This window comes from Aphelocoma coerulescens, chromosome 15 (assembly GCF_041296385.1).
Source record: "Aphelocoma coerulescens isolate FSJ_1873_10779 chromosome 15, UR_Acoe_1.0, whole genome shotgun sequence".
Lineage (NCBI taxonomy): Eukaryota > Metazoa > Chordata > Aves > Passeriformes > Corvidae > Aphelocoma > Aphelocoma coerulescens.
Genome location: NC_091029.1, coordinates 7,885,001 through 8,412,500, shown reverse-complemented (window position 1 = coordinate 8,412,500; position 527,500 = coordinate 7,885,001). Strand labels below are relative to the sequence as shown.

General features: G+C 43.4%; 14 protein-coding genes and 2 long non-coding RNA genes across 27 annotated transcripts in view; 10 read left to right on the top strand and 6 right to left on the bottom strand.

Moving 5' to 3' along the window:
- Positions 1 to 9,637, top strand: part of TOP3B (DNA topoisomerase III beta) — an 11,423-nt gene extending 1,786 nt beyond the window's left edge. Inside the window, exons 4-17 of the mRNA XM_069031170.1 lie at positions 109 to 183; positions 1,093 to 1,289; positions 1,930 to 2,086; positions 3,176 to 3,289; positions 4,186 to 4,276; positions 4,550 to 4,704; positions 4,881 to 4,986; positions 5,319 to 5,465; positions 5,848 to 6,021; positions 6,801 to 6,929; positions 7,118 to 7,267; positions 7,692 to 7,792; positions 8,034 to 8,235; positions 9,120 to 9,637. Of these exons, the coding sequence (XP_068887271.1) occupies positions 109 to 183; positions 1,093 to 1,289; positions 1,930 to 2,086; positions 3,176 to 3,289; positions 4,186 to 4,276; positions 4,550 to 4,704; positions 4,881 to 4,986; positions 5,319 to 5,465; positions 5,848 to 6,021; positions 6,801 to 6,929; positions 7,118 to 7,267; positions 7,692 to 7,792; positions 8,034 to 8,235; positions 9,120 to 9,601 (2,280 nt within the window). The 3' untranslated portion in view covers positions 9,602 to 9,637. The remainder of the gene's footprint in view (positions 1 to 108; positions 184 to 1,092; positions 1,290 to 1,929; positions 2,087 to 3,175; positions 3,290 to 4,185; positions 4,277 to 4,549; positions 4,705 to 4,880; positions 4,987 to 5,318; positions 5,466 to 5,847; positions 6,022 to 6,800; positions 6,930 to 7,117; positions 7,268 to 7,691; positions 7,793 to 8,033; positions 8,236 to 9,119) is intronic.
- A 2,294-nt stretch (positions 9,638 to 11,931) lies between these two features.
- PPM1F (protein phosphatase, Mg2+/Mn2+ dependent 1F) lies at positions 11,932 to 38,039 on the top strand. 2 transcript variants are annotated; one of them, XM_069031172.1, is made up of 7 exons: positions 11,932 to 12,128; positions 21,522 to 21,652; positions 25,207 to 25,406; positions 26,516 to 26,704; positions 27,835 to 27,978; positions 28,903 to 28,996; positions 30,118 to 38,039. In XM_069031172.1, exons 1-7 carry the CDS (start codon positions 11,953 to 11,955, stop codon positions 30,489 to 30,491), a joined length of 1,308 nt encoding a protein of 435 aa, XP_068887273.1. In that variant the 5' UTR covers positions 11,932 to 11,952; the 3' UTR covers positions 30,492 to 38,039. The 2 variants fall into 2 exon arrangements, with proteins under 2 accessions (XP_068887273.1, XP_068887272.1); XM_069031171.1 differs by having other exon boundaries at positions 26,483 to 26,704.
- Positions 38,040 to 41,103: 3,064 nt separating this feature from the next.
- On the top strand, positions 41,104 to 45,482 carry LOC138119280 (uncharacterized). The gene is made up of 4 exons (XR_011155452.1): positions 41,104 to 41,164; positions 41,890 to 41,934; positions 44,962 to 45,014; positions 45,138 to 45,482. It is a non-coding gene; the product is annotated as an uncharacterized lncRNA (long non-coding RNA).
- An 11,556-nt stretch (positions 45,483 to 57,038) lies between these two features.
- MAPK1 (mitogen-activated protein kinase 1) lies at positions 57,039 to 92,898 on the top strand. The gene is made up of 9 exons (XM_069031322.1): positions 57,039 to 57,408; positions 74,030 to 74,212; positions 75,247 to 75,436; positions 80,804 to 80,920; positions 82,628 to 82,742; positions 83,281 to 83,412; positions 85,567 to 85,676; positions 86,398 to 86,525; positions 88,777 to 92,898. Exons 1-8 carry the CDS (start codon positions 57,266 to 57,268, stop codon positions 86,512 to 86,514), a joined length of 1,107 nt encoding a protein of 368 aa, XP_068887423.1. The 5' UTR covers positions 57,039 to 57,265; the 3' UTR covers positions 86,515 to 86,525; positions 88,777 to 92,898.
- Positions 92,899 to 111,506: 18,608 nt separating this feature from the next.
- Positions 111,507 to 133,937, top strand: YPEL1 (yippee like 1). 2 transcript variants are annotated; one of them, XM_069031294.1, is made up of 5 exons: positions 111,507 to 111,943; positions 115,586 to 115,868; positions 126,998 to 127,041; positions 128,470 to 128,578; positions 129,526 to 133,937. In XM_069031294.1, the coding sequence occupies exons 2-5, from the start codon at positions 115,752 to 115,754 to the stop codon at positions 129,613 to 129,615; spliced, it is 360 nt and encodes a 119-aa protein (XP_068887395.1). In that variant the 5' UTR covers positions 111,507 to 111,943; positions 115,586 to 115,751; the 3' UTR covers positions 129,616 to 133,937. The 2 variants fall into 2 exon arrangements, with proteins under 2 accessions (XP_068887395.1, XP_068887396.1); XM_069031295.1 differs by lacking the exon at positions 111,507 to 111,943 and adding an exon at positions 113,093 to 113,115.
- A 16,871-nt stretch (positions 133,938 to 150,808) lies between these two features.
- PPIL2 (peptidylprolyl isomerase like 2) lies at positions 150,809 to 219,093 on the bottom strand. Its single transcript, XM_069030708.1, has 20 exons — positions 218,984 to 219,093; positions 218,844 to 218,893; positions 218,383 to 218,428; positions 217,702 to 217,764; positions 217,494 to 217,545; positions 204,301 to 204,352; positions 201,949 to 202,040; positions 201,155 to 201,244; positions 192,546 to 192,621; positions 191,777 to 191,937; positions 190,151 to 190,226; positions 188,860 to 188,966; positions 177,047 to 177,136; positions 175,664 to 175,697; positions 167,486 to 167,603; positions 164,928 to 164,984; positions 155,267 to 155,339; positions 154,490 to 154,552; positions 153,861 to 154,000; positions 150,809 to 152,174 (listed from the first exon to the last, which is right to left on the bottom strand). The coding sequence occupies exons 1-20, from the start codon at positions 219,013 to 219,015 to the stop codon at positions 152,081 to 152,083; spliced, it is 1,566 nt and encodes a 521-aa protein (XP_068886809.1). The 5' UTR covers positions 219,016 to 219,093; the 3' UTR covers positions 150,809 to 152,080.
- A 1,978-nt stretch (positions 219,094 to 221,071) lies between these two features.
- HIRA (histone cell cycle regulator) lies at positions 221,072 to 254,396 on the bottom strand. Of its 2 annotated transcripts, none has more exons than XM_069030851.1 (25): positions 254,216 to 254,396; positions 247,204 to 247,266; positions 246,313 to 246,423; positions 245,420 to 245,510; positions 244,825 to 244,919; positions 243,895 to 243,990; positions 242,908 to 243,068; positions 241,865 to 242,032; positions 241,223 to 241,336; positions 239,616 to 239,686; positions 237,182 to 237,287; positions 236,410 to 236,631; positions 235,719 to 235,804; positions 235,060 to 235,254; positions 233,515 to 233,685; positions 231,326 to 231,545; positions 230,450 to 230,554; positions 229,499 to 229,647; positions 228,619 to 228,780; positions 227,793 to 227,851; positions 226,714 to 226,819; positions 225,448 to 225,570; positions 224,344 to 224,507; positions 222,548 to 222,636; positions 221,072 to 221,499 (listed from the first exon to the last, which is right to left on the bottom strand). In XM_069030851.1, the coding sequence occupies exons 1-25, from the start codon at positions 254,250 to 254,252 to the stop codon at positions 221,383 to 221,385; spliced, it is 3,081 nt and encodes a 1,026-aa protein (XP_068886952.1). In that variant the 5' UTR covers positions 254,253 to 254,396; the 3' UTR covers positions 221,072 to 221,382. The 2 variants fall into 2 exon arrangements, with proteins under 2 accessions (XP_068886952.1, XP_068886953.1); XM_069030852.1 differs by having other exon boundaries at positions 231,326 to 231,530; positions 254,216 to 254,395.
- Positions 254,397 to 254,687: 291 nt separating this feature from the next.
- On the top strand, positions 254,688 to 257,455 carry MRPL40 (mitochondrial ribosomal protein L40). The gene is made up of 4 exons (XM_069030701.1): positions 254,688 to 254,778; positions 255,386 to 255,469; positions 256,488 to 256,643; positions 257,006 to 257,455. Exons 1-4 carry the CDS (start codon positions 254,729 to 254,731, stop codon positions 257,313 to 257,315), a joined length of 600 nt encoding a protein of 199 aa, XP_068886802.1. The 5' UTR covers positions 254,688 to 254,728; the 3' UTR covers positions 257,316 to 257,455.
- Positions 257,456 to 257,616: 161 nt separating this feature from the next.
- Positions 257,617 to 259,848, bottom strand: C15H22orf39 (chromosome 15 C22orf39 homolog). Its single transcript, XM_069031341.1, has 5 exons — positions 259,843 to 259,848; positions 259,196 to 259,591; positions 258,932 to 259,099; positions 258,230 to 258,321; positions 257,617 to 257,966 (listed from the first exon to the last, which is right to left on the bottom strand). Exons 1-5 carry the CDS (start codon positions 259,846 to 259,848, stop codon positions 257,924 to 257,926), a joined length of 705 nt encoding a protein of 234 aa, XP_068887442.1. The 3' UTR covers positions 257,617 to 257,923.
- A 276-nt stretch (positions 259,849 to 260,124) lies between these two features.
- Positions 260,125 to 265,640, bottom strand: UFD1 (ubiquitin recognition factor in ER associated degradation 1). The gene is made up of 12 exons (XM_069030700.1): positions 265,559 to 265,640; positions 265,288 to 265,420; positions 264,565 to 264,597; positions 264,029 to 264,150; positions 263,576 to 263,706; positions 263,055 to 263,127; positions 262,494 to 262,562; positions 261,902 to 261,967; positions 261,564 to 261,611; positions 261,117 to 261,205; positions 260,653 to 260,734; positions 260,125 to 260,250 (listed from the first exon to the last, which is right to left on the bottom strand). Exons 1-12 carry the CDS (start codon positions 265,559 to 265,561, stop codon positions 260,176 to 260,178), a joined length of 924 nt encoding a protein of 307 aa, XP_068886801.1. The 5' UTR covers positions 265,562 to 265,640; the 3' UTR covers positions 260,125 to 260,175.
- A 484-nt stretch (positions 265,641 to 266,124) lies between these two features.
- Positions 266,125 to 288,335, top strand: CDC45 (cell division cycle 45). Of its 2 annotated transcripts, none has more exons than XM_069030772.1 (19): positions 266,125 to 266,213; positions 267,480 to 267,539; positions 267,838 to 267,930; positions 268,379 to 268,516; positions 269,098 to 269,241; positions 270,165 to 270,220; positions 270,816 to 270,864; positions 271,470 to 271,531; positions 271,888 to 271,938; positions 272,716 to 272,835; positions 273,231 to 273,362; positions 273,731 to 273,829; positions 274,078 to 274,239; positions 274,431 to 274,569; positions 274,951 to 275,034; positions 275,503 to 275,621; positions 276,022 to 276,098; positions 276,712 to 276,778; positions 288,260 to 288,335. In XM_069030772.1, exons 1-18 carry the CDS (start codon positions 266,163 to 266,165, stop codon positions 276,774 to 276,776), a joined length of 1,701 nt encoding a protein of 566 aa, XP_068886873.1. In that variant the 5' UTR covers positions 266,125 to 266,162; the 3' UTR covers positions 276,777 to 276,778; positions 288,260 to 288,335. The 2 variants fall into 2 exon arrangements, with proteins under 2 accessions (XP_068886873.1, XP_068886872.1); XM_069030771.1 differs by lacking the exon at positions 288,260 to 288,335 and adding an exon at positions 277,430 to 278,380.
- A 2,845-nt stretch (positions 288,336 to 291,180) lies between these two features.
- On the bottom strand, positions 291,181 to 294,912 carry CLDN5 (claudin 5). The gene has a single exon (XM_069030863.1). The coding sequence runs from the start codon at positions 294,836 to 294,838 to the stop codon at positions 294,188 to 294,190; it is 651 nt and encodes a 216-aa protein (XP_068886964.1). The 5' UTR covers positions 294,839 to 294,912; the 3' UTR covers positions 291,181 to 294,187.
- A 3,950-nt stretch (positions 294,913 to 298,862) lies between these two features.
- Positions 298,863 to 303,916, bottom strand: LOC138119034 (uncharacterized). Of its 2 annotated transcripts, XR_011155364.1 has the most exons (3): positions 303,605 to 303,916; positions 303,243 to 303,480; positions 298,863 to 300,754 (listed from the first exon to the last, which is right to left on the bottom strand). It is a non-coding gene; the product is annotated as an uncharacterized lncRNA (long non-coding RNA). The 2 variants fall into 2 exon arrangements; XR_011155363.1 differs by having other exon boundaries at positions 298,863 to 303,480.
- A 49-nt stretch (positions 303,917 to 303,965) lies between these two features.
- Positions 303,966 to 339,376, top strand: LOC138119033 (septin-2). Of its 4 annotated transcripts, none has more exons than XM_069030474.1 (13): positions 303,966 to 304,030; positions 308,923 to 308,974; positions 310,050 to 310,149; positions 311,610 to 311,696; positions 312,300 to 312,423; positions 316,902 to 317,036; positions 317,500 to 317,617; positions 322,202 to 322,303; positions 323,119 to 323,264; positions 324,292 to 324,375; positions 325,307 to 325,364; positions 331,918 to 332,011; positions 338,584 to 339,376. In XM_069030474.1, exons 2-12 carry the CDS (start codon positions 308,948 to 308,950, stop codon positions 331,984 to 331,986), a joined length of 1,050 nt encoding a protein of 349 aa, XP_068886575.1. In that variant the 5' UTR covers positions 303,966 to 304,030; positions 308,923 to 308,947; the 3' UTR covers positions 331,987 to 332,011; positions 338,584 to 339,376. The 4 variants fall into 4 exon arrangements, with proteins under 4 accessions (XP_068886575.1, XP_068886576.1, XP_068886577.1 ...); XM_069030475.1 differs by having other exon boundaries at positions 338,581 to 339,376; XM_069030476.1 differs by lacking the exon at positions 303,966 to 304,030 and adding an exon at positions 304,140 to 304,164.
- Positions 339,377 to 342,424: 3,048 nt separating this feature from the next.
- SEPTIN5 (septin 5) lies at positions 342,425 to 385,027 on the top strand. Of its 4 annotated transcripts, none has more exons than XM_069030607.1 (11): positions 342,425 to 342,484; positions 374,344 to 374,440; positions 374,955 to 375,041; positions 375,582 to 375,705; positions 375,810 to 375,944; positions 376,612 to 376,729; positions 377,046 to 377,147; positions 378,044 to 378,140; positions 379,398 to 379,533; positions 381,081 to 381,183; positions 381,505 to 385,027. In XM_069030607.1, exons 2-11 carry the CDS (start codon positions 374,431 to 374,433, stop codon positions 381,559 to 381,561), a joined length of 969 nt encoding a protein of 322 aa, XP_068886708.1. In that variant the 5' UTR covers positions 342,425 to 342,484; positions 374,344 to 374,430; the 3' UTR covers positions 381,562 to 385,027. The 4 variants fall into 4 exon arrangements, with proteins under 4 accessions (XP_068886708.1, XP_068886706.1, XP_068886707.1 ...); XM_069030605.1 differs by lacking the exon at positions 342,425 to 342,484 and adding an exon at positions 363,012 to 363,072; XM_069030606.1 differs by lacking the exon at positions 342,425 to 342,484 and adding an exon at positions 369,488 to 369,837.
- A 1,210-nt stretch (positions 385,028 to 386,237) lies between these two features.
- On the top strand, positions 386,238 to 389,097 carry GP1BB (glycoprotein Ib platelet subunit beta). The gene is made up of 2 exons (XM_069030608.1): positions 386,238 to 386,760; positions 387,439 to 389,097. The coding sequence occupies exon 2, from the start codon at positions 387,609 to 387,611 to the stop codon at positions 388,218 to 388,220; it is 612 nt and encodes a 203-aa protein (XP_068886709.1). The 5' UTR covers positions 386,238 to 386,760; positions 387,439 to 387,608; the 3' UTR covers positions 388,221 to 389,097.
- Positions 389,098 to 527,500: the final 138,403 nt, after the last annotated feature.

Genomic DNA, 527,500 nt, shown 5'->3' with positions numbered 1-527,500 from the left:
TACTGTTCACACTTCACATGCCCTGCTGAAACCAGAAAGAGAAATCTATAGGTGGGGGGGGGAGGTGTTTTTTGAGTTGCTGAAGAACTGTGCTAATTTTTCTCACAGGTGGAGGGAAGAGGCTGTGATTTTATTGTCTTGTGGTTGGACTGCGATAAGGAAGGAGAAAACATCTGTTTTGAAGTAAGGTTTCCATTTTTAAGACTCACAATCCCATAATATATTTGTCTGACAAGACTATCAATGCATTGTTTTATGAGTATACAGTAAAATTCAAACTAAAGTTGAATAGTTTTGAAGGCATGGAGGGCCTTGGTGGAAAAACTCACATGCTTTGAACTCTGTGAGAGTATAAATAAATTTCAGAGGTGTTGATCATCTTAGATGAGCAATCAGGTCTCTTAAATGTTAGAACATTCCAGTGCTTCGAGAATTGGTCTGTATTCCCCAGCTGGAGTAGTTATTTTTATGTCCTTGTAAAACTTCATCTCTATTATCTTTTGTTTATTAAGCAATTAGATGCTTTAGAGCACAGGAGCTGCTTGTAAGTGTAGGCTTACTGCAGAAATTTGGTCTCTGCACATAAAAGGCATAGAACTAAAACTTTGCTAAGATATTTTTTAACATCCTATTCTCAGAAGTCTACATGAAGAGTATTTGTTTGGGGGTTTCTGGTTTAGTTTAAAGAAACACGTTTTATCAAGTAACTGTTTTAAGTTCTTTATGTACCACTGTATCATTACTTGTGCCTTAGCAATAAGTAGAATAAACCCAGACAGAAACTGGTACATGTTCACCAAAAGGTGCTGCAGCTGTGCTGGTGAATGTCTTTGCCCTTAGCCAAGAATACTGATTTGCTCCCAGCAGTTGCTGTATAGTAAATAAATCCTTCAGTTTTGTTAGTTCTTCATATGCTTTTGAGTGGATGGACAAATACTGCTCTGGCTTATCAGTTAATGTATTGGCATGACATTTTGCTGAATTAAGAAAGCAGTGACATAGAAACAAATACTTTGTGGAGAGTAGTTTTATTTTAGAGAGGAAGCCTTTGTCTTTCAAATCCTCTTTCACTACGCTTCTGATTTTCCTTAGGTTCTTGATGCTGTTCTTCCTGTCATGAACAAAACCCGTGGCACGGAGAGGACGATTTACAGAGCTAAATTCAGTTCCATCACCGACACAGACATCTGCAATGCCATGAATCACTTGGGAGAGCCCAATCGCAATGAAGCTCTGTCCGTGGATGCCCGCCAGGAGCTGGATCTGAGGATTGGCTGTGCCTTTACAAGGTGACAGCACAGATTGCAGATGGTTTTGTGAAAGGTTCAGGAATGGCTCTGTGCCCTCATGATTTAACCCCAGCCAAGCCCCACACAGCCACTCGCTGCCTCCCCACCCATGGGGTGGGGGAGAGTGCTGGATGGGTAGAAGGGGGAAAACTCATGGCTTGAGATACAGACAGGTAATAGGTAAAAAAAAGCTGCACACCCAAGCAAAGCAAAATAAGGAATTAATTCACCACTTCACAGGGGAAAGCAGGTGTTCAGCCATTCCCAGGAAAGCTGGGCTCCATCACCCATTATGTTTATTTGGGAAAACAAACACCATCACTCTAAGTGTTCCCCCTTCCTCCTTATTCCCCCAGCTTTATATGCTGAGCATGATATCCCATGATCTGGAATATCCCTTTGGTCAGCTGGGATCAGCTGTCCTGGCTGGGTCTCCTCCCAGCTCCTTGTTAGGCAAAATGATTGTCTTAATTAGTAAGAGATGATATTTCTCAGAAAGCTCTTTTCCTAATGCCTGAATGATTTTATAGATTACTCATATTTTGTGCACGTATGATAACGAAAATGTCTGCTTTTCATGGGAATAAGGATATTAATGCATATGTTCCTTGTTTGTTTCCTCCCACCCCACCCCCCTTAGGTTCCAGACTAAATATTTTCAGGGAAAATATGGGAATTTAGACAGTTCTCTCATCTCCTTTGGGCCATGTCAGACCCCAACACTTGGATTCTGTGTTGAGAGGCATGACAAAATCCAGTCATTTAAGCCTGAGACTTACTGGGTGTTGCAAGCTAAAGTAAGTTTTACAGTACTTGTTTTTACAAAAGAAATGCATTTGTATTTTGTTCATTCATAAATTCGTAGCTGCTGACAAGAATTCACAATGCCTATAGTTTACTCATGTGTTCTCATTCTGTTCACATGTGTGTCACCACTCTCAAGAACAGATTCCAGGATGTCAGTTTTGTATTAAAGTGCTTATTGTCTGCTGCTTATAAAAATTCTTCAGTGCTAATCATCTAAGCTTAGATTCAGCCAAAAAGACTACTTTAAATGGTTCTCTTTTGTTCCCTGGGGTCCTTGGACTGACTGTTGTTAATTTGAATCCAGGAATTAATTAGCCTGCCAACAAACATTGGCATTGCTGAGTATTGGAATTTTAAAGCAAATAAAATGCTCGTTGTGTTAATTGGCAATTGAGTCCTCAGAGTACTTTGGCAGCTTAGAGTAGTTTTACAGCCTCGCTGCTGTCCAAGCTCTGAGAGCAAACCAACAGGGTTTTATGGCTTGTGATCACAAGGATTTTTTACACAAATAAGGAATGCATGGTAAAAAGTTGCCATTTTTGGATTTTAAAAGTAAAAAAAGGTGAAATCTGGCATCTGCTGTCATCTATTGTGATGAGTCTTGTGTATCATGCTAGGAAATACTTGGTGCTGTTTACAGAGGATTTTGTGCTCTCTTGTGTTAGTTGCTTCATACTGATTTTTGTACATGGGGCTTAAAACATGAGCTAGTTACAGTTTAATACAAGTGATTGATTTTTGCTAAATCAAAATGGTAAACTTTGAATTTCTGCCTATTTCAGTCTTTACTGTTCCCAGCACTAAACAAGGACAGTATTTCAGTTCAGTGCAGGAATAGTTCTGGTCATTCCCCAGGCCCCAGAACTCCCAAGTGGTCCATCCTTCTCAAAAGCCCCTGTGAAAAAGAGCACAACTGCATTTTGAGCACTGGTGCTCTGGTGCAGGTTTGTCCTAAATTTATTCTAACAAATCCTGTATGTCCTAGGATTTGCTTGCTGGACTCTTGTTGGGAATATACATTCTCACACTTTTAGGAGTAGAGTTGGGGAGAATGAATTAATTTTATTTTTATCCAATAGGTGAACCCTGAAAAAGAAAATTCTCTCACTTTAGATTGGGATAGAGTGAGGGTATTTGATCGTGAGGTTGCTCAAATGTTCCTGAATATAACAAAGATGGCAAAAGAAGCAAAGGTAAGAGTGTTTACCAGGTGTCAGTAGATCCATATTTCATATAAAGGAAATGCAATTTAATATTTCATTTGCTGCATGTTGGGGCTTTTGATTCTTTTTGTTAAAGAGTATAGAATATCTGTATTTTGGTTTTTATTTCATTCATCTTTGTGTAAATGAGAATAAAAGGTAAGAGGTTTTTTTTTATTGTAATCATATTATGCTGGTGTGGTCATGTCAGCAGAAGCCTCCTCTCAGTGTTGACTTTGGGAATGATCATCAATCATGATAGGAACTCTTCATTGCTAAAGCTGCTAGGAAATACTGTTCAGATCTCTCCAAGCAGACCTCTCATTTTCCATGAGACATTGAATAAATTGGAATTTAATTGTGTGTAGGGCAATATTCCTGCAGTTAAATTTTTAATCATGTGTATGGTGCAGTCTTTATAGCCAATTAACCTATAACTGCTCTGTTCAATACTTGTTTGACAGTATGTTTGGATTTAAGTGCTTATAGACATCAAGGTTCAAAGACTGCTTGAAGCTTTTAAAAATCTGCATTCTTGTAGTTAGGACTGTTGCTTGGAATGAGCACTAAATCCTTGTAGCACTGAAAGTATGTGCTGCTGAGGTAAGTGGGAAGTAAAGACAGCAGTAAGCTGCCTTGCTGTATTCCCAGTTAATTGTAGACCTGATCTAGTCCTGGCACAAAGGGACTTTAATTTTAGAACTTGATAAAATTATCTCCAGTCAGATTTTCTAAAGTAAAAATATGTTGGTGGTTACTGTTTTAAGAGAACGAAGCAGATATGATAAGAATAGACAGTGGTAGGTATGATACATGTTTATAGGCATGAGTGAAATTATGCATTTACCAAATGTCAGAACTTTTACTGTGAAAATGCTGTTTTCTAGGTAGAATCTGTGAGTAAAAAAGAGAAGGTGAAACAGAGACCACTGGCTCTGAACACAGTAGAAATGCTACGAGTGGCCAGTGCTGCTTTAGGTAGGTACAAAATTCAGATTTTCACACTGTTTTAAAGCAAAATATTTCAGCATCTCAAACAAAACAAATAATACATCATTTTGGGCAAAGGATCAAGTTTAGAAAGCTGCTTGTCAAAAGTGAAACGTTTGGTAAGATCAAGGTGACAAAAGTCTTATGGAAAGGACAAGCCATAATTTATTTAAATACTTGGGTAAGGTGTGCACCCAGATGCAGCAAACCATAATCACAGGGATGTGTAGATGATTTTTGTTTTCTCCTGTCTCCTCTTAGGAATGGGTCCCCAACATGCCATGCAAATAGCAGAGCGTCTTTACACTCAGGGTTATATTAGCTACCCTCGAACAGAAACTACCCATTATCCAGAAAACTTTGACCTGAAAGGATGTTTGAGACAGCAAGCCAATAATCCTTACTGGGCAGAAACTGTGAGTACATGAAGCAAAAGCTGTACTATCATTCTCTAGTCTATGTTTTAGACTAGATCTTGCTTGGTGTATTATGACCTCTAGGCCTTCAGAAACTTTAAATGGCTCTAGTTTCTTTTATTTATGTTGTATTGTTACAGATTTGATCTGAGTAAGCCATTTCTTTCTTCACCCAGGTAAAAGCACTGCTATCAGAAGGCATCAATCGTCCAAGGAAAGGCCATGATGCAGGAGACCATCCTCCCATCACCCCAATGAGAGCTGCAACAGAAGCAGAATTAGGTACAGGCAGATTCAGTAGTGTTGGGACACTGTGTGAGGAAATCAGTCGCTTGAGGTGTAAGGTGCCAGTTTCAAAATCACCGAGTTTCAACAGAAAATAAAATTATTTGAATGGCAGGAAGTGAAGAGAGAGCAAACTTGATCCTCACTGAAACTTCTGGTAACAGTGAAGTTCAGAGCTGCTTCAGCAATTGATCCTTGGGACTACAGTACTGCCAAGAAAAAGAAAACAGCTTAGTGCTACTTTTCTAGGAGAAATTTGTCCCAGAATAGTAGCTTCCAAGTACTGAAATTTTATTATATTTTGTGGCTGAGGTGTTGTTTCTCCCCAGGTGGAGATGGGTGGCGACTGTACGAATACATAACTCGGCACTTCATTGCCACTGTCAGTGCTGACTGCAAGTACCTACAAACCACCATTTCCTTCAGTATTGGCCCTGAAAGGTTTACCTGTGTTGGAAAGGTGGTAACTTCACCAGGTAAGACTAATCAGGAGTAAGTATTAGCTGCAGATTAATTTTTTTCCCCATTAATACACTGAATGGATATAAAAGTGAAGCTTTGGAAACAAGTGCAATTGTGAAGACTTTTTTGAGCTCTCAAAACCAGAGACCAAATCTTGTCCTAATTTTCACACTTCAGTTATGATAGAAAAAGTGTTATTTTTCTTGTAGTAGTCTCAAAGATTTAATGCCACATTTGCCAGTGTGAAGACCAGTCTTTTTACAGACAGCAAATGCTTTGTGGGGGATAAATTACACAAAGACAGAAGTTTTTTCTTGGGCCTCTCTAAAAAGAATGTAGCAGCACTACTGAGACTTTTATGGTAAACTGGCAAGTTGTTTGTTTCTTTACCTACAGGGTTCACAGAAATTATGCCATGGCACAGCATCCCATTAGAAGAGAGCCTTCCCCACTGTGAGAAAGGAGATCTTTTTCTGATTGGTGAAATCAAGTTGCTGGAAAAGCAAACCAGCCCTCCTGATTACCTGACAGAAGCAGAACTGATCACTCTGATGGAAAAGCATGGCATTGGTAGGAACTTGCTTAACTTACATTGTCCTGCAGTACATCCACCATGAGTGCAAAGAGTGTGAACCACTCCTCTGCACCGTCTGTCAGTAATGAGTTCTCAGTATCCATTTGGATATGTACAGTGATAATCTCTTCCCATTCAAACCACCATGCCCATAGCTCCCCTCAGGAGATGGTAGATTGTTTCTTCCCCCACATTCCTTTCCCTTTCTTATCCTTATTTTTAGTAGTTTCTGGCCAAAGCAGTATCCTTTCATAACATATCCCTGTCACTTCTCTGTCAGAAAGAGCTGATGTGTGGAAGGAAGCACCTCCCCATTCTTAGGAATGATTTCTTCTCTTTACAGCTTGCTTTAGCTTTGCTCTCTTCAGTAATCCTTCTGTATTTTATTATACTATTTACCACAATTCTACTTTCCTTTATCAGTCTGACTTGTTTATTTTCTCATGAATTTGCCCAGTCAGAGCAAACATAGTCTCTTACTCTTTTTCCAGAGAAAATAACTGTGAGAATAGGTGTCTTCCCAATAGTAATTCTTTGGAAGAGATGAAAGGATTAAGGTTTAAACATGTGTTTCAGGCTTCTCAGAATTGCAAAGGAACTACTAGAAAGAGAGAAGTTATTCACTGGAAGTAGGGTAATAGTAAGAAAGTATCTGAATTTAAGCAGTCTTAGGAGCCCTGTAGTTTGACATTAAACCAGAGAAGCCAGAAGTGGGTCATTTGATGAAAACTCTGTTTTGTTCAGGGTGGATCTGTTGTTTTCCTTTGTGTGACAGGAACTGATGCCAGTATTCCAGTCCACATTAACAACATTTGCCAGCGAAACTATGTCACAGTGGAGAGTGGTCGAAGACTAAAGCCTACAAACCTTGGCATTGTTCTGGTTCATGGTTACTACAAAATAGGTCAGTTAAATGCTCTTCCCTTTCCATCCTTTTACCTTCCTTTCCCTTTACTATATCAATGGCTGTTGTCACTGTGTATGTAGCATTTCTGTCTCAAATAATGCTGATTTTGATGTCAGTTTATGTATGAACAGTTTCCTACATCCATTTTTGACCTTTCATTGCTGCTGTCTCTGGTTTTCTGTCAGATGCAGAATTGGTTCTTCCTACGATCCGCAGTGCTGTAGAGAAGCAACTCAACTTAATAGCTCTGGGTAAAGCAAATTATCATCAGGTCCTGGAGCACACCCTTGATATTTTCAAAAGGAAATTTCACTATTTTGTGGATTCTATTGCAGGTAAAACTTTCCACATGTGAAGTTCCCTACAATTACTTAGTTGTTGCATAGAAAATACTTACATATTAGGCTCCACTCAGAGGTTAGGCTTTCTGAAAAGTTGTGCCAGGACTGGAAGTTTCCGGTCAAATTAATTTGATCTCCAAAGGGAGATGGACTGAATCATGTCTCCAAAACTCTATGTCAAGTTTATTTTGTGCCTGTGCAGTGGCGAGTTTTTGAAAACTTGAGATTAGCTGAACCTGTGTGTTTGTGCATGCTCAGTGCAAAATACTTTGTATTTTAAAAGTCTTTGTAGACAAGGAAGAGCATTGTGAGTAAAATATTTTAAATCTCACTTCTTCACAGATCTGTAGATGATTTCATGCAAGGTTTCCTCTTAAGAACTAGAATTCTAACATAAATGTGATTATTCCTTTTGCAGGTATGGATGAACTGATGGAAGTGTCTTTTTCACCCTTGGCTGCCACAGGCAAACCCCTTTCCCGCTGTGGTAAATGCCATCGTTTCATGAAGTATATTCAGGTCCGTTTACCTCATACTTGGAATTTAAATTTCACTTGCTGGGGGACATTGAGTATAAACTTCTTTTCTAGTATTAAACTTGGGTTCAGACGTGGTTGTCATGAGTGCATTTCTAAAACAAAAAGCCTGATAGGGTTTTGCCTTGGGGAACAAACCAGAGAGCAGCTCTAGCTGGGTTTGCCACAAGTTTTAAACTCTGTTGACCCTGCAGTTGCTCAGGAGATTTGTGTTCTGTTTGCAGGCCAAGCCGAGTCGCCTGCACTGCTCTCACTGTGATGACACCTACAGTCTCCCCCAGAACGGTACCATTAAACTCTACAAGGAGTTGCGCTGTCCCCTGGATGACTTTGAGCTGGTGCTATGGTCATCTGGATCCAGAGGAAAGAGCTATCCACTGTGTCCATACTGTTACAACCATCCTCCCTTCAGGGACATGAAAAAAGGTAGGAGTTCTGCAAACACGCAGGTATGACCCTCACTTGAAATAAATTAGGTACAATCTATACAATGTGCTTTATAGGAGTTTTAAAAGCAATGTTGCATAGTATAAAGTGCTGTTCAAATTAGACTCTAGATCCCTAAACTTCATGTTAAACTTACTGACCAAAATTTATTAGTTAACAAATTTTGAATTTTTATTTTCCATAAAACAAGTAAGAAAATAATTTACCTACCTGCACTGCAGGTGACCTTCACAACACTCAGCATGCAGTAAAAGACACCAAAATACTGATGCCTTGCAAATTTGAGTAGGCTTGGACAGGAGTATAAACAAAGAACAGGTCTTGGGAATGTTTTGATACTGAGATAAATGGTGTGTCAAAAGCTGTTGAAGGATACAAGAGTGTTCCGGTGAACCACGGCACAAGAGGAGGTAGAAGTTGCAGTTAGTTTAGTAGCTGTGGGACTGAAACTTATTTAAAGTAGTGCACTGAAGCTTTTCCGTATCTTTTTATTACCATCTTTTAATTAAAAATATCTTGGACTAACAGTGAGTAGTTCGTGTATAAAATAGCAGTTAGGCAGGAGCCATACATTTAATTGAAAACGTAATTACTTTTCATCACTAATCTGTCTAAACTGCCTGTACTGTACAGTGGCAGTATATGGCAAGTCTGAAAACCATTACAGAAAAATTTTTGAGCAGGGGGTTATTCTGAAACTGTGAAGAGGTAAGTTGCCATTTTGGGAGCAGTTCCATTCTTTAGTGATTTAGAAAATCTCTAGTATACTCAAGTGTCTCTGGCTTCTGTGTCTCACTTCCTTCAAACTGGGTAGTGTGAGTAGCGAGATGAAGGGCAGTCTGGTTTCACTCCTCTTCCCCCAGGAATGGGCTGTAATGAGTGCACCCACCCCACGTGCCAGCACTCCCTTAGCATGCTTGGAATTGGGCAGTGCGTGGAGTGTGAGAATGGGGTTCTGGTGCTGGACTCGACGTCGGGTCCCAAGTGGAAGATGGCCTGCAACAAATGCAACGTGATCGTGCACTTCTTTGAGAACGCCCACAAGGTCCGGGTGTCGCCCGAGACCTGCGACTTGTGTGAGGCGGCGCTCGTGGACGTGGATTTTAACAAAGCCAAATCTCCCTTACCTGGCGACGAGACCCAGCATTCGGGCTGTGTGTTCTGTGATCCCGTGTTTCAGGATCTGGTGGAGCTGAAACACGCGGCCATGAGGCACCCCATGCACCGTGGGGGACAAGGGAAGAGGCAAGGGCGGGGAAGGGGCAAAGGTCGGAGACCTGGAGGAAGACTCAACCCAAAGAAACCCAAGGACAAAATGGCAGCTCTGGCTGCTTACTTTGTATGATGGCCACACAACAGGCGAATAAACTTGTTATAAAAATGTGTTTCTCTTTGAGTTAATTTTTAAGTATTTTTGATGTTTCACTGCTTTCGTGTTCTTAGAACAGTTAAACACCTTCGGTTGCTCACAAAACAAACTATTCTGGATGATCTGTTAGTAACTGAGTACGCCTTAAAGCTTTTAATTGGGATTCATTGATACAATTAGAGCTCACAAACAGTAGGGAGACTCAGGAAGTCTACCTGGACTTATAACTGTGGCTAAAAGAAAGGAAGTGGAATTTGTCTCTTCTTGTCATTTCTGGGGCCTTTGTCAGCAATGCAAGTGCCAGGAATATTAGAACTGATTAAGATCAGTGCTATGCTGCCATCGTGTTTAAGTGTGGCATGAGACTTGCTTCATCTGACTTTGAATCTTCAAAAATAAGAAATGATTAGTAGCTGTCAGATTTTTAAATTACATCTGCAATAGCAAGAGCACTACTTCAAGACTGTCATTCTGCTGCATAAGTGAATAATGCCAACAGACATACAAAATGGAAATTATAAATGTGAAGGGGAATATCTGCCTTGAGCGGCGATTCCCAAACTATGGCCTGTGCAGACAAGTTAGTGTCTCATGGTCAATGGGGCCCAGTTGAATGAGACTTCCTGCTGCTGCTGGAAGACAGATTGAGTATCCATGCTGGTTTTTTCCTCTGTGGTCACACAGCAGATCATATCTGACAAAATACACTTTCTTGTCTGTTCCCTGCATTGTCATTTCAGTGTTGGTGAGTTTTGTTGTCAAAAGGAGGGTATCCTCATGCTTTCATGTGCAGCAGTATCTAACCACTGTGGCACTGGGTGCCACATTGCAAAATCTCATTGTACAGATATATAATACTCTCTCCTTTCCTTCCATGTGCTTATGGCTGAGCATGTCTGGTCATCTGGTCAAGTACAGTTTGTGTCACTTATAGCCCCAAAACAGTTTCAGCACTCATGGTCAGATGGGAGGTGCAAAGGCTGCTGCATTTCAACACAGAATGTGCAGAGTGACCTGATACGGGATGCACTGGCAACAGAGAGGAAAGACAAGTCCCTACAAAGGTAATTTACAACTCTGCTGTTTTAATTGGCACAGTGTGTGCATTTACTGAACCAGAGAGCACAGCCAAATACCACAGCACCAAGCCTGTTCCCCTGATCAAATGTTTGTTTATACAGTTACAGCTCAAACATGAACTATGTTTTAACAGTACTGCTTAGAAGATCCAGCCATAGGTAGAAGGTTTTTTTTTTCTGTAGTTCTTTTTAGCTCTTTCTGGTAAAAGCAGGCTGGAGCAAATAGCTTCTTGTCATGAAGAACCACGACAGGGTTTTAAAAATTAGCTTGATGTGGTGCCTCAGAGGCATAGGTCTTGGCATAGACTACAGTGGCTTTCAGGGTGCTTGTACTGATTCAGTTGTTCAAGTCCTCTCTTTTCTGTAGCCTGGTTTTGGTACACCAGGAACTGCTCTGAACATACTCGTGTGCCCAGCTGGCTGCTGCTGCTGGCTGGGATTTCTGTGATGCTGGGAGATGGTCCTGGATGTGTGGGAAACCTGTCACTGGTCATTCTCCACGGCTTCTGAGCTGAGTGGGAATGCTTTCCTCTTCCTCCAAGCATGGCTTTTACTTTGGCTATTTGCAGACAAACTTTTGGTTGTAAAATCTATTTGCACCCTTCCCATTTGCACGTATCTCCATGTGTGATTTGTCAGGGTGTGTAATTCTCCAGAATCTAATGTAGAGTATGTATTTTAGGATGGAAAAGGCACTCACCTCAGTCAGTACTCACCTTGAGTGTACTGTGTGCAGTTTTGGGCACCACAATGTAAAAAATACATTAAGCTATTAGAAAGCATCCAGAGGAGAGCCACGAGGATGGGGAAGGGCCCACGGGAAGCCGTAGGAGGAGTGGACAATGCTCTCAGGCACATGGCGGAATTTTTGGCGTGATCCTGACGTAGACTAACCTCAGTTGGAATAACGTTCTATGATTTCGTGAGTGCTGAGCGAGGGGAGAGCTCGGTGAAGAGACATCCCTGGGAAACACCTTTCTGCTGCTTCCAGCCCTTCCCTGGTGGCAGAGCGTGTGTGGAAGGGGAGGGCGCCAGCAGCTGCCCTGGGAGGGAAGCGGCGCGGCCTCCCCGCTGTGCCCCGTGCCTTTCCCCGCGGCACCGGCGGCTCCCTGCCCGCATTCCGGGCATTGTTTGCGGCCCCGCCCCGCCCCGCCTCTCCCGGCCCCGCCCCCGCGCGCCCCTTAAAGGGGCCGTCACCGCTCCCTCCGGCCCCGCCCCGCCCGCCCCTCCCGGCCGGGCAGCGCCGCCATGGCGCTGGAACTGGAGCCGTCAGCGGCTCCCTTGAGCTCCTTCCTGAGGGACTTCCCGGCCCCGCTGGCCCCGGGGGAGCCGCTGCCGTGGAGCTCCGCGGGGAGCGGCGCCCTGAGCAGGGCCGAGGTGCCGGGCGCGCTGGCCGAGCGGGCGAGGAGCCTCCTGGGCAGCAGGTGAGGGGGCGGCGGGGCGGGAGGGGGACTCCGGCCGGGCTGCCCCGGGGGCGCCGCTGGCGGCCGGTGTGAGGGAGCGGGGCCGCCCCGGCAGCGGGGCCGCAGCAGGTGCAGGCGCGGGAGGCGCTTCTTCCTGACGCGGGGCCCGCTGGGGGCGGGGGAGAGCCCTCAGCGTCTCCAGAGAAATTTAGTTTTGCAGATTGATTCATTTATTTGTCATTCCCCCTTCTAAATGACTTTTTGTGACTGTTAATGGCATGCTTCTGTTCAGGCCACAGGCCTTCGGCCCTGTGCCTTTATAGTATTGCTTGTGTGTGCTTTTCAAAAATATTCCTTTCCCACTCTCGGTGCGGATTCAGCGACAAGCCTGCAATTAGCGCGATAGGGCGATTCTTGTAGTGGAGTGCCGACAGCGTGAATTCAGCTCCCTCAGGGCACCTGTGTGGGTCAGCTTGGAAGTCTGGGAGGGAGCGGGTCTGTGAGGTGCCTTGCAGGGCTGCCAGGGGTGTTCAGCTCCCCAGCCCTTACGAGTGCGACGTGCTTGTGTGGGTTTCTCAAGCTGATGTTTTCTTAAGACTTCAGGAGCGTCCTCACACCACTGCTGGAGCACACAGCTGCTCATCAGTGGTGCTTCTGTCATCCCCTGACTGCATCCTTGTAACCTTCCTCCTGAACAGTTTAGACTTCCTCTTTAACACTGCTAAGAATTGGGATGTGACTTACTTCTTTTGGCAAGCTAGTGCTTCATCAAGAACAAGTTATTTCCCACCAATTTCTTGTCTCCTGATATTCCACTCTCTTCCTGCACTTCGGCAGTAGGGCCTGTGCATTCCAGGTGTTACAAAGTTCCTACCACAGTCTGCTTCACTGACCTGCTTGTAAGAGTCAAGAACAGCAATTGTGGATGGTCTAAAAGAACACGAGTGGTGATCAGACTGTGCTGTGGTACTGGGGGTGTGGAGGTGACTGGTTCTGGTTTGGTACATGCTGAATGTTACCTGGTTAGTAGAGGAATTTGATTGATAGAAAACGTGGTTTGAATTACTTGCCTTTTTAACTACTATCTGGTGAGTTTATGAACACCAGGTGGATTTTTTTTGTTGTTGTTGAAAGTCTATAGATGATTTTTAGATATTTAAATTGTCTGAGAAATTGCCTTAAAAATCAGGTTACTCCTACATATTACAGAGATGATTATGGACATAATATCATTCAGTTAAATGGTGTGCCTAAAGCTGAAGATGAGAAATGCATGCCAAAGAAATACAATTTCTTAGTCAGTAGTTTAAAAAGGCCCGGATAATCATTGCATTAGTTAGTTGTGCTTTGACTAAATTGCTCTTGAACAAAACACAGCTGTGCATTCCACAGCAAGATTGCAAATTCATCACGTGCACTGAATCGTTGAACTCTGTGGAGCAAAAGTGGTTCTGGGTGAGCACTTTAAAGAACAGGGTAATGCTAGTCTTGAATAAATACTTATCACATGGCACCCACTCTGCCACATGGACCGGCCTGATGCTCTCTACAATTGATTTAGAGAGGAGGGTATTAAGCTGTAGAGTTATGGGATACCTTACTCAAACTGCAGTGCTTGAAGAATCGGTATTTCTGAGCTGCATATCTGCTGACATTCTGTTGTTGTCTATTGGGCACGGTAACAAGTGGAAACAGAAGAGGAATGATGGTTTTGCAATACTTTCATCTCACCTGTCACTCCTGGTGTTTACACAGAGAGGAGCCTGCCAGTGTCAGAAGCTGCATTTTTCACATACCTGCCCTGCAGCCGGTTCTGGCTCCACAGTCTGTCATGTAGAGCTGCCCAAGTCCTGAGCTGGCAATTTAAAAAAAAAAAAAAAAAAAAAAGGAAGGGAAAGAGAGCTAAAGAAAGTAAAGCAGGATTGAAGTGCAGCACTCTACTTATTAATTCTTCTTTTCACAAAATGTTTGTAAAAAACAGAAATAGATGAGAAAAGTGTTTTTATGAATTCTTATGGCTGTCTGCAGGCAGCTCTGTGTTTGGGTGAGGCCATGAGTTTGGGCATAGAGTAGTGTACCTAAAGTGTCAAATGTAGGGATCCCTGCAGAATTATAGCTCAGTTTTGGAGTCCTATGACAAAGAGAAACCTCATCTTGTAGTTGCAAAAAGGCTGCATTTTCCTGTTGGGTAGGCTAAGTTCTTGCATGTGGAGAAAGACTGATACAGCCCAAGGCCAAGACAGGAATCTTGTGTTTTGAAATTGCAGGCCTTCTTCTCATAATCCCTGTAATTAGGAACTAAAACTGAAGTCTCTGATTGTGTGAGAAATTGCCAACATTACATTTTTTTTCCATGTTTGCTACTGTGGATCAATTCAAAATGCACCTTTGAAGGCTAAATAAACTTTTCTGCTGATGTGAATCCTCAATAAAATAGATGAGGGAATAGTAAGGAAATAAGAGAAAGAAGGATGTTAAAGGTTTTAAGAAATGGAAAAATAAGGGCGAGGGCTGACATTAGAAGACATTTAAATGTTTGTGTAAAAGTTGTTGAAGATGCAGAAGTGGTGCCAGATTAGTGACTGTGCAAGAGGTCACTGTAGTTGAGATCCACTGATCTGCAGGCTGTCATGGCAGCATCCCAAACATATGGATGGCAGCTCAGTGGAAAATACACGCCCTCAAATGTCAGTGTCACTCTACATAGGTTTAACACTAGGAAGGTGTTTGTGGATGTACCTTGCTGACTTCTAGCATTGATGCTTGATCTGTTTCCGGAGTGTGAGATTCCTCTAACCTCCCAGCATCACAGAATGTATTGTACATGGTGATTAGTGCTGCTGAAGGATTTCTCTGTAGATCAAAGTGTTATTGGGAATTGAGTTTGATGCTCAGTTCTGCTGTTCTGCTTCTCATTTCTGTGTTGTCAGGTACTTCATTCACATGTGCACAGATGTGTGGGTCATGGCCCGAAGGGCCCAAGCCAATAAAAGTCCATAGCCAATAATGGTCCAGCAATATCCTTGGCTCATGAGACAACATATGGTGATGTTTAGTTTGTTCTTCCAGTTGCTTGGAGGCACAAACCTTTGTGCCTTTGCAATGAGGAATGTTGTTCTTCCGCTACTGATCAGGATTTCTGTTGAGAAGAGAATGGACCAAGGAATAACATTGGTTGGGTCCAACAAGGAGTTTCTGAATGCTGTTGCTTCTCCAAGACTGCACACATCTCTTTACATGAAAGCACTTGGATACATCAGGCTAACCCATGAATGTCCTAATCTAAAATGAATTATTTTAACAAATTTCTGCAAATGCAGCTACCGTAGCAAAACATCAGCTAAACCAGCAAACCATTTTGCTCCCTGGCAGGACTTGCCCCTAAATCACTAATCTGGTGAAGCTTTGCATATACTTCTACTTTGAGTAGTCTATTTAAATCAATGGAACTGCCTGCTACTAACTGCAGCTAAATACATACATAACATTCTGAAGAATTGGAGCAGGCTTAAGTAATCTTGTTTTGCAGAATTTTAATTAACATACACTTTTGGATAGTAGCTGTGTTCTGATAGTCTATGAAGATAGCTGATTGTGAATGAAGAGGCCATTAGTTACTTCCCAAGCTTTAGAAATTAACCTGAAATATTCCTGACTTTTACTGCAACAGAACATGAGATGAAATCAGACCCCCAAATATAGAAATTTCGTCTTGCTCCCCTTGATAGGAGCTGAAACTTGTATGGCCATCCTGTGACATATGCAAAGAATAATGTGAAATTCCTGCAGCCTTCCTGTTTGAGGAGATTTACTACAATAACAGTTGAGAGACTTGGGCTTCCTGTTCTGCCCCCTCCCAATCAATCTGCTGTTGCCTCAGCATCCTGTTTTGTGTCTTTGTGCTTTACACTGTAGTGCTCACACCCAAGGTGAGGCCCTGGCATCTTTATTTCCAGCATTCCCTGCTTTTAGAGTAGTTAATTCAGCAATTCTGATATTTTGATGTTTTTGTGATTTAAGCATGAGGACCAGGAAAAGAAAATAATACCTTGCTTCTGATTTCCCACTCTCTTCTTAAAATGCTCTTTAACCTCTTCCTCTGTGAAAACTACTTTCTACTGTGACCTCTGCTTTCAATAAATCCCCTAAAACTTAGTTCCTTATTCCTAATTTGAACCATTTAGTGTAATGCACTGCTATTTCGCCTTGCTTGGGAATGTGTTTGCTATTTTGCTCTCATAACCTGTGTGAAACACCCTGTCTGTCATTGTTTCAAGATAAATATTCAATTTTGAAACAACATGTTTAGGGCTTAATTGAAGAGTGGTTTTTGTGGAATTAAGCCTCTCTTGTTCTGCTGTGTGTTTTTTCTTCCTGCAGAGAATTAAATGGAAGTAGCAGGTGACTCTTCCTTGCACATTTTGTATAAAAACTGTTCAGTAATGACTGAAGGGCCTGTACAGATGGATTCTGGATTCTAAAGCTGCTGCTTCTGGTAGTTTCATAAGAAAAACTGGAAAAAAAACCCTGCTTCATGTAACCATAAGAGATGAAAATTCTGTGTGTGGCATTGTTTATGTATTTGTTTTGATTCTCTTGTTCATCTCTTTTAGCAACCTGATGTCATTAACACAAGAAACAACTTCCTGTGCATTGTAGGATGTCAGATGTTCTCTCCTTAATGGATGTATATCTGTACTTTTCTGGCCACCATCACCCTGGGAGCTCTGGGTACTGCTCTAATAAATGCTAATGCTTAGAGCTGCTTGAGTGGAAACATTCTGTAGTTGATTATAAGAATAAAAAGAGAAAGTGAAATAAAAGTAGCAGACTGGGGAGAAAATACTGAATACAAGCAGCTTTTGTTTATGAGGAAACTTGTGACCTGCTATTATTTTGGCAGTGTGAGAGGATCTTTCACTTGCTGGAGAACTGCTGGCATTTGCAGATCTGCACTAAACTCACTGGTGATAGAGCTGTAACATGCTAGAAACATACCCTGAGCCCACAGTGGCAGAGCTGTGCTGGGTGTGATCTTCTGCTGTTACAGAGCTCATGGAACAAATAAGGGCACATCTTCCCTTGGACTTAAGGCAGCTGCAGCTGACTTATGCTAGAGCTTGTGCTAGCAGATATAACACTTCATTTTCCTCAACATGTGTATATGCACACTCTGAAAGGAAAAGAGGATTATACAGCAGTGCACTGGCCTGCAGTACCACTGCTGCCTTGTTGCTATGACTTTGGTAATAATGTCTATTTGGGGTGGGGGGAATATGAATTCTTTCACTTGCAAAATAAGTAAATAAAAATGCAGAAGGCTTTGTGTAAACATGGGGTGTTTGGCATATCCTAGAGAGACTTTGTACCACCCTCAGGAGTGACACAGAGCTCGTTCCTCTGCTTCCAGTGCTGAGGAGCAGCTGTTTGGGGTCTGCCATCTGCTGCACTACTCTGTGTCCTCAAAGCGGCTGTAAGCTGGGCATGGAGCACTGCAGGAAGTCTGTCAGCTGTTTTCAAGTCTTTGTAAAAAGTGCAGTTGTAGCTGAGCCTCTGGCCAAGGTGTGGTGGCCTGACCTTGGATGCTCTGGATGCTTGCCCCCTACCCACAAAGCTGTTTCCTAGAGACTTCTGAATATACCCTCTTAAACTGGAGAGGAAGGAGGGGTAGGAACATCTTTGAACCAGTGACTTGTTTGAAACATTCACTGCAAGTGTCCTGGGGATTTAATGACCCAAATAAAAAAAAGTAAGAAGTTGTCTTACTGGGTTTCTGCTTCCCAAAAGAATGTGTGTATTCTGTCTTTTTTTTCTTTTTGAAGACTGGTACTAAAATGGTCAGTAACAGTCTTATGATTGACCTGGCATATGTGATTACACTGTGGCTGTGGTGGTGTGACAGCTGGTCTTTTGAAATGAAATAAAATAGATGACTAAATTGTATTGCAGAAGAGAAACAAGGTGAACAAGAGAAGTAAGTTTTGTTCTGTAATTTATGCCAAATCTAAAGTATGCAAAATACCATAATTGCATTCTACTTCTGTAACTTTATTTTGGCCCCCAGGTATGTGTATTAGCCGGAGCTTTGCATGGCTCCTTTTAACAGTACTGTGTGTCCAGTAGTCCAGAATCTTTCAAGGAGGGAAGTGGCATATAAATTTAAGTGTCTTCTTTATTAGCATAAGTATTGCTTTACTCTTTAACTTACTTCTTTTATCTGTAGTCAGGTTTTTGAAACGAGGCTTGTCTTTTACTGTGGGTGGCTGGAGGATATGAGCTCCATGCTCCAGCCACTGTCAATTTGACTTCAGCTGCTGGTGAAGCTCCAATGCCTCATCTGCACTGTTACAACATGCTTTAATTCTTTTAAAATATTTTTTATTGTGGTCAAAACACACCCTTTATGTTAGCAAAGAAATAGCCTGCAGCAAAGAAATTCAAAGTCTGTTTACTACTAGCCTGTGTGTGCCGAGGCTGTGTGTTTAGTGTTGCGTGCCAGAGAAATGGGGCTGACGTGTTTCTCCTAAGATTCTCTTAAAGTAGCATCCTGTGCATGTAACACACCCCACCAGCTTTCCTCTTCTTCCCAATACAGTTGGTTTTCCCCTTAGGAAACAGCTACAGTGTTCCTTCTGATTCATGGAGATTAAATTATGCTTGATTCAGCTCGTCACCAGGGTGTCTCGGGCTTCTTTGAAAGGAAGATTTTAACAATAAGTGACATTCTTCTTTGCTTACAGGAAAGGTTTGAAGTCTGTAATGGTAATTGCAGTGGGTTACTTTTGCACTGGTTGCCATAGGTACTGCAGCAGTTTCCAGATACTCTCCAGCCAAGTGAGACCTTGTAGCTCTCAACTAAAGCAGCAGTTCTTGCTCTTTTTTGATGACACATTTTGTTAACTCCTAAAGTCTCTGATTCAGAAGATGAACTTAAAACTGATAAACATTGAACCTGAATGAAAGATGCCCTTCCTTGGAGCTCCATTTACTTGAGCTCGAGTGAAAACCAGTCTTGCCAAAATGGTAATGCTATAATAAAGAGTTGATAAAGTAATCACAAATATGTTCTGTTCAGAACTGAGATTGAACTAAATAGGTTGGGTAATTTTTTAGACTTTTATCTTTTTTCAGCGTGTCAGAATCAGTTGTTTGATGTTGTTGCTGACTGCATAACAAAATCCCAATAAACAACCACTCTCTTACAGATTTGCAGAGCTATGGAGGGGGAGGAAATACATAGGAAGCAAAGCTGAATGAAGCGTATCAGTACTGAGGAATCACTGAATTTCCTTTTCAGGGACTGGGTGGCAACTGGAAAAAATTTAAGGATGTAACATAATATGTAAATTTTTTCTTTGTTGCAGGCATCCTGTAAGCAGAGGTTTATACAGGACTCGTGCATTATAGCACTTAGTAGATTTCATTTTGTTTAAGCTGCTTTTTATGGACCCAGTTCAGCAATCCTGGATTCTGGAAAGCAGAAATATGATGTTTAAAATCAAAGTATTAAGCCCTCTTCTGATCCTGAGCTGTGAACCCAGGCTAGAGTTGATTTTTTCCTCCAGCACAGCAGAGAATTCTGAAGATGGCTGAAGCTGTGGCTCTCACTGTGCAGCTAAATGCATAGCTGGTTCTTAATGTTTCTTGTCTCTATTCTTGGAGCTGGAACGTGCTTTGACTAAAGCTTCTGACTTTCAGCAGCATCAGCAACACATCTGACATTGTGGGGCTTATATTTTCATATTCCTTTCTTTTTCTCTTACGCAAACAAAAATGGGAAGAAAGATTTTGGAGTGCAGGGGGTGCCATATCTGTTTTGGATGTATTTCTTGCCTGACCTTTTAAAAGGTTGTCTGTCAGTGTCAGAGTCATTATAAGTGGGCATTGTTACTTTAACTGAGCTAGGAAAGGAACTGACTCCCCTAAACATATTAGCCTTAAAAAAGAAACAAAAAGCCGCATTCTGTTTTCCCTGGATGTGACATGACTGCAGCTAGCACTGAAAGGACTGCAAACACATTGCCATCTATTTGAAGTACCGAAATAACTCATTAAATTGGGCTGTCACTGCCACAGAATGTGTAGCATAAAGCAGGCCTGTGTTGGAGCCTGTTGACTGAGACAATGCTTTCTGTTTGCTGCCATGGGAGGTACTCATACACGGCTGTGAGGATGTGACAAGGCCTCTCTTTCAGGAGCACAATGGCAAAATGCATTTCAGCTTGTTGTCACTGGGATCTGAAACCCCGTGGTCTTCCCCTCCCTGCCCTTCTGTATGCACAAACCAGTCATTGCTGAGCAACATCACAGACCAGTTGCTTCCACCATTTCATACTCCCCAGCAAACCAGTTTTATGCAGAACTTTGTAAATGTTTCCTGGCAAAACAAACTCCTGTCCTTGACTTGCTGTAGGTGCCTTAATGTGGTATTTGCTTTGGTTATGTAATTCGATATTTTGTGGGAATCAAACACTCCATGAACAATGGATAAAGTGGCTTTTTATGGATGTTGGTGCTTATTCTTCATTGTGCTCTTAGAAAATGGCTGGAACGTGTGTTGTGTACTGTAGTTTTTAGTGCTTGCCATGAGACTATAGGGAATATAGGAGTTATTTTATAGTAGCCTCATTTTGGAGTTGGATGGGACTTACTTGTTTAATGACTCAAAAACATACCAAGTCTGTGCTTCTTATAAAACATGTGGCTTGAATAAAGCATTGAGTGAACAGGAGATGGTGAGCAGATCATGTAGCATTATTGTCTTCTAGATGCCTGCCTAAAAGCTTCATCTAAATCACAAGTCTTGGAGTCTCTTCTTATCCTAGTGCCCAGTCTCAAATCTTTGCATCTTTTACCTGGGTGGTTTCTTTGGAAAACTTCCAGTCAGAATAAACCGAATGATAAGGGCTGTAGGTTAGCGCTAAGCATGACTTTTCTTGTAAAGGGAAGGAGAGTTCCAAGTAACCTTTTCAGAGATTTGCATCTACCACAACGTTGAGATTTTGATACTGTCTGTGGTGAGATTGTTGACTGTGAGCAAGAAATGCTGTGTCGTGAGTAGAAACAAAATGTGTGTGTTCAGAGGCTGGAATTGAAGGTAGCAGTTCCCATCTGAGAGCTCAAGAGAAGGAGGTACCATCTGCGACTGGAGTGTGAGGCAACAGTTTGAAAATATGATTCATACACTTCTTCCTCTTTACATTCTTGAGAAAGCAGTTGTCTAACTGAGGATCTTACTAAAGATTTGTGTGAATAAATATTGAACATATGGTTTCCTCTACTAGTTTACTAATGAAGTTGGTATTGTGTGCAATGCTTTCTAAGTATGAGGTCACCAGCCATACACTGCGAGGTTGTAGCTCAGTTTAAACTAATGCAGTCTCTTTTGCTTTGCCTTCCTTTTCTTACCAGCAGAGGTGTTTCACCACTTCTTGCAGCATCATTGATCCATGCTGCAGTTGATGAAGTTCTCCAAACAGACTTGACTGAATTTAAGCTGCAAAATGTGGAAACAGAGGGAGAAGGAGATGAGGAAAGGTTCACCTGTAAGTATACTTCTTTTTCCGTCTGTGGTTTTCCCAGAGGCTGTCTTTCAGAAGACTTAAGTGTTTTGAAATGTTTCCCAGATTTATTTGGTTAGGCTGCCTGGCAAGCAGCAGTGAATGGAACTTCATTTGCTTTTGCTGTGTATCTGTGGGATGAAAGGAAGCTGTGCTAGTTTTGTGAGCAACATGCAAACGCAGTGTCTGGAGCCCTGACTGATCCTGTGGATTGGCTTTCTGAAAGGGAAGAGTGGGCCCTTTTCCCTTCGGTAGAGTGACCTTAGCTAATTACTCCTGTGCTTTGACGTTGACATCACCACAGTTGTACAGCCACACCAACACCTTCAGTTGATCCATATAAACCATCTTGCTTTTGTCTTGGCAACCAGATTCTGGCTGCTCCACATCTTGAACATCCTGGAACTCCAGATCTTTCTCTTGGCAAGTTGCTCAATAGTCTGTCTTTATCAATGATTTCTTTTCTTCCCACTCTCCCCTATAAAGGTGGGATGCTGAGGGAAGAAGAGTCTGATGCATTTGTCTTCTACCTGACTTTTCTCCTGAGTGAACTGGAGAGAGAGCAGACCTTGGTGACTGAGTACTGGATTTGTGCCTTGTGTAACAGATGGTCCTAGTGCATTTACGTGCTGAAGTGTTTAACATCAGGCTTCACCAAACCTTCAGTCCCAGTGCCAAGAATTTAAATGGAGCAGGATGCAGGCAGCGTAGAAGATAAAAATGGAGATGTCCTAGGCAACCCAGTCTGCTCTGTAAGAGGAAATACTCACCATGCCGCTTCTTTGGGATGGCTTGAAAGGCAGTTAGTTCAGTGTGCCCCAAACAGAGTGCTGCGATGGCCAGGATATGACACTTCCCAGAAGCCTCTTCCAGCACTCATGTCCAAGTCGGAAACGGCAGGAGGGGGAACTCAGTTAATTAAGTCATGCTGCACCCTAATTATGTCATCCCTCGCCTTAATGCTTGTGGCCTTCACTCACTGCAGCAAACCTGGCCTGGGGCAGGACTCTGCCTTGAGGGGGAGCTGGCAAATGAGTTCAGTGTGACCAGATCGCTGCAGCCTCTACAGGAAAATCAGAAGCAGCATATTGTAACTCACCTAGGATAATAATTACGTAGGTTTTCACAAAGCAGTTGGAAACTGTTATCAGAGCATCCTGCAGTCACTCTGCTGTGGACTCTTTGTTGACTTCCGTGTAATTATCTTTGAGGTGAATACAGCAGTCATATAAGACATGAACTGCTATACATTTGTGAGCCTAAAATTATAACTTGTAGTTCTGGGTCTTATGTAAATCTTGGGCCCACAAACCAAAACAAACCCTATCTGAATGATAAAGAAATAACGTTTAGAAGCAAGGAGTAATGAAGAACTTGATAGGACACGGACATTTTCTTGGTCACAAGCATCTAATGTCTCTGGTTACTCTATATTGGGGACATTCGTAAGATATTCAGGCTGCTGTTTTACTCTGAAGGCCATAAAGATAGCACTGGAGTCTACTTTTAAGATAGTGCAGGCAAAATTGGAAAATCCTTGGATGAGTTTAATGTTGAACTAGCTCACATTCTCTCTCACTGTTCCTTGTTGACAAATGCCCCAGAACCCTCCCTGTTCTGGTGGTTGAAACCTTCTTTAATTTCGACTTTACATATTCCTGTCTATTTTGGTTGTTCGTTCTTATGTTACCATTGCCATTTAGATCAAATCTCTACTGACCATTCATTCCCCTATCAAACAGGATGGAAACTGCTCATTGTTCAGGTACTTGGTTGCCTGATCTCAGCAAGGAACAGCTACTTTAAAGGTGTTCATTCTTCTGCACCCATGGACTGTACTTGTTTTCCCCTATCTTGTAACTGCTATTACATCACTTTAACTGTACAACTAGAAGGAAAGATATTCCTCATGCTACAGCACAGTATGGATTCTCTTCCTGCACTGCAGTAATTATAATAATTCTGCCAAAAAAAAAAAGGCATTTTTGGAATGAAAGAGAAGTGATTATATAAAAGCAATGGGGGGGTGTGCACGTGTGAGTACCACTGTTTGTGGTACATTGCAGAAGCATGTCTCTTGTTAAGGTACTTTTTCAGATTTCACAAGCTTGATATTTAAACAGCAATATGTCTCTTCTGGTCAGTATTAGTCTAGACATTTACAAATATGTAAACTAACAGCTGTAGACAAGGCTGTCTAAGATGCTGTCCTATTTAGTTATTTTGTTTATGGGATGATTTAATATTTAAAGGTTTTTATAGCTTGCCCATTAACACCTACATATTAAGCAAATCAAAAGTAATTTTGGTTAGTATGTAGTGGCTGCTAATCAAAGATGTGTGTTTAAATTTAAGCTTTCAATTCTCCGGGCCCAGAGATGCATCTGAAGCTGGCCAGCCACTGTTGCTGAGAAAAAAAAAAAAAAAAAAAAAAAAAAGCTTGAGAACCAGGAGTTACAAAAAGAAATTCTGAGGAAGCTTTGATGTTATCAGCGTTATCAGGAGCTGGGATAAAACAGATACAGGAGAGATAGTCCATGCACTGCAGTTCTTTAGAATATACACTAGTGACCAGCAAATTATTTTTGCTCTATAAATGTTCTTTTCAGTGCACTTTGAAGTTAGTTGATTTAGCATTGAGGCAGGTTTCCTACTCTAATAACAGAACTTTAAATTGTTACCTGTTTGGAGGGATACTGTGTTGCAAAGCTAGACACGATGCCAAGCACCAAGCCATTCAGTCTGATGAACAATAAGTTTGGATTAATTGATCTTTGGGATCTATCCAGAAAAGGATTTGAGTGTCTGGCTGGAGCTTTTCAGGCTATGCCCAATGGGTGCTTGTGGTTCCGCTCTGTAATGACAAAGCTGGAGAGTAGCGGAAATGCTCTGTCCCTCCAGCTTCTGCAGCCATGAGTATTTAAAAAGATAAAGATAACAGCTTAAAATTCTAATCTGTTCAGCTCAACTCTGAGTTGAGCTATTGACCTCAGCAAACATTTTCAGACTTCCTTGTTATTTCAGTTGAAGTGGTTCAGTAGGACATAACCTGACCCAAAGCCAGGCCAGTGCTTTTTCAACCCTTGTGTCCAAGACAACAGCAATCTCTTCTTGAAGGTTTTTCTGCCCACTTGGTGATTCCCTTTTATTTTTCAGTAGGTAGGAATTCCTATCACTATGTAATTTTACTTACATAATATTAACATTCATGTCTAATATACTAGACTGATTTTTTTTTTTGGGGTCTTTGTTATGATTTTTGTAATGTAATCACCTGCTTGATAAACATCTATTTTGAAAAAGAACTAGCAAGTAAAGAAGCTGCTATTATCCCTAGTGTTACACTGTTTTCCGTTGCAACTTTCTCTCCACGTTATTCTCAGGACCTCATTTTAATTCTTGCAGAGCCTGTAAAAGCAGGGTGCTGGATGTGTGTATGTAGCTGTAGTGAAAGAAACTTGAAGGAAAGACAGGCCAAAAGATGGGGTAGTGTAGGAAAGTGGGACGCAGCACTTACTGTTTTGTGTCTGTGCTGTCAGTGCTGGATGAGGAGTCGCTGCAGCGCTGCTTTTTTAACAAGCTGAGGGATGTGTGCTGCGAGTGGCAGAAGCAGTCGCCGTCGCTGAGGCCGCTGACGCGCTTCCTGCTGGTGTCCATCCACGCCATCCGCAACGCCCGGCGGAAGATGGAGGATCGCCATGTCCTCCTCCCGGAGTTCAATCAGCTCTTCGGTCTCTCGGTAAGTCTGGACACAACAGGGGAGGCTGGCTGGGCAGCTTTGCAACATTGCTGTAAGCCCAGGGGCCTGGTGATGGGTGATCTGTGAATTTCTTGCCGTAAGTTATTTATCGTGTCTGCACTGGAGCAAGGACTTAGTGACTCAGATTGCTGGGGGCCAACTACTGCCCTGATAAAGAAGTGATGCAGGGAGGATCTTGTGCCTTTGGGATTCGTGTCATAAGTTATGGTACGGGGAGATGGGAAGTTCACCTAGTGCTATGTTGCTGGAGTTACAATGTTCTTGTGACTGACACAACTTATATATGGATTGAGAGCAGCCCCGAGGAGCAGAACTTGGGGGTGTTTGTTGATGAGAAGTTCAGTGTGACCTGGCGATGTGTGCCTGCAGCCTAGAAAGCCAAATGTGTCCCGGTCTGCATCAAAAGCAGTGAGGGCAGCAGGCCAAGGGAGAGGACCTGCCCCTCTTCTGTGCTCTGGTGAGACCCCACCTGCAAAGCTATGTCCAGCTTTGGGACCCACTACATAAAAATGAGATGGACCCACTGGAGCAAGTCCAGAGAAGGCCACAAAGATGATGAGAGGGCTGGAGCATCTCTGCTGTGAAGACAGGCTGAGAGCTGGTGTTGTTCAGCCTGGAGAAGAGGAGGCTCTGGGGATACCTTATAGCAACTTCCAGTGCTTAAAGGGGCTACAAGAGAGGGGCTTGGAGCAACCTGGTCTAGTGGAAGGTGTCCCTACCCATGGCAGAGGGGCTGGAATAGGTCCCTTCCAACCCAAACCATTCTGTGATACTAAGAACAGAAAGGGGGGGAACAGCAGTTGTACAAGTGCCAGTTCATGAAACTGCCAGAGGACTACATAACCAGCACACTGCTGCTTCAATTCCAGGTTATTTTTAAGGGCATTAAGTGACTAACAGTGAACAAAGAAAAGTAATTGGCCTGCGAAGTACCTATTTCATCCATTCTGTACATGTGTAAATGGACTTAAATTGCCATTTGTATGGAAGAAAGCCCAGAATAAAGAATCTTTGCTTGTTGGTACCAGTCTGTGAGCTATTTTGGTTTTGAACAGGAATGTCTTCCTCTCTCTCCCCCCCTGCAAAAGGATGACGTTGATCGCGCTTACTTTGCGGTGTTTGATGGCCATGGTGGAGTGGATGCTGCCAATTACTCAGCAACCCACTTACATGTAAACGTTGGGTTACATGAAGAGATTGTTAAGAATCCAGCTGAGGCCTTGAAATGCTCTTTCCAGAAGACAGATGAAATGTTTCTTTTCAAAGCCAAAAGAGAGGTGAGTGGGTAGAGATTAACTCCATTGTATTTAAATAACACTGAGAACTGTTGGACAATGTGGTATTATCCAGAAAATTCTGGCAGTTCAGTTTATTTGAATCACTGGCTTCTTTATGAAATTATGCTACATATAAAGGTTTTGTTTGATCAAATTACTTCTTATTTTGAGGAAAACCAGTGCTTGGGAGTTCAAGATGAGTAATTGAAAAGAAGTGCTAAAATTATTTAAATTATTCTGACATATCAGTTCTTTGGAAGAATGCTGGTGCCTCATTGTCTAAATTGGGCAGCCTCTAGATGTTCTGTTGTCCTACCTCTTATCTGGAAAAGAGATTTCTCTCTTCCTGATAATATGGTTGCTATCTTCCTCTTTCCTGTCCTGCCATTAGTGTCACTGATAGCTGTAAGTGAAAAATGTCTTCTATGATTTAAATCAGACTCCTCAGTTCATTAAACTTATTGATCAGCTTTGAATTGAATTGGTATGATGAACATTCTGTCTTCAGATCTACATTACACAGTTTGAGAATTCTTAGTATAGAAGTACAATGGAAGTACTCATTGTTAATATCCTCATCTCTGTCAATGAGGTACAAAAGAAGGACCAGAATTTTTATAAGGTCTGATTCTCACTAATCTTTACAGGGAATCTAGGAGAGTTAGATTTTTTCCTTTGTTGACATTCTGATTTATATACCCAAGGATAAGGGGATCTGTGTGGAGCAAGGTATTTGTAGTTGCTAATGTTAGAGTGGAGAATGTGAAAAGGATTGGAGAGATGTGTTTGTGAAATGTTCATTCTACTGAAATTCAGATCCTCTTGCTTTTCTGCATGTCTCTGTTTTAAACAACAGAGCTCTTAGTCTCCTAGATTGGTTTTAGAATTAATAGCAAGAGAAGGAAGAACATAAGACAGTATTAATCATCTGCATATTAGAAGATATGTTTATAAATAGTCTATTTCAAGTCTCTCTACTATCTTGTACTTATTTTTTTAAGTATCTGAATTAGGATTAGCAGGTCTAATCTACTGCATTTAGTGTGATTAAAGCTAAGTTTTCAATAATGCCATATATCCTAGTAGGGCTTGTTGCATACTCACCTGACACACCTGTTTTCCTTCTGTAGAAGCTGCGGAGTGGCACAACAGGTGTGTCTGCATTGATTGTAGGGAACAAACTACACATAGCATGGCTGGGGGACTCTCAGGTGATGCTTGTGCAGCAAGGGAAAGCTGTGACATTAATGGAACCTCACAAACCAGAAAGAGAAGTAAGTCTGGCTTGTTTTTTCCTCTTAAGTGTGTGATGTCAGATTCTCTCTTGAAACCTCTTGGAGTCAAGCCTTTTTAAGTGTTTGGTGCTTTACATAAGTACATCTACTGCATGGTAGGATGCATGGAATTAACAATTTCTTGTTTTGCATCCACTCCTGTGTGTTGACAAGGTGATTCCTACACCTTGCCTGCTTGAAGGTACTAATGAATGGTACTCATAGTCCTGACTTCAGTTCTTGCTCAGATTGTTGAAAATCTGCAGTAATTAAAGACTTTCACAGGATTTTGGTGTGTGAATTTAAATCTGCCTGTTACAAAATATCTTAGTAATTTGAGATTAATGGCAATTTAAAATGTTAGCATAATGCAAGTCTTTCATTATATGCAGTACTGTCATTGAAAAGCTAATGCTGATCTGCTGGTCTAGCTGGCTTAAAGTGTATTGCATTTCCTATCTATTTTAAATAGCTAGATATTTTATTCCATGAAATTGGATGGGGACCTTGCAAGTTTGCCTGGTATTGCATGAGCCTTTGCCTTCATTGCATTAATATTTGTAATAACTGAGTAGTTAAAGGAGTATCAGGGCAAAGACTATTGTTACTTAGCCTAGTTGTCATATATTTCATTCTGAATATTTATATATTCACCCAATTGCTGTATGGAATGGGAAGAAGTGGCAGGAGCATTTACTCATCCATATGGGAAAGGATATGATGATACAAAAACTTGAGAATTCTGCTTTTTTTTTCTGCTTTATGGATAAGCAGATAAGCCATAGCAAGGATGGAAAGTAGTGGCTTGTTTCCAGTAATCCTGTGTGCATGTTTCCATGCTAGATTCTGATGTGTGTTTGCTGTATTCATTGTAGAAATATAGAAGCTGGAGCAGCAAACAAAATGTATTCCACTGTTTTTCAGGATGAGAGAGCAAGGATTGAGACTCTGGGTGGCTGTGTAACCTACATGGACTGCTGGAGGGTTAATGGTACCTTGGCTGTTTCCAGAGCAATTGGTGAGATAAACCATCAGAATCAGTAAATTTCGGATTAAATTTGATTGAAACATCCCATCTTAGACTGTTTACTGTAAATGGTGTCTTGTTCAGCATCAAACAAATAGTAAACCACTTAACTGTCTTTCCCATAAGGCTTGCAGCTACATCATCTTTTTGGTTTTACTGTGAGCATAGAATGTTGTTTTATTATACATACTAGCCATGATAGTCCTATTTTTTTTCTAATACTAAGTTTTTTGCTTCTTATAAATGCCTGAACTACTGTAATGTTTTACAGTAGTTTAACAAATGTGCAGCATTTAATTTTTAAGAGTGGAGGTAGCAATAAATGTTTATCTAGCCTTTTTTATGTGCTTGAATGTCTGAATTGTGAGGGGGTTTTGTCCACTTTAATATGAATGTATCTTTCTCCTGACTGCAGATCTTTCTGCTTAAGTCAAATCACTGCATTGTCCTTCAATATCCAGCAATTTAGGGCATTTTAATTGTCGTATTCTTACAATCTTATTAAACAAGCTTACTTTGCTAATTGCCAATTAGGGCAAAAAGAGGAAAAACCCCTGGGCAATACAGTAGATAAATGTAATGTATGAGTGGGAGCAGATTAGTATGGAATTTGTATAAAGCTATTTGGATCAGTAGCAACTCATATTTGGTAAGTATGTCCATACAAAACTGATAAACTAAATACAATGAGTAGATTCTTAGGGCATTGTGCTGTATATCTGGATAGCTAAGAAAAATCTGATTTTCATGGCATTCTGAAGGCTGTACAAGAGGCACACCTGCAAAATGAACACCTGACTATCTCCTTGCACAAATACATTTCTGAGAGAAAATCTTTAGGAATAAATTCCTTATTTTCCCTGCAAGATTAGGGGAGCATAAATTAAAGTAACTCCTTAGAAACCCACAGGATTTAGGTGGGTTCCAAGCATCCTTAAAGAAACTAAAGTCTTCCATGCTTATTCTGTAGCTTTTGACTACTCTTGCCCTGCATCAGGTATCTCTGGAACATGATCTGGCTGTCCTTGAGGATGGTAAAAATGATTGGTGGGTAAAGAAGTAAGTGTTGGTGTGTGAAGTAATAAAGCCTTTGCTTTGGTTGCTTGTCTCAGGTGACATATGCCAGAAGCCCTACGTCTCTGGTGATGCAGATGCAGACTCCTTCGAGCTGACTGGCTCAGAAGATTACTTGCTCCTTGCCTGCGATGGATTCTTTGATGCTATCAAGCCCCAGGAGGTTGTAGACTTGGTCCTGGATCATTTGATGCAGACCAAAGGAGTGGGGCTCAAAGCAGCAGAAAGGCTGGTGGCTGCTGCCAAGGAAAATGGATCCAGTGACAACATCACTGTTCTGCTGGTGTTCTTGAGGGATCCTCAGGACATCCTGGCAGACTGTCTCAACGACTCCAAGAGCCCTAGGGCTGATGATGATGCTCAGAGCTCACCCTTTAACTTCCTCAGCTGCGAGGCAGCAGCCGCACAGTGACAGAATCTGTTTAGTCCAGAATGTTCAAGCAAGTTCATGTAAGGAACTGCTTTCCACTGAAGAAGCCTCTAATACAGTAGGCAAAATGTATCAGGAAAAAAGGACAAACTGACAAACATGGAACAGAAAGGCAAGACCCCTTTTACTGAGTTCCCATTTGTCTTTTCCTTCTCCCTTTTTTCTGCCCCCTCCCCTCAAAAAACACTGAACAGACGTGGAGATTTGTACAGCTATTTCATCTCTGGGAGCAAACACTGAAGTGTGTCCCAGGGCTGCTGGTCATATCCCTCTGTCCTGGAAGTGGTAAGAAACCATAACAGGTATAAGCTAATGAATGAGTATATGCCTTTCATGAATTCTGAGTGAAAATTTAAATTAGTGCTTAAAAAGAGCACTGTATGTTGTACTTAACTGTGATGTTACTTTGGAAGTTGGAGGGGGGAAGCTGTCCCCACCACAGAAAAGCTTCTTCCTGTGTGTGTTCTGTGGGAACAGGCTCAGTGTGTAGGGACTGGGTGATACCAGTGTGCTGTGTAAGGTGCTTTTGGTTTGTACCAAAGATACTACAAGAATGATGCGGCCTCTTTATTCAAACAGAAACGTTTAACATTTGTGTGTATGGAGAGGAGAAAATAAAACTGGGTGCTCCAGAAAAAGCAGGAAAATCAGCTAGAAATATCCTGGGGAAAATGGTAGAAAATCATCTGCTTTCTGGGATGCTCTGGTTTCTAGACTGGAATCTGATATTTAACTGCACTGGATTATTTCTCCCTAAGAAATATGCTTATTGGCTATTTGGCAACCTGAAAAGACCCCTCTTGTGGTATTTGAGAGAGATCTTTGCAGTTTGTGTGCTCAAGCAGGTGAATGTGCTCTTCCTACCACTATTTTGTGTACTATAACAAAGGAGAAGTTTATTTTTATTGTAAATGTTTATTTGTTAATTTTTTGAACTTTACACTTGGAGGAATGTTTTGCAGTTTTACTTTATTATGTTGTGGTTTTTATTTAAACTGGAATTTTAAAGTATCTCTGTCTTTATTATCTGGTGTAAAAAAACTGACTACCCTCAAGTGCCTTAAATATTTCACCCAAGGATTGCTGGCTGCCTATCATAGTCTGGTCAGCCAGTTCCTAGTTTCTAAAATGTGACTTTTTGTTTTCATTGATGCACTTAAATGTTTCAATTTTTGAATTATTTTAGTGGTAACTAGGTTTCAAAAAACCATCTCTTTGTTGCCAAATCTTGTGGTTTGTGGAAAAGCTTCACTGTGATTTACTCCCTGCTCTGTGCAGAAAGCTCTAGAGAGTTAATCATAAAGTAACAATATGAGTAATTATTTCATTTAAAAAGAAGTAACTTCTGGCCTTCACAAGTAAATTTAGTAATACAAACTAGAAACAGTTTAGTAACAATTTTTATTAATGGAAGTTAATTTGGCTGCACTTCATGACCCTTTTGGTCTGAATAACTTTCTAAGGAACTGTGAAGCTCAGAGGATGAAAGAATTGTAATGAATGTGTGAGGGTGTTGCACAACTGCTCTATTCATGACGTGCTAGAGCTTCTGGTTGTGTTTTGTCTTGCCTGGCTAGCAGAACTCCACAAGATCTGAAGGCTCAATGGTAAATTTGTTATTAATTTCGCTGTCTAAACAAAAAGTGCTTTGCATCTGGCAGCAAGATTGTATGCCACATTTAGAAGCACATGTCATTGCCATATGTCAGTCCTGTTGATTAAAATATGTTGAGCATTAATGTTGCTTAGGGAGGAAGTTTAGGTAGAAGAGCTGGAATGGCTCAAAGGAAGAACAGAGCAGCACTGCCCATGTCCACAGTCTCTGGATCCTTTGCTGATGTGGGATGACACAGTGACCCAAGGCTTTTGCTGGAATTGCTGTGGCAGATCCTACAGCTCTTAATGGAGGAGCTCCACAGTGACCTCCTCTCTCACTACATAGCAGCTCAGACAGCAACTGCCTTGTTTTGCCACAGGAGCTTTTCTTCTGAGAAGATTGTAAACAGTTTTCCATCCTACATTTTGGTGCTCTAAAATATGTGGGGAAGGATTTCCATTATGGCAGCCTGGTGGGCTGGGCATCAGTGTTTATAGTGAACCTTCTTCAGTTAATGAAGCCCTTAGACTTGTGCAGTAATCCCCTTGGATTTATCAGTTTGATTTCTAGCCCAGATACTCGATTCCATGCTAAATCCTGATGGCCACTAGTGCCTCTTGGTGTCTTGGAAATAGTTCTATTATTAATATAGTAAGAATCATGCAGAATTGTTTGATGCCATTGCTGTCTGAGGTTTATCAGCAGAGGGGGAAGCTATTGTATTTATGAAGGGAGGTGTGAAAAGTTGGTAAGTCCATGGTGTGGTTTAGTTTCTGAAATTTGCCAAATTTCCTCAAAGGTAGAGGGGACTGAACAAGCCAAACTCTTTGTAATGGTCCTTTTATTTTAACATTTTCTGGGCAGATTTGCATTACAGAGGAAAGAAAGTCTTAAGTCTTTTGATGGATGCTTGCAGCTATATGAGAATATCCTTTTTTTGTTTCAAATTTGATAATTTCTGTTTTATGGGAGCTAAGTGAAGTGGGCCTTTAGAAAACTGTAGCAATCATAAAATCTAGTTCTCAAGCAATGCTCTAGGGAAGAAATTCTGCATTCTTAGAAGCTGTTCCCTTACATTTGCATTCATTCTGACTGACATAGTGCTTCATTTCTTTGAGATGTAAATGGATAGGAACAATCTTTGAGAACTCATACAGATTGCAACATGGATTAAAAGTATTTCTCTCATTTTCAGAGACTTCTTACTAGCTTTAAAAAGTCTGGTCAGGTCAACAGAAATTGTGACAGGTCAAAAAAGGGAGTTTGTATCCCACCACTAGAATAAGTCATTCCTAATGTGTCATCTACAGGAAAATCCCAAATACTGTTTGGTAGGAGGCTGTAGAAATTAGTTGAAGGATTCAAGACAAATGTTCAATAATTTTCATGTCTTACTAGACTCCAAATGAATGTCTGCTGTGGCATTTTAGCACTCAGCAGAAGAAAAATTGCTCTTTAAAGGAGCCTGAATTTTTAAAACAGAGCACACTTAAATTCTTTTGTTGTGTGATTGGAAAATGGCTTCAGTTGTTCTGCTTAGTGGGTATCCAACATCTCTTTTGCTTATGGGTAATTCATGCTTCTACCTTCTCTTCCTTTCCCGATCCTCTCCTTCAAAGACACACACCTAAGACAGTGAATATGCTGGGTCTGGCAGAGACAAGATTAAAATTTTACAAATTACATTTGTTGGGAGTTCGTTTTGGCTTCTTCTTCTTTTTTTTTTTTTTTTTTTTTTCCTGAGAATACAGATGATAGAAATGCAGGAAAATTTTTAGAACAGAGGGAGATTAAGTAAAATCCACCCTCTGAGTGATGGAGGAGTGAAAGAGAGAGACAGGAATGCATTTAAGTATTATTAATGCCTATTTTAAAAAGGAAGTGGGCTGGAAAATAGAGCTACAAATGTCAGTTCTTTAGAGCGAAATACCAGTGCTTGAAAGAATGAGAAACACACCCATTAAGAAGGCAGAGCTCAGCTGTGGTAACTCTGTCTTCAAACAGCCAAAGAAGGAATAGCACTAGAAGTGTCCAAGGTGACTTGCTGTGACCCCTCAATGCTACCTTGGAAGCTAATGCTACTAAATGGATTTTTCCAAACATCCTTCCATGTGAAGTACTGCTAAGAGGGAACATCCAGCCTCTGCAGTTCCTGGTCACTGTGCAAGTGCTGCTGTGAGTAAATGTGGAGTGTGTTAATGAGTGGAGGGGATGGTGAGCCCTGCAAGATGAGTAATTGGGCACGGAGTGGTTACAGCAGTGTTGGCAGTTAAGCAGTGTTAATCACAGTGATGGCTTTAATACCATTTAATAGACACTTAATTCAAAGTCAGATGCAATGCTGCTCTTTTAGAAAGCATTTCCAGTGCCATTAACTTTCTGTCATGAGGAGCCACTAAAATTTCCAGTATTTTGTCAGATGTTGGGAAAAGTGCTTCTCTTGCTTTCTGACTGGAGATAAGTTGGCTGTGTGCACTGGAAAACCTATTTTCAGTTGATAGCTAAATCAGTTCTTTGGGGTTGTAGCTTCCCTCCCAGGCAAAAAAATCCAACAACAAAAAAGCCCCACCTAAAGACGTCAAAAACTAACCTAAAAAAGGTATTTCCAAAACAAGTGGCCAAGAACTTTGGTATTTTTAAATGGCATTGCACAAAAGGTAGCTAGCAAATACCCTCCATCTATAAAGGGCATAGGCAGTAAAGTCTAAATTAATATTCCAGCTCTACTCTTTGTACAAGTTTGACTCTGTTGGTTAAATTATTTGTATTCTTGTGGATGCAGGTACTGAACGTACAGCACCAGCCATTGTCTGTTTCTAGTCTTACAGTACTGAAGTATCTAGCAAATGCTTTAGGGAGAAGGTGGGGGGATGTTAGCCACAACAGAGCAGATTGCAGATGATTCATGTATAATTCAGCTCTGGTTAAGCCTGAATTAAATTTCCCTACTTAGTTCTATCACTGTCCCTTTTGCAATTGGGCCTGTGCCTTCAGACAGAATCCTACTAGAAATGGTCCATTTTCCCTTTTCGAGGAGCAAACCCTCCTGATGAACAAAATGCCACCCAGGAAGGATTGGAGAAGGAGAAAAATGAGCTTTCAAATGAATACAAAACTTCCCAATCTACATGAAGTTATGTACTCTCCCTAAACACAAGTTTATAGCAGGTCTGGTTGCATTTGAGTAGTGCTGGAAGGCAGGGGGGTTTCTGCCAAGCTCATCCTAACCTTTCAAATAGCGTCAAAACCAAGAGGCTGGTCCTCTCTGCATTACTGAATCAAGCCACTAAACCAGCCAGCCCTGTGGAGTATTTGTTTTGCAGCATTGACAGCTCTTAAGAGCTAAGCCAGACACTTTCTGAATGTGTTTTGGTTTGGCTTAATATATTTCTTGGTTTTTATTTAATTTAAAGCTATTCTTATTTATATAAGTCATGTCAGCTGAGAATTAAACAAATGGAGGCTTGAAGGAGTGACTGCACCTCTGAACGTGTGTCTGTCATAGACACTTCTTAAAATAATGCCTTAAAATGAGCTGGTAGGCTCTTGTGACAGATAACCTTATCTCTACATGGATCAGGAAACCAAAATCTTCCAGAGAATCACTTAAACCTTTATTTTGGTGTGACCCATCAGACCTGAACGCTCACAAGCTGTTCAGTGTCCCTGGTTTAATGCGTGTTCCAAGCTGCGCACGCTGCTGCTGGTGCACACAAAAATAAACAAGGGACAGCTGTGTTGGCCACATAGAAAATTTAGCAAGATGCAGCTTTTGTTAAACAGTAGAGGACAAAATCAAGAGGAAAAGAAATGTTTTCAAGCTTCTTGGAATGCAAACAATGGAATAAAAAGAAAGCAGCCTAGAAGAGTTGGCAGTGCACTGTCGGCTGAAAACCACTGTTTCAAGCAAATGAATTTAGCTGCTTTGTAATGTCTGTTTTATTTTGATAACAAACTCCTCTCAGTCAGTTTTATGTCTTATTATGTGCTTTTTAGTTGAAGAGACAAGATATATTCAGCTCCTTAGAAAGTTAAATATATCTGGGCTTTGTGACTAGCTAGATTCTGATTATTGAATTTTCTCTCAACTATTAAGCCTGATTACTAATTTCCCGGAGATATTAATATATCAAATACTGAAGTTATTACTGATTAAATGGTTCTGGATTTCCATGCACAGGAATATCATTGGTCCTTCCTGATCTAGTGGATCACTCCTTGAAGTTATTTATCCCTTTTGAGGCAATACATTAGGCAGGTAGAAGGTTTGTTGCTTTGGCAAATGGAGCCTGAATGTGTGACCATCATTCCCGCCAGGAACTATTTATCCTTTTATCTAAGCAATGATAGTTCTATTTGGATGTCCAAGGATAAAGAGATAATAGCTAGGAAACCAGGGTGATCCTATGGGGACCTTCTCAGGGCAGTAAAAATACTTCCTTTTTTTCATGGTGCCCTTCATAACTTTGTGAAAAGGCATTCAGCTGAATATTGCATGATTAATGCTTCTTTCTTTGTCTGTTTTTCCCACTATTTTTTTTTCCTTCACTGTGTTTAATAATAGCAAGATATTTGTTTTATTTGGGGTGAAAACTTTATACTGACAAAAAAAGGCCAGTATAAAGTTTTTAGCTCTAAGTTCCTCTAACTTAATTACTTTAATTACTTTTAACTTCCTCTTCTGTGTCCTCCCTATTTTCTTCCCAACTTTCTTTTTCTCTTTTATGTCCTTTTACATTTTCATCCCCTCCCTCCCCAAAATGCTGCTTTTTAGGCTGTAAAATCTGTTGGCAGTTAAGTCAGTTTAGTTGCCACTTTGTAATTTTCACTTCATCTGTGTCCATAGTGAATTTGGTCTGATCTTCGGAGGTCTGCAACACCAAGAGTCTAAAAAGAACCATGTCAGCTAGGAAGATAAGAGACTAGAATAACTGTTGCTTTGGCATGGACCAGTATTGGATATGTGAGAAGAAAATCCTGTTATTTGTGTCTTACTTCATAGGAATACTTAAGCTTAATGTCAGGTAACAATATCTCTCACCCTGATTACAGGACTTCAGAAATGTTCTTGTCTCTGTATTTCCTTGTTTCTGCAGATTGACTGTGCTTTCAAACATTTGCACTGTTGAGAGTGGGGGGAAAAGCTTTCTGCCTTCCTTCCCCTCCCCAGCTCTCTCTCTCCTGCCACAGTTGGCTGAGCAGTCAGGTTGGGAGCAGCAGCACATCCCGAGGCTCAGTGACCTCTGTCAGTGCCATTCTTCAGGGTCTGCTCCGTACTGTAACGCCAGTCCCGTGCTTGTGTAGTGGTGAGACCTCTGTAACTACTCCTGCTGACTTAAAACTGTATGTTCTTATCAGTATTAAAAGAGTACAAGAGCAGAGCACATTTCTTGCCACTGTGTTGGCTGATGAACCTTGAATGAAAGTAAGAGGGCCAGTGATTTTGAAATAGGAGCTGTTAGCCAAGTTTTGTAGAATCATAGTCCTTATTTATTTTGTATGCTAATCTGCACTTGTGACCCTGAGCAGAAAAGCTGCAGTACAGCAGGTTTTATAAGCTGTGGCTTAACCAGTTATCTAGTCTCTTAAAACTCTTATTTAAGCTGACTGGTTTTATGCACAGGTCAGAAACCTGTTGTCATTGATCATTAAATGCTATGCATATTGTACATTCAGTTACATGGATTGTTCTAATAGTGCTTGTGTGTATCATGCTACATAACCATATTTTTTTATATATGTATGTATTGCATGAGGTTTAATTGTTGGGATTTTTTTGTATTGTCACTTTTGTATTCACACAGTGCCTCATGTATCTATTTGCATATTGCAAGAAGTTGTTTCAAAGCAGTGATTGGAAACAGGCGGGGATAAGAACTGCCACTGTAGGATCTGATGTTTCTGAAGTATTAATAAAGTATAGTGATTTGAAACACTGTTTGTTTCTTTTCTTAAATCTATGTTTCATTCTAATATTTCAAGTAGCTCATGTTGCAACTTTTTCACGTAGGTCATGCTGCACATCTTTGAGTGGTTACTCTGTCTCACCATGTTACCTTCCTCCATGGGGCTTTTCTGGGAAAAGAGGTCAGTGGAAGCACTAGAAGGAAGCAACCCTTGGGATTACACAGTGTGCTTACTTGAAAAGATGAACGTCACTAAAACCATTTTAGGATTACATACCTCCAATTTATTGATTTGGTCTGTTCCTTCTTTTTCCCAGCTGACCACAGCGCAATGCAGGTTAAGTGGGGTGTACTGCCTGTGTCCTGCAGTAATGTGATAATGATCTGAAAGACCCTGTTGCAGCCAGAGATGGTGACAATTTATTTACTTGCATACTTGTTGAAGAAGTGGTCTTTGACTGCTGAAGTGGAAGGCTGGAGAATGAATTCTCAGAGTGTTAGGGTTAATACATAGGACATAGAGAAAGTTCTAAGAAGGATGGTAACCTGAAATACAAGTAAGGCTTGGAAGCTAAATTAACTTTTGTGATTGTTTCTGAAGTGCAGGTGTTCATATGCTCAGGAGAGGAAGACATAAGGGGAGCAGGACAGAGATGGAAGACTTGACAAAAGGCAAACTTTAACAAGGGGATCTGAGATATGCAATCTTTCAGGCAGTTTGTCTAAATGCTTTTGTATTTATCCTAGAGAAGGAGAGAATAGAAGTCTACAAGAACGCAGAATGCTGCACCACAGGGAAACAGATAAAGTATTTTTTGAAATACAAAACCAAGTATAACCATAAGGAATCATCAGGTATATTCTGGTCAAGATGTTGTGGGCATACTTGAGCCCACTTCAGACCAAATCTCAAGGCTCTTGAAAAAATCTTCCATTTCATGGTCTTAAGAGTCTTTTTTGGTTTGTTTTTATTTTACTTTTTTAACAGTAAAAATTGAGGGGTGAAAATTCACTTGTAATAATCTCTAAAAAACCAGTAAATTCCCAGAAAAATGTAGACTGGGGATTTGCTTGACTAGGTTTAGCAGCAGTTTTCCAGCCTGTGATTCACTGGGCTCACCAGGGAGCACAAGCAGCAGCTGACTGCCACTGTTCTTCTGTGGTCTTGTAAAGCAGCTGTGGGAGTCCATCAGCCAGGTAACTCCACAGTCCAAAGGCAACTACAGCTGATCCTTGCCAACAACAACACAGAGCTGAACAAAGTCTCATAGGAATCCCTGGCACTTCCTAACAAAGGGTGCTGCCTTCCTCTAGGTCTGAGCCTCTTCCAGCTGCAGTTGAGAACAGGACTGGACATCACTGTTGTTTCTCCTTGCTGGTGTCCAACGTTGGCTTTGCTGTCTCCTTTTGAATAGTAGGAGATGAAATCCAGGCATTGCTGATTCTTGGCTGTGCTGTCGTACTCGTGACTGTTTTCCTTCTCATCCAACAGATCCCCACCCACCCATGTGTTCAACATGGGGCTCAGAGCCAACCTTCTGCTCCAGGACTCCAGTCATTGCAGGCTCTGTTGCAGGAGGGTTTGAGCAAGAAACAGTCAATAAGCCTATGGAAGTGAATGTAAAGGAACAGCCCTTTGGCCAGTTTGGGTCAGCTGTTCTGGCCATGCTCCTTCCCAGCTTCTTGTGCACTTCCTCACTGGCAGAGCCTGGGAGACTGAGATGTTCTTGATTTAGAGTAAGCACTGCTTAGCAACAACTACAACATCAGTGTGTTATCAACATTATTCTCACACTGAATCTAAACTACAGCACTGTAGCAGCTACTAGGAAGAAAATTAACTCTATCCCAGCCAAAACCAGGGCTCTGCCAACAGCCTGGAACTGCCTATCCTCTCCACCTGGGAAATGGAGTGACCAGAAGTGCTTCTTCAAAGACTGGGAGAACTTTAAGAAATATGGGTTCTCCTAGTAATGCAGACTTCACATCTCTGCCATTTGGTGAGGGATAGGTAAAACATTTTCTGCATCTAGATCAAGTTTGCTATTCAAGTAACACTAATGTAGATTACAGGCTTTCATCTTACTGTCTCTAATTTTTTTTTAAAAAATCAAGCATAACCTTGAATATGTCATGTAGAAAGTTGTTTGTAAATTACATGTAGAGACTGTAATGGGTATTCACCTGTTTCACCAAACTGATACTGCAGTTTTGCAAATGTAACTGTGCAGGTCTTTTATGGTCAATATCCCTTATATTAAAAAAAAAACCCAACAAATAACCTTGGTGGGTTTTTTCAAAGTGTTAAGCTGTTCTTGCACTCTTCTGGTTTGGATCTCTAAGGAAATCTGTTATTGGTTGCACTACAGCAAATTCTTAATATCTTGTTAGATGCTTTTTGATAGTTGTGTTTTGTTTTGTGTGTTGTTTGTTTTGTTGGGGTTTTTTTTGTTTTTTTTTTTTACTGGAGTCAAAATGTTTTGAAGTTTGGATTTGCCACATTCTCATGTTGTTATGTTGAGCTGTTTGGAAAGGATCTTAAGTTCTCATTAGAATGAGAAAATATTTAAATGTTTAAATGCTGCAGCTGTTACCTAGCCTTCAAATAGAAGTAGCTCTTGGAAAGAACTATTTTGAACAAGCCTTGACAAAGATAAACCTGCTCATTTTATACAAGAGTTCACAGTATGCTTGAGGCACATAGTAAGGCAGAACCAAGTACTTTTTGCATAGCCTAGAAGAAAAAATTCTACCTGTGTTGTGGTGAGCCAGGCTAGCTACAGAACTGCAGTCTGCATTTTGGTGTTCTGTTTTCCCTGAAAGGATTGCATTGAAGAAGAGACTTCCCACCTCATATTCCAGGCTATAGAGTAAGCACTTCCAGGAAAAAGCCTGTGACTTCCTTGTACCCAGCCTGATTTTCTGTGTACACCTTCAGCTTGTGAGCCCCTGCACGTGCCAGGACAGTGCTCCTGTGTCAAGGTGAGGGAGGAGGGGCTCGGCTGGCGAAGGCGAGTGGCTCAGGAGGTGCCCCGTGTCCTTTCAGGGCTCCGCGTGCCGCCCCTAGAGGGCTCCCGCCTTCCTCCGGCCGGAGCGCACCGCAGAGCCGCGGAAAGGCTGCGGGGCTCGGCCCGGCCGCAGCCTGCGCTGGGGTGAGTGAGCCCTCTGCGCCTTCCCGGAGCGTTCTCATCGTGCGGGTGGGCACTGGGAAGCCGAGTGGGAAACGTTTCTTTGCATGATAGCACCTTCCCCTGTGTTTTTTAAGAACGCCATTTTTCTGGCGTTAATTCTGTGGTTTGCTTTTTACTGGTTAAGATTCAAGCAGTTGGTTCAGGCTGGGGCCCAGCTGCTCAATACCAGATCTCTGATAACAGCAGTAATTTGGGGAGGGTGCAAAAAGCCTTTTAAATGGGAGGCAAGAAATAAATCATTCCTGTAACGAGTGGGACTAAACAAGTGTAGGTTAGAATGATACTCCTTCTTGCTTCTCTTGGTCAAGATTAAAAAATTCTGAACCTTTTTTCCTCTTTACATAGGACATAAAAGGTGTTTCTCTGTGTGTTTTTCTACAAGAGATGCCTCTTTTTTAATCTTTTAGTTGACAGCCCAGTTCCTTTATGAAACCATGTTCTGGTGTCAATGTGGGGAAAGGAAAAAATAATTTTAACAATGGACGAGAAGACACTTCAGGCTTTCTGTATAATTAATTATAGTCATTTAAAATCTTGAGCAAAGTCTATTCTTGGGGAAGTTCTAAGTTATAATTAAGGCAAGCTTCTAATGATGGATCTAATTGTTGGGTTACAGATAAGCACAGGTAACATGAGTTGGGCCACTGATAACAGATATTTTACCCAATTGTTTTCTGTTGATGCAGCTAATTCCATACAACTGTTCCAGCAGCTGGAATGACCAGCATGAGGTGAGTGTGGACACACGTCAAGAGTTTTCTCTGACAGACTTAACTGGCCGAAGGTCATTGGTCTTTCCAGGTACCATGTCCTTAGTGCTGGCTGTCAGAAGACTCCCTGGAGCACAGCTGCTTTAGCCCTGCTCCTGTTGAACCCCTACCATGAGGGACTTGGAGATGGGAGAATGAATCAGCCGCTGAGATGGCTCTGCCAATTCCCTCTTTCTACCCCACATCTTTCTGAAGAATGGAAAAGTTGCCATTGAGACAAAGGTCAAATTCAACAGTGCAGGCAGGCACTGATGAGTGTGCATTTAAAACCAGACAGTAATCCTCTCCCTCTCTCTGTCCCCCCTCCAAAGGATTTCCATCTCTTCAAAATGGTAGAAATATCAAATCCTACATGGACAGACCTTCCTCTTAGTACAGATCTAATGCTGGTTGCCTGTACAATTTTTTGTGTCCTGATGGATGCAGACACTAAAGTGAGTATCAAACTCCAGACATTCAGTATTAAGGTTACATTTAAAGTCTAAATACATGTGTTTGAAAGTTACCAGCTAAACCACTGAGACAATGTTCCTGGTGCACAGTGCAGTGATAACAGAAAACTGTAAGGAAAGCATTTCAAGTGCTGGATTTTGTACTGACACTAAAACCTTTGGAAAACAGTTTAATCTTCCTCTCTGGCCCCCCTCACCAATTATGTACTTCCTCATGGAAAAGTTTATAAGGCTGGGTTTTGCCTGAATTGTAGCATTCCAGTTTGTGTCTTGGTTTTGTTTGCTATCTAAGGTAAAGAGATTATAGAACTGTGTTCCCAGTCTTAAGCCTTTGTAATTGGTGGTTTGTACTTTTTTATTTCATTGGTAATGCTAGCAAGAGATTGGAAAGGGCTGTTTTCTGCAGGGTAAATTATTTAGTGGTTTTTACTTTTAGGTAGTTTAAGGAAGAGCTAATGAATAAGCCCTAATACAAATACTAATGAAAACTGTTTGTTTCTTCCCCCTACTAATAATCACCTATTGTAATGGAAGACGTTGCAGAGGCTGCCCCTGCCATTAGAAAGTTGTCTTCTAATATTTTCTTGTTAATGACCTTTTAAGTCAGTGAGCAGTTGGCCAGGCCAGGATGTGCATTAGCAGGCTAATGGAAGTCATCCTGCCTTGCTGAGGGCAGTGTCTCACAGCAATCCTCTGGAGCTGGCTGCATCTCTTGGAGCACTTAATACTGGCTTTAGCTCTGCTAAAGCACTTCTTGTGCTCCTATCACCTCCTTTGGGAGACTACTCCATTGACTAATAGATCTCACTGTCAGGAAGTCTTTCCTGTTCTTTAGTCTTACTGATATCAGCTCCAAAATATATAACTGTAACTTCTTTGACTACTCTTCAGTGAAAAGTTTAAAAAAAAGGAAGGAAAAAAGTCATCACACTGGTATAAAAAAAATTGAAAATATTGAAATTAACCTGGTTTTCAATCTTTACTGTAAAACTTGTAGAACTTGGGGTTTTAGTTAAATGCTGCCTGCATAAATTTTTGGCTGATGGCAGCAGGATCTGGAAGCTGGCTAACATTAAATCTGCTCATAAATAAAACTACTGCGACTTTGGGTCTGTCAGGGACTGATGTGTGTGCCTGTGACATGTACAAAAGCTGGCAGCTAATGAAAGCCACGCTGAGCTGCTCAGGGAAGTTTGTGAGGTTACACAATGCACTAGTTGAGATGTCACAGGAAAGCCAAGGGCTGGGGGTGTGGAGGGAGGACCACCAGGGCTGCATTTTGCAAGAAAAATGGTGTCAGCACAAGAGCAGCCTGCAAAGCTCTTGGGCTGGGCAGTGGGAGCTGCCTGCAGCCCTCGCCAGCCCGGGAGAGAGGCTGGTGTGCAGGAAGTAGCTAGAGAGAGGTTTTCACAAGGACCTGTTGTTTGGTTGCTCAGATTATATCAGTGTTCTGGCTATTGAGAGGGATTTGGCCTTTGGGTTTTGCTTTCAGCTTTATTTATTTTTGCCTGTTCTCAATTCTCTTTGTGAATACCAATATTCTGAGTCACCCAGAACGATTTCTGCCTTCGTTAAAGATTCCTTCCAGCTCCCCTTCAACTGCTTGTAGGCTGGTGCCTGCCCCTGCCTCCCCCTTTGCACTTTGCTGCACATATTTATCTCTCAGTATTCCATCACTTCTCGACTCCTGCAGCTCTGGCACTTGAGTACCTTAAACTGCACTGCATCTTTGGTTCTTTGCACAACTTATGTTCTTCACCTGATCTCTTCTGCACTGTCCCAGCACTGCCCCACATGTTTCCCAGCATTTGAGATATGGTATGAGGCCACAGTTTATCCCAATGCTACAGCAACTCTGCTTAGGGCTGATTGAGTGAAATGCTTCAACCAGGAAACTGTGCATCCAGAGCCTTTTAACTATTTCTGTTACACAGCTCCTTCTGTGTCACCCTGGATAAATCCATTTACTTATTTGCCTTTGTTTCTTTGGTGTACATCGGTGTTGAAATTGTCTATGGTATCTACATGAAACAGGCAGGGCCATGTTTCTCTAAAACCAAAATTAAAAGATGAACTATATAAAAGATGTAATTGTATAGTGCTTTAAGGGGTGCTCCTACGTGAATTGCTGAGCTCTGTCACACTCTAAAGCTCATGTGGAAGAAATTCTACAAATCAATAAAGAAAATAACCCGGGAAGGAGGATGGGTCTCTTATTATAGCACTGTGTCAATACTGTAGATGCCTTAGTGCTCGTTAATGACTGTCCCTAATGGTATTCAAACAATCTACATTTGCTTTAGCTTTTTTCAAAGTCCAGATGAGCTGCTCAGAGCTCTCTTAATGATGCGAATTATTTAATGCTCATTTGTATGCAGTATGTTCCTGCTTTGAAAGTACTTCACAAAACTGGAGCCAAATTCAGCCTTGCAGCTCTATTGAAGTCAGTGCTTGTCTGTGCATCTGTTGGTTGCTTCTCTTTTTGGTTTTGCTTGAAGAGTTAACTTCTTGTTATGCTGATAATATTTTTTTAAAGGTAGTATCGGCAAAGGGTTTTTATCACTCTTCTCTCCTCCCAAAAAAGGAGCTGTAAGTACAGAAGCAGTTTTGCTGATTCTCATATCTCCCTCTTAACCACTGTAAAAGGAGGACAGGCCAAGCAGAATACAATTTTTGGTGTTCTTTTCTTTCCTTTACTTTGCACCTCCTAAGCACAGTTTCAGTGATATCTGGCACTTCTCCTGAAAATCATCCTGCAAAGAATCTCTGCCATCTGATGTATGCAAGATATTCTCTGTGGCCCATTTCTGGTTTAACACAACATGAACTGATGGAGGCCAAAGTCTTGTACAATTCTGCAAGTTGGTTGTGCTCAGTGTAACAGCATCAGGATGTACTTTCTTGTGGGTGAGAGCAATAGGTGTGGGAGCCTACCTGAAATTTTGAATTAAAGTAAATGCTGAAAGCTGGAACAGACAGTCTTGAGTTCAAACCCATACTCATTTTTTAGTTAGACTTGATAACTGCAGTATTCTTGTGATGTAGTTTTTCACTCATCCCAACTATGTTTTTAACACACACATTGAAGAAAATAAAGAATCATCTGCAATAATACTGTTCACTCTCTCTGGGTAATGAGTAGAGCATGATTTTCAGCTTGCAGCACAGACCCACAGCCATCTATTGCCTGCATGGAGAAACTGGGAGTAATGGAAAAGCATCCTTTCTAGATGTGCATGTCACTAGAATGGGCAGAGACGTTTCTTTTCAGGTGTTGGAGGTTTGCTGGCAGCACAGGGATGAGTGCTGAGACGTGGGAATAATGGGCTCACTTCCAAGCTCCACAGCAGATCAGTTTGATGCCCTGTTGCCCTATTTTATAGAATAGATTGTATGACTGCTTCCCCTCTCCCTTTCCTGCAGTACTGTCCTCCAGCTCCTGCCTGTGTCCATTTGGATGTACTCTATTGCTCACCCCTTCCCTGCTCCCCTCAACTCCTCCCTCCCCACTGCTTGCCCATCCCTTTTGGCCTGCATCTCTCCCGTCTCTCCTGCTGGGATGGATGTAATCCCCAGAGGAATGTGGCCTACAGGCCTCTGCAGGACTTGGGCATGTAACTATGGAGAGCCACTGATGCTGAATGCAAAGCAGGAGGAAGCAATATCCCATCACCTGGCAGCACAGGAAGGGAAGAGCTGGGTATTTGTGGGCTGTTCAGTGTGCCTGGATGTCCAGACAGCTTATCAGAGGAAAAATAGAGGCCAGACTTTTTGGCTTCATATGCCATTTCCCTATTAATTGTGTCTGGGTGATGTATTCTCTGCCTGTGGTTTGAATAAATATCTTTCATAGCTACTTTCTGCTTCAGTCCCCCTTGGGACAGCTCTTTCCAACTCAGCTGCATCAGTGTGCTGAAGATGTGAAGTCCAAGTGTGTGGAACAGAGGAAAGAGGAGAGAGAACTTCATGCAGAGCATCTAAGAAAGCTTCAGCTTTAATCATACCTCTGTGAAAGCTGTTGTACATAACACAAGCCTCATCTGCAGTGTAAGTTGCACACAACTCTCTCAGTCATGACTGTTCTTTCCCTTTCCTCTTTGGATTTATATGTCCACAGAGCATTCAAGAGTGTTTGCAAGGAGAATCCCAAGCTACTGGTAGGGCCCAAACTTGTGGTTGTTTTTTACAAGGCTTCGCATTTGGGATGTTGCTGTGTTTTAGAGAGTATCCTGGAAGAGTAACAGGGATGTAATGGAAAAAAAAATCACAATTCTGTGTGGGGAAACTGAGTTTTGTTTTATGAAGTAAGCACCCATCTCAACCCTACTAGAGTAGAACAAACCCCCTTCTCTAGCAGAAACCTGAGTTGTTGTTAATTAACGTCTTGCTGAAAACTAAGTCTTTGCCATCTGTTCTGCCACCTCACTACGAATGCTGCTCTCATGTTGATTATGTAAGTAAAAATGAAAATATATTTTGGTAGAGTGCTGCATGGCACTGTGCTGATTCTTCTCCTGTTTCTATTTACCATTCCCTGCCCCCATCCCACAATGAAAGGAAAAGGCGACAATTATTTGACTCCTCGGCAGCTTTATCCTGGAGCTGCTGTGCTGGCTGCCAAGCCCTGCGTGTTCTGGGAGCAGCCACCTCACCCCTGCTGCGTTTGAGCCATGAGCCCTTTGCAAACCCTGCTTATTACTGGATTCATGAAAAATCCACGGCGGGAAGATGCCCCTTAAGCTGAAGCTGCTCTAAATTCTTCTGAGGGGTTAACTTGAAATCCAGAAGAAGAAAAGTGAAAAGGAAGGCCCGGTTACTCCATAAGTGATAGCCTGACCTCTGGGAGCAGCCTGCTGCTCCTGTTACAAGCGTGGCCTCTGTCTGTCCAAGGGTGGAGAAGGAGAGAAAGAGGAGGGGTAACTTTCCTGTAAATGGGTTAGAGCAATTACTGAGGTCTCTTACAGCAAGTGAAGTTGTCAGTGTGAGTCACATTCCCTTTTTTCTCTCACTGCCAAATTTTAGGCAGTAACCAGACAGAGGGAGAAAAAAAAAATAGGAAAAGCAACAATGGGGAAAAGTTCAAGTGAAACAACCCTTCATTCGGGGTATTGTTTGACGTTTTAGCTCTGATTGTACACAGAGATAAAGGATCTATAAATATCCTGTCTGCTGAAATTCCTTATCACAACATCGCCCGTCAGCTGAACAAATAGGTTAGGTTCTCAAATAATACATAATTACATATGTAAATACAAAATTACTGATTGCCACATGCAATGGAGCCTCATCACTGAAGAGGACATTAACCTCTTGTGGTGCACTAGATTTGCCTCGGCCTCAGGACAGCAAGTGGCACATGCAGCTCTTACTGCTGAAGCAGCAGGAGCTCGGAGTCTGGGCTGGAATAAGCAAGAAGATATTTATCTGCATGACTAGACTAGATGAAAGCATCTTCTGACACTTTTTGAAAGTATCTGAGCATTTAGTTCTGTTTAGCAAATGTCTGGAAGCTTTTCTACTCTGCTTTAGAGCTTTTAATGAAGCATTGTGATTCCCATTGTGGTCAATTGTTTGACACTTTTATTATTACTGGTATGCAGAGTGTTTTTTAATGTTTGACAGCTGGAGGAAGAAGTATTTTGTGCATTGAAACTTTTAGCACAAAGCTGCTGTTTTCCATTCTGCCTTTGTCTTTTATTCCTGCTGATGCAAATCAATGAAAGACAGAACTGATTCAATTACATTTGTTTACTTCTTCCTTGATGATAATAAGACACAGCCTGCCTTTTATAAAAGGCAGAAATAGAGGATGTGACTGTTTCTACAGTATTTCTAGAATGACTTTTTTTCCCCTTACAATATAAAGGCATTTATTTGTTTCTAATGTCTTGATTTACTAGATAATGCACACTTCCTAATGTGTGTGGAGCAAGAATAGATCTATGAAGGACAGTTAGCAATGGATTCCATTTGGAAAGCTTCTATCTTGTTATTTTTATTAATCCAACAGTATAAATTATCAGAACACATCACAAAACAAACACAGCGAGATACTTCTGTCCTTCACAGTAGGGCTGCTGATCATTGCACAAAGCAGTGCCTTCCATTGCAGGTGCTGGGTTCATACAGCCACAGTCCTGCTACTGGGTCCTGCCTCCAGGGCACTTGGGACCACTGGAGAGAGACACAAATGAGATCCCCTGGACTGTTTTAGTGAGTAATGTGCATGTCTTGGGGATTGTGTAATACTTTTTTTTTAACACTTGTCCTGAGAAAGGAGGCCTGTGTCTGTCTGTCTTGCTTGTGCAGTTTGCAAGGGCAAAGATCCTGGATCAGGAGGGCATTTCTAGTGGACAACAGCTGCTCGTGAGAGGGTAGGACGAAGTCACCAAGAGCACAGAGAATTACAGCAGGGAGACTTTGGGAAGTGTAAATGGCTTCCCAAAGGAAAGGCAGAGGACGAGCAGAAAGGAGGAGGTGGTAAGGAAGTCATTACAAAGCTGCCCTCATGCTTGCTTTTTCCTGCATTTTTCAAGAACAGAGAAAAGTGCAGCAAAGGATGGCAAGAGAAGTGTCTGAAGGTTTCTCAGCAGTGCAGTCAAACCTCCCGATTTTACAGCTGAAACTAGTCTTAGGGAGTGATATCAGCTAGCAACTGAGCCAAATCTAAAGGACTGCTGGTATCAAAATGATGCTTCTGCTTCCAGCCCTGCTTCTTTCTTTGTACGGGTCTAGTGCTTGTCTGACTCTTTAATGAGCTCATGCAGCTCAGTAAACTGCAAGAAAATGAATTCAGTAAAAAATATACCAACCCAAGAAAGGAGAAGAATTGGACAGTGGGAGAATGGAGATGGCAATGAGTGGGAGAAGAACAAACATCAGAATTTTGCTGCACATTTGGGGTGTTTTGGGGGATGTCTTGCTCCTATTTGATGCTTAACCTCCCCCTTCACCTCCTAGGTGGGGCTTCCCTCAAAAGGGCACAGGATGAACACGCCTGAGCAGGGAGGCTGACTGGAGAGGTGGAGGAAGGTCACTCAGCAGTCCCAGCCCCCGGGGCAGAGACAGGACTGAATGGGACTGCAGCAGCCCAGCAAGATCTTGGCATGGGGAGGAGTGTAGTGCAAGAGGAACCAGAAAGGAAAGGGGACACGGGCAGAGTAACCACAGAGGGTTACTGCAACAAGCACTGGAAAAATGCTTGAACACAGGGCAATAGTCCCATCTCCCTAATCTAGTTCTAAAAGGATTTATTCTCATCTATCCATGTCGCTGCCCCTGAAGGTGCTTATGTCCCTTATTTAGCCATACAGTTCTCTAAACTGGGTTTTGATAAAAGGACAGCTGCAGCATTTTTATTATCTGCGATAAGCAGCAGTAAAATCTGTTTCGAGTTCATGATGGAAATGTATCCATATATTGGCATTTTTCCAGCTGCACTTCACAAAGGTAAATGGGACATGAGAGTGGTGCACTGCCCCCTTTTAATCCATTTTCTCTAGACGGGGGCACTTTGCCTCTCTGCAGGAAAGGCCAGCACAGCTACTGTGCTAATAAACACTCATTCCTCACTGCAGCATCTGCGCTTCCCAGACTCATAAATCTAAGCAACTTGTAGTTGAATAGCAATTAAATATCCACGTGCATTTCCATACCACGGGCTGGTACACAAGGCATAGGCTAAGTGGCTGCACATCTGCTGTCTGCTCCCCCATACGTGCTGTTTGGCAGAGCCTGATCACTTAACCTTATCCTGCCTCCATTAATGGTACACGGAAAATTGGATGCAGAGCATCATCCTACAGATATTTTGCCATACCTTTCTTAAAAAATTGTGTTCTTTCTTGGGTGTTTCTTTTGTTGTTGTTTTTTTTTTTTTTAAAGAAGCCTTTATTGTCTTTCTCTCAGGATTTCCAGGCCAGGGATTCAGTTGGGCTGTTAAAATCAGTTCAGAATGAGACATCATATTGAAAAGTTAGCTGAGATGCAGGACACTGATATATCCTCACAACAACTTTGTGTCACTTGTACAAAATCCAGAGACTCAGTCATGCAGTAAGATAAATGTAGTGCCTGATTACAGTGGATGCATTGCACTTATAAAAGGCATCTCTTACCATGAGGCTCTGCGTATCTGCAATAATAACCACCGTATGTCAGGTAAGACAAAGATAATGGGAGCCAGATCATTTTCCCATCGTCAAAACTTTCAAATCCAAAAAGCTACAAATGTCTTAATTATTAATTCAATTTTGCTACATCTAGTGCTGGTAGCTGGAGGGAACATCTTTCTGAGCTTCAGTCTTTCCTCTTGTCTAACTAATAACAGTCTGTGTGGCAGTTTTAAACGTTATGGCCATTTAAAGAAGTAAGAACTGTACACACTCGTTGCCCATCTTGCATTTCCGTGCAGCAGGATTTTACCACATGAAACTGCAGTTCAGATGTTCCCATCTTGAGCAAACAGATAAGCCTCGTAGTTTGCTTTGAACTTAACAAGCCTCCTTCAGTGGTGGAGCTGTATGAGGCACCAGCCTGTCTTGTGTCTGACTGTACAGTGGTGTTGTTGTACAGTTACCTATCAAAATGCTTATTCCCTATGGAACTGGCAGAAACCTTGAATTCCCTCCCCAACCCCCACCCCGTGTGTCTGTCAGCTGCGGACCAAGTTCCACCCAGATCACAAGAACATCCTGAATCAGTCTCAATAATTTGCATTTCCTTGCCAAAGATTTTATCTGTTGGGGGTGCAAATTGTGCCATCATGGTTGCTGGTGTTGAAAAATCTGCACCCTTCTGCTCCCCAGCTCTTCCTTTCCCAGCATTATTAGGAAGAGCTAATAATTTCTAATCTATCCAGAAGAATTAATTGAGGCAACAAGGCTGTCAAGTGAGAAAGGCCACACAGCGAGACAGCACCACTCTGAACACATGCACAATTTGTGTATTTGATTAGGTACCTCAGCACTGGCAGATTATTGTTGTTAAAAGCAAATCTTACTTTTGCTGTTTTCATACAAGACTCTCTGCTGCAATTCTGCAGATGTTTGTTCTCTGTATCCCCACATTGTTTAAAAAAAAAAGACAAATGATGATAGTAAAAATTACACTTGCTCATTCAAACATCTTGCTGTTTACATAGAAGAAAAATCACGCACTGGGATGCAATGACCTAATGAGAGATGCAACGTGGCCTTCAGCAGGAGCTGGATGGGGCCCTCAAAATCTGCTGCTTTCACACAAATTGTCCTCCCATATATGCAACGAAAACCTTCTTTTGTTTATAATGACAGATGCCACAGGGGTTGTATATTTGGATATTATTTTTTCTCTAGGAGTGTTTATTAACAAATGTTTGCAAGTTTTATGATGTGGTGAAAACTGTATCTCTCATGATAAACAGGAAGTACTCAGAGGTATTGCATTACCCCATAATGCAACACAGATTCCAACAGCTTGGCTCTTTTTCTCAAAATATGGTGACATCACTTCCTTCAGGAAATCTCTCTTCTCTTCACAACTTTTATCTGCTATAGATACGCCAAATTACAAAATAAATGTTTGTTTTAAAAAATGAATGATGATTCATCAGTTTCTCACTGTAGAAATTGATGTCTGTAATTTATATAAAATCTATTAAAAATAAGCAGTAGAGACTCTTTGGGCTGTCAGATCAGTGGATTGAACAAAGTGCAAGGAAAGGAGACTGATACCTCCCCTCCCTCCTGCAGCATAGGTGTAGACAGCAAAGATCCAGATTTCCCTGCAGCCCTAAACCTGGAGGTGCCTCTTCTGCAGTTCCATGTCAGCAAAGTCAGGACCTGCCTGGCAGAGAAGAGGGAATCCTGTTTCCTTGTCAGGTGCACAGGAAAGCTCTGTGTAACAATTTGCATGTGGAACCTTACATTCAGAATTGCTGTGCTATGGCCTCCAGCTTGCTCCTAAAGCCTGCCATGCACTTGTCATGGGATGTACAGCCATCAATGCTGGCTGCATTTTCAACCCTGGTGAAAATCTCAGAATGCCATTAGTGTACTGTCCCCTATCACTTGTTTCTGTTCAGCCACTGCCCATGGTTTAGATTAAATCTAATACCAGCAGACACGTAGGACGTGTACTTGTGCCACCAGAGTCATCAGCCACATGCATTTGTGATGAACGTCACCCCAGCAGACGCCGACGTCAGGGAAAGCAAGTCCTGGTGAGCTCTTTTTAGAAGGCCTGGCATCATTCCCCAAACTGGTTCTCCATGAATAGACTTGTGTGTCTGCCAAGGGCTTTGCTTGCCCACAGCCAGATGCAGTGGGGTCTGGATATCACCCCTCCAACTAGGACCCTTCTATTCCCACAGCTCAGCCTCACTACCTGTTCATTTTACTTTTAATTTACATTCCTCCCCCCCATATTCTCTTTTATTCATTCTTGCATCACCCTTTGTCCTCACGTCAGCCAACCTCTTCATTACAAAAGTTCCCTACATTTTTAGCTAAAAGCAAAAACCATTAAAAATGAAATATTTGGACAACATAAAATCCTAATAATCCTGTTTCTACATGCTTTGACTTCTGCCTCTGCTGGAGGCATCACTTGTCCTGCCTACAGCTGAACCAAGAATAAGTGTGGGGGAAACACACTGTATGTTCTAGTATTTGTAAATTATTAGACTTCTGAAGTTATGTAATAATTTTCTCCTTTTTTTTTTTTTTAAATTTTCTTAGCAATGAATGATACCAGAAATGCAGAGATCAAGAGACTGATATTATGTACTAACCAAATCTTTTTGTAAGAACTTTATAGCCTTCCAGTGTACAAAGCTTCAGCACAAGAAAACGGGTCATGTAGCAGGACTTCAGTGAAGACTCACAAGTCGCTGTAATATGCTGTGTAAATACTGACTATATGTATGTTTTGTTTTGTTAGTCCTGTAAAATAATTTTTTATCTGGTGATTCAATTCTCTTATCATCCCCAGCTTGTTTACTGAATTTTAAGTCTTGGGCAAGATGAAGCAAGCTCATGAGGAGTAGCTGGTTTTCAAAAGATACAAGTTCCAGATAACCGAGGACAAGTAAGGCACACAACAATATTGAAATCACTCGGAGTTTTATTGCAGCTGACTGAGACAGAGTGTGCTTTGAGGCTGGGAAATTTCCATTGCTGAACTGCAGGACAGTGCCTGGATACTGCTACTACTGCAGCTGAAAAATAAAAGCAACTTAGTTTTATATAGACAGCAACAAAATTTCAGTGTATTAATTAAAATAGCTAGACTTATATAATAAGCTTTTAAGACTGCTGTGAAATTGGTCCCTTTAAAAATATTTAGCATATGATTGTAAACTACTTGTTTAAAACTAAGGAACATAAAAATGACTTAAAATTGCAACTGTGTTTTCAAACCATATTTGTGAACAGCAAATCTAACTAGAACATGATAGATAATACAAGACATCTCCTACAACAGTGACAGGTTCTGACAGTGACAGAATGATACCCAGTGCAGGATCAAGGCTGTTACTGACAGAATCATTCTGCAATTAATAATCTTTTGTGCTCCCCTTGGCATGCACAGAACAGCCACAGCAATCTGTTTACTCATCTTAATTCCGTGGTGTCTAAGCCACAGTAAGCTCCCTACAAAGTCCATCAGAGTGTTGAATGTGGAAAAAAGGAAATACTGGCGGGAAAAGTAAATTTGTTCTGGCACCAAGTGCACAGCAATTTGGATGAGAGACTGTTTTTAACCTCCAAACAGTGCAAGATTACAGGGAGAGCCTCATTTTCATTGAGGTCACTTTATGCTGCCAAAGCAGTGGTCGATGTTCACATGAAGATCAGTCTCAAGGGGTTTCTGCTGTGTGTCACCCATTCAGCCAAGCCCAGGTAGGTACTGACTAGAAGTTATTACCAGCTGATGCTCTTTCTGAATCTTAGGATAGTTCCCTGTGGATCAGAGCTCATATCTAAGCAATTTCAGGAACCATCACCATGGTTCCTGAGTGCCTTAGAAGTTAAAATATATCTTTATAAAACATTTTAACATGTCTTATTTCTCTCTCTCATCACCCCCGCACAAAGGCTTGAGGTCTTTTTAAATAATTCTGGTAAAATTGTATATACTTAATGCCTGTGTTTTGCTGGGATGATGGGGAGGTTCAGGTTCATGCTGACATACTCATACAGCAGCTACCAAGAAAGCCATGGCTGCAATGTCCCACGCAAATCACGCAACCAGTATAATTATAATGGTTTTGGGAGATGTGGGTTCAGTTTTAAATTAGCACAAAAATCTGAAATGCTTCCCACCCCCACTACAGCGGGGCGCTGCAGGGCAGCTCCGTGGTGTTTGTCCTCAGCCTGACCCGGCACTGCTGATCCCAGGGCTCGGGGGGCCTTGTGGTACCATGTTCCCTTTTCAAGAGACCCATTTACAGAACACAAATTAACAGTTAAAGCAGATATGAGTAACAGTGCAGGGAATTTCTAGATCCTGGTTGTAGGATGAATTCATTCATATGACTCCTGAACTTGACTGAAGATGGAGACAGTCCAAACCATGGTGTATTTACACTGACTTAGCTTATGGCTTAGTTTTTTCTTAATATTCCTGTTTCTGCTTACACAAACTCTTCTCAGCAGTGCCTTGATTTCTGTTTGAAGTAAAATGGGGTTTTCCTCCTGCTTCTCATTATCTGCTATCATTTTTTAGTAAGTATCATCTCCTCTCCCCCAACACAGCCCTTTTATTTTGATCATGGAACTCATAGTTTTCTTAAAACACGTTTATATGCTTTCCAGAATTGAGGCTTTAATGTCACCTTGCTAAGGCGAAAGACCCAACATTAAGTGCAGGTAATGGCAGTGTATTTAAGTAGGCTGAAAACCGATTGATACCACTCCAATCTGCTCTGCCTATCTCAACAACTGCAGAGCTTTACTGAAATACTGCACCGAGTTCTGTCATGGGAGGAGTTGTTTGGAAAGCATGCCATAGCCTCTGACCACTTATTTGGGTTTAATTGGATTAGACATATATTTGAACACGGCACTCAAAGGAGCTGACAGTCCTTCCACAATTTCCTGGCCTGCCTGGTCGGTTTCCTTTTTGATCAGACACATCCCAGTGAAGGTAGAAAATAATTTAGATACACACCAGTTTTTAATTAAATTTGCTATGACAGGCTGTGTTTAAGTTACATTCTCCATAATAATTTGTTTTGCATTTGCTGATGACAGATTTATTTATGTATGTAATCAGAACTGTAAGCAAATTTCATTTTTAGAGTTAAGAGAACCTTTAAAATAATATTTTACTTGGTTTCAGAAAATTTAAACACTTGCATTTACTGCTAAAATTTCTGAGAAAAATAACATCGTGATTCTAAAGAGCAGAAGAACACATCATGGAACTGAAAGCATTACACACACGTAAAAAATAATACATCAGAAGCATTATCCCACTCAAATACACAAAAACACAAGCTGTAGAGTTGAATGCCTGTTAAATACAAAGAGGAGTTTATTCGATTTTGTTGCTGTTCCCTGACAGCTTTTCCTCTTTCAGCCTAGGCTGGGTGGCACCTGGAGCCAGCCCCGCAGGGCCACCCTTGCCCCAGGGGAGAGGCCTTGGGGACAGCCGGGAGCGCAGCCAAGCCCAGCGACCTCCCTCCTCAGCCCGGGGCAGAAGCGGCCCGGAGCCCCGGCGAGGCGGGCGAGGGGTAAGGAGGGCATCGCAGAGCTGGGAGCAGCTGCGGAAAACTGCGGGGGTGGGCCGAGGGCAAAGGAAGCGGGTCTGGAGCAGGAAGGGCCAGAAGAAGGTGGGAGGCCAGAAATGAGCTCGGGGAGTTGGGAGAAGCAGGACATTGTCAGGGACATGGGTGGGACAGCTTCAAGGCAGGGACAGCTGAGAAGCAGCAGAGATGTTGGGAGTGAAAATGTCAGTAGTGAGCAGCGGAGAACTGCAGAAAAAAAGTCACAACTGGAGTTAGGATCCTTGGGCATAAACCCCTGCAAACAGGGAGAAGCTTTTTTAGGAAAACTCTGCCTTGCAGGAAAACAGAAAAGGTACGACACTGTTGCAAGCAGTGTTTAAAGCATGAGATAAACCTTCAACTGCGATTTCACCTCCCCTACAAAGTTTATTTACATTTATACGGGAAGCAGCGAACAGGAAAACGTAATTACATGTAAAAACAACACGCTGAAAAGAGGTTGCAAAACTGTGCGCTGAAGTAGGGGAGTGTCACAAATGACCTCGCCCTTACGGCAGCCCCCGGGCTCCGGCGCTCGCGGCGCGGGGCGGGCGGGGGCGAGCGGCCGCTGAGGGAGGGCGAGGCGGGCACGGCGCGGAGCGCGGGCCGCGCGCGGCTCCATTTCCCGCCCGCCACCTGACGCCTCTAATGGCGCCGCACGGCCGCGCGCCCACGTGACCCGCCGCGCGCCCCACGTGACCTATGGCCGCCGCCCCCCCTCCCCAGCGGCTGCGGTTACCGCAGTCCCCGGCCCCGCCCCGGCCCCGCCCCCTGCCGCGCGCGCGGCCCCGCCCCGCGCCGCTCCCTGCGCGCGCGCCCTCGCCCCCCTCCCCCCCCCCCCGCTTCCACCTCCCGGCCCGGGCGATGCGCGCGCGCGCGGCCGGCGGCGCCTCCTCAGAGCGGCCGCGGCGGGTTCGGCGCTGACGGGGCCGACGGGCCGGGAGCGGCGGAGCGGCCGGAGCGGGCGGCGCCTCTTCCTTCCTCCTGCTCGTCCTCCTCTCTCCTCCTTCCCGCATCCTCCTCCTCGCCCCCCTCCTCGCCCGCCTCCGCCCCCCCGCACGCAGGCACCGCGGTTCCCGGCACGGACAACATGGCGGCGGTGTCGGGGGCAGGGGCTGCGGGCGGCTCCGCCAGCGCCGGCGGCCCGGAGATGGTGCGGGGACAAGTGTTCGACGTGGGGCCGCGCTACACCAACCTCTCCTACATCGGCGAGGGGGCCTACGGCATGGTGTGGTGAGTGCGGCCGCCGGGGCAGCGCCCTTGCCCCGGACAACTCCCTCCTCCCTTCCCTCCCTCCCTCCCGCCGCCCTGCCCGGCCGCGGGCCCAGCCCGCCCTTGCCCTCGGGGAGGGGGAGCAGCTCTGCTTCGCTCTCCTCAGCTCTGCTTCTCCCTCCGTGTTCCCGAGGTTGTCCCTCCGGCATCACCCTTCTTTGCCCTCCCTCCCTACACCCCTCCCCCCCATCCCTCCGTCGGTGGATGCAGCTGAGCGTCTCGTTTTGTTTCGCTCCTGCGTTTATTTTCTTTAATATCTTCTTCCTCTGGAGTTGGTCACTCTCGTTATTTCCGCCGTCTCCGTAGTGCGATTGCAGACGTTCAGGAAGGGGGGGAAGGTGGTAAATCCTGCTGGCAGCCCCGCGTCCCTCCCAGCGAGGGCTCACCTGGCTGCAGCAGCCCGAGGTCGCGGGGATAAAAAAGGTGAATCTGAGCATAGGAGTTGCTGCCGCTGCCTGACTTTGCTCAGGACGTGCTGTCTGTGCTGCAGAGCCGGCCGGATTAGTGCCTGCGTTAACGTGTGCAGGTGAAAGTTCTCTTCAGTTGTCCTAGCTCTAGATTATATTGCATTATAAAGACTTAGACTAAGTCTCACTAAAAAGCGATCGTGTGTGTTTGCTCTGCGTAACATCGGTCTTAGAGAGCGAGGTTAACGAGCTACAAAAAACGTGAACTAACTGGATAAAGAGTGTGAGATGGATTTTTTTTAGCAATTCAGTGAGCTGGGGTGATGCTGTGTGATCTGTGTATCTGTTGACTGGGTTATAAACCTGGCATGCTCAGTGACGTTACTTAAGATTTCATATTTTGTCTTCCATTAGTAAAACCCCTTCCATTGGTTAAAAAAACCCCTTACTCCTGAAATAACCTAAGGGATACAGGTGAAAAACTCTTTTTTGTTGTTGTTTTATCAACTTTCTTCCAACACTGTCTCTGTTTCTTCAGTAGGATTTTTGACCAGAGATACTAAATGAGACTTACTTACAGGCTCTGACTTCATGAAAGCTTTATCAGCATTAATTTCTCTCTCTGATGAGGAATCTTTTGTAAAGCAGTGCATTTCTCAGCAAGGACACCTCACAGCCTTCAGCTGTGTGTTACAGTTTTTTATAGCTGTAGGTTTTTGCACATAGTCACTGAATTGTGCTGGCCTGTCAGGATGAAGTCATTGTGTGTTTCAGGGAGGGGAGCTTTCATCTAGGCCTGAGTTTAGCTGGGAGATGAGCCTCTCTTGTGTTGTGGCCTTCACTTTTTTTTTTTTTTTGCTATGGGAAGAACCTTCAAAATGTAAATCAGAAATCCCATTTACAGTGTAAAAATATCCTTGTTATTGTTTCAGTGTTAGAAATTGCAGCAACATATCCAGTCCAAAACTTGTTGATGTAGCTTCTGGTACAGGCTGTATTTTATTATGGTTATTTTATCATCTGAGCCAGGGCAAGGAAACGGGTGCAGATAATCTCAGTAGTGGCTGCACTGGTTTGCACTCACAGTCACGTTTCTGAAGCTCCTGAGGAATAGCACTGCCAAGGTGTGTGCTGGGGACAGTCCAGTTCACATCAACGAGGTGTTAAAAACTGTGTTTCACAAACAAAGTGAAAAGCTAAAATATTTCACCACAGATCAGGGACTTCGAGAAGCAGCACAATGGCAGTTGATGCCCTTTTTTGGCATCCCTGTGCCAGTGAGCAGATACAGGGGAAACGGGGCCACTTCTGCCCTTCCAAATAGTGTGTGGTAAACTTCTGCACTGAAGCTGTTTCCCCTCCAAATCCAAAAGGTTTTTTATTTGAAAGCTTCTTCTCACACTTTGTGTCTGCTGTGAATGCTGCACAAAATTACTAACAAAAATTCCGAATCTCCAGTTCAGTTGAAATATGCACTTGGATCCTGTGTTTTCTACTCTAAATTTATTAATGTAAAATGTCACATTATGTATTTTGTGCTCTTGATTATTGCTCTTGTGCCTTGGGTGTGAAATGACAGGGAACAAAGTCTCAGTTTATACTGTGTACTTGGTCAGGAAAGTGTTGGATGCACTTGTAGTTAATGCCATGGCAGCTGCGCTGTTTTGTAGTGACTGCGATGAAATGCAATTACCTATCAATCACAGCCATGCAGGTTGTGCAGTTTAATGCTCTGTGTTTCGTGTTTTGCTTTGGTTGCTAATGCAGTGAGGATCTGCAGAAGCTTCTCCCTTGGGGGGTGGTGTAGAGGGCAAGCTGTGAGTGTGCAGATGGAGATGTTTCCTGCAACTACAAAATCCATTTAAATTTGTACACTTTAATAAAGGAAAGCAAAGCAGGCTCTGATGGTTTTGTTTTAAACCCACAGCTAATGTGGACCTCTTCGGAGATGATGGTTATTTACAAGTGCACTGTGCCATAAGGCTTGTTATATGGCAGACGAATGTCTTTTGACTCTTGAAATCCTTCACTCGCTTTCTTGTTTTTATCCTGATTCTTATGTTTCTAGATTATTGGATTAGGGATTTGAAAACAATAAAATGCTTTTGATTATATGAGTAAAAGGGCAAATGAAGTATTCTTCGGATAGTGCTGTTACGATCAGTCTTCCATTTTGATTTTTGCAGCAGAGAGAATAATGTTTGAGAAATATTGATCACAACATAAAATACCAGTACAGGAAATAGAGGAAGATGTTGGCTGAAGAGACTGTATGTGAATGTTCTCTCATCTGGATTTGAAAACCCTTAAAGGCATTTAACTGTTTTCCCTAGTGCAGTCATTTTTTTACATAATCAGGTTTTGAGTAAAAATAAACTCAGCAGAGCAGTATATTTACTGCTGTGTTGTGGTTGCGCTTTCTCAGCTTCGTAAGCAGAAAAGGCACGTTATCAGGCCAAGCCCCATCCTAATGTCCTCCAGTTCAACTCTGCCAAAAACGTTCAGCATGTGATACAGGCTTGTGCCTTACTCTTGTTGCAGAGGGTGAAGTGGTAGGAGGTGGATCCTTGTCAGAGCCCCTTTCTAACCGTTTTTGTTTTGGTCATTCTGCATGTGAAACTAGGGGGTGAGCACAGAGCAAAGTTTGAGCCAAGATCCTCAGCACTTCCTAGGACTGCAGGACATTCTTTGAGCAATTACTTAGTCATACAGTCATGTTTGTTACTCTCAGTTAATTTATCCAAATATATGTAAATATTGTGTTGTCTTCTCCCCCTCTGCTTTCACTTAAGAATTAGTTGTTTTGAGGGGGGTTGGTGTAAAGTTCTTTAGGTGACTTTCTCTTTCATTCATTGATAGGGAGTTATTGACATCAGAGTCAGATGGAGCCCACTTTTAGACCAGGTCTGAAAGTTTCAGAAATACCTTTCAGACACAACAAACTGGGAAAAGTTTTTGGGGTTGTTTCTTTCTCCCCGAATGTGGGCTTGGTTTTATTATTAGCAGTAGTATTTTTTTAAAGCAGCCTGTTAACAAGCCATACTTCAAATACACTGGAACAGCAATAAAAACATGATAGAGCTGAGCTTTAAATTTCCGGTGTGACTTGTTCTTCATCCAGTTGGTCAGTAGTAATTTGGCAAGGAATATAATTTGACAGTAAAAAAAGAATTGTTTTGGAAAGAAATGGTGAATTGAATGTGATAGGGATGTTCTCATTTTATCCTAGTTTTTGGAAGCTTTTTTTGTCATCAAGCTTATATGAATGTGAAGTAATATCAGTGCTTCAAATAACTGCTTATAAATAAACAGTTGAATGCAGATGAGTGCAGTTGGAAGAAAATAATTTTCAAGCTCAAGTCGTTGATTTCTTGCTTTGAATTTACGTTGTTACAAAGAGAGCTTTGTGTTACTGATGTGCTGTGAAAGAGCGATATTAGAAGTTTAGGTAGTCAACAGATAAATGTTAAAGTGATGCTGAAAAGAATATTTCAAATATTTGGCAGTAGATTCTTTAAAGTTACACTTCTCTCTACTGTCTCATGGAACAGCCCTACTTTTAGAGCCTCGATAATTTAAAATTAAGAGAAGCATATTAATAAAGAAACTAAAATCAGAAAGAAATCAGGAATAGAATGGTCTGCAAGGCATAGATATTTATATTAAAACATGAAAACTTGAATGGGATTGATGGTTGCCTAATAGTTTCTTTCGAGTTACATAAAAAGGTAGCTTTTTCATCCTCTATGGGGGTCAGACTGATTTTTGGGGTGGCCTGCTCAGTGGCAGTGATCAGAAACAGCCTGTCGTGTTTGTTCTGTTATCTCTTGCCTTGATCCAGAGAGAGAGCCCTTTAATGATGGAGCCAGCGCAGGGATCCGTGTCCCTGTTTGCGTGTGCTTTTAGGGAGCACAGGTTGAGTATGGGTAATTACCATGTTCTGTCTGCGTGATAAGGAGAACAGGGAGCTGATACAAGTTAGCCAACCCTCCCGTGCAAGGATCAGAGGAGGGAATTAGGGAGTGTAATTGGTGGCTAGTTATCAGCTTCTTCCCTCTGGGGAGAAGGCAGATGTAAGCACTTCCCTTCAGTCACTCAGGCTTCTAGCACTTGCCTAACCTGGCGTGGGAACCCAGAGAAGCAATTAGAGCTGCTTTTCCTGCTCTTCCCGGTGATGGACAGGTGGGCCCTCACAAGCTGTGCAGCAGGGATGGGCAGCAGCCTCTTGCTCTGTGTCAGAGCTGTCTTCCAAGTTTGTGGAAGATGAGAGGTAGCAACTTTTGCTGCCAGCCCAAAGCAGTGGGATACTGGCTTAGCTGGAGAGTGCAGCTCATGGACACTTGCATTTTATAAATAAATACACGTTTTTGTAGCAAAGCATGATCCATCCCATGGAAACAGACAGGGTTTTCTTTGAAGCATGCTTTATTAAGGAAAAAAGGCTTATATGTTCACAGCATCTGTATGTGGCTGCATCAGTCCATCTCCCATCCCCCTACATATGATTCTAGTACCTGTTGCCTACCTTCCATCAAATCTTGCAGATGGTGGAAGTCTTCAAGATGGAAAGATATTCTGCAAGTTTTGCAAAAATAGGTATTTTGCTAGAGTGAAGAGATCCTATATGCTGCTCCACTGGGGAAGAGATTGTATCAGGTCACATGTGAGAAATCAGACTCCCCAAGGAGACATGACATGCCCCAGTTTCACAGATGGATTTATTGGTAGTCCTGAGACTAGAAATGTGTATTTGTAGGACACCAGGCTCTGTTAGTTCAGTGGCTCCTTGTTCAGGGGTGGGGATCTACAGCCCACAGAAGAGTTGGTGCTTTACCAACTGAGTAGGTGTAGAGCTCAGCTTGTGTTGAAAACTAGTACTTCGCCAACATAGTAATTTTTTTAATGCTTTTTCTGTTGATGCCTTGTCATAGGTTTCAGCTGTGATCTAGAAATGAAAATAACTGATTGATTTGGTATTTAATGAAGATATTTTATGACTTCTTGCTATGGAATATTTCACAGCATAATGTAGGTTGAAAGGGACTTTCTGAGGTCATGTAGTCCAACCTCCTACTCAAAGCAGGACTGATGTCAAAATTAGACCAAGTTGCTCAACGTGTCCACTCAATATTTCCAAAATCTCTAGGGATGGAGATTCTACATCTGTGGGCAGCTTCTGGTTTTAGTGTTGAACCACTTGTCCAGTGAAACTTTTCCCCTTAAAAACATGAGAGTTTGCCTTGCTGCAACTCGGGACCATCCCCTCTTGTCCTTTGTGCTCTTTGTCTCTGAGAGGAGTCTGGATCACTTTTCTCAGTGATTCCCCTTTATGTAACTTAAAAGAGCAGTTGGATGTTTACCATCACCACCCCCTTTTCCCCTCCTAGCCTATACAAAGCCAGTTTCTTCAATTTTTTTTCTCTAATGTCATATCCTTCCGTTCCCTGTGCATCCTAATGGTTTTCTGCTGGATTTAGTCCAGTACTGGGAGTGAGGAAAACTGGATGCAGAATTCCAGATGTGCCCTCACAGCAGGAATCAGTTTCCTTGACCTGCTGGCTGTGCATGTAACACAGCCCAGTCCTTGGTCAGCCTTTGTCGCTGGGAGCTGGCACTGCTCGTGGATGAAGTTGGATGTTGTTCTGATAATTGGGAGAATGCTCTCACTTAAAGTGAAGTATTTTAGGAAGTTTTAAAATAATATCTGGAAAAAAATCCCCAACCCAGAAACATTTTATTAAGTGATTTCTGTTGTATTTGATTTTGATTTCCAGATCACTTAAATGAAGTGTATGGAGCTATAAACATATTCAAAAATATAACTTTTATTTTATTGTATTGTAAGGTAAATAAAAATAATAGTGTAATAATGTGAATTCAGCAGTGTAGTTTGTTTCAGGTGATTTGTCTGTGTAAAATCTACATTCTACTAGTTGGCAGGACAGTTATTAAAGATGGTGGTTTGCTTGGGGATGAATCTCCTTTTCAGAAGGGAGCTTGTTTTCCTTTGGTTTAATACAACTTTTGTGTATATGAAGAAGCTATTCTCAAACTCATCTTTTTGCAAGATGCACAAAAATCCAAATACACTTCATTGTCAGCTTTGAGCAAATAGATTAATAAGATCCAGTTTGTAATAAATGTCACTGATTCAGATGGGGTTATTTGATGAGCTATTGGTAGATACTTTGGCAGGGTTTCCCGTGCTCCATCGAGGTGCAGGAGTTGGTTTCTGTTTCACAAGCATTCCTGTCTCCACCCGTTTCCGCTGAGGAGAGCCAGCACAGGGACAGCCTCGGGTCCCCTCAGCCCCTTCTGCACCCGGGAGCCTCCTGGTGCCCTGGCTGCCTCCACGCTGCCTGGGCTTGTGCTGTGCCCCTCCAGCCCAGTGACCTCTTAGTGGTGGATTAAATACTGGTTTGTGTATATATGTCTTGTAGAAAGTCTGTAATAGAAATATTTTTCTGTTAGATTGGGGCAGGATCTTCACAACAGTCCTGTTTTAGCAGAGTTGTGGTGCACATGTTTTTACTGTCCATCTGGTTTGCAGTACCCAAAATCCCAACTGCCTAAGTTCTCTTAAGAGGAAATCTCTTCTCTTGGAAGTTCTTCTTTTGTATTTTAAGAGAATTTTCATAAAATACTGAAATGCTCTGTGGTGATTAGGATGCAAATGAGAGTTTTTGTTACATGGTGGAAAGTAATTAATCTGTGTTGTGGGTATGTTTTAAGTACCAGCAACTCGCAATTAGGCTTACAGATTATAATGTGCAGTTGCTTCATTTTGCAGATTCTCTTAAAATTAGCAGATGCCACTGTGGCACCTTATTTCTTGCCTGTTTGGAAGGAAGGCAGATTGCTCCACCAAATATTGCTGATGTGTCCTGAGTAAAATTTAAGATAATTTGAGCACTCCAAATCAATACTCCCCAAAATGCTTCAGTCCAGAATTTGCCCAATTTTATTGGGATTTGGATGTTGCAAAATATCCCAAATTACATCCCGGTTGACTTTTATATTGTATTTTTTTTAAGTGTTTCATAATTGTGAAATAGCTTCCTTTCAGCTACAGTAGCCAGAATGTTTTAAATGCTGATGCCTCCTCTGAACAAAACACCAAGCTGTGAATATGCTGAGGGTTTACTGTTGGCATGTCTTGTTAGAAAGGTGGAACAAACATGCAGAAAATGCCTTGTAATCAGATATGAAGGGAAATAACTTCTGATAGTGGTGAGATGCACACTCAGTGCTAGTGGTTTGGTTGTTTTGTTGTGTTTTGGTTTGCAAGTGAAATACTGAACTAACCATGGCAGAGTGGACAGTAGCAATGACCTTGTTTTCATCAGTGCTTTGGGATAGTTTTCATTTTGCACTGACATTTCTACATCAGGTTTAGGAAAATCTCTGCTTTTTAGTGTACATGGATGATTTTGTTCTATTTTCTGTTGGAATGAAATACTGTGAACTATCTCTTCTGAAGATTTATGTGGCTTGGAATCAATTAATTAAGCTGATTTTAGGAGGAGTATCTGGGATATAAGTCAAATTAGAACCTTAGCAGACAAAAGACTAAACCACACTGAAGGATTTGTTAATCCCATCACCACTCACAGCTCTCTGGCAGTGCTCTCCCTTCTCTCCAGGAAAGGAGAAATGTTTCCTGCATGCATTTATGGTTCCTGCTTTGCTGCTTGGGGATGTGGTGGTTGTTTTCCAGGCTCTGGAGTAACAGTGGTGATGTTACTGACCTCTCCTTTTTTTTTGTGGTGGCTTTTTGTTGCTCCTTGGGGAGCCTTAAGCGCAGGGGGACGAGGTGGGCACCTCATGGGCTGTGTGGAGGCTGAGTTCTCCTGGCAGGCCCAGACACCTGAGCTGAGCTTTCCAGAGCTGAGCTTTGCAGGGCTGACCTGTGCTGATCTCGGGCTGTGTTGCTGCTGTAGGGACAGCTTTTCCCTCCATGCCTCCCCTCTGTCATTTCTTCCTCCACTCCTGTGCTGGAGCCTGCACAGCTGGAACATTTGCTGTGTTGGAAAGCTGGTTTAGCTGAAGAGTGACTTAATAAAAAAATAAAATTGAAAGGTGGTAAGTTGAAATGATGGACACAAAGCCCTGTGAGTGCTGGTGCTGACACAGGAAGGGAATAGGACTATGCAGGTAAAGGCTTCTTTACTGTTCCTGCTTCAGCTTTGAGCTGCTTCAGTTCTCTGAACTGACACAAAAAAGGGCACTGCTCGAATCAAAAAAGTGAGAAAGGGATGTGAGGCACAAAAGGGAGAGTGAACCACAACCACTCCTTTGAATGCAGTGAGACTTAGGTTGTCTCATGTTGTGGAGCTCTTACAATTTTAGCCCAAAATTCATTCCCACAGGAATTTATATATTGAGAAGAAAAATAGTGATATTTAATATCGTAATATTTTATCAAAAGCAATGGGTGCCTTTGGTATCAAACGTCTATTTCACAGGTAGCCAAAGGCCTTTTAAATATAGCAGTGAAGTTTGTTAAATTTGGCATCAATGCTATCAAAGGAAATACTGGCAGTGGAGAACCAGTAAACCTCTAAAATAGGGAAGGGAAGTGGGAAGGGAAGAAGTAGATAAAGTGAGATGTAAGAGTTTTCTATTTTCTGAAGACTAACTTGAAGTGGTGTAAAACAGAGTAGGCATACATGGTGGTTTGAAGTCACAGTGTTCTACAGCTAAAGGCATGGAAAGAAAAATACATATTAGAAGAGATTGAGAGAATTGATTTTTTTTCCAAACAACTAAGATTAATCAAAACACCATAAAATTAAATAACATCTTTAGCCAAACAGTACAGAACCTTGGGTGAAATAGCCAATATTTTTTTAATGCTAGTATTGAGGTGTAGTTCTAGAACTGCTGCTCTTCACAGTTCTGTTTAGTAGGTGCTAACAAAACACAAATCATCTGGTCTGCCACGCCCAGGTTTATGAATTGATTGAGCTTCTGGCAAAAGTAATTAATTTAACAGACTCCATTTTGCATGACTAGCTATTTGTTTTCAAAATACTAGGAGTGATCTAAGAAAATACACTATTAAGTAATTATCTGCATAGTAAATAGCTTAAAATTGAATTTTTGCAAGGATCCTTCAAATTCTGAAAAATAAAATTGTGTCTTTTTAACCTATTAGAGCCTAGAATTGTTTGAATTGGAAGAGACCTTAAGCATCAAGTAGGACCGACCCCCTGCAGGGCCACCTTCCACTAAACCAGGTTGCTCCTGCAACTCCAGCCTGGTCTGGCACAGACCTCTCTCTCCAGCCTGGTCTGGCACACTTCCAGGGGTGGGGCATCCACAGCTTCTCTGGGAAGCCTGTGCCAGTGTCTTACCAGTATCAGTTAGAATTATTTGAGCAGATGCAATGAAATGAAATGAAAGCAAATCTCCTTAGGAGGTTATGAAGGTGCCTTAAGAATTTGTGGTGTGAAGGGCAATAACCTGTAGTAGATCAGATCTGAGTAAAGTCGCTTCAGAGTAATTATTCACCTTTGTCATGGGAGGAAGGAGTTGGCGTAATTGTAGCAGGAAGCTTTATTATCAGGATTGATTTGGATTGTTAAGAGGAAGATGACTGAAGCAGTAGATGGTAAAGGCAATGCTGTTCCAGTTTGACCCAGTAAGCCTCAGAGGCTGACTAAAAGCGTGGTGGAGTTTGCAGGAGTCACATGGGCACCTTGCTATGGTTGTGGTAAAATAAAGGGCACTCATTTAGAAATTATATTTCTTTTCTGCCTTGTTGGAAAAGAAAACAATCAACTTTGAAAGAAATATCAAACAAAAATAATTTGTTTCGGTATCTTCTATACAAAAAATGAACCAAAGCCTTAGTAATGATCATTTGGTGATAAGCAACAGATGACAAGAGTAAGGAATATGCAGATATATATATATAATATATAAAGAACATGAGGACTTTGTAAGTATGACAACTACTTTGCAGAGGGGTCATGATAAAAGGTTTAGAAACCCCAAAGCGATAACCTATCCATTGTTACAAGAATCTTGACAGATTAAAAACTACTTAAAAAGCCTCAAACCAGGCCCAAGATTTTCAAATAACATTTAGTTAGGAGTTTTCAGGTAAGGCCAGATTCATACTGCTGCAAATTGGATCACATCTCCTGTATAGTTATTTTAAGGTTCCCTTGTTGCTCAGTTGTCTCCTGCTGCCATTTTTGTAACAAGAAAGTGAGGACCAGTTGTCAGTGGTTTTCAGTGGGGAGCTGTGTGTCACAGCAGATCTTGTACCTAGGCTTGCTCTGAGCTATCTCAGGGTTGAATTCAAGTTTTTTGGCCTCTTTTTTCATTATAAGCTGTCAGTGCTTATGGATATTTCCCAAAGACTAAGAAGGTAATAATCAATGGGGAGTGTTTGTAGCAAACCAGTAGATGATTCAAGAGTCCTGAATTACAGCTTATTTGACTTTTGCCCTCAGAGTAGGATGAAGGAGTACATGGTGCTCCTGTTAAAGTTGTTATAGTATTTTAGGTTCTTGTAAAGCAACTAGAGCCTCATGGCTGAAGGGTTTTTTATTTGTCTGTTGTTTCTCAAAGAATCTAATAGGGAGGTAACTCTCCGTTTTCATGGGTTGCTGACTTTCCGACATGGTAGGAGTTAGTCTGTAAAACTAAATCTTTAATGGAGAAAAGTAGAAGTGTATTAAGATGCCCCTGTTTCTGTGGTTTATTTCCTGAATTCACAGCTTCCAAACCTAAGAAACGCTTTGTTATTGAAAACCTCTTCTAGAGAAAGCTGAGAAATCAGAACGAAAACTGAGTGCAACATGGGTTGTCTGTTCATAAACTGAGGTTTCTTGAAACACGGCAAATGTATCCCAATATGAGTAGGCACTTGTGCCTTCTAAAACCAGGTGCTGATTTTGTAAATTAGTGCTAATAAAAAAGCCTCCTGAACAATACACTTATTTCTCTTCAAAATGTTACGAATAAATAAAGGAAAGTAACAAATATTTCTAGTAAACGTAGGTGTTTACAGTTGGCTACAAAAAATACATTAAACAGTGTAAAAATGACACATTACTCAGTGTCCTCAAATAGTCTTTGACTATTTTTATCCTTTTTCCAGTCTTTTCTCTTTATTAAAAAAATAATACACTATGATGGTGGCTTAATCATGTAGACGAAGAAACTAATTATTCTGAAGAATCTGGAAGGGTTAACATCTGATTATTAAAAAAACCCCAAAACCCTCTGCAAATCTGCACTTCTGCAACCACCTTCCCCCACCCCCAAAAATTGTAGCGAACATTCTGTTAGGGTGGTTGTTACTGTGTCATAGTATTGCATTATTTTATTTACAGCAGTCTTAAAAATAAGTTTAAGCTATTTGCATTGTAACTTGATAAATGTCAGTGTGTTGTGGAAATGTCCATGATTGAGCTAAATGTAGACTGAATGAAAAGATTAAAGATCTCCATAGATCAGCTTGCTTGCTGGGAATTATTTTTTCCTTTCCTATTCTGCATGTAAGCAGAATTATCCAATATCTCAGAAAGATTCTTATCGCTGGATGTGCCCTTGGAATCCTGTTTCCACAGCAACACAAAGCTACTGATAAAAAAATCCCTTTTAAACTTCAAATCAGTCTTTTATTTAGAGTTGTAATTAGGATGTTTGCCGGTACCATTGTGTATTTTGTGTGCGTGCGCGTATGCTGAGAGCAGCATGTGAAGCAGCCATGAGGTGAATAATCCTCAAAGTGTTGGAAGAGCATCCCATGCTGGGGAAAGCGTGCAGGCAGCGTGGCAGAGGAGCAGGCAGTTGTTTTTCAGTGTGAAGGACCAGCCCTCTGTGGGATGCAGGGACTGCCAGGAGCTGGCTCCTTTCCTGCCGGCAGCTGCAGCGTGCTCTCACTTGTTCCCGTTCTGCCCCAAATGAAACATGCGAGGAATAGGAATGGGTGGAAGAATATGCAGCAGGCATTGTGGGCAGAAGGGGCTGAGCTTTGGCACTCGGCCACATGTGCCTGGTGAAAAGCTTCCCTCCCCTGAGCCAGCAGTGCTGTGGGCTCAGAGCTGCGGTGCCTTTCTGGTCACTGCTCTTGGAAGCAGCCCCTCCCTGGGCTTCTGTTTAAAAGGAAGTTGGTACCAGAGAGTAGAAGGATAAAAATTGGCTTTAAAAGTTATGTGCAACTTCTTGGGTTATAATGCTCATTTGTTTATTTTGTACAGTTGTGCCTGATGTTTTACTTAGTCAAAACTTTGTCATATATTTACAAGATATGTAAAATCAGGAACGATAAACTCTGCTGTTGGGGCTTGTACTGATTTTCACATGATGTTGCAAAAGTATCTAAATAACAGTGCTATTGCAGGTTGTCATAGGTTGCTAACCACAGCTAGAAACAGGAATAATGTTGTGGCTACAACAGTTGGGCAGTGGCAAAATCTGTATTTAAATTTATCACATTACAGATAAATAGCACTCACAGCTGAATGGTTGCTTCAGCTTGTGAGGCTGCACATGATTGGGGTGGAAATAAATCCTTCTATCTGAATATTTAAAGTGTTGATGAGTAGATTCATCATAATGGTACAGCTCTGTGGGTAATGATCAGTACATGTGCTTAACGATTAGAAAGCTATAAACTGGCTCTCTAAAAGTTGTTAATATGGGAACTGTTGTTCGCACTTTACAGATTTTTATCTTCTCTGGAAAAAAGTTAAGGTAATAGAAAGTTCCTGACTTCAGAAGATGTCCCAATTAACTGCTTTATTGCAAATATAACCAGTTGTTGTGAGGTTTAGTAGAAGCTGACAGCCCAGACAAATACATTACACTGTGCACACTGGGACAGCACTGCCAGAATGCAAATAATCTAAATTTAGGATGCGCTGGGAGGCGGATGGGATGTGCTGTGGAGCTGATCCTGGTCGGACTGCAGGGGGAGTACGGGTGATCAGGAGTCACACAACGAGATCTGTAATTCCGGCTGTGACGGGAACCCATGAGATGAACCCGTGGAGCTGAGCTGGTGCATGGGCTGCAGGGGGGATGCACCAGGGCCTGCATTTGCACCTTCAGAGTGGTTTTGTTTGTAAACACTGAAATGCACACTAGGAGCAGCGCGTTTCTTCAGCAGAGCTCTGGAGAGTGTAAATCTGGTGCTGGTGGCAGGCAACAAACAGTTGGATGGAGCGAAAGCTTGGGAAATGATTCAGTCTGCCTTACAAAGGACCCAGTTTTGTGAGTTTATGGTGTTTCCTGCATAGTCAATCAGTTATTTCAATATGGCTGCATAGGCCAAATACGGGTCTGGTTGTAGCCTGACTCTTCAGTTCCACTAAAGTTCAGTCTAATGTAGCTTTTACAGTTTTCTATAGCATGTGTCAAATTGAGAAGGCATTTTTAAAGGGTCACAGAGTTTACTTAAAGCAATATGTCCTTTAAGAGCTGTGACTGAGAATGTGAAATGGTGTTAACTAGATAATACAGTTTCTCAGTGTACCTGTGTTATACATGACATTTAAAATACTATGCACAAGCAAGTGTACCTGACTGCTTGTATGATTAGCTTCTTGCTCATAGAAATTGAGATAATCCCTTGGATGTTTAATCATGTTCCAGAAAGGCTCATCTTTCAAAAAGTGTGACATCAGAAATAAATCCAGTGTCCCTTTTAATGTTTCAACCAGACAGTGTTTCAGTTTTGCTCTCATCAGCTGAGGCAATGAAAGCTTAGCTGTGTTAGTGTGGGGAGATCTGATACAAAGAGAGAATGACTGTATGGGGAAGGTACCCTGGAGAGGAAATTGGTTGCATCTTTACTCCAGATACAGCCCTTTTCCTCACTGAATCATGTGTATTATAGTTGAACCATCAGAACGCAAAATTATCTATCCTTTTCTAAATAACAGCAAAAACCTTTTGCTAAGAAAATGCTTTAAGGACTGTAGGTGAAACAGCTACAAGAGAGGGAATCTTGGTATATTTAATTGAAGAATTCATGTTCATTAATCTGTACAAGGAAAGATACATATTTTCCATCAATAAACAACCTTTGCTTGAGAAGCAGTAACTGATTTATCAAATGTTGTAAGAGACTAGGAGCTTTTATTTAAGCAGCATCAACTGGTAAATATTGGCATTTTGCCTTTTTGTACTCTGCATAGATGCTGCTGTCCAGTCCTTTGAAAGGAAGTAAGATTCTGCATTGTGGCAGAAAAAATGCTCGAGTCAATACAAAGGAGGAGACAGGAGGTTTGTTTATAATGATGAAATGGCCTGTAGGATTCTTCCATTTCTTTCCCAACTCCAGGGTGTTCATGCTTCAGAGTTATTTCTAGTTTTGTTTTCTGCTTGTGACCAACCTCACTGGTCTATTGTAAGCACCACAGGTGATGAGCTAAGAAAATTACTGGAGCCCAAGTTCTCTTGGAGGCGATGCCAAGTTCCACTTAAGGCACTTGGTTATTATCTATTTTGGGACTGAGGAACTGCTAATGTGTTATCTATACATATGCAGTAGCAACAGTTGTAATGAATACTTGCTCAGCATGCGGCATTTCAAAGCTCCCCGTGGAGCATTCGAGTTCAGTGTTTCTAGAGGAAAATAAATGGTGCCGTCTGTGGGTACAGACCAGGGTTAGGGATGCAGGCACGTCAAAGGGATTATGTGGGGAAAACCGTGCAAAAAGGGTGTCATTACATATGCATGTGCTGTATGAAGATCTTACTGATGACCCTAATTGACTGAATTATATGTCAATTTTAATAATGAAAGTGAGAAATTTTAAACACTTTTGCATCCAGTGGTGACAGTACCATCTCAAAAACACCTTGTTGCACCATATCTCCGCTTAGTGGTAGAAGAGCCTTGATGTGGCCAGGCATTTGAATTCCTCTGAGTCATCCTTTTCTAGCTGGATTTTTGTACTTTATTCTGCTTTACCTGGTCACCAGGTACCTGGACGTCTCAGCAGAGTAAGGCCAATTAAAAGAGTTTCAAAGGAAGTTCTGGGACTCAATTATAGAAAATTGGTGGGATGTGAAGCCTCTTTGGCTAGTATGCTTATATTTTTATATGAAATAGTTGGGGCTAATAGAAATGTATGGGAATGTAGGCTTGATTATTTTTTAATTTCCTAATAAGGCAGTAGTGAGCTTGAGTTGGAACAAGAATCATATATATATATATATGTCTAAATTCTAATTATTAAATTACCATATACTTCTAATACAAGTGGAAGCTATGATACTGAGATGCTTTGTCATTCATATAAACAAGACTGTAGAAAACATACTAAAACTTGTAAGGATTCATAGTCCAGATCTTAGAAGATCAGGTATGTTTTACCGAGACTTTTAATTAGACTCGCACTGTGGTATTCTTCATGAATGCTTAGGTATGTTGAACAGAAATACAGTTTATTGAACCTATTTATTGGTGTAGCTGGGAATGGAGTTCTAAGCTCCTGGAAAGACAGCCTTGTAAATGTAGGAGGCAGTGAGTTCCTTACTGCAGGTCACAGTCACTGTGATCCTCATTGTGCTGCTGCCTACTTCCCCTCCTTGTGTGTCCCTGGATACAGCTTGCTTTCTTCAAACTCTTGTTATCTTTGGAATTGAACTTGGAAAGATGTTGTCTCCATCCCTTTTGTTCTTCCGTGTCTGTTACGGGGGGTGTCAACAGTGTAAATTGATGGAAGTGTGAAAAATGGTGACAATTGGTATTACCTGTGGGAGTTGGACACAGGATGTGGAATTCTGCTGCTTGAAAGATGATTGCTGAAGGTTTTTCTGCACCCCAGCACGAATGGGTTAACGTAAGATGAACTTTCTCAAACTTCTGATGATTACAGCGTATAGAAAAAGCCTCAGGCTTGGTTGTTGCACAGGCTGATAAAGAAGACAAATACCTTTTCCTTTGTGCAGTACCCACGAATCAGCAGACTCCAAGTCAGCTGGGAAAGCCAATGGTTGTAGAGACCCAAATGGGCTGGTGAAAGAACAAGTGTTTGTCAGTTTGCCAAACTAAAAGACGTGTGTCACTGGCACCTCTCCTCATTTAATAAAAGTAAATGTAAACAAAATGCACCAGCCCTATATTCAATTGAATTCACATTCTTTCGTTCTGAATTGAATATATTTAATGCTCCTTATAACCGATGCTATTGATTCTCTTCTAGTTCTGCTTATGATAATGTCAACAAAGTTCGAGTTGCTATAAAGAAAATCAGTCCTTTTGAGCATCAGACGTACTGCCAGAGAACTCTGAGAGAGATCAAGATCCTACTGCGCTTCAGGCATGAGAATATTATTGGAATAAATGACATTATCAGAGCTCCAACTATTGAACAGATGAAAGATGTGTATCCTTTCAAAGTGTTATTTGGCATCATTAGTAATGGTTGTCTCCTCTCTTTTGAGATAGTTTCTTCCCCTTCATCCTCTTCCTTCCTAAATTTTAATAAAAGTTGGCTTCTATTATTGTAAATAAAAAGGGAAGTTAATAGTATTTGATCAGTTTATAGATAAATTTATAAATTTGATGAACACTAGTTTTATTCTTTATTTTCCAGGAAAAGAGAAAAATGTTAATTCCTATCTTCCAAGGCAAAGAACTCAACATTGTAGAGAAGATTTAGTTTAGTCACATAATTCTAAAACTATATATGCTCTTAATAGAGCTGCTGCTGGAACTGGTTGCTTTGAGGAGCAAGTAAAATGGCCAGACACCGCTATAATTGTTTCAAATTTTCTTGAATTAAGGGGGAAGAAAATTTTACTTAACTGATTCCTGTCAAAGCAGAAAAAAAAAATCCCTTCTTTTAATTTTCATTGCAATCGTATAAAAAAAAATCAGCTGACTGAGTATATTGGGATTTAATTTTGGTAAGAGAAGGACTGTTGTGTTCAATGTAGCATAATAAATATATAGTAGAGAAGAACAGCTGAATTTTTTAAGTGGGGAGATGATAAACTGGTCAGAAGTTATGAGATCTTCTACCTTCATGCTTTTATGCAACTGCAAGCAAGTATCTTGGAAGCTTATTACTCATTAACCAAAAAACCACCTTTGTTTCTTGGCAAGCAGGATAGGAATCAGATGAAATTAAGATTCCTATAAAAGTCAAGCTCTACTATGAAGAAATAGAGGTTTATGATGATTAATTTGAGAGGATCACATGCTGGTGCCTCTTATTTCTATAAAGGGCTGCATCATGTAACAGGATTGATTGGATTCCAAACTTCTAAAGCAAGAATCAAGTACGCAGTTTCATAATTATCATCAAACAGACAAATAAGAGAGAAAGAAAGTTCTAGAAGTTTCCTTGGGTACTGTATGTTGATACCTGACATGACACCCAAGTTTTTTTGCTGCCTTACATCTGATGCCTCACAGATACATTGTGCAAGATCTTATGGAGACAGATCTTTACAAGCTCTTAAAGACTCAACACCTCAGCAACGACCACATTTGTTATTTCCTTTACCAGATTCTGAGAGGGTTAAAATATATCCATTCAGCCAATGTGCTTCACCGTGACCTCAAACCTTCAAATCTGCTGCTTAACACCACATGTGATCTCAAGGTGAGTTGAAATTTCTTACAGATTTTCCTGCCATGGTCTTTGTAAATGAACTGCTATAACCATGAATGTGGGGTTTTTACTGGGGATTAATGTGATTTTTGTCCTGGAACAATTGCCAAAAGATTATTTGGTTTGATAAAATAATTATCAAGATTTGAGTGACTAAGAATCTGTTAGGTTGATGAGTGCATCACTGTTTCCATCTGGAGGCTGACTTGGAAACAGCGTCTTTGAAAGCTGGATGAAAATACTGATCTGAAGCAGCATCATGTTTACCTCAAAAGTAAACTCAGAACTGTGTATGTTTCAAGATTTGGTTTCTCTGTTTACACTGTTAATGTTTTGTTGTTGGAAAAGGACTTTGTATTAGTGGGCAGCTAAAGTGGCGTGTGAAATTCAGTGCTGATTAAATGCACGGCAATTACTTAAGGAGAGAATGTTCCTAATTTGCATTTCCAGAGATGGGCTCTGTACTCGTTAATACTACAGAAGGATGAGCTTAGAGCTGTTATGATTCTTGGAAAATGTCAGCTCAATGCTTAGTGGCATTCAGTAAAGCAAACCAAGTGTGAAGAATTAAAACAGAAATAGAGAATAAAACAAAAAACATGTCATTCTGTACCTTTCAGTAGGTTTTGAGTCTTTAGTGTGATCATAGTTATCACACTTCTTCCTGTGATATGAGGAAACCAGGAATTCAAAGTACTCCTCTCCATATTACAAAGAGCTACTTAACCTGGATCTCCTCTGCTGGAAGATAGTGCATGAGGAACAGAGGAATCCAGTAAAATTTGATAATGTTGTCAGTGGCATAGGGAGAGTGAATAGAGAGCAGTTGTGTTCACTGTCCTTACCTATGGAAAAGGCTGGGGGGGAGGAAAGGAGCGGGTGAAGTTTACTTGCAGCATTGTTAAGCTGTGGAATGTGGTATCACAGAGCACGGTAGATGTTGCAGTTTTTAAAAAAACACCAGGCAAGTTAGCAGAAAAAAAACCTATTGAGTGCTCCGTGTGGTTTAGAGTCCCACAGTGGCAAATCCAAGGAAGATGAGAGAGGCATTGGAATATGTTGCCTTTTACACTGTACATCATGTATTTGCTGCTGGCCACTGATGGAGTGAGATTGCAGGGTTTACAGTTCTTGATCTGAGATGGTACAACTGTGTTTGTTGAATACTGTGTTGCTCCTAATTACCCTTTATTTTTTAGTGTAGCTCTAACTTCCTCAATAAACGAACCACAAAACAAAAATAACCTTCTTCAAAGTGTGAACCAGTTGTGGGCTGTACAGGTTTGTCACAATTCCAAGTGTCACACAATTCCTTGCTGCTCATATGTTCATCCATTCAAAGTACTGGCTGCATGATCAATTTGCTTTATATTCCCACTGCATCTTGTCAGCTCTTCCTGATGCACTGCTGGGCTGGTCACCTCTGACTCTTGCTGTGGGATTTCAGCAGTTGTAATTACATCAGACCCCTTCAAAGGCATTAACCCCTTCATGAAGGAAATGGTACATAAACTCAAACACGGCATACAGTGGAAACAAACTACTTAAAATCATACTAAAAATCGTATTTTTGGAAGAAGGTCGGTAGAAAGTTTGTCCATCTTGAGTGGTGATTTTGTCAGCTTCTTTCTTTAATGGCATTGTGAGGGAGAGCTGTTGCTCTCTTCTGAAGCTCACAGTTCTACAGGTTATAACAAAGCTCTTTTTTTCTTTCTACTCCCTTAAACATGATCTTGACCTCTGTATTAATGCTTTCATTTCCAGGAAAAAAAGTAAGAGTCTCTGTTGACATAATGTGTTTGTTAGCCCTGTGTCTTGTGGTGAGCAGCTGAAAGTCTTCAGGCAGGAGTTCAGAACCTAAAGGTGTTTCTGTTTCCTTAGGCAAAGCTAAAGACCTAAATATTTGAGATCTTAAATGTGACTTACCACACAGTGAATGAAAGTTGGTGAAAGTACATCATGTCACTTAAGTACTGTCTCTTGTTAAGTATTTGCAGTGGAAGATTAGACTCAAGATTCCACGAAAACCACTATCTTGGGATCTCTCTAGTGAGAATCCCGTGTAATAAAGATACTGGTGTTCTCCTTTGCATCTTTCCCATGAATGAGATTAATGTACACTGACATGCCACTGACAGACTGGAATATACTCTAAATAGTATCTAACTCTTTTAGAATGGTTTTTACTTTATTTCATGATTCTCTTCATCCAGCAATTTGACCTGTTTGTAGTTCTGTAAATGAAGTAAGTTGCATAAAAACTCTCATAGCCATAGAATTTTCCTAGGCCAATGGCATTAATATATTTCAGAAAATGAAGCCCAGGTTATTTTAAACAAGGTTCTCAACTGGTGTGTTGGAGTGCCTTCAGTGTTCAAGGTTACTCCAGCTGCGAATCTCCTTCTTTGCCCTAGGTAAAACATGCACACACTACAGTGATGCTGTAAGTTGTGCTTTTCTGTCTACACAATGAAAACTCACTAAAACAACTGAGAATTGTTACCTACTGCAACAGGCATGGAAAGAAGGTGATGGGGGAGGTTTGTTTGTTTTTTTTTTTAAGGAAAATGGCAAGTTAGTGTCTGTTTCAGGATTTTATCAATTACTCTAGAGATGCAACTGTTTCAACCACTATCTTATCAGTAACAATTAAACTTAATGGTAGCCCCTCTGTTTCCTTTTATGCAAATACATACATAGAGGCACAGGCTGCTCAACAATACAACTGCAGATATTTCACTGTATTAATAGTACCGTTGGGTGTCATTTCATTTGCTTAGTAAATGGTCATATGTACATGATCCTCCTAAATCTTCCCATCTGCTTGATAGCTTCATCCAATTTTAAGCCATCTCTGTTTAAAAAAAACCCAACCATCCCTGATACTGATTGCAAGAACATTGTTTTCAAAAAGTGGAAGCTAAATATATAAATAGGATGATGGCATTTCTTATTTATTTATTTATTTAGCTGGGAAGTAATTTCTTCTGTCTTAGCAGCATCTGTACTGTCTCTCCAAGGCATGAAGCACTAACTGATATACCTGGGTCTTTCATTATGCAGTTTTTTGTTCTCTGCTGTGACTTAGCCAAAATGCCAAGAAAATCTGCCTGTTACTATATTGCTCACAGATGATTTCTTTTTCTTTTTTTCATTCACATGGAGAAGCCTAAAAACCAACTCCTGGTGCTTTGCCTGCTACGCATCATCATTTGTACGGGCCCAGTGGCCCCACATTCCCCCCAGCAGGGCAGCTTCTTTCAGTGTGTCCTGGTGCCCCAGGATGGGAAGTGTCTGCCCTCCTCAGGTACAGCCACAGCTGTGCCCATCCCTCACCCTGGGCTGCAGGCAGAGCCCTGGATCTCCAGCGTCCCTTACCCTCCGTGCTACCACTCCTGTCAGTTCTGCAGCCAAAACCTCTTTCTTACAGCTTCAACCTTGAAGTCTTTCTCACTAATGGTGTTCCTGCTTTTCTGCTTAACCTGTTTCTGCTCCAGTCAGCAGGGGCTTTTTGTCATTTTAATGAGCACTCTTTGTCCTTGTTCTTCCTTTCCATCCCATGTGCATTTTTCTACTTGAGTTGAGAGATTCAGAGACACCTTCTGTAATTCAGTTCTTGCTTTTCACTGCGGACCAGAGAGTGTCTTTCTTCTTTTGTTTTAATAGTAACAAACCACTGCACTTTGCTTTTGTGTAACACTAAGATTCTGCACGTCTCCTTGCCTTGAATCTTATCTAGCTTTTTTCCGAGGTTAGGAGGAAGAGATTACAACCATTTTTGCCTGCTGCATAATTATTTTTTGGAGTCTCTAAGCTGTCCTCTACAGTTTGTTCGTTTCTGTCTTTAGAGGAGGCTCTTCTGATTATTTGTACTGAGTCTCTTTATGTAAGCTGCTAATTGCACACAAGGCAGCTGCTCTGTTCCTGTAGCCTGGGAGAACATTGCCATGCTTTAAAAGGTTCTTTTTGGGGTTGTTTTCTAAGGATTCGGGGGGTTGGGTTTACTTTTTTAATTTGTAGCTAAAGTAATGGCATGCAGCTTGGCTTATGACATTCATCACTGCCTTTTCTTCAGACCCTCTGTGTAAAAGTCAGCTGCTGAATCTTGTCTTTCAGATGTAGCTTTTAGTCAGCTGAAGTATTTCTTCCCCAACTGATCTATCAGTTATTTCGCTGACAGGCTGTCCCTACAGGAAAATTAAGAAATACCTGCCACAGCACAGTGAGGTTTCTGTGGTTTTGGTAGGATTTTGCATTACTGACTTTATTGACTACAGCCTATTTTCACTTCACATTTTCAGTATAATCACTGTACACAATTAACTGTCTCAGAGTAAATACTGTAAAACAATCGCAGCAGAGGAACCTCCCACTGTTTGCCACTCCTACATTTGATGCTTGTTTTTCCTGAGAGTATGTATTCTTTCATGGACGTACAGTGTGTGTGGCAGTCATAACCTGGTACTTTTTGGGGGGCAGCAGAAGCTTGTGAATGTGTCTAATGTACCACTCAACAATCTTGCCATTGACCTTTGGGATGGTAAGAAAGGAACAGCTGCTCTGCTCTACAACAGTCTGTCTTCACATTTTCAATTTTCTTAATTTCTCTCTAGACACTGAATAGCTCTGAAAGCCATGGAGCCTCACTACCAGAGCATAACTAAAACCACCTTTTTCTTTTTGCTGAACTCACTAGTCTAAATCAGTGTTTGTTTTTCTTTTCATGGTTAGATAAAACTATTTTCCTGAGAAAGGGTTGAGAAATATTTTCTTGCTTGTGTTTAGTTTTTGGGATATTTTTTTTTCTTTTAGACTCATGTTTCTTTCAACAGCCTATAATCTCTCCAGTATACCATTATCTCATGATTGGATAGGTTGTTTTTCATGCAAAGATGCAGTTATGATGATAGCTTTGTAAAATGGGGTGTTGAACTTGGTTACAAATATGTTGGTTGCTAATTAGGTTTTCTGGAAGCCTTACTTGCTTTTCTTTATGTCTTCTGGCGAATTTCTGAGAGGTTGGAGCAGTGTATCTTACTACCTGTTTGGCAAAGATGCTGTTAAGCAAGCCCATAGTGGAACATAAATTGTGCACCAGGAACATCTTTTTTTCTCTTGTTCTCTTTCTTGTTTATTCTTCCTGGCCCCTGAATGGCAATTGGATATTCTTTGTAATTGATCAAAAACATTTTTCTTCACCTTTGTGCAATAATTTGTTCCTAAAAACACAGGTTGTCGTCACTGCGTTTGTAGGTGTTACACCATTGATTGGGGAGTGGTGAATTAGTAATGTAACAATATTGGAAATGTGTGTCTGTCTAATGGGCCTTTTTTTTCTATTTACTTCTCTGAAACCAGATTTGTGACTTTGGATTGGCTCGCGTTGCAGATCCCGATCATGATCACACAGGATTCCTGACAGAGTATGTGGCCACACGTTGGTACAGGGCTCCTGAAATCATGCTGAATTCTAAGGTAAGGGCCACAGGGAGCTGCTGTGGTGCTGCTGTTGCTGGTTATTCCCTTGTGGGTACCAACTGTGCTTCTCCTTTCTGTGTTTTTAGGATCAGAATGCACGCATAGTCTTGGGGAGAAGTGGGCATGGGTTTCCAGTAGAGCTTGCAACAAAGCTGTAACTGGCTTGCAATAAAGTGTGATTCCAGAATCAGTTATTGGGTACTAGAACTGAGTAATCACGTGCTCCACTTCCCACACCTCCAGTTCCTTGCCAGTCATGAGACTGCTTCCATCAGTTGCTGTGCCACTGAGCAGGACAGGAGTGCTAGGAATGAGCATTCCATTGCTGCCTCCATCAAGGCTGCAAATGTTGCCTTAATATTATCTTGACATCTTAATTTAGGTTTAGAGTGTATAATGAGGGTGAATCTGATTCTGAATGAAGGCATGTGATCCTTCTTATGTGTCAGTCTTAATTGCATTCCCATAGTCTTCATGAAATCAGTCATTTGGTTTCTATATATTTGGAATTACTGTTGTGTTCTGTGGCCATTTTAAGGTGCATCCAGTCCCTGTTGTGGTTGGTGGGTGTCCTTCAGAACCTCTGTGTTCACTCCCACAGCCAGACACTTGTTAGCAAAACACCTGGGTGACACCTGGGGCTGTACTTTATATTCTGGGATGACTGTTGTTCCTGTAGGATTTACAGCTTTTCCAATTGGTGGGTATATTTTGTTGTGGCAATAGCGTGTCCAAGGCACTTTTAGAAAATAGGCATCTGACCAATTGAGGGGTTTTTCCCCCAGCTTCTCTTATTTTAAATTCACATCTTGTATTTTACATCCTCACTGAGGCCACAGCATAGGGCAGCTTGACTGTATTTGTGGCTATCCACATCCACTTATCAGAAGCTTTTACAAAGAAGATATGTTGTGTTTGTAAGGGGTGGTCAGCTTAAAAGTTCGTGGCTTAATGAGTGATTAATTTTATAATTATGGCACCTTGAACACAAATGTGAAGGGATGACACCCTGAGGAGCTGATGCCCAGTGGCTGTGGGGTCAGTGAGGATAGAGCCTTCCCAAGGGAGGAGCAGTGGCAGCAGGCCAGGCACAGTGGGTCTCTGTCACTGCTGGATGTCACTGCTGTGCCTTTTCCTGTGGATGGCACAGGTTATCCATACATGTGGATATTCCTCTGTTTGTGGCCTCCTCCCAGCATCTTCACCTCTTCCTGCCTGTTGTGTTGTACAGAGCAGCCAACCAACAACAATTGGTTTGGCTGTTTCCCCCCTTTGCCAAAGGCCTCTTCCTGGAGTGCTGCTTAGATCCCCTCAGGAAGGACGGCTGCTTTCACCATGTTCAGCATGCTGGCAGGGGCTGTGCAATTAAGAATACCTGGTTTCCAAAATTTTTTAGTTTAAACTTGCTATAAAATTAGGGGATCTCAACAATTTGCAGTTGGTAACAGATTTAGCTAAACTTAAAGAATCCTTCTGGAAAAGCATCTCTTGGAGACTTCAGTTCTTGCTACCCCTTCAAAGTAGTGTTTTGATATATGGTTCTTAATTATTTCATTTGTACAGAAAAACCAAACAGCATGAGCAAGCATGACTAATCTAAAGAGGAAAAAGATGATTTGTGTGCACTTTCAGAATTTACTAAAGTAACTTGTTTCTGCTCTTATGCAAAAATTTGACAAAAATGTGTTTCTGCTTCACTTGCAGGGTTACACCAAGTCTATTGACATCTGGTCAGTGGGCTGCATTCTGGCAGAGATGCTCTCCAACAGACCTATCTTCCCAGGAAAACACTACCTTGACCAACTTAACCATATTCTTGGTAAGCTTTATGGAAAAGCAGCATTTCCACATCCATCTGTCTCTCTCCATCATTTCTGCCAGCTGGGCTGGTCTTTCTCCAGTGGGTCAGTGTGTAAGGTGTGGCTCTGCCCGTGTGTCATCTGTTCCCTCTAGGTATTTTTGCAGCAATTGCTACAGGTAATCATTGTTTTGGGGACAATTAGAGAATACTTACCAATTTATTTATGTCAGCAGATACATTTTAAAACAATTTAAAAAGCTTATATATTATTAGGTCCAGGTCAAATTTTTAAAAATTTCTATAGGTACACCACTTACTGGGATCTTTTTTTAAGAGATTACAGATCGTTAGAAAACTCAGATGCAATTATTTATTTATTTTAAAAATTGGTTTTTAGTAAAAGTTTCTGGAAACTCCTCAGGTATTTCATATCCTTAAAACATTTGGTCTGGAATCTCCTTCCCAGCCATTTTAATACTGAGTTTTAGTAGATATGATACAACTGTATTAATGTGCTTTTCATAGAATGCACTATTGTTTTTATTCATTTTTTTAGGTATACTTGGATCCCCTTCCCAAGAAGATTTGAATTGTATAATAAATTTAAAGGCCAGAAACTACTTGCTTTCCTTACCACACAAAAATAAGGTACCATGGAACAGGCTGTTTCCAAACGCTGACCCCAAAGGTATTTTATGCTCTATTACATTGTGTCAAAGTAATGGCAGGATGGGAGTTTTTATAACCTAAGAATTTATCCTTCTCTGTATTGGAAATAGAACAAGAAGGTGCCTTAAAATAGCACTATAAATCTAATATACAGTTATAAACCAGCACAAAGTCCTCAGACTAGTTAATCTTTTAAATTCAATGTTTAGTAACTCTGAGATTGCCTGTTGTGGAGTTTGGTCTTTAGCTTACATGTAAAATTCAAACTCTTGTCAGTGTCTTTGGAAGCACAGGACATTATTCAAGTGCTGAACATCGGCACTGGATTTCGACACTGGCATCAAACAAGTCTTGAACATTGTCTTTAACATCAGATAGGAGGCAGCTGCTTGCTGCTGCCCTGGGTAGAGTTTGTGCAGACTGTGCATCAGTTGTAGGTCAAACAGGGTCTTGTCAGTGAGTGGGGTCCTTAGGCACCATGAGAGCTTAAAATTTAAAGGGTTAAAAAATTCAGTTATGATAAGTGGAGCAAAAGTTCTAAAAGCAAGGAATGTAATAATTGTTGCCTTTCTTACAAGGCTTTAGTAGAGGGTAAATATGATTTTGTTTTGCTAGATAGCTATTATTACCTTTTAAACTCAACTTCATACAGTTTAAGGGTGGTTGTGTTCAAAGTACAGTGCTCTTTTACCTGCTCTAGCACAATTCGTAAGTAGCTTTTTTACCTGATATGATAATTTACTCTTAGTGGATGTAATCAGGTACTGAATTACCATGTAAAAGCTGATTTCTGCAGATAGAACTGTATGGAGCTGATTATCCCTGTCATTGAGGGAAACAGCAGTGATTTATTCTGCTTTTATAACAGTGCTCATCAATGTGAGAATCCTCCCCGTGGGCTTTGACAGCTCAGATGGCAGCAGTGCTGGTACCTCAGCTGAGGGGGGCTGTGCCGTTTGGTGCAGCACCTTGGCAATGGCACCCTGAGAGCAGCTGTGCCAGGGCAGCTTTTCAGGAGCTGGCTCACTCAGGGCAGTGACAGGGCTGTGCCCAACACACTCCTGCTCAGGGTGAGCACGGGAGCTGCCGGCGCTGGGGGAGCTGCAGCGAAACACCGAGAGAGGATTACAGGGCAAGGCTGAGGCTTTTGGAGCTGCCTTCAAATGGAGCTGGGTCTCTTGTGCAGTGCTGGCTACTGCAGAGACCCAGAGGAGCTCGCTTCAGTGGTGGGGTGATGGTGATGGTGCATCCCCCCTCCCCAGGCTGCAGAAGGACCTGAGGTCACAGTTGTGTTCCTCATCCTGGGGCAAAGCTGCAACTGCTGTGCTGCAGCAAGAAGCCTCTGTTAAAGTTCTGGTTCATAAATGATGTGGTGAGGAGAAGAAATGTGATGGAATTTGGGATACTGCAGATATCTTAGGGCTTCTTTCTCCTGGTTTTCTCTTCTTGAAAAAGGGAAATGTGTTACAGGCAAAGTCACTGACCAACTGCAGTAGCTCTGACTTGTGATGTCCAGACCTCACTCTCTGTCTTACTGGATCTTCAGGTTCTTTATAGATTATTTACGAGTTGTCTTCAACAGATTTTGCCTGAATCTTATGAATATAAATGCATATTCTCTGGAGAGTATCTTCTGTGCTGCCAGTTGGGCAAGAATATTTCCCTGTGATGATCTGGAACTCCTGATGACTTCTGGATATTTTCCAGAACAGCCAAGTTTTCTTTTCAGAATAAGAGCATAGTCATAATTACTTATTTCAGATAAGCTCCATCTTAGATTAGATTTTGGCACAAAAATCCAAACATTTTTCTGAGAGAAGAAAAAGTCTAATCTATTTAATTTCAGTTGTAGTTAAAACCAGATTGTACCATAGGATTCCTTGCATTTCTTGCCTTGACATCCATTCTGGGGCTGAAGGGCCTTGGGCAGGGTAACACCTCCACTGGAGCAGGTCGTGCCCAAGGCTGTTGTAGCCCAGGAATGCCGATAGAGGGGCAGGCACAGCTCGTGTGCCCGAGTTACAGGTCCCAGTGCTGCTACAGCAGGGGAGCTCCAGTGGTGCATTGTCATTAGCACAGACCTTGGGGTGTGGGTATTGTCTGTGTAGGGTCAGGGCTTGTAACACTTTTGCAGAGTGTGTATTAAATTCTTGCTCACTTTTTTTCCTCTTAGCACTTGATTTGTTGGATAAAATGTTGACCTTTAATCCTCATAAGCGGATTGAAGTGGAGCAAGCTTTAGCCCATCCATATCTGGAGCAGTATTATGATCCAAGTGATGAGGTAAAGACATTGTTAAAATGTAAACATTGATAAAATAATATAGCTGATTATTTTCTGCTTTAGTTTAAGGGTAGTATTTCTACTGCACTGATGGAGTTGAAAAATGAATTGCATCGATTTACCAAAATTTGTATTTCTCACTTTAGTACAACACTTAGGAGATGCCACAGAATAAATAGATGCTAAGGTGTCCTCTCTAGAAAATGGAGATTCTCAGCTCATGTGTCCTGGTTTCATAATGTCTGAGGTAAAGGAGGAGAATGACTGAGTTTGCCATCAGATTATGCTTTGAAAACCCTGAATCGGAACTGGCTGTAGTTTACATACAATTCTGAGGAGATTTCTGGCTTCTTTTTGTGATGAATTGGAGGAGGAGGAAAGAAGCTAGTTTTCCTTAAGGGCCAGATATGTTTATTCCAAGAAGTAAAAATGCTTGAGATAGTATTTTCTTCAAGTAGGTACTGAGTTAGGAGCCTTGAACAAATATTTCAACTTGTAGTTTGGATTTGAGTAGCTACTTACTGTGGTTATTGTAAAATTTGGTAAACTAGTATGTAAAGCACGCATTGGACTAATAGGAGGAGTTCTGCCTTGAAGACTGCTCAGTGTTAGATATTTTTGTGAAGGACATTTTCAGATTTTTCCCCCATTCATAAAAGGACTGCATGAAATTCAACAGAACAGTGACATTAAAGTAATCATATTTCTTTGTATTATTAAGCCTGTAGCTGAAGCACCCTTCAAGTTTGATATGGAGTTGGATGACTTGCCGAAGGAAAAGCTGAAAGAATTGATTTTTGAGGAAACTGCAAGATTCCAGCCAGGATACCGATCTTAAATTGTGCATAGGTAAAGTCACAGCAATATGGGACACTTGGGCAAGGGGAAAATTTGGGACTTTGGTGCTGCTGGTGAAATGTAGAACTTGCCTTTCCCAGTGCTCAGTAACTCCCTGTCCAAGGACCTGGACCTCAGTCCTGTCCTGTTCTTGAGGAAGGTTTCTGTTTGCTCACACCATTGAAGTGTCCACATGGAATTGAGGCAATTGTCTGAGGTGTTTACCTTGTTTGTAGGTTACATTTAGGGAATAAGAATTGCATTTCAATAGTGCTGCTTAGAATAAAAGCAATAGTAACACTTTGAAATGCAAATTTTATTTAAAAAAAAATTTAAGGGGCAATGTTCTTCATATATTATTTTGTCATATGGCTTCAAATGCTTTAAAAAAACCTCTCCTCCTAAATGCAATGTGCAGAGGAGAAAACTCTTAAATTATTTTAAAGGAAAAAACCCACACATGAAACTTTAGTATGAATTATTTTTAGTTTTAAGTAACTCTCAAGTAGTGTGAGTAAATAAGGATAGGTATTTAAATATTAAAAAATTAATTATGATTAACTTTCCTAGTATTTTGAAGGTCTTAAAGTTTAATTTCAAATGAAATGTACTGATATTCACTGACTCTGACTCTTTTTTTTACATCAATGAACTCAACTGGTCTTCCTGTACCACAAGGCTTGCAAGTCTCAGGAGTTCCATACAAAATTGGTCAAATACTGACTTGATTGGAGTACCTGTGAAACTTCTGTGATACTAATAGGTTAAAGTATCAAAGTTTTATGACTGGAAAGGAAAAACAAGCCAAAGGCAACAGGCTGACCTGGGTTGCCTGGTCTGTGCTCTCCTCCCTCAGAGCAGCATTCTGCAATCACTGGTTTGTGTGGGCAGTTCCACCAGGAAGGTGAAGTTTTGAGCCAGGGAACTTCCTTGCTGCCAAAATCCACAGCTCTGCTGGCAGTGTGCAGCAGCTTTGTGGCTTTGCTATAAGCAATTATTTTTCTAAAAATAGGAAATTAGTGTCTGCATTGCATATACCCCCAGGTTTTTATTTAATGATGAATTCATAGGAAAGAAAAATAAAAAATAGTGGGGGAAACTTCTAAAAATACAGTTTTTACTTTAATAGGGTAACTGCTGTTGTCACTGGCTTGAATATTCAGATGTCTAGAAGCTCACAAATGAATTTCAAATTTTACAAATACTGCATTTTGTTTATTTATGCTTGCTGGGTGACGTTGGAACTGTTGTAATAATTAAAAGATGGTGTGTGAACCTCCGATTTCCCTGGTTCTATTAGTTGGCATTGTCAATAGAACAGACCTGGGACTTGGTAGCATGACTGGTGTTAATGTCCCACCCATGTTTTCTAAAACTGATTCTGTATTAGAGCACAGCTGTGCATGTATGCATTGTGGAAGAAAATTACATAAATTTTTAAGAACAAGATGAAGCCTGCTCCTAATAGGCTGTGGTCTCAAGGAAGGACAGCAAGTAGTTACTGCTGTGGTAAATCATAGTTCATGATCTCTTGCTTGCCTCTTTGCCCAGACCATACTTACCTAGGTTGTATTTAGGGATTAAGGGATAAAAGGATTAGGGATAAAGATATCAGTGATCCATTGCTAGCAGAAATTTCTGGTTGTTTAAAATGTTACCTTTGAATTGCTACTATGCAGAGTTGATTTGGCCAGCACAATACTGAAATTGAAATATTGTACTTAGCTTGATAAGGATATGCTGGTAATTTGTCTGAGTCGTTTGTGGTTAGGATTGCCAGCTATGCCACAGCACAACAGTTTAAACATAGCTGGTTGACATCCTAGTGAGGGCCAGTCCCCCGGAGTTGGCTTTAAATGCACAGTAACAGTGTCCTGCTGTGCATTTCTGTTCCCCTGCACTCCCCCTGGGCTTTATCAGCCAGCTCTTCTCACTGGGCTGTTTCTCAAGATTCAGTGTCCCCTGGGCTGTGGGTTTTGGAATTGAGATGTAATATGAAAATAAAAGATTTTTGGTTCAGACAAAGAATGTGCTTCATTGATTAGCTATGTTTAATCTTCCTAATCTTTTGAAGATTCAATAGTTTAAAATGGAATGCCCTGATATCCACTGTCTCTGAATTCTTTTTTAACATCTGTAGATCCTGCTGGCTCTGACTCATGGTAAACACAGTGTGCACAGAACACAGAAATAGGAAAGGGCTTGTTTTAAAAGGTGATGTTAAACTTCCTTCACTGAAATATGTCTCTGCTCTCTTTTGTAGGACAAGGACTTAAAGGACTGGGCATGCTCAAACGTTGCTGTTCCTCTTCCCAGTTCTTTGTTGTTGGTCATGTCTTGTGGCCTCTCTCAGCTTATCCACTAACTCCTTTGAGCCATTCAGGAGGGCGGTTCCTGGTAGTTTTGGCTTTTCATGCTTTCAATGAATCTTTTAAGCCTGAAGAATTGTAATTGACACTCCTATGCGTAATGCCCATTGTTGACCTGTTGCAGTACTGTACTGTACGTGCACCTACTGCTGCCTGTGTTTTAACTGCTTGCTTTCTGGTTTGAAAGATGCAGTGGTTCCTTTCACTCCTGGATCAATATCCAAGAAGATAATTCATTAACCTGTAAGACATTTACACCATGAACTATGTTTTTCTGACTTTACTGAAGTCGCTGGCATTTTTTTTTAGAAAAGCTACTATTCAGGGCACTTTAAGTCAGTGACATCCCAGATTTTTTTTGCACGTCCTTTTTAAATAGAAATGGTTGGTTAGCATCCAGCAGAGTGTGTACCATTATGCTATGGATTGCAGCATAAGTCGTGTTCATGTCAATCTTGCTTATGCACTTGTTTGGGTGTCCTGTGCTGTACATACAGGTGTTCTATCCAGTGTAAGAGCCACATAGGAGCCCAACTTAACTGAATTCATCTAAGAAACATATTCCATGTATTGACAAAACATGTACCTTTTTCTCCCTGCTTTTTCTAAAAGAGAGCATTTAAAGTTTACCCATGTTGGAGGCATAGTACTTCCAAAGTTCCTACCATGCAGTAGTGTTTGTACAGCCTGTGCAAAGGCAAGGTGGCAGCTGCAGCTGCTCTTTGCTCCCCGTATGCTGGAAGGTTTAACACAGACCACGATGGCACCATGACCCCATGGCCAGTGCTTTTCCTGGGCAAGGCAGCCGTATCTGGTGGCAAGCAAGAAACCAAAATATGATGTTAATTAACTCAGTCTACATCCTGCATACCAATGAAATGCTTCAAATGAGGATTGATAGTTTTGACATTTGAATCTAATCACTGACATTCAGAATTCTTGCAGAGAGGAACACTGCATCTTCAAATGAGAAAGTTTGATTTTACTTTTGCTCCTACAGCATGTCAGCATCTCAAGTTCATTTCTTGCAACCTACACTATGGTGATTTGTAATCAAGCCTCCATGAGCTCGTGACATGAAGTACTGTTCTGTTGTCAAGTACTATCAAACTTTTCTGATAATGCTGAGTTAGGACAACCAAACAAAGCTAGCACTAAATAACGTTTAAAATTGTATACCTTTTAATGATCTTTTCAAGTATTTGTTACTGAAATTGTATAATGTGGAGTTTACTAGGTGTTATGTTCCAGTGCAGTGCCTCCTTTTCTTTCCCCACTGCTCTCTGTGGTGAGAAATTTGCCTTGTTTAAAATAATTACTGTGCCCTCGCATGACTGTTAAAGCTTTCTGTGCAAAGATGATTGTCTAAGTGCCACATGCCTATGATTGAGAAAAAAAAATAATCTATTGTTACCTCTGAGTTGTGTTCAACTGAAATGCTATTCAACAAATAACTTAGGAAAAATAGTTCTATTTTTAGCTTTTCATATCTCTGCTGTCTTTTTCTCATTTTATTTTGGCAGCAGTGAAGAATGGATTGTATAAAGACTGCTTGCTAATATGAACAAAATGCACTTGTAATTCCTGGAAATAAATTTAAATCTTATATCTTCACATTAACATTAAGAATTAGTTTTTGGTTTCCTCTTGGGTAATGTCTTTGAATGGAAATCAGGTTCAATTGCTACTGTAGTATATAAGGATGCTGGCTAGTTAATAACTCCAGGCTTCCTCATACCATTTAGTCTGCTCTTCAGAGAAAACTAGAAAGCCATTCACTTAGACTCCAGTAGATAAGGGTGCTTACAAGATTCCATTTCAAAATATTCTTTTTCCTATAGTTTAAATGTTAGTCTGCCAAAACTAATTTTTAATAAGCAAGGGTTCATCATTAAAGGGCATTTTCTATTAGGAAGTTCCTGTGGTACATAAATCTCTGTTGTGGGGAACAAATTCGGAGCATTGTCAGGACACTGCACAAGTGATCATGGAATTGTGGTATGGAACCTATGCTAAAAACATTTCTATAGAAGAAATATGCACTTGACTGTTGATACCAGTGTAGAAATTTCTCTTGACCTTTCTACACATCTTTACCAAAATGCTTTTCTCACTCAGTTTTGAAAAGTTGAAATATCTCTAGAATCTCTGCTACTTGCATGATCATCATTACAACAGGAATCATTTTTGGCACGGTTGGAAAGATGACTGTTACTGAAATTAGTTTGTAACACCTCAGTTTTAATTTATTAAGGAAGAACTTTGGCAGCTTACTTCACCCTTCTCTTTCCCAATTCTATTTTTTTAATACTTTCTTTCATTTGGGATGTTTGGGGAGGTGCAGACTTACCCTTGCATCCTGTCTCTCCAAATGAGAAGCCGAGGGTTTGCTTTACCTAATGTCTGGTGCTTTCGGGCTTTCTTCCTTAGCTACTCTTGCTGAATCCAATTGACATCCATCAGGATCCATAACCATATTCATCAATCTTTTACTGAATTCAGTAAACATTGTTGGGTTGAATTTGTTGATGCGTCAAATGCTGAAGCATGATTTTTTTTTTTTTTTGGTCAGATTTTGAAAATAGTTTAAAAGAAGGTGCCTCTAACAACACTGTGTTAGGTCAGTTATTTCATCATTTTACATTGGGTTATTTTCTTTATGCAGTTTCTATATTTTAGAGCGGAGAACAGCAACTCTTAATTGAAGTAGCATGCATATTTCATGGTAAAGATGCTTTGGGAATAAGGAATGTAAACAGTTCACTGTCAAAAACATTCCAACCTTACAGCTGAAGAAAAATATGCAAACACAAAATTCTCATGGATGCTTTGGCAAACAAGCGTCTGACTCTGCTGTCCTGCCTGTGGCCAGACTCTTCCTCACCCCTGTGACACCAGAGCTGGGCCGTGTACGCCGGGAGCTTCCAGGAGTGGCAGTGGGGACAGAACTCGGCAGTGGCCAAATAAAACCTGAGGAGCTGAGCAAGGCTTTCCTTGCACAATGAGAGAAAGAAAAACCTGTTGTTGCTGCCCACTGTAATATGCTACGATATATTTATACCATGTCGAAGTTGTTTGCTGAGCAACTGTACTATAGATTTAAACTTTATTAATATATATTTGCTTATGTTAGTGTAGTTTATATAGCCCTTGGTTATTGATAAATTTATTGTGTTGTTACAGCACAGTGATATGGTATAAATATAGATCTATACATACACACCATATACTTATGAATTTGGTCCCTTGCATAGTACTTTTATATTTGTACAGCAATGTCTTCAAGCAATCCCAGATTTTAGGGGAAATATTTTTGTAAATGCAGTGGTTTAAACAAAAAAGTCCAAACAATCCTTTTACTAAGTTTTAAATACATTTGTGGTTCAAAATGGTTTAGTTAACAATTGAAATCAAGACACTAAATTAGTGAAAAGTGCACATTAGTAAAGTGAAGCTTACAGTGGTTTTTGTAGCATGTGCTGTGATCAAACCAAGTGACACATTGGCGGAAATGTAAAAGTTGGACTACATGTGTAATCTAGAACAAATTTCTAAAGGTTGCAGCTGGTTTACTTACTATTGTTGCCTTTTCTCGTGTTGTATCAGTGTAGAGCACTCTTAAAATACTCAAACTGCTTTGTCTTTGCTTTGTACTGTTGGTGCCTTCTTAGTCATGTACCCCACAAGTCCTGCATAGCTAATTTAGTTAATGGTAAGTTTAAAATAAAAAAGCAAAGGAAGATTTTATAAAAAATAAATCATTTTCTGTATGTTCTTATTCATTGTAACAATTAAACATTTATATTGTGACAGATTTGTGATTTGGTTAATCTGTATAGATCAATTGTAAGTAGCAAAGGTTTATATTTCGTCTTATTCTTTTGATGTTGTAAACGTTTGTGATTTTCTTTTTTAAATCAGGTAACTTAATGTTCTGTTTTGTTTTTGGCATCTGAATCTTGTAAAAACAAATACAAAGAAAATCATTAAATTGTGTCCCTGTATTACCAAACCAACATAGTTCCGTGCATATCTAGAATGACTGGGACTTTGCTTTGCCCTGAGCTGGTCCATTGGCTGATCCAAAACTGCCCCTCCTTGGACCACTGCACGGGGAGCAGCGTGCAGACAGCAGCTATAACTGCTCAACGTGTGTATCCCCCTGTATAATTGTACCAGCTTGGAATTAAATTAGGGAAACTATCCAAAAAAACCCTACAGCTGACGTTTCTTTATAGACAGGCAGAAATGTTTTATCTTTGGTGTGAGAAAATTATGAAATCTTGACCTTTTGAGTGATGCAAATCGATTTGTGTATCTGATGATTCATGGGCTTTTTTGACACTCTATGGATATTCATATTGCACTGTTCCCACAAAATCTTGAAAATTATTACTTGCGTAATCCTTAGAGACCAAATGTTTTCATTTCAGTACAAAAAGGATCTTCTTCAACCAGGGATTTGAAATGTGGGATTTCTGGGAGCTGTGCAAGTAAGCTCATATCACTGTCATGGACTTAATTCTTCTTTTTTTTATTTTTTTTTTTTTTTAAGCTTAAAGTGCCGAAGACTGTGCCAAAGAACTGAACTCTTAAAAGGTGTAGCTGGATAATGGCAGCTAGAAACTTTAATTAATATGAAAACACACAAAATGTGACTTGAAACTAAAGAAAGCTTAACCATAACTGACAGGTCTATAACAGCTCTGCGAATTGGCTTGTAAAAACTCATCTCTCATTCCCCTCCTTGACTTTCACTGCAGAGTACATTTTTGCTCCAAGAATAGTACAGAATTTCATTTTTGCCATAGGTGGGTTTATGTGTGTTCTTATATTTTTGTTGGCTGTGACTGTTCCTCTGGCAGAAGGTGTGTTTGCCTAGCATGCACTTCAGGGAGGGACTTCAAGGTACAACTGCACAGCCATTTGGCTCCAGGAAGGTTTTGACAAGCAACTGATTGACTTAACATTGTTGTGATCCTTGTTTCAGTCGGGTTAGTTTGAAATACCACACAGATTTCCTGTGTTTCACCAGAACTGGCTGCTGATCCTCTCAGTCTCTAAGCTCCAGGTGTAGTGGCCACTCCTGAGCTATTGGAGCCAGAGTGGGTCGGGGTGGGGCTGGTGGTTCCAGTGAGCACCCCAGGTACTGGGGCAGATGGTGCACTCAAATATTCAGGAAGGCTGGCAAGGAGCTCCTTTGAGTACAAGCCCTGTTTATTGGAAGAGATACTAATGTAGGTCTGATGGCATCAAGCTTTGTAGAGCTCTGACCCAGGACTTTGCAGACCAAAGATGATTCTGTGTTGTGCATGTTTCATCTTCAGTTATTCCTTCTACTAAATTAGATATATGTAACACTGAAAGGCTTAAAAAATAAAACCATTAAGGGCATGTAGAAGACTCACAAACATCACACCAACGTATGCCATGTCTGTTGGTGGTTACCTTGCTCTGATGTGTCTTCTCACCACACGAGTCCAGGTAGCTGCAGAAGTTCTAGAGCCTCAGCTCTGCTTCCAAAGGCAACTCTGGTCAGTCTGCTAAACGCCAGCCTGGTGTCAGAGGTGTTTGCATCCCCCATCAGAAAGGTGGCCTCACTCACGTGCTGTTTGTGTGAAGCCTGATCTTGGGAGTTGGATGTGAGAACTGTTCTGTAACCCCTCCACGTGTTCCCTTTATAAATACACTGACAACTTTCCTTCATGTGTTTTCCAGAACTCTGCCTTTTTTTAGTACATCTTGCTATTGACAATTTACTTTTCTCTGTGTTTAAACTGAGTCTAAACAAGTTCCAGTTGTTACAAAAAATCTTTCTTTTATAGGTTTTGTGAGCTTTCTGATGATAAACAGCCGATTATTGATCCTATTAGTTAAACTGATGTACCTTGTGAATACTGAAAACTTCCTGCAACTTCCCTAAAGCTGCATCTCGTTTTCCTCTCAACATGCACGCACACAGAGCCCATTTTTCCTGAAGTTCCTTTTCTTTCCAGCTGATTAATTAGTGCAGTAGGGAAACGTGTGAGCCTTCTGGCTTAGTACAGAGGTAGCTTATGTTTGTATGTGAAGGCTGAAGAGAGGAGTCTTCCATTCCTGATTTTACTGAAAAGAGCAAGAAATACCTTAACCGGGTCTTGGGTTTGCAGTGTTTTCTCACATAAAAAGACAGTAAAAAAACCACTTCCATTTCTCTTCCCAGTCTGTGAGTTTGTGTGCACTCAGCTGTTGGCTGCTGCCTGCACTACTGCTCCTCCTTGTCTCCTTCCCTTGCTGCTTGCACTGGGCTGACCTTTGATCTTGCTGAGTTCCTCTTCCAGCAACACTGCCCTTCCTCAGGGGTTTTCACTTTCCATGTTGGGATCTTTCTCCAAAGTCCCTTGTCTGCTCTGACTTGACGACTTCACTGCTTTGTTCTTACTTTTCCTTACCATGCACGCTTGTAGCAGTCTCACAGCTCAGCTTTTATTTGCTTCTTTCATTTTTTACCCCTGTACAGCTGAGCCAAGGACACAGTTGTGCTTCACAGAGCTGGGCCTGGGTACAGGCAGCTGACCCTGGAGCCCTGGTTCAGCCACTGGCCCTGGGGAGAAAACCAGGGTAGCGCAGAGCAGCTCCAGTCCCAGGTCAGTCCTGGGATGGCACCAGCCAGGGCGTTGGCAGTGCAGGGATCTCTTATTCCACCTTGCAAGTTTAATTCTGACCTTGAGTGATGTGTGATCTGTGTCTGAAAATTTAGGCTTTTTTAGGAAAAAAAAACAAACCCCAAAGCTGTAAGAGAATGCCATAGAATTTTGTAAAATTTGCTTTTACTAAAAGACTTGAGATGCACCTTTTAGGGGGTTTTGTTAGTTTATTTGGTTTTGTTGGTTTGTTGTTTGGGGGTTTTTTGTAACATCCAAGACTAAATGGCTTGTTGTGAACATCTTTTTCTGCCTTAAAACTGCAAATGCAAAAATGCTGAATATTCAGAATTTTGGCTTGAAACTCTCTGAACCGATGATACCACAGGAGAGCTGGAAGGTTTTTTAGACAAGCCTAGGTCACCTTTCATTTTGATAGCTAGTACTGACAAGGAAATTTGGACTAAAAAACCTTTCTTTGTTCCTAGAAGCGTTAAAACTCACAGATATTCTAACTTATAGTTGAGGCATCACAGACTCAAGAGTTCAAACTTTGGACTTTTTAATGCATTCTGTGTTTTTAAAAAATTTGTTGTTAGTTTTTGTACACATACATACCTTTGCAGGCTTTCTGAGTAGGTTTGCATAGGTGTGGAGGGGACACAAACTTGCAGCCAGTTTGCCCACTCAGAAGTATTTCAGTGGGTGTTGTTGCTGTCACTGTAGCTCCGTGTTTTGATCCTGTGTTTGCCTTCATGCGGTACAAGCGCAGCACTCCAGACAAAAGTGGGCATTGAAAATAAAACCATTTCTTAATCTTTCTGTTGTAGCTAAACGTAATACAAGCTTGGGTTTGAGGGTATGCTTGATATTTTGGAAGAACTGTGTTAAGCTGTTTTTCCAGCTGACTTGGTGACATTTCTGTAAGTAAAATACACTGTTGTTCCAGCATGGCAAAGGTCTGCATAATTCATGTGCTCAACTTAATCACTGGTTTTCTTCTTGTGACAATAAATGGCATTGTACCAAAAGCAATATATCCTGTGTGTAGTTAGTAGTGGAAATAATTATTACTGTGCAGCTTGTATTTTCATTGTCTTTGCAGCCCCTACCATGGATCGTGTGCATTGACAGTCACTCCGGTCTATTAAAGATGTCTGGGGAGAAAACCCAGTCCTGAATAACACTTGTTTGCTTTCTGGAAGCTGCTGCTGTACTTTGAAGCAGAAAAGGGTCGCACCTGATGCTGCATTAAGCTTATTTTCTTCTGAGGCTTGTCATCAGACTACATCTAGGTCTAGCGTGTTTCTCCAGATTTGCTCCTCCACATTGTTCCTCTTGAGAAAGGCCCAGGCTCAACACCAGCATCATTAGAGCCAAGGATTATAAGAGAGCAGAAGGGCTTTTTTCTCTGCTTGATTTTGGGATTCTGCTAAGCTGTGCACAGCTTTAGAGCGTGGCACTGTAAAAAGACTTGTGGAATGCTGCAACTGGTTGTGCTCACCAACTACTTAACTCAAGACCAGATAAGACCTCACAGGCAATATGCAATGCTTGGGAACTCTCTAGTCTGTTCCCTCCTGCCCCCCAGTAGCAATTCTGCACTACTGGCTCTGCAAGTAAACCAGCCCTGGATAACTCACTTCAAAGGGAAGCTTTGGGTTTCATTTCTGGGTGCTCAAAAGGGCAAGATATTAAGACAGTTTTCTCCCTATCACTTGCATTTGACTGCTAGTGTAGTACTCATTATACTAAATTGTCACTGTACAAAAAATTTTATGCTGCAGAAATAAGAGGGCTGAAGAGCTTGCTCTTCTCAACATATATTCCTTCTTGCTTTCTAAGTCTGTAGAAAAATACCTACTTTCAGTTATAGCTAAATAGCTTTTCTGCATTCTCTGTGCACATTTTTCTCTGCTGCCTCCTACTCTTCTTAGATGTGACTTACTTTACTGCTAATGGTGTTATAAAAACTGTAGTACTACAGGTGTCATGTGGTAACTTGTAAATAAAATTACTGTAAACGCACAGTCAAGTTATTTGTGGTGCTGCTCTGTACGTGTGTGACACTGCCTTAGCTGTCAATCCTCACTGCACTTCCCTGGAAGATCACTTGGGGATTATAAAGCCTGTGCCTTGTATGAAGAACCTTTTGCTGACCAGCCTGCACAGCAAACTGGTCCTATTAACAAGTTCCAGGCAACTCTAACACTGACAGCAATTATTTCTAGGCAGGAATGTTGCCACATCATTTGCCAGCTGACAGCAAATCAACCCTTCTGTCAGACTGATTGTCAGTGGAGTAATAATACCGTTTTATGTAAATAACTCTAACCATTTGTATAGCAAGTACAGAACACAGGATTATTTACAGTTGGAGGCTGATGAGGAAGCTGTTGCTGGGGCGTTGTGTCCTTGCTGCCTGCTGCTGTGTTTCCTATCCAAGTGAGAGAGGGGTGGAAAAGAATGGCAGAGGTCTGACCTGTGTGGAGAACACAAAGTGCTGTATTTTAGTTAAAAATCCAGATGCACTGCTCTGCTGCGCTCTCTGGGTGTCGAGGCTGGCAGTGGAGCAGCAGAGACTGCGTGGCTGGGCTGGAGCAGAGGGACAGCAGGAATGCTGGGAGCTGGGGAGATGTGCTCAGGAGCAGTGCTCTCTCTCTCTCTCCTAGAAATCGGTCCAGAGGAGATGGAATGAGCAGCCAGGTGTGAAGCTTTTCAGAACAATTTGCCCTCTTGAATGCATGTGTCCATGTGTTGTGGAAGACCTGTCATTGGGCAGTGCAGTAGATAAAATTTAAGGGGTTTCGTGCCTTTTCTTTGGGCAGTGAATATGAAATATTTTTAGGAAATATTCAAATGGCTGCATTTTCTGCAGTGCTGAAGAGAGATGCAGCTTGTAATTCCCAGCTACCTGAGGCTACAGTCAGCTGTCTCATGTATGCAGGGGAAAACTCACTTTTTGGAGATGACAATATTTCTGCTTCCCAACTTTCAACTGCTCCTGTAATTCTTCACGGATTTCTTCCCTTTAAACCTCTTTCCCTGTAACTGTTACATATGGTCTTTGGGACCCTGAGTCTTTCAAAGGTATTTAAGTGAATTAAGAGGCAAATACCACATGGAAACATTTATCTGGAAACAATTTCACTTAACATGGATCAAAGTTTCTGAAAGCAGGAACTTGTGGCCTTTTACCACAAGGGGTAACAGAGTTAATTTACAACAAGCATATTAAACTAAACACTTAGCTCAAAGAATAAATACAAATACAGTCCTTTTCAGAATAAAATGCCATGTCCATGATAGCTATTGAATTAAATCTCTGGGGGGGAAAAAGGGGCTATAAACCAAAAATGTCTCCAAATCAATGCACTTGAATGAATGAAATTTGTGTGTGCAACAGGGATTGTCTGAAGGTGGTGATTATAACCCAGGTGGGTTTGGTGGGTAGAGAGGTGGGCAGCAACAATGAAGCCTGTGGCATTTCTTGTATAAATATTTCTATCTGCAAATTGCCATGCTCCTCATCAAACAAAGGTAGCAATTAATTTAGCAGGAGAGTCCATTTCAGCTCTTAAGGTGCTCATTTCAGAATATTCAGGAATTGTCTTGGCATCTACTTGCACTGAGAATGGATTCATGATGACATGCTTGTGTTCAATTACTGAAATTTTGCATGTGTATATTTTGGTTTTACTTGAATCTATGAATCACTTCAACATTTAGTAATTTTCACTGTGAAAAGAAGCGTGATTGCCTTTCAGTGATCTGTCTTGCTCCTGCTTTCTAACTGTGCTAGATTTTGGAGCAGGGGGAGTGAAGCCTTCCATGCCCTGGAATAAAATTATCTTCAGGTAAACTAGTAAAAATTACAAACTCTTTGATGGTCTGTTTAGGGATAATAAATACATATGTATACCCTTTGCACCTACTCAGGCAGTGAAGAGCTAACCAATTCCTGAAAAGCTTGGGGGAAATAGAAAATGTAAACCCAGCTCATGCTCTCTTACTATAAGCACAATTCCTACACCCTGCTGGAGACTACACCATGGGCTGTCAGCTTCCAGGGCTTGGTAATTAGCAGCTGCTACAATACTTCTGGGTGTTTTTTCCAATGCCATGTTAGTTTTCTTGCACCAGCCCCAAAACTGGATTCATGCAGTGCCCAGTCTCCCTCAGGAAGTAATGGGCTCAGCCAGAGGTGTCCTGCCTGGTATCTTCTTGCAATGATTTTGTTTCCGTTTGTTGTCTTGTGCAATCAGTTATTTTCTTGTTCTCTTACACTTAAAGGCTGTGATGGGGTCAGATGAATGCCTGGCCCTCCTGGATAACAGGCAGTCCATCTCAAGAACTTTTTGTAATTCAGTGCAATTAGAAGTAGCTGTTGTCAAATGTAGCCAAGCTCCTGAAGGCAACCATAGAAAAATTCCACTGGAAAGAGCCTCTGAAGGTCACCTGGCCCAACCCTGCCGACAGTGCAGACCCGGAGGCCTCTGGGCTGCATGGGGCTGAAGAGGACCTGCTCAAGGGAGCAGAAAAGTAGATCTTTAGTTCATAGTTGCTAATGCCTTATACTGCTAAACTTCGCAGTTTTTAAGAAGTTCAGTGATCAAGACAGAGATTTAGGCATGAAATGTATCCTTTAATCACTTTCACCCCTACTTCAGTCACACTGGGTGTGAGGCTACCCCTCACATCCTTTTCTCTTTTGACTGGAAGACATTGGCAGCAAAGGATGTGATTCCCGTTTCTACAGAGCCTTCAGCCACCACAGAGATGCAAAGGCTGAGCCCCTCCTTGCTGCACAGGCTGCCCTCCCTGGCACCACCAGAGTTTGTGCTGTTCCTGCTCCTGGGCTGAGCTTTCGTTCTTGTGCCACCTTGCCCGTTTCAAGCACTGGATTTTACACATTTTTTCTACAGATCAAAACCCATTTTGTGTAATGTTTGCTATTCATTTTGTCTGTGGGTCAAGTTTTTCCAGCAACAGCAATCTAGTCTTCAGAAAGCAAAAAGAACAGAGATAAAACTGACCCTAGAAATGACGTAATGACACTTTTTATTCAGCCTCACAGTAGAAACCTTGCCTCTGTTAAAATCCAAATAAAAGCTTTCAAAGGAAATGAGAAAGCATAACCGTAGCTCAGAGCTCTGTGCTGCAAAGCGCTCCTGCCTAGCCTGGTCCTGCAGAGCTGTCGGGATGATCACGGGCTGTGCTCGTGCCATCTGCTGGGGGAAAGCTGCCATGAACAGCGTTATACAAATAAAAATCTTGCTGACGACAGTCTACCGCAATCGTTATAAAGCAAAATTTATACTAATAATACCCAGACTGTCTAGAAAAATATCATATAAGTCTTCTAGATTTATAGCTCCAGCGTTTGTCAAAGGCTAACCTAGTGACAGGGTACAACACAAGCACACCTCTGAAACTGTAAGTGAATAATTTCTATTTTTATGTGATAGGTTTGGGGGTTCTTTTGTTTTGGGTTTGGTTATTTGTGTAGTTGTGGTTTTTTAAAGCAGTCTGAGTCTTCACAGTGGGTGTACAGTATGACTGGTCAAGGCAGCAGAAATGAGAATTTAAAGAAAATTTTGTTGCGTGGGACTGATGTGATCATTCTTCCTTTTTTTCCCCCCAGTTTCTGGTGTGGGTCCAAGCAATTCCAACCACCTATGAATAAAGCACACCACCGTGCTAGGGAATGAAGCACAGAAGCAAGGTGAGGCATTGGGAACTTTTAAAATATGAATATTAATGATTATGATTATGCTAGTTATGATTGTCAAACTTTGTACAATCTGTTCTTCTCATCTCCGTTCCCATCCACCCATTCCATACATACTGGCAGAAGTATCAAAAGAGCAATTCAATAAAGTACTGAGAGAACAGTATTATAGCTTGTAACATGAAAAATTAACTTTACTATCCTGTTGCTGTGTTTTATACCCCCAGCTTAGATGACACTTATTTCTCTCTTGTAACAATATCCAAGAGATTGCAGAATCTTGTTTGTAGCAGCAGCAAAGCATCTTGCAGGAAGTTTCTGGATACTGATGCTCAGGGGATTTTGCTGTTCCAGTAGCTTTTCTGACAGTTTCCATGCCCTGCTTCGCACCCTGCTCACACAGTTATGCTACCTGCTCTGCTCTGTAATTCTTTAGCTCACACAAGAGCAGGTATCAGTTTCCTGATCAAATGTGAGTTATGTTGAGTTGTGCTTGTGTGCTCCTGCAAGAGCAGCTGGTTTGGTTGTGTCCTGTGCCCCCTGAGCCATGCAGACATCTCAGGTGACTTTTTAGAACCTAAAAGTTTAAGATACCCCAGAAAGACACTGGAATGTGGATATTTCTGGCTGAACAGGGTCTTCTCAAGGATACTGGGGAGTACAAAAACAAAACCTAGGATGCAAAATGGGTTTCAGAAAAGCAAAGACAAAGGCACCTGTGACAGTTCCTTTGTAGGGTATGCCAGCATCAGCGCTACTTTTCTGGAATATATGGATGCAGAGAAGGACGTTGAAGACTGTCGCCTCCAGCTGGTGTGGGCAAGATCCATCTGAGCGCCGGCCTCTCCAGAACTTAGATACCAGCTGAGATGGCATTGCAATATTTGCATTTCCCCCCTCTGTTACCAGACAACCTTCTAACCTGGCACACTGCAGAACATAAAGCAGCAGCATTACCTCTGTCTTTATTTTAAGTAATTGTTATTACATTCTATGACACATCCTGGTAACTTTTATATGTAGTGGTAGATGCTGCTGTCTTGAGCAGAGGCAATAGAGTCTTTTATAGCTTCCTCCCACCCTTGTTCCAGTCATTTCAAACACTAATCATGCTGTGGTTGCAGCAGCCTGGCCACCCCATTCCTCTCCTGTGCTGCCTCCCTGGGCCACAAGCTGCACCAGTGCCTGTGCCAGGATCAGGAAACATTCTGACAGACATGTCAGTACCAGAGCAGAACAGAGGGAGCATTCAGCAGCTGTGTGGCACAGTACAGAGCATAGTAGGTATGTACTGTGTGCATAGTGCCTCCTGACCAAGTGACAGAATGCAAAGATTTTTTCTTTGTACAAAATCTAGCAAGGAATTCTTCACATAAAACTGTAGTGCAGCTCTGAGCAAATTTGCTTTATGAAGTGGGTATTATGTACAGCAGAGAGTGAGGCTTTGACACTATTAACTCACTGTGGCAGTCTTGCAAACCTGTATTTATTTTCAGATTTCTGAGCATGTCTGCAGGAGATATAAAATGGAATTCTAGATATGGAATGTTTTCCAGCTTGGCACCTACATAATAACGTAAAGCTGCTTTGTCACTCACGGTTGGATATCATGGATGTTCTGTATGACATGGCAAGAGAGACTATTCTTGCCATACATATTTTGCGGGGCCTGTGACTCCTTGGAAACAGGCACTTTCTTTGTTTCCACGTCATATGGATCAGGGGATATGTCTTTCATATTAAGACTGCCAAAATATGGGCGCAGCCAGGCTCATCCTGCCTCATACCCAGTAACCAACCCTCTACCAGTTTCTGCAAACATAATTTGTATTCTCTTGATCTCTGCAATCTTGCAACTGTGGCAATATTTTTAGAGCTGAATGCCGTTTCTACTGTGCCTGTTAGAAGCTCTATCCAGTAACACTCAAGCTGATACACAACAGAACAGAACATCCAGCATGCCCTGGCATCTCACTGCCTTCTTGCTGCCAACACTGAAAGTGCTAAAAGTGAACCATTTACTTTTTTGCAGTCTGAAGAAAATATATAGTTGTGCTATACACCAAAATATGAACTTACATAACTGGGATATGAAGCAGGCACTAGCTGAGCCATGTGGTCAGTGAGTTGGGGTGTTGGCAGCCTTCTGTAATTCCTGCTGTGTGTTTTGTCCTTTCCTATGCTGAGTTCATGGTTTGGGTGTTTGAGCAGTCAAGTCGAGGCACTTACTGAACACAGTTCAGGGATGGCAGGAAAAGGTTAATTGAAAGGTATGTGCTTTTGTCTTCCATTCAAATGCTAGCACTGTTTAATTACAACTATGTGAAAAAATATTTGTTTTAGAAGAGAAAAAAATGCTTCCAAAATAAACAACACTGACCTGTGTTTATGTTTTGGTAGAAACACGAGGCTGCTTTTGAAGGTAAATGGTGAATTGCTTTACTGGCCACACCAAGTTAATAATGAACAGCAACATTAGTGCAGGTTGGAGTCAAAAAGTGCTGGTATTTGCCTGTTCTCCCTCTGACAGTAACCAGGAGGATGTAACCAAATTGTGATTGATAGCGCTGCACAGGGAAACAAGGCAATGCTTGCTTGGGCTAATCTTGTCTTCAACCTGTCTCCCCATTTCTCTGTTACCAGAAACATTTGAGCCATTTGTCCTAATAATTATAAAGGAAGTTCACATACTTATTTATCAGTATTTATGTAAGAATGATGGCAAGAAGGGTCAACCTGTGACAAAGACTCAGTGAAGGTTCAGCCACAAGATGGAGCCAGTACAGTATCAGGCACACCTTCCCAGGGGAACAACGTGTCAGGCTGTTTTGTCTCTAAATTCTTCAGCAGTTTTAATAGGATTGTTCACTTCTCAGTTACTAAGATAGCCTTGGAGAAAATAAAAAACCATTGGAGAAAACAAAAATCAGCAATATCTAGTATTTAGGGTACAGAATTCATATATAACTTGTTCCAGCCTACAAATGAAACATGCAGGTAATCTGACCACAAAAAATAAAAATGAGTGATGCTTTTTCTTGACTCTAAATAAAACTAGTCTTTAGACTCAGTTGCATTCTCCAGGGGTTTATGGAATTAAATGACCTAAGGGAAAAAAAGAAGGAAATATTAAAAGGAGGGAAAAAATACAGGGTGGCAAATAAGGCCTTTGAGTTAATCTTACAGAATCAGGTGCATCAATACAAGTAATAAATCAGCAGAGGCAGCTCTAGCTGAATTCTAGTGAATTTAAAAGTCCTAGTGTGAAGGATAGGAAGACAGGGGTTGCTTTGTATGTTCTCCTTCCAGCAATCTTTGTAGACACTTTTTAGATAAGTTACTAAAAAGAATACATGTCAAGTGTCAAGTTACAGTGTACAACCCTGTGCTCTCATAGTCACAGAACATCTATGTTTTTTTCTTGTTATTACTGTTCTTCTCTTGTCTCCTTCTCACTCAGTTTCAAAGTTACACTAAACTCATATTAATTACAATAAAACCTTTTATTTTTGTCCTTCTCAGAAAATTTTCATGGCCAACATTGTTCTTTACTTTGTATATTTATCTCAACATTGCAAAATGAATCAGCTCTTTAATAATATCTATCTTCATATAGTTCCAGAGAATAATTTGATGCCCTGTTGCATTTTGCTCTGTAAACAATGGGCTGGCTACCACAGGAAGTCAATCCTAATCAAAATCTGTTTTGATATAATTTTTCCTAGAGTATTGCTTTGCTATGGAAACCTGTAATTCACCTCTGAAACGAAATGAAATTCACCTTCTGTGAAAAACTCCAGGTGACCTGCTGGTCATTCTTGATAACAGGTGCCTTCTGAATGTGGCCAAGCTTTTAATTTGTAAGGTATTGTCTTGCCTGATTCACGAGAAAACACTAACAAGCTGGAAATGTTTTTACCATCAATTAGCTAACTTTGGGTTTGCTTGCCCCTTATTATAAGACATTCCTAGTTTTGAAGTGGGAACAGCAATTCTGAAATGCCTTTGGGGATCCCAGTGAAGAATCAGTTGAACTGGCAATTAATTGAACAGATAGATATCTGACTATCTAAATAGGAAAAGGACAGTCCCATGCTTGACAGGGACAAAAATCACTGCTGGGATCCACAGCTCAAGAAATCATTTGATACCTTGGAAAAGGATCTAAGAAGAGATACAGAAACAACTTAGAACTTGAAAAATGTGCTTTATAAAACGCTATTACTTAAAAGGATGCTCTTATGTCTATAGTGAGTCCTATTGTCTCCTCCATCTTACAGAGATGGATGACACAGCAATGGAAAGGTAAAATTAAACACATTCAAGGGAGAAATAAGATCTATGTATCTGTCAATGAGAGTAATTAATGACTGGAACGAGGAATTAACAATTTGTAGAGACAGGATGTTCTAGGATGTTTCCCTAAGGGATGTTCTGGTTTAAATGACAAGTAATATCACCAGTCACATGGCTTCTGTCCTGCAGTGAGTTGTACCACATGATTACAGTAATCCCCTGCCTCTATTTATCTGTGAAATGACAGAATATGCTTGTGCTGGATGCCCTAATCTGGGCAGGATAGAAAATGAAGATGGAATACAAGTCTAGGTTTTAAGATGAGAAACACATCTCTTAGAAGAAAGGAAAAAAAAGGAAACGGAACAATTCCAACACAAAAAAGCTTGAATCCCTGCCTCTAGCCAACTGTTTTGCATATACAGGCAAGCATATGCAGAATGTGTTTTTACAAAACACACATCAACAGAAATTTAATCTCTGCTTTTCTGTGGCTCACAAAACACAAGTTTAACTTCCCAGATAAGCAACAGCTGGCCAACAATCAGCCAAGGAGTCGATAGCCGCATGAAATAGATGACAATCCTACACTAAGGTGGAGTTTTAAAAATGTATGTATATATTGAAAAGCTTAAGTAGATCTCTTTATTCTACTACCTTTTCCTTTTGCCTCAGAAAAACACATCTGCTTTCTCTTCTGCTAAATACCGACAATCCCTGCTAGCATCTGATTTTGTGATTTAAATGCTATGGTACTCATCAAGTGCAATTAGTTTCTACGTGTTGTAGTGCTCGTTTACTCTGCTGCCACTCCTGTTTGCATGCTAAATATTCCACTGTACTGTGTAATTTACTTACCAGGAGTGAACAGCTGGAAAACTGATGATGCTGTTTCCAGTCTCCTAGTAAAGTGCAGTCTGATCCTTGTCTACAATCTCAATGCTTCATGCTGGAGGCACACCCTCCAGCCATCTCTGCATTCAGAACCACAAAGCCACTATCAGGGAGGGATTCAGAACGATTCTGTCTTTTCAGTCTCTGGAGATGATCTAGACATCACCCCTTGCAAAGAAGCTTGCGACAGCTTAAAAGAACTACTGCTTCTTTTTCAGAGATGAGGGGGAAGCTACAGAGCTAACAGGGTAGGGCTCTAGTTTGCTGACAGATTTTGTCCAGTTCACTCATTTATACCAGTGCACTTTCATCATCAGAAATTAAATCCAAATACTGAATTCTGAAACAGGTTGCAGACAAATGTAAAGACTGCCCACCATTTTCATCCTGTTTTCCATCTCTAGTATGCTTTCACAATGTTAACTATCAGAATGAGTCTGTATTTGATACATAAAATGATTATGCTTCTTTCCCATAAACAGATACCCGAGGTAAATTGCCCATAGACACTAAGGTGTGGAATTTGAGAGTTAGAACTGAGAGATATAATGTACAGCTCATATCATTGCTTATATCTACAGTTTTAATTAAAAATGTAGATATGTATATGTATATTTTTAGCACGGCTTTTTGGTCCTAAATCTTCTTTTGTAATAGTCTAAAGCATATTAGAGGAGTCAAAACACTTGTGTTTGGACTTCACCCACTTTTAGGGCTTCATTTCTACTGTATCTCACCTTTGGGTCCTGACCTGTGAATCCTGCAGTTCCAGAGCTTGTAATCGATTGTGCCAGATATGAACACAAAAGGAACAGTTACAAAGTCTCACATTAGAAAAACAGTGTTGCACGTTTTAGAGATACACACACGTATTTACACACTGCAATTGTCTGTTCTGCTCTTGAGTCTCCTGACAGACTTTCTGCAAAGCCAACAACCAAAGCCATCAGGAGAAGCAGACACAACCAGTTGCAGGTTTCCCCACTTACATAACCTGGTCACAGTTGCCTCTGCTTTTGAGGACAGACAAAACTTCATCTCTCCACAGCTTGGTTAATACAAAAAACCAAATTTCAACAATAAATACAGCTGTCACTTGTTCTTATGATCACCATTTTCATTACTGTGCTTATAGCATGATGATTCTTTTGTTGGCCTTATATTTTTGTTTAAAGACCAAAAGAAGTGTAAACCAAAACTCAACTCTTACTGTTATCATGTAGAGAAAGGTCTAGATTTTCTACTGAAAGTTAATATTAAATTATTAAACAAATAAATTTAGAGGAAAAAAATAATAACATTTAACCTAGCTATTAAAGCATGCTGAAGCTTGAAGGGCATGTGTGCTGGCTAATTCCCTGGCAAACTTCTCTGCTCTAGGTAGGACACTTGTATATCTGTCAGTCTGAATATTAGAAAAGTTTAATTAACATATGGTTTTGCTATTTCAAAAGTCACACAAGAGATAAAGTAGGGCTTCCACAGTGATGGCGGGCAATTGGGATTTTGCGGATGACAAATTGCCCTCCAGTGGTGTATATTTCACCCCTTTAATAGAGAGAACATATATTCTCCTAAATTAGGTATCTGGAGCTCTGGGTGATTCTGAATTTTTTCCACATCACATCCATTTATATGTATATGAACAGATGTCTACATCACATAAAAATCATGATACATATTTGTTTGATTCATAGCCGCCAAACAAATTCCTCTGCCTATTCTCCACTTGAGAATAGCTTGAAACATCAAAGTGTCTCAGGACAGCTGATCACATCACTTGATATTCCCTGATCCACTGAAGATGCAGCTTCACTGCACATGTTTTCGGGGTTTGCAGGTTTTATGTCAGCATAAGTGGTACAATTTAATACTTCAGCTGATTTCAGAAAGCATCCCAAATGAAAGGATCCTAAGTTATTTGTTCACCTGAAACCTCCCTACACAGGCAGTTCCAGACAAGCAACTAAAATACACAGTGACAAATATCAGTGTAATTTATGACCTAGCAACAAGCCGGTTTACAATTAATCCATAATGTTGTATTTTCATATTATATTATCAGAAGTTTGATATTAATTTTGTCAGTTATTTCAACATTACACTCTTTAGACCAGTTGCTGCTATATCCTGAGAAAAAAGATGCCTTTTTCTTTTCCTTGGAGAACTTTGGAAAACACAATGTTACAAACTTGAGTAACTGAGAGGATAAGATCAGATATTTTGTTTCTCATTACTAAGCTTGCATTTACTGCAAACATATAGGAAAGTAGTTAAATTAGTTTAAAAAAAATTAGTTTTTCCTTCTTTCAGTGATTTTCTTTCAGCTAACACAGAGAATCTAGAGTTTGAAATTCTAAGACCAATTGATTTTAAAATTTGGTTAAAGTCTCCAAACCTTTGAGACTTAACATATCCTGAAGAAGCAAAGGAAGTAATGATCCAGACATTGAGATGCAAGCATTTTTCTTCCATGTTTTTAAAGTTATTTCACTGTCTCAGCCACTGACTACATGCAGTGCTCTCAAGTACATCATGCTGTATCAGAGGTCCATTTGTACAAGCAACCTTAACCTGCTACCACTGAAAGCACTGAATACATCCTTGACATGTCTTTATCTTAAAAAAAAAAAAAAAAAAAAGAAAAAAGAAAAAAGAAAAAAGAAAGAGAAAAGGATGATATCTAACAGTGCAGCTTGTGTATTTGTTACTAGGGAAACAAACAGTGAAAAGAAAGAAACCCTCAGTGTCCTTGTCATTTGGATCTTTCAGTAGAGAAGTGGAGCTTGTGTTAAAACAATGGAAACACTGTTCAGCTCTCAGGACCCTTTGCTGTCCTTGCTGAATGACAGACACTTTTTTCTCCCTCTTGTCCATCTTGTTATCTCTGAAAAGGAGTCATTTCTACATTCCAACTGGACTGCTGGTTATTTTTTTATTCCTCACGTAGACTTTAACTCCCAATTCTGTGTAACCTGATCAATTCCCAACACCTAAACCAAGATCACAGCAGGTCTCTTGAGGTAAACAGAAGAGAGAACCCTGATGTTATGTTCATACCCATAGAAAAACAGACACAGCCGCACTAACAGTGCCAGGTCTGTGCTACTTTGTACTGAATCAGAGCATCAGCAGGACTTCCGAGAGCATGAGGGCTATGGCAGCATTTGCTGCACTCCAGCACCAGGAGCCTGTGCAGCTGTGATCCCTGAAGGCCTTGGATGGCCAGGGGCTGTGGGTCGTGTGGGAGCTTTGCCACCAGTTCCAGTGAACCAGGGAGATGCCAGGGCATGTAAGCCATGGCTGACACCCCTCTGCCTTTAGTCAGTCAAGAGGTGTCAGTCATGGCTAAGCTGGGGTGACACCTTCCTGCGTGGCTCGGAAGGACAATGCAGAGATCAACACTGTTTGTACATGACTTTCTGCTCACTGCTAAATATGCAATGTATCAGATTTAATGCAATTTCTCTATCAAACGATGCTACATCCCTGTTTCTTTTTCTGTTCCAATTATTATCTTGTTTGTCTTTAGCAGTTGCCTCATCTAACTCATCTTGTGGGAACTGGATTAGGAAGCTGGATTTGGTGCACTCTGAAGTGTAGCTAAGTAAATCCAAGGGATTATCACCTTTCTCCTGTTTTTACAAGACTACAGCTACCAGCACCAGAGCTGGAGAGATGATGGGAAAATTGCAATAAAAGCCCTACTGGAAATACTCTCACATATTTTTGTTTCCTGCTGTTTCAACAAAGCATATTTCCTCTTTACTGTGCAAGCGTGGCTTTCTTGTACTGTTCAAGACTGGCTGTTAATTTGCCATTAAGAAGGAAGAAGGATATGACAAAAACCCCACAAAAACATGTGAATTATATTTAAAAATGGATAGGCAGAATAAAATCACCTAGCACATGGTTTATTGATCATAGCCACTAGCTGAATTGTAATGGATTCCCTCTCTCTAGTATTCTGCAAAGTACCAGAGCCCCTTGGGTAAAGAAAACAAACCACTTGATAAAGATTAGAAAAAAAGAAAAATATGTCCGGACTGACAAGAAGAGGAAGCGACAAATGTTATTGATGGTGTGTGTTCGTAGCATGGCAGCAGAGCCCTGCCTGGGGGCACAGTGTAAATGACAAGTTCATCACAGGCTCCAGCAGTTTGTGTCCCTGCACTCTTCGTCTGTGGAAATAGAAGGGTACAGCCAAAACAAACCAGGGGCTGGTTTTTATTGACTTTTTAAAGAAAAACACGATCATTGCCAACAGACCTCAAATACTTGTGAAACTACTTGTATGTGAGTTGTGTTTTGGTACCCTAGTGTTGAAAATTGTTCTTTTACACCATAAAACCTAGGTATTTTTTCTTTATAAGCGATAAGCTTTTCCCAAACTCTCTTGAATCAAGTGCTCCAACCGACCCTACTTCTCTTTCAGCCTCCAACTGGCCTTCTTTTCCTTAATGTTTTTTCTACAGCGCTCAAGTTTTACCAGACCAGTGCCACCTCCCAGGGTATTAACTAATTCCTGCAGAAACGCGGAGGACAAATACTTTCTGGTGTGAAAACAAACTCTGAGCAATCCGGCATTGCCGACCGCAGCGCCTTCACGTGATGAAACCATAAACCGAGCCGGCTGCTTCGGCAGGGGCTTTATTACCTCGCGTTCGCTCCGTTCCCGCTCCCGTCCCGCCGCTTCTCCCCCTCAGGGCCGGGCCCGCCTCAGCGCTCAGCGGGCGCGCGCCGCCCGCTTCCCGCCGGGGCTGGGGGACGAAGGGGCAGGGGGCGCTCGCGGCACGCGCCCGGCGGCACGCGCGTTCACCGCGCCCCGCCGCGCGCCCCGCGGCCGGCCGGGGGCGGAGCCAAGCGGGGCGGAGCCAACGCCCCCGGCGCGCCCCCTCGCTCGGCCCCTGGCCCCGCCCCCCCCCGCCCCGAGCCCGGGCCCGCCTCCACAAAGCCGGGGGCAAAGGAGGGGAGGGGCGCGCGCCGCTTCTGCCCGCCCCCCCGGGAGGGGCGGGGCCGGGCGCGGGGGACGCGCGCGCGCGAGGGCGCGCGGGGATTGGCTGCCGGCGGCGGGGGGAGCGCGTTTAACGGCCGCTGCGCCGCCGGGCCGGGGCAAAGCAAAACAAAGGCGGCGGCGGCGGCGCGAGCGGGAGCCCGGGCGGAGCGCACGGCGCGGGCACGGCACGGCACGGCACGGCACGGCACGATGCCTCGGCCGCTCCTCGGCCCTCAGCGCGGCACACGCGCGCCCGGCCCCCGTCTATGACCTCCCGGCGGCCGCTGCCGAGACGGTGCCTTCGAGGCGAGGGAAGCCGTCGTGTCCCGTCCCGTCCCCCCCCCCCCCTTCCCCTGATTCCCCCCTCCTTGTTTTTCGGTGAAGGCCCGGCGCGGAGCTCTCGCTGCCCGCCACGCGAGGACCGCGGGTCCCGCCTCCCCTCCTACCCGTGCCCCCTAAGGGAGACGGGCCCGGGGGCTGCTCGGAGCCCGGGCTGGGAGCGGAGTCGGCGCGGCGCAGCGGTGAGTACCGAGCGGGCGAGGAGCGGCCCCTCTTCCATGTACTGGGATTTATTTTTTTGGGACGGGGCGGGGGGGGGGGGGGGAATCGGCGGAAGGTGGCTGCTAGAGGAGCCCCGTGTTGCGCCCCGGCCGGGGGGGCCGCGGTCTCCCGTGTGCGTGGGGCCGCTGAGGCAACTTTGCTGGCGGGAGGAGGCTCGGGCGCTATTTATAGCGCCTGGAAATGACGGCAGCGCTGTGTGCCCGCAGCCTCCTCGGTGCGCGGCGGGTAAGGGCGGTTTACATAATTGAGGGGGGGCGAGGCAGGGCTCGGCGAGCCGGGGGCCGGTGGGGTCCCCCCGCGCTCTCCCCCGCTCGGCGCGGGGCCGGGCACGGCGGGTCCCTGCACGGGGCCGGCGGCCGGAGCAGCGTGGGGCCGTGTTCGGGTGGCCGCGCGGCCGTGCCGGCGGGTAGAGGGGGGGAACGAGCCACTGTCCTGCGGCCATCGCTGCGCTGGGGAGAGAAAAGGCAGCGGCGTCACCCGCCGCGGCAGCTTCGTGCTCCGGCGCGAGAGAGGAAACGGCTTAAAGGCGCACGGCCAGCGGCTCCCTCCCGGCGGGGGAGCGGGGTGTCAGTCGGTAACTTTCTCCGCGCTTCTTTTCTCCTGTTACTTCCCAGTATGCAAAGGTGAAAACGAGACTCCTGTGGCTTAGTCTTTAACTTGGGGGTTTTTTTCCTTGCTGGAGTAAGCTCACCGCAATGCATGCACAGGCTGTGTGTCCGGCTTTGTGCGGCTGCCCAAAGACTCTTTAAGCGTATTTCAATGTCGCTCCTTCCTTGGAGCCCCGCAGGCCGGTTCCTGACACGTCCCGTGCCGTCCCAGGCGCGGCAGGCAGCCGCTGCTCGGCCGGCGGCGCGGGGCCCGTGCGGGGCCGCCTCCTCCCCCCCCCCCGCCACGCTTATCGGGGTGTTTGTTTACACATCCGGGACCCGCGCGGGGCGGGGCTGCCCCGCCCCATTGGCCGCCCCGCGCCCCGCCCCGGTGACGTCACGGGCGGCGGGACGGGGCCGCCGCTCGCGCAGCCCGGGGGGACTTTGGGGCTCGGGGGCGGCCGTGGCGGGGCAGCCCCGGCCAGGAGGGCGGAGATCGCCGAGCCCGGCTCCGGCGGCCGGGACCGCCCCTGGGCGCTGAACTGGTAGGTGCGAACACAAGTAGAGCTGCAGGAGACACACCTGTCTTTGCGCAGGACCAAAGCACGGGCTTTGAGAAAGAATGAGAGAAATAGCTGGTGCAGGTTTTTAATCAGTTCTGTGCGGAATAATGAGCAGCAGCCCGAGGAACTGCTCGTAACTGAGAGCGAAGTGAGTGGATTTATTTACCATTGTGAGAGTGAGCTAGGAAATGGTTTGTTTTGAATTGCGCCTTTAACGGCACAACAAGTCTGTGGTTCCTATGGTGTATATCAAGCAGTCGTCTTCTTGAAGGGAGCAATATCAAATACAGTATTGTCAGATGAGCTTTGGAATTACTTTAATTTCTGTAGTTGAAGAACCTGGTACATTGAGTCTGGAAGAGTCCAGATTGCCTTTAGAAGTGTGAATTTAAAACACTTGTAGGAAGGCCTTGAAGAAAAATATTTTCCTTTTACATTCAGGATCACAGAATTGTTAAGGTTAGAAAAGACCTTTAAGGTCATCGAGTTCAACCATTAACCCAGGACTGCCAAGGCCACCACTAACCCACATCCCCAAGTGCCACATTTACACCTGCTGAACTTTTGCAGGGATTGAACTTGTGTTTCAATTACTGGTGGAAAGGGTTTAATTTAAGCCAAAGTCAAAATGCCTTAGCATGTGCTGCCTTTCATTCTGAAACCTTGGTTTTTTCTGGGTTTGTCTATTTCTGTGAACCTACATAGGATCTGTATCTAACATCGAGTTCAAACAGGGAATTTAATGGGAATCTTATGTTCTTAGGTTATTTTTCTTGTATATCTTATTTCTAATAAATGTGGCTTCATATCTAGTTGTTCTACAAGAGCAAGCTATTTTCTGCAAATAATGTAATTATTCTTCCTTGTGCAGTTGTAATTAAATTATCTTGGGACACTAAGTATATAATATTTGTTTAAATTACTATTAATATTTAAGTCCTGCTCTTCATGCCAAATAGATTAATACTTCAAACATATAAATATATTCCTTATCAAATGTTTTCCCAATCAGTCTCATGTGTAGACCCATGCTTTGGATGACAGGTTGTTCTGATTGTTTATTTTTTTGGATTGCCTGTGTTGTGTTATGTGTCTTGTTTGTGGTTTATCTCTGCCCTTGCAATTCTTTGTGTAAGAAATTTTCTTTTAGCATGTCCTTCAGTAGTTTGAGTTTTCTTCTGCTTAGAATTAAAAAAATATATTTAAACTGAAACCCTTTAAGTTTTGCTCTGGTTGTCTCATGTGCTGGGCCTGCTGTACAGATTGCTTTCTCAAGGCTTCTTTTGAAGCACAGTGACTGCTTCCCCTAAACGGTCTTTAATTTATGTGGCTTTCATTATCTGCTCTAGCTGTATTACCAGTATCCTACTGCTGCAAGAGTGGTTAGTGCTGCCCTGCACACAGTTTACAACTGTATAAGTTATTTGCATGCTCTTAGCTGGATCAACATACTGTAAATTCCTTATATTGTCTCTCATTTCTGTTTGTGCTATTGACCTACTCTGGCAGTCACCTGACAGCCGATGACATAAGTGACTGTGCAGTGTTCGGAGTGCTCATTAGCACGGTGCATGCATAGCCTGGGAACTGCTGGCCTCTGACAGACCAGTAGATGTTACCAGTGTTTAGAATCTGTTTCGTTTTCAGGCAAACTAAAAAAGTTTGCTTTCCAGCATAGCAGGATGGTTTGGCATGCTCTGACATGTAATGTCTCTGAAATGCACTCTGAGGATTAAGGATGCAGTTGGGTGTTCTCTGTGCAGAATTTAGCTTCAGTATCAGATTGTGGATTTGGTAGCTTCCATTAAGGCTATTCTGAGGTACAGTGAGGAAGTACTTAATTAGCTCTGATCAGGACACCAGTCAAGAAGGTCTTTGCCTGAAGGCATAATTCTGCAGAGCTTGAAAGAGGAGTAGACACGGATCCCTGAATAGGGTGGCAGCATTTTACTTGGTATTTGACTCAAAGCCAGATGTGATACTGCAAGATTTTTGCTGAAAACGGAAGTGCAAATTTACAAAATATATTTGCTGTTGGACAGAGCAAGTGTCTTCCAAGATGCCTTGTTGCTTGCTATATTGGAACTGACCACTAGAACTTAAAAAACAATTAACTTTCTTGTATTCCCTACATTTTTAGTGTGATTTTCTGCATGGATGTCTTAAAGAGTACACCTGGTATAATGTAGAAAGTGCTTGTGTTTCGTGGAGAACTGTTTGAATCTCGTCCCTCATTAGAAGTGTGATGGAGTAGAAGCCATTAGTGGAACAGAACTGCTTTTTGCTGTGTTGAATGGAACTTGAACTGCGCAGCCCCTTAGAAAAAGGGGCCTGTAGTGCAGCCAGGCATTTGCTCCAAATAACGCTTTGCTTTATGGCTGGACTTGCTGAATAACAAGTTAACTCTGGTCTTGTTGTAAGCTGCTAATTGTTCTGCTCTTTTCACCTACAGGTTGTGACTGTTTCTCTTCTGTCATTTGTGTGGAAAGTGCCACACACACTCCAGAACAACAACGGCTTTTGCTTGCATATTCCAGTGTTTCTTTTGTCAGCGAGTTCAGCAAAGTTGTAATTCTTCAAGTGCCAGCCCTGAGCTGAGTGAGGAGCCACCAGCAGAGATGGTAAAAATGACAAAATCAAAAACGTTCCAGGCTTACCTGCCAAACTGCCATCGAACCTACAGCTGTATCCACTGCAGAGCCCATCTCGCCAATCACGATGAATTGATCTCCAAGGCAAGTGGTTTCTTTAGAGACCTCATGAATTATTTCTTAACCAAAATGGTTGTCACTGTGACACCACTCCCAGTAGATAAGGGATGCAAATTGATGCATACTTCAGAGTATCTTTCCTGGGTTCACTCTCGGGTCATACATGTTGCGTACTGAGAACTGGATATATTCTGGAAACTTCTGAATGTGACATAAAGGTTAATCTAATATATTCCCCATGTTAACAACCTGTGTCTGCTGTCAGGTGGGTACTGTTTGTGAGCTGTTGTATCTGAAAAGTCAGCTAAGGAAAACTGTCAGAAGAAAGCATGGATCCCTGGGTAGGCAAATTATTCTGGTTATGGTTATTCCAGACAGATTATTTTTGACTCTGTTGGACTGAAGGTCACAAAACTGTCTGTTTCCAGAGTGTCCCGCTTCTGTTATGGAATCTGTAAACACACTTTTGCTGTCTAGCAGCTCCTGAGGAATATGATTAGCCAGAGATGTTCAGAATAGTTGGACTGTGTAAGCTTAGAGAGTAGGTGGAACCTTGAAACAGGCTAGGCCTGCCCTTCTTCCCTGTTGCTAGAAGAAACCAACACTTGTGATGTATGAAATACGTAGGAAAGCTTGAAGTTGGGGATAAATACTTGACAGACTGATTCATTCTTTGCTTCAAACAAACTCCTGATTAAATTACTCTTTATACTGTCCTGGAGAAAACACTTCAGTTGCTTTTCAAACTTTCTAATACAAAATGTTCTCTATATAAGTACTTTGTCAAATAAAGTTAGTTATAAAGGGTTTGCCACTAAAAGTTCTCTCTGTTGCTCCTGTATGTTTGTGTGTTCTGCAGCACTAAGGTGATGCTGCTTTTCTGTGCTGAAGAGGTGGGAGGAGTTGAGAATGCTGCTGCTTCTGAATTTAGGTTTTCTTTGGGTGAGGAGAAAGTATACCTGCTTGTTTATCCAGGGGCTATCAGGAAATAATGGGTTTTCCCCATACAGTTTTTTCCTTTTACTTGAATTTAATTTTTTTCCGTGTTGATTTCAGAATCTAAGAGGCCTTTTTGGCACCAGTGGATTCTAAATTGCAAGCAGTCATAGTTTCATTATTCACTTTGTGTTCTGGGCCAAAAAATACTGGGAGGGGTTCATCTTTCCAGAACTTCAGGTTGTAAATACCTACAGGAAGAAACAAATTTTTTTGCTGTGTCTCTTGAGATGTATTAATTCATTGAGAAAATGCAATCCAAACACATACTTAATAGGAAGCTCTTCTCTTTGTGGACTTAGATTTTTTTGCATGTCAGCTAAGCTGCCACAGTTGCCACATAGCTGGTTTTCTCCAAGGGTTTGGGAGCTTCGGTCAACAGAATACTTCAAATATGTTAAACAAATCACGTGTTCATCTTACAGCTTCATAAATAATTTCAAACATTGTTTTCTTTGAATTGAAAATTTGATTGTTAGAGGACTCTTCAAAAAAATCTATAGTAAATACAAGTAATTACTTCTAAGTTGTTTCTGATGGTGTTGGGATGGGTGTTAGAGGTGGAGTCTGCTTTATTTCTGGCTTCCTTAATTTTTGGTGAAGGCATGTTAAAAAAGTATTTGTACTTGCAGGTTGACCATGTGCTTATTTGACAGCTGATCCATATTTTGTCAATTTAAGATTTCTTAACCGTATTTTATTGTCTAAATCTGTATGGTAAAAGAGAAATGCATTTAAATGTGAGATATATTTTTTGTATGTTTTTTGAAATAAAAAGAACATTTGTCATCTATTGTACTTGTATTTGGGACATAGCTTTGGAAAACCCATCCTCCTTAGGCTGAAGCTTTACACAATCCAACATTGGAGAAGTTCTTCTGATGGAAACAACTGCAAAGCAATAGATAGACTTGGATCATTAAAAATAAGTACAGCTGGCCCTGGGGAGGGTGGGGAGTGCAAATAAAATTTGATTGTTTTTTTCTGAACTCTTGAAGTGCCTTCATTGAGGCACATTATGTGCAATGATCTTAGGTCAGCGACAGGTACTGTTTTTTAACATATCTACAATCCTGGTTACTGTAACTACTCAGATGCAGGGAAAAAAAACCAAACAAGCACAAACCAACCTGAAGTGTAGCAAGTTGATTCTAAACCATCTAAAGTTAACTAAGAGCAATTTGGTTCCTGGGCTGGTTTGGATTTATTGATAGAGTCTTAGACTGTTCAACCTGACTTCCCCCTGCTGCCTTACTTTGAGGGCCTAGTTCAAAGCTGAAGCTCTGTGTTACATTCTCTAAATACAGTTTTTGCTTGCAGATTATTGCTTTCCTCCAAATGCTTCCTGTACCATCTCAGTCCAGAACCCCAGTGCCACAGGTCCTCTGCAGCAGATAAAGGCAAACAGTATTTATTTAATGCCTGGCTGTAGCTGCATCCTTTGGGGGTTGTCCCTCACCCCATCTTTCCTGGGTACATGGTAATTTTCTTCCTTGTGTGTGGTCAGGAAAAATGAACCAAAATACATGGTGAACTTCTAATTTAAAGCAGCTCCAACTGGCTTTCTAATATGGTATAAGGATTTATTATACCTGACACTGTAGTGTTTTTTGACTTGAAGCTGAAAAAATAAGCTGTACTGTGAAATGACTGTGTTTCTCTTAAATGTTGGTCTGTCATGGAAAAGCAAAAAGTGCTGCATGTGTCTGTCAATCATCCCTTTGATTCTGATCCTCAGAATACCTGACTTCAATACAGATTTGCAATTCCTCTGCTTTTGAGAACTGTTGATGTCAGTTGTCTAACAAGGATGGCAGCATACACGAATCACCTTTTCAATTTATTTCTGTTCTGTTTGAGCAGCAGGATCTCTTTCTTGCCCTGGAATGAATCACAAAGCTCTCTTTTTCTTGTGCCCTTGCTGGTGATAAAGTGGCAACCAAGAGTCTTGGCAGTGGCTTAGAAGAGAGAACGCAGATTAATAAGACAGGACAAAAATGTGTTACCTGCTCAAGTGAATTCAGTTGTGGTTTTAGTTTTCTCTGCAGCTGTGAAAGGACTCTGTGTGTTGCCCAGTGTTGAAATCAACTTGATATTAGTGGTTAGAACATACATTTCTAGAGGTTTTCACTCTGTAAGACCTTGTGTTTTCTGCAGCTGGGAAGGAGCTTGGGGAAGGTCTGGGAAGAAGACTGGTTGAGATTAGGAGCCCCAAACTGGGAGGTCATTGGCAGTAGAGAATGACAAACATTGGTCTGTACAGCTGGACCCATGCACACATGTATGAACACTTGCCATAAAAATTTATAACTGTCCAAGTTATCTTGGGGAAACCATTGATTTGAAGGATTCACAGAGAACTAATAAACTAGGTGACATTTAATTCAAGTAAGTGTAAGTTTGAAGTGGTGTCAGGTGCATCTTAGACATGCCTGAATGCATTGCTAACAGGTCTGCGAGTGCTGGATTTTCTCCCTCTTTGGTGAAGACTTCAAAGTGGATGTTAAAATATTTTTTAGATGCTGTGAGAAGGAATAAACCAGTCATCACTACACTGGAGTATGTTCACAAGACAGGGAAGAATCTATGGCTTTAAAAATTTTCTTTAAAGAAGCAAATATTTTTAGAATCATACCCTACCATGACTGTAGGCACAGAAGAGAAGTAAACTATGAGCAAACAACCACAGCTCTTAATGAAGAGTAAGGCAAGGAGCTGATGCCATAGGAAGCACTTAGTGGATTTAGAATTGATACCATAGGAGGCACTTTGTGGATTTAAGATGCTCAAATAGCACATAAAAAGTGCTATTAAACAGTATATGTGTATATATAAAAATATGTATATGTGTATATATCTATATATATATAAACAGTATATGTTAATAATAATTAAAATAATCTAAACATAATTTAATTTTGAGAGAACTTCTACAAGACTCCTTGAAGTAAAGGGGAGGTGGCCACTTTTGTGGCCTGAATAAAATGTTACATATTTGCTGCTCTTGGAGCAATTCTGGAATAAGTTTTGTGAAAGGCCTAACTGAAAGAGCTTTCTTTTGATTTTTTATGTAATAGTAGGAAATGTGCAGTGATTATTAGGAGCAGTTAATTTTATAAGAGACAAATGTTACTTGAAGAGCATAAATTCCAAAGCACTTGAGAATGGCTTGTACCTACTAAGTTCCAGTAGTTGTTTAGAACTTCAGGTACGATCCAACAAATTACAAAAAAAGTACAAAATACTTAATAGAAATCTTGGAACCTAGTGGATATACTGCAGAGGATAATGTTTTGTTACTCAAGGTTGACCTGCTTGAAAGATTGTTGAAGCATTTTACAGTGTGCCTTAATTCTGGGAATGGAGAGAACTTGGATTATTTTGTATAAATGTCTGTATAAATACCATCACTTTCTTCTGTCTCATTCATTGCAAAGCATATCTGACCAGAGGGGGAAAAAGTCATGTGAAGTCACAGACAAGACTAGATGTGTCAATATTTTCAAGAATGAGTTCTATGTAAAGAAATATATATATGTAACTGTCATTGACTGCACTGGGAAATCCTTGCACCCTTCTTTCACTTGTGGGTGAAAGAATGATCTTGGTGGTTAAATTTAGTTCTCCAAGACTTTCAGTATGACTGCTCTTCTATTATTGATGAGAAGGAAGAGTCTTCAGTCTAAATAGATGCTAAAACATTTTTAGCCTTGCTTAGCAATCTGTGGTTTTGTCCCCCACTGCTTAACTGATGAGATCAAGAGGAATTTTTTAAAGGGTTTATTATCTTTAAGTAAATAGGCTGTGCTTAGCTTGGTTCAATTTGTAATCCTCCTTTGCTTATGATACAATGAGTATTTGGAAAGATAGTTGGGCCTGTTGTATGTATGCTTGAAGGACATTTTCATTTTCATAAATATTCTGGTGATAATTTTTTTCCCCAGGAGGCTTCTAGTTTTCTGGGTTCATTTTTTTCTTCTGGGGGAAGAATCTACTTTTGAAAGAGAGGCAATCTTTGGAAAACATCCAAGAATAGATTTGAAGGCTTAAAGGAGTTGGAAAGTGCCAGGGAAGTGTTCTACTCTGTGTATTTTGATGTAATTATTTCTGAAATCTGTTCAAGATGCTGCATGGATCAAGATAACTTCTCCTGCCTGACAAATTCTTCACTTTGGGGAAATACCATTTGCCAGGTTTGCAGGCATGCAGGTTTTGGGGTAGAATTTTTTAAGGTTATTCTCTACATATCAAACTTTTTAACTTGCTTTATTAAATTCAGTAAATAAGTGAATGGAAGTGAACTTAAAAAAAAAATGTCATGGAGTCTTCTAGAACTTGCCTAGGAAGCATCTGAGTAGCAGCATGTCTGGTGGTCTGCAATATCAAGGAGTTGGATGTGAGGGAAATACCAAATGGAACAAATGTGGGGTTTTTTTCCCCCTGATAATTTTTTTTTTGTCTGTCGCTTGTGTTGAATTCAGTTTTCTGAATTTATGTTGCAAGTCTTGAAGTGAGAGGATATCCTTACAGTCTGTGATGCATCTTGCTGAGGAGATAATTTCAGACATCAGAGCCCTTGTGTTTCTGGTTTACTTTAGGAATCCTGCCCCTACAAATACCATTTTCTGTATTTCCCTAATTTGCTTATTTGTTCAGAGAAGTGATTCAGCTTTATCTATCTTAGCTTGTAAAGGGAACTCCAGCAAATGAAAGGAAACTCAAGAAAATGAAACTGAACAAAAACCTATGGACTTCTTTCATTTTCATTCTTTAATATTTTATTTCTGTGTTTTGAGTAGCTTGCAGACACTGTTAATGCCACTGTGACTTGCTCAGAATAACCCTGCCTTGCCCCCAATACATGCTAAGATGGCAGTTTCCTGGGATATTTGCTGTGGAGCGTGATCTCTAGCCATGCAATCTAATCCCATCTGTGGGGAATAATTGATGGCATAAGCTTTTCAGTAGCATCCCTTCCCCCACCCATGCCTTCAGCTGTGCCTTAGGGCAGTAAATACATGTTCTGCTTGACTGCTATTTCCTTTCCTCCTGGGTCAAACAGCTAATCCTGGCACTAGAGGTAAGGGTGGGTTTAATTTACAAGCATAGATCATACCTAATTCTGCAGGTATGTACAAGTGTGCAAGTGAAAGATGTATATATTTACTACATAATGCACTGGTGACAGAGGTCTGTCAGATGACTTGGAAAGATCCTAGTTCCAAACTATTCTTGCAGTTGACTTTACTGTAGTTTGTGAGCACAGTTGGACATTACTGCTGATACTGTTAGACATTCTAGATACTTTCAGCTGTGCTGAAACAAGGAAACGTGATAGATCTTGTACATCCTGTATAAATGGGCAGCTGGTCTAAGATGTGGATTTTCTAAGGAAAAGTTAACTCATAAATCAATCCAGTATTATTAATTGAGGACCATGAAAAATCAGCCATATTATAGCAAGTTTAAATTTCAACTGCAGATATTAGTTGAACTGATGAACATCAGTTGAACTGATGAATAGTCCAGCTTCTAAATAAAAAATCCTGGTTGCTGTGAGTCATTATTGATGAACACACTTGCCACTCTGTTCTAATTCCCCTCTACTGGGTAAGACATATTTAAGACTCAAGTTTGAGTAGAATATTCTGCTTTAATTTTGATTTATGTATAGTGCTTGTGATCTTGGGAGTGCTGAACGAATGTTGCAAAGTTAAAGTTTGTGTTTGCATGGGTGATGTTTATTCTATTGAAGAGCAGTTTGGCTGGAGACTGGTTTGAACAGTTATGCCAGTTAGTCCTTGACACTGCCATTTAAAATACTTTTTCATTTTCCTTGAGCAGTTGACACACAAGGCGTTTAACCTGTCAGTCTCTTAAAATTCATATCAGTGTAACTGAATCATACAGTGCAGAGTGTGAGAAACCTAGTGCTGGTAAAAGCAAATGTTCAGTATTAATTTTTTTCTGGTTATGCAAAATATTCTGTTTATAGCCAAGTTACAAGCTTAGCAAGTAGCTCAAGTGCCAAACTGAGTTGTCCTCTTCTCATTTCTAGCAGTAGGATGCATCAGAAAGTAGAACTCTGATAATAAAATCTTTCTTACATATTTTAGTGAGTGGAACCCTGCACACTAATATTCTGTGATTAAGAGAATGCATATGTGCCAGATATATACCTTTCTGTGGTGTTTGAATACAGTTTTTGGGGAAAAAATCTCAGCTGTTCATGTGAATAAGAAACTCTGACTACCAAGTGCTGACAAGAGATTCATTATAAAAATTAAAAAGCATAGGAATTTAAAAATGGATATCTTTGCAGTGCTTTTATTCCAGTAGGTGTATAAGAGTTCTGCATGGCTGGATTGCAGACCATTCAGTGCTCAGTGAAACACAGATGATGTGGTTGGACACTGGTTTTAAAGGGAAGTCTGAGTTGCCTGGACCCGCATTCTGTGTTCCAGAATGCAGTTACACAAGTTGCTGCAGGTTCCTGTTGAGTTATCTGAGTGATGTAAACATGGAGGAACTTGCTCTTTGCAGCTGGGCAAGGAAACAAGTGTTCTGTGGCATGTAAATACAATCTTTAGCCTCTAAACATGAGTGTAGGTAAGAAAAGATGGTATCAAATGAATCAGTCATACTCTGGGAACAGAAGCAAGGCTGGAATGGAGGAGCTTTTTGCAGTGAGATGTTTGTGAACACTCTTTCTTATTAGAGCCACTGTCACAGGAAAAGGTCCCTCCACTCTACCTTGATAATCCTGAAGATTAGAAGGTAATGGCCATTTCTGTGGGAAAATAAACCTAGGAGAGTACAAGATGTCTAGGGCAACAAAGCAAAGGGTGGAAGAAAAGTCAAGTCATCTTTAAAAATATATTAGGAAAAGAAAAACAACTAAAGCAGTGCTTTCCAACCTGTGGTTTTTATTTCATTTGGCTTGAATTTTTTTTCAGCTTATGAAATGAGAGAGGGGAAGAGCTGCTTTTTGTGCTATTCTTGGCATCCTGTTACTTCCCTCTGCTTCATTTTGAAAAATGCAGGGTCAAAGGAGAGCTTTTATTAGGTGATACTAAGTCAAGACTAAACATAAACTTGGCAGAAATAATTGCATAAGATTGTTCAGAAGGTCTCCTAACTCTTATTTTGTTCTGGAGTCTTTTTTTCTCCCCCATGCTGCTGGGGAACTTCAGGTATGGCATATAAGTAGTTTAAAAATTATTATATAGGACCAGACAAAAAAAACCCCTACCCACCATATTAATTTTTATATGATTGCCATGTGTAATTACATATAAATACAGAAACTAGCACATGGTTAATAGAGAGTAGTTCTTGGTGCAGTTTGAAAAAGGATTTGTGAATTCTAATTGACAACATGGAGTTTTTAAAGCAAGGGGAAATGGCTGCCACTTTTTTAATTTTAAGAATTTTTACAGTAGCTTAACCAAATATCATGGTCATCATAGCTTTGGAAGTTCTTTTTAATAATTTCAGGTATGTGAGACAAGGAAGTTCTAGTTTTACGATTACTTCTTACTGAATAAGAGGATTTTTAAAGTGTCTCCTTTCCTTTTTCTTTAATTTTGGAGTTGCACATCTGTAGTTTTCTCTAAATTAATGCATGTTTTACCCAGGCTAGTTACTAATTTGTCAGTGGGCAGTTTTTAAGAGTATATATGTGAAGAGTTTTTATTTTCACCCACAGTAAGCATTCTCTGTCACTGGCTCTAGTCTAGAAAGTCCTGGTTATTCTGTAGGGACTGCAGACTCTAGGTCTGCACCATTCTGCCAGTTTTGTGATGTGTGTTTAAGTATCTCAGGAGAACTGAACTATTGGTGGGGTTTTTGTTTGTTTTAAAGGCAGGTGTAAGGATAAATTACTTTCTGGCAGAGCAGTTCAGACTCTGTCCTCAACCAAGTCTCCCCTTTTCAGGGTCAGTCCCATCTGAAATTTCAGCTTTCACTGTCCTGCACAGCCTATCTGGTTTTCCTTGCCTGGTGAAAAATAAGACTTGCAGTTCTGGCTGGTGGAGACAATACTTTCTCTTTTGTCTTTGCTAAAGTTAGAACCTCCTTAGAATCACCGAGGTTGGAATAGACTTGTAAGGTCATCAAGTCCAGCCACAAACCCAACAGTGACAAGTCCACCACAAACCATGTTCCCAAGTGCCACATCTGTGTCTGTGGTGACTCCACCACTGCCCTGGGTAGCCTGTTCCAATGCTTGACAATCCTTTTGGTGAAGAAATGTTTCCTGGTATCCAACCTAAACCTCCCCTGGTGCAACCTGAGGCCATTTCCTCTGGTCTTGTCACTTGTTAGGTGAGAGAAGAGACTGACCCTATCTTGCTACTGCCTCCCTTCAAGTAGTTGTGGAGAACAGTAATATGATCTCTCAATACTTCTTTTAAATGGTTGCTAAAGTAATGAAATAGCAGTTCTATAAACTGTTAAGTAGAATTTCTCATCTTAATACAAGATTTTGCAAGTACGTAAGGGCTGGATGTAACTACTCTGCCACTATTGCTACCTAGAGTAGTCCAGAGGCATGGATTTCTTTAAACATTCTTTATTACAGTATATAATCTGGTTAATACTGATCAAAAAGGGTTCATTTATATGCATTTTCCTTTTACAAGGTTTGGGGGTTTTTTGTTTTTGGTTTTTTTTTTGGCAAACTGTTCTGAGTAATTAAAAGACAACAATTAACTGCTGTTGTGTTGGTAGACTGGCAATACCTATTTTAGTGTCAAATGACTTGTAATGATATAACTAAATACATGTCAGAAGAAGAATCTGTTACAGAAAGGACCTTCTGCCTATGGTTTTATGCCTGATGATACTAAAACCATGCAAAAGTATTCAGGTTAATATTTTTCTTCCAAAAACCTTCCATGTTGATCTAATGCAGGCCTCTGAAAAGTTGGTCTGTGATGTTCAACACTAGAACCACAGGGATTCTTAAAAACAATTGTACTTTCTCTGTGTCATGGATAAAATAGTTAATTTTCTTTGAAAGTTGGTTAGAGAATGGAAAGGCTGGAAGAAAAAAGAAATTAAGACAGTTTACAGATTTTTTTTTTTTAAATGGGATTCAGTATGGAAGAGAGAAAAAAGAAAAACTCAGTTCCAGTGTGATCCTGTTTGAATGGGAAGTAATGGCTGTGTCTAAATTACTTGGTAATTCAATGCAGAAGGAACCAGATGAAAGCAGTGATGTGTCTGCTTTGTTTTGAATGTTTTACCTGTGGCTGGCTCTGGTCTGCTCACAAGTTCTCCCAGGATGTCCACATCTCACAGCCTGTGATCACAGGTTCGGGTCTGTGTCTGCATTAACATTGCTGAGTGCATGGAAGACCTGCTGGTTTCGTTGGTTCAGAAGGATCAAGGGTGCAGTTTCCAGGCACTGAAACTGCTCCCCAAGCCAAAACAGCCCCCAGTAAGTGTGGCTGATTAGGGGTTTTAATTCACAACTGTGCTACTGCTCTGAGCTAAAACATTAATTTAGATCCAGCCAAGAAAGTCTGACAGTCATCATTCGTCCATAACCCATCGGGAATGTGAGAGATTTGAAAGCATATGCCTGTGGGTCAGGCATTTGAGAGTAACAGTGGTCTTACTGAAATGAAGCTGAGCTTATCTGTGAATTATAAACTGATCAGATGCATTTCCTGAGTGCAGTATGCTGGTTTTATGCTTGGTCCAGAATTTCACTGGTCTTATGTCAAATGATGCAATGAAGTTGAAATAAATCATCTTTTGGCTGCAGCAGGGGAAGACAGGAGATGGGAGTAATTCCCTTTGAGTTAAAAGCATATTATTTCAATTAGCATGAAGGATGTCTAGGAAAATGAGAACTGAAATCTTGCAGAGGGGTAGGGAAAACTGTGTTTTGCTTGCATTATGGATGTCTGATTTTGAGCAATAGCACTTGACAAAGTAAAATTAAATCATTGCTAAAAATCTAATGTAGGTGAAAACTTGTCTGACCAGACTTTCCTATAAAGAACGGGTATAAAGTAATTGATCTGAAATAGTTTATATCTGTATTATCATTATATGTTTACTAACATACCCTTCTGGAACTAGTTGTTTTTTTGTTTGGAGGGGCTTTGTGTTTAACAAGTGCAATTTCTTTCTTTTTTTAAATGCAGTCCTTCCAGGGAAGCCAGGGACGAGCCTACCTCTTCAATTCTGTGTAAGTATGTGGTTATGGTTCTGCACACCACCTGCAGAGTGTAACTTTATGCTTCCAAAGTGGAAAACAGTAGGACTTAATGTAGCTGTACTTTGCCCTGTTCTTTTAAATGCTGGCTTTACTCACCAGCAATAGTTATTAAAGAGCTACTGCGTTGATTCTGGAGCATTCCTTTGCACATATATGACTTTATCTTATATTTTAAGTAATTCTGCTAAGAGCTGAAAGATAGGGGAGTGTCTTAATGTGAAATTCCTTTTGTGTATGTCATGGTAACTGTGTCGAGTGGGATCTGCCATTCTGAGATACTCCAGAAGTCACAATATATTGAGTGACTGTAAATTTTCTTTAGACAACTCTGGTGTGGTCTAAAGAATTTCCCAGTCTGATAGTTGGATACATTTACAGGTTAATGTTTCAGTAAACGTGGTACATCTTAAATGACCTTGAATATTGCAAATGTGCTAGAGGCAAAAGGTCTTTGTGATCTTATCAAGCCTAATATTTGCCATCTTAGGCATGTCCTTCCCTTGATGAAAGGCTCTTTGCATTTGTTAATGGGTGTATTTTGAGTTTTTAATATGCAGGATTGCTTTTTTGTCTTTATTTTTCAGCAGTTTTTTGTGTTGCAGCATTTTGAAAAAGAGATGCAGTTGAGTGTCCTGGTCTATTTTTGACCAGGATAATGGAACTGTAACTGCAAAGGATTTGATTGCAGATCCTTGAAATTCTTTTAATATGTAGTCGTTCAGTGGTGACTTGGGATTTCTGCTATAAATCTTATAGTAAGAATCTAGTACTACAACAGCAAAAGTAGCAAAATTCTGCTCTTGTTTAAAACTGTCTAAAAACTTGGTTTAGTCTTGCCTCATGTTTTCTGCATAGACTCATTTGTGGAAAAACTGGCTTGATGCAGTACTTCATGGGGTGTTTTGTTTTGAAATTGCTGTTTGTTCATCAGAGCTTAGTCTGCTGATCTGTAGCAAAGAAATATTTATGAGGCTTTTTCCGTGCTGCTATTTTGGAGCTGGTTCTAAATTCAGCTGTTGGTGCTGATTCACTGGTACAGACGTCCATTACAGAGGTCTCAAATTGTTTTTGAAGAAAAGCCTGAAACTGTAGAAGTGTCCAGTTACTGTGTAGTGTTCTGTTCTCTGGAAGCTTAACTATTTAAACTTCCTTTGTCTTTGTTGCTGGGAGTAAGTGGTATCACCAACAGTGACAGCACAGCCACTTAAAAACAAAAAACAACCCCCTTTTTTTCTTTCTGTCCCTCTGCTCAGTGTAACAGAGGAAGTTACTTTTGCAGCATTGAATAAGTTAGGCTTTTTTTTTTTTAACTGTTTTTTGTCTGCTGGACAAAAGGCAGGGAACAGTAAGAAAAGAAACACACTCATGCTGTTAATATAATTTCTCCCTTTTTTTCAGGGTAAATGTGGGCTGTGGTCCAGCAGAGGAGAGAGTTCTTCTGACAGGTTTACATGCTGTAGCAGATATCTATTGTGAAAACTGTAAAACCACTCTTGGATGGAAATATGTAAGTAATAGACTTAAATCCTCAATAAATGTTTGTATGTTGAAGCACAGATGTTTGAGGTGGTCACTGAGTAGCACCTTTGCTGATAGTTTAGGTGAGTTAGCTCTGGTGCTTTTGTATATATCAGGCTCTAATACAGTCTTGCTTCCTTGCATCTGCAGAAATGCTGTAGCAGAGAGTTACTTTATTCTGGACTGCAAATCAAGCATGAGCTATAGGTGCTATTACAGCTATTTCTTTATTTGGTAATCTTTTTGCAAGACTACCAAGCACACATGCACTAAACCAGGTGGGAGAAATTGTCAAAGTGAGTCTGTAATGTCTTAGATTGCAAAAGTTGGTTATACAGAAAAAATATTGATTACAATAAATGGTACTGAGCATATTATGCTGTTTACAAATAATGTGGACTCAGTTCTGTTGTTTGAAAATTTACCTGTGCATTTGCAAATGTGTTGCAAGTTTGATGTTTTGAAAATATTAGATTTTGGGTGTTGCATGTAGGATTTTCACTGCTTCAGTGTAGCTTCAGATCTTAGAAGTTTTCCTAATGCATTCCCATGATGAATATAGAGGTTTTGAAGAGGTTTGCACTCCCTCTTTTCATTACTTCTGGGAATAAGGAAATAACACACATAACATTTCCTAACCTTCACTTAAAAAAGCATTAAAATTCCTTAAGCAGAGAGAGAACATGGACAGTTCCACAGCAAGATCTGTACAGTAGATCTGGTGATTCCACTTAGGAGAAGTTTGCTTCTGTTTCCTTCTCAATGCTTTCCAACCTCTCTTTCTTCCCTCCCTCCCCTTACTCGGTGTAACCAATATGGATTGTTAACTGTGATAGCTCCTGGTTTGTATTTTTAGTGCGAGTGTGATGTTTAAAATACTTAATTTCCCAAGCTTAATTCAGTGTTGTCTTGATTTTTATTTTTTTTGCTTTTCAGGAGCATGCTTTTGAGAGCAGTCAGAAATACAAAGAAGGAAAATTTATCATTGAACTTGCCCACATGATAAAAGACAATGGCTGGGAGTGAACCACAACGTTTTTCCTTCTCTTTGGACTATATTCTGTGGAGCAGGCTTTACAAAGACTAATGCAAAGTAAAGGAAGAGCTTGGCTAGAGTGGCCCTGAGAATATCACTGAACTCTGAAACCTCACAAATGAGTAGTGTAGTGTAAGTGGCTATTTCAGGCCATGTTTGCCTTTTCTCCTTGTGTAAGTTCCCTCTTTTTGTACGTGTATTATTGTGTGAACAGTTGTTTTGGAACATTTTGGATGACCTTTTTCTAAACTCTCTCAGTCTAGAGAAACAGTTCACTAATTGAAGACGGATTTTACTGGTTAGCATCTCTCTCTGACCTATGCCTTTAATGCTACTTCTGCTGTGCATGCTTCTTGCCTAAACACCTACACTCCAGTCCTGTAGAAGTTCTGTACCTGAGCAGTCTAAAAGAATGTATGGGATGGGGTGCTTTTTTATATGTAGCAATTTCTGATGTGTTTGGCAGTGAAGAGGATGCAGTATTGTAGTTATTAATTTCTTTTTTAAATTTGAGTGTACCACAACCTATGTACATCTTGTAGGTGAATTGGTTAAAGGTACAGTGCTCACTTCAAAAAATTTCTTCAATTGCACTGACTGAAGTTAGTAGGTCTCAAGTTGTTAGGAAAGGTTATGCCAGAGGTTTGGTATCTTAAAGGAATAACATAGAAAGATTTAAAATCAATAATGCTATAGAATATGTTCCTTTAAAACCAACATATTCCCTAAGGAGTTTGCTGGATAAAAAAATTTATAAAACTATAGCTTGCAAGATTAAAAAGACAGAAAAATATATGCATCTTCTATTTTGGAAAAAAAAAATTAGTTGGTATATTAGGAAAAAACAAAGTTTTGGTACTGTACCTTTGCCAGTAACAGGGACTTGTGCATCAGTAAAGTTTTATGGCTGGTTCCATGTAACTGTATAGTCCTAATGCACTGGACAAAGAGGTTGATGTCAAGGAAACTTGTTGAAGTCTTCTGCTACATTTGAACAAAAATATTTATTTTTGTGAGAAATGGCCAGAGCCTATGACATGAAAATTAATATAGTACCTGTAGGAAAAGGAGGAGTAATAAGGGGGAAGGGAAGTTTGACTTGTTTTTTCATAAAATAAAATAGCAAGATAGTTTTTAAAATTTGGGGGTGGGGAAAGGGTTTCCTGGTTTGCTGGCTAAATCATCCCCAAGTATCTTTTTATAATAAAAATTTATATGAAACTCACCTTCTCTTTTGTTCTCATGCTGTTTCTTTAATGGAATCAGTTAATGAGAGAAACTTCTGGAAAGTGTATGCACAATATGAGCTGTTGGTATCTGTATGCAAACTGAGTAACTGTGAAAGAAACGCTCTACACAAATTTGCTAACTTAATTCTCAAATTAAACTGTCTCTATAGACTTTTTGTATGTTAATCCTTTTAATGCTCGAGGACAAAATGTTTGGAAAAAACCCCTTTAACACTATATAAGTAAGCCTTGCAATATGAAATCCCTTTCTCTCAGTAACAATTCTAATATGGCACCTGTGAAATTAGTCACAGGTGCTGCTGCTGCTGTTCCATTTTTGGGAATCTCTCATAGGCTTTCTGAACTCTGCTGCACTTTAGAAATTGTCAGACATTAAAAATTATGCCAATGGGTAGGGGCAATACAAATCTTTAAAACCAGCTTTCCAGTGTTTTTGTGGAGAGGAGTGAGAAGAGCATTCTCCCAGGTGGACACATTCTTTGTGATGCAGGTTGGCTGAACTGCCTGCCAGATGTTGTCATGACTGATACCCATGAATTAAAAACGTAAGACAAGTAGTTCAAGCTGTTGGGTTTTAGTCCAGAGGCCTGAGGTGGTACAGTCATGTTCAACCTGGATTTTGTGGCTTACACGTTGCTACTTCGTGTTCACATCAGGTCTCATTTTTAACAATGTTGTTGATGTAAGATGGGCTTGGGTGTTGCCTGTCTTGTGCTTTTTTTGACCTGGAATTCTTGGGATTTTGTTTTCCACCATTGCAATGTATGTTGCCAACAAGGAAGGCACTAAAACTTGTATCAGCAAAAAGTTTGTGTTGGCTTCTAAGTCTCGTTGCAATGTTGATACTTGTGAACAGCTTATGTGAGGTTTGTGTATCTTTGGGCTTTTCTTATTTCCTGGCTACAGACTTGCTGAGGCAGTACACTGGACTGAAGGCAAAAGTAATGGCTGCTTTTCCAGAGAGAGTTGAAATTAAAGAAAATATGCAAAGTATTAGAAGATTTTTCTCTCCAAAATTGGGGCTTTGGCTAGCTCTTGTTAGTAAGCTAATGCTGTCTGTAATACAGTCTGATTCTTAGAAATTCAACCTCTTTCTTCAGTGCATTATTTATATTTCAAACTGGACATTTTCACCAAAACCTTAATTAACTTTGATGCCAAAGGTTGGGACTTCAAGTGCTTAGCACATAGAGCTTCAGACTACTGGCATAAAGAGTTAATGACCTATATGTGATGTTTATGGCTTTTAAGAGAACCAAACAAAGCAATATTCTTTTTGGTCTTTTATTAAGAGTGGATGCTTAGAAGGAGTAAAGAGTAGAACTAGTAAAAAATCACTATTTTATGCTGCCATGTAACAATTCTAGAGGCTTATTCTATTGAGGGAATATGTGAATTTTCTTCCCATGTTGTTTGGCAGCATCAATGATTACTTTCTCCCCTCATAAAGATATAGAGACTTCTTGTTACTGGTTTTGGTGAAAGTTGAATCCAGATAGCAATGACTGCTGGCTGATGTGAAGAGGTCAGTCTGGTCACTGAACCTTCCAGGAGTCATTTGAAAGAAAAATAAACTTACTTGAAAAAAATTTTACTAAAGCATTTTCCCTCTAACCAATTTTTGTAATATATTGAAGATTATATTTAAAGTTTGTATGTGTTTGCTCTGGGCAAGTTTACTTCCCCTCCAACTTGAGCACTTTTGTTACTTGTACTGGTTATTTTTATTGTTGGTCTTAACATTTATTTTGTATTTTGTTTTTTATAAACTGTAACAAAAAGCTTTTGTGAACCTTTGTTTCTTGCTGGCTCTTTCTTGGACCAAATGAACTGACTATGAGCTGGCTTAGAAGAAATGTTCATTGGGATGCATAGGAATTTGCTAGCAAAAATGTACATGTATTGAAAGTTTTTTTTCCACTGAACCTCTAAAGCCATGCCTGTCCTAAAGTAATTGATCATAATTTGGTGTGACTTTAGTAATCTGACCACACATTCTCTGTCTAGGTCCAAAATAATGGTTGTAACAATGGTTTTTCAGGACTGAGTCTGCCTCCAAACCCTAGAGGTCTTCTTTGGCTGGTTACTTTAAGTATCTTTTTGATTACTAAAAGGCAATGCTGCCATGTATAAAAATTCTGTCACACTGCAAACTTGCTGTGAAATCAGCTGCAGAATTTGGTGAGGGATTGCTGATTCCTCAACCTAACCACTCCTGCTGTATGCTTTTAGCAGCCTGATAATTTTAATTTTATCTGCCAGTTAAAAGGGCCAGGATATGAATTTCCCTTGTTGATTGTAAGCTGTACAATGGCAAACTGTGTGAAAGAAGATTGTTACGGCTCCATCTTAATGCCTCAGTAGCAAGGCCCAGCATAATGACCAGTGTGGGTGCTGTGCCTGTGTGCTTGCAGTCCATGGGAAAGGAGGGGGAATATGGGTTATGATATTTCTTTGAGTTAAAAACTGACCTCAGAGGTTCTGAGCAAGTCCCCACTGTGCCCATAACCAAAGGTCATCTGTATTTCCCACTGGTGGATCAGTGCAAGAGTTCCCCAAGGCTATACCAGGTTTGGTGGCCATGCACTTCCCTCTGAGTGACGCTCGTGGGGCTCCTCCTGCCCGCTCATCTCAGCAGCCAGATTGCAGCAGCAGTGACCTCCAGTCTCACAGACCAAACTTCAGTCATCTCCAGCCTTGGATATTGGCCATGAGAGGAAGAAGCTGTCAAATTATTGTTAAACTTCTTGGACACTGTATTAGACTTCACTGAGACTCATGTTAAGCCAACCAGCAGTATAAACACTTCATGGAAAAGAAACAGATGCTTCAGAGGTTTCTTTTAAAAGGACTGTTACAAGTGGTTTAAGGTCTAAAGCATGAGTCATAAATGGCAGTTGAGTTGTGCCTCGTTTCTTAAACTCTTTAAAATGCTTTCTTTTACAGGTGACATGGCTGTGTTGCTGTTTTGTCCTAGCAATACTGTACATCATTTGTTGTTTCACTATATTGTATCTATTCGAGGTATCACAATAAAAGCTTTCAATTGTTTTGTTGGGTTACCTGTTGGTTTTGTGCTGTCTTTTCTTGCTAATTGAGTTCTCAGGCTTTATCCTCTGGTAGGGCCAGAGACAGAAGACAGTGCTATTAGTTGCTCTTAAAAACTTGTAAATGGGTTGAATCTAATTTTTATGTGGTTTTAGGACTGCCACAAAGCATTTGAGGTTTTTTCCTTTCACAAATCTTTCCAAAATACAGACATTTGTGATGGTACTGTTAGAACTTTTGCCTATTTTGAGCCAATTGTGGGACCTCTGCACAGTGAGAGTCAGTCTGCACACCCCCCCAAAACTAATTTTGAGAGGAATTGAAGAAGTGTGGGTGTACTTTTTGTTGTCAGCTGTAGACCTGAGGAACACTGTGAGCACAGCACTCTGTCTGTTCATTCTGCTTTGGCTGGGAGGAACTCCTGTAGCTCCTCTCATCAGATTATTGGTCTTGTCATTGATATGATCCCTCTGGACTGCCTGAGGCTCAGAATGAAGTCATTCAGTGCACACTTACTCAGTATCTTCAATAATCCATCATTTTATCTCACAAAGGGATAGGGATGCTCTTCATGCAAGATCAAACATATTATTTCCATCTTGAGAAAATGGAAGATAGCCAGCTACACTTTCTCTTATTCACGTGCTGTCTTAGGGGCATGAAATAAGGATCTTTCCAGATCTGAAAAAACCCCAAACCCTAAGGATAAAATGGCATTTTATGTGAGGTGTATGGTCTTCATTGTATAAAAATTTAACTTCTGACAGGATATAATTGAAGTAATAAAGATTCAAGTAACTAGTATCTTTCAGATTTGAGATGTTCATAGTAACATCCCATTACATTTTGGACATTTTGGTGTATCGGAGGGACTATAAAAACACCAACTGCCAGCAACTGGGTTACCAGAGTAACTTTGGAAATGTGAACTCCAGTGTTCTGTCTTCCCAGCTGGAAAACACCAGGATATCTGACTTCCAGATAGACAAGGATGGGCAGGTGCCTCATGTAAAGCCTGAGAACCTTCCATTAGATGTCTTTTTGCCCCTGTTAAATTTAAATAACTGGGCAGTGGTGTAGTTTAGGGTTCTCCCCCTCACCTGTAGCACTGTGGCTGTGACTGGGGGACAGCAGTAGGTCGGTACTGCCACAGTCCAGGCAGCCTGAACCAGGAAACAGCCACAGCTAGAGCTGAGCTTATCCTCTGCACAGGGCTCCACTTGGGCCACTGAGCAACTGAGGTTCTTTCCACTTCCATCTCTGCCTCTGCTCCCTGCCCTTGGCTCTGCCCCAGATGGGTCCGAGCAGGCACCAAGCACCTGCGATGCTTCTGGCACTCACCTCCAGCAGGCACAGCAGCTGTGGATTAACTGAGGGTGGACAAAGTCGTTGCTGGCTGTGAAGCAGCTCTGCTGAGCCATGGCACTGATGAGCATTAACTGTTTCTCCTCTAGCAGAGGCTGAGCTGTTCTCAGGGTTTGACTCATTCATTTCTAATGTATTGCTGAATAAGACTTGAGCTGAGGAGCTGAGGTGCTCTGTGATCCTGGTAGCAGTTTAATCTATGCTAACCTGATTGCCTGAAGATTTTACTTAGTAAAGATCACTCTGGAAAGCAGACAGTACAAGTTTTTCATTGTTCAATGAATTAATGAGTAGATTTTTCATGGTCTGATTTCTGTATTTTAATAGTAAGCATATATTAACTTTCTTTCTTGCCCAAATAGACTTCAGGTGATTTCTATCTAGCTCAAGCAAAAACAATGGCAGGGCCAAACTAGCCCTTTATTCAAAATGGAGTTTGCATCCTGACATTAAAACATGTACGTGTGTGCGAAGTCCATTGTGGCATGGAATATCATGGCTCATCCTGTACCTGCAGGAAGGATTGTGAATGTTATTTAATTTTCAGAACATCTTTTTGACATGATTAGCTATGATCATCTGCTTTGTTTCACACCTGATGGAAGTTAAATTAGTTTTACAACATGAGCGAAATCTTCCAGTTTGGGACCTGGAGCTGATGACAGAGCAGCAGTGCTGTATTGGGCATCTGAAATGTTTTTCTTATGTTTCAAATGTTGTAGAGTTAAAACTCCAGTGGATTAAACTGCCTGATTATAGTAGAAGTTTTGGGATATTTTTAGCTGTTAGTTGAGTGGCATTAATAGCTGTGTTTGAATTGTGAGTCGAGGTATTTGTCCATTTAAAAGCAAAATCAAATAAGCTTTATTCTGCAGAAAAGATTATTCAAAATGTTTCAGTATGGGATCATATAAAACCACTCCCACAGAGGTGCAACACTAAAAGGAAAAAAAAACCAAACCCCAACTGCAGGAGCTCTGTGCATTGCCTGTGCAAACAAACTTTTTTCCAAAACTTTCTTTAAAAGCCCACTAGAAGTCCGGAACCTTGTGACAGGGAGCAGGGCTGCCAAGGGCCAGAGCAGCTTGTTTTGCAATTGGGCCCTGGGGAAATTGCTGCATCTTGGGGCTGGGTTGAAGCTGTAAAACACGTGCCTTTGAGGACTGGGGGGGGCTTTCCTAAACAAATGTATTTCCTAAACAAATATGAACAGATTCTCTGCCATGCGCAGGGGAAACCTGCTGATGTTATCACAGTGAACCTTCATTCTGTTAAACTGGAACTGCTGAACACCGTGAAACCACTCAGAGGGGCACGTGCTGAGTGCCAAAGGCATGTGGGGCACTGGGACAGGAGGGTGAGGATCGACCGCTGAGTGCTGCGAGGGTGGCTCTGCCTAGGAAGGAGCTGAATCGCTAAGGCTCTGACAGCCTGCCCTTCAGACCGAGCACAAGTGTAAATCCGTGGGAAAAGGTGACATTTTGTGACACTTCAGGCCCCTCCCAAAACTCTCCCTCTCCATGCCTTGAGTTAAATGGCAAATGACACTGCTTTTTGTGTGCCCTGCGGAGAAGGATGTGCCCCTGCCCGAACAGCCTGTGCTGGGCAGCGAGCGAAGCCTCCTGTGCACTGCCCGAGGTCAGGCTGGGCTGGCAACCCACAGCTCCCAGCAGCTGCTCGTTGGGGCAAGAGGCTGTTTCTGGCCATAATCTCCTTATAGATGAATTCGTCATCTGTTTCCCACTGATGGTCAAACAAGCACTATTGACTGGCTCGCATGCTCCACTTTGTTACCAAGTATAACTGATAAGACTGAAAATCTGCTTCTGCTTGTCCACTTATATTATCTTCCCTTCCTTTCTTCCTCTTTTATCTCCCTCCTTCCTCAATTCTCCACTTTTTTATGATACCCATAACAGTCCAAAGTCTGCAGAATTTTGCTTTTTTGTTGTTCCTCTTCCCCACAGAATGTGTTACCCAAGGGGCAGCAATAACGATTTGTGCTCAGGCATGAGGCGGGTATTTCACGGTGTTTGATGCAGTGCCGAACCAACCCGAGGGAGCCCCTGTGCTCCCACCCTGCCTGGCTGGGTGTGCAGCCCTGTGCTGGGAGCCGCATGGCCAGTACCTGAACGTCAAGGGCAGAGGACAAGGTGCTGCTCTTTGCTCCTAAACCATCACTGCTTTACTGATTAAGCTCCTGCAGCAAGTTTTAGGTCTAAATACAATTTCTTTGGCATGATAATCAACAGCAAATGAGCATGTATGAGCTGCAGACCCAGCAATGCTGTGCTTTACTGCCCCTACTCCTCCTGCTTCCAAGCTGATGAAGCAAATGGATTCTTTTTTTTTTAACTGTGCTTTTTTCTCTCCTTTATCCCTCTCTTCTGCAATGAAAAGTTTCTCATAGCATTGAGGCTGGAGACACAAATTAATGCTCTTTAATTACCTACTCATAATATACAAAACCAAAAGCTTTCTCATGTCATTCTTTCAATGTTTACTAAAATAGAGACCTTGCTCTGGCAGATCTGTCCTTTACTGGCCAAAACTCACGCTGAAGGTTAACAGCTCCCAAAGTTAATCATTATCTTGCCTTGTTTGCTCAGTGTTTCAGAGTTAAAACATGTAAATATGCCTCCCCCGTGTAATTGCTGTGGTCAGCCAGCGATGAGCTCTGCAGCAAACATAAACACAGCTATTAGCAGAGACAAATGTTTCTCCCTGGCCTGGCCTGGCCTCCCAGGGCTCCCAGAAGTGTCGGCTCCCCCAGGAACAGCCAGGATAAGGCTGTCCCGCTGGCGCTGGCGATTACACAGAGCCTGCTACGAAAACCCCCTCTCAAAATAGCCATTTCTAATCTCCCCTGAGGCCATTAATCAGGTTTCTAATCCAGCAAAGCTGTCCGTACTGTACAGGCTGTGATCCCCAGGCCTTTATTAAAAACCCCTCTTGGTCACAGCATTTACTGGGTCAGGGAACTGATTGTCAGGTTTGTCTGGGCAGGAATAGCTGCATGTATTTTGTGAGACAGATCTGTGAGAGTGGTTGATGCCAAGACCTGGCTGCACCTTACTTGTGAGTGCTGGACTTACCAAAGGCTCATCTGCATAGAAATACATCCCAACGTCAGCTCAAATTTGGTAATTTCTGAAGATTTAAGAGTAATCTCTGCTTTTCTGGAGACAAATGCAATACCTGGTCCTGTCTGATTGCTTTCAGATCAGAAAGGAATGTCCTGCAGACGTGTGACAGTCAAAACTTCCTGGGTAACTTCAGAAGAGCAGCGTTTTTGCCCACATATTGACTGAACTCCAGCCGGGGTAATTGCATGTGCCTCTTCTCCACCATTCCCCGGGTGATTCCATCGCGGAGGACCTGATGTGTTGCGGAGGTGGGGTGATGTGACTGATGTGTGCAGCCTCCACACGAGTATGCGACATTTGCAGCATTTACGGAGATCCCTCTGACACAAGGCGCTGTACAAATGCAAACCCATCGCTCACAAAGTCCTGCAGCATCCCGGGCACGGCTGAGCGCAGGCAGGGGCTGTTACCGAGGCAATGGGCTGCTAAATCTCCTCCTGCCACAGGAGCTCTAGAGGCTCCCTGCGGCCCACGGTGATATTTAGACACTGAGGCGCTGGCTGGCGTGATCCAGTTCCCACAGGGGCTCGGCTGGAGTATGCTGTGGGGTCGGTGGGGGCTGACCTGATACTCAGCAGTGTCTTGACTGCTCATGGAGGGGATGCTGCAGCTGAGCCCCACCCGGGGATTTGCCTTGGTGGTTCCTGGTCCATAGGACCGTGTCAGGCAGCTCAGTGTCCCTGCTCAGCTGGGAGAGGCTGCTGAGGGGCAGGTGGGCAGTGGGGAGCTCAGGCTGGTAGGCGGTGCTTTCTGTGCCCCCGGGCTTGTTACCCAAAGGCAAGTGAGCAGGGCAGATGTGGGGCTGGCATCATGATTCACCCCACATCATGGGTCCTGCTGGCTGAAATCCTGAGCAGGGTAGTCAAGAGAAGAGCCCCCACCTTGCTCAGCCACCCATCCTGGACTGAGCAGGCCCACGGGGGTGTGGAGCCAGCGTGTCCCAGTGCTGGATGCTGCCGGCACAGGGCAGTGACTCATTTTGCCACTCGGGACTCTGGGTGTGGATGTCTCACTCATGTCTGGCCTTGGCAGCAGCAGCTTCTCCTGCTCAAGGGCTTTTGCTCCTGCCCAGTACAGCACAGGATGGTGGCCAAGCACTCATGGTCCTGGTCTGCTGCTCTGTATCTGATCACATCAGCCCAAGAACCTGCATTAAAAGTACCTGTCTCATCCCTTGGTTTCCTAGAAATCCAGCAGCTGGCCTGGCAAGCAAGCAGACACCCAGCCCACAGGGCTGGTTAAATCAGCACAGCAGTGACCATTACGCAGAGGTTTGCATGACGAAGCATTTGCAGCTATGCCAGAGGGTGGGGGGAGTGTTTTTAATCTCTGCTTTTCCCATTTGCACTATGGATGCAAAACAGCCCTTTGAAACGGTGCAGTGGGACACAGCCTGCACATACTGGTGGGGTGTTGGAGCTGTGTCCAGCTGCTGGAGCCCAGGGGTTGCCTTGCCTGTGACCAGCAGTGCCTGGGCACAGCTCCCTGCCTGCTGAGCTCCTTGGCTGCTGAGCTCCTTGGCTGCCAGGCATTGCCCAGGGCAGCAGGCGATGGAGTCGGGAGCTCCTGCTGGAAACCAGCCTCAACCCAGGGACATGCACTGCTGAGCACTGCGCTAGGCCTGTTTGATGCTCAGGCTTGTGGCACTGAAAGGAAAAATTATTTCAGTGCAATGAACATAATCTGAGATGCAGCTGCAGCAATGGGACATGGGCAGCATGCCCAACTGTCCTTCTCAGGGGGTGGGAGCCCCCCAAGACTTTTTCCAGCCTTTTCCTGATCATGCAGCAGTGCTGCCCCTTGCCATTGATTTCTTTTGCATCTTTTGGCTTTTCTCTTTGTCCTTTTTTCCCCCTCTTCTCTGTCTTTTCTTTTTCTCTTTTTTCCTTCTTTTCTCCTTTCCTCTCTTCTCCTTGGCTCTTCCTTTCTGCTGTGCCACAATCAGGCAAAGCCTGACAGCCAGGAGCAGTTACTGGCTTTTTGAGCTGCTCATGTCCAGCAATACCATGGCCTGACTATGCTGGCTGGGATGTAATTCCTTCCTGGGGCAGGATTGGTGCTGGTGCCTGGGAGGGAGCCTGGCTGGTTCAAGACACAACATCTGAGCCCTCTGCCCACACAAGCTGTTGTTCTGGCTCCTGTTTGTGAGCATTAACATGCCATGGTTTTGCCGCTCCAAAATCCCAGTAGTTGTAACAAGAGCCAGGGCTTCACCCAATGCTGTCAGTGTGAAGGGCTTCATGGAAACTTCTCTGGTTTCTGCATGTCAGCTCTGAAAACCAAGCTCATCTCCTCTGAGCCAGGCAGCAGGTCCCACACTTGAATTCTGTCCGAGAGGCAAGGGCAGCAGCTGGGCTGTGCGAGGACCTCCTCCCATCACATCATGGATCAGTGAGATCTGCCCTGGGCACCAGCAGCAGTATCAGCAGAGATCGTAGTTACCCCTCTTCTGCATTTTTCCCCCTTTTCCTCTTTTTTTCCCACGTTTACATGAAGCTGAGCTACACAAATCTTTGATTCCCTCAGACACTGGATAGAGAAGTGAAAGTTGTTGCTGTTCTCCCAGGGAAGTCTCCCTATGGTCAGCACTGCCAGCTCCACCACTGCCTAAACCTGGTGGGAAATGCCTGTACTGCAGCCTGTTGGGATGTGGGGTGCTGGCAGGGACCTGCCTGTATGAAAGGAGGTTATGGGATGGATGCTGCACTTACTGGATGGGCAGGGATGGGGACCAGAGGACTGTCCCCCTGCTCCCCATCCCTCAGCACTCTGCCACCACCCCTGCACCACCCTCCAGTGGTGTCCTCTTGGTACGAGCTCTGAGTGGCTCTGGTTTGGCTCTGCTGTTGTTCCCTGTGGCCTTGTTGCTCTGTGGGATTGATTTTAAGGGAAATTGAAAGTGTGGTAGGGGTGTGGAGGCAGCAGAGCTGGGCCCTGGGCTGAATGAAGTTCAGGCTGGCAGCAATCCTTCGACACCGCAGCCGTGCCCTGCGAGCGGGGTGTGTGCGAACCTTCTCCCTTGGAAAAAACACATGGATGCTAAAAAAACCCAGCAGGCCAAGCTCTAGCAACGTGTAACTTGTTTTGTTACAGATTAACTGCTCCAATAGACTCCAGGCACACTGTGCCGAGCTGGATGTTTAACCTACTCTTGCCACTCTTTTTTTAAAGACAGGAACATTACAAATTTCATCTGTGCTTTGACGGGGAGGTCACAGTCTGCAAAGATGTTCACCTTGCCTCTGTGCAACTCCAGGCAGGGGGTCTGGAGCACGGGGTCCACTTTTAAGCACTCCAACCCCAGGGTTGTGGGACACAGCCTGGTGTGGGCCTGGAGAGCACCCTGCCCCCCAGACACGTGTGACGTCAGGAGCCAAGACCCTTCATCTCAATGCTGGGCAGAAATATCACTTATTGACTGATTCATTCTCCTCTGAGCATCTGCCATCTCCTAGCAGGGCTGCTGGAGGCCCCCTGCCCCCCACCAAAGGCCCTTTGCCAGGCCCAGTGGTGCCCCGGGTGGTTTCCTTTCTGGAAAGGGTTCAGGTGCCGCCCAGAGCACGGGAGGGTTTTGCTGACCCCGCAGCCGGTAATCTTACTTCTGGATTTGAGACACCTCTTGGCCCTGTTCCCCGCTCCTCTGTCCCCAGGACAGGCTGTAATCATCTCTTGGCAGGACAGCCCTGACCTGAGCACTCTGGCTCCCAGCAGATTTCCCCAGCCTTGCCAAGTGTTTGCAAAAATACCCAGTGATTTATTCTTGACAGCTCAGCTGGACAGAGAAAACACCACATTGCTCTTTACATCTATTCTTAATTTTGTTGTTTTTCCTTAAAACAGAGGTTGCCAATAATAATACAGCAGGAACAGCTCCTGGCCCCAAACCCAACAGTTTTCTACCCTTTTTTGTGGCAAGTGCCAGCCTGGTTTCTTGCCAGCCCAGTGTCTGCTGACAGTGTCCAGCTGCAACGCGGGTGGGATTAGCGATAGTGTGGGCGAGCCAAGCTCCCTCAGCCCCGGATTGCGATGGAAATGGTGGGTGACACTCAGCCCTTTGCTGCCACTTACAGTCACTGGGAGGTGACAGCTGACACCCCCCCACACCTCAAATAGCTGGCCATGGAAATACGGCCAGATGCAACGGAAAACCAACAGAGACAGACAAGGGAGGGAGCACCGACTACGCCCCTGCAAGACCAGACCTGGGAAAAGCCTCATTGTGATGGGCAGAGGAGAAACCAGGAATATTTACTTAGTCCTGGCAAGGTGGGGTGTATGGTGTTATGGTTTCCTTGTCTGCACTGGGAGTGGGGCTGGCAAGGGAGCCGAGCTCTGCGTCCCACCCCACAGACCTGGCTGGGATAAGCACACTGTTTGCCTGGGAGGGGGAAATACATCAGTGTCTCAAAATGTGACCTTCCAGGTTATTCACTATGTAAATATATGCTCTTAACTAATCAAAGCTGTAAAAGTCAGTTGATGTCTTCCTTGTGTCCCTGCCTGCCTCCTCTCAGAGCTCCACAAGGTCTGCAGCCACAAACATGATGAAAAATGTGCTTATTCAGCTGAGATCCTGGGAGCACTGGGGACCAGGAGACAGCCCAGGACTGACAGATACGGAGCACGATGGAGAAAGCAGGATTATTGCCTGGGGTGAGGCTGGCATTGCCCAAATCAGGACAGGGAAAGTCCAGTGATGCTCCCACTAGCTGGAATGCTGCAGGACCTGGACATGATGCCTCCCATTGCTGGACAAAGAAAAGCTGCTTCCCTGTGACTGTTGGAGATTGGGAATCCTGTTCACTGTCAGCCCCTTTCCCAAGCATCCCTGCCTCCCACCTGCCCTTCCTAGGGGTGGCCATGGGGCTTGACCACCATTTCCATGTTTCCAGGGAAGAGACAAGAGCTGACCCCAGCATCCCAGCACTGGGATAGCCGAGCCCTCCTCCTCCTGCAAGCCCTGGGCTCTCCTTCCCTGCCGCCTCCTGCCGCGGCCTGGCACACAAACCCAGCTGCAGACCCAGGCTGTGAAACAGCTAAATACTGGGAATCTGGGCGGCTGCCAGGGACTTTGATCCCCAGCCACAAAACCTCCTCCACGAGCTGCCTTCTCTTGTGAAATAACCTCCTGGGGAGGCTGAGCTGGCGTGTGCTGCCCCTGAGACCTTTGCAGCCCCAAAAAGGGGTTTGTCTGGTCAACAGCCTCATCCTGCAGTGATGCAGTTCCAGTGCCAGTGGCGGAGCTGGGCAGATGTGTATGGCATCAAATGCATTTACCTTGGACTGCTCCCAAGCACTGCTGCACTTCTCCCTGGTACATCTGCACATTCCAGCCCTAGCAAGGCCAGCTGAAAATCTTCCCAGCTGGGAAACCCCAGGCAGAGGTGGGGTTTGTGCCTGCTCTGGCACACAGCCCATTCTCCCAGAGGTGCCCAGCAGGGCACGACAGGCAGCACTGTGGGGCACTGGGATCCTGATCCTGCCTGCAGCAGGGCTGAGGGTGCAGCACTGCAGGCTGGGTGGCTGGTACAGTTATCAGAGGCGGATGATAGTTACTGCCTTAAACTTTTTTTTAACGTTTCTAAAATTGTTTTAAAATTTTTTTTTCTTCCCAGGGGTGGTCAGCAGCCACAGTCCACCCTGGCTCATGGTGGGCAATGCTGAGCATCTGGGTACAAACCTTGAGCTGTGCTGGACATGCAACCTCAGCCCGGCTGGGTGTGACAGGGCCACAGGTGCCCTCTGCTAAAGGGCTCACTGAGCCACTGATGAACAATTTTTTTCCCCATTTTTGCTGTCTCTATTCCAATGCCAGCATCATCCAGCATGCTGGTGGAGAGGGGCCTTTTACATTGTTTAAAGGCAAGCATGGGAAATAGGGGGATTTTTTAGTGAATGCCAGACTGCAGCTTGATCAAATCGAGGCAAAACAGGGTCTGCACAAATAGGAATGCTTAAAAAGATGGCAGAAGAACATCTGGGGCTTCTCATACCAGAAAGCCTCCTATGCAGCAAATAAACCCTGGTCCAAATGCTGCCAGATGCTGATGGTCTCCCCTGAGCTGCTGCTGCAAACATCCCAGACTGCCAGGTGGACACTGGCCATGTGGTCACAGCCAGCCCTGCTGTGAGCTGCTTTTATTTCACTATTCTGTAGTTAAACCCAGATTTTCCCTGTTCTTGCTTATCACTTTTATGAGCATTTCTGCTGCTTTATTTCTAACCACAGCCTTATCTCTCACACCCATGGACACAACATGTCCATGAGAAACCTCTGTTTTTTGTCCTTGGACTGTGCCTCAATCTGCCACCATGTCCTGACCATCCCTTGGCTCTGAGAAGGTCAGGCTATCAGCCTTTAACATCACTCCAGTGTCGCCCAGCTGTGTCTCCCCAAGCCCAGCAATAACTTGGAGCATTTTCCTGCTCTGCCAAGTGACCTGAGTGACTCCCAGCGCCCTCCTCCTGGTCTCCCTGCAGCTGGACTCCAGCACACGCACCCTTGGTCACACCTGGATTTATGATTTTGCAGTCCTCAGCTGACACCCTCCAGGTCAAGTGCTTCACCTGCAGCACCCTCCTGGGTCTCCCAGTGTTTCAGGAGCCTCTGGCTGCTGCAGCTCCTGGAGCTGCCTGGGACCAAGGGCAACTCAGTGTGTTGGTGCTGAGCAGTGCAGATCACTGCAGTGCTGGGGCTGCTGCTGCCAGCCCCTGTGGTGCAGCCATGGCTCAGCAGCGTGGGAGAATTTCCTTTCTTTATGAGCCAGAGTGCTGTACTTTCCTGCACCCCCCACGAGGTTCCCATGGATCAGGGTGAAATCAGGGTTTGGCTCCATGTCAGCCCTCGCAGAGTGCCTGGGAGTGAGACAGGCCCGGTTCTGGTCCCAGTGGAGGGGATGGAGGCAGCAGCAGCAGCGCCAGTTCACCCTCCTGCCAGACCAACCAGGGCCACAGCACCTGGCAGCTCCACAGAGCTGGGCATGGACATGGCACCCAACATTTTCTCCAGAGAATGGAACTTTTTTTAACCTCTCAAAATTAAAAAAAAAAAAAAAAATCCTAACCCCAAACAGTTTTTTAAGGAAAACAAAAGATTAGAAATACTGTAAGTAGTGGAGACAAAACACCAAAAATAGCATCCAAAGTTTCCTCTGCGCACTCTCCCTGCAGGCAGCCTGCACTATATTTGTCTTCACTTGCCATTTCTGCTGCAATCAATTTGCAATTGCTGCTGGCGAGGAACCCATCTATTAAAAGCTCGGCTGAGATGTGTGGTGAAGATGTCTCCAATAAAAAAATCTGGCCATTCACTAAAAAAAAAACACCAAAAAAACCCAGTGTCCTTCTCTGCAGACCTTCCTGTTCCCAACAAAATCCACTAAAACCAACCTTGGCTGTGTTGTCTGGGCTTGGGAGCAGCTGTGGAAGCCCAGTGTGGGTTTCCTTCCACGTAGGGAGGTATTTGCTCTGCAGCTGCTCCAAGGCTTGGAAGCACTTGGTGTTTGCTGCCTGTTGTGCCTTATCTCTGCAATTTGCTGCAGGCCACCCTGGGGAAGCAGATTCCTCCCGGGTCAATTGCTTTTATCACAAAAACAAATGTTTTCTATCATCCCTTTCATCCCGGGATGAAAGTGCAGCGAGGAATCACACGCCTGCCTTGGTGGGCCGTGCTGCCGGGAGCTCCTCTCCCCCCACAGAAATGTGGAAGGAGGAACAGGGAAGGCAGACAGGAGCCTGGAGTGATTCCCGCCTTTGCCTAAAAAAAAATAACCCCACAGGACTCCCTGGGGACACATGGCTCTGCCCCCAGGTTCCTGCCCCAAAAGCATCACGGCCAGTGCTGACACCCAACTGGTTTCTCCCAGAGCCAGGCACTGGCTGGGGGTCCATCTGACCCCCTCCACTCGTGAAGGGGACACTGAGGGAGGCAGGAGGGCTGCTTGAGGAGGCCAAAGGCTCAGAGCCTGAGTAGCCAAACACAACAGTGGCTGCAGGGGGATACAATTGCTGCCTATAAATAGCGCTGGGAAGCAAACATTAGGGAGGCAAAAAAGCTATTCAGGCTAAAGGACAATGTTGGCACTAAAGCAAATAGATATAATTAGCCATTAATAAATGAAGGCCAAAGATTAGGGAAAGTATCTAATATCAAAGAAGTGAGAGCTGGGAAGGCTTTCCAGGGGGAAGGGCAGAGGAGACCTTGACCAGCGTTTAAAACAGGCTGTGGCTATTTTTTAAAAGCCATTAAGTTATGAGCTGTCAAACCCAGCCTGCTGTGATTGCTGATGAGCCTTTTTTTCTGTATAAAAGGGAAGATTTGGCCTCTTTGTGACGTCAGGAATGGTAGAGCGACCTAGGAAACTGCCCTGATCCCCACTCCGCTTCCTCCTCCCTTGGGCAGATTGATCAATCCCAGCCCCTCCTGGAGCCCTCTGCGCCTTCTCTGCCCCTTCTCAGCCCTTCTTCAAACCAGCCTGGAGAGATGCTTTAATCCCTGAAAGCTCCACAGCAGTGTTGGAGGGGGCAGGTGCTGGCCTGTGCCATGGGCTTGCCCCAGCCTGGGGATGTGGGGCTGGGGAGGGTTTTTCTCACCACAGTTGAGGCATCGTGCTGGTGGCAGCAGCAGCTCCTGCCAGCATGTCCTGCAGTGGCCAGCACAGGGCTGCCATGACTGATGAGACAGGTGGATGCAGGGACTGGTGCCTGTGGGACACCTGCCTGGTGCCCACACCAGCCCTTCACACTGGCCCCCGTGCCACAAGTCCTGTCCCTGCACTGTTCCCCTGGAAAACTCCAGACTGGACACCTGCATGGTGCCTCCATGGGCGCTCCAACATCCCTGGCCATTGCGGCAGAGCCATAGTTAGGACGTTCAGGGGTTGCTCTGTGTTGCCCAGCACAAACCTGAGGAAGACATAGCTCACCAGTGATGAGTGAGGGCCCCTGTAACCTGAGACAGCCACTGCCAGCTGCTGCCATGGCTTTGCTTTACTTGCAGCCAGGGAAACTGCAGTCGTCTTCCCTTGAAGCCTTTGCAGGGAATCAGGTGCCTTTTCGGGAATACACATTTTAGGCAAGGAGCCATTATTGGCTGAGTGCAAATTGTATTGTCTTTGCTGTATGAGCAGGGGGGTGATACAGTTGTGACGTGGCTGGCCTTGACACACACTTTAACTTCACCGACTCCTGCAGCAGCATCGTGCACTGTCCCTCGTGGGGCTGCCAGCTGCCAAACGCCACCAGCCCTGCGCAGCCACGGAGCCCGACCCTATGGTGCTCTGTGTGGAGCAGCTCCAGCCGTGTCCGTGCTGTGGGCAAGAACGGAGGGGCTGCTCCTGCCCTGGAGCTCACCCAGCTACCGTGCTGGGCCGGGTGCAGGCAGCAGTGCAGGGAGCAGCCAGTGCCTGTGTGTCTGTACGGGTACGGTGGTGACAGAGATGGTTCCTCCTCGGTTGCTATTTCCAGAGGATGAAGTCACCGGGCTGCAGTGCCTGAGCTCCCTGGAGGCTGAGTCAGTGCCGGCCCTGCCGAGGCTCCGTGCGCAGCCGCCCCTCCACAGCAGCCCCTCATGGTCGGTGCCTCAGGGCTTCAGGCTTTGAAGCAAAATGGCGTCAGGCCACCAGCCCCACACGGCTTCACCCCTGGCCTCAGCTCTCCCGCCATCGGCCCCCCTCCACCAGCTCTGTCCCAAACAGCTGCGTGAGCCTTCAGTGGGAACGTCCCTCCCGGAGTCATGGCTCTGGCCCCTTCCCCACAGTCCCAGCACAGGCTGGTTAAATCCTCCACAAGGCTGGGATAACAAATACACTTCCCAAAGAAAGAGAGGAAGTGAGAGCTCCCCGGCCGCGCCGCCGTGGTGTAACCCGGCCGGGCCCGGCGCTGCCGCGTCTTCCTGTGCAGTCTAAGGGCGTTTGTTTGCCTCCTCCAAAGCAAACAGTGTGTGGAAACTTGGGGGGTGTTTTGGCAAATCCCCTCCTCTTGCTTATAAAAGATGCTTCCTATGTCAGGTTTCCGACATCCTGTTCCTTCCAAACGTTGCTGGCGATGGGTGGCAGGGGGATCCCAGAAATATTTGATACTTAGAACCCAGTGTTTTTTTCCGCCAGCTGCTCCCTCCACCTGCAGGGTGGCCATGGCCATGCCTGTGACTACCAACAGCCGAGGGGACTCACAGCCCATGCTGGGCTCAGCTGTGTCTTGAAAGGGGCTGGAGGGAAAAGCAGGATTTTCTTGGAGACCTTCAAACACAGTTTGACTTCTCACAGTTCGTGGCCCCATGTGAGATGGGTACCAACCACCATGATCAACCACATGATGCTGAAGCAGAGCAACTGGTAGCCTGAACTCCTGGGCTGCAGCCATTCAAACCAGCAGGAAACAGGCAAAATTAAACGGAACAATAGTATTTTTGGCTTTTTCTCTTGGTAAATATAGTAACAGAGTTGCAGCTACATGGCTTGAAAAACTGTTTAATCTGTGCTGTTTCCCACACAGACAATACTTTGCTCCTTGAGGGGCCAGGCTGAATTCATGCCAGAAAAAGTAGAGGTGAAGAGCTGAGTCCCCCATAAGCCCCCTCTTTGTGTATGGAAACAATTGGACCTGGCTGCCAGCCCCACCACACACCACTGCCTTCTCAAGGGTGTTTTGTGCTTTTGCTCTCTGCAATGGTGCCAGATCTCAGGAAACAATGAATTCACTGGTCACCCAGTGCCTTTCAGCAGAGCAACTCAGGTATGGAGCAGTGCAAAGTACGAGAGGGCTGGTGTTATTCTAGTCAAGGCCAAACAAAAGCTTCTTCAGCCCCTGGTTAAAATCCTACTTTTTCTCTCTAAGCACATTTACTGGAAAAGTGTGAAAGAACATAAAAATGTGCTTACAAACAGCACAATGGTTCCCAGGAGTGAGTTCCTGTAGTAAGGCTGCACAGTTTCTGCTGATCCCTCTGGCCATAGCAGGAGCTGGTCAGGTATTCCCTTAACATACCATCTTTGCTGGAGAACCAAGTGATAAAAGGGGAAAAAAAAGGTTTCAGTACAGCCTCCTTCCTGCCCTTTCCTGGCTCAGGTAGTGGAAACTGCAAGTCACCCTGCGAAGAGCCAGGTTTTGGAAAAATGAGGGATATAGCACACTGGCCCGCTCTCTGTGCCACTGCCATCTTTCAGAGAAGAGCTTGTGTCACGCTGGCCCTGTGGATTCCAATGACCAGAAGGGAAGGTGAAATTAAAAGGAAATTGACTTGAATACACAGAATTATAAGTGTGGGAGAGAGCAGAGGTGGGGCTCTGCAGGACAAAACTCCACTGTAGGGTCTGGCTGTGGTGGAACAGTGACAGTGTTGGCCCTGCAGAGCTCTTGCAAAGCCCAGTCTGGCTGCTGACTCAGCACTGGGCACGGGCCAAACCCCTGGGCCAGTGCAGGACCTGGGGATGGGCCAGTGTCAGTGTCCCCCAGCCTGGGAGCACCAGCAGGGCAGCAGCTGGGAGCACCAGCAGGCCAGAGAGCTGGATCCAGGTCCAGAGGTGAACCATGGCTGGAGAGCTTCACCCCTGCTTGGAGCAAAACTGAAAGGGTCATGCTCAGCCCTTCCTAGAAGCCAGGAAATTGTTCTTTCTTTTGTCTCCAATGTTATGGTGGGAAATGGTGAGGAAAGGGGTGCAAAGACAGTGCTTGGAAGGGCAGCAGTCCCTCTGCACTGTGCACAGCAGTGGTCCTTCAGGGACTGCAGTGAGCTCTGCCAAAAAGCGGGAACAGAAAGGGAAAGTGGGCAGTTATCTCTAGAGCGTGCTGCCACAACAGGAAACTGCCCCTCAGATCAATCTGCAGCAAGGACTTGCTGAAATGGGAGCCCTTGCCACACCTCTGCCGCCTTCCTTGTAATCAAAAGCTCCTTTCTTTCATAATAGTCTCCATTTTAATCTAGTACAAAACTAGCATTTTATCCTTATGGATTCATAAAATTGCCTATCCCAGCTCTAGCAATGCTGTGAACTTGACTACTCAAAAGTGTGCTAAAGTATGAGTTAGGTAAAGGGGATCAGTAACAACCTGTCCCAAAAGGGCCAGCACAGGAGAAACAAGAGGTTCCAATAAGACAGAAGAAAGTACTTTAGGAAAGTACCATCAAATCCCCCGTTCCAGTAATCAAACATGTTATTTCAAACTTAGACGTCTGCAAAACAAACTCCCCCTATTATACTTTCAAATTAGTTTAAACTTCCTATGATTTAGCAAAGATGTAATCATATCCGCAGAGAACCCAGAATTCCATATGGGCATCTTAAAAAGCAGGAATTAATCATTTCCTTGTACAACAATCAACTTTGCAATGCTGTGATCTTGGTAATAACAGTCAAACAGTCAAAGTCAAGCACTCAAAAGAAAATAAAAACATTTAATGCAAAATATTTTCCAAAAGTTTTTACAGCAATTTCCTATAAATGGAGTATTTTCTTAAAGAATGAAACCACCAATACAAATATATTGTTCCAAAGGGGATTACAAAACTTTCTCCTCAGCCACACAGGAGGTAGGGAGGGCATTTCTCTTATCTGAAAACACCTAAGATGAGCTGAAAAGTGATATTCAGGATCTAGCCTGCTACGTCTAAGTGACGGTACCACACAGATGCTTTGGAATTAAAACTTCACAGGCTGATATATCTTTACCCCATAAGGCCTTTATTAAGATTCCTAATAATTTGTGGGTATGTAATGGAAATATCTGGGATGCCTGTCAGCTATATTATGTGGTTTTTCCTAATGATGGGAAGCCTGACTGCATGTTTTACCCTGCAAGGACCAGGCTTTAGGGACAGGTATTAAAAAAACAAACAAGAGCTGTTTCTATTCCTGCTCAGTTGCTCAAGGCTGTAGTTTCTGGGACCTGAGGGCAGGTGTGAACTGGTGCATCCTCGCACCTCTGGCTGTCCAGTGGCTCAGGGAAGGGCAGACACTGGGAGGAGTAAGTGGTGCAGCTGCCCCAGGCACCCCAGGCAGACTCGCAGCTTCCCAGGCTGTTGGAGGCTTTAACAGGTACAGAGAGGGCTCGTTTTGGAGTGAGTGAGACCCTTCAGAGACTGACAGCAGTGAGTCCAGACAGGATCCTGGCAAAGAGGAGACAAAATTGCTCCTTGTTGAGAACCAGCAGGAGGCAGCTGGAAGGTAAGGGCAGGACAGGCTGGAGCCCCTCCACAGAGCTCTCCAGCAGCACAGGAGATTTCCAGCACATGAATTCATTCCCTGGCTTGGCACACTTGGCTGGTCTGGAAATGATTACCTGTAAAAGGAGCTCTTTCACCACCGTAGCTGTTCACTGCAGCAGTGTCCTGCAAAGCTGGGCTCTGCCTGGTCTGCTGCCAGGCACACAGAGGAGGCTCCAGCTGATCCCCAGGGAGCTGGGCTGCCTGCTCCCTGCTTTGCAAAACAACAACAAAACAGCCTTCGAGGAAGATGCAGTGGGGGAATGTGCTCTCTAGAAAACAAAGCCACATTAACCAGCCTCAACAAAGCAGCAGTTTTCTCTGCCAGTGGAAGGGCAGGCCGGTGCCTTCCCTCCCCAGGACAGACTGTCTTTTGGGCTCTCTGGGACCACGTGGGAGGCTCCTATTTGCGCTGTGCTTCCCCAGTGCTGGGCTCCCCATGCTGCTACCAGGAGCTGAAGTCCCCGAAGCCTGTGCTCTTCTTCTCTTTCTTCACAGCTGTGCTGGTTGAGGGCCCGTCATCCTCCACGCTGCGCTTCCTGCAGCCAGAATGAAAACAGCTCTCAGGGAGTCTTTACTGCCAGTGGGACCAGGGCAGCTTGGGTGCCTGTTCTGCCTGTTCTCTCCCAGCACCAGCTGTACTGGAGCCAGCCCATCCCTTGTCAACTCGACAGGAGTGCAAGCTCTATGCCAGCATGGGGACTGCAGGGGGTTGGGGATAGAGGCCTTTGGCATGCCCAAAAAGAGGGAGAATGAGTCCATGGGAATGGTTTGGACCAGGCTTTGAACCCTCCCAGGAATGTGTTCAAAGCACAGTAAGTTCTCCAGGCCAGAGCTGAAAATTTTACATCTGTACCTTTTTAGCATGGTCACGAAAACATGAGCCATGAGTTCTCTGCACACCTTCTCACCTGCACTTGTGGCAGAAAAAAGAATTTATGGGGAATTAGGTATAAAGCAGCTGGGAGAGCCTTTCAGACCCTTTCCTGTTTCTTGAGCCCAGCCTGTTGCAGTTGCTGCTGCTATTACCAATCTCTCTTGAGTAGAGCTTGCAACCCCAGGGAACGCTGTGCAGCCAGCTCACGTGCTGTGGTTTTATTGTCAGATATCAGTAGCTGATAGGGAGAACACAGAACCCTAAAGCTGCCAGAGCAGGCTGCAGTGACTGAAGGTCCTTTCTCTACTACCTGGTCTTTTCCACAGAGCCACAAACTGCTGGATTTCCTCTGTAAATAAGAGTGCAACGTGTCAGCAGTTTTAAGCTGTATGTATTTATGTATTTTAAGGGACAAGCAATATTCTGCAACTGAAAAATTTTACTGACACACTAAACTGACCTATCTGAGCTAACATATTTCTGTTCTCACACTTATGCCAATGCCTGTAAGTCACAGAGGCACACACAAGCTGATTGAATGGCTGCCCAGATCTGTGTATACATAAATACAGGCCTTTATGTAGCAGACAGACAACAGCATTTTTGCAAATGCTTTTAGAGAAGTCTGCTAAAAATCAAGTGGAAGGCATTTATTTTAATTTTTCCAAAACACATGCTAAGCTGCTGCTCAGACAGGATTCTGTGCCATCCTTAGGAAAAAAAGCAGTGCTGCCTATCCTGACAATGGTACAAAGGGTGTCTGGGAGAGGGTGCTTTAGGATAAGCCAGTCCAACTAGCCAGGTACCCTGGAGCTACCCAGCTGGCCTGTGCTCCCACAGCAAGCCTGGGAACCTGCTCCCCTTTCCAGCCATTTCAGCTGCGCTGGTACAGCTGTTTGTGTGGCTGAACAGGGAACCAGAGCAGCAAACTGACAGGGGCCTGGGGCAGCTACATTGTGCAGGGCAGAAGTTGCTAAAAGAGAAACATCTGTGGGACCATGGCCTTCAGAAATAGCTGCAGAAAAGGAAGACAATAAAATATGGTCTGGGAAGTGACACAGTACAGTTCCTCAGACTTCTGAGTTCTGGAAATGTATCTACAGTTCTGAAGTCAGCAAACACTTTTAAAGACCAACTTGGTCATGTTCAAGGGCTAAAAGAGAAGCTCAGTTAACGTGTGACCTTGAAAAACAACAGGAGCAAAGTAAACTCTTGACTGTTAGGACTACATGAGGGTGTCTTTGCTAGCCCAAACCAAACATCTGAGCAATGGCACTGGCCAGGGCCAGCATCCAGCAGGAAAGGCACCTAAAATATTCAGCAAAAATCAGATGGACAGAGAACTCACGCTGCAGCCATGTTGATGTATTTTCCAATCCCCTGCCGGTAAGTTTTAGGAGTCTGAACCTCTTTCTTTGGTGGGACTACCTCAGCCTTTATTTTGGCTGCTTCTTCTTCCTCCTGGAACTTCTCTCTTTCAGCAGCGACCTGTGGGAAGCAAAGGGTGCAATCTGTTGCAAGAGATAGTGCAGAATAAGGAGAAAATGTCTACGATTCTTTGAAGCTTTAAAGCACTCTAAACCGGCAATCAGCACTGCTGAGATTACAGGGCAGGCTTTATGAGACAGCCCTCAAGGGCCACTACAAACAGACTGTCTGCAGCCATTACAGCAAGACTCCTTTCTTCTCACCTGCAGCTACCCACAGCTACTGGGAGCATTTGAAAGGAAACCATCAGAAGCGTGATGGACTGGGAGCTGTGCTAGACTCAGTTACAAGAGTAACTCTCCACTGAAAGAGCGACCGGGATCCTGGCAAAAAGTCAATGTTGAATGGCAGCTGCTTAATCTTAGCTGGCAACCAGATAGGCCAGGAGGCTGCCCATGTGCAAAGAACAGGCATTAAGTGGCAAAGTTCTTTACAGAAGAGCTCTGGCCTTTCAAAAAAAGCCTCAACCAACCAACCAATCAACCTCACCTGTGCATCTGCCTCTTCATAGGGATCAACAAAAACAGTAGTTGTCTCAATTCTTATTTCCTCCTGGAAGCAGAAGAGAAGAACAGTAATTCCATCTGCTGATTAAGTTGTGCCATCTCCCCCTACTTTTTGCGGGGTATGCCCAGCCCCTGCCCTGGAGGGATCTCTGCTGAGATAAGAGATTTCGCAATTGCCCAGCAGGACTCCCTGGAAAGGAAACCACTTCTTTGGTCACAGCGAGAAAAGACAGACCCACAATCCTTTAGGAGACCCTGTGCAGATCCTTTGTGACCCATTGGTCTTTACCCATCCCAGATCCTCTGTAACCCATTGGTCCTTTACTGATCCCCTGTATCCCTATAAAAGCAAGCCCTCTGGCCCCTGTGGCTCAGAGAGAGTTCTCGTCCCTGGCTCTCCCCTTTGCCAGAGGGGACCAGCAATAAAGCTGCCTCTGTGTGGAACCAGCCACACGAGCCTCTCGTCTCTCTCTCTGGTCTGGCTTGGCCTGGAGGCTGCCCTGCAGAGCTGAGCTGGAATCACGAGCTGACAATCACTGCTGACAGTCTCTGCAGGGGCCCTCCTGCCAGCAGCTGAGGGAAGACACCGGACCTTGGGAAGGCGATTCCTTTTGGGACCATCTCCCCAGACCGGTCACCTCTTCCTGGGTCAGAGCTACTGACCCCCATCACCAGCTGTAATAGTTTTTGTTTCAAGAAGTGTCAGCAGAGTGACCAGCACTGCCATGTGATGCCATTGCCCCCAGTGCTTCACGCGTACCTTGGGACGATCTGTTTTTGGGTCACTTTCCACATTCTCCATAGCAGTCAGAGTCTCAAAGCCACCAACCACCCTAGAAGAGGAAGGTCATGTTATGCAGTTGTCACAACATACTCAAAATATTCCCACACCCTTACCTTAAATATATCTGATTTATGCCCATTACTCTAGCAGATTTTTAAATCATCATGTTTGGGGAGAGGGGAATCAGCAACTGTGTTAGGAAGACCTAAGATAATGCCATTCAGTGTGGAAGATAAAAACTTTTTCCTCAAATATGGGGTTTGAATTTAAAATTAAACAGAACATGGAAAAGTCAAACAGAGGCAAAGCAAAGCCCAAAACCTGGGAGCCACACAAACCAGCCAGATGAAGAACAAGTATTTTTTTTTCTTTTGTTTTTAAACTGTATATGAAACCTAAGAGGGATATATCAGGAAGAGAATGGTAACTACAGTTACAGTTACCAGCAGTACAGGAGAGCAGTGGCAAAGCTGTCTGCACTAACAACAGTAACACAGAAAGCACAGGATTCCTCCAGAAGGACATCATGACTGAGCTTGTGAGGGCTCTGCAAAGGCAGCAGAACATCAAGTCACAGCCACAGGGTAAGGCCAGGACAGTTCTCAAAGCAGTTTTCACCTAGGAGGGCCTTAGATCCCTGGGTTCTCACTTTTCAAGTCAACATATCCAAACACTTGCTTGAAAATGTTTAAGGCTGAAGGCTTTCTGGACTGTTGCATGTTTATTTTCAAAAAAAGTGTGGAACAATGGGAACATTCTAGAAAAGCATATTTAGAAAGGATAAATGGGGAAACCCAGATAATTATAATCCTGTCATCCTGTCATCTGTCCCAACAAAATAATGGAATAGCAGGGACAGGACATGATTAAGAAAGAAAGGAAATAGGTAACAGCAATCAACAAGGTTTTGTGGAAAACAGTGTCTGTCAAACAACCTTCTATCTTTGAGACAACAGATGTGGTTAGCAGGGATAACAGTGTCCATGGAACAGACTTCTGGAAGGCGGCAGATATTTTGATTGAGGAACCAGAATGATATAAAGTGAATACAGCACACATTAAATAAAAAATTGGTTGACAGGTGTCAAAATCTAATTTTAAACAGGAACCACTGAGTCAGTGTGTTTTCAGAGGGGTCCTGCTGGGAGCAGCTCTTGGTCCCAGGGTATTTAACACTTTTATGCACATCATCATCCACAATTAAATTTGAAAACAGCTATTCTTAGAAGAGCAGTAAATAAAGAGGAAGACAGGCTGTTGATGCCGAGTGATCTAAATCTATTACCAAAGCAGGCTGTAGCTGGACAATATCTGTTTTAATAGAGCCAAGCCACATGGCCAGGAACCAAAAATACAGCCCATATTAATGGCTATGGGACAATGAGAAGCAGCTGTAGTTCTCAAAAACACTGCTCCAGGAGCCAGGGGAGTTTGGGGCCAGGAGATCAGCAGCAAGGGCAGGAACTGGCCACTGAGGAGTCCAGGGCTGCCCATGGGACAGGGCTAGCTGAGAGCCAGCAATCCCCCAGCTTTCACGGGGGCAAAACTGTTCTGAAGCCTGATTGTTACGGGGACAACAGCACCAGCACGAGTAGGCTGCCAAGGGATGGGCAGATGAAATGGGGGAAAATCAAATTAAATGAAACTGGTGGGGAAAAAAGATACCAAACTGGTGGAATATGGGGAGCATTTTATCACCTAACTCTGCTTTCATATAAAGAAATAAGCAGTGCCTCGACCAAAACACACATGGTATTCACAGTCACATTTATACATTTTATACACTCATATCAGGGTATTTCCATCTCAAAGGCATCTGTCAGTCCCACCATGGCAGTGTCTGCCCGGCCAGCACCAGAAGAGGCCTCTGATGCTCACCTGCCATGGTCTCAGCTGATCCAATGGAGAAACACACCTTCTACACCACTCCCCAGTGCCCTCACTGCCACCCCATGCGCTGGGGCAGGCTGTAACCACAACCAGAAGGACAGACCCCATCACAGAGAAGGAACTGAGACAGAGAGGGTGTTCTCAGCACCTGCCCCAGCACAGCTGTGCTTGCTCATGTGTCAGTGATGCTCCAAACTTTATTCCCCAAGGGCCTGCTGCCATTCTGTAATCAGGCTGTGACTTCTGGGTGCAATTAAAACCCATGGACGTAGGCTAGAACAGCCTCAGTCATTTGTGACTGGAGGGAGCAGACTGGGGGAGGCTGCACAGGGCTTGAAGACTCTGTATGAACTTTGGAAAGTTCGTAACAAAAATTCAATTTTAAAATCTCTCTTCAGGCCAGTATCAGACTCACTTATAATACTGGTGATTAACACCCAGCCCAAGATATATTCACTGTATTTTAACTGCCCCAAAGGAAACTTCTGATTTAATATCAGAGGATTTTTTAGCCAACAGCTCACTCATTATCTGATTGTATGTTTTCATTTAATTAGGTTTCTAATAATTTGAAATGGCCAGATCAGCTGTGCACTGGCAATCTCATCTGAGTAATCCCTTAGCCCATAGCTAGACCTCCCACAATATTAGCCCTAATGCATTTCACTGATGTTACCAGATCTTCAGTTGCTCTGCTAATTTAACTTTATTGGTAATATTTTGTCACTTGTACATTTTGAAAGGCTATGATAGACATGGCATTCACAGGTCATCAGTAAATGACCTAAAGAGTCTATTTTGACATGATTGTAAAGGGCTAAGGGGGAAAAAGACAAAGTTGTTATGCCTGCAGAGCATGTCATTCCCTTTTCTTCTTCACTCCTTGTCTCTCAAATGGAAAATTGCTTCCTTTTTTCTCCCTTGCACCCTCCAACATTTTGCACAGAGTATCTCTGTGTATTACACTGTCAGCACAGTCAGCTCTCAATATATGTTTTTGTCTTTATAAGGACACTGCTGCAATACTGATAAAAAATAAAAACTAATTTGAATACAAACCACCAGCTCAGAGGCAAGAGCTCTGACCAGAGGGACAGGAAACAATAATCTCTGAGTCACTTTTGTTCAGGGAGCTCTGGGAGCTCTGTCAGGGTCAGGCTTGACTGAGGCTGGTATTTCACCACTAAAAATTAACATCCAAAAAGGATAAAATCTCATTCCAAACATCACCCATGCAGTAAAAACAGAACTACACACTAACCTGGCAGTCAGAGCTGGATGCAAAAAAATTTGAATATTCTAAACTGTAAAGGCTTTTGCCAGCTTTCCTCTGATCTGAGAGAGACAAGGTACATGCAGGCCCTTGAAATGTTACGTGTTTGTTATTGTCAAATCTCATGATGTTACATTGCATCACTAAAATCAGTTTGATGAGATATAATGTGTAAAAGCCCATGCACTGGCATCCCTTACAGCAACTGCTCCTCACAGAATATGGAAACCAACATACCAGAGAAGTTTTTAGGATTCTTTGGCTGTCCAACAACACATATTGTGGGCCAAGAAAAAAGCCCATACAAATTATATGTAGAAAAGTCCATCAGATCGCTACATGAAAACAGTAAAAAAGATCCTCTAAAGAGTGAGCCACTACTTAATATTATTATAATATTCAAGGAAATCTGTACATAATTTTCAGTAAAAGCAAATGCAGACTGTAGAAATTCAGACTAACATCCCTTTATACCCTTTACACGTGCTAAATGCGTGACACAGACAGTGACCGTTCACACTGTGTTGGCTGGTCTCATGTAATGCCACTTGTGCCAAGCTGGGAGCCAGCAGGGAAGGGAAGGGAGAAGGTATAAACAAGTTTAACCTTTTCCACTGCTTCTGGCTCTATTCCTTTTATAAGGTGTCACACATGCTTTGTCCTAAATTGACTGAGGTTTAAGAAGACGTTCAGGTGACATCCAACACTGAAAAGGGTGACACTTTCAAGACACCATTCACATTAGAACAACCAGTGAAACCAAGGATTTGCTGTGTGCTTCCAGTAGATGTCGAACAGAGAAATGATGATCTCAACTATATATTTAGCTCAGCATCCCTGAGATAGCCTGTATTTTTAGAGGAGCTTGATAAATGTTGCATTACATTTAAGCATGAACGACAAGGCAGGTACATTTAGGGTATTTTTTTCTGTTGGCATAGGAATGAAAACAAAAATGTGCCCTTACTTGTGCAATTCTGTTTTCTTGAGAGCTGGGTAAGTTAGCATTGGAAATCTTTGCATTTCACATTTAGATGTGTTATTAAAATCTCACTTCCTCTTAAGGTTCCTTTATGTAAACTAGTAACCTTGCTTCATAACCACCGCCTATGCCTTTGCATGATGCAGAAGTGAAATACCCGGAGCAGGCTTTAACCACTTGCAACATGCCAATGAAGGTCTCACTGTACATTAGTTAGTGCTGCCCCCAAAGAAAAACTGCACCTCCCCTGCAGTCTCAGAGACATTCATACATGAACCTATTTCTCTTACTTTTGTTTGGAAGAATTATAGGAATTAAGCCTTATGCAATGCTGGGGATGGCAGTGGGCCAACATGATAAGAGTTTCCTGGTCAGAAGATGATACAAGAACAATGTCTGGACTTTTTTTTTTAAGAAAAGCTTTAAACTACAAACAGAAACCAGAAAGAAAAATTGCTCTTTTGTAAACACATTCTGCCCCGAAGGTTATTTTTATAAAAACATACATTTATACATACAGAGAGAACACATACGTGCACAAACACGTACACTCAGGACAAAATGTTTTCTATGCATACACCCAATCTGCAATGGAGTGAGCAATTCCAATGTGCAACAAGGATGCAGCTGAAACTTCTCCATCTCTCTGCTAGATTAGGGCTTAATCTAGCAGGCGAGACATGGTAATAAAAGGTGCTGAAAAACTAAAACATCTTGGAAAAAAAGCTTATTGAAACTAGACTCAACAGATGAACCTGGCACGAAAGGACTCCCCTGCCTTGGCACAGGTCCCTCTTCAGAGATCATACAACTGTTTTGGAAACGACAGCAGCCCTCCTGCAGCTCCAACAGCCCAGTGCTCATGTGCTGCAGGACACCAAAGCCCTGGCCTCCACAGGGAGGCCTGGCTCATTTTCCCACCTTGCTCTTTGCTCCTATCCTGGTGTCTGGGGAGCAGACTCTGCAGTGCAAAATTAGGTCACTCTCCCCACAAAGAATTAGCTCTTCTGCTGTCACACAATTTCTCTGATCTTCAGATGTACTAAAGCAGAAGAGCCATAAGAACATGAGTTTTCCAGTTTAGAAGCAACTGGGATTCACTGATTCAAATCATACAGGGAATGTGACAAGTGGAAACATACACTGTGTTATTTAACAGTACCTGGGTAGCTGAATAATGCCTGGTAGTTGCTTTATGTTGCTAATTACTTTAGAGGATGAGAGTTACTTTCATTGCCCCAGTCTACAGAATTGCAGTAGAAAGCATTAAACAGGTTAAGGAATACTTAATACAGAGTGATACTGATCCAAGGGAAGAACTCTCTTCCACAAAAGCATCTGGCAAGGGGAGAAGGGAGAAAAAAAGAGAAGAATAAGCTGAGTGCATGTCAGCTACTGACTGATGCCTCCAATCTGACCTAGTCTGAGGTTTCCCAAACCACCTTGTTCATTATTTCTGGGAACAAGAGAGTTGAAGAATGAGCAGCAGAAACCTCAAGAGACAGTAAAAGTTATGCATGTAAGCAGATATGTGCAGCCTCATACAAATCAGAAAACTGTCCTTGACACACTCATCTCCTGTCTCAGTTGCCACTTTCTTTTCTCAGCTCTTGACAAACACAAGTGATGCTCTAATAAACACACAGAACTGCTGCACAGATAATTTCCAGCTTTGCCACTCTGACCACAACACTTTTCTCTCTGCTCCCTTTATTGCCCTTCATTTTATCACATCACATATCTGCAACATGCCCTCATTTTCAAGCCCACCATGCTCTACTTGTCTTAAATCTCACCTGAAATTCTGAAAGCATTTCTCTCCTTCTATTTTACACATGCACTTTTTAATGTGTGCCTTTAGCTTTGGAACAGGTTGCCAAAAAATATCAATGAAGCAATTTCCTTTTTTTCCTGGGGCTTTCTTTTCCCAAAGGTGGTGCAAGGTAGGTTGAAATGGGTCACTGTCACAACTTCCCTGTATCTATATGCAATCTCTTTTCTACTTACACAGCTCTCAGGGACAGAGATTATGTTTCTATTTCTGCTTATGAAGGGCAAATGTACCAAGGTCTCCGGTCCACAGGAGCTGTGAACCATTGCAACAGAAAACATAATAACAGCATGGATTGCATCTAAATTTCATAAAGCACACCAAGCAGGAACCTGAGCCTATCTGCTGTTTTGGCTGTAGTGTTCCTGTAGCTCCTGCAGGTCACAGCACAGCCAAGGCCCTGCTTGGAGCACGGGTAGGAGGGAGATCCCAGGCACAGCCCAGGGCAGCAGCAGGCAGGACCCTCCCCAGGCAGCAGCCCCCTGCAAATGTTTTTCATCCCCTCTGTGCAGAGCAAATGCATGTTAGTTGGTTTACATTATCTCAGTTTCTAAATTAAACCTCTTCCCAGCAAGCTAAAAGCCCACAAAAGCCACCAGTTGGTTTTCGTGTTAATTACATCATTCTCTAAGTCAGAAGAAATAGTAATTACTAGAAATGGTAATTACTAATTTAATCTAGGCAGCTCTGTTGGAGCAGGAAATCCATGCAGCCTGCAACACACCTCCAAGGGAAGGCATTCTTCTCTCACTCTCTCTTTTTGCTCCCCAGCCATGCCAGATTATCTCCTTTCTTTTCAATACCTGCCTCCTCATCACTGCCATGGTAGGCAGCACAACCATGATGAGCCCTTCCCTGTCCTCCAGCCACACCTTTCTCCTGAGACTTGAAAATTCCAGTGCCTAAGGCAGACACATGTCACCTCTTCACAGTCCCATTGCCCAGGTGTGGACATTAATAGATTCTCCTATGTAAAAAATTGTGTTTCAAACCAGTGAGGACACGAATAAGGTGCATTTCCAGAGAAGGATCTTTTCAATGTTGCATCCTACACACAACCAAAGAAACAAAGAAAAGAGCAGGGAATGGTTGCCCTTTCACTCTTTTTGTTCTCTAAACTATGGAAAGCCTGCTGTAAAGTTCTATACAAATTACAAACAGGTCAAATTGTGCTCTCCAAGATAACTGTGTGACACTAACATGAATCAGAGTCACAGATGAGTAGCTGAGAGTACAGTTCAGATGAGAGTATTTAGGTTTTTATATTAACTGAAATAAGTAATCCTCAAATCTATATGAAAGTCACAACAGGCCAGTAAGCATCCAGTTAACAATACAATTAAACATTGATGGAAACAAAGAATCCTGATATCATGGGTTCCTTCTGCTCTTAAGCCTAGATATTATTCCTAGATATGCTTCCCAGATATTATTGTGCTATAATCAGCTCAGATATAGTCACCAAATCCTGGAACCACCCAGGATCTAAAATAGCAAACTGAAGTTGGAATTTTACTAGAGGTACAATCTCTGGCATCTTCTGGCTTATCTGACTTTTAAAAACAATGCAGGTAAAAACAACTAAAGGATTTTGATAACAAAATATAGATCTTAAGAGCTACACACATCAACCTTTTATTATTAAATTTGTAGGTAAATTAAATTATTCAATAATTCCATTTGTAGATTAATACAGACTGACTGGGATACATATATCCCAGCATCTTCATTTTCACCTTCTTTGAATTGATCTTCATTTACATGCAAGACAGATCAGAGTAAAATTTCCCTGCTCTATGTTCATATGAAGATGTCACTCAGTTTTCATGCAGGAAGCCAAATCTGATTCTAAACCAACACTTTTCATAAAGTTTTTCCATTGTATTTCAGCTAAAAATATAAGCAGCACCACTTCTTCACTCTGGCACCTAAGCTCAGATTTCAGTAGCAGCAAAGATAGTTTACAAATTAAGACAGTCATTGCAAACTGCAAAAATCTCTGCTGTATACACTTAACCAGATTTACCTGGAAGTAATTCCTCTCTAAAGGGCAACATACAGTGTGAAACATCATCTGAGCTATTTTGCTCACAAGGTACTTGAGACACTCAGCACAGTGCAAAGGCTTTGGGGGAGCACACTCCCTGCACCACAGAAAGCTCAGCTTCTCTCCAAATTCTGTCCTGGTGAATTCTGGTAAAACTGGAGTGCACTGGGGAAACACAGCAAAGACACTGGAGGACTACACAGGATGCTCACTGAGGCCAGGCTGCATCCAGAACTGAAGAACAGGCACATTTTCAGCTGAGCTGTCCTAACACAGACATTATTTGATGAGCTGGCCAGCTCAGGTTAACAGCATTACTGTAGGGGATTTGAAAGGGCTTTTGCAAGGTGGACTCAAAGTGTAGCTTAAGTGAAATAGTCCTAAGATCTGGATAAGGTAAGTCCTCCAAGAATATACCAATTCTCAGCTTTTATTATTAGAATTTGCTTCATTATCTGCTTTCACTAAAGGACAAGGGAACTTTGAATTTTTCTAGGACAAACCTGAGAAAGAAAAAAATACATTTCCAAGAGTGCAATTATTGAAGAATCAGTATTGGAACTAACAGCACTAAAATAAAGTGCCATTAAAATGAAGCAGTTTCTGCCTCAAGAACTTGCAGGCAGGGAAGATGGATTAAATATATCACTTTCACTGTACAGCACAATTGCATGACATTCAATCAAAGTAAACAGCACATGGTTTTATTTTCCACTGCCGACTTCCAAATGAATAAAACTATGAAAAGAATAAAACCCCAAAACTACAATTAAAAAAGATTGTAAGATTCTCAGGAACTACCAATGCAGCAGGCTAGCAGCATTCCCCCCTCCTGCCCTGCACGATGGGTGTTTGAGAACAGCTCTGCTTGACTTGCTAAATACCAAGTGCCTGCAGCAGAGGAAGCAAAGAACAAACCATAACAAAGACTTTGTACCTTCTTCTGCAATAAATACCTTAATCTTTACCACGTGAAGACTTCACTGGAAAAGACTTTCAGAAGAGACTTCTTTATAAGGAATGAAGTTCTCTCACTGTCTGGGCATTGGTAGTATCTTTATATATGTGTGCATAAGCATGTATGTATGTACACACACACGCACATAAATATACAGATTTTATACCAGTGATAATTGTCAGGAGTAAAACAAAAGAATAATAAAATAGAAAAGAATAAGAAGGGCCAAAAGACCTCATCTATGCAGAAGGTCTATGCCATGATGAAGAGATGAAGAGCAGTCTTGTCATGACTAATTTTTCAGTTGATGGCTCATAAGAGGATGAAAGCAGTATTGAAGAGCTAATCTCTTGTGTCCCAGCAATTAACATGCACAAATATTAACATGGTTCATTACATGATGATGGTTACTTTGTTCATGACTCCTGGAGGGCCACCCACAGAAGGGAAGTGAGGCAACTTACAGTGATAGAAGGAGGAAAACAAGGCAGGGTCTGCTGACTGGCACTGGTGCAATGTTGCCCACTTACTGATGACCAGGAGAACTGGATTGTGAGCCAGTTCAATTACAAGAGTCACTAGATTCTTCTCTTTATGCTTCAGACACACAGGGGAGAATGTCTGCTATGCTGCTGCCCAAAATATCCTTCACTTACCTTCCAAAAACTGTATGCTTCTTGTCCAGATATGCACAAGAGCGGAATGTGATGAAGCTAGGAAGAATAAAGACATAACAGTTACCACATTGTCCCACTGACCCTCAACAACAGCCAGTAATGCTTAAAAACACAAAGTGTCTGCAAAAGCTTTTGGAGAGAAGCCAAGCCCCTCTCCCTCTCTGGAAGGCCTGTGGACCAAATGTCCTGTAACTCCTCAGTTTTGTGAGTTCCACCCTGGATTCCTGGAGTTTTGACTTCTCACTTTTCACCTTACTAACATTCTTAAACAGTACTCCAAGAGGGGGACCTTGCAGCAAGTTCAAAATTAATCTGAGCATCTGCCTCCTTGCCATGCAGGCCCTGGGAAGCTCATGCAGGGCAGGCAGACGTGCATCCTGCTTGGGAAGAACATTTCTTGTGCACGATAGGCAGCTTTATCCAACAAATAAAGTTACATGGCACCACAGTCTCTGCCAGTGTAAACTTCTATTTTCTGGATATTTACTTTTTGCATTTCTCTTCCCTTAAACTGGCCTGTTGGTGATCCATTTTTCCTCTGGACAGAGCACACTTGTGCTTCAGATCCCAGAAGAATACTTCCAAGTGTCAAAAGTAATTAACTGGGCTTTTAATTTTGAGGGCTTTTAAACACAGGAACTAAAACACTAATCCAAAGCAACCTTTACTAGTAAAGCTTTTCTCTAAAGCTTGATGCTTCTTTGGAAGTCTTGGACTACAAATGTATGAGACAAAGGTTTCCACACTGGTCTGCAGACCACAATGGCCTGTCTTGGCTGGACATGCAGTGCTGGCTCTCCTCCCTGTTTCCATCTGTTACACTACATAGGAGACAGCTAAAAATATATAAGCATTCCAAAAGCACTTTTCCATATAAGCAACTGCCTCAGGAAGTTATATGATTGGAAATAGGAGCAGCTGCAATGTGCCAGACAGTCTGCTAAGATGTAGCTTGCCCTAGGAAAGCATTGGGATGCTGTGCAGATTGCAAACTCCTACATAGGGTACCACTTTATTCCTGGATGTCCAGTACTTAAGATCAACACGTGGTCAGTTATGTAGCATTGTGATAAAAAACCCCTGAGAAGTAGCAAATATACAGGGAAAGCTTCTCATCTGTCACTGCAGTCAAAATAAAATTAAGGACAACAGAATTAACATAACTCAGGATGGTCCCAGAGATGTCCTGAGCATTATTCAAGCATCACCTTGCAGAGGGGACCCAGCTCCCTCTGCCCTGCAGTGCCTGTCATCTATGGGGAGAGCTATTCACAGAGTTCCTAAGGCTAGAGCAGTTGCTAGATGTGTCTAAGTGCTGCCTAGGAACCTTTGCAAATATGGGCAGCTGGACTCTCTTAAGGACTTACACATAAAGGAATTTTGTATTTAATTCGCAAATTTTAGGAGAACATACAATCACATTTACAGCAGCAGATGATGTGACTCAAAATGGCACATCACTTATGGTCTGTAACTTCTGTTATTAGGATCCCCTTTTTCAAACGAAAAAAAAAGAGGAAAGAAGCCTCTACTCTCCCCTAATTTAGCATGTGAGAGCTGGTAGTAACATTCAAATCCAAAATAAGTTCTATAGCAACTCAATCCAGCAAACTGCCCCACACGTGCTTAGGCTTAAGATTGTGAGTAAGCCTAAGAATGTGGGGCCCTGAGACAAGCACTTGTGTTTAATTAAAGCAAAGCACACTGCTGCAGAGTTTACAAGCCATCATAACACAGCATCATGAACACCAAGACTCCCTCCCTCCCTCCTCAGTGCCAAGACACAGTACTACACACATACACACACACACTCTTACCCTTTCCTGGGGCTCCCAATAAAAGAACAACTTTTTTATACTGCAGTACTTACAGAGCAACCAATAAATAGTTGGCTCAAAGTGACACAGAACATTTTTAAAGGACTGCAGGCAAACACCCATATTAATGTTACACATGAACAAGGCCATTACAACTTCAGTATCTTTAAATTTTTCCTCATTTTAGTCCTCATTCTGCTTTTGTACATTGGAAAACAAGTTATTCTCAATCCTAGATTGTACACTCTGCCACGTCTAGGTCTACACATTTCAACAGAGCAGAACTGTTCTCATTTATTTAAAATCAGGTGACTAAAAAGAAGTAATATTCCCATAGAGTTTGTTTCATTTCATTCCTTCAAAAAGCTCAATATGGGGCTAAATTTAAACAGACTGAAGAGATGTGATGAATGATCTTTTAGGGGTTACACTGGGGAGGGACACTGACAAAAACAAACAAAAACTTCAAATCATAACAACCAAAAAGACAAATTATTGCTGATATAATAAACCTACAGGTTTTCTTGCTGTGCTTCACTTTGCTCTTAGATTGGCTAAGAGCAGCTGCAGCCCTGATTGCAACATGCAGCACTTGACAGAACATTTCACTCAACTGAACTTTAAAGAGTAGCTCATAAAATGTCATTTTTCTTCTTAACAGAGTGAGACACAATGTCCAGAGGGAAACAGTAAAGCACAAAAAAGCAAGTGACTACTTACAACTGTGATTTGTTTGTGTTGGGTCCCGAATTTGCCATACTAAGAACACCACGTCCTGTGTGGGACAAATTTGGCTTGAATTCATCTTTGAAAGGTTTTCCCCAGTAAGATTCTCCTCCTTAAAAGAGAAAAAAATGAGAGAAGAATAATGTTTGTTTTCATTAGTTTCCCACTGTGTTTTGTAGCAGGCACCGACTTTAAATTTAAGGTTTGCAGCACTTCCAGTCCCAATGTGTTAATACATTGTTACCTCACCCCTATCAATAGGCCAGTATTTGAGCATGACCTTGAAATCTGATGTTTGCAACTGGAAACACATTTCTGTGCCCTCACACTATCAGCTGCAACAGACCACACTTCATCAACAGCTTTATGTATCCTGTGCTGAAGAACAGTCAAGGATTTAATTTTTTACTGCTGGTCCACCATAATTTTTCTCTTTTGAGACATTAAGTCTTTAAAACTGGCTTAATGACAAAACACAGAGCAAAGAGTTACCAGTTTAATTGCACTCTGGATATAGCACTGTTTCCAGAAATAAAATATCAGGGAGATGAAACACATTCATAGAATCAACTAAGAATAGGAGCTGTAAGCTCAAATGCTTAATTCCGGACTAAACAATGAAGAATGACAATATATGGTGCCCCAAAATAAAAGGCAAAAATCAGACATTTGGACTAGATACCTGGATGATGTAAACACTTAAATGTGAAGGTAAAAGGATGATAAAATTGCACAAACCCCAGCCCCAGCCCTCCAAAACTGATTTCTTTTCTGTAACTGGACAGAGAGAAGGTCCGTGAGAGCTCTCCTCCTGGCTGTCATTTTTACATTATTTATGACAGATCTGACATTTTCATTTGCACTTTCCTCCAGGATCATTCTTAATAAGAAAAACGAAGGCTGAGATGAGTCATAGTTTTACAGTCAAATCCATAATCTTGTTTGACAAACCATGAAAAAATATTTCACCTTAGGACAGTATTAAAAATAAAACAAACAAAAGTATCCAAACAGGCAGCAAGACTTATCCATCTGCAGAACTGGCTCAAGAGCCCTTCAGAGTAAGTGTATCACTGGAGAAGCAGGAGGTCAGGGAGGGATCTGTGGTGCTCCACAGCCATGTGCACACATAGCACAGAAAGCAATTTGATGATATGGCTGCACATACAAGCAGCAAATAAAACCAAGGAATGAATCAAGCTCCTACTGAAAACCTTACCCCAAAAATCACAAGGGTGCATTAAATGAGGAAAGAGTTCCAGACGATACCGTGAAAACAAAGCATCACATGTGAAGAGCTGCAAGTGGAACTAAGTGAGAAATTCTGGAAGAAGCTGACCCACTTAAAAACCCAATTAATCATATTCAAAAGACCTATTAATAGACTTGAGTGCTGCCTGCTCTGCAGTTTGACAAGAGGTGGCAAAAGTGGACAAACCCTGTAGGGATTTTCTGTACAGGAGTACAGCAGTGGCTACTTCAGCAATCTCTGGCTACTGAATGTTTTAAGATCAGCTAAATTACATCAGCTTGATCCCATATGCCAATCTTTTCCAGTAGTGGGTGACAGGGATATGGTACAGTTGCAGCCAGCTCTAGAGGAGTTTGTGCTGCCTGAAGTTTTCAGAGGATACAGAACATGAGCCCAGTCTGCTGAGATGGGACACAGCAGCAAGTGGCCAAACCCATGAGTCTGCTACACCCTTCATGTGCTTCCAGCTGATGCTGGAATTACAGTCAAGCTGCTGAAAGAGAGTGGAATCAAGCCTGAAGCCTTCACCGGTCAGAAAAATAATTCAAAAGGAAAGAGAAAAATTGTGAATGACAGAGAGACTCTCTCTTTCTGGCACAACAAACAACCAGACCCAAGAGCTTGCAGACAGGAGCAATGAGCCATGATCTTTAGGTTTTGGAATATTTATTTTTGTATGATTTCATTTCGGATCATGCACTGCAGGTCAGAATTAATCTCACATGTATGAAAGCTAAGTTTGGCTCATTTTGATTCTCTGGAAATACGCGCTAATATTTTAGCAGATAGTTACAGCCCCTGCTCTGTCTGCCATACAGCTGTTTCCAAGGCTAATTCTGTCTGCCCGGGAGCTGCAGCAGGAACAGGGAATGGCCTGTGCAGCATTTGCCTAAAAGGCCAGACGTCCTGTGAAGGACATAACTGAAGTGTCTGTGGAGACCCAGCAGCACAGACTGGCAAAGGGCGGTAGAGACACTGCAAAGGCACTCAGACAGCAGAGCAGGCACGGCTTGGGGGTTTTTGTTGTTGTTTTGGTTTGGGTTTTTTTAATAATTTAAAGGGAATACTTTTTTTCTTTTTCAAGGAAAATCCCAAAGTATTTTCCTTAAATTAAAAATAGCCTGAATGTGCTTTTTGTCAAACTCCTGCTAACCTCTGGAATTGTTCCAGGCTTCAAGTATCTGCTTGAAGCAGGACTAGACAGAACAAGTCAGAAGATGGCAAGTTACATCTATACATTTTTTTAATTACTGAAACCCAGCATGACTTTCTCTGTGAAGATTAAGTACAGACCCCTCATCCGTCTAGGGCCATGGCAGCGCAGTGCCTAATGCTCAGCTGGAACAGGGATTTTACATTCTTACATTTTACTATCTACATTAGAGCTCAATGTAAACTTGGGAAAACCACTCACAGGTTCCAAACCTACTAATAATTATGAGGTGTTTGTAAGTACCTAGCAGATTTTACTGTGTTTATTCTCAACACAGATGGGAGGTGTAGATGTACATTTTCTGAAAGCAGAATGGATGCAGACAGAAGAGGTGGGAGCATGGCAGTGTCTGGCTCCAGTCTTTTCACATTTCACTCCCTGTATGTGCCATAAAGAGAGGAGGCTCCTCCTTATACTCCCCAAATCTTCCTCAGAGTGCACACAGATCTCTGCTGGCTATATTTGGAGTCACGATGATGCAAACCCCTCACCCCAGTGCTGATGTACCAGCCTACAAGCAAAGCCCACGGAAAACAAGAACTGACTCTGGGTGTTGGATTCACGGCTGGCAGCACTGCCTGTCACTTCACCTCCCTCTCAGCTCATCTTCCGTCCAAGTGGAGCTGTGTGCCTACTGGACTTGCAAATGTTTCTCAGATCCTATTACAAAAAGTGCTGGCAAAAATTCTGTGGGCTTCTGTGCTAAAAATCAGTTCACATGGCAGCAGCCATGGCCCCAGCATGTACTGCAACTGGCTGGATTGGTGTTGGGAATAACTATAGCCTGCACATGGGCACCTGGGCTTTACTTGCACAAAGCTTGCAAAAGGAAACGTTCTTGGGATTGGCCACAGAAATACACTGGCATTCAACAGCATTTAACCTGCAGAGTGTCAAAGCCTTCAGAAGCTAGAAGGAGTTTTTGTACAATTCTGTAAAATAAAAATCACATGTCTACTCAGATACACATGATTCGAAGATGAAGGAAGCTGGGAGACAATTCCACACATTCTCCATTAAAAAAAATTCTCTTAAAGACGTGTTTAACTCATTCTCACACAGAGATGAAACGAAACAGACCACACAGCTCTTAGAAAAGAACATTAATAATTTCTGTGGCTATCCAGAGCAGCAAGATATATTTAGCTTGTACTGAAGCATGGTTAGTTATTCAGTCTTGTATCTGCACCCTGTGCTGATGGTAAACAGGTAAACAGATCTAAACTGACATCTGAAGCAATCACACATTAGCAGCTATACAGAAAAAAAGCCACATTTTCAGATTGTCTTTTGAAATAAACCAGATTACTCTTTGGTAGTCTTTGTTCCTACTAAGAGCATTTAAAATTTTTTTGAGGTACAATCACAGAATTGGTACAACTTTCTTGCAAAGAGCTGAGAGATGCATCTAAAGCTTCAGAAATGTAGCATTCCAAAAGCCAGGTGTGGGCTGCGAATCATCATTCATGACAGTTGTGATTTTAAATAAATCCTTCCTTTTTCTGGCTTAAAAATTGCTAAGCAGTGGTAAGGAAGTGGGAGGGTTCTGATTCACAAAAATGATGGCTTACTTTCTGTAATTTTCATCTTGTCATTTGGAACAACGAGGTACATAATAACATCTGACACTTCTGTAGAGCTTTCCAAGTGAGATTCTGGAATCATTTTGCAAATATGAAAGCCTTAGCTCAGGCAGTAAGTGCTTCTCTCCTCTCAGATAACAGGACATGGTACTCAACTCCACAAACCCGAGAGTGGATTTGCAGAGGGGCTGCAGATTAAAAGGAGTATATTCTGGATTAAAAGGTCTTGCTCTTGTCCTTTTGCTGAGCTTCAATCATGCAAGAAAAGGGACTCTAAAACTGGTACAGTTTAGGAACTTGCAATCTTAGGAAATCACATTGCATTGATCAAGTTTGTCCAGAGTCCTTTGCTATTGACATTTCAGAGGAGCTCTTCTTACTGCCAACCAAAATGCAATTCCCATCTACCAGAGGTATTTCATCCTGGACTTTTACAGCTATAATGTGCCTCCTTTGTGCCCTTCTGGATTCATAAATCACAGGCTGATTCATGAGACCTTCCAACAGGCTGCAAGAAAGAGTAGCTGAAAAATGCCTGTGCTGCTTTGAAAATGTGACGGTTTGCATACAGTTTTCCCTTTTTCATACAAAGGGGTTAGGACATTAAACCTATTTTTTCTACATGCAAATTTTCTTCTATTATTTGGAACACTGAAAATACAGAGCAGCTGCTCCACTTGCACGACCATGAGTTAGAATTACTCACAACATTCAACCACTTACTTGTTATGAACAGCAGGAAAAGAGATACAACACAAATCTAAAATTCATTTTCAAATAATTAATCATTACAAAGAATGACCATGACTCAGCTTATTGCTCTGAATACTGCCTCTATGGGTGGTTATTTTGTTAGAAAATAAATAAGCTGCTGCACCACAATAAAATTTCTCCCAGTAGTCTTGTGAAACATTAAGTTGAAGTCTGTAGGAAAATGAGTCTGGTCCTCCAAACCAGTGTCAGCCTTGCAGGACTGTGTATCTGACTGCTCTGGCAGTGCAGGTCTGACAGCTCTGCTAAGGTAAAACTCTATTCCCCACTCTTTTCCCAGGGTGGTATCTCAGCTCCTTGATGCCATAATGCTAATTTCCACTTCGCTCCATTCCAAGGTTAACTGCTGACTACCAGGAATTAGTTGTCCTTCACGTGCCTGCTGGGTCACATTTACTTTTATGACAGTCCAAAAGAGACTCAAAAAGGACATATTGGGGAGCTGAATAACAAACAACAAAGCAAGGGTCACTCCTGCTTACAGAGAGGACAGTTCAGCTAGAGTAGCCATGGGAGAGGATGGTCAGTGACAACCAGCTTGACATTTACCTCTGTGAACTGATTCCAAAACACAAGCACACTTAATCCAGGTGAGCCAAGAGCACAGCTGCAGTCTGTGTACGTGTGACAAGTAACTTTATGTCATGTTGTACTAATTGTGCCCAAATCCACCCAGAAGATGAACAGTCCTGGGCTTAGTTAGCAATGGAGTGGGTGATCATCTCAGCATCTGGGGGCTGCAACCATAAACCTGACACCCTGACACATTGGATGAATGTCAGATGACAGAAACCAAATGGTGGGAACATATTCAAACCAGTCTGTTCTACTTCCTGAACTAATGAACAGGAATAATTAAATAAATAGAAGAAAAACGTATACAGGCTTAATGCATCTTCCATGTATAGGTTTGGAAAAGTTGTTTGGTTTTTTTTTTTCCAAAAAACAAACAAAAAGGCCAAATATCTTAGCTAGAAACCATCAGTTAAAGCAGAAGGTTCTGTGTGGATGAGGAAACAAAATATGCTCTTTTTGCTCTGAAGGCTTCCTACAAAAGGCTCTAATAGAAACAGTTTATAATATTGACATTTAAAGGGTAACCTCCAAATAGTCCTCCCTATTGCCAATTGAAATATCTGGGAAGAAAGCCCTGTTCTGTTCTCATATGCTTCTCTGATATTACAGAAGTCAAGTTATTTACTTCTAAAGCCCATTTAATCTTACAGACATTTTTAGCTTTCAAAGGTGCATCTTTTTTTTTCCCCTTCTAAGAAGCAGTGAGTCAAAGAAATACTGAAATCCCTTCCAGCAGAAGAAATAAAAAAGGGGAATTTATCCTGCAAATTACAAACAGGCCACAGGCAAAAAAGGTACAAAGTATTGAATCCCAGTGCTTCACTGCAGAGCTTTCCTAAAGTGAATGCCTGCAATCACATTAATAATTCATAAACCAATGGAGCAAGATTTTTACAGCATGGGAGCCCAAGAAAGCATCAGTCCATCTGCCCTGCTCAAGCAGTGCTGCTGAGCTGAACCCTCCTCTGGCTGCCCTGCTGCCAACAGAACATCAAGCCTCAGATGTGGCCACCTTCTTACAGCTTGAGACACACAAGTGGAATTTCTGCCTCACAATCAAGTGCCCTGGATTTATCTGGTAGTCAGGAACAAATCCTGACAGACTACTTGCACTCTGTGAACTGTCTAAGCAGCTTCATTGAAGTATTAAACACAAAGACATGACAGTTCAAGAGCAATCTAGCAGCCCACCAGGCTCTCCATTTAGGTTTTCTTGTGATACTATCATATTCAACAAGCAATTAGGTAAGGACATACAAAATTCAACTGTCTTCAAAAAATAAAAACCATTCAGATGCAAAGAAGACATTTGCACCATTTGGACTCTACACTAATTGCAGCCAGTCTCTAAAAATCTGCAAGACTCATGTCTATTTGAGTGCACACTGTTCATTTTATTAGAACTTTAATAGTCCTGACAGATGTTTGTGAGACATCTTGCCTGCGATATATTCATATTTAATTAAGAATGACAAGGAGGAAAACAAGATGGAAAATACTAGAGGTCATTAGACTCCCTTTTTTAAGTGAAAGAATATACATAGGAGGATTTTCATCCTATGTGCTTATTAGCATTTCACTTCCTACTGGCAAAGCCAGTGGAGCTGAGTCTTGCCTTTCAGTGCAGCAGTGATGCCAGTCCTCAGCCCCTGTTAACTCTGCTGTCTTACAGCACTTCTGCCGTTTGCACAAACAGAAACAGGAATGACACCAGCAAGTTAATTTTCATTCCACAGCAGGATCTGAACTCCACCCTGCAAGGGTGAGAGGTGTCTGAGTCAACCCATTAAATCACTCCTGTCTCCTGACACCTCTTTAATTTCTCATTTCAAAAGATGTTCCTAATTATGTCTTTTGGGATTTGAACCAAAACTTTCCTTATAAAAAAATCAAATTGCATTTGACAGTCCAAGCATAGATGGTAACAATTCTTGTTAATGGGTTTTTGCCATCGAAGCACTGAGCCTTCAACTAGTCTCAAATCCTGCAACTGTTATCACATACACTACAAGAAAAGCTGTTGGGCAACTCACACTAGCATTATTTACAAGGCAAATAGAGCTGAAGTATTTAAGCAGGTGAGGAGCTGGGTATGCTGGTGACAGCCTCAAGTGGGCAGATAGAAGGTGCAAGTGGAATATGAGCAAATTTACAGCAGTGACCAGAGGTATTACATGACATCTCCTGTGGTAGGCAATGCTCTGACACCTTTCAACTGCTCTGCCTGCTGACCATTCCTGATACGACTGTTACCAGATCTCCAACTAAGGGAGAAAGAACAGGTGGAAGAATTTTGTAACAGGGATCCCTAAAAGTTAGAAAAAGAGCAGCATGGGCTTTACAAGGCAACTAGCTGGGAGAACAGATGGTGTCTGGCCAACCACCAATTCCAAGGCAGGTCTTGAGTATTTCATTAACACTGAATTTGAAAGCAACTTTGCATGAATGTGTTTCTTCCTTTGTTTTTTGCCCTGGAAGATCAGCTGTAAAACCATTACAGTTTTCATTTATTTATTTTCTGAAAGAATAAGGAAGCAAGAACTGCAAGAATTCTGCATGGAAGAGTGCCCAAGCTTTAGACTGAGAATATTCAGATGAAATTTTGAACATAGTCAACATGCTCATAAAAATATATTAATGAAACCTCTGTTTTAAAGTAAACACAATGTACCACATATCATAATTTAGAGAATTTTAAATTAAAATTGTCTGGAAGTAAATCTAACAACTGAGCCCATGAAGTGAGAACAGTTTACTTGATTCAAACTTAACCTCACCTGTTCCTGTTCCAGTCGGATCACCTCCTTGGATCTGCAGAATTAAAATGAAATTGATTTTACATATGTGTCTGTGTGAAAGACATCAAATACAAACCATAAAAGCCAATTCTGCTCAATTTTCTGCCTTCTATACTGTGTCATGTTGACAAGTCAGCAAAAAGGAAACCATTACTACTTATTTGGAGCTGCCTTTATCAGCTGGTTGTCATCCCTGACATTGCTTATCCATAAGCAGAATGGCAGTTTTATAAAAATAATAGGTCTTTTATGGGTAAATAGGGAAAATAACCAGTCTCAAATGAGTTAACCAGATCATCCTTTTTATTATGTGCTGAATCAGAACCTGCTTTTAAACTGACAATGCACTGCTTTTGGAACTGAAAAGGCTTTACATTTTGCTACCAACCCTCCACAAGATGGGAAGGCAAGAAAAGAGGGAATATGGAATATTTTTTGTATCTGAATCTGTATCCCACTCACTATCTTCAGTAGGAAAAATCCTCATGTGAAACCAATCTTTCAGTAACAAAATTAATTACGTGTATTAATCACTGTACATGCAAGACCTACAGAAATAATATTCAATACTCTCATGCCAGTGGAGGAAGAGTGACACAACCAGTTTCAAAGTAATAGCACAGAAGGACAATTTTAGTTGTGAGTTTAACTATGAACTGAGATATACAGGGCTGTCAAAAGAAAGAAAGGTTTTTTAGGATGACAGGATGGAATGTAACATCCAATGATGTTCTCTGTGAGATGTGCTCTGTCTTCAGGATCAGGTTGTTAATTCTTCTGAAAGGACGTTACAGGGCAGCTACAATATCCTAAGCTGCCTGGACTGTAACTCTGTAAATAAAGATCTTTGACTACCAAAGACACATTCAGGAACACAAGGTGTTCTTTAACTCCTTCACAAGAAAGCCTGGGCACCCAGTGCTGGAGCACACTAGGAAAGGAAATAGAAATTCAGATGCTTGCTTAAGTTTCATCTGAATGGGATTTCAACAGGCCACAGAACTACTTATCCAAATTAGCATTTCCCTCTCTCTCCTTCTGTTCATTAACCACCCACCCACATCTTGGGGAAGATAACAAGAGCCAAGGCAATGACTCTTCAAGGCTTTGTCTGGAACACCAGCAAATGCAGTGCTGAATGCAGTGATGTTCTGAGTGACATTAGTCAGAGACAATTGTTAGTAAGACCAGTAAGGACACACGGCATAGGTTATGACAACCCTAATTCTGAAGGTATATTTAATATACATCTAGTGCAAGTTGTCATGCATGGAAAAACCTAAACCTGAGGTAAATTAAATATATCTGATATTTTGAGTACATCATATATTGTGCATTACACAGGGGTTTTTTAACACTCACCACAAAATTCCGAATTGATCGGTGAAAAATTGTTCCATCATAATAGTTCTTCTTGCACAATTTGATAAAGTTTTCACATGTTCGGGGTGTCTGAAAGACAACAGGAAGTTTTAATTAAGCACAACCTTTAAACAATCATGACAGTGGTTACAAGAATCACTTTTCATTTGTGCCTTACAAAGAAACAAACATGCAGGACTCAAGGAGGATGGAGGCTCTGTCTACAGAAAACAGCCTGTAATATATGTTCTTTTAAGGTACACTAGAGAGACACACACTGTGTTAAATAAATTAAACTCAGATGTTCCAATTAGCACAAAGAAGTGTTTGAACATTAGCTCAGATAATGGGAGTTCCCAGCTGACATCATGATGGTGAACACAGGTAAGCTCAGAAACTTGCAAGTAACTTAGTTCCAGCAGTGCATCACAATCCTGCTCCAAACAGGTTACAGAGTGAGAAAAAACCTGACTTCTCTGCCCCACTATTTCAAAGTGAGCACATTGAAGCTAACTGGAAGAGAAGCATTCAGTCCTCTTCACCACTTGGAATTAACAATGGACTGACCCAAGTGACTGGAACACAGGAAAAATAAAAAAAACCAAATCATTTTCAAAACTCTAAAAAAAAAAAAAGATGCTAAATATACTGCCAACTTCTAATTCACTTTTACAGTGCAAATTAAAGTTATGTAGTGAATTTATGAGCCATGATATTCAAACAGTACCTTCTGAAAAACTTTACTGTCCACCTAATCATCCTTCCACTGTAATTGTATGGATTTTCTTCCCTGCAGTACTAAAATACCTTCAGACATACAAACACAACTCCAGAAACAGCCTGTTTTCTATACTTGGACATGTTTTCCAGCCCCACTGTGGATTATGTGCATAAATCTATTCCAGTTTTACAAAAGAATAAATCTAACTGAGTTCTTACAGGCCTTAAAAATATCCTTATTGTTGTATGTGCTGGCAAGTAAAGCCCCAGTATGAGCTGCAATGGCTGTAAGTGAACACACACAAGACTTGTCTTTGTGAAAGGCACTGATTCACTTTGCACTGGTGTGACATCACTCTTGGTCTGGGAGCTGCTGAGAGACAGAGACGGAGCCATGCAACCTGAAGTGACTTAAAAGCAAAAAATACAAGGCCAGCCTGATTATAATAATTTAAGGATGAAATAATCTCTATGTCTTGAAAAGCCAGTCCATACAAGTATTCATCTGGAACCCGACAGAACTTCAGTTTCTGTATTTTCTCATCTGAAACACAATCATTCTCATCCCTCTTTATTTACACTGAAATGTCTCTTAATTTTCCAAACAAACTGTACCCATCATTACAAATTCTCTATATTGATTCCTTCTTAATTACTCTACTCAGATGACAGTTGTCAGCTGGGCCATAAGTGAAAAAATTAGCAAATTCTAATCTTACACCAGCCATTATTTCAGATTTCCTACAGAATTCATTACTGAGTTAAATGGTAATGGCACCATAATGGCTTTACAGTAGAATGTCACCAAGACACGTATTTTGGTGGCATTCTGAGGGCAACTCATAAATAACTATATTCCATTAAAATTGTATCAAGCAACAGGAGGTTTTCCTACAGCTTCAATGTTTATAGTCAATGGGAATTTTTTTCTTTTGAATTCAACATATATGCTTTAAAATAATCTTTGTACTTAACCTCTCTAGTAAAATTCAACCCCTGAAGAATCACTTGTGCAGCACATGCTTCCTTTGTAAGACAGTATCATAACAGCCTTGATCCTAGTGTTTTGCTATTAGTTATTACTCATGAAAAATGTCAGTAAGGATAAAAATAAGTTAAAAAAATTTCTTTATGAATCAGAAATGGAATCAGCAGCTTTTAGCCTGAGGCACTTTATCTCATGAGAGCCAAGCACTCTTTGGAGAGAGAGACATAGTTAATAAGTTCTCGAGGGGGAATACAGCAACCTGTAATTATTTTTTTATAAAAAATGAAACCAGGCAAAAGACTGAGTCCCCTAGGAATAGACACCAAACCATTTTAAATTTGCACAAAGTTGATAACCCAATACAGATTTCCTATTTATTTTCAAAACATGATTATAAAATATACATCAAAAAACCTGGCTCTAGTAATGTATTTTTTATGCAGGACCTGTGCTGACCCTTCTCTCTAAATGGATTTCTAGCTATTATACCCTTTCCCAGAAATAAGCTTTTCAAATGCAACTTCAGAAATATTTAGTATACATGCAATAATCATTCCACTGCAAGGTTTTCTTTAAATAATTGCCACCAAATTGGTTCCCATGGTCACCTCATGCATCACAAGAGATACATTTGGCAGGTAAACAGTTCCTTAGCAACATTACCACTACCTTTTACAGTGCTTTTTAGTAGACACAAATAAGAAGATTTGCATTTAATCAGTAATAAACCCCAGTTTCAGTCATGCAGTAGGTCTAGAATATCTGGCTCAGATTATCTGATTTATTCAAAGCAGTTAATGTTCTTGCCAAATCTCACACTGCCAAGCACATTTCAGGGATTTCTTAAAAGGAGCATTCTGTCCAAAGCAGGAGAAAAAGGCTTGAGGTTTATGGGGAAGGTGCAGATCCCCAGTAATGAAGTTGTGCTCTGCACTGACCATACAAACAAGGCCAGTCTTTGAAGTCTTTGTTCCAGCTACAAAGACTGATGACAAATACACATAAACAAACCTGACTTTGTTATTTGATGTAAGATCTTGTGGCAGATGTCAGACTCCCAGTCTCTGAATGCAAAGCTGTCTCCTTCTTCAGAAACTTCCTGCACACCACTTGCCTCATACCATTTCTGAAGGAGGAGGGGATGGTCAAGGCACCTGGAAATGCAGGAGGTAACGCCGGTTTCTTGCTGTCTCACCACTGACTCTGTGCTTCCGGCCCTCTGTTTAGTTCTGGCTGGTTTTGTCTTAAACTGGCCTCAACAGCAACAGCTAACTTTTCTCTCTTTATCCCTTTTACATTAAGCAGGAAATGACTTAAATTATTTTATTCTGCTGACTATGACTTAGACCTATATGCAAGGAAGTTGAGGGAAAAATGCCACCTTGTTAACCTGATCTGAAACCCACCAACAGAAAACACTGTTTTAAACCTACTGCAATATCTTCTCAGAATGATGCAGTGACAGTCCTAAAAAGGAAAATTTTAAAATTGTGGAAGGTTTCTGACTAAAGAGTGTGGCAGGACAGCCCTGAGAAATCCTCCTTTTCTTAGGTCAAGTTGGGACCATGTAAGTGAATGCAGTGTCTCTATGATGTCCTTCAGCTTAAAGACACTTCTCTTTCCAAATGACAAATTGTAAGAAAAAAATCTTATTTATACCAAAAATGAGTCACCTGCTCCAACTGTGCACTCCCTATTTATTTTGTAGATGCCAGATAACTGTCTTTCAACTGCTGAAAATTCACACCCAAGACAAGCAGTAAAATTTTAATAAATGCTTTGAGACAGGAATCCAGAAGAGTACTTATCCCAGAAGATGCCACAAATGCTTTGCTTGGCTCACAGACATATATATTTAATGGGGCCACAGCCCAATGGTTTTCTAAGTAGGTTTAAGTCTCCATTTAGCTAACACACTTAGTAGGTAACTCTGCATGGAAACACCAGCACTCTACCAGTTACTATGCCCAGACAAATTTCAGAGTTAAAGAGATTGTTACAAAGAATGACCCTGCAAAAATAGCAGTGACAGGAGACTGTGAAATCACAATACTGGGTGAACACTGAAGAAAGGAATATACAATTTAGAAAACCAAAGCAAAACAGAAAAAAGCCCCTGACTGCTTACTATAAACTTCTAGGATAAATGCAGCTTTTATCTGAGCCAATTTCAGTTGCCATTTTGCCAGCAAGGGTGGCTCCAAGCCAGGTAAAATTCATCTCTCCTGCTTTATCCTGAGACCTGTAGGGTGGGACCAACCACGCCAGGTCCCTATCTGATTTCCCAGTCTGCAGCTGTCCTTTCTCATTAGTTACAAGGGGTCATTATATTTGTAAAAGTTACCTTAACTCAGAATCTGTACAGGGCAGAGAAGAACCAAACAGGAGGAGATGAAAAACCTGCAGCACTCCTGTTGCCAAGGTGCAGGAGATGGGAAAAGAGGGGAGAGCTCCTGAGTTGTTGCCATGACTGCGAGGAAAAAGGCTTTACTATGTGAAGAGCTAATCATTTCAAAATGCTCCATCCCTTGAGGATGTGCATGAACCTTGAAGGGAAATTTCACACTAAGCATTCAGAAGCTGTCATTCGCACATCTGTATAATTTTCTTGTGCTAATTCCACTTCCCTTTTATTTCTTTTTTTCTCTCTAAATTGGATGAACTGTAGTAGTGGGACTAAACTACAGAGCCTTGCTATATGCTCATTAACCCTATGTTTCAAAGCAGGAAATAATGAAAAGCTCATTCCTCTCAAATTAAAATTGCATTCTACAGCCTTTATCTTATCACACAAATGCCAGAATCCTGCTACTAAGAGGCATGAACAAGTGATGGAAATTTCTAAAGCTTCAAACAAAGCCTTCCATTTTCTTAACATAGATCTCCTTTAAAATGCAAGGTGGATTTTGTTTTGCTTTAATCCATTTACGTACTTTCACATAGAGCATTTTCAATCTTGTAATTGTTCATTCAGCGTGAGCCCATGAAGAGGTGATTTGGTAAGGTTTAAACTCAGTTTCCACCTACCTTTCAATCTGTAGTACTCAGCCCACCCATCACACAGATGAGAACTCAGCAATAAAAGCTTGGCTTTATTTGGGGCTTAGTCAGAGCTAACTGTAATGGTACAATTTCAGGAATCACCATCTATCAGGTGCAAGTGTCTGTTCCCTCCTCCAAGCCACGGAAAGAAACTGGACATATAAATGTTTCAGTGTCCAACACTGTTCTGGAAGGCCAGTTAAACTACCCCATTTCACTTTGCACCAATGAACTATGAGCACATTCCATTTGTTTCACAGCAAGAGGGACAAGAAAACCCAAAACTCCACAAAGCCCACTGCAAGAGCATAGGAAGAATTTCACTGTGGGAAGCCCATGACATTTCCTAGAGAAGAAACATTTACTCCAGACCTAAACACCACTCCCTGCCAGCTCCACTTTCCTGCTAACAGCTCCCCAGTGTGTGAGAGGGCCTGAGCCAGTGACAAGTGATGGTGGCAAACAACAGCTGCCTATGGTGGTTCAGTTCAAGAAAGCCACAGTTCATCTAAGGCACACAATTCTCAGTCTGGTTATACCACGAGCAAACGCGTTCGGGCAATTTGTGATCCGTGATCAGAAGAGCACAGTTCCAGAGAATGAGCACTGGGAAACATGAAAGCATTGGGGCACTGTGGGGTAAAACACTCAGCCAGACTCCTACTGATAATAAAAAAGAATCAGAACAAGCTAACTATGCCTTGGGTAATAGATTGTTGACTTGATAGTAAATATTTGCCTATTTTGCTACCTCAAAGCCTCCAAGTTCACTTAGAACAAAGAGCAGAATTAATGCATTCTCATTACACAGAAACTCAGTGTAATTTAATCAGCTATTTAGCAAAGACTTCAGCAGATAGCTAAATTTCACTTTTAAAAGGCATCTAATTCCACAATACTGACGTTCATGATGCTACTGAAAACTTTTCTGAAGTCTAAGCAAGATGCTCAGCTTAGACAAGATGCCAGTAAAAAGATGACACACTTCAGTTTTACTTCTCACATTTTTGCAAACACAGGGACAATCAATCAGTTTAGCTGAGCACAACTCAAATTAAACAAGGCATCTAGTTCACTCATCTAATTTGTCAGTGTTAACTACTAGTTCTCCAGAGGCAGAGTCAGCCACAGTTACTACTTTTCCTCTAACCTGTATTTACATTTACTGCAGTGGTAGAAAAGAACACAATCCTCTCCCCACCCCACTGACCCATCCAAATTTGTCGTCACCCAAGGGTTAAGGAGCTTGTCAGAGAGCACAGTGCAGGGCTGGGTGCTGATAAGGATGGACTGGCAAGCAGGACAGCACAAGTAGGTACAGTCTAAATGAGGATTGCACTCAAGCAACGTCCAGCAGCTTAAAACTTGGAGTAATGCAGGTCCCATGGCAGCTCCCTGGCACTTCATCAGTCTGCAACTGCCTGCACATAAATTCCACCTTTTCAGAAGATGTAACAACTTCCACACTAGACAGACAAGCTCTGGTAGCTGTCAACCTCCCAAGGTCACCACACTCTCATCAGAGCAGCCAAGGTACAAACAAGAAACACGTCAGAGAAAGATGAAGAGCAGCAGCTGTGTAACTCCAAACCATCCACCTCATGCTCGGGGCTTGGGATCACTAAGTGGCAGACACAGCTGGTATGGGATGTCTGCACCTCATGTCTGCACCTCATGTCTGCAAATGTCAAAAATCAAGGGGCATGATCCAATAACAATCAATTCCCTTCCCAGAACCAGCCCGCCAGGGCAGCTGGGGAGGCAGAAAGGGTCCAAATGTGCAAAATGCCTTTCCACCAATTACTCAGTGCCAAAGGCTGCCAGGAAAACACACAGACAGCCCGGGGCAGCAGGGACAGGTTCATGGGGAGGTGGCTCAGCATGTAAAGCTGTGGGAATAAGGAGGAAGGTGGGACATTCAAAAGGATGATGTTTGTCTTCCCAAGTAAACATTATGGTGATGGAGCCCAGCTTTCCTGGGGATGGCTGAACATCTGCCTGCCCTTGGGAAATGGTCAATTAATTCCTTATTTTGCTCTGCTTGTGTGTGCAGCTTTTGCTTTACTTGTTAAACTGCCATTACCTCAGCCCACAGGTTTTCCCCTTTTCTGATCCTCTCCCCCATCCCACTGGTTGGGGAGTGAGTGAGTGGCTGCGTGGGGCTTAGTTGCTGACTGGAGTTAAACCAGGATAGGGTGTTATGCCCCCAAAGTTAAAACTATTAAAATATCAGCTTCCAATCACTCAGCACAACCTAGAAGTTGACCTGTTTATCAAGATGGCTGCACAGAGCCATCCTACTCTCAGCCCCAAAGAGCAATAGATCTTCCTGCTATTGTACCACTTTGACGAAAAAGCACACCAAGAAGTAACAACATCCTCTCCAACAAACATTTTTATCCAGCTCTTCTTCTACTGGAAGATCACAGCTTTGTTTGTTCTTAGCTTCTGCTGGCAAGAACTCTCAAAGTTGAGAGTTTCAGCTCTTCCTATAATTGCCTATTTTGATGAAAAAATATTAAATAAGCCATTACAACCATGCCAAGACCACTGTATTTCATCCCTCTGATCCTATTATCGAGTGAACAGATAGTGGTGAAACATCAGCCAGTTATTTCCCAGACAGTGCCATTTTCATGTTGACAGCAAGCAAGTAGAATGGAGGTTTAAATCAGAAAGAAAATGAGAGATTTGGGAAGACTGGAGAACCTCATCATGCCAGGAGGTCAAAGGATTTTTTCAGCAACTCACTTCCTTGGCACTGGAAATGGATAAGAAGTTTACAGGATTCTGATCTTCAGAACAGTCCCTCACACAAAAGGAGAGATGATTTCAAAGAACAGGGGCTGGATTACACATTTAGAGATCACAGGCATATTTAACAGGTCAGAGGGCCTAAAAAGATTAAAACATCAATGTTTGTAGAGTAACAGCTTCTTTGGAAAGCTATGCCAAGACATCTTTATTAAGCAGATTTTGCCAGGCCCTAAAACATCAAAAAGCATTTGTGGAGTGTCAGATGGAGCTTTGAAATCCATCTCACATTCTTCTTTGTTTTGCCATCTTGCCCTTAAACCTTAAAGTATTAAACCCGAGGGAGACAAGTGATTTTATAAAACCTGCCATGGCAGCTACAGATAAGTATTTGATTACAGCTCTTGGCATGTGCTGAATCACCAGATCATCACCCCAGTGACCACTTGTATGCAGAGAACTCACACAGTAGAGAAGGGAGGGAGATAGAACATCAAACCACGTGTTCATCATTTTGACAGGATCTTCGGGACCATTATATTTACATATTTATTCATATGTAGATATATATTTTTAAAAATGGTTGCTCCACCACCTACAAGGTATAACTCCATCACTATAGTGACTAATACAGTAGAATACACATGGATAATATGCAGCTGTTCCCAGAAACACCCTGATTAAAGCAGCTAAAAGAACTTGAGGAGACTACAAAAATCACAGTAAATAAAATACAAGAAATTATATTAATTGCCTTTCATCAGTTATTTCTTCAGAATTTACGTGTTTGACATGCATAAGACTAAAACTGAAAGAATAACAATTGTTGGATGTTGTTACATCTTCTGTAGTTGCCAGAATTACTTCTGGCAAGTAGAATTTTTGTAAATTTTTATCCAATTAGTATATACAACAAATGTTGCTTATGCACAGCTGATCTCAGCTTCCTGGAAAACATCCCTACCAATGGCCATCTGATTAGTCCCCATTAGGAGGAACATACTGTATCTGAATAGGAGGATTGGAAGAAAAACAAATGACCAAAAAAAAGCAGTAGGCACATTGCAGTGATCCCAAGAGAGAAGGGTACTGTACCTTTGCTCATCTGAGGCACAAATTCAAAAGGGTGGGAAAAAATCCAGCTTATCTTCCAAAGTCTTTTTATTGCCTTTTTTCAGGTCAATGATTTAAACCACACATCATCCTTCTAGAACCTAAGTGAAGTTTCTGGTGCTCTGAACAAGTGATTTCAAACACTGAAAATATCTGGATTCTAGTCCTATTTCATGCTCTTTCTAAATCCTGTCACAAAGTAACTGATGACTTCAATCACACTGCAACACTGATTTCCTGCCCTGGATCAATACAAAACATTTCTTGATTAGGTTTTTGGTGCTAGGAAGAACTTCATCATTATCAATCTTATTGACTGGCACCTTAAAGTACTAGTATATGAAGAACACTATATTTATTTTTAAACAAAGGTTTCCACATGTACATATAGACTGAGCTACAGACAATTTATACTGCCAATCAGCTCACAAAAAATGGGAAAGAAAGGAGACAACAGAGCTGTGAAGGGACAGGGAATGAGCACCCAAGGAGAGTATTGAAGGCAACAGATACTGGGCAGATTTCAGAAGCAGTGCAGAGTGCTGACAGCACAACTGCAAGAATATTTTGCTTAAACACAGACAAGAGGCATGAAAATCCAACTGAAGACTCAGTACACACACCATTTAAGATAGTGAGTATGTCACTTGCTGCTCTCTATTTTAGTGAAGAGACTTCACCTCAAAGCATGTACTGAAATCTAAACATAAGACTATTTTGAAATGTAATTTAAATGTTGCAAGTCCTACCTCTGGACACAGGTATTTATCTGTCATATTTATACAGCAACATCATCCTCAAGCTTCCTTAAGCATTTCACAATCATATACTTCCAGTACTGGGAAAATATGATCACTGCCAGGGTGGCTTCCATAACAACCAGAGCACAGGATATCCCTGAGCAATTAAAAAAACGCCTGTGCACTTTGAGTGAGCATTATGGTACAGTCCTGTTCCCCCTAACGGCATTCAAGGACCTTACCCACATTCTACACTTTGACAGGAAAAACAAATTCTGTATATAAACCAGTTCCAATCAGCTCCTAGGACTGGTCCAGCCTGTGCACTGGATAAGGCAGAAAAGTTGATAAAAACTTGGCATATGATTAATTAAGACTATTGCCATGCATATTCACAAGCAGGGTGAACTGGAAGTGTTTAACAATGTTTAGATTTTGGCACTTCCCCATTTTCTTTGCTTTTCAGTCTCATTGTAGCTGATTTGTGTACATGTTTGTGACGTCTGTACGTGCTGTATGTTTGTAAGATGTTTGCTCTGTCTGCACTGAGCTAACCTCAGTGTGATTCAGGAAAACCAAAGTTAGAAAGCACAAACTCCTTATTTAGTAAAGGGAGAAAAACAAGTGCCTCCCAGAAAGAACTGATTTCAAAGACCTAGGATGATGACCGAAGGTGGATGTTGTGAAAACCTCCCTAAAGCAGCTAAGTTTTTCCTATTTATTCTAAATATATATCTTTTTCCCTTCTGCAGTGCCAAAGGTCTGCTTAATTCACACAGATTTAATCGACACAAAGGAACAGATGGCTGGAGGCCAGTGTTAGAGCATGTCTGGTTGTGTAAAACAGCATGCACTTCCAGTGTGTACATGAAGAAGCTTTGTGTGTGAAAGGTAGATAAATAGAAATTCATGTGGAAAAAAAGGAAACACAATGGATATCATACAGGAAGTTTATAATGAGCAATTGAGGCTGGGTCCTGAGGACTGAGTGACACTGGTCACACATGTGGCCAAAAAGCCCACGCTGATAAGAATAGCTGCAGTCAGCCTGCTTTAGCCAGGAGCCAGTTTGAGAACATATGGCAAAACAAATGATTCAATGCAATCTGCTCGTTCTGCCGCTTCCCCTAAATATTGCTGTACTAACATCCTCTGCTTTTTGCCTTATTACAGTGTTACTATTTAAGAGCATGGAAAACACCTGTAGGGATGACAGAGACCTACAGAATTACTAACATGATATGCTGCTGTGGAGATTCTCTTGCTGTTTGCATAGATCAGCTTGAGATGTTTACACTTATCTTGCTTCTTACTCATGTGAGAGAAAGGAGCAGAAGGAAAAGCCAGAAGGCTTATGCAGTTTGCTCCTTTTTCTTTCTTGCACACAACAATGAATGCATTCTCCCAGTACATCTGGATTTCACACCAGGCACCCCAGCTCCTACCCAGCATCACTGCCCTTAAACTTTGTGAGGCTCACAAGAAACAGAAGTTTTACCATTTAAACCCCTATTCACATCCTTCAACTTTTTCAAATATCAACTTTCAGGCCTATAATAACCTGAGACAAAAAATCTCAGTAAACAATCGAAGGTTTGAAAACGTTTTTCCTTTTATAGAAGTGGCTGTACAAATAAATAAGCAAACACACTACCCAAGCAGTGACGTCTGAGACATCACTGTCGCCACAACTCATTCATCTGTCAGAAGTCTTGCCATGTTTATTATTTTAAGAGCCACTGATTTCCCCCAGAATCAGACTTTATATACTATAAAAATCTCCAGTCTGTTGTTTTTTAAAATGAACTTCTCTTAATGGCAAACGGAAGGTGTTTGAAAACTTGAACTTTTAAGAACTGGGACAACAGGAAGTAAAAACATATTCTAAGGTTTTCATTTAGGTTTGTTCTATAAAGCTCAGGCTTTAGAAATAAATTTAAATATTTCTGAGGATCTGAACTACATGGATGCAGACTGACAGACTGCTCTTGGTTTCAGTGAGGTTCTGTCAATCAGCTGCTCTGTAACCTTGGATTATTCCCTCCTCACTGTCTCACTGTGCTCTGCCTTCTCTTTTCCCTCTTCCTTCCTTGTCATTGTTTGGGTCATTAATCCTGACCCTTTGAAGCTCTAAACATGTACTGTGGCATATTGTAGGTAGTCCACTAAAATGATGGGACTACTTACAGAGAACACTTACACATATAGTGTAAATATATATAGTTAATTCATTTATATATATATATAAATTTTTTATATATAGTATTATAAATAAAATTAAATAGAGGTTTAACAACATAGTTTTATGTATGTATGAAAATACACCAAAAGAGCTAAAAGATAGTTATCTATCTGTATCTACTGCAATTACACATTATTCCTTTCTTTGGACATTTCCACTGTCAGCTCCAATTCTGGTGGTTATCTACAGAGATTCATAGTATGGGTCACAGTACCATATCACAGTGCAGCTCCAAGTTTAGGTCTCCTTTATTAGTGTGAAGTCGCACATATCCCTTCTTCTTCACATACTGGTATCTCACAACATCTTCTTCAATAGCAGCTACATCAAAGCAAAAGACAGTAATTAGCTCTCTGTAAGCTTACTCATTGATCTTTAGAAATCATCAGTAAACAACTCATAGATTCTACTGTCTGACCTCTTCTCCTGGGGTACTGGGTCTTGAGGGATCCTACTCTGCAATTCATCTATGATATCCTCGCATTAATCTCTGTGCAAAACACTTTCCATTATAGTAAACCACCAACTCTTTGAGAATCAACCAAATAATCTATATTTTAAATCCCAGAAGCATTCAGTATTACAAACTATAATTTTCAAGCAACATCTATCAACCACAAACTTTGAAATCAAATTGCTTCTTGTCAGTCCTGGAAGCCAAGCAGGTAATCATCAGTCAACCACAAACTGCTGACATACAGACACCTACCCAGTTCTGAAAACAACTGAAGCTGTTACTGGAGACATTACTGGTAAGTCAAACCAAAGGATCAATCTATGGTGTTTCCATTCCCATTTTGTCAAAATGTCCAGTTAGACAGATATTTTCTATACTCAGTCATCTGCACATCACTGTAACTTACCAAGCAAAGGAACTGAATTTGGTAAACGCAGTTTTAGCAATGCATTCAATCTTTGATTAAGTATGTGACATCTAAATTTTAGTGCCCAATTTTGTCAACTGGAAATACTAATGACTCAGTTATTTAACCAATATCCAAACTAAGTAAATCTTATACATTTGTGATTAGGCTGGAGAACAAAAGGAAAACTTTATTGCATTAAAATGCATTTTCGTGTAAACTTGAAAAGCAGTAAACTAAAAGTTACCACCACAAAATTTGCTGTTGTTCTAACCAATACCAGGGTAGGCCAAAAAGGTGGGCAAGATTTTGTATGGTATTTGAGGAGAGATATTTCATTCCTAACTTAGAAAAGGGGATATGTCATTTTGTCATCCCTGGGCATAGAAATATCTCATTAATTTCTGTTCAAAAGAAGTAACTCTCATTCAAAGCCAAAGCTAGATCATAATTGCTCCATTATTTTCAGAATAAGCTCACTGGAAAGTAAGGATATATCTGGTCTGGGAACACATTTCCATGGTATCAGTACTGACCAATTACCAATGCATTTCTTCAGTCCTCATAAATGTATGGGTGCTAAGGAGCCCACTTTAAAACTGGGAAGTAAATAAACATCTGGTAGGTAGGTAGTTCTGGTACCTGCTTCATGGGTAGTTTCAGGCACCATTGCAGTGGAGGTGAAGGAAGCACTTACAGCTCCAGTGGAATAGTGAGCCTGTTTGCAGAGGAAAAAGCAAGAAAAAAAGACATTAGATCTTAGAATTTGTCTACCAAAGATACTATACAAGCATTAGAAACAATGTCATCCTTCTGAAGGCAGACTTTCTGCTCTAGCTCCTACTGAAAGAAACAAATACCCAGCACAGTGATAATTCTCCATCTGTTGCCTAGATTTGCTCTGATGAAACTGTAGTAAAGGCTGCTCATGCACTGAGCCAAAGGGGCTTAGTGCTTCCACTACAGTTTAATATATCACTATGCAAAGATTCTATTATCAGAATTTATTTGTATGTCCATGGGTGGAGATAGGCAAGGAGTACTTCTGCCAAGACATCTGTAGAAGTCTCCAGTGCTGCTGAGTGAGTGGCAGGAAAATCCAGTGAACCACAGAGATGCTGTGGGGGAGAGCAAACCAGCCCCCTCCCACAGCCAGCCCTGCTGCATGTAAAGGCACCGTGCCCTGGTTCCCAAGGTCTATTTTGAACTCTGTAATTCTGCAGATGGGAGATGTTAATGTCACACATGGATTTTGGAGTAAATTACAAAGAGCTAATAAACCCAGAGATAAGTTTAGCAGTTCCAGGGAAATGCCTGTAAGGAGTCCAGGCCAGGTCAATGCTCATTCCATAAGGTTTCCCTGCATCCTAAGCAAGTTTACAGCTATGCCCATCCACGTCATAAGCTGACATTCCCAATTCCCCAACATGTGTAGAGCTCATCCTTGCCTCTGCCCTCTTTTTTCTCCTCCTTACTCATTTTTTTTTATTGTAACACGACAATGTCCTAAAAAAAGGGGCCATTTGTGATCCTACTCCTTGGTCACATACATTCCCTAATCTGTCCCTAAGCCCTCTCATTAAAAGCTGTATGATGCACTGCTATTAGTTTTCACGTAAGGGTAATCAAAGCCAGTAGGCACACACATCCCAGAATTATTAAAGGACAGAAGAATACTCTCTCTTGCCCATTTCAAACAGCCTTTGATGTTGGAAATCTAGATGTAGATGAATTGTTTCTCTTGACAACCATGAGCATGCACCTGGAAGAACATCCTTTAAAATATTCCACTAAACCCCTGCATGCCAGTGGAAAAAAAATGGAGGAGCAGCTGTGGACGATTTATGTATTTGCCCACACTAGAAATTATTCACCTGCACTACCCTTACGGTGTGCTCTCTCTGCCAATAAATGCAGGAAGCAATGATAAACAAACTCAGAGTGAGAGATTACAACCTGGGAAAAAGGTTCTGCCAACACATACATAACCACATCATAAGGATTCTTCCTTCTTACTGTGCTCCACTTCTCAAATGTTTAGGTTGATTTGCGATGATTTAACAAATAGAAACTCACTGACATATACTATGCATGTCTAAGGAATCCTGATATGATTCTCATATTTTCATCTATGACAAATTTCTGTGTGAGAGAAAACAGAAGGAGCAGTGTTTGTTTATACTGCAATACAGCCTCTAAGAAGAAAAACAACTATTATCATTCTCGAAGAAGTCAACCAGTACCAAACTACAAATTGAGTCAACTTACTGCATTCAGCTTATCCACTTTCTTCTTTTCAGGAGCCTTCATAGTAGCTGCTAAAATATCATCACCTTTGAATTCCTTATAAAGCTCCAGTAAAGTCTCTCGGGTCTCTGTATTTGTATTTTTCAAATAGTAAGATGGATCTAATTTTGCTTTTTCTTCATCTAGGTAAGACAAAGTTAAATCACTCAGAATTAAAAGAAACACTGTATTTTGTTCTCCTTCAGCTTATTACATATCTAATTACAAAATTTTTTTAAAATTCAACTTTTTTTTAAAAATAAAAAGGTCTAGCAACTGTATTTATTCCTACAGACACAGTGACAAATAGCAATGCATAACACTAATGACAGTGTAACCCAAAATACAGCACAATAAATACATGATGTACAAGAAAAAAACATCAAACCAACTATCATGAAAATTTATTTGAAACCACTAGAAATTATCTAAGTCCATTCAAGTCTTGTAAAATTTTTACAGAACAATAAAGACAAACTACAGTTGGGTACAATATAAACTTCTGTCCTTCATCTCCTCACTGAATGGCCAGGCCTGTGATGCAAAAATCCCTTACTTTGACCAGGTGAATAGCAAGAGATGCTTGCTTGCACAACAGTAGATTAAAAAAACCCAAAAATCAGATATGAGCAGAATAAGCTAACCACTGAGAGATGTCCTTCCAGAAAACAGAGTCAATTCCATAACATCATCTTCAGATTTTCCTTATTTGGGTTGGTGTTTTCTCAGCCTACCTTCAATTCATCCTTACCTGGATCAATTACTTTTATGTTGTTCTTAACATGAAAGAAGTTTGAGACGTTGAACTTATCCAGGTTTGTTGGATCCTGAAAATAATTAAATCCTAATATCAGAGACCTTGATAGGCACCCATTCCAAGCAACAGACTAGTCCAAAGGGCAGACACCACCATAATAAACAAACAGGGAGAGACAAAATAACTTTCATACTCCCCAAACCACAGAAAGATGGAAAATATATAAAGTCATCAACCCAAACCAACATCAGCAATGAGTCTGTTCACAGCAGACTCCTTAGGGATCTGGAATTCAGTTCCAAACATAATATTACACATATATCACCCCCAGAAGTTACCACCAGAGCTCAGCTGAGTCTACCCTATCCTAGTGAAAAGCAAGAACAATGCAATTCCCTGGTTCTTGCCTTTGTTCTGAGCTTTGGTTTAAGATCTATGCAAATGCACATAAGCTACCTCCTGCTATTTATAACCCTGGGCCTGATTTGCACATGCTCTGTGAACTTTTGCAATGCATTTCAAAATACAAATAAAACTCAGAGCAAGTCTCTGCAGTAAGAACTGTTTTGACAGTTGTTTTTTTCACTAGTGCTTACAGAACTATGTTTAAAAATAATGAAAAAAAAATGCTATTATGAAAATTCAATTTAGTGACCACTGGAGGAAAACAGCAGAAGCACACAGTCCATTAACTATGATTCTTTATGCTATCTCTAGGCAACTTTCTGCAGAACTTTGACCTTTTGTTAGAGAGAATGAGACAAGGAATGCCTACTGGTGATCTAGGTTACTTTATACTATTATTAAACAGTTTTTAATCCTCTCCTTACAATGACTTCAAGGTTTTCTCCTCAAGCTCCTCTGCAGCACAGAAAGGTCAAAACATCAGTCCAGGACACCCAGTCACTTATGGAAAGTCTATCTTACAGAAAGCAATTCAAACTTTCAAATAGCAAAGTAACAAAATAATATGCAATAGTTTCTAGTTCAGGATAAAATAATGCAACATACTATGCAAAGAACTGTCTCCTAACATGAATAGTATTATATATATTATCCTAAAAAATTTAACAAAGCTTCTCAGACCACCACAGTTGATAAGAAGTTTGAGAATTTAATCTCTGCCAGAAGTAATGCTTAATACAAGCTGAGCTGCTAGCTTCATAATTTATAAAATGATCTAATTATGCCTTTCATTCATCCCTGAAATGGTATGCTTCCACCAGAGAGTACATTTTTAGTTTTATTGCTGGTAGTAAAACCAAAACACATTTATGAAATCAAGCTGTGTGATTCTCCACCTTAGTGTGACCTCCTGGCTTTCTGCTGTCCCCTTTCCTAACCACCAGATAATAATTTTCTATTGTTTCCTGTCTCACTATACCACTCCAATAGTTCTTCATCAAGACAAAAAAACCCACCCAAAAATTACATCTTTAAAATCTTGCTTTAGAAGCAGACAACCTTTAAATAAAACTACTAAGAAATAGGAAATTTGGATCTATTTTTCAGCCATTTTTCTTTCCTCTGACACCAGCACTCAGGTGTATTTATTATTTATTACTTTACATACATATTTATACATGTGTGAATAGAGATGATTTTGACCCTTGCTTTCTGACAGTCAACAAGATGCATGGAGAAAGATTGGAGAAAGATTGGAGGAAGAACTCAGTGTGTTTTCACAAGACATTTTCACTCCCAAATTCTCCGCAGCAATCATGAGCTGCAGCTTTCCAAGACAGCAATCATTGCCCTGCACATAAATGTACTACCTCAAAAGGTGAAGGAAGGAAGCACTGCTTACCCTTTCAGGAAAGGGAAAAAATATCTGTGTATTAATAGAGATAAATGGATTTATAGCAATCCATGTCTGCAGTTCATGGCAAAACTGAAGGGCAAGACTGACTCCTGAAACCAATTTTTCATGGACAGGAGGAAAGGCAGCAGTAAAAATGAAACAGAAAACACCTTCATGATGTTCTTCTAAATAAAGCTTCTTCATTTATTGATTTATTGATTGCTTAAAAATAAATAAAGGACATCACAACTGCCAGTGTCTTACAAAACCCTGTGCTCAGGGTACCACAAATCAGATTAGTCCACACGGTTTCACAGGCACAGTTCATTCAAACATCTGTGTGGCTTAACCAGCCGAATCACAGGCATTGAGCAACTCCAGCAAAATGTTTACAGTCTCTTTCCTTGCAAGGGGTTTCTCAGGGCTCTCCAAATCACCACCAGCCCCTGCTTTGGCAATGCATCCATTATTGTATGAAGGACAGCAGAGGCCAAAGGCTCCTGCTCCTTGCAGACCAGCTGTCCATCTGCCCTCCGCGAGATCTGAGCTCCAAACCCCAGAACTGTGACCCAGGTCCTCTGTACAAGGTCCTCCCATCACATCCACGTGGGCCATCTGTTCCAATAGAAACCTTGACACAGGTTTGGTTTACAGTGTTGTCCCTTGTATTCCTGGTTCTGCAAAGCAAGAGTCTCACCACACATCCAGAAGGGGGACAACCCACACTCCTACCCCTAAAGAGATTTCCCTCTGGCAGTGGAAGAGGCCCTCAAAAATGGTTCCTCAAATTGAAATTTGAGTATCATCTTGTACAGGACACCTAGGACATGTTTATTCCTCCCTCTAAAATACAGCATCTTGATATACTAAGAGAAGTTCAATCAGAGTTAGTTTGATTAGAATTAGTGTGAATTTGAATTAGCATACTGTGAAAGAACTGCAGTGAATAGTAAGTCAAACACAGGACACCAGTTGCTTCTACCTGACCCCAAGAGCACAGACACCTCTGACCAGTCCAACCTGTGCTGCAGAAGACACAAACCATTTCCTAACCAAGTCCTACAACACAAGATACACATTTTTTAAAGGTAAGACTATGAAAATTTTGTAATTTTGCACAGTCTTTAGACATATCACTTCAGGAAGAAAACTGTCTAAACACTAATAACTAGCCTGCCAAGCTCCTCTCACTGCATCCATGACAGTTACTGGGCACAAAATCAGAGCAGTCCAAACAAGATGCCACAGGGATGGGCAGACCGACATACTCACATTGTCAAAGCCTCAAGCTCTAATCAATTACTTGCTTCTCCTGGTCAGAGAAAGGCTGGACTCATGGGGATGTTCCCAATCCTGTTAAGATTAAGGCCTGGGGCCCAAAGACCTAAAGAAATAATTTCTGTGTAAGTGCACAGAAACCAGAAAGGAAGATGAACCATGGCCTACTTTTGTTTGTCTTAGCATGTTTAAAAATACGTATTCAGAACACCATGGTTGGCAGTCTCAGGGTTTTTTTTACTAAGGTTACGAACCATAAACTTTAGTTTAGCAAATTACTAGCACAGATACAGACTTCAAAGGGTTGCTAACTGTCATCACTGTTAAAAATCTCCTATTTAATGTTTTCCTGAAAGCTGAGGTCTGAAAACAATTAATCTCAAGTTTTATTCCACTTGTGTTTTCCCCAGTAATTTTCTGGTTTTACCTACTTAGGGAAACAGCTTGAACTCTGCTAATCTTAAGCGCCACATACAACCCCCCAAAAAGCAGGTTAAAACCAGCAGGTTTAGACTGTGTGATTTCTTTTAGCCCTGATTTCTCTCTTACCATTTGGCTGGCCATGCTGCATCCCTAATTATCCTCAGGACTGTCACCCTCATATGCCAACCATGTCCCACTTCTTTACCTGCTACTCTGCACATCCATTGGTGCAGGATTCTTCCTCACAGAGACCTCACCCACAGCCATGAGGAAATCTGCTCTGACCTTCTGTCACACAAAGAGCAAATGAGGAATAGCTGAGGAGTGAAATACCAATTAACAGTATGCAGCTCAGCTACCTCCAGCTCTGCTCATTATGTGCTTCCTGCCACAAATGTCAGTGGTGTTTAACAGCTTGTCTGGAGCCATGTCTTGTCCACAGCTGATTAGGTTATATAGAAACAATAAAACTGACATAAGGAAGCACATAACAGTATGAGACTTTTTTCCCCTATAACAGCAGCAAACCTGTTAGCATTTACCCAGACTTGGTGTTCTCTTCTCTTCCTCCCCCCATTTCTGCAGTACAAAGAAGATGCATTTGTTAGCCTGCATCTACCAGGGAAGGCTCTCTGCAGGCTGCCACCAGAGCACTGTGCCTGTTACCCCTGGCACAGCAGGCCAGGGGCTTCATTGCAATTCATTCAGCAAGGAGGAATCCCCCACGTGTGCCTCTGCCTCACCTGCAGCACCACCACTGAGTACAGCCACACTTGTCATTAAATCCCCTGCCAGCACACAGCTCAGCAATAGCTTCGAAGAGTTTCCAGAGCAGGAATAATTTCTTCTGTATCCTCACAAACTTAAGTTTGTCTTTGTTTGTGAACAGAGCCACAGTGGAGGATGACAAATTGACAGGGTGCTAAAGGGGAAATTGTTCTTCACTCCTCTGAACACTTCCTACCAAATGGGATGTGAAAGCTGGGTATTTCAGCATTCTTACTTTGCTCTCCTCAGGACCTCTCACACCTGCTGGGATGGGAAGTCCACCAACGTGTCCAGCAAAGCACTACCTGACCCTGTTCCTCTCTCCACATTGAGCTGGGGCAGACTCTTCCTTCAGCCTGCCTGGTCTTAACTTGCCATTAAGTTCCACATCATTACACAAAGAATAATTTGTATGATACAGGATTGAAACACAATGCAATTTACATTCACACAAATTAATAATAATTTCTACCAGACTATTGACCAGATTTTGTCATAAAGAGTTGACAGCAGATATTGAAATCTAGCACTCAATCCCTCAAAAATTTACTTGGAAGATAATTTCAAATTAGGTTAAACATTTAAACTGAATACTAGCTTAAAACCAGTAAAATATAGGACTGGAAGAATCACTTAGTTCTGCACTGAGGTTTAACATAATATTATTTCAAAAGCTGTGCTCAATCCTACCTTGAAACCAATTGCAAAGTGAAATGATGAACATCAATGAACCAGAATGGCAAGCAGAACAGGGAGGTAAGAACACTGCAAACAAGTGTTAACAATATCAGCTTTTCCATTACAGACACCCTGTCCCCACAGATCTCCAAGTGCTTTACATCCTGCCTTACCCATTAAGTGTAACTAATTAATCTTACAGTACTAGAGTTGTCTGTCAGCTGGGAACACATTCTTGACATTTTCAAGGGATGCTGAGTTAGGCTGAGCTGATCATCTTTCAAGGTAAAGAATATAAGTGGGTTTAAAGTTATGAGAAACACAGACAACATCCAGACAGCATATTCCATTTAAAAGAGATATGAACCAGTACAGTTGGGAGAAAAATTATCTGAAATAATGATAAACTGTAAGGAGAGAGAAACTTGGAAAAGTGTAAGACCTGCACTGCAGAAGATGGAAAACCTGACTTAAGTTTGTAGCAAGATCACAAAGCTAAGAAAAGGAAATTTAAATTTTAGTGTAAAGAGCTACAGTCTAAAAAACCCAGTCATACTGGGAGTGCTGTATCTAGGAAGGGTTATCATATGGAATAATGTCATGTGTGCTCCTGTCATCATCAGCAAGATGCTAAACTAGAATCCGTGACTTCTTCTGCCTCAACAACTCCATTCCAGTACTGGTAATGTATCTTGCACACCAGGACATGGTATTACTCTTTACCTCCTGCCCTGACTGGCTGGATCATATGGCCATATGCTGATGAAAAACTGCCATGCTCCACCCCAGGATATTTGCATTTCAACAGGGGAAAAAGCAATTTCTGTATATGGACTACATGTAGGAAGCACTGCAGATTCCTTTACAAAGAGAAGCACATCTTAGACCTAAGACAGTATTATTAACAACTAAAGTTGTGATTCTGCTTTTTTTAGTTTCAAATTTAAAAAAAAAAGTTGTCCTTTTTAACAAGTAAATAGCACATAAATAACTGCTACTAAATTCAAAGCGACCAGATGAGATGGTGCTTAGCAGAAAAGATAACAGGGTGGATTATGACTCGTGTTTGAATAATATTTAGCACCAAGAACAGGAAAAGCACATTATGCAATTCTGTCTCTTCTGAAAAGAGCAAATCTTTTTTGTTTTGTTTTTAATTATATATATTAGGAGAGAGAAGCCAAGTTTGAGGTCAATTGCTATTCTGGTAAAATCCAAGCAGATGTAGGATTGTCCTTTATGTATCAATAAGGAAAAATATGATCATACAAACAATCTGTAAAGATACATCATTCCTATTTTCCACTTACCACGTTGTATTTCACTACCAAACACAGGTACCCCATCTGTTTCCTAGGACATTCAGAGTCAGCCTCTGGAAATGCTATTTTCTATTGCTAAACACAGCTATTACAGACAGCCCTATTCAGCTGTTCTTTGCAAAGTAAAGAATGTTTTTAATAGCAACTTCCTTTATATCTACTTTTTTGCCAAACAGCAGGGTCAGTGATACCAACTCACTCTCAATTCCAGCTCTCTTGGATACCACAGCACACAATTTACATGGGGGAATGAAAAACAGCAAAGTGATAAATTTCAACACAGAACTGAAAGGTTTTTAAGAGAAGGAGGAATTGGGGTAGAGCTCTGAAACACAACAGATTGCAGTCATGAACTCTGGCTAAGAAACAGAGCCACAGGTGGTGGAGCTTGGCAGTGTGAAGCCTGAAGCCACCACGCTGCCTGCAGTGTTGTCAACAAGAGAGCTTGTAGAGGAGACATCAGTCTGTCTTTCAATAATTTATATGAAGAAAACACTGTGAGAAAATAACAACACATTTCTCTACCACATATACTTAAGCAATTCTAATATCCAGGCTAGTCATGCCACTTCAGGTTGAATCCTGGCCTCAACAGAGCAAGTCAGGGTAGGGCAGCATTTGAATAGGAAAAAATCAAGTTATATGTGCAAGTTTGCAGTGGCTGTTGGGCAGTGCAGTAAATGGCTCTCACTTCTCCTTCAACAGCCTGAAGCCATTTTAGACTGTTTGTTAAAAATAACTCTGAAAAACATATTTAAAACCCGATCTGGTAAAAGGTCAAATTTTATCTGGTCAACAGCATTCAGATGGTCAAATCTCTTGCAGTCCAATCCCAAGATGGGGGTGTCTTTGCTATTTCTAAACTTATTTAAGAAGAGTGTAGCACAAGACTGTACACTGCAGAAGTTAACACCAATCCATAATGAACTGTTTACTTAAGAGGATCAAATCTACTCACACATTATGAACACCCCCCTAAATGGAGGTGGGAGAGGTGCAGGCAATGTGTGACTGTGACCTTGGACTGCACAACTATCAGAATCTACTTAGTCTCATATTAGACATATTCCTCCAAACAAAACAGAAGCCCAACATGTCAAGAATGAAGATGAAAAATATTGATAAAAACTCACATAGGGAATGACTAAATTTTTAGATGTTGCACTTTGAGATTTAGGGGACTAGAGCAGCTGTGAAAAATCAAAGCTAGGCAAGTAACAGGAAGACACTCTTTATACATACATTCAATTCCAACCCTACAGAACATACCAAAATATTTTTTTAGCAACTGCACATTTCAATTATTTGTTCAAAATAACTTGGTTTTCCATACGGGTACACAGACACATTTTTAGACACTTGTCTTTTTTTACTTTTCCAAATCCATTAGCAACCATGCAGTTACACAGAAATAACATTCTGTTGGGAGCTTTCAATCTGAAAAAAAACCTGTATTTTTTGCATCCATTGGAATAAAAACATTTTACTTTGTTGCTTTAGCTTGAACAGCAACAAGCCCAAATGAACAGAGGAAAAATATTTAAAAACATGCTGTTAAGCACTGGGAGTAGGGAAGAAGGGCTACACTTTATTTAAATTTAGACATAAATGAAAAATATTTTTCTATTTGAATTAGACTGTATTAGTCTTGGCTAGTGGCAATTAAGTGTTCATGAGATGCATACTAACTCATGAATTCAATAATAATGATCCTGGAATATTTTTTCCCCTGTTTTGAAACCATGCAAGGTTAAAAGTACCTATTTTTAAACAAAAGTTTTAGATCTTTTGATACGAAATTTTATCTGTAAATAACTATCTTTTACACTGTAAAATTTACAATGCCCTTTTAATTTAGGTTTTAATTTTCTTAAAATCAGCAAAGAACCAACATTGGTATCTATTAAAAAGAAAAACATTCCAAACAAGTAATTAGAGAAAATCCTCTGGTTTGCTGCTTGTTTTATTCTACATTTAGAGAAACATTCCATGGAAAACGCTTTTCTGAAGCTTTTACTCTTTTATACATCTTTGAAAGAGTAAAACAGACAATCCACTTCAGTCTTAATGTAACATGTCAAGTTCCTAAAAGTTTAAATACTTTACATTCTAAACATTGTTTCTTTTGATACCACAGGCCACATGAGGCAACTTACTACTCTCCCAGATTGTTATATGGCATCTTTGTGACTCATCTGGATAACAAAGAAAATACAGCAGAGTTTTTCTGTTCAGTTACTCTAGTTTCCTGCCAGAACAGTGTATATAGCATTTCACCCTCTGCAAAAAAACCAAGCTGTATGGTGTGAGGTGTAACAGAAAGAAAAGTTTACCTGCAGTGTGACGATGTCTTGCCGAGTGAAAGGCTCATCTGTCAGGAGATCCTTGTAGCTCTTTGGTTTTATGTTCAGCTGCTCCACTGCCTAACAGCCAGGCAAAGGACACAGACAGCAAAAATCAGATTCTTGTGTGTAAATGTTACAAGTAAATATGTGATATCGATAAAATCTTAAAGTACAAACCATAAAGAAAACAACACTGGATATGGGTTCATTAATTGAAGGATTTCTTTGCTACTGAAAAAATAAATAAACCTTGCTTTTACAGTAAGGATTATGCAAAGAAGCCACGATTAAAATTCCACTTGGGTTCACATAAATGTTCACAAAACACAAATAAAAATGCAGTTTAAGTGTCCATTAAGGCATTTTTTCTCCTATTCCCCCAGCTCCAGCTAAAATGCTCTTTTTCATTCACTGATATGAATAGAAATGAGGCAATTTGTGTTTTTGTGATGACACTGTATCAGAAAGAAGACAACAGAAAATTTGGCTATTATTTCAACTGAGGAGCATGTAAGAGCTACTCACTTTGAAATACAAGATTCAGTACATGCAGATTAACTTAAGGTTTTAGAAATATTACTTAATTCATATTCTAAAGTTGTTCCTATTTTGAAGGCTGAAGTTGGACAACAATTTGTGAAGTTAGTTCATCTCCCTGTCCTTTAATTTCCCTGGCTGTAAAACAAGAATAAAATTTACCTGTATTTCTAAAACATTTTGTGGTCTTTACTGAAATGCATCAAGTATAAAATATTAGTAATGGAATGCAACAGAGAACCTACCTCATAGGCAAACACATTTCCAGTAGTCTTGATGGCCACAATATGGGAGTTATTGGTAAATACAGTAAACAGCACTGGACAGTGATACTTGCCTGATAGAGGGAAAAAAGTTTAAATTTCACATGAAGACCTGTAACTGTTTTGATATAGCTAATTTCTCTGATCTCTGTGGATGATATTTACATTAATTTTTAATATAAAGTGTAACTTCAGTGTGTATTCAATGGTGTTTCAACAACGTTTTGATTCTCCAGGGACAGAAAAGGTGCTAGAAAAAGTAAGAGTTAAGAGAACTATAAAACAAGCAAGGAAAATGCAGCTCTGAAATCTGTTGCCTTCAATCCCCCAACATGGAACTTTGTCCAGCTTGCTTGATAGTTATGAAATACCACAATACAATTGCTACTGTTGTAATCAAAGATCTATTGATAACATGAGCCTGTACCTTGTAACGAGTCCAGTGCTCTGTATCACTCTTGTTCTCAGGAATAAAAGTTTAGCTTACAGCCTACAGAAAAGTTCACAATAGCTGTTGTGCTTTAAGCAGGGGGAGCATTTTGTATTCAAACGTGGCAAGCAGAATGCCATTAAATCTGAACACGTTACTCAATAAGGTACCCAGCTTCTGCTCTAATCAAGCTGTGAATTTTCCCAGGAGGGTCAGCACAAATATTAAGCAAGTCAACAGCAAGCAAACTGATGGGAGGCAATGTAGGAGGAAAAAGAAAAATGTCTGGATAATCTCAGCAGAAAGCAATTAGAAGAAGGTTATTAATACTTGATCAGTTTGCTAGACCTGGGGGTTCGAGTGAGATTTTTGAAATAAGTTGAGCCTATTTGGTTCTTTTTTTCCTAGTTACCATTTGAAAATCAAAGTTGGGCCTATTTGGTTCTTGTTTTTCAAATTACCATTTGAAAATCAAAACCAGCAGGGAGGCCAGAACAGGCTGCTCCCAGCACCTGTGAGGACAGGGGAGGCAAACACTTACAGAGACTGTGCTCACTGTGCCATCAGAGGCAGCTCTGCCTCCCTGCCTAAGTCAAAGCTGAGGACACTTTTGTTAATGCCACCAGGGCTGAAGGAATTCATTGCCACAAGGGACTGAAACTCAAGAAGTTTAGAAAGGGATTTTTGGAAGCGGCATCAGGGTATGGCCCAACTGATGGATACAGAAACACTCTGGTAAAATGTGAGGCCTTGTTCCAGCTTCATAAAAAAGAGCAAGTCACCATATTCTCAGTTCTAGGACAAGCAAAACTGCTGAGGGCACACACATGTTGATCTGGATAGAAGGTACTCAACTCATAAGTGATCACTAAATGTGAGAAACTGCAATGTCCACAGACCTTTTGCATCATATTTCTGTGTGAACAGAGAAGATCCTACATATGTAGCAACCATTCCACATCTTACAATTTAAAGAAAAGTTTGCTGATAGACAGAAATGCAACATTTAATTTTTGTCTTTTGTTGCATTTTCCTGTGATTGGTTAATGACACAGAATGCACCTTTTTAAGGAAAAGGCTTCTAAGACTGTATGGCTGTTGTCATTCCAGCCCAGCATTATGAACTGGACTTCTCCAGGGAAAGCACAATGTCATGGTATCTTTCAAAAGCTTTGGCCACACTGACTGTTGATCAAGTTTTAACACCCTGCTCTTGAGACAGATGGAACACAAAGTGCAGAAGAAATCTATCAGCTACAGAAAAGAGCTTGTAATCCACAGATTTTGGTAAAATAAGGAGACAGACACTCCAGAATTTTATTCCCACCTAATCTTTGCCATTCTCATTTCAAAGAAATCATTATCTGCTTTGTAGAAGATGAATTCATCTCCACTCTTCTCTTTTGTTCCTACCATGCTCTCTTAGGAAGCACATTTTATATCTTGCAGAAATAAAACTCGAGGCAACTGTCTTGTGTGCTTCTATTCATAAAATCCCACGTGTTCATTTAAGTCTAATCCCTTTTATAAACAAAAAGCTGTTCAAAACCAAGTGAACAGCAAATATTGCCACAGGCAAGTTAGAAATAAGATAACATTACAGAAATTTCACTCTTTCTGATTCTTTCCTTAAAGTAAACAGTACCTTAGTGCAGTAGCAGCTATAGTAAAGTGAAATTGCTGAATAATTTACAGCTCCCCAGTGTAAAGAAAAAGAGAAATGGAACTTTGGAGGTAAACATATCACTCACAAGAAGCAATTACTCTACTCAAAAAATAAAAACCATGATAGAGAACACAAACTACTTAAGTTCACCATGAGTAAGGCAAACCAGAGCTTATTGAAGCACTCATTAAGGAAAAAAACCCAACAAAACACCACCACAGAAAATGACTGCACTTACCTTCACTGTTTTTAGCAAAATTCAGTTTTATAAGTGATTTGGCATCCAGTTTCTAAAGAAAATAAAGCATTAAAAAGATTAATCACAACAGAATGTAACCATGGAAATAAGAGGAAACTGTAACATCACTGTTAGGACTTTAATAGTACATAATTTATTAATAATATATTGCAAGTCGTCTGAATCATCAGAACCCTGGGAATTCAAGTCACAGACAGCCCACAAAAACAAGGCTCAGGGAGCCTGAGAACTGGGATACATTTGTTTACAGGGCTGTATTTGACACAGTACAGTGCTAACCATGGGGAATCAGCTCGAGGAGTTGCACAACTCTTAGCACAGACTGAAAAGGGAGTTTGCATGAAAAGCTAAGAGGCAAAGATCATTGCTGCTGATAAAAAAGGGCAATTCAGCAGGGACCTCTGATGAAAGTCATAAAGCCAGCAAACCATTTTGGCAATCAAGCTCAATGCCTTTTCTGAAATAACTGTAATTTTCTTTTTACTCAGGAAATGTGCAGTGGAGCCCACATGACAGCCAGCAATAATAAAGAGAAACGGAGGCACAGGTTCTCTGGAGAGGCACTTGGGGTCACAAAGGGAGTCCCAGGAGGGATTTTCAGCCACTTAATCCCCAGGTAACAATTCTACTGAACAGGGAACTAAGATTACAGCCAAGGTTGGGATAATGTTCTCCAGCTCTAGAGAGGACACTGCAAACTGAGTTACTCCTGCTCTCCCATGCTTCATCAGAAGGATGTCTATGGCATTTTTCTGCTGCCCCCTCTCTGGAAGGGTTTTCTGACATGGGAAAAGAAGAGCTGTTGGGCTGGCAAACATTTCTGGACAATCAGGCTGCTCCTGTCCTGCAGCCTTCCCTAAGACATGGAAGCTGCAAACACACCCAAAATAACAGTGAACCTTCAGTAACATGACAGGCCCACGTATGCCAGTCATTCCATGGGGTCAGGATGTGATTTGGGTACATCACTGGCAAGACAGGGCACATCACAGCCTGGGTGATCCCACCAGCACAGCCTGCTGGGATGGTCAGGTAGTGCTCGACTGGGGCACCCAGCTGGAGACGAAAGTCCAGCCCAACGAGCTGCAGGGCTGAGTCAGGATCTGAGACTTATAAAAAAACAAACCCTTTGATTGTATCAGCTGTCAGAGACAGTTTCACTGCCAAATGGATCCTTAAAAGCACACACAGGACAGGCCTTTTAAAAGAAACAATCGGTTCTCTTCTCAAAACACACACCTGAAGAGATTAGGGAGGTTTTTATAACCCAGACAGCTCTTTTATAAACAGCTACGAGTGGAGATCTGCCAGCCCCGGTGCCGACACTGCTGCTTCAATCATTATGGCAAAGAGCAATAAAGAAATCGTGTGAAACTAAGTTAGTGGGCTTTCTGTGCCTAATCAAAATTCATATTCTAGGTTTACAGAGTACATGTTATGACAGCTGGACTCATTCGTTTATAAAAGGCGCTTCTCAAATTGCTCTCAACCAACTGGCAGGCTCATTTGCTGCCAGAAAGGTAACAATCTCTCTAATTTATTAGCAGGAAGAGCAATGAGAACTAGTAGGAATAAGGTGGGAATGGATAAAAGAGGCCAGGTTTGGTTATATTTAGTTATGTGATGGAAAACCAGTACCGCTGCTTTTTCTTAAGTGGATTCTCAAAAAAACCACCCACAACACTCCAATATCTGCCCACTGCTGGGGTACAAAGAAGGAAAGCAAAGGCAATGGCAGCTTCTGAAATGACTAAGTGAATGCAGAGATTTATTTATTTATTTATCTTCTTACAAGAAAAAAATTATCAAAGAAGTAGTAGGGGAACTGCAGAGTTGCCAAAATTATCATCTGATCCTGGACAGATATGTTCAACCTAAACAACTGTTAACACAAAGCAGCATCCATCTGTGCACATGTTGTGCAACAGCCCCAAGATTATGTTTCAGAGAAAGCTTCTTTAGAAATACAACCACTGGAAACATTGGTAATTTCAAGAAAGGTCCTTAAATTATCCTCCTGTCAGACCTGAGGTATGCCCAAAACATATGAGCATCTTTAAAGAAAAATGGAAACAGTTCCCTAAGAAACAGTTTAGCGTGATTAAAGATTCAGATTTATACCTTGACAGAAATTTAGTAGAAAAGACAGACTAAACTGCTGTGCAGACTTTAAAGGTAGCAAGAGCTGCAGTGCACTGTTTCATCTGTCACCGTATGATGTATTGTTAGAAGAGCTGCCAAGTCCTCGGACTCTCACTCTGCACCCAGGGAAATAGTATGGTATTTCAGGTCATACCTTTCCATAATATGGAAAAAGGTTATTTTTCAGCATCAGTTACTCATGGTGCACCAGCTGCTTGTGCTGGATCTGCTCCCCACAGAGACCAGCACTTACACAGTCTTATGTCAACAGTAAATAAAAAACAATGATTGTCATACAGGAGTTGAAATACTGCCTGGAGTGAGAACTCTGTAGTGAAGTGCTGTACGAATATTACAAACTTTTATTGCCACAGGCTGGCCTTCTATCAGGCTACTCTTGAAGAAGTGACCTTGACACGTCAGCTTTGGAGTAGCTCTGTGCTTCGGCTTGCGTGGCAAGGCAAGAGGGGGATTTAGTGTTTCGTCTAAGGAAATCTCTGGAGCCTCAGAACAGCAAAACCAGGTGATGATCTGCTACAAAGGATTGTTCTGTGCCCAGGACCAGGCTACAGGATCTGGCAACTGCACATAGAGCAGCCACAAAGGAGGGAGTCCACACACCAGGACTTCCAGAAGGTCCAGTTTTGAAACACCTACACATTACCCAGGAAAGGGTAAAAGGACAGGATATAGGCCACTGTCTAACATCATTTTTTTCCTCTCATTTCACACAAAAACAGGATTATCTTGCATGTGGGTGAATCTCCTTTTATTTATTCTCCATCAAAAGTCAAAGCTTTCCAAGTACCATCACACAGTTTGTTGCCATGGAAATGACTGTTATGCCACAAATGGGTGCTGATCTTCATGGGAAGAGACAGCAGGAGTGAATGAATCCTAAAATGAGTTAAAGTACTTGTTTTCATCTATTTTTTATTATTAATAAGGCTTAAGAGAGAACAAATGTTGCATACATAGCTCAAGTTCAAAACTATTTTCAACCTGAGTTTCCCTGACACACACCCACCATCCAGTTTCAGCCACGCTCCAGTTAAGAAAGCAAGAGGAAAAAAAGTGTTTATTAAAAACACTTGATCTAATTAAATTCTAAATTCCTAATGAAAATGAAAAGGCCACAAGCATCTGCCACTTCCCTTGAGCAGAAATAAGAGCCGCATATTCCCTTCTAAAAATATTTTATGCAGAAATACTGGAAAGCAGACGCATTTCATGGCACGTAGTGCCAGCTGCTCCACAGCAAGGAAGGGCTAAAAAAAAAACAAATGCAAAACCGTGCGAGCTCTTTTCTCAGCTGACTCCTCTCTCACAGGCACACTTCCACAAAGGCAGCCAAGGCTACTTTTGGCCATGACCTACTTTCCTGCGGCAGCGAGAAGCCCCAGCGCCCCGCACGCTCTCATCTGTCAGCTGACAGCAGTGGCTCCTGCGGGATCCCAAAGGGCAGCATCCTTTATTGATAGCCAGGCAGAGGTGATGACGCCACGGAGGTTAGTGGGGCACTGTGGCAGCTCGCGGATGGAACACGCCGATTGTTTCGAATTAAATCACTCTCTGTCATCGCTGGGTGTCTCATGCAGATATGACCTACAATCCCCATGCATCCATTAGTTACACTCGCTGAATCTCTTTGGTCTCTGGCTGCACGTTCTTCTTGTTAATGAGGCTCTGACCCTGTTGGATATGCACCAGCCTGAAAAGCAATCAAAAAGGGCTCCACTGATTCTCTACCCACACATGGGCAGAGTTGGTGACGTGCAGCAAGAACTGCGTTTAGTAAAGACAGACTTTCCCATCCTACCAACAGTAACTGAGTAAGTGTTCAAATGTTCAGCACTTGGGGATTGGACTCTGTCAGGAACACACAAAAACCCAGGGAAGCTAGTACTGGGGTTGTGTGGCCAGGTTTTTGTAGCAGGAGGCTACAAGGGTGGCTTCTGTGAGAAGCTACTGGAAGCTTCTGCTGTGTCCAGCTGGCTCCAGGATGGACATGCTGCTGGCCAAGGTTGGGACAATCAGAAATGGTGGTAAGGCCTTTGGGATAACTTATCTAAGAAGAAAATCTCTTCTTACCCTTATCTCAACCCATGAACCCCCAGTGACATTTTCTCTCCCCTGTCCAGTTGTGGAGGACCAGGGAGAGAGGGGCTTTGGCAGTGCCTGGGGTCCAGCCAGGGCCAACACACTACATGGGGAAAAATTAATGTGTCACATCTGAACTGGTTCATAACAGGAGGTCAAAAATCATTCAGAGCTGGCATGGCCATTTGATGGTTTTTCATCCCACCAAAACAAGAAACACAGAGTTACCTCAAGCAGAAGAGAAAGCCAGAACAAACACTAATATTGAAACGCAGTGTTGCCTACCAAGTACCAAGTTTAGCTTAACAACAGCAAATGAATTCTGTATTACATGCTTTGGTTCCTTTAGAGATGAGACCTGTTACGTATAACTTTGCATACAACTTCCCATTTTAAGAAGCCCTCTTACAATTTTCCTTGCTATAAAATCTTCACAAAAAATGGGGACATGAATTCAATGAACAGTACTGGAATAATTCCATGTATAATGTTACTTATTTCAGATCCTGTAAACGGATTTAATGATGATAAAGGGCATTGGAAATCCTCAGGTCTACACATTAGGGTTTACAATTGGAAACAGCAGCACTGTTTTAACGAGATAAGCCATCTATGTGTAGTTTAACACTGCATGAAAAATTTGGGCTCAGCAGCCAAGAGGCCAGAACAGCCTCACAATTCAAGGTATTATTTCTACGTTCAATTCAACAACAAAAATGCTCCATATTTATCACAGCTGCCTACCTAATGCTAAAAAGATACCCTCAATTCACATTCTTGGATGAAGCTGCTGTTTAACTGCAGTTCTCATGTACTGCTGGGCTAGAATGGAAATGGACACAGAAGATCCTTCATTACACACTTCCAGACCACTGTATTTACATATTTAAAAGTTAATTAAACTGACACCATATGGTCACCAAAGCCTTGTCCAGAGAACCATAAAGATATGGTTGATAACACACACGGCTCACAGATACCAGCAATAATGCTGCTCTATCAAAGAGCACATTAACAGAAATTACCATGAGAAAAAGATGTGTGGCTGCATTGCAAGATCAAACCTGCAGTCTTAATGCAGTCAGAAGTCTACCAATCCAGAGACCCACAGCCAAATACAGTTCAAAGAAAATAAAGCTTTGCAGAAGCACCAAAAATCTAGTCTCCAATTTTAGTGAAAAACAGGCAAGTAAAGATCTGTGGGAAACCTCATGCTGCATCTCATTTAAGGCTAGAGCGCTTCACAGCTGCTAGTTTTTCAAGTGTCACAGTCACAAAATCCCATCCAATGTGCACACTTACACCAAAACACAGAAAAGGAAAAGAAGAGACCATCTGTTCAGTCTGTAAAACCTAGATGTAAATACTTTTTTGCTGTAAGGGACATAATGCATTAGAAATAATGGTAGAAACATTTATCTGCCGTGTCCAGAGGTGGGTTACTGGATCAAACACTGCCCACCACCAGCACAGTCAGCAAGGTGTGAAGGAGGAACAGCAGCTTGACCAGTGACTCATGACACTGGAAGGTTTTATAAGTCTTTTTTTGATAAAGCACTTGAGCAGTAAGTAGAGGCAAATCTCACCTTCACCCTCGCTGATTCCCAAAGATACAGGGAATTGAAAAATAAATCCCCTTTTTAGGATAGATGAAGGCTAACTATTAGTAGTGCTGGGTACACTGCTGTAAAACACACAAACAACTCTGGTAAAGAAAGAACCAGCTATCCATGTTTGTCAGCAACAAAGGAGAGTGGGAAATTTTCAGAAAACTCGAAAAAGGAGTTATCTGTCAGGATATGACTCAGTGGGATTTTCATCCCCTTGACCACCCCTGTGTTTTATGACCATTTCCAGTTATGACACATGACTTCCTGGTCATTCCTCAGGGCAGGAATCATGTCCTCATATGTTTCTATCCAGGGGCCTTGAAAATTTATGGTCACTAGTCAATTATTAATGCATTTAGACTGTTGAGTAAAAGCTAATAATTTCTGAGGCCAATGAGGTAAGACGACACGGCTCAGTTGCTGCATATTGAAGAGTTCATCTCGTTCAAAGTGGATTCTGGGCATTTGAGCAGCAGCCTGTGTCTGCTGCCCCAGACAAAAATGCACCTGGAGAGAGATGCTTGACAACGACAGCTGTAACCACCCGTGTCTGAAAGGCTGCTACTGCCCACAGAAATACAGGCAGCAACATCCAACTGGAAACAACAAAAAAAAAAGAGAAAAAGAGGAACTACTGCTCATCCTGGCTAACTTATAAATAAATACCTGCTTCTGAAATGACCCAGCCTACCAAAAGAAAATGCAATTAATTGCCATTTTCTCAAAGCACCTTTCCTCTCACATACACTGAAATGGTTTTTGGTTTTACACTATCGTGTAATATATCAAAGTATTATCAAAGTATTTCAGGAAGAGATTAGAAAATATTCTCACCCTGTAGCAGGCACTCACACAGCACTTACTGTGTATGATTAAGATTAACTCTGTTCAAAGAAGATATATTCAAATTTAAGAGATGTGGAGGAGAACTCTGACCATGTAGGGTATGGAGAACTTAAAGGCATGAAGAACATCTGACAGGAAAATACAAGTCTCAACAACAAAATGTCAAGAAAGCATTAAATTCCTTTATGCCAAATACACAGCTGTAAACACTAACAGAGAGAAGCACAATTTTGGCACAAATACAAACAAGACTAAGCTGGTCAAACCCAAAATTTACAGAAGATATGTATCAGATGAAAAACCATCAGCAGAAGCTCTCAGCAGCCATAGCAGGCAGAAAGCAAACACTGGTTCAAGACAGAGCATGCAGTTTGCAAAGCAGACTGAGACAGCTGAAGACCTCAGACAGTCTTCCAGTTTTCTGTTCCTGATCATTTCACTCCTCTTACTGCAACACATGAAAACCAAGTTCGATTTGTCTGAATCATTTTTCAACAACAAAGCTTCCCTTGGCTTTATTTCTGTAAGCTTTGTTCTCTGCTCTGTAATAAGCTGTTACTCACCCAGAAAAAAACTGTATTCCCACCCCACACTGAAACTTTTCTTACAAATAAACAGGAAAAAAATCTCACTTCAAATATACAGGAAAAATATGGTAAGTTTAACAAAAGGGGAAAAAAGGGGGCAATTGACATTTAAACTTATGCAATATCTGAAGGCCTGACTGAGTTGCATCAGACAAATTAAGAAATACACTTTGAATTTCAAAGCTGAAGATGTGCCGACGTCTTCTGACATGTATGTGAAAGGAGTTCTCTAGAGAAAAATTAAAATTCTCTGTTATACATCACTCATATTACATCCAAATGAGACCTGAAGTTACTGATCCACCTAAATGATCACTCATTTCCAAAGCCCCAAGGAGAAAACACAGCGGACTACTTGGATTTCAGGTGCTGTGCTCTGATGCTGAGGAAAAAAACAATGTGAGAGGGATATGACTCACCCTGACTTCCACATAATGAAAATTATCTCAACTGGTCAACCTATTTAGCTCTTAATTAGACAGTCCCAGCACTCTAGATATGGAAAACTCATGTGGACATAGCCTGCCTGTGGAAGTCTGCACAGCATTTTCCTGCCAGTGTTTTGTATCTAGACAAAAGATGAAAATGCTCAAAGCACCATCTCTTTGGGAATGGTAAGTGCAGAAAACTTTTCAAGACAAAGACATGAAAAAGCACAAGGAAAATTTGACTCCAGCTTCAACGTGCCAGTTTTAGATGATCATCAGAATGCTAAGGTAACATTACCACCAGGTTACAGAAAGGCCTCAACAAACACTCTGAAAATGCCTCCCACCGAACATTATCTACAGCTATTGCATTTTCCTGACAATGTACACTGCTACACTGGCCTGAAAGGGGTCACCTTCAAACCATAGGTTTTTGTCTGATGACATCCATTATTTGCTGCTCATTATCTAGAAACACACCTGGAACAACACAATTAAAGCAGCAATCTGCAGTAAATTACCTCACAGACCATAGAACTGAGTTAAAAGCCATTGTCACTGTTGATTTAGCCAGTAAGGGTCACATGAAATTTGAACTTGTCCTCTTCCCAGTTCAGGCCCAAGATTTGTTCCACTTGACTCAGGGTTGGATGAGTTTTGTCTGTGACTGTGATCTCAACACCTCTGACTCAGTAATGTGTGAAGCTCATCCAACCCACTTTCAGGAATCCATTCCTGAAACACAGGAACCCTGCACTGATTATGTGACAGAGATGGAAAGCAATTTGTAGTGAACCATAAAGTCCTGGTTGGAACTTGAACTGTGCTTTAACACCTGTTCCTACAGTACTTGATATTTCCCACATTGCTCACACGCTGTTTTTTTATTCAGAATATTGAAAAAGCAGAAAAAAACCCCCTAAGCCCTCTTTCTCATTATGTTCACTCCCTGGATGAAGAAACAATTATCAGTGTTTTCTATTTCTATCTCTATGCTTTCAAAATACAAACATGGTAAAAATACTTTTATGTTTAAGGAAGTTTCACCTTTGCTCCAATTTCTGCATCCTTTTCAGACAGGATTTCCCTTATTTAGATAGCCAAAGACTTTTTTAGTGCATTAAAAAAAAGTGTTGTAAGGTTGTTTGTTCCTTTTTTAAATGAGATTAACAAATTAGCAGTAAAAGAAGTAATCTTCTTCATATCCTCTTCATTAAACCAGGTCAGCAAGCTACACTGCAAAACCAGCAACTGATTGCTGTGGGATCTATGAGACTCACTGAAATGTAGCTGACCAAATTGAAAAGAAATCATGATTTCAACAATAAAATGAAGTAACAATAGCTGCCAGCATTTGGAAGATCAATATATTTAAGGAATGTATTTGAGAATGATTTTCCAAGTTTTGAAATAACAGATTTAGTTGCAATTTTTTCTTTTGAGGGTAAGAAGTTACAGGTTTTGAAAGTGCCTGTAGTTATTATGGCAAGCATCATCTTACCAACCTTACTTCAAACAAATGATTGATAAAAAGGGCACTGTTTACATTCCTCATGAGCAGTGCTGGAGGGAAGAGGTGTCCACTGCAGGCTGTCATTGCTGCAGGGCATTGCAGGTACAAGCTCTCTGGTGCTTCCAAAGCCCAGATCAGACAGGCTTACTGCAGGAGCCAGGCACCTGTACTGCCACAATTATTTCATCATGTTAGTCATAATTTCACCCCAAGTCAGCTATATTTGGTAAATACAGGATTAAAGAGTGTGGGAGAAAAATAGCAAATATTTATATTGTACACAGAGCAAAGCTTTGTGTCCAGCTCTCTCTTTTTAAAAGGCAGTTGTCTCACTGGGAAAAGTCAGGGATTTTTAGCCTTCTGACTCCAAAGTTGGTTCTCATTTTCCATGTCAGTGGCTCTGCCTTCTATTATTTCTTCATATGCACCAGACTCCTCTTTATGGTTATCTTCAGAGGCAGCCTAAGCAAAAGGCTTTTCTAACCTGTAAAAAACCCTCAGAATTTATAAAAAGTTTCCTCCTTAACCTAGTGAGAAGCTAAAACCTTGTGATGCTTAAGAAAACACCCTCTCTGGCCTGCAGGTCTGGATCTTAACCTTGCATGGGATGGGGCAAAGCACAAATTCTGTTCTGCCTCATTCAGACCAGAAATGTGACTCTCAGTCTCATAAATCCACCACACAGCATCTTCAGGTCTCCTAAGCTGACTCTTAGGCCAGGCTAAATTAACTGGACTGAATCGAATTAACTGGCTTTCCAGTGTCCAAAAGAATTAAATTCCCAAAGAAAAGGGGGAACAAGGGACAAAGACAGTAGCTACTTCTGAGACAAGGGAACAGAGATATTTGCCCAAGGTTACAGAGCCTTGATAGAGGCTGAAAGCACAGCCACAACAATCTGGTCTGCCCACACACAGTCACAATGTCACTGAACCAGAGTGGAAAAAATAGGTATTGACATCAGACACATTACAATGCACAGGAGGAAAAATAGCTCAGCCCACATGTAACATATCCACGTAACAAAGAAGAACAATTTCCTTGAAATTCCTGTCAAAAGGCACGCTGATCTGTTCATATTTGAGACTCCAATCAACCAGACATGCTCTGGCCAATCTCACTACTTGAAACAGGTATCCTGATCCCAGCTGGCTGCCTCCTGTGGGCACACTGGTCAGACTGTCAGAACGTCACTACATGAAACATTCTGGCAAGCCTGCAACACTCTGCAAGCCCAAGACACCAAAGTGCTGTTGTCAGTAAAAAGGAATGAGCTAACTATCACTTTCCTCTTTATTCTATGCAATTTTAGCATAAGGATAAGCCAGGGCAGTGTCCTGACAAAGCTGACAAAAAAAGGGAGCCAATGCCAACTGACAGACTGTAGTTCAGCTGCAAGAAATGCACTGCTTCTTCCAAAATTATTGGTGTAGCAGTAAAACAAGCATTTTTTACACCAATGCATTCTTAAAAAGGGGTGGGGGGGATAAATCTAAAGTTACTCTCTAGAATAGCTCATGGTAAATTCTAGACAAAGGTCAACGGTGATTTGCACTGCAGCATTTCTTTAAAAACAAAGGCTAGTCCAATAGTTTAGGATTCAGAAGAATCAGAGAAATCCCTTGTAGATCAGTTCACAAAGAGCCAATTAATAAAAGACTAGCACAGTCCTACCCCCTGGAGCACAGCAAAATATATTAATGACTGCAAGGCTCTCCAGTTCTCCACTGAGGGGTCCACTTCAGAAATAAGACAGCTAGACAGAACCAGTGAGTGCCAAGAGTGCACCATTAACACCCCATTTTCAAGTAGTCTATTGACTTCTCTAAAGTATCTGTCCTGTAGCAAACCACAACCAGAGAAGTACAAGCCACAAAGGGTTTCATTACTATTTTTTACTTCAAGACAAATAAACAGAAAAATTCTCCAGAGCCTCATCACCAACCTGTGCAAAGTAACTTCATAAGTTACTGTACACAACATGGCATTGCAGCTAATCTGGCTCAATTCCTCTCAAATAAAGAGAGTCCTGAGTTTCTCTAAGTCATCAATTCATTATGAAAGATACTTTGTGGTTTCCATGAAAAAGCTGCACAGGGAACAGAGGGTGCCCACACAGTGACAGATTCAACAGAGGACAGAGCAGTCCAGAGATGCACAAGCTCAATTCACTGACTTCCTCTGCCACCTACCCTGCCTTATCCCAGCACTCCTATCCCATTCCTGCCCAATGCCATCCTCCCCTTCCAAAAACCTGAGCTATCCCTCTGGAAAATAAAATCTAAATACAATCCTTCTTTCAACCCCACTCTTCAACTTAGAGCTCCACAGGGCTGGATTCAGCAGGGCTGTGTGCTATTCTGGAGAACAAGTGCCTCCTCTTTCTTCCAATTGATCTGAAACACCTTGGTCCTGTGGAGGAGAGAGCTGTACAAGCACCAGTCCACCACAGAACAAAAGGGGGAAGAAAGAGCTCCCCAGAAGTGATACAGAGGAAAAGGGGTGGATGAACACTGAGGAGAGCTGGAAGTGCACTGCAGATCAACCACAGAGGGAAAAGTCTGGTAAACTAACAGGTCTCAAGGCCTGAATTCCTTTAAACATTTATGGTTCACCAAGTATATTCTGCACAGTCTCCCTCTCTCTCCATTGCACAACACAATCAGCACAACGTTACACTTCTTGCTTAGCATTTACTTGAAGCAATTTTAAACCACATCATGGTTCACAGTCTGCAATGAGCTGCTCTGAGTGAAAAAAAAAGATCTGGTAACACCCCAAAACTCCCAGCCAATGCAGAGAGCAGCAAGGTGGTGAGAGGCTGGCGAAAACAAATGAAATAGCTGTAATTTCACTCCTTCCCAACAACACACTGTCCTCCTCACGTGTGAAGAAAGACCTTCAATCATCTCACCATTGCACAAACACACCTGCAGGAAGATTAAGTCTCAGACAGGCTGTTCATGTTTAGAGTTTGGAATGTTGCACCTGTATTTAGCTTCTTCTCGTATCTGTCTGACGGGAAGATCTTTAATCAAACACAAGATGTTTCAGAAGGAATCTCACAGCCCAGAGCCATCGGCAATCCTGGGCAATAGCTGCCACCCAGTGCCTGGAAAAGTAACTGCACACACTGAAGGAAAAGACAAATCTCAGCTGCTCAAAAAGCAGGAGTTTCTGCTCAAAATTTTCCTCTGTGCCCTCATAAACAATGCACTTTAACACATCAGAAAAAAAAAATCATTCTAACAGGGAAATATTTCCTCTACTTCCTGTTCATTCAGTGTTTTACAACTTCATGCTACTACCGAAAATAATCCCTTCATAATTGTCATTTACGCAGAAAAAGGGGGGAGAGACCCACAAAAGTTTCTCTCACAGTGAACCATGATGGCAGAAGCTTTCTGAAATATACTGTCATGATAACTCAAAAGATTCTGTAGTGTAACCTTTCCATTCATAATATCATCTATTAATCTCCTTAATCTGCATGATGCCAAATATCCTTTGGGTTAAAGAAACATTGCTGCACGTTTAAACCCAGATGGAGAGGTGCCAGCCCCTTGCCCTGTAGAGACCAGAATTCTGCTTATATGAGGCAGCAGTAGTCTTTTCCAACAATGACCAGTTAGGCCTTCTGGGCAGCACCAGCATAACAACAGTTTGTATTTCCATCTATACAGGTGCTCTTTATGCCACAGCTGGAAGGCAGGCAAGATACCCTGGGAGTTCATATAAATGAACCACTCACCTCTGCCACAATCCAATTACAAAAAATAAATAGATGTAATGCTCTCCTTTCTTTCACACACCTTCAAAACTGTGCTCCCATTCAATCTCTTTTGCTTTCACTAAGGCATTTTTGTTTCTCCAACACATTAAATTAAAAAATAAAGAGCATAAGAAAGAGCAAAGACATGATATGAATACACCCATCACTACTTACTTCTCCTGTGATTGGATTGGTTCCATATTTCTTTATCCAAGGAACAATGCTCCTGAAAAGGGATAAAGTAATTTGTGACAAGCACCATCAGAAACCTCTACTGATGGCCACGATTGTCTTTGCTAACTTGCAGAGACCAAATGATGGTTACACAGCTGTAAGCAGTTCAACAACAGGAAAATGAAGCTAAGTACAGACAGGAACTTACAGGATGTCAAAGACTGTCCCATCTGGTGTGCACACTGGGTATTCAAATGGCTGCAGAGACAAACTGGAAAAAAGAGAACACACTCTTGTTAGCAAAATCAGCTGGAAATCACGATGTAATTGGCAATCACATTCAGCATCCCTTGCTAGGGATGCTTCCATAATCCTGGCAGCTGTTAGCTCATATGTATGGAAGGCAACTTCCTGAACTACCCAAGTAACAAGGATTTCTAACCCACTTATACCAACTCTCTTCCTTCACTCCTGCACTTCAAGCAGTAAACTCTAAACAGAAAAAAATAGCAGAAATATTCTTCAAGCTACCTTAATCACTATCTCAGCAAGATGAGAGACTGACCAAGCACATTCTGAGCAGGGACAAGTAGATTTGAGCCCTGATAACACAGATTTGAAAGAGTGGGATGTACACAGTAATTGTTCTGCATTATTTTATCACTTGTGTATTCTTTCAGCCATCACCTCCAACCTCTGCAGACACTGATCATGGGTCACACAGACTTTGTTTCAGTTCTTATTCAACTTTTTCTTGCCACACTACTGCCCCAGCAGGCACAAGTCAATGAAAGTAACTGCCTCAGAAGAACATGGCTTTAGTTCAGTGTCACCAGCCTGATAAACAGATGTGTCATTTTATAATGATAATGTAAATTTGTTGTCTTACCTGCAGTGATCAAATGATAAACGTCTAAAATTGGTCCGTGGAAGGTCTGTTTATGGAAAAAGAAAACCCACACAACGGTTTTAATAAATACATAGTATTCTAGGTAACAAAGAAACATTTTAAAGTTATATTTTGCTACATAAATCGTGGCAATTTACTGATGACAAGGATAAACACATAAAGCTTGCAAAACTGTAACTAAAATTTCTGAACTGAAATTACACTGCCGGAAAAAGGTCACAACAGAGCTCTGACAGACCGAGAGCGCTGAATTTAAATCAGATGATCAACGCCCAGGCCCTGCCCCACCAGTGGGCACAGACCCGGCGGAGGGCGGGGACGCCCATCTGGCCACAAACGCGGCATTTCCGAGCAGTACCGTGAGCTCGGCCGCAGGCCGGGGGTCGGAGCTCAGCACCCGCTGTCCCGGGGATCTGAGGGAGCGGCCCGTCCCCCCTTACCTGCTTTCTTGCCGCCGTAGAACTGCGTGTACTCGGCGCACGTGATGTACCTGCGAGACAGAGGGGTCACTGAGGCACAGCACAGACACGGCCCCGCACAGCTCGGCCCCCCCGCGCCCCGCCCCGCGCCCCCCGCTCACATCTTGTCCTTCTGGTGCTGCCGCTTGCCCATGGCGCCGGCTCGGCCTGCTCGGCCTGCGCTGCCCGGGCCGCGCCTCGGGCCCGCCCGCGCCTTCCGCCGGGTGCGGCGGGGAACGGCCGCGGCGCGGAAACACCGGCGGCGGCAGACGCGTTCCGGGGCCGCGCCGGGCTGGGGGGGAACAGGCTGGGAAAGCCGGGGATGTGCAGCCTGGAGAAGGTTGGTGGGGCCTCAGAGCAGCCTTCCAGGGCTTCTGTTTCACTTAAATATGTTTTCTTGCATGGAACTTAAAATCATTGTATTCCTGGTCTCTTGGGCAGTGACAGAACCTCCCAAGAAAAACTGGGTAGAAAAACCTACTTGGTGTCTTAATATGGATACAGCTCTTCACAAAAAGTATTTCAGTGTCTCTTCAAAGACTTAACGACAAAAAATTTACTGTCTCTTAGCTAATTACCTTTAAATCCCATTAAAGAGCCTGCATTACAAGAGTGGTATGAACAGCACAAGGCTGTACAGAGGACAGTCAGAGTCCGGATACCTTGTCTTTACCAGGAAGAAACAGCCAGGTGTCACTTAACAAACACCTCCGAATCCATTCCTGCTTTGTTCTTTCCTTGTTAAACCATCAACCTGGCAGCTGTCTACACAAAGCCACTGGAGTGAAATCCATGAAAGTGGAGAGCCAGATTCCCACTGACTGCACCAGGCTTTGGACCAGACTCCCCTTCTCCCCAGAAGATGGTGTTCAGCTGCTGTTTTAATCCCATCAGTTGGTCCTTGGCTGCATCCATGAGCACAAGGGTGAGCACAACCTGCTTTGCTCGCAGGGAGTTAGACTAAAGGACTTCTGAAAGTCTCTTCCAACCCAAATATTCCATGATTCTATGTTGTTATGGTTCTCCTCTGAAGAATAGTTGTTCCCATGAGTGTAGTCTAATTGGCAACAGCATATGAATTATTTACAACATTACAACTGGTTCTCACTATCAGACTCTTTGGCCACAGCAGCACAGCTACTCCTTGTCCTGGCTGAGGGTGAAGGATATTGTTTTTTAGAGGTTTAGGGGAAAAACTACCCTTTTACAAGGGTTTAAATACACTTACTCATTTCAATTCTCTTACTCAAAAACATTTCAAAGCAAGGCATAAGCTGAGGCACACCCAAACAACAAAGCCTGCAAAGAACCAACACCTTCACTTGCTCCTTTCCCACCACCAAGCACAGTCTGGGAAAAGAAAACAACTTGTTTTGTTTTCAGTGGAATTCCAAGAGCACTCCACAAGGAACATGGCCAGAACTGCAGGAAGCTCCTTCCCACTCTGGTCAGTGGTGAGGGGAGCCTGTTTGGCTCTGGCTGAGATGATGAGCACTCCCACACAGCTCCTGCTCCCTCGGCCAAGATGGGGCTCCAGAGGCAAACGCTGTAGCTGTCCACAGCCATCACCAGCACTTGCCTGATCACACTTTCAGAGGAAAGATCATCCAGACAGAATTATTTATTTCCAGACACATTAACGTGATTGAGCCTGTGTTGACATTTCTGGAGATGCCTGTGCCCTTTGTAATAATTCAAGACCATGTTTTTGCTTTTTGTTTTTTTAAACCAATGCAATGTTCTTTTATTTTGTACTTACAAAAAGAGCCACCCCATTGTATCCCTCCCCCTCCCCCCAAAATGCCTTTTACAAACATTGAAAAATTAAAAACCTGATGATGACATGTTAATTTGGTAGAATTACTTTGAAACATAGCCTTTGTAATTAAATTCCTACAAGATGACTTTGTAGTGATAGCCTGATTATTGGCCAAATAAAATTCCATATTACAAGTTAGCAAATTCTAGTACAAAAATAGTCCATGTGTTAGAACAGCCTCTTATTATTATATTCACAGGAAAGAGTCTATTGGCTGCATAATACCTTAATATTTATGAAATTTCTTTTTACGTGGCTCATTCATCTAATTTAATATAGTGTTGAGCCTCAATAAATCCTCAGGCAAAAAACCCTAAACAGGGTTAAATATGCTGTTCAGTGTACTCTGAAGTACTGTGCTTTTCACAGGACATCCAAGAAACCGCACAAACAGTTCTCAGCTCGTTTTAATATTAAATGAGATCCAGATCCAAAAGGATCCCCCTGAAGTACATATCCATGACTTTCCATAGAAACAGAGGCCTCAGCTTCAGAGGAAACAGCTTCAATGGTCAAGTTTCACTTGGGAAACTGTCTAGCTCCTCCACTCATCGTTTTCAGGAATCCGCTGGGACCTCTGCGGCACAGCCCTTCTTCAGGAGTGTCCCCACTGACCGGGCTCTCGCTCCTCTTCTGTCTCTGGTTAATGCTGTTCAGAAGTTTCTCTCGGACCAGGCCTCACAGGGAAAATCTGGGGACATGCTACTTGTCTCTCAAGATGTCTAGCTGCTCTTGATACTCTGTGAAAAGCCTCTGGAAGCGGAGGTTCTGTCCAATAACAGGAAGAAGCTCTTTCAATAGTTCTCTCTTTTGTAAACCCTGCACAGAAAACAGAAAAGCATCCTCAGTGTCGGTTTCTCGTGCTTCACGTGTCGGAGGAAAATAACTTTTCAGGGATGGGACTGTGCAACTACACGAATTTATTGTTTAAAATAACAAACGCATCAGTCGAGGCGTGAGCTTTTACAACACCTCCGAGTAATGGAGACTAGTCACAAGATTTAGGGTTACATCGTAATTTATAACTTTCTAATCCAATAGATACTTAAAACGACACTTTGTTTTAGATTAATGACCTATCACCTGTGGCACTTCTCACTGCAATGCAGCTTATGTTTTGACCAATAACTTCTCATGTCACGTACACACAGATGTCTCTCTTATACCATCTAAATTCTTAACTTAAACTATATAAAATCACACTATTATAAAACCCTTCACCAAAACACCCAGTGTACAATTTTACTTATAATGATAGGAACACAAGTTTGTAATCCTGTTGCTTAAAGTCCACAAATTTTTGTCAATTAAGCCAGACCTAGTCTCTTCCAGGGTTGTAAATCAAAGCCTCCTTTAATTGCAGGAGTTTCTACTTCTCTGTCTCCCACACTCAGAATCTGTGTTATCATTAACATGTTTCATAGAGCTCTCTAAGATTCATGCCCTTTTTCCTGCCTAGAGAGAGCTGTGTATTTTATGTCCTCACTCGGCTTCCATGAATCCCAGAATAAAAACTGACTTTACATTTGCACACTCATGAAGCTGGAGCAGTCTCTGCAGTTCCAGATTCCAAGGTGTGTTCTGAGAGGGGAGACATGTCTTTGGCATGTCCCTGGTTCAAAGCTGCTGTTTGAACACTGTCGAGAGCTGAACATGCAACTTTCCTTCATCTGTGTGATACTCACGACAGCACCAGAGCTGACTCTGGGTCAACAAGCATTTGCCTGTGGTTTCACATGGAATAAATCTCAGTGCCATGGGATAGAGACTGCTTATGTGATCAGAGCAGAGTATGGAAAAGGTAATACCCTGTAGTTTTTATGGGAAACTCTTCCTTGTTCTTCATTAAACTACTATCAGGACTTACCATAACTGTTGATTCCCACTGACTTCCAGCTGAGTAATGAACTGGACCCAGTAAATCCTTGCATAATTCTCGCAAACGATATTCAAACCCTGGAGATAATCAGAAATAAAATCACATTCATAAGCATTTCACTACATATAACCACTCCACAATGTAGCAGACAACATTCAGGAAAGAATTATAATAAATAAAATAATAAAATAAAATAAAGCCCAAAATACTTATTGTATAGTAATATGACTAATAAGTCATATTACTATTCTTACAGAAAATCTTTGGAAATACAAGATGATTTTAGAGCTCTGAAGGGTCTTATTTAAGGTTCTCAAAACCAAAACCACTACTAAAGATGATCTACAACAGGGAGAAAAACTGAAGTCTGAAGTAATTACTCCAGCTTGTTTTAAGAGCTGCCCTGATCTCAACCTCTCTCCCACTGCCCCCCCCATCCCGCCCCTAAAAAACATACCAGCTGTTAGAAAACCAAAACACATTTAATAAAACCACACAGCTTCCAGGCCACCTTTATTCACCCAAAAATCAGAGGAGGGAATTCCCTTGCAAGAAGCGAAGTCTATGCAAGAGTAACTTGTCAATCAACATATAACAGATGGAGCATTTTAATGGATTAGAATTCAGTAGACACTGAAATAATCTAAGAATAAAGGGTCAATAATAGAATGTGCAATTTTCAAAGTTCAGCAGCTCTAGAAAACTAGTGAAGCAGCAATACACATCTGGCAAAGCACAGTTTTTGTGACACCCATCCATGGCAGCAACATTTGGAGGTGCCAGAGGAACCCAGCTGAGGTTCTCAATTAGTGAAGGCTTTTAAAAGTACAATAATCTCTTTAACATATGACCCAAGATGAATATTTTAATTTCAGCTGGGGAAGGACAGAGAGAACCACATGCAGTTCAGTAAGCTCTCCTGTTAAATAAGGTAAGGGTCAAAAGGCAAGAATTAATGAGTTTGATTTTAATTCTGGCAACACCTATTAGGTGGCCTAACACGAACAATTTCATTTCCCTCAGTGCAGAATGATTATGGAAGGTCAGGAGTAAGGCTGAATTAATACAATGGGAACTACTAAATTATAAATGTGGACAGGCAGAGATACAAGAGAGATCTTTAGAATCCAAAAAGTGTAAAGTCAGATGGTTAACCTTATTTAACATAATAGCATAGAGAGAAAATGTATTCAAATATAAAATAGACACACAGAACCTTTCTTGTGTGTTTCTTTCCTCACAGAATTTAACACATGGAATTCACCAGTACAGACAGTTGACATTTTAGAATGTAAAAGAATAAAGTGCAAGCAATACAGCAAATTCTCTGCAGTTTTATGGGCTCTGATACAAAGTGTCAGAGACTGAGCAACCATCTCACATCAGGCAGCAATTGCCAGCTGACTGAGGAACATTAGGTATTTTGCAAGGTGCTGCTGGTTTTCCTGAAACATCTGTAGCTGCTACAAGACAACACCCAGGATCTGCCTCACAGACCACTGGGCTTTTTAACAATGCAATTGCCACTATTGGAGTCTGCAGATGGCACTGCTTCCCCAGACCATGGTCTGTTCCCAGTCACTGGGTCAAAACAGGATTCCTCAGAACTGAGCACTGCAAGAAGCAAATCCAATTTGTTTTGGTTTTAAGCAAACTCTGAGTCCAGAAGCCAAGTGCTAAAAGGAGGATGTTAAGGGCAATCATACATATATACATGACATGAACAGTGTTTCTTAAAAGCCCATCAGAACTGCAGAGAAGTACCAGAGCCTGGCAGGTCTCACCTTCATTAACTAGGTACCGTGCATAGATAAGGAGCCAGTGGTGATATTCGTGACTGGATTGTAACATAAGTGCTGCTGCTATCTGGTTCTCCAGGTATGCAAGTGTTGTTTCTTGTTGCACTAAATGAGGCATGGAGAACAATCTTGCAGCTTGCCTTCCTGAACTGCAAAACCAAAAAGATTAACGTGCCATAAAATCAGATACAAGTTTAAGGAATATATCTTTTTGTAGCACTAGCTATACTGCACTGATCTTTCAGAGGCACACAAGATATAAAGCATTTAAAGGATTTCTTGCATATAAATGTATTGTCATAAGAAAGCTAATTTGAAAAAATTAACCAGTTAGAATTTTTTTCAAACAGGGAATTTTTCATTCTGTTATTGTCTCTCTCTCTCAAAAAGAGAGTGTTGTTTGTTTGTATTTCAAATGCTTTTCACAATTAATTCCCCTTCTCCTCAAGAGAAGAGCAATAAAATCATACAGCTCTACACAGTTTCTCTCCAGAAAAAATTTCAACTTGGATGTGAAGGGCAGAAATAGCAAAGAAATCTGCCTGGGAAATCTAATTCAAATCCAAGTGAGGCTGGGCTGTTAAACTACCTACAGGAATCTGCTCTGGCTCACACAATTCCTTGGTGATATTTTCACATGTTAAAAATACTCACTAGATGACTAATATCTCAACTTTCTCAAAGACTTCATTAAATAGATTCTTTGAGGCCAACTGAACTGCTCAAAAATTGTAGGCCTACTCCAGAAAGCTGGTAAACTAAAAATTAAAATGAAAAATGTAAATAATTTGTTTTAGGTAATAAAAGTATTACATACACAAAGTTGTCCAATACCTTACCCATCCAATAAAGAGGAGCCTTAAAATGATTGCATTTAGAGCGTGCTTTCCTGCCCCCCAGACAATCCCATAACAACATTAAGATACAGACTATAAACATGCAAAGGTTTAAAAAACCAATGTATGAATGACTGATTATTTCAGAGCCATTGGCATTTCAGGAACCAACTCAGTGATCCAGGCATGTGAATAAATGACATGACAAAACCCAGACAAACATGCTGATGACATGAAGGCAGCGAGTGCGTACTTTGATGTCCGTCCCTGTATTACAGCCAAGGGCCCAGAACACAGCATGGCTTCTTGGGATGGCAAACTAGTCCTGAAGTCTGCACATTGTGCTAGAGAGTCCTGTTTGTCAGAAACAAGATTCCTGAAAAAAGCAAACAACCAAAAAGAAGTCTGAGGATTGCAAACAGCAACGTCAGTGGATCCAGCTCTGTTCTGCCTCAAAGCCTGATTTGTGTTTTCAGAGATAACCAAAAAAAATATCACTGAAGTGCTCAGGAATCCCAGGCACCCTGATTATTCCCCCTACGTGTCCAAATTCTGCTTGTGCCATGTCCCTCCTACCTCCAAAGTTGAAAATATTAATTGTATAATGTAATTTACCATTAGTTTGGAAAGAAATTAATTTTCTACTTGCCTTTTTACATTCTAATAAGAAGCCAGAATGATGCCTAGAGTGAACACAGGTAATGACTTTCTCATTAGGAACTTGATTTTACCTTATGTCAGGTGTCCCCCCACCACCAGACACACACATTGACAATCTTTTCTATAATTACAGCTATCCCTTCATATGGAGGGAGCTGACATTACATTCCCACACCTAATTAAGGATATCATCTTCACCTGCTTGAGATGCCAGAAGAAAGAGAGTGGCTCAAACCAATGCTAAGTTTAGGTTTCAGACAGCACGGGGGTAAAATGGTACAAATATTTAAAATACCTTTTGCTGTTTTATCATGTTTAAATCTGTAGGATGACTAAAGGCATTGCTCTTTCAAATATTTGCCAAACTGTGGTACAAACTAAGAAATGGCAGCAAATTCAGAATTATGGCCGAGAGTCCATCCTCTGCTCCTTACTCCCTTGACAGAAAGAACAAATAAGATGTTTTTCCTTTTCCAGAGGATTCGCCTCAAGTAGTTGAATAACAACACTTATTCTAAGGAGGAGTTAAAATAAGCCCTTTCATCAAGCAGGCTCATTACACTAATTACAACAATTATATTAGGACTACAACATGTTTTTTTTCCTATTAGGAGGACAACAAAGAACCTGTTTTGGAAAGACACTGTAAATAATTTAACCATGGAATTTTTTTATAGGAACTTATGCCTTTCCATGGGGAAAGCCTATCTGATCCCCAACAAGACACAGACTCCTGTGTAACCTTTTCTTGTGTTTAGTAGTAACTCTTCCATGACTCTGAGGTAGGATGATTTCTTCCCAGTAAATCAGAACACATGTTCCTCTGAGTTGCAAAAGCAGGAAACAGTACATGACTTACCACGTAGAAAGAGAAGGATTAAAGCAGTATGCCTTCCCATCAGACATGCTCATGACAGGAATTCCATGCTGAGTCAGCAAGATCTGAGAGACAGTTGCATCACTTCCTGCAAGTCAAATCAAACCAAAGTGTTTCTTTTGGAGTCTTGCCTAAGACTCATAACGGTCAGAAATTGCATCCACCATTAATTATCAGTTACAGCAACCAACAGAAAAAGGTTCAATGTTGTTCTCAAGAACTGATAGGAAAGTCAAGACACAAGTTAATGATGGCAAGCACCAGGCTCAATGCAGTAGCATTAACATCAATTTTGCAAAATACATTATTGATCTTGCTGCTGCAATTTATACAGAACATGGGCTTAATGAGGAACATTCTCCTTACCTAGGGAAAATCTTCAGCAATTCTGCTATGTCTTTTGTAACCCAAGAAACTTTTAGCTTTCTTTTTCCCATTAAGTTAAAATTATAAACCCCAGCATATTTAGAAAAGTGTGCTAAGAGCACAGTATAAGTGGGATAGCTGGAGTCTCATTTCCCAGCATATTCCAAGCCCAGGGCTTCTGCATGTAACTTCTAATGATGACATTTGCAAATTGGTAATACAATTGCTTCTCTAGCTAGTTTGGATCAGTACTGTACTAAAACAGAAGCTAATGTACTCTGAGACACTGCTTTTTTGATGATTTGTGTTGTGCCAGATTGAAACTGAAGATTTTAAAGTAATGAATCAGAAGATAATCAGTTGTTGTTCATCACTGAGACAATAAACATGCAAATTACACAGAGAAATTGCTGTAATAGCAGATTTATGTTAAATATTTATTTCGTGATCTTCACAACACTGAATTTCTACATTCAGAAGCAAAGCAGACTATAAGTTACAGAATCTCACACAAGTTTGCTGCTCACTGATATTGTCATCACTGTTCTTTCAAGAACTTCCCTTTATTAGACAATAGTGAAGGGAAATTATTTGTTTAGGCTTTCCAGGTTTCATAAAATTTCAGCATATTCATAAATGGCACCAACTAGTACAGGTGGGCTCAAAGGTTGGTAATTAAAGGACTTTTTTATTACCTGAAAATATTGTTTGCAAAGACTCATCTCTAACAATGGCTGTCTGCTTGTGAACATCCCTGAAAAAGACAAAAGGACAAGTCTGCAGTCAACAAACAACTGAAAACTCCAAAATCTTTTAACAAATGCACTTCTTCATTATTCATGACAAAGCAGGGGGTTAGGCAGCTTGTTTGTTTGGGGTTTTTTGTTTGTTTTTTTTTTTGTTTTGACACTTTCTTCATTGCTTAGACAAAATTACTTTGGCAGAATCAAACCCCTTATGGTAAGACAGAAGTTAATAGCAGAGAACAATTTTTATGGCTCTTTATCAGGAAACCTCATTACAGCAAAGCAAACACATATCCAAATAACTCCTTCAGGAGCTCTGACTTGCCTGAGACATTAGATTGAATTCAACAACTGTAAATAAATTACCAGTTTTTATCTTGGCATCTTGAAAATGGCTGGAGTAGTTTAACTCTAAAACTCGTGTACTTTATTGGTTAAGCGTGATGGAAGATGGAAGTATCCTTACTTCTCTTTCCCCTCCCCCCCATGCCATTCCACATGCATCACAAACACTTAAACTAGTGACTTCCAGCTGATTCTTTATCTTTGTTCTGGAATGAAGTTCCATATTATGGACTGTCCTAGAACAGAAACAGGATTCTGCTGAAACAGAAACAGTCCTGCCCAGTTAACTCTACATATTCTATTCAAAAGTGGACTTGTGTTCAGACCTGATGTGGTTTAAGCTCCAGTTTCAACAGCAGTGCAGTGACACAACTGAAGGTACCTATGAACATGGCCTGAGGCAGCTGCTGCAGCCAAACGTGGCCCTTACCAAACAGAGAGCGTAGCAGCAGTGGTGAGAGCCATGATGCAAGAACCTGTGCAATGCAGGGTGGAAATGGGTGTGTTCAATATTATAGGAGGAAGAAGGCGACGACCACAAGCTGAAAATACTGATAATGTTCGTTTCTCACAGGCCACAGTCACAATCTCACTGAAAAAAAACCAAACCAAAACAAAGAAGAAACATTTGCATGTTGTCAAATGCAAGTAGCATAAAAGCAGGCTGAATTCTTAAGCTGTCCTACAGCTTGGGTAAATTCCCCAAAAAGTAACTATTGCAGCTTTAAGAAAAAATTGTCAATACCAAGAAGAAAAGTTATAAACTAAACAGACCAAGGGGCATAGCTGGAAATATCAGCAAAGCTTTTGGTTATACACAAGCTCTCCTCCAAGCCTATACTTGTATTTAACTTTAAAATCTGCCACTTCTTTTTCAGGGCTCAGGCTTCAGAAATACACTTTAAAACTCTGAAGTTGAAACTAGGCAAAATTGAGAAAAATTAAGGAAAAAAATAGCAAAAGACTCAGGAAAATACTTTGACATGACAAAAACAGGCCATTTCAAATTTTTGGTTCTTTAGTAGTTAGCACTTGAAAACCTGTCACTTATGATTTAGTCAACTTTAATGAAGAAATTTAAAGAAGAAATGTAAACGTACAGGAAAACAGTTGTAACTCACTAATGAGAATTTGTGATGTTTTAAGACTGCATAGAGTTGATTACTTGAAGCAAAACCTGAGACTAAGAGAGGTGCACACTTTTATCCATAAACATTTATTATGAAAAATAACTGTAAACTGTACTTTTGTACACCTAAAAATGTCTTCTGGCCTTCAGGACCCCCTTCCTCCAAAAGATACTCTCTCACCAGCTTCCTGCTGCAGCGAGGATTCGACTGGTGAGGACTGTCTCCCATTCCTTTCCTTCTCGATTACACTTTAACCTGCTCAACTTTGAACCTCCCACTGTGGTCATTTCATTCTCCACTTCAAGGTACATTGATGGATCTGAACTTATCTGAAATACAAAAAATAAAATAATTTTTGGAAGAGGAAAAAAACTACTCCAAAAAGCAACAACTACTATTAGATCCAAAACAATGTCTTTAAGAACAGATTTAAGTATGGCATTCTCTGTTTAATGTGGCTTCAAAATATACCATGGCACTTCAAAAGAGCAGACCTCTGAAAATTGGCCTTGGCTAGAACACAAATAACTTCTTTGTATTTGAAGCACAAACATAAAGAAAGGTTGTGCTAGTCTGTCTCTGCTTCCTAATTATGGGCACCAGATCAAGTCTGTATGTGCCCAGCCTCCCCACAGTCTTGCAGTTGGAACCAGACTACCACAGCCTAAACACACATAAAAACTATTTCATAAATACCTAAAGCACTACTATTTGCCAGCCTGTTCAGATACAGAGCCCCTCCAGAGAGCTCTCAGAAAAACCTTGTTTTTATTCTTCAGTGGTATACTCCTAACACCACTGCAGTAACAGTGCAGCAGCTACTCCCACCAGAGCCTCTTACCTCCACCACACAACTTGGGCTAACCAGGAGGAGGGACTCATGAACCAGAACTACTCACTCCTCCTTGAAGTTTAGCTGGGTCAGAAGTGTCCTATTTTTAGGTGGTTTGCCATTATCTTTATTCATACAGACATATTCTTAGAAGCTAAAGTGCTACCATCTTGCTTACTTCAACAAACGCATGCATTCAAATGTTAACTTATCCAAGGATGTGAATAACCTTAGAATATTTAAAAGAAAGCAGGATTTGTTGTTTGTTTTTAAAGTATTTCTCCTTATAGCCCACTTACTTGCAAAGTAAACGATTTCTGTGGGATTGGGGTTGGCAGTTTAAGTGCTAATGCTGGTGCAGAGATGCAAGCAGCATCCTTCTCAGAGGACAATGTAGCTGGGGCCTGGAAAAAAATTGCAGAAATAGTTAAATTTTTCTATTAAAAATGTTAAAACCAAATATATTCTACCAAATAGATTGATTTGAAAGAGAATTTTCTTAAAATTCCAAGTAATGCCAATTGCAAATATTAGTCTTGTTCAACTTAGTTGTATGAATACAAGTTTTTTAATATAGCTTCTAAGAATTAAAGAAAAACAAAACAAACTTGAAGTGGTCTCTTTTTTTTTTTTTTTTTGAAAACAACCCTATTTTCAGCTGAAACTAATTCATGAAAAATCTGGTATATTACATGGAAAATCTAAGCTCTAGATACTGAAAACACAGGTATCTATATGATAGATAAATGACCCTAAAATGATGGAAACGCTAATACAACTACTTTAGGGTTCTGAGGAAATTCAAAACCATTTAAGCCATCATATCCAAGTCGAGTTTCTTGTTCTTGGACCACTCTCCATCATACACCACCAAAACCTGAGGCATTTCATTGTATTCTATACAGTCCTTTGGCAGGCTATCATTACTGAGCATGCTGGGACCTTTAGTAAGTAGCTAAGTATCTATGTAAAAAATAAACACATTTGCCACACCATGTGCACCTGCTTTTTCTAAGCTTAAATTCTAAAATCAGTAAGTTTAAAGGCATGGAAGAGGGATGGCTAAAAATTCTGAGGGACTGATACTACTTGTGTTTCCCTGAGTCGATGAACAAGTCAACATGGGACTTAGTTAAACGAACTTTGAAAGCCACAATGAATCTTATTTATTTTACCTGAACAGTTAAAGTTACTGGTACAAGTCTGGAGTCTTTCCGAGGCCTTCCTTTTTTCTTCTTTTCTACTGTTTCTCCCTCAAGTTCCAGTTTCCGTTTGGGTACACTGAGTGGTTTAACAGCTGGAATCTTCTCCTCACTGTCACTGCTGCTCTCCAGAATATCCTTGGGCTTATTGTCTTTAATTAAATTCTGATCCTTCAGTCTGTAAAAAAAAAGTCTGTAAAAAAAAAGCTGATTCCAAAAGTTGCCATGTATCCTACACATTGCCCTCTTGCAGGTAAAATGACATTTCTTAGCCCTCTTTGAGTGTATTTCAAAATGCACAAAGGCAGGAGGAGGAAGATGAAGAGGTATGGCAAACCCTTTCCAAAAGTACAATGTGCAATATATATGTGAACCAATCAGACATTTTCTCCCCTTTAAAAACAATTAATCAAACCAGCAGTTAGCCACTGGATAAAGCTGGAAATAGCAACTTTATTTTAGCATTCAGTTCCAATTACAATCAGATCTCTTTCCCTGAGCTGATACAAATAATTCAGCACTCTAAGATGCCAGAGTAGTTCATCTTTTCCCCTTCAGCAGACATTAGACTTTCTGCTTATTCATGCAGAACTTGTCATTCTGTTGTCTATGCCCAGAAGTTCTGTCCAGTTCTGACTACTGCAAAATGTGTATCTGTAAACCATACAAATGACTTCATGGCTACAGCTTCCATTTCAGGAAACATAACTATGGAACCACAGAATGGTTTGGGTTGGAAGAGACCTTAAAAGACCATCTTATTCCAACCCTGTGCCATGGGCAGGGACACCTTTCACTAGGCCAGGTTGCTCCAAGCCCCATCCCACCCGGCCTTGAACACTTCCAGGAATGAGACATCAACATCTTCTCTGGGCAACCTGTTCCAGTGTCTACCACCCTCACTGTAAGGGATTTTTTAATACCTCATCTAAACCTGCCCTCTTTCAGTTTGAAGCCACTCCCCCTTGTCCCATCACTACATGTCCCTGTGAGAAGTCCCTCTCCAGCTCTTTTGTAGCCCCTTTAGGCACTGGAAGGCTGCAATAAGGTCACCCTGGAGCCTTCTCTTCTCCAGGCTGTACAGCCCCAGCTCTCAGCCTGTCTTCACAGCAGAGGTGCTGCAGCCCTCTCATCATCTTTGTGGCCTCCTCTAGACTTGGGTCCAACAGATCCATGTCCCTATATAACTAAATATAATATAACCAATACAAAGCACAACCCCTGTGAACTCTCTTGTTAACCATTAGACACTAAAATAGGTCATTTAATCATACTCTTCTCCTTCCCTCCAATAACTGGTTATTAACTCACACTGTTTTGCCACTTATTCCTTAACTACTTGGCTTCAGAGAAATACCTTACATAACCCAAACCTTTCTTCTCTGGCATCTAAATTATGCCAAACAATACACTTTTATCCATATTTCACTGACACATCAGAAGCAATTATGAGAGTAATTTAACATATCTTGCTTCTGCATCACATGGTTAAGCCCTTTGACACAAAAATATTGATGTATAAAAGTATGTTTTATTGAAAATAACTAGGGAACGACATACTTCTTTCTCAAGATTGCTATTTTTTTTACCATTTGTTTTGGTGAAACAGGAATACTTATGCCATAACACTATGTCACAAACCAAAATGCTTGCTTTTTTTTTTTTTTTTTTTTAATCATGTGGATCCAGAGCCAAAACCCTTTAAAATCAGAGAATCTTCTCTACATGCCTTCAAGGCATAAAACTGAAATACAACTGTAGCTATGATGATGAGAGGTTGTCTGCTGACATGTATGGTAATTTATCTTGAAGTAAATCTCTCTTGTACAGAGATGCAGGCTAGCTATTTTTGGCTGGTTTTGTCTTCTAAGGAGCCCAGCTGCACTCAGCCACACAGGCATATGTACACACAGCCTCTTACAACAATAGTTTTAACTTGGAATATCTTGAAGAATCTGCTTGACATCAAAATGCCAGGAACAAATGTACAAAGGGATAACACCAGCACAGAATGTACCTATTTATAGCCGTCCCCTTCCCTCCAATAGTGGAAGAAACCCAAGACAACTTCTAGAGTGTCAGCACTGTGACATCTACACCACAGAGAATTAGTGTTTCAACTCTGCATTATTATCTTCCTCCCTCCCCAGGCTATGTCTTACCTGTCCACAACAGTCTGATTTGTGTTTGTTACAACAGCAGTCCCTGAGGTGGCTTTGGATCGTTCTGTGAATCTGGAATCAAATGCTTTCATAGGTTCAATCTTGGATGGAGTTGTCAACACAGAGGAAGACGATGCAGAAGGAGCTGCTGAGGCAGAGGTAGCATTTACACTGTCAAGAAAAGAGACAGCAAAAAAGGATTGAAAGAAATTTAGTACTGGTAACCTGCGTTGCTCATAAAAACTAGCACTCATGCTACTGGCTAGAAACCAGGTTGAAAGCCTTCCACTCAAGTACATCGTCAGTTATGATATTCTTTTTCCACTCTTTCATGCATCAGTGTTTTGCAAGCTTAGCTATTCTCAAAAGCTGTGATACACCTCAAAGCTCAGAGCTTCACGTGGCTGCATATCTGGATTAAAAGACCCTAATTCATTTATTTTGTATTTTAAATTCAGAGGAAATTATACTTTCAGCTGGTACTTACATAGGCAAAGGGAAAGGATTACTTTTTAAAAAGATCACAGGGATTCCTGCTTTTACCCCTTGTTCAGGTTACCAAATATTTCCATTTCAATATTATATTTTACTGTTTATCAATCAAACAATTTGGGATGAAACAATTTGTGCCAGGTTTAGATTTTGTTGTTGAAAAATCCAAACTGATTATTAGGCCTTTCCAAGCATAACTCTAGGGCAAAGGAATGTGTTTTCCCCACACTAAAGCATTCCGGGGATCTGTTATTTCAATAGCTGTTTACTTTAGAGATTTTTCAATTCATTCGGAGAATGAATTCAGAGAATGAACAGCTCTAAAATAACTGATGCTTGTACTAAAAAGCTGCTAGAAGTACAATTTACAAAGAAAAGGATACTTAATAGTTTCATCTGTCACTCATTTCTCATAGTCCACCTGCTCACTTTTTAATCTGTGGCCAATTTCAACCAAATTTGACAGAGAAGTAGAGGTTTCAATGACACTATGCTGTTACAAATGCATAAAAACACACTGAGAAGAAGTCAGGTCAGTGCTACCACTGAGCAAAAAGCAAGTAAAGTTCAGTTGTTCTGTAATTAATTTCAAAGACACACCAGCCAATCAGCACATGTGCACTGACAAGTCAATGTTACTGTGCTCTGATGGGGTTGTTATACAGGAAAGAAGGATCACCATGTTTGAAGAGAGGACGCGGGTCAGAATTCGTTGTAAAATAGGTTTCATTACTTACACTACTGGAAAAACCTTCTCTTGTTTACTAATAGCAACCCACCAACCTGTAAGCAAGTGATTTTGTTAAAGCACTAGCAATCAGCTGTGTACTTCATTGCACCTGAAGTTCACTGCCAGAACTATGCATATGGATTTATTCATTCCTGACTTATCACTACTTAAAGTAACCAAATACTAATAAAATCTCAATGTTTTCAGGAAGGTTAGATTCTTGGGGTTTTCCACTTTAATATTTTCTTCATTACAAAACTATAAACAAGAACTAAAAACTAAACAGACTAATGTAAGTAAAAAACAAAACAGCAAATACTGACCCATCTTTATTGGCTGCATCATCTGTTGGTTTTATACTGGCTGCTGTTGGCTCTACAGAAGGCTTTGAAGTATTAAGGGAATTTGCTGTGTTAGAATCTAGTGACATGAGCTGCTGGTTACTTTGAGAAGACATCATTGAGCCAGACAGAGTTCCAGATATTGGGATGCTATTGAAAAATGCTGTAGAAAAATCCCTAAACAAAGAGATGAACAACAAATATATTTCTTAAAAACACTTTAAAAGTAATTGAAAAATAGTATTTTTAGCTAGAATTTTTATTCCATTCTTCCTTTTTCCCCATGTGGATACTCATGTACAACCTAAATAAATCTCCAGTACCTTCCCAGAGTAATTTCTCATCTCCAAAGGATATTAAAGCCAGTACTAATATAGATATGAATCAACAATACATTACAGCATTGTTCATCTATAACAGTAAATAACAAGAATTAACCTGATCTATTAGAAGTGAGATCTTATGGCCAAAGAACACAGGTTGAAACTCTATTTCATAAGAATACACACTTATTTCCAATAAGTGCTTTGCAATGCCCTAAGACAAAAAGTCAAGTTTGGAACAGGCCAAAAACCAAAAAAAAAAAAAAAAAAAAAAAAAAGGAGGTAAAGAAGGATTTTAAAGATTGCTTTCAAACATACCCAGTGTCCAGTTGAGCTATGCAGAGAGGTGTGATCCTTCTGCGACCATCTGCTGTTCGTGTTTCAACTTGTTTTTTTAAGAGATTCTGTTGGGAAATATATTTTATCATAATTTCTGATAAATGGAAAATGCTATTTTTTTCTCAAACTGATAAGAATAAGAATATTAGAAAAAGTGCTTCCATTGAAAATCTGTTAGCAAAGACTTTTTCCCATAAACTCACATATTTCCAATTTTCAATCTATCCATCTGTAGAAAAGGCATTTGTGGAGAATGTCATCTGCTCTCCACTTTAGAAACAAGTCTAAAACATTGTGCTTATCAAATCTTTAATTAGAAGTTGTGTTCTATGTTTAGGAGAGAATTTAAAAATGCTTCCAACCTCTGTCATTGAGAAACTGAAGCAGAGTTCTACAGCTTCTCTGTCATTAGCTTCTCTTGGTTTCCCTTCTGCACACCAAGAATTTTGCACCCATCACAGAAACATCCACAAGCTTGTTTCCACGTAGCCTTACTTCTGCTTAAAAGCATTTAACTTTTCAACAAGTAAATGACCCACTAAGTTGGTCATCTGGGCCATACACAGGCTGAAAAGTGCCATTCAGTGTAAATAAGGGCACAGAAACTGGTTCTTTCCTAACAGTTTGATATTTATTGGCTCAGTACTTGACAGTGCCCAAGAGCACCTACCTTTCTAATGTCCTCCAGGCTCTCCCCATTAACCATGCTTGCCACTTTGGGAGCTGTGGCATTCCCAGAGCCTTCCCAAATTGATGCGTTCTTCTGATCTGCCTGCTGCTGCTGTCTCTGTTGGTACTTTAGCATCTCTGGATTCTCAATAATGGTGGTGGACAACTGAGCTTCAGTCATGATAGCCAGGCTTTTGCCATAGGTGGACTGGTGAATGTTGCTCTGTGGGTGTTAAAGATGTGAGTGACCATCAGTGCTACTGATTATAATACAATGGAATCACACAAATCTAATGGAATCCATAAAATGCAGCTGCCCTCTGGTGTATCATTTATACATCCGATTTTTTTTCAACTAACACTAAATCAATATGTAAAATAAATAAAATTCAAAGCTCTAGTTGCTAATAGCAATGAGGAAAAACAGCCAAGAGCAAGTAGTTTTAAAAGACTTGCATATAGGCAAGTGAAAGAGTAATTTTATAGTGTTTTGAAGCACCCACTTCTTGTTGCCTTGGCCAAATAATTACTTCACATGTATAATGATGTGTAAGCAAGTGGATGTTTTCCAAATTCTTTCTTTCCAGAACAGAAACTAATACCACAAATTAATTTCTTGACTACTCTTTTTTAATGATTTGTAAAGCAGACAAGACCACATTTTCTGTAATATGGAAATCAATTACTACATACTTCTATAAATAGGCCAATATTTTAATTGAATCAATACATCCCTGAAATATGATCACAGGTTCCCTGAGTGCTTACTGTACCTTTTCCTCCTCACTGAGTGGATCCCCAAGTTCATCCTGGGAAAAGTCCAAAAATGCCACTGATCCATCCATGGAACACACCAGGATACCAAGTCCATTAAGGGTCCTGAAGGAAATAAAGGTCCAACTTTGTTTTTAATCTCTCTCATTCATGCAAAGTAGCAATACAATGGATTGTACAATAAAAACCTCAGCTTAAGATTTATTATCACAGCAATAACTGATGGAACCAAAGAAGTGGGACAGTGAGGAGACAGGATGACAGGCAGCAGAGTCCCTGTGCCAATGCTCCTTTGCAGACTGCACAAGGACAGTGGCATTGGGACAATACACTTGCCTATGTCATGAGCAGCACCATGAAAACCTTCCTGAAAGGGTAAACCAGAATAGTGCTCACAATGAACAGTGAGAGAAAATTATAAATGTATTTCCTTCAACAGATGAACAAAATTTTTGTGCTAATGGAAGTGGGTGAAGAAAGGGGCCCTCAGTTGACAAGCAGTCCAAAAATCTTGGTACTAGGCAAGAACATAGGTTTGATTTTGTTATTGTTCATTATTTGGGTTTTTAAGCAAACTGCACGTGTGATTATATGTGAGGATATGTAGTAACCCTCTTCTGGAGGTCTCAAAAGGTTTCCTTAGCAAAGACAGAGAGGAGAAACTATACATTCTAGTCTTAATAGAGTTACAATCTTGCATATATAACCTATTATTGCACATTTGTAAAAATACTTGATGAATTTTGACACTGAATCCCAGACACTTCCAAGTACAGAGCTCACAGAGACAGCAATGCAGTGGCTTACAATTTAATTGTTACACAGAAGGGAAGAGGAAAGCTGCAGAATTCCAAAGTCTTAACCAAGTTATTAAAAACCTATTACATGTACCATGGCTACAGGCATTTGGAAAGTCCTATTTCTGTGGTGGCTGGTGCCCTGATAGCATCACATCCAGAGAAATCAGCCTCAGCACCATGAAGGTGCACCATAAGGTACACCAACAGTACTCCAAGTTACAAAACAGTAAAATCATGTTGAGAGTTTTCTGCTTGCTTAGCAGAGAAAATTGCTGAGCTCCTATTGACCTCTGAATCCAAGCAATTGTTCCACAAAAACATAATCATTCACAGATATTATGTTGATGGATCCAAGTCTAAAATTCTAAACCAGAAATTATACAGATATAGCAATATAATAGTACTAGGTTTCTCTGAATTTACTCAGTCTGTTTTCAGAATGGAGCACGTTTCTGGGGAACACTCCATATTATAGACATTTTAGCCATCCGTTTCAATTTGTAAACAGGATATAAAATATCAAGCTGCCTGATGATCCTTTGTCTCTCAAGTATCCCACAAAACCATTTCCTCAGAAACTGCAAAATGTTAACCAGCTATTACTCCAAATGACTTCATGCCACGAAAAATGTGCAAATTGCAGATGGAGAAATAAAAAACACTAGAGGAAAACAAAATAATTCAAAGCTATTGTATTATAACAATAGCAGTACTTCTCATGAAATATTCCACTTGCTGGCTTTCTAGCCTGAATCTGTTGATGGAAGAAAAATGTTTTGGTTTGGAAAACTTTTTATTGTGGTTCACTGAGCTTCATGGCAAAATCCACATGGCACATAGAAACCAGGAAGTTACACAACTGTAAGCTTGAAAATTCACAGTATAAATACACCAAGATTTTGTTGTAACTATTAAGGGAGAATTTCAGAAGTGAGGAAGTGATAGAATTAAGACAACCTATGTAATAGCTGTGTGCCTAACATATAAAAAATATTGATCTTTTTCTTGTACATAACCCTTAAGTCTCTGAATCACCTGATGTATAGATGAAGACAATTTTTTATACCATTTGGGGAGTGGTATCACAGTTATTTTTCTCTTATTAGTTAAGTCTTGCAGTTAATTTAAAACTATTTTTAACTTCTGCATTTTTGTGACCAGGCCTTAGGAAGAAAGCAGGAGAATAGAGAGTACCACTCACTGCAGAAAGAGGAAAACAAGACTAGGGACAGTAGACTGCTGAGAAAGTGGATTGTCTAACCAACTTTTCATTAGATGTAACGCACATGAAACTCAACAAGTTAACCAAGTTCACCAAGTCATGTTACAAAACACACACTCTATGAAAAAATGTCAGAGAATCATAACAAGTAGGAACTCATTCCACAGCCATTTTACTGTATCATGTTCTAAATACATTACTTTTTGTTTAGTTAATAATCTCAAGTGACCATGTGCTAGTTGGTAATATTACTACCAAAGATGTTGCAGCAGAAACAAAACCTTCAGCAACCAATGACTTGTGTTCCAACAGCCAAATTTGTACTGTTTTGAGGCATTTCCAGCTAGTAAGTACACCTAAAGCTGATAGCAACACTTTGGCTTCCATAACAAACAGCAGAAATCAACTTACCAGGAGATATCCATGATTGACTTGTCAAACAGTTCATGTATGACAACTAAGGGTCGTTTCAGACATGTGAGCTTAAGAAAACAAGAAACAACACTCAGAAATGTAGAAGTTTTACACTACCATGGATAGTATCACATTAACACTCTCCCAGAGCCTCACAATATGCACCAAACAAGATCTAGCCAGGAAACAGCTGCATGCCTGGTGGTGCATCTGAGGCACCAAGTCACCCGTTCCACTGCTGGGACAGAAAAGCTCTGGAGAAGAATAGCTGACATTCAACTCTCTGTACTGAAACACAGACTAAATTTCTTAATCAACTCTGCCTTTACACCACAGTCATGAAACACTCTCTGCCACTCCAAAAGCAATTCCACAGATGCAAAAGACAGCTTCTATTCTAAGCTGTACTGAGATAAGGATGTTGCAAACTGCCAGCACATGAAGACAGAAAATAGATTAGGTTTCCATGTCCTCACTCGGACTACTTGTCTAAGAAAGTGAAACCTATCAAGAGCAAAGGGAATTTGACTCACAATTACTCTTAAAGAGAATTCCTCTGCACTTAAGAATCAGCTTAGTAATAAAGAACTGAATATGAAAACTCTCAATAATCTGCTCTAAATCAGACATTCTAAGCTCTTTAATGTCAAACCAATGGATTTAATATCTCTAGTGTATAGTACAACTGAAATGAAGCAGAAGTTGACACAGTCAAGGAAGTTTTATGGTCACAGGTTCACAGATGCAGTGTCCCTGTCATCTTCAGTAGTTATTTATGCTTCCATAGGCTTGTGCTCTATATGTGTTTATTAAGCTCCTCAGGGCAAAGGCAACCTATAACTTTGCATCTCTGTACTACCTTCTGTAACCTCAACAGCCACTCCAAACCAAATCTTCATAGTATAAATAGAAAGTAAAATATACTGAGTGATACTTTGATATGGGTATGCACTGGTAGCCATTACCAGAAACAGATTTAGTTATGCATCCAGAGATTGATGGATAAATATCACACTGGAATCTATAAATAGTAGATTACAGTTAGCAATTGGTGTGTTCTAGCACAAGTTCTCATCACAAAGCTTTACAAATCAGTTAAATTGATTCCCTGTATTTTCCACTTGCATTTAAAAATGTGAAAATAGCTACTCCTCTCTAGTAGCCGGAATATTCTCTAGCCAGAATAAAAATTTTAGTGTAGATTTTAAAGTAAAACCCAAACTAGATATCAAAAATTTGAAAGAATACTTTAAAAGCTCATTCATTTTCACATCCCTTTCCTTTACAAAGACAGAAGACAAGTAAAAGGAAGAAAATAAGGTTGCATTTATTAACTGTGGTAACATGTTTTATCCTGTAACAGCTGCCCCCCACTATCAGGGCAGACACTCTGCCACTGGGTTCTAACTGCTCTTGCCTTTAGAGAAATGAACTAATACCAATCCACTTCCTTCCCCCCCAGCTAAACCTGTAACAACAGAGCTAAAAAAACCCTAAACATAAAACTAAATGTAAGACTTAATGCTGTACACGTGACCTTTGTGCTAAACCCCCAAGCTATCCAATGACCACATTAGCTCAAAGGCAGCAAAGAAACCACTTACCCAGACAGAAAGAGATCGATCTTTACTACCAACAGCACAACAGCAGTAGGGACAACTTGACTTGGTGGAGCTCCCATTCTTTTGTTTCTTTTTGAAGATTTTTGGATTGAATTTCTGAACAAATGAGATGCTCAAATTTTATCACAGTAATTACATTTTAGCAGGAGATCTGCTTTAAAAGCAAATTTTCCACTTAAGAGTGAAAAAGCAACATTTCACAGAAATAAAGTCCCGAACCAGACTCTATAAGAGCACTGACAAAAGCTGCAGAGGTTTTCTTAAGGGGCTTTCTGAATGCCTTAACAGGAAAGGCAAACAATATTAATTTTACTAGGGATCAGAAATCCACTAGAAACCTAAATCATTTTAATCAAGTCACTGAACAGCCAACAAAGCTGATGTTTGACATTCCTAACATGCTCCTGTATTCTCCCTTGTCTTGTTCATCTACATGCAGCTCTCTTGTCACAAGAGCAATCTGATTGCTTCCAACATGTAAAGTTGAAATTTTTAAATCACCACTATGCATTTGCTTTACTAATCTTGACACCCATCTTCACCTCTTGTCCCATTTATACATAAAATTATCAAAAAGCACATGCAAGTTTTAACTTCAGGGATAAATTACTATCACTCACTCACCACTACTGTAACTGCCTTCCGATGCCCTACAAAATCCATGTTGGTTTTCCATCCATCCCTCTCAATGATCTGAGCAGTGGGTCCAGAATTATTCATGGCATGAGCAGAAACAAGATAATGACCATCAGGTGACCAGCTAAGGCGCAACACATGAGTTGTCCCTCCACACTGACAAAAGAAACATACTAGAGCTTTAAAAGTGTTTGGCAAACAAAGGGTTTTAAATGCAAACTATTGAAATTTCAGATTTAGAGAATATGATTACAAAGTAAGTTTCTTGTGAATATAAAAGAATGACCTCACAACTCTCAGCACTTGGTCATATTTACACAGGTGATGTAGTGTAACTTAAGAAGCCGTATTAAGAGGTGGGGAAATGGAACTCAGAGAACTTTTTGAAAAGAAACACAAATGTTACATTTTTTGGATACTGTTTCCTCAGTATTTATCACAGTCATAGTGACAGGGCTGCAACACAGCAACCACTAATGATGAGACTTCAGCTTGCCACACCAGCTCACGTGTGAATTGAAGCAGATCAGGTCTACTACAAAGAGTAATTGCACTAATCACAATATCAGTCACCAAGCACCAGCTTCTGTCCCCAGAAGCTTGATCTCTTGATCAAAGTCATCACATAACAGCCCTATGACGCCAGATCGAAGATCCCTCCTAAGTTCTTACCTCATTTCTGACAGTGGCCAATAGAAGATCCGTAGGGAAGAATGCCAGACTATTGTAATCAGTGTGCCAATACTTCCCCAGGATGACCACTTCATTTCCAGAAGTTTACTTAATTGTTTACATAACACATGTAAACCTTAGGCATCCACAATAACCAACAGCAGTAAGAGTCTCTAGTCAATCACATTTTGTATGAGAGAGTAATTCCTTTTTTCCCTTCTTTTGAAGCTGCTATCTGAAAGCTTAATTTGATTCAGCACTGTTCAATTAATTAATGTTTGTGCAGAATCAGAGTTACTCTTCTAGTTTTCACTCATTCTAAGGGAATTCACTTTGAATAGTCAGACATTCTGAAGTACCTCATCAAATGGTTTTGTGATGCTGGTTTCCAGCTGCCAGTCCATGGTCCGCCACACCTTTAAACTTCGATCATCAGCCTGAGAGGCAATGTATTTTCCAACAGGATCCCAGGTCAGCCCTTTCACCAAGCCTGAATGACCCTTCAAAGTGGCAAGAATTTCTGTGCACACAAAAATTGAGAATAGAGAGTAGTTACTGCTGTCTCCTTTAGGACAGAGTGTTGAGAAAATTGATGATCTTTTTGAAACAGTATATTAAGTATAACCTCCTTTACTGTAGAAACAACAGATCAACCAAATTGGAACCTGTACTTAAGAGAAAACTGATATAAAAAAGTGGTAGAGAGAACTCTGGCCAGATTAAGGAGTACAAAACTCTTGAGAAGACATAGATCAGAGCAGGAAGAGCAGCAGACTCCCAGCACTTCAGAGTAGCACTTTGAAGCAGTGAAAAGCAGCACTTGAACTGGAATTTCAGTTAAACATTCACCCTTTCCTCCACACCCAAAGATTATCACAACTAATTCAGCTTTGTGCAGCAAGTGTGAACCAAGTCAAAGTTGTGACTCAACAGACACACAAGGTTGGCAGACCTGGTAACCTACTTCAGTCACACTCTTGCTTATCAGACTGTGGGAGGGGAGGCTGAGAGGGTGCACAATTAGCTTCAAAGTCTAAGAACTCTGGTATAAGTATTGGAAGCATGCTTAAAATAAATGGCATGTAAATAAAACATGCATTCGTGACTTTCATGTAAAAGCAGCAGCACCAACCCGAATGCAGCTGCTGTCTGCAGCAGTGTGGAATCCACTGCTCATTGCCACCCAAACCTGGAAGGGAGACTGACCTGCCAGACTGCAGGTGTTTCACCTCAAAAGACAGACAACCTATTCCCACCTAGAGATTTGAAGAATCAGTGAAATACACCCAAGGAGGGAAGAGTTTGTCACAAAGCTTTACATACTGGCACATCTTAAGAGCTCTCACCTGGGAATTTGACAGCATTCCAGATGACAACAGTGTTATCAACACTACAGGATGCCAGCCAGGCATCATGTGGAGACCACGCTACATCCATCACATCTGTTTGGGAAGAAGCAGTTTCCATTTAAGAGATTGATGGTAATCAGAAAGTCAAAAAGTCTTTTTACAAAGAACTTGTGTGGCAATATTTTGCTATCACTGAGAAATTATCACCTCACTAAAGTGGAAGGTAAGAAATAACATAGCAACATTCATTGGGAGTGAGACTCTGCAACTTCCAATGTTCAATGAGGATCAAAGAAATAACCCAAAGGGAAAGAATGCAACGTTTAGTGATTGTAGGAAGTACTAATGCCTGCACAAAGAACTTTGTCTTGTTTAGAATGAAAAGGTAACAGAAGCTATTACAATGCACTCACTTTGTTCCAACACACGTGGAGTGATCAAAGTGATTTCCATCTTGATTTTAATCATAGCTCATGTCAGCAGACACAAAATGCATTTGAAATTACTTGTTTATTCAACTTTCGCATTGCTCTTTAGTTATTTTTCTTCTAAATCAACATTTATATTCTTTGGTTTACAAAAACTTGGTCTTTTGCCAATCAGATTATTCACTGCTAGTGTGAACATTTATTTAATCAAAAATACAGTTTAACTTCCTTCATTCAGATTCATTTTTAAGCTAGAAAATAGCAAAATACAAGTTCCTTAGTTGTTAATTTTTCTCCTACGTACTTGCCAGAAGTTACTTGTATGAAAATTGTATTTCATTAAAAATAATATATATTTTTTAATTTTCATTGTTGCTCTTAAAATTAATTACTGACTTGCCACCAAATATATGTATTTCAAACAAGAAAACGTGATATCGAAAAGCAATTTTTTTCCAAATACATGCAAATGATGTTCATTCAACACCTTTAAACTTACCCCCTGAATGGCTTCTGAGAATCGACACACACCTCCACTGCTCAACATTAGTAAGTTTGCTACTAGAACCAAACACAGTGCTAGGTCCAATGTACCTAATTAAAATATAAACAGTTATAAAAAGAATCACCACAAGCTCTTCATTTTCTTTTTAAAGAAAATCAGCTGCACAGTATACTTCTATTTTATAGTCAGTTATTCCTACAATACAGAAGAAAAAAAATGTGGTTTTTTAGAGAGAGTAATTCCTGTTATTAAAAATTCACTTCAATAAAATGTACAATTTCTATAGATAGCATAAAATGGTAACATTTAAGGTGACTCTTCAAATCTCACCAGGAAGCTTTCTTCAAGGACAGAAGAAAATGTCTCAGCTCCTCCAGAGGAGAGAGACTGCCCAGGCAGACACACTCCAGCCCGAAGGGCAGGAGGCCACATCACCACCACCAGTGCTTTGGTGTCACAGCTTCTGGCTCCTTACACACCAGGTGGAGCACTGAGCTTACCAAAGGCCAGCACAGGGAGGAAGCACTAAGATGTCACAGAGAAACCTACTTGAAATGAAATATAAAGCTGAAGGAAGAAACATGCTTACGCAGCTCGTTTCCACACCATAATCAACTTGTCATCTCCCCCTGAAGCCAAGTAAACTCCATTGTTTGACCATCGCACACAGTTCACACAAGCTGAAATGTAGAAAAGAAAGTCTGTCAGATGAAATATGTGAGTAAGTCATTCTGGACTGCAGACAGGATTTATAATAGAAATAAGCAAAACTTGACAGGAGACATTTAGGATTTAAGTGGGCTTTTTCCACTCAAAGCAGTTACTCTGTCTGCTTTAGATAAATGAATTGGTACTTATCTTTCAGTAGCAGTTGAGGAATTTCTTACTTAAAAAACCCTATTCCTTATCTAAAAAAGCTTCACCAAAAGAGGCTTGAAGGAAGAAAGATTAATATTCCTCTAATGAAGGAAACTTATTCTGGTAAATAAAGTAGGATTAAGAGGGCGAAGAAGGAAAGGTATATTTCGAAGAAAAGAAGGGACAACTTGTCAGGTGACCATATTAATTCCAAATGTAATGATTTATAATGTAATAAATGTAGTAATTTATAACTATAACCAATATACTTCATATGATGTATCTTTTACACTTATTTCTTCTCCTGTCCTTTCCTTCAGAGCTCTCCAGTTTCTCTGAATGTGTATTATCAAATACATTATGGCCACAGCTGAAAAAAGTTTATAGGGAGGAGATTTCCAGAAGTATCTATAGCCCTCTGCACATTTCCTCACATTTTAACAACATTTTCTGCTGGATGCCTTGAAAAGTGTACAGCCAAAGTATGAGACTACTCTGCTGTATTTTATTGATTCTTCACCCCTGGACAGGCATGATTTTTACAATTACAGAGATGTAAGTCTTAAGCTTTGGCAAATTACCAATAGTCAGTACCAAAAAAACCCAACCAGCCAACTTTGTTACCTAAATGATTGTCCATCTGACAAAGCATCTTGGGAATATTTTCATTCTTTTCATCTTCCTCTTTCAGGACAGGAGCCATATTCCAGATCACAACTTTGCCAGAATCCTGACCTGTAAGAGAACAAAAAGCCCCCCCTTCTAAATAAATGCAAAAATGTTTTTCAAATTAATCTCAGTTCCAGAACAGATGTGAAAATGCAGGCAGTGGGGACTTTGGAAACATTTGAATACAGATGCTGCTTTGATATAATTATACCAATTCGGAAGTGCTTTATTTTTCTTGAAGCTATTAAAAACAAATTTATACAGCCTCGTTCAAAAGTCGTACTGTACATAACTGATACCAACTACAAGGACAACTACTTGTAATAAAAATATATTTTAAAAGAGAAAAGATATATTCAAATACTAAATTGCAATTACTGTAGCCAACATAAAATTATTCATTATTGTGAACCAAATAATATTTTTGCATATATTTCTTAAGCTATTCTATTTGTATAATTGGATTTTTCTGTCCCAATAGCTGTACTATTTAGCAATTGAAAAAGCCCAACTGCACATCCAGTTCCTCTTCAAATTAAAAAGAAATTTGGCCCATATGACCACGACTCAATCCCTGATAGCAGCAACTATTTCAATGACGTCCAAGAGGATGAGGACATCAGAACACATAACCCTGCCTTCTGCAGGAACAACAGCACTTCTTAGTATATTTTAATAGCTTTCACAATTAACTGTTTCTTAGTGATAAAAGTGATGCCTTTTTAAAAGGGTCAATTCAAGTGCTGTGAAGGCATAATATAATAATAATAATAATAATTATTATTATTATTATTATTATTATTATTATTGCCCAAAATTCTGCCTTCTATCAGTACACGGACTTACCTTGTCCTCCTGTTGCAAACTTGGTCCCATCTGGGTGAATGTCCACTGAAAATATTGGCTTTCCTGGAATTAGAGAACAAGCAGCCATATAATGAATTGTTTTACAGTCAAGAGAATGCAGTAAACGCCACAACCACCATAACTCTTCTGGCTGGCAAGTGACTTTCTTCTTCTAAAGGCTCGAGTTGTAAGAATTACAGCTGACTACAAGGGCTGAGAGCAGCTTGCTGACAGAAATGGCAGCCTATTAAAAGCCTATATGGAAGTTATCATGCCACAAAAACCAGCGATAATCGAGGACACTTAATCCAGCAGGATATGCCAAATACCTCAAAGCAAAGTAATACCACAAAGCAAGTGCCAACAAGGCAGAACTGTATTTGAGTATGGAATTTCTTCCAGGTTTCTACAGTTCATTAGCTGACAACCTGAAGCAAGTCTTCTTTTGGTTTCTGTTTTTGTTTTTTTAAAACCCTCCCCAAGTCTCAGGCTGCATCTGTTGGTCACACAATTACCTGTCTCAAATTTAAATTCTGATAATGAAACTCTTCTACCCAAAGATTTTTTTAGCTTCGATTTTATGGCTTCCATATAGAAAGAGGAGGACTAACCAACAATAGAATTACTCTCAAATCCTTCAATTCTCCGCATGCTACATCTTTCAGAAGAAAGTTAATAATTTTACTAGAATGTAAACTCTATAACAAATAACTAACATAGTTGAGGAACAGCTTTGGAAACCAAAAATCCCTCACTTCCAACCTGTTCTGCTCCAACCACTGGCTCATATACGCTCTCTATATGTTCACAGTTGTTTTAACCTTTGCAGGAGGAAAAAGAAGAGGGGAGCAACAAGCTTCCTGCCTTTCAATGATGCTCAAAGAGCTACCACTAAGGATTATCTGAAAGAACACGCATGCGATTTCCACATCCAAAGAATTTCTGGCAGCACGTCCAACCCTTTCAAACTGGAGTGCCTCTGCAAGATCACATATATGCCATATATAAAATAAGGCAATTTATCAAACAGCCAAAAGTACCAGTACCCACACACTGAGATTAGTTGATAAATTTCCCATGTGTGTCAATCTTGCACTGTATCTTCATGAAATGTTAAGATATAAATTATAAAACCTGGAGATTTTATCCAACAGCAAGTTTTATGTCCAACTGTAGCAACTTAAATCCTTGACACTAAACTTCTAATAAAATCCTCATCCAAATACCCACTATTTCTTACTTTTTGAGGGATATACATTCGGCTTCATTTTGACTTTTGTATCCTTTATGTTGACTTGTTTTAAGGTTTGTTTTATTTGGATTTATATTGCAACTCTGACATGTGATTTCCCTTAAAATTTTTACAAGCAGCCAAGCAAAGACCTTAAGCACAGAAAGATGGCACTCAACTTACATTCCTTCCAAGTCCTTCAGACCGCACAGAACACATGAGCTGAGACACACATGAGCTGTGGCTTTTCTTCAGCTTGTTGTGCCTGATTTTCTCTATTCTAATAACTCAAATGCAACATTCAGGGCTAAGCTGAATATTTAGAAAAGCACAAGCAAGAAACAAACATTTACTTTACCCTTTTCAAAATGTGAAAGTTCCCTTAAATTAAACCAGAGCATCATTTGAAGTAGTTGAGCCCACTGACACTGAAAAGGCTGTTCTGGGGACCTCAGAGGTGGAAGAGGTGACCTTTTCAATCTGCATGAAGTCTTGGGCAAGAAGAGTTCATATACTCTGGTATTTGCCATTAGAATGTGTAGGGGAGAGTATGAAGCCAGCTGTCAAAGACCTTCGAGTTCTAATAACCTGGCTCATTTTGCCTCTGTGTCATTCACACCAAGAGAAAACTTTCCCAGCAAATCAGAAAGAACAGCAACCTAGCAACGTCTACCATTACTATTCAGGCAAAGCAGATATGCTACACACTCCAAAAAATTGTCATTGCACCCATTGCTTTGCAGAAATTACTGACATGATATAATTTTCATTTCCTTTACTACATGTTTAAAACTACCACAGCCTCTCCAATTGCTGCCTTATCTTAAGAGCACAACTCTACAGGAGCAGTAACATCAGCTCTCTCCCTTCTCCCGGGCAAAGATTTTTCACAAATCCACATGTGGGATTGAAGAAACTCAGCAAATTACTTTGCTTAGAAATCCAGAGGTAACTTAGCTAGAAATTCATCATAAAAGCTTAAAATTAGCCACACCAGGGAAAATGTCCACCGAGCCCAGTACTGTGTGTTCAGAAATCAGCACTAGATAAGCCCCTAGGGATCTGTACAATGGTAAGCACACAATGCTTCTTCCTAAGATAATCTTCCAACTCCAAAGAAATTACAATTCTGACTTCTTGAATTAGGGGCCCTCAATGGACTTTCTTCTACAAATTAAAGCAGCCATTTCTCAGATCCATAATTACCGTCAACAGCCCCTACACAAACAGATCCACTGCTCAGCCACGGACTCTGTGAGAAACCTCCTACTCCATGGATCTGCACCAGCTATTTGTTACTTTAAAGCAATTTATTCTTGTAAAGAAGGGCAGTGAATGAAAATCACTCAACACTCATCCCTCTTCTGCCTCTCACAACTGTGTTCATCACATCCCCAGCCCAACGATCCCACTCCTTTGCCCAAAGAGTCCTAGTCTACTCAGTTGTTCCTTGTACAAAAGCTGTCTCACACTTCTGATCATTCTGGTCACTCCAAACCACTTTCAGTTCTCCTCTATTTTACAACATGAATGGGAACTGGCATTGAAGACCATGTGTTCAAACACAAACTATCCATATATTTACACAGCACGATAACATTTTATTGTTAGGTTTTTCCTAGCATAAATTTGGGGTTCAATCAAATAAGCACTGAGCAGATACTTTCATAAATTATTATAATCCTAAAAACTCAAACCTCAGTGGAAGTTGTCAGGTCACAGGGCATTATTTTAGATGTGAAGTTTAAAGAGGGTATGGACTTTGCACCCAGGAAAGGCAGTAGTAATAAATGAAGCCCTGGAAAACAAAGTTTCCTACACAGCTCAACTGTGATCCAGGAAGGGATCTGATTCCACAGGTAACTAATCATACACAATGATCTACCCAGTACCCAATGTCCAATTACTTAAAAAAAAAAAAAAAAAAAGGAAAAGAAAAGAAAAGAACAGATGAAGTGATCACAGGACAGAAACTCAGCATGACAAAGTCATTGCCAGGCTGCTCTTTTCTCCAGGGAACCATTATCGAGAGAATTCCATTTCAGTGCTGGATAACTGTAACAGGTTAAAGCTATAAGACTTGTTCCATACTACTTGTGGCTTATAAATTGAGTACAGATACTGGATTTTTCTTCACTTCCTTCAATTTCTCAAAATAATGAAGAAGCCATTATTTGATAGCAATCACCTTCTTCCCCAAGTTCATGTCTTTATCAGATTATGTTGTTAGAGCCTGTTGAAACAAGCCAAAAGGCACAAGGTCCCTGCTTCAAAGTGACTGAAGCTTTCCCATGCTCCTAATTGGAGATGTGTTGAGTTTTCTAACAGTAATGATGCATCAAAACAAAATGTGATATTTAAGCAGTAACACTAAAATCTAACACAGTGTGTTTTAAGAAGACATTCTGACCTCTTCCAATAATTTCTAAAAAAAGATAAAACTTAAATTATTGAAGCTCCCAGCATCACATTGCAGGAGGAGGCAGACCAGGTTCATTAAAAACAGAACACCTTATGATATACCAGATGTCCTGTGGGCTCATTTGTTTAAAGTACCCAAATACACATAATGTACTTAAAGAAATACTGATAATGAAATAAGCTTCTTAGAACAAAAAGATCCAAGTAAGATAATTGAAACTCAAGGAGAAGGTCCCATCTTTAAAAAAAATCCACCAGCAAAGAATAAAAGTAATTTTAAATATTGCATCATTTTTGTTTGTTGTTTATACAATAATCAAAGAAATATAAAAACAGTTTCAGGTGAATTTTTACCTCAAAATGAATGAGTTTCTACTGAATTTGCTTCCAGCCCATCTAATATGTAACATTCAACGTGACTCACAAATCAATTCAAATATTTACATTCCACCATTACAGCTTGGAGAGATAAACTCCATACCTATATTTAAACAACAGCAGGCTCCAGTTTCCACAAGCTGTTATACATGAACAGCACCTTGGGGCTTGCAAGGGTTTCTTGGAACAGCAAGGGACTTCCTTTCCCACAGGGATCAGTGTTTGCCTGCATGAGTTGTCTTTAAGCACCTGGGCTCTCAAAACCCTGTGTGCTGAATATGTACAGGCAACAGCTGGATCATGATGCATCTGTATAGAGGTACTGAATGAAACACTGGGAAAGAGAAGCCAATCACATCACTTGTATCTTACAGTCATTAGACCACCATTAGACTGCACTTTTAAATATTCTTCCTTGCTCTAGTCAAAGACACGTGGAAGAGAAGAACACAACAATAATGAGAATTTCATTCAAAATCTAATAAACCCACATTAAGTGCATGAAAAGCTTATAGAAAATGCATCTGAGCAAGAGATAATTCCAATAAGCACTCAGAAAAAGTGAATTAAGAACTCCAAGGCAAAAACCTGTAGAGCCAAAAAGTGCTGAAGTGCTTTTACTGTAAGCATGCAGCATCTCGGCTGTGCAGCATGCAATTCCCAGGTGTGCTGGATTACCTGGCAACAACACTAACTTCTAGTGTCTATTATCTCCTGAATGCCTGTAAGCATCATTCCAGTCCACTCAGTAAAACAAAAATCCCAAAACTGAGTGGGAAGAGGAAAAGACTGGAATGACAGCCCTGGATCTGGTGTGTGGAAGAGCCAGCCTTGCTATCAGGACTCACTCACAAATAAGAACAGTGAGGCAGCCCCCTGTGCCCGTGCAGAAATCAAAGGAATAAGAACTATCAGAGTATCCAGCACACAGTGTAAACTCTCTTCACCCTGTTTCTGGAGAGGTTTCAGAGCCAAGAGGGAGGCCCATTAGGAGTGACAGACTCCTCACATGCAGCGATGCCCGGAGGATCCGGAACCTGGGTACGTTAGAAGAGGCTGACTAAACTCACCGGTTTTTATCCTGCACTCCCTGCCCCAGAGACAGGAATGTGTGACTGTCACACAGTCTTGCACACCTCTGCAGCCCTAACAGCACCTCACAAATGGAGCTGGTGGTGAACGTCTACAGGTGGAGAAATTATGACAAAGTGTCTTGGCCAAACTCATCCCGAAAGGTCAGTGGCAGAAATGGGAGTAAAATTCAGGATTGTCAAGGCCCTGTGTAGTGCATTATCCACCAGGCAAAGTATCACAGTGCTCTATAAATGAAGCCCTGCTTGGCTGAAGCCTGTGTTCTAAATTGCTACAGATTTCAAATGCATACCCATATCAAAAAGTGCACCCCTTAAAGAAATAAGGAAAGAAGTTACAGATCTAATCTCTGTGATCTGCAAGGACTTGGGCTGAAAGTTTTTATTCAGCTGCTCCTGTGCTCCCAGTGAAGATACACAGAGGCACAGGACAGTCTGACCACAGGCAGCCAGAGATGAAGATGTAAATGCTACATTTGTTTAGAGTAACCAAGCAGAAGTGTAAAAAACATCTCAAATAAAGTACTTCCACATTTCTTCAGTTCACTACAACCTCTGGTTACAAGGCTGAGTCCACCTGCTGCCTATAGAGTCCCCGGAGAGCAGGCCAAGTAAACACGCACACGAATGGCAACTCAAGGCTTAAGTTACTGTTATCAAAATCTGCAGCATGAACACAAAGAACACAACACATGCAGAAAGGCAGCTGTAAAGTTGTACCTAGGGTTGTAACTCAAAGCACACTTTTCCAGCTTGAATAAGCTGGTCTCCACCTTAGTTTTATTCTAGATACCAATCAGCTACACAAGCCCAGCTAATGACATTTATACATTGACAGAGTATAAAATTTGCAGTTGAAATAAAGCTCTATCCATGAATCTGAGGGCAAAACTTGCATAAACAGAAGTGAGATCTTCATGTTAGATTTCTTCTCACTGTTTCACCAGGAACAGTACAGGTATTAATCTGGAAATTCATCCTAAGTAGTGTAAATACTACATAAACACTGATGCTGTCCTGTATTTGCCACACAAGGAAAGTACAGAGCCTTCTTCTTCACTCTAAACTGTTTTAGCTCACACATCTCTTCAACATCACCAGAGGACTGACAGGCGGGATAATATATAAATTCAGGGCGTTGTTTTGAGAGAACTGTTGGAAGAAACTTTTCCCTTCACGGAGAATGATAACACAGCTTAGTGCATTTGGGGACTTAATACTGTACTTGCCACAGCAACGCGAGACCCGTGTGGTCAGTGCAGTGCACTGGACACCCACTCATCCCGAGGGGCACCTGGACACTCATCCCTCGACACTCACCCCGAGGGGCACCTCGACCTCTCCACAAAACTCCCTTCTCCCTCCTGCACGGGCTATACTCGATTCAAACTATCGCTCCGCACCTTCTCAAGCACGAAGTGGCCCAGGGGCCGTGCCCGGCCGGCGGAAGCAGCTCAGCGTTCACTCAGAGTCTGCAGCCCTCCCTGCAGAGCCCGGGCGCGGCTGTGCCCGCCTGTCCCCAGCGAACACGCTGTGCCAGGCGAGACGGGTCCCCGCGGCTGCGGCCCCACGGCCCCCTCCAGCCACCTCCTGGGGCCGAGCTCTCCCCGCACGGCCTTTGGGAACCCGGCCAGCTCCAGGGACGGGGCTCCGCTCCCGTCCGCCGGGACAGCGGGGCTGCAGACTTGTTGCTGCCGCTGCCCCCGCCCACACCCGCCGTTCCCGGGGCGGCGGGGCTCCGGCACCCGCGGCCCCCGGGGAGCGCTCGGCAGCGGCCCAAGGCTCCGCCCGCCCCGCGCCCCCCGCGAGTGCCGCCCGCCCGTTCCCCCGCCGCTCCCCCGCCGCACCTGCCCGCCCGGCCCGCGGCACCTGCTGCCCGCCCGACCCTCACCATTGTGGTTGACCCAGGTCGGCTTCAGCAGCTTCATTGTTCCCCGCCCGGGGCCCCCGCCGGCCTCCGCCCTCGGGACCCCAGGGCGGCTCCGCCCGGGCTGCCTCCGCGGCCGCGGCGCTCAGCGGCCGCCGGCCACCATGGGCCCGCGCCCGGCGCCGCAGTGCCCGCGCCCCCGGCCGGCCCGAGCCGCCTCAGCGCCGCTCCATGTCCCGGTGCCGCCGCCGCCCCGCCGCATCCCCCGCCCGGCGCCGCCGGCGATCCGGCACCGCCGGAACTCGGCGCCTGGCAACCGCCTAACCGGCCCGGCGGGAAACAGCGCCCCCGACCCCGCCGTTCCCCCGCCAGGCACCGCCCCCCACTACAGCCCGGGCGGACGCCCCCTGCCGGGCGGAGCGGGACGGGGCCGGCGGGGCGGGACCTCCCCGTAGGGCGCCCGGCGGAACGTTTGTGCGCCGGAACGGGGGACGCGGGGCCGGAGCGCGGCCGGCGGGGGCGGGGCGCAGTGGGGCCATGTGGGCGGCGGCGGCGGCGGCGCGGGGGCTCCGCGGGACCCGGCTCAGGTAGGGCTGGGGCCGCGCTCCGGGACCGGGCCTGCGGCCGCCCTGCCCCAGCACCGCGGGGAGCGAGCCCGGGAAGCGCCCTGTAGCCGCGGTGCCTGCCCAGCCCGCGCACGCCCATTCCTGGAGCTGGTTCCCCGCCCGGGCTCCCGCGGCGGGCTGGGCCTGCGCTGGGCCCCCGCACCTGGACAAGTCGGTGCCCTGGCACCCGGGCCGGTTCGATCTCCCGTGACACCCACGGAGATACGAGCGTGGACGTCGCTCTCCTAATCTGAACGGCGGTGGTTTGACCTCTCCCATACCAGCTCCTCAAAGGGGTCATTGTCAGAGCTTAAAAATATAACCGCTATAACCTATCCAAACACTGTATCTGTTTCACCCCTCGGTACCCTGTGGGCTCACACCGACCAGTCCATATTTGGGATCAGTTACCTTCCTCAAGCTTTTGAGGTCATCTCTGGGCAAACGCTGTATCCTGCCGTGAATGAAGTGGCCGAAGATGGTTCAAAACTCATCACTGTAATATATGAATAACAAATAGCTCTTGTGCAGAATCAGTGACACCAGAGTCACTGTCTCCTCATGCTTTATGTTCCTGTTCCTCCTGCAGCTCCTGGCTGCCCCAGAGGGTCCCGCTCCGAGGTAGTCACTGGCAGAGCTCATTGTTGGAGTTCAGGACATCCCTCCCTGTCAGGTGAGTGCAGCTTTTTTGGAGTTACACAGAAGTGTTCTCATCCATTGGGGGAACACAAATTTTCCCAAGTCCAAATTTAACCTTTAAGTATACCTGTTTAAGTCGCTATATGCCAAAGCAGTTAGGAACTGTTGACCTCTTGTGGAAAGTTCAGAGGTGATACAATTATGACTTTGTGGATAGCACAACCACGGAAGGCAGCTGGAAATGTTGGGATTTATACAGTGCTTCAGAATTCCCTCCTGGGCAACACCAATGAAAGCCCAGCTGAAACAGAAATGCTTTGCTGTGAAGGCAGAGACAGCCCACGTGTATTTCTGTGCCACATTTCAGTGTCTGTGTTTTTGTTTTGATGCAGCTGGCTTTAAAATACCCAGGTAGCTCTTAAGTACTATTGGAGAGGGACGGTTTCACACCACAAAGGTTGTTTGTTCAGTCAAGGCAGGAATGAGGGTCAGTTTGTGTTTGTGGAGTGTGCAATGATATCTTGGATCTGCATGGAGAAGTAACATCTACAGCCTCAACTAGGCTCCAAATGCAGAAATTTTAGAAGCATGTGTAAAACCACTTGCATTCTTTAACGTGAAATAACAGGAATATTTGTTCAAGGCCAGGTTGGATGGGGCTTAGAGCAACCTGGTCTAGTGAGTTTCCCTGCCCATGGCAGGGGGTTAGAACCAAATGAGGTTTAAGGTCCTTTCCAACCCAAGCCACTGTATGATAAACCTGCTGTGCTGCACTCTGAGCCAGTGAAAACAATTCTACTCCAATTTTTGTGGAACTTCCTCAGGTCATTCTGATGTTCAGCACAGAATTGCTTTTCCCAGGCAGTTACAGTTCTCCCTGCAGAAAATCTCAGCACACATGTCACTGGCTCCTGGAAATTACACTACCTGAATAAAGCTAATGGCTGGAACGTGTGTCAGGGACCAAATTAAGCATGGGAAAGGAAAGTGAAAGTTGTTGGTGTTTAATTAAAGGACAAAGTATCTTCTTTCATTTACCATTTCCCTTGTAGAGCACAACCAAAGAAAAAGAAGAAAGTGGATGTGAAGAAAGAGCAAGCACAGAAGGAGCGTATGAAGAAAAAGATTAAAAAGTTGGAAAAAGCTGCCCCAGAACTGATTCCAATTGAGGATTTTATAACACCACTTAAGTACTCAGAGAGCAACAGGTCAGTAGGTCTTTCACCGTGCAGCTGCACTCACAGTGAATTTCTTTCTCTGCACAACTGCAACATAGTGCCAACCTTAGCACCAAACTGTACCCACTTCCATCAGGACAAAAATGTGGAAAGGAAATATTACTTGTTCTTGCTAAAAGTAATGAAAAAACAGTAATGTGCATTTCCTGTTAGATTGACTGGAAGACCTCACAGACTGACTAAATTATTAGTGAATTCAATGTATTCTCTGGGTTTGGTGGGGATTTTTTTTTTTTGCTTGGTGGTGGGACTTTTGGTTTCAGCATTTTGTTTTTCTTAGTTTGGTCTTCAGAGTCAGGCTATTCCTCTATTACCCTTATTCTCTTTGTCAGGGTGCGAAGTCTTCCCGCTCTTTCTCCTGAAGAGTCTGAAAGAAGAGTTTTACTTTTGAAGAAGTGGTGTTTGTTTAAACAGAAACAAGATGAGGCTGAAAAGAAAGCAATTAAGGCCCTTGTAGAATCTCAGCAAGAGGCACTGAAGGAACTGCGCCTGGAATCTGAGGAGCTGTACCAGGCAGCAATCCGAAGGGATGAGGGGCTTTTCCCCTTCGAGAGGGACGGACCCAGTTACACCCCGCCCCTTCCTGGCTATGATCCCCCTGAAGGAAAGTGCCTTGACATTACCAAGGTGTACACACAGTGATGGAGGAGGTCCTGCTTCAGCTGCCAGGAGGTGCTCAGCCGACCGAAGGAAGAAAGATTGGAACAAGAATAAACATTTTTCCTGCAGGTTACAACACTGCAGGATGCAACTGTAAAAACAATAAATGAAGTATCTCTGTGTTTGGGGTTTTTTAATGGCTATGCCGGTAACAACACACCTAGCAAAGCTACATGACCTTACACAGTGCCAAAGCCAATTTTTTACATCTTATATTGCCATGTAACTGCTGTAACTAAGTTTCCATGGGTTTGCCCTAAAACAAACCAGATCTCTCTCTACATTCATTTAAACTTTTATTTTTCAGTAGTGTTGAATATTGCCACAACACACACCACCACTCAAGAGCAGTTCCACAAAGGGGCAGTTTCAGGGTGTGCAGCACCTTCTCCCCAGGTGAGAAGCTCTTGAACCACCACAGTCCTGATTCTGGGAAATGTCTTTTAAATGCCAGTGTTTGGGATTGTCCTGAGCTGGCAGGGGAGAGTCCCAGCTTGGTTTTTTTCCCCCATCTGGCATGCCTGGGGTCAGTACCTCGTTCCAAAAGCGCTCAGTACCAGCTGGTAGGGCAAGACGTCCTCAGAGCTAGATCATGTGTGCATTAATTTGGAAGTTGCCTGCTGAGATGAAATCCTGAAGTGTAAGACAGCAGTAAAAGACCACAATCAAATTAAGCACCTCATATCTCCCTTTAAATATACTCTGTGTTTAAATAAAATTTCATTATTTTTGAATGAGTGCTAAGGTATTGCAGGGCAGAGCTACAGCTGTATAACTTCAAGATGAGGTGGAAGGAAAAAAAAAAGCCAGCATAATTCTGAATTGTGTATTATGTTACTGACCAACACAGGTAACAGTCTTGTTAATTTGATTTGTCATGGTCAAGTGGTAGATACCAGTCAGGTGGTGGGCTCTTCCTGAGCTTCCACACTGGAGCATATTTCTGTTTTTCCATAACTCGAGCTCTTTCACTCTTGCACAAAGCTTCCTGAAATACAGGAAAAAAATATTACCATAGTAGTGTTGGATGTTCCACTCATACAGAGCTGATTTCTTGCTGTGAATAGTTGAGATAAAAGGAGAAACAGAAATTTATCATGCTTAAGCAGAAGTGCTAAATACTATCTAACTAAGCCAGGATACAAGTTTTTAACTTAGTCATATTTATATTTTGCCCCTGGCTCCTACGTTATGAGGGAAACTACCACTCCTGCGGAACCGTCTCCGCCAGCAGCTGTCCTGGCTGGCTGGAGGGAGGAGTTCCGCTGTAGCCTGTGCTGCAGGGCTCGCGTGCTCCAGTGTCCGCGGGGCTGTAGCCAGGGGCATTTCTGGACACCCCAGGAATGACTTTTGCCTGCAACGTGGCGGCTTTTCTTATTAGGAAGGAAATGTCAGAGTAACAGAAATCAAGAGATTATACAGCTGAAAACTGAAAATACTCCCTGGATCCTTTACTGGGTTTTAAGACAACCCTACCCACCTCCGCTCCGAGCCCGCGCCTGCTTTGCCATACCCTCCCCAACCCCCGCGGCCGCGGGGTTTCTGTTCCAGCAGCCTCGGCCGACAGAGCCCCGGACAGACCAGGACCGGGCCGGTACCTGCGCGGCGGCGGCGCGGTCCCTCTCCCAGGCGCGGCAGGCCTCGTAGTCCTCCCGCCAGCGGCCGCAATCCGGCAGCTCCCCGTGCGCGTAGTAGTGGTGGAAGGCGTGGCGCAGCCCACGGCAGTGCTTCCACTCCCCCCAGTAGTCCTCGCACGACCGCGGCGGCTGCGGACGGACATGGCCGGGCTGAGCTGAGCCGCGCCGCCCGCCCGCTCCCGCTCCCGCTCCCAGCCCCGCCGCCCCGGCCCCGCGCCCGCTCACCCGCCAGGAGCCGCCCGTGCCCGCCATGCTGCGCCGCCGCCAATGGCCGCCGCGCTTACGGCTGCACGCGCAGGCGCGGCCAATGGCGAGGGGCGGCACAAAGCGGCCCCGGGCCCGCCAGCCAATGGCTGCGCGGCTGCCGGCACGTGACAAGCGCTGCCGGCGGAGGCGCTGGGACGGCCGGCAGTCCCCGCCCTTCGCTCTTTCCAAAATCACCACACAGGGACGCGGCTGGGTACGAGGAACCTTTACTCGGACTCTCAGCAGAGCGCAGGGGCCGCACCCCGGTACGCTCGCCGGCAGACGAGAGAGCGCACAGGATACACCCGCACCGCTCCAAAGCGGCACCGGGCAGTGCAGCTGGGCCTCTCTCTTCCTACACGTACCGTGAGACTGCTACACTACGTTATAGTATCTCAACTATTAAAAGGCATGTTATTAATTATAAATATAAAAAGCAGTTACAGGGGATTTGCTTAGAATGATTAATAACCCAACACCCGAAGCTAAGCTCAAAGAGACTCCCTGCACAAAAGTCCTAAACACCAAAGTCACCTTTCATTTGCACCACACCAAAAAGCTGACCTGAAATTGTGGCAAAATATATATAGAGGGAGGAAAATATCAAGCACAGAGCAACATGAGACCATCATCACCCGGGAGATGAGGGGAGGATGTAGTCTAAGAACCGGACCCCCTTAGTAAGGTAGAGCTTGTTAGTTTTGCTTCTCAGGTTTATCAGAGATCTATGTTCCCATCTTTACAACACATACAGAAAGCTTCTTCCAAATTCCCAGAACTTCATTTTCAACTGAAAATCAAGACAGCCTGAAATCTCCAGCTCTAAACATGAAACCGAAACCAAAACACCTATTAAGTGTTCCTGTGTTGCAAAACAATCTCTCAACTGCAATAACTAAGATCCAAGATGCTGCAACTGTTATTTTATTTTCCCCCTAACTAGCTGAAGGTACCACAACTTAGGGCTTTCTTCCTTTTTTGCGCAGGGACTGGCCTTCTCCTGAAAAGGCAATAAACCGGCTTCCAGATTCATCCTGGAAAAACAAAAGAGGGAAAAAAGGTTGTTACCTCTTTGCTCACTGCTTGTGTGTGATGAAAGCTGAATGACTGTTAGCAAGAATACCCTATCAGAGCAGCCACTGACTGTAGATATTTCACATCCTTAACCTAGACAAAAACTACTTTCTTCCTGAGAGTAAGACAGCATTTTGGTGACCTTTCAGCCAAATGAAAGGAGTGTGCAATGGCTTATTAAACTGACATCAGGCCAATCTATTTCCATCAGTAACAAGGACACCAGAGGTTGCTTCCTGTAATTCAAACCATTCTAAACTACTACCACTTTTTAACAGAAGTATGCTGTAAAAAAATCAAGAGAAGAGAGAGAGGGGCCATAAACTTGGATCAAAAACTGGGGAGGATTCAACTTTATTTACCTCTTCCACTTTCTTAACCAGTGGACGTGAATTCCTAATGAATGTGATTCTACCGATCTTGAAGTCATAGTTGGGAATTCCTCTGGAAAACAAGCATAAAAATATTATGAATTAAGTTTTATACCTACCATTGAATTGAACACAGAGAGACCTATTCTCTGTTTGTCAGTGCAGTGCCAACACTGACTGCACATTTTCTTTTCTAAATAATTCCAGAGTTAAACCACTGAATTATTTTCTGAAGGTAGGCAGAGATTGGATACGTAAATAATCAAATACTGGAGTTGTTGTGGAAGCTTGGCCCAGGGCATGTTTCCATTAGCCTGTGGATAAAGCTATTTATTGTCTAAAGGCAAGCTCATGATGAAATTAGTTTATTTATAGTGCAGGAGCAGGGATAAAAACTAAAACTCTGCTCACACACTGATCCTTCACTTGCTGACAACTGAATGAAACAGATATACCTTCGGATGTCTCCTGGTTTAATTGGTGAGGGACTGGGCTCCACACCTTTCTTCTTGCCATCCAATCTGTTTCCAGATCCAGAGAACGCCTGTGGATATATGAGTTTTAATTTAACTCCTGGCATTTGAAAGCACACTGCACAAGGACATTATATTCTGTAAAAGCTTACAGCAATTTTTATTTAGTTATTTATTTCAGCATGCTTCTTTTTGGTACATATAAGCTGATGAATCATGGGTGTAGGGGTCTGTTTCAGTCTCCCATCTGCCCTTTGCAGAGAGTAAGTCATGCTGTTCCTGGCTGTGATCACATAAAACATTCACAGGCACTTGCCAGTTAAATAACAAGCACCTCTAACAACAGGTACTAATATTTTGTAGTTGTTCAGAACAACTTTCCCTCACCATTTTACAGCATTCAGAAACCAGCAGAAATAGGAGACTTACACGAAATCCTATGTCACTCACGTATCCACTGTGGTCTGCTTCCACATCCTGTGAGGGGAAAAAGCAAGTTTATTGTGTTCATGTTCTGACATGTACGTGACATGAAAACAGTTACAAGTATTTCTGACCAAACAAAACTTCAGAACAATCCCTTTCCAAAAACAACAGCTGGTAAACAACAATCTCCTAAGTAACACATGCAAAAGCTTCTGGTAAGTAAAATTTAACCTTAAGAACTTGTTTAAAGAAAAAATATTATGTTGGCACTCACTGCTCCCCTCCACAAGCAATGCTGACTTCTAGGGAATACATTTTGGAAGAACAGAAGCTTAACCTACTGTGGACTCTTCATGTTGTGCACTTCTTTCTGGTTCTTTGTATCCCAAAGGAGCATCAAAATCCACCTATTTACACAAAAAGCATGAAAAAAAAAGATTAATATTTTTCTTTCAATCGTAAGCTTTATACTACTATTCCTCAAAACTCCATGAACTATTATCAATTCATTTGATCTAAAAAGAACTGAGGTTTGCTTGTTAAACGTTTTACTCAGACTAAAAAAAGACCAAGCCTCCTAGGAACAAGCCTTAGCATGTCATTGAAACAGAGCAGTAAAATAGTATCACAATATCACTGGAGTATGAGTCAAGACACGGCTATTAAATAAAACTCAGATAAAACATGCTGAAACCAAACATTAAATTCTAGGCACTGCAGTCGCCTGATGGTACATGAGCTGCTAATCAAGATCACAGATGGGGTTACAAAGGCACATGAGTACTCTCAAATGAGTCATCTTCCCTACCCCATGGATTGCACCTTTCTTGCAGCATCAGAGGGGCTGGGTGTGCAGAGCTATCGCTGCACAAGTGCCCTCTCCTCTTGGGAAGGCACAGTTAGGGCAGACTTTCCACATCAGCTTTAACTTACGTTCATATCACACTCTATGATGGACACAGCCTTATCTGGTTTGGTCTCCATTACCCGAAGCTCATAGATCTGAAACAGTAAAAGGTATTTTAAGATTGCATTATGTGTAAGAAAAGCATATCTAAACCTTTCCCTTCAGACAGCTTGAAGAAAACTGCAGTAAGTGCTCTTTAGGTTGAGGACTATACACTTCAGGGTCTCTACAGAACTTAAAAGCAAAAGTTTATAGCTATAAGCCAGAGAACCTATTACTGTACCTTGCTGCACTCCTACTGTACTTCAATCTACATTTTTGAAAACAAATTCTGCATTTAGGATAAATTCTTTACCTTAACTTGTAAAACCTTCAACAGCACATTTATTTTCTTTAAAGTTTCTAAAAGTTTGAACAGCAGCTCAGAAAAAGACTTAACTGACTCCTTTTTCCCTCCAATAGAAAACCAACTGTGAAATCTGCCATGTGATTACTTGTCCAAAGCACGGCACAGCTCTGGGTTGATTGTTTTAGTACCAACATCCAACAACTGAACTCAGTCTCTAACCCTCAACCCTATACTGTACCTTTTCATTGTAGTTGATGGCAATAACGTCCCCAGTAGTTAGACAGGCAAAGTTTCTCAATGCATTTTCCAGTCTTTGGAGTGTGTTAAGATAAAATATTTGTTTTCAGAGAAACATCAAAGCTTTAAAGTTACCATACTGTCTCTAATCCCTGGTTTCTCAAACATGGCTTAAAAGCCATCAGTATTGCAGATAGGATTTTAGTAAATATGAGGGTGTACAAGTTTTTCAAAGGGACACTCAAAACTCATTGGATTTTAAGCCAACACTCCTCCTTCTTTGCTCCAGACCACACTTTGTACCAAGAGCTGATCACATCTCTGTACATCAGCTCTCCATCCCTTTTATTTGCAGAAGGAGCAGCAGTGGCCACCTACTACTGGAAGCGTATTGAGTCACACCTGAAAAACTAGCTCTGTTTGATCATTCCAATTTGGAAGAGAAAAACTAGCTCTGTTTGATCATTCCAGTTTGGAAGAGAAATTTCTTCCCCTTACTCCATAATTGAATAGGAAGGATACACAGCTTTGGGATTGGTGATGTCAAGAAAATCTGGACTCTGTGGCTGAAATTTTGAGTAAGTAGCAACTTGCAGATTAACACTCTCCACTTGCACAAGGCCTCCTTCTTCCAGCAGCAAATTCTGCATCATCTGCAAGAATGGAAACAAACAAACAAAGCCCTATCAATATGTCTGATGTTTTCAAATCTCTCTCCTGTATATCTCAGTTCTCATGTATATTCAATTTCAGGAAGAACAGTCAGGTGCATGTTAAAAAGCAGTCTGCTTTGCTCAGTTAAACTTTTGTGAAGGGAAGCCTGAGCCAGAACTGAAGGCTGTTGTTGAACATGCTGTTAAACATGATCAGCAGAGACAGGCACTGTCAGGAAACATTCCACCTCTCTAATATTAAACTTGGCAACTTGCTAATCCTACTTTTCAGGTTCTGACAGTCTAGCATGAGGCAACTCACCCAGTGTGGAAGGTAACATATGCCCTCATCAGCCACAAACTCGAGCACTCCACAGTGTGTCATTCGGTCTGAGTTTTTGTTGGTCAGCTTGAACAGCATGGGGTAAGTAATATTAAGGCGGCCTGGTGAGAAAGGAGAAAAAAGTTTCCTTTGTCAAAAGCCACTAGCATATTTCTGAAGCTTTCAGAGATCAAACATCACCAAGAGAATGAGCCAGACTATAGGAGAGGATCCCACTCACACCATTATTCCAACTGCTCAAAACTACAGAGAAAGCGGATACACAAATATGGTGCTGGCATCACACTCAGAACTCTAAATGCTCAGGCAACCTAAGACTTCAGATGTCTGTACTTGAAGACAGACAAGTCCCATTAATTCTGACAGAAAAAATACCTTCAAAATACATTTTTTAAACTAATTAGTCTCACAATCTCTATTTAAGACTTGAATAGATAACTAAAATACTGTGGTATTTGCCCACACATTTGCTTCTATTTCTAAGGTTGTTATTCCAGAATAAAGTATTCACTTACTGAGTTGATCCAAAGCTGATGGTGGCATAATTACTGCAGAAACGAATAAGAATGTAAAATTAGGAAAAGCACATCTATATGGGAGTACATAACATAGAATTTTATCCTTCCTTTCTCTAAAATCTCCTTTAAAAAAAGGGCAGATTCTAAAATCTGCAAATTCATTTTTAGACAGAGACTTCAGGAGAATCAGTCATGACAAATAGCCCTGCTATGTGGAGATTTCAGAATTATAATCGCGGAAAAATAAAAGAGAAGACAAGGTTTTACAATACTATTACTAAAGAAAAATTTTCCCAAAGCTGATTTTATTTGTTTGGGCTCACGGGTGCTCTTCAATCCATACCAACTCAAACCAAACAATGAAGCTGGCCAATCTATTACTTTATACAGATTAAGTGAGGTACAACACGGTGGGGCCAGAAAGTCATAAACTTCCATGGCTTACACTAGATCCAAGACTGTAACAAGAAACTTTATAAAAGAAAACTGTCTCCTTCTAATGCCCATACACCCCGATTCACTTGGTAAACATTTTTAATAACCGAGTAATGCAACGGAAGATGACCCCTCCTCCTTCCTCAAAGCCCCACCCAGGGTGCTCAGCACTCTGTCACCATGTTTTCCGTGTTTCTGCTGTCTTGGCCAAAAGCTGCATTACTTGACACTATTCATAAACACTCTTCCAACAAGTTTATTAGTCAAAATAAAACATGCACATACTCTTCCCGCCTTTCTCCACATCTGACCTGTCATTAGGTCCGGCAAGCATAGATACCGAGAAGCAGCGGTACTGGGTTGAGAAGCGGTTCTGGAACACCCGAGGGATGGGGTGGTCAAACATATTAAAAGAGAACTAGAGAGGAAAAAACAACACACAGAGAAGAACGCATTAACCAGTATCTACAGCACACAAAGTGTCACAGCACCCACTGAGAGCTCCGAAGTGTCGCCGCCGTGACGCGGCACCTCCCCGGCCGCCCCCCAGCCTCACCATGGCGGCGGCAGCGGCGGTGGGCGCTCCCTCGGGGCAGCCGGGCCGGGCCGGGCCGGGCCAGGGCCGCTCGTTCGCCTCACGGGCTCTGCCGGGCCCCACCCACGGCTCCGCCCCTCCCAGAGTGCCGCTCGGCGCCGGCCTCTCGCGCGGCCATTGCGGGTGAGGGCAGAACGCGAGCCCTCGAGCCCTCCGAGGCGAGCATTTCCGGGAGCCCCTTCTACCCGCTTGGCTCCTCTTCGGTCACCGGGTGCTGACGCGGCCCTGCTGCCTCTTCGCCGGGCTCGCGTTAGTGGCAGAGTAAACACTTCGCCCGCAGCCAAGATGGCGGACGCGGCGACAAGACCCGGGAGGCTGCTTCCGGCCGGGGCCCTCCTGGGATTGGCCGGCAGCGCGCATCGTCACCGCCTTCTCCCCAGCCCATTGGCGAAATCCCGGAAAGGGGTTGGGCGGCTCGCGCAGGGGAGCTGAGGTGGACGCGTTCCTATTGGCCAGCGTTCCGTGAGGCGCGGACCAATGGGACACGGCGCTGCTTTGGCGCCCAGTTTGAGCGGGGGTGGCCCGTGGCTGCTGCCCGTTCCCGCCGCGCGCGCCCGTTCCCGCCATGTTCGTCTCCGACTGCCGCCGGGATTTCTACGACCTGATCGTCACCCAGGTGCGGGCAGCGGGCCGTGACCGGGGACGGGAGTGGCACCCCAAGCGCCCCGGTGGCGAGCGGAGCGGCCTACTCTCAAGGCTCTCTCCCCTCAAGGCTCTCTCCCCTCAGGGCTCTCTCCCCTCAGGGCTGCCGCTGTTCTCGCCGCCTCACGGCGCAGGGTTGGTGCGGGGCGTCCCCGGCTCTGCTGGCGGTGGCTGAGGCCCTCCGGTGCTCTGGGGCGGTGGCGGCCTCGCTCCGGGGGCTGCGGGGCGGGGGTCGGCCGCGGGGAGCACCGGGCAGACGGCCGCGCTGAGGGCAGCGGGCCCGGCAGTCACCCGGGTCGTAAAAATCCCTTTCCCGGGTGTTTTTCCCCTTCTCTACCCATGGGAACCTGAGACAAAGCAGCGTCAGCGCGGTGAGGTCTCGCCAGGGATTTAATTTACAGTTCACCTCCTTCCTCACAAGTGATTTTGTGTGTTCTGGATCTCATGCTTAACCATGACATCTCTGAACTACTTTTTAAAATATCTTTCCAACCCTTTCGGTGTTACTTGCCCAGACGCTAAATACTGTTTTCTGCCATCTTTAATGTTTTTCTTGCAGTGTTTCTTGTGGCACGTCTCTCTGCTACTTTTATTTTTAACCCAGGTTTGCTTAACTCCGTTCACAGTGGATGTGTACACTGAGGCGGTGAAGCTTTTGTTGGACGGTCTTTTGTGATTTCTACCAGTGAAATGATATGGATTGTGCAAATGAAAGTATTTATCTTAATTTCTCCAGCTGTGAGAAAATCTCAAAACACCCTCCCTCCCAGAAAAAAAACAACACTCTCACGAAACAAACAAAAAAATCCCCATACCAGCCAACCTTGATTTAGGCAAAAGAATTTATTTCCTGCTTTGCCTTGCTTTTGATTTTGCTACAGATTTTCTGTTGCAGATCTGTGCTGCAAACGAATGCTATTCTAGAAACAATGAAAATAATTGTAGGGCTTGACTAGTTGTGAAACTTAAAAAGTATGTGAGGTTCAGAGGAGTCTGAGTAGTTACATCTCCCTAAAGCAGCTGACATCTTTTGGGTATGTGGAGCTGCTTATTTTTAATATTGTACCCAAACTGGTTAATTTTGGATGCAGTGTCCATTCAGAAGCAATCCCGTTTTATGCTTATGATAATCTCTATCTGAATTTCTGCTGTCTCAGTGTTCTATACATTTCATGTACCAGCACACTCTGTTTGGCACCTATAAAAATATATTAATGCTATTATTTTGTTGTTTTTGCAGCGTGTTCTTCTTCTTGTTGCTTCAGATGTTGATGCATTATGTGCCTGTAAAATACTCCAAGTAAGTCTTGGTTCATTATCATTGCAAGCTGAACGGATTAGAAATATGTATGCCCTGGGATCCTATAAATGGGTTTGAACTGGGGAAAGGGGGGAGGTTTAATCTGCTTTTGTAATGTTCATTGCCATGAGTTATGGCACTGAAATCTGGTGAGTCATACTCTCAGAGTTCGTGTAGATTTGTCGTTTTGGATGTCTTTATTTGAAAGATTTTTATGGAATTGAAGCATAGCGTGGTGTAGCGTTGCAGGAGAAGCTGTTTCCCCTCCCCTTTGCTAACAGCTGTTGCTTCCTTGCAGGCTTTGTTTCAGTGTGACCATGTGCAATATACACTCGTGCCAGTGTCTGGGTGGCAAGAACTTGAAACTGCCTTTCTCGAGCATAAAGATCAGGTGAAAAAATACTGGAAAATTTTTAAGCTGCAGCTCATCTTTTGTAAAGATAAACTTCTTCCCTTCCCCAATTTAAAATATCAGCACTTAAGCTCATGATTATTAGTGGTTACTTCAAAACTGTGGTTGCATTTTAACATGCTAGTAATAAACTTGTCAAGTTTTTAACATGACCTTGAACGAATGTGCTGTAACGTTGATAGAGTCAAATTAAGTTTGCACACGTTTTGAGATACAAAGGTGGTGATATTGGATGTCCAACATCCCTGAATTGTATGTTTTGCCTTAAAAATTTTTTTCTGTCTCAGGGACATCAAATATCAGAAAGTAAATACAAGTTTTGGCAATGATGAGTGCTTTGGAGGTTTTGTAAATATGTTTTCAGTTTTCCATGTTTCCTGGCAATTTAAGTAACACTCTGCTTCTTTTTTTCTGCTTTTGTTTGCAGTTCAAGTATTTTGTTCTTATTAATTGTGGTGCCAATGTTGACCTCCTGGAAATCTTGCAGCCTGAAGAAGATACTCTTTTTTTTGTATGTGACAGTCACAGACCAATCAATGTAGTGAATGTTTACAATGACACACAGGTAAAAGCTTTTCTTTCATGATAAAAACCTCCCCACAGTGTGGTGGTGAGCAGTGTAGTGCTTTTCTGTTTGCAAGACATTAGAGCATTAGCTTGTAGGTCAGAAAGCAGCATTAGTAAGTAAATATTTGCAGTAGTAATGTACATGATCAGAAAAAATCCTTTTTCCAGTAGTAAAATTTCTAATGTTAGCAATGTGGTAGTTGTCAGTGGTAAGCACCTGTTAATCTTGTTGCTATAAATCAAATCGCCATAAATCAGAGGATAAACATCCTCCAGAATGTAACATGTATTATCTCTCAGCATCTAGGAACACACAGAATTTGAAGTATTAAGCACAAATTATTTGATTTTAACAAGCATTAAAATGATAATTATTTCAGTAATGCTGTAACAAAGGAATATGGATTTTTACTCTTATTGTCTATAAATCACTATGGTATTTGTACTAAAAACCAGTATTTTTTTATGTCAGGAATCAATCACAGCCTAAATGAATTTTTAGTTTCTTTTACTAAGTAAGAGTCCATTTTGCTCACTATATAAGATACTTACTCTAAAACACAGTTTTCTTCTTGCTAGATTAAGCTGTTAGTCAAGCAAGATGATGATCTCGATGTTCCTGCTTATGATGACATCTTCAGAGATGAAGAGGATGAAGAAGAGGACTCAGAGAATGAAAGTGATGGCTCAGAACCCTTAGAGAAGCGCAGACGTTTTGAAGAGGTTTGTTTCACTGCTGTGTTGTGAAAGGAAGAAAAATAACTGCTATTACATAGATTTTACATCATAATAATATTTAACTTTAAAATTGTGTTCCATTAGATCACAAATCCAAGTATACAATTTAAAAATAATCTACTACAACAGGTACAGTTTCACATAAAAAAAAATTTATCTGAACTACACAGAAATATTTTCTCCAAATAAAAAAATGTTTTGAACTTGCTTATGCATAATTCTTTGTATAATCAGTGAACTCAAGAGATCTATCTCCTAATATGTGCTGTGGACTTGGCAGTCTAGCAATAGAACTTGTTTAGATATTAGATATGAACTCCTAAAAGAAAAGTGAGAAGGTACAAGCTCACAAACAGTTTAACAATGCATTTTGTCTGTGCTTGTAGCAGTAAACTAACAAAAGTATATTAAGTGTACACAGGAAATTAAATTTGCCATGTTACTTGCAGCGTATTTTCTATTTATATTATAGAAGCAAGCAGAGGAATGAGACCAGCAACATTAAGGGGCAACTAAATACAAAGACATCCTTAGATTTAATATATATTTCATGTTATCTACCCATTAACACTGTATGTTTTTTTACTACTAATGTAAGAAAGGCACTATCTTAGCAAAAGAAGATACCAAATTCAAAGGAAAATTGCAAATACACAAAAACTTTTCTCAAATCTATTAAATATTTCACAAAGATCTTATGTGTGTTCCTTGGAAATATTGTTGGTAATACTTTTCTCATTAGACGTTGTTAATGGCAATATTCTTTTTTTCTTTTTTTTTTTTAAATAAAGCTTTAAAACAAAAATTTTAATTACATTTTTAAAATTAAGTTTTAATTGAGGTATTTGAATGCTAATCTATTAGAATATTTTTTATAGCTTTTTAACATGCTGTAAATTAATTTACAGGAGGTAATAGAGAGGACAATGAAAAGGCGACAAAGGCGAGAATGGGAAGCACGCAGGTGTGTAAATAGATGTTTCATGTGTTGCTTCTATCTTTTTCTTTCATTCTTCGATTAAAATTGTGTTAAGTATACAAACACAAGATACTAAGCTGTGACTTGCAAGATGCTTTAGTTGTAATTTTTTTTACAAAAGCTAGAGAAAGCGGAGAGAGATACTTAGTACACAAAAAAGTGTTTAAATGGAGGAAATTGTAAACAGTAATTTAAAATTTGAGTACCAATAGGTGGATTGGCTCACTTCAAATAGCTGTAATATTCTTACCTGTCTTGGGGTGAAATTTGTGCTTATGTTTTCTACTTTTACAATCCCACTGTAGTCAATAGGAATGAGCAGAAACAAATCCGATAAAATGGGATTTGAGGAATAATGCTGTAAAAAATGTTTGCCTTTTGCTTTATGAGTACATTTCATTGTGGCTTCCATGTTGTTACTAAAGACTAATTGCTTTGCAGATAATTCCTAACCCGAGTTTAATATTTTTAATTGCTAAATGGAATTTAAGTATTAATCACCATTTCTGGCTTATATTTTTCATTGGATCCAATGACCAGTTCAGCATTTAGTCAAAAGTGGTTTTTTTCTCCATTTTAGACAAGAAATTCTTTTTGATTACGAGCAATATGAATACCATGGGACCTCAGTAAGTATAAACTCTGTTTGTCATAAAACTTCAAGGGGAGAATGTAAAGGTAATTGGACAATATCCAATGTTATAATTACAATTATATAATTACCTAACAATACTATTCAATATGATAATATTATTACATCTTGCTACTTTTGTATCTTATTGTTATATATGTAAGCTACATTATATATATACAAGTAGTTTAACTTAGTTTAATGTTTTATGGGTTTTTTTAGATCTTTACAAGGGTATCTATCATTTACAAAATACTGTCTCAAAGACTTGAGCATGTAGGGAGGTTGTTTGTCTTTCAAAGTGTCAGGCTATCCTAAACATAGCACTTAGGACATCAAACTGTTCCTTCTGTCATTTGGCCTCTCTGATTATATTTTATTAAGTGTTTGCTTTATATATAATGCAGATTTACAGAGCTCTCTAGAATATTTTTCTTTCTACTTAGTATCTTAGGAAGCAGCTGGCAGATTGTCAGACTCCAGTGTGATTTCTAGAGCTTTAATAACACGTGCTAGTACTTGGCAGATTTAACTGTTCTATTTGTTTAGTGAACTGTGTCTTGTGCTCATTTATCCTGTCTCTTTTGCTTCTCCCTCTTGTAGTCTGCGATGGTGATGTTTGATCTGGCATGGATAATGTCTAAGGACTTGAATGACATGTTGTGGTAGGTTTCTATCATCGTTTTTGTAGAGATTGGAAGCTTAAACCTGTCGGGCAAGATTTCCCAAAATTACTTGGTTTCAGTATGAGATTCCAGTTTCTTTTGTACTTGTCTTCAACTAGAGGATGCATCTGTGTAAATTAATTAAAAGGAAAAAGGGAGAATGGTACTATGTGTGTATGTCTGCAAAAAAGGGAATAATATAGATAACTTTGTTATTAACTTCCATGTACTGCTAGTAAACAATATTTCTGATTCGTTGTTACATACTTAGAGGATTAAATATAATACACTCGATTGGAATATTTGTGGGTTTAACCTTTTTTTTCTATTTCTTTTTTTTCCAAAAAAAATTTTAGGTGGGCTATTGTTGGCCTAACAGATCAATGGGTCCAAGATAAAATCACTCAGTAAGAAAGTTGTTTTTTTTTTAATTTATCTTTTTTATTATTATTCTTCCTTATTTATTTGTCTATCTTTTAAAATTTTGGTTTTGGGAGTAACTAACAGCAATTAGTAGAGATCAGGAAGGGTATAATAAGGGTATTATTATAACAGATGTAATTAATTAACAGTGATATTAAATATATTAACGCCTGAATGTGATCTGTTGCCTTCCAAAAATAAGAATATATATCTCTTAAAAATTACTTTCTATTATTTAGAATTTTTAAGCTAACTTTGTTTTTCACAAAATTATAAATCAATCACCTCTGATCTGGGAAGAAATGGTGTTTAATAGTAATTTACCTAAGCATGAACTTGATACAGCTTTATTAATGGAAAAATTTGTATATTCTGCATCCTCCAGCTGCCTTTACAGTTTTAATGAACAAGTTTCAGATATTTTTCCTCTTTTTTTGTTATTTCCTACTAGATATGATCAGAATTCTAGTGTTACATGTGTCGACTTTAATTCTGGTGTTCTATTGTTACTAATACATGGACTTTTTTAAAGAGATAAATGTAATAAGTAACTGATTTCATTGGTCAGTCTGTTGGTTTTTGTTGTAATTGCATGGGTGTATAGATGAATATTGAAAAAATATTATTTAACAAGTTGGGGGGTTTAAAAATGTATCTACAGTTTTCATGCTGCTGATTTTAGGAAGCAGTTTTGTGTTCTTGTTATCAAGAACAAAAGTTCCCAGGCAGAAAGTGAAGTGACAAACTTGTTTTTGTTTCAGAATGAAATATGTGACTGACATTGGGGTCCTGCAGCGCCACGTGTCTCGCCACAACCACCGCAACGAGGATGAAGAGAATTCTCTGTCCATTGACTGCATGAGAATTGCATTTGAATATGAGTATCCTTAAAGAAGGTCTGGGGAAAATGCACACTACCCCTCTCTGGTGAACCCCTCTGGAGTTTTTATCGAGGGGAAAAAAAATCCCAGCACCATCTCTGCTGAGAATGGAAATAAAATAAAGGGAAATCTGAATGTTTGTTGTGCATGAATCCCTCTTTCAGCAACTTGTGGAGCTTCAGTTCAGCTTAACCTTTCAGAACTGGTTACTGCTCTGTACTGTACTGAGGTCAGTGTTGCTCCTCTTGTGTTATATCACCTGAGCTTCTCACTGCATCTTCTGCAGCACAGACATGCAATGTGTAAGGGCAGCTGAATACTTACCTGCTTGTTGTGGAGTTTGTAGGGTCAGAGGATATTTGTGCTTGCAGTTATTTGCCATAACTCCTGTTCAGCCTGCGCCTGGCACTGTATCAGCACTGGTCTCTCTACGAAAGTCTCTGTAACACCTCATACACCTCTGCTAGCCTTAAGCTTTGGTCTGTACAAGGGCAGAAGAGGCTCCAGGAGTTTTTGGCAGACATGGGGTGAGTTATAAAAATCTGGATCATTTTTTTCAATGACTTACAGAAAAATATAGCTTGCAAGTAGTCAAGCTGTTGGTTTTTAAATATGGTTGTGGGGCTCTGAATAGGTGGCAGTGTCTCTGAGTTACACAGCTTGTGTATTGGTTTACAAGGAACACTTGCTGTATGCCTTTAGGGATGGCAGATCAGTAAAGTAACCTCTGCTTCCTCACATCCACTTTTCAATGACTGAAAAAACAAATGCATGCAAGTTTAGTCAGACTTAACCTTACTAAATTATCTAATAATTTTAAAAGTCCTATGAGAAAAAGGCAAAATACCTGTTTCCTCTGGCATACCGTCAGTTAATTTTTTCCTTCTGTTCTTAGTTTGCCTTTAAAGCAAGTGAAACAGAAATTTAATTCCATGGACATATCTTTGAAAGAAAATCTTCGGGAGATGATTGAAGAATCTGCAAACAAATTTGGGTAAATTGTTTTAAATACAAAGGCTTTATCTCAAAGTACTTTTCAATTAAGTTCAAATATTTTTGTATTAAGAAGATCTAATATGTTCTTTTAAAAAATATGGTTCTTAGATTGACAAAGTAACACTAGACTTGTTGCAAATGTTAGGATAAGGCTTTTCTTCATGTTCTTTAGATTAACATAGTCAGGAGACAACTGGTCAATGTTGATAATGTTGATGAACTTTCCTGGTTTATTTCATTTTGCAGAATGAAAGATTTACGAGTTCAGACCTTCAGCATTCACTTTGGCTTTAAGAACAAGTTCTCAGCAAGTGACATAGTTTATGCAACAACTTCTCTCATGGAGAATATAGAGAAAGAGGGGCCTGAAACAACTAATTTCATTAAGGCTTTGGACAGTCTCTCCAGGTACTGAAACATGCCTCTTAAGTATTTTGCAACTTTATTTAGGGAAATGTATTGGGATTATGGATCTAAAATATGAATTGTTGCTTCATAAGCTATTGAAGAAAAAAAATCAAAACATCTCTGTGAATAACGTTCATGTGAAAAACTTTATTTTAATAAGAAAGTGTCTATTTTTATTCTTTTTGTTGCAGGGGTAACCTGGACAAGCTGCACCAAGGACTGGACCTAGCCAAAAAGCAGTTACGTGCCATTCAGCAGACAGTGGCCAGCTGTATTTGCACCAACCTTGTCATTTCTCAGGGGCCCTTTCTCTACTGTGCCCTCATGGAGGTCAGAATTCTGTGTTTGGCTTCTCATTTGACTCTCCTTTTTGACTGTATCATCCTTGAATAACAGTTTCCCTAACTGCTTGGCACAGTAAGAACTACTCCGTAAGAAAGAACCTACTTCTCTGTACTGTGCTGTCTGCCCTCTGATGGGTCAATATCGACATTGCTCTGAACTTCCCTAAGGCAGAATCAGCCCTCACAAATGGGAGAGGGCTTCACTGCAAAGCTGGGTGAGCTCAAACTCCTATATTGTAATGGTTCTTATTAGTGTTCTTTGAGCCACCCAAAGCTTCTGGACTTGTCAGTAGATAATAAAATTAAGTTATTAATTAAGTGTAAGAATCATCTTGGATTGTAATTGAAATAATTCTTCTTTTCCTAGGGCACACCAGATGTGAAACTGTTTTCCAAACCAGTGTCTCTGTGCCTGCTTAGTAAATACTTACTGAAATCGTTTGTTTGCTCTGTAAGTAAATCAAAAGCTTTTGACTCACAACCTTCTGGCTGGTGTAGTACTTATTGTTCTGTCAGATACTTGCAGCTGATTATTAAAAGCATTATATGAAACTATTAATATTTTTCTGCTGATTGATTGGATTATTTTAGCATATTTGTGAATGTTGCTCTAGGGAAGATACCTATTTGGGACACTTCATAGCACTGAGTTTTCATTACTAAGATAATTACAATCTAAACACTTGTGTAATTTTGTAAGTTTTGAGGGAGTACATCACTGAAATTTCTACTAGTCCTTAAAGTGACTTTTACTGTAAGGAAGAAGTGTATTAAGAGATCCTGTAAAGAAACCACCTTCTGTTGAACTGTGGAATAGCTGTATCCTTAGGTGGCTATTTGTAATACTTATCTCACATGGAGAACTGATATTAAATTGCTTTCTGAGTCTTGTGTAACAAAGAGGCTTTCTGACTTCCAGACAAAAAACAAGCGTTGCAAGCTGCTGCCCCTGGTCATGGCTGCACCCATGGATGTTCAACAGGGAACTGTGATCATGGTGGGGATTCCTCCAGAGACAGAAAGCTCGGACAAAAAGAAGTAAGCATAACGTTTACAAGCAAATATATCTTTCCTGTACTTATTTAACACTGATTATGTTGACTTGAATTGTATCCTTCTCAAAAACACACCTTTTGCATACAGTGTGCATGAGATACTTCAAGAGAAGATACAGATCTTCAAGACCTTCCTTACAAGGCTTTTTCTTTTCCTTCCTTCTTAAAAGAGGGAAATATTTCACTATATGGCCCATTACTTCACTTCCAAAAGCCGCCAATGTAAATAATCTTGCACATGAATAAGTGAGGTGCGTGTTGAATACACCTGGAAAAACATCTGGGAGCCATTTCCACCTCTCAGCCAGGAAAAAGTTCCATGCTTCTACCTTAGCAAACATCCTTTCCTGTGACGCTTATTTGTATTTCTACTTCTGCCTCAGCTTTTTTGGAAGAGCCTTCGAGAAGGCTGCGGAGAGCACCAACTCCCGGACGCTGCACAACCACTTCGAGATGTCGAGTGAGTAGCGCTGCCCGCTCCGGGGCCCGCAGGGGGCGGTGCTGGCGCGGCTCCTTCGTGCGGGTCTGTGCTGCAAACGCAGCCCACGGGAGGGCTCGGCCTGCGCTCAAAGCGCTGCCCCTCGCTGCACAAACCAAACACTACGCGGCTTTTCTTTTCGAGGCAGTCTGCATTTTGCGTGCAGTAGCGGTTTTCACATTTGCAACTTCACTTTACAGTCCGTGATGTTATGTGCGAAGGCTGAAAATTTAGCAGCCAAACCAAGCATGGCATTGATGAGACACTTAGTGAAATCAGCCCAACTTGCACATGCTTTAAAAAGAGACAGGCTTCTTTAACAATATATATTTATCTATGCATGTTGAACATACAAAGAAATATTCTTAGATTTAAGAAGTGCCTGCTATATTGTGTAGTGAGCACCTAGAAATTAGTTTGCTAAGATCTAAGCACAAAATAAACAATCTCTTCTGCATTTTGTCCAAATAGCTTCTCCTTTTTAAAGTCGAGTAAGAATATAAATTGGTATACTCAGGCTTATTGTTCTTCAAGTGTGACATCTGGTATATCTTTCAGTTATTTGCATCCTGTAATAAAATATTTCCTATTTTAGTAATTGAATTGAAAACAGAAGATCGGAGCAAATTTCTGGATGCACTCATTTCTCTCTTGTCCTAAAGGTAAGACACTGTAAGGATTAATCTAAACATTATTACAAATCAAGTAGCCTGCTACTATCTGTAGAATATTTTTTTAAAATGTGGCAACCTTTAGTGAAAATATAAATTGAAGCTAGGAGTTTCTTACAAAGACAATTGTTTTCGTTTGGAGGAGGAGGAGGCAGACAATGTACAAACGAAATTTTTTCCTTCTTAAGAGATTTAAGTTTTGTCATCCATGAGGTTCTCGTTCATTGTTCTTAACTTTTTGTGGCTTTTTAACTTAGGGTGGAAAAGGAGCATATGTTTGTGTTGTGAGAGAAATGGCAATATTAGCCAATTGTAGCTGACACTCTGACATTTCATTCTGATGGCTTGAGATCAGGATGGAATTTTGGCCACAGCAGTGCCACTGGCTTTGACATTAATGCAGAATTTGCATTTTTCTTTCACAGTGTTGGGGTTGTAGCCTATGTTGCTGTGTAGTTTTTGCCTGGAGCAGAGATGGGGATATAAGACTTTATTTGTAGTTGTGACAAGTAGCTTCACACTAGTTCAAAGCTGCTTCTTAGACAGCAGAGTCATGCATGGCTTACAAGATTTCTGTGTCCGTTTGTTTCTTTCTTTACACTCTGACTACTGATTGTTTTGTCTTCTACTCTTGTTATGCAGTGGTGCCTTTTGGCTCCTTGTGCTGGAAGCTGAGGATGAGACCCTCTGAAATTATTTCGGATGTTCCAAAGTTCATGGTGCTGCAGTTTTGGTGTGTCTTAGGTACTGGTACAGGCCTGGACCGGTGTTTCTATGCCTTTTGGGAGGTCAAAAGGATTTTGATCTCAGCACAGAGATACTGAACACTTCATTTTCTAAACATCCCACCCTTGTAATGGCAAAAGCTGTCACCTGGTATTTGTATATTGGATTTCTATTTATCAGACCTGCTTTTATTAGTAGACTATGCTCTTGTGATGTTCAGTTGTTGACCCATAACAAAAAATAGGTTTTGAAGTTCCATATTTATATTGCCATTCAAATGTGCTTTTAAAATTGTCTTGAATGCTTTTTATTTTTTTTGAACAAACTATTTGAAACTCTCCTTGAAGTTCTAGAATATTGAAACTGTTTTTTAGTATTGTCAGGTTGAAGTCTTGTAGTTTAATTGAAAGACTTGTTTTGTGAGAGGAATTTTAAGATTTTAGGGTTTTTAAAATCCAAATACTGAGTAACTGCCAAATACCAAATGAAAAATCTGGGGAATGCCAGTGTTAATAAAGCCTTTTTAGTCATGCATTGTGATACTGTATTGTCACTTGTAGCTTGACTCTGGGAATAGTTTTCCTGGAAGGAGGCTGAAATACTATGATAATTCTGTGTAGACTGTAGCACTATAAATATTGACAGAGTAGCTTATCCTGTTCCATAACAGCTTTCATTTTACTTTGGTCATATGAAATGGGTTGTTGGCTTTACCCTGCTGTGCATTGGTGAGTGTGTATATGTGTACATGTGGAATGCTCTTCTACTTGAAGTGTTTGCTTGAATTCACTGTGACTTCAGTGTTTTCATGTATTATAATGAATAGGTAGTTTATGTATTATTACATCATTCTTTGTACATATTTTAATACAGATTAATTTAATATTAAATGTGATTTAAAAGTAGCCAATAGAAACCTAATTAAACTATTTTTTATTCAAACAAAAGCTGGTTTGAGTTTTTAAAGAATTTTTTATATGTTGTCATCTTATCTGAATAAAATCCCTGTGCCAAGCTGGGATGGCCAAAAAATTGTGGTTCCTTAGATAAAGCAGTGCTTTATCAATTTTGGTTTTGCATGCTTACTAGGTAGTACTGGCAATAAATGATATTGCCCCTTACCAGCACACTTTGGGTTTTACACAGCATACAGTAGTTCTATCACTTTTCTGAAGTGCCTTACTGGGCTTTAGATCTCTGGAAATGGAAACACAGAAGCTTCTGCTGTCTTTTGAACAGGCCAATTAATATGTAAAAGGTAGGAGTCTCTGCCAATAGATAAAAAAATTTGCATGTCAGCATTTTACAATGCATGCAATAGAATCCAATGCTCCTTATGTAGTTTATTTTAGGCTCTAGAATTTGTAGATTAATATGTTAATACTACCTGGAGCATAATTGTATGAGGAAATTGTGGAGCAGTTTCATTCAGCAGCAGTAACTTGGTGGTTTGAGTGGCTCACTGAAATTTGTGGAGGTTGGGTAAACCCCATGGTCACTTGCCATCTCTGCCTGAAGAGAGAATTATGCTTTTGACTGATTATCCCAAACAGAAATTATGGCTTTAATGAGTCATTTTAAAATAAATAGAGCACTGAGAAATCAACTAAGCCTCTTAAATGTACAGTTATATTCCACCTAGCCATCTCTGAATGCAAATAGAAACATTCCCTAAGGATTATACTGAAGCTGCAGTAACTCTTCCAACATGTTGGCTTGCTGTAATAGTAGCCTCCTAATCAGGTCTTTAAATATTTCTGCTGCTGCTAATCTGAGAACAATAGCAGTATGAAACAAATCCTTTAAAATGTTTTAGGTTTTTCTAACAAAATAAAATGATGAAAAACCTTAAATACCAAAGTACTGAAGCAACTGAACAAGCTGATTTATACCATTCCTGCTCAGTAATTCATGGTTGTTTTCTTTATGGGGTGATAAATTTACACATAATTGAAATTGCACAGTAAAGACCTGATTTGATTGGAATTGAAGTGAATTCCTTTCCACAAAAGAATTGTGGTGACTTAGTAGACTTGTACTTACCAATGTCAAGGTTGCATAGTGGGTAAGAATTAATTCTTACCTCCTTTCCTATTTCTCTTTAGGAGGAAAAAAAAAAATAGAAGAAAATTCAAGAATGTTACAGTTTCCTTGTATGAAAGACCTACACGGCTTGTGCCGGTTTGATTGTGGCAGTAACAGCCACAGGGGGAGGCCAGTGGGCTTTGGTCAGTGGCTTGGCCTCTCTAATGTCAGAAGCAGGTGCTAGGGAAGGGTAGAGAAACAAAGCAGTTGCCTATGGTGCTTCCTTCCAGATACAAACAAGTGCTGTCCCAGTGCTTGTGCTCAAGGACATCCTGAGCCAGGTGTGGTTTCTGTGTGTTTGGTCACTGTCAGTCATTATCTGGGAATCTGGATTCACTTCCTCACAGATCCTTGCAAAATTCTTGCCTGTGCAGTATCTTTTGGTGAGTAGATCTGCAGCCTGGCTAGATATTGTATGAAAAACTACAACTCTATGGAATAGTCTAATAGTGCTGATTGTTCTTATTAATGGAAGTTAAAATCTCTTCAGTGATTTCTAAGCAAATTATTTTGCAAATATTCATTATTTTTACTTGCTATCATAAAACTTTTTATTATAAAGGACAGAAAATATTCCTGGGTTGAATATTTGGAGATATAAGCAGGTTTTGCCTTGATCTACAGGAGTATATATGTTTATCATCAGACTGTCTTTTATGCTTTGGTACTTAGATGAAAATGTAGTTGATACTACAACAATAGGAGCTCTACTTCATGAGCCATATCAAATTTAGCTACAGTATCTGCTGTTTCTTCCCACTACTCCCTGTGACTACTCTCTTAGAGCCTACTGCTCTGCATTTATGGCAGAAGCAATAAATCAGAGCTATTTCAGAATCTGATGTTTTTAGCTGCACTATCAGCAATTCAAGTTCATATTGGTAGATAGCAATCATCACTTCTAAACCTGACAGGATCTGAGAGAGCCATTGCAGTCTTAAAATGTTGAATTGCAGGAGAGCTGTTTGATTGTTTAGTTAAATCCCATGTACTCTAGAGAGCTCAGGTAGGAAAAGTACCTTAGAATTGACATGTTTGACATCTTTTATGCTTCAGTTTCACTTTTTCTGCTCCTGTTTTCAGGACAACTTTTCCAATGCTAACCTGTCCAGAAATACAAGAGAAATAAAACTTTACATCACTCTAATCACTAGTCTGGAGTACCCCAGTCATAAGGTCCAGAAGAGGAAGTTTTAAAATCAGTCTCTTTTGTACAGGAGTTCTTTGAGGATGGTTTTGTTGGGTTGAATTGGCCTCTCAGGGTGTGCTAACTTGTAAAGAGGGGAGTAGTACAGAGCAGTATTTATTAAAAGGGAAATGGAGTAATCACAACTGAGGAGGAATCAAAACGTAAAACACCAGGACTGTTCTCACGGCAATAAACTATCATTTGTTGATTTTATGTGTACATCTGTCAGTCAATGGTTTTGATTCCCTCATAGAAGGAATATTCTTGAAAACATTCCTCTGAAAGTTCCTTTGTGAATAAGTCTGCCTTGAGGGAAAGAAAGCAGTGAAATGTTTGTTTCTTTAAATGGAAAAATTGAAATCCCTCTTGGCGCTTGTGTACCATTGTTGGCTTCAAGGTGGTACTAAAAGTTCCCTTGGAGCAGATTCAAGAACTGAAAAAAAAGCTGCCCAGGGTGGAGCTCAAAAATGCCACCTTTATGTACAAGCATTTGGGTTGTAAACACTTAGCAGGAAATACTGCAGAACATTCACTAGGGAAAGAAATTTATGTGAGCTTTTTATTTCAGACTGGACTCTCATTCTGTTAAAGCATTTGAGGTTTGATTTTTGTCATTCAGAAGGTGGCAGAATTAGAGAAGCAACGCAAAGGTCAGACGTTGAAAATAGGCAAGAGATCCTTTACTTCATGGTGCCTGAACTCATGACATCCCTGGGTCTGACAGAGCAGAGAATATGGGTTTCCCAGTCACTGCTGCTGTGTGATAGAATAATTTTGACTTCCTCTGCCCCCTCAAGGCAATTGTGGCTGCTGGGTTTTTATCCTGGCATATGTTACCTTGACTTGCTGTCTGCTCCTGTGGTTTGTAGCTGGGCAATACACTGTGATCTCAATAACGAGAGACAAAGACTTGTCTGGTAATTTGATATCACAACAAGCATTTAGCAGAGTTGCTGATGCATCCTATTCTCAAGGAGCTGAAGGCTCCTAAGTCATTCTTAAATCAGAATTAGAATCAATCCTGTAGGAATCGATGGGCAAGCCTAATCATACCTCATGAACTAAACTAAGGTAAAATGTATACACAAGCTGTATCACAACATAGTTCCTTCCTGTGCTGGATCTAGGTTTATTTTATTAAGAGATCTGGGGATTTTTTTTATTCCCTGGTTCAACATCATCCTTCTCTGAAGTCTTTGCCACTTGCTTAAGAACTGTAGATGACTTCTCTGGGTATTCCTTCATGTTAATGGCTAGGTTGCCTGTGTTAGACAAGTACCATGACATTCTGGGTCATTTGTTTTCTTTTCAAAACCAGTTTTAATTGAGATGATTCCTTTCTGGCCCTTGCAAAAGAGATAGTACTCCCTTACAACAAAAGGGTGCTGTCTTTTTAACTGGATGTAGCACTTAGAGTCACCTCTTCTCATTGCTGCATCTTGTCTGTGTTTCCAGTCCTCGTGGTGTTGGTGTCTCTTTCCACTGTTTAGCTCAGTGGAATTTACTTTCATTTAATCATTCATTTGCAGCATGTCAGTGGAAAATCGGAGGTACCTGCCATTGAATTGGAAAGAATTCACAGGGACAGTCAGCTCTTAGTATGTTTTTATTTGCTGAAAGAAGTCACCAAAGGGCTCCTGAAATAAATATGCCATTAATAATGATCTACTGTCTGATCTGAAAGTCTAACTGGATCAGTAGCCTAGAAGGAAGGGGCATGTAAAATGGTCAGTATAGTAATTCAGGACTCAAATAGGCAGAATACAGCATGCACTGGATCAAGCATGCTCTGAGGTCTGAGATGACCTTCTTGGACCCCGGCTACGTTCCTCTTCTGAGACACATGCTCTGACCAAAATGTCCCCTCCTTATTGTACAGGATGACATTCATCTTTAAAAAAATGAGCATTATAATTTTTTTCCTGAGGCTGCTGTGCTTCCTTCAGGGAAGTTTCTTTTAACTGGAAGTGGCTTTGTTACATCATATGGAAGCTGTTAAAATTAATACATTAAAATTAAAAAAAAAAAAAAAAAAGGAGATGCTCTCCCAACAGTTCTGGGCTTTTCCAGTGGTAACTGCCAAGTGCAAAGAAACTCAGAAGAGCCTTCGGCAATGTCCAGTTAATCCCTTGTGTGGGGCAGACTGTCTAGGAGCTTTTTTTTACAGGATCTCAAGTTTGAAAAACTGTTGCCCTACAATGGAAACAAGATCTCAACAGCTGCAGAACTTGTGCTGTAATATGATTCTGCAACCTGATACTTTAGCTGAGAACTGTGGTGTTTCATGGTGCAGTTTGGTATGTGCCACACTGCTCAAATAATTGCCTTCTAAACAGAGCCAGAGGTTGTTTAGTGTTTAATTTACACTGTCCATGTTTGCCTCAATTACACAGTCATTGCTTACTAGGTTAAATCAATATCCAGTTTTCAGATATATCCAGATTATAGACAAAATCGAATTTTGTCTATAATTGAGAGTTCAGGTGACTATCTAGCACCAGACCAGATCACTACCCAACACTGATTGTGGTATTTTCCTTGGGAAGTTTAAGATGTTATCTGTCATCTCAAGCATTACTTTCTCACTTGCCAAAATCTTCATGGTTGAGAACATTTTCTACTTGAAAAATACAAAACCTGGTAGGCTCTTCATTATTTATAGCTCTTGTCAGTAAAATGCATTACCCTGCAGGGTTAATGGCTCTGCAAGTGTGTGCTATCAGAACAGCACTATTTCTGGACTGTGTAAAAGTTACATTTTGAAAAACTAAGCACAATCCTTTAAAGGCCTGTATGCACATATTGTAAAGCACTCATGGAATTTCCCAGACATGTCTGTTCTAGGAAGGGAAATATTGTCCCCCTAAAACATTGTAAGGAAAAGCCAAACCATCCTGCAGTTTTTCCCTCTCTGCCTGCCTGTTTTCTCTCCTTGTGAGATTTTTCTGCTGCTGTGTTATCTGCCTCTAATGTTAAGCTAAACTGCCTCCCATTCTTCCTACCAAAGGGCTGAATCTCCCTCCCGTGTTTAGGTTTCTTTATCCTGTTATTGGGCTGCAGTTTGTTCACACCCACAAAAACAGCATACATGGGTGTTGGATTTGGTTACCTGCTTTGCAAATCCACTGTGTGCTGTTTCATGAACACGAAGAAGGGGAAGAGTATTGTTGTTTCAGCTGGTTCCACTTGCTGTGTAGCCATGTAAGTAGATTAGCTGATATCAGTGTTAAGGACAGAGTAGTTAAAACAATAACTTAATGAACGTATCCTTTTTATGAGACTTTTTCCTTGCAAAAGCTACTGAATTCTGACTCATTTTTCTGACTCATATGGAATTGCTGGCTCCTGTTGTAGAATATCCCCTTAGCAAAGTCCCTGAGCATAGCACACTGTCAAAGGGACAGAGCTTTCCAACTGTTGCATACAAAACTGAGAAGGGGGACTGAAAAGGACTGAAAATGACAGGGTGAAGTGCAAAAATAGGAAATAAAGAACTAAGAGGAAAAGAGAGACTGAGTAAAAATAGAGAGGGCAAGCAGTAAATCTGGTGTGCCTTTCTAGCTCAGGAAGGTGTCTTGGAATCTGTATTTCAGGGCACCCACTGGGTGGTCACCAGAGCTCTTTGAGTGTGTGAAATGAAATGGAAAACAATAGCTCAGCAGCAATTGCTTTTTTCCCTCTGATGAGGTGTTCCTTGAATTGCCAGCACGACTCCTGCTTGATTTAGCAGTGAATACAGCCAGGCATTTCCTGAAACGACAGCACTACATGGCACTATTAGAAATGCTAAGTGAAAGGTTCTTCTGTGAATAATGAGGGAAGAGGAATAGGATATGGGAGTGTGTCCCACTAAACTGTCTGTGTAACAAAAGGGGGAATGAAATGTAGCACAGCTGCATGGGGGTCATCTACCCGTTCTGAAAACCCTCATCTCATTCCACAAAGAGGTGATAGGAGCCAACAAGATCTGTTTGGAAGAGGTGTGCCTTTTTGGAGTGGTTAGAAGCTGAAGCCAGCATGGTTTGTCTTAATAACTTGTCTTCTTTTTTTTTTAAACTCATATTATCTAATAAACTCTCAGCCCTCTTAATTCTTCATGGGGAATTTTTGCCAGTAAATGTAGATATTGTTTGTGTTCTGGGCCGATACTCCATTCTGACAAGTCTCCATGTATGTATGTATCTGTTTACTCATCTGTTCCATTATCTCCAAAAACCCAATAAATGATTCCTTTTTAGAAAGGGAACCTTGTCTGAGCCTTTCAAAGATACAAATACAGTGCATGGCTCCAAGAGTACTGCACTGACTTGGCAGAAACTATTTAAGAATCACTGCTACTCCTCCTCCTCCCTGATTACAGCCCTTAGGAAAAAAAATGTGATGACCCCTCATTTTTTTGTTATTCAGCACATTTTTGTGGTCTTTTCTTTCATTAAACTTTGTATTTCCTCTTTGCCTCACCTTCTTAGGTGCACCTTCTTAGAGAGCACCTCATTCAAATGGACAGGGAGACCCAAAAGGACATTACTGTGACAGGTTAATTAGTTATTAGCTAAGCAATATCTAGTCTCATCTCATGCCTTTATATTTAGTAACTTGTGCTGGTTTTTATCCGGTGTCCAATCACTCATATTAGTTCTATCCTTTTGTTTTTAGAACAAAAAAACTTGTACATTGCTGAGATCAGTTTTAAACCCTCCCACTGTCCAGGGCGTTCACCGCCTTACCTACATACATGTTATATGTACTATTTTCTAGTCTGTTAAAAAAGTCCTTTCCTATTGTACTTTCAACTTGGGTACAGTCTGAAAAAAAGTTAACTGCAGTTCCACATTTACATTTTAAGATAATTGAGCTCTTTAGTTTTTGCTTCTGCCCTGGATATGTTCATTTCCGTTTCCAGGCTCTCATTCCTGTTAACTGTTTATCAGTGTACAGTGTCTGTGCCTTCTCTGTCACCTCAGACACTCAGTTTGGTGCCTACAGCAGGGTGGGGTCTTACCCGACTTTGCTCATTGTGAAGCACTATCATTACGGCTTTCCTTTTTCTCCCTCTGAGTTAAGACTCTTCTGTTTGATTCAGAGTTACTTGCAAGGTCGCAAAGTGAAGTTCCACAGCAGTTTAAGTGCTCCTGCATCCTGCCTGCCCATTTTATGAGGGCAGGACAGACTTAAGACATTTTGGTTCAGGAGAAGGATTGCAGTTTGCCCTTTCCTTTGCAAACTAAATTCCTGTGTAGCAACAGGTACTAAAACTGAAATTCTCAATTTCATATTGTGACATGACTCAGACTTCAGTAACTCTATCAAGGGGAAAAAACTCCCTCTTACAATTTAGCGCCCCCTCCTACCCTGCCTTTGAAGTGGGCTTGTTTTCTACACACCAGTGGAGTTCAACACTTTCACTGCAATCTGCCAGAGGCCATTTCTGCAAGGCTGTGAATACATTTTGCAGACAGAAAGCAAAAAAATCTACAACCTTGTGAGAGAGGCAGGAGAAAAAATGGATTGCTCTTCTTACCATCTATGATCAGCCTTTGGGACAGATGTCAGTAATGGCTTCAGAGTGTGAAATGAGCCCATACAGCATCCAGGTATGAAGTCAGGATTGCTGTACTGAACTAAAAGTACAGGTTCTAAAGAATGTAATCAGCTCTGCAGGAATCTGGGCAGGATGCCATGGATAATAGCGTTCCTTTTAGGAGGGACACTATAATGATGGTATGGATGTCTTAAATAGTTGTAGTCATTAATAACCCCAGGTAGACAAGAAGCCTCTTTTAATATTATTCAAACAACAGCATTTTAGCCCTAGAATCTTAGAATGATACTGGCTTCTGGGAATATCCACTATCTGTAGTTGCAGAATAACTGCTTTAATGATGCCTTTGTTTAGTTTCTTCCTAACCCACCCAATGGAACTCCCTCTTTCTCCAAACTGCTGCTCAATCCACATTGTTACAGTAGACAAAGATTACATTCATGGGGAAACTAGTTCCATATGTCTGAAAAGGGACATTAATGTGTCTTATACCTTTCTGAAAAATAGAAACTCCTCTTCCATGGCACAAGCTGTGGGAGTTAAGATTTTATAAAACTGGCAGGTATTTGTGTGCATAGATATTCTCAACTGGACAAGAGAAGAAAATCAGGAGAAAACGAGACAGTCTAAAAATAACGTAAGGGTTCAACATAATGGAATTCAAGTAGATGTTCAATTTTTAAAAACTTGCCTTGCATGTCAACATTTTGAAATGTCAACGGTATAACAAAAATAAAGTAGATGTAAACAGTGAAATGTATTATGTTGCTTGGATCTTGGCAGTCACTTCCAATGAAATAATAGCAGGAAATTATAGAGGAAAAAAATGGTGAAATCATTCTGTATTCATTGGGTATTCATGTGAGTCTTCTGTGTTGAGATAACACTTGGGTTTATTTGTATTATAGAATGAAAGATTGCTGTTATAACTGGAAACTGTTAAAGGTTTTGTAGCTCAGGCTAAAGGTTATCCAGGCTGCTGCAGCAGATATCCTAATTCTAACAAAAGGTATACAGTAAGGACAGAACATTATAACTGGACGAGTAATCTAAAAATATACATAGTGCAAGAATTCTGCCGTGCTAGGCACTTGTTAGAGCTGATAAGAATTGGTGATTGTTGTTTTTTGCCCCAATCCTTCAAATATGTGAAGGTATATTGAAACTGAATCATACCATTTTGAGATTTCACATATGTTCTTGTCAAGCGGTGCGTATTTTTCTTTCCTGAGTGATCTTTTGTGCCCAAGCCTAAATTCTCTTAAGGTTTAACCTTCTGTGGAAGTGTTCTGATAACAAGCACAGTTAATGCTAATGAGTTATGTATGAGTGTAACAGAGGGGAATCGATTCAGCTCTGAATGTGTTTGAAAGTGGGAACGGAGCCCAGAGGTACCCACATATGGTTAGATTAATTGTCATAGTACCTGGCATGGCATTAAGAGGAATGTCACTCAGAGCTCTGTCAGCTAACCTGCTTGGTTGAAACTTTAGGAACATACACAGCTGAAACCCAAAATGCATTTAACATGGCAAACTATTTTTGCTACCAGGTTAAAATTGTTGTTGTAGGATCTGGTTTTGTGCAGCTCCTAGCTTTTAGAGCATTTGTTCAGCCAAAGAAAATCTTCTGGTTGTCTCAAAAAACCCCAAAATGTTCCACAGCCAGCACAGCTGGTGATAGAAGGTGTAAGACCTAAAATGTGCACGTGTAACTTACCTCCTTGCAGGATGTAGCCAGCAATGACAGAGGCACAGGATGATACAACTGGCACAGAGTTCACAGCTTGCTCACTGGACCAGAGTCACTTTTGAGAGGGTTATCTTTTGTTTGCCTGGAAAAATCAGCTATTTTAAACATTTACTTTTGTTCTTCACTGTAAATAAACATGAACAGGCTTTGTCTCATTTGTTTTGTTTGTGTACACCAGAGCACCTCCCTGGGCCATGCAAACTCTCTGCCTGGCTGGTGCAGCCTGGAGGATCCACCAGAAGGGAACATCCCTGGATTTGGAGCTGAGGTGTAGTAAGGAATGGATTCCACTGCTATTGCTATACATAATAGCACTGGGGCACTTCATCATGCCTAAACTAAGGCTATTTTTTCCAAAAGAAAGAGTAACTTGTGTAGATGACAAATCAACTGGGCTTCAGGAACACACTGTACCTGCTATGAATACCCTACCAGCTGCTGCCAGGGCTTTAGTCAATTTGAGTGGCTTTTGCCATTCAAGGAGGATCAGAGTAAAAGATGCAGCTTATTTTATTTTCTGCCTGGTTTTCTAGATGGTCAAAGTCCTTCTGTACTGTTCTGTACTGGGTATTGGAGGTGGTCTTGTCATTTACTCTCCATTATTAATGTAATGAGATTTTTGTGCCTTGTTGAAAAAGCTGTGGCTTGTGGAGTGAGGTGTTTTCATTTTTTTTTCCTTTTGTAGCCTGAGACCAAAACAGCTGGATAGTAGTTTCAAGGCTCATTCTCCTTTTGCTTTAATCAGTGCTGTATGTACAGTTCCCCATGCTGTATGATTCCATTGTTCTCAAATAAAAAAGCTAAAGCCAGTAGTTCAGTTAATGCACCAATTAATTCTAGTCAGGATGGTTGACATCCAGACTCATTCATATATTCATTTTCCTGTATCACTTTTAAAACAGGCTCTGATGCTGATGAGTATTTTCACATTTTAAGTGGTAAAGTTTGTGTGATATGATCCCTCATCACCCTGAGTTTATTTGGGTAGGGCAATCAGCAACCCAAACTTACAGGTGCCAGTTTCAGAGAGGCAAAGCCCTCGCAAAGCTCTCGCTCAGGGCAATAGATGAGTGGCCAGGGTGCTGCTGGGCTCAAGCATGATGAGAAGACTGGCAAGAGCCCCGGGTAGATACCTTCAGCACAACACTTGTTTCCATGCTGAGTCCTACTACTCCCTACCTTTCTCTGTCTAATTTTGGGTTGAATCCACATGGTGAGCTTTGGAAGGAGGGGGAAGCTCAGTGTTGTAAACAAAATCCCCAAATGCCACAGACAAAGGACGCTGTTAAATTGACTCATGATGTCTCAATCTGTGTTTAAGAAAAAGAAAAGGTGAAGGAAGTCTTGTGTATCCAAGCAACTGTAAAGCCTTCACTGTTGCCGTGGGAGGTTTTATCAGTGACGCAGTGGTTGAAATTCTCGTTTTCTTCTAACTGAGGGTTCTAGTAGGTAAAAGGGGGTTTCTAGACAGAGAGCCTACTGCTGCAGAGAGTCAGCAAGGAACAGTCTGGAGCAGTCACACATGCACAGACAAACAAAGGTCTGATCAAAGTAAGAATGACAGAAGTCAGTCACGTCCAAAATAGAAATATAAGACCCTCTTGAGGCTTTGCTTTTGGAATGATTTGTCTTATCACAATCAGGCTACAAGTAAAGCAAATGCAGTATTTGACCTGAAAAGAGAACTCACCTGCTCTCTCCCAGTTAATCTAATACAGCAGGAATATTTGTTATGTTTTACCAAGCAGATTTATAAAAGCAAATCCTCAAATACATGTACTTAATTAATGATTTTCTTCTTCGGTGCACACACAAAAAGGGATGCATTGTGGTACCATCTGATGCTGAATACTGCATTAATATATGGTTGAATATATGCATGAATTTGGCACTTACATGTGGCATATGGCTCCTGACAGGCAGGATTATCTTCTAGCATTACAGATATATGGATGAGTTGGAGGATACCTGCATATGGAGTTTGAAAGATGGCCAAGGAGAAAGAAAAATTCCTTGCATAATATTTGATCAGAGAATAGCTTTTAAATAAAAATCTGAAGTTACACTGCTTTCTCACTTCAAGAGTAAAATGTTTTCATATGTTCCAAAGAGCAGATGCCCAACAAACATCTCTGGACAGGAAAAGGAAATATTTCCTTAAACATCCTGCAGCAAACGTGACTGATTGAGCTTCCTTTTCCCTTTGCCTGGTGCATTTCCCTTCTTTGCACAGACAGGATCTAACCAGATTTGCAGGGTATGAACTGCAGGTTACTTCCAAATTCATAACTATGAAATGGTTCGTTTAGCAGGACAAAGGCCAAGCCGACAGACACCCTTTTTCCAGCTCAGCATGTGCATAGCAATGGGAGGGTGGCAAGGAGCTTTTGTTAATCTCAACCGAGCTGGCAAGAATGCTGCAAAATGAAGGCTTTGAAGATGTTTTTTCTTAATTTTTAAAGCAACAGTTTGTTAGAACAAAGCTTGAAAATCTTGCAAAAAAAACAGTCTGCAAAATATTGAATGTCCTCCCTGGCAGTCATATAACTTAGGCAGATTTCTCCACTAGCAATTAGTCTGTACAGTTCACTATACCAGTCTTTATTGGTTTTGGGGGGTTTTTTAGATTCTGTTCTGCTGCATGTGTGAAAATGTTTTTCCCCAGCTTGAATGCACTGAAAAAAAAAAAAGAAATAGTTGGCAGAAAGAATTAGGGTATCAGGTCAGGTTGGGGCTGATCCAAGCAGTGGGATTTTTTCCTTTTAGTTTAAACGTGTAGAAATTGAAAGCTTTAAAAGCTTCATGCTTAGAGCTGTTCCCAAAATAGCTGGGACTCACACTCCACTTCCTAATGTGCTCACATCACAAGACCAACTGCTGCTACTTGCTCTCTTTTGTCTGAGGCTTCAGTGGAGAGCTGAGATGCTGACTGCTCTGTTCGGCAAGGGAACAGCCCTTCCTTCTTCCCCAGAGGTGACCCAGCTCTCCTCCCCAAAGATAGCCCAGGTAATTTCCCTCTGGGCACCAATATCACACCCCACCTTCCTGAGCCCAAACAATCCAGTGGCTTTCACAAAGCACAGTGACCCTGTTCAGGGATTGGTTTACATGTTTTTATTTTTATGCGAAATCATAAATACAAAATAAAAATAGTAAACAAGTGCTATAGGTTTATCTTTTTGTTGGGATGAGGTTCAGGCCTGATCCTGAGCACTTCCAAGTTAAGTTCAGGACTAGATCTTTGTTCTTAGAAAACAAATCATAGCAAAAACCAACTTAGACTTTTACCCCGAAGCCAGTGACATCAGTAACAGCATTCTCTCAAGTTGTCTTTTAAAGCACAGCAACAACTAAGGATACTGAAGGATGAGAGTAAATACAAAAATATTTTTTAAAATGGACCCCACTTCCTGCAAGTATTGTTGGGTGCTGCCCCACTGACCTCAGCCACAAGTTATGGTTTTGGTAGGATGATGCTGTGTTTAGTAGCACATGCACAGTTAGCACTGGCTTCTTCCAAGAGGTCTTTCTGTGTAATTTTTTCAGATTTTGGTTATAAGAGCATCCAACCCTGCCTTGATACAAGAAATTTGGCTTGTTAAAATTCCCTTCTAAGGCGTGGGTTTCCCTCCCCCTCCCAAAGACACGAGTTTTGATTTTAAATGCTAGTGATGCATTGTCCAGAAAGATTTCATCTTTTGGTCAGACCGCAAATTCTGCAGCACTTCTGAAGGCTCTACTGTTCAGAGACATGCAGACGTTTGTCAATGGGGTTTAGTTCTTTAACTTGAGACAAAAGAGAGTGAGGTCCAGGATTTCAGCTAGTATCTGTGGACTCATTTTCTAGAGACCAGAGAGCTGAGCGAGGGTGAGGGTGGGTGACAAATACAGTTGGATGTTATAACTTAAAATAAAGTAGTCATGAAACAAATAAAGGCACCAAACCATATATCAAGCCAACTTTGGTAGATTTCTTGTAAAATAGATGCATTTAAATACATTTACAGTTGACAAGATTATACTGTTTTTAAAAAGTTGCAATGATGAAATACAGAACATTTCATTCTTGTACCAAAACTACATATCACATCATAAAAACAATATTACAGCTTTTATTTAAAGGGAGACAGCATTAGAACTGCACCTTGTTATAGCGAAGTAGTTGTAGACATACTGCTCTGCTTTTGTATTGTCTGATAAAACAGACCCTGTTATTTGTGTGTTTAAAGAACAAAAGCAGTTATCTTCAAGAGGGTAAATCATGTGCTCAATATTCAACATCAAAATTTGCAGAGGCAAGGCTTTAGTCTCTTATTCCAGTTTGTGAATTGTTGATACCTCCAGGGTTTTAAGTTTGCTAAGCAAGGCAAGAACAGAGTCAATGTAAATCTGTCAGACCCACAGCTATGGTTAGTCCATAAGTTTGGTGTTATCAGAAAGCTGCAAGAGTTAATGCTCAGGTCAGGTGTGCACTGTATTGGTACGTGATTGTGAGAACCTATGAGGTCGTAGTGCTGCTCTCTGAGGAGTATAAACAGCACATTTCCTCGCTAACTCTTGGTAGAAATCTTACGGCAATGCTGATGCTGCCACCGTCAGTAGCATAATCCTGTGTGGATTTACAAGGAATTAGATTGGAGGAGTATCACACATTCCCTTAAGCCCCTCCCTTAAAAAGGTTTGTCTCTGCAGAGTAAAATGAAGAAGTGTAAGCTAGTATTTCAGGCTGTGGTGAAGTTCAGGAGGTGTTGAGCTCAGGAAAATTAGTTATGTTGCCCAAACCATCTTCCTTCCAGTCTGCAGAGTATTACCAAGGCAATGCAGAGGAGCTGAGAGCTTTGAGAGTCATGACTTCACAACTGATCACCTGGCATAAAGTCTCAGTCAAGATATTTTTGGTAAAATTCTTCTAGCAATTTTTTGCTTGATTTGGTAAATGAAGGAAAGCACGTGTTAACAAAATCATGGTGGGGAGCCAACCAAGTGCATGTCCAACTGAACACACATTTCAAAATTGGCAGCAAGCAGAGCTTGGCAAGAAGGCCACCAAGGCATCATTCCCCCCAACCATCAGCATCTGGGGCAGTTTTTATGTTTCCAGTCTCCTGTAGTGCAGATGAGAGGAGCAGAGGCCCTGCTGGAGCCAGGACATACAGTGATCTCCTAGATTTCTTAATCTAGTCCTCGAATAATTCTGGCAATGAGTTCATATTCAAGTAAAAACAGAGCATAAGCTGAAGAAGGAGAAGAGATGAAGAACCTCAAGGGGCAACTCAGTGTCATCTGATTTGTACTCCACTAAAGGACAGCAACTACCTGAAATCTCTTTCAAGGTTTCAAATACACAGACCAATACATTTCACTGAGGGACTGAAACAACTGAAGAAAGTCAAGTAACTTTCTCCAAACAGTTACTGCTTGCGGGATTAAGGACCAAGGTTAGTGTCATGCTTTGGACAGAATCCCTATTTTATTTGCCCAAATAGATCAACCCCCTCCCTTATCAGTCCGAGCGGGAACTGCCAAATGAAGCCTTTTGGGAGAGATGACGGAGATGGGAAGCTGCTCCTCGGCTACAGGGCGCACCCGACGCCCGGTGCCAGCAGTCAGGCGGTGCCCCGAGGCACCGGCAGCGACAGCGGGCGGTAAAGTACTCACAAGTGTCACGATAACGCCGGGGAAGGGCCGAGGCCCGCGGCAGGAGCCGGACGGGCAGGCGGCGGCGACGAAGCCCGGACGGGGCGTCCCGGTAAACGCCGCCGTGCCTCGCCCGAGCTCCTTGGTTCCCCCGGCCGCCCCGGGCGGGGGAGACGCTGGTTCGGCTGCTCTGCTCGCCCGCGGAGGGCTCTGCTCGCCCGGCAGCGCGGTCGGTCAGTACCGGGAGCCGGCGGCGCCGAGCGCGGCGCTGCCCGCAGCGGAGCGGCCGGACCCGCCGGGGAGCCGGGCTGGAGGGCAGCGGGCGCTGCCCTGCCTAGGGCCGCCGCTTCACGGGGGTCCCCGTTAAGAAAAGCCTCCAGGCAGGGGAGCGCTGGAGCTCCCCGCAGACGCTCCCGGCCCGCAGCCGTCTGTCCGTGCCCCGCGGGGCTGCGGAGCGGGCCAGCCCCGCTCAGACGTAGTTCTTCTTGTCGTACTCGCCGTTGGACGTGGGCCGCCGTGGCGCCGAGTACTTGACGGGGAAGGAGGTCTCGTCGCGCTGGGAGCAGGAGCAGCAGCAGATGAGGCAGCCCCCGAAGAGCAGCAGGGCCGTGGCCGCCCAGCCGATGTAGAGCGCGGCCCCCATCTCCCGCTTCTTGGACGACGGCACGGTGGGGTCGTAGAAGTCGCTGATGACGATGTTGGCGAACCAGCAGAGCGGGATGAGGACCAGGACCCCGCAGAGAATGTAGATGGCCCCGCCGGCGATCACGATGCGGGACTTCATCTTACCGGGCCGGATGCAGTTGGTGCACTGCGCGCCCACCACGGTCACCATCAGCGCCACCAGCCCCAGCAGTGCCACGATGACGGTGAGCGCCCGGCCCGCCTGCACCTCGGGCGGCAGCGCCAGGATGGAGTCGTACACCTTGCACTGCATCTGCCCCGTGCTCTGCACCACGCAGTTCATCCACAGCCCTTCCCAGATGGTCTGCGCCACCACGATGTTCACGTCGATGAAGGCCGACACCTGCCACATGGGCAACCCGCAGGCCAGGATCACCCCCACCCAGCCCAGGATGCCTAGTCCCAGCCCCAAAATTTCCACCGCCGCCGAAGTCATGCTGCTGACACCGCTGTCCCACGGGCTCCGCAGGAAGGAGGGCGCGGCGGACCTGCTGCGCTGCCCCGGGCGGCTGCCGAGCCGGGTCTGAGCGCCGCGGTCGCGGGCAGCGCTTTATGAGGAGCCGCGGGGCGCCCGCCCTCCGCCCCCGTCCCGCCCGCCCGGCCCTGCCCGGCAGCAGCACCGCCCGCTGCGGGCCGGGGCCGGCACCGGGCCAGGGGGGGCAGGGGGCGGGTGTCCGGCCCTTCCTGCTGCTCGAGGGGTCCCGCCGGAGCTGGGAAACTTCGCTCTGCTCTCCCCGGCACCCTGCTCCGGGAGGAGCTCGCAGGGACGGCTGCCCGTTCCCAGTTAAGCGTGGGGCGGGAGGCATCTTGTCTCGGATTTCGGCTGTTCAAATTCCTTTCAGTGCCGTTATCTGTGTATTTCCTATTTACTGATAAAGTCCGCAGCCAGACCTGTGGAGAAGTCTTGCCAATACAGGCACCCAGCAGTGTGGAAGTCCTGGTTATCAGAGTGTAATTGATCATTTTTCAGAAGACTGAGCACTGATGGACAGACACAGCTCTCTCCTGCACACTCTGTCAGGCAAAAAGTTAAGAAAACACTGTCAAACGCTTAGGAACCACCCTGAAAATTGGAAGCACTTTGCATATGGGATCTGCATGTCACCTGTCAGTACCAGTAGACAGATTCTTAGTTTGGTCCAGGAAGAATAACTGCTCTTCGCTTACACCAGGCATGAAACTCTGTTTGCTCTGATCCTGGTGCCAAGAGCAAGGCATACAATTTATACATGTTTTCACAAAGACTCCAAACCTGACTTTAGTGTTTTAATTGTTCGAGTACATTTTGAATCTTTATGGTATGTTAACGAGTTACATGGCCCTGTCAAAAATGCTGTATTTACAAGAGGTTTTATCATCAGACCGGGCAGACACTGTAATTGCTACAGTCTCTTCGTGGACTGCTGGTGTCCTGGATTGTTCTCGCAAAGTAGCCTTGGTTCAGCCCATGCAGCCAGCAGCAGGTCTCAGCCCTCCAAGCTGGCAGATGCAGGGAGTGTTTGTGGTGTGAATGCTGCAATTACAGAAGCTGGAGAAAGAGAACAGACCTCACCAGCTGCCTCACAGCACCCACGAGGAGCTGTGTTCCAGTGGCTTTGCACTGGGTGTCCTGAGAAAAGCTTGTTTTGATTGCAGTAAGTTTAGATGTTTTAGACAAAATTGAAAGTTATGTTCACAGTGACTTTTGAATTGGTTTGACTAGATTTAGTTTCAGTTAGCCCAAAGTGTCCTTCCAGTGTAGAGAAGATCACAGAGTTGAAAAGAGCACATTTCCTGCCCCTATATAAGCGGTTTTCTCTGTTGTACAAAAATATACAGCACATACTGTGGCATGCAGAGGTTTGTGATCCAAATCTTAAGACTGATATGAATGCAGCATTAATGGAAAGGTCCACATGTGAAGCAGAAGCAGCAGAAGAAAAAATAAGCAAAGGTTAAAGGAATCACGTGGATTGACAGCTGAGGATGTGACTGCTGAGGTAACAAGGAGCAATGCCCTGTGCACATCCTGACAGGTGACTTCAGCAGAGGACCCCAGTGTAGTAACAGGAGGATGACAACAAGGTCACAGCACACTGGATATGGCCTTTGACTTCCTTTTTTTAACAACCAGAAGATGAACTTTAGCCATAAGACACCAAATAGCCACACGACACCCAAAAAAAGAAATACAAGAACATCAGGAGCTTGTGGACCGTCATGGAGTTGGACATGCTGACACAGGATGATTGCAGCCTTTTGATTATCTCTGCCTGAGGAGCTGTAAACATTTCTAGCATGGAAAATGTCTTCCTAACAAAGGCCGCCTGGTAAACGGAGTTTAGAGGATTTATCTCCTCTCCCAGTTGTATATAAAATAGATACAGTTTACTTCCATTATTCAAAACTGCAAATTCCAGTGTGCAAGTCCAGGAGGAATGTGTGACTGGGGCTGTGCAGTCTGTCAAACTGAGGCTGCTTACAATCACTCAGAAGAGTCCCTGGTGTCAGGGAGAGGAGAATGTGCAAAAGAACCATCCACAGAGACAGAGATATCTCAGAGGTGAACAGGAAGAAACCCAGAACACAGGCTGAAACTGAATAATGTCTGTATTTATGATGATAATAATGATTATATAGAGAACAGCATAGAAGAACAATTAAGAAAGGGGAGAGAAATGCCCATAAGCACAGGAAAGCCCCACCCTTGCCACTTGCCCGGGAGCACGGAACTCTGAGTTTCCTCTGATACATGGCCTGTGTGTGCTCCTGTGCTGGCTGGGAGGCACTCATGGGGCTGGCGCAGCTGCCTGGGTCTTTGGGCTGAGAAAGGAAACCAGCCCATGGCTCGTTTTACCTCTGCAACCCTCACCCCACCTTCCCTTGCTACCTGTAACCCAGCAACTGATTCCTACAAATCACTTAATCCAAGGCAATTATTTCTCTGGGGAAATACATGCTTAATAATCACAGAGCAACCGAACCTTTCTGCTTAGAGGCATTTCCATTCCTGGTATTTCACTTTTGTCTGCTTCTTTTCATTACCCCAGATGTTAGCTTTTATCCTGGTTACTGGCAACAACCTCTGTTTTTAATTACTCTATTTTCTGATCCTAAAAGTCTGTTGCACAGACTACCTTTAATGAGACCACCGGTGCAAGGTGCTCACAGGTTTGCTTACTTGACTTACTGGTACCTTGACTGACAGAGCTGCTGGGGGGCCTGAGGACCCCATCAGCATCAGCACGTTGTGGTTTCTGATGGTGTTAATGTCAAAACACTGGAAATTAAACTCCCAGAAATGAAAAGGTTCTACTTTCTTAAATGGAAGTACAAACCAGCATGATGTTTTATTTGGGTTGTTAAGTAAAGAAAATCCCTCCTTGTAAGTTAAACCCTTGCTGGAAAAGTCTGGATTCCTTTAAACTCAAAGGCACAATGTTTTTGCAGCAAAGTGGCTCTTTAACAAATGACCATTCCTGTCATTACATCTATTCGTGCTTCAGCTATGTATTAATTAAATTATTCTAGGGGGATGCATAGGGGGCTTTACAGCCTGTGAAAATGGGCGGAAGTGGTATTCAAGCTGAGAACAATTGCACAGGAGCCATACTATAGCAAGAGGGGCTTTGGGATTAGAGGTGATTGTGTTTTTGCTCCTTTCCTGACAATCAGGACAAACACCAGGCGCAGAGTTATTGGGAGGGCTGTGAATGGGGGGTCCAGGCTCTCACCAGCATTGCTTGTCCTGCTGTATGAACCCTGTCCCATGGCACAGACCTGCTCTGCCCAGCCCTCCAGCCTTGCCAGGGCTTTGCTCAGCCCCGAGGCCTCCCACCACCAGTGTTTGGATAGATTTGCCTTTGGACCTGAAATGTAGTGTGCAGAGCACACTTGGTTTATAATTTGTGGAGTGTCCCCCACCTAAGTGCTTCTGCTCTTTCTAATTCCTAAAATATTAAGCATCTGGAAGACAGAGGGAAAATGACACTTGGGATCAATCTTATGCACAAACCTTGTATTATTGGTGTGAATAAGATGGAGTATGAGTCAAAAGATTAATTAAAAGCCCAATGATCTCGAGACAGCTTACCATAACTTTTGGATCAGACATAAACAAAGGTGAAGAATTAGGAATCCTATTAGAGATAGATTTTGTGCCATATTTTGTATTCTAATTAGTGCTGAAATAAAGGCAGGGAGATTTACAAACACAGAAGGGTTAGGCAAAGGCTGTTCTTTATTTAGAAAGTCTGAGGTTTCTCAGCAAAGATTACTTCTTTCTGAATTATCATTTAAAGTGCAACTTTTTTCCCAACAGAAGAGATTCCATACTAGGATAGGGCTCCAGGAAGTTCTTGCATGTCAGCAGTGCCAATGTGTCTTCAGTGTGACACATCAGAAGACTGGCACATAGGAAATGAGTTCTTGTCAAATGAGCAGGTTATTACAAAATGAGAGTGCACAATTTCACCACAGGATCTATTTCAAGATGATTTATTTTGAAAATAAGCTGAAGTAGTTAACACAAAATTGTCACTTGTTCTCTTATATCATCTTTTGAGCAAGAACAAGTAGTATTCTCAATGACTGGTGCTAATGATGTAGAATCCAACGCTTTTTTTAGTACAAGTGTTGCTGCTGCTCTTTGGGAATAAGGAATGGATGCCCTGCTCCCCCTCAGTGGTGATATGGCTAGACTCAGGTAAAAGAAAGGAATGAAACAGATATATATATATAGCTGGAGAAACACTGAAAGAATAATGAATGTGCTTCCAGCCTTCATATATTTGCTGCTGCATATCCCTTTCCAGATACAGTGGCCCTAGCCCTGTATCAGTCTCTGCTCTTTACACACACCCTCTGCCTGGATGCAGCCAGAGCTACACACGTTTGGAATGCTGAGACAGTGTTACAGGCACTTTCCTCACTGAATGAGGAAAACAGTAGTGGTAAACCATCATTAGAACTAAGTTCCACATCCCCCTGCTTGAATTTCTTTACACACAAACTTCTGGAGCAGCACTTCAAACTTCCGAGTGTTGGAATTGATCTTCATGTCTCTCTATTGAAGCACACCCTGCTGAGAACATTTCAGGACCAGCTGGGCTGCCCTGGTGAGCTGCTGTGCAGCCAACCCTTCAGCACCTTGTTTTCTCCATTTAGCTTTCCAGAGAACACTGTGGTGTCACTGGACAGCCATTAACCCCATGTTAATGATGTTCCAGGGCAGTTAATATGGGCAATGAAGGCCCTTTCCCAAAGTTTAGAATGTCACGTAGACAAGCATATAAAGAGTTTGATCATCCTGCTCATCAGCAGATCCCACTGAATATATGCTTAGGCCATGCCACTTCAAATATTTCTCTTTAATGCTATGGACAGATCTTGAGAACATAACATATTAAAGCTTGGATAGGCAGGGTGGGGGGGGAACCTATAGGAAATACACATTGTTTCATGCCTAATGGTTCATTCTACATCGTGTTTCCTTCAGGACAAAAGTAGTTTAATTTTGTCCTCTTCCAGAGTTAGCCTCCTTCCACAGATTGTGGTGTACCAGGATCCTGGTAGATCTCTTTCCGATGCAATTCTTGGGAAATCACATCAGATGTCAGTTTGTAAAGAGCAGCGTCAGTAAAGAGAAATGCCATTGTTTTAAATATACTTTGCAGATGTTGAAAGTAATTAGTAAAGACATGACCATGAAGTTACTGAACACTATTCAGGGTTAGTGATGGGAAATGTAGTATATTTATCAAGTTTCCCAAGAAATGTGCATTGCTGAGAAGAAGTTTGGAAGGTTTGGGACACCTTGGCACTGCAGCCCCTGCACGTCTTAGATGAGCTCTGCTTCTGGGAATAACACGCATCTGTTTGGTCAATCCTGATTTCTTTCTTAAAAGGGAAGTTTGTTTTCAGTAAGAGGAAGGATGGCTGTTACTGGTGAAAAGATGCAAAATGTCTCTTACACTGGAGAATATTTGTAGGTGTTTCTTATTGCTTCTTCATTGCCCTAAGTAGCATCTTGAAAAGGAGGGCTTGTACGTGCTTGTAAATGCAAAAGAAACACTTCTGTTCCTCTGAAACTACTATGAATCAAACAGTCTTCATTTCCTGTAGTGTGTCACTGAAAATGAAGCTTGGGTGCTTTTTGCAGCAAGGGAAAATACTTACATGTCTTTTGCAGATTTTCGTATGGATTCCTACTTGTAAAGTAGCCTGTGTCAGTAAATCCTGGTGCATGCACAGATGGTGGCTACCTGTTCGTACCCTGCCCGAGCTCCAGCTCTGAGTTGCAGACCTCAGAAGGGCTCAGCAGTGAGACCAACCTTCCCTGGACCTGACATCTCTGATTCCTGCTGCAGCATGTCTGCAAAAACAGAGGAAATTTCAGATGTTAGAATGATGATTCCATAGATAAATGGGAATCACCTGTTGGTGATTCCATAGATAAAGTCCTACACAGAAGAGTATTTTGATCAAATCAGCAGTTTACCAAACACTAACAGACAATGGGAACTTCACCCTTAAATTTCTGTCTTTCAGCACACCCAAATCCTACAAATTATCCCAGGGAATATCTAAATTATGGTATCTGACATTCACACTAGCTACATTCAAAGTACTTTTTTCTCTGGTAATCCTTTAAAAGAGGATGTCACCCACAGTGTGCAGCAGATTTATTTCTTGAAGGTTTGGACCTGGAGCCACGTACTGTAACTTGGCAAAGCACACACAAATATTTTGAATCAAATGCAAACTGAAATCTTACGGAAATGAAAAGGATTTATGTATGTGATTAAGTTGTTTAATCAGGCCTTGGGCAGTTTTATCTCCAGGGAGGATTGGGAGAATTCAAGATGGTCAGTGTCTCACAGTAGTGAGTCAATATCTCCATGAATTGCTTTTATAGTGCAGCCATTACAGCAATCACACAGAATTTTAGGCTCAAATCCAAACATTCATCTATGTGAGGAAAAGATTGCACTGAAAGAAAATAAAGTTAAAAGGGATCTCACAACTGAAAAAAAAGGACAGTTTTAAGCAGCATATCTTAAGGGAAGTAATGCCAAGGAGTGTGGAGTTGGTTTATCTATTAAAACTCAATTTAGGTTTCAGTTTATGGTTGTATTTATTTTATTATAATCAATATCACCATTTTCTCTGGTAAGGACTGGAACAAAAGGCACATAATGTCTTTTGCTGAATGCATGAGGTATTTCTCACTAAGATGTGACTCTACACGAAGTTGAGATTTGAATTCAAGGAAGGACTTTTGTGCTTTTGATAGTGTAAACCTAGATGTACCAGGAACTTTAATAAAAGGCATTGGAATTTCCAAGGGAAAAAAAAAACAGAATTATTTTTAAAATAATAATTCTGGGAATGAGTGAATCACAGTCAGACTGCTGTTCACAGCATGAACATTTCTAGACTATTTAACCAGTGTTCTTCAGTACAACCATTTCTTCTGTTTGCACTTCTGCTAATACTGGTGTGAGAAATGACAAACATGCAGCACGTGTTTGGGGGGGCCTGCATTTGCTGTAGGTGTCTGCAGTGCAGCATTTCTCAGTCTCACATCCGAAACAGCTTCAGTTCTGCTGCCTGGCATTCCTGTAAACCGCAGTACCGTAACGAGTCTCGTAACAGGTTTCGAAAGTAACAGAAGTACGTTTTCATCAAGTGAGTAATGCACTGTAGCACTCATTGTCACAGGACGCTCTTTCATGCCAGAAGTTGGGATGGGTTCAAAAAGCAAGAAGAAAAATTCATGGAAGAGAGAACTATCAAGATAAAACTTCTGGCTCAGGAAGCTGCTGAGCCCCAGATTGCCGGAAACTGGGAGGAAATACAGGCACGGTGCTACTTTTATCTTTTCCAAAGCATCTGCTCCTGGGCACTGCAGAGGCAGGGCACTGGCTAGGACTGACCTCTGCTCTTACCCCAAGTGCCCTTCCCTACATCACTTTCTGGCCTAATTGAACCTTTTGGGGAGGATTGTGGCTTCCCGGAACATTTTGTGTGACAATTGGTCAGTGATCCGATTCAGCCATGACTTGGGAAAAATATTGGTGTACCTCAGTAGTGAAGGATTTGAAATTTCTGGAGGCTGTTTCACCCCTTGCACTAAATCCTGCCAAAGGAAAGGAGTGACAGTCATGGGAAAGCACTAGCTCCCACCTGACTGGGGGAGATGGCAGATGACAGGCTGTAGGTTGGCATTGTCTGTGCTAATTTCTTAAAATTTCTGCAAATTAACTAAACAGTTGTTTGTAATAACAGTGCATGTGTGCAAAGTCTTGTGTCCATCACAGTGTTCTAACTTAGTGAAAGAAAAACTGCCACAGTTGTTCCTTTGGTGATAGTACAAAGCACCTATATGGAAATCCATTGAATATTTAAAAATAAAACCTTCGTTTCTAAAGAAGACTGAAATGGCATCTTTTAACTCCTCCAGCAAAGAAGTGTGTATCAGAACTTTGAGTTATAACATTATATTTTGTCCTAGGAAGTGGAACTTGCTTGTACTTTCACTGGCTTTTATCCTGTTCTTACTCAGATCACATCAATGCTCAGCTGATAATATCAGCACAATGTGATTGCAAATAATGCCAGTCTGCCTTCAGCAGCATTTGTTTCACTTCCACATTTTCCTGTTGTGAGCTGCAACCCAGTTTGCTTAATGGACGGGAATATAGGCAAAACAGGAATGCGTTTCTTGGTATTCAGAATTTTAAATCAAAATACTTGCTACTAGGCCATACATGCAAATTGCCCGCTCAAAATGTGTGGATGGATTTCTAGAAACTTTCCTGAACAGTTCTTGCAGCAGGAAAAGTTGGAAAAAACCTTACCGGTACTTCTGCTAATAGCGTTTTAGTTTTGACAGTGTTGCATTTAGAGTTTGGGCTATGTCACGCTGTTTCCCCACGAGAAAGCGATCTGTTTCTGTAATCTGACTGTAGGTATCTTTTACACTCCAGGTTTATGTCCGCTGGAGCCCCTGATACCTCAGAGAACTTGCAGGTGAGAATCGCACTCAGCTCCGCAGCGATGACAGCGACCAAGGCTCTCACAGAACCAGAGGGAAAGCTGTGAGGAAAGAGAATAGTGAAAGTAAAACAAGTACATTGGATTTTTTGCACAATGTTCGGGAGAGGAATTTGCTTCATGTGTGAATGAGCATCTGAAAACTAAACAGGGTTGTGTTACATACTGCATTACAATCAAAGAGCACAAAGTTTAAGCTCGATTTCCCCCGGTTATCACACCAGCCAGGTTTTCCAGTGAGGAATATCGCTAAAACTTGCTGTAGGTGGAGCAATCTTAAAGTTCAACGACGTTTGGGTAGAAAACAGAAACCAAACCATTCCGTGTAGATGTGGCACCGCAGGAGTTAGTCTGCCGGCGGCCTCGGCCCGCGAGCCGCCATGGCCGCGCCCGCTGAGGCGGGCGGGGGACGCTCTGTCCCTCCTCTTGCTGCTCCCGGAGCCGCCTCTCGCTGCTGTCTCCGGCACGGCCCGGACCATAGAGTGGCGCGAGGTAGGCGGGCACTCTGCCGCGGTGGGTTGTGGGATGCGGGAGGGCTGTGGGGCGGGAGCGGCGGATCGCGGCCTGGCGGCGGGAGCGGCCGCGGCCTCAGGTGAGCGCCGGGAAGGGGCCGCGTCCTCCGCGCTGGCGGCGCCTCCGCCCCCAGAGCGCTCCAGGGGCTCGCCCCCTGCAGGGCACGGCCTCGGTCCGGCCTCGGTCCGGCCTCCCGCCGCCGCTCGCGGCGAGGTTTGTGTAGCCGGTGTGTGGGGACGGGAGAAGCGCACCGGGGCAGGAGCCCCGGGACGCCGCGGTCGGGCCGTTTCGCGCACACCTTGATTTGTTTTTAAAACAAGGCAGAGATTAATTTGAGATGTGGACAAGGCCGCGGTGCTGGGGTAGCCGGAGATGCGAGGAGAGGATGGAGCAGGAAGTGCTGTCTCCACTGGGCATTCCTCGGATGCTTTTAAAATTGCAGCACCCACCATGGGATTGCAGCTGCCGGGAGCCGGGGATGCGGCGGGGGCATGCACAGAGCGACGCGTACCTGCTTTGGCCACAGACCGAACCAGTGCTTTACTTTCCTGGGTTTTCTTTTTGTGGTGTTTTTCTTGTTTTTTTGGTTTTTCCGTCTTTAGTTATTGTTCACGTGTAGGTCAGAGACGTGATGGTATCATGAGACTTAAGCGTGACGTGGAAGTGATTGAAAGACAAACTTAACAGTTTGCTGTGCGTTGCCAGTATGTACACAATTATATTTATGCTCTGCGGGTGTGAGGCAGAGCTGCCTATTTCCTGATGAGTGACTGTGGCTAATATATTTAGCTTTTTAATTTAAAAAAGCCCCTGCTTTTCACAGTTACAGGTCTGTTTAAAAGTATTTTTGTGACACAGTAACTCTGCAAAAATACTGTCAAAAGCTCCTCGCATAGGGACAACATCGTCCCTATAACTGATCATTTACAAGAACGGTATCACTGCATCCTTTGTGTGTTTCAAGTGATCGGATTAATTGAAAAAACACTACGAAAAGAAGTTGTTTAGAGTCATATGTTAGCGTTGAAATGGAACTTTTAGGATTAGAGCTTTAGGTTTATGCATTGCTTTTTCTTGGCCTTTTAAGAATAGTGCTCGTACAGGTGGTTGAACTACAGTTTAGTGCTTGTTCCTGTTGCTGTGCACATGTGTGCTGTTAAGTCACATGCATGTTCCAAATTTTGATGCATTCCCAGTAGTAATTCCCGTACAGTTTCCTTGGTTCAAATACAATACCAGAAGAAAGTCTGTAGAACTTATGAGCACTGAACATCAGTTCCAAGCCAGAGCTGTGGCTCACACTTAGAGTAGTGTGTCTGCAAAGGTCACAGCTGGGTTGTTGCATTTTCTGTTAATTCCGTATTTGGTGGAAATGAGACTGAATAAGAATAAAGCAGAATTGTTAGTGTGTAAAAGATGATTCCTTCAACTGATAATATCTATTTCTAATGAGGAAAAATGAAATCACCTGGGATTGTTGATCTAGAGGGAGTGGGGGGGAGGGGGTTTCCCGCAGTGGAGGTGAGGACGTGCCAGGAATGAAGCATGGCACACGGAACAGCCTCTGCTGGACATGCTTGTTAGAACTCAGTGATTCACAGATTCATGTCATTTTTTCTATTATTATCGGTTTGACTCAGTATTTAACATTTCTTCCTTGGCTTTTGTAGTTCATTTAGTGAGAAACCACAAGTACTGGTGGTTTACTGACATATTCTCGGTGTTTCTGTCTGCTTTAAGTCTGAAAAGTGACTTCAGAATGCTGATGTTGTTGAGACCACTTCCAGCACTTGGAAACCTTTTTAAGTCTTCACTGCTTTTATTAAATACTGCCAAAAAAGTATCTGAGTTATATAGCCTCTGATGGAAAGAAAGAAGCCTCATCTGAGAAATCAGGAGGGCTGTTCTGCTTGTCGAGATGGTTGTAAGGTCCCTCCAAAGTGATTATTTGAAAATGTTGTTTGATACCCTTATATGGAAACGCTCTTTGTACATGTTTGGTAGTGCTTTCTTTGTGCTGGTTCCTATTAAGAAGCTCCCAGTCTGCCTGTTCCTCGCAGTTTACTTCTTGCATCCTGACAGGAACAAAGGAAATGACCCATTTTCCTTCCCCTCTCTTTCTCTCACCGGAATGCTGTTCTTAGCAGAGGACAGTGGGATGGCACGTTCCAGCTACAGCTGAACTTGGTCGTACTTTGCTCCTTTAGATTGCCAACATGCTGTTGTTCAGGATAGGAATTAACATGTTGAGATCTGAAATGAAACTTTATTATGTTATCCATTGTTCAAAACCAGATTTGGACATTCCTATGCTGTAGCGCAGTGTCCCTTTTTTTCTGCTAGGCCTGCTAAATAGGGCCCAGCATTATTTACAAATAAAGTTTCACTGCTTTTTGCAAGTTGTTGTGAATGTATCTTGTCTATTCCTTTCTCCTTGAACTGTTTTGTATGTGCTGCTTTGCTAATCTCATACTGATTGAAAGAGTACTTTGAAAATGTAAAGAAAACAGAACAGATACAGTTCTTGCTCTGGTTTGCCTTAGTTGTGGGGTTTTTTTATACATTTTGTTCTGGACAATTGATAAGAAATTAGATGTTACAATTTCCAGGTGTGGGACTACCCAGACTGTTGTTAGAGACTCAACTTCATGTTGTTTTGATGTTTGAGTCAGCTGTGTGCAGACAGAGCTGTGGGTTTCTGCAGTCACTGATGCGCAGTGTGGGCTGGTCCAGCGCCAAGCTCTCACTTGTGAGCAGTGCTGAGAGTGCTGCGGTTGTTTGGTGCTGTAAGAAGATTTAATGTATGGCATTTTGTTAATTCTGAGGTTTTGATTTGTACTGTGTGGTAGAGCTTCGGGAAGACAGCACGTGGTCATCCAGGGAAGTTGTTTGGTGGAATGATTTTCGAGAAAACCTCAGGAGGGCAGTACTAGGAATTGCAAAATGTCACGGCTGAGCAACTGAGCTCCCAAATGAACCTTGGCGCCTTAAGCGTTATAGCACAGCAGGTGTTTCTGTGGGCTTTTTTGTTGTTGTTGAGGTAACTTTTAGCTAGCACATTTCTATTCTAACAGAAGACATTGGGAAATGACTAACTGGAAGTGTGAGCTGCAGTCATGATGTGATCAGAGCAGCTGGGTTGCTGCTTTGGCTACAGCAACTTTTCGGTCAGAGTAAGGCACGAGGTGAATGTGGTTTGCCTCATAGGAAACAGGTTTTGTAAGCTGTATTTGTGGAACAGATGATTTTATGAAAAAATGTTCTTTTATGACATGACAGACTAATTTTGAAGCCGAATGTGTCATAATCAGTTGACAACAATTTTGCCTCTTCTGCTTTTTAATCAAGTAACTTTAGTAATGCCACAATGGATGTGACTATACTGTCAGTTTAAGGTAGAAGTGGTTAGAGAATTTGCCATATGTATTAAAACCCAAATTGTTCCCCTCCTCTCCTTTATCTATGGACAGCTGGCCTGGGTGGCTTCTCCCCTGGCGTTACTGTGAGAAGTGGGTCAGGTATATCTGTATTGGCACTCAGTAACTATGAGCTTTTCTAAACTCTTGAACCAGGTTACTGATTTTATTGACAAGGTGACAACAGAGGTTTCCAAACTTAGAAACAAAATGTGGACAGAGCCATGAGTTACTTCTGTCAGTGGGTTTGTGACTGTCTTTAAGGATCTGTGACAATGGTTAGCTGGAGGCTGGAATGAGCCTTTGAATACTGGTCGAAGAAAAATAAGCTCTGTGTTTTCAAAACCATTCTTAAGGGATGTTTTCCAGAATGTTTTGAGGAATACACAATTAGAGGCTGACAGAAGATGAGTAGAATCAGGACCTCCCTATTTTCCAGGCAATGGATGCATTGGGCTTTCATTAGTAAGCAAATGAGCTGGGTATGGGGGAAAAGTAGTTGGAGGAGGAAAAAAAACAACTTTCCTTGCTCATAGGGTAGCTGGTACCTGCACAGCTGCCAGGATTTTAAGTGCCTGCTGCAGGGCAAATGAAATACCATGGGAGCTGAAGACCTGTTTACTTAAAACTCCAAGTGGCAATTATGCTAACTTCGATGTTTCCTTCAGTCCATAGTTTAGTGTGTCTCTGCCAGGATTTGACTGTCAAACTGCCAGTGTCAGAAACTGGACTGTATCCTGCTAAAACGACTCCTGCTACCCAACAGGAAAGTCTGAACACACAGGTGCCTGCATAGGTCACTTCCCTGCTTTTCCAGGCCAAGAGCAGCATTGTCAACAAACCAAGCTGTGAAGTGCTCCTGCCACTTCTGCGTTTCCTGTCCCTACTCTGGGGCTGCTCTAAATGAAAGGGCCTTGCTATTGCCCTGATAACTAATCTATAGCACAGCTAACATCCTTGAGTAAAAAGATAAGGGCTTGCCAAAGTCCAGCTGTTCAGGGTGTCTGAAACTAAAGAACAAATCTTTTTTGATAGTCCTTCACACCGGGGTGAATTTTTGTGTCCAGCATGGGTTAGCCAAGGGTAGTGTCCTATTCAGCAATAGCACTTTGAAGTCACTGAAAATAATGTTATGTTCTGACCCTCACCTGGGAATCATGTAGGTGTCCTGTTCTCATGAGAATTTTTGGATGTGGTAACAATTCTCAATGTAATGTTTGGACAACATTTGCACTACATTCGCCTATCTGTGAACCATCCTTCTATGAAGACAGGATGGGTGAAAGTTTTTTGTGATACTAAATTTTAATATTTTGCATTTTAAAGGAATATTTCTGTTTTGAAAATTTTAAGTATTTAAATTAAATACTCCTGTGATTTATTTCAGAAGCAGGACATTTTGATTAATGGCTTGTTTGTTCTGGTAATCCTTAAGTATGTGACATTTCATTCTACTAGAATAAAATGTGATTATTACATGCAATTGATCAGTTCAAAATTAAAAGTAATGTAATCTTCGAGTCAGCTAACATGCACTATGACTTTTTTTTTCCAGTGTCTGAAACTTGAAGTGAAGAAACATGTCTCAGTCAGGTGAAAAAGTAAAGGTAAAGAGATGGCTGCATAGCCAAAATTTTGTCTAGAATCTGTTCAACTTCTGAAATACTTGTGGTTTTACTGAAGTGCTAAAAATGTGAATAGAAGATACCTTATTTCTTCAGATGTGTTTCTTAAAAGGAACTGCTTAGTAGAGACAGAGATTGCATGTGATCCTAGTGATAGGCTTTCTGGTGTTCACCAGACATTCAGTCTCTGCTTACAAAGTTAAAATGGTACCTTCACCTAAGGAAATTTCATATGACAAACCTTCATTTCTAATGTTTTTGCCCACGTGGATAGGCTTTAAAAGGATTGTTAGCAAATAAATAATTATCTTTTAAGTGATTTCCCTTGTATCCCCCCACACCACTGGAAGTGTATGGCATTGTAAAAAATCTGTTCTCATCATAAACTCATCTGTGAAGAAAACATCTGGTTCCAGGTAGCCCATAGGTCCTTAAGTCAGGTGGCTGCAGTTCTTATTTAGGCTCCTATTAGGTTTTCAGTCAATGGATAACAGATGGTGAAGCAGACTGCCCTGTTTATAGCCCAAATCTCTTTGATAAGTTTTTCAGGCATGTTTCTTTTTCCTGCTTTTGTGTTAGAAGTTAAAGATTGTGAAGATAGGTGAACAGCTTAACAAGCAAAAGATACAATCACACAGAGATGTATCTCCTTAGTACAATGTTCTTGTTTTTCACCTGTAAGCATATACATTATAGAAGATAGTAGCTGCAGACACCAAATTTGAACAGATTTTTTATTTTTAGCTGTAGTTATTTCTTAAGATTAATAATAGTGTGTTCTTGCAAGCTTGCAGATTTTTATTTTTATTTCATCCAAGGGAAGACTTTTGTTTGTATAGGCCAAGGTACTTACCTGATTTCTATTTGTATCTGCCCACTTGGTAAATGAGCCTTTTCAAGGTCTGCCTCGCTATTGCAGCAAAAATTGTTTCATTCTCTATTCTTCCTTGTGCTTTATAAACCCCTGCACTTTATTGTGTAGAATCAAGTAAACTCTTTTCCAGCTTTTTAGGGGGAAAGGGATCTCATTTATATTCAACCTTTGTTTTCTTGTCAGTTTTCTGACTCGGCAGGCTATGTGGGATTTGCTAATCTGCCCAACCAGGTTCACAGGAAATCTGTGAAGAAGGGCTTTGAATTCACACTGATGGTGGTTGGTAAGTGACTTCTTTAAGTATTTTTGGCGTTATACAACAACAACAACATTTCTTTCAGGTAGACATATACATCTTCCTACTTAGCATTTGGCTGTTACACAGAAGAAAAAGCTTTGAACCTCTATACACTTTCTAATTAAATCTGTTACTATTTTGTCATGTTTAGTAGGAGGGAGTATTTATAATGATTAAAGATGATGCCTTGGAGCCAACAGGACATTTTTGTATTCCTGATTCATCGTCAGATGATAGGGGTAGTTGTTCAATCTTTCTTTGAGTCTTGTTTCCCCATGGAAAGCCTGAATGCTCATGGTGAGTATCTTGCTGTTGAAATGGTGATGCTGCTGTTGTGTTTTCTGCTGTTTTCTACTGACTCACTCTGGTGTCAGAGATAAACCTGTAATATGCCTGTTCTGTCAATGAGCACCTCTCAGTCTCTTTGATGGAGAGTCCTTTAGGCACAAAGCTCTTCCCAGTGACATGTTGAATTATGATTCCATTAAATCAGTTTAATGGTGTACATGTGCAAAGGGAGTCCACAGAACTGTCACCCTCTTGTAGCACTTAGTGAAAAATGAAAATGTTCTCTGTAGTACCATTTGGGATTACTTGGTGACAGTATTCAGCAGTGTTTGTGAGATAAATAGGTAATTCGTGATAATTGTGGAGTTTCTTTTGTCATGTAGTTTGTGATGAGAAATGCAGATAACTTTTTCATCTCTAAGATCAGGTTAGTAGGATCTAAAATAATATGGCTAGTTGGTCTAAATGCTGACTCCTTTGATTCCTTGAGTTAGGAAACAAGTGATTTTTTGAAACTCAGATTTAGTAGTTAAATTTACACGTTTAACTTTATTACTCAGATGTAGGACAAAATTTGTATCATTTGAAGTTACAGAATTATGAAACTTCTCAGGTGAATTTTGAATAATTTGCTTTATGATTTTCAGTTTCATAGAACCTCTATGGGCTTAACTGTAAGGGTGCAAAACTTGACTGTTAGTTTGGGATTGCTTTACTCATTTTTCTTCTCAGCAGTGTTCCAGGTTCAATTTCTAGCTTAGGAAAACCTTCAAGCTCTCAGAAATTTTCGGCAGGAGAGTTACAGCTCCTGATTTTGTAAGTTTAAATGAAAAAAGCTGTGATTTCCCTGCAAGTAACTGAACTATCTCTAGATCTATAGTCCAAGTGCTGTATGACCTTTCAGCTTTTATTGTGACATCTGTTACAGTAAACTTAAAATTTTCATGTAACTGTTATGAAAACACTGGAGGCTTGTTTTTCCGGTGTTTTCAAAGTGCTTAGCTGAGCCTTTGATGTTTTTATATCAAAAGCTGGGGTGGATCCTGATGAACAAATTATTTTTCCTATAATGTGGGCTTGGAGAAAGACAAGGTGCTTTAAAAATCTTGGGAGTAAAAAGTGTGTATGTGTAATAACCTGAATTATTTTGCTTGTAGGTGAGTCTGGCTTAGGAAAATCCACTTTAATTAACAGTCTGTTCCTGACTGATCTTTATCCAGAACGTTACATTCCTGGAGCTGCAGGTAAATGTGGTTTTGCAGTTCCTCCAGCACACTCCACCCTATAAAACTTCATGTTCTTTTCACTTAATATTGCTTAATTCTTCACCTATTACACAACTTCGTCATGCTGTATTTAAATTTTCTAAATTATGTTTTGCTGAGCTGTCATTTTCTTATTTAGATTTCCTTTCAAAGACTCAGCTTTTGTTTCTTTATCAGTTGTTATTAAAAAAACACCTCCCAAACCTTTTAGGTATCAAATACCTAAATGTGGTTTTGCTCTAATCCCCATTTCTTCTTACTGCTTTTTGTCTCTAGTGCCTTAAATCGTAGTTAGAGGTGTAAATAACCTTTTGACAAAGAATCTATTGTGCTTTTGAGTATTGTGATTTTATTTTTGCATATAGTCATAATAAGCCCACGTTTTTGTTCATTGTTTCTTGTTTACGTACAAAAACGTGGTGTTAAATTTTGCCTGCTACTTTGTGTATTTTGATAAAATATTTTATGTCATGCAGGTTACAACACACTTCAGTTTGCAGTTCCTCCTCTCTTGCTCTCTCCTGTGGGGGTCTCTGCAGCAATTGATAGGCAAATAACAATCCAAATGTTCCTTTATTTTAGAGAAAATAGAGAGAACAGTTCAAATTGAAGCTTCTACAGTAGAGATAGAGGAGCGAGGGGTGAAGCTGCGTTTAACTGTAGTTGACACACCAGGATATGGAGATGCCATTAACAGCCAGGACTGGTATGTGTGTAAATACTGCTTTGTTAATAAAGTGTGTGCCGTACACAAACACTACTTTAGTGTGTCTGTTACTTTCTACAACTTCCAGTTTCAATTTTCTAACCACTTTTGATGTTCTTAAAAGTTTTGTAGGCTGTGTCTATGATTCTGCCTCAAAATTAACAGCCTCTCCTTCAAAAAGTTTCTCTGAGCACTGCAGTCAGCTTTTTGTCTCTATGGCCATTCCAATAGGACAAAATTCTGGTGGGGGAACTTTTTGTCTTTTACTTTCTGTGTCTCTGGCCCATCCAGTTTCCATGTTTTTAAGACAGTTCTTTTCATTCCCTGTCTTCTATGTGTATTACTAGCAATTTAGGTAGAACTGGTGTTTTTTTATGGTGAAGTTAGCACTTGGCTCTCTCTGGCCTAAATATCACTGAGAATCTTTAATGGATGAAGTAATTGTCAGCAAATACACTGGAAAACACACATAATTGCTTTAGCATGATGATTGTGAAGAGAGAAGTTTATAAAGTAGCTAGATAGGAACTGGGCAATTTGTAACAAAGCTAGAATTAATAAGTTCATAAACGTAATTTCCAAATAATTACACTCAGGCAATTCTCATGAACTGTGGAAAGCTGATAACTTTTTTCAAATAAAGATGAGCTATCCTTACTGGGATGCTTCTAGTTGCAGTGGAGTAAAACTTCGAATTTTCACGTGATTGTTTTTTAAGAAGTGCTAACAATATTTATTTGACTTAGTTGTTAATTTTGTTGACGCTTTATTTGTGGTGGTGGTGGTAATCCCAAGGCAAACAAAGGTCACTGTGCAGAGACATGGAACATAAAGCTAATACAGGTTGATATGAGTCCTTCAGTATTAGTTAAAGACCAGAAAAGAGATAAGTAACAAGTAAAATAAACATATATATTGCTAATAGAATGTTTTTCATTCTTGCATTGACAGAATGATGTATCTGCAGTGTTCTTATTATCAGACAGGGTTTTTGTCTTCTTTCTCTGGTGTAGATGTAGGAACACAGCAAAAGTGAAGGCAGTGAAGTTCTGTAATGTACTAAATGAAAGTCTGAAAGTGAAGCTCTAGTGAGGTTTTTATTTTCCTCCCACTTTTCCTACTTAAGTAAGCTGAAAAAAATTGAACTTTTGGAATAACACAAAGGCATCTTTCTGGGCTGCATCATGATCTTGCCTATTTTGTGCACTGTTGACTAGAGCTTCCTTCCGCTGGAGCTGAGAGCTCTGCAGCCTGTGCATTGTGTTATAGAGAGCTCTTCCTGTTGATTGTGTTCTAGTGCCCTTTGTTTATTCTGCTCAGATGTTTCTTGGAGACCTCCATGTTCAGATTTTCCCCATTCTTTTTGGAGGTTTTCTGAGTAGAATCATTCTGTGGTGATTCAGACCTGAGTGGAACAATTTATACGTAATTTTCTGTGACAAGTCTGAAACATCAAATACGCTACAGGAACAAACAGCACTTACATCCTGCAAAATAAAAAGATGCAGTTAATGGTATCACTTTAGTCTGCTTATGTCACATGAAAAACCTTTCAGCCCAGGCAAGTGTCATTTTGACAAAGTGTTAATCTTTACAGGATGTCTCTGGGACTTGGATGGACAGACTCTTTGTTCTGAACTGTAGTGAAGACTAACCCAGTGCAACCACCTTCCTTCCTTGGTAGTTCAGAGGAAGGAGCAAGTTCATGTTCTTGAACTTATCTTTGTGTTCAGGAGCATTTACTGCAGTTGTTGTTCACTGGTAGATAGTGCTGATCATGATCTAAGGTTTATAAAGCCCTTTTTTTTTGGGAAGGCTGTAATTTGTGCAGACTGTTTTTCAGGGTGATGAATTTTATTAAGGCTATTTGTGAACACAGGTAAACCAAACTGGCATGGTGTCTCTAGGAGGCAACAGTCACTGGGACTGTTTCAAATATCTTTCTCCTGAGTGGGTTCCTTAATGGCTTTTAGTCTCTGTCTGTGCATTGATGAAAGGGCTAAATTTTAGAGTTTGACTTTCGTGGATGGGAGCTGAGGTAAATTTTTATGTATTTTGTGTCACAGAAGAAGGACTGATAAGGATTTTGTGCTAGCAGGAGTGTGTCCAGGAGGTCTACTGGATTGGAAGAACAACAGTGTTGGATTGGGAAATGATTTGTTATAGATTTAGTACAACGCATTTTCTGAAGCAGAGTAATTCTTGTCTTCTGGATGCTATTGTACTTAGTATGTAAGGAGAGGTGGAGGTGAACCACAGTTAACCATAGTGATAATTTTTTAGATTCTGTGTGAAGCTTTAGTGGTGGCTGGACTTCTGTATTTTAGAATCAGACCCACACCTAGGGTTGCTCATGGCATCAGTTTAGGGCTGTGTTCAGAGAACAGCAAAATTCCTTATGGTGGGAGGTTTGACGCATTCGACATCTTTTCCATGCATAAGTACATTGAGATCATGAGAGAAACGTCCTTAAAATAACATCTTTCATGAGAAGAGAGAGGATCTAATCAGGGGAGGAAAAAAATTGCTTGATGCTCAGATTTGCTTTGATACTTGGCCTCAAAAAAGTGGTTGACAAAAGCAGGCTACAGGTGAACTTGTTAGATATTACCAATCACACACTTTATTTCATCTTGCTTGTGGTGTAGCAGGTCATTCTTTGATAGCTGCTCTCTGCTCTCTGGCTGCTGCTAAATTATTTATTTTTTTCTTTCTTTCTCTATTTTTTTTTTTTTAAACAGACTAAGGTTATATTTTGTGGGTTTTGGCAGCTTGATAATATTGTTCATTTTCCCCCAGTGGGCTTAAATGCAGCATTTGTGCTGTTTGCTGTTACAATACAGGATGTGCTATCTCCTAAGTAATGACAGCACTGTGGTATAAGGCAGGTGTTTCCCAGAAGTCAGGAGGTACAGGACACTAACACCATATTTGTAGGGAAAATTACAGCTGTTAGAGCTAGAAAACTGCACGTAAACTGATTATATTGCCAGAGAAATGTGTGATAGCTCTTTCCTATTGTTAGTGTTTGGTTTCTGTCCTAATATTTTTATGTCTTCAGTCTCATTACCTTTTACCAGCTAAGAGAAGTGTTGAAGATCAGCAGGAGCAAAAACCATATTGATGTGTTTCAGCACATTTAGGTATTAAGATGCTGGTTCCTAATGAGTAGAAGTAAGGTCAAAACCCAATAAATTCCATCTTTTGCTGTGTTGTGTTCTGTAGTATGACTTAGAACAGCTGAATCTTGCAAAGATGTAAGTGTGTGTATATATATTCTACTGTGGATTTATTCCTTCTCAGTCCAAAAGCTTACCTAGCTTTGGAGAATCAAATTCCCTCCAGGATCTCTTCCATCATTCTTGTTACTTTCTTTTATTATCTTCTTTGCAGCCATGCAGCCCTGGGTCAAACCTTGCTGCCTGTTGCAGTATTTGCCAGCATTCTGTGTTCATTTTCCAAATTATGAATTTTCTTTTCTGTTACGTGCTCTGTTTCCTCCTTAAATGTATCTCATCAAATTTGTGCTTTCTCAGCAACAGAAATATGGATGTTCCTATTTCTCAAGTTAAGCTTTCTGCTTAGTTGTTTCTCAAGTAGTTTAAGACATGTTCATAATACACAGTCATCTACCTAATCTTATCTACGTCAGCTGTTCATTTCCCTTCCCCTGCAGTACCTAATATAAAGTGTTCTTTTATATTAATGGTATTTGCAGGTGTCTGCATGCTCTGGAACAGCTTAAAATTATCTTCTTAGTTATGCATTGTGTTTTCTTTTCTCTCTCTAGTCATTGCTCTCTGTCTCTGATTAATCTATGTGATCAGATTTTGTGCTCATTTACTTCTTTGTAGGGAATATTTTACATTACCTTGAGCTAAGTAGGAATTATTTTCTTTGCCAACTGAAAAGAATTCTGTAAGGTAACAAAAATAGCTTAATAAATCATGTGATGCTTGAGTGCATGACTTGCAAATGTATTTGTATTTAATTCAAACAGACTAGAATACCAGAATTTTCAGAGGTAACTATAGAAACTTGGCTCTAGGTTCGGGGTTGTAAATCAAGAGGATATCCAGGCTATGTCATTTGTCAGCTGGTTTAAAAACAGATCTTCAGCCCCTACCCCTAGAAGAAAAGGCAGAAGAATTCTCAATCTTCTGTTCCTGTGTTGTCTCAGCACAGAGTAGTTTTTTCTGAGCTTGCACTTGAACTTTTTATTCAGTGAACAGAGGAACACTTGAAATTGGCTCTAGGCATAAGTTGACACTTAGTGGTTGTTATGAAAACACCCTTTTGCATTATCAAAATATTTTTCCTCAGTACTAGATAAAATGCTAGGAAGTTGAATTTTTTGTAACAGTAATGTTTTTAATAAAAGTGTGTTTGTCCTTCTGTTCTTATCTTTTTGTGGTTCTTTCCTTATTACTTAAAGCTGATGTGAGATGCCTCTCTTTCTCCCCCCTCCCATACCGCAGCTTCAAAACAATTATCCACTACATTGACAACCAGTTTGAGCGATACCTACATGATGAGAGTGGTCTGAACAGGCGCCACATCATAGACAACAGAGTCCACTGCTGCTTTTACTTCATCTCTCCTTTTGGGCATGGGTAAGCAAAAACCTGAGCTGCTTTATTTTAGGGTGTTGTACCTTGTCTGTTCATTATTTGAACTGGTAACTCAGCAGTAATGTTAATTGAGTTACTTCCCAACCTGTCAGCTTGTGCAATTAAAACAGTCTTTGGGGATTAATGCTCTCCTTTACTTTGTCCCCTTTTTGGCATTTAATATTGTTTCAAGGCAGTCAATACTGCATTGTGTATCACCCAGAAACATAAGTGTTTTTAATATCCAATTAATTGTGTAGTGACAATTTTAATTACAACTTAAACTTTACACAACCAAGTTAATAAGCAAGGGCATTAAGCTGACTTAATTTATTATGAAAATATTGTTTATGTGGACACTTGAAATAAATAATTTTTAATACATTTGGTCTGTTAAAAAACAAACAACACAAGACCCCATGCCTATTTTAAATCTTTTTTTTTTCTTTTTCCTGCTTCTTGGCAGACTGAAGCCATTAGATGTAGAGTTCATGAAGGCTCTTCATGGAAAAGTGAACATTGTTCCTGTGATTGCCAAGGCTGACACCCTGACGCTGAAGGAGAGGGAGAGGCTGAAGAGAAGAGTAGGTCTAACACTTGGTCATGAGAACAGAGCAACCCATACAATATAAAAGCCAAATATAAAGTAATTTCAAACTGAAGAGGGGTGAATGATATTGGCCAAGGACCTAATCTTCGGGAAGTGTGAGGTGGGAAATCTTCACTGAAGTCTGATGTGCTCTACCAGTTCCACTTGCTAAGATGTGGCTGTTACTGGCTTCATGTATCTTAGCAAGCAGTGCACCCAGTAGGGCAGGTTTTGGGCAACACTGTGTGTAACAAGGGTTCAGGCAATCCTGAAAGAAGACGTGGAGATGTTTCAGACTGGCTCTCATAGAGCAGTGACCCGAGTTCCCATTAGTGCTGGGAGTGCATTAGATGTGTTCTGAGGGCGTATCTGCAGTTTCATCCAAAAGGTGCTTGGGTTGTGCACTCTGCTGCATGGTTTGTAGCAAAATGTGGTTGGAAACTTATTAAATAAGTGCACCCATGATACAAACTAAAACACTAATACAGAGACAGGACAGGTGAGTTAATATATGAGCAGGATGCTTTTGTAGCTCCATTGTTATGGATAAATGCATGTCATTGTGTGAACATTTTTCCTGCTGGGTTGTCTGTTCATCTGAAACACCAGGACATACTCAGGGTAGGAGTGGAGACTGTCTGTCTTTCCAGACAGTGGTACTAAAATCTTTCTTTTGCTTTGGAAGGTTTCCTCAGCGTCTTGAAATTTTGTGTTTTGACAAACCTTTCCAAGACAGCCCAGCTTTTGGCAAATACGACATTGTAGTGAATTAAATGGAATAATGTCAATATTTGTGGTTATACAAGTCTTTAACCTTAAATAGAATTTCCGTTTTATTGCATCATCTGGGCAATGAATGTAAATATTTAATCTGTTCTGGTTTATCTTTTTTGACTGAGAATGGCTTCATGCACCTTGTTAAAGGAATGGGTAGGTGGTGTGATTGTATTGTGTATGCTTAGAGGTGATCCAGTAAAATTTATTGAGATCACAAGCTTTGTCAGGTTCAATTGACTCAAAACAAGTACAATAATTCATAAAGTCTTAAGGGGTTTGAACCCTACAAAGCCTGTGAATTTTTACAAATTTAATGACTTGAGTAATGTAGAGATAATTAGTACTTCTAAATGCAGTCTGTATTTTACACCAGAGTAAACCTTTTCATGGTAAGGTATCTTTTATATTACGTTTTTATGCAGGGCATGACAGTTGTTTTAATTGTGATCCTGTGACTTCCTGTAAGCCTTTAGAATGGTTATTGGATCTTTATTCCAAGGGTGTTTGTGTTGGGAGTATTTTTCAATTTTCTTGAAGAGGGACTACAGTTTTATTTAACTGGGAAAATAGTATAGATAAAATCATGCTGGCAGAGCAGCACATTAGCTGAACTGCACCTAAATGCAGAGGATTTGTTTGGGGCTCTTTTGTGTGAACCAGTGCCACAGTGACAGGTGTGGCCATGGTTTGTGTGGGCATGTGTAGAACTACAGTTCGACAAAGTCAGGTACTGCTGGCATTGCTGCTGTGTTTTATAAAGCTCAGTGATGTAAGAAAACTTGCCCAAGAAATGGAATGAATCCTTTGTAGCTGAGGAAGTTGAAAGTGGGGACAGTGACTGTATGAACCTTGTCTGCAATGCAGACAAACATCCACTGAAAAGGGGAAGGGATATTTGTATAGAAATGAGCAGCTTTATGGTGAACCAGGTGAAAGGAGGAAAGAAATAAAAAATAAAAAAAAAAGTCCATTCATTGAGACAAGAAGGGCTTTTAGATCTTGCTGGAAGAAATTCTGTCCAGGCTCTTGAGCTTTTAATTTTGCTCCTCCACAAATATTATAAGGTAATGACAGGTGCACTGCATGCAGATTGAAAGAACTCATAGGGAAATAATAAATCAAAAATGTGGCTGATGGTGCAGGTTTTATTGCTATTCCTTTTCTGTTACTGTACTGACTTGGTGAAAGATTTTTATCTCACATTGTTTGTGGAGCTGCTACTTTTCATAAAATCCCCTGTATTTACCCTTTCAGCAATGTACTTCAGGTTCAGTATTCATAGTTGCTTACTTTTTGGTTCAGCATTTGGGAGAAGAATGATGTTGAAAGATTTGAATGAGGCATTTAAGTGGTAGATTAATTATTTTAAAATATGATTCACTGGGAATTTAACAAACTTTTAACTAACTAATCTTTAAAACAGTCTTGACATAGGGACACCACATTTATACACTGGCTAAGTACAAGATAAAGGGCATCTGTAGTCCGAGGGAGTGGTTAGGAAGGAGGTAAACAAGTTTGCATTATTTTTATACTGCAGGCAAAGGTCAGTCTGCAAACTGAGTTTATATTAAGTCAAATGTATAATGTGCTTCCAAAGCTTTGAAAATCAAAGCTACTGTATATTGTTCTAACTCAAAGCATCTTGGCCAACAGAGTCTCTAATCAAGAGTAGGAATCAAAGTCCTGCTTTGCTGACGCAGCTTGAAGTCTTACTTTTTTTAGATGTTTCTGCCATTTGGCCGTCAATCTGAAGTAAAATGTTTTTGTTTGGCCGCTATGGACTAAGCAGCAAGATTAGCTTGTGGTGCTTGCAAAGGAAACCCAGCTTGGAGTAATTCCTGTTTGGGCTTTCTGGAATTCAAAGTTATTTTTTAAAACTCTCGAGTGGGAAGAAATGCAAGACATTTTCACAAGCTGTGCCATGCAAGGCTGCTAAGGAAACATGCTCAAAGGAATGACTTCATGAGAGGGGAACTAATATTTTGACTTTTTTTTTAATTTCCCATGGGAAGGCTAATCTTTAGGAACACAGAATCCTCTGAGGCCAATAAAATTCAGATTTGAAGAAGCAAAATGCTGTTTCATTGTTAGGAGCATAAAATACAGTTTGTTTTTATTGCAATTCTTTTTCCTTTCAGGAAAGCACTAGGTTTAACAGCTGTAATATATTATTCTAGCACCCCTTGCTGTCGGCTTTCCCGTTATTGTTCCACTTGCATTTTATCTTGAAAATCTCAGCCAGGTTAAATGTGCTTTCTTGTTTTATGCAACTACTTAAAGGCATCGAACTGCAGCGCTGCCCCACCCATCCCAGCTGTGCATCCTTTACTGTCATTTGGTGACAGTTCAGGTCTCTTCCATTTTGCAAAACAGTAACAACATGCATTGATTTAAATGTCTTTGTGTGAATGTATTAAATGCTTATTGGCAACACTTACTCCCAAATTTCTCTTTATAAAATATTGCTCTCTGTGTAGGTGGGGGCTCATAGTACTTTATTCAGTGTGTGAGTGCAGGGGATGTTTATATACCTGGCAGGAAAACATTGTCAGGGGAACAGCTGTGGCTCATACATGGTCTTTCCTCTGCTAATGGTCTGGAGAATTGTTTTCTTTTAAACACCTGTTTAATAACCAAGTTCTGATTGGACAATTTTCATTTATACTGTAGCTGTTGGTTGCCATGGTGACAGAGGATTGAGGAAGCCAACAATACTCATGGAAGGCTCATTAAGACCTCTCTATTTGAAGTCTATTTGTTTTTGTGCTACCAAGTTAATCTCCAGTTGTGTATGTAGTAATGCCATCACAAGTCCTTACATAGGCTCTTCTGAATATTTTTACAATTACTTCAAAACCCTCTGTGAATTTGCCCAAGCTTTGTCTATGCTGAGAGTTCATTCAGCAGTGCAGCTGCTTGGTTCAGGTGCTGTTTGTAGGGCTACAGTTGCTGCTCTAGGAAGTTTGCACAGTTTCTCTTTTCTGCTGAAACATCTGAGATCCCTTTGGAGAGAGTCGTTGTGGAATCTCAGCATTCTTCATGCTGTTTTTATACCACCACACTTCCTTTACTGAAAGTAACTCTTGTCAGTGCATTTGATGCGGTGACAAGAGCTGACTTGAGTATATTCAGTAGTATGGCAGCAGAAACATTCTCTTTGGTTTTGAAAAAAGGGTTGACTTGTGCCACCTTTGGAAACTGCCAAAGGCCTGGAGTTATGTTGGCTGCTCACCCCTGCAGTGATTTCATTAGGAAAAGAATGTGCCCAGGAATACAGATACTGTATTTTTTATGTTAACCTCAGGCATTAATGACAAAGAAAACCGTTCAAGAACAGGGTCTTTTTCTTAGTGGATTTTTAAGGACTTTCTGCAGTTTAAGTGGATAATAAGCTTTTATCTTTTTTGATTCAAGAGGCAATAGGCACTGTCTTCTAAATTTTTGAACATATCAAATGCACAGAAATGTACTTTGACATGGGGTGAATGGTTTTGATGCTGTAACTAATGAATTCCTTCTTGTTACTTTTACTCTTTTTTTCATATTAACCTCACTTTGCTTCTGTATTTGCCTTGTAAATATTCTGCCACTTTTTAATGATTTACTTGCTATGTTTTCTAAAAATACATTTATCTTTTGTGCCTTTTAAAAAATCTTCAAGCCTATGTTATTTTGCAGTTTGGACACTGAGTCAAGTGAATATTGGTGACAGACTAGTAAATCAATTTTATGTATTTTTAACTGAATACCTCTTCAATGAAATAAGAGTATTATTGCTTCTTTTTTTGCAAACTTTCAGGTTCTGGATGAGATTTCTGAACATGGCATTAGGATTTATCAGCTCCCTGATGCAGATTCTGATGAAGACGAGGAGTTTAAAGAACAAACTAGAGTTTTAAAGGCAAGTTTCACTCCTAGTTTATCATTTTACTGCTGTAGTTCTTCACTCTACAATATGCCGAAGGGTACTTTATTACTTTTACAACGTATTGAAAATTTCAGTTTCCTTCGTATGTTGACTCTGAATTATAATCCTTTTTATTCCAGTCTCTGCTTCATCAGAATTCCAAGTGTAGTATGTCATGACTTTCTCTTCTTTTCTGTTTTAAGTGTAAACAACTGTTAAACATGAGCTACTGTTTGCAGTCTGTTTTCTGACTCAAACATTGTAACATGCGAGCAAGGAGAGAGAATGTGTGTGTTACAGTTGCAGTACTAATTAACAACTTGCCTCTTCTTAAAGCAGATAATCAAGGTTTTACTAAAGTAATTTCCTCTTTGTGCTTGCAAAGGTGTTTGAAGAATGTGTCTGAAATTCTCTTTCTAAGTACTTCACTCTGTATCTGAAGTATGTTTCTGTTGGCTGTTCTCCATGCATGATGTTATGTCAGATGACACATTATGCCCAAACTGTACTTGAACAAGCCAAGTGTTCCTAAAGCGAAACGTCATTTCCTTCTGTGCCTCTGTTCATACAAACTGATCCTAACAAAGCTACAGGTGCTCATTAGGAGAGGTTGAATTGTCTAGAATGGGATTTGTTGGTTTTCTGATGTGAAAGGATTTTAGTAGAATGTTTGTCAACATTTCTTTCCCCCCCCCTCCTGCTTGTTACTTGAATCTTTGTCCTTTCTTTAAAAGAAAGACAAAGCAAAATACAAAAACTAACCAGCCAAAAATCAAAACAGTAACTTGTTTTTTCTCTGTCTCAACTAGGCTAGCATTCCCTTCGCTGTTATTGGATCCAATCAACTTATTGAGGTGAAGGGGAAAAAAATCAGAGGCCGCCTGTATCCCTGGGGAGTTGTTGAAGTTGAAAATCCAGAGCACAATGATTTCCTCAAGCTGCGCACAATGCTGGTGTGAGTAATGGTAAAATGATCCCATCTCCTGTGGTGACGTAACTGCCACAATGACTAAAGACCTATAGCAATGTTAATTCCTTAATTTAAAACTAGCCCTGATGGCAGTGTAGAGTGACATTTTAGTCCCCTGCAGCTTGTTTTCCTGCTGTATCCTCTGATCTCTGAATTCAGAATATTTTCTATATTTTATGTTGCCAGATATTTGTGATGGTTTTATGTCTTAAGTGAACTGATTTGATGGCTTTACATACCAACTGAAGTTTTGTTATGGTGCAGCTGGTGGGGCAGAGAGGCTTTTAAAATACTCTTCAAAGTGAAGAGTATTCTAAAAGCAAAGGGCAATTTTCTTGGCAGTATGGGAAATCCTTTGTTAAATATGATACCCCACCCCGTTGTGATTTTAGCCGATACGGATATTCTGCCTGCGTAAATGGTTTTAAGTGATTTTTTAAAAACGATGATTTGCTATTGTTGGAAATTAATTCCATTGTGTCATTCCAAATTCAGTTTGCACCGGGCAGGGATTGCCCTCTGCTGGGCATTGGGAGAAAGCGGGTTTTCCTTTTTTTATTTTTTTTGGCAATTGGAAATTGTTACGCAGTGTCAGCTGTTGTGCGAGCCAAGCAGCTCCACCTAGTTCCCAGTTACAAATTATATTTGACAGCACTTAAGAGTAATAAAATACTTTAGGAATTAAAGTATCTTTCTGAATAATTGTCTTTGGAAGGTTCTTAACACTGCAAAAAACTGGTATAAACAACTTGTCTGAAGTAATTAATGATCAAGAGGAGGGCAGCATATTTTGGGTCTTTGAATAATATTGATGGGGGCACTTAGGAATGAATTAAAGATCAATGAACTTGAAAGCAGAGTTCTGGTTGGCTTTCTGACTGGCTTGGTCTGTAAGGATTTACTTTTCTGGTAAATAGATCCATTAGATAAAACAGAAACAGAAGATAAAAGGGTGTTTTTCTTTGCTTTGCTGAGAATGACAGAGTGTTCAATAGCCCTTTGCATGTTCTAGAACGCACATGCAGGACCTGCAGGAGGTGACCCAAGACTTGCACTACGAGAACTTCCGTTCCGAGAGGCTAAAACGCACTGGCAAGTAAGTGTGTGCTGCCCGTGGGCTCTGCTGCTCCTCATTCCCCACTGACATGGGACTTGCTCTTCCTTCTAACTAATCCCACCTGTAAACAATTATTTCTGATGAGATTTCAATCTATGGAATTCTGAAATTTGTATGAAATGCTGTGCTTGAAGAGGACTAATATATAGCGAAGTGCTGTGCTTATAAACAGCTGTGTGTTCTGTATCCATCTCCTTTTCTCTGTGCTTTTAATTGGAATGTGCAGAAAGAAGATGCCTGCAAGCAAAATAGGTTTTACACAATGATATCTGCTTGGAGAAAATGAACACTAGTGGGCACATTTAAATAGGCCCCAGTCTATCTGCTTAGGGAGGTGTTTCTTCTCTTGCTCCTTCATATATAGCTAAAGAGAGAAGTTTAGACCAAAGAATCTTTTCTGATAATTTATGTGTTTTTATGGAGTTTATTATCTCTTTTTTAATTCTTGGCAAGGTTGTCCTTGGCAACTTAATGCAAAAAATCCACATCTACCTTTGCTGCATCTTTTTGGATAGCAAATTGCTCTTGTCCACACTCCACTTGTTCTTTAAGTATTCAGCAAATCATTTTGATGTTAAAGAAGGAAGGAAATACGAAATAGCCTACACACCTTTTTAGTGGTTGATTTTTGTACTGTGAATAGATAGTGGAGGAAATCTCTTCATTAAAGATCCATATAGCAGTAAAGAAATCAAAGTTTAAGAAATGGACAGTGAATAGCAGAAGTCTGTGAGGTAAAGATGGCCTTTTACAAAAGGGAAGCATGATTTTAAAAATGTCTTAATTTCCCCTGTGTGGAAGCATGTAGACTTTGTTAATGTTACATTAATTAAAATACGAGTCTTGAATCTGTTCTTGGAGATTTTTACTTCTATATTTTATACTATCAATGCCTTCTTTTCTTCAATAGGCCTGTTGAAGAGGAAGTGGTAGACAAGGATAGAATCCTCCAGCAGAAAGAGGCTGAGGTAAGAGGGACTTTCTAAAACTTGTTCTTTAATATAACATGATAATGTTCCATTTTCAGTTTTCTGACTTGTTCTTTAATATAAGGTGATGTGTTCCAATTTCAGTTTTCTGCATCAACTACTGCCTATGGCAGGTGGGATTGGAGTTGTGCAAAATGACAGACCTAACCTGAGCATACAAGTTGCCCTTACAGTGTTTTGTTATAGTCGCTTGCACTGTGGATGGGAAGTAGTGTGTGCACTCTTGCTTGTGGGCAGAATGTTTATCACTTCCCATTTGGGTGCTAATTTTCCATAAGGATATTTGCTATTTTAAGTATTGAAATCAATTTATGTTTGTCAGCTACATATGCTGCCTTAAGCATACAGTGGTGGGATAGACTGACAGTCTAATGTCATTTCAGATGTGCTTGTGCTTATTGCAAGCATGTTACCAGTAAATTTATTTTTATGTCTTGTGGTTATGGAGTAGAAATAGGCTTTTGAGTCTTAAAAATCCCATAATACAGGTAATACATATGTTTTTTCATCTTAACCTTGACTTAAATCATAGTATTTTTGTTGCACGTGTCAATTTATGGATTTGGCGTTTTCAAACTCTTGATTTCTCACTCTGTTTCCAAGTTATTGCTAGGCCTTTTAATTTGGTATTTTTATGTTCAAGTTGTAAAGACTCAGAAATTTTTAGCCTGGTATTTAAATTCTAGCAGTATGCTGCCAATGCTTTTACTACTTGCAGTGGGAAAACTGAAGACTTGCTGCCAATTGTAAGATAGTGGGCTTTTTCTCTTTATCCTTCTTTTATCCAGTTCAGCTTGGATCCATGTCCATAACTGCAGGAAAGCATGATTGGAAGGATCATTGCACATGTGCAGTGATTTGGAATAAGAAATCCAAAAGTACAAGCAGTTTTGTGTGTTTCTGAGGTGGAAGATTGACTCCCATATATGGAAATTTTTGAAATTTATGTTGGTCTGTGCATTTCCTTTTTCCCTTATAGCATCCATATTTAAAAATAGCTAACCCTGGTTAGATATTGGCTAACCCTGGCATGTTGATATAAATAGCAAAAAATTTTCCTAAGAGGAAATGCAGAAGCAGCTGATTATCACCATAATTAGTGGTTAATAATATGAATTACTGGAGATTGAGTGAGCTGCATATTTATCACTATATAACTTCATTTCAGCAGCATAAGCACACTTGATGGCTGTGCACATACAAGAGTGGAACTTCTGCAAGTTCTGTACACAAATTAGCTGCCTCCCATTTACTGGGGCATGTGCAAAGCAACAGTAGCCCATCAGCTGATAGCCAGCAGTACTGGACGCTTGGAAAATGTCAAGAGCATTTTTTGAAAATGGTTTTTGTTTTCCTTTTTTCCTTAATGCTTCCAAGCAGGCAAGTAGACTTAAATTCTCTAAGTCATAACTGTTTCTCCTGTTATTTGAACTATGTAAATTGTATATGCCTAGTAGTTAAGTAGAATCTTGGGTACCCTTGTAGAACTATTTGTTTTAAGACTTATGTCTGAAAAAAGTCTCCTATAAATATTTTCCCTGGAAATTGTTGATATGACAGGCACATTACATATATATATATATATATATATATAAAATTTCTATTTATGCATTGACACAGAGTGGTCAAAATAGACCAGTATATAAATATGTAACGTGCCTTTTATATAACATGGCTAAAGGAATGAAATTTTGAATTTCTCAGGGGACAGTCTTTGAAAGTTTCCTCTGGGGCTAATCATCTCTGAATAATTGCTGCTGAAGTTGAAGGGGATTAGATTAGAACTTGAAAAAACAAATACATTTTTAACTTCTGCATTCTATTGTTCCAAAGAGATCAAGAGGCTTTGCTGAAGCTTCTGTAGATAAGCTGGTATGAAGTCCCTTCATCTCCAAATCATCCCTAAGGTTCAGACTGGGAAAAATCTGTGGAGGAAAGAGGCACAGAGGAAGTGGGCTTGCATTCCATGGCCTTCACAGAGAAAACAAATATCCATTTCCCCTCCTGTTCTGCATTCCCATCAGTAACGGTGCTTGATGTTCTATTTACAGTTTTGTGAGGTTTATATAACCTTGGAAGGAATGAATGCTTGAACTAGTGCCAGGATCATCTTTATCAAGGCATCACTTTTGCTAAATGGTCTTTTATTATGCCAAAGGATGTGGTCCCCACTTCAGCCAATTTGGAATTGCTAATCTGTCATTTTGGATTTACTGCTTAGTCTGGTTGTGCTTTTGCTCATTTGCAAGTGATGACCTGTTTCTGGGAGCTGGAAAATGAAAATAGGCATAAAGATATTCTTGTTCCTTTCTGTAAATATGATGCAGAACAGATTATTTTGATGTTGTAGTGTAAGTGGACACAAACTTAGTTTGTAGTTTTGTGCCATATTTCTCCTACTCTGAAAATGTCTTGTTAATAAAAACCTTTCAAAGTTTTGAGAGGTAGTACTTTCAGAAAAATGTTAGGGCTGTGATTACATGAAAAGAGCAAGGAATAAACTCCTCTGGTTTTTCTAGTGAGCTACCCTGAGACTTCGGGAGAAACCCGCCACGCCGCTGTTTTCAGTGGAGTTGGTCAGCAATGGGCTGTATATAGTAGAATGAAACAATGTTGAAATTGTTTCTCTCTGTCCTTCCATTTTCTGAACGTGTGTAACCCTTTGGCAGATGCGATAAAGAGCCCTGGGTTAGTGTGGGAGTCAGGAGGGGGGAGCAGAAGTGTGGGGGCTGCCAGGCTGGGGGCCAGCAGTGGCCCCATGGGGAGTGAGGACGTGACCAATGTGTGCAGGTAATGCCTGCTGCTGCTGGGGTTTGGGAAAGCATTGTTTTGAAAGGTGAGGGGGAAACTTTTATGGGAAGAGACAGCATGACTGCTGATGAAGACCTGCAGACCTGAGGGAAATAAAAACAGGTCTGAAGTTTAATTTGTTTTGTGGGATGTTACTGCCCAGTGCAGAGGGCAGAATGCTTCAGCCTTGCGCTGTGAAGTGTGCAGTCTTACTCCTGGAGACTTCCAAAGAAGAAAACCATTAATAACCAATTAGCACTAGGAATCCCTGAGGAATTATAATGTAAAAACTTTTTTTCTTTTTTTGAGTAATTGCTTTTTTTTTTTTTGTCCTTTTGAGCTGTTTTTGAAGGAACAGTGCATACTGCTCATGTACTCTAATGGCTGTGGCCAGAGTGACTTCTGCTCTTTGTCAACATGTCCTATGGAAGACATTTGTCTCAATGGTAGCTCCATTTCCAATTTATCAGGAGTATTTTTCTTGTCTTCAGTTAACAAAATTATTTTGTTCTTTTGTATTGGAGGTATTTTTAATCAAAAGAACTCTTATGGGAACATTCACTAGAAAAAATCCACTGTCTCCAGTTTTCCATCTTGCCCTGTTCTTGCAGCCTCTTCACTTACACCTTTCTTATGTAAAGGCATGGGCAGAAATAATCAGTTTTGGCAGAGGGGAAACATAGCAGTGGGAAGTAAATGCTGTTTGTTTCTTAATATTTCTCCTCCTATGATACCTGCATGCTGGTCACTGGGAAGCCATCCGCATTGTTTAAACAGGAATAGTATTTGTTGGTATTGTGATGAAATCCTGTAGGTACAGCAGAGCTGTGTGTCTGTGGTTTCTGTTAAGGGCATGGAAGCTATGAACAAGAGTATGGTTCACTTTTAGTTCTGTAACCTTAGCTCTCCTTTTAAATGTTTGTTTCCTTTCTCTTTTGCTGCAGTAGTTACATGATAGTTTGAACTAAATTGTAGACCTGACGTAAGTAAACTAAGGGGCATTTATACCAAGGTTACGTTTATTCTTTTGCCTTTTGTTATCTGAGAATTCTCAGGAATTACTTGTTTTAACAGATTTCCAAACATTGTTTGCTAGCTTCCTTTTCATGATGTGCATTGGCCCTATGCTGTCATGTTGTAGCATCCGTTCTTTAGGGGATGAACACAAATATATCAATGCTGCTCTTGCAAGTGAGAGGACTTGCTGCTGAGCAAGATCAGAGTCATTTTCTGCCCTTGATGCTTGCAGTCCCCAACAGCTAAGGGAATGCAGATGTTGACGTGACATCAGTTTCAGTCTTTGGTGTGATTTTTTAATTACATTTGCCTTTATTAAGAGCAGAGGTTTTTTTCTGTCTATTCAGTAGGTCCAGTAAGGTGAACATGAACTGGTTTTGGTTTGTATTGTAATGTGGAGGAACGGCTTCTGTGTCCTGCCCTCTACTCGAAGAAGAATTGTTGAAGAGACTGGCGTGGTAACCACTTGAGCACAATACAGCTTGATTCTCTTTTTTTCATTTTACAGCAATGTGCCTAGTTTTTTTCACAGACCTCGTGCCTGCAAGTTTTTCTGCTGAATTATTCTAAAATAGCTTCAGAAACTTGCTATTACTTACCTAATGGAAAAGACTGAGACTTCACCAGTAGGTCTCAAAAACACCACATGAGAATGGAAAAGGAAAATCTTTTGCAATCTTAACATTAGAGAAGAGTAGGTATCCTGGGATTTTTGTGCTACCTTATATTTGTGTCATATGCAGCATCTGATTTATTTTTTGCTATGGCCATATTTTTATCAGTTAAGAAAATGCAATTCTCAATGCTATATTTAAGTCTTAAAATATGATGTTGGCTGTTAGCAGAATTCTGCATTTGAGCAATCACTGTAATACATGTGCAGCAGCATTTCCCCCTGTGATTACTGAATGGTTTCTATTTTGGGAATGTTTCATGGCTCAGCTTGGAGTGCTCTTGGGAAAGCTCAAGTAGGAGAGCTTCCAAAAAGCTAGTTTTATTCTGATGGTAAATCTGCAGAGAGGCAGTTCAAAAGACCAGGTGTCTTACATTTTACAAGTTGATCTTTGAAGCTTACTTTTTTCTTGTATCATGAAATCAATGCAACACTCATTTTGGGAACTTTCTGCTTTTTTTTTCCTCCTTCCTGCAATGTTATGCCATCTTCTTGATCAGAAGCTTTTTGTTTTAAGTATTTAGCAGAAAGATGTAGATGGATTTATAATAATCCTCACAGACTTAGCTGTATCTCATGCTGTTCCTGCGTGACTCTCCTTTTGTTGGAGGGCATCTCTGCAGCAGCCCCAGCAACTTGAATTAGCCTCTCCTGAACCCTGTGCTGCTGCAGCAGGAGGATAAGTACATAAGCCAGCTAGTTTTGGGCAAGCTCTGTTACTGCTGGCTGTGCTGCAATTTTTTTACTCTTTAGTTAATCTTCAGTATTTTACTCTTTCCTAAATATGTATCTGAGAGCAGGCAAGGAAAAGTGATACAGGCACCTGCAGTTAATTTTTTTTTTGTTCTGTGATGTTTCTTTCTTTCCATTTGGTGGTTTGTTTTTTTTTTTTTAACAAAACAACAGCTCAACACCACATGCATTTACTCAAGCATTTGTCTCAGGTTCTTTTGTATTGAACCTGGTGGAGTAGCAACTATCACAATAGTTAATGTGGCTGACTGGATGAAAATACAGTATAGTTGTTTAGACATAGTGCTTTTTCAGTTTGTTTCCCCCCTGAAAATAAATGAAAGCAGTTGTCTACATAATTAGAAAAAAAAGAGAACTTGCTATACAAGCCTCAGATTTTTACATGATCTCTGGTTTGAGATGGACTCAAAGGTTATACAATGTGCATGGAAATAGCAGACTATTTCCTTTCCACTTTGTAAAATGGGGCACTTGTAGTTCTGTATGTGGAGCTTCCCCACCTGCATTTGGAAGGAAGTACCCAGTCATTTGTAAAGCAAATTAGAGGTATTTGCATGTATACTTTGAAAATCCATATTAGTGTCCTTTCCTCTTTCTTAGAACATTTGTTCCAATTTTTTTTTTTTTTTAAACAACCGACAACAAAGCATTATGTATAACTGGCCTTTTATGAGATGGAAACTAACTTTTAAGTGTTAAAAGAAAATGCCTTAAGAAAACAGTTATTTCCAGGAAAAGTCATTGTTTAGATGTAAAACGTATTGGTGCTTAGTATGTTTAGTCTGGCTTTCCAAATTTTATAAACATCTATTTCTCTTTTGAAATAGTTTTTAAATCTTGTCTTCGTGTTTGGCTGTTAGTGCTTCTAAAAGTTTGCAGAGTTCCCTGATAGTCACAGGATGAGTGCTCCTACATGATACTGTGCTCTGAGCACCTGTATCAGAACAAAGCTGCTTTAGCTCACTCAGGTATAGCTCTGTGCATGCTTTCCTTATTATGGATTAAATGCTGATTCACAAGTCTGCAAACGTAGCTGGCTTCAAAAGATTTGGATTCTGTTGCTTAATTTTCATTATAAGTATTCTTACAAATCTTTTGTGAAAGTTAGATGTACTGAATTGAAGAATATGAGATGGGAAAACCCGAAGTATTCAGTTATGTGAATTACTGAACGTTTCCAGTTTGTGAAGAGGAAAATAGGGTCTGTGTCCTACCATGGAAGAAAAAGTTTTAAGGTTTCCTGGATTTTTGGGCTTCTCAAGAAATTGTTGTAAACATTTGGGTGTCTTTCTCTTCCAGCTGCGCCGCATGCAGGAGATGATTGCCCAGATGCAAGCCCAAATGAGGATGAAGCCTGGTGATGATTAAGGTGCTTAACGTCTGGATGCATCAGGTATTGCTTTTCTGACTTGTTTTCACCTCTTACATAAGATTTTGGCAGTGATTGTTGTTAATTTTGCACTTTGGACTTGCATTTACAGTACTTAACAGGAAATAAAAGTGACGTCATGAGTAGACTAGAAAAGATATATGTCAATGTTACCTTTCCAGCTGTTTTTAAGAACTGTAAATCCTTCTCTTCAGTGCCTTATTTTTGGATCATCAGGCTTTGCTTCTGTTAGCACAAGCTGCTCAGAAAGTTAATTTGATATGTAAACAAAAGTCAGAGTGGTTTGGGGTATGTAGGCTGCTGAGTTTTCAACAGTTTTCTCAAAGAGCCAGACAATTTTGGTCAGGTGTGCTGAATACAGACTCCCTTGATGATATGTATGATGTATTAGGGGGGAATCAGAGTGAGTGAAGAAAAAATTTGTGTAGCACATACTCATTCTTTCTTCTGGTAGAATTCATCCTTTAAATGCAAGAACAAAAAATGGACGGATATGAGGAGTCTTGTTGCCTAATACTTCAGTTTAATACTCTAGTTGTGATTGCTGGTCTTGTGGAATGTAAAGCTTGAATAAAATGGATTATATTATCCCTTATGACCTTGTGTCAGCTGCCAACATTCCAAGCCTAAAATAAGGAGATTTTTTGTTGCCTTTATTTGAACCTTCAGTCTTCCTGTTTACATAAAAAGAAGAAAAAAATAATTAAGAAATAAACTTATTCACTGGATTCTCACTTAAGCAGAAGTTGATGGTTTTACTGGTATGTGCACTGTTATCTTTGAGTGAAGTACTTAAGGGGAAATAAGTAACTCAGTCTCAGGTTTCTTACTGTCACAGTTTCAACTGTGGAAGATAGAGGAGTCTTCACATCATGTCTTCCAACTTCCATACTAAGATATGTTTTCCCAGAGCTGGAAATCTAAACACTGAGGCTGACCACACGGGGTATGTGATAGCAGTGTCTGACAGAAAGCTCTCATTCCCTGCACAGGAGCTGGTCATTTTGCAGCCTGTTCAATATTGTTAAATATTATAGTCGGAATTGAAGGTTCCAAGTTTTCACAGTGACTTTGTTGTCATATGGCCAAATTCAAATGACTACTTGTGGAAATGGTTATTTGATGCAGGAAAGCTTTTTTAGTGTAAGTTATTGTTACTGTTTTTTGCTAAGGAGCTCAGTTCTTTGTAGGAGTTAGAAATCATGTTTAATTACATGACACTTTAAAACTGATAGTAAGAAAAAAACACTGTAAACCTAACCTTGTCCACAGTTGTTGGCAGAGCACAGGATGGCCAGGGGTACAAATATATTCAAAGTTCTTTCTCCAGTTCCTAAATGCTTTGAAATCAGTATCTGAGGGCTAATGGGATGTAGTATTCCCACTAATGGTTAGCCAGAAATGGCCCCAGATCCCCTGTGTTTTGCAGCTTCTGGCAGTACTGGATATGGTCTTTACAAAAAGGAACTGGAGCATGGTTTGTTCCAGGCTGAATTTGCAGCCATGGCTACATAAGTAAACAGAGTTCTGAGCATGCTCGTGTGTGTCCAAGGGAAATGTTCTTCTGTAGATACTTCACACTGCTCATCTGGAGTGCAGCTTGGACCACTCTGTGTGTTAAAGAGACTTTGCAGATTTAACTGAGTGTTCCCATGATCTTGTTGTGATTTGTACTAAATCTTGAGGTCACATTTATTGGCCTGAAATACTGAGTATGGATGAGATATTTTGAGAAGGGTTTGAATGAGATCCTCATACATGGAGGTCCTGCTATTATTTTGGAATTTGCTAAGCTACATTTCTGAAGCTGCTGTGGAAATCATGTTTGACAGGTTGCTTTCAGGAAAGACTTTTGAACTTTGGGTTTTGTTACCCTTGAAAGAGAGTGAGAGATAGATTGATTTTTAGTGTAGTTTGTTGGCCAGTATGCACAGTCAGAACTGCAGATGCAGTTGTATGGTCCTGGCAGCATAATGAAGGGAATCCTAATCCAGATCTTAGCCTTAGGGAAGTTTCTCTCATGCATGTTAAATGACTTTGCATCTTAGGAGGAGTGATGAGTTCATTCCCATCCATTCCCATCATGATGTATTTTACTGAACTCACTATTTCTAGAGAAACCAGGAAGCTTGTAATTAACACAGTGGTTAACAGAACCAAACTGCCAACAAATTTAAATATAGTTGGTATTAATCTTTTTGTTCTATCAGAGTTTATCTTGAACATCTCTCAGGTTCTAGTTTTACAAGAACTTTAAAGAATCACCTGTGCTACTGAAAGCACAGTCTCTCCTCCCATTGCTCTTTTGCACCCTTACTTTATGCTGAGAAAAATATGTGACTTTATAAACACAGAGTTCTTATAAAAATTAATATTTTCACTCTTTTTATTTTGGATACATACCTACTTTTTGTATTTTCTTCAAAAGTCCATTAAAATATTTTCCCCTACATAAAGCACAGATGTAAAGATGTTTTCAGGTATTTTGGGAAAAGAGGAGCAGGGTATAGTATGAAGACTTTCATAGGTAGGAACTGGAGAATAAACAGTAGGGTAATGAAATGTGGTAATATCCAAATATGTGAAATACCCACTTCTGATTTCAGATGTATTTTGGGGTAGGGAGGAGATTGCTGAATGCTTTGGGGTGTTCTGGGAGGAGCATTGCATAATGATTAAGAAGTGCTAAACTCAAATCCTTGCCAAAAAGACTGACAAGTCTGTGTTACCAGAAAGTGCTGCACCAATGGGATGACTGGAAGGTCTGGTTTGCCTGATCCCTTTTGAATAGGGCCATCTTTAAAGGTTTTATGGAAAGAGCAAAGGGAGAGTTTACTTCAAGCAATTTCCTTTACTTTCAAGGCTGGAGTAAGAGAAGAATAAGGGGAGTGACAAAGGCAAAGATTAGACGTAGTTGAAGGTTTCCAAAGAGGGTGGACAGATTTCTTGCTGTGAAGTAGAATCCTGAAAGGGAATGAAGATGAATGCTGATGGAGACTGGGTTAGAGGTAGGAAAGGAAGATGATTTTGGCACACTGGTCATTCCTGTTTCCAGCTGCAGTTTCTGACAAAAGCCTGTGAGAACAGATGGTGGTGATTAAGATCTTTTGAGTGCAGCCCTAACAAAGGTGTGTTGAGCTACACTTTTGTCTCTTTCCTCTAAACATTTAATAGCTTCTGTGTGCAACCAGTGCAGGTGGAGCAGGTGATGAGAGCACAGCTAGACACCGGGATATTCTTAGAATAAGTAGTAACAAATTTTTTACCCTGACTTTTGATATACTCACCTTACTAATCTTCCTTAGATTTTTTTTTCCCTGGTAAAACACGAGCTACTGCTGTAAAGTGTAGGAGCTTATTGGTTCTTATATTTGACAGTTCACACAAAGGATTGAAGAGGAAGATGGAAGGGTGGAGTAAGGTACCAAAACCTAAAACCGGTTTAGTTTTATTTGGGTGCTCAAATATGAAATGCTTTTGAAATAAGCCTCTGCAGTAACTCCAATAGCACATTTACTAATTTCTGAACTTGTCCATCTCAGATGAGCAATTACTATGAAAAGCTGGAATAATTGTACCAAGGGAAATGGTTATTAGTTGATGTTTCTTCCCTTTGCTTCTCTGTTTCTCACAGCATATCTCTTTGCAATCTGTTTTCCTCTTGCTATTCTAACAAATCTGGTTTGTCTGTCTTCACTCAGTTTCAAGATCATACTGGGACAAATCAGTAACAGAAGCCAGGCTGTGGAATGCTAATATAACCATCTGGAAATGTAGTTATAGTTAGGGAAGTATATTCAGACAAAAAAGAAACCCAAGCATCTTGCACTTAAAATATCTGTAGGATGTTGAAAATTCTTTTAGTATAGCTTGTGATTTCCACAAGTATTTTAAAGCCTCCTGAGCACATTAACACTGTTCTGGTTCTTGCTAACAACAGTGCTAAAGACACCAAACAGCTTCTTCTTTCTACCAATGAATTGACATCATTTAACAGAACAACACAAAGCATTGTCATAGCAACCAGCCTTCTAAAATGATGCTGCTGAATGCTGAATTGATCTGATGAGAAATGTCATTTGAGGCAGCAGAGATGATGATGTAGTTTTTTGGCAGCTGAAATTGAGAGCCTAGAGAATGTGAAGCTTGGGCAAATTTGTAGTATTTGGAACAACTGCCTGGCACTGCCAGTGGATGTTTCTCTGGCTAGAAGCTAGACCAGGAGAGTGGTGTCAGTGTCCAGCTCTCCTCAGCTCTTCTGACTCTGGAGTTGTTCAGCAAATCCTGCATTGTTGGGCTGGCACAAGCTTTTTCACCCTTAGAGAACAGACTTCAGCTGGGAATTGTATGGTATAATGGGGAGCCTGAAAATGTGTCAGGGCCACTTTTTGCCAGGAAACAGAGGAACATTTCTGATAGTTTTGAAGCTTGGATCCTGGTATGTAGATATGCCTCTGTGGTTATCAGCCCTATGGAAATCAGTTCAAAGGTCAGTTTTGTAACTTACTGTGAACTCTGCTGATGATGTTTGCTGTGGGGAAGTATGAGGTCTTGCTACAGAGTAGCAAAGGAAAGGGAGCAAACTTGAAGCAGTGAAGTCAACAGAGGGTGACTGAAACAGCAGAAAACCAAAATGTTTGGGGTGTGGTGACAAAATGAGTCAAAAGCTACGGCAGGGCACTGGTATCATCCAGTACTCCTCTGCCTTTTGGAAAGATGCCATTTCTCAAAGTTCTTGCTCATGAAGGGACACACAAAGGGCTGTAGTTATAACATTAAATGAGTGCTATTTGAAGAAAAACAACTGAGGTGACTGAGAAAGTGCAGCTGCTTATAAAGCAAATTTCTCTCATTGGGAATTCAGAAGTGAACACATAGAGGTGTCAAGTCGCCCTGCATTGCAGTGGTGTTCTTGGAAGAGCTGAGGGGGAGGCAAACCCATTTCCTTTACAAGGTTTTCAAAATCTGTACACATACAGGATTCTGAGCTATGTGACCACATGATCAGGGTGCAAGTGTATGCAGTACTTGCTAGTTATGCTACTTACTGAGAGAGTTCTGTTTTAATGGCACACTGGAGAAATACCCTCTTTGTTAAATGATGGTATGAACTCACATTGCAAATGGAGGCATTTCTTAACTCTGTGTGTTGGTGAAATGAGCATGGGGGACTATAAGGTTGGTCTAGTAAAGCTGGAGGTCAAACTTGTCAAGAATAGTAGCAACCTAATTGTATCATAAAATATTGCCTTACAAGGAGATGAGGAAGAAAGAGCGGTGAGATGAATCCACATTAGAACTACACAAACATACTTTGCCCAAGTGTGTTCTACGAGCTTATAAAATGTGGGTATCGTGTAGCTAATGCTGCTAACATCAATGCACAGCTGTGCTTAGAACCCAAGCCTACATGTTTATTGGCAATTCCAGTCTTTTTGTGAGTCTGAAACATGAGTTACAGTTTCTTCTTGAGGTATCTTCTGTAACAGATTAGAGTTGGGCAGGCAGTGGCAAAAATCAAGTTTCTCTTTCAAATTTGAAGTAGCAGTGTAGCACAAGAGGTTAATTTTGAATTTGAATATTTAATTTGCTTAGCAATTTATGGACTCTAGCTTTAAAGCCTTACTGCTAGCTTGCTTGTTTTAGTTGTTATTAGAAGTGATGGGCTCCTTAAAATGAGAAGAAATTGTGTATTGAACAGAATTCCCACAATGAGAATGGCAAAGAGCAAAGCATGTTGCTCCTTATCCCCACTCTAGTCTGGATGAGTGTTGCACTGTATTTTACAAGTAAGTTGGCACAACGGTGTTTTCTAGGATGTTTCTATTTTTCCATCCAGATGAGCATTTAGATTAAGGTATTTTTTTCTGTCAGGAATGAGTATTTTTGGGACTGAAGAATTTGAGGTGTTTCCCCTGAGTTCCAAACTGGACACAACTTCTTAAGCAGGATCCAACTTTCAGGGAAGGCTGGGATTCTGCTTTCTTTGCAGCAGCCTTTTTAATTGGCAAGTAACTGTAGAAATACCCAAAACTGACAGTTATTTTTGAAATTACAGACCAGAATCCCTTCTTTTTCAGCCACAGGAACAGTGCTTATGAATGCTTGAAAAAATGTCTGCTTTCCTGCTTTACCTTAGCAGGGTTGGTGTATGATGTCGAACTTGCTGCCTACTGCTAGCCCTGTTTAGCTGAGTTGTTTGTTTCCCTCAGCAGCAATAATGCTTCACAGAACAGGGCCAAGGTCGATGTGTTGCGTGCAGGACTGTTGAGAGGAGCTGTAACTGCTTCTTGTGTTCTTGCAGGCTGAGGGGGGGTTTAGGTGCCTAAGAAACTATGTAGCTAAAAATAAGTTCTCATTTATAAGCTCTTATTAGACATTTGTGATAAATATTTGGGTCCAAACTGCTCAGCTGATCTAGTTGTAATGCAGGTCCCTGTGATGCAGAAACTGAAACTCCCTATTCCCTGGATTATGCTGCTTTGCTCGGAGGGGCTCCAACTGCCCCCAATGCTCTGACAGTGCCAAGAGTTTGTCCTTTCTAATGCTCTGTTTTCCACTTTTGTTCCCAGCAGCATACAGTTCTCTAAGTGGATGGGTGCTCTCTTTTCTTTGCCCGAGTGGTAACGTTCAAATGCAAAAGCTGGATGCCACAGACCAAGACCTGCGTTAAAACAAACACAAAGTCTGAAGATCGTGTTGTAAAACTGCTCGTTTTATATACTCAATGTTATTCAACTTATAGTGTATCTCTTCTGATTCTTTTGGTAACTCTGTCTTCATACTTACCTATGTGGTTTTATTATCCTTCCTATACCTTTTTATTCAGAAACTGCCAAGAGTACACTGTGTGGACTAGTCATTGTGGTGGGTTTAAGGAATTAATCATTTATCTGCTAGGTTGTTCTGAACGGTTTTGTGGTTAATACTAAGACTTTGTGGCCTGTTTACAGTAAACGTTTGTTTGCACAGTGTTATAACTTTCACCTGCCATTTTAGGTTATTATGTATCGTATCAGTTTTTCAGAACTTCCTCTGTGCTTTTGTTGCATTCGAAGCTTCATATCTGGTGATTTGCATTGTGTGATGTATGAGAAAATGTACAAAAACGCCCGTGATTCACCAGTGATTCGAAAAAGCTGACTTTTCTAAATCGCCGTGCCTTAACACACCATGAACACTCCACACACCAACAACTTGTGTGGATGCCTCTGGAGGTTTGGCTTCAGGTCTCAAGTTTTGATGGCAAAAATTTGTCACAGGCATTTCTATCTTGTCAGCTGAGCGATGGCATGTACTGAATTTTTATATATACCATAGCACTACTTTTCATTGAAGTTTTGTAATAAATTGTATGAATGTGGAAAATGTTGATTTTTCTTTTTGGGGTGGTTTTTGTTGTTTTGTTTTATTTTGCCTTTTCAAGCTAATGTATGAAATGTTGTAATGGTGTTGTGCACAGTGCATATTCAGAGGAATTGTGATGTTTACCCTGGGGTATGAAGGTGTTTTCTAAAATTTGTCTACCTGCAAACTGCTTTGATTTCATTTCAAAACAACTTTAAAAGTGTTTTACCTATAAGTTAGGTAGCAAAACTTCACATCCGCTTTTTTTCCAAAGTTCATTAGGCATCTACTGATGTCTTTAGGTGGGTGAATATCTTTGAAAATCTGTTCACACACCTTCAGTTCATGAATGTTGCTATTTCCTTTATGTCATTGCTGAGTTATAGCTCTCTTCTGCATGCTTTTGTAGTCTTGTGTGTTTTATATATGCACAAGTGTAAATTACTTTCCAAATATGGGATTGAGACACTTCGTCTTCTGTCCTAAATTGAGGTGTCTTTCATGTAATGATTACACCTAATTTTGCTGTCTAGCAATGAGTGTTTAATCAGGATTCACAGATGATTGGCATCACAGGGATGCATATTCAGTTTGTTTGGAGTTGAATTGCATAAAATGGACGTTACATTATTACTTCAGTGACTGCTATAACAAAATTGAAAGAAGAAATGGAGTGACAGATTTGCATTCACACAAATTTTCTACTGTTTTTATGAAGATTTGAATTTAACCATGTCTGTCCAGAGGGCTGAGGTGAGAGATTTTAATGGCAAACTTTCATGATTTGTTTGCTGTTATATGCACCTTTCTTGTTGATTTTCTTCCAGGATTTTGTATCATATTTTGCAAGCCTGTTAATTATGTGCTGTCCGTTTGTGCTTGTGAAAGTCAGGATAGCCACACCCCTCCTGAGAAGCCCAGACTTCAGTTGGAGATGTTAGTTACAAGCTGGATTAGCTCTCTGAGCAAAGGTGGCGTGAAAGCTTCATCTTTCTAAGCCAGCTAGGACAATGGGGAAGCAGACTATCAAAAGCATCTAGTCTTTATTTTTATTAAAAACAGGTTTTTTTTCTCTCTCTTTAAAGCAAGGTGCCTAAAGTCACTGTCACAGTTCTTGTCCGGGAAGCCTCAGTGAAAAGATTTTTACTAGGGGATACTGAGTACCAATTGATAGTCTGTACTTTCTTTGGGTTTGTGGATTCCAGATGGAGCATTTTGGCTCAAACTTTGAGATCTATTTCAATAATTGTCCAAGAAGGGCTTGCAGAGCTGCTGATTCCATATGTGAGTACTTTCCTTTCAGTGTAGGGGGTTTTTTATGCTTTCTATCACTTCTTTGATGTTGACTTATGTTAGTTTTCAGTTACATTTGAACTGGTTTTGTTAAAACACTTAACAGTTTACTGGGAGAATATATAGTTGTTAAGCCAAGTCTTTGTACTGTGGAGCTCTCTGGATAGAGGACACTGGCTAGAGCCTACTTTCTGGCTTTGCATTTCAACTCCCATAGGTGTTGGCAGTGCCAGGGCCTTGGAAGACAAGTCCTTTCTCTAAATTTCATCCTGGCCTTCTCCAGACTGACATTTTCCAGCACTGGGACAAAGTGCCCGCATGTAACTTTTTTAATGACTGTTCAGCAGGATCAAAGAGCATTTGACTGCAATCCTTTCAGCCTTCATTAGTTTTAAAACACTGTGGCAGATATAAAACAACTCATGAAAGGCTGATTGGCTTGTTGGTGCCTTTAATTGTGGTGCTGAGTCTCTAATGGTCTGTGACTCTCTCGCATTTAAAAACAAGGAAATTTGCTGACAATTACCTGATTTTTTTTTTTCTGATGCTTTGAATCAATGGCTAAAAGGGAACTCGGGATGAGCTAATGTGGTTTTAAAATGTCTGTGCCTTGGAAGTGTCTCCTTGTTTTGTTATGAGGGATGTTTTGATTTGAGAAGGTGGAAGAAATGCCAAGATAAATGCTGTGATGACTACAAGGATTTGAAAAGTTGGTATTGTGGCATCGGTGTCAGATTTGTTCCCAGGCAGGGCAGTCCCCTTTAGTTATGCAGCCATCACCCTGCCAAGCTTATCCTGTCCTGTATTCAGAAGAGTTTCAGGTCTGATAATTTGCCTGTCCTTGAAATGGGGAAGACATGACCCCTCCCTGCAGCCATGGAAGTCAGGGGAAGGATCTGGGTGTCCTTAGTCTTCACATCCCATTCTCCTTCCTTCTCTACCGTTGAGTTTTCTATGAGCTGTTCTCATGTCATGTGCAACTGCTGCTTTTCATTTAAGTTCTCTCTTGCCTTGTCTTAAAGAGTTATGCTGACAGCTTTTATCTAAAATAACTTTCCATATAACCTCTTTAAAATTTTTTAATGGGAACGGAGCACATATTCCTGCTCCACACAGCATGGTTGCAGTATGATTCAGGACTTCCCACTGTATTTTGAGATGCTAAATCTGGAAACACATTTCCTATTTATTCCATTTGTGTTTGGGTTTTGTATTTTTTAAAAATACTGTATTCCTCCTTCTCGCCGCTGTTTTTCTGTTCGAGAGCAGGGACTGCTGCCTTTTATAGTGTTTAAACCTTCAGGGCGGTGTAGCCTGCCCGGGTCCGGGTGGCTGCGGGGGGATTATTCCTGCTCATCACCGCGGCCCGGGGCTGCGTTCGCCAGCCGCTGGCACGGGGCGGGGCTGGAGGGGGGGTCGCTCCGGTGCTGCTGCCGGCGGGTCCCGCTGCCCTGCCCGGCTCCCGCAGCCCCCGGCCCGGCTGTCACCCGCCGGGGGCGGGCCCGGGGCGGGCTCGGCTCCCGGGATTGGCGGCCCCGGGCGGCCCCGGCCCCTCGGCGGCGGCGCGGGGCGGCCCCGCCGCTCGCACTCCCTCAGTCCCCCGCCCACCCTCGCACACACGGGCTCGGCTGTCGCTCCGGGGAGGCATCATGAGCACGGGCATGCGGTACAAGAGCAAGCTGGTGAACCCAGGTGAGGCGGCGGGGACGCGCGGCCGCTCCGCCCCGCGGCCCGGCGCGTCCCTCTCGCCTCACTCTCTCTCCTTTTCTCTCCCCGCTGCCGGTCCCCGCCGCGGGCATCCCGTCCTGGCCGCGCCGCCCCGCAGAGGAGAAGCAGGTAGGTGGGCTCCCGCCGGGCACGGCTCTCCGCGGGGATGCGGCAGCTACCTGGGCACAGCGGCGGCTTGGCTGCATTCATCCGGGAAATAGGCGCTTTGCCTGCCGCATCCCCCCGGGTTTTGGCTTGGGTTTCTTTTTTGTCGCTGCCTTTGGGTGTGTCGAGCGGGTTCGGATGGAGAAAGGCAGCGCGGGACCGGCAGAGGCGTTTGGGTATTGGGAGCACGTCTCCCATCCGTCTGCCCTCCGCAGCACAGATGCGCAGACACAGCCCCGGTCCCTGCCGCTCCTTGGTGCTGCAGCCGATCGGCACCTCGCAGGCGGCCAGGATTTGGGTGTTAGGGAACATCTGTTTTGCTTTGCGAAGCTAATAGCTATTTGGAGACATGCCTTTGAGTCCTGGAGAGAGAGGAGGAGTGATGCAATCAGATGACATCGACAGGTTTTTTTGTTTATTTGGTACTTGGTGTACGCACCATTTAGGGTGTTTGGAAAGAAGAATCCTTTTCTGCAGAGCTTGAATGCTTAGGTAAGAGGTTATCAGGGTCCCGTGTGTTCCTCAGCACCCGTCATCATGATATAGTCAACATCTGCTGTAAATGGAAGAGCCTTTCTGTCTCACAAGGGTGGGGATGGAAGTGATGGTTAACACAGCAGAGCAGTGCATGGGAAGAATCTCACCCATTCCCAGCCTGGCTTACACTTGCTTTTGGGTCCAGTCTCTCTGAGGCTCCAATTCTGTGTGAAGCAAACACCTTGCCTGCTAAGACCCTAGTACTGCACAGCTTTTTTGGGCCACAAAAAAGCAAACTAGAATTGTAGCAGCTTGCGTATTCACCTGGTCATGGCAAGAGATGGTGTTTCCCTATATAATGCAGACTTGGCATTGTGCATTTTTGTGAGCTGCTGATTGCAGTGATGAGAAGAACAAAGTGAATCTAGGGGTAATGGGATTATGGGATGACCAGTTGCATTTTTCCCAAGGTACTTGAAATTTTGCTAGTTATTTTGTAGTTATTTGTGAGTATTGCTGTTAATTCTTCTTTTGTTTCTGGATGAAAGCAATCCAGAATGTGTTCTGACATCATGGAACATCTAGTGTAAGCTGTGAACTGGGGAGAAGCTTTGTAACCTCCCCAGAAACATGCTGTTCTTCAGTTCATGTTTTTAAATTAAGAGGGAAGCGGGTTATGTATAAGGCTCCTTTCTGTGCATTCCCTAGGGGAAGAAGTGAAGTAGAGATCAGAGGAGTCTGTTGTAGATATTATCATAACTCCTGAAGGCCCTTGTCACACTGCATAGGCAAAGGTGGGCTGGAGTCTGAACCCCAAAGAGCCTGTGTGTGCAGGACAGTGCAGTTCCCGCTGGAGCAGAGGAGGTCTTTCCTCCAGTGTGGAGGGGGTGTGTGTGTATCTGCGTGTCTTATGCTGAGTGTAGAGTGGGTCTTGCATGACAGAGCACAGTTCATTATGGATTTGGGCCAGCCCTGTTACTTGTGGATGGAAAGGGGAAACCAAGCTGTGAACACAAAGCGATCTGTTAAAATTGAAGTGAACATGTAAAAGCATAAAATGATTTTGGTTTAGCATTTTTTAAGAGGAGGATTTTTCTTCCTGTGCCTTCCTTACACTTTTTTCCAGTCTTCTTGCATCTGACAGCAGATAACAATTTAATGGATTTACTAAAGCTGTGATTCTTGTCTGAATTAATTTTTCAAAAATTATTATAAAAGCTATTTTATAATGAATATTTGGGAAATGCAGTGAACTTCTGAGAGGGCAGTACAATAGATTGCATGTAAGTAGGGTTACCTTTGGTAAAGTCTTAATAATATTCATGATTTACCGAGTCCATAGAATGGAACAATGTGGTGTCAAAGAATATGTCTTCATCCTCCCTCACAGCATGGTCAGGGCTGATGCATTGTCTGGGTTCAGGGTACTCTGATTTGCAGGCTGGGCTCCTAATTACTACCATTCATCAGGAAAAAATAACGGTAGATTCTCCACCTCTCTGATTTCCAAGGAATGACCTCTTAATTACAGAAGTCAGTGGAGGTTTCATACCAGTCTCTGTGTGCAGAGCATCCAGTATTCCCAGGGGAAGGGTTGTTGTTTAAGAGCTTGGGCTGGTTTGGAGCTCTGTGGCAGGTTGCCTGGTGACACCAAGCTCCTCAGTTTTATTATACTTCAGTTCAGCACCTCTTGGAGAGGGATGGTTTCTCTCCTAGCAATTTATTTACCACTGGATCACTAGGAGGGATTCTCATGGTGAAGCTGGGTAGGAAATGAAGCAATGACTAACGTCCCATGAGCAGAAGAATAGGCCCTGGGTAGGGAAACCCAGCAATTTGTCAAGAGTATTGACTTGAGAACCAAACAGGGCAAGTGCAGCAGATGGACGCTCTGCCAAAGCCAGAGGTGTTGGTGTGGGAGGAGTAAAGGTGAAACCTCCCAAGTACCTGGTTCAACTGGAGTCTCCTGGCACACTCCTCCAGAACATGCCTCCTAGCTCGTGTTGTTGGCGTGTGTGTGTTTGGGGTGTTACCTTGCCGTGTCTCTGAAGCTGGCTCCTGCTCATTCAGGCTCATGTCTCTAATGTTCTTTGAAGTCATTGTTTCTTTTTAAATCAGGAGGATGGGAACCTCTCCTTCCCAAGTTGATCTCTCCCCACCCCATCAACTTGCAAAGTTGTTTGGGTGTGGGAGCAGAGACTATCTGGTGGATCCAGTTCTTTCAGTGGGTTTGAAATTACAGGGCTGTGCCTTTTGCATTCAGCTTAGCCCTTTTTTTCTACTTGAACATATTTTGAAGTGGTCTGCTTGTCAGTAAAAATATATGTGGGGAGCTGTGTATAGAGAAGATGGTGTGTAAAAGGTAGTTTGATTGGAGGAGTGGTTTCAGTGTGAGTCATTGAGAACTGAATTCATTGCCTTTGTGTTTCAGTTTTTGAGAACCTGGGTTTTATATGTTAAAAACTTTCATTCAGACTCCTTTGATTTTTTTTTCTTATAAAAAGTGGAGCAGAGATTTCTATCTGTTCCTGGAACAGCAGATATTGCAACAGTAGAGATGTCTTCTATCTAAAATAGCAACTGTGCCAACACAGAGCATCATTTTTAAGGTCAGCTTTCAACCCCAGCCTTGCCTACCAGAGAACACTGGCTGGTGGAAATCCCCCAGTTCCCTGTTGAAGTGTGCTGAACTGCCTTCTCCTTTTCTCTGTTATGCTTATGGAGAAATAAGCCCAGGTGGGCTTACAGGAAAGTGTATCTCCTGAAAAGCTGCACTCTGGATAGAGCTGAGGCACCTGAGGTACTTGTAGAGTATGCCTTTGTCACACTGAGGACAGCTCTACTGCAGGCAGCTGCTGATGACCAAGAGCAGATTAAGAGGAGGGAAAAGTGGTGATTCCTTGTGCCTTGAGCTGGTTGAACAGGACCTAATGTGAACCTCAATTTCTATGTAGATACCTATGTGGGGAAAATTGATTAGCTGAGTTTTGTGAAGCATGTGATGAGAAGTATAATCAGAGTGGTAGGTTCTCTTGTACAGCAACTGTGCAACAAAGACCACAAGCAGACCTTAGTCTTTACACAATCTCCCCAAACTCTCCGCTGGAGTAGCTTGGAGGATTTGTACCTGCACTGTACCTTTGTGGCATTGCCATCTTTCACCTAAATGTTTTTCTTACAATAACAATTCTTGTAGTCTTGTGACTAGAGGAAAGTTCTTGCTTGTGCAGAAAAGTATGGAACCTGGAAGGAGAACAGACTACCACTGACTTTTTAATTTTCTCAGAATTAAACCAATTATTTTATAATTGTGATTCTTTGAATCATTGAAAGCAGCAGTATGGATCTGTGTTCCTGCTCTGTATCAATTCAGGGTGGTTGTGGTGAGGTGGCTTTTTTTTCCCCCTTGGAGAAAGCAAAAATTATATTTGCAGCTGTCTAATGGGATATTTCACCACATCTGGATAGTCTCTCACTGTGTCATAGCTTGCCCTGGGTGAGGCTGTTTCTCTTTGACTCCCCACATTAATGTCTCTTCCAACCTCTGTGTTTTCCAACCCTGGTCATGCATCCTGGCTACCAAGATGCGCCTGCCAGAAAGGGAGTAGCAAATTAGTCACAGAATCTGGAGGTAAATAGTGGAAACACTCTTAAAGTGGCACATCCTTGCTTGTTTTTCTGATGTCCCAGTATATCTTGGCCAGATGTAGCATAGGAGTGGAAGCTTTTACTTCTCTGTGAAAAGCCTTGTGTGTTTCATTCATTTTTTTTGGCCCATTTCAAAAGACAGCATTGGTCCCTTGCCCTCCGAGCTGGGCAGAGGCTCAGTGCTCAGAAGAGTGTGTTGGGAGTGGGCTGGGACTGCAGAAGGTCAGGAGGTTCAGCCCTGCCTGTCTTTCTGCTGTGCATCTGTCTAAACAGCCTGGCTGCAGGAGGCCCTGTATCACAGATGGGCTGTTCTGGGCTGGGAAGCGAAGTTTATCCTGGGCACTTGGACTTTTTTTTTTTCCATTCTCTGTCTGCTTGGCTACCTGTAAAAGGGCTTTAAAAAGAGGTCAGTGCATGGACTTCATGGTGAAACGGAACTACTGGAGAGCTGGGCACAGATTCTGTCTCCTCCTGCTGCTGCTGTCTCTCTTACATTATTTATGCTCCAAATGGATGAAACAGTTGTGAGTGCAGGGCAGGGGAGAGGTTCAGCCCTCTCGGTGCAAGTATCAATCTGCAGTTTATGGAAAGGAGAAGTAAGTGCTTCCTGCACAGGATTTTTGTCACTTCAATTTCCCTGCCCAGCTACTTGTGTGCAACTCCAAAATTCTGCTGCACTTGTAAGAGTTGTGCAGGGCTGTTCCAGGCACACTAACCAAATGTGTAAGTTCAACAGATGTTAGGACATGATCCTTGCTGGTGTTAAGGAAGTAGGAACAACCTTCATTTAACCCCAAGACGTGCTGGTGATGCTTGTTCAGCTGCTGGGTTGCAGACTGCTGGGGCTTTGCAAAAGAGGGCTTGCAATTGCAGAGGGGAAAATGTTGCTGCCATTTGAACAAAGGAGAAACGCAGTCCCTGGGTGCTTTTAGTCTCCAGAGTCAAGGAGTCTCTTACAACCACTTACGCTCTCAAAAATGTTACTGGCTTCATGCTGATGCTGTTCTTCATTTGATGGTTCTAGCAATAAGTGTAAGGGGCTTGTGTTATGACAGTTCCCTGGGAAAGTTGAGGAAAGGCAAGTCAAGAGAGAGAAACAACTGGTGGAATTCAGTGTCTTCTAGAACCCATATTGCCCTGTTTCAATCTAAGGTGCTGTTCATTAAATACCCAATAAAATGGACATCTTGGAAATCCAGAGGAGATTCCATCTCAGCCAGCTGGTTGGTCGCTATACCAGGCCAGGCTGGGTGCCTGCTGTGTGTCTCTAGAGCTTTGCCTAATTAGTTTTAAATGTTCGGTTGTAGGGGTTTCCCCAGCTGTTTTGGGACACCCCACAGTGGTGGCTCCTATGACCGTGCTGCAGTTACTGCTCATATGTGCTGAAACCAAGCCTGGGGAGCTTGGCTCCATCCTTAATACTTCAGCTACTTCTTGCTGAGGTACCTCTTGGCTAAGTCGAGAGGGTTCCTCTCCCATTCCCATTTCTCTTCCAGTTCAAGTGGGCTCTGCATTACCTTTTTTCTTGGATAGCAGAGTATGAGCTGGAGGGTGCATTCTTTGCTTGCCTGTAGCATTTTCTTGCCTGACCAACACTTAAGTGTTTGTCCCCTTCTTGTGCAAGGCAGAGGTTTCCCTGTGACAGTGAAACCACACAGGGTAATGCTCTACTCATAAAAGAAATGTGTGGCACCTTTAATACATGTATGACTTCAGATGTTTGTGAAGTGTCTGCAAGTTGTTTCATAGCATACTGGAATAATTCCCATAGGGGCTAGATTTTGTGTGTGCATGTCTACAGTGTGGTTAGCCTTGAAGCACAGGAAAAAATGTTTGTCTGCTGTTACACATTCCTTTTCTCCCAGAGATTTGTCCCTGGAGCTGTGAAGAGGTTTGCAGTCATCTTGTTCCCACAAAAGTGTTCAGGAGCTGGATTTGTGTGTGGTGCTGGAATCAGATGCCAGAACATATGCTCCTCATCAGTATGTATGTGTGCTGCTGTTCATCCATGACTTGGTTTTCCAGAAACACTGTTCAGCATGAACAGTGGAAGGCGGCACTGCATGCTGAGAGGGAAGATTTGGATGTACAGTGCTGACCATAGGGGCTGGGCTGCCGGAAGTGGAACAGATCTGTTGCTCCTGACTTAAGTTAGAGCTGTCTTTGTTTTAGGACTGAATGGGGTGATATTCTTAATTCCTTTTCTTTTGTATTTTCAGTGCATTAATTGAAATCTGTTATGACCTGCTAACATTCAGCTCTACACTGCTATCCCTTCCCTCAGTCCTCACTCCCTGCCCGCAAGGCTGGTACCCCAGCGACATCACAGCAGCCAAGTGCTGGGGATGGCTGAAAGGAGAGTGTGCTGAAAAGATGCAGGGACTGCTTTGCTAATGAGGAAAGCTTGGCTAAGTGTTGGCCAAGAGCTGAAGAGGAAGTGAAACCCTGCACAAGCATCTGCAAGGGTGTAACGCCAAGAGGGGGAGGAGAATTGTTTAGTTTTTGGCTTGAGTACAGCTGTCCACTTCTGAAGTCAAAAGAAATAAGAGAAGTTGAGGCTGAAGTTGAGCTCTGGAAGAGGGATGTAGCTGTGCTGGGCAGTGTGGGGATGCTCAGGGTGGCAGAGACCTCTCTGGACACAGCTGTGGAGCCCTCGGCTTGCCCAGCCTGGTGCCGTGCCATGGCAGCCAGGGCCGAGGGAGACTCAGGGTTAACACTTGGAAATGTAGCAGTGGAGGGATCTTGGGCTGTGGTTCATGCAAGCCTGGGGCTCTGTGGGGTGTGAGCCAGTGTAGTTGTAAGTCAGTCAGAGGTGGGAAGCCCTTACTAGAAGTTCACTCAGCTCTTAAATCTGGGCTGTTTCTCTGCACAGTGGCGGTGGCTGCTGGCAGTACCAGCCGCGTGCTCGTCCTGCCCTGACTCCTGCTGGGGAGAGAGGGGCAGCGGCTGCCTGACCCTGCCTGTGCTGTGTGACCCCTCGGTGCCAAGGAGAGGGAGACCTGAGCTTTGTGCGGCTCAGCCCTTTGCTCTTCCGGGGTTCTTTGGGAGTGCCCTGATTGTCTTGGAGCTTGTTATCCAATGTGTCCAGGGTGTGTGTATGGAGCTGGGATGGCCCGTCTCTGCCTGACCCCACCCGACGCAGTTGGTGCCGTTCTCCCAGAATGACTCCTGGCAGGGAAACTGGGAGCTGGGAGTGCAGGCTGAGCAAATAAACCACAGGATCATGAGTGCTAGCTCCTGGAGACTGGCCATGAGGAGTGAGCCCGTCCCACTGACCTCTGGACGTTCTCAGTGCAGAAGCAAGGGAGGGGAAAGAGATCCACTCAGCTTGTGGGAAAAGAGGCTCCAAGGGCTTAACATCTTCCTTCTGCTTTCTGTGATGCAAAGCCCATGGCAGCTCCAGTGATTGTTTCATTTTTCCTTGCAGACCCCTGGTACATGAAGCTGTGTGAACACACACGAGAGCACAAGCCGGGCCTTTTACTGCTATAGTTTGTATTACAATTATTTTTAAGATTACTTCCCAGGCAAGTCACTTTGCTTTCAGTTTTTTGTAATGTCTCCTGGCTGTTTCCTCAGTGTGGGAACTATTTTAATCCTTCCTGACACACTGAGCTCATTCTTGCTGTGATATGTACACACATGTAGTCTCTTTAGATCCTGCAGTCTTACATCCACTTTTATTTTCAAATAAATTACATATTACATTAATTATATATTCAGGTGAAATGTGAGTCACAAAGGCATCTGCCTGTCCTATGAACAGTCCCCCTGGCTGTGCGTGCTGTTTGGTATAAAGCTCTCCTGAGTCTCTGCAAGTGATAGGAAGTCCTGGAAATGTGGGTAGGCAGTACTGGAAACGCTTATCTGGACCAATAATAATTTCCCTCTGCCCAAGACCTGCTGTCAAAAGTGTCAGGGAGATTTATGGCTTTTAAGGTCCTATAGATTCTCAGAGGTTCCTGCTGCTTAGGGAGTCTGGTGCCAGCTGGGATCAGACAGTAATGGAAGAAGCATCAGAGCCTTCAGGAGCTGGTATTTGCACTGTTTTGTAGACAGTAGGCTGAATCAAGGCAGCAGGAGTTAATGCAAGAGATGGAGCTGGTCTGCAGCAAAACCTCGCTGTGATTGCACAGGTCCAAGATGAGCAGGAATGTGTCATTGGGGCAGTGAGAGATGCTGTCAGGGACGATCTCTTGTCCCCCAGCAGCTGTTCTTGCAGTCCTGACTCTCAGAGATGGTTCCTGTGATGCAGCTGGAGCAGTGCACTGAAGCTGTAGCAAGCAGAAGAGAAACTGCTCGTGTCTTGTCCCGAGGTTTATACCTGTGCGGTTCAGCTGCTTTAAGGAGCTCCCCTCCCCTTGAAAGGATCCCTTGGCAGAGCATGTATTTATGAGGGAAGTGGGTGTTGGGGAAGACAGTCATTTAGCAGAATTGGTGCTTTTACAGAGCAGTTAATCCAGGCATGTGCTTGGGAAGCACTCCAGGTTCACTGAGAGCTGGACCCTCTGGATCAGGTCTAGTCTGCCAACAGCCCTGGGGCTCAGACTTCAGAGGCTCAGAGCAGGCCCACGGAGGTCAGCTTGTTTGCTCTGTACGCCCTAGTAATGCCACATGCACCTGCTTGGGACCCTGATGACCATCACATGCAGGAGCATGTCCTCTTGTCAGCTGGATAAGCCTCATCTGCCCTGCCCCACCATGCTTGGCTCACACCAGGTTCACAGCATTAGACCTCACAGAAACTGGAGTAAACCAGAAGCAATTGGATGGAGCCCAGCATTCCTGTCCCTCAGTTCCAGCTCTGTTCAGCCTGCCAGTCACCGAATGGAGAGGCTGCCTGCCATCTCAGAGTTGTGGGATGGCATTATCTGCTGCAGCTCTCATTAATGTCAGTGAAAGCCTTTCTGTTTGAGGTGGTAGGGCTGGTCCTCAGCAGCTGCTCAGACGTTCCAGCCAGTGCCAGTCGTTTTGCTGCCTCGTTTGAATGCCCAGTGTCATTCGAACATCTCCCTGCTCCTGCCGTGGTCACACTGTCATGGGCAGGTGTCAGACAATAGCGGAATTGTTCTCTTTGTAAACAAGTGATGGTGTTACTGGAGCTGCCCCTCATGTGGCAGCAGTGCAGTGTGTGCCTGGGGTTGCTAATGAGGGATATCATGGGGCTTGTTAGTCTGAAAGCATGATGAGCCATCTTCTGGTTCTTTGCGAAGTGTGTGGATGCTTCTTCCCATGAGCTGTTCCTGTGCTGCATCTTGCACTTGGGTATGTTTGGTACTAAAGTGTGTCCCTGAGAGGTAGAGCTCACAGCACATATTGGGCATTTTGGAGGTCTCAGATCCCATTTATCATGACATTAATGACAGTGGATGTCCAGGAAGTACCTGGATGAGACCTCTGCTCTCGTTTCCTCAGACACCCTGCATATGCTTGAGGGCTGAGCTTATTTGTGGCTCCAGTGAATCCATGTGTATTGGGTACTTAGAGCTTGCTCCTTAGTTGATTAGGGATTTTCCTTCATGACAAATAACTATTTTTCTTTATTATTTTTCAAAAAATAAAATAATTAAGGCATCCACCCACCTCTTGGCTGGCATCCTGCAGTAATAGGCCAGCATGTGTTTTCTTCAGAAGAGGAAGCAGGTCTTGCTTTGTCTTTTCAAGGCAGGGGTTTATAAATGAGACTGAAAAGCCTGCAAGGGGCAGTGGGATGAGAACCCACACAGAGAATAAATCTGAGAAAATAAATCCCAGAAAATACATCCCAAGAGATTGCTGTTTGGCCTGGCAAGTCAGAGCCCAGGCTGGGAGCCCAAGAGAACCCCTCCTCAGTTTGCATGTGACATTGGTTCCAGGCTTTGCTTGAAGATAGTTATCTTTGGATTCTTAAAACATATAAAGGTTTGATTTCACGCTGTGCTGCAAGTCCCAAGAGCTGTTAGTGGGTATCCAATCTGGTTTTGCACCCAGTTCACGTTAAAGGGGTGTGAGTGACAAATTACTCTTGGCCTGTTGTGGCTGTCACTTGAGCTGACATTGCATGAGGATGCTGGCTCTCCACTAACCCATCGACTGAGCAGAGCATTCCCCACCCTGCCTTGCTGCTCTGCCTTACCTGTGTGGCTGTTTCCATTTCCTTTGGGTTGCCTCATAGGAAAACACGGTCTAGCAAATGCAATTTTTTCCACTCCATTGCTTCCAAGTTCTTTCTAACATTGTGTGTTGCTGCCCCTTGTGTGTCCAACAGCTACAGAATTTACAGTCAAATGACTTTCTGTCTTCTCTAATATCTTTTTAATCTGGTTTCATTCTGACTTCTAGAAATCCACTGTAATCACCCCAAAGGTGACATCTTCATGAACTCTGCTATTCCAGTACCTGCTATGTTAGCATCTCTCATCTTACATCTCATGTACTTTACCATTTTTGCTATTTTCAGATGAGCCCAGAAAGAAATTTATGAAATTGGCAATACCACAGAAAAATTCTCAGGAGGGAGGATTCCACAATTATCTTTTCCTTACAATCAGGACTGTATTAGTGAGTTGCTGATAACAGTTTTGCTACAGGGCAAGTAGAGCATATATTGATGACTCTGACTGGATAAACTTTACAGTGGAAATCAAGACTGAAATAGCAGCAAAGACCAGTGTCACAGTGATATTATCTGCAAAGAACAGATGTTATGGAGAACCCTGTTTATTAAATGATTGGGCTGTGGTCCTGATGCAAGGACAGTAGTTATTCAGCTCGGGGCACTAACCTTTTGTGATTTCTTTTTTCCTCAGTTGTTCAGGGAAGAAATTGTTATCTTAAGGTGGAAAGGATTTTAGGAGGAGTAGAGCATGCACTTTTGAATGTCTGTCTTTCAATAACCCTCTGCAAGATGTGGGGCTTTAGTCTCTGTCTCCTGCAGTCCAGTTGGATGCTAAGGTTTGTTCCTAAGGCTGTAATTTTTGATGAGGAGAGAGGCAAAATGGCAGTCTTGAATTCAGTAGAAAGTACCATCCCTGAGACCTTGTCAGGACAAGACTCATATTCCACATCTGTCCTGGTCAAATTGGGTTGCCTGGTCTTGCTGTAGTATTTTATACTGAATTATCACTGGTGAGATTTGCCAAAATTGCAGAGTTGGGTTGTAAACCTAGTGCCTTTTTTTTTTGGAAGATCATAACATCAGGTCTGATCTTCTTGCTCCTGGTATGAAGGATGGGGCCTTGTGACATGGTGGCAGGGTTATTGAGTGTTTGCATGGCAATGGTGTCTGTGGAGCCTCTCCTGTACCACAGCCTTGCAGTTTTCCACTGTGCCAGCCCAGAACTGTGGGCTGTTCCTACCACAAATTAAGTGATCCTGCTTGCAGTGCCTCTGAAATTGTCAGCACATTCTAGATTAACCAAGGAGCTGACACATTCCTCTGGTCTGGGTTGGTGGTGTAGAGATGAAAGGCAATAGGCTGAAACATAAGCTTTTCCACAAAGGCCATTGTACAATGTAGATATTTAAAAGGAAAATTTTTTAGGCAATTTGCAATAATAGGAACCAAAGGCCAGCCTTCTTTTAATACAGATGAAAGTGCCCAACTCCTTTGAAACTAAGAGGAGCTAGATACCTCCTGTATTTTTATAAATTTGGCTCTGGTGAGCAGCCTTGTCACCACTCTCCCCCCACCATCCCTCTCTGATCTAAGCTGCTGTGTAGCAAGAGCTTTCACCATCTCCCATGAGGAGCCTGCTGCTGCCTCGGCATTTACACACCTGGTGCCAGGCTTACAGTTGCCTTTCATGTGCTGTGGTCCATGGATTAGGTCCAGGAAAGGGGTTGGTGAAGGAAAATAACTGAAAATACTGCAAGAGGTATGTTCCAGGCTGCTCTGAATGGCCCTTTTCATCTTTGCCTCAAAAAAATCGGAGTCGAAGCTCTGTGAAAGGATCATGGCTGTGCTCAGGAGTGACAGAGCCATCTAACATTTTGGCTTCTGTATTGGAACTGAAACTTTTACAGTGCTGCTTCTATTTTAGGGATCTGTTCAGCAGAGATGCTCCATTGTGGATTAATGCTCTTAACCTCATCCCACCTTCGTTTGAAAATTGTCGTCTTTATTTTCCTTTGGACTTCTCCTTAAAGCTCTCCTGTGTCTCCCTGGCAGGAACTGGCTAGTGGATAGTCACTGTTTATGGCAGTGGCTGTGCTGCTTTCTGACTGCTCTGTGTGCCTGGCAGTTGTCTTGTGTGCTGAGCACGAGCCCTCTGCAGCTGAGATCGCCTCTGTGCTCTGGCAAGGCACCTTGATATAGGGATGTGCTCTCCGGGAGCATGGAGCTGACTGCAGTCCACTCTCTGGGTGACAAATCCAGGGCTGAGGAGCTAGGCAGTGCTTGCCCTGAGGCCTTGTGCTTCCATGTGCCTGACTCTGCTTCACCAAGACTTGTCACAGCATGGAAAACTCACACAGGCTTTGCTCTTGCAGATCTTTTCTTATCTTTTGCAGTGTTGATATCTTTTGCAGGGGACAGAGAACATGGCTTGGAGCTCTCCAGGGTGTCTGGATGCAGGGTGAAGAGCATGACCCTTCTTCAGGGCTCTCCAGCACTGTATTCTTAAGGGCTCAGCAGACATCACTGGCCCAGCCAGGGCAGGTGTGGGTGTTTGCAGTGAAGTTCTCTCTACTTAAAGGTGGCAGAACTGAAGCCCAGGATATAACAGCTCTGTCTGGAGGCCATGATTTTTAGGGATACACAGCATACTTTGATGAAGGAGCGGCTCTGCTCCCCTGTGAGTCAATCACACCACAACTAAAGCTTCCCAAGAGGCACTTGAGCCTCAGGATTCCCTTTAGCCCAAATGTTCAACTTCAGACCTGTTCCTTCCATGTAGTGGTTGGTGTTTCTCAGGGCAGTGGGTGTGAAGCACGCCCTGCTCCCCTCATTGCTGTTGGAGCTCTCCCATTGGGAACTCGCAGGCACTGCTGTGTAGGAGGTCTGTGGCTCCTCATCTCCCCAACAAGGCAGCCTGTCTGTTGGGCAGTTGCTTCCCCACCAGGTTCTCATTGTGTTGATGACTTCTGCTGGCATCTTACTGAGTTACAGGTGTGAAGCCAAAACTGGTAGAAAGAACCTGGTGGGAATGCAGCCAGGTGGGAAACAGCCTTCTCCTTCCTCTGCTGAAACCTGTTTGTCCTGCAGTGTATTTATTCCTAGTCTATGCTGAAGAGGAGCTACATGCACAGCCCAGGTCCATGCCTGGTGCCAGGGGTTGAGAGAGGTTCCCTTCTCTGGTGCCCACTGCTTCTAGAAGGGCTGAAGCCCACAAGAAAGAAAGGTCATTGCAGTTTTGACTGGTTGTTGTCCAGGGCTGGCCTCTGGAAAGAGGCTGAGGAGTAAAGTGCCCTCTGGGCGATGCAGTCATGCTGTACTTCTCCTGCTGTTCAGCCCCAAAGTTGTTGTGTGAGCCAAAGAAACTATCACAGTATTGGCAGCACACACAATCCAGTCTTCCACCTGCTTGAAGGAAGTCTAAAATTATGCAGCATGTGATCCATAGCTGCACTCGAGCATGCTCTGCCCCTTGTTCCTCTATCCACTGCATTTGAAATAGCTCATATCACCCTGTGGGGTCATGCCCAGCATTGCTTTGTCCAGTGGCTGCTGTGTCACCAGTGAGGCCAAGGCCTTGTGCAGGGGCTGCAGCTGGGTTGGATTCCAAGCAGCGTATGGTTCACAGCAGCTGCATTTGCTGACAAAATGGCCCCATCCAATGGCTGCCATTGCAGTGAGACTGGGAATTTTGGAAGAGACCCACAAAACCTGGGTGCCTTCCTGTGTTGAGCAAAGTCTGGGGTGAGGGGAAAAACCCATGACTGTGTAGGAGTGTGTGTGTATGACAGTGATGCGTGGTGGCCGTTACTGCCTGAGGCACTGCTGGGTACTGCGGTCGGGTTAGAGCTTCCAAGAATGAGACACTGATTCATCTGTGGTCAATGTGTTTTTAAAAGAATGCCACTAAACTGTCAGCCTGGTTTCTCCTGGCCAAGTGTGACCACTACAAGGCTCTTTTCCTTAGGATTGCCCTGTGCTGGTGACTTGAATTCTCATTTTCCTTTCTCAGTCTGGTTCCTCAGGCATTTGTGCTGTCTGATCCAGGTGGGAGAATCCTGCTGCCACCTTGGCCAGTGTGGCCACTTGTACAGCGGAGAATGGTGCTGTGCTGGAGAAACCACAGGGTTGTGGTGCTGGCGCTCAGTGCTGCGTTGCCCGTACAAACCATTTCCAATACTGTGGGGGGGGGGGGAGATAGAGTTGGGCTGCTGCAGTTGGAGGTCAGCAGTTGGAGCTGGCACAAGGCAGAGCAGTGAGGCTGAGCTCATCTGACAACACCAAGTTGTGATTTCTCCCCATTGCTCTGCTTGGGTTTGGATTTGGGGAGTTGGGGGTTGAGTGTAGTCCTGTGAAGCTTGTGCCATACCCTGCTGTTAACTCAAAGCAGTTTCTGCCGGGTTTGTTCTTGCAGGGGAAGGAGGGAGGGTGGAGGGCTCGGATGGCAGTCGACTGGGAGGCAGAGATAAATGAAGTGTTGAGCTCTTAATGGGACACATGCTCCATTGGTTTGGGTTTCCCTGCCCACCCATCCCAGTCTTTTTAATCTGTGGCACAATTTTGGGAGCAGTTTGAGAACGGAAGTGATTTCAGACTGGAGGTGACCTCATCCGTCTCCAGCTCTGAGGTGGAGCAGTGTTTGGAGGCCCAGCCAGAGCTTATGATGCTCTTTGAATGATGCAGGCAAGGGGCTGAGACTCCAGGAGAGCCCTGTGCCTCCTGCCCAGTGGGCTGCTCTGGGCATGGCCAGGGGTGCAGCTGTACGAGGGGGTGGGAAGTGGGTGATGGATGTGGGGGTTTTTATCTTTCCGTTCTCATCTTTCTACATACTAGAGTGGGGGGAAGTAGGAGGGAGAAGCAGAGTCTGAAAAACACAGCTGGACGTGTCACATATCTGAGCAGTTAGTTTCTGATGAAAAGTCCAGCCCTGTCCTGCAGGGTGCTGAGCTGTACCCAGCTGGAAAACATGCTAAGTGTGATCATGTGCTGTGTGGAAAGGTGCTGAAGGTATGTGCATACATGGAAGAGTCCCCGCTGGGTTCTTTGAATCTGAAGGCCCCATGGATCAGTGGAAAAGGGAATCAGAGCCCTCCTGGAGGCTTTGCTTTTTAGGAGCCAAGATGTCAGTGAGAAATCTGGGAGATCTGAGGATCTGGAGCATGGGGTGGGAGCCAGCTGGGGTGTCAGCTGCAGGTCCAGATAGTGATGAGGGGCTCATGAGACCACAGATATTGCTTGCAGAAGCTACCAGATAATTCTGCTTCCTGACATGGCAAAGGGCCCTTCTTCCTGCCTTGATGTCTGCTATTTTGAGATGGCCAAGATTTTCTGTTGCACAGCTGGAGCCTGGAGTCTTTGGACTCTGCTGGTGTCCAGCAAGCCCAGCTCTATTCTGGATCCTGGAGCTGGTCTGCCAGGTGCAGCTCTGGACTTCAGTAAATATCCATATTTTTCAGTAAGGACAACTTCCAAGTGCTGTCTCACAAGCTGTGTGGGAGTGTCCAGCCACTTCCCCTTAAGCTTAGTTGTCTTCTGGCTCCAGCTCAAGCTGAAGAGATGCTGGGCTGTGGTAGGCTACGGCTGGGAAAATAAAAGCAGTCTTTTCTCATGTCTCTGTGGCTGTGTGGCTGCAGAAACTCCCTGTAGCTGGGTAGGCAGTATTGGAGGGGGATAAATTAACTGGAAGAATTTGCTTTTCTTTTGGCCTTGTCCCAGGTTACATCAAGACTCTTGGAGATAAATTCCCCTCCCACCACTGCTAAATAAGGAGAGTTTAACCATTCGTGGGATTTAGCAAGAGACTTTCTTCAGCCCTCCTGCCCCTCTTCCCTGTTGCACTGGGAGCAGGGACTGAAAATGAATCCCGTTGTGACCATGTCACAGTGAGGACAAGAGTTTGCAGTCCCACTTTCCTCCTTCCTGCCTCAGAATTGTCTCCATGCCTGTACGTGATGAAACTGAATCTCAAAGTGCGTGGACAAACAAGGATTTTGTGTTAAAAATGTCCCTCTTTTCCCCTCTGCTCAGCATTTCACAGCTGTGCCCATGACACTGAAGTGCAATGACAGGTGACTGGCGCTGGCTGGGTGACAGAGGAGCTCTGCCACATCTTTGAGAAGGAGTTTGGGTCAGTGGAGCCCCAAGAGAGGTTTGTGCTGCTGTCAGTGGTGACTGCCTGGCAGGGCTCAGGACCTTGGCAGCCCCTGCATCTGCAGCCTCTGTGTGTGAGCCCCAGCAGCGTCCCAGAAAGGGACCATTATCCCCAAGCCTTGCCTGTTGCTGAAGTCAGGAGGGCGCAATAAAGATGTGTCCCGGCGGCAGCCTGGAGCGGGCTCGTGTGTCGGGAACAAATGAGGCTTTGTACCAGGCGCTGCCTCTGGTGGGAGGTTTGTCAGCTCTGGAGCTGGGATGGTAAAGCAGGGCTCTGTGCCCAGCCCTGCTGTGCTGCTCAGGCCCTCCCCCGAATCAGGGCAGGGTCATTGGTTCTTCCTTCACTGGGCGAGGTCTTGGCAGCAGATGCTGCTTGCCTGAGCAGAGCTTTGCCGGTGGGCTGGGAACTGCAGGAGGCAGGACTCCCCTGGTCTCTCGGGTTCAGCAGCCCTGTGCTCTGTGGCTGAAGCTGTGTGTGCTCTCTGCAATGTACTAAGTCCCCGGGAGCGGCCTCAGGGTGACTGGGACAGGGCTGTAATGGACCAGGATGGCAATGTCACTCATCTGGAGCTTTGAGGAGAAATGTCTCCTGGGAAGATTTCAGTGGAGCAGGGCGGAGTGGGACAGCTTGACAGTATGTGATAGCAAAGCAAAGGCAAATTGGAGAAGCAAGGGAAGCTCCTGTGCTCGGGCTGTTACACCAGACATGCAGGCTGCAGGAGGATACACTTTAGAGAAAGCTCTTTTCCAGCTATTGAGAATGGACCTAAGGTCTGGCTGCTCTCCCACCTCTGGCTGCAGCATCAGTGCCATGTTGATGTGGGGCTGAGCCATGGTGGAGCCTGCCAAGTGATCCAGAGTTGCCCTCTCCAGAGGGGTGCGGTTGGAGGTGAGATAATCAAAAACACAGTGGGGCAGAGAAGCTGGTGATGGGATTGGGGCAGTAGGACAAGATCATGTTGGGAAGGATCCCACCACAAAGCTGTGTAACATGCTTTAGGATTTTGGGTTCGTGGCAGTTTTGTCCAGCCGGTTGCTGCTACTGCAGTATCACAGGGTGCTATTGTTGCTATGTTTTGTTCATGCTATGTCCTGGTATTCCATCCATTCTCACCCAAGAGCACTGTTCTCCAGGAACACTCAGTTCTGCTCTCTCCAGTCAAGACTTGGAAGATTTTATTGTGAAGGAAAGGAGAACTTAGTACTTGTTCTGCTGCTCTCTGCTGTTGTCATGAGTCCACCACAGGCACCAGCTCTTCCAAATGGAAGGAATCTCTGAAGGAAATTGCAGGGCCCATGGGCAGGCTGAGAGGAGCATAATGTCTCTTCTGACTCTGAAAAAATGGGTACTCAGGAAGCAGCAAACACAGGAAAAGGGTAGTTGCTGAACACAAACTGCCAAGAATTAAGCAATCTGTTTTATAGTATGAAACCTCCTGTTGAGCAAGAAGACTATTTGCCCTCACAAAGCAGGTGTGACTGGTAAAACAAGGTGGCAAAGTCATCCCAAAGTTCAGCTGCCAGACAGGACTAATACTTCTGTAGCCCTCCCCACACAGGGTGTCCCCAGTTTTTTTCCCTTTCTTCCTCCTACTGTTTTTGGAAGCTGCCTAGACTCTCCCATGGTACCTGCTGCCATTTTCATCTCCACTCCCTGTGCTTTTGTGCTGCACAGGCACCACTAGTGCATTTTGCAGCTGGGTACATGATTGGTCCAAGCAGCATGTATATAAAAATGAATGCATGGAAAAGGTGTCTGGGTAAATATTTCTTTGCACAATGTGATTTCTGCAGGACCCTGATATAGAAAAAAAAGGGCCTGGCAGCTGTTAATTTAGGGATCCTGGCTTAAAGCCAAAAGGAATCTGCCACTGATGAGAGGGCCGGCCAAGAGATGAGGGAACAGCTTTATCAGTCCCTCCTCTCTGTGGTGCCATGCAGAGCAGTAATTTGGTTTAGTTGTGCTTGGGAGCAAGTCCTCTGTGCCTTCAGGGAAGTAATTTGGTGTAGTTGTGCTTGGGAGCAAGTCCTCTGTGCCTTCAGGGAAGTGGCCTGGAGGTGGATATATGATGGAGCTTGGTCACAAAATCAAAGGGGGAGGGCTGCAGTGCCTCTCAGGCGTTCACTTTGCAGAAGGGAGGTATTAGGTCACTGAGGAGGGTGAATTCAGCCTCTGTCCCAACTGGCTGGCTGTTCACTCCCTGTGTGCTCAGGAGAGCAGACCCTCTCTAGAGTCCTTTGCTGTGTAGCTGCTCCTGTGAGCCAGCACATAAATGGAAACAGATGGCTCCATCTCAGCGGTTAGTAGGAATCTCTCACTGCTGTAAAACTGCTAATGAAGTTTGGGGCTGGGCTGAAGCAGACAAGGCTGCTGTGCTGGTGGGGTGTGCTGGCTCTTGGCTCTGTGTTGGGGTGCCTGTTACTGCCCCTCCCTAAAAGAGCACCAAGATTGCTGAGCCGGCCCCCCAGCCTGGCAAACTGTCCTGCAGCAGCCTCAGCCAGGGTGTTCATCTGGGTACTGCAGAGCCACTGGGACCTGTCAGTGTCCATCAGTCTTGGTAAATGATCTGTGCGGTTGGTCATCCTTACTGTGGGTTCCAGACCTTGCAATTCACACCTGTATTACAGAAGAGCATGGGGAGCCCTAGTATCTGACACAATCCCTGCTGAGATTCTGAGCCAGATACTTCTTCATGCAAGGTCCTTTGCTCTGTTTCACTACAACTAGTAGTTGACCAACTAGTCTTATTTTTGCCATACTGGTCACCATCTCCCTGATAAGGAGAAGCAACACTCAGCAGTTACTGACTATTACTCTTCATCTTGGAAGAAACGTTGTTTAAATTCCCTTTGACAGCACAGTTTGATTTAGATGTTCTGTGACTTGAAGTTTTCTCCCATCATCACATAAAATGTGAATCTCCAGTCACACTGCAGGGCAGAGGGAAGTGGTGAGTTGTGCAGCAAAGGTGTAACCAGGCTTGGTGTTTGCTGGAGCAAGTAGGTGATGGAGAAGGGGAGAGAAAGGTGTTGGAAAGCATTTCTTGATTCCGTTTTTGATTATTCTGACAGCTCCCCCTGAGGCACGGCCTCAGTGTCTGCAATGGCAGGGTACAAGGAGCTGATGTGAATGCTGGATGGCTGCACAACCGCAGGCAAGTGGGGAACAATCCTGGTCCCCAGCTGCCTTGCTGCCCTTACCTTTTCTTCTTCATTCATGTGGCAAACTGCCAGGCTCTGTATCTGCCTGGGCAGTCCCACAGCTGTGTCTGTGGCCCACAACACAGCTGTGCTGGGCACCTCCTCGGGCAGCTGGGGCTGCGATGCCCTTTGGGAACCCCGCGCCTTGCTGCCTCTGTGATCCGGCGTGGGCACCGGTGTGTGCCAGGCCCTGGGAAGCCTGGCCAGGCCCCAAATGGTGCAAGAGGTGCTGACTGCTCAATGGCTGCAGTGTCTCAGCCTCGTGGCCTGCGAGCCTGGCACAGCTGGGTAACACTCCATCCAGCTCTTGGTGGGCAGCCAGCAGTGGGCTGGCATGGATCACAGGGGAGAGAGTCAGCTGCAAGCTCCTGGAATCTTCTGAAAGGCATTTCAAAGCCCCTTGCATGGAGCAGGCAGTTTGGGTTTTGCAGCCAGGTGCACGCAGTGATGCGGAGCTTCTGGAAGTCTCGATGGCTTGCGATGGAGGGCTGTGAGGTCTGTACTCTGCATGGATTCAGGACATTGCCCATGGAGAACACGGGATGTCACAGGGTACAAGAAGACAGAATTGACAGATTGTCTCTGAAAACTTCAGTCTGTACATCTCCTGTGAGGGAAAAACTGTGGGAAAGTTGTGGATCCCAGCAGGATAAGTCCTCTCTGTCAGGTGGAGCTGATGTGTCTGTGCATCTCTGCAGTCCTGGGGATGCTTGTGCAACCATTAGGGCTTCAGTATCAGTCCTGCTTCCCAGAAAGCCATTTCTTAGTGGCAGGGGAGGACAGACAATCTTGTATGCTCAGTGAGGATCTCTTTGGATACTTCATCTGGGAACACAATCCTCCCCTCGTCTGGGAGCTCTGAGAGACAGCTCTGTGTTAAATTACCCCAATTTCATCATTGCTCCATCTCTTTCTCAGGTTTCCTGCAGGAGGGTGTTATGATCTTTTTCTGAGAGCATCTCACACCATGGCTGAGAATCAGGTACGCTTCTTTAGGCCCTGCCCAAAAGGAGTGTTTGGCACAATTGCTCATAAATTGGAGGTGTGCTGCAACTCCAGTCAAGCTGATTGCTTATTCCTGGTGATCAGCTAATTGCTTCCAATGGCCAACAACATCACACTTGGGGAAAAGGGGCAGGGTGCAGGTATGGGAGGGAAGCCTGTGTTTGCCAGGCTGAAAAGGACAAATGCTACTGCAATGAAGCACTCAAATCATCATGCAGTTCATTCTGCTGTTCATATTGAACCAAGAACAACATCCTGGGGAGGAAGGGAGCAGAATTTTCCTCTGACTAATGCTGCTGGATTGTGCAGGGCTGTGGGGGAACTGCCAGCCAGAGAAACCATCAGGAGGGGAAAGGAAATGGAAACAGAATCTAATTATCCATCTGCAAAGACAGATGCTAGTCCCGACACAGGGCCCAGCCCTGGGCAGACTGATGTGGGCAGTGACGTTTGCCCAGACTGTTTTTATGGCGGGGCTGGGAAATGGGCTCCTGGGGGTCCCCTCTGGGGTAGCAGATGGTCCAGCACACATCAGAGCGAGCCAGGGGAGACTGGAAGGCACACAGCTGCTTTCAGCAGGAACACTGGCCTGTGCTAGGCTCCAAGGGATGGCACTTCACAGCCAGGTATGGCTGTGGTGTGTGGAGATGGAGGTGGAGCACAGGCAGAGCTGTGCTGGTGCAAAGGGAGGAGGGTGAGTGCATGGCTCCCTCTCAGCAGGCTCATCTCGGTCAAGTGGGCTGGGGCTGCAAGCCCAAGGGTGAGGGAGGGAAGGAAGGTGAAAGTCCCTGTGTGCCTCTGCCATGTCAACATGCACAAGGACTCTGCTTCATGTCACTGAGTGTGCTGGGGCAGCTGACAGCAGGGAAGGGAGGGTGTGTGGCTGGAGCCTTGGCCTCTGAGTGCTTGATGGGAGACCTGCAGGAGACCCACTAGGAAGGAGAAGGTGCCTCTACCTCCTTGTTCTGCAGAGCTTTTCGGGGTTATTGCTCACACAGTCTGAGGCTGGCTTTTGTCTCCTTGGGTGCCTCCCAGAACTGAAGGTTGCTTTAGAGAGCTGCCTTTCCCCCCTTAATTAATGGAATTTAAAATTATTTGGTGAGCTGAGTGGGCTTATTCTCCTCTCTCGTGGGCATCAGCTACTCCTAAAGTTATGTTAATTGTTGCTGGAAGATAGAGGTTGGGAGTTCACCCAAGAGAGTGGGCTTTTGTTCTCCCAATTCGGTTTTCAGGGGCCTGCTGGGAGGACAGCAGGGTTAAGAAAGATCTCCTTGCAGGCCTGGGAGTATCCATGAGATGGGTAAACTGGGAATGAATCAGGAGAATTTCTGCTTGAGTGGAGCATCTTTTTTTGTCCACTGCCTTGTTCTCCATGGTCTGTGCTCAGTGTGCTGTTTGCAGGTGTGATGCCCCAGCCTGGACTGTCTTCCCCTGTGATGCCGTTGGATTAGCTCCTGCTGGGCCAGGCGTGGGTGTCTGACAATGCTCAGAGGCCGTGATGTCCTCTCCGGTTCAGGATTCAGCCTCTTTGGTAGACAGGCCTGATCCTGCATCCCTTACTCACGTGAGCAGTCGTCTCTATTTCAAAGGGACTACTCGGTGAGTAAGGATCGCAGGATTGGGACCACTACCTGTAACTTAAACTGCACCTTCTGTAGGATCCTGTCCCCAACCTTTTCCTATTCATGTATGTTAACATGCATCAAGAACTTCCAAAACTGATGTTCTTGTCATTTGGATGGAGAACCTGGGAGCTGGAAGAAGCAGTGCCTTTCCATTTCAGAGGATAAATCACCAATATTTTCCATCTTCTTCCACCAAACTGCTGTCAGCCCAGCCAGCTTCTGTGCCCCAGAGCAATGTGTACCTGTTTGTCTCCCAAACGTTGTTCTTGGCTTCCCAGGACTGGCAGGGCTCTGCTCTGCCTCTCTCTGGTTTTCCCAGCTGTACCTTTGAGATGAGAGGCCGGGCATCTATTTAAGCCTGATTTGTGCTGCAGAGCTGGAGGATGAATCAGAGGGAGAGATGAGCAGCAGTAGTGCCGAGACTGCCGCAGACCTTGCCGCACCACCTGGTTTCTCCTTCTGTCTTAACAGGCTAAATTTGGAAACCTCTGTCCTGTGCTAAGGAATGTGTTCGCAACCGGAGGAAGCAGCGAGGGCGGCACATTTGACCTGCGCGTTGATTTCTGTGTGGCCCTGGCCGGGGAAGCCGCCTGGGCGCTCCCCGCTCGAGCACGGCCCTTGCGCGGGCCGGCTTCTCCCTCGCGCGGAACGCGCCGGTACCGCACGGCGGCTGGTCCCGCGGAGGGGAGCGGGCGGCGACCGAGGGGCTGCTGGAAGAGATCCGGGCAGCGACCGAGGGGCTGCTGGAAGACATCCAGCCAGCTCCACGTCTGCCCAGTTTGTTATATCGTGCAAATTACCTTAAATGAGGAGCTGGGTGTGAGAAGTGCTGTGAACTCGCTCCAGAGCAAATCACGAGTTTAAACAAGCAAGAGGCAAATTACGGTCGTCGCTCCTTTTTAAGAGCTGGAAGTGGAGGCATGGCATGAGTCACACAGTGCTTCTTGGGAAGCACGAGGCACTTCAAGTGGAAGCAGGGAGCATAAATAAACCTTTGAAATGGAATTTGATAGATTGCTGGAGGATTATGTGACAAAGCAGCAGTGATCCTTGAGCGGAAATTAAAGTTTGACCTGTGGGATAGGTAAAAGAAAATATGGTATCTGGCTGCTGTGCAGATTGTTTGTGGCACTGAACATACAGGGGATTAATCCTGTGTGTTGGGATTTCTGCATTTCTAGTCTGGTATCTTGCTTTTTCCTGAGCCTCACAGGATGAAGCCTGGCTAGAGCATTGGGGCTCTGATGCTCCCAGAAGCTGCTTACATGAAGCCTTGCTCACAAGTTCGAGGTTAAATTATTCATCAGAGTTTAGATCAGCAAGGCTTTTTCCCTTGGATCAGGTCAGCAGGAGCCTCACGGTGAGTGTGCAGCTCTGCTGGTGATGGAGCAACGGAGTTCAGACCTTGCGATTCCTGTGAGATTCATCTGTCTGAAGTCAGCACTGATGTTCCTTATAGTGGGAGAGGAGGCAGCAGGAGAAGAAGGTGGTAACTGAGTCCTGGAGGTTCCCAGCCATGCACCTGCATGGAGGATATCTGCTGTTCCTCAGCTTCCACTGCCCTGGTCCAAGCTGGGAATGGGTTTTGCTGCCTGCTGCTGCTCCTGTTCAGCTTGAGCAAAGAGCTTCTCTGGGACTGCCCTTCCCTTCATCCTAGAAAACAGCCAGGAAGAAAATTTCCCTTCTGTGGGGAATTCTGAAAGTAGCTTAGTTTGCTTCAGAGGAAAAGGCATAAATGCTGATATTACGTGACTGTGCTGACCCTGCCAAGCTACGGATATGCAGTTTCACCACTCTTCCATGCAGGCCAGGCTGGCTGGGTGCATCCCTTGTGGGACCCTGTTGCCTGGCTCAAGAGTGTCTGTCTGGATCAGGATGAAGATTTTTTCCTTCCATGACATGCTCCTGGTTGTTCACCAAGGATGGAGCCTGAGCACTGCAGTCCCTAGGCCATAGCATCTCTGCCAGAAAACAGCTCCCCTGCAGGTGGGGGACTTCTGTCACAGTTTGACAAAGAATTGGTCTGTGAGGTGGGAAGGACTTGGTGCACCCCAAGCCTGTGTTGCCCTTGCAGACTGTTTGGCAGGTTGGGGCTGGGCAGAGCTCTGCTCTGACACTCAGAAACCTGGATCCTACAGCCAGTTTGACCCCCCGAGCCGCTGCTGCGGGTGCCTGCCTGGAGAGGAGCTTAGAGGTGCCAGTGGAAGAAAACACTTTGGATTTGCTCTAGATCTTGGAAGTGCCAAGATCTTCCCTGCTGAGCTCTGCTGCACACTGCACATGAGATGTCCTGTGTGCTGTTTTTCTTCTTTTAAGGACGGTGTACATCCGATTTCTTGTTGGAGGAGCCAGGATTTACACTGGGCATTTCTAGGAGCTGTGTGGACAGAGGAGTGTGAACAGAAAGAACAGGGGCAAAACGAGATTGGCTTGGCTGTCTTTGGGAAGTTTGGACACAGACCAGCCTGAGCCAACAGCTCTGGGTGTGTCATGTGGCACATCTGAAGGACACAAATGAGTCTGTCATTTATGGTTTGGTGACTCTGAGGATGAAAGATGAGCATCTCTAGGAGGGACAGGAGAGGCTGAGTCTGGGACCAGTCGACAATCCTTTAGTATTTTGGAAGCCATAGCATTGGCCACTCAGCCTTAAAATGATCTCTGTAGCCAAGATATACTCTTTTTTTCTTCTCCTAATCTGCTCTCTGAGTTGTCAGGCTTAGCCTTCTGACTGGAATTCCTCCCTGGCTGCCAGTCCTGAGGGAATGTGTGATGTGTGAGAGCTCAAGGCACTCAGGAGACAGTAGTTCCTTGTTCCTCTCTGCACTGTCAGCACAGCTCCTGGGGCCACGAACAACACTGTGGTTTTGTCGCAACCAAATCATTGTTGACTTCATCTGTGATCCCAGCTCAAAAGAATGTTCTGATTTGGTGCAGTGGGACACAGCATATTTCCATGTGCCCTCGGAAGATGCTTGTGGTTGGTGGCCGTGTGGCCTGTGGCCCTCAGACAAGGGTTTTCCAAGCCATGAGAATTCATGGGAGTTGGAAAGGGCTTGCTTGCAACTATTGTGGTTTATGGTGTGGAAGGACTGGTGAAACCTCCTGTTATCTTAAGAAGGTTTGGATGCGCCTTGGGTGTGCCACAAGCCATTGCTCTTGCTGCCCAGTGCAGGCAGTGTGGTGCAATCACTGCTCCTCAGTCGTGTGCAAGTTGCGGCCCCTGGTGGGAGAGTCCCCCAGTCCTGGAAAGCAAGGATTAGGTGAATCTAAAAGGAAGAAGAGGTGTCATGAGTATGGCCTGACCTACCACTGAGCTGGCTGACCAATGTAGGGCTGTCAGCTCCCTGGGGAATGGAGCAATGCTCCAGAGTGAGAGCAGAGCTGCCAAACAGAGACGTGCTCTGAGCAGTGGCAATTCCTGCCACACCTGGATCTCAGTCCAGGCCTTCTGCTTGACTACTACACACAGGAACAACTGGGAACAAAACTCACTGGGTGTAATTAAGGATGCTGCTGGTGGAGCAGGGTGGTTTGGAGAAGGGTTTCACGCATGTGGTATGACAGCTGTTGTATGGCGAAAGTTTTCCTGCTCTGGGAGTGTTTCCCAGTTCTCCTGCATTTATTTTCATCAGCCTTTAGGACCTCGTGCCTGCAACTTCTGACATCACCTATCAGCTTGTAGGAGGGCAGCATAGGTAAAACATTGGGGTTTTTTCCCCTCTTCGTACCTTTCCACACTCACAGCTGCTCCCAGACTTCAGGCCACTGGACCTTATAGTGACTCAGTACCTTATAACAGAACCTGGTGTCAGTCAGACTTGGAGTCCTTGGGCTGTGGCCCAAGGTGACCAGGGCAGGCCCTGCTGGTCTGGCACCCTGTGGAGCCACTGCTGGAGCCCTGCAGATCCCAGAGAAGCAGGAGGAACTCTGGCTGAGAGCGAGGCAGGAGTATGGCTGCAGCCTGTGTCCTTCCCATTGGTGAGCAGAAAGCTGCTCAGGAACCTGTGGGGCAAGGGACAGGTTCCTCCAGCACCACCAGTGCTGTCATCTCCTGTCACTTCATTATACATGCTGTGGTATTAACCCCCCAGTTTCTGGAATGGTGTGATTATATGAAATTAGCAGCTTTTGTCTGTTTTATATAAATTCCTGTTCAGTTTCTGTGGCTGCACAGAAGAGCTAGAAGGCATATTTCATAGAAAGGCTTGGAACCCAGACTTGAGATTTGAACAACTTTTTTGGTGTGAAGGGCTGTTGCTGGGCTGGGTTTGTCTGCTTAATGAACACACAGATACTTCCTTATTCTGAAACATCTTCAGAGCTTGAATGGTTGCTGTAAGATCCAGAATGCATCTGCTGCTATTCCAATCGGATTCAGAGATGAGGCTGCAGTAGAGCCTGGACTAGACAGCAGATCAGCTTGCTCCACGTGGAGACAGATCCACGTCAACCAGGACTAGGACCTGGGGGTTATATTTAAACCCTGCTTTTGGGGGGCTTTGCGGACCCTTGAGACCTTCACCCACACAGCCAGAAGCAGCACATTTTTGCTGAGAGCAGGTTTTCTCCAGCAAACCTTTGTCTCTGCTGCGTCAGGCAGGATATATAAGAAATCCTTCAGCTGAATAGGCCCATCTGTCACGCGGAGTCAGACTCAGGGACAGCATCCGGTACGTGCACAGCCTCTCCACGGGACACTGGCGGGGCGAGAGACATCGCCTCTGGCCTGCGGCCGCGGTGGCCTTTGTCCTGTCCTCGCTGGCAGGCTCCTCCCGCGGCACAGGCGGAGGCAGGAAATCCCGGGCAGCTGCCTGGGAGCCTGCTCGCCTTTCCTCGCCTCTCCTCGGCTCTCCTCCTCGCCTCGCCTCGGCACCGAGGCGAGCCGAGCCAGCCCTGCGTGTGTGTGCACGCGTAGGCGGGGGGGGCTGCCGCATGGATTTAGCGAAGGCTGGGAGGGAACACATGGGTTGGGGTTTTTTCCTTTGGCCCGCGGTGGCTGTCCGTCCGTCCTGCCAGCCGCGGTTATGGATTCGATCATTATTCAGGAGCGGTTAGTGGAGCGGCTGCTGTCTCCCCGGACGCAGGCACAGCGAAGCCACCCAGGCAAGCTGAAGGTACAGGGATGTATTTATAGCACTGCGCGAGCCGGGGAGCAGCGGGGACAGGAGGGGGGAGGATGGTGCCCGAGAAGACGCGCGCAGCACAAGATGAGACCTCTGAGGAGCAGAGGAGCGGAAAGACGCCGGTAAGGGAGGGACGGGGGGCACAGAAAGGAGGGGAGCAGCCCCCGCGGGCGCAGGGCCGAGAGGCGCGGTGGGCAGCTGGGAGATGCGCGACGCTTTTGTGCGGTTATGCGATGCAGTGATTCCCTGGCTGAATGGCGTGTGCGTGCTTGGGGGGGCTCAGGGCAGGAGCCAGCGCTATGTGTGCCCACACGCAGTCCGATTTGTGGTAATTAACAATGTGTTAATGCTGTGCTTTGCTGGCCGGGTTCCTTCTCTTCAGCAAATGCTGGTGGGCGAGTGGTTTTGCCGATACTCCTGTGCTCAACCCCAGGCCCGAGGAGCAGATGTCAGTGGCAGATGCCTCGGGGGCTGTTTGTGTTATGAATTTATGCAGCTTTCTGCAATGAAAGGAAGCAAAGGGTCTGCCTCTCCTCCAGGGCTGGGCTGTGCTGGTTCGTGCAGACGCGGATGTGGCGGCCGGCCGTGCCTGGCCGCAGGGGAAAGGCTGGAGGAAGGGCTGCCTGGGAGGGAGCTGGATGGCTTGTGCTGAATGCTGTGACACCGAGAGGGCCCCTTCCCCCTGAAGAAGCAGAGGCGCCAGGGTCCTAGCACAGCTTCATCATTTCTGGGGTTTGCTCCAGACCTTGATAGGGACTGTTCTTCAAATTTACTTTGGTCTCATGATGTTTAATTTTAGCCCTTTTGAAAATACCCAGCAAGGCCCCTTTTATCCCCAGGCTGAATGATGAAGTCACGTGAGATCTGGGTTGGTTTAAACATCACATCCACCAGAGATGTGAGGAGAGAATTGGGAAGGACAGGAGTGATGGAGGCTGTACTCTGCCTTGGAGGTACAGACAGCCCTGTGAATGCCTCAATACCAGGGTAGCTTCTCCTCTGTGCCACAGATCCTGAATGTTTCTATGCCCCCAGCAGGAACAGGGCTTGAACCCACCCAGGGCTTTGTTGCTTGGCTTGAACTCCCAGGGAGAGCACTGGCTGCCAGGGAGCCCTGGCTGCCTCAGCTGGGTATTAGGGGATGTGAGGATGTGACATGTTGCTGTAATGTCTGGTGAACCAGCAAGCATGTGCCAAAGGAGAGTACGGGTGTGTTTTGCTTGGCCTGGGGTGCTTTGGTTTGTGACAGGGTCCCAGAGATTGGCCACAGCTCTTGGTGGCCTCAGTGGTGGTGTGTGGGGCACGTTCCCAGGCACGTGGTAGCGGGATGCCGGCGGGAACAAAGGCAGCAGCATGGAGCAGGCGGTGGGAGAGGGGCTCCTTGTGCCAGAGTGCCGCTGGCTTGGCTGGCTGAGGCCCTTTCCCGACAGCTGGAGCTGACAAGGGAAGTGCAGTGCAGGAACCAGCTGTCCTGGCTTCTGTCAGCGTGATGGGACCTGGCTTGTAGGGTTAAGAGCATGGGGAGGGGGCTGTGATACATTTAGGAACTCCCTCCATTCAAGCCTCTCATCTAATTAATGGATTTTAGCTTTTCATAACCCAGAAAACTGCCTGTCTCTGTCAATAGCCCTCCCAGGCCTCTCCACCCCGTGCACGGTTGCTCTCCAGATAGTACCTGGAGGTGGTGAGTGGTACAGAGCTTTGAGTAAGGCACACACCAGGCTCAGGAGGCTACTTGGGCCCCTTAAGGGCCATGTTGATGTTGCCATGCTGGCAGAGGTGGTGGTACGTGCCTGTTATAGTGTCCAAATTTGGCTGGGATAGGGGCACACGTTGACTGTCTCAAAGCAAACGTGAAGAACCATGAATCAAGGCTGGTGCAGAGACCATGCTACCGCTCCTGAGAGAAGGCTCTTATAAGAAGGGGATCCCTCCTCACAAGTCCCACTTGCATCTCTTGCCTTCACCCTTGACAGCGCTCTGCAGTGTGTCCATGGCTCGTCAAAGGGAGACATGGCTGGGGACAGGGTTTTTCCCCTCACAGGTCTGGCTGCCTCCCATAGTGAGGGAAGCTCTTCTGTTGGTATTGCACTCAGCACTGACCTTCCTTTCTGCGAGGGAAATGACTGCATGAGTCATGGGTAAAGGGCAGTGTCCTGCACCAGCTGGGATTTGCTCATTTTGGATATCGTGATTCCACGGAGCTATGGGGAGGCAACCAGAGGTACAGCAAATCCACGCTCTCTTGGTTGGGCTGAGCAGAAATGAGAGATCAGGTTCAGCCAGTTACACCTGGCAGAAGTAAGTGGAGTTGCACCAGAGCGCAGCTCCCCAGTGTCTCCACTGTCAGCCCTTAGTCATCTAGGTTAAAAACCAAACAAAACAAGAGAAACACACCCCACGCCTCAGCTATGGTTTCATTAGCACATTACTAGTACTATTTCACACATCAAGTCACTGGAGAGAGCAGGTGATCCTTCTCTTTCCAAAGTCTGGTAAAGATCAGGGCAGGAGAAGCACAAAAGTGAAGTATGCTGTATGTTTTGTGGTGCTTTCTGGGAAACACTGGACATTTTGCTGTGAGATGTTGGCTGTTATGTCTCCACTTTGGCTGTGCTCATGGATGTGTTTTACCAGGAAGTGAAGCAGCTGGGAGACAGCTCTGGTACTGAGGGACAGAGGCTGGAAGCAGTCTTTTCTTCCTTGTTTTTGTGACCTTGCCATTATCACGTTTCTCACTCTGCTTTGCACACCTCATTGCCCTTTACTGAGCCCTTTGGGTGGCAGTTTGTGATGTCCCCCAAGCAGGCATTGCTTTGCTGCCACTTATCACCCGGGGGTCTCACTGCTGCTCGCTGCGCTCTGCCAGGGATGTCACTGCCTTTTAGATCAGTCATTCCAGCTGCCAGTGGAGCACTTTGGGCACTCTCTAGTTCTTCCCATTTCTCTAACTTCATTTTCTCTGTCTCTTCCTGCCTTTCTGGACTGTGGGGTGGTGAAACAACATTGCTTCAGCTATGGGAGGTGAGGGAGATCAGAACCATGGTCATTCAGGGCTAAAATGACCCAAGTTTCAGATCCAAACCAAACCTCAGTTGCTGGAAGGTAGTGACAGTGCTAAAGAACAGAATCCTTGGGCCACAATGGCTGTCAGCCACATCTCTTCCATCTCAGCGGGCAGCTCCAGAGCAGCCATAAATTGAGAGGAGGAGACTCTCTGTCTTTCCTGCTCAATGTCCCCAGTGGAACTTTGCAGTCTGACTGAGGATGCCCAGGGATTCTCACACAGGTGGACAAGTAACTGTAGAGACCCGCTTGGGAGCAACCTTGCCCACCTGCAGTGTGGAAATAGGTGCAAGTCAGCATTGCCCTAAGCTCGACACCCTGGATCATACTTTGTATTTCTTTGAGTGTGCGGCTCAGGAATGGAGATAGTTAAACTTATGAACAGAGGTGTTCCCTACTGTGCCTGGAGAATGGATGAGGAGAGTCATGTGCTTGAAGACATCCATGGAATAGGAGCTAGGGCCAGTTTTGAGGAACTCCTGGCTCCGTGGATATGTCTGCGGTGTGAATCCCAGTGGTATAATTATATCCAGCGATGTTGAAAAGCAAACTCTATCATGTCTCTAGCTCAGGCATTTGTTGCTTGTACAGAGCATGTGCCATGCTTGTGGGGTGCCTGTGGATTTTGTGCTGTCAGAGAATGCTCAGTGACAAGAGGCTGTGTCTGGGGAGGTGGTTGGGCGGTAGGTAACACTCCAGTAATACTAAATGTAATACTCTCACCAAAATCATCTTAGTTCTGTTATCAGTATTTCCACATCCTTCCACTTCCCATGCTCCTCGAACTTTGGTCTCTTCAGAAATAACACAAGAGATTACTCAGGATTTCCTCTTATTCAGCCAGGAGTGGCTGTGACACAGCAAGAAATAATCCCCTCTCAGGTCAAGCAGAAGCTGAGCCACTGTATCTTTCTCTAGACATGGCTCAGGACAGTGCAAGCCCCAGGGTGCTAATTACAGAGCTCTCCATCATGTAGCACACGTGCCTCTGGAGGGAGGGGTGTGGAAATGACCTGGGGAGAGGTGGCATTTGGTGACCCTGTTGTGAAGGGAGCCTGTGACTGTGCAGAAGAAGCAAAGAGTTAAGAAGGTTATCTGTCAGCAGCAGCCCTGGATGTGCTTTCTGGTGGGATTGGTGGGATGTGCCTTTTCCCTTGTGCTCTCTGTGCTGGGAAGCTGCTGGGAGAGCAGCCAAGCAGGGCTGTTGCTGGGAGATGTCCCTTTGTGCACACCTGTGGGAAGGGCCAAGTCCCTGAGCCCAGAGGAGGTGTATGCCTCGCCCTGCACTGCTGTGAGGGCAGGGACTGGCCTGTTCTCCAGAGCTTGGCTCTGCTCCAGGGGCTTTTTGAGTCCAACTCCCTGTCACTGTGTGAAGCTCAAGCAGAAGGGGTGGCACACCCTGACCTGCTGCCATCCACCTCTGCCCTGCAGGACCATGAGAAGCAGTACGTGGGCTTTGCCACTCTGCCGAACCAGGTCCACCGGAAATCTGTGAAGAAGGGTTTCGACTTCACCCTGATGGTTGCAGGTGAGGCTGCCCGTGAATGAAGGTGTCTGGGCCACATGGTGGATATGTGGAGGGAACCAGCTCTCCTCACTTCCCTCAGGTGCTCCCATAGCACCGTGGATCCTCTCATCACTCTGTTCTGGTCCTTGTGTCAGGCCTTGCTTTGCTCCCCAGCCTGTGGCAGTTCTCCCAGGAGGAATGGGCCCCTCCTTACCCCTTGTAACCCTCTCAAGCAAGCTTTACCTTCAACAGTGACCACCCTGAGTGGTAAAGGCAGGGCCAAACAAGGACCAAGGGAAAGAGAGGGAGAATGGGGGAGCTGGGAGATCGCATTTGTACAAGGATTGAGACATCTTGCAGCAAAAATCTTTCCACTGCTGGAAAAATGTAGTGCCAATACACAGCTCCTGACAGCTCATCTCTCTCACTTCCTCTGGCTCAGGATTCAAAGCCTTGTTCAGAGTTTCATTTGTAAGTCAATTAGTGGGTCATGTTGCTTGCTTTTTCCTCCTCCCCTTTGTGCTCTGTCAATTAGGAGAGTCGGGTCTGGGCAAATCCACGCTGGTGAATAGCCTGTTCCTGACAGACCTCTACAAAGACAGAAAGCTCCTCAATGCAGAGGGTAAGTTGGGGGCAAAGTGGGGTGAAAGGGACTGTCCTAAGGACTAGTACTTTGGTTCCTTGCTTCAGCAGCAGCTACGAGCTTGGCTGGAACCCAGCCCTCTTGTTTGTGTCTCTGCTCTCCTTTGTGTCTGCAAAGGCACTAGTATTGAACAAAAAGGGTTTGGGTGTAGGTCTCTTCTGCCCTTTGAAGGGAAGATGAGGCTGCAGAGCAGCACTAGCCCTTTGGGATGGGATATTGAAATTTGTCTTTTGTTCTTGGATGCTGGAGTATGATAGGAATTCCCCTTCCCCAGTGATCGGACAAAATGTTCAGAACAGCTGGGCTACTGGCACTTCAGTGATTTGTATATCTTCTTGGAGTCTGTCTGCTGGCCTCCTGCAGTACCACCCCCTTGAGACTCCTTAGAGCATGATCTGGGGTTTTTTAAACCTGTGTTACTCCCTGTGCCAGAGATAAGGGGGAGCTGGCTGGTCATGGGTGCAGTGGAGATCCCCCAGCATTACTGCCTGGCTTTAATTCATGTGCTCCTGTTCAAAGAGAGGATCAACCAGACAGTGGAGATCATCAAGCACACAGTGGACATTGAGGAGAAAGGTGTCAAGCTGAAGCTGACCATAGTGGACACACCAGGCTTTGGAGATGCTGTTAACAACACTGAATGGTGAGCAGGGCACTGCTGCCTTCCTTTTTGTCCTTGACTTCACAGTCATTAGGAGACAGGAGACACTACTGATGATTTTGTTTTGATTGAATTGCTCTTCCCAGCTGGAAGCCCATCACTGACTACATTGACCAGCAGTTTGAACAGTATTTCCGTGATGAGAGTGGCCTAAACCGGAAGAACATCCAGGACAACAGAGTGCATTGCTGCCTCTACTTCATCTCTCCCTTTGGGCACGGGTGAGAGCCCACACTCCAAGCCTGGGGCATGACTCAGGCCAGAGGGAAGACCCTTGTGCCCCAGGATTGCTCTGTAGCAGCTTGTACACTGCCAGGGCTGTTGGCACAGGAGAGGAGCTGTCTGGATGTTCTCCCTCTGCTAAGCATCACAGCACCCCCTTCCCATCACTGGCAGGACAGACTGCCTGTGAGCAGGCAGAGCAGATCTCCCTCAGGCCTTACAGCCTGATTTGAAAATCAGGAGAAATAATGTCACTCAGACTTGTATGTTCCTATCAAGCTAAGCCAGACTGATGTGTAGGAAAGGGAGTTTTAAGCTGCCTTCAGTCCCTGCCCCTTGCTGGCTCATGTGTCAGCCTAGCCTGGAGCAGCTAAAGGGGCTGTGTTGGCTGCCAGGACAGCTGGAGGGAGACCCCAGGCTGTGGCCTGGGCAGTATTTGGCCTGCAAGGGAGCAAATACCCAGCTTGTGTCTGAATGAGACACTCAGCAGCTAAAATTGGACACAGCTTTCCTGAGGGTACGGCCCTAGCTGAGGGCTGTCCCAGTGCTGCTGCAGGCTCTTGTGACAGTGCTGTTCTTTTCCCTTTGTGTTGGGTGGGTGAGAGAGGCTGGAGGGAGAGCTGCCCAGTGTGTCTTTGCTAACAGTGTCCCTCATCCCTGCTGCAGGCTGAGGCCTGTGGATGTTGAGTTCATGAAGGCTCTGCATGAGAAGGTCAACATTGTGCCCCTGATTGCCAAAGCCGACTGCCTGATCCCCTCCGAGATCCGGAAGCTAAAAGAGAGGGTGAGGTGCTCTTTCTCTACAGAGTTATACCTGATGTAGTGGCAGGGATGGGCTGAGGAGGGAGGGGAGATAGATATATATGTATTTATGTGTCTGTACAGCGTGTTTGTGTGTATATATATATTCTGCACATACAGTTTCAGCCATGCTCTGCTGTGAGAAGGGAAGTCAGCAGAGAGGGTGACTCTAGAAGAAACATCGAATCCTTTTGCCATCTGTAGACTATAGCAAACCATGGTAGCACAAACAGAATAAACCCAGTATTTCTGTATTGTTCAGTTTTACGTCCTTTTGGTTTTGTCTTGCATGGACACAGATCCGGGAAGAGATCGACAAATTTGGCATTAAAGTGTACCAGTTTCCTGAGTGTGACTCTGATGAAGATGAGGAGTTCAAGCAGCAAGACAGAGAGCTGAAGGTAAGGAATCTGCTCAGCAGGATCTGCGACATCAGGCTCATGGGTATGTGGGTCAGTCCAGAACGACCCAGAGCTGCCCTGCTTGTGCTGAAGGCCTGTGCTACTGCTACCCAGGGAACAGCCTTGGCTCGTGTGGTAGATGGCCTGGAGAAGGTGCTGATGTCCTTGCTGGTGCCATGAAGTCAAGTGTGGCATGAACACATGGCCCTTCTGCTCTCCCTCCAGGCAGTGTCAGTCTTTCCTCCATCTGCCCCAGCTTGTGTGTTTAAGACGAAAGCTGGGTTGGACAGCAGTTCTGAGCACCTGTTTCTGAGTGGTGCCATCAGCAAGGAGGAGAGATTTGTGAGGGATTAGGCACCACTGTGACACATTAGTTGCATTGGGGGACACGACATGATCGTACAGGCATATCTGGAGGCCTAGCAGCCCAGTCCTGACTGCCTCCCAAGCCTGTGTATGCATGCAGTACGGCCTTGTTTCTCCCGTCAGAGGGGGGCATTGTGCTTTGACTCCCTTCTGAGCAGAGTGGAGCACAGCCTGTACATTCCTGCTCTTGGCCTACATTCTCTGAATTGCTTGGTGTCCCAGCCTCTTTGCTCTGGCTTCCTTGTAGATCTTCCCCTTAATAAAGGGATGCAGGCATCTTGCAGAGACACAGCTTCCCTCAGGACAGCTGAGGTCAGGCTGGGACCTAGGCTGCCTGTAGATCCCAGTGCCTTAGGCTTTTCTCTGCAACTGGGTTGTGGTGCCCTGCTCTGTGGCACGTGTGGATGTCCCTGTGCCTTTCCTACCAGCACCTTCCTCCTGCTGTTCTGCTATGCCTGAGCTTGGCTCCCGGAGAAGGGATCTGTGGGCAGGCTGGGCTGAGCTGGGCTCAGCGGTGCCTCTCGTTCCAGGAGAGTGCTCCCTTTGCCGTCATCGGCAGTAACACTGTGGTGGAGGCGAAAGGCCAGCGGGTCCGTGGACGGCTCTACCCCTGGGGCATTGTGGAAGGTAAGCATGGAGCCTGGGAGCACTGTGAGGAGGGGCAGGCAGGGATGGGGCAAGGACAGACAGGCATTTCCAACAAGGATGGCAGGGGAGAGCTGGGACTGTCTGTGCCACCTTTGGCACATGGCAGGGGACAAGATAGGGTAGAGACAGAGGCACCGGGACTGGTTCAGGAGGTCTGTTACTGGGAGTATATCAATAACCCTTCCATTGCAGACTGAGGAAGAGAGGTTCCAGTGTGAATGGAAGAATGCCTGAGCTTTAATGTGCACTAGGACATGGCTTCTTATTAAGTGGGGGAGGCTGGGTATTGCCCATTTATTTTCTGGGGAGAAGCTGTTGCCCTCAGCCAAACAATCATAAACCCTCATGCACTCCCTCCTCTGCTGCTGCTCCTGTAAGTGCTGGAATTGCTGGGCTGGAGGCTGTGCTGATGCACAATGTTTGTCTCCAACTTTCTTCCTTTCTAAAGGGAGAAATTTCTTAAAGCCCTTAGGCAGAATAACCCTGGAATGGCTTTTGCTGCTGTTGCTGATTTGCCCTTGCTGGTTTGCTGCTTTAAGACCTTGCAGCTTTAGATCCCAAAAGCTTGTGTTTGTACTCATGGGCTGGTGCTGACTGCTTGGGCTGCCCAGCTGTTGGCTCTGCTCCCTCGATGGCTCCAGAGGGGCCTGTGCCTGTCGGGATGCTGGCATTTGGCAGTAGGATCAACTTTGTGAATCCCCGTGCCTGATATAGCTGGTTTTCCCCAGCCCTGCAGAGAGGCAAATGGAGATCATCACAGCAGCACAGTGCTTCCCACAGCGCTGTCTGGAGCCAGGCTCCCCATGGCAACAGCAGCTCTTTCAGCTCTCCATTGCCTGCTCTTGGCTTTGCCCCTCAGGGGCTGATGTTGTCTACAGGGGCCTTTTGATAAGTCCTAAATTCTGATGAGACAAGCAATTTACCTCCAGCACCAGCTGTGCTCACTGTGGTTATAACAGTGACATCCCATATACATGGGATCCTCTCTCAGGGCTCTGCTGTATGTGCTTAATGAATCCTTTTACAGAGATAAAGTCCTGGGAACACAGTGCCTTCGGCAGCCTGGCCTCAGTGTTGAGAAGTGCAGAGCACCATCAAGGCGTGTGCCAGGGCAGTGGCAGGGGAGGATGAGGAAAGAGCCCTGAGGTGGGGTTTTAGTCCAGGAGCTGAGATGGGGCTCCCTGGAGAGGCGTGGTGAGGTGTGATACCCAAGCACTCTCCCGTTGTTGCTTCCAGTGGAAAACCAGGCACACTGCGACTTTGTGAAGCTGCGGAACATGCTGATCCGGACACACATGCACGACCTGAAGGACGTCACTTGCGATGTCCACTATGAGAACTATCGAGCTCAGTGCATCCAGCAAATGACCAGGTGGGTCCCCACCTCTGGTGGAAGGGGTCTCTCGCTCTCTGTGGAGCTGGGGTTGCTCTCACAACAGCTCATTGGTGAGGAGGCTGTGGATGTGCTGGAGACTTGCTGGGCTGCAGCCTCAGGAATGGCACTGGGAACTAAAATAGCAAATCCAAGCATGTTTCCCACAGCCTGAACCCAAGGTGGAAATGCTTTTGAGAATCCACATTCCAGTCTGAGGATTCCCCATGCAGATATAGAGAATTAGGCCTGGAGATTCTTTTGAAGAGCTGTTTGTAGCGGTGGATTAAATACATCCAGCCTAATAAAACGGGATAAACCATCTCTCTGGTGAGTGATAGCTGTGTGCATTGCCAAAGAGGAATGCATTCTGTGGTCTGCAGTTATGTCTAAATAACAGCATGACCCTTGGGATGCTGCTGTTTCTCAGACAACAGGGCCCAGGCAATTAGTAAGACAACACATCTCCAAAGACTTCTCTGCATTGTCTTCCCTTTGCATTTGACGCGCTGTGGTTTTAGTTAGAATGATCAGAAAACAGAGGAGTGAACACTCACAGGCTTCTCATTTGAGACTTCTATTTTTCCTTCTCCTTCCCATGACTGAGATACTGGTGAAAAAATTTGGGTTTGGTAGGACTTGGCTCCTCTATTGTGAACCATTCCCTTCACTTCCTGCCAGCCCTGGCTGGGTAGCTCTGTGCTGCCACGTTGCAGAGCAGAATGGCTGTGCTTCAGCAAGGAGCAGTCCTGCATGTGTGCTGACGTGCAGGTTGGCACATCCTCCTGACAGACAGTGTGTCCGAGTACTTTTGCATAGCAGACAAGCCTGTTTTTTTCAGCAGCAAGTATATGGAGTCCCAAAATAACTATGTTAAATGCTAGAGCTGGGTGAGCAGTGTCACAGCTGCTATTTAAGTGGGGCTCTGTGTCTATTAAAAGAAGAGCACAGTGAAAAAGTGGTTGCTAAGCTTAGAGGAAGCTTCAGCTTGGTACTGTTTCTCACGCCATGATTAGTTCCTTGCCAGTGAGCAAGTTTCATAAAACCAGCACAGGGCCATTTCTAGAGAGTCATTTTGGTAGGAGATCCTAAGCTCCAAGGCTAGAATTGTCTCAATAATGAGCCAATGGTGACTCCAAGTGGTGAACACCTGCAAGGAGCATTTTGTAGTTTCAGTTTCAGCCCTGACTTCTTTGGCTACTAACATTACTTCCTCATATACTGAGAACTCTTGTTTTTTGGAAGAAAATTGCCTCCTTCCTGTGTCCCCTACCTGCAGTCATGGGCACCCCAGCCCTCAGAGCAATGCTGCTGTGCTGTGCCTGTCTCATGCCTCCCACCTCCTGAACAGGAGGTCTCGTTCTCCATCCAAGGGCATGCCACAGGCTGAACTGGATTGCCCCTTGGCCCCTCCACCTGGTTGGGTGTTTGATGCAGCACTGCTGGTGGGTCTACTATGGGCAGTGACAGTCATTGTGTGGTGACACCAAAGCCAGCCATCCTGAACCATGACTGATTGCTCTTCCCCCCTCTCTCCATTTCTCTAGTAAGCTGACTCAGGACAACAGGATAGAAAGCCCCATTCCTATCCTGCCTCTCCCAACACCGGACACTGAGACAGAGAAGCTGATAAAGATGAAGGATGAGGAGGTGAGTACCAGTTCTGCCTGTGCCTCCTGGGTGTTAGAGCTGGAATCCAAGGAGTTTCTCCAGGGTTGCCCCATAGAGGCAGTCCTGAGGCTTCCCACTCCTGTGTCCCACCATTGTGGGCTCCTGGGGTGGAGGACAGGGTATGAAACCTGTGGCTTCCTCTGTCAGGGAAACATAGCTCCATTCCACCCCAGACACAGGTGCTTCTGTGCTCAGGCAGGAGTTAATACTCTCTGAGAGATCCCCTTGTCAGCTCCAAGGGGCTGCCCCAGTTTGTATCCCCTGGTCCCTTTCTGACTCTCTCTTCTGTATCTCCTGCAGTTACGGCGGATGCAAGAGATGCTGCAGAAGATGCAGCAGCAGATGCAGGATCAGTGAGAGGCAGGTACCCGGAGGGCAGAGGGAATCCCCCAGTGACCATCTGAGACCTGGCAAGAGCTGTGAACATTTAGAAAACGTTTCCTGTTGTATTGAGACTTGTGGGCAAGAGCTGCACCCGCACCCTCTAATTTATTAGCAGCAGTGCTGGCTTTTCGACCAGCTGGATTGTGGAGAAGGCTGTTCACTTAACAGTTTACTGATGTGTATTTCTTTTGTAATAATTATTCTTTAATTTCTTCTTTTTTTTTTTTTTTTTTAAAGAAACTAGCCTGGGAAGTCTCTAAGGCATCCTAAAAAAAAGAAAAGAAAAAGGTCCCCCTTTCCTATGTACTCTTGTTTGGGAATGCTCTGGTATTTAAAGTCCTGGTTTCTCTGGTGTACGAACTTAAACAGTATCTGTGTCAATGCACGTAGGTGTTTACTCCCAACTGAGGTGCTGTGCCCCCATCCCTGTTTTCCTTGTCTGGGGCCAGCATGAGCATTGTAAAGGCAGCCATACCCTCCTGTGAGTTTGACCTGCGCTGCTCGGGCTTCTCAGCCTGGGGACAGTGCTGGCCCAGAGAAATGGGGCTGGCGGTTTCTCTGTGCACTGACGTGCTCAGGAGTCCTGATGATTGCCTGGTATCCTGTCCAGGTTTTTATGGGTTTTTTGTTTCGTTGGTTGGTTTTGTTCTTCCTATCAAGAAAACTCCAGGATGTTTGCACTGAGCAGCAAGAGACAGAGTGCCTCAAGGTTGGTTAGAAGAAAACTGCTCTCAGTTACATCTTTCTGGCAGAGAGGCTGAGTTGTTGACTATTGCCTGCAAGGAGGTGATGGGAGTGAGCACCTTCCCTGCCATGGTTTCCTTCCACAGCGGGCTGGTAGAGGAACCCCAAGGCCCTGCAGCAGCTGGGTGAGGGTGTTTCATGGTTCAGCTCTGGTCGTCAGCTGCAGTGTGTCTTCAGTGTCTGCTCTGAAAAACACTGTGGCATTTAGAGTGCTTGGCCAAGACTGCTTTGGAGGGGGTAGAAACACTAGGGCTGAAATCTAACCCCAAATGCAGACCTGTCCCCTACCCCCGGGCTTTGCAGTCCCACGAGCACATTGCTGGCTCCGAGCTTCTCCTGGGGAAAGGGGCAGTTTTTGTAGGCCTGTACCCGAGATCTGCAGGCAGCCTGTGTGGGCAGGTGTTGGCTCAGCCTGGCAGGTGCAGGACTGTCACTGCATGGGGCTGAGCAGGCTTGACTCTTGCTCCCTGGCCCTTCCCCCGGGCACTCAGCTCTTCTCCCCCTCCTTATTCCTTGGCTCTTCCTGTCCTAGTGCTGGGAAGGCTGGTGGGTCTGCTGGGCAGAGATAAAAGCACTCTTTGGGCAGCAGCTCCTCTCCTGTTCTTGCTTCCTGCAGTATTTTTAACTTGAGTCCAGCCAGAGCAGAGCCCTGGAGTGTGATATGCCTGACAGGGCAGGGCTCGCCAGCAACACTGCCACACTCAGAGGAGTCAGGGCTGTTGGAGGGAGAGACACTTGGCTCTTCCTTCTGACTCCAGGGAGTGCAACCATGGGCTGGGCCCTTCTGCTCCTTGGCTGATTCCTCTGTCCCCTTTCCCCTTTTGTATCTGCTCCTCCATCTCTGGCTCTCCCCAGTAGATCTCCCTGGGTAGGAAGCACAGTGTTGGCCAGGAATAGCCAGGCCCTAGATTCTGTTACTAGGCACTGCATTTGTCTGATTCCTCCATGGGGCTTTAGAGTCCTGGTCAGGGTTTGTCCAGGTGGTGAGTAGGTTGGCTGGTTCCAGTTATTCACTGTACAGAGCCTCTGCTTAGCCACAGCATGGGCTGTAGGGGCGGGGGAGAGACCCTGGCACCATGTGGAAGGACAAAGTAAGGATGGAAGCCCTTTGACAGAACTGTGCAAGCTGGGCAAGACCAGTGTTCAACAATGTTTGGGTTTTTTTTTCATGCTCCCCTATTTTGGGCTCATAAGTGGCAGTGCCAGGTGCTGGGAGAGCAGAAGGCTTCAGCTTGACTTCAATAACATGAAGGACCAAGGCACCTAAGAGGAAGTATAGCCTTTCTTTGCATGATGTGCTTACTTGAGCAGTGGAGTAGACTGAAACAGGAGCTTCCTCCAGGTTTTCCAAAAAGATGGACAGCTGAATTCTCAGCTCTTTCTGTGCTAGTATAACAGGAAGCATCTTGAAGTATCTGTCCCCTCTTTTCTTGCACTAATCTTGGTGAGGAGGATGTTCTGTTGCAAATGAGCCCTGTCCACTTGGAGATTTTCCTTCTTCATTCATTCCTAGAAAATAAAGGAGACCTTTTCCCTTTAGCATGGACAGACAGCAGCTGACAACTTTCATGCTGGGCTGTGCACAGAGGTGCTGTGTGCTGGTGAGAGCACAGGGTACACTGGTCACAGGCAGGCAGAGTTGCTGAGGGTGGATCTGCCCATCCCTCCATATGGGGAAGTCTCCATCAGCTCAGTGCACGTGGCTCCTACATCAAGTCAAGAGTCACAAGCCTGTTCTCTACAGAGAGCTGAAGCCTTTGGCTACCAGCTGGCAAAGATGGTTCAAGTTGCAGTTAGGAAAAAGCCACACAGGAGTGAGGCACCAGAGATGGCTTCAACAGAGGGGTGGTGGTACCACTGAAATCATGTGCAGGAGGTTCCCTGCTCAGAGTTCCAGAGTTTGGAGACTGCTTGGAAAGGGATTAGAGACTGATTCTGGGGGACACCAGGGGTTCAGATTCTGGCCTGGAAAGTGTCATCTGTTTATTTAAGGAGTGCGTTATCCTGTGACATCAATTCTTACAGTAAGTGGAGAAGAGACTCCTGAACACATGGAGCTTGGCCATGTGGCTCTGGCAGTGAGAAGTGTGGATAGGAAAGTAATTTAACATCTCCCCTCATGCAACCCTCCACAGCCTCACATGCAATCCCCTGCACCCCCGGCACATTCCCATGCCTCTGCCAAGCTTTGCCCTGCCGAGTGGGTGGCTGCAGGGATGGTGTCCCACTCCACAGCTATCCCAGCTGCAGCTGGGGCTGTTGGTACATCTTGGCCCCTGTGCCTGACAGGATCCATGGCATGAACTCCTTGTGTGCGCTGCTGTGCTGGTCCTGCCTGTGCAGTCCTTGCTGCCTCCTTGCATGCCTCCCCTCAAAGGAGGGGGTTTCACTCCTCGTGCTCTGCAGTGGCATTTCCTGCTCTCCCTCACAAACTCTGCTGTGCTTTAATGCTGGCTTGCTCCTGCCATGCACCTTCCTCACCCCCCTGCTCCATTCCTAGGCTCTTTGTTCCTGTCCATCTGTTGGGTTATTATAATTATATTTTTTTGTAAATTTCTGTTTGAACATTTTGTCATTGTGAACAAAGAAAACAAAACCTTTTAAAACATATCCATTTTATTAAATGATTATTGTTATTATTATTAATGTTTACTACCTGAATTGATCAGTGAAATAAATACATTAAAAAATCCAACCTCTTTCTGTTTAATTTTCAGCCCCCTTGAGCAGCATTGGTGATACACTATGGGCAGGAGAGAGCAAAACTGACCCTGTTTCTCCTTTTATCTAATTCAGTCAGAGCAGGCTTCAGGCAGGCTTCCTGCATGGGATTTCTGGCCTGTTTATTCCAGAAGCTAGCAGGACGATCTTGAAGGTTCTTCTATATGCAGGCTTCCCCTAGCAGTGGTGTCTAAATCATCAATGGTCAGCTGGCCAAGATCCAGTCCCAGGAAATCCAGTTTGTAAGTAGTCAGGAGAGCATTGCCAAGTCTGTGCTGCATGCAGAGCCACATCAGGTCTGGCTCAGATCAGCCCCATGCCACACCTGCCCTGAACACCTGCCTGTGAATTATTACAAGGTGCCAAATGCATGAGACGAGGTAAGTTTGCTGAACAAACTTACCCTGCAGTAGTCGAGCTGCTCCTAAGTGGAAAGCAGGCCCTGCAGGAAAAACGGGGTTAGTTTGTTGCCTAAGATCTCTTTCCCACTCTGCCTGGCCACCACAGTGAAAGAACTGGAATGATCTGCTCCAATTTTGTAGAAATTTAAAGTTTAATTTTTTTCTTTAGAGCATAAAAAGTTTCCCTTGGTTAGGGCCACATTCTGCCATGTTTTGCACCCTCAGTTCTCTTAACATGAGCACGTTCAGGGCATTCATCATTTCTGTTCTCTAGGATGTCCACAGTACAAGGTAACAGAGTTGAATTCAATGGGGCAATAGTTTCACAACTTAGTTCTGGTGGCCTTAGGCTACGGAGTGTAATGTATGCCTGGTCAGGCTGATGGTAGAGAAATGTCTGTGAAGATGTGATGGCCATGAGAAGACATGATTCTGCCTGAATGTAGTTGTGACCCTTGGACTTACCTGTTCAAGTGTTTGTGTAATGCAGCTTCTGAATAAAGCATGTGGTCAGTCTTTCTCAGTAACTGTGCTTGTTGAGAGCTGTGAGCTCCCTTGGCTGCCTGAAGAGCAGCTCCTCAGAGCACTGTCTTTCCGAGTCTGTTGGCCATCCTGGGAATCCAACTAGTTTTATTTTGATGTAGACAGTGAAACGCCAAGAGTTATATTTTACCCCTATAATGATCACGAGAGGATGAAAGTGTCTGAAGAATGTTTCTCTGGAAAGATGGATGGATTAGAAAATCATTTCTATCAGCAGATCTTTCAGTAATAAGTAGATTTTGTGCCACTGCTTCAAGGGAAACCTGAGGGTCAGCACCCAGAAAGTGCTGGGTGTCACCATTCTGCCAAGTTTTCCTGATGAGATGGGAGCCTAAAGGTCGCAGTGCTCAGGGAGTATGGTACAAACCAGTAATATCACCTGCCAGTCTGAAGTGCATTTTGAGTTGTGCAATTGAGACATGGTGACGTTTCTATTGGGCTGAGCCTGTGGGCCCAGAATCACTGTTACCAGTACTGGCAGCATCTCTCCCAGCAACTATGTCCTTGTGAGCGGTTGTCAGCTCCCATTTCTTGGAAGACTTGCTCAATGAAGCCTCAGCTTCCGCTGACATGCAGCAGACTTGTAGGAAGGCCTCATGTGGGAGGTGTCCCTGGGATGAGCCTGACCCTTATCTTGCCAGCCAGCTGCAAGGGGATTATCCGGGAACGCAGCTATGCACACGCTCTTGCACTGGCTGGACTGCCTTGAGACCTTTCTCTTGTGTTGTAAAACCAGCAAGAAAGCAAGGATTGAACTACTCTGGTAAGTCAACAATGCTACCTTCTACTCTTTTTTTAGTTTTTAATTGATTGACAATTACAATTTGTCAAGCGCAGAAATTGCTGCCTTGTTGCAGGTATGTGTAAGTTGTTCTCCTGGAGAAGTTACAGCACTGGCACAAGACTGTAATATAAAAAAGGCTTGTTGACCCATGTCTCCCAGCACAGGTGATTATTCAGCTGCTGGAGCAGGGTCTAGCATAAAAAACTCCACTGGCCTCCATCCTCAGTGGTCAGCACCCTCTCTGCAGCAAATTTGCAGTTTATTACTTCTTTTCAAGACTGGAAAGGCTATTTTGTACTCATGGTAACAGTAAATTTATTTCTGAATCTCCTCCTGCAGTTTGCATGAACAAAGCTTTGCTTACAGGTGTAATCCAGAGTTATGATAAGGCATGAGCAATTTCATATTCTAGTTTTTGATTCCTTGACAGAAATTTTCTTGGCTACCCTGGTAATACACTCCAGTAGTGCTGAAAACACAAGCAGCTCATGTACACTTCTGAGGACTAGTGAAAATGTATTTGATGGCTGCAGCTAAACCTTCCAGTAGCCATGTATTCATATCCCTCCTCAAATCCAGGGTTGGAAGACTGTGAAAATTCCTTCTCCTATAGTGAGCGACCAAGAATTTGCTCTCTTTTAACTCCGTTCTTTTCAGAGTTCTCATGTCTCCAGTGAAGGACACCAAATCCACCCAACTTTAGAAACTCATCCTCCGAACAAAACAACAAAAGACCTTGGCTGTGGTGTCAGTCCTAGAGTGTGTGGTGTCTACTTGTCTGGCCTCCACCTCATCCAGTCTCACCAGGGAAGTGTTTGCAGGTGAAAATGAAGAGTGGAATTCTCTTGTCCCTCCTTAGCTTCCTCCCACTCGTGACACCCATATGCCCTGTGCCATGCAAGTGCACCGCCAACATTACCGACTGCTCGTTGAAAGACCTGACTGTAGAAAACCTGCCCGTTGCTTTCCGTCCTTCGGCTGAAATCATCCACCTCGGTTCCAACAGGCTCACCTCTATTCCCAATGGGCTCTTTGACAACCTGAGGAGCCTCCAGGTAGTCTACCTACAGGGCAACCCTTGGGAATGCACCTGTGACATCCTCTACTTGCGCTCCTGGCTCCAGTGGCAGCAGAACCGGAGCCTGTACAGGGATGTGAGATGCAGCTCCCCGGCGCACCTGGAGGGCCGGATCATCGCCTACCTGACAGAAGATGAGATTGTCTCCACATGCCAGCACTGGTACTGCAGCCTGGCTCTCCTCTCTCAGGTGTCTCTCTTCATCCTCCTTTTCCTCCAGGGTGTCTTGGTTATCTTCATCATTGTCTACCTGCAGAAATTTCGGAAAATGACTGCTGAAGCCTGGAGCACCACCCGAGAACTAGACCAGCAGGTAGACCCTTGGCCATCTTCTTCAATAAACCCTTACAATGATGATTAATGTCACAAGACAGAAGACCATCCTCCCCTTGGGGGTTGCTGTGCCAAGGTCCTATAGTTTGTGATATTCAGAGGGGACAATTCAGTACAGCATCTAATCCTGACTGCAGTCTGAAGAAGGACTTGAACTGATCAGACACTTGCTGTGTTCCTGAAAAATCAATCTTGTGTTTTTCTCAATGCTTTAAATTCTTTAGCACGATCTTGACTGCTTGTCTGAACTGGAAGTGGTTCTGATTTGGTAGACTAAGGAAATAATGAACTACAGCAACCAGAACTGACTCAAACAGCTCATAAGCTCATAGGGGCTCCAGTGCTCAGTCCCTCCTCTCCTACAGTATTCCAGCCATATTACCCAGGGTGCTTCTGGTTGTGCTGGATCAGGTGAGGACAGAGGTGGGCAGTGAACTGTTCAAGTACTGAGCTAGGACAATGGAGAAATACAGTTTCCTTCTGCAACCACAGACTGCATTAAGAGCTTTGGACTAGTGTTTTAGTCTTCTCCTGCCTTGCTTTCCCAAGTAAAAGGGAAAGGAAATACCTTCTTTCTTGATGCATCTTTTCTAATGTTCTTCTGGGGGAGGGAGGGAATGTCAAGAAGCCCGCTCATTTTACCTTATCTGGATTTCTTTTAATCTACTTGTAGTTTTAATACTGATTTCAAGTGAGTGAGACTGGGGCCCTGAATCTTCATGAGAAATTCATCCTGAAGCCAAGAATTGTTTGACTGTGCCTGTATGGCACCTGGCATGAGAGGTCTGGTCTTTAGAGACTCAAACTGCAAACCCCACTTGTGCCTACTGCTGTTTATGGTGTCCCTTAATTATTTCTGAAATGAAGCAAAATTGAAATAAAATAATGATGCATGATGATCTAAATGGCTTTTTTTTCCTATTCTACACTGGGTATCTTGCATGCTGTTGTTCTCCCTGGAGTTCCTCACCCTCAGATTTTGTGCCAAGCAAAACAAATCCCAAGGGCAGGTGGAGAAATTACCGGAGTGCAGTGTAGGGTTAAACTTTGGCAGCTGCTGGCTTCCACCATGGGCCAGGAGAAACAGGGAGTTTCTTCTAAAGCCACCAGTGGCTGCTTATTGTTTTGTGATGCAGCTGGAATGGAGAGGGCGTTTGTTTGGGGCAGCAGGGCTGTGGGGTGACCAGCAGGTGAACGACCGGTGCCCCTCAGCCCCCAAACCCAAATCATGGGGGGTCCATTCCCCACTCAGTTCACACTTGAATAGAGCTTGACCGCGAGAAGAGCTCTTTGCCTGGGGGCTATGGGCAGTGGTGGTGACGGGCAGCTGGTGGTAAGGGATGGGGCAGGTGGGGGCAGTGACCAAACAGGTGGGACGGCGGTGGGACACGGGACAGCGGTGGGACACGGGGCAGGGGACGGCCGGTGACCGAACGGGTGGGGACAGCGGTGGCACACGGGGCAGGGGACAGCAGTGGCACACGGGGCAGGGGAAGGCGCTGACACACGGGGCAGGGGAGGGCGGTGGCACACGGGGCAGGGGACAGCGGTGGCACACGGGGCAGGGGAGGGCGGTGGCACACGGGACAGGGGAGGGCGGTGGCACATGGGGCAGGGGACGGCGGTGGCACACGGGACAGCGGTGGCACACGGGGCAGGGGACGGCGGTGGCACACGGGACAGGGGAGGGCGGTGGCACACGGGACAGCGGTGGCACACGGGACAGGGGACGGCGGTGGCACACGGGGCAGGGGAGGGCGGTGGCACACGGGGCAGGGGACGGCGGTGGCACACGGGGCAGGGGAGGGCGGTGGCACACGGGACAGCGGTGGCACACGGGGCAGGGGAGGGCGGTGGCACACGGGACAGGGGAGGGCGGTGGCACACGGGGCAGGGGACGGCGGTGGCACACGGGGCAGGGGAGGGCGGTGGCACACGGGGCAGGGGACAGCGGTGGCACACGGGACAGCGGTGGCACACGGGGCAGGGGACGGCGGTGGCACACGGGGCAGCGGTGGCACACGGGGCAGGGGACAGCGGTGGCACACGGGGCAGGGGACAGCGGTGGCACACGGCGCAGGGGACAGCGGTGGCACACGGGACAGGGGAGGGCGGTGGCACACGGGGCAGGGGAGGGCGGTGGCACACGGCGGAGGGGAAGGCGCTGACGGGACCCCGCGCAGGGGACAGCAGTGGCACACGGGGCAGGGGACAGCGGTGGCACACGGGGCAGGGGAAGGCGCTGACGGGACCCCGCGCAGGGGACAGCAGTGGCACACGGGGCAGGGGACAGCGGTGGCACACGGCGCAGGGGACAGCGGTGACCGCCGGGCGACGCTGCCCCGTGGCCGCCGAGCGCCCCCTAGCGGCCCGACGGCCGCTGCCCGAGGCCGCTGAGGGAGCCCGTGAGGGGGGAAGGAGCTGACGGAGCCGCCCTCAGCGGGGCCGCCCGAGGGGAAGAAAGGAGCCCTGGGGCTTCTCTGCCTCAGGCTGCTTCACCTCGGCTCGGCTTAGCCCTGGGGGCTGCGCTAGCCCCAAACGCACCAGGTGTTGCAGTGGAAAGCCCCAGGTGCCCGGGGGCGGCGGTGCGGCTGGAGCTGAGGCGGGAAGATGGAGCCCTGTGGGTCCCCTCACGGGCAGCGTCGATGGCTGAGATGGACTTTCCCCGTGCCGTGTGTGCCGGGGCCAGCCTGACTGAGGTGAGTGACGTGCGGCTCCAGCTTGGGGGTCTCCTTCTGCCATTTCCTTGCTGTGCCCCGTGTTCTTCCAGCACTAACCCCTGTGGCATTAGCCTGACTGGATGTGGCAGTAAGGCACCCAAGGAATTATGAGGGTCCAACTCAGATTTATTTTTTTTCTTCTGGGGATTGCACCATGCTGGACTTTGCCCAATGCAACTCTTGCACCAGTATCCCCTGCAGTATCACCATGACCTCCAAGGAGTGACACAGGTCCACCGAGGTGCCTCCTCTGTGGAGAGGTCCAAATTGGTGGTCCATGAGGCCCAAATGCTCTCAAATCTGATTTTTAAGTACTGTTGTATTTTAAAATTATTTTTTACCCCTGAGGAACTAACTTTCCACGGGAATGGTGATCCCATTTTCTGACTTGTCCATTCTCCAGAATCAAGATGCAGCTGTGTAAGGAAGTAGCAGAAGCCACTGTCATCCCTTCATCCCTTCCTTCTCATTCCTGTTGGTCAATTATACTGTTATTTTAGTATTTTATGCCTGTTGTTTTCCTTTGTTGATACATGCAAGAGATGTAAAAGACCCTTTGCTTACCCAAGACTTTGCAGTGTGCTGGCATGACAGAATGAATCCCCAGGTTTGCCTGCAGATTTTTAGCTGAACTTACCTGGGTTAGAGGATGTTGCTGGTACATGTGGGCAGTACTGGCAGTGCCACAGACACAGGTTCAGTTGCTGGGAGAGGCTGGACTGGGAACAGGCACAATCCCAGCCCTGTGACTGCTTAGTCTGTTAACACTGCTGTGGGGTGCTGGAAAACCTTCAGGGCTCAGTGTGCCCAGAGAGACAGAACGACTGCTGACTTTGGTTTTGCTTCCCTGGGCAGGCAGGAGGGCTCCTGACTCTGCATCATTAAGTCTTGGCACATGAAAGTTAAAAAGCCTTTTTGGCTTTGCATTATTTGTACCCGTGAAAAATGTGACCAGCCATGGCACTGTGATAATGAATTGCACTGAGTGCAGAGTGATTTGTGTGCCATGGCAGCATGTCTAATCCATAAATCTAGAGCCTGCATATCTTGCCTTCTCCTGGCTCAGAAATCTGCATATCACAGGTGTTTCTTGCTCCACTACCTAGTGGAGGATCCGCTGGGATGTCGTTGAAGGGAGAACTGGCTTTCTTTCTGAAGGGAGACACTGTCCAAGAATGCACACGTGCTTCAAAGGGGAAGTAGCGATGAAATATGGCAAAGATAAACACAGGCTATTAAGCTGCTTTGCAAATAATTTTCTAGTATCAAGGCCAATCCAAGCCCATGACATGCAGGGTTGGGCTGCCAGGCCTGCTGGACAGGCAACTGCATTGCCAAAGGTTCAGATGCTTCCGAGCAGTTCCTTTCTCTGAAAGTTACCAGATTAAAGAAGCCTGGGAGACCAGACCAAGGTGTTTGCAGCCTCCATGATGCAGAGCTCCAAACCTGAAGCATCTAAAAAGCAGGTCAGCATTTCCTAAGTGAAGGACCAAACAGCTGGTAGATGACACTGGGGAAGGCACACTGCTTCTTTCTTCTTCCAAAAGCCTTGTTTCTCAGTTATCTTAATGGTGACTTCAGCATGTTTTGCAGAGAAAAAGAAGGCTTGAAAGCAAAGCAAGCTGATTTTGGAGCCTAGAGAATTGTAACTTGTAATCCCACAGAGAACACATTTTTCAGTCCTTGTACCATATGGTGATAGTGGTTCTGTTTTGCTTCAAGATTGCTGCAGGCCCTTGTTTACAGATTGCCTGGGTCCATGTGACCCTTGGGAACCTGCCCCTGTTCTTTTACTTACACTTTCATAGGTTCTGCACCCTCAGGCATGCAATAAAAATATATCTGTACACACAGGCAGCAACTCATTATCACCCACTGCAGGGATTGGTCACTGGGACAGGCCAATTCCATGCAGCACTTGGAGATTAGGCAGTGCTTGGAGAAAGTATGGAAGAAAGTGCTGGAGAAGCACAGCACATCCCTCTCTCACATAGTCAGAGCTGTGTGCTGTGCGTGTGCCCAAGTGAGAGCTTTGAGTGGATGCCTTGGTGGCAGCCTGATCTGGGATTTGTTGCATTGTTTACAAATTGTAAGAGACATTTTTCATGGTCATGAATATGAGGCTACCTGGCCTTCGCCAAACCCCTCATTTCCCTTCAGGACTGAAGCATGAGGGGATCCCAGAGAGAGTGCCAAGGAGAGCAGTGTAGGTTCCACATCATGGGGCATCTCATCTGTCCTAGGGTACATAGGAAAAAAAATATTTTAGAAATGTTTAGAAGTGGCTTTAACTTTTTTTTATGTGTATATTTTCATCTGAAAACAGAGGCTCCCTCGGGTTCATAGGCCTGATTTTGGGGGGCTTTAATGGAGAGCACAGTTTAATTTAACAAGTTTCTGCAAAAGATTAGTTATCTTGGGGAAGCGCCTTGAAAGCAGCAGGTTGCAGGGTTAAGTTCTGTCCTGAAGATAATGTGTGTTTACATACTCTTTTTTTCTATGTAAACTTACATGCTCCCTGGAAGGACAGGATAGAGCTCTACTGGAGGACATAAAAGATTTAAGTGGGTTTAGTCCATAAAAACATCCTCAAATTACCCTCTTAAATCTACAAGAATTCTTTTCCTATTTCTTTATATATCTCATGGTCTGCTTCTGCTCTGAAATGTTTCTGACTATTGAGAACAGAATATGCTGGGAGGTATTTCTTTGTATTTCCACAGAGGAAGATTAACCTGAGAGTTATGAAACCAAAATGCCAGGAATGCCCTCTGTGGATACCGAATGGTTCAGGCTGTGTAGCTGATCTGCCTTCCTCGTCTGTCACAGCTGATGATCACTTCTAACCTGCCCTGTCACAGCTGTTTGGTGCCACATCAGCACAATTCCTTTTGCAGGGGAGCAGCTGTGCTCACTGAAGGAAAGTCTGTCTCCAGAGCCACTACAGTACTGATATGTCACTGGGGCTTGCTCGGGAGAGGGCAGCAAATCACTTTTAATCTCCTGTTTGCTTTGACTAGTGAAATACACACGAGATTTGGGACTGGGAGAGGATGAAGGCAAGTGTGATAGGTGTCTGCCCAGAGGCTGACAGTGATGCTCCAAGCAGAAGACATTGCATAGTTGCCCAAGCAGCAGACATTGCTTCTTGAACCAGGAACTACTAGGTAAAGAGCTCCTTTTCTTGTTGATGTTTCAAAGCATCAGACTGAAACAGAGAGGGGGAGGAAGGTGGTCATTGTGACGCTGTGGCTGTGGTGGAAACAGGGTTGGTTCTCCGTGGGTATTTAGTCTGATGAGCTTTGGAGGGTGGAAATCCATTCATCCTTTTGCAGGTGGTAGAAAAAGCCCTTGCCCATTGTCACTGAGTTGTGAGAGCAGTGGGTTTCCACTGGCATGCCTGTTGAAGATGGGAAGGTGCCTGGAGGATGGGTGGGAGGTAAGTACTCTCAGAATATCCCAGGGCTGTGTAGGACAGAGGGCTCAAAATTATTGGGGTTGGCTCTGTGCATCTGTGGGACACAAAATGCAGAGGCTGAAAAGCTGTGCAAAGCACCTGCAGAATTTAAATGCCCCTGCACTGGGAGGAGCTGTGGGGATCTGAAATCTGGATCAAAGGACTGTGAAACACCAACATCTCCTGTTAGGACTCCTAGCCCTTGACTTGGTTGTCTCTCACAGGGTATGATAAGGGATGTCCCTGTGTTTGGGGAGCTTTTTTCACCAGGAGCTTTTACCTTCAGCATTCTCAAGCTCACCAAGGGATTATGTGGGTGCCCACACTTGCTCTGCATCTCCATTACCTGATCTTTCAACACAGTGTTAGCAACCTGGGTTTTTTCCCAGGATGAGACTTTAATTCCCTCCCATTGATCATGGCCAAAGAAGAGAGCTCAAATGGAGATTTTATTCCAGAAACAATGGCCCCCTTATGTGCTGTGTCGTGATCTCTGTGAATGAACCTGCTGGTGAAATGAAGGCTTTTCCCCGGGCTGTTTTGTACCTCTCACAGGTGAATCTTCATATTAGGTCAGCTGCCTTGATTCCTGCAGGGAGAGAGAAGGGAAGTAAAACATGAAATCTTTTTTCTGTGGGGACATGAGACAAAATGACAGTCAGTGGGACTTGGGCTTCATATTTAGTTTCCATAAATCCCCATGTGCTTCTGGGAATTTGTCCACATTAAAACCTATGAAAGGGAGGGCAATTTCCCTGTGCAGTTGTATGTGGTTTTCTGCCTTAGAACACTTCTCTCCAGGTCCAGCCCAAAGCCTCCTGCCTGGGCTGTCTGCTTACTTCTAACCAAACTGTTAAAAGGCTGTTGTCCTTCTTGCCCTGTCCTCAGCTCTGCTGTGAGCTGCTGCCTATTCTGTTGGTACTTGCTCTTCCACACCCTTCCCACTGCTGTTGGCATTTCCCAAGTTGTACATAAAATACAGCTTGCTGCTTTCCTATGTTTGGTTCTCTGATGGCCGAGCTGCACCAAAACCACCAAATGTATTAATTTGATCATCCAGTGCAGGAGGCTTTGAAAGCAAGACCTTGGTGTTCTTGATTACTTCCTCTCCTGTCGTCCCCTCTTGCCACTATCCATCAAAAATGGCATTTTAATGATCCCTTTGCTTCTTTTCCTTTTTTCCTGAGACTTCAAAGAGCACAAGAAGCAGCATTGTAATTTCTGTGCTGCCTAAATAAAGGGAAATTCTCTGCAAGTGCTGTGTGTGAATTTCAGTGTGCCAATTCCCATGCTGTTTCCTACAGCACATCAGGTAGTGTTTTATATTCTGTCCATTGCTGGATGTGGCCTGAGCAAAAAAAAAAAAGACTACATTGGCTTCTTTCTGTGTTGAGACAAGTAAAGAGATATACTTACATCAGGTAAAGATGGAGAGACAGGGCATTGTATTGTCTGTAATTTGAAAATTTATAATGAGATTTATTTTCCTGTGTGTATATCTGAAAGGGAGCTCCTCAGTAAGTGCAGAACTCTGTGGTGGAGTTCACACTCAGGGAGAAGTCTGTGGGTAAGTTGCTTTGTGTTGCAATAATTCAGTGGCCTACTTTGTGTTCCCGATGTGCAGGGAAAAAATAATTTGGAGATGCAACTGCTGAAAATGTGTGAAACCTGAAGGCAGTGGAGTGAAATCCTAGCCCTGGTCTGTTGTGTCATTGACTTCAGTAAAGCCAGGATTCACTGAAGGAGCCTTTGAAGCATGTGCTGGGCCATGCACACAAATTGCCGACAGGAATCTCTTTAAGAAGATCCCATGCAGGGAGGCCCAGTGGTGGGGCAAGAGCACTGGATTATGCATGTCTTGGTAGTATAACATTAGTTATGTACAGTAAGGCAAGTATTTCTAAAACCACAGAAAGCATCTGAGTCCTGTCAAAATGAAAGAAAATTGGGATGAAGATTGGGCACTGTATTCCCTAAACTTGTTCCAGTGATTAATTAGCTGTGGAAAAATTAGCATGTAATTTCAATCCCCATTTGTCTGTGAGTTTCCAGCATTCCTACCTTGCCTTGTCTTTATCTGTAGATGTCTGCAGGGCCCCATGTACTAGGCACTCTATGTTCCCAGGGATGGGAAATTGTGAAATCCACGTGGGATGGGAAATTCTCTCGGATGTTTCCCATCTTAGAAGAAAAAAAAATCTATCTTGGAAGCGATTCAGCTGAAATCCAGAGCATACAACTAGTGCATTCATCTTCATGCTCATCCGCCTGCCTACTAGCAACACACTTGACTTTCTAAATGAAAAATAACTCTAATCCAAAAACTGGAGCTTCAGTATTTGTTAACTGGAAAACAGACATCTAAACAAGGCACTGATTTATGTATTTTTTAACCTGTGTCTTAAAAATAGATACCTATACCAACTGTTCCTTGGTCGTGCCAAATTGAGCATTCATGTTAAAAAATTAGTTCATGGAATGGTTTCCACCAGCTTTGTATCTTACACAGTGAGAAGGCTCTGTCTGCTGAAGTGTCTTTCACTGTGTGTGGTGAGAGAGTGAACAGAAAAAGGAGGATGGGGTAAATGGTCTTTGTTAGTACAACTACCAGCGTCCTCATGGCCTGCTGCTGAGGGGAGGTGGCTTATGTCATGGGGCACTGTCTTCTCCAGAGCAATTCTCCAGCATCCTTGGGCCACGAGTGGATTCCCCCATGATCCTTGTATGGAATGAAATGGGCCACTCTCCGCCTGGCAGTTTCCCCTTGGCTTCTCCGAGCCAGGAAGGTCTGGCCTAAGCTCTACAAAGATGAAGATGTCCCTGGCAGGTGTATGGAAGCATTCCCTGCTGGCTGTTCATTTTCCACTGTGAGCTACCTGGAAAAGGCTTCCTCACTCAGCTAAGGAAGAACCTCACTGCAGAGCTGACAGCAAACAGCCCTCAGGATGAGTCTGTGCACACGACCAGGAAAAGACCAGGAGTGAGCAGAAAAAATGAGTAGACCTGATGGGCAGTTTCCTGGCAACAAGAGCTTGATCTGGGCCAATTACTGAGTATTTACAAATGCTGAATCATTTGTTGCCTACCGAGCTGGCCTAGTTGTCTCCTCAGCAATTCCTACAGATGGAGAATAAGTGGCAGAATATCAGTGGAGGGTGGATCTGGTTACAGGCTCCGAGAGGAATGCCAGGATTCCCTTGCCTGTCTTGGCGCTCACTTTTTTCCCTCTTGCCCTGCCCTCCTACCTTTCTGGCTAATCCAGCCCTATTTCAGAGCACAGGAGAGGAAGGATCTTCATTTGAGTCACTGTACCCAAGTCTATGCCAAGTTGTACATAAAAAAAAGACATAAAATATATTTGAGCTGCTGCACTTCCAATGGAGAGGAAAGCAGTAGAACTTGTGGGCCACCATGAGTCCTTAATAGCAAAGCAGCTTTTGCAGAAGGAAAAAGCTGAAGTCTATTTTATTGAGTAGAGTTATCAAGAAAGCTAATCTAGAAAGTTAATCTCAGAAGCTAAATTTGAACATCTGCAAGTGCTTTGAAATTTGTGAGTGAAAAATGCTGGGCAGAAGGAGAGGATATGTCTGGTTCAAAGCAGGGGCAACAGTATACCTCCTGCCTACAGCTGGGCTATGCAGTAACTTCTGAAAAACTATTTCTTTGCTTTTGAAATACATTTGACTGCACTAAGTGGCATGGTGTTCTCAAAATGTTTTCCTTGGCTTGTCCAATACCTCCTGGCCTGTGTTCCTTCTCTTTTTCTTCCCTATTCTTTACAAACAATTCCATTTGAACCTTACTTTCCTTTGTTTAGGTTTAGTATTTCCCTCAAATATTTAAGGCTGTGATATTCATCTTGAGTAGCAAGCCAAGGAATCACAGAAATTCTGTGTTAATTTCTCACCCTCCTTTTGCTACACAGCGGCTTCCCCGGGCAGATAGGTAAGCTCCCCCACTTCCTCCGTATTCTATCCTAACACAGCATAAAGGATTTGGTCTCTTATCTTTTAGATGGTGAGACACTTTGAAATAGCTCCAGGCACTGTTCATCCTTTTCCCTACCTTGTGAGGAACCTGCTGTTTTAGGAAGTATGAGGAACATAATTAGTAAAATAATAACAGCTGTCTCATAGATCCTTCTCATCAATGGATCTTGGATGGCTTTGCCAAGCTGGATACCAGTTGTCACACCTATTGGAAAGATGGAGAAACAGAAGCAGGAAGAGGGCCTCCTCTCCCACAACACAGCAGCAGCAGAGCTGGGACTGAACACCCCCGCATTTAGCACCACCTTCCTCAGAAGTGAGAGGGAAGGATGCGCAGCCCAAGGCGTATCTTTTGCACATAGCTCTTCTTGCTTCCTTCTCAATAACTGGCACACTGGAGAAGAGGAACCATGTTCTCCTGTTCTTCATGGTTAAGCTAACTACCAAGCTCCCTCCATGTTTCAGTAAGTCAGAGGATGGAAAAGTTGGCATTACAGGTTGACACCAGGGTCTGGGAAGCAGACCCTGGGCCTACATAGGCAGCTGCTGCCACCTCACAGAAGTCTTGTAAAACCCCACCAGAAGTCTTCTTAAAATACTCAGATCCTAGGTACTTAGAGGAATAACAGGGAACAAGGGCATTTTTTCATGTGTGGTGCAGCTGGGAGCTGCTACACTGGGAAGAGATCTCTCTGACTTTGCTCTTGTTGACCATGAAATGTATCCTGCAGTCTGGCAATGTGCAAAACTAGCAATGGGAACAGAGGTCTCCTGTCTTGAACACACTTCACTCAAGCGTGCACAGAGATATGGGATAGTGTTGTCTTTCAGTGTGCAAGGGAAGCCAAATCCTGCTTTCATCAGGTCTGCATGGCCTTGGAGTAACTTCATTTCTTTGTTATGCCACAGTGATGCACTTGGCTTCCTGACTTGTGAACCCCAACACCCACTGAGGAATGTATCTCCAAGCCCCATCAAGTGCTCAGCCATTTTTTCTGGAGGCTGAGGTACAAAGACGTGTGATGCCCAGAGAAGGGAAGGCAGAGTGCATGCCTGCCTCATATGATAATACATCTCCACCTACGCCTGGCATGGCTGTGTTTTTCTAGCTCTTTTGTGGTTTTGTTGTTCTCCCCTTGCACCCACAAGACCCTGCACTGGCTATAGCAATTAGCTAAATCTTTCTTGTGTTCCTCCCACAGGACCCAGGCACAAGCCCAGCCAAGCTTTTTATACAAGCCCAGCCAAGCTTTTTATACATGTCTGCAGATGGACCTTTGCCCCTATGGTTTGCCTGGCCCTCTCTTCACCCGTGGCCAGGCACTCCAGTGCATGAAGTGGACATTTTCCAGCCCTGAGCTGCCAGAGTTAATTAACCTGCTAAGGCCAGGCCAGACTTTCTGGGAAACTAGATCCATTGGGCTGTGCATTCCACAAGCCTCTCTTTGCCTGGTGTCTTGTGTATCTGTAGAGGAAAAATCTATTTCTTCCTCCATATACTTGTGTTTTGGGATTGGAGGGGGCAGAAGCCTGAGGAAGAGAGAAGGGATCAAGTTCCCTAAGTTTCCTTGCTTTCATCAGCTGCCAGGAACTCGCCATGGGAGAAAACCAACCCAAAGCTGCTGGAGATGCCTTGGTTTTTCCTGGGCAGAGAATGCACTCATAGAGTTTTCCCCACCTCCTCTTCCTTGTGGCAAAGTTGTCCTTGTATAAGGCAGCTGCTATAGGTTCCCTCTATCTGCTTGACATGACTGGTCATCATGTTGCTGCCCAGCTTAGTCCCTGCCCTCTATCTTCCAGGAGGCTTGCCCCACTTTCAGAGGAAAGCACAAGGTTTTCCTCTGGGAACTGTTTAATTTATGTGGTTCTACTGGCTGAGCCCCTACAGAAAAACGTTCTTAATGCCATCAGCCTTTGGGGTCATGGGGCCCAATTCCCTTCTGTGCCTTGGGGTTTCAGAGGTCCTTGAGGTACCATCCTCCAACAGCCTGAGAAGACAGAAGTCATGGATGGACTGGACTCTCTCTGAGACATGCAGAGCTTCAGTGGCTGTGTTCTTGGGGCAAACTGTAGAGTTGAGTGTTGAATTCTTCCCTGGCTGATCTCTATCTTAAAACAAAGTACCCCTTTTGCACTGTGCCCAGTGCATCTTTGTGTTTTCAGGCTCGTACCACCTGTGTCCCTGTGCTTCGTCTTGTGATTAGTTAGTGCTGGTGCCAGAGGGAACAAATACAGGGTTGTTCAGGCTCCCAACACATACATGCCTGACTCCTGTCCATATCGTGCGGTTAAGGTCATTTATCTCCTCCCCAAAAGGCCCTGCAGAACGCTGGCCAGACCTTTTCCCGTTAACTGTGCCTGTCTTTCCTTGTAAGAAAAAGGAGTGTAATTGTGCGGTCTTCCAAAAATAATAATTAAAAAGTATAAGCTTGCATGAAAGCACGTTATGCTCTGGAGAAAGAAAGATAGGGACTTTTTTGACTGGTGCTGAGGGCAGGATACAGAAAGTTGTTTGCTTAATGTGAAAAAAGCCAGAATTTACCTGTATGGTCCACTCCTGTTTGGATAGAGGCTGCAAATCCCCCTTTCCCACCTAGTTCTGTGAGTGAGTTGCAGTAAATCAGGGCAAGCTGAGAGCGTTTTTTTGTTGGATGGTTGGTTGGTTGGGTTTTTTTTTGAAAGGGCCTTGATTGTCCAGCTATTTTTCTCCCTTGGTGCTGCTTCATGCCACTTCTGACTTTGATTAATAGGTCTCTGAATAAAACGTTAATCTAACTAGGGGTCCTTGGCCCAGCCCCCCTGCCCTCCATGCTGTGCTCCAGAAATATCAGAGAAAACACACAGAGGTTTTGTCTCCCTGCAGAGCACTTGTAGCTTTTGATTAATGGGTGGAAGGGCCCTGCTCCAGGTTTGTGGCATCTCTCCCGACTGCAGAAAAATAAGCAAAAAGTCACCTAACATGACACAGAGAAGGCAAGTCCCAGGAGCTGCAATGAGGAAAAAGAAAGGAGAGAGAGCAGCTTATAATTCAAGATGTACCCCGCTCTAAACCTTGGTACTTGTGAGTCCAAGTTCTGACTCTCATCATCATTTTAATCTTTCTTTACAATGAGCTCAGACCACATTGCTGAATTCAGCAGTTTCCAGGCTCTGGGTTGTCTTAACTTCTAATATGTGCATCATGAACGACTCTGCACGTTGCCCTGGGCTGACACTTCATGTGCATGTGTTAAGAGTGGCTAAGATGGCTTAATAAAAAAATGAGACCTTACACTTCAAACAGGACACGTGTTTCCCGTCTTCCCCTTCGAACTCTTGCCCATTCTCTGAACCAGAGTTCTTTTGGAGCTTCTGAAATGATCAGAAACATGTGTTTCATTCTTGTCTTCTGGCCAGTACTGAACTCGGAAAGACTCTTCTTGTATCATTTTCATGTGGAAGGCAGACCTGCTGGAAATTTGTTTGTTCCCTCAAGGTGGATCATTTGGTGGAACTACATATATACCAAGCTACTTGTGCAAGGGCTTGCTACATGGGGCAATTAGGCTTAAGTGGGTTGGGAAGTCAAACTGAGCTACTTTGTTACTCTGAAATAAGGGTAATCATTGAAGGGACTCATCAAAAAAACTATTCCTCAGACACAGAGGTGTGTGCATAAAGTGTGAGGAGATGTGTATACCACCTTACAGCTCCCTTCCCTCGCAACCCCTCTGTGGAGCCATCAGTACTCTCCAATGTTTCTCTCTTTTATGATGGGGTAACTGGACCAAACTTGTATCAGTTAGTTGCCAGCCACAGAGCTAGAAAAGGAGCTGTAGGCAGGTGGGGATTCTTGTATGGGTACTTAGAGACTGTAGGGAAAGGTTCACACCATTCAAAAAAGAGGAAAAAAAAATCCCTGAATATTTTGAGCCTGGATTTTTTGGGTCAGAAAATACAAAGGGCCTTAATTTGTGCAATTACAATACTCCCTTGTGCCAAGGAAAAGTGCTGCGTCCTCAACTACTGGAGAAATACTTCAGTTAAGAAAAATCAAACCTGGTATCATGAGATTTATTCTTTCTTCACCTGGAAGGAATCTGTGAAGCAGTGTGGCCTTTCCTGGCACTGGTGCATAGTAGCAACAATCACTGTATGGTCTTTTTGCTCCTCCTGGCATCTCCCCGGAGGCCCCCTCAGCCCTTGACGTGCCTGTCATCCAACTCACTCGACAACTGACATGCCTGGAGGATGCAGCCACCCCTGCTGACAACAGCTTTGTTTCCCAAGTGATGGATGGCTTTGTGGCCCAAGTCCTGCCATTGTCCCCTGCCTGTGGCCTTACTTCAGTGATTCTTATCTTGGTCCTGGGCATCCACTCCCTGCAGGGAAGGTGAGCAGTTGCCAGTGCTGCACCTTCTCCCTAGGTGCCTCTCCAGGACCGGGCAGGGGGGGGAAGATAACGGGCATCCAGATTGAGTGAAGCCAAACTCTGTTGTTTACCTGGGCCTGTGAGGCATTCGGCTCTTATCATCAGGGGAAGGCAGATACGAGGGATTCTGTTCCTTAGTCAAACACTCTGTTATATAGGCAGTGTGGAAGTGCTCGTGTAATTGCCATTCTCCGCTCTCACACTCCTATCTTGTAAATCACCAATCCATCACAGCCCAGGTCCTCGTATTGTTCTATAATTAACTGGACAAACTACAGGAGCATTGTCATAGTTCCCCATTTACAGAGGAGGGACAAAGACTTGAAGGAAGATTTCAGTCCCCTTCAGCTTTTTCTTCCTCTCTTGAATTCTTTTTTTCTGTATCTTCTGATCCATCTCATGACTCTAAAGATGTCTCACCTGCTTCTCTGAATGAGCACTTCTTTGCAAACCAACAATAACAGAAAGAGTGGCCACAAAAGGATAGACCTAAGGATTTTAACCCTTCTCATTCCACTGTGGGTGTGTGCACATGTGCTCACTCACTCCTTAGTGCAAGGAGCAGCTGAGTTCTGAACATGCTTTGGACCCTTTGCTAATGAAAACAGGCTACAGTTGCTTCATCCATTTCTTAATGATAATATGCAGAGGATTTAGCTCCAAGCAAACAGTCTCCTTATGAGTTAGACACTCCCTGCGGCTGGATTATGAGCTACAAGGGAGATGGAGGATTTCCAAAGGGTGTGGTAGTCCAAAGATTTGAGGAGTTACTGTTACTTTGCCGTTTTTGACCCAGGAAGGTGGATAATGTATTTCAAGGTTCCATATGGCTTTTCAGGCTATAAAAATGTTTGATACAGGCTCTGGAGCATGGAGGGAACTGGCAGTGATTTGGAGTAATAAAGCTGGTTTCTTTTCTGTAGACCAGATGAGTGAGGCTGCTGCACTGCTGGACAGTGTGGAGAGTTGGTTGAAAGGCAGAACCTTCCATAAATTGGGTCATCTTACTTTAAAAGACTGTTCCCAACAGCCTTTGAAGGGGTTATCCTGCTCTCTTGCCCAGTGAGGGTATACAGGGCCTTGGGTGGATCAGGACAATCAGGCCAAAGCTCTGTTCTCCTTGCTTTATCTTCTTACCCCCTCATGCCTACAGGGATTTCACTACTTCAAAGCAGGGTGTTTCTCTCACTTTGGCTTACAGCACCTGGCATGCTGTGGCCCTGTTTTCAGCTGGAAGCTTTAGACACTGGAGCATTACAAATAACAATAGTTTATATATCCTCTGTTCTCTTCCTTTGCAAATTATTTGAAAAGGTCACAGTTCTCATAGCTGCTGCTTTGACAGCAGAATTTAGTCCTTTGTGTTGACAGTGTCACGCAGCCAACTTTACTGACCTCCTGGGCATCCCTTGGAGCAGATTTTGGCTCCAGTGCTGAAGATCTACTTTTCTTCCTTATTTGAGGTGTCAGGTAGGTCTGCTGGATGAAATGTATGCTTTTATGTTCTTGTAGGCCAGGCCTTTTAATAAAAACCAACAACATTTCTTATTTAACCTCCCTCTCTAAAATATTTCCCAACTCTTGTGAGCTGTAAATTAGAACTGTCTACCCCATGGAAATTGTGAATAAGAGACCGGGGGCTGACCTCCAAGCCATGGGGCACTTCCTAGCACTGCCTGCATCCCAGTGACCAGGTCACCTCTATTAATGTATGAGCACATTGGATTCCCTCTTCCGAGGCCAGTGAAGTACAGGGTGTCTAAGCTCTGCTTGGAAAAAGGCTTTGCCACTTCAGTACCTTTGAATGGAAGGGGGAAGATCTGTTCATGTTTATTTTACAGCCCCTTTTATTGACTTGATTTATAGCCTGAGGCTGTGAGTTAATTGAGGTCCAGTCCTGGAGAGGGCACCTGAGAAGGGGAGGTGCTGCAGTGCCACCAAAGGGAAAATATATGGGAAAGTGCTTTTATAAAGAACAGTTTATTGCAAGTTCTGGCTCTTGCTCTGTGACAACAAGCCGAGCTCTTGCCACCAGACCTGGTTGCTCTACCTCAGGGAACCACCCCTAGTTCACTGTGAGTGGCAAGGACCAGGGGGGCAGAGGTTAGCCAAGAGAAGGTGCATTTCTTTGGTGTGCCCTTCGCTAAAGCATCCTTCTGCCTGTCTCTTATGGGTGAAACCTAGTCACCTGTATAAGTGCAACTGTCATCGCCTTCTCTAATGGAGACCTGAGAGGGTTGTTCCCACAGCCTGAAAGCAGGTGCCTTTCAGTACATACCTCCTGGGCTTGCAGAGCAGATGCCAAGGCCTGGGCTCTTCTTCGGCACCTAAAGTGTGGGATGAAGTGAATGATGCACAGTTACATGCACTGAGGTGGGGAAGTAGGGCTCTTACTGAGGTCAGCTGGCTTCAAGACAGGTCAGGGAAAAGGCTCCTTCAGCCCAGTGGCACCCTAACAAACAAAGTGGATATAATATTGCTGTGGGTAGCCAAGGGCTAAATCTGTCATACACTGGAGGGTGGCAGATCAATCTGGAAGGGCTGATTCACCCTTTTCTGTGTGGCAAACAGTCATGTAGCTTTGGGGTTTTGCACAACCCTCTAGTGCAGGTGCTCTGAGCCTGCTCCAGCTGCTCCTGGGCTGTTGGGTACAGGGACGGGCTGGAGCTGAAGGGTTGCCAGCAAGTGCTTATTCTTCAGAGCTGGTGGGGCATGAAAGCTATGTGCTGTCCCTCCTGAAGCTATGCTAAGAGAGCAAAGTTTCTGTCCTGTAAAAAGCCCTGACAGGCCAGGGGCAAAGTTACAGCAACTCCTCTTGCTTAGCTGGCTCTGCCACAAGAGGCGGGTACACTTTAACAAAGAGCTCCTCTTCATCTCTCCTCAGCCCCTTCATCAGCCTCGGGGGGGGGGGGGGGGGGGGGAAGCTGTCCTGCCAGTCACAGCAGCAGTCCCCAGGCAGCTCCTGCCTCTTCACCCACCCTGCAGTCAAACCCCAAGCCCACAGACAGGTGGGCAGGTGCAACAAGGCAGCAGTGGGGTCCCTGCAGACCTGAACCTCCCAAATTCTCAGCCTGCTGGTTGGCCTATGGGAGCTCTTTGTCAGGGTTCTTCTCTTCCTAATTCATCACCAGCTGACATGAGCAGGAAATAAAAAGACCAATTTACCCTCCATTTCTCCTGTGCAATGAGCCCTTTTCTTAAAGCCATCAGCCCCTTTATCTTTTGCCATCAGAGTGGCTGCAGTACAGCTTGTTTTCAGCTGGCTCTGGACATCACTTGAATCTTCAGGCACTTGTTCAGCCCCACTCAGGTAATCCCCTCTTTCACTCAGAACAAACAAAGTGCTCCTGGGCCACACTGCGCTTCCCCTGCCCCATTGTGGTACAGGACTGCAGGAGCTGATGCACTTCAGTGTGTGCTGAGGGGGCTGTTCACTGAAGACAAACCCGCAGATGCTGGTGATTTTTTAAATACCTTCGCTTGTATGGGGCTGAGGTTCAGAATGACACTTGCAATCATCTCATGCACCTGATTTTACAGTGATCATGTGGTCCCTTTGCAGATGTGTTGCTGCGTGGGGTACCCGGTCAGACTGGGGAGAGGGGAGGAGCTTCTTACACCAAAGTGTGGTCGGTACGTTGTGTTTGAGGCCTTTCCACGCAGACTGGCGGAGGCCTGGGATCTTTCTCCTCTCGCTATCGCATCAGGCTCTTCCTCCTCCTGCTGGTCGGCAGAGGGCACCAGTAACCTGGAGACAGTCTTTGGGATGCGCTTGCTCTGCCGCTTCCACTGGCCAGCGGGCGAGGAAAAGGGACGTCCGGCTCTGGGGCAGAATTCACCGACGTTTGGATAGAAATGTCCCCAGCCGAAACATCCACCCGGTTTCTCATTCCTGCCAGCCAGACTGGGGGAATGGGTCAAGGGGCTGCTTCACAAAAGGATTGTCTGAATCCTATTACCTGCGCACGGGGCTCGCACACACAGACAGGACTGTGCCCTGCTCACCTCTGCTGCGGTGGCTGAAACAAATCTTGTTGGCAGGGTCAGTGGCTGGATCAGATCCTTCTGCCTTTCCTTTGCTTCATGTTACAGGTGATCGTGGAGGTGGTTGACAGGGAACACATCTCTGGATCAAAGTGCAGTATTTCCAAATTAGAATTCCAAATTTCTATTAGATCAAGAGACAAGCTATTTAGGAGTTAGTACTGGCTCTGTGAGTGCTCCTTACTTAGCCTGCATTTGGCTTTTTCTAACTCCATCCCAAATTGGACCATCACAGCTCTGCTAGAACTGTTTACTGCCCTTTTCTATTGACACAGATGAAAAAACACGTAGAGTTGCAAGGGCAGCTTTGAAGCCAGATGTGCTGCAGTGGCTGGCACTAATGGCATTCCTTATAGCCCTGGCTTTGAAAGCATGGGGTATCTAAAAAGACATTCATTTTTCCTTGTTTTTGTTAGATCTCAAATTCTTATTTCCCTCATGGCCTGCTGAACTCTGTAGTATGGCCTTTTTAATGTAGGATCTGGCTCCACACTGCACATAATGAAGTTGCTTCTCCAAAGACAACCCTATTTCCCTTTTCCCTGGTCCCTCCTTTGCACTAGATTTAAGCCATGTGTAATTGCAGGGGAAGTTGATAGAAAGCAAAGAAGAAATATATTTTCTTTTTTTTCCCTGGAAATTCTTTTCCCAACAGATGAGCAGTGGAGAGTGAAGCCAGATTCCCTTTTCATTTCAGACTGCTCAGCAGGCAGTGTGTAGACAAGCCTGCCATCCCTCAGTGTGCAACCCGTAAGAAGCAGTCCAACCTTTGGAGTCCAAACCAGGTCTGAATGTCAGGCTTCAGTTGTTCATAGCATCCCCCTACCAGAGGCATGTGTTGCAGTACACCAGCTGCAGTGAAACTAGTGATGATACTGCACATCTTCTGATTTATTGTCCTACTACCTCCTAATCTCTGTTTCATGTATGTAAGTCTGGAAGAATAGCACTGATTTTAGCAGACTTATTTCATGTTCACATGCTGTAACTGAGGCTAGGGTTAGGCTGACTGATGTCTCAGCTTTTGTTCCTTCATGGTTTTCTGTCCCATTTTAATTCCTCCTGTTGTTTTCCTGATTGTAGTTGACCAAGGATGAGCAATGAGTCATACAGGAAAGTCTCACACATCTGCTTATACACGTCATAAGTATATCAGGTGTTTGATTTCTTTTTTATGCATTTCTATGGACCGTGTCATGTTTTTAACTTGAACTAGAAAAGCAACAGAAGCTGAAAGGCTGCAGTAGAGACATACTTTGGGATTTCTTTTTCTATGTGGAAATGTGCGAAAGGATCTCTATTAGAGGCTATTTCTTTCCAGTCTTCTGGAGTGTTCTTCCTTGAACAGTACGAGGATAGTGTTACTGACTTTGACTTATGTTGCCTGTCTAAAACAAGGAAGATTTGGTTCATTGCTGGAAATGAGAGTTGATTATGTAACTGTATTTAATTGCTATTGATACTGGCAGGCTATTTAGTTTGTGTAGTAAGGAATCTTTGTACCAGCCAGTACAGAAGTGTTTGTCTCAAGTTTGTTGATTACATATATATTCTAGGCAAGGTCTAGATGTGTGTTTCCAGAATTGAATCCAAGATGCTTTGTAAACTCCAGAAGACAATAGTGCTTCTGGAAATACATAAAGCCAGTGGGTTGGGAGTAGTGAGCTTTGTAATGTGGTCTGTGTAGATCTACTGGAAATAATCAAACCCTCTTTGCAGATGGAGGAATGGGGCACAGAGAAGCATTTACAGGGGATTTAGGTTAAGATAAGTTTCTCTGGACAAGATTTAATGTCATACAAGTTCCTCAGAACAGCTTTATTTGATCAGTAGAGGAGGTCTTACATGTTCATATCTCCAGTACATCACCAGCAAAGTCTGTCTATATATCTCTTCAACTCTTAGTCCAATGCTTTTGTTTCTGGATTTAATTGTCCCAGAATAGTGTAGTTCTTCATTACTGCCCTGATTTCTCTCATCTCCACACCATTGTTACTGACTAGATCACCTTTACTGTGGGAAGTGAAGTAATAACCTTGCTGCAGGCTTTGGACTTGGCTGGTGAAGAGCATATCAGCTCAGATCTGATGTTTTCTGTTGGTACCTTCTGTTCATCCACATGTGGCTATTGTTAAAACTCTGACACAGGAAAATGGTTTCAGTCTTCTGGGCTGCAGTCAATGTTTAGATCGTACTGTTTGTTCTTAATGGAAAATCTTGGTGCAGGAAAATATTTCCAGGAAAAGATATTATTTCTAGTGCAACCTGGAAAGAAACGCAAAAAAATCACCTTTGAAAAGGTGAAATGAAAATGCTCTTTTGATGTTCTTATGCCATCTTATTTGCACAAATGGCTGTGCCAGGGATTGGATTTGTTAACCAAGAATGAGAGCAAGAGCTAAGATATTACATGTTCTGCAGAAACAAGAAACCAAATAGGATGAATTCTCATCTCCCTTGCATTTGATAGTGTTTTGTAGGAGTAATCCCGGGTTTTGTATGTAGGCCAGTCTTAGAGTGGTCATTGCAAAAAAAGGAGTCAAAACCATGTAAAGATTATGCTTTTTCTCCTGGCTCCATGACTCCCCGGAGCTGCCATCTGCCATGTATCACAGACCTTGGGTTTCAGAGAGGTTTTGAATTAAATGCTGTGAACCCTGTGGCTTTTGGGAGAAATGTCTTCTCTGGTGGCCTGGTATTGATGGGTTTGGGGGTTGTTTAATGTCCAAGAAAATTCCATGTTCGGCTTTGCCCAGTTTAAAATAAGCCATGTTTGTGTAAAATGGTGCTGCTGATACAAGAGAGGGTAGGGAATACAGAATTCCTGTACAAAGAGAAGCCCTGCAATAAGGGCACTGCCCCAGAGGGACTTTGGGGAGTGAGAGCAGGAGAGGGAAGGGGCCCACACAGCTAATTGAAAGCGCATCTTCCCGTCAGTCATGGTGCTTGCCCATCAATCATTCTGGCACCAACAGGATCTGGCATCAGTAGGGAATTAAATAAACTCCTCTCTCTTTAGGGATCTGCTGATGGAAACCCGTAGGGGGGAAGTGAGCAGAGAAGAGCAGGAAGTGTGTTCGTGGGGGAGAAACAGTCTCAGTGCTCCCCTGGGATGGTGCAAGTCTGTGTCTTTCCTCTTTCTCACACCAGCATGTACAGCTGAAGGGGTTTTTCAATGAGTCCCCAAAAAGGTGAATTTAAAGCTGGTAACAGGCCAAGCTCACCTCAGTTTAAATAAACAAACTGCAATAACAGTATCCTACAGTGAGTGCCTTGAAAGCTTGAGTGATGCACTGTGCAGATGAAAAGTAGTTTTTCACCCTCGGGTGAACTTAGTGTTATTGGACTGCAGTGACTGGGGTGAATCTTGACCAAAGTGTCAGAGCAAAACACTGGGAAGGGAAAGTGGATTAGAGCAGAGGGTTAGAAAATGAGCCCCTGTTTCCTATCCTGCTGTGAAACTGTCTCCACGGTGAATTAGGATGTGATGTGAATTAGGATGTGATGTGGATTAGGATATTACAGATTGGACCTGCCTGAAATCAGGGGTTCAGTACGGATAAGGGTATCTCCTTCGGCTATCAGCAGTCCCTCGGGGGTAAGTGACAGTGTGTGTGCACCGTGCTCCTGAGGAGAGCCCCAGAGCAGCTGGAAACCATTCGGTCACTGACAAGTCCCCTGATGGACCTCTACTGACATGGAGCGGCTTTGGTTTCAGGAAAGCCAAAGGGAACCTGTCACTAATTAGACACACAGCTAATTAACGAGAAGCAAACAAAGAGCAGCAGCTTGTGTTTTGGGAAAGCTCAGCTTTAGTAGCCAAGGACGTCTGCTCCTCCCTTTCAAACCATTTCAAAAACAAACAAAGAGGGGAGACTTGCATTTCAAAGCAGTGCAAACACTACCAACCTCAGAAAGCCTTCCAGAAGGGACGCCCAAGAGTGGGATTTAGCAGTGAAAGGAAAAAGGGCTCTCCAGGTGTAATGAGACCTTCCCTGTCCCTAGATCAGGGCCCTCTGAGTCCCCAGTGTGCATCTCTTACCTATTAGCTTTTAATATTTCTTTCTTCAAAGAAACACTCCTGTTAAAATTTTGGGTGGGTGGATGGGAAAGAAAGGCAGGTGTGGAAACAAGAGCTGCCATTTTGTGCTTTGTTACTTTCCAGAACTTACAGAGGTGTGTGGTATTTCAATTTAAAAACTTTTTCGTACATTGTTTTTATTGATGTTGTATACTGCTTTATTACTGCAGGGTTGGGTAGAGGGGTAGGTCAGCAATAAACTAAGCAAAAATTACCCAGACTGTGTAAACAGATGCTCAGGAGTGGATGTGGCTCTGTTTGAGTGCTAATTTCTTTAATAAGAGAAGTGTGCTTTCGGGACAGGAGGAATCTAAAACTGTAATCCCAGTTATGAGTCCTCCAACGACCCTGAGAAACCTTGCTTAGGGCCTGATCCTCCAAAGAGCCTTGTCAGGGTCCCAAGTCCTGCTCAGAGCAACCATTTTTTACTAACCCCAAATACAGCAGTGCTAGCAGGACCCATTAACTGGATTTTACTAAGTGCTTTGAACATGAAACATGGTAAGAATGCCAAGATATGTGACATTTGGTGTATATCCTAGAGCCATGCATGTAATTAATGGAGAATCTCAGCCTTTGAAAACCAAGGCAGTTTCTAACCCTCCTTGTCATAGGAAAAAAGTAATAGCTGGAAAACAGGACTTAAAACTCAGAAATAGAAGGCAAATTTAAAAGAAGCAACAACCCACTAAGTTATGATATCGTAATATTAATGCCATGGGATTGGGGACCAAATCATAAAATTGAGTGCTTGGGTATGACACTATGTGACTATGCTTTCAATATGTATTAAAAGAAATGCATTATTAAACTTTTTGTACATTGAGTATAGAAATTATTAAGTCCTTATCATCACTATCTAATGTGGGAATTCAACACAGCATCTGTCATCAGACTAGCCTATCAACCTCACTTTGTCTATTTTCTTCCTTCATCTCGGAGGAAGGACTGTGCTCCTGGTTAGGCAAAAGGCTGGGATTTGCAGGCTTAGTCTCAGTGCAGTCAATGGCTTCCTGGATGAGCACTGTGTGGTCCTGCTGGGATCAGACTCCCCAGCCCCACAGGGGTGGGAGCAGACATCAGCTCTCTACCAGATTGCAGAGTGAAGGATACCTCCCTGTTTCCATGGGATGTTGCAGTGTTTAGCTCATGAGAGTTTTTAAAGCACGGTAGTCTCCTTGACAAGAAGGAGTTACCAGAGCACCTGGGGTTCCACTGCAGTAGTAGACCATCACATGCACTTACATCAGGATTTTTTTTCAGCATTCATCTGTTTTTCCTGGTTTATGGCCTGATTTGAGATTGCATTATACCCTGCTATCAGCACGGGTGTTTATTGCTGTCAAAGGACCTGTTCAAGTAATCAGCAAAGCCACGGCAGAATTCCTTCTTATACCATTTTGGCTCAGGTCTCAAATATGTACCAGTAATTAAAAAAAAAAAAAAAAAAAAAGAGAGAGAGAAAAAAAAGAAGGCAGTGGCTTCAGGTTACAACAAGTAAGGAGCATATCAGCTTTTCCAGACACAGATTGGTTTCGCTATGCCTCTCCCCATGAATATCCTTAGCTTCTATGAAAAAGCTACCGGAGGCAAATACATGAAGCACTTCACAAAGAAAACATGGGGCGGCTCTTCAGTTTCTCTGTCTGGGATGTTACTTTGCTCTTTTATTATTGAGTCTGCAAAAACCCAGCAAGGAACAAAGCAGGATAAGAAGATAATAAGAATTTTCTATCCAGCCAGCACACACTGGCTGAGGGCTGTTTCAGATGGCATCAAGTTTCTTTAGCCTACTCAGTGCTTGAAAATGTGCCCTTGATTTCAGCCCACAGGAACGTGGGCTTGTGCTGCTTTATTGTCTAATGGATCTTTCACTTGATCTCCTCATACAAACACGTTGAGCATGTGCTTGGGTCACTTAGAGAAAACTGAACCCCACTCATGTTCTTAGAGTGTAATCCCTTAATATTGATTACTGTGTTGCACAGGGGCAACAGGTAACAAAATCCATGTGGATTCAGACTGACAGCTGATCGTCCCACACACGCACGGTTCAGCTGGTGAGCACTTTGCAGCGTCGGGACTGCTTTGCCTAATCGCTTCCCACTGGTGTATGGAACACATAAATATCTTGGAACAGAAATACCAGATTGCAGCAGTTGTTCATGTGAAGAGAACAGATGCAATGGAGGATTTTACTATGGAGTGTGTTCCTCTCTAGAGTTATCTTGTAGGCAGCTTGTGTTTACCTTTTGCCAGCTCACGTTAGACCTACGGAGTAGGGTAACCTTGAAGGCAGTGTGTGAGAAACGTATTTTGTTAAATAAAAGCAAGCAACTAATTATAAAATGTATGGATGGGGGAAAGACCTAAGTATTTGTGAGAACAGCTTTCCAATGACCAGAACAGCTCTGGTTGGATTTTACGTGTGGTTAGGACCATGTCTTCCATTTCCTGACATTTGTGGGGTTTTTGGCTCGGTGGAAGCCTCATTCTTCTCTGTGGATTTTGGGGACTATGCAGTGCTAATTTGAAATTAAAGTGATTCATGGAGGATACATTATAAACTTGGGTCTGAACAGAGCTAGGAATCTCAGGAACTGTTGTAGCCGGAGGCTGATTTCTAAATATAAAGTATCCTGAGATGATCTGTCATGTTTGAATGTCTCCTTGGTTCAGTTTAATGGGAGCTCAAATGCTCGTGGTGTGAAACAGAGAAAAATGGACTAATGGGAACCTTTACAAACACTTGAGTCAAGATGAGTGACTGGTTAAAGGTGTCATCTAGTGCTTGGTGATTGCTGGGCTATAAAGGGGCATCCTGTGAGGGCAAGGAGGGGAGATGCCAAGTGGCTTTCTATTCAGCTTCCAAATATAGCAAGTGCAGATTTTGCACCCAGATGGGAAGAACTGCATATACAATACTGCTCATCAATAACCATACACTAGGAGTATAAAGGTGCACTCCAGACTACTTATGGGAAATGTGTCCATTAAGATCACTGTATCATGTTACTCCCAACAACACCAAAAAATGGAGATAAGCTTAAGCTCATCTTACTTGAAACATTTATTAGTTCTCTACTGTTTGGTAATAAGACTGTTTTTGTAAGGTGTCCCAATGTCCTGGGGTGACTGTATGATATTGTATTTGTCCTACAAATTAAGTGATTTTGGCACTCTCCCAAGTAGACACCCTGACACTGGATTTTTTTCACAGCATTTTTATTTGGGGTTGTTTTGGCATGAATTTCCAACTTGAATGCATCAGTATCCCCAGGCTATCTTGAGGATCTGATCTAAGAGGCGTCTTCACACTTACCCTAAAAGGCTGGAGACAGTATGTGCTGTTAGCTCATTTAAGACCTACAGGTTTGTAATAGACTTGCACTTATAGGTCACTAACGATCCCTGACGAGCTAGTGAATAAATGACCTTGGCTGTAATGTCAAATGCTGCTGAGAATCATTGTAGCCAAGGGAATATTCATGGCTTGCACTTTAAAGTTGTGGTTTCCTTTGGGACAAGGTAGTTTCAGGGGCAGCTGTATTTGAACATGACTAAGAGAAGAAATCAAAATCTGATACATGTGGAAGGGGCTTGTACATATGGCATTTTAAACTGATGCTGCTAGCAGATGATATGTTGTTGCTTAGGGTACGACAGATTTGTTATTAATGATTACTTCATTATTAGCTTTATCTAGTTCTTCGTTTTGTTACATTACACTCAGTGTGTAATACCTGAATCTTCTCCAAGATTCAAACTTCCTCCCTATTCTCACTCCCCTCCATTTTGGAGAGACTATTAATTGAGACAAGGTTTCTTAATTTATTATCACAGAGTCATTGAATGGTTTGGGTTGGACTGGGCCTTAAAGACCATCTGGTTCTAACCCCCCTGCCATGGGCAGGGACACCTTCCACTAGACCAGGTTGCTCCAAGCCCTATCCCATCTAACTTTGAACAGGGATGGGACAGCCGCAGCTTCTCTGGGCAGCCTGTGCCAGTGCCTCATCACGCTCATGGGGAAGAATTTCTTTCTAATATGTAATCTACACATGCCCTCTCTCAGTTTCGAGCCATTCCCTCTTGTCCTATCGCTGCATGCTCTTGTAAAAAGTCCCCCTCCAGAGGGACTAGAGCTGTTTAAAAACCCATTTGTCAAGATGTTTAGGGAGGGGAGAGTTAAGGTACCAGCCAGCTGGCCCTTGGCTGCACCCAACAGAAAAGAAGGCACCAGATTTCACTGAATAATTCTTAAATCAGTCCCCCATCTTTTAGCTGACCAGTTGCTATTAGAAACAAGCATTTATATAGCAGGGAACCCTCGATTTTCTTAGGGACAGAAAACTTAATAGTCTGTATTAAAAGAGGGAAATTTTGCCACTTTTTATTATGTCCTGAGCCAAGCAGACACAGGAGATTATTTCTTTTGATTTTCTCCTGTTTGAGACATATTCAAGATAAATGTACATTGGCAGTGTTGCAAATTGAGATTTTTTGTAGCTCCATATATTCCCCTTCTCCCTACTTCTTTCAAGCTCCAACACATGTGGTCAGATCAGGAGATTTGGTGTCTAAGTGACCTGGTTTACATGAGAGCAGCCCAATCTCTGGACATTTGCAAACTCCTTTCTGAAGTTGCAGCCATATTTAGAGACTGCACTTTCACAGTTTGGCTCTCCTGTTCCCAAATACTGTTTTTCATACTGTATGCTAATAGCCATAGCTGGGGCCACGGATTACAGGAATTTAAGCTGACACCTTATAAAATGTTAGAAGAATCCAGTGGGACATTTAGAACATGAGTGAATTGGAGCCAGCTGGAAACAGAATACAGGAGGTGGATTTTCTCCTGGAGGGGTGCTAATAATTCCTGGTAAAGATCAAAATGAAGGACAGTTGGATTGGTTTTGGATATCACATGGCTATGCATAAAGAGAATTTCACTTCAGTCACAGCTTATTATCAGGAGGTTTTTTGCTTTCTAGTGGAGATTCACTTTCCTGTTCTATTTGCCACCTGAAGGAGTGTATTTGCAGGTGTGTGCTCTCCTAGGGCATACCACCCCAACACAGAGAGAATTGTGTGCTGTGCCCAGAGACATCAGTTTCTTAGACCCACATGCCAAGCAGAGTTCTGAAGGGGATCCCAGGAGTGGTTGGCAGCACAGCACGAGTGATCATCTTCTGCCCCCAGGAGTCCAACGCTGCCTCTGAGTTGTGCTCCACTGTGTCTTTGTGCCTCATCAGCTTATTTGTGTGGCAGCAGGACAGCTGAACATGAGGGTTAGAAGAACCCTGTACTGGTTGTTCCCTGCTCCATTCCAGTTTTCCTTCTGAGCTCAGGGGTCACAGACCTGAGAGAAGGTGAGCAAGCCAGCAGCACTTTCTTTCCTCACTCTCTCAGAATCACAGAATCGGTTGGGTTGGAAGGGACCATAGTGGATCATCTGTTCTGATTGTCTTGATACTGAGGAGGATTTAAAACATTTCCTGTTATGTATGAGACAGCTGTGATGTGTCTTGCTACCTACATTTCATCCTGTGATTTGAATTTTTAAGTGTTTCCTTCCTAGCTCTAATGCTATTCTTTTATGCTCATCAGCACTGCTCTGCCCTAGTGCTGCTTTCTGTTCGCTGCCCATGCCCTGAGACCAGAGTGCACCAGCAAGATGCTCATTCAAAGCTTGGCACCTAAAAGTCTTGGTTCACTGGTACAGCCAGCTCAGCAGTGTTCTTGGGCATTTGCTTAGCATTGGTGTTGTACTCAGAGAACCTTAATCATATGCTGAAACACTTTTCTGAATTGATGCTGAAGGACAGTGCAAATGGTTATGCCACATCCCCCAGTGCATTAGACAAATAGTTTTACAAGGTGGGGAGGGATGGGAGGTCTGTGAAGCTTGTTATAACTTTTAATCAGTAGCAGAATGCGCAAAGGAAGAACACTTGACTAATTTTTACATTAGAATTGATTGGATTCCTTATAACAGAATGATAGCTGAGTTTGCTGCTTATCTCTGATGTTTGCCAAGCAATCTCTATGGCAGCAAATACAGCAGAACTGCTGTCAGGTGTGAGCATGCACACAGCCTGGGTAAGGAAATGTCAGGTATGCAGGATTTGTTACGCAAATATTCACAGTGAACAATGTCAAGGAGATTGGAATGTTGATGATTCCTCTGCTTTTCTTAAAAAGTTGTAGAAACCCTTTTCTTACAGGGATGAGAAATACCGAGTATTTAGTGTCTACTGCTGCCCACTGTGCTTTAAACATGAAAAACACCCCCAGTTGTAGCTCATTTATCTTCATGGCACAGGTTGTGCCTTTTCTGATGAAATAAGTAGCCCAGGCTCGCTAGGGTACTTGTGAGTGTTTATGTTTATCCTCACACAGGGTGCAAAGACAAGGAAGTCATTCGTTAGTGACTTCATTGCTTTGGGTTCAGTAAGTTTTCTTCCTTATTACCCCTATCCCTAGTGCACATTGTGCCACCTGTCTATAGGCTAGATGAACCCCCTCCTCTTTGCATGCAGGGTGCCTCCAGGAGCAAACTATTGAGGCTTGGTCTGTGTTTTCTGTGTAGGTTTTGAGTACATGATGCAAAGGGAGGCAGCTCTCTGTGCTGCTTTTTCTTTTCCTGCAGTGAGCCCACTCTGTGTCAGGGATGCCTCAGGATGGTAATAATTGCAGGGTCTTTTGTTTGATACACTGAAATCCATTTTCTTCCTCCTCCCACTGCTGGCTGGCTCTGAGCTACTGTGGCAGGCACTGCCGAAGAGACCCCCAGCTAGTCCTTGTACCCTCTGCTGTTCCGTAGTGCCCCTGTATATTGCTCAACAGCCATTATGGTCTTCTCTACAGCAAAAGAGTAATTTAAAAAAGAGCTTGCTGTAACTCGCATTTTTCCTTCTGAAGTCTGGTGAATTTCAGGCTACCACCTAGTGTTTCCATCCAAAATATCGGGACATGGGATGCTAGGGATGTGTTTCTTCTCCCTCAGTATCTTCTTAGAGGCAGATAATGCTCAAAAGAGGTTCACAGAAGAAGTAAGACTTTTTTCTTTTACTTCAGTCAGTTTCCCTTGAAGAACTAAGGCTGCAGCCAGACACTATGCAAAGTAGCTCCTCATTTTGATCAGTTCACCTGTGTTTTATGTACATGCAGGTTTATTCAGATGACTTGTTAGGTCAGATAATGTAAGGCAAATGGCAAACACTTGGGTGTTCATTGTGATGTCCTGCTTATTTCTAAACCTTCAAAATACCTGATGATCCTTTGGATTGTATTAGCACGTAGAAGTTCCAGGATCTTGTTGTCCTGCAGTGAAATAAACATTTCACAACCTACCTGTCAAATACAGCACATGATTCATCAGTGTAAGCATTTACAGAAATCATCTGTTTGTTTGTGTACTATGCTGAGAAGTTTTGCTTGATGTTGTCCCTTTCTAAAAATAAAGGCAGAGCGGTCCCTTGTATTTACCAGAAAAAGACCTTGTTTTAAACATGTGAGTTTTTCTAAGTTGCCGATATCTGTATGCACAGTTTGAGGGAGTGTGATGATTTTGCAATAGAGAATATTTCCATTTTTCTTGCAGAAGGCTTTTTGCCAATTTTTTAAACGCTTGAGAGAAAATTTTTTGCAGGGGCTTGGTGAGAAAATGTTCCTTATTGTTTCAACATGTCTTGGGACAAATAGAAACTGGTCCTGAGGCAAGAGAGTATTCAGAATTATAATAATTCTCTTAAATATATTATTACAAGATACTGTTGATATTGATGTGTTTCCCAAAGAGTGCATGGTACAGTTGACTGTGTCCCCCTTCCTTTAAAAGTTATTGCCTTATTCACTTGATTTGAAGTGAGAGTAGATGAATTTTACCCTAATTTTACTCCCTTCAGACACTAACTTGGAGGTGGTATATCCTATATACTTGGTACTTATTCTGCTGGCTATGGCCCATACACCAATACACTATTATTTATGGAGTGAGTGCATTAGTGCAAAGTGACACAGCATGGTGGGTGCTTGGTTTTACCAGCATGTGACAAGAGACAGATCTTGCTCTCCGTAGCTTCTATCGTGGCGATGGACAGCTTTGAAAAATTTTGGTGTTTCCTCCTGTTCCCCCTGTGGTGTCACAACACTGCATGTTTTTTCTTGCTGAAGGAGAACCCCTACATTCAGGTTGAGACACAGTTTCACAAAGAGTGACTTGGCCATAATCTCAAAGGAAATACGAAAAGCAGAGCAGAGACATAGCTTGGAGCTTGTGCATTTGAGGTGCTGTTTCAGACAGTTCAATAGCTGAGGTTCAGGACAGGACCCTGAGAGATGAGTGACTTGCCAAGAGGTCAGACTGGAAGTGATTACAGGGCTTCCCAGTTGGTTCAGAGTGCCCTGCTCTCTGTGCTACTCATCCTCCTGGGACACAGCACTTGTGGCAGAAAAGCACCATGTGCCAGTTTATCTCTGCCCTGTGTGTGTGCAGCCAGGATTCCTCAAAAGCACAAAGCACTGAGGAACACAGGGCTCTGCCAGTGTATGGGAGAGAAAAATGCAGATACCTGGGATGGGAGAAGAGGTGTCTGTCTGGAGAAACAAACAGAGAGGCTGGGAAATTTCCAGGAGGCAGTTCCAGGCTTGCTAACATATTCTTCAGGGTGCCAAATAGCTCTGCAGTAGTCCATGGTTGCAGCAGGAGCTGCTAACAGATATAGCTCATGGCTCTATTCACCTGTGACACACAAATGTGGTACGAGGAGCTGCTTGTAAATTGGATTACAGGTTTGGGAAGATTTTTTGTCGTGTATTGCCAAGTCCTGGCTGTTCCCTCATATCACCTACAGCAGGGAAACTGATCTGTGGGGACATTGCAAGTCAACTACAAGGGTCCCCACCACCATGAAGAGCCAAAGCCTGAGCCAAACTGCAGGTGACAGTCTGACAGCATGAAGTTGTGAGGATGAGACAGTTACCTGCATGAGTTTGGTAGCCTGTCCAGAGGGACTCAGCTCTCTGGATAGCCTTTTGCAAATTTATGGAGGTAGATAAGCATCGCTTAAGATGAATAATGATGCCACACAAGATGAAGGAAAACAGCTTCCAGGAATAAGAGGTGTAAGAAGAACACTGAAAATAATGTCAGAAATAGTGTCTATTCCAGCCCTGTAGGTATCTGGCAATAAAAATGTATTGATTAGCTGACATTCTTGCTAACAGATGCTAACAAAGAGAGCCTGTACTAGGCTGATTTTTATACTGAACCATGGCTTGTGCATTGGAAACTACTGAAAAGAAATTCCAAATTCATGAAATTATATTCCTGTGGGTCCTGCTCCTATTTGTGCAACTGAGCCTCTCAGTAGCAAACGGGGGCTACTTCCCTCTTCTGCCACTCATAAACACCAATCTACTTTCTTGGCGAATCTCTGGCTCTGCTCTTCATATTCTTGCACATCTCTCTTTTGTAGCCTTTGGGGTTAGATGCACCTTGCCTCCTAAAACTTGTGTGTTAAAGGACTGTCCTTTTCTGGCCCTTCCTGTGTTTGACCTCTTAGTGCTCACTTGCACTCAGGGATAATAATTCAGAGTGACCTAAAGTGTGGTTGAACCATGAAGCAGAGTGGAGAGCAAACAGCTCAGGCAGAGAAGGCTGGAGTGAGCACATCCCTTCAGGGGACTGATGGAGCAACTGTAAGATCTGTGCCATCACAGTGGGTCAGATGTCTGCCCGAGTGCTGCACTCTTTTCTTATCTGTACCCAGTAGCTTAAGCATGAGTGAACTTTTGGATCATGACTTTTTATCAAAGCATATGTGTATCTCAGAACAACCAATATGGTTCCCTGTCCAAGTTCTGAACTTTGCAGCCAAATTCTGTAGTGTTTCTTCAAATTAAATCCCCACCGAAGTAAATTTTCATTCAGTGAAGTGGTGGAGAAATAGTTCACTCTGATTCATGGCAGCAGAAGTCCTTAATCCCGGCTGCTCAGCTGCTGTTAATACCAGTCTTCAGTTGCATTCACTAACATTTTTACTTTAATTCCCCTGAGGAATCTGTCTCTTAGATACCTGAAGTATAAGCCTGATCCCTGTGTAAGGTGGGCTTCTGCTGTTGTGTAGGTTTGGTGAGAAAAGCAGTTCTTTATGGGGTGATAAATTAAAGCTGCCTTCTTCCAGGTGTAGATGAATTGGATAGGTAGAGAAAAGTGGCTTTTTAATGCAGAGATGTGTGTTAGCTTAAACAAACAAACGAGAAAAAGAACAACTAAATCTGGGCATGAATTATAGCCTGCTTCAGATTTCAGTGTGTCACGTTTTGAATTGAGCTGGAGTACCTATGGCTTTTTTAAATTGCATTTGAACAAAAGTAAATACAAAGAGAAAGAAACCAGGACAGCAAAAGCCTGCAGGAAATTCCTCTACTGTAAACAAAGTCACCTTATGATTGATGTGAATGTACAGCCCCTTGTAAACATGTCTGTTTACTTGCAGGAAACCAGAAAGAACCCACATTGGGCACTGCTGATTTTATCTAGCTTTGCTTAAATGCTTTTGGCTTCCAGTAGTCACTCTAGAGGGAGCACAGGAATGATGGCTGCTCCCTGGAAAACTCAAGTCTACTGTATTTTAAAATCTGTGCCAAATGCTGCAGATGGGCAGAGCTTCACAGGAAAGACTGATATTAACTTTTTGTGGCTGTCCTGAACGTCAGTAGTGAAAGCTTATTAATAGTGGATGTGAAGCATTCTTTCTTTGTGAAGGAGCTCTGGGTTTCAGTGCACCTAATAAGGGAACTTTATACCTCTAAAAAGGTAATAATAACCCTGATCCTACACCATGAGGTTTCTGTAGGCCCTGCTGAAAATTCATTGTTCTAACAAGGATTGTCTGTACTGCTGAGGTTGATGAGTGTCGTGTTGATGAAAAATGCTGCAATTGTTTGTGGGACATGTTGTTTTTATTTAAGGTTTAGTCATATCTGAGAATGAAATCCTGGACATGGCAAAGTCCATGGGAAGCTGGTCATAGCTTTCAGGGGGTTGCAAGTCAGAGCAAGCAAATCTGAAATTTTTTTCTAATATCGGAGAAATGATGGGGCTTATCAGTTGCCTCCCTCTCACACTATTATGAAACTTCCATAAGGGACCTTCATAAAAGGTTGGGTTTTTAAAAAAAATAATATATTTACATAGTATCAACTGGCTCGTTCTTACCCATACACACAGTGAATCCTTCAGAGAGCTCTAAGGGGTCAGTGGTATCATTATCACATATTTACAATTAAGTCTGTTCCTTAGCATATTTTATACTAATTTCCTCAGTGCAAAGCCTACATACTGAAATTCCAGGATCATCCATAATTATGTGTTTTAGTGAGCAGACATTTATGATGCCTAAAAATTTAGTTCGACATCTTGATTAAATATGACATTTACTCACTCTTTGTGAAGACAATCAGTCTCCCCCTACAATTATGTTTTCTATTTTTGCACTATCTGAAAGTCTCTGAGCATGTTATAGTCAGGGTCATCAAGTAGTAATGCTTATGGACTGAGTTTAGAGAAGAACACAATTGGCTTTGAAGTTGCAGCTTTATAAGGAAAGTCCAAAGCCTGAATATTGGCCCTGAGGCATCTACCAGGCAAAAGGCTGATAACAGCCATTTCTGTCTCCCTTCAGGGTAATGCCAAGTTGAAATCTTTGCACTGCTGAAGTCAGTGATGCCAGTAAGAATAATGAGCTGAAAGTAAAAGGGGAGTTTGGGCTAAATACAGGGAAAATTATGCACGCCATGATTAATGTAAACAGACAGACATATCAGCTGAATAAATAGTTGTCTGGAGGCTGGTACAGATTTCTCTACTTAGAAGGGAACTGAAGATCTGTAGGTGCAGGCAGTGTGGTTTGTGTGCTGAGGCAGAATCAGGCCCCCGAGCAGCAGTGCTGGTACTGTGGCAGTTCTGTTCCAGAGGCAGGATGCTCTCCTGCTCAGAACTGGGCTGTTTTCTCACTACTGGTCCTGCTGATCAGGCTTTTACCTCTTGAATCATGTGTTCTTCTAGTTTGCTAAGGTGCAGAGGAGAGAACAAGAGGAGAATTTATGCCAGACTGAGAACAAACATTTCCTCATGTGGGTGGTTTTATACCTTGGAGGCCAATCCCTCAACTTTCTGACTTGTTTACCCCCTTCTTTATTTCTGATGGGAAAACAACCCAGAAGGACGTAAATCATGATAAAGTCTCTCCACTCCATGTAAAAGTGAGAAACTGGAGCAAAAGGGGCTGGCCACATGCATGCAAAGAGAGAGAAAGCAGAATGAATTTCTTCCTAATAAATTTGACACAGAGACTGGGAGCGTGTTTATAAAACCCTATTGGAGAGTAGAGGAGGGTTTGTATCTTTGTTTTTTTAAAGTGCAAAATCAGGGCTAGTTTATTGGACCCATGGGGTTGGATAGTGTGTAGAAGGCCACCCATCTGGAAACCAGCTGATCACTGCTGAAACTTTCTTCCCAGGCTCTGTCGCTTCTCTGACAGGGTGCTGGGGTTTTATGAGAGGCTGACAGCAAGCCTTTTACAGACCATAACTCCTTGTCTCAACAAAAATTGCTATAAATTAGCTGAAAAAAGGACCTGAGGGGGTTGTCCCAATCTGGCTCAGGGTGCCAAGTACAAAGTCAGCAATTTTAACAGAATAATCTGAGTTTTCAAATCAATTGTGTTTGGAAACGACCTTTATGGGAAATGGGCAAGTGGAAGGTAGGAGACAGGGAGCAAGAGGAGGTTATTTCTAGATGTCAAAAGTGTAGACCAAGTCTCTTCTCCCCCAAGAATTCTCAGGGTTTATAAAGGAAATCAGCTAGTCTTTCATTCCCTGGGAGTTCTTATTTCCTTCAAGCTGAAGGCAGCTTCTATATAAGACTTGGACTTGTGCTCTCAACCTGGGTATCAAAAATTTTATAATCATTCAGAAACTAAGCTTGCATGTAACCTTCACAATGGATCCCATTTTCACAATAACGTAAACCTAATGCATCTTGGAACACTCCATTTCCATCTGAAAGATGTGGCAAAAAACCCCCTTCTTATCCAAATAACCAATTTGATACTAGGCTTGTATCCCAGAGTGGTTCCACAGTAAACAGATCAGTTTAGGATGGAAAGAGCTGATCTTGAATTACACACTGAACACAGTTGAGCAGTGTGTTTGGTCCTATCAGGTCTTCATGAAGTGTGTAATCAGTGGGATGATGCTACATCAGAGAAAGCAACTGAGAAAGCTTTTCAAAAGAAGGAAGTTAAGTACAAGCTAAAACTTTAATAAGTACTAAAAAGCTTTGTTCTGGAAATTAAGTATTTTGATGCGCTGTAGACAAGTAATGCCTTCATTTGTTTTGGAGCTTTTGGAAGTATTAGTGAAATAGAAATTAAAAAATGCCATTAAAAAGGATCAGAGAGCAATTTGTTTGAGTTGAACATAAGAATTGTCAGAGCAAACTTTTGTGGTGTACTTTCACGTCTTACGGCAAACAAGTTGTCTGTTCTGTTGCACACAAGTCTCATGATCTTGATTTTTGCTTTCCACAGTGGCTGAGTGACTGAGCCAAGCAGTTGAGGAAAAGGATGGAAACCCCTTGGACTTCTTGTTTTGGAGGGAGGAGGAGATCTCTGAGCAAATCAGGAAAATACTGGTTTTAAGCAGGGATAACTGCAAGAAGCACTTGTAAGCTGGAGAACAGAAGGAGAGCAACACCTGGCATCTGGCCTGGATGTTCACAGCAGTCACTGGCCATGTCCTGTTTGGAAGGGAGAGCAGGTCAGCAAAATGCTGTAAGCAAGAAAGCCCTTTCGGATCCCTCTCTACCAGAAGACAGCACCAGGTAGGCTGGAGAGGGCTTTGGGTGGGGACACTGCTGGTATGTGACTGAAGATGCTCTATGAACTGTGAAGTTTTCTCAGTCGTTTCACATTGTCTTTCTCTGAACTCAGTGTGGTTTATGCAGTGGTGGGATCAGGCTGTTGTGAGCTGTGGCATTTGGCATTTGGCTGTGCTGGTGCTGAGCTTTGGCATGGTATGAATCAGTAGTAACTAGGACATGTTGTGGGTGTGGGTTTAAGATGCTTTTTTTCCCAGTCCTTTCCCAGTAATTCTCTTCTGCCTTTACCTGGAACGTGTTTCACTTGTGGTCAGAAATGCTGCTTGAACTGCAATAATTAATTATGACAACATTTAAAATCAAGTCTGGTTTACACAGGAATGTTGACAAGGATCCATGCCCCAGCTAGAGCACAAGCCAGAGGGGCAATGTCTCCAGCTGGTACTATCCTTGTACGACTTTTTGGGTGTAAATAGGTGTATGTGCCTCTTGTGTGTGTTAGTATACAGGGCTGTGTGACTGCATTCTCTTCCACAGTGTACAGCTGGGGAAAAGGCATGGATAACAACTCAGAGCAGAGTTTTGGATAGGTAGAAATTGCCACAATTTGAATTTGAAATAAATTTGTGGGGCTATTTGCAGGAACACTTGGAGGCTCTCAAAAATGTCAGAGAAAATACACACTTCCAGTGTGTGAAATGTCCTGGCAGAAAGCTTAGCACAAACTAAACCAAAACTTTCACCAACTTCCACCAGCTGGAGCTGTTACTGTAGCTGCCAGCCTGCTTTGGTTCAGAAATTGCCTGCTGCTGCCTAATCTGTAGCACTGCTGGGGTTGAAAGACACAGTGAAAGGGAGCTCTTTAAGTTCTCAAAATGTATTATGTGTGAAAACGTTCAAATATACACTTAATTTCAAACAAAACTGTTGAGAATCAGTTTTTTTGCTGTTTGCAGACATGCCAAGAACTCTGCTTTCTCCTGCAACAGCTAATTCTATAACTTAGTCTGACTGGGGCTGTTCCAATTCCTATTAAAAGCAGTGGAAAACTGCTGGTGGAAGGGGGATTGGGCCCATTTGGTACCCTGTTGAAATTTGTGGTGATATACCAAAACAGAACAAAGATAACAGCCTCAGACTGTAAATTTGTTGGGGCAGGGACTCTCTGTTTGTGTGCGTTGTGTAGTGTTGAAGACATTTGTCGACACTTCAGAAATAATGAATAATGCCAGTGTGAGGAGGAAATCTCTCCACTCAACCCTAGGTGTTTCTGCTGCTAAGTGTTGAAAGAGAAACACAGAGCCCTGAACTTTGAAGACTTGGCAGGTGAGGAGAAGGAAAAATCTTTTCACTTTCCATTTAAATTTAAGCTTAATCTGCATTTGTTGGGTCTGGTAGAAATATTTGAGCTTTTAATTTAATGTTGTTGGTTTTGGGAAAACTTCTTGGGATGCATGGCATGAAAACACCTTAGATATGAGGCAAGGTTTTGATTTAATTTCTCCTTTCATCTGTTTTCCATTACAAACCAGACTAATTGCAGTAAGATTCTCTGTGGTAAAAAATACTTGGGGAAGTGTGAATTTGGAAGTTCTCTCACTTTACAGTAACTATAAAAATAGTCAGCAAACAGGTTTCAAAATGATTTAGTACGGACGGGCGCAAAGTCTGGTTGTCTTCATAGTAGCAGGATTTCACTGGCACTATCAAGTTTTCAAAGCTCTCAGATTCAGTCTATTCATATTTATATAAAACTTCCTTGCACACTTAAGTTGCATTTATTCCTATTTTAGAGATTTGTATGCTGATATGGCCCTGGTATTTGAAGTGCCCATGTTAATTGTCCACCATTCACTATTAATGGCTGATAGGTGTGTTCATGACAGAAAACTGCTTGTTTAAAAAAAAAAGTTAAAAAATAAGGGGGTGGGCGGCTTTAAGGAGTGCTTATGAAGCAGGACCGAAGGGATCCTTGGCATGGTTTTTCCATTTGTGCTATAAATCTGGTCACTGAATGATCCTGATTTTAAAACAACGCTCTATAAAAGCACTCTGGGAGTAGGCTGAAGCAGTGAAAGGCAAGGATATCTCCACTGCCAAAGATAGTGTGTCAGGAGCTATTTCCTTGGTGATCCTTTTCTTCAGCTACAGACTTGTCACTGTTTTTATTTTATTTCAGATAGTGTCTTAGGGGGCAGTCACAGGATTTTAAGCTGCCATAATAAGAAACTGTAATTAAATGTTTGCACCACAAAAAACAACATTGGGTTTGCATTTGTGCCTTATTTTGCTATTGTTTTGTTGTTTTTTGTTTGTGGTTTTTTGTTTGGTTGGTTTTTGTTTGGTTTTTTTGTTAGAGAAATATTTAAATAAACTTTTGCACTGAAAAAGATGAAGTAACTACAAACCAAGAAACCTCTGAAGAACACCATACATTGGGTTTTATTCTAGGATATCCTAGGATTTGTAGGGAAAGTCTTTATAGGACTGTGATAAACCATAATTATGCATTAATTTGGTAGTGTATGCCCTTGAGAAACTCTGGCTTGAAGTGTAAATGTCACATAATGTGTATTTGGTGTGGTGAGCTGGACTGTGGTCCTGCTCCTTCCTTCAGGCATAGCAGAACGTAAAAACCCTGGTGACTGTGACAACTGAGACACACATGTGGGACAGCTCAGTTTTCTGTTTGAGACAGCTCAGGTCTACTTAGCTTTCTGTTTTGCAAGATCCATCTGCATCAGTGCTTAACAACACCTGGGACCTTCAACGTGAAGAGAGCAATAAATTCTGGCTTCCTTATATCCATGAGAAATAGTGATTCTATACATTTTTTAATGCATGCAAGTCTCTTTTTGGGGATCACCCTGTGGAAAAAGGCTCCTGTGCACTTTGTGCTTATCAGCTCATGACAGGCTATTGTTCTGTATGTGTTGACATCATTTGTGTAGCTGTTGAGAGAAGCAGGAAGGGAGCTGAAATGCCAAGTGAATTTCAAAGTCGTTATCATCATGTGGAAGACAGACAGCTGTCACATGAAAAGTGACAGAATTGACAGGACAGGATCTTGTGACTTAGTACTTCTGAAACACCAAGTAAACAGCAAGCAAATAGTTACAGAGGTGAGGAGAAAAAGGCTGTCACATTTGCTGTCTTCATGAATCCAGGTTCCCAGGATCCTAATGGATGCTGCAGATTCTTTTAAAAAATCTTTTCTGCACTGTTTGTATGGAAACATGCTGCTCCTTCTGCAGTCTTTGTGTTTGTGTGGCTGGTTTTAACATTTATGTGTTAAAAACCCCCAATTACTGGTCCTTATGTAGTGGAAAGTTGGGTCTGAACTGTGAAGTGTGAATACATGTGTGGGGATTTCCAAGACCTGGGATTCCGTAATTAGGAGGTTTTGGTCTGGGCCTGTCTCTAATTGTAGCTGAGCAAAAACCTCCTCACTGTAAACTTCCTTGTGCAATAGAATACAAAACCCCCAAAGCACATAAACCATAAAAATACTCTTCAGGTGACCTAATGAGTTGTCATTAGGAGGTGATTCTCCAGCCTTGGAGAATCTTGTATGAATCTTAAGCTCTGCCAGAAAAAAAGAGTATTCTTTTCTGGTAGTATTTCCTATATCCTGAAGGGCAGAGCATCTCCTTTCGCTGGATGTTACACCCTGTCTTTCCCTGAAGAACCAGTCCTCATACAAAGAGGATAATGCTGGTCTGGCAGTCAGCTACATCAGCTGAGGGAATAAATCCTTCCTATAGAGATTTTGTGATGCTGCTGTACTGGAATGTGTGGAGGGAGCCAAGAACCAGTTATGGGAGAGTAAAATTGCGGTGGTTTTTCTGCAGACAGGCAAGAAGGAAAAAACACATACGAAGTGGTCTATGTATACATGTATATGACACAGCAGAATACTTTTTAGGCACATGACACATTTGATTACATTAAAAATCCTTTTGTTCCCTTTTCCTCCCTTGCTCTTTATGTTGGGTAGTATTCTTGCTCTAGGGGTGAAGGATGGAGATGGGATGTTGGATCTTCAAGCCTTCTCCAGACCTGAGCAACCTGATCAGCTGCTTTTTCATTTGTTTCTAGGACTGCAGAATTTAATTTTTTTTTTTTTCTGTATGAGGTATTTGATTATCTTTGGGATAGGGAGCTCCTGTGACCTGACTGAGCCAGGCACTCTGAGAATGAGATGAACATTGCAACTGTGTAGGAGATAAATGGGGAAGGAAAGTGATATTGCCACCTTGGTTTTTTGTTCTCCAAGGTCCTCTTGCCTTGATTGTAATGCATTTCATTGGCAGATCTTTATCCTCTCCCCTTCAGGCCCCATCCAGAGCAGAGAAGTACCTGGTCCCATCCCAATGTTCTTTGGGCCTCCCTGAGAGCTACTTGTTACTAGTTTTGAAATCCCCTGCTGATTGCAAGACCAGCAGAAATGGGAACTTTATTCTGTAATGCTCTCCCTGCTCTGTGTCCTTCTGGGGCTTCACCTGTTGGCACAGAGGATGTGTGGCAAATTTGCTTGTTTCCATCCTCACGGGAAGAACTGCTCGTACTGATGATGATTTGCAAGTGTGGTGTTTGTGGTTACATTATTACTTCCACCTGTAATTTCTCATGCTCTGGCACACAGAGTGTTTAATAGCATCCTTGGGTTAACTCCATGATGACAAATTTTCTGAGACTGCACAGACTACTCATGTCCTCTGGTAAGAAACTGGGTAGTAAGGATTGATTATAGACCTTAGTGCAGGGTTAGGGTCTAGGGCTGGGTTAGCCCTTGCTTTACCATGAAGTCAGTGTGTGAGACCAGGTATCCTTCAAGGGAATGCAGTAGAAAAGTCTGTCTGTGCCAAGCAGAGGCCTTCATAGACAGTACCTGCCCTGTGAATGGAGTGGCTGGGATTCCCCCTGCCAGCCCAGGCTGAGAGGTGAACACAGCCAGGCTCACCCCCCTCCACCTTTGCTCTTACAGTCCATGGTGGCAACAGGCAATGCAAGGGCTGCTTCTGTCTGTGGAGTATTCCGAGCAGCCAACAGCACATCACCCTTCAGCAACCCAGCCAGAGTCCTTCCTCTCCCGCTGGCAGATTGATAAGGAGGGACTTTCTTCTTCCACGACTAAGTGCTGCTCTGATTTACTGCAGCTCTTCCTCAAGCACTTCCGGAGGTCAGAGGGCTGCAGACATTAGCCCATAATGGAAGACCCGAGGTCATGTGTAACCAATACTGATGGACCTGGGTGCCATGCAGTGCGTCTGGGAGTAAATAAAGCTGTCCCGACTTGCTTTGTAAAACCTCTCACTAATGTGACACAAAGAGGAGGATGGAAGAATAATGGATGGTTCTCATCAGAAGAAATATAGTGTCCAGTGGCTTGTGAAGTGAGCGTGTTTATCTGTTATTCTTGTGGGATGCTACCCTGTGGTGCAGCTGTGCTCCCTGAGCAGGCTCTGGGGGCCATGGAGGCTGAGGGCTGCACTGCTCCTGCCCAAGCAGCCTTTCCTCAGCCCACCTTGCTCCAGCCTTGTTATTTACCATTTGTAATGGAAAATTAGAACATTTCTAATGAAATAACTACATTTTAGTTCCAAGAGCACTGTAAAAATCTTGTACTGCAGTAACACTAATCTGTATTTAATGACCTGGGATCATTCATAATCAGTACAAATTAACCCAAGTTAGGTTGACTGTGATAAAATTGCTGTTGATCCTTGTTCCAGTAACATTAGGAAGCTGCCCAGCTGCAATGACTGCTGACAGAAGGAATTGAAATTGTGGGGGTCCTGCAGGCAGAAGTCCATTTGGTGGTAACTGAAGGACTGAGCACCATGTGCAAGGAAGCAGACCCAGACAGCATGCACTATTCTATGTGCAAATGAGGGGGCTAATCCTAAAGGCAACAAGATTTTCTGCATTTCAGTGCAGTAAATCCCACTAAAATCCATGTCAGGGTTCTTGGAGGCTGGCTCTGAGGCTTGGCAGCTGCACACCACTATCCCTGAGTGGCTGAGCAGCTGTGGACTAGGCTGCTGCAAAATTCTGAGCAGGAGGCCTGAGAACCAGCCACCCTTGTACTCGTGAGCAGAATGGGGGAAGTGCCTAGGGAAGGGAGGAGAAGAGCTCAAGTGGTGATGGAGGTACCATTAAGGATGCTGGTCATGACTGCAATGCTGAATGCCTGTGCTTGGTGGTACACTGTCTCTGTGTCAGTGCCATCTAGGAGATCTGGGAAATCCCATGTTTAGTGCTGTGTTCAGTATTGGTTGACCTGTACTCAGAAGAGGTAGATTGATACTGGAGGAGGTACAGAGAAGACCTAAAATGATCAGGAAAATGTACTGTTTGTGGATTTCATATACAAATTTTGGCTTATTTTGTCTAGCAGAATAAATAACAGGGTGGTGGCTGTGCTCTGCCAATACACTGGGAGTAAATTCAAGGGAAGCAGCTGATTCATTAACACTGAAAGATGGTGCTCTGTATTTTAGGGAAAGCCTTCTTAAGGACATGTGACTTGGAGACGAACCCTTGGATGGGGTTTTTTTAGCCTTTTGGGCACTTCTGTCAAAATCTGGCACATCCACTGGTTCTTCCCAATTACACACACACACCCAGTCTGCAGAAAATTTACAAAATTGAGTTAGGCAGGATGCCTTTCCCTGGGCATGGAGCCTGTGTTGTGTGTGTAATTGTGACAGTGGTCCAAAAATCCCATGTGAATATATTGGGCTTTATTGGGCAGGATTTTTACATCTGAAAATGGGAGTTCAAAAGATGGGAAGCAGTCCTTTTGACTCTTACTTGAAAACAATGACCATGCTTAGCACCTCCATTCATCCAATAATCCCACAACAGGACCTGTCATCAGGTGGTACTCAGACCTGCTCGTGTCTGCTCCAGCTTCATTACTGGATATTAGGTCTATTTATACTGCTTTGAATGCTCCACACAATTCAAGTCCCGAGGAGAAAGACAAGCTCAATAGTCTGCACAGCTTTTGTTTGCCTGGTGTTATCACTATCAGCAAAGGAAGCAATTTTCACAAGCAGCGGGAGCAGGGAGCCCCTCCCGGCGTGGCCCTGTGGTGGCTGCACCTCGAGGGCCCGTGGACTGCTCGCTCGCACCTGAGGCCTGCCCTGGCAGCACGGAGGTGATGACAATAGGCCCGTAAGGTAAACAAAACAACGGAATAAAAAGTGCTGAAAGCCAGCAGCAGGTGAACTGCTAAGAACAAACCCACATGCCCATCACCCCACCTTCAAGACAGGCTGAACTGTAGCTGGGCAAAGCTTATCTATCAGTTACGTTAACACACGGTCCTCTCCCCCCCCATCCCCTCCTGTCTTGGGGTGACCTTATGATGTGTATCCCATATCGCTGCCTATGTTTGATTACTTGTATGGTACAGCTACAGAGAAGAAATTACTAGCTGTCCCTGCTTCCTCCTTCACACAAAACAGAGGAAGCAGCTCCACTGGGGCTTTGTACAGTAGCCAGGTGCTGTTGTGTGGTTGGTCACTGCTCTCTTCAGGAAGGTAAATATTGGGCTAGAAGCAATTACAGGTGTGTTCAGAGGAGCAGCACATGGTCTGCCGCTTTCACACCCTCACAGGAACCCCAGCATGCATTTGCATGTCTCCCACTGAACCAGCTCTTTTTGGTGTGTCTTCAGCAGTAATCGGCTCGCGCCTCAAGTAAACATTTGGCTCTGACAGTTGGAGAGATGGTGCACACATGAAGGTGCTCTTTGCAGGGGCTGAAGTGTTTATCTTTTGCTGCAACCTTGTTAATGGCAGCTGTGTTAGGAAGAAAGCAGACAATCCAGCTGAGATGACCTGTGTTCCAAAGACAACTGGTGTCACCAGGACCGTGTGCACTCCAGCAGCCTCTGGAGCATATTCCTCTCCTGCTACATGCTGCCAAGTGCTTGCTTTACTTCAGTTATATTTTCAAGGAAGATGAATGGAATGAGAGAAACTCTGTAAGTTTTCCCTGTGACAACACGCTTCCTAAAGCACCTCTCATCTAAAAGCACCTGGCTGCAGAGGCGCTGGGTTTCAGGAGAAGGCCACCCCTGAGGTGGAAGCATTGATTCTTAGAGATAGATGACAGTATTTGTCACGATTTGTGTGTCATTTGGTCTGTGTTCATGGGTGATGGCAGGGTCTGTACTAGCTCTTACCGTGTTTCACTGCTGTGGAAAAAAATCCCTTGCTCCATGGTGAAGAGTTGTGCAGAACCTGGCTAGCAAGTGTTAATATTACGGTATCAGCCCCTGCCTGTGTCATCTGTATGAGGCTGCAGCAGACAAACCCAGCACAGAGAGCTGACAGGGTAAACAGGGAGGCCAGATAAAGTACTGCAAAGGGAGCAGAGGCACAAAGAAGTGGAGTAACAGGGTCAAGGTCACGCAGCAGGTCAGAGTGGGGCCAGGTCCTGCGGGTCCCAGGCCGATTCACTGCCCAGTGTGGCCTGCAGCCTCACACACTCCCTTCTGCAGCAAAGACAGACACACTCTGGGAAACAGTTTGGTGTTTTAACAGCTGCAAGCTTTGCACAGGATAGATTCAGGTTATGTGATGTGTTCTTCCAGCTTCTTAGAAGGAAAATCCAGACAGCACAATGGAAACTCAGGATCTTTTTGGAATAGCTTAGCATGGTGTTAAATCCGGTTTGTACTTGAGCAGCACTGTTCATGCAGTCTGGAGTTTCCTGATTTGGGAAAAGCAGGGCCACTTCATGGCAGCTTCTGTAGCAGCAGGGAGAGGGGAGGGGAGATCTGGGATACACGGGTTTTTAGAACTTCTGTCAATCCAAATGGCTCTTGGGGATGGCAAGGCAGGGAAACCTTTTAATATTTTGTCCCTGCCAGATACCTGGGTGGTATTGCCCCATGATGAAGGGAATAGAAAAGGACCCATTTATCATCTCTTCTATTTTTTCTTTTTATTTACTTTCCTTTTAAAAACACATTAAAAAAATTAATTCAGTGCTGGGAAAGGTGACAGATTAACAACCCCAGAGATTTCAGCCCTCTGTTTATCCTCTGAGCAGAGAGCTCTAAGCATTCTCAGTGCTGCTCTGGCATTGTGCCCCAGCCCTGACCTTAGGGAGCAGCTCCCGAGAGAGCAGCTACCCCATCCCTCCAGCCCCTCTGGCCTACTGGAGCCGCATCCCCTTGGATGGAGCAAGAGGTGCTGCTGGCAGTATGAGTCTGTGCCAGGGACTCCTGCAAGTGAGGAGATAGATGATGATTCACACCTAGACTGCTCAGCAACAAGCTGTGTTTGTATAGGGCAGCTCTGCAGGGGTGTTGCTCCAAGTCCTCCGGGCCACACTTTGACATCTCATTCCACTCTCCAATCTGTAGTCTTCTCCCTCTGAGGCGGGAAAGAAAGCTAATCCTGTGAGGGCACAATAAAAAAGGCCTCTGGGATGCCCAGGTATCTGTGGATGGTGCTTTGCATTTCACTGCAGTGTGGCTAAAGTGTGGTTTTGACAGTCTGGGCATTTGCAGCTCCTGCCAGCTTCTGGAGAATTTTTAGATGTGCTATAATCATATAGTTTTATTTAGGGAATAAACAAGCACTAGGTCGCCAACTTTGAAAAGGTAAAATTCATTCCCCATCCCTCCAGCCTTTCTCACTGTCATACTTGGTTAGATTTTGTTTGATAATTCTCACTATGGGTCATTTCAATTTCCCACCATAAAGGCCTTGTGTAGTTACCTTTTCATCAGCTCTGGTGTTTGGAATAACCCTTTGCAAACTAGGTATTTCCCTCTGCCATAAAGCTGGAGTGTTTGGGAAAGGAGAGCATCCTTCACAAACTAGTCACCATGGGTCAGGATGGGGGTGGCGCTGGGGGGTGGGGGAGGTAATGCTTCCCAGTGCACAGAAGCAATACCTCCCTGCAATTAGTAATGCTGCCACTGCCCCCTCCCCTCACTCAAGAGGTGACATTCCAAGACATGCATTTGGTGTTTGAACTACCCTGTCTCCTGGACCCAAGGGACAGGGGCTGGGACAGCTCTGTGGGAGGCCCTGGTGTTGAATCCATTTGGCTGGTGTGCCCAAGGGGCCTTCCATCATCACCTGCCTCTGTCCGAGTGAAGGCGTCCTCTGCACCAGGTGGTACTCAGGAATTTTATCCAGTGTGAGTTACACTGGGAAGAAACTCCTCCCTTGCTTTTCTGCCTGTGGTATCAGGCAATTGACCCCATTCCCCCTTTTTGCTGAAGGGGCAGAAATTTGATAATGGCCTTAATTATGTCTGAACATTAAACAAATGCTCTGGATCATCATTGCTGTATCCACTTGTCCATAATTACCAGGACTGGACATGGTGGCTTCAAAGGCCACCCAGTTATCATTTATGTTTACTATAAACACAGCAGCTGTTTTGGATTACGAGGGTGGTCATTTCCCTGGAATTTGATGAGCCAGACCCTGAAATCTTCACCTGACACCAGCTCTCTCATTTCTCTCCTTTCCTTCGTGAAGAAAATTCAGTCTATGCCACCTAAAGAGGGAAGAATGGATGGGCTGTGCCTCGTACACCTTTGGGTTTTGCAGTTTCTCCAAGCTCCCTCTGAATTCCAGTGAACTGCTCTGTGTTTGTGGAGCTATTCCATGTTTGCTCATTTGGCAACACCAACTACCCAAAAAAACCTCATTTGGGATTGGATCAAACTTAACTAAAGTGTTAAAAACTTCTGCTTTTTTGATTCACTTTGCCAAATAGGTGAAAATCCACTTTGCAATCATGAGAATTGATGTGTCTTATGATGTGTGAGCTCATAAACCTCACACTGCTCTGTGCACAGGGGAGCTCTGTGTTTCAGAGTGTGGCTGGTGTTGCTCTGGACTGTGCTTCCTTAAGAGGGGACATGCACTATAGCTTTACCTGTGCCACTAGGAATGAGACTGTCTTGTCTTAATGCACAGGACATAAAAAAAAAAATGTTCTGTCTGTTGTTAGCATGGTCTGAGGCAAACAACAAACCCTGCTGCAAGGTCAGGAGGAGCAGAAAGCTCAGACAATTATAAAGCTTTGGAGCTTTTGAGAGCTCAGGACAGGTTGATGTTGCCCATGGCTTTGGCGTAATCTCTACAAAATTACAAACTGGTAACTCATGATGGCAGCAACAGAGTGTAATTTATGAACTGCCTCTTACTGCCTTTCGTGTGGGTGCAATGAAACTTAGTTGCTCATAGTTCAGCCAGAAGACATGGGGCTTTTCCAAGTTCTTCTCTTAGCTGAAAGTCTTCCATCTGGCAGAGTTTAAGAAATGCCATCAGAGTGGGTTTTTAAACTAGTTTGTTGCTGGTGTGTAATCCTTCCTGATTTTTGTTCTTACTGATTTTTAACCAGAGGAAACTCAAGTTCAGTGGTTACAGAATGGACTGTAAACACAGATAGACTGAAAGGGAATGAAAGGACAGCAGCATATTTTATTGCTGTGATAGCACCACTTTATGAGAATTGAATTATAAGGAAATTTCATACCACTGCTGGGGAATAAAGCTGTGGCCATGCACCAGTTTTAGAGGCCAAACACAGACTCCTCCTTCAGGAAGAGAGGCACAAAGGAGCCACTGCTGTGTAAGGCTTATGCTTTCTATGAGTGGAAACAGTGCATTCAGCCTCCCCCCTGCCTGGTTTCTATGCAGTCCCTGGGAGCAGTTCTCAGAAAGGCAAACCACAGTAGCAGAGGAAGAGGGCTGGAGATGTGCAGCTGGTTGGCACCTGCAATGACTGCAGGTAATATGGTCTGACTCAGTTATTCATCACTGGAAAAAGCTGCTTCATCTTATCTGTAAAGGAAAGAGCAAATTGGCTGGGTTTTGCAGCAGGTAACACATATCAGGATGATGTATTTATAAAGGGAGGAAAGATCAACACAGCCAGTGCCTGTTTATTTATTTTTTCATGAATTACAAAGGCTAAATAGACTAAACACTCCTTCAGCCCAGAAAGAAAAGCAGTGCCGGTACATGGAATTGAGAAATTCTGTGAGGTTCAGACCATTACATTGTTCTCCTCACAGGCAATACCTGAGATAAATCATAGCCTCAAACAGTAATGTTCACAGAAAAGCTCTGGAGACACAGCTACCAAGCCAGCCTTTTGAGAGAAAGCTCTTCTCTAAGACTTACTAAAAGCTACATTAGCTGATGTCATCATGCTGTGGCAAGTGTATGTGTTCTGTAATGTGTGGCATGTAGATTATCAGGAGTTTGCATGTCGTCAATATTTGCAAGGGAATATGTTTTGTGTAAATTGAGAAAGTTGTGTTACACATCTAGAACTTTGCCTCAGGTCTCCTGCGACCTCCAAGGCTTTTTGGCTGTGCACTAGAGCCAGGGGCAGTTTATGTTTTCACATTGTTCTCAAGGTGAGGATTTCAGTGAAGTCCCAAGAGGACTAGAGAGGGATAAACGATGCAGTGCTCTCCTGCAGAGATAGAAGTTCAAGGAGGATAAGGAATAGGGAGCTGAAAGGATTGATTTTTGAGATAAAATATTAAAAAGGCAAAATAAAAAGTGTCTAGCAATACTGTACCGTGAAATGAACTTCAAGTGGGAGATAAACATCAGAGAATAGGTTGCATAGCCTTGGCAACATGACAGAATGGGTGCCCAAATATTTGATTTTTTTCCATTTTCTGCCTTTGCAACAGCCAAGAGCCAGATCAGACACATGAAATGTTACGCTTGTTCTCAGGACCTGGCCTACCTCCTCTTTAGCCCTCAGCCCTCCAGCCCTGTCAAATTGCAAAGGATCAGCTGGAGCAGGTGTCAGAGTAGATGTATCAGTGCAGAGTTTTGCTGGGGTTTCTCAGAGCAAGTGGCAGGATCTCTTTTATCACACTGAGCCTTTTCCTGTCAGCAAAGCAGACGGATGAAATTTCCTTCTCTGGAGACCCCCTCTCTGTTGCTGTGTATCCAAAGGATTTTGTAGGCTCCTTTACTGTCTTAATTCTCATCAGATTTGAATCATTATTTAGGCCTAGGAAAAAAACCCATAAGGCTGACTTTAAAATAAAAATCTCTCCACAAAGCCCATATGAAGAACTTCTGATTTTGACATGTTTGGAAATATTTTGGGATATTTTGCTTCTGAGCATTTGGAAAGTACAGACTGAGTTGTTTTGTACTAACTTCTGCAAATGCTAAACATCTGGCTCTGCTGCCATTATTTCAGGTATTCATTCTGAATCATTTAGTCTAGAGTGTGTCTGAACTCCTAAAGAGCAAAGGTGTTTTCTATATTTCAGTAAATGTGCTTAAAATGCAATAATGGTGCCACGGGTCAAGATTTGGAATGCTCCAGGGAAAACCTGGAAACAGAATTTCATTTCAGCCTTCCATAAAAAGCAGTCTACTGGGCACTTTTGAACCATGTTCAAGTTTGATTTTTTTGAGTGCTTTTATTTTGGGGCATTTTAGTCTGGATTGTCTTTATTTCCTACCCTTTGAGATAGGTGAAAGATTGCTCAAGTGTCAAAATGCATTGAACATGAGAATCAAACCCTCACCCATAAGCTTTGTTCTTTCTCTCAGGTGGTTTGTAGTTTCGGAATTTGTATGGCAACAAAGGTCCACATAAAGGAGGAATAATGAATTACAAACAGAATCTGGCAGTCAGCTTTAGAGGGTGAATGAAGAAGACACAAAAGGTGAAGTAATGGTAGTTCTCAGGTGCTGCTGTTTCCTTGGGATGGTCTTCTGTTGTTCTTGTCGTCATAAAGCAAAGTAGAGGGGTTTGCTTATTACTTCTTTATAGACATAGTTAAACACTAACAAAAGGCAAGAAAAAGACACTAAATCAGAAAGCAAAGTGTCCTTGGTGCCCTGTGATGATTAGCTAGCAGGACCTCTCTGTTTCAAGGCTATAAAAATGATTATGAGAGCAGGAGGACTGAGCTGGTGCACAGCCATACTTTGGGATGCTGATTTGCACACTCGTGTTGCAGTCATTGCTAAAACGTGCAATAAAACACATCAACTACTTGACAGGGCATTAGGCCAAGATGAAGAGAGTCTGGAAATTAGGAACTCCCCTTGCAGGCTGTCTAGGCCTGGCATCGCAGAGGAATGTGCCCAGTGCAAGTCCAGCTGCACACTGCTCATTGCTGCCCTCAGCTAGAGAGCTTTAGCTCACCAACTCAAAGTGTTTATCTTACTTGCAGAGCCACTGCAGAGCAGGAATCCCACAGCTAAAGTATTGTAGCCATGATTTATCCAGGATGCAGCCATTCTATAGCCTTTGGTTCAGGGAGGCTCAATGGCTCCTCCAAGAACAAGAACTAGGAGGAAGGCTGGGAGCTCAAGTTGACAGCTCCTACCAGAGGCAAGAATTGGCTTGGATTCATTTGATTTATTGTTTTCTGTTCCGTAAATATAAGTTAGGAAATTCTTGCACTGATTTAAAACAAACGAACTGTCCCTACTGAGTGGGAAATTCAGAATAGCTGAATCTCTGTCCAGAGCTGTTATTCCAGGCAAAGGAATTGGTATTTGTTATATGGAGGTGTTTATTAAACACTTCTGATATTGAAAAGGAAAATGTCAACAGTTTTTATCTGTAAAAAAAAGATGTTGCACCATGGAGTTGTCAACCATCGCATAAAGGAACAGTCCCACAGCCCAGCTACAAACACCTTTGCAACCAAATGCCAGTACAGTCCCTTGAAATGCCAGGCTTAATAATATATGTATTTCATTTAACTTTTTTCACTATAGCTTTTAAAAAAACCCTCTTAGGTTACAATAGAGACAATAAGGTTTGAGGGAAGAAAGCAGTTAAAAAAATAAAAGAAAAGGTTTGACAGAGATACAGGATTGAGGTATGTTTATTGGGCTGTATGAGACCTGTCCAGCTGGAATCAGCATCAGCAGTCACCCTGACGGGTGCTATTCCAGTGATGTCTCTATTCAGATGGGATTAGACGCCTGTCTGGCTGCTGGCTGAAAAATCATTATTTTTAGTGCCGTGTCGCTCTAGTCGGTTTTCGTTCCCCTCCTGATAATGGCAGTTGGGATACATTTTATCTTCCCCCTCCCCTTGTACCAGGTTTTGAACAAATAGAATTCTCTCTGGTTGTTAAGCAGCTCTCCTTGGCCCTTTTTTCTTGCTTCCTACCAGAGGATGATGGATTTGGTCATTTCTAAGGACCTTCCCAGCTGTTTTGGACATGAAGACAAAAACAAGCTTGGAGAGATTCATCGATATTATGGAAGATTAGCCTGGGAGTTTAAGGATTTCTTTCAAAAAGAAATTTTTTTTTTCCAGTTTGACTCTTTCCTGGTGTGCATGACTAAAACACCCATGATATGGGATCACTGCAAAGACAGAGGGATCTAACCCTCAGCTGCTGTAAACCAGTGTTGCCCAGTAAAGTTCAGTACATGCTACCCATGTTTACAAGTGCTGGCAAACCACCCGTGACAGAGGCTGTGTATCCGTCTGGGACCAGGGAACACACACAGCATGGCATTCCCTTGCTGGTTTTTCATCCAGAGCCAACAACAAAGAAAGTGGCAATCTCTTCTCTTTGAGCCAGGGGTCCAAGTGTGGCAGCTAATTGGTGGCATTTGGTTTTCCTCTGTCCTCCCCCTCCCCTGCTCCTCACGGAGCCGGGCAAGCTCTCCCAGCAGCACTCAGTCTATGGTTGGAGGGCATAGCTGTCATTCCATTAAGCTTGGCTAGGCCTGCGTTAAAGCGTGTCATACAAATTGAGGGGATCCAGCATATTGACAGACAGATATTTAGCATGTAATTGCACTGAAAGTGCAGCACAAAAGCTCTGGGAGGTGGGAGAGTGGAGGATTTGGATTGCATGAGATCTAGTTCGAGTGAGGTTTGGACTTTTTTTCCAAAGTGCATTTGAGCTCTTAACAGATGTGATGGTAAGGCACAAATGCATCATCCCACAGCCATTGGGGCACTGTGTTAGCCCTCCTCCAGCCTGCTTTGTCCCCTTGAAGAAATCCTGTTTGAGGCAGTATCTGTTACAGACCAAGCAAAACCATCCCATGGGCTGGTGCACAGCTCCCACACGCTCATACTCAGATCCATTTCTCAAAGGAAGCTGAGCTGCACATCTCTGGCCCTGCCCCTGCCTGACTCAGCCTCCTGCCCCTCAGCCATGCAGCAATGAATCCCAAACACCTCACGCACTACAACTTTCTTATCATAAAGATAGAACATAAGTTTAACATATTTGGCAGTATAGAAAAGGATCATTTTAGTTTCTGGGCTTTAGCATTGGTCATTAAAGACCAATTCCAGTTCTGCTGAAACTCTTTTTTCCAAATGCAATCAGATTGTTTGTTACTTGATGCTCCTGGTGCCAGTCCGCAACCATCTGCCCTACTAGGGCTTTTAGGAGCCAAGGCTTTTATAAAAGGCATTGGGTCTTAGAGTTCAAAATTCATCAGTGACTTTTACAAAGACAGCTGATGCTCCCAAGTCATGTTATTTTAAAAAACTTGTCACTGAGTGGCTGTCAGCTGGTGGCATACCTGAGACATGGGCCCCAGGTCTGCTGGCCCAGGTGCTTCTCTCACCTGCACTTGCCATTCCCCTTCTACAGGTGTTCCCAAGGACTGAGCATCAGTGTCTGCAGACTCTATGATTTATCTCAGGATGCAGCAGAACTACTAAAGTAAAAATCAAAGATTAACTTCAGAAAAAGCATCTGAACTGGAACATGCCCAAATAAGCCCCAAAAACTCAGTGGCCTGAGGTGGGAGAGCTCTTCAAACATCTTTTTTGGCCATGGTCATATAATGTGACTGAAAAGGGAAGCAATCATCGACTTTTAAAGTCTACGTGGTAGGGCAGGTTGCAGATTAAACTGCTTATGTCAACTAGTGGGAAAATAAATGTAAACCAGTCACTGATTCTGTGCTGGAGTCAGGACCAGTGATGAGAAAACTAAACAGTGCTTTTGGGCTGCTTCTTTGCACCATACCTCTGCTTATATGTTTTGGTGAACTGCACCCAACCACCCCTCAGCTGGAGGTTGTTAAAGTTAAACTTATAAGAAGATGCTGTTAAAATAGGCTACTGAGATCGGATTCTGAGTTTATTTTGAGTTTTACTGATGTTTAGAATTTTTACATCTATGGTTTTGAACCTAGTTAGAAAGCAGCAATAGAGGGGTGCAAAAGGGTGGGAACATTTTAGTTAGGAGATTTCAGGGACAATGACCAGGCCATGGAAATCTTAATTGAATTTATTAATTTACACAAAGAGATCCTCTCCTTCTAGCAGCTGAGCAGAGACAGCATTCCTCAGTGGTCAGAGCACAGGACCGGGTCTGGAGGTGTGCCTTAGGTGCTGTACACACATGTAAGAGGGGAATGTTCATGTCACTGCACAGCCTACGTGGATGATATAATATTGTAAGGAACTGGGTGGAATGTAGCAACAAGCAGTGTGATTGATCATTGATGATAAGCTCTTGTCATGTTCACTTGATTTAGATTGTTTTAAGTGTATCATTTACCAATGTACCATTTACTGTCTCTGTGAGAGAGAGAGAGGAGATTCCACAATCAAGGGGGCTTTTTGTAAAAAATGATGTTGTTCAGTGCATTCAATTTCAATGCCCAAACTGAGAAAGTTAAAGGGATCTAAAGTCTACATGTGCCATGTTGTCCAAAACAGGAGGACACGCTCGAGGATCTGGATCTGCAGATCTCTTCCTCGTTAAAAGCATAGCTTTTCTAAAAATTGTGGAAGAACTGTAAGTGAAGTAGGCAGTGCAGATAGCATTTGTCCAAATGGGCACATCCCAGGGATGTAAGCAATGACGGGACATACTTCTGTCCCACCTTACGCCAGGTGAGTTTGCAGCGGCTCCACTGACTGGGATGTCAGGACTCAGTTTATTCCAATTTAACTGAGGTCAGAGGGGCGCTGGAGGATTTCTGTGGTGCTTCAAGATCATCCAGAAGGAACAGTGCCAAGCTTTTATAACGTGGACATTACTAGTCCAGGGCTGTTGCTCTGCTGCTCACAGCCACACCTTCTGTGTGCTTCCTCTTTGTACAGCCCAGGCCCAGGTTGCTGTCAGGAAACATGATAAAGGAATAAAGCTGCAAGTGGGATCATGTTTCCCTTCACTCCTTGTGTGTATGTGTGTGTGTCTTTGTTTTTTCTGTGCTGTAGCTCAGGGGGGCTCGTAAATCTTGGAGACGACTGTGGATTTTTTTTTTTTCTCCCCCTTGTGTGACTGATTGTGCGAATTTATGTGTGGTATTTCTCTCCCCCAACCTCACTCTGTTAAAACGAGACAGGAGGCCAGTAAATTTGCAGTGGGAGATGTGCAGGGTTGTGGGTCCCTCACCCCCTCCTCTTTGCAGCCTGAGGGCTGGCTGTTCCTTAAAAGATAATGATTTTGGTGTTTCTGCTGGGGGCGGGATGCTGTTTGCAGCGTTCTAGTTTGCTGAATGAGCATGCTTTGACCCCCAGCTTCAGCACTGGCTGGTGTTGAAGAGAAAGGTGCTTTCAGGGGAAAGTTACACTCTCCCAGGTGTAACTTGCAATCCATTGTAGGGAAGGGGAAAATCTTGAGGTGTGGGTTAGAACAAGGTATCCCAAAGAACACCCTTCACTCGGTGCTGAGATATGTCCAAGAACATGGTCTATTATCTCTTGCCCAAACTGCAGTGACTGAGCTAAGAAGAGTTTCAGTGTTTCAGAAGTCTGTTGTATTACAGGAAGAAGCAGGGGGTTAAAAAACTCTTCTAGAATCATGCAATAAAACTATTTGTGTCTACTTCTAGTTCCTGAAATATTCCTGAAAGAGGACTTGCCTGTGTGGTTTTTCCTGAGGTGGAAGGATGCCCTGCACCCAAGCAGTGTTTCTTGCCTTTCCTCTGACTGACTTCAGCTCTGTTAATCCCACATAGCTCAAGCTGTGACTGGGAAATCCAGCTTCAATCTGAATGCCACCTTGAATTTGAACTCCCATAGGAGTAATTCCCTTGAAGAATAAGTAGTTGTTTTTAAAGCATTTCCAGGTTTGTTCCAGATTTATTCCAGTAATAGTTGCTTTAGCATCAGCAGCAAACCCTGGAAATTTTGGTTCCTTGTTAGAGTTAAGAGGCAAAAGAATAATTTAAGGTCTCCACCTGAAGCCACAGCCATGTCACATGGCCCAGTTTAATCAGTTTAAAATGTCCTAAAACCAGTCTGGTTTTAGCTAAGCTTATTAAATGCGCTCAGTGAACTACATCTGTATCCCTGGGTGATAACACATCTCATGCACTTTAGAGTTAGAGCTGTTCCGATAATCTGAGCCAGTTCCAGCCTGTGCAGGAGCACAACCAGACTTTTGTGCTGCTGTCCAAAGCTCCAGGTAGACTGTCAGGGCTGGGCTCCACCTGGAATAGTGAGGAGCTGGGTATACTGGGTGGGACAGGGGAGCGAGTGAGTGCCTGTGAAGGTTGGGCTGGGACACTGGTAGCTATCAGGATTTATAAGGAGGTCAAATAGCACCAAGCTGGCTTGTTCATTTCAGTTTTGTCTTTCTGTTTGTCTTTGGAAATAACAAGGGTTCAGGGCCAAAATCTAGGACTCCTATCCTGCAGGTTGGTGCCTTGTTCCTTCCATCAGGACACACATCAAAACTGATTAATCAAAAATGATATTTTATATTAAAACCCCAGAGTGAATCCACATGTGGACAGAAGCCTCTCACAGCTGTGTCTCTGTGTCTGAGCCCAGTGTGCTGTGTCTGTAAAGTCCATGGGTCAGATTCTTGTCTTGGCTCTGCCCTGGGTCTGTTATCAGACTGTGGTCTGTCTCTTAACCCTCTGGACGACATTTTAAAAGGCACTTAATGGTCAACTGCAACGAACGTCCAGGGAGAAGTGACTCCCCAGGACACCTTGGAGCTCCAAGGCCTTAGCTGCTGCCTTGGAAGTGTGCAGGTAACAGTGCTCTCCAGCCAGGCCAGACTGTGTGAACACATCTGACCTCTGTTATCCTTCCAGAGCATTAGGCTCACCTACCCTGAGCAGTATTTTGTTGCTAGAAGGACCATGCAGACACTCATAAATCTTCAGTGTAACTCTGAAGCAGCTTTGTTGACAAATTGGCACCCACCTCTCCCCCCATCTCGCAACATGACTCTCGCACTCAGGGCTGCTAAGAGCTATTTCAGGCCCCGTAACAAATGAAATATTCATCTCCCCTTTGCCCTGGCAGTTGCCTCCACACCACCCTTTCCCCTTCCTGCTGAGCTTTAGCACAAAACCTCTAAGCCAGCAGTGGCAGCTGCAAAGGACCGGAGCAGGCTAGGTGGCTGCTGCTCTCCAGCCCCTCAGTGCCACTGAGCCCTGGCCAGGCATCCATCCTCTCCACATCCCCCTGGGACTTCACAGCCCACCCACTGCTGCTTCAATCTGGCTGAGAACTTGGCTCCAGCTTTCCTCTCTCTTTGTCATCCTTCCCCACCAACAAACCATTCCTTTCATATGGCTGGCACGTGATCCAGAAGCCTTGACTGCTTGTTGTGTCTCTTCCCATCTACATTTACCAAGAGCTGGGGCACCCGGGGCCTACCCTGTGACTTAGGCAAAGGGGACCTAAAGAGCTGTCAGGTGTGAGGTGTGTGTTTAGCAGATGTACAGAGAAAGAAAAGATTATATTTGGTCGTTGTGCTCCATGCCACTGCAAAACACCAACTGCTGTATAGCATGCAGAGTAAAGATAGCAGAGAATGACTTTCTTTGAAGCCTTTGCTTTGACTATTTTTTTTCCTTCTACAGTGCCAAAATGCTCTTAGACACACATCTGCCTTAAAAACAACAATCTCCCCTTCCATTAGCTCAGTTAAAGCTTTTCTGCAAGCTTTTAATTTTGAAAAGACAAGGAAAACCAGAAAAGGAGAATGAGCCCAGGACAATCAAACGTGGTTCTTGTGACAAAAAAAGTAAATTGAATTTTAGTCAAGAAATGTGAGAGATTTAGAACAATACAGTTAGTACTTAGTGGAATAGCTGCCTGACAAGCAGGTAAAACCCGGGTAATCCTCCATCAGTATGTAAAGCAGACACAGAACAAGAGCAAAGAAAATAGAGAGCAGGCTCTTTGCTTGACAATTTAAATCCTCAGGGTACAATAGCTGTATAGAGCAGCATCAAGCACACAGCAATAGCCATGAATGAGTGTATAATAACTTTCACTGTGGGACATGGATAAAACCTACCTAACACCAGTCAGTGCCTCTGTGGATGTGGCCATAAAACAGACTTCTCTTGCCAGTGCAGGTGTGCACATGTTGTTACCATGTGGCATCAGCTAAAGCTCAGCAGACCTGGGACAAATAAAGCTTAGCAGATAGGAGCAGAGGCAGGCAGTCCTGCAAGAATCTAGGAATGTTATGATATTCACCATTTCCTCCTTTTTTATGGAATCAAGTGATGTTTGGAAAAACAAAGCAGGCCACAGCCACCCCATACTGCTACATGAGCTGGTGCAAAACTCCTCTGAAGTTTCATTTTCAGAAGCTGCCTCTGAAGTTTCATTTTCAGAAGCTACCTCTGAAGTTTCATTTTCATGTTCTCGCAAGAAGCTGTGTGTCAGATGAGACAGCATACTACAGCCCTATGCCAAAAATATTAGCCCTGTAAAGCCAAAGAGTATTAAAGCATTTCAATCTCAAAGAATTGATGATACAGCCAGCACAAATTTATTTAGCAAAATGTGTTTGTTTCTGCAAAAGAAATGCTGCATGTCTGCAATGCCTCACAAGGGGAACCCTAGGCTCACTCACAGCGTGGCACATAATTATCTCAGGTAGGACAATTTTCTGCACTTGCCAGTCATTTTAAGCCTCACATATGGGTGGCTGCCTTTGTCTTCCAAGTGCCTGCTTGTACAATGAGATTTACCTGTTGTGTTATGACAGACAAGTGATTAACATGAGAAAGGCTAGTTGGATATCTGGTGTTGAGCTTCCTGCATATCTCCCTTGCGTGCCCTCACAGACATTTCCTCAGAAGCAAAAGGAGCTGTCTGTGCTGCTGGTTGCTCAGAGAAAAACATTTGTGATGGAGCTTGGCTCTTCCTGTGGTGCTATGACTCTCTTGCCAAAGGACCGAGCTGTCCAGGAGGGTCACTGTAACACAAACACTGACAGGGCATTGATTGGCTGCTGCCTCCATTCTGTGGCATGTTTGCAGCTAGAAAAAAGAGCTTGGATTTGTGTCTCAGGCAAAGGATGTGCTTTGGTACTGTTCCTTCTTTGATGGAGTTCCCATTCTTGAAGGCCTTGTAGTATCCCATTGGGCAGTAGTTCTCAGTTCAGTCCCAAAAGAAAACTCAAGACAGAAACAAACCTGTGAGCAAAGACACTCTTTGTCCCCAGCCTTGCAGTGAAATGTAAGGGGAAATACTTGTATGCTAGGAATGAAGTATAATTTGTGAGTCAGAAGATCATTTAAATACATGTTTAAAATTTTAATACAATAATTTAGCCTTCTTTATTGGGTAAGGATGCCTTCCTGAACTAGGCATTAAATTGGACTTTTTTTTGCAGCTTTTTCAATGACTTTCCCATTTAGATTAGTTTTTAGTGAGACACATGCTTTGATGAGTCCTCCAATTTTCAAATTCCTCATGTGGAGCCATTCTTTCATGATTTACTAGAGCTTTTCTTTCTTTTTTTGTAGTGATGGTGCTTTTCACCTTTTATCCAAGCATCTCCAGTAACTTTTACTTAATTATTTAATAAGTCAAAAGTCAGCCCTGATGTACCTGATACCATGTGTCACCCCTTTTTTAAGAGGCTAGGAAGCAAAGGAAAAGAAAATAAAAAAATCAGGTAGAAAGCAAAAGTCTTGAGGTAAGTCTCATGAGGCTGACATCTCGTCCCTCCCTGGCACTCACTGCCTGTTGCAGCATTGTCTGAACCCCTGCAGAGTCCCAGCTGTGGTGGCACCTGTGCAGCTCATGAGCCTGCAGTCCCTGTGCAGCCTGTGGCCTTCCTTGGGACCTGTGGGATGCAGTGATGGAGCTGCCATTTTCCATTAAAAACAAACAACAGGCTGTGGGAATAGAAGCAGCTTCCTTTTCCCTCCAGCCCTGTCAGGCCATTTTGGTGCCGGCCTGCACTGCGAGGAAGCCCGGAGCAGCCCAGGGCTCCCAGGCATGGCGCTGGCAGCCGGGGAGCATCAGGAAGTTGGGCAGGAGCAAGGTCACCTCTTGACCTCCCGTTCGGCAAAGAATGCAACTCGCTGTCAGGCACTAGGGAAGGCTTTTTTCTTTCTGCAGTTAAAGATCCCTGAGATTTCTGATGGGAAGAAGCTTACAGCATGATTTTTATTTTATTTTCTCAAGTGTTTTTTAAAAGAGGAGATGCCAATGACATGGTGTAATCACTAGAGAGCTTTGGAGAATAGCTGTTCACTCAATGGGTATACAAGGGCAAAATGCTGGGATTAGTATTTCATTATGCCTTTGGAAACATCAAGGTTCATAACTGATCTTGGCATAATATGACCATAGTCTTTTAAAATACAATGTTGTAACAAAGAGGGAAATGTAACCTCTCAAAAAATAAAATTTGTGCTCCATTTTTTCCTTAAAATGATGTGATTCCATTGTCATGTGGGTTTTGTAGCCATGTGAGTGAGAGCAAAGTCAGGTCCTAGTGGGACCTTGATTCAGCTCCTGTGTTTTGTTTGTGCCATCTTGTCTCTTGTCCTTTGAGTTGTCAAACCTGGAGCCAGTTTTGCTGCCACTGTAGGATGAAAACAGGGCTGTGTGCCTCGGAAACTTTGCTTTTCCTTAGTGAATCCACTGCTAGCCTTAGCTGGTGAAAAGCTTTGTGGTGCAGTCATTCTTCCTCAGTGTCCCTCTATACCCCATTTCTTCATCTTCACTGTCAAGAAGCTGTGACATAGGCAAAAGGATCTATTTCTATCTCATTTTTCAGCCAAAAAACCTTCCCTCTGGGTCAGTATCTGATAATGTGTCACAGCCACAGAACAGGATGGCCAGACTTGTCCCTCCGAGCACTTTGGAAATGTCATCCCATCTGAAAGTCATTCTCTGCAGAAATATCCATGGCCAAGAGGCAAACAACCTGTTTTGAATGGAAACCTGCTGAAGAGTAAAGAGAGAGACAGAGCAAGAGCCCCAGCCTGGAAAGTATCTTACTAATACTTAGCAGCCAGCTCGCTGAAAAGAAAGCTGTCTGACTGTTTTAGGTATGGTCTGTTTTCCTGTGAGAAAATCAAAATCTAAGTATGAGGGTTCATAAGTATATTGTTCCTTATGCTGGTGTAAACCTAGTGCATATTGAACAGGTTCATGGATTTGCTCTGGAATAAATTCAGTGTAACTCTGAACAAGATTTGGCCCTCGTCTAACTTCACTAGAGAGACTTTAAGGGCAGAAGAGATCTGCTTTGTAACTGCAAACCAAAGATCTTCAGCACTGGCAAGATAGCCAGCAATATCTATGGACAGGTAACAGCTCCCCTGCTCTACTGCAGAAAGATCTCCTCTTTTCTATTTTAACACTGTGAATGATGGAGGAGCCCCCTCAGTTCCAGTTGCGAATACCACTCACATTTAGAAGTTAAAGTCTTATTTCTTGTATTAATTGAACTACTTGGAGCTTAAATAATCTGAATTTCAGGGTATCTTCTCCTGCAAGAATGAAAGCTAATCCAACTTTTGGCCACTGTTTTCTGGAATTTTTTTCCCAATGCTGGTATTGTATTTTCTTCCACGCTACCAAAAAAAAAAAAAAACAGTGCAAAGGTTGTTGAACTAAAAGCACAAGAATACATCTGTCCAGAATGCTTCCAAAAACTCCCCAAATCCCTCCCTCTTAAAAATTCTTTTCATATTCTGTCTTTGAAGTGGTTTCAGGCTATTTAATGCATCCTGCACAGATTTTTTTTAGCATTTTCTCTCACAATATCATGAAGAACTCAGTGTAATGTCTCACAGAAATAGAGGTGCTGGTAAGGGATACATTTGCTAGAGCAGTTTGTTGCTCTACTCTGTCTGCTCCGTGACAGAAAGTGTTGTGTGACATCTGCTAAGGGGTGTGAATCTCCCTTTACCTGGCACTGCCTGACACCAGTGCTCACATCATTGCTAGCTCAGCTGCTGAAGAGGCAATTCTGATTTTTTTAGGTTTGTTACATCCAGAAAAGAGGACGGGTTATCTCACGTTAAACACTGAGATAGCCTAAAATTCTAATATATTTAATTTGCATCAAAAGGTGTTCAGTTGCCTGATTACAAAGTTGGAAGCAAGTTATTTACAAACGAAAAGCTTAACTAAGAATGACAGTTCTTAAAGCATACCTGAACCCTAGCCATGGCACAGTGAGCTATCACAGGTTAGGATCCCAAATCAGCTGAGTTCCACCTCCAGGGTTCTGCAGGCTAGAGCAGACCAAGGCTTTGGACTCTATTTTTTCATACCAAAGGATTGCTACTAGTGTTGTGTCTAAATGACCCTTCATAGCAGCCATCCCCACCCAGTCATTCCTCTTACTGCTCCATTTAATGAAAAATTGCTAAACTAGCAGCTTTGGTGAGTGCTGCCTCTCTGGGAGGATGCACAAGAAACTTTGCTCACGTTTGTTTGTCAGTCAGATGTAACTTAGCTCACCCTAAGCTTGCTTTTGGTATCTAGGACATTAATTTTAGATTATCCCCAGACAACATGATGAAATATGAACCATCTCACAAGGTTTTCCACTTTCGTTTTATTAAAGCTTAGATAGGAGATAGGAGCAGCTGCAGACATCTCTTTGGTAAAGTTTTGGGAGAAGACTGAGGCATGGTTTTCCAGAACTGGTGGGAGACCTGCTGGCTGTAAGGATGTCTGTAATGCTGTGGGGGTTGTGCTGTGCAAGTTAATTTAGAACACAAAATCTTCAAACAAAAGGTCTTCAAACTCACATAGGAATGCACATCTCCACTCAGCTGGTACATGAACATCTATGTTGGCTCTGAAAAAACATCTTGTACAAAGCAGAGCAGCTCCCACAAGAAGTATGACACTTTCATGTCTGGTGAGAGTTGTGGGTCTTTTAAGAGGTGGGATGGGGGGAAGAGGTCGGACACTCACTGTAGGCCTTCACTGTTTACACTGCTAGCTGCTGGGGAGAACTCAGGGTCCCAAGCAGGAGGAGACACCTGGATCTTCCTCTTTGATGACTTAAGCTCTGTCTGTTGCCTCTTCATTTCATGAGTTCTTGCCTAGGCTATAAATGCACTGGGGTTTTACAGCTGGTGGAAGTGGCTGGGGACCAGTTCAAGGTCCCAGTGTTGCCATAGCATGTCCCCTCTGGCTTCTCACATGTCCAGGCTCTGTTCTGTCTTCTGCCTGCAGCAACCATGACTATATTTTTGTGATAATTTGTAATATTGTAAGTGCTAAATTGCTTTCAATACAGATAGCTGTGAAACAGCCTCACAGTGCCCTGTACCTTGCTCTGGACAGTCACTAAGAACAGGACATTCCTTGCCCCCAGGGAGGGAGGCCTTGAAGATCTGCCCCATCTTTACACAGAAAACAGAGATGGCTGAGTCAGGTACTCTGTTCCTCTTGAAAAGAGAGAGCTCCTTTAGATGCAGTCTCCTGAAGTCCTCAGTTACCCTTTGAATGTCTCAATTTCCCTCTCTGGACTAGTAAGAATGACGGGAATGGTTGGGCTGGGTGGATCTGTAGCTTTGATCCTCAGTTGGAGATTAGGAAGCGTTGTCCCTCTGCTGGGCTGGGTGAAACTCATTGGTAGGCACAGCCCTGAACTTTGGGAGAGTTCATACCTGAACTTTGCATCCATAACCAACCTATCCTGTCCAGACAGGAGGGAGTTTGGTCAGTGCCTGTAGGGCTTGGGTGGGGGTAGGGGTGAGGAGCTCTTGAATAAAATGATGATGATTAATTATTATTTCATAATGAGGGATTATCACAGGCTTTACAGCTAAATAACCCATTACTTAGCATTTCTATGCTGCGGCACCGTGCACATTCAAAGCGTTGTACAAACAGCAACTAAATTACTAAAATGAAGAGATTATTTAATAGTCTGCATCTTTGCATTTCTCAGGGAAGGGTGGGGAGAGTTTAGAAATTTGCCCTTGACATTGTCATGCAGTCACATTCCAGGATTGTGGCTCATGTTGCCAGGCCTGTGATAGGCTTGTTTGGCATTTACATTTGGGAGACTGTAGTTATGAAAATAAAACCGATAGGCTTACCAGGTACAAGTGCCTCACAGTCTTCCACATAACACCCTGCCCCAGACGGCTGGTGGAGAACTCACAGGATGAGCTCTTTGGCCCAAGTGACATAAGATGTCGGCCTGGTCATAAGGTCTCTGACCCTCCAAACATATTTTTACTTAGCACACTCTGTCTTGCAAAAACACCCCGTGCTGCCAAGTGGTATCAGTTTATCTCCAGTGATAACATTTGGATCCTAGCTCAGTGTCCCACTGCCTATTCTCCACAACTCTCAGGGTATTCATTTTTAAAGACTACATCTATTTATTATTCACCCCATGCATTATCAGCCATCCTCCATGGGTGCTTTCAGAGGGCTTGCTTTTCTCCTCAGTACTTCACCTCAGTGACCACTGAGTATAAGCAAGGTTTTAGTGTCTGCTATAGGGACCAGACTGTGATAGCTTCAGACTGGATGAGAAGGAGAACATACTGTGGGGTTGGGAAAGTTGTTGCATGTAAACCACCTTAGATTCAGATGTGATCTGGTTGCATTAGTCTGCAAGGCTTTACTAGCTTGTATACATTGCTCACCCAAGCAATGTATCATGGCATTGGAGGTGTTGGTCTGTTCTGAACCTCAGCTTACAGTTTGTGTCTCTGTGGTCTCCAGCATCTGTATCAGGCTCCATTTCACAGGGCAAACTCACCAGAGGATCCCAGCCACAGCTTAGATACGTGCTGTTTCTCTCAGTAAATGGCCAGTGCCTTGAATTATCTTTTGTTAACTGTATTGCTACACATGAATTACTTTGATTTGTGTGGGGAGTGAGGTTTGTCCTTACACACGCCTGTGGTAGCTGCTCACACCATGGTGTGTCTGGCTGGGCTTGCACCGTCACACATTACATCACTTTGCAGTCAGGATTTTGTTTGACACTAGCATAGCTAATGTACTGGCACAAAAGTTCAGGTATTAAGATAAAAACATTGCCATAATTTTCTACTTAATCATAACAGTAAGAGCTCATTAAAAAAAAAAAAAAATTTCAATGCCTCTTCTCAGAGGATTTGGTTAGGAATCACATATGGGTTTTTATTATTTTGTTGTTACACAGCAAAAGGTGCAGTTGAGTTCCAGGAATGCTGAAATCCAGCAAATGGTATTTTTTCCTGTGGGCGAAATGTATTTACAAACTAATTTTAAAATACTTCTGAACTTTGCTGATACGTAATAGTGTTAATTGCTCTCTAATGAGCCTAATTGCTGTTGTAAGAGCACACAGAGGCACAAGTCCTGATGCCTGCTGGAGTGGGAATAAGCTGACAGGTGCTGACAAAAAGGCTGGATAGTTGTCTGAGCTCCCATGAGGTATTAGAAAAAGCCCCATAGACGTTTATTTTGGTGGGGCTTCATACATTAATTCCATCTGCTCTTGGGATTTTTGAAGGATTTGGCTCTGTTCAAGCTCCAAGGCTGCTGGGGAAGGAAAGGTGAGGTTTCACCTTAGCACTGGGTGCTGATTGCCACAGCTCCACATTGCTTCAGGGACTGGAGCCTTTAGTACTTAGCCAAGCTGGGAAAAACAGTGGAGTATTGCTTTTCCTCCTCTTTTCTAGACTGAACCATGCTGATTCCTTCAACATTTCTTTAGTGAACGTTTCCTTCTAAGCCTCTCCACTCTGTCCTTTTGGTCCACGTCATGCTGAGGCCCAGCATCCAAAAACCAGGCAGCACTTGCCAGCAGGGAGGAGAGTTGGTCTCTCTGGCCCTTCCCATTTTCATACAGCCCAACCCTCTCTGCAGGAGTGGGAAACTCCTGTCTCAGCCCCACTTGCATTCCTCAACCCCAGCATGGCTGGAGAACACCTCTGAGTCAGGTGCTGTTCTTGTATGGGTGGATGTTCCCTGTGCTCAGTGGTCCCAGGGGAAAATGCTCCTGAGCCTGATTCGGACTTGCTGTGCCAGTGAAAGCCGCACATCTGCCAGGTGAGATCCAGCGGCTGCCTCCGCCCAGCCACGCTGTGCATTTGGGCAAGTCCCTCGTGCCTCAGTTTGCCCATCTACAGGGTATGTGTACGTGGCAATGCCTTTGAGAGACTTAGGAAAAAAAATCACTTTGTAACTACTCATTATTTGTTAAATGCAAGTCAGGAGTAGCACAGGGACCATGGAAGATTTATGTAGCCATAGGAAAAAAACATGGCATCTTGTTTCCAGGACAGAAATGAACCATTTATAATTCTAAGAGAAAATTTTAAACCTTTTTGTAAATAGCATAGAGAATTCTCTTGTTGACAAGGTGAGCCTCAGTTTTGGAGTTGGAGATTACTGGTATATCACTATCTTTAAGAAAATCTGGCTCTTGCTCTTGTGTAGACTTGATGATCTATGAAAAGTAAGAGGAAAATATGAGAAACATAAATGTGGTCCTGTGGCTGGTGATAATTATTATTTTGTTTTGATTTATCGTTCACAGGAATTTTTTCATGAGAGCCTCACAGGCATAATTCTTTCTCGTGCATAGTTTATTTTTTGCCAAAACGACAAGAGGACAGGATATTTAGCAGAATATGTATGATGGGTGGGTGGAAAACAGAGAGGATTTGGACTTGTGCCAAACATCGGGAAGGAGAAAGAATGAGAAGAACCCAGCTTACTGCAGTAGTGTGTTGCGCTTTATCTTGGAAAAGGGTATTTGCCTGAAGTGGCACTCCTAAGTCATCATGGGATTTTATTACAGGTATCTGTCTGAACTCCAGCTCAGCCCTAGCTTCAGAGGGTTCTTCAGCCATTTGCCTAATTGCAAAACCCTCAGTGATCAAAACGTATGCAGCAGGCCAAAAAATCAAGAGCTGAAAAATATAATCTTCCTTTTAGCATCTGAGCCTTTAGGATATGTTTGTTTTACATTTTTAGGTGTTTCCCAGTAACCATGAAGAGCAGCTAAGTGCTCTGCTGTTCAGGGTCTTCAATCCAGCACCTGAGCCTTGGGATTAAAATGAGCAAAAAATGTAATAGCTGCCAAAAAGTCACCAAGGTGGTTACCCAGCAGTGGGGCATGACAGAAAGTTGCCAGATGTTATAAAATAAGCACAGACATGACTGGTGATTTTCAGAGGGGCAGTGCCAAGTGTTTTGGAAGGGCTGTTTCTTATTTTGAATATTAGAATGGAAGATGTAACTTTTGGGAGTGCTTTTGAAAATATTCCACTTGCAGAGTGCCAGCTGTCAAGAACAGGAACTTGTGAATAAGTTGTCTCAATGCCAGGTGAAGACTCAGCTTTCCAATCGAATCATTGTGGCTACAACTTCTCACCTTGAAAAGGTCTTAATCCCATGTACAAGGTGCACAGGCATTTATAGGATTTATGTATGCAAGAGAATTGTGAGGCCTGCCCTTACTTGCAAAATAAGATGAAAAAACTTATGTTCAGCTCATCTGATCCCACAGTGACCTGAAATTACTGTAAAATGGACATGTTCGTTAGAATTACTGATCCATCCTTTCTCCTAAAGTGCAGTTTGTCAGTAGGTTTAGGGGAAAATCAGGTAGATTAGAACAAAACAAGGAAACAAAGCATTGACTGAGTGGTTTTATTCTTCTATATTTTGTTTTTCTGGTTATCTTATTATCCTTATAGTTTTGGTATAAAGAATTTTTGCACTTGATTTTTTTCTTTCAGGACTACTTGATGTAGTCCTGAAAACAAAGCTGAACGAGAACAAAGAAAACATCTCTCTTATTCTGTGAAGTTTTATCAGCAATTAATAGTAATCTCCTGTCATTGGTATGCCAGCAAACCCTTTCCAGGGTTTCCATCTCAAAGCCTGAAATTGGTGCATTTAGGGAGGCTTCATGGAGAGCATGCAGCGCCCAGGAATGTGGAGGTGCTCAGGACCCTCCAGACTGAGCCCTGGGGCTGGCTTTCAGAGGTCTCCAATGCTGAGCACCTGTACATTTGGTACAATGTGGGTACTGTACATTTCTGAGAACGTGGCTGTTCAAGGGGTATTAATAGAATGCTCAGCAGGAAATGAATTACATTTTGAGGCTGTTATTAGCTTCTGTAGAATTTCCTCTATTGCTCCCGTTGGAGACCAAGCCCAGAGTCTTCACAGCTCTTGTACACCTGACCTCAAAGAGAGTTTTTGCCTTCACAAGAATAGTTTTGGAGTGGGAACTGTGTCCTGGGATGGTCCTAGGCTCTGAAAAGGGATCAGGATGGAACAGTAAGTAAGGGATTCTAGCCCTGGGTTACACTGATAGGACTGATGCTAGGACTTGCTCTGTAGCCTGTATTTGGGGTTAGCTCCACACTTTTAAAAATGGAGGTGGGGGAAGAGCAGGGGACAAGGAACATCACAAACAATTTTTCAAGCTAAACAGTGTGAAATATTTAAACAGCTCAGCTCATCTGACTTTCCAAAATGAAGTCTGAGAGGTGACTTGGTAGTGGTGACAGTAGATGAGCAACTTTTCAGAAGGAAAATACCAAGAATGAAATGCTGTTTAATCTGAGTGGAAAGGCAGAACAAGAAATTGGCTGAAAGGTGAAGCCAAATAATTATAAAATTAGGCACTCCCCCCCCCCCCAATTATTTTCAGTGAGAATAACTAATCCTTAGAACAAGATTATGTGTACATTTTTGTGTTTCTTGCTTCTTCAAATTGAGAAGAGGTGGTTTTGTGGAAGACAAGTGATGAGTGGCCAAACACACGGTATTGAACAAGGTGTGCTGTGGCAAAATGCTGGGATAGGCAAGGGTTCTTATTAGAGTCTTTGATTCTTTCAATTGATCCTCTCTGATTTGTTGCCATCTTCTGAAGCATCTCAGTGCTCCACAGCTGTATTTCAAACACAGTGAATAGATTTAAGATGGAAAGAAATGCTGCTCAGCACCACGTGAGATCTTGGAGCACTGAAATGAAAGTGGGCATGACTCTGCCTCACAGAGATGGGAAGGCACTTGCACAGCTGTACCGCCTCAGAAATTCCTGGTGATACTGCAGAGGTCAGTCCTTCACTCAAAAATGTGTTTCTGATTAGATTCTGCCCCCTTGCAGATAACAATGCAGTCAGTGACAAATCTAGGGGCAGAGAGGCTTTTGGAGCAGCTACCATGCCTTTGCCTTCCACCGGGCTGACACAGCTCATCTGGTTTAACTTCTGCTTGGCAGCTGGGCGCCAATCAAGCCTGTTGCGGCTTTCCTTGGAGACTGCAGTTTTCCTCAAAAACAGCATGGCTGCTCCACCAGTGAAACGATCTGCTCTTCTCTCAGTGATACAACAATTACTTATAATGACTGATGTCTAGGTCAGGCAAAGAGGAGAACTCTTTTCCAAACAGCAATGCTTTTCCTCTGCAGCTAAATCATGCACTGTATTGAGCATTACAAAAAGAAAGGGCTGTATCTCAGAGCTCTCCATCTGATCTTTTATAAACCATGCCTGAGCCCTCTTAAATGGGGCAGAAAAGCTTGGCAAAGACACTTATGAAAGGCAGCTGGGCCCAATGAGTCTTTTACCTACTTTTCTGGGAAAAAAGTCTTGTCTTGGACAGCTGTGGATGGAGGAATTGATGATCCTGCAATTAAGACCCTGGTTGAAGAACTGCGTGACCTGGATTCAATAGGTCAGATCTTCTGTCTGGCCCTGAGCCGACTACTGTGATTTGTTATGCCCCTGTTTTCCCGTTGAAAAATGGGAATGGCAGGATTAGTTTGTCTGGCAGGGGTACAGGGGGATAGGTGATGCAGAGTGCTGGGTTATAAAATAGAAAAACCAAAGAATTCTCAGAAAAGCAAAGCTGCAGCCTTTGCTCCAGAAGGCTTTTGAGAGTCCAAAATCCAGCTGACACCGTGAAGCAGCTTCACAACAAGGGAGGATGGAAGGCCCCAAGCAGGGATCTCTGCAGAGCCCTGACAGCAAGCCTACTTGTTCCTTGCTAGCACACCTGGGGGACAATACCAAGCCAAGGGGTGGGCACAGCTCAGGTGCCGGGTCTGTACCTCAGCCACTGGCCTTGCAGTCAGTAGGTCTAGGACAGGCTCAGAGCCCAAGGGTATCTCCATGACTCGTGGGTGGGGGACAGTTTGGCAAGCAGACAGCTGCCAAGATCCAGAGCTGCACTCCCTCCCTGCCTGCATTTCAAAACGTTTTGGTTTTGCACTCAGTCCAAAACGTAATATCCAAATCCTCCATGGAGGAGCATTAGCATTCCTGCATTGCTCTTCTAGATCCTGATCAGCTCTCAGATATATCATTTCCACTTTACAACACTCATTCTTTTTTATTTTTTCATTCACAACCAATTTTATCTGAAGTTTAACATCAGAAAGTTGCCAGTTTTGTTCTAATTACAGGTGACTCTGAGCCAAAACCTCAGATATTATCATGTGTGAGCGGGTGGGAAAGGCAGCAGGGAGAGCAGCACACAGGTTCCTGGTCTCAGCAGCTCAGCCCGGGCAGGCATGGGGTCAGGAGGCAGGGGCTGGGGTCTAACCCTTGCTCTCTGCTGCCCTAAACATAATGCTGCAGAGCCAAACTCTCTGCTTGGTTTTGGGCTGTGATATGATTGCTGTATTTTTATGCCTGTTTCTTGCACCACAGAAACAAAGCTCTTTGAATGTAAGCCCTTAGGTAACCCAGGATCAGGTGCAGAGAGAAATTAAAGGCACAATGATTTGGGAGAGAGTGCTGAGGAAGAGAGACAGGAGGAGTAAACTGGGAGCTGCAGGTCATGTGGAATCAGGTCACACAAACTTTCCATATCGATCAGCCTGAATTCCCTGTGGGTATTCTGTGTCCCTTCCCAGCTGTCTCATTTCCTGGTGGATTTTAGTTCATGTTTTAAAATATTTTTTTATTTGCTATATTTCTCTGCTTGAAGATCCTTCCCTGTCTCTGGTTGGGGATGCTGACAAAGCTCTCCAAGCCATCAGTTCCCCAGTCTTTCCCTGCAAGGTGACAAAAATTTTTTGAAAGCATCGGGGTCGTTGATGCTGTTTTACTTTCAGCCTTCATCATGGAAAAAAAAGAGCACAGAGAAGTGCATGGAGCGTGTCTGCAGTGGTGACTAATGACTATTAGGCCCTTATTGCTGTCAGGTGAACTAGTAGCCGAGCCTCAGACATGTGGTCATTGTCAAGAAGAATTTTTGACTCCCCTCTTAGGAGCACCTCCTCCTCCACTCCCAAACCATTAATTACTTCCACCATCCTTCCAAACTGCCAAGGAGTGAGGAGCAGCAGAGCTGGAGATGAAAGGAAGCAGCGGCTGCCCCGGTTTCCAGGTCTTTCAAATAACCAGTCTGTAATAACTTCCACAGCCAAGGGAAATGGGTGAGCTGTGGGAGGAAGGTCAGCGCTGAGGGGAGGAAGGCTCTCGTGTAGCAATGATGTAGTGGCCACTAATGGAAGAAACCTGTGGAATTAATCAAGAGCTGTGCCTCATTTGTTAATGACAGCACGCCTAAAACGTGCACAAGCCTTTCTTGTTGGTGGGTAGCTGAGACCCTGGGAGCTCAGGCTGTCAGTATGGGGACTGGGGTCTTAACGCGATGGCCAAGCTCTGTGGCTGTGGGTGCTGAGAGTGACGGGGAGCTGGGATGGGGCCTGGCCGTCCGTGTGCCTCATCTCTCCAAGCCGACTGTGAGGGAGCTCTGAGCTGGTGCTGACCTCCCATGCTTGGCTTCGAGGCTGTCATGCGTGAAGTTGGTCACGCTCAGTTTCCCCCAGATTAGCACGGGGTATTGAGACGACATTGTTCTGGCTTGCTCGCTGCGGAAAGCAGCAGCTCTGTGGAACCAGTTAAGGCAGTTTGGGCCCAGCTTCCATCTCCTCACCCCCCACACACACTCCAAAGTTTGGCCTTGATTTCATGGGCCAGAGATGAGCAAGAATCAAAGTAGAATAATTACTGCTAGTGTATGGGGCAAGTCCCCCAGCCCTCACCCCCAAGCTGCCTCCACAGGCTGAGCACGCACTCTCAGCAAGCGAAGTGTGCTAGGAGAGTGGTTCTCTTCACATCTTGGGGAGGATTGCAAGCAGGTGGAACCCAGCACATCTTCTTGATTTATGGGAGAAATTGCTAATGTGGTTTGGGGAGTGTTTTACATTTGCACCCCCCTAACACTGTCTCTGCTTTGCACATGGATATGCCCATCCTCGGAGTAACAAAGTCACCCAGAACTCCTGAAAGTTCCTGTATGTTGGTGTCCCTGTAGCAAACCAGCCCAGGGGATGTGTCTGGGCTACTTGCACCCTTGCACCCTGTCCCATTGCTCCCAGCTGTGCTCTCACCTCTGACAGTGAGTAACTGCCCAAAGTGTTGCTGAGGTTCCTGGGGGATTGCTCTACTCCAGATGAAGGCGGGTAGAGAAACAGAGAGGGGTCTCTGCATCCTGACCTGGCAATCCTGCTGCAGTGTGCTCTGTGCTCCTTGGACAGAGATGAAGCTTTGGCCCTCCGTATGTCTGATGTAGTTAATGTATTAGGCCTATGTGACTCCACAGAGAATTGCAGATATGAATGGTTAGCACATAATGAGTCTTCTCAGATATTATAGTCTTCCTATGCATATAAAAAATAACGTACAGTCTTGTTATAGGAAACATATGTGTCCTTTCTCCAGAGGCTGGGCAGATTTCTGTTTGAAGAAATGACAGTCTGACCAAAATGCCAAGCCCCACATAGTATCACATTACACCCAGGAGAAGGGCTGAGTTTTCTGAACCTAAGGCTCTACTTAAGCTCCAATTCCATTCAAAGGAGTGCAGCTGCACACTGCCTGATGGGGAAGTGTCTTGAAAATATCTGTGAGGTCACTGTCTGATCTTGGATTAGTCATTTACTGCCCCATCCATATCTCAACTTCTCTGCTGGTAAAATCACAATACCTACTGACCGTTCAGAAGATTTTCAAGATGAATTGCACAAAATGTTACAGGGCAAAACCACAATGTAAAGAAATGAAAAAGGATGGATTTTGCTTGTCATTAGTCCTGATTCCTCTCTAGGTAACTGTATTAATTGGTGTAATGGATTATGAGCTTGAAAAGTCACATGGTTGGAAATGATTCCTCTGAAAGACCAGTGCATGTGGGGAATATTTGAGAAGCTGTAGTCAGAAGCACCTTAAAACTCACTTATTTGCAAAGTACGGATGTCACAGTGTAAGGATATCACACTTGAAAAGCTGAAAGTGAGATGCAGTGCCTTGGATTTGTATTTCCCAGGCACAAGAAATATTGACAAACATCCTGTCTGAGGAGGATGAGAGGTTCTGAGCTCTGAGCTCCATGAAAACTTGGCCTTTAAAAGCCAGTCAAATGCATTGCAGCATTCCTGTCACTGCACTAATACTGGGCAGGACTGTCCAGTACTCAGAGCTGTGAGTCATGTGCCAGTGATGGGGCATCTTCAACCACACACTGCCCCGAAGCAGCAGCTCATGGGCTCAGAGCCTGGGCATTTGCAGGTGTACCAGGACCTGTCCAGAGCGATCCCTGAGCTGCTGCTGCAGCATGAATTGGACAGCCCAGAGGAAGGGCTCCATCAGCTCAGAAAAGAGCCTTTAGAAAGAGACAAAGGTACCATGTACATTTTAATACAATGATCTCAAGTTATGCTTATGCTTTAGGCAGGTAACATGGAAATGTGAACAACAGATTCGCCCTTGTGCACAGCATGCTCTGATGGATGAACCTGACACCCCGGGATTCTTTTATAATTGGCTGGTGTGTGTATGTGCATCTCAGAGGGAGCCCTAGTGCTTTTTTCTTTTTCAGCTCAGTGATAAATTAAAGTCTTTAGTCCCATTAAAGTATTAAATTTTAGCTAAGTCCTTAATTAAGCCCTTCTTGCTTTAATTAAGGCATTAAGATTTAATTAAAAGTGAACACATTGGCAAAATCTCCTTTCTATTCTGCCTTAACTCCACTGGAACAGGTTGTGACCCCAGATGTGATCTGATGCTATAAAATCGGGAGACCTTCCTGATGCCTTCCCCCATGCACGTGAGCAGGCTGAAGTGCACGCCAGCACTTGCCAGCAGAGCCCTGAGACCAACTGGCGCATCCGGCATAGCTTTTACAGAACATCAGGAGGGGTGAGGTGCACTCAGTCTCTCCTCCCAGCTCCTCTCCCCTGGTCTGGGAGGCAGAGCCCGCCTGAGCCCCAACTCTGGGCAGCATTCCACAAAGCACTGCAGAGAAAATCTACACATGCAGCTTTGGCCCTTCAGCTGGCCTGGGCAGCTTTGTGCAGCTCCCAAGAATGTGTTTGTGGCAGTCACCCTTGGAAGAAAATCCCACCCTCAGTGTAAAATTAAAATAAAATCAGAAGAATTTTTAGCAGAAAAAAAAAGAATTCTAGAAAGTGGCAAGTAGGTGTGAAAATATGCCATGTAGTAAGTTCACTACCTGAGAACTACAGTGAGTTACAAGAGCAGAGATTATCGGCCAGGACATAGCTGGCTCAGTTCCAGGCTGTCCAGGAAGAAGCCCAGTGGGAGAATATGCTGAAGAGCTTGTCTGAACAATTGTGCTTTTCTGGACTTGCTGGTACCTTGCTGAAACCAAGTATCACTGCAGTACCCCCTGCCTTGATTGTTTCTAGGAAAGGTGAAGCACTTGGGCAGGGAAGGCAAAAGCACTGTAAATCATGTAGTCTTTTACTCATGTTTCCCTTAAAACTTCCATCAAAACCTGCATACTCTGACTTGTCAAAACCAGCTCACCCCAGCTGTCATTGCAAAAACACCTTTCCTTGAAGCGGAATAGAGTTGGCAAGGAGAAAACTGCATTTTTTAATAGGTTGCATTTCTCCAGCACTTCTCTTCCAAGGACCTCCAAGATCTCTGCTATGATAATGACACCTTCGCAGGTCATATATTACTAGTTTGTTTTCAAGTCAAGGAAACCAAAGGTCCCAAGCAGAGCAAGCTTCCAACAGTGCATCAGCATCAGAAGTGTAGGCTGCCAGCCTCTTCTTTTCACAGGAACACTCTGCTCTGCTGCAGACATGCATGGCCAGTAGGCAGCAAGTAGGCTCTGTCTCTGGCCACATAGTGGGTGATCACCCCAGCCCTTTTGGGAAAAAAATTGCAGGTCCCAGGGGTTTTGGCCAGATGCATACTGATGAAGTACAAATCTGTGTGGCCTGTTCTCCACAGGAAAACTCCTCAGCTGTGATGCAGTGTCCTGCATCATCTCTTTTTGTCAGCGTTAAGAAGGAAAATTACTTTTACACCCTATGTGTGCAGAACAGAAGGCTGTCCCAGGGTCATCTGTGTTCTGCTCTCCTACAGCACTTACAGATTCTCGAAAACCAACTCTACAGCATCTGCTTTGGCCAACAGGCTTGACCATCTTCCTGCCCTTGGCCTTCTGCCCGGCTTGCTGTAATGCTGCTTTGGGTGCTCCTGCAGGGGATACATGCACTCGCTCTCCCACTGCACTGCACAGGGTAACAGCTTTGGCCTTTTGAACTGTTCACAGGAGCTGGTCCAGCATTGCTTGCCTTCGGCCTTGGCCATGAGCTTTTGGGTCAGTGGGGCTGGACGGGGCGGGGGACTCTGGCACCCTGTGTAGTCACAGGGCTCGCCGCGAGGTGTCTCCGTGCGCTGTGCTACGGTCGCCGCCGGCGGCCGGGCACCGACGGAGGGGACAGCGCTGGAGCAGGGAAGGGCCTGGAGCAGGGACAGCGCTGGAGCAGGGACAGCGCTGGAGCGGGGAAAGGGCTGGAGCGGGGACAGCGCTGGAGCAGGGACAGCGCTGGAGCGGGGAAAGGGCTGGAGCGGGGACAGCGCTGGAGCAGGGAAAGGGCTGGAGCAGGGACAGCGCTGGAGCAGGGACAGCGCTGGAGCAGGGAAGGGCCTGGAGCAGGGACAGCGCTGGAGCAGGGACAGCGCTGGAGCAGGGAAGGGCCTGGAGCAGGGACAGCGCTGGAGCAGGGACAGCGCTGGAGCGGGGACAGGGCTGGAGCGGGGACAGCGCTGGAGCGGGGACAGCGCTGGAGCAGGGACAGCGCTGGAGCGGGGACAGCGCTGGAGCAGGGAAAGGGCTGGAGCGGGGACAGCGCTGGAGCAGGGACAGCGCTGGAGCAGGGAAAGGGCTGGAGCGGGGACGGCGCTGGAGGGGGAAAAGGGCTGGAGCGGGGACAGCGCTGGAGCGGGGACAGGGCTGCAGCGCGGCTGTGCCGTGAACTGCTGGGCTGTACCTGCTGCTCCGCTGCTTGAACACACACAGGCACCTCGTGTGGAACAGACGGAAATGTTTCCTGTAGAGGAAGGTTGGTAGAACAGGAGTTAAGCAGAGACCACATCACTTTAAAACTGGGCCTCTCAGTAATGGGAAGAAGTTTATTTCTTTCCAAAATAACTAGAATTCATACAGAAATATATTTAAATGCTGGCAGCACCCCTGGGAGCCCAGTGATAGACAGCAAATGAGAAAACAAGTAGTTAACAGTATTTGGAGGCAGAAATTAAACTATGCAGACTGTCAGCTGGTGACCAGTGATAACCAGCCCAATAGCTTGTGCTGAGCTTGTATCCAACACCTCTGTGCATCTGCATTGGAAAACAGGCCTGAAAAAAATCCTGTTCCTTGCAGGCTGCCTTAGGCTCATAAAGACAGTAGTGGCTAGAGCCCCAATGAGAGGGCATTTCACAGGTCTCAGCTCTCTGGGGAGAGGAGAGCTGCTGTGTGAGCAAGCAGGCTGGCAGCATGGTTCTGGGCAGTCAGGGAGAGGCCTGGGGAGATGATGAGATGCAAAGTGCTGCTGTGCTGGACTGCACATGCAGGCACCAAGGTAGAAGGCAACACAACACAGAGACTGGTGAATTCAGCCCAAATACATTTTGGTGACTATTCCTGGAGAAAAGCTTAATGTTCTGACTCTCTCACCTGAGCTTGAGGTAGAAAGATGCTTAGAAACTGTGATAGCCTCAATATAAGCAGAGCTCTTGCGGATCAACTTTGTCAGTGCTGATAACTGCTGGGAACTGGTCTCTGTTGCAAACCTGGGAGCACCTCTCGGCACACCCCTGAGTTTAACGTGTCACATCTGAAAGCCTCTTCCTGGTGTGTTTTGTCATAGCTCAGGCAACGTTTTCCCCAGGACCTCTAGCAACCTTCCAGCAGTGTCCCAGGTTGGAGCAAGGGACCACACACTCTGCAAGCACCTGCTTGTCATCCTGAGGTTTCTGGGCACTCAAAACAACTGAGAAGAAACCTGCACTTCTCTGCTCCCTCTTTGCACAGGATATATGTGATGATAGGAAGTGGGAAACTTGCCAGGGTATGAAAACCTCTCATCCTTAAGGAAATAAGTCCCTGCAGGGAGCCATTCCTGAAGAGTGGGCAAGACAGCTTGGGAATCGAGTCCAGGAATGTGGGATGCCTGCTTGCCAAGGAAGTGCCTCGGCTGCCTGCTCAAAAGGGAGGAATTACTGGAATGTTTGGGGGATCCAAGCTATGTCATTGTGAGATAGGAACCAACAGGATTAGGAATAAACCCTAAATGCAGAAAGGTTCCAAACTACCCCTGTTCCTTCAGTGATCATGCAAACTTGGCAGCCTCTGGAGGAGAAGAGCCAAGATTTACAAGAGATCTGGGGCGGTTCAGTACATCAGGCACTCGGCAGCAAGGCTGTTTTAAAGGCCTGAGTTGTGTGATGGATGGCACTCATTAAATCACACATTTTTATAGTGTCTGATGTCAGCCCCTCTGCCCTGGCTCACCGGAGCAGCTCTCCCAGGTAGAGGGGCTGTCATGCCAAGGCTGAGGCGCTGGATGATGGACAGCACAGAGGCCAAACAGCCTGTTTTTAATGGTTTAGCTACACTGAAAAGTCTTTGCCAGCATGTCTATGTAACTTGAACTTTTTTTCACATCCAAAACCAGTTTCTTAGAGCTAGTGCAATGTCCCATGGTAGGCAAAGTCTGGGACACCACATCACAGCAGCTTTTGGGAAACATTTCCATCTCCATAGCCAGAAGAAAGACACAGTGTCTATGTTAATATCCCTCCTACCTAACACAGGTTCAGCACTGGTTGTTCAGCAGTTCCTGGCCTTGAGACTGGCACCACAGGATTCGGAAAAGAATCAGAGACATATATGACTCCCCAAAATACAAGGAATCCTAGTATTAACTTTAAAAAAAGGTTTCCAAGCCCTCCTGCAGCTTTATGCAGCTTTCAGGGAACAGGTAAAAAGACCTTCTATCCCCCAGCTGTCTGCTGAGAGTGTGTGGGTAGGTTGTTGGGCTGTAACAAGTGAATTTCCACAGGTCATTTCTTGATTCCAGTTATCCAAAACTTCAAGTCCTGCAAGGTGCTCTGTAGCTGGACACTGAACCTGAGATCCACTCAGCTTTGCAGCCTTGTCCTACCAGCCTCTATGACGACCAGGAAGATAGGATGTAAAAGCACATTGGCAGCATCATGCCACTTTTGGGGAGATCTGACTCCTAAAGGTTGCCATGAGCTCTGCAAATCTCTTTGGCTGGCTGGGAGAGACACAAACACACATGGCTGCAAATATCTATGGGGGAAAGCAATCATAGGAAATTAAGTTTCAATGGTCAGCTTTGTACAATAAATTGTTTGCTACGAGGTCTGTAATTGCCTTGGTTCCATAGCACACCTAACTTCTCCACTACTTGACGTCATCTTAGAGCACTTTACAAAGAGACAGCAAAATTCCCAGACCTAAAGCAAACAGAGAAATAAAGTGACTCATTAATGTTTCATCAGTGATTCTCTGGCAGGTGATGTGGGATGTGAGTCCACATTCACAAATACATAATTTTATTACTTATATTAATTCTGTGTGTTACCATAATCCTACATAGTGATTCAATGCACTGATGACTGTAAAGATATACCCGAAATTATGTATTTTCTTGAGGTTTTCAAAGAAGATTGTCTAACAAAGCTAAAGTCTAGGCAGAAGGATGTGACCTCTACTTAGGAAAGGTTCACCCAAAGACTAAAATTCTTCAAGTCATGGCCATCTTGAAGCTTGTAGGGAAGGGATAAGAGAATGGAGTTTGAAAGAAAAAAAAAGTTCCTGTTTGTTAGTTTTATTAGGAAGGCATTTTAATGATAATTTCCCCCTCTGTTCTTTCACAGAGTGATAAGAATCTCTTTTCTTCTTGTTTCTTGGAGGGCACTGGAAGGCATCATGGGTCAGCTAGACTGCCCTTTATCCTCTCCCATCCATCACGGTTCTGGCTGGTGATGGGTTCAAGGTGTTGCAGGTTTGAGATCCTAAGCAGTTCCTAATGCCTCCTCCACACTCTGAAGCCTGCCTTGTTTTTTCAGTAATCCAACCTTTCCCCTTCACCCACGAGAGAGTTTAAGGCATCTGCTACCACAGATTTTTGAAGAGAATGGCGAAACTGATAAAGAGTTTTCGTTGTGCTTTGATTTCCAGAGGAAAATTTCATACTAGTAGTAGTGACACACTGATACGTTTTTCTTACAGGGTAGAAAGAAAGCATGAAAAATTTCAAGAAAATAACTTATAGCTGGCTTCAGTGCTGTTATACTGTTATAAAGGACAAAAAGGGCACAATCATTAATGTGCCCAAAGATTTTATTTTTCAGGATCATAGATGAGACATAGAAATTAAATTCTACCTTGTGCAGCCCAAAATTAACGACTTAGGAATTGTGATGTCTTGATATAAACCAGGACTGCCTATATATTTACCTCAAGCTATTTAGTTCAATCTAAAGGGACTGAGAAGCAACTGAAAAACATTGTCAGCATGTTAGCACCGAGTTGGTGAAGCAAACCCCACGGCTTTCAAATCTACATCAAGACAATTTTTTACTTCGCAACCAGGCATTGCTGTAACAGCACACACAATCTGATGTAGTACAAGGTGAGGGAGAGCTACCACAGGGGCCCCTGGGAACCTTAAGGAGAGAATATCATCCCTAATTTGTTCAATGTTAAGCATCACACCCTTGCCATTATTTAACTTTACCTGATCTTTAGTGGGATAATTGGTGTTTAACATCTGTATTATACATCCTTCTTGAGGATGGTGTTGACAGTGCAGCCTCGACACAGCCTGAATGGCAAATACTCTGTGGGGTGCCCTGCCCAAGATAGAAATCTCTGATCTTTCCTCCAGCCAGACTTGCCTGTTTCCTCTCTGACTGAGGTGTAACTTCTGAGTGAGTTGTGAAACTATGGGGTTGCTGTCGTAAATGTGATCAGACAGAAACATGTAGATGTTAAGCAGGGAGGGCTTGCCAAACACATCCATATGCCACTGCCTTGAACTTAATGACAGTGAGATTAGAAACCTAAGTACTCCAGATCGCAGGTGATTGCTTTGGGACCAAGCATGCTACATCTGGATCAATGTGGTCCCAGGTCTCAGTGGATTTTTGTGAAAGCATGGTTGAAGATTTTAAATAAAAACCTTCATAGGGACAGTCAAAACATAAGGATGTCAAAAGTCCTCTCTGTTCTTTGAAACAATCCCTAGACACCAGGCTGACAACAGTCAGATCTGACAGGGTCTGAGCCATGTGCTTGAAAAGGCTCCATAAATTTTCCTCGCACCTTTGAAGCACTCCTGGTCTCAAGCTGCAGAGGGAGCTTTCTGCAGGATCCCTTTGTACAGAGTGTGCAGACAATGACATTTTTGTCTTGGTTTTCATTTCATATTATTGCACCAGTTGTCCTGGATAAGATCATAAACTTGTCCTCACTGGTAATGTGCTTTCACAATGTCTGGAGGAGGTGGGAGGAGGTTAAAATTAATGCACCTCCTAGCGTGAAATTATTCATGGCTCAACACTTGTAATTACCAGGGCCAGTTTTAGGAAGCCCATAGTTATGAGGAATTTGATATTTTAAGACTTAAAACAAATGTTTTACAAGCTTTATCCTTTGCCCACTGCAGAACACATTATAGTGTGGTAAAATCACAGTGTATGTGTACCATCCCCAGCCATTCCCATCAGCTGATCACACCTGTCAGTCATTCATCACCAACCATTGCCCGTTAGATAATAAAATTCAGTTGGGGTGGGGGGAGGTCAGCCCAGCCATTGTGCTAATTCCCCACCAGAGCAGGGCTTCTGCAGCAGGCCCAAGGCATCCTGTGCAAAGTTCAAAGCTTTTGGAAAAAGTAATCAGATCAGACCAATTAGGGCCTGTCTGCCTACACTGACAACTGTGTCAGGAGCTCTGTCCACCCCATCCCCTCCTGGGCATGCCCTGACTGCATTGCTGCCCTGGCTTCAGCCTCCTCTCACCATCTCAGGCTTGTTCTGGCATAACTCCATAGCAATTCCTCCTCCTTCCCATTAAAGTAGGAGCAGAATTTGGCCCCCAGTGCTGTTTTATAGCAAAGAGACTGGCTGTAGGCTGAATGGGGAGTAGGACTTAATTCAATATTTAATCCATGTTCTTAAATCATGTATCATATTACTACCTTTTAGTTCCCTTTGTTACTCCATGATTTGTTATGTGTTCTGGGGGACTCCCACACAACTCCTAAGTGCTTCTGCAGCTGAGTCAAAGCGATTCAGCTTTCACTGGAGACCAGAATACCACCGACTCGCAGGGATTGTGTGGGTGTGTTTTCACACCAAGACCCTCAGCTCTTTTGCCCCATAGAGAAGGCAGCTGGCCCTGGCAGGCCCCTGAGCACCTGAACCCACTACTGCTGGGTTCTTCTTCCACCAAGTAGTGCCACTCTGCTTCCCTCTCCTACCATTTTGTTCAGTGAAAAGAGATCTGTAGTTCAGTTTGTATTAAGAAATTTTGATGTTGCATGACTATTAGGTAAATAAATATTTTTGACAGGTGAAGGACTTGCATTTCACTTCCGATGTCTTCTTCAGATGTCACTTCACAGTCTACTTACACTTTCAAACCAGAAAATGTATGATTGTCTCAGACCTGTCTGTAAATGTTAGTAAGTCGATTTTGACCGATGTGTTCCAGGTTATTTGGATTTCTGTCTATGTCTGAAAAAGGCCCTCAAATTTCTTGGTGTTTCAGAGTTATTTTGCTGCAGGGTTGTGATTTGGACCGTGAAAACAGAAACAGGTCAGAGTTCCTATTTGTTCCTGTTTGTGTGTCTTGGGATTTTTAAGGGGATCCAGCAAGTTAGAATAGAGGATTGCTCAGACAGCAAGATTATCACCAAAAAAAAGCCAGTTGTATTTTGTCTTTTCCACTTACACATGCAAAGTAAGTTGTTACTAAATGACAGGCAGTTAATGGTTAGTGATTGCAGTAGTGTTCAAGAGGCCCTCCAAAATACTCTGTGACAACTTCCTCTCATCTGGTCATACCCATTCATAATATACCCTATTTATAGATATAAAATGCATGACTTTAAGCATTTACACCCTCTTTAGAAGTTATTCATAAATGAGCCCTTCATATGAAACACAGACAAAATGATCCAGTATTACACCATCACAAACCAAGTCAGCACTTATGGAGAAACCACATCCCCTGACAAAGTCAAACTTTTGAGGGCTGCATGGTTTTTCTGGAATGGAAAAGGAAACGGGTTGGATTCTAAAGTGCAGTGGCTGGGCACTGCAGCCAGTGCAACAGAATAGCCCAGGTCTGCTCTTGGGTAGGGCCTGGTCCTTTCCTGATATATAAATGAGAAATTCAGTTGACCTAGAAAGAAAAATCTTGCTCTGTGTTTTTCAGTTAATGTTAAATTTGCCATAGGACTCACATGCCCTTAAATGTATCTGGATATCACAGGAAAAAAAAAAAAAAGCATTACAGCAGATACTGATGAAGATTCAGAAAACACAACAATGTGCCGAGCTGTTGATCCCCTAAGGAGCACAATAATGCAGCCTCTCACCAGGCTCCAGGGCCAGAGGCCCATCTGCCAAAGCAGTGTACACAAGGCATTATAACACCACAGAAAGGAAGGAATTAGAAATTATTTAAGGCAACATGCCCTACTCCACTGAGGTGCTCTTAGGGCAGCCAGACAGCATCATTCAGAGATGTATGCTATTCTAGGAAGGACAACTCCTGGAAACAACGCATATGAGAACCACACGGGCAGACAAAGTCGTCCCATCCAGACAGTCTGAATTAATGCCTGGGCAAGTGTCTGGATTTTAAAATGCCTGTCCCAGTTTCAGGCTACCAGATGCCAACTCCCATCTTTCCAGGAGCAGGACTTGACCCTTTGTAGGAGGACCTGTCAAGATCTCTGCTTTAATCATCACAAATGGCCAAAAGAAAAATCAATCTATCATACCGAGAAAAAACTTTTGAGATCACCCCTCAAGGAGGATTGCAAGTAATCCGTGTGCAAAGGCCCTGTAAAGTGATCTCTTTCAAAATCATATGTATGAAATTAGTTATAATCTGCATGGTAACGACCCAAATTTTCAGCCTGACTCTGTGGGACACAATAAGGAGCATACAGATGGTTCTAAGGAGGGGGGTTCTACATACCATTTCATTTGGCCATGTTGAGACCTTCTCTGCATCTCAAAGGCTGTCCCATGAAAATGTGCACAATAAATCAGGGTGACTGTGTTTTTCTGGTAGAGCCTGACCCTGTGCCCTTTGAAACTTGTGACTAATCTCTCACTAATTTTAGCGGTATAGGATCAGCACTTCATAATTTAGGGCCTAATTTTTGTCTGCATGAAGGTGCTTTTACATTCTCAAAGTTGTGAACCTAAATGTCAAAGAAATGATCCTACAGCAGGAACTGTTCAAGGAGTTTGTCTTTACAAGCCAGTCACCAGAGAGCTCTTTGGTGATCACTGATTCTTCCAATTTTATTAAATTTATTTAAAAAGCAAAGCTTTACATAATATTCAGGATACTGCAGAGGGACAAAGTGATGGGGAATCCCATGGAAATGCACAGCTAAGTAATGAAACTGTTCTTTCCCAAGTACACAAAAGGTCTATATTATCCCTGATAAATAAAGGCTCATCAGACAAAGAGTGGAGTTTTGGATGAAGTGTAAATCTTCCCATTTACTGTTGTCACTGTCAAAAACCTTTCCCCTATAGCAGCATCTCAGTTGAAAGTGAGGCAACAGAAGACAAAGGACTGTAAAAGAAGTGCAATTGCAGCAATCTGAAACTGGGATAAAGTGGATCTAAAAGAGGTGAAACAGAGCAGCCAAACTTAGGACTTAAGAGGGAAAGCCCACTTATTCGAGGAGGAAAAAAGACAACCTGTTAAGAAAAGGGCAAGTGAAAAGAACCTGTCCAGGAAAAATAAAATGCTATCAATTCGGTATATAATATTATCAGAAAATTATAATAACAGTGAGGGAGACTTCATAAAAGAGCTGATAAGATAAGTGGTCTATCTCCTCTGCTATCTGACTAGAGCACCAGTGTTATGTTTTTGCTAATAACCTTATCTCTTGTGGCCTAACGTCTCTGATAAGAGGCAAAGCAAATGCTGTGTTTTCCCCTGTTATATTTGTAGTAGGCAAGCAGCTTGCTAAGCTTGTTCCCTTTTCTTCCATAGTCCTCAAAAGTGGGCATCTCCGCAGGTGGAATGGGGAGAGGCAAACGGCCAGCTCAGGACAATAAGGTCACAGGAGTAGGGACACCTGAGGGCCTGTGCTGGTTCTGTCCCAGGCTTGCTGGGAGACTTCAGCCAAGTCTGTCCATTTCCTTGCTCCTGTATTTCCCTTTAGCTCATAGCAGAGACAATTTCTTCAGTATGTGACAGCAGGACTGGGGGTCTTGCAAATAATACATGAGAGCAACAGTTGGATATCAGAGGAGAACTTGCCCCACCAATTTGAGAACCATGGGATAGTCAGGCAAGACTACTACAGTCCTGTCTGCAGGACTGTTCAGGAACTGGAAAGAGGACCCAGGAGTCCTGGTCCCAAGTTCCTCACTCTTGCATCATTGAAAATATTTTGTGTACAACTCTGTTAATTAAAACTTTGCTAGTAGACACTTGAAGTAATGAAAACAAATACACACCTGCCAGGTCTAAAGACATTTTCTTCAGCGAAACTATTAGATCAACATACAGTAAAACCTGGCCTGTAAATGTTTTGGCCCCAGGGCTTTTCTCAAAATACATTAAAAAAAATGTCAACCCAAGTTAATCCTCCTTCTAACAGTTGGTAGATATGGTTTATCTGATCAAAACAACAGGACAAAGGGATTTTACTGACTTTATTTTCATTATCATAAAAGTAAATGTTTTTGCATCACCGAAAAAAAAAGTTATTGGAGAGTTATCATGTGCTGTGGCATAGAAATTGTCCCATGCAAATCTTGATTCAATATTATTATACACTACTGTAAACAGCATGGTGTTGATTCAGAGAGATCAGGGGGAAGGTATATTTCAGTTAGTCTGTTCATTTGTTTTCAGTTCCTGCTGGGGCAGTTGAATTCCAGCTGCTGACTCTGCTGGTTACACTCCCCTATTCCTGAGCCTGCAGGTTCTTAAGGTCAAGTGGCACTGCTAAGGACATTCCATGTTCCATTGCTGTTCTCTCCTCTTCCTTGGTTTATAATCCCACCTCCTCCACAGGAAAATACAGGTAATGAGACAGTGAAACTTATGTACCTTATTTGTAGTGGACTGAGTTGGTCCTGAGCATAAATTTAAATAGGTACATTCAGCCCTGTGCAGGAAGGAAAATATTGTGGGTATATGAAGTAAACCACACAAATAAACCTGTCCTCAAGAGCTGTATTATGCAAGGAAAATCCTGCAGCACAGATCTTGCTAAGCAGTTATCACTCCACACTTGCCCTCATTAGGATAAAAGTATGTTACTGATGAATGAGAGGCAAAATCCCATTCATTCCCCAAATAGGAAGGCAAGGCTATGGACAGCTCTCTCAGAGGGAGCCTGTTCAAACTAGTTTTGTATTTCATTCCACCTTGAGGTAGTTGCCCACTGCCTTGGATTTGCTGGTGGCACAGCTACACCAGGGATTAAGACGTTAATCCTTACTTCCCATTAGCACTGACCAGTGCTGAACATATCTTCCAAGACCTGACACATGCCTGTGCCATACATCCCAGGGCAAGACCCTAGCTGCTTTCCCAGCAAACACAGCACAGCTAGGTAACACACCAAAAATGTTTGCATAAATCTCTGTGAAGCACAGGCAGAGAGGGGAGAAATGGCCCCCAACCTCCTTTTCATAGCACTGCTTCTTGGCCCCATAAAAAGCGATCATTAAGTAAAATCCCCTGGCCTCCCAGGCTTATCTCTCTATAGGGCTGTATTTAGGAATAGAAATGGGATCTGGGAATTTTTAAAGATTCAGATTCCTTAATCATTCATGGTGGGAGAATGTCACTGAATGGGGATCCACACATAAGCCCCCAAGATGGGAAAATACAGAGAGCTTTCCATTGCTAAGAAATAAATGAGGTTAAACAGAGCACATAGCCTTTCCTCATGCAGTGCCTTCTGGTGGGAATGAGAAGCCCTGAGTTTGGTATGCAGTGGTTTGGTGTCTCTGGAAACATATGGATGGCAAGACAGGACTGTGAATATTGTTCTTCATGTTTCTGGCTGCAAAGCCTTATCTCCTCCCATCTTCGTACCATGAAAATACCTCTCCCCATGACACAAGGGGGGAATCCACCTTCTAGTGGGTTAAGAGATTTATTTCACAGCAGCTGTGGCAGGGGTGTAGGTAGAACATACATGTGCCATTACAGGGCAACAGAGCCCAAAGAACAGCTGCTCTGTACACACCTGCTGTGGGGACATGAGAGGGCAGTGATTTATCTGCCAGCATCAGTGGAAAAAAGCATGTACCAACCAGGCACAGTCAGCCTCTCTTACTTTCCAGCTCTTCTATGAAAGCTGTTCCCTTCTCTCAGTCTGTCCCTTGCTTTTAGCCCATTGCAGTTGGGTTGTGCAGGATGTGAAACCACAGTCAGTTCTCCATGAAAGTGGACAAGATGTTTAAATCGACAAGAGGTGTTCAGATCTCCTGCTGGGGAAGGCAGCCTCCATCCCATGGCAATTTGGATACCAAACGTGCAATGCTACAGCAGGAACTTGGCTTGTTTTGAACCCAAATGTGCAGATCAGATTTCTGCTTTAAAATACTTAGACAGAGAAGCAAGTGAAAAATGATGGTGTGGAAACAGGAGAAGCAGTACTCCCAACACAGCCATTGCTTGGGGACTTCTCTTCAGTTTTCTCTTGTAGGTTTGTCTTTCTTTCTGTTCTCTGTGTAAGCTCCAGCTGTCTGAGTGCAGTGAGCTGACAGAGTGAGCCTCGGTTGGGTGCCCGTTGGCTCAGCAGCCACAGCTGCACATGGGGGAGCAGCGACACATCCTGGGATGGCTGGGCTGAGTGTAAGGGGTGGCACCAGCTGCAGCTCTCCAGCTGTGAGAAGGATGTGGGGAGGCTGGGGCTGCTCAGGCTTGTGGCACTGGACTCCCAGCTATGTGCTGCTAGTCTTCTCGAGAGCTTTCATATCCCCCTATGAACAGTTAAATGGGGTTTAGTCTTCCTTTGATATAGCATTAGTTGATATCAAGCTGCTGAGGGAATTCGAGCTTTGCCAGGCTGAGGAAGAGGCAGGGTGAAGTGAATGCGGAATCCAAATGCAGGGTGAAATGAAAGGCAATTTCTGGGAAAAGCCTGACGTTATGGCAAATAATGTCTCAAAACTGGGATTTACTTTTCAGCTGAGAAATGTGTTTTGCATTGTTGCATATATCTCTCTGAACACAGAACACTCTGTACACAGACTGATGATGAAGAAACCATCAAAAGTCATCACAACCTAGTACACATAGGAGCCTTAAACAGTTGAAGGAGTCAGATGGGAAAATGGAAAATAAGTTTTATTACTGATCAAATTAAATGAGCTAGAACTAAGCTTTCCAGGGAGAGCAGAATCTGGCCTCCCCATCAGGCATGGGTGCACCCAAGAACAGGAGGAAAAAAAAATTGGCACATGCCTGTAGGTGGATAGCAACATTAGATATAAAATACATCATCAATGCTCAAAATATATGAAACAAAAAATCAAATAGCAATAGTCTCTTAGAGATTACAGAAGGGTTACATCAGGAACCCTGTCATTTAAAGTGCTACAAAAAGTAATTAGAGAGGAGCAAAAAGGCTCATTAAAAACCTGATTCTGTTTCTACATGCTTTAAATATCTTTAAATATCTGTTCTTATTGGCAAAACCGGAAAAATAGCATTTTCAAATGCTTATGAGAATGAGATTTATATCAAGAGCAAAGGGATTTTTCCATATGCCAACCATTTACAGAATCTTGAAAATAACCAGAACTGAAGAGATCCTAATATTACAGATAAGTTTTCATATCAATGGTCCCTTTGCCTTAGTGAGGCTACATTTATATGAATATGTAGGATTATTTTGTAACCTAATAATACAGTGTATATGGAAAAGTTACAGTTGGAGGTTTTTATTCCTGCCTTCCCGCTGCTGCAGTTCAGCTGACAAATGCTCAGGCAGCTGATGAAGAAGAACAGTGCTGGTTGCTCACAACATGTTCCAGAGTATGAACTGCTACAAAAGACTGAAGGCTGGATGTTGCAGTGTTTACTACCGTGGCTTTAAGGCTTTAGACATTTCGTGTAACCATTGGTGCACATGTAATGGTGCATGTGGATGAGGATCCACATCCTCTGATAAAGTTTATTCTGTGATTATGATTTTCAGACTGGGATCTTCCCCAGGATGCAGGAAAGATAGCTAGGAGAATGTGATGACAAGCTCCCTGGCTTCAATTCACTGTGCTATGAGGTGTACAGTCCCACATAGGGAACTGGGGGTGCTGCCAAGCAAAATTGTGTGAAAAGCACTGAGTGGGGTTGATAGGAATAAATATACAGCATCAGCTGCGTCAGTTGAAACTTGCCCCTTGTGGGGTAGTGTGTGTTCAGCAGCATCAGTAACAGTAATTTCAGAACAGTACAGGGATGCAAATTATCCACTGTACACTCCAGTGGGAGGCAGAGTTACACTAGGTTTGAGCAGATGGGTGAAGCTGGTTTTTCACCCGGGAGGAAGGAACCATGGTGAGTGACCCAAATGGCAGTGCTCATCTAGAGTTAGAACAAGCAAGCGGATGTCATTCCTAAGAAAAGTTATGAGCAGCACAAAAGCCAGCTAATCTTCACAAAATCTTTACTATTTAACTGTATCTAAGTTTAAAATTAGCTACCTGCCGATTTGGAACATGAGATGTTTCCATATGCTTAGTAAAGAGAAGTTTAGATGGGAGGGGGCAGAAACTCTCCCATCTGTTCTTGAACACAGGCTGAAGCCAATTCAGATCTCCACCCAGACATGGTTCTTCCATGAGCACAAGCTCCAAAGAGGCTGGCTCCCGAGTTATTTCATGGGAAGCACTTTGGATGCAGAGTCAGCATTGCCGCTTCTGGTAGCTTTGAGTTCTCCATGGATGGTTCCTGTGGGCTGTACAGGACTTGTTTATCTGCTACAGCCCAGCCCAGCATGGCAGGATTGCAGGCAACATGAAAAGTAAACAGGGGATTCTGGCAGCATTATGTCACTGAAGCCTGCCCAAATGCTGTAGAGTTGCTGCCAAGTTAGGTCACTTAAGCAAATACTTTGAATGGGTTTAAGAGACAGCTAGACATTTTTATGAGGAGAAAGGAGATTTGCAGATGCAAAGACAAAGCAAGGAGGTGCGTTCGAGATAAACTTAAAGGGCCAGTATCATTGGACCAAGTGGCCATTTCCTGCCTTGCAATTCTTTGCTTCCTCACATCTATTTACAGAGGAGAGCATGTGATGGTGCAGTGCATAGCCACTACTTTGGGAGACGCCTGTGGCAGAGCACAGAAGGATCATTATCAAAAACCCCCCACTTTTCATGGAGGAGATGGCTGAAAAGGGTCATTAGGAACTCCAGACTGCATCAAGGTTGAAATTAGATTTGACTATCTCATGAGTCATTTAAAAATTCCTCACTTTCTGCCCTAGAGCAAATAGAGACAAGATGGTTGGTAGGAACAGGTCACCAAACTAGTGAGCCCCTGGAGGAATCATTCCTCCTGGGATGTACCCAGCTGGCACTAGAGACAGCATTTCCTGGCATGATGGAGAAAGAAATTATGGCACTACCTGCCTGGAACTACGTAGCTACATCAGGGCACGGAACATCTGGTAATGGTAATTTTCTTTATTTGATGAAGTATTCTTAATGTTATGAAATGAAATATGCATTTCATATTCCAAAGACCTTCTCTATGAAATTTGGTAGAAAACTAAGTCACAGCAGGAAGGACATTGTTGCTGTATACATTTGATAAAAGGAAGGAAGGAAAAATTACCTGCAGAACTCAATTTCTTGAGACAGGTTCTGGATCTCCACTGTATTTAGCCTTGCTCATCTCACTAGAAGTCTGAACTAGAAGACTGTTAGGTGTGTTAGGTCAGACTGATTGTTGAGACACAGGCGCCGAGTCTCCCTTGCGTGCTGAGTAGCATCTCTTACTGCTACAGAAGTGCAGTGCAGGTGTTTGGATGTAAAGTAGGAAGGACTTTGTATGATTACCATTAAAATAGGATTATGCTGTAAAACTGGGATGTGACTGCAGTCATCTTTCTCTTTTCCATAAAGAGAAAGGCACTTAAAAGATGGGAAAAGCTTCATCTAGTCACAGTGGATATAAATTTTATGTACTGTAACTAGCTATTTAACCTCTGCAACCTCATCTATCTGGAGACCAGTTCACACAGTATCCATGAAATGAAGGCCTTAGGCAAATGGTTTGTTGAGTGTCTGTGCAGACTCTCAGATGTACACAAAACATCATTAGGCACGCAGAGTTACAGAAAGCAGAAATGGATTTTTAGAGAAAGGGACAGATTGGCCAAGCCTCTGTCCTGGGACCTCTAGTAAGCATCATTTTCTTTTGTAAGAATAGCGACCCTTTTATTACACTTACCTATGAGTGATCCATAATGGCTGAGTCCAGAAGAGTTTGATAGGAGGGTAAAGGCAGACATTTAAATTGTCACCATTTTTCATTCTTCCATATGTTCTTACTTGGGCTTTTCCACTGTCACAAATCCTCCTTTGTAGATCTGAGGAAGCTGAGGCACTCGTAAGCTGAAATCCAAAGAGGATTTTTGGTCATGGAGACTGGGTTTTGTTCCTTGCAGAAGAAAAGTGATCTGCGTCTCCTGTTCACATTTCAGTAATGTGAAGGACTGAAACAATATCCCCTCTTTCACCGGACTTTGCAAGCCACTGTGTGCTCATAGTGCTGGTTTCACAGAGTAACAACGAGAAAGTTATTGGTATTATTGAGAAAGATGTCAAAAGGGGAATCTACTGCAAACTGGGATGAAGTTTAGCAGTAGTGTGCAACCGCTTCTGCTGCCAGGCTGGGTGCAGAGGCACCCTTACAGAAGGAACTGCAGTATCAGAGCCTTTTGCTGCTAGTAGAACCCACATAGTTTCCATGGGAAGCTGTAGCTTGATGTACTGTGGGAATTGCATCCCTCAGTAGTCCCCGTTGTTTGTGCTCTCAGGAATTGTTCAGGGCTCAGGTGTTGTTTATTAGAGGAGTGAGCAGAGCTGCTGGCCTGGCCAGCCTGGCTCCCCTCTGGGTTGCAAAGGGGCATTTGCTCAGAGAGGTCTCTTCATCTCTCCCACATGCACTGCCAGGGACATGCTAGCAGTCTGGCAGGACTTTTGGCACATGCTGGCAGCGTGCTCATCTCTGTTCTTTGCTTTCCTTCAGGCTGATTTTTGCTAAAAGACCTGTATTCAGCCCAGATTTGCCCTACAGACACTGAGTGAGCTGGAATGCAGGAAGCAGATTCCTTCCAGTCAGCAAGCCTCTCTCAGGGAATAGCCTTTAATGGGCTGCCATTGTTGGTGGCCACTTGCCCCATTAGTGATGGGGAGGCACCAGCAGCAGCTTTTGCAGCAGTGAGAACATCAGCACTGTCCACAGAGGAGCATGGCAGGAACCCCAGTCAGCTGAGCATGACAAGCATTTAAACCAGATCCCTTTACAAATGGAAAGAAGTCATAAAATCTGCTGTGAAACCTTAGTGCTAGCTTCAGCTGCTAGTGACTTTAGTGGCAAAAGTGCCCTGTCTTCATTATAGGAACCTTTTACTCCATTGTCTAATTCCCCAAGGGACTGGGAGCAGATTGATCCCACAGTAGTACTTCAACTAGTAGCAGAGCAATAAAAAGGGGGAAAGGAAGAAGAAAAAATCCCATGTACTAAACAGCAGCCATTCTGCTGCTGGCTTTCAGCACAGGCAGGTGCTTATGGGGTTTTCATTTCTTCTTTATGGGAGCACTGCAGTAATGCTCTTCTCGGGATGTGCAGAGCCCTCAGCAAAAGGAGGACCTGCCTGTACCTGTAGAGAGGAAAATAATTCCTACTCCTCAGTGACAAGCCAAAATTCTTCACAAGTATGTGCTAGGAATTAAAGGCCCAGCCCTATTAAGAGCAATAAATTTGTACCAGGGATGTTCTTGGCCCAACAGAGAGAGTAAATTGACACTTTCTGGTGCCTCAGCCTCCTGCAAAAGAGGGCGAAGAAGAAACCCAGGTATCAGTAAAATGATCTCAAGAGGGGTTTTCTGTAGCCTGGTTTTCAGAATGAAAGCCAAATTCTAGCCTTGTGTGAGCCTCTTCAAAGTTTCTTGAAGCTAAAATACTGTACTTCGTTTACTACAAGCTGATCAGAAGTGTTTGTGTTTCTTGAGCCAACCCTCTCAAAAAGGAAAAGACAGAAGTAGGGAGCAAAGAGGTGGAAGGGGGGAGCAAGGCAAGCAGCACAGGGGAGTGAGCATCAGCATCCTCCTTTTGAGTAGGGGGTGGGGAAGAGACACTCCTCCAACCTGTGCCTTCTCCAAATAAGCAGCATTTAGACTCCTTTTTCCAGAGGGCTGAAGACTCCTGGAGCGTCAGCAGCTGAAGACCAGGCCCAGGCTCTGGCCCCAAGAGCTTTGCAGCTCCAGGGCACTGCAAAGCAGCCTTTGGCTCTGCAGTGGATATGCCTGGAAGGGGTGGAGAGAGGCTCTCTGTCTGGAGCAGCTCCTTCCCTCTGCCCCAGGTTGTGTCCAACACTGCCAGCCCCCAGCCCAAGGGGACATGCAGGGGGCTCAGAGCCAGGCGCACCCCAAGGAGAAGATAGGCTCTCACCCTGCTGTGGCACTTGGGTGTGCTCCCTCCTTGGAGAGGGCTCACCCAAGAATGCTGGTAAAGGGCGAGGCAAGGGAGGGGCTTCTGTTGTGGGAAACAAGCTGCAGCTGCTCCTTGGACTGTGTCAGCCAGAGCTGGGTAAGTGATGCCTGCCTGGTGATCCCAAATCCTGCCACTGAGGTTGGGTTTTTTAGCATCTCCCTTCAGGGTACCACAGAATTGATGGCTTTGATCTTGCTCCAATTTTTCTGTTTGGGCCCAGGTGTAGTGTCAGCTTCTCCAAGCCATCCTCTGTTGTTCCTTTGCTCAGAGCTGAGAGCATTATGAACCTTTTCCATGCATGGAAAATCATTTCATGGCCCATGAAGAAACTATTTTAATGAGGTAGAAGTGCTCTGTGAAAATCCCATGGATAGGAGCCAGCAGTTCCTGAGGGATAGAGGTGCCTCTTCTACATCTCTGTCTGCCCATGTGCTTGCTTTTAAAATTATTTATAAACAAGTTCCTGAATTGATGGAACCACTTTTTGTGTCTGGGGTCAGTTACACATTGTGTATCTGTCATTTGCCAAATCACAGCGCTTTCCCCTTACACCTCTTTTCTCACCAACGTTAACCTGACGTGTAACCCACATTGGGGCTTATGGCACCTTGGAAAATTCCCTGTGATGTCAAATATCTTCAATTTGTCCTGTACTGTCTGTGGAGTAGACAGGAGTGAAGGGGTGAATCCCCAACTCACTTCCCAGTGGCAGAAGAATCTCTGTAACAGGAGCAGCAGGAACGAAAAGCAGTCCTGATCTGCAGAGCCTCACCAGCCTTTGGTCAGCTCCCCCTTGCAGATGCCGATGCTGCCGCCTTTCCCAGGAGATCAGCACCATCCATCCCCCTCTGAAGGCTGTGCAGGACACTGGAAGGGCTCCCAGCTCTGGTGTGCTGTGCATAGACTTGCACTCCTCTTCCAGGGTGGACAAGACACATCCTAACCTCCTTGCTCCACAAGAGGATCCTGTGTGGCCAAGAGATCACATCTCACACTGCACACTGAGACCAGGCTTCCCTGGGAGGCTCTTTATTAAAATGGTCCCTTTCCTCAGCCACAAATAACTTGATGGATGAAGAGAGGGAGGGAGGTGATGTGACCATATCCAACAGCCTCCGTTTGCCAGAGCAGATTGGGACCTTAATCTTCCCTGCTTTGTGTGACTTCCTTCTCCTTTCTTATTTGTTTCGCTGGTGTGACTTTACCTTTGGTCTGAGCAAATATCACAGAGAAATCTCTTGTAAACAGGGGGACATGACATTTTTACAAGATGCATGCTTAGCTATTTGCTTTGGAGTCTGTAGACAATCTAGACAAGTTGAACAAATGGTGTGTTCACCCCTGGAGGGAGCCATGCTCTGTACAGCCTGGCCAGGGTGTGTTACATTGGCCCAGACCCTTCAAGTTTTCAGTAATGGGAGTACAGAGGGGATCACCCTGAGTTCTAGAAGCCACATGGCTCTGTGTCTGTTTGCAGGCCCCCTGCTTTAGTGTTTCCACCCAGTCAGGTTCCTCATTCTGGTTGCAGACCCTCTGTGCAGATGAGCCTCTGATACCAGACAGCACTATATGGGCTTCGTGTTACTTGGTCAGAGTAGGAAGGTAATTCAAGTAGAAAATATGCCTGGCAACATGGAGCCCTAGTTCTTCTCCCTGCCCAGTCAATGGGTGACATGTTACTGCTGTCACAGTGCTTCCTTCTTGGGAGTACTGTGGGGCTGTAGTGAAAAATTATGCTTGTTGGATGTGGTTGCTCAAAGTGTATTAGACGTTCAGATAGTGTTTCCCAGCCAGCACCAGGCTTGCACCTCCTCTGGGAGGGGAGCTGTTTCTACCAGATGTAGCTTTTCAAGACACAGGTCCTGGCTTCCCTGAGTCACACTCATCCTGTCTTTGCTCCATCATGTGATTTAATGGTCAAATAGTATTTAAGAGGCTTCAAAGATACTTTTATAGTGTGACTAATGATAGTGGGATTAGTGAGGAGCAGCAAGTAACACACTGAACCAGGACTGCTGAACTAAAAAGCTGCTGTGTGACCTTGGACATCTTTCCACCACTCTCTGCCCTGGCTGCCTCCATTACTCTTCGTCGATCTTCCCTGTTTAGGAGTGAACCATTTCCTATTAGGAAGCTATGTATTTCTAGTGTAGTGACGCACAAACTTTCAGTGGGGCCTCAAAGTTTTATCAAAGTAATTAATTTTTCAGTGTTATTGATGCTGTTTGTTAGGCTTGTATGTAAACCATCCACAGCAGCACTGGTTGTTTCTAGAGTGCTTATAGGACAAATAAACATTGTCTGCTCCACTGCAGGGCTTGCCAGCCCAGCCCCTACAGTGCCTTCAGAGACCAAGTACCTTCAGCAGGGCTTGCTGGAGGAGAAACCATTCCTTTGTCACCGATGTCATAACTCAGCACGGTTGATTTATTGCTTCCTGAGTCCCTCTCTCCAGTTCCAGAGTTATCATGGGCCAGTTGTGGTGTGTGCTCTCTGGCTGGGTGACTTAAACCAGGACCAGTTCCTGTCATCTGCATCAAAAGGAAGGAGATCAGGTTTTATTAGAAACAGCATGTGGGCATTCTGAGCAAAACCAGTGTTGCGAGTGCCTCTGCCACTGCCAGCAGGGAGGACGAGGCATGCAGCTGTGCCAGGCACACTGCAGATCTGGGCCAGGTCAGGCCACAGACTGGGCTTACATGGTGCTCAGCATCCTGAGTGAATGGACAGGGAGAGACAACCAAACAAGGAATCGATCAAACATTTTACCTTTTAGTGGAAAAGAGGCTTTTTTGCATCTAGCTGGAAATCCCCAAAGACAGCATCTTTTTTTTAACCTTTCCCTTAAAAAGTATCTGCTCCTCTCCCATCACTAAAAAGAAATTAATGTCATTTTTTAAAAAAGCTAAACCAGAAAAGTATTTTATCTTGGGCAGCAAATCAAAATCCCAACAACTTCCAAACCAGATACGTTATAAAGCAATGTTTTTCCTCAAAGTGTGAAATACATAATACATACCTGTGCAACAGCACCAGTGTCTTTTTCGTGTGTGGGTGACATTCAGTGCAAATGCAAGTAGAAAGCTCATTTCTAGCAGAAGAGCTGACAGCTCTGATACCTATTGATCTCAGCCTCACTAGGGTTTGTCTTTTTATCTATTTCTTTTCTCGGAGCAGATGGGCTTTCCCGATTGAGTGTGGAATGTGTATTTATTGGTCCCACTGCCCTAGGGACTTTCATTTTGGCAAGGAAAGTAAAGACGACGCCAGTAGACAAGAGAGGGTCTGAAAACACTCCTGGTAGGTTTGAAGGGATGAGCAGCATAGTTAGCAAAGTTAAATGGTTTTATATGACACGGTTGTCTGCGATTGCAGAGGGCTAGACTCGACACGCAGACGATCTTTCCAGGTCTGGTTGCCAACTTGGGCATGTCATTCGAGTTCGGCTGAAATGCAGCCTAGAGAGCCCCTCTCCACATCAGTGTCTGCCACCAACCTGCTTGGGCAAGTCATTTCCTTGCTCAGAGATGCTCGAAGAGGAAGTTATATTGGCTTCAGTTGTACTTTCTTTTTATAAGCCTGTGTAAGCTGCTGTGTTGACAGCTCTGTTTCAGCCTGTTTCACTGTCTCCCAGGGACATCCACACGTGGGGTTGAGCTACTTGAACCTCAAGTGTAAAGTGGTATCTTGGGTGAAAGTGGTGGTGGTGGAGACAAACTCTTCAAAGACAAATCTTCCCGCCCTAGATGCCATCTGCTGAGTTTAGCAATTGTGTATGGGGCAACTCCCAGTGAGGCTTTTCCAGGCTTAGGCTTTCTCTTAACAACTATTTTTAGGGTTGATACTGTAAATCTCCCTCTTGCTGCTGGTTCTTATCTCCTTAAATCATGCATAGTAGCAGCTGTTTGGCTCTACCTCTGACTTCTCCCTCCAAAGGGAAGGGAAACTATTTTGAAATGTAATCCTTTTCCTCTTTTTTTGGCTGGGAAAGACCTGACCTGTGAAATGTAGGCCACTGAGTAATACCACCTTTTTGGTACCTCCAAACTCCAGCCCTGCTGTGAGGTCAGGGGAAGGATGGTGAATTGCACTGCTCCTGGTAGGTCTGGCAGAGCACACTTGTTGCAGAGCTCATCTGGGCAGGCTCTCAGGCTGCCAGCCCTGAGCACGCCCTGCCAGGAGCAATGGCAGGAGGCAGCTACCCACCAGCCCCTCATGTTTGCTGGAGGCAAGCAGGCTCCTTAGCTGGGATGTGCTTCCCAGCACCTTGCAGACTGACCTAGCTGACGGCACTCCACGGGTGCTCTATGATCCCTAGCCTGGATTTCCTCCCCTCTGCCCTGGGCCCTTCCAAGTGGCCCAGGAGCAGTGCAGGCTCTCAGCACTGGGACTCTCACATGGGGAAGGTCTGGTTTTGATTGTTGAGGTTTGGAGGAGCCCTGGGGTTTTGAGTGTTCACAACACGCGTCAGGGCTTGGCCTGTTGCGTCAAGCCCACTGTGTCACTCCGGATGTAGGGGTGGGTGCTCAGGTGTTGGGCCACCGTGGCTTATTCCTTTTGGTGTCAAACTGTTTATGATTCATGTGTTGCCATAACATCACTTCCCGTTAAAAACATGGGATAGTGACCCAGCTTGTCTTCTGCCAAAGCACCTGGCAAAAAGCCCAGCTCCTGTCTCCCCTTCACCAGCGACCTGCATGCTGACAGTGCAGGTTGCCACCAGCCCCTTCTACACAATCTGGGGCCCTTACTCAGGGCTAGTGGCTGGTTAAGGATGGCTCACATGGCTGGAAGTGCCTGGTAGAGTGGGAGAAGAGACCAGGCCTGGGTGTCTCTCATGGCTTGTTTGGGAAGGGATGTGCATGCCTCGTGTGAACGCATGTGCAGGTTGGCCTACGGGCTCACCAGGGTATGGCTGTGAATGGGAGTGGAGGCACATTTTTGCAGCCTCCTCTGCTACTGTTTGTTCAGCTAACACAGTTGCTTTCATTCAAGAGCTAAATCACAAGGGGATAATTTGCAAATAGCAACTGTATGTTAAATACTAATTTGTATGTACATGTTTGGGTTGCTTTCCAAAGTCCATTTATCATCTCAGGTCCCCTGCATCTGCTGCCACGAGGCTCTCTGCCAACTCAGCAGAATGGGAACTCCGGCTAACCCTGCTCACACTTGTCTTGCTCCCAGCACCTCCGGATGAGAACTAAACATTGCTGGATCTGCCATGAGATGAACCATACCAGTGCTTGAAGCATGTATGGGTTTCTATCCAACAGAAAATGCTAAACACGTAAATTTTATCTGGGCTTGCTAGAGTCTGTACCTATCTTGTATTGTCACTATTCTAAACTTGCAAAAACAGTCTAGAAAGAGTAGCTGGTAAAAACGATTAATTTCTCAAGACCTCTAAATTTGTTAAAAATTCTAGATGTATAGAGAAGGCTGATGTGAGACTCTCAGTCTGTGCATCAGCCTGTGGATTTGCAGTTCTGCTTCCTTCTGCTGGAGCTCTCAGCAAAAAGCACAACTCCATGTGGTGTTTAGCACAAGCCCAGAGCCAGCTGCTTGCCCACAGAGCTTAGGTGCTCTTAGGTGGACCAATATCTAATCTGGGCAGGTCTAAAACTAACCATGAGAAACAACGGCCCTGCTCTTGGATGGAGGCAAATTTAGTATTTCCTAAAAACCATTTAGAATCAAATCAAAACAGTCTCTGCTGCCTCTGAGGATGCACGTGGTGTAATTGCCAGCACCACCAGTTGCACAAAGCCGATCAATACAGCTGAGTCCAGAGCCCGTTTTCTGGGGAGACTGGCATTGTATGCGAGCTGGAATTTCCTGTAAACCAAGTGCCTCTGCAATAGAAAGAAATGTCCAGGAAACAGCTGCACACATGCAAAGCACTTTTACTACTTGCCTGATGTTTTCCTCAGCATCACTTTTTCATAATTTTTTTTAAATGCTTAAATCCTGTGCAAACAACCTTTTTCTCACCAGCTTCCTGTATGACAGTAGCCAAGAGAAACAGCTTCATTTGGGGTGATCCATTTAAGCCACACACCATATTGTCTGGGAATATGGGGACCAGGGATTATTCAGTGGAGGTTGAAAAATGTTAATATTTTATCAGCCACAGAGTAAACAGATAAAGCGGAAACCACTTTATATTTTTCTGAAATGTTAATAATGGGCTGATAATCTCCAAAGCCTACATACTTCCTGTGATTCAAAAGGGACTGCATGTACTCAACATTCATGGTGTGGACCTGGCACAAGATACACACCCTCTTCAAGAAAGGATACTGTTGGTCTGGATGGGAACATGGCAAAGCAACCAAAAAGCTGCCTTCTGCAGTTTCTTCATGAAAATCAGAAAGCCACAGGAAAAGCAGACAAGGGGACCAGCAACCATACATACCTGCCTGGAGCCTGACCCACACGTCACCTTAGACCTGGGACCCAGCAGTTTAGTTTAGTTTTAAACCTAGAAAGATCTGTAAGTTTCTTGGCACCTGTGTAAAGATTATCTCTAAATATTTTTAAATGTCGAATTGTGGAAGGACATAAAGCCTTGGACCAACCCTGAGTTATTAGAATGAGATTCACAATGAGGCCACAATGAGTGTAAAGGGCATCCCACCACACATCTGCTGCAGGGCAGTTTTGCGTCTTCCTCTTTGGCCCTAGGCCACTCCAGGACCTGTCATCAAAGGCCCTGTGCACAGCAGGGCTGGAGCCAGCAGCTGAGGGTCTCTTCCTCACTTGGCCCAAACAGGGGGACCAGTCCCTGCCCAAGTGAGAAGGCAGAAAATGCAGAAATACCATCGTATGGATCTGGAGAGCACTGGCATGGGGAGGAAAAAACTGCAGGTCAGCTTTTGCTTTGCACTGAATGACACGTGGTCTGCAATTCCAACATTCTAGCTCTTGAGAGGTCAAATTAGACTTTTCCCAAATACCACTGATTATAAGTTAATGTAGCTTTTAGATATATTTCCTAAAGTGTTGTATGTTGGTGCTTATATGCTACAGGCTGGTCTGAGTGCAGAAATGGGAGATGAGACTCTCCATACCAAGACCTATTTCCATTTTAGATTATATCAAGCCTCTGCAGACTTATTCAGATCTTTTATCAGAGTGACTGTATTGAAATCAAAATTAAATTCTTGTATTTGGTATAGACGTATCATTTCTCTGGCTTTGTATGTGGGAACCCTGATGCTTTTCTGGCAGAAGTTGAAAGTTTCTGCCATTTACAGACCTGTGCAAAAACTGACAGGTATAAAATTCCCTGCTGGTGCCAACTTAATGCCATTTTTCTTTTGCAATCAAGGATCTGAACACACACACACATTTTCTATAACTATTGCCAAAGCCTGGGGGGTGTTCCAGTCTCCCCTTTCTCCAGGGTTTCACTGAGACTTGCCATTTTTTGACAACAGGCAATGTCACACTGAAAGACTAGAGCCTGAGCAGAACAAACCCTGCAGCCCTAACTGGCAGCACCAGATGACCTCCCTTTCAGGTTAGACTTTTCCTCAGGTTTCTGCATGCACATCCCTGTATCTTTGTTCAGGATGTTCCCATTGCCAAGTGCAACATATAATAACTACTTTTCACTGTATTGATGGCTCGTCCTCCAAATCACAACTAGATATCCTTCTTCCACTTCCAACAACAGAAACAAAGAAGGCTTCCCTTAATTTGTTGGTATATATGAAGAAAATAATAGTCTCTGGAGATCCCAGTCACCACATTGTCCTTTTTTTGTTTGCAAATTGAATATAACTGAAATATATAACTTAAGGAGTTTTCCCTTGTCCTTTCTTGTAATTAAAATCCGGTATTTTCCCATGTCATTTTGGCTTTACTACACAGCAGACACCTATTATCAGCAGCAATTTAAACAGAGTTTTAAATTGCTGGGCAGTTTGTTATATTACTTGGTGAAACTTTTTTTGTAATCAGTGTTTCATAAGTCTTATCAACAAAAGTCTTTTGAGTATTATCTTTTTGTTGTTGCTGCTTTTTCAATGCAAGTTGCACATGAACAGGAAGGACAGGAGCCCCAGAGCTCCACTGCCTCTTTGCTGCTGTGAGATGGATGGCTGGATGCTCTGTCTCTGGTTCTTCTTGCCCACCTTCAGCTCTGATCCAGCCTGCCCAATGCCTCAGGATCAGGAACAGAACTCCGCCAAGAGGAGCTCAGGATACCCCCATAAGGTTTGGTGAAAAGAGGAGGTGGTTGAAAACACAACAGCTCTGTTGCATCGTTGGCCCCAGGCAGCAATTCCAGGGAGCTGTGCACGCACAGAGGATGCCTGATGGGATTCCCAGACATTCTGGCTCCCACTCTTGCCCATAGTTTCAAGTAAACAGTTTGATACACTTCCCTTTTCAATTCCTGTTTCCCTTTGCAGGCACATGGGCAATACGAACTCACATTCCTGAGGCAAGAGGGCAAAACCAGACAAATTGGTTGTGCCTTAAAACACTCTTTTCTATTCTTTCCTTCCTTTTTCCCCCCTCTTCCTTTGCATTTGTGTTGCTGTTTCCACAGCGGTGACTAAATATTGACATGCAACATTCACCAAACAAGAAAAACGAGCACATGAATAAATATGAACTGAAACTGAGGGCTTTCCAGTGGCAGGGCTCACTGGCCTGCTCCAAACCATGGAAGCAAGAAAATTCCCACAACCCACCACCTCTGCTTAGGGCAGTGGGACTTGCCAGGCTGCCAATCCACAAAATTCAAAGCTGGCTGCTGGCAGCACTGCATGTGCTATCACTGTGAATTTGAGGCTGGAAACGCTACTCCTATAAACTGATCATCAGGGAAAGGCCTCTTCCCATTTACTCCTAAGTATCCATGTGAAAAGTGTGAACTTTCAGTATTTCCAACAGTCTCCATCCATATGCTTGCCTGCATTCCCCAGCAGGTCTTTTCACTGAGTTACTTTTTGGATATAAATCTTAGCTGAGATGCAACATCTGGTTTTCCGCAAGATCTTGATTTTTTCCCCGTTCTTACAGCTGGACTGGAGGCGGAGGGGGTTAAATCCTTGCTCAGGTTCAAAAGATCGAGCAGGGGCTTAGGTGGGACTAGAGCCCAGGATGCTTACAATTTAGCCCTTGCCTTTGCTAACCATTTCTCAGCCACATGGTCTCTCTGGGTGCAAGAAGAACTTGTTCATGCCATCAGGGTGTGTAATTCTGGAGCTGCACGTACCAGCAGATGATTTGTCTAGAAAGAAATGCAACCAATCTTCAGTTAAAATTCAGCTTTGTGTTACCCTTGGCATAGGATTTGTTTGAGTTTAGGATCATTGGGATGACAACAGCTCAGAGACCAGGAGATCCATTTCATGAAAGACGCCAGGTTTTAAAATTTGGTTTCCTTGCAAGCAAAAATGAACACAGAAAAAGTTGCAGCTTTCCTCGAAGTCTCTTCTAGGTTTCTCCTCAACAAGTTACATAGATTAGATTCTACAAGCCCTTTGTTATTGGGTATAGTTTGCAAACCTTGTCTCATTTAGACATAAATTTTTGAGTATATCCCAAATTTTTCCACATCCTTTTGAAGGGTAGATCCAAAGCAGGACAGAATATTCTAGAAGTGGTCTCACTAGTTCCTCAGGCAAAGATGATATAATTTTCATCTTCCCTGATAGTCTGTTCTTTTGGAGTTTGAATGCTCTTAGCCACAGTTTTGTACTGGTGGTTTTGTGCTCCCCAGTTCCCTTCTAATGTTTTTAGAACTCCACATCTTGGAGATGGGACCTCCAGTCTTCACACTGGCTGTTTGGTTTTTCATTTGGTCCAATTCAAGTGCATATTGATGAAACAAGCCACAGCATCGTTCTTGGTACAGTACTACATTCCCTTGTTGAGCCACTTGCAAGTGCTATCCCTACTTAAATCTGCATTTTGTTCAATATCCGTAAGAAAGAATCTGGATGGTATTTGGTCAAGAGCTAGATGCTATCAGAAACAACCCCATTTCATCACAGTTTCTCATTTACAAGTATTTTGTGTTCTGTCAGTTCTCTAACTGCATTCAACTTAAGAAATGCTACACTGCTTTGTAGAGTGCTCAGTCTTTTTATCAGTGTCATGCAAATAAACCTTACGCCTTATAGAAACTCTGTATTATATCAGAAGCATTTTTATTAATGAAGCTTGTCATTTCATCTATAAAAGTTAGTTTGGCAAAACCTATTTTCCATACAACTATGCGGACTGGAACAAAACATGCTGCCTTTAGATTCTTCAATGCTTGTATCCAGTATCAGTCTTTTTACAACTGAACCCAGAATCAACATCCGATTAACTGAGTTAATACCACCTGGGATTTTCCATCTACCCCTGCTCAAATGTTGGCACTTTTTGCAATTCTCTTCAGTCTTGTGGAATTTCCCTCATGTTCCAAAATTTCTTTAAATCTAACAGTAGCAGGTCATACAGCTCCATTTCCACTGATTTTAAAGCAGCTGACTGCTTCCTATTGAAAGTTTTCCCTGGTTTCTGATGGATCAGAGAGAATGCCATTATCACTGAAAGATAGAAATATGCCTTCTTTCTTTTAAAAATCAGAACAGAAATAGGTATTTATGAGTGCTTCCTGACTGAGGAACTCATCCTTCTTGGCCATAATGGGGTTCATTACTTCTGGATATGTTTCTTAGTTTTCCATTGCTATTCTTACTTGAAAGGCAGTTCTTAGTTTCCCTTTCACCCAGGGAGTGGTTAGAGTGGTTATATTAATTATCCCAGTTAACTTCACTCTTAAGGCACCGTTACACTGGAGGGGCTTGGTTTCCATTACAGTTTGTCCTTCAATAGGTTTGATTAAGCATATGTGTAAGTACTTCATTAAAATCTGAATGGTCTCATAACTCCAAAATGGGACGAGTGGTGAATTTTCACAGCAGAACAAGTCCTTTCTGTAGAGCTTCATATTCAGTGTCTGTGCACAGCATGATACTGTATTACCTGATCTCCTCTGGACTCCATGCTTCAACTACCTTTATTGACATAGATCTTACTTTATAAATTAGGTACTTACTTTATATATGCCACTTTGCACTCTTCATTTCAGGTACAGATGCTTGTGCATAAACAACTTGTCCCACTGCCAGATTTGTGGGTTTAGACAAGTATGGGTAGGTGAGAGTAGGATCTGGCTGACTCACAGAAACACGTATTGCCATCCAATAGCCAGCATGGAAGCCCAGTATTCAAAGTTTGTTTCTGTTGAGTGCAGAGAGTAGTTTTCTGTAACAGGAAGTTTTAGGTTTGCCAAGCCAAGAAAGCTGTCTGAAGCTTATCTCATCTGTCTGATCATATTTTTTCACTGAAAAAGGCACGATTCTCCTTTTTCAGCTCATGTTATGGCATAGATATCCACGGAGACTCTGCGCAATCCCCATCAAATTTAATGGAGAGAGGTATGGCTTCCTATGCATTTAACACTGCTACAGGTGGTGCCTGTTGGAAACTTACCCAGGCTTTGCAGAAGTGGATAAGCCCTTTTTTCTTAATCTGCTTCTAAGCAGAACCTTCACTTCTTGCTGATGTAACACAGACAGATCTCTGACTGTGGGTTGTTTGCAGATGATAGTGTGTGATTTGCCACCTTAGGCCCACATAGGTGTTTTGCTCTGCTTGACCACTGGCATTGTTTCAGAAGGGAGGATATCCAGAACTGTTTGCTAATACAAGTCATCGATAATCGTGTGTGTAAAGTTCATGAATTTCTTGACACTTGCCAGTGTTTTCACATTAAGCCAGGGGCTGTCCAAATTCTTGTAAGTAATAAATCACATGCCTCACCCTCCACACAACAGCAGAGCCAAGTTTACTGAATAAAATATTCACACGGTGCCTATTCATCTCCGTGTTGTTCAGACCCATTCAGGTGAGCACAGGCATCCAGTCAGGAGCTGGCTGCTGTTTGCTGGCTCAGGTGAGACAGCCTGGCATTCCTGCTTGTCATTCCCTGTGATGTGCAAGTGGCAATGGTTTCCTGGATGCCTTTGAAAGTGGGTTTTGCACAGGGCAGAAAGTAGCCTTCAACCGACCTAAAGCTGCTTTCTGTATGTGGTGAAGGTGGAATTAGTTCATTTCTCTGCTTGCAGAGATGCTGTCACCAGAGCATTCATCTCAGGCTCTAAGTCCTCTAGTCCTTTATGCGGCTCTGTAGTCAGACAAAACAAACTGCCTGCTGCATCCCATAAAGCAGACTCTCTCAATAAAGTTTTAACAAGAATATTATTGTCATTGGCTAGAAGGAAAGATGCTGTCTAAATGATTGTTTTCCTTGAGTATTTTAACAGAAGTTTTAGCTCAGCATGAAGAGCAGCTTCGCCTCCTTTTATAAGAATTGGCAGGAAGAGGTAATATTTTAGCTGACGCGTAATCTATCTTGACTCTATTGCTTTTTTATTGTTTGTCAGAAAAGCCCTGGGGGTAAACATTATTTCTTTGTCTGTTTTTGCTCTGGCTTTGTGCCACGGACACATTTCTCACACCGTGCGTGTTTCTGCATACCGGTGGGGAATAGACTGGGTGAGGACAAATTACCAGCTCTGCACACAGGCCTCTCAGGTGCCATTTTTGCATCTGTGGAGAGGTCACAGGAGTCAGAGAGTGTAAGAGGGAACAGACTGCAGGGAGCTTCCCAAGCTCCCCTGGAAGTTGTCAGCTGGCGATTTCAGTTTAGCACCTCACACCTTGCTCCCAGCACTTGTGGCTGAAGAGCTGCAAAGCACTCAGCCAGCACTTAGGGAGGCCAGCCAGCCAGCCAGATGCTCTTGCTGTGTGTGTAGATGAGCCCAGGCAATGACTTAGCAATGATTTGCAGAGTCAGGTGAAACAAATTCTCTCACTTGACCTCCTGCAGCATTTGATAAAGAAAGAGCTGACATACGTTTTCAGCAAAGCTCTTGAGCTTTACAGTTTGGAGAGTTCATTTCCCTAGGTGCCAGCTCTGGGGTCAGTGTTCCTGGGATGCCAAACACACAGCGGTTGCTTAGCGCGTTTGTTATCATCCGCACCTAATAAAAGCTTACAATTTTATGCCTTTTTCTATTGCACCATCTCTCTATCACCTCCTATGTGAATTGTTGAGATGTTAAGTCTGTGCTTTTCTGGCCTCTTTGGTCCTTGGGGCTTATATGAGCAAAGCTCTCTCTTAAACTGAATGCGGACATCCCCAAGGTAAAACAAGGTTTCCCATTCATCAATGGGATGGTGTTTTGGATGGTTTTGTCTCCCATCACCTAGAGCACAGCAGCCCAGACAGCTGCCCCTTCCCTCTCTGCGCTTTAGAAAGGCTTTATCTCTTGCCTGGCACCTTTCTGTCTTTCACCAGAAGGACTCCTGCAGGTATATCAAACTTTCCCGCTTTGCTCTCTAAGTTCACCTTGGCTGACAGGATGTAGGGATCTTAGAGCACTGCTTCTACTCAGCAGCCCCAACTGAGTCCTGCTGGGTGGATAGGTGAGAGAAGGATGCTCTCAATCCCTGCTGTCCTTCCTCTGAGATGAGCAAGATCTATGTATCCAAACAGCTGAAAGAGTATTTCCTAAGAAAACTAGAGGAGGGAAAAGCCCATCTGTCTGTGGGATTGGTATTTCTTCACCAAAACACCTGGTTCAAAACTGGCTGCTGACTGTGGATTAGTAGACGCACTGGACACCTAACCTGGGATACTCTGCCAGCAGCTACTATGAAACATGTTGGTCCTAAAGGTGGGATAGTGTTAGTTGGCTTGCTTGGATGTAGAATTAAGTTGCTTTTTCACTTCACACGTCTTCTCAAATCCCACTACTTAAGATTGTAGAGGGGCAAAGGATAGACAAGAACACCAAGCATCTTTGGCAATGACTCAATCCTTTTTTTCAGCTGAAGAGTTGGTGGATCCTGTGGCTGACATATAAGCTGAACTTTCTCTCCAAACACAAGGACAGAGGGCTCTGGGATATATTCCATAAAACATCATCACCTAAAAACTCTGCATAGATTCACAAGCGTCTCAGTCAAATAATACATTCCCAGCATCCTTCTGAGTATGTATGTAGTACCAAGAAGTGTCAGGGGATAAAAAATTGTTCAGTTATTATGAAGCTCACACCCCAGCCATGAATATTCTTTATTATTTCTATTCAATAGATTTTTTTCAAACCAAGTCATTTAGAGAAGTCCCTCTCTTCACAACAGAGATAGCAACAGGCATTTTATTAGAATGAAGCTGGAGAAACAGACAAGTCTACCGTGCAGAATATAAACACTCATCCTTCAGACCTGTGTTCAGTTCCTGGCAGTGCCACAGACTTCTTGGGTGAGTCACAAGATAACCCTGCCCTGTCTTTGTGTGTGTATGTGTGGTGGCTCTTGAGTCCAATGTGTCTCTGAGGAATGGAGCCTACAGAGCCAGCATCTATGTAACATCTGCTTAGATCCATCTTTAATCTGCTTAGAGGTCTCTGTCTCATGGGTACCCTGTGCTTTACTACACCTTGTAGTAGTAAGGTAGCCTCAGAGCAGCCCCACTTCACAAGCTGGCAGTGCTCTGTTGAGCACGAGATTACTCATTCCCTATTGAAATCAGGCAGTGATGAGAGTGAGCAGGAAATGGGCCTTTAGATCAGGGGGTTTCCTTACATTTCTTTTACTACATCCACTAAGCCTGCTTCCCTCACATCTGGCATGTTGGGGCCTTCTAATCCTTAAATCAGCTATAATGGCAGGAGTGGAAAAGAAATTGAAATTACAAAGGAGAATATGCTCAGAGGTTCTCCTTTTCTGGGGTAAAAGCAGGGAGAGTGAAGCGGGAACTGACTGATATATTTGCTCTTTCAGGGATGGGTGCAAGTACTGGCTGTTGCTTTTGTTGAAAGCTCTGGGGGCAAAGGGGTTTTTGTCAATGTTTTACAAGTCTCTGGATGACGATTTGAAACTGCAGTGAGAAATGTGATTCCTGGCTTAGCAGACAGGTTCTGCAAGTCAAGCTTTCTGTTTATTTTAATATTTCAGGGATCCTTCAATGTGTGTCACATGGACAAAAAGCAAGGGAGGAACTCCTCCTCTGGCATGACCACAGCCATAGAATTGTCTTAAAGGTGCTGAGTTCCTGTGAGCCACATGCCAACATACACTGTCCGCTCCCCAGTCAGACCATCCCAGCAGGGAATTCCTGCTGAGCCAGCTCAGATCCATGTATATACCTGGCTGTGGACTTGTACTGATACCAAACACCATGAGTATGCTCAAGCTAAATGATAACCTAAAACTAAAGGACATTCAGCTGATGGGTTCTAATCATCTTCCAAGAGAAGTGAGAGAAAGAAACCCATTTTTCAAGACATTAAAAACTCTGCTGGCACCAGTGGTCCGTAGGATTGTAAGGAAGGGTTCTGTAATGGGGACTTGGGGTACACAAGGAATTTTCTCCATCTCTAATGCAGGTGTTTTCCTGAATCAACTACATAAATTCTCTAGAGCTAACTGTAAGAAGGTTAAAGTTTATAACTTCTAGCTCTTGTGCTTCTGCCTGCTTCTAATGGCTTTACCTCACAATTGCTGTGAGGAGCATGGAGAGTTTTCTCCAGTGACTGAGGCTGCAGTGTGGAGGAGTGTGTTATCCCAGGACATGGGACATATCTGTGGTCAGCCCTTCTTTGCAGCTGATATTCTCACATGCAGGTTTTCTAGAGACACTCATGAAGGCTGTAACCAGAAGGGCACTACATGGTCAGCTGCATAAGCTAAACTGGCCAAGTTTTTGCTTCCAGATCCTTAAACTGTTTTAGTTGCTAGGGAGGCTTTTGCTAGGGATTCCACCATTTTGGTTATGATTTTTCCATATTTATAGTTAAGGGATTAAAATAATCGACCAATGAGCTGCTTCAGAGATTCCTCTGACTTTAAAATTGTTTTCAGAAGGATAAATGCCAACTGGGCATTGGAGAGTGTATTGCTTTCAGAAGTGGTAGAGTCTATTTTCTGAGGAACTAGTTGATTTTTGTAAAGAAAGTTTTCCCCAGATCTACACTAAAGTGGCTTCTTCATTTTATGCAGTTTCCTGCAGAGCTATGTCTGTTTTGCATCTCTTCCTTCCACATCATGCTATCCATTACACTTTATGCTTCATCACTGAATTTTGAGCATATTCCTGTCAAAGTGGAGCTATCTGCTGGGGTGGAGTATACACTCTTTTTAAACGAAAGGAAAGGATGTGATGGCAAACTACGTGGCATGGCTGATGCCACATGGAATCTAAAAGAAAGATAACAAAGTCATGTAATCATTCTCAGAGAAAAAGAGCAAAAAATGAAGCACAGACCTCTTAGACAGGAAAGATGAGCCAGAGAAATTACAGACTCCTTCACCTTGGCAAGTACATTTGCTTGGACCATCTCATTTCATCCATCTGGAGGAGGTTTTACTTTGGGGCTCTAAGCAATAGAAGGTGCTACAGTGACTCTAAAGGGAAGGAAGGTAGATCTGAGTCAAAGGAAGGTAGATCTGAGTCGAAGGAAGGTAGATCTGAGTCAAAGGAAGCACATGCATTGTCCCCGTCCCCCAACCAAGCTCATTCCCCTATGGCAGTGAGTGATTGAACAGCTTCATGATAAGGACAAAGGGGAGTTACAATGTTTTGAATAGCGAGCGGAAATGCCTTTGGCCTTGATTAATCTGATTGAGTTCCCAGTTTTGAAGGGAACTGGAGGGCAGACCTGGGAATTCTAGTTAAACAAGGGAGAAAGGAATCCTTGTTCCCAACAGGTAATTAATTTAATTTTACAGGAATGTTGATATTTTGCACCTATAAGTACTCTTTCATAGGCCATAAAAACTTTCCCAGTGCACGGATGGTTTGCTCTTAGAAAAACAAGTAAAAGTGTGATCCATTTGGTTAAAACAAGCCTTCCTCTTGGGGGGTGTTATAGGACAGTAGAATAGAAATCTGTTAAACACATAATCCATATTTACTGCAAAGCAATAAAATAACAGAGCCCTTTGTCCAGTAATCTCTTTTTCATTATGTGTCACACTTTCATGTATGAACATCCTTCCTAGAGGGAGCCCATGTCTCCTTTGGGTTTCCAGGTTTAGGGACAGTTTGACATGAATTCTTTAGACATAACAGTGTTTCTCGCCTGGCTTTCACAGGGAACTTGAATGGATTGACACAGCACTGAAAAGAAGGGATTCAGCCCTAATTTTTGAACATAGACATGTCTGGGTGGGCCCTGGGTTCCCCATAACTGAGGAATGTGCAGCTCATCTAAAGCCTGGTGCAGTGAGAGACTGTCCTTTGCGACTATGTCTCCTTGCTGATTTATGAAGGGAAAAAGAGAAGTTAACAGAAGTTGCTACTGCAAGCTCCCCTCCACAGGTAAAATGGTAGAGTGGCAGCCAGAAAATCACTAGGAGAGCTGCCACAAAGCAGTCACCCCGTGCCCTGACCATTAAGACCATGATAGACACAAATTAAGTCCTGAGAGAGCCTTGAGGTATATTGTAGCTTAAACCATTGTCTTGCTCAGCTCTAAATGGACTTAAAACTTGAGAAAAGTCCCAGTAGACACAGCAGCTTGTGAAAGTGAAAATATGAGCCTCCGACATGGGAAGGACATATTTGCATATGGCTACAGTGCTCAGAGCATTGATGTGTGAGCCAGACAAAGACAGGGCTGATAGGACAAACACCTGACAGAAAACAGCTGGGTGGAAAAAGGACAAATGAGATGATCCCCTCTCACACCAACTTGGCAACAATTCAAGTTCCCAGCATGATCTCAACCCAGACACCTGCCAGAGTTGCGTGAGCCTCCAGCAACAGTCATTCTGCAGCATCCCCTCTCCTCTGTGTGTGAAAACAAACCCAACCACCAACCCATGGTCATGAGGTCTCTGGCTCTGGAAATTTAAAAGTCTTTGCAAGGCAAGAAACAAATCCTCAAATAGTTGATGTCACCTCAGGACGTGGACACTCAGCCAACAAAAACCCAGGCACCTGCAGATAGGTCACAAATCAGGGAATGTTTTTAGGAGAAAAATAGGGCCCAGTCAGGAAACAGGAGTGGTTTTAAGCACTGGAGCAAATGCCAAGTAGCTATTCAAACATCTCTTCAGTTGTTTCTACCTGCTGAAAGGAACCCCCCGACCATTTTCTGCACCAGAAAAATATCCAGCAGTGCCAAGTCAGTAGCTAGGAAATTGCAAGAATAATTCCCAAACCAGTTACCAAAGGCCTACATAAAACCTTTTAAGGATGAGAAGTTAGTTATTTCCATTGGCAAAAGAAAGAAGGACATGGTAAGAAGAAATCGTTTTTCATTGTGGCAGTTTGATCACAGGAATAATTTCTGAAAGATGCACTGGAGACCAAACTTCTATAGGGTAATAAATGGTCATTTTTTATCAAGAACACATACATTTTTATCTATGAGAAGGGTAGTTACAGTTATTGAGTTGGGGCAGAGACGAGTGGACAGGATATACAGTGTATGGATTGATGCTAGAAACACTGGTGCCTCAAAGTTAACTGCTAATTGCCAGTGTTAGGAAAGATATCTTCCTTTCTATATGAACTATTCAGTTCTTTATTTTTCAGACCCAGAAAAGGAATCTTGCTTTTCTCTTGATGGGAAATCCTAGTCTGCATCAGGAATAAAATACTCAGTTAGAAAGTAAATGGTTTAATTCATCCTGTCTAAGTAAGTGCTGGCTTTGTAAGTATATTCAGGGTCTGAGTCTTTTTCTTGCTAATGCATTGGGCATTAGTAACCTAAATGTAAAGTATTTCTGTGTTTGCAAATTAAAATGGAAAAGTCCAAATGCACTGAGGAGTCTAGAGCTTAAGACCATTCTCCCTTCCCTCAAAGCCATATATCCCCTCTCACTTTGCTTCTCTGAGCAAGTAAAATCAGAATACAAAAGCAAACCAAAATGAGGGAATAATGGAAAAATCATGTTGAAAACTCCTCTAAAAAGCATGACAGCCAAGTCACTGGACTCTCATCTGCAGCTATTTTGGAAACATCAGAGTGATGGGAACAAGCCAAAAAATTGCATTCACGTGGAACAAGGGAGGAGAAAGATCTGACAGCTCCCCAAAACAAGGAGCAGTTTAGCCTGATGTTGTCCATCGCTTTAACAGAGTCCCCACAAGTTCATACAGAAAGTGTGAGACCCAGCAAATCATTTGCAGTCTTCAAGTAAAAGAGTTTTGCACATCAGTTTGTGGAAGAGGCTGCCAAAAATGACACTCTGGCTCTAGGATTTACATACATGTCAAATAATTTATAACACACTCCTGCACAGATTAATAGTCTGTGTGTGAGTGAATGGGTGCCAGGAGAGCAGGTACCACATCTGGTTCTCATGCCAAGGTTCTTCTGATACCACTAGGAAGAATGGAATGGTATTTTGAGCAAAACTTGAGTATCCAAATAAGATCAAGAGAGGATATTTAAGGTCAGGGGAGAGTGTGGGCCCACCTATGACACCAGGTCAAGCTCAGGGCTTTGCAGCCAGCCTGGGTTAGATAGCCCAAATGAGTCTCCAGACTATGTGAGAACCTGATCAGTCTCTGCATCCTTCAAGGGCCAGCAGTACACAAAAAGAGTACAGACACTTTCTGCTCCAGCTGCCCTGGCTTTGCCAATCCAGGGGCTCTGAGCTGCGGGACTGAGACACAGGCTGTCTAGACTGCACGTGCAGGATCACAGGCTCTGATCCAGGAGTTGGATGACAACATTTCATAGAGGCAGTATTATATTTTCTCTGTTGCTCAATGGCAGCAGCTCTATGTCAGGAGGACCCTTGTGGGGACAGCTGAATTCCTGCAGGAAAGCTGCTGAGCTGCTTCGGGGGATTTCCCGCACTGTGTGGGAACTCAGCAGGCTGCCCAGAGCCCGGGATCCTGAACCGCAGCCCGTCCGTCAGCACATCACCCCATGTGTGATTACAATGGTTTTCACCACCCTCACCCCTCTCCATCATGTGTTTATAATCACCACTATTATTCTAGAGTTAGAGAGCAGAAGCATCCTATGCAAATCAGGGATGCCAGGGTCAGCTCATGAATTGGTTACACCCTTTCCTTCCAAGAAAACCCAAGCCCTTGGAGTGATACTGACAGTACACCATAGGAAATGCAAATGCACTGGAACTATGAAGAGCTAAGTCACTGTTTTTTTCATAGCTTTGTCCTAAGCAGCTGAGTTTTAGATGTAAGAGCATCCTGGGTTGCAGTGAAATAGTTTTAGGAAGTTTTCCTTGGCCTCACACTTCTGTCCCACGAGTCTCACTCAAGAGATACAGGCTGGTCTCCTGCTGCTGCACACACTGGCAGCACACCCACTGTGTCACCTCACTGTGCCTTGGCTTCCCCCATCTATAAACTTCAGTCATAGTAAAAAACTCTTCCACAGGGATAGACAGGCCCTAAATGCAGTGTAGGCAAAAGTCACCCCAAGGGTAGCACAAGAGTGTTTGTGGTCCTGCTGCTGGTGCAGATAGAGGAAGTTCCTGGGTGACATGTTGACTTACCAGGAAAGGTAGGAGACACTGCTCAGGACACATTAAACACATGCTCCAGTTAATTTATGTGACCTGGCACACTGAAAACTAATAAAACCAGTTTATACTTTCACTTGCACATGATTAATGGCAAAGCTCTCTACCATATATCACAGACCATGCCCTAGCTGGGACAAAAATATACAGATTATGGGAGAAATTAGGAGTTAACAAAACAGCTGTTAACTGAGCTAGAAATACTCTTAACACAGTCCCATTGTAAATCAGAAAATCACCCTGGGCAGGTCTCCCTGCCTCTTTGTTGGGCAGTTCAAAGCTGGAAAAGCAGACAAGAGTAAGAGGGCTCCTCCTAGGTATCAGGCTGGTGCCTGCTCAGTGCCAGATGCTGGCTGGACCCATGGTATGCATGGTATCCATAAGATCCATGTTGCTGTCCTCAAAGAGCTTGTAACCACGGCAGGGAAAGACAATGGCACTAAGCTGGCAAATGTATTCACTGGCTCCCCTGGTTAGCAGTTCTGTGTGTACTCTCAGAAGACAATTCACTGGCAGTACTTTGTAGTGTATTTCCAAGGGTGGAAAGCTTTCTTTGGAAAAGGAGCTTCCCCTCTCAGCATAGGCAGGATGCAGAGTGCAAAAGTTGAATTTAAAATGTTGCTGTAAAGGTCACTTCAAACAGATGCAGGTTTCTAAGAGGGAAGGGGTCAGCGACCTGGAGTCACTCTGGATCAAAACAGCCAGACTTGTGTGAACTCATTCTCACAGCGCTTGTCCTGGCTGATGCACCATGCCCATCTCGCTGTGGCCATTCAGCACAGGCAGCTTAATAAAAGCCTGCCTTCCTGCCCCTTCCCAAAAGGTTTATTTCCTGACCTAGGCAACATCACTGGGGCAGCAAGAAAAAACACTGGCAAACAGACACATCCTTTGCCTGATTCTCAGAGGGACAGAGGCAGACCTTGCCCAGCAGGATGTGGGGAGCCAGGGCACTGCGACTGGTCACCTACCACCAGCAGAAACAAAACAAAAAAGATGCTTCACAATGATGAAAAATAAAAGAGAGAGTAACAAGGGTATTTATGTCATTTCCTGATAGGCCATCATAGAGCATGATAACAGGATGGGGTCCACTGTCAGTTCCTGGATGGTTCAGGCTATTTCCCATAACCCTAGTGACTAAATAGTGCCGTGAGGGGAGCCTGAAGCTGTGGTGCATCCTGCTTCCCCATGCAGGCACCTGGTTCATGCAGGAAGTGAGGAACCATCCCAGAGGGGTCAGATGTGCCCTGGGAACCACAAGCCTTTCACTGGCTTTGAAAGAGTAAAAACATCCACTTTTGGGAATATTTACCCTTCAAAATGGCCTGGATACCCTGGTTCCCACCCACTGCCCTTGCTAGTCAGGGCCTTGGCATGGTGCAGGGAAACAGCACTGAGTCCAACCACAGTTCTGCCAAAGCCTGTCTCTTGCCTCCAGCTGGTGCACCATCCATCCTTAGACAAACCTGTCAATTTGCTCAACTGAGATACCACAGTTTCCTTTTCCAAGTTCCTATAACAAGCCCTTCCCCTGTTCCTGGAAGGCCTTAGCCTCCCTAGAGAGCTGCTGCTAAGCTGTCCTGGGACTTGGTCACTGCCCAAGACATGCCAGTTCTCAGCAGAGGTATTTTTTTTAAAAAACTAATTTCAGTTGAAGGTAGCAGACATTTCTGCAGAGACTTTATGGTGTCCAAAATTGGAAATTTTGTTGAGACTCATCAACCAAATTTTTAAAAGGACTAAAGTTGTAATCTCTTGCTTTAATAATATGATAATGCTTTCCTTTAGTTTTCACATGGAAGTTGTTTTGTGGTATTAACTGAAGGGGAATTAGGTACTATTTCAGTCACACAAAAATGATCTGCTTCGGAAATGAATACATAACTCTTGCTTCCAAATTACATAGTTCAATATATTCATGAAAGTTCACAAGCAGTTGTACAGCCTCTCACCAGTAACAGAGGCCCCTTACTAGCAGCTCTGACATGTTGATAGTTGTAGAGATACTAGTAAAAGAGTTAGAGAGTTGTTTTTTAAAGCTGGATTTTGTTATTCTCCTACACACTGTTATCCTGAGGGGCAGGTACTAGAGGACTAATGAGGTGGTGCTGGTTATGCCATTAGTATTATTCAACACCGTAAGATTGATCTCTTTATGAATTAGCACTTACGTCTGTATGACACAAGGAATTGCTGAGTACAGACCAAACTTCCCCACTTGTGGAGGGAGTGACAGAAAGGACCCTGGGCTGGGCTGCACTGGAGACCCATCACTTTGCCTCCCCATTGCTATGAGGCCATTTCTTTCCAAGCCTGTTTAAAACAGATGGGCAGGTCCTTCCAGCAGCCCAGAAGGATGTGGAAGGATGTAATGTGCCCTTCATCCTAGAAGTGCAGCAAACACAACGTGATTGTCCCAGATGGGAATTAGGACTCTTGATGGTGATGATGCAGGGAGAGGAGATGAGTCCTTCCTCCCTAGCTTGTGCCCTACTTACGGCACAGACAAAAACAGTTGGACCAAAGCAGCCTGGTTCTTGGTCGGAAATAGCAGAAAAATTTAAAAAGTCTTTTTGAGAAGAAAGAATAAAAATTTCTTTTTCCCCTAAACTGCAGTCAGACTATCAGTTACAGATTTTTTTTCCATTCCATTCCATGTGCTATGGACCAGCCATTGTGCAGAGAAGATGTTCCATTAGCCTGACCCCCAGCAGCAGCCCTGAGCTTGGCTGTGTTGGAGGCTCTGGCCCTGCAAAAGGATTTCCATCCCTTTGAGAGACAGACATTTTTTGCCTCATATATGATGTAAAATCAGTTTCATAATACAAGTAAAATCTGTCATAATCTCTTCATGCTTGATGCTTATTTCAGAGCCAGCTGCAGCTGTCACAGCCTAATACTCTCTGCTTAGGGTCCATGTGTGCACAGCTGGCTCCAGCCTGAGCACCTGCCCTCGGCCCTCAGAAGTGAGCTGGGATCCCCCTGTTGGGTCTGGGCTCTGGTACTTTGCTGCTGGTTTTCTTTTGAAACCCCCCATGAAAAACGTGCCGAGGGGAGGGTGCCCTGTTCAGGGACAGCCTGGTTGGATTATTTGGGCTTAGAGAGCAAAGTGTCAGGTTTGTGTTTAATGAATATCTCCATCAATCATCCTGGCTGCCCATGGAATAATTACCTTGCAGAGCCACAGTGGCAGGTAAAGCCCTTGGCTCAGGACACAGAGCAGGCTTTATTAGAAGCCCTGCTGTTATACTCACTGTTATTATAATTTGTCTTCAATTACATTCATGCTTGGTGCTTTGCAATAGATGGCTGTTTATTCCTTTTTGGGGCTGTTTCAGCAGGTACCTTATACTCCTGTGGTGTTGCAGGCCAGGGATGCTCACCCCAACGTTTGAGGCATACAAACCAAATTTGCCAGAGGTATAAGTTGTCTCCCCAGATGCTGCTGTATTTGGTGAAGTGCAAGCCAAAAGCACTTCACTTGGGTCCTGACTCAACTGCACTGACTTGGAGTCTTTCATACTCACATATTCACACAAGGCTATAACTAGCTTGGAGAGACTCCCAAGAGCTGCAAGGGAGACAGTCCAGGCTAATTTTGTACAGCTAGTGGTTAAACTACACCAAACTCCTTCCCTCTGTAAGCTCCAGTGCCTGCAGTCATCTCAGCAATGAATTTGGCCCCTTTCACCTCTGCCCTTGCTGGCCTTTATCCCTAAACAACAGTAGGATGAAATGCCCAACCTATGGGCTTTAAAGGACTTTACAAGTTCAATTTACAAGCTCCATAAAATTACAAATTCTCCCTCCCCACTGCAGAAGTACCTTGTAAAACATGTCCTGTATTGTTTCAGTTTGACATGTCAGACTGCAAAAGCAAAGGAGCATCAAGTGGAGAGAGTGCATCTGGTACCAAGCAGAGTCTCTGGCTGGGAGATGAGAAAACAAGAGCTGGACATGGTCAACAAATAAAAATAATTCCCTGCCTCTGCCTTGTGCTGTGGGAAAGCCCAAGGGCTCATCCCACCCTCTGCTTCTCCTCTCTTATTGAGCAATTATTTGCAACGTACATTTTGTTCAGTTTGCTTGAGGGTGTGACCTCCATAAGCATCACTACACATGCTTATATCCTAACCTAGCCCCAGCATCCAGAGCTGTACCTGGAACCATGTGCCTTGTTCCTTAGCTAAGCATCTGGCACTCGAAAAAACTGCAATGACCCTCCACAGCAAATGCCTGGCACTAACCTGACACCAGGGCAGTAATCCACAAAGCCTCTTGCCCCATCTCAGGTAGCTCCTGCTGCTGGTTGTATGCCAGAGGTCTGCAGAGGTCATGTACTTCATCTTTCGTGTTTCAGTTCAGTTTCTGAATAGCATCAGAAAATGAGCAGAAGCTTCAACAGTTGCACACAAAAACCAGTTTCATATCCTTCACACATCTACGAATTATTTGGTGTCAGACTGAGCACAATGAGTCATAACTCACCTTTCACTGGGGCTGGGAAAAATACTCTGGAATTGTTGCCAGTGTCAGTGCCACTGCTGATATTTTTAATGCCAAGGGAAAGTGTTAGTTGAAGAAGAAAGCAAATAAGGTCCTCCCAACATCAGCTGAAAGACTGCCAGAAAAGGATGCAAAGAAAAATTCTGGGTTCTGCTAATGGCCTGTGCCAGTCCATCCCATCCAGAAAAACACTCAAGGACCTGTCAGGATGACTGGGGTGTGCCAGCATACAGTGCCAGTCAGTCAGGGCTGGCAGGGATAAGCATGGAGGCATTGTGCCACCTGCAACAACGACAGAAGTCAGGCAGCTGAGGCATCTCTGGAGAGAAAAGCCTGAGGGAGCAAACACAGCCCCTGGAAAAAGCTGTGGTTTGATTTATTCAAATGCACTCTGAGTGATGTACGAATGGGAGCCTGTCACTGGGCAGTTTTAAAGATGTCTCTTAAAATACACTTGTTCCCAGAAACGATGACAGGTAACACAACCTGAGAAGAAAAAGAGAGAGAAAAAGCTTTGCCAACACAGATGGTCAGCAGATGCCCCCCAGCCCTGTTGTGCCCAGTGCTGTGGCCCCTGTGGCTCTTCCTGAGGGTGTCAAGCTCAGCTGTCCTAAATCTGAGGTCTTGTGTCAGGGCTACAGAGCCTTGCAGAGCCCCCTTTTACTTCAGCTGAGCTCTTGAGGTCTCCAGGGATCACTGTGGCAACAGCTTCATGCAACAGGACTGAGCTCTCACAGGCACCAGTCCATTTCAGGCTGTATAGGAAAGCAAAAACCTTTCAGAAATCCAGATATCCTATATGCAGTAATGACAAGATTTTATTCTTCCCCATTAGGGTGCAGGGTGTTTATGGGAGTTTTTTTCCAAGTTTTCTCTTCAATACAAAACTCAGCTGGCTCAGAGCAGGGACTTCTGGTGGAAAGGAGAACAGGGAAGGGCTCAGGGTCTGTATCATGTTTCTAAGGCTGGATACTGTGAAGGGCTAGGGAGTGTGGGAAGGGGTGTCAGGGCTTAGATTCAAGCCCAGCTTTATGCCACCCCACAGCCACCTTAGCGTTTTGCAGAAGAACATCAGGTTTTCCAAAGTGCTCAACACTCAGCCTCCTCAGCACATACTTGCCCTGCAGCTTCTTGGCTCCAACAGCTCCTATCATCCTCTGCCTCCTTCCTTCCCCAGAAAACCTCTTTCTGCTGGATTCTAGCTGACCACAGGCTCTGAGATGAATTTCATCCCAAGCAGAGGCAACGTGTGCCTCCAGCAGGGCAGGCTGCATCCCACAAAGCTGCATCCCACAGTCCTGCTCCAGCCTGGTTGTGTGTGGGCAGGCATGGGTGGTTCCCTGATGGCTACTGGCCTTTTCAACTGACTTCTTAAATCTGCCATGGCACTGCCAATGTAGCTGCAGCAGTTTTTAGATGTTCAAGAGGACAAAGTTGATACATGATTCCTGTACTCACCCTTCTGCTAACTTTGGATGCAAACTGTGTACAAACAGCTGTTGTAACATCCCTGAGGTGCAAAGGAAAATACTCAGCTACAGAGAAAAAGATCTTAGCATGGACTATGTCCAGGAATTTCATTAACAGAGCCAGGAGCTTATTCAGATGTTTCCCTTCTAGGCTCTGGGTTAGCCGGGTCTGTGGAGATGAGAGGGTTTATCATTTGTAACAGCTGTGACTGGAGTGGGCTGCAGGATGGCCTGGCATGGAGGGCTGCCCTGAGGGAGGGTGGCCAGCAGGGAGGACAGCCATTGCCATCGGAGGTCCAGCCCCGCTGCACAGACTCCCACAGCAGCAGCAGCCACACTGTCCGGGTGATTGCTTCTTGGCCAAGCCCCACAGGCTGCAGATACATCTCTGCTCCCACCACCAAACCCTGGGGCAGGAGCAAGTGTGGCCCATGGTCCCCAGAGTGTCACCAGGAGTTCTGTGACCAGGTCTGCTGGCAGCAAAACTGGGCTGGCCGTGCTGTGCTGCACCAAGACACAGCCCCTTGGCCATCAGCTGTGCTGCACAGACACGGACTGTGCCTGCCCACGTGCTCCCAACACCGAGACTCTGGGGAAGGTTTTCTCTTCCCGAGGAGGATAGAGCAGTGCAGAGACAATGTAATCTGCAGCCATCAGCAGCACCTCTGCCCAGCTGATCCCTCACTGCCTCCACTGCCGGGGCTGGAGGGGCCGAGCACTGATCCCGCTCACAGCTGGTGACCGGGTGCTGGTACCCAGCCTGCTGCTTCCCTCCTCCCAGCGTACAGCACACTCACTCCTCAGGCTGCCACACCATAAAGGTGTCATTCCTCTTGTATTTAAAACGTAAACCCTCTTGTTTTCTTGTCCCTTTATTTGATGAATTTTCTGCTCTCCTTGCCTCACTGCCTTCTCCTTCCATCAGCAGGATTGGCACGAGGAGCTGGGTTCTCTCCCTGGAGAAAACTGTTGCTCACCCACACAACGGGGAAAAAATAGCTTGTGAAAAAAAGGCAATCAGATCACTCAAGCTAAAGTTAATTTCTTTTAGAGTCTCCCCATTCTGGAAGCAGTTTCCTGCTCTCCTAATTGGTGTTTCTGAAGGGGAGAGAAAGAGATCCCTGTTCCAGGGGTATTAAGCCCTTTAAAGATGCTTTAGCTAACAAAGCAAAGATTAGAGAACATGGATCAGATGTTTTTCCTATCAAAGCCTTTTCTTTCTTTCCTTTTTTTTCCCCTACTGTGGATGTTTTGAGTCTCCTCTGGGCCGGGCTTCATTAAGGCTGTTAACTTCGTAGTGCTGATGTCTCTTTGCCCAGCTCACAGTTTGGGTGGCCTGAACTAAAATCTCCCAAAGGGCTTATTACAGGTGGTAGGCAGACAGAGCTGGAGCCTGGGCCACACCACATATTCCTGAGAGAAATGTGTTTCCCTGACCAAAAAAGCACAATATTATATTCTTAAAACATTCCAGCCCCGTCTGGGTGTTCTCTGCATGCATTCCTGTACGTGGGATTATTATTGTAGAGAATTTATAAAGTCATTCATTTCTCTGGAAGTGTATGACATGGGTTTTGGTTGAATGGGCCCAGTGCAAACTTAGAGCCATGTGGTGCTATAAAAACACAACAGTAAATAAATCAGCAGGGAGAATTTACACTTCAGCCTTCTGATTGTTTTTACATTCAGAGGCTCAGACTCAGAGCCAGAGTGTAAAATAAATACCTGTAGCAGCGAAAATGCAGCGTCACACTGGCCTGCTAGCAGTCACATCAGCATAGCCAAGATATGTGCAAAGCAAGAGTGTTTACAGTGAGCTTGTGGTGACCTTTTTTTTCTTTGGCTGCTTCCTATTTTTCTTGGTGATACCTCAGATCTTTATTATGGTATTGTCAGTCCTAGTGCTCCTGTGAGTGAAGGTTGCATCAGGCCTTCAAGGGTTTGAGTGCTTGATTTTTTTTCCTGTGGGTTATTTTTATCACTGCTCTTAAAAGAAAATAAAGAAATAACTCCAGGCTGAAATGTGCCTGCTCCTGGGTGTTACCAGGATGAAACCATGCTTTTCCTCTATGGAAAACAGGAATGAAAGGAGACGGGAGATGGACATCTGGGTTCTGTGCTTTCATGGTCCTGCCACTGGGCAGGGAGCTTAAAGGGGAAAAGCCAAGTCCTAGGAAGAGCCAAGTCCCAGGAAGGAGCCACGTGGGTTGAGGCCTCTCTCAAACCTGCCTTTGGTGGGAGCCAAAAGGATCTCCTCACCACACTGACAAGGTGACCCTGCAATTTAGCACTCCTCAGCTGGAGGAATTTCTGTTGCACTGTCTCTGCATAATGTGAGAATGTCACTCAGCTGCAATTTCACCCATGAAGAGACAAATGGTGAAATCATCTTTGATGACATCAAACTGTGTTCGGAAAACCAAAGCTATTCTGAGATGGGTGGAACTTTCCTATCCTGAAGTAGACCTTTCTGGGCACAAAAATGGATCACAATCCTGTGAGTCTGGAAAACAGCCCCTGCATTAACCTTCTCCCTGGGAGCCCCTCTGCATACCCCAGGTTGCTCCGGTTGAGTTCTCCTCTGCTGACCATTGCACAAAGGCAGATTTTTGCTTTACTGCCAGAAAAGCACTGGGGTTATTTACCACCTCAGAGCTGGAGACTTTGCCAGTTCTGATGGACCATTTCTCATCAGCAATTAGCCTCTGTCTCGCCATCGATGTCTCCTTCAGGACCGATCTGTAAGAATGCCTGATTTTACCTGTCAGGCTCAAATCACTTCTTCCCACACAAAACAGATGCGAGGGATATGTGCCAGTGTGGAGGTGACTCTAGGTGACTTGTGGCAGATCAAGTCACAGTGCTTTTGTAACCCTCTGGCTGCCTCTGTTCCACAGCAAGGGGCTCTGGGGCACCCCCCTGGGGGACAGTAGCAGTGGCTCTGCTGAGCTTTCTTGCTCCAAGAGCCCACTGTGCTTTTTGCACACTAGACAAAATACTGCTGCTGGTAAAGGTATCTGAGAGTGTAAGAGAATGTGGAATTCAGCTCAGTTTAAGTAATATATTACTGGCACTTGCATTTTCCATGTTTTCTTAGTAAAACAAATTTCTAGTCTAATAAAAGGATGAGAATTCAGATAAGTGGCTCCATGCCCCTGGTAAAAAGAGCTGGTTGCACGTGTGCATCCCTTGACTGCAATGCGAGGCTGAATGAGTAACCTGTTCAGGCAGGTTGAGACCTTGACAACTCTATTTTGATGGCTGAGATCAAATTTAAGTCTGCAATTCGAAAGCACACACAAAATCATAAACCCAAACTGTGTCTGCAAAAGAGCTTGTCCCCACCATCGTGCCAATATTGTGGCTTTTAGTCTTTCTGAAGGTATAGAAACTCTGAAAACTGCAAGCACATCAATCTCAATGAATGCATTATACAAGCCAGATTCCTGTTATCTTTAATAAGGGATTATTTTTGTTAGCCAGGCAGTAGAGTTATCGGATAGAAAAATGGAAGTATTTTCCTCTGGTGGGTCCCAGAACGCCACCCTCCAGGAACAGCTCCCCCCTCTTCCAAGCCCCATCCCCAAGATCGTCCTCCGCTGTGCATACACTTTTCATGGGTGAGGAAGATTTTGTTGAGTTTTTGGGTAATGGATCCTCTATGCTCACTTGCTCTCTGTTTGGATTGTGAAACAGCCTTTCTAGCAAAGCAGTATTCAGTGGTGGTCTCCAGGAAAAGGCATTTCTTGCATTAAAAACAATAAAAGGCCCAATGTTTTACAGACAGATGTCCATCAACAGCTGGCTCTGGAGTGGGAAGAGAACACCGGATCTTCTCCATCGTCACAGTGTTGGGGCTCTGCATATCCACTTGTTTATTTAACAAGCTACATTATTAAACTGGACCTTGGGTTGTGAGTGGAAGCTCAACCCCCTGAAAAGCCACACAGACGCTTTGATCGGTTATAAAGACCTACTTGAGAGACTCTGCCCTTCACCAGTGATGCAGGGAAGGAAAAGGGCCAAGTCTGTATTTCACCAGCTTTTCCTAAGCTGGGCCATTGACTCAGCTTGTCTTTGGCTCAGATGTCTTTGGACTTGGCCTCATTTGCAGACTTAGCCATGTCAGATTCATGTCACAGGTACAGCGTGCTCTGAGTAGCATGGGCACCCAGACCGGTGTCACTGTCCCAAATCAAGCACTTCAGGCAGTGCTTCGGGCAACGACGGCCCCTTACCGAGCCTCACAAATCCCATTCGCGCTTGGCTTTGAGCCTTTCTCTATCCCTCCACTCTCTCCCCAGCCAGGCACTGGTTCAAGCTATACCAAAACCCAGAAAGGCTCCTGGGGCTCCCAGTGTGCAGGTGAGCCCTTGGCAGCACTGGCTCCTGCCACTGGGTACCTGGGCTTGGACAGCCGTGTGCCACAGATACGTCAGTCCTCAGCAGCTGCCCCCTAACTTTGTCACAGCAGCTGTTTCCCAGGACATGGCAACAGTTCCAGCTAGGAAGGGAACATTTTATCCAGCTAAGACTGGCCAGCAGTTTAAATGGGGAAGTATAATTACCCACACTTCAGTTTGGCCTTCAAATGGAATCTGATGTCTCTGTGGTGAGTACTCACCATGCCTGTTGGAGGCAGTGCAAACACTTGAAATGAAGAGTCATGTGTCCAAAGATGCCTTGATAATTCCAGGCAGAAGTTAAACCAAGACTTTCAGAAACACACTGAAAATCTGTCATTGTCCCACATTGTACCTATTCTCCCATCATCTGCAGGGAGGGTCTCGTGGGGAAAGCACTGTGGGGGCTGTGGTGGAACCTGTCCTGGAACAGTTTCACCCCACATAAAACCAGCATGAGACCCCTTATTTGGGGCCCCAAATTACTCCCACAAAGTCTTGTTCTCTTCAGCCACAGCCAGCATTGCTTTCATTTGGTCATTGTCCCCTGGATTTTCTTTAATTAAAAAACTCTCTAAGTAAAGCTGGGGTCAGCTGAGCAGCTCTTTGCCATGCCCTCCCTGCCAAAGCCCTGCTTGCAGGGACACAGTGCATCACTCTGGGGGCAAGGCAGGGTCTGCCCTCCAAAACTACTAAGCTTTTCCTACTGGATACAACAGTAAAATCAGAGCCCTTCCCTGGTGCTCTCTACATGGTGGAGGTCAAATTTGTCTGGGTCAGCCCCCCACAGACACTGTGAATACCTGCCGGATGCCTGCCGAACTTGCTAAGCCAGAAACCTGCTCTCAGTGACAGGAGCACCTAGCCCAGCCTGCTGCCCTTGCCAGGGCAGGCTGTTCTCCCTGGAATCTGACACTTTGATGTGATAGCATCAGTTTGGCCACCTGCTAAAGCTCTGCTCTTTCCACAAATTAGACAAGTCAGGCTGCTGCCTAGGCTGCCACAGGGACCCAGAGGTGCTTTGTGGCAACCTTGGACAAAAGATTTTGCAAGGACTCCAATTTTCAGTAAAGGTGCCCAAAGCTGGTTCAGGTGCCATGGCAAAGAGGAGGTTTGCACAAGGCTTTGGACTCAGAGTAACCATAGAGAAAACCTGCCATGTGCCAAGATCTCCTCACTTTGCAGCAAGAGAGAGCTGCACTAAGAGCTGAGCATGTTTTCCTGCCTCTACTCCTCTGTAGAGCTTTTGCCTCTTCTGGCACAGCACAGTGCTTCTCCTCATAGCAGACAAAACTCTTGCAGGTTCATCAGAGCATGAAATAAGGTGGAATTTTCTAAACCTGGCATTGAAAAAGAAGTGCTCTCAGCACACGAACACCAAGAAGTTTCTGTGGATTATTTTGCAACTGCTGCATACTCTAATTGTTTCGAAGAGGTTTTACATTTAATTTTTTTATACTTAGCCAATTTATTCTTTGCCCATGTTTTCAAGAAGTCTAAAATCACTACAGCAAAACCCAGCCATTGGACCAAAAATGTGATTCCCAAAGCTGTTATGTAGTCCTAGGTATTTTGGATTCTAGTCCTGACATAAGTAACAAAAACAAACACTTGGAACACATATATAATTTTAACTAGAAGCCAATCTAAGTTTTAGGAGCATACACATTATTTATACTTGACTAACTTGTGTTTCAGTGAAACCTAAAACTTTCTGTTGTGTGTTCACTAAGGCTGTCATTTCAGGTTGGCCACAAAATGCTCTGCTAAAGAAAGCAAATGGAAAATAGTAAATTCAGACACTGATAGTGCACCAAGGCAGAATAATTCAGCATTGCATACAAAGATTGAGCCCGAAGTTAATCCTATTGCTGAAGGAATGGCTGCTGTACTGGAAAGGTTGCACAAGACAATTCACTTTATTGGATTAGCTTTGTGTGTGAAGAGCCACCAGCAAGTCCCATTCTTGGGAATTTCCATTATTCAGCTCCAGACCTGCACTGCAGTTCCTTACAGTCCTATATGTCTCTTTCTGTAGTTTTATTCTTGATGAATAACCCTCAGAATATATTTGGCCTGTTGAGCAGCAGGCACTTGGCGCTGTTTCACCCATCACAGGTTCTTTCTGCTGGCAGCAGGGACTTGGAGAGCTGCTCAGAGTGACAGGACTGTTCCCAGGACATGCTGCAGCACGGAGCAGGACAGCCTTGAGGGGAAAGGAACTTCCCCGTAGCAAAAGGCTGAGAATGGACATGGAATCTGGCACCATCAACATACACCTTCCCTCCCATCAGCTGAGCTGCTTTTCACACTCCTACCTGCACCTGGAGTTAATGCACTTCAGCTGGACATGGGAGAAATGCAGCTTCTTGCCTGATGTCTCCAGAACAGACTTAACAGCATAAATCCCACCAAGATTCAGGGAGAAATGCACTCTTAGTGCATTTTCAAGAGAGTGCAGGCATTTTGGCGGCCTGCATCACATCTGCAGAAGTGTGTAAGGGTTCCTATTAAATGCAGATAGTGCCTGGTAAAACTAATAACCCAGTCAGCAGGTCTCTCTCTCCATCACCAGCCAGTGTCTGGATACCTTCAGATGACAAACCTGTGGGTACTCAGCAAACATGCACTTAAATACTTTCTCCCCTTTGAAAATGGGGCTCCACCTTCTAAATCACCATGGTCCTGTTAGGACATAACCCACTGTGTCTCATAAGCAGAGCCCCTGAATCTGCATGAAAATCAGTGCAGCTTCACTGCATCCTGACAACATCAGCACCTCCATCAGCTGTCCCACATCACAAGCGAATTAATTATCATCACTTCTGCTGTAAAGTATTTAATGTCACAGCCAGACACATGGATCCATGTGAGTTTGTCATTGCATGCTCTCTACACACTGTTTTCTTTCCTGTTTCTGTACATCTAAGGAACTCCACCTGAGAGAGCCCTGTGGTGCCCATCCCTGCTGGGAGATGGCTTTGTGGCTTTCCCCAGAGGCTGAACCAGTAATTGGGAAATAGCTTGGGCTTGGCCTCCCGACAGACTCACATTTCCATCAGCAGACCCAGGCTGCTGTGGACTCCTTGAAGCTTCAGGCAGAATTTCCCTCTGCTGCTCAGCTCTCACATAGCAGAGTGATACCACACAGGGGTGCTAAAACTTCTTCTATAAAACATCTTCTTCCAAATCCCATTGCTGAGCTGTGGGAACCTGCCCCTGTGTCTGGAGGGCAGAGCTGGCAAAGCCATTCTTGGGAGGCTCTCTGTGACCACCCAGGGGCCTGCCTTAGCTCCTGAGCTGCAAAATTATCTGATGCCTCTTAGACCACAACAGTAGAAATAAGATGATTAGTGGAGAGGAGTGGGGTGAAGCAGGCTTAAAAGGGATGGAAGGAAATTTTCTGTTTACAGAGAGATAGGATTTTTTTTTAAAGAAATGCACTCTGTCCCCAACTTGCTTTTCTTGTGAAGCCATGGTTATTCGATAGGTTTGAGATCTGTTTTGGATAAAAGAAAATGTAAGTCCGTCAAACCACTTGTGAATAAAGCAGGTCTTGTGCAGTTGTTTCAGAGGACAGGCTCAAGCCAGACAGAGGATTTACCTATCCTCGAGCACTAATAATCAAACAGCAAGTGCTGTCTGGTTGTGAATAAGCCAGTTTACAAGATTGAATATACAATATATAGAATTAATTTCACTACGTTATGGCTCAGGTATTTTTTACCTGGATCCCTTACTGTGTAGGGCTGTATGCTTCATTACCTTAAAGCGTGAATTCACCTCCTTGTGGATGTCACCAGCTGGGGAACTGTGTCACCCACTGTGATGCTTGTGCTTGCTGCCACAAAAGGACCAACGTGTTTTTCCAGCAGCAAGGAGTGACATCTTGTCCACTCCAGCCCCAGAGTCCCAGCCTCTGGCTTTGCTGGGAGATGGGCTGGCCCTGGAGGCCATTTGGCAGCTGACCACTGCCCAAGCAGTAACGCCAGCCCTGGCAATGACTACAATCATAGACAAATAGTAATAAATAAGCAGAAAAGCACTGTGGCTTGACAAGCCTTGGGCATCCCCAGGGATTTGTAATGGGATATGGAGGTTTTCACCTCCTGGTCTCTGGTTCACATTTCAAATCCAGCCCTGCTTCGAAGTGACCAAAGGTCATTGCCAGGCTCAGTCGCCCGTGCGAAGACATAAATGGCCTCATTTCTCTAATTCCTCAAGCAAGGCTGGCAGGAAGACTGGATTTGTTTGGTTTTATGATCCTGATGGAGCAGCCCAACAGCAAGGCTATCTGCATTCCTCTCCGTTCAGTCCCCATCCTGGCTGTGTGTGGAGCCTGTGTGGGGTGCCAGTGTGTGGCACTGCACCTCGCCCCAGCCCACGATGTACAGAGGGTCTGGCCTTGCTCTAACTGAATCCTGCAACTCATTTTGATTTTTCCATCTATAAAGCTAAACAAAAGTGTGCATTCTCTTGTACCAGGCCTGGTAGATTTGCACAGATATCTGCAAGTGTGAAACTCCATTATGTAAGCACAGATCCTCAGCCCTGTAACCAGAGTTTGGTCTTGGTCTCTGCAGCCCAGATGCCTGGAAGGGCAGCAAATGGATCCTTCTAACCAAACTCAGCATAAAAGGCAATTGCACCAGTGCAGCCCCCTTTCCAGCTGCACCCTTACCCCATGGTTAGTCCTGGGGAGCTTGGGCATGGACTATATCGGCTTTGATTTCTTTAGTGACAACTCTCTTCCACAAGCTGGGACCAGGGAAAGAGCACCTATGACTTCTGTTCTTCCCCTGCTTTCCTCTGCTGGCAGGAAGGTGGCTGGGCCTGGGCTGCCCCTTCCCCTGCGCCCTTGCAGGACCACAGTGCTGGTGTTCACGTCTTACACCAGACCTTTGCCGTGGCCCCTCCAGCCCAGGCATTTTTCATACCATTCAGTGGGGTATAGGGTTTGTTTTCTCTTTGTAATGATCACCACAGGGGCTCAGGGCTGACACACAGACCTCCACAGGTTTGTAGATTGCTCTGGATTCCCAGGCACAGAGGTGTTTTATAAATATCCCCTATTATTACAGTGCTCTATTAATAACTGCCTTGGGGAACAATGGGAGCACGCAACAGCTTTGGTCATCTGATGCCAACCAGCCGAGCCTCCTCAGGGCCATGGGACATTCCCAGAAAAGCATCTATTTGGGGAAGCAGAGCATTTGCACACAAGCCCAGGGGATGCGTGAGGCCCTGGAGAAGGCCAGGCTGTGGTGTCTGCTCCTAGGAATGTGCTCTCTGGAAGCACAGATGCTCCTCTGTATCCTGGTCTCTCCCCACACCCAACAAGGGGATGTGTTTGGGCCTGGCCATAGACCTCTCCCTCGCCTCTCTGTTAGGGATGTACAAGAGCTGCGACCCCGGGGCATCCAGTTCAGCCTGTGCTCTTCCCCAGCTGTGCCAGATGAGCAGGGCAGGAAGGGAAGGAATGTGGCTTGTGGTAAATTTGGTTCTGCCCAGACACTCTTGTGGTTGCAGCTCTTGCAAAATGTGATTAATGTTCCCAGGGACATTTCCTGGCCATTGTCACAGTCTGCATCAACATTAGTGGTTCAGGATGAGAAAATTTTTGGGTAGCCTTGATGCTCAATTAAAAGGCATTTTGGGGGAGAGATGGAAATTAAAGAGGCTGTTGGAATGACCAGCATGTGTACTTTAGCAAGCCACAGCTTCTCACTCAGGCCAGAGACAGGGAGCTCATTGGGGACCCCCTGCCAGCCCTTGCTGCTACACGTGCACTCCGAATGTCCAGGCAGAGGGAGACATCCTTCCTTGTCATGCTGGGGACATGATAGCAGGGCTCCACAAAGGATGAGGAGGAAAGTGAAACAAAGGAGCCCAACACTCGTTTCTCCAGGAGAGGCATGAGGGAGCCTCACTCCTGCTGGCTGTTACGGTCCCTGCTTGGGATCCTGCCAGATTCACCAGGGAAAATGGTACCAGCTTTTTTTCACATTGTTCCTGATGGCTGGGCACTTCCTGAGTCTTTCCAGTGAGGTGGGGAAGGGGAAGGAGAGGAAAACGGAACCTTTTTTTATTTTCCTTCTCTTTGCAGTATCTCTGTGATCACAAAAAGCCATATTGCAGCTAATTTTCCTGCCTCTGTTCACATGGGCATTTTGCAAGAGTACAGGAATTCCTCTATGGGGGGCATGGGCTCTTCTGATGCCTCCCTGTGGTCTCTGAGCTGCCAGCTTACCAGTTTCCTGTGCTCAGGGCCCCACATCCCACTTGCTGCCATGGTGTGTGGTGGCAGAGGCAGGGAGAGGAAGCAGAAGCAAGTGCAGAGCCTGCAGCCCTGGCACCTTTGCAGAGGTGGGAATGCAGAGGCAGAGGAGAGGCTGCACCATAGGGCTGTGACTCGTCAGGCCCAGAGCACCAGGAAGGGCTGCCATCCCTGTGGGGCTGGGGAACAGGATAGTGCTGAGAACTAACATAACTCACCAGACACCACCTGCAGCTGCTGTAGCTGCAGATCTCCTGCAGATCTCCTGCACTAATTTATCCAGCTAAAGACAGACACCTAAAAATGAGAAGTAAAGTTTGCAGAGTTCTGTGCTCTCTATTCATGACTGAGTCACTCAGCAGCTGTATAAAGAAGTTGCAGAAGTCAGCAGGTACCCAAGGGGACTTTCTGTGTGATATAAAGATGAAAAGTCTCTCAGTTCATCACTTCTGGAAAAACAGAGGTTTTGCTTAACCTGAATATTTGCAGGGCCTCAGTGGGAGTGCAGCCCTACCCTTGGTGCAGGCAGGATGCAGCATGGATGCTCTTGCTCTCAGGACAGTGTGACCATGTTAGTTCCCTCTTGCCATGTTCTAGTTTCCCAGTGAGGGAAAGTCAGTGACCCCTAGGTTGTTTCTGCAGGTCTGGGGTGGGAACAGACCTTCTTGCACTAAGTATGATCAGCTCCCTGAGCTAAGCAAGGGGACCCAACTCCAAGCATCCACCACCCCCTAATTCCCCTCTGGTTCAGCTTTCACTTGCTTTTCCTTAGTAAGGACATTCTTTTTCTCTTTACCAACTGAAAAGCTGGGGAAACCTAATGCCAGTATTAAGAAAAATACTTTTCAAATTATCCTTTAGTTCCAACAGCTTAATGTCCTTACATATGCTTAGTGTGGAGTTTCAGCCTCATCTGTCTGCAGTGGGACTGCCCGCCCTGGTTGGGAGCAGCAGGACCACTTTCATGTCGATGTGTCGGTTCCCTAGCCAGCTGTGGGGAGAAGAGGCCACATGGACCATCGCCCCCCCCCCCCCCGAAGGAGCCTCCTGAGAAGGGCTAGTTAGGTTATTAAGGTTGTATGTCCCTGTTCTGGAACAGAGGCAATGGGTGGAGTGATCCTTCTTTAACTACGGGTGGTGCTGAGGGTCTGAGAGCAGGACCTGTTGGCCACGACTTCAGTGCGGGCATGGCCGTGCTTCATGCTCTGTGTGTGTACAGCAGTGAGTGCAGGAAAGGGCTGACCCATGGCACAAGCCTGCGAATTCCATGCTTGCCTGGGTGGAGGCTCTGCCATTGTCCCTGGAGGTGGGAATGTGAGAATGTGCCAGATGAGCCCACTGAGAGCAGCACGGTCAAGGCAATGACATGCAGGGGGTCTGTTTGGGGACAGAAGGTCCTTTCAGAGAGGCAGGAGCAAGGCTGTAGAGGGGATCTGCTGCTGAGCCCTTCCTACCTACCCATGCTACTGGAGCCCAGAGGAAATGAGCCATAAGCCCATGGGGATGGCAGACTGCTTGTCAGGTGCTTTTCCAGTTGCCGTGGTTAGAACTCTCCTCTCACCACCCACACCACCCCACCTGTGCAGCTCCTCTGCATCATCCGGCCATTCTGCCTGCCTTACCCAGAGTTTTCTGGGTGAAGGAATGTGTCACCCCAAAGAGGGGCTGCCCTCCACCCCTTCTCCACTCCTCCTCCTGCCCCCTCCTGCTCCACAAATAAACAAGGAGGTGCTGACAGCTGTCAGGTTTGGCCAGAAGACTTTTGACAGAAAATTGAAGCCCCTGCTGTGAGGAGGGTGAACTGGGGGGGCTGTGTGCTTGCACAGCAGCCAGGAGTGTGGCCAGGCTGAGGAGGCTGCATTTTTAAAGAAAAGTCAAATACCAGTCTGATGCTCACCTGAGCAGGGGGAGCTGGGAAAGCCCAGCCCAACATTTCCTTTTCTCTCCTTTTCTTTCCGTGAAGTAACTCATACGTAACATCTGGCATTCATATTTTCTTTCCTTCACATGCACGGCAGAAACCCTGGTGTGAGTCATGTCCATTTAAATATGGAAGCACATCATAAAACCTAATGGAGAGTCCAAGAGGTGAGCTTTTATGTGGCTAAAACTCATAGAGAGGTCAAGATTGTTTGGTTTAAACATGGGGGGTCATTCTGTTCGTGAAGGTGGTCCTCTAAATCTTTAGAAAGACTTGTTTGCTCAGCGCAAGAGCTCAGCGCAGCATCCTGTGGTTTTAGTGTCTGGCTCCTGCCGGCACCGCAGCACTCCCTGCCTAAATGGAGGGGAAACGTGGGGCGTGGGCAGTATTCTGCAGCCATGGGGAGCCCACGACCTTGTGCGGGGATCCCCAGCCAGCAGCACAAGTGGGAATTGGGGCTGTAGTGGCAATGTGTTTCGGGGTTGTTACCTTGCTCACAGCAAAAGGCAACAATGATCACGCTGCTGGTCTTGCAAGGCCAGGGGAGCTTGGCATTCACCCGTTGCCTGTAAAACCCAACATGTTTTATGGGACAGGGAAGAGGAGGAGTGTTAACAATTCATTTATCCTTGTTAAACTCTGTTTTTGTTTTATGGGCTCTGAAATAATTTTTGGTGACCATTTATTACTACTTTATTGTTTGGTTTATTGTGACTAAGCACGCAATAAAACAACCCTTCTGCTCAGGACTGGCATAAAGATGCTGTTTGATCTCTGAATTCTTTTGCCTGGTGTACATTTGTTTGAGTCAAAACAAGGCATCTGCAGCCTGTTTGGGGTCAGACAGTCTCTGCCTGTCTTGTCCCAGTGACTATACCAGCCATGGGTATGAGTGAGTCCCAGCCTGGGGAAACAAGGACAGGATCTGCCCCTCTGACACTGGAATAGACCAGTCGGAGCTTCAGGCTCCTCTTTGCTCATCCCCTGGATGGCAATGATTTTTGACTATAAGCAAACAAGTAATTCAGGATTACTAACCCTGGATTATATAAATGTGGATGCTCAGTGTAACAAGTATCACATCCAGCTCTCTCTTCAGCTCAGTCTTGGTTGCAGCAGGCACCAGAGTAGATCTATCCCATGTCCTCAGACACCTGCTCCAACCAATGGCTGCAGATTTAGGATGCAGTTAAAATAATGACAGCCAGAGGCAAAGTCCCTGACAACTTAGAGGCATTTAGCACTTAGGGTCTGCTCTGTGGTCCTCCTGCCCCCGTCTTGTTTCCATTACCATAACAATATCTCTGTTTACTGCTGGTGACCCTGGTCATCTAAAGCTATCGTGCCAAGTGTCTTGACTAATATAAACCCCATCCTCAGCTGTCTTTTGAATTTTCCACTATTTAATCCCCAGTTGTCAAGTTGGCACTGGATTGGATGATGGTAGCCTACACAGTCACCTCCCAGACTGAAGAGGAGGTGATGGTCCCTGCTCGAGGCTCTCCCTCTGTCCCTGGGTTCTGCCTTAGTGCTGTATGGCCACAGGGGTCAGTGCAGCCAGGGTTTGGTGTGGGACCAACCTTTTAACAGAGTCAGGGAGCAGTGGCTGGTACCCAGGCAACCAATCCACATATCTTGCTCCTGACCCCAAAGTATGGGGTCATCAGAAGCTGGACAACTCCCCTTGCTCTTGGGATCATGGGGATGCCTCTTGCTCCCTTCTTGAAGACCTAAGAGACAAACAATACCCACATCTCACATCCACCTGATGTGTATCTGCTGTGCGTATGTTTATCCATTACCTGCCAGGCTGCTCCTGAGGAGAGCAAAGCAAAGCTGGGTTTCTGCACTCTGGCTAATCTGGGGTTTCACCTCTGCTGAAAACACTGAAGTGCTTGGGAGAAGGTGCAATTTCATTTAACGTTGCTCTGTCCTGTCTCTTGCTGCTTCCTGCCAAGAAACTGTCAGTTCCAACCGAGCTTCCCATTTGCTTGTTCTTTGCCATACCATGAAGTCTGGGCTCAGTTTGTAGCTCCTATAACTGCAGGAAAACAAATCCATCCTGCCCTTGCAGCCAGGGCTGTGCCTGAACTTCCCAGGGCCCTGAGTTTTGCTACTCCACTATTCCTTCTCTGCCATCCTTGCCCTTACTTGCTGCCAAAAGGCAGAGAAAATGGGATCTAATGCTAATAAGCAGTCCAGGTCAAGGTCTTGTTTGAATCAAAAATGGCCCCTGTCCAGTCTGACTTGCAGCCTTTTGCCTTGCCAAACCTGAGAGAAGTGGGAAAGAATTTGTCAGACCAGGCTGCTTTTAGACCTGGACTTGTCTAGCAAGGAGACAGGCTGCAGGACACTGACACCAAAGCCCCATTGCTTTTCTGAGGAGGGCACAATGACAGAATTTATGTGGTTCCCTCCGTGCTGTTCCCCTGTCACTGGGTCTTCTGCTCTTTTTTCATTTTCAGGTACAAGCTCTGCTAGTGCTTTCAAGGGGTTTCCATGCAGGTCTGGCAGAGACGCTGCCATATGTTTTTCATTTTGATAACTCCCCTATGGTGTCTGTTATCACCCAAGTCTCTATTAAGATTTATTCCTGTTATTGTAGCAGTCGTTTTCCCCAGTACATGTGCATTGTATTTGGAGAGAGTCATAACCACTCTCCACATCCAACAGATGCTGTAGTCAGAGCGACTCCTGCTTCCATTTACCAGACCTTTCTACTAATATGGGATTTCACCAATAACCACAAGTGCTGTTCACTCCCCAAGATTTCCGCACTGTCATTTCTTGACTGTGTTAGTGGCAAAACACCACTCAGAGCTCCAGTCCTCGGAAAGCAAAGGTTTGGCTTGGCTTTGCTTTTAATGCACTTTCCCTTTCAAAGCAGTGAGAGACTCCTGTTCCCAATGTCTGGAAGGCTGAGCAAGAATGAGCAAGTCTGTCCTGGGGTGGGCAGTGGTCATTGTGAGAGGGGAAAAAGGCTCTTTCCCCTCTCTTGTAGGATTTGATGAGGGCATGTTGGGGTAGGGCATGGGATTTGTTGGGCCTGGTATATGGATTTAAGAGGCCAAAGTCTTGGGTGGGGCTGGATGCAGTTAGGAGGGGTCAGGCTTTACTAGCATCAGTTTGGCAGTGCCCCACTGCAGCTCTGCCTTTTGGCAGGAGAATATGAAAGAGATGTCCCCCCTCCCCAGGGGCTGGCAGCAACCCTGGCCCCAAGGCTGCTTTGTCCCTATCGCAGACAGAAGCACAACATGGGCTCCCTTAGCGAGGCAGCCTGCCTGCAGTATCCACAGACCCTTCCAATTTGCCCCTCTTTCATCCCGTAGCAGTTTGTTCAGCTCGTACGGAAGAAAGGAGCTCCAAATGCTTTCCGGGCCTAATAATATCCATCAAAGCATTTCCAGGGCTGAGGCGAGGATATACACTGCAGCACGCAGAGCAGGAAATGGGCTCGGGTTTTCCAAAGCTGCCTCTTCCAACCAGAGCAAACCACAAGATCACGGGAGGACAAGAGCGCTGCGCTTGTGGCTTTGTTTGCCCCAGAAGGAATTGATTTGATGAGAAAGGAAATTGGCTTTCTTTAATCTGTCCTTGTGCTAATTCCGCAGAGGAAGGCGTGAGCATTGGCAGTTCCTGAAACTGAACCACCCCTCAGTGCCAGCCGCTTCGTGCTATTTGCAGGGATGGTGGTGTTTCCCAGGCCGTGGCCCACAGGAAGTGCCTGTGGACCGCTGCGAGCCATGCATGGGGGAGGTGGAGAGCCCTCACCTCCAGGGCCAGTGGCCCTACAGGGACAGTTGCCAGCACATCTCCCAGCACAGCTCAGGCCCCAGGTGTCTTATGGGTCCCCTTACACATGTGCCTTTCTCAGGTCACAGGGATCCCACTACTGGCTTCACCAGGGCCAGGTTTTCCCCAGCAAAAGCCGTGAGGAAGGAAACAGCTGTGCTGCTTCTCACCTCTGGGGAGCCTGACTGTGCACCTTCAAATGTGTTTTCCAGACTCTGAGCCCAGTAGGACAAGAAGGAGGATGTTTCTTATGCAGCAGCCGCTTGTGTGAGAATGGGTTAGCTTCAAACAGCTTTTTGCATTAAAAATATTATATGAGAAAATCACAAGAAATTTAAAAAATCCTCATCAATGTGGATTCTGGAATGGTTCCAGGCTGGTGTTTCAACTGAAAAAGGGGAAATGGAATTAATGAGTAGGAAGAACAGGAGCTGACTTAAGATGTCATCAGAGAAGAGCTAGAAATGGTGCAGTGTTGCTTTGTACAACAAAACCTAAAAATACAATAAATAAATTATACAAAACCTAAGCCAGATTGTCCTGGATCCTTTTCAATGCCAGACAGCTCTCCAAAGGTGACTAGACATCATCACTGTTGTTTGCACAGAAGGACACTGAGATGGAAACAGCAAAGGGATTTAGATGTGCCAAGCAATCCTGGGTACCCCTTGCTGAACTTGTTTGAGGCATCACAGAGGCAGGGTTGGGAGCTCTGAGGCTTGCTCTGCTCTGCTTCACCATGCTTATTTAGTAACACGTCATTGCCCTTCAAAGGTCTTGTGCAGGGATTACAAAGCATATTGTAAGGGTTTTCCTTAAGGGCTGCTGAAGTCCCTGCCCCTTCCTTTCCCTGAGATGCCTGTTAAGGGGTGCCAGGTGTCCAGCCAGGACTCTGCAGGCAGGAGCACATAGGGTGCAGGGCACATCATTTCTTCAGGCAGGGCTGGTCACCCTTCCAGCTGGTCTCTGTGCCTGGCAGGCTCTGACTGCAGTGCCTGTCTGCTGCAGCAGCCTTGGGCTCCAGCAGAGACAAACTGCCTGTCCTCAGCACCTTCAGCAGGGCATCTGCCTGGGTGATGGGTGTCAGAGCAATGGTCTGGAATCCTCAAAATCCTTCTGCCTGGGGAGAGGGGATGTCCTATCAGTAATACTGGTGTGGCTTTGCAGGTGGGCAGAAGGCACCACCACTCCTGCCTCACCTGCCCCATCACAGCACTCTCAAAAGGGACAAGGTCTCCCACAGGGCATGAGGAAGTAGAAAGGGGAGCTGAGAGCCGTGGACAGGCCACAAAATCCCTTAGGAACAGGCACATCCACAAGTGGGCAAAGTGGATGGAAAGGAGAAAGGACAAGTCTGGCAGAAGCATCTCTGCTTTTTTGCAGACAAACATGGGCTCCAGAAAGGGTCCTGGGCTCATCTTCAGGTCTGGTCTCTGCTCTCAGGGACTGCGCTCTGCCATATGACTTTAACATGTGTGATCTGCCCTCAGTGGCAGTGCAGAGCCTGCTGCCTCTCAGCTGGACACGATCCAGAGGGTTCAGCTCCAGCACTGACGCAAGGAGAAAAATCTCCATGATGTAGCCAGTTTTTATGCTGGATTGGGTTTGAAGAAGCAGCTGACATTGGCTGAAGTATCCATTCTTTATGGCCTTTGGGTTAAGTTTCCAACATGTCCAGTGTAACACCCAGCAATGCAGGGAGAGGATTTATCCCAGTGGGATCTCCTGTGGATTGTGCAGCCTCCCATTAGCATGCTGAGCCCTGCGGTTTGTAGTTTGTGTTCATTTGTTTGTGCTAACATACTGTGTTATGTTAGTGATTAATATATATCATCATCTGCCACACCAAACCCCATGAAAACATCTGAGCTCCAACACAAGTGATGTCAATCTGTTTGCTATGACAGGAGACAAGGTAGAACAACAAGGAATGTCTGGGCTATTTTACTGGCCTAATAGAAAAGGAGAAAATGTCTTGCAAGGAAAAAAATCCTTACAGGACGGTCTACAGCAACTGCAGCCAGGCAGCTTTGGGGGACACCACATCTCATGACAGTGACTGAGCTCTGCAATGACCCCCCATGCAAGGACAGTGCTCATCTAACTGCAACCTCTTGTGGGATGGAACCATCTGGGTCCCCCTGTATGAAAGTGAGCCCACACACAGACAACCTGTATGGCCACAGCAGCTCTGCTGGCACACAGCACCTATGTGGGTCAGGCCTCAGCGACTGCATCCAAATGAGAACCAGGCTTCCTTTAGCCAAAATAAATGTCTGCACAGGATGCTGCAGTGGCACTGAGTGAATATAAACCTTCGGTGCAACGACCACAACCTAGTTGTGGATAAATGCCTGACCTTCCCTCTAGCGACACGGCTGCAAGTGGATGGCTTGAAATCAGCTCTGGCTCCACAGAAAGGATCTAGCAAGAAGCAGTGAGGCAGCTGCTTTCCCTTTGGATGCAGATAGCAGCAGTGTCCTCCTGTGCTCTACAGGAATTCTCACCCCCTCTTCCCTAAATTTGTGCTGCAATAACAAAATGCACTTCAACTAAGCCTTTTTTGGCACCTCAGTTCTCCAGGGCGTGGGGGCAATCCTTTCAAACTAAGAGTGCCTCATTCCCCTGTAGCTGCAGCCCCCATTTCCCTGCACCCAGGGAACACAAGCAGTTGGGCAAGAGCTTCGTCATCCATGATGGGGCCGGGTGAAAGTGAGGAAAGGGCCAGGCAGGGGGGATAGGCACTAATTCTCTCACACCTATTAGCAGCAGATGTGTGTGTCATCTCCAGGCAGCAGAGTAGCATCCCCATACAGAGCTTTCTCACAGCATTAATGAACAATAATGAGGACAGGAGTGACAGAGAGTGACTGGTTTTAGAGGTAGCTCCTGATGCACTCAAAATCAGACACGCAGGGGTTGCTCCTGGTGGAGCTCCAAGCAATGACCCCAACTGTCAGGTCCCCTTCCCCAGGCCACCCCGGGAGCTCTCAAGGGAACTCTGCATTCTGGGGCGGGGCGAGGGTCCCAAAAACTTTATAGCCCCAAACTGTGGACCACACAGGGCAGCTGCACTGCAGGAGAGCATGGATCTCTATCTCACTGGAGAAGCACGAGCAGTTGTCAGAGTGGGGGCCTGGGGGTGGGGAGGGGGAGAGCAAAAGAAAAAAGAGGGGAAAGAGAGAAACTCCACCGGCTGTGTGCTGGGAGAGAGTGGCTGACAGTTTTATTTCTGAGAATTTCCCCGTGCGTGATCTCTACATTGGGATCTGCAGGCAAGTGACCCTGTAAA

Excerpts from the sequence above, each read along its gene's own strand:
- PPM1F (XM_069031171.1), top strand. The coding sequence starts at position 11,953 with ATGGCGCTGGAACTGGAGCCGTCAGCGGCTCCCTTGAGCTCCTTCCTG. Across the intron at positions 25,407-26,482 it reads ATCAGCTCTTCGGTCTCTCG|GAATGTCTTCCTCTCTCTCC; the intron begins GTAAGTCTGGAC and ends GGTTTTGAACAG. Across the intron at positions 28,997-30,117 it reads GGCTGTTTCCAGAGCAATTG|GTGACATATGCCAGAAGCCC; the intron begins GTGAGATAAACC and ends TGCTTGTCTCAG.
- MAPK1 (XM_069031322.1), top strand. The coding sequence starts at position 57,266 with ATGGCGGCGGTGTCGGGGGCAGGGGCTGCGGGCGGCTCCGCCAGCGCC. Across the intron at positions 57,409-74,029 it reads GGGGCCTACGGCATGGTGTG|TTCTGCTTATGATAATGTCA; the intron begins GTGAGTGCGGCC and ends ATTCTCTTCTAG. Across the intron at positions 83,413-85,566 it reads TCCAAACGCTGACCCCAAAG|CACTTGATTTGTTGGATAAA; the intron begins GTATTTTATGCT and ends TTTTCCTCTTAG.
- YPEL1 (XM_069031294.1), top strand. The coding sequence starts at position 115,752 with ATGGTAAAAATGACAAAATCAAAAACGTTCCAGGCTTACCTGCCAAAC. Across the intron at positions 115,869-126,997 it reads ACGATGAATTGATCTCCAAG|TCCTTCCAGGGAAGCCAGGG; the intron begins GCAAGTGGTTTC and ends TTTTAAATGCAG. Across the intron at positions 128,579-129,525 it reads CCACTCTTGGATGGAAATAT|GAGCATGCTTTTGAGAGCAG; the intron begins GTAAGTAATAGA and ends TTTGCTTTTCAG.
- PPIL2 (XM_069030708.1), bottom strand. The coding sequence starts at position 219,015 with ATGGGCAAGCGGCAGCACCAGAAGGACAAGAT. Across the intron at positions 202,041-204,300 it reads TTTTGCTAAAAACAGTGAAG|GCAAGTATCACTGTCCAGTG; the intron begins GTAAGTGCAGTC and ends TCCCTCTATCAG. Across the intron at positions 154,553-155,266 it reads CAAAAACAGATCGTCCCAAG|GAGGAAATAAGAATTGAGAC; the intron begins GTACGCGTGAAG and ends TTCTGCTTCCAG.
- HIRA (XM_069030851.1), bottom strand. The coding sequence starts at position 254,252 with ATGAAGCTGCTGAAGCCGACCTGGGTCAACCACAATG. Across the intron at positions 235,805-236,409 it reads GCCTGGAGGACATTAGAAAG|AATCTCTTAAAAAAACAAGT; the intron begins GTAGGTGCTCTT and ends ATTTCCCAACAG. Across the intron at positions 226,820-227,792 it reads TTTGCAAACAATATTTTCAG|GAAGTGATGCAACTGTCTCT; the intron begins GTAATAAAAAAG and ends TTTGACTTGCAG.
- MRPL40 (XM_069030701.1), top strand. The coding sequence starts at position 254,729 with ATGTGGGCGGCGGCGGCGGCGGCGCGGGGGCTCCGCGGGACCCGGCTC. Across the intron at positions 255,470-256,487 it reads AGGACATCCCTCCCTGTCAG|AGCACAACCAAAGAAAAAGA; the intron begins GTGAGTGCAGCT and ends TTTCCCTTGTAG. Across the intron at positions 256,644-257,005 it reads AAGTACTCAGAGAGCAACAG|GGTGCGAAGTCTTCCCGCTC; the intron begins GTCAGTAGGTCT and ends TCTCTTTGTCAG.
- C15H22orf39 (XM_069031341.1), bottom strand. Across the intron at positions 258,322-258,931 it reads ACCGCGCCGCCGCCGCGCAG|GAAGCTTTGTGCAAGAGTGA; the intron begins GTACCGGCCCGG and ends CCTGTATTTCAG. Across the intron at positions 257,967-258,229 it reads AAGAGCCCACCACCTGACTG|GATTTCATCTCAGCAGGCAA; the intron begins GTATCTACCACT and ends CTTACACTTCAG.
- UFD1 (XM_069030700.1), bottom strand. Across the intron at positions 262,563-263,054 it reads CCATCAACTACAATGAAAAG|ATCTATGAGCTTCGGGTAAT; the intron begins GTACAGTATAGG and ends TTACTGTTTCAG. Across the intron at positions 260,735-261,116 it reads AAACCAGGAGACATCCGAAG|AGGAATTCCCAACTATGACT; the intron begins GTATATCTGTTT and ends CTTGTTTTCCAG.
- CDC45 (XM_069030772.1), top strand. The coding sequence starts at position 266,163 with ATGTTCGTCTCCGACTGCCGCCGGGATTTCTACGACCTGATCGTCACC. Across the intron at positions 272,836-273,230 it reads AGAATTGCATTTGAATATGA|CCTGCGCCTGGCACTGTATC; the intron begins GTATCCTTAAAG and ends ACTCCTGTTCAG. Across the intron at positions 274,570-274,950 it reads TCTACTGTGCCCTCATGGAG|GGCACACCAGATGTGAAACT; the intron begins GTCAGAATTCTG and ends TTCTTTTCCTAG.
- CLDN5 (XM_069030863.1), bottom strand. The coding sequence starts at position 294,838 with ATGACTTCGGCGGCGGTGGAAATTTTGGGGCTGGGACTAGGCATCCTG.
- LOC138119033 (XM_069030474.1), top strand. The coding sequence starts at position 308,948 with ATGTCTCAGTCAGGTGAAAAAGTAAAG. Across the intron at positions 317,618-322,201 it reads GGGAGAGGCTGAAGAGAAGA|GTTCTGGATGAGATTTCTGA; the intron begins GTAGGTCTAACA and ends GCAAACTTTCAG. Across the intron at positions 322,304-323,118 it reads AACAAACTAGAGTTTTAAAG|GCTAGCATTCCCTTCGCTGT; the intron begins GCAAGTTTCACT and ends TGTCTCAACTAG.
- SEPTIN5 (XM_069030606.1), top strand. The coding sequence starts at position 369,748 with ATGGATTCGATCATTATTCAGGAGCGGTTAGTGGAGCGGCTGCTGTCT. Across the intron at positions 375,042-375,581 it reads AAAGCTCCTCAATGCAGAGG|AGAGGATCAACCAGACAGTG; the intron begins GTAAGTTGGGGG and ends TCCTGTTCAAAG. Across the intron at positions 381,184-381,504 it reads TAAAGATGAAGGATGAGGAG|TTACGGCGGATGCAAGAGAT; the intron begins GTGAGTACCAGT and ends TATCTCCTGCAG.
- GP1BB (XM_069030608.1), top strand. The coding sequence starts at position 387,609 with ATGAAGAGTGGAATTCTCTTGTCCCTCCTTAGCTTCCTCCCACTCGTG.